Source organism: Leptodactylus fuscus, chromosome 5 (genome assembly GCF_031893055.1).
Source record: "Leptodactylus fuscus isolate aLepFus1 chromosome 5, aLepFus1.hap2, whole genome shotgun sequence".
NCBI lineage: Eukaryota > Metazoa > Chordata > Amphibia > Anura > Leptodactylidae > Leptodactylus > Leptodactylus fuscus.
This window is the reverse complement of record NC_134269.1, coordinates 51,290,349-51,755,797: the sequence shown is the minus strand read 5'-3', so window position 1 is coordinate 51,755,797 and position 465,449 is coordinate 51,290,349. Positions and strand designations below refer to the sequence as shown.

The window sequence follows — 465,449 nt, the reverse complement described above, 5'->3', positions numbered from 1 at the left end:
ATTTATTAAGACGTAAGCAAAGGCTCTTCTTTCTTTTTTTTTCTAAAAGTAGAATATACAGACTTCTCAAATTCACTCAGCTTTCCCAAATGGTGTATATGGAATAACACACCTGCCATATATCTACATATGTATAACTAAGGAGTTTAGTTGGGGGTCTATTACTGTGAGAGCCGCGGTGGCAGCCAGGTTGTTATTATTATTATTATTATGGTAATTTTTTTGCAGTTTTCCAGAAAGCAAATAAGGAAATGATAACTAGGACATGTTTAACGGAAGAATCTATTTCTAGACTTTTTCTTTGGTTTTGTATTTTAGGGGAAATTTTCTTTAAAGAGGACCTGACAGCTTTTATGATATTACTTTTATTCCCAAAGAAATAAAATTGCTCTGTTAGGGGGCGTTCACACTACCATCGGTGTCCGACATGTAGTGTCCGCTCCTAGTGTCCGCTCAAAATCTGGCACGGATATTAGGAGCGGACACTAGCTGTGTCCATGACACCTGTCATTTATTTAAATGGGCATCGGGTGCGTTCTTTTGCACTCCGTGCCTGTCCTTCCCTGTCCGCAAGTGAAGATGTCCGACTTCTCAAGCAGACAGAAGAACCCAGCATGTAGGGTTTTTCTGTCCGCTTGAGAAGTCGGACATCTTCACTTGCGGACAGGGAAGGACAGGCACAGAGTGCAAAAGAACGCACCCGATGCCCATTTAAATAAATGACAGGTGTCACGGACACAGCTAGTGTCCGCTCCTAATATCCGTGCCAGATTTTGAGCGGACAGTAGGAGCGGACACTACCTGTCGGACACCGACGGTAGTGTGAACGCTCCCTTACTCCTCCAGGCAATGTATAAATAAACTAGACAACAGCACTCCTTGCATACTTACGCTACGGTATGTTCGCATCTGCATCTGTGTGCCCGTTGTTCTGGACCATCCTGAGGACAAGAACAATGGACACAAGGACCACTAAAATAGAGGACACTAACAGTGCCCAACAGACCTCATTGATTATAATGGGATCTATCAGGTGTTCATTCTTCTAAACTGAAAATTGATGAATGACAAAGTTAGGGTGCATGCACACTACGTAACGCCGGGCGTGTATGAGAGCCGTACACGCCGGCATTACGGCAGACTGCCGAACACTTCCCATTCACTTCAATGGGAGCGCTCGTAAACGCCGCTGTTACGAGCGCTCCCATTGAAGTGAATGGGAAGTGTTCGGCAGTCTGCCGTAATGCCGGCGTGTACGGCTCTCATACACGCCCGGCGTTACGTAGTCTGAATGCACCCTAAGACTTACAGGACTTTTTTGTTCAGTGATTTTCGACGCACACTGCGACCGCGGCTCCAAATAGAGATTTTGACGCAGAAGTGAACTCATCCATACCGCACTCATTGGACACTGTCAGATGGTATATTTATACACCCCATTTGAGTAACATCCAGCTTATTAATGCAGATACAGGATTAGAAGAGCAGAAAGGTCCTCTTTAGTATTGTTTGCCATTTTTTTATAAGGTGTATATGACTGTATTTGTTTCGTTCCTCCATGTCATATTTGACAGATAATTATGAGACATTTTTTCTCACTGTCCTGGTGTGAAGTGTTTGGATCATTTGTTTAGGTACATTCCAATTTTTATGTAAATAGTATTCAGATATTGAAGGCAAAGCATGGTAGACATTGAGATGATAGGTAGGGCATATTCCATATACACTGTCTACCAATAATTATTTGGACACCCATGCAAATGAAGTTATTTGCGGTCGCGATGTACATCACGCCTTCCTCAATTAAATAGGAAACAGCATTGGCATTAGTGCATTGGCAAGAAAGGGGTAATTGTGGGGTACCACAGAAATGGTCGTTCCTTAAGGGATATAGCAAGCGAACTGAATTACCCAAAATCGACAGTGGCCTATGTGATTACAAAGTGGAAGGTGAACGATCATTGTCGGAATGTGCCCCCGAAACTGGGAGACAGACCGACGAGTGCTGGTCATAGAAACTGCACCAAACCGAAGGCTCACATACACCAGGAGTTTCACCAGGCATCCGGCAGTATTGTGCCGCTCAATACCATCCGTAAGGAAGCATCTGCTGGGTCTACCAACTATTGGATATGAATAAATGATGTTTTTCTATTCTACCACAGGTGTCCAAATACTTATTGGTAGACAGTGTAGTATGGTATCATATTGAGCCTTATATAAACAATACTACCAAACATCACTGGATCATATTGGGTACACCACAATACATCTGTTGTGATAGCGATAAGGTGGAGACACAGAAAGGCGCAGTGCAATGCCACTTGTCTTCAATCGGATGTAAGTCACTTCCTGCCCACTTCCTAAAACGTCACAAATGTAACTCTCAACATTACCATAGCTACAAAGAACAAGTGTTGCAACAAAATAAGCTAAACGCGGTAGTTACCAGTTACACTTTTGCTGGTGTCACCACAACGTAGCAACAAACTATTTTGTATGTCCCTCAATAAACCTTGATGTGACATATTCTATAGTGCAGAAGTATAATATTGTATTTGTTAATCACATGAATTATTTTATTACATTTTATGTCACAATTAAAGGAAATTTCAGAATCTATGATAGCAAGAAGTTGTCAAAATGGAAGGGGTTGCAAAGTCATTTCTAAAATTCTTGAAGAGTTCTATAGTGCTCTGTATTGGTTCAGTATAAGCACATAGCTCCTGGTTTTGCAGCTGTATTACAAATGTTAACATATGGCCATGTACAGTGTGGGACTGTGGTTTCTTGGACCCATTGCTTAAAGAGGACCTTTCACCAATTTGGGCACAGGCTGTTCTATATACTGCAGGAAAGCCGACAGTGCACTTAATTCAGCGCACTATCGGCTTTCCTGATCTGTGCCCCGAGTAATGTGCTATCGATCCCGGTACTGTAGCTCTTTACAGTCAGAAGGGCATTCCTGACAGTCAGTCAGGAACATCCTTCTCCACAGCAGCGCCTATCGCGCTGTACAGTGTGAGCGGGGAGGAATGCCTCCCTCCCCTCCTGATAATACTCGTCTATGGACGAGCACTGTGAGCAGGGGGAGGGGGCAGGGCCGGCGTCAGCGCACGGCATAGTCAGGCAAGTGCCGGGGCCCTCAGAGCCTCTGGGGGCCCCCCGGCACTTGCCCGTCCCAGCAATTGCCTGTCCCGATTTCTGCTCATTGGTGTCATCACATCGCGCCTACACACGCAAGCCGGGCCGCGGCTTTAAAGCAGGAGCTGCGCTCACAGCTCCTGCTTTAATCGCCTATGTGAATGGAGTGAGAGAGTGGAGAGAGGAGCGTGATGGAAGGTGAGTGTAAGTGTTTGTCTTGTATTATATTAAGGTGGAACATAATGAAGGGGGCCCATGAAACTGGGGGGCAAATGAAGGGGAGGGGGGGAACGGCATGACACTGGGGAAGATGAAGGGGGTGGGGAGAGAACAGCATGAAACTGGGGACAGAGATGGAGGGGGCCCAATGAAACTGGGGGGCAAATGAAGGGGAGGGGGGGAATGGCATGACACTGGGGAAGATGAAGGGGGTGGGGAGAGAACGGCATGAAACTGTTGACAGAGAAGGAGGGGGCCCAATGAAACTGGGGGGGCAAATGAAGGGGGGGGGGAATGGCATGACACTGGGGCAGATGGGGGGGTGGGGAGAGAACGGCATGAAACTGGGGACATAGATGGAGGGGGCCCAATGAAACTGGGGGGGCAAATGAAGGGGAGGGGGGAATGGCATGACACTGGGGACAGAGATGGAGGGGGCCCAATGAAACTGGGGGGGCAAATGAAGGGGAGGGGGGGAATGGCATGACACTGTGGAAGATGAAGGGGGTGGGGAGAGAACAGCATGAAACTGGGGACAGAGTTGGAGGGGGCCCAATGAAACTGGGGGGGAAATGAAGGGGAGGGGGGGAACGGTATGACACTGGGGCAGATGGGGGGGTGGAACAGCATGACACTGGGGCAGAGACGGGGGACATGAAACTGTGGGCAGATGAAGGGGGAGAACGTGATGAAACTGGGGACAGGTGGAGGGGGGGACATGAAACTGGGGGCAGAGGAAGGGTGTATATGAAACTGGGGGAGAGATGGAGGGGGGGCATATAATTTACGGGTGACTGTAGGAGGATTATACTGTGTGGGAGCACATGATAAATGAATGAGTGGGCGGAGTCAACATAAAAGTGGGTGGAGCCCAATTTGTCATTTGCACATTTTTCCCCTCTTTCTATTCTTCAAAGTTGGGAGGTATGGTGTTGGTGACGCCACACTCCTGCGTAACGTCACTTGCTTCATCTGCAACGCACAGTGTCTCGACTCCCCCGCCTCCTTTTCAAGGGGGCCCACTGAGGCTCTGTCGCCCAAGGGCCCATAAAAACCTGGAGCCGGCCCTGGGAGGGGGCGTTCCTCCCCGCTCACACTGTACAGCACGATAGGCGCTGCTGTGGAGAAGGACGTACCTGACCGACTGTCAGGAATGTCTTTCTCACTATAAAGAGCTACGGTACCGGGACTGATAGCTCTTTACCTGGGGCACAGATCGAGAAAGTCGACAGTGCGCTGAAAACATCATAGTATCCTTCAATTTTTAGTGTTTTCTGCCGGACCATTATTGTATTAGAGATGGGCCCACTGGAGGATCTTCTGGTACTCTGGAGGGCCAGTACGACATTGGTCGTGTTACTGCTGTCTGGAACACAGAACTAAGCAAAAAAGGTTGAAAAAGCCACTGCACATGTACAAACAAATTTAACATCTGAAGCTAAACATAGAAGTCAAAAGAGAATCCTTGAAACCTGACATTTAAAATCCCTTTACAAAGCAGCAAATCTTGGGATTGGATGTTCCTCAGGACTGTTTGTACCCAATCATTGCTAGAGATGGGTGACCTTCCCAAGATTCATTTAAGATTGGGTTTTGGGTGGCTTGGGTCCCTGATTCTTTTCAGCTAGAAATTAAATTATTATATTCTAGGTCTAGGGTCTCCGCAGACCCCAGAGTATAATATGTGGAGTCCCAGGGAAGGTGTAAAAAATAAAAAACATTTACTACACCTTACTTGTTCTCCTTAGGGCCTCCTCTAGGCATCGAGTATTTTCTCACGGTTTCATCACCCGCTGTCTTGGCGCTCAGTGTGCCCATGTGACAACTGTGGCCCAATCGCAGGCCTCAGCAGTGAGAAGGTCCAAAAGAAGTCAGCCATTTTAGTATGTTCAGTCCCGTGTACAGTACTCCAGCTGTCATATGTAGCTCAGTAGAGAAGACTCGAGCCCGTGTGTCTGTATCTCCCCTGCCATTCTGTATTTCTGTACGCTACATTTAACAGTGGGAGGATTGTCATTTGATGTTACAGTTTACTGTTCTTATAGTAACTGGACCTGAATCCAATACATCCTATCCTACTAATATTATAAATGTGAAAGTTTGGATGTTTGTGTGTTTGGTTGTTTGTTCCTCAATCACGCAAAAACGGCTGAATGGATTTGAATTAAATTCGGCACATAGATAGTTTGTAACCTCGATTAACACATAGGCTTTTTATCCCAATAAATGACATGGCTTCACAAATGTTATGAATTTATGTTCACATACTATATTACACTGCTCTTGCAGCATCTTATCTCAGCCAGATCTGTTATCTCTCTCTGTAAACACACAGCTAACCTCAGTAGATTGTGTACATGCATTTGCATATTATCTGATCTGCTACAGGCAGTGCTGACACACTGGATTGGAAAACACCTTTAATCCAAATTAGCAGTTTGCTACTTTTAAACATCCAACAAGAAATTGATTCCAGCCAGGTTACGTGGAAAGATGCAAAAAATACTTCTTCTTTATTGTTAAAAAGTTTACAAAATCACAGCAGCATGAAAAACAGGAATGTGGGCGTCAGACTGACGCGTTTCGGATATGTAATCCTTTGTCAAAGTCTGACTTTGACAAAGGATTACATATCCGAAACGCGTCAGTCTGACGCCCACATTCCTGTTTTTCATGCTGCTGTGATTTTGTAAACTTTTTAACAATAAAGAAGAAGTATTTTTTGCATCTTTCCACGTAACCTGGCTGGAATCAATTTCTTGTTGGATGTACTATCGTTTGGCTCCGGACCGAGGGAGCATATTTTTTCCGAGCCGGTCTATAGATCCACGGATCTCAGAGTGGGAAGCGATATATGGGAGAGTGATTTTCACTACAAGTTGGCTGAGTATATTTTCCTTTCCCTTCCTTCCCTTTTTCTATATACTTTTAAACATGCCAGGAAAAACAAAAATCTAATTTTTTTGCAAAATTCTAAAACAACGACAGATATGAACGTAGTCAGGAGTCAACAGAGTTCTCTGCAAGTGGAGCTGAGGGGGATCATCGATGTCAACAACATGCTCATTATATGGCATCCCAGCAAGCTGCTGAGATGCCGGAACAATCACAGGCACAGCGCAAGGAACGATTTTAGCAGCAGGCCATATTGACAGCTGCCAAAACACCGGAGCAGGCGGATTATCATGGCCAACAACACGCTCATTATATGGCATCTGAGCGAGCTGCTGAGATACCAGAACAATCAGAGGCATGGCGTGGGGAATAAGTTCAGCAGCAGGACAGCTTAAGAGCTGCCAAAATGCTGGAGCAGGCAAACCATCAACAATAGTAATTTGCTGAATATAGGCCAACAACACGCAGACAAAGTCATGGGCAGAGGCTAGTATACTATAAGGACAGCACTCTTTACACTATATAATGTAATGTATACACTTTGGCTCGGACATGTAGGGCTTTGTGTTTGTCCAAAAAAAATGGTTTCACCACGGAGAGGCTGCATACAGACACCAGCGGTTTGCTTTAAAAACCCATTCAAATGAAAGGGTTTATAAACTGACCGCCGGCAAGCCGTCCCCTATCCAGCTTCTCCAGGGATTAGGATTAGAGATGAGCGAACACCGTTCGATCGAATAGGTATTCGATCGAATATCAGGCCGTTCGAGGTATTTGTTCCCAATCGAATACCACAAGGCATACGCAGTAAAAATTTGTATCCCCTCCCACCTTCCCTGGCGCGTTTGTTGCACCAATAAACTGTGCAGGGGAGGTGGGACAGGAACTACGACAACGGAGGCAGTGAAAAAAATTGAAAAAACACATTGGCTGCCGAAAACGTGACCTCCCATTCATAAGAACGGCCGCCGCCATATTTCGCAGTGAGAGATAGGGAGAGAAACATATCTGCTGAGGGCTAGATAGGCATTAGCTTCAGATAGGCAGGGAAAAACCGAAGAACAACAACAGCTCTTCTCAGAGCTATACACTGCAGGGACAGTATAATAATTGTTCATTGGTGTTCATTATGGGGCATAATACTGTGTGCAGGGGCCACAATAGGGCATAATAGTGTGTGCCGGGGCCACTATGGGGCATAATACTGTGTGCAGGGGCTACTATAGGACATAATACTGTGTGCAGGGGCCACTATGGGGCATAATAGGCATAATAGAGACGTGGGGGGGTCAGTCGTTTAGGAAGGGGGGGCACCCCATGTCAAAAGTTCACCACGGGGCCCTGACATTCCTAGTTACGCCACTGCATTATATAGTACTTATAGGGAAACTGCTGGCGATTCCATAGGTATAATTGATATGGTGTGATTTTGAAAGCCGTGGATTCCGCTTCGGAATCCACGGCAAGAAACAGCTGCTCGCTTCGTTTTTCCGCAAGCGGTTTCTTCCTGCTCAAAGTCAATGGGAGGCGTTTTTTTTGAGGCAGATTCCATGTCAAAATCCGGTCCAAGAAACGCTGTGTGAACCCAGCCTAACACTGCAATACATGATGTTAGTCTATGAAGGAAGTTGAATGACAATATGTATTTTAGTCTCTGGTCTCAAAATGGCAATGCAGATGATTCCAGTAAGAATACGGAGAAACTAGTTTCCTGGGCAACAAGAATAATGTCTCTCCTATTCCTCAAGTATTATACAGTCCTATGAAAAAGTTTGGGCACCCCTATTAATCTTAATCATTTTTAGTTCTAAATATTTTGGTATTTGCAACAGCCATTTCAGTTTGATATATCTAATAACTGATGGACACAGTAATATTTCAGGATTGAAATGAGGTTTATTGTACTAACAGAAAATGTGCAATATGCATTAAACCAAAATTTGACCGGTGCAAAAGTATGGGCACCTCAACAGAAAAGTGACATTAATATTTAGTACATCCTCCTTTTACAAAGATAACAGCCTCTAGTCGCTTCCTGTAGCTTTTAATCAGTTCCTGGATCCTGGATAAAGGTATTTTGGACAAACAATTCAAGTTCAGTTAAGTTAGATGGTCGCCGAGCATGGACAGCCCGCTTCAAATCATCCCACAGATGTTCAATGATATTCAGGTCTGGGGACTGGGATGGCCATTCCAGAACATTGTAATTGTTCCTCTGCATGAATGCCTGAGGATTTGGAGCGGTGTTTTGGATCATTGTCTTGCTGAAATATCCATCCCCGGCGTAACTTCAACTTCGTCACTGATTCTTGAACATTATTCTCAAGAATCTGCTGATACTGAGTGGAATCCATGCGACTCTCAACTTTAACAAGATTCCCGATGCCGGCATTGGCCACACAGCCCCAAAGCATAATGGAACCTCCACCAAATTTTACAGTGGGTAGCATGTGTTTTTCTTGGAATGCTGTTTCTTTTTGGACGCCATGCATAACGCCTTTTTTTATAACCAAACAACTCAATTTTTGTTTCCAAAATGAAGCTGCCTTGTCCAAATGTGCTTTTTCATACCTCAGGCAACTCTATTTGTGGCGTACGTGCAGAAACGGCTTCTTTCTCATCACTCTCCCATACAGCTTCTATTTGTGCAAAGTGCGCTGTATAGTTGACCGATGCACAGTGACACCATCTGCAGCAAGATGATGCTTCAGCTCTTTGGAGGTGGTCTGTGGATTGTCCTTGACTGTTCTCACCATTCTTCTTCTCTGCCTTTCTGATATTTTTCTTGGCCTGCCACTTCTGGGCTTAACAAGAACTGTCCCTGTGGTCTTCCATTTCCTTACTATGTTCCTCACAGTGGAAACTGACAGGTTAAATCTCTGAGACAACGTTTTGTATCCTTCCCCTGAACAACTATGTTGAACAATCTTTGTTTTCAGATCATTTGAGAGCGGGCTGTCCATGTTCGGCGACCATCAAACAACTGAACTTGAATTGTTTTGTAGAAAGAAATGGTCCAAAATACCTTCATCCAGGATCCAGGAACTGATTAAAAGCTACAGGAAGCGACTAGAGGCTGCTATCTTTGCAAAAGGAGGATGTACTAAATATTAATGTCACTTTTCTGTTGAGGTGCCCATATTTTTGCACCGGTCAAATTTTGGTTTAATGCATATTGCGCATTTTCTGTTAGTACAATAAACCTCATTTCAATCCTGAAATATTACTGTGTCCATCAGTTATTAGATATATCAAACTGAAACGGCTGTTGCAAACACCAAAATATTTAGAACTAAAAATGATTAAGATTAATAGGGGTGCCCAAACTTTTTCATAGGACTGTATTCAATAACTATCAGTATAAGACCAGACTCACACATTGGGAAATCCATGTTAAAATGGGGGAGTCAGAAACTGTACCAAACCCCCCAAAACATTACATATTCCAACTGCTTCTATAGGGAGCCACAGTTATAGTGCTCTCTCTATATTTTTTGTATTTATTCAACTGATATGTGCATAAGCTTTCTAAGAACCAAACTTTAGTTATTTCCCTTAGGATTTCAGTATAACCCATATCGCTATTGTGATGGAACAAAGTAAAGTACATCTCAAAGGGACAGGTATGAAATAGATGTTTTCCGTAATAAGCAGTCAGATGCTTAGGTAAAGTGTTACTATAGATAGTGTGGGGAACCGCTCAGGTAGATGCTTGTAGCAGTGCAGGAAACAGGGACACAGACACTGGATTGCACACAGGTTCAGGCTTTATTCACATGTAACGCATACACTGCTTTTGCAAAGCCACAGGATAAACAAAACAAAACCCTTCCCGGCTGAGAAACTAACTTAAACGTAAGGAAACTTTTCCCTGACTATACAGGAGACTGGCTACCAGTCTCCCACTTTGGTAACAACAACGGGTGGCACAGTACCTGCTTTGGAGGTCCGGTCTGGACAGTTCAGCTCTGTCAGTGTGGTGCCACACTGCTAGTCTTCACACACAGGCTGTTATTAGGGCTTGATTAGCCAGCTGACCTCCCTGGTGTGAATCTTTACCAAACACCCTTTAGCTGCCTGGCTGGAATATACTTGTCTTCCCAGACTGCACCCTTCACTCTCTCACAATAGATAATGTCAATTCTCCATTGAATGTCACCTGCTGAACCCAGGAATAAGTGCTCACATCCCTTAAAAACACCCCACGGGATGGAAACGCCGACGGAAAAATCACAGTGTTTTACAGTAAGGGCAAAGTGGATGGGATTCTAGTGAACCGTGGTGCGGACATGCCCTGATTTCCAAAACCGGTGCAGTTTTGAAAGTCGCATCATGTCAATTATACCTACAGAAACGCCGGTGGTTTCCCCCTAGGTCTAATTGTAACCAAAAGTCCAGAAAACTCAGCGAAATTTCTTCCTAAAGCGCTGCAGGAAGAACTGCGATGTGTTGCTGCCTCATGGGGCATTAAAGTAAACAAATCACGGGGTCCTGTACATTTGTATGTAATATTTCAGAACTCTCTAGAAACAGGGTATGCACAAAGAGTAGCAGCCGTTTTAGGTATCACAGTGGTGGCCCAGGTCTTTGGAGCAGCGCTGAAGTACCTAAAGCCGCCGCTACACTTTGCAGAGTGAGTGAGCAGCATGTAAACATCACTAGAAGCCGCAGACCTGCTGGGGGTCCTTGCTGTCTGACCCCCACAGATCTAATATTGAAGGCCTATCCTAAGGATAACCCTTTCACGATAAGATTATCAGAAACTGTCCTCCTGGTGGGACCTTTCTAGTGTTTAGGTGTAATCTCTAGAGAACCCTGGAAGAAAAGATCCTATTAGACCAGGCCAAGTAGGAAGGCTAATAGACATTGACCAGCATTTGTCTGCCTACTACACTGGCTGATGCAAAGTGAATTGGGGAAGAGCGATCAATAATGTAATGTGATCACTAATCTGCCCCTACAGCGGTTTTGTTTATTTGCAGCACGTCCCTGTTTACAGAGTGACATGCTACCGATATTCTGCATCTGTATTGCTGGGCTTATACACCATATTTTGAAGCTAAATAGATTGACTTTAGTTTATCAGCTTTTTAATTCCCTCTCTTAAAGGAGATGGCTGCTTTTGATCATTCCTTTTAGGCTAGATTCCCATAATCGAGTTTTGCCCAGGACACTTGGTCTGTTTTTGTCTTGGTTTTCCCCACCTCCCAGTGACATATTGTCTCATAGTGATTATAATATGGAGCATAAAGTCGATCTGCGGCATGGACTCCTAGCATCATAGGGGGCGTTCACACTACCGTCAGTGTCCGATAGGTAGTGTCCGCTCCTAGTGTCCGTTCAAAATCTCGCACGGACATTAGGAGCGGACACTAGCTGTGTCCGTGACACTTGTCATTCATTTAAATGGCGATCGGGTGTGTTCTTTTGCACTCCGTGCCTGTCCTTCACTGTCCGCTTGTAAAGATGTCCGACTTTTCAAGCAGACAGAAAAAAACCTACATGTATTATAATAAAACCTACATGTAATAATAATATTTTTGTAATAATAATATTTTTATGTTTATATTTATATTATTATGACACTCACCAATCCTGTGACACTGAGATATTCTAGTCTGCAAAATGATAGTTTTATATCCATTAAGTATCATATACAAGGCATACAGGAAAGAAATTTAGAAAGAAGAGAAGAACTTTATTACACATCCCCTTTTGGTTACATTTCAAGTAAGTGCTCGCCTATGAGTGGAGATCATTTCTATGTCCCTGCACACTATGTATGTGTTTACTGTATCTGGAAGGACATCTAGTGGAGGGACGGAAAATAAACTTGAGGCTTAGCCACTACGAGATTAAGAGTTTGTTCACATAAAGCAGATTTGTTGCAGAAAGTTCTGAATTCAGTAAGTGCATGGATTTCTGCAGCCCATTCAGGTCAATGAGGCAGTCGCAGAAATCTTTCCACAAGTCTGCTATGTCTATGGATTCACTTCACTATAAATAGGTTTCTGTTCATTATACTGATGTTAAACATTTACAATTTACAATATATTATTTCAAACTTTTGGCTTAGAATGTGAATTTTACTCATTCTTGTTTTATTTGCTGTTGTACATGACAATAAAAGATTACATAAAAAGACATCATAAAAGGAATATATTATTGATTTTTTTTTTCTACTGCGATATCCTGGTTCCAAGTTTTATATTTTTTTTTTCTTTAAATTTTTTCTCATTTTCTTATGCTAGAATCCCTTCAGCCCTTTTGTTTTTATTAATTTGTTTAATTAATTAAACTTGTTTTTTATTACATGCATATAAAAATTACTTTTCTTTTAATCTTCTGAAAATGCAGAAGATGGGAAAGTGGTGCAAAGTAGTGTCGTATCTTTCCCCATCTTAGGGTGCATTCAGACTACGTAACGCCGGGCGTGTATGAGAGCCGTACACGCCGGCATTACGGCAGACTGCCGAACACTTCCCATTCACTTCAATGGGAGCGCTCGTAACAGCGGCGTTTACGAGCGCTCCCATTGAAGTGAATGGGAAGTGTTCGGCAATCTGCCGTAATGCCGGCGTGTACGGCTCTCATACACGCCCGGCGTTACGTAGTCTGAATGCACCCTAAGGCTAAGGCCCCACATTACAAATTGCAACTGAAAAATGGCGTAGAAAAAACGGTGGGGAAGACAACACAGCAAAAATGCTTGCATTCTTCACTGTTTTTCCACTGCATTTTGCATTTTTGTTTCCCCTCTATTAAAGGGATCCTATCATTCACAAGCAATTTTTTGTCCCTAAGGGAGCCTTCACATGGAGTTTACGATCCTCTCATTTTTTATTTTTTTATTTTTTTATTTCCAAATGATCTTTTTATATCATCCAAAAACAAAAACATTATTTCTATTATACAAATGTTTTAACATCAGGTAACTAAAGTGTAGTAACAGAACAGCTAAAAAACCCCTCTTGTTTTGATTTTTATTAATAATGAATATTCAGTAATAACAGTTACTTATGAAATACAACTACATTCTGCCCAAATATGTAGGCATTTTACTCCACATCATCTTCAGTCAGAGACTGAGCACTTCCAATCCTCTGGCTAATTGTAGGCAATTTGGTCAAAATCATTTGAAAAACTTGTGGTGGGAGAGTCTGCTGCAAAACTTGAAGCAACTGTTGAGGTTGTCCACAAACAGCTATGGCATTTGTTAAGTGATCGAGTCCCTTTTCAAAATCACCTTGTGCAAGTAACTCCTCCCCAAGTTGAATTTCTTCAAGGAAAAACTTCTGAACAGCCTCCGCATCTTTAAGGTCAGGCAGCGTTGACTGACCAGCTCTCTCTTTAGCAATTTTCTGTTTCCTTCTTCTCTCCCGCAGTCGGTTCTTGAAATTGGGATCGCTTCTTCTTTTTCTGTCGAAATAAATGCAGTACCCTAGAAAGAGCGCCCTGCACACCCCTGCCGCTATGGCGCTGGTCTTAGGACCCTCTCATTCTGAACGTAAACTCGTTCAGAGTGAGCGGCGTAAAAAATAGATCCCATTGACTTCAATAGGTGTCGGCATACATGCGCTACCCATTGAAATCAATGGAGGCTTTTTTACCTATTGCTTTTAATGTGATAACACGTCGGAATAGCCTTAAGAAAGGCTATTCGTTTCCTATCTTTAGATGTCTTCCCCGCTGTTTGAGCGCTGGGGTCCACCCCCAGTGCTGTGAGAGAACTCATTTGCATACCGGCGAAAACCGGTAGAAGACATCTAAAGGTAGGACACGAATAGCCTTTCTTAAGGCTATTCCTACATGTTAGGGACAAAAAATTGCTTCTGAATGATAGAATCCCTTTAAGTCTATGGAGAAAACATGGAAATGTCACAGGTAAAATAAACATGCTGTTTTTGAAAACCCATTTTCCACGGCCTTTATCTCCACTGCGTTTCCGCATATGGCAACTCATATGGCAAGGTGAGGCCCAGGGGTGAACCTACCTTATTTGCCTAGTAGAAGTAAACATCCAGCACGCATCTCCTTAGTTTAAATAAAACTTAGCTTTTATTTATCCATATTCAAAAATTGGAAAGCATTCAATTTTAGATATAAAAAACGCTCAGTGTGGCCAGCATGGAGGGAAAGCGGGCAGCGTCCGGCTGACGCGTTTCGGAGCCTCTAGGTCAGCTCCTTACTCATTTTTTTATATCTAAAATTGAATGCTTTCCAATTTTTGAATATGGATAAATAAAAGCTAAGTTTTATTTAAACTAAGGAGATGCGTGCTGGATGTTTACTTCTACTAGTTGAACCACACCCTGGGCTGAAGGGCAACAAAATCTCCGTGCATCCAACTCAAGCTTTCAGGTGAAGTTCTTCAATACATGTAAGAATATATACACCCAGTGTTGGATCTTGGAACAAGAAGGTGAGCTGACTTCAAATTTTCGACAAGGATACCTTATTTGCCACCCGAGGCGGACGACAGCGAAGGGGGGCGTAGCGGAGCGGCGTTAGCAGGCAGAGAGCAGGCAGGGAGAGGACCTGCTCTCTGCCTGAGAATGAGGGGAGGCCGCTGGAGCAGCGCTGCGTCCACAGGGACCCCAATCCACCGCTCGCTTCCCGCGCCGGGCTGCCGAGACGGTGACGCTAAGCCAGTCCAGGACAGCTTGTCCTGGACTGGCTTAGGTAAGCAAAAATGCCGCCCTTAGGCCGGTAAAGGGACTCCTAGCACTCCTATAGGACTCCTATAAATTATTTAGTCCCTGACTCCCAGCCACATACTGTTCTGGAGGGAAACATTAAATTGTGGGGAAAACTGCAACAGGATTTTAAACTGTGGGGGTCGCTGGAAGGGAACATTATGTGGGGGAAGCTGGAGGGGGACATTATGTGGGGGAAGCTGAAGGGGGACATTATGCTGTGGAGGCAGATGGATCCCATCCTCCCATTGCTGAAAAACATCTGCAGTGGAAATAATAATAATAATAATACATTTTATTTATATAGCGCCAACATATTCCGCAGCGCTGTACAATTTGTAGGGTTCAGATACAGACAGATACAAAACAAAGAACGTCATTTCACACAATGGGACTGAGGGCCCTGCTCACAAGAGCTTACAATCTATGAGGTAGAGAGGATAACACAAGAGGTAGGAGGGGCGGAATTGCTTATACAGTGTTCAGACAATTTTGTAATAGAGGTTGCAGCCATTACACAAACAAAGCTTTATGGGCCGTCACTAGTAGTGTCCTTTAACATGTGGATAGAGCATGGACAAATATGTTAGGCTGAAAAGGCATCAAGAAGGGTTTGCATTAGGAATTGTGATAGGCCTGTCTGAAAAAATGCGTCTTTAGTTTGCGTTTGAAACTGTAGAAATTGGGAGTTAATCTGATTGTCCGGGGTAGAGCATTCCAGAGAAGTGGTGCAACTCGGGAGAAGTCTTGTATACGAGCGTGGGAGGTTCTGATAATAGAGGATGTAAGTGTTAGATAATTGAGTGAGCGGAGAACACGGGTTGGGCGGTAGACAGAGATGAGGGAGGAAATGTAGGGAGGTGCGGCATTATGGAGAGCCTTGTGGATGAGGGTGATAACTTTATATTTTATTCTATATTGAATAGGCAGCCAATGTAGCAACTGGCACAGACCGGAGGCATCGCTGTAGCGTCTAGCCTGGTAGATGAGCCTGGCCGCTGCATTCAGAATAGATTGTAGAGGGGAGAGTTTAGTGAGGGGAAGACCAATTAGTAAGGAGTTACAGTAGTCAAGGCGAGAATGAATCAGAGAGACAATAAGTGTCTTTAGTGTATCTCTGGTAAGGAAAGGACGTATTCTGGAGATATTTTTGAGGTGGAGGTGACATGAACGTGCAAGTGATTCAATATGAGGGGTGAAAGAAAGGTCTGCGTCAAACATGACCCCGAGGCAGTGGGCATGCTGCCTAGGAGTTATAGTAAGGCCTGAGACTGCAATGGATATATCAGGGACAGATCTATTAGATGGTGGAAACAGTAGTAGTTCAGTCTTAGAGAGATTTAGTTTCAGATAGAGCGAGGACATGATATTAGAGACAGCAGAAAGACAGTCACTGGTGTTCTGTATGAGTACAGGGGTGATGTCACAGGAAGATGTATATAATTGGGTGTCGTCAGCATAAAGATGGTACCTGAAGCCAAATCTGGTGATGGTTTGTCCAATGGGGGCTGTGTAGAGAGAAAAGAGCAGGGGGCCTAGGACCGAGCCCTGAGGAACCCCAACAGCAAGGGAAAGAGGGGAGGAAACAGAGCCCGCAAATGATACGCTGAAAGTGCGGTCTGAGAGATAAGAGGAGAACCAGGAGAGTGCAGTGTCATTGAGGCCGACTGAGCGGAGCATAGTGAGGAGGAGATGATGGTCAACAGTGTCAAAAGCTGCAGAGAGGTCCAGAAGAATAAGAAGAGAGAAATCGCCATTGGATTTAGCCGTCAGGAGATCATTGGAGACTTTTGTGAGAGCCGTTTCAGTAGAGTGCAGAGCGCGGAAACCAGATTGTAAGGGGTCAAGAAGAGAGTTAGCAGAGAGATAGCGGATTAAACGAGAATAGACCAGGCGTTCCAAGAGTTTAGAGATGAAGGGGAGGTTAGAGACGGGTCGATAGTTAGCAGCACAGGACGGGTCCAAGGAGGGTTTTTTCAATAGCAGAGTTATAACAGCATGCTTGAAGGAGGATGGGAAGATTCCAGAAGAGAGAGAGAGGTTAAATATTTTAGTAAGGTGAGTGGTGACAGCAGGCGACAGAGATTGGAGAAGATGTGAGGGGAAGGGGTCACTACTGCAGGTTGTAGGGCGAGATGAAGAAAGTAGCTGGGAGACTTCCTCTTTTGTAACAGGTTCAAAAGATGAGAATAGACAGTCTGAGGTGCAATTGGTGAGGGGATCATTGCTATGGTAGGTGGTGGGATCAATGCCACCTGGGGCTTGGGCAGTAATTTCCTGACCGATCTTATCAATTTTATCATGGAAATACGTGGCCAGGTCATCAGCACTGAGGTCTGTGAATGGCGTCTGTACCTTGGGTGTGAGTAAGGAGTGAAAGGTTTCAAAAAGCCTTTTAGGGTTGCTGGAGAGAGAAGAGATGAGGGCGGTGAAATAGTCTTGTTTGGCTAGGTGAAGGGCAGAACTATATGTTTTAAGCATGAACTTGAAGTGGAGGAAATCTGCAGGTGAGCGTGATTTTCTCCAGAGACGTTCGGCACACCTAGAGCAGCGCTGAAGAAATCGTGTCTGTGGCGTGTGCCAGGGCTGCTGCCTCCTACGTGGGACTTTACGAGTGGAGGGGGGAGCAACCTCATCCAATGCATTTTTAAGGGTTTCATTATAGTGACTGGTGGCCAGATTTGGACAGGAGATTGAGGAGATGGGGGACAGAGAGGACTGTAGAGTATCTGAGAGGTGCTTGGTGTCAATAGCACGCAAATTCCTATATGTGTGATGGGTAGGGGTATCTTGTGAAGGGGAGAGGGCACTGATGGTGAGAGACAGAAGGTTATGATCAGAGAGCGGCAGAGAAGAGTTAGAAAATGTAGAAACTGTGAGGAGTCGATGGAAGACAAGATCAATTGTGTTTCCATCTACATGTGTAGCAGAAGAAGAACATTGTGAGAGACCAAGAGAAGTGGTTAATGAGAGAAACTGTGAGGCAGCCGGGGAGTGAGGGGTGTCAATAGGGATGTTAAAGTCACCCATGATGAGGGTAGGAATGTCACTGGATAAGAAGTGGGGAAGCCAAGAGGCAAAGTGGTCCAAAAATTGGTAGGGTGAGCCAGGTGGACGGTAGATCACGGCTACATGTAAGGAGAGTGGGCGGAAAAGTCTGATAGCATGGACTTCAAATGAGGAGAATGTGAGTGAGGGTACCGGTGGAATGGACTGAAAAATGCACTGTGGTGACAGGAGTAAGCCTACCCCACCACCCTGCCTGTTGTCAGGCCTAGAGGTATGTGAGAATTGTAGGCCACCATGAGACAGAGCAGCAGGGGAGGCCGTATCTGACTGCTGGATCCAAGTCTCAGTAAGGGCGAGCAGGCCAAGGGATTTGCTAAGGAATAAGTCATTAATGTATTCTAGTTTGTTACACACTGAGTGGGCGTTCCAGAGAGAGCAGCTAAAAGAGACAGGGGAGGGGTGAGGGGAAGGAACATGGTAAATATTGAGGAGGTTTGTAGGCCTTCTATGTGTGCAGGAAGAAGAGTTAGTGAAGGAAGGAGGGCTGGGGTTAGGAGAGATGTCCCCAGCAGCAAGGAGGAGTAACATGGACAGAGACAGAAGGTGGTTCAGGGATTTATGGGGGCGCTTATGTTTGGTGTCACTGCTAAAAGAAATAAAGGGATGATTACAGAGTGTGAAAAGTGTGTGAAAGCTGTACATGGGAGAAGGAAGAAAAGAGGGACTGATATGGATGGAGTGTACTGGTGGTAGAGATGGAAGAGAGGTCTGCAGGAAGACAATGGCTAAGATAGTAAGAGACAGTGCAGCTATAGCATACCATGTGGTAAAACTTGTTGTTTTAGGTTGAAATTTACCTGGTGGTCTGCCATGGTTAGCCTGTTTCGTGCCCTGTTTAAGTGCCATGTATAAGTGCACTTTGGTTAATCTGCACTTCGGTTAAGATGCAATTTGGTTAAGATGCATGCTGCAGATGAAATGAGAAATACTGTAATTTCAAATACCTTTGTGTTTTTGTAAATCGCAGCAGTCATTTATACCTTCAGCAACTATATTTCAGTATAGGTATAATAGTTACAGAAGGAAACTTGTGGATTCTGTGAAAAGCACTGCGGAAAAATATGTGATGCGTTTCTGTTGCATTCTTTTCCGCAGCACTTTTTGGCTGCAACTTGCTACATGGGGTTAACCTTAAGGCTAAAGCCCCACGTTACAGGCCACATCAAAAAAGCGCTGTGGGAAAAACTGCGGTTTTTGCCATACCGCTTTTCACAGAAAGTCCGTAGAGTTGTCCTCTGTGGACTTTTTGTTTCTATTATATATATAGGGAAACTGCTGGTGCTCCTGTAGGTATACTTGTCTTACTGTGATTTTCAAAACTGATCTGGTTTTGGAAATCGCAGCATGTCTACTGTGTATATTTTTCTGCAAGGTGTGGATCGGATTTGCGAGATCCCATCCATCTTGCAGTGACTGTAAAATGCTGTAAAACGCCACATGGATTTCCAGCCTAAGGCTAAGGTCCCTACGGGGCATCCCGCAGCAAAAAGAGCTGCAGAAAAAACGCAGCAGCGACATATTGCAATTCTTCCCGCAGTGCTTTAAACAGAAAGTTCATGGAGTTTTCCTTTGAGGACTTTGGAGAAACATGAACTACACTTATGGGGTGCGGGCTCTCACTGTGCAGCATAAGCCTGGGGATAGCAGGGACTACCCCCAACGGTAAGTGTACTGCACTGTACTGTTTAGACCCGCTGTTTAAGCTGTTTACAAATGATGCAAAACCTGTCTATCTTAAAGGATATCACTGTTTCTTTTATGACTAAGTCCCAGATCACATCTGCGTTCAGGCCATTCTTTTACCTTTTTGTATGAAAAATGCGGAAAGAAAAGTCGTAAAGCAGCATTTTTCATGTGGAAACCACACAGACCCCATTATATGGCAGGGGTGGGCAATTAATTTTCCCATGGGGCCAGATAAGAAATTGAAACTATTCTAGAGGGCCATGCGCGCTGTGGCAAATTTAGCTCCACCCACTTCTATGTTGACTCCGCCCATTCTCAATCATCTTTTCATGTGCCCCCACAAAGTATAATCCTCCTACAGTTACTCGTACATTATATGCCCCCACATTATAATGTTCCCTTCCAACTGCCCCACAGTATTAAGTCCCTCTCCTAGTGCCCCAGTTTAAACTGGTGGAAACTAGAGGGGGACATTAAACTCGAGCAGCTGGAAGCAACAATTAAACCATAGGGGTAGCTGGAGGGTGACATTAAACTGGGGGCAAGTAGAGGCAGACAGGTCCCCCTCCAGCTACCTGCACGGTTTAATGCACCCTCCAGTTGTCCCCAGTTTAAGTGCCCCCTTCATCTACCCCCAGTTTCATGTCCCCCCTCCATTTCTCTACCAGTTTCATATCCCCCTTCATCTTCCCCATTTCATGTCCCCCCTCCATCTCTCCTCCAGTTTCATGTCCCCTGCCACTCTATCTCTGCCCCCAGTATAACATTCCCCCTCCATATCTGCCCCCAGTATAACATCCCCCCTCCATCTCTGCCCCAGTATAACATTCCCCCTCCATCTCTGCCCCAGTATAACATTCCCCATCCATCTCTGCCCCCAGTATAACATTCCCCCTCCATATCTGCCCCAGTATAACATCCCCCCTCCATCTCTGCCCCAGGATAACATTCCCCCTCCATATCTGCCCCAGTATAACATTCCCCCTTCATCTCTGCCCCAGTATAACATTCCCCATCCATCTCTGCCCCCAGTATAACATTCCCCCTCCATATCTGCCCCCAGTATAACATTCCCCCTCCATATGTGCCCCCAGTATAACATTCCCCATCCATATCTGCCCCTAGTATAACATTCCCCCTCCATATGTGCCCCCAGTATAACATCCCCCCTCCATATCTTCCCCCAGTATAACATTCCCCCTCCATATCTGCCCCAAGTATCACATTCCACCTCCATATCTGCCCCCAGTATAACATTCCCCGTCCATATCTGCTCCCGGTATAACATTCCCCCTCCATATCTGCCCCCGGTGTAACATTCCCCTTCCATCTCTGCCCCAGTATAACATTCCCCTTCCATCTCTGCCCCAGTATAACATTCCCCTTCCATCTCTGCCTCTAGGTTACTGAGACACAGACACACACAGACAGACACACACACACTCTCCACCCTGCATCTCACATCCTCCCCCTCCCTCCCCTCTCAGTACCTTAGGACACACACCAAACGTCTCTATCTTCTTGCACTGTCCTGCCGGCACTAAGACACGCCTCCCTAGTCAAGCTATGCGGGCCTGACTGAATCAGCCAGGGGGCCGGATATGGTCCGCGGGTCGTACATTGCCCAGGTCTGGTCTATGGGGTCTGCGGGTTTCCTTAGGTAAGCACTTTTTATGCGGATGAGGTTTTTGTTTGGGGGTTCCCTAGTGGACCCATGTGCAGATGTGAACTGGGCCTAACAGAGCCTCACTAGAAAGATGTCAATAGACCTATACATTTGAACACCAGGGTGTGTGATCATGATCAGATATTTATGATATTTCGTCAAGGAAGAGTTCTTTAGCAGGGCGTTACAAAGTTACAGTTTACTTACTGCATTTGTATTGATGGCACAACCATTGTAAGATCATTGGACTTCTGAAGCGTTATTCTTTAGTGCCCTGGACTATTACCAGGTCAGTTTTTGAAAACAGCAAAAATTTCCATGTACTTAGCCAACACAGGAAAAAAACGATCAACCTGTAAATGTTGTCTATAGTGAAAAGGATGAAAGACATAACAAATGTCTCTTCAGATGGAACAACAGATATTTCCTTCCTGATTCCATGATGAGAATAGTCTCTGAATTGTATGGCAGTATAGTGTCTACAGATCGTACAGTCAGTCTTGTTCTCACCACTTACTACATAAAAGTCACTATTGTTAGTATTATTTACAGTGGTTCATATAAAGGGAATCTGTCATATAAAAATACAGTCCAGTCTGCAGGCAGCATGTTATAGAGCAGGAGGAGCCGAGCAGATTGATATACAGTATAGCATCGGTAGAAAATCCACAGTATAGAGTGTCATTTATTATGTTAAGTCATACCTTGGATTAAGGTGAGAAGGCGAAAACCAATGTTAAGGCTGGTCTTACACGGCCGTAATGTAAGTCCGCAAATGGTCTCCAATTGAGGGTTTTCAATTGCGGACCATTTGTGGACACATTATATTCAGTGCGGCCTCTTACACCACCAGATATTTTATCCGTGGTGTGCCGGGCCGTGACCGAGGTCTGCACTGAATAGAGCAGGAACGCAAAGGCTGTGAATTCACGGCACTGCATGGACTCGCCCATAGAACTCTATGAACTCTATGGGCGAGTGCGCAGTTCACGGGCGTCTGCAGTGTCTATGTTGCTGATCAGCAACTTGCGGACCGTAAAATCATAACGGTTGTGTAAGACCAGCCTAAGGCAATAGGGTCATTTTATGTAAATTCTGTTAGTATAATACATTTTTTTTAAGCACCTGATAGCCGTATTTCACTCGGTGTTTGTAGTTTTAACCCCTTCGACTTTTGTTTTTTACTCCAAAATTTACTTTACCATTCAAAGAACCACGTTTGCAGGCTCTGATTTGTAATGGTACTTTTTAATATTCTGTACAGGAAAGCTGCAAAAAAATAAATCAGAATTGGAGAAAACCTGTGTGACTTTCCTACGGGCTTTGTTTTTATGGCATTCACTGTGCAGCTAAAATGACATGTCATGTGTATTCTATGGGTTGGTATGATTTCAGGGATACCAAATTGATATAGTTTTTTTTTTTGTTTTTTTTTTACATTTTAACCCTTTAGAAAAAAACCCTAAACTTTGAAAAATAAAATCTTGGAATTTCCATATTCTGACACCCATAACTTTTTTATATTTCTGTGAATGGGGATGCATAGGGTGTCTTGTTTTGAAGGGCCAGGTGTATTTTTCCGTTGTACTGTTTTGAGGAATGGCTATTGCTCTGATCACTTGATCACTTTTCTACAAAATTTTAAGAGAGGTGAAACAGGGATAAAAATACATTTTCAGAGATACAGGGATACCTAATGTGTATGTGTTTCACTTTACTTTTTAACAGTTCTAAGGATATATGTTTTTACTTCAATTATAAGACCCCCTTAGAGACTTGAACCCCAGGGGGTCTGACCACTAATGGAATGAATTACAATGCTAATGCTTTGGATATTGATGGCCGCATAGAACCTGGTAGCATTCAGTAGGTTCCCTTAAAGCTCGTGATCAGTATGGGCTCTGACTGGGAGAATTAGTACAGGGTCTCCCAAGCAGCCACTATATTTAATACCCGATATCCGCCGAACTATTATGGCGGATGTTGGGAATGGCTTAAAGAAAACCAATTTAGTGAACATGACTATCTGCAGAGCCATCTTGGAATCTGTTTAAAACCATACTGCTTGCAGTACTTTAATTTTAGGGCAAGGCAAAAATCGTAATGCAAGTGGCCAATCGTAATGCAGTGTGCAGGAACAGTATGAGGCTCCGTTCTGACGGAGTAAAGCGCCGCTCATTTAGACACGTATACACGTGTCAGAGCGCGGCGCTTCAAAACAGATCCCATTGATTTCAATGGGTGCCAGCTTACGTGCGCTACACATTGAAATCAATGGGAGGTTTTTTAACATATTGATTTCAATGTGTTATGCGCGTAAGCCGGCACCCATTGAAATCAATGGGATCTGTTTTGAAGCGCCGCGCTCTGACACATGTATGCGTGTCTAAATGAGCGGCGCATTACTCCGTGAGAACGGAGCCTGAAGTATCGGAGACGCCATCAGTCCTCCAGATTTGTTATTTGCATAATTGGAATTTATCTCTGCAACAGAGGCCCGCATTTCAAAAAATGAAAAAAATAAAATAAATAAAAAATCATTGCATTCAGATGACCCTAATTTTCCTAGCAGTGTGTTTACTTGTACTCCTTCCTGCTAACAGACTCCTTTTAGGCTGAGGCTCGACAGCGGAAACAGCTTTTCTTTTGGTTGTTGAAGATTTTGTTGCAGTTTTATGAGCCAAGGCCAGGAGTGGATTGAGGAGTAGGGAGAAGTATAAGAACTTTCTATATATTACCCGTTCCTTTTGTAGCCATTCTTGGCTTTGGCTCAAAAAAATCTAGCAAAACTGCAACAAGCTGTTTTTACATAATGTAGGGCCTCAGACTTAAAGAGGACCTTTCACCACTTTTGGGCACATGCAGTGTTATATACTGCCAGAAAGCCGACAGTGCGCTGAATTCAGCGCACTGTCGGCTTTCCCGATCTGTGCCCGCTGTAAAGAGCTTATGGTGCCGGTACCGTAGTGCTCTATGGTCAGAAGGGCGTTTCTGACAGTTAGCCAGGAACGTCCTTCTGCCCAGCAGCGCCTATCACACTGTACTGTGGAGCGGGGAGGAACGCCCCCTCCCTCTGCTCACACAGCTTGTCCATAGACGAGCATTATCAGGAGAGGGAGGGGGGCGTTCCTCACCGCTCCACTGTACAGCGCGATAGGCGCCGCGAGGCAGAAGGACGTCTCTGGCTAACTGTCAGAAACGCCCTTCTGACCATAGAGCACTACGGTATCGGCACTGTAAGCTCTTTACACCGGGCACAGATCGGGAAAGCCGACAGTGCGCTGAACTCAGCGCACTGTCGGCTTTCTGGCAGTATATAACACTGCATGTGCCCAAAAGTGGTGAAAGGTCCTCTTTAATGATAAATGAATATTTTCACTGTTTGCCTGTATGTTGCAGTATAAGCCTCACTGGGTAAACTTCTAAAAACACTCATAGGGGGTGTTCAGACTACCGTCTGTGTCCGACAGGTAGTGTCTGCTCCTAGTGTCCGCTCAAAATCTGGCACGGACATTAGGAGCGGACACTAGCTGTGTCCGTGACACCTGTCATTTATTTAAATGGTGATCGGGTGAGTTCTTTTGCACTACGTGCCCTTCCTTCACTGTCCGCAAGTAAAGATGTCCGACTTTTCAAGCGGACAGAAAAACCCTACATGTCGGGTTTTTCTGTCCGCTTGAAAAGTCGGACATCTTTACATGCGGACAGTGCAGGAAGGGCACAGAATGCAAAAGAACGCACCTGATCGCCATTTAAATAAATGACAAGTGTCACGGACACAGCTAGTGTCCACTCCTAATGTCCGTATGAGATTTTGAGCGGACACTACCTGTTGGACACAGACGGTAGTGTGAACGCTCCCATATCTATGGCTACAGATTTATAGATCCTTCCATGTCATTCCAGTAGATCACACCTCCATAGTTGACTATCCCAGTTTATAGATTAATTATTATATATTGTTACATTTATTACTTTAGAACAGGGGTACCGGTCGATCACAAAGGAAGTATGAGTCGATTGCGTGACATAAAAAAAATAGATGTCAGCCTATCAGACATCCTCACTATTAGACTGCTCCCCGCCCTCTGTGCCCACCAGGTCCACCCAGGTGACGTTCTGTGGCAGCCAGAAGCGTTCATTCCAGAACCAGGCTGAGAGCGCAGACATCTTCCCTCCGCTCCGCCGCCGAGACACATGGGACAGAAGCAGCAGCAGCAGCTCCGGGGGATGACGCGCTCCCCGCTCTCCAGTGTGTGACGGAAACTAGGTGGGGTTGACAATGCTGCGGCCCAGGCCCCGCCCACACAGCAGTGGGTAGTAGATCATTTTGACTTGGTCATTTTATAAGTAGCTCGCATGCTGAAAAAGTGTGAGCACCCCTGCTTTAGAACAACATGTGACTTTTTAATGTCTTATACACCAGAAAATTTGCATATAAGGCATAATAAATCTGTCACATTGTACATAGTAAGGCTAGGTTTGCATCTGCATTGGAGTGTAGATGACTTTGCCATAGATTCCACCTAAAATCGGCAGAGAGAACAAGACACCGGCTTTATAGTTGTATACTGTGAATGGGGTTCATGGGTAACCACTTTAAGCGGACAGGCTCTCTGTCTTTCGGGTTTGGTCCATGCGGACCCAAAAGACAGAGACTTTAATACTAGTGTGAACCTAGCGTGAGCCACCATTGTCTGTTTGCAGCCACCACTAGGAATTAATTAAAGGGAACCTGTCCGATCATTTCAAGACCCCCAACCAGCACCAGCAGCTTTTGCATCCAGTGTTACACTTTAGAATGGTCCCTGAGTCAGAAATCTAATGCCAAAACCCAAAGTTGAAAGTTTTAAAAAGTCATCACAGCATGTGCAAATGTGAGACAACTAGAGCCACAAGCCATGGTGGGCAGTCCTGAGTGGTTACTTCTGAGCTATATAACACCTACAAGGTTGACAAGGTTTCTCTGGTAGCAGCTGATGGTCAGAATTTTAAGAGGTTGTCTATGGAATTTTATTGTACTTACAATGGTTTTTTTCCATGCTGGACTGGGGGTTTTCAGCTTGTTTTCAGCCCCAAGTCGCTCTGCCTTCTCCCTTCTCTCTCATTTTCACAGGTAGTTACTTATGTAAAGTACAGTTGTTAGGAACCTAGTGCAATAATGGGCAATTAGTCCCAGGCAACCAAAATCCCCCGCACACTGAGGTAAAACAGTACTGAGTGTCCATCGCTCTCCAAACTGGAGTAGAACCAGGCCCCAGAGGTCTTCGCCAGAGCTGGAGAGGTGGAGTTGGACTTGATAAATTCTTGGACCCAGAACTGCAGCTGCTCAGAGAGCGTCACACGCACAGCGCACCCCAAGTTGCAGTGGAACCAGAAAATCTGAAAACCACTCACCTAACTGGGTGAAAAAAAACAGGAGAAGCTGGTCAGCATGGTTGAGAGCAGTACGGATAATCGCCAGGGGATGGCAGAAGCACCGAAGAAAAGTCGTACAGACCGAGTCATTACACAGGAGGACATACAGAGTCCAGGGGTAGTCAGGATGTAGTCAAACAAGCCGGGTCAGTACACAGGAAGTCACAAGGTAACAGAGGGTGCAGCAGAAGAGTAACCAGAAGAGCCAGGTCATACACTGACTTTATTCTGCTTTGCGGCCTCATCTATTTGTTTTATTAGTATATTTTCAGCTTCTTCCGTTATATTTGGAGATTTATAACAAACCCCTATCAGTATTTTATTATTTTTTGTTCCTCCCATAATTTCCACCCATAAGGACGTATAAGCAAACCCCTCCCCCTTTCTTATTTGTACGCTCCTTTCTAAACATACTATACCCTTGTTGTAAAATAGTCTGTATCCTGTTAATGGTCTGCTGGAAATACCCGAACACCAGCCCAGAACTCCTGATCCAACATAAAAAAAAAAAAACCTTGGAGGAAGACAGCAACTGTGGGGAACTTAATTTCACTGGTGGCTGTCCTTCTAAGTGCTTTTTTATTGCTTAGGCATTTGCTAATGTATTCTCACCTTTTGCTGCTCCAGTTATGCTTCTTGTCACCCCTGGTATGTCTGACTATCTGATCGCCTACCTGTTGTCTCTAGGTACACATACAGTGGGGCAAAAAAGTATTTAGTCAGTCACCAATAGTGCAAGTTCCACCACTTAAAAAGATGAGAGGCGTCTGTAATTGACATCATAGGTAGACCTCAACTATGAGAGACAAAATGAGAAAACAAATCCAGAAAATCACATTGTCTGATTTTGTAACAATTTATTTGCAAATTATGGTGGAAAATAAGTATTTGGTCAGTAACAAAATTTCATCTCAATACTTTGTTATATATCCTTTGTTGGCAATGACAGAGGTCAAACGTTTTCTGTAAGTCTTCACAAGGTTGGCACACACTGTTGTTGGTATGTTGGCCCATTCCTCCATGCAGATCTCCTCTCTTTTGGGGCTGTCGCTTGGCAACATGGACTTTCAACTCCCTCCAAAGGTTTTCTATAGGGTTGAGATCTGGAGACTGGCTAGGCCACTCCAGGACCTTCAAATGCTTCTTACAAAGCCACTCCTTCGTTGCCCTGGTGGTGTGCTTTGGATCATTGTCATGTTGAAAGACCCAGCCACGTTTCATCTTCAATGCCCTTGCTGATGGAAGGAGGTTTGCACTCAAAATCTCACGATACATGGCCCCATTCATTCTTTCATGTACCCGGATCAGTCGTCCTGGCCCCTTTGCAGAGAAACAGACCCAAAGCATGATGTTTCCACCCCCATGCTTTACAGTAGGTATGGTGTTTGATGGATGCAACTCAGTATTCTTTTTCCTCCAAACATGAAAAGTTGTGTTTCTACCAAACAGTTCCAGTTTGGTTTCATCAGACCATAGGACATTCTCCCAATACTCTTCTGGATCATCCAAATGCTCTCTAGCAAACCAGACGGGCCCGGACATGTACTGGCTTAAGCAGTGGGACACGTCTGGCACTGCAGGATCTGAGTCCCTGGCGGCGTAGTGTGTTACTGATGGTAGGCTTTGTTACATTGGTCCCAGCTCTCTGCAGTTCATTCACTAGGTCCCCCCGCGTGGTTCTGGGATTTTTGCTCACCGTTCTTGTGATCATTTTGACCCCACGGGGTGAGATTTTGCGTGGGGCCCCAGATCGAGGGAGATTATCAGTGGTCTTGTATGTCTTCCATTTTCTAATTATTGTTCCCACAGTTGATTTCTTCAATCCAAGCTGGTTGCCTATTGCAGATTCAGTCTTCCCAGCCTGGTGCAGGGCTACAATTTTGTTTCTGGTGTCCTTTGACAGCTCTTTGGTCTTCACCATAGTGGAGTTTGGAGTCTGACTGTTTGAGGGTGTGCACAGGTGTCTTTTTTATACTGATAACAAGTTTAAACAGGTGCCATTACTACAGGTAATGAGTGGAGGAAAGAGGAGACTCTTAAAGAAGAAGTTACAGGTCTGTGAGAGCCAGAAATTTTGATTGTTTGTAGGTGACCAAATACTTATTTTCCACCATAATTTGAAAAAAAATTCTTACAAAATCAGACAATGTGATTTTCTGGATTTGTTTTCTCATTTTGTCTCTCATAGTTGAGGTCTACCTATGATGTCAATCACAGACGCCTCTCATCTTTTTAAGTGGTGGAACTTGCACTATTGGTGACTGACTAAATACTTTTTTGCCCCACTGTACATATTAGATTGCATCCTCCACTGCCCCAGAAATAACTTTTAGTTTTATGCAGTCTAGAGAACCAATTGTGATCAGACATCAAGATCAGACATCAAGATCAGTGGTGCACAGTCCATGAGCTGAGCTCCTTACCTTGTAGTGGCCCCTTCTCTGACTGCAGGGGGCAGTATCTTTGCACAGAATTTGCTGATATTTCTACTTACAGCAGGGAAAGCCATAATACTAATTATTTCTTCTAATTACAACTCCGGGGGGAAAGTTAATATTGACGGCATGGCGGAACATTGTGCTACTGCTTTTTGTGACCAGGGGCTGTGATGAATAGGCTAGCCTGCAGTAGGTGATCTATAAATGCAAGCAGCTAGCCAGAGGAAGGGCACAATAGATACATGTGCTCAATTTATTTCTTATGGGCATTGTGGTTAAAGGGGTCCTCCAAGACTTCATGTTAAAGACCTATCTGACACAGATTTGAAGTCGGGAAGGAATTTTTTCCCCTGAAATAGGGCAATTGGCATGAGCCTCATGGTTTTTTTTGCCTTCCCCTGGATCAACACTGTAGGTATTGTAGGGTTATAGGTTGGGCTTGATGGACTAATGTCTTTATCCAACCTCATCTACTATGTAACTATGTAACTTAACACCACCACTGATCAACAACACTATGTACAGAGCTGGAAGCAGACAGTGGCCACGTTATTGCAGCTCAGCTCCCATTCAAGTACATTTACACTTCATTTTGCAGCTTAAAACAAACTTATCACAATGAAAATGCCATCCAATCTGCAGGCATCATGTTATAGAGCAGGATGGGCTGAGCAGATTGATATATTATTTTGAGGCATTCCAATTTTGTAAGCATTCTTAATTTACAGCATTCATTTTACTGCCTCAAATTTTTGCACATTACTGTATATCAAACTGCTCAGTTCCTCCTGTTCTATAATGTGATGTTGTATTAGAATAGACTGTATTTTCAATACAACTGGTTACTTTTAAAGTGGACTTTTCACCATCTCCAGTTATTAGCACCTGTTAATAGGCATCACATATTTTAGCACAGTCTGAATATTTTTCTCTAGCCCCCACCATTCCTGAGCAATCAGTGCTGTTAGTTTTGTGCCTAATGTGCTATTTAGGCTCTCGACTGTCGGGAGTGCTGTGTCAGGCAGGAGCAGACAAGGGGGGTGATTCGGATCTCAAATCGGAGGCAGCCAGTATTAGAGCTGAGAATCACACCCCTTTTATACAGCAAAGACTCGGTGCTAATGTCCACAATCAGTACTCAGCTTTGACCGGGGTGCCATGTTCCCAGCGGCGCCCATATTGAAGAGGATCACCAGCACCTGGAAGGAGATCCGGGCCCAGGAATCTGTTGCCATGATAGCTGGGAGCCCATTGAAGGCTTGTATAGCAGTAATTTGAATGACAGGCTGCTTTATGCAGCCTGTCATACAAACGCCATTATTTTGCAATGTATTACAATGCATTAGCATTTTAATGGATTACATTAGTTATCAGAGTGATCTAACAATTATAGAAAAAAAAGTTTAAAAAAATCTAAAGGTAAGTTCAGACGGGGGTTTTTGGTCAGGCTTATGAGGCCGTATCCGCCTCAAAATCCTGACCAAACAGATGGCTCCAAACGGAACAAACGGCTCCCGGAAAAAGAAGTGACATGCTCATTCTTTCAGGCAGATTCACCTCACGACATCCGCCTAAAGACACTCCCTCCTCCTGACTAGGCCCAGTCATTTGGGCCCAATCCGGAGTGGAATGCGCGACTGTATGCCGGTGAATTGCACTGCACCGGCATCCAGTTGCAGCTACCCGTATTTTGGACTGGAACCTGAGGCAGCCTCCTCAGTGTGAACTTACCCTAAAACTGCCTGGTCTACAAACTTAGAAAAATATTTTTCCTATATGGTGAAACTATATGGTGTAACTGAAAAGTACACCTGGCCCCGTAAATACAGATGTCCTATACATTCTCGTATGCGGAAATATAAAAAAAAGTTACTGGTGTCAGAATATGGCAAGTTTAAGAAAAAAAACATTTTTTTGCAAACTTTGTGGCCTGAACTTGCCTTTGTGACCATACATTTCAGGCCACACAACTCTGGTGAATTTCATACTTACTTTTTCCTGAAAATCACTGATGTTGGGGTTTAGGGACCTGGTCGCAAAGGCAACCACTGTGACTTCTATAGCTGTTTGTTCTGTCTTTGGCTGGAAGGTCCGCATGACTCCCAGCTATAAAGTATAGTAACTTTACGTGATGCTATATTACGTTGCTTTCTAGCCTCCAACACATAAAATAGTCTTATTTTTTGGAACCCACACAGCATATGTTCCATTTTTTTTGGACCTCACAAAGTATATGATCCCCTTTTTGCCCCCACACAGTATATGATCCCTTTTTTTTTTGCCTGCACACAGTAGAGGCAGCAGCAAAGGCTGGCCTGGACAGAAGCGTGGGTCTAAAGAGACACAGAGTACATACCTCCCAACTTTCAAAGGACAGAAAAAGGGACAAAATAATGTCCCCCTCTGGTTATCCCCAGATCAATGTCTTCCTCCAGTTACCCCCATTTTAATGTTCTCCTCTAGCTACCCCCTGGGTTTAATGTCCCCCTCCAGTTGCCGACAGTTTAAGGACCCCTGCAGTCCTTCAAATGCCAGCAGAACCCAAAAGATCCTGTCTCCCTCGATGCCAACGGCAACCCAGGGACTCCTATCCCACCCTAAATATCAATACAATCCCCCAGACACTCCAGGATAAAGTCCCATGTAAACCATCACTCTCTTTTCAGCCCCTCAACAGCAGTCCCATGTAAATACATCACTCCCCCAGCCTCCTCCAATATGAAGTCCAATGTAAATGCATAACCCCCCCTCAGCCTCCTTCAACATGCAGTCCCATGTAAATACATCACTCCTCCTCAGCCTCCTCCAACATGCAGTTCCATGTAAATACATCACTCCCCACCCTCCTCCAACATGCAGTCCCATTTAAATGCACCACTCCCCCCTCTGCCTCCTCCAACATGTAGTCCGATCTTCTGACTCCCCTTTCAACCTGCAGTCCCACAAAATATCTCACTGCTTTCTGTTCTTCCCCATTAGTGAGTGATATAGGCGACTGGCATGTGGGACGGCAGGAGGTATGCAGATGCTTTGGTCAGTGGCCCGATTGGGATGGTAAGGGTACTGGCCCCTGACCAATGCATCTGCCTTTGCAAAATGAGTACTAATAGTCTGGACTCGGGGCCCACCGGGGGAATCACCGGTTCCCTGGTGGTCCAGTCCGACCCTGATGGGCCAGTCTGACCCTGATGGAACGTAATACTGTATGGATGGGCTAATAATGGCCTGTTAGGGTTTACAGAGCAGAGTTTCCATATTTGCAGATGACACTAAGCTGTGTAAAGAGCAAAGTAAAAAGGCGTGCCCACCCTGAATAGACACTAAAAATATCATATTTAATGAATAACATTAAATCCCATTAATAAGCTTGTAAACACCCTGCTCAATTAAAAACTGATATCAAAGCTGTTAAAGCACAGCTAGCCTAGTGTAGGGGAAGGCGCTACCACACTATCTACATGCTGTTTAATAGCTGATACTCTGGGAAAGCTCTAGAATTGGGAGTATATATGTTACTCGCTGGTTTTACATTCAGATAGTGCGGTAGCCCCTTCTATACCTTAGCTGTGCTGTGGACTAGCATCCTGGTCAATTACAATGTACTGAGAATAAAGGGACACAGTTACTACCAATAGCTGATTCTTAGGGAAAGCTTTATAGATCGCCGTATACGTACTGATCACTGCCTTAACATTGTATTTAGATAAGAGTGGCAGCTCTTACCCATTCCCAGGGCTAGCTGTAGTTTAGTGAATTTGGATATCAGTTTTTAATATTATTCAATAAAATACGATGTTTATAGCATATATATAGGGTGAGCACACGTTTTTGTTTGCTCTGACATTTTGCAGAAGCAAATCCTGTTATTTTATTAACAATATATATATATATGTAAACCCTGTAAAGCTATCAAAGCTGAGGAGGATAGTAGAATATTACAGGGGTGTATTGGAAGCTGGAAGAGGGCAGAGACTTGGCAAATGAAGTTTAATGTAAACATATGTAGGTATGGTCAGAAATAAAGACACAAAATGTATGAGTATGTGAATAATAGTGAATTACTGGGTAAGACTGCCAATGAAAAAGACTTGGGGATTTTGGTGGACAGAAAGCTGGCCTTTAGTGACCAGTGCCAGGCAGCTGCTGCCAAGGCATATAAAATTATGGTATACATCAAAATAGGTGTAGAGTTTCATGACAAGAACGTGGTTATGCCTCTATACATATCAATAGTATGGCCACACTTAGATTATTGTGTGCAAATAAGGGTCCCAGTATAGAAGATGGACATAACTGACCTGTAGAGAGCGCAGAGGAGAGTAACCAAGATTATTAGAGGAATGGCTAGATTGGAGTCCAGAGATATCACAATCACAACATACAACTAGGGACAGTACAAAGACCTGTCTTAGATGGGGTTTCTTTAGTGTAAGAGCACCGAGGCTATGGAGTGCTCTGCCCCACAAAGTGATGATGGTGGATTCATTGTGCAAGTTTAAAAAAAGACCTGGATACCTTTCTTTAAAGGCGGAATATTACAGGTTGAAGATTTTAGATTTTTGGTATCGACAAATTGGTCCAGGTATTTATACTGGGATATTTGGAATCAGAAAGGATTGTTTTCCTCTAACACAGGGCAATTGGCATCAACCTCATGGGGTTTTTTGCTTTCCTCTGGACCAACACTTTAGGGCTATAGGTTGGACTTGATGGACCTTTAGCTTCATTCAGTCTCTTCTTCTATGTTACTATGTGACCAGATGTCTACCTTCTCATGCCATACTACCTCAACTACTCCAAGGGTTTCATAAAAAGACTTCCTGATTTTATTCAATCATGTCTGCCTTCTTCCATCTACAACTTTGTTTCTAAGAATTTATCCAACACTTGTCTGACTTTACATCATATTTACCTAAGTCCCTGACTGCTCCTTTAGTCCTCATGCACACAACCATATTCCGTCTCGGAAAAACAGTCCATGTGCAGGACAAATTTCCCAGACTGACTACAGCCCTGTGCGTGGAACTGACTTCAGCATAGTGAGATATGATGCAGTGAGCTGCTACTGGATGGGAGCTCACAGTATCATATCTCGCTATGATGCAGCAGTTTCTATGTACCCGGGAGCGTGGAAAATGTGGTCCACACATGGACTGTGTTTTTGTGGCAGAATACGATCATACTCATGAGGCCTTAATGCTATGCTATTGTTCCTTTGACCAAATTCACTAGTCCCATAGAAGTGGAAAATGTGGACATGTGCATGCCAGATCTAATATTCTCTACATCTTCCATTGATTGGTGGATACTCAGAAATTGAAAAGCCTATCTTAGTACTTACTACCAAGTCTAGTACTGGCTACAGAAGGAATAGGAAATATACAGGAAGCTCTTATACTTCTCCCTTCTGCTCAACCAGATCCTGGCTTTGGCTTAAGAAAACGCAGCAAAATCTGCAACAAAAAAGCAGCATTTCCGCAACCGCAATACTAGCACGGTATTAGTCTTTCGTTACAAGTAAAAGAAGATGACACGTAAGTTCACTTTATGTCTTTGTAGTAGAGTCTGTTTTGGTCTGTCTGCTTATCTCTGATAATGGTCAGAGGAGAGGGGTCTTTCCCTTTTGTGCAAATGGATATCATTGAGGCAAGTTCCTTGCAAAGACCTTTCCTGTTATATCAGCTATGGGGTGTGGGGAGAGTGACTTTCTATCCAAGCATTCCCTATCTGTGATGTTTTTGTAGAATTTCATCTGCAGCAAAGAATATGTAAAACTTTTAGGGTAGGTTCATACTGAAAACCACACAGCAACCACAGAGTGAAATGTTCCTAGAACTTCTTCTATGGAAACCACAATCATAGAATGGCAATATGGAAAAATACACAAGAAAAACAATATTAATGAAGAATGCTCATAAAAATAACTGAATGTAAGCTTCTGAAAATTTCTATTCACACCCTGTAGTTAGTTTCTTTTAATGCTGTTTTTAGTGTGTTGTGTTTTTATATTACAGCATGTCCATTGCCAACCAAATTGTAGTATACTGTATATGGGAAACTTTGGGCTCCAATGTGTTAGGATGGACACATGTATCATATACCTGTCAGATACAATTGTGGATATAAATATACACCCTCAAGATCAGCAGAGAGAAATAAGAGACTGCTAAACACCTCTAGTAATACTTAATCCCAGGGCATGAATGATCCGCCATGATGAAATCCAACATGCCCAATCATTTTTTTCTCTTGATGACACATAAGGAGTCGAGTCAGAAGTGCCCGGTAGCTATGGATTCTTAGATCTACTGGACATTTATCTAATGTCAACTAAAGATAAGACTAGCTTTAGAGTATGATACATAAAGGGTAGAAGCAGAAAACCTCTGGATGGCCAAATCTATAGGTTGTTATGTCTCCAGCCAAGATATGGTAGGTTCACACTACTATTATTAAAGTTTGTTGTTCTCATCTGTCACTGAACGAAAGCAGCGGACATTAAATGACAGATGCAGATGGAGTCTTCTCTGTCTAGTGTCCCTCTGCATTCCCGCTTATGTTAATAAATATGATGGAAACCTTCTTTCATCTTGTTTTGTATTTTTCTAATGCAAGAAAAAAGTCCTTCATATCATTACAAAAGTAAACAAACATAACAGAAGAACGCGTCCATCATGTTGTTTACATTATAGTCAATGGGACGGATGTAAACCATGGGGTGCACCACCTATGCCCATCACTCTATCACTGGTAAGACCAGTAGCATAACTACCACCAGTGGCGTAACCCACAAACACTGCTATCATTATACTCTGGGGTCTTTTCAGATCCCAGAGTATAACGATCACCCAGGGGATGTGAAGGAACATAAAAAAAACACTATTACTTATCCCTCCTGTGCTCTGGCAGGCTTAGGACCTATTAGATGACATCACATGGGCCAGGCCTGCGTCCGAGGTCCTTCCTCCCAACAGTGGTCAGGCTGTACAATCAATATCAGGCTAAGCGGAGATCACAGAGAACTAAATGTTCCTGAGTCTTTCTTTTCTTCTTAGTTGCTATGATGCCTAGTATCATTTTCTATCTGCTATGAGCATTTATGTGTTCTTTCTTGTAATATATTACTGTATTATCCATGATTCTGTAATACAATGAATTTCCCCATGGTGGGACTATTAAAGGATTATCTTATCTTATTATGCGTTGCGACGCAGGCTTAGCTCACGTGACATTTGTACCAACATTGAAGATGGCCAAAATCAGCAGGGAGTGCGCCAGAGCCAGTGAGGGGGTAAGTAACAGTGATTTTTATGTTTGTATCCTCCCCTGGGTCTCTGATCATTATACTCTGGGTTCTGAAAAGACTCTAGAGTATAATAATTTTTCACAGATGGAACACAATGGGGAATAATAGTGTGTGCAGGGGCTACTATGGGGCATAATACTGTTTGCAGGGGCCACTATGGGGCATAATAGTGTGTGCTGGGACCACTATGGGGCATAATAATGTGTGTATGAGCCACTATGGTGCATAATAGTGTGTTTAGGGCCACTATGGAGCATAATAGTGTGAGCAGGAATGTGGTTTGCGCGGGGGATCAGTCGGGGTGGGCAATTCAAATGTTCGCCTTGGGACCAAGCCATTCCTAGTTACAACACTGGTTAAGACTATTTTGCTATGGATGCCTATACATAATACGACATGACCACCTGCAGCATATGCTAAATTGGAAGGTCTGTACCTATATTTGCTGCTTGAAAAACACATAGGTGCAGCACATAGATTACTGCGAATTGTCAGGCTGCATTTGTTCTCTATATGCCATCCATGTAATTACTATTCTCTCAGTCCATGTACTTACTATTCTTTCAAGCATGAAGTAGAGGTGCAACCTGGCTATTAGCGAATGCCACGTGATGCCAGGGTACAGTGCACAGACACCCTTACAGGAAAACATCTCATCTGCCAATCAAAGGCAACCAGGCATGCAGCATGTGTCTTATACATTACTCCACTAACTACAGGAGATAAATATTCCATACCCTGACTTCACTTATCTGCTCTAACACAACTTCCTTTCCAACCCAGGGAATAGGATATACAGTATATTACAGCATGACTCTTTCCTTTCTTTGGTCTAGTGATACAACTAATGCTAGGTTCACATTTGCGTTCGGGTCTCCGTTCTGTGGTTTCCGTCTTCTGCATGCAAGAAGACGGAAACCACAGACCGGGTCCGGCCGTGAGCGGCGGTGAGCGTTTTATGCTCTCCGCCGCGAAACCGTTTGAAAGACTCCTGCAGGTTTCTGTCTCCTGCCTCTGTTTTGTGCAGGAAACGGAAACCTGCAGAACGGAGACTGGGCGCAGATGTGAACGAGCCCTGACTTTTGTACCATATCATAATATCAGCAAAGCAACCCTATACAAAAATATATAATAGTGGCATAAGAGCGTACAGAATCTAGCTACTCACTCGGATAGACTAGTAGTCTTACATATAGGATAATAATTCCTGAAAAGCGTTCAAGTGTACCACAAAGGCAACTGGCATAAAAAAAAAAACATAATAATGCATATCACCCCTTACTGGAGGCTTCTTCAGAGGAAGCCTATTTGCACTGTTTGTACACATGTTGGCGCTGTTTTTGGGAGACAGTCTGTTGGCATTGTGGATAAAATTGTGCATATGGCAGTAGTAAGGTGGTTGGACCAAATTTTAATATTACCCCCTATATGAAAGGATTTAATATGCTGAGTGGTGGGGATCCAATTGCTGGGTTCCCCACTAATCATGAGAATAGGGGTTCCATTCTACAATCCAAATTGGGCATCTGCTCAATGGCACTACTGAGATCCAATCCCATATACAACGTATAGAAAATTGAAAATCAAACAAGTGGACAAGTATGCATTTTATGGGGTTCCATTGAGTTAAAGGTGTTAGAAAATCATGCCATAGCTGCCCACAGGTCGTGTAATATTACAGCTCAGTCTCATAACTGCAGAGTTGAGTTCCAACACTATATAAAATCTCGGTGGTTATATAGAAGATGGGGCCCTATTAATTCCCAGAAAAAAAGGATACCAGCACACACATCAGTTGTGAACGGATCTTAAACCAAGACCACAGGTTGCAGAAACAATACCAGCAAAGAGAATTAGTTTGTGGTTAATCTCATCCATACACTGCAGAAAAAAAAGCTGTATTTTCAAAAATGCATGTTTTTGTTTGTTTATTTTGTTGTTGTTTTTTTTAAATACAGCTTGCCAATTTTATCTGTGTAAATGCAAGCGTTTTACCTATAGATTTAATAAGGGAAGAAAAACTGCTGAGAAATATGCAACAAAAAGGTTACAGAAAAAAACGCACGGGGCAACATGGTAGCTGCAGTGCTAGAGTCCTGGGTTTGAATCCTGCCAGGAACAACATCTGCAAGGCGTTTGTATGTTCTCCCCGTGTTTGTGTGGATTTCCTCCCATTCTACAAAGACATACTGCTAGAAAAAAAAAAAGTGCATTGTGATCCCTACATGGGGCTCTCAATCTATATTTAAAAAAAAACGCAATGTATTTTTGCTGCGTTTTTTTCCGCAACGCCTTAGCCTTATAATCTGCTTGGCCCTTACTCAGATAAGCACAGAAATGTATTTGTTTCTATGGAATAATCTGCTGATGGAGTGAAAGCTGTAATAAATGCTAAACTCACTACCTGACCTGACTTGTAGTGTCCAGAAGGAAACGTACTGAAGATAATCATTATATGAGACAAGAGAAACATTAACAATCCTCTACTAAGAAGAAGCAACCAATGACACAGAATCCCATTAGGTGGAAACGGTTTTGCGAGACTTTTGGCGTGAATGTTTATTATTGATTACATCGCATAGAAGGACCAGAGAGGAAAATTGCTTTTTATTATAGATATCATGCCAAGGTTTAATTCCGAAAAAAGATGACCAACTTCCCATTTGCACTACTTTCGATAACTATACCCAACCGCCCTCCCCCCGCTGCACCCTCATCCTTTCCTACTCAAGACTATGAAAAAGTAACTTTGTCAACCCATCCAAAAAAAAATCAATCTTCAGACCACGTGTCTCCACATTGCTCCTTATCTTGACCAGGCCAAAAAAAATCAGGTGGCCAGACCCGGTTAACATTCTCCTTAAAAGTCAATCAGTTATACTTTCACACCCATAAGGCATTGTTACCACCCCCAAACCTAAACATATGGTGAACCTCTTTCAGTCACATTTACACTCATGATCCTCTTCCATCTTGTCATACCTAAGACTTTTTACAGGACGTGAAGTTATCCATGTTGTCTAGAACCCAAAATATCTAAAAACACCTAAGGACGGGTTCACACCAGCGCCCGATCTCTGTTTTCAGGTTTCCGTCTTCTGCAGACAGAAGACGGAAACTTGACAGACAGTGTCCAGAGCGTTTTGTGCTCTCCGCGGTGAAATCATTTTTTTGTTTTAACCAGACACAAAGTCCTGCATGTCCAGCACAAAACGCTCACTGGCGCTCACGGCCAGACACTTTCCAAACCCATTCATTTGAATGGGTTTGAAAAATGCCTGCCGGTTTCCGTCTCCTACCCAGTTTCGGGCAGGAAACAGAAACCTGCATAATGGAGGCCGGGGCGCAGATGTGAACGAGTCCTAACCCAGATGGTTTTGCTACATTATGAAAAACATCCTGACATTTTAGCTTTCCGTCTTGCTAGTTTTTTTATGTAATTAAACAGGATAAGATAGTCCTTTAATAGCCCTACCATGGGGAAATTCAGTGTGTTACAGCAGCATAGATAATACAATATACAAATACAAACACTCCAAGGTAGAGGTATTACAGTAACAATAGGTACAAATAAAATCGGTACCCAGTTACTTCCGTTTAGGACCTAAACCCAACAGGGACTCCCTAAACTCTGTCCATAGCTGCATTTATTAAACAAACCTCTATACGCACTCATCTCCAGGGCTCCGACAGCTTGCAGTTCTTCTCTGAAGCTGGAAAATTTTATCTCAGGTTTGCTGTGCATATACCCCAGGTCTGGCACATGCACACTAAAGCCAAGGTGTATTAGGGCCATAGATCCAACAGTGCAGCCACACTGGGCCCTATGATTGCGGGGGCCCCCTGATCCACCCCAGATCGAGCAGGACAGTCCTACGTGATGCCTCTTGGACAGTCATGATATAAGATATTGCAATTAGCTGACAATGGTATTATTATCATCATTTTCAAAAAAATTTGACTATTTAACAAAAGAGCATCCTACTATTTTATGAGGAAATATCACAGCCGGTATGACTCCAAAAGAACAACAACCCAAACAAAAACATGTATCTTATTTGGAAATTGATATACCGTATATACTTTAGTATAAGCCAAATTTTTCAGCACAGTTTTTGTGCTGAAAAAGCCCCCCTCGGCTTATACTCAAGTCAAGCAAAAAAAAAATAAAAAAATTTTGGGGTGGGGTCTATGACCAGCCGCAATAGTAATGTATAGAATCTCCCATAAAATAGTGAAAAAAAAGAGGCTTTATAAAAATATAATAAAAAAATAAAGTAAATAAAAGTTGTAAATCCCTCCTTTCCCTAGAATACATATAAAAGTAGAAAATTACTGTTAAACACAAACACATTAGGTATCCCTGTGTCTGACAGTGCCCGGTCTACTGAATATAGAGTATCTGCAGTGCTCCTGTTCTGTCGGGAAGGGGTTAATAGGAGCACTGCAGATACCCTATATTCAGCCAGACTGAATTCCAAGTGGGGGAAAAAAAAAACAGTCCTCAAGCTCAGGGAAGGGGCAGACAGACAACCACAACACCACCTCCCCTTCCCCAGCACCTCTTTCTACTGCACCCAAAAACTCCGACCATTTTAGTTTTAGAAATTTTCCAGTAGCTGCTGCATTCCCCCCCCCCCTCGGCTTACACTCGAGTCAATAAATTTTCCCAGTTTTTTGAGGTAAAATTAGGGGCCTCGGCTTATATTCGGGTCTGCTTATACTCGAGTATATACGGTAATACGTTGTCTATGGCGCTATGCACATGCAGTTCCTTGCATTTACATCAGCAGTTCAGTTGCCAGTACATACTGGACCTCATGTCAGAAAAAAATCTGAGTCATCTCATGATCTATCCTGAGAATAGTAAGTTTAGCCTTGACAAAATGCTGACTTAGCTAGAACATTCCCTCATGTTTTACTCTGTCCTGCTGACTGATATCCTGTTTCCCTTCGTATCTTATCCTTCCAGAACTACTGGCCACCCTCCACATTTTAGCAGAATTAATATTTCATAGTTACGTAGTTGTTTTGGAATTTTTTAATGAACTTATTTTGACAACAGATTAAAAAAAATGACATGAACGGGAAGAAGGTTTTCTCTTTCAACTCTCAAAAAATAATCACACTAACCAGGACCAATATCTAACTGTGGAATTGAAACGCATGGTGCATCCAGTGAAGCGGGGGCCTATTGTAGGTGCTTGCAGTGTTGAGGTCTATCCGGCTTCATGTGTTCTGACAACTGACGCTGCAGTAGCTCTACTGTGGGATTGGACCAAGTGGGTTAGCCTTCACTCCTAACACACACCATTGAGTCTTGGGTTTCCGTGACCATGGTGCTAGCTCACTGCTGTTCTTCTTTGGATCACTTTTACGATATATTAACCACTGCTCATAGATTGTAAGCCCTCGAGGGCAGGGCCCTCTACCCCACTGTGCCAGTCAGTCATTGTTAGTATTATATCTACCTGTATATTCTGTGTACTGTATGTAACCCCTCAAATGTAAAGCACCATGGAATTAATGGTGCTATATAAATAAATAATAATAATAATAATACATATCGGGAACACCTCAAAGTGATATGAAGATGACACGAAGATCTAGCCATCGCAATTTCTCCTCGTCAAAGTTACTTTGATCCTTATGATTGCTAATTTCACATCTGCAATGGAGTCTCTGTTGGAGATTCTGCCACAGAAACCACCAAAAATTGGTGACTTTAGGCACCATTTTGCAGTGAATGTGTTTTTTTTTTCCACCTACCTATGGAGCCTAAACCTGGCATGTCTCTACAAAGTTAAATCCTTTGGGGAGAGGCAAGGGGGAAACAGGATTGGAAAAACAAAAAACAGGAGAAGGGGCGATTTTAGGTTGTACTGAAATCTCGTGTTTTTCCAAAAGTGTAGCATATAGCGAGTGATCTTATTGGCATAGGAGAGTGTGAAAGTAGACAACTGTGGGAACCAAAGTAGAGCCTGGAGCGAGGCCGGCACCACCCACTGTGGACAGTCTGTAGTGTTGTAGATGGAGCAAATTTGAGATAATCGAACTGCGACACAACACAAAGTTTGGGAACGGAAAGACCTCTTATACGTTTATGAAAGTACACAATGGTTCTCTGTATCTGTGATCTCTTATAGGCGCAGACAAATTGAAAGATTTTTCTCTGTAAGATGCCACTAGGATTGGCAAGGTGTGGAGGAAATAAAGGATTTTAGGTAGTATAACCATTTTGACAGTCTTGATTCTACGGACCCATGAAAAAGAAGGATAGTGCCAGGTCATTAGGTCTTTTACTAGCTTAGGAATCAGAGAGGTGCAGGTCCATTTAAAATAGTTGCCAAGGCGGTTACATAGGTTAATCCCTAGATAAGGAATAGTTATACCTTGTCAGAAAGCCAAAGTTCCAGGTGACAAGATCTCTAATTTCATATTTCTTTTTAGGTTGTTTAACCAAAAACATAGATGGGGTCTCAATCTTGTGACCCTCTTTATTAGGGTGGACATCCACTGGCTCCTGCTCTGAAGGACTCAGCACACCTTGATCACACAGATGGAGGATGAAAGTGTAATTCCTTATTTCCTCCATCAATGTCTGTCTACCCACAATTTCCTAGCTGGACCCACAGAATATTGATTGGTTCACTGCAAGCCCTGTACCATTAAGGGTATGTTCACACGGCGGATTTTGCATTTCTCCGTGTGAACATTTCTGCACGACTAGCCATGACGGGATGCAGGTACAGTGCACCAGCAACCAGTCGCGGCATTCCACTACAGATTAGGCCCAAAGAATAGGCCTAATCGGGAGGGAGCCTTGCACCGCAGCTGTCAGCTGCGGAATCTGCAGCAAGATAGGGCAGCTCGCTTCTTTTTTCCACTACTAGCTAGCAGAAAAAAGAAGCGAGCGGCTCCCATTGAAGTCAATGGGAGCTGTTTTTGGAGGCAGATTTTGAGGTGGATTCTGTGCCAAAATCTTCTCCAAAAACTCTGTGTGAACATACTCTAAGTGAGGTAAAGAGCAGTCCATAACCAAGGAGGAGATTAGCGTGTTATATTATCGCGGTTCAGTGAGATATTTACATGTGGCTACTGGCTAGCATATATTTGTATTTTCCTGGCATATCTAAATAGGCAATGAATTAGTTGTAACTATGAAACAGCTGATAAATAAACACATTAGTAATTCTGAGTGACCTACCAGGTCTAAATTGAGGGGGTACAGAGTGTGTGGTCGCACCCAGGCCCAGAAGCCTTAGCGAGTCCACAAGCAGGGTTGGCGTCGCCACCTGACGCATCTGAGAATCTTCAATGAGCACTTCCATCAATATTGATAAAAGCTTTTTGCTGAAACGGCCTTTAGATGCACACACACTACTGTTGCATGAGTTTAGTGGAAAAAGGCCCACTGAAAGGCAACCAAAGGCATGCATAAACCTGAGGTCAGTCTTGCACAGTATAAAAACACCAGTAGTAGAAACAATACATTATAGTTTGGGGTAGCTGCTACAGATTTTACATTGGCGCCTGGGACCTTCTTGTTAAACCAATGGTAGTCTGTATCACAATTTGGCAGCTAAATTTTGCATGCATTATGGCCTTACACTGCTCATAGAAAGTAACCCACAGATTGCAACCTCTTTACAGGGATCTTCTTCTGTACTTTAAAAAAAAAAAAGCAAAAAAAAAACCCAACATGGCTGTATAACTTAAATTTAAAGCATATTTATTTATTTTTTAAATTATTTTATGCTTATTTGTATAGCGCCATCATAATCCGCCGCTCTTCACAGACATTGTCAGTCACTGTACTACTGTATACTTTCTAATTCTTTTGAATTGTCCAAGTGATTTCCATAAAAAGGGAGCTCTCCCAAACTCCTGGAAGACCAGACAAATTTCAGGGGTTTCCATTGTAATCACCTCTCCCAGTTCCTGTGCTTGCTTGAGTATAACTATATATGCAGTGGGGCTGGGGAGCAGAGACAGAGACCACTGTCTATACATCTTGGGCTGGGTTCTCTATTAATTTAGGGGGTCTATGAGAATTTATTATTTTTTATAGCTTTGTATTTAGTTTTGGGGTCTACGTTTAATTTGGGGTGTGCTGAAGGGGGTCTTATATACTTCCTTCAGACACTGGGACCTTGATTTCCAAATGAAATGCAAAATTTACTTTCATCTAAAAACACCTTTGACCACTGAGCAACAGTCCACAACTTTTTGATGATATTCTCATTTATTGAGATGCATTAGTACTTAGCTTAAACCGAAACTATGAGGTTGATTTGGGTCACTAAACCACTCACAGGACATTATGAACCTCATGGGGTTTAGTGTCCCAAATAGCCCTGTGATAACACTATCTGAGCCCACGTTAAAATAAAAAAAACTGAAAAACAATCCTTTATACTTACCAGGAGACTCATTGGTCTCACCCCAGTGCTTGAGCAGCTGGTAAATGAAGCCAGAGACGCACACACCAACTTCATGACACAGGCGTCCAAGGTCTGGCGCATGCGCCCTGAAGCTAACGTGTACTACTCCAACTTCACTGAAGTACTGTGCTGGAGTTGAGAGTACAGGTGAAGGTATCTCTAAAGATTTTTTTTATTTTTTAATGTGGGCACTGATGGTATTATACACTGAGTGGCCAAAAGTCATGGGAAGGCGTGTCTCAGTGCCAGTTGTGTAGGATATGACTTGTGACGCGATGCGGCCGATGGCACTAGTGTCGCCAGGATATCTGAACAGTCTGATGCACACAGGTGTCTTGTGAACATGGCAGCACATCGTGAGTTACATGATTTTGAATGTGGGATGATAATTGGTAATTGCCTGGGAATTTGGTTTTCCGAGGTCAACAGTGTCTCGGGTGGCCCTGCAATATCGCAGAGGTAACGTTGGCAGCCGCGTAAACCGGCGCAGCGGTTGCCCACGAGTGTTCAATGAATGGACGTTTCGACTCCTCTGCAGAGATGTACGGGGCCGTCGACGGTCTACTGTGGGTCAAATCGCCACCGATTTGAATGTAGGGCACCAGGACCCCAGTTCCACCACGACTGTACACCGAGAACTGCACACCGAGAACTGCACTGTATAGGCTTCAACAGTCGATGCCCGACCCATGTCCCTTTGCTGATGCCGCAACACAGAGCTCGAAGACCGGCATAGGCCTGTGATCGTCATTGGACCATGGAACAGTGGCGGCATGTGGCATGGTCTGATGAATCACGGTTCCAGTTGTACAGAGCCGATGAGAGTGTGGCGTATACCCCATGAAGCCATGCATCCTGCATGCCAAAAGGGACATGTCCAGGCAGGAGGTGGCTCCCTCCTGGTCTGAGCCGTGTTCACATGGCCGCAATTGGGCCCCTTTGTCTGGGTGCAGGGATCAATGACTGGTGCTTGATATGTGCAACTTATGGCAGACCATCAGCACCCCTGTCTGGTGTTGGAGTTCCCTGATGGGGATGCTGTGTACCAACAGGACAATGCAACATGTCATCGCTCGTTGGTGGCATGGTACTGGCTTAATGAACACACCAGTAACCTCACAACCCTTGATTGGCCTGCCGCCCGCACGCCCGACCTCAACCCCATAGAGTATTTATAGGATGCTGTGGATACTAGTGTCTGCTCCATGGACCCAGCGCCAACTACACAGGACCAAGTGTGGGCTGCAGTGCAGACTGTGTGGATCAATATCCCTCCAGAACTCTTTCAACACCTCGTGGAGTCCATGCCTCGTTGTCTTGCTGCAGTTATCAGGGCATGCGGAGGGCAACCCGCTATTAATGGCGCATTCGGTACCTTCCCATGACTTTTGGCCACTCAGTGTAACAGGGCCATTCAAAAGGACCTGTGCGTGGTTTAGTGCCCCAAATAACGCTGATAAGTTCCCTTTAAAGAAGTTACATCACGAAAATGATTTATCCGATAGAGGATAAATTGGTGATCGATGGGGATCCTGTGAATGGGTAATGGGGGTTGTTTCACTCAAATTAAGAACATAGCAGCGTACACAGACACCCCCTGTCCTATCGATATGAACTGAACGCTGTATCTTGGCTACTACTGAGGCTCTCATTGAAAGGAATTGGGTGGGATCATAGTCACAGCTGATGATTGATACATAGCAGATAAATTTGTGACTTAACCCCTTTCAGATGCAAACGCTATCATGTATGGCAAAAACCACCTGCTTTCTGCAAACCATTGCTGGTGTAAAGCCTGGACCAAAATGGCTGTTGTGTCTGGTGAATGCAGAGTCTCTGCACCATTGCTCTGCACATACCAATGCTATGATTCTCTATTGTCTCTGACAACATGTACAGAAGTCTGTCATTGCAATGACATATTAGTTTGAGTGTATTGTAGTAGTCACATACAACTCTCATTCTATTCAGAAGTGTAATAAGTAGATTTCCCCTTTAAGTGGAAAGGAGATTGTATCTAGAAAATTCTGTCGTTAGGCAGGAAATTAAAAAAATATTCAAGAAAATTTCAGGTTCCACCGAGATTTGAACTCGGATCGCTGGATTCAGAGTCCAGAGTGCTAACCATTACACCATGGAACCGCTGATAGGTGCCTGGGCTACAGCTCTGCACAAGACTCTGACGTGGCCACTTGTCATTATTCCTCAATATACGCCGTCATTTCCTATCTAATGCATGGATTCTGGTTTTCAGTTCCCTTTGTGAAAGTGTCTGACAGCTCATAGTCCTGTTTTATGCTTTGCCTGCAGTGTCATAACGGACTGCCCACACCCGGCCATACTGCAACACCTCCTGCAGAACAAAGCGCCGCCATTTTGCACCTCTAGCAGCGCTCCCTCGTTTCTCCTTTGCAGCCACACCCGGTGCTTTATTTTACAAACTACACATACTGACAACCTCAATAAGCCATATTAAACCGGCAAAAGAAACGCTGTATTCGAACAAAGTCATAAATGAGTCCGTAACGGGGGTGTACTAAGATGGCGGCGCTTTGCTCCATTGAACCCGGAAGTGCTGCATCCCTGTTTCCGGTTTGGACTGGGCGGAAGCGTTGTTCCTGTTTCAGGGAGGGGTTCGGTCACAGCCGGGCTTCCTGGAGATTTGTCGGTTGTTGCCGATAGCTGCAGATCCGGAGCACTACAAGAAGCGCCAGCATGGGAACCAGGGACGACGAATACGATTATCTGTTCAAAGGTAGAAGCGGGAGGGGCGGCTGACAACGGCGGGGGGAGCCCGGGTGATAATGGCGTCGGTGATGGGGTGCCGATGACGGATTCTTAGCGGCGGGGCGAAGATGGATAAGGGGTTGTGGATGGGGTGTGAAGGAGGGGCACCTGTCACTGTGCAGAATAGGGGGTGATGGGGAGGGGGATTGCGTCAGGGCGAGGTGGGGATGGAGGAGTCGGGGGGTGGATGGATTGGATGCGGGTCACCGGGGACACCTCCTCAGCCTGGGCATACAATATGTCATGTGTAATATATGTCCATCCGTTGTCATACACGCCACAGACGTGATGCAGCAGAGCTGAGATTGTCACCTCATTGTTACACAGCACTGCAGGTAACAAAAGGATCAGGTGAATGACACGGTGAGCTCTGCTACATGTGTATCCGGGAGCCCAGTCCTTGGATGTCCCCAGTAGCGGCACAGGGCTCCGCCAGTGCGTCCAATGCAGCAGTGTCAGTGAGCAGGCCGCAGCTGCAGCCACTACATCACCTCCAGGAAATCCTACATACCTGGAGCGCTGCATTGCTGCTTATTAACCCCGTCATGCCTGGAAGATACTGCACGCTAGGCAAATCATCATCGAGCCCTCACTTCTGACCTAATGTCCTCAGCACACGTTTATTAACCCCTTCTCTCCTACAGCAGTCCACAGCTGTGGTCAGACTGCAATCCACTGCATGACCTCATAGCCACAGGCTGGGAGTTGTAGTGCTGCAGTAGCCGCTTGTGGAGAGTACGACTCCCAGCATGCAGTGATATGGACATGCTGACACTTGTAGTTTCCTGTGCTCATATTCTATTGGGCTGTGTCCTCACTTCCTATGGCAGATAGCTGTTGCCCATTCTGCCTGGTTTCCTCTCTGCCAGCGTCTTAGTGGTGACGTTCGCTCATTCTCTGGCACGGTTTTCTTAAGTAATCTACAATGCCGCTTCCTATCAGCGATTCTTTTTCCTATTTCCGGGAAAACTAATGTGGACTAATGGCTACTAACAGGCCGTGAGGCCGAAACTGGATCGGAAGTGCAGGGCTCTGCCCTAAAATGAATGGATGAGCCGTTTACAGGTGCAGAGTTTATACAAAGGCTCACTCCAGCCCTCAAATTCTTAAAAATTGATAGTGCTCCTCATTTCCGCACCTCTGCGGGTGAATGTGCAATGTCAGCAAATATACTACCAGCACTTGTGTAACGTACAAGGTGACAACCATTAGGGTGAATTCACACTTTCAGGTTTTCAAAGGCAGTTTTTGATGTTAAGATGGATCATAAAAGTACAAAGAACAGCTGATACTACTTTTATTCACCGTGATCTGAAAACCTGAATGTGTGAACCCAACTTGATGTTTCCCAGAGAGAGGCGCCCACATGTGCTCACCTGTGGCTGCTAGGCCTATCACTGGGCAACCACATGGATGATTTTGGGCAGCTCCCGAACAAGCATGACACTTGTAAAGCTTATTCATTAGGGAGTGTAAGTGACTCCTCAGTGAATAAGTATAATGGGATCTGCTGGATATTCAGGTCTCCTTTGTTTAGTAATCTTGATTCATCATCTTCACTTCTCGTTTCTTTCCTTAATGTTAGCCTTTTACTTCAGGGACCCTAACACTATATATTTGTGTAATGCAGCTCATTGTTCCCTGTTATCAGCCAGTTCAGTATTGCAGTAGGACAAACTTGTTCTTCTGTGGGATTATACACAAACACCTGAATCCTAATTCCCTTTATGATCACTGCTGTATCTACCATCTGTCTTCAGTTCTATAAAACGTATTCATCAAGGACGGGTTCAGTCTGTGACATCCAGAAAGATTCCTGGTTATATTTCCCAGTCCAAACACCTAGCTGGGACCAGGACTCCCTCCATCATAGTCCTATATGATGCTAGGAGCCCCTGCCTACCTGTAAGCGCTACTCTCTCTGTTGTAGTCTTGTTTTCAGTACCAGACAGTGGAGTAGCGAGAAGACAGGGACTTTGTTTCCTAGATGGCCATGATACCTGGGGCCTAGCTTAGTGTTTGGTCTGGAAGATATGACTGGTCCATATCTCATGGACTAAACCCAGCCTTTGACACGTGTGGATTGGTTTTAGGATTTTATGGCATGTCTTTAGCATAGGCCATAAATGTCTGATTGGAGGGGGCTGACATGGTTACAGGATAAAGGGAAAAGCTCCAGTCCCTGTATAGTGAGCAGACACCTGTAGGGAAGCTCAGCTCCCATTAATGTTAATGGGACACTATGCAGGGCATGGAGCTAACCGCATCTGGCTCTGTGTATAGTCCGCGTTGCAGAAGTGTCCCATTCAGCTGATCAGTGTAGGGGCTGGCTGTTGGTCCCCATACCAAGCAAATATTTATGGCCTATCCTAAGGATAGGCCATGAAATCCAAAAATCCGGACAACCCCTTCAACGCTTTGACATAATGGATGTCAGGGAGTTTGTCAGTAATTTTTATCACTCAAAACTGCCAACAGTGCTATACTGATGGTGAGAGAGCGGTGTACTATTATTAGTGATGGTCATGCAGGTTGTAATGCGCCAAGATCTTCAGTCTGAGGTATCCTGGTAGTTGCCCCCTTCACCCTCACTCTGCTATTCCTCAGACCCCCTCATCTGCTATAAGCGACGGCTTTTATGCCCATTCAGGAACGTGTTAGCGCCATCACTCCGATCAGAGGGGAGGGATTATGAGGGCGTTCACTGCATAGGTGGGCCCTGTGTGTGAAGGGGTGGCCACCATCTTGGGCTACATCTATAACCATCACCCAAGGTGCGGTAACTTTACACTCGCCATCCTCTGTATGTCAGTGGAGTCTGTAGGCCAACTCTGATTCCTTTGCAGATGGCTGACCGCTCTGATTCATTGAAAAGTAAATTATTGAATACCTATGTAACAAACTATACATCTAGTTATACAATATTGCTAAAGAAATAATCATTTTGTTGTATTCGCTAACTTTTTCCCAAAATTTATCCCAACTTCGACTGCACAGCTCCGTTTAAAGGGATCATAACCTCCAGTAAGAGCTGCCAATATCAGTCACACAGGAATGTGTCTAGAAGTTCTCCAGACTGGACATCTAGGAGATGACTTATTGATCATGGGGACAGACATTGTTCTGGACTTCCTGTTACTAATCCCAGTGAAGAACACCTAGTCAGCCTCCCCCTGTCTGGAATGGGTGATAACAGGGGAAAATGTAAAACATCTGTATATATGGTGAATGCAGAGAGGAGAGCGCAGCCATTAGTCCTAGTGTCCCTTTAACTTCCTGGTTAGTGAGTAAATGTCCTACCGGCCGCCAGCGCTGCGCATTGTGCTGCCGTGTCACCTCCAATGCTGTTTCCTGTAGGAGGACTTTGAGCCTTGTTGTGTTCGGGGTCAGTAGTCCTAGCACAGTTTGACCTCTCAGGAGTCAGGAATGTTGGGTGGGGTGTATGGGGGGGTGAGCACAGACTTGTACAAGACTGATAATATTTCTTAGCGTATAACTGCAATCTTCCAGAGCCCCAGATCTTCTCTTATAGTGGCTGGCAGGTTATGTTACTGTTAATAAGGCAGACAACCAGGCTGGTGAGTGCACGGAAATGGTTAAGTATAAACTATTCATGCAATACAAGTTGGGCCTAGTATCTGGTTATCTAGTCAGCTTTAGTGCTCCTGATAGTGCACGTTGCCCTTGTAATATACTTATATGACTTGTGTACGGTAGTAATACTTTGACTAATATATAGGTAACCTGTTTCCTGCAGACATCACTAGTCGTTCACCTATGCATCCAGGATGAGCTATTGCAGTTTTCCAGTTTCCACATGCAGAATAGCCCAGGTCGCCGGAGCTGATTGGCTTGTGGCTCCCTCCTATGGTTTGTGGAAGAATGGGGGCCCATTGTACTCCTGTATGTGTGACTGCTTCATTCACCTCCATGGGACTGCTGGAGATAGCCGCACTCAACAACCTCCAGCAGTCCATAGAGAATTAATGGAGCTGCACTGCACATAATCAACACTCTGCTCCATTCGGAAAGGCGATGGGACCCCCGTTCTTGTGATCAGCTGGGGGTACAGTGGATAACCTCAAATAATTGGAATGCCATTTTAAAGGGGACTTTTCCAAAAGGCCTTGTAGGTTAGCAGAGGTCTGACAAGAAGGAACCCACACCAATCTTGAGATGATCCTCAGAGCCATCCGAATCAAAGTATATTTGCCATTATGCAAATGAGCTCTTTGGAGCGATGAGGGCGTGGCCACTGCTCCAGAGAGGTAAGAGACCACATCCTCATTGCTCCAAAGAGCTCATTTGCATATCGACGAAAGCCACAATAGGAGTAGTCAGCGAGTCACAAGAGGAAAGCACCATTGGGTTGTGGTTAATCTGAATCAATCTGCAGGGCTGGCTACTTGTGACAGACTCCCTTTATCAAAGAGAGTGGCTGCTTATGGACTCCCGTCCTTGTGGGGACCATGTAGTTTGTAGTTTTGGGGTCCAGCATTAAAGAATGGTCATAACTTTAATGTGTGATCAACGCATATATAATATATATATATACACACACGCACACACACACACACATCTTCACTTGTTTACTATAGCAGATGAAAGTGTAGGCTGTTTCAGACGTTTGTTCCCTTTCTGCTGCAGTTTGCATATCTTGGTTGTGCACTACGCGCTTGAGTAACCATTTGTTTCCATCTATAGGTTTCTCATAAGCTGTTTTTCTGTTCTTACGTTTAACTCATTAGTCCTAAAGTCACCAGAACATTTATGAACTTTCAGTTAAATTACTCAGCAAAAAATTAATGGGTCTGTCCAGGAAATTGGAAATTTCTGGCCTGATGTCTGATTGATGGGCGGCTGGAGGATGGCCCCCTGCACCCATTACTTGTATGGGGCTGCTTCCTACACTTGGCCCAAATTTGTTTGCTCTTGTCTCTGTATAGTGGCCAGGCATCGGTACTGCAGCTTATCTCCCATTGACTTCCCAAGGGGAAAACACCGTCTGATTTAGGTGACCCTAACCTATCTATCTGCAGGGCTGGTTTGATGTGCTGGGTTTTGGTGACAGGCTTCCTGTAAGAAACTCTGGCCTCTTAAGGGTATATTCACACAGAGTTTTTTGCAGGTGGATTTTGATGCGGAATCCACCTCAAAATCTGCCTGCAAAAACGCCTCCCATTTATTTCAATGGGAGTCACTCACTTTTTTTTTTTTTTTTTTTTCACCTAGTGGGAAAAAAAAAAGTGACGTTCTATCTCCACGCGGATTCTGCAGCTGAGTTAGCTGTGGCGTCCGCGCCTTGAGACACCATCCTGCTTAGGCCCATTCATCCGGGCCTAATTAGGAGAGGGATGCCATAACAGGATGCCGATGCGTTGCATCCCGTTCTGGCTAAAGCCACACGGCAGAAAAGGTTTCCACTGTGTGAACATACCCTAATAATTCTGGCATATAGTGGAAAGTCCTGTGTGCCAGAACTGAAATCTACACCAGTCCAGGAATGGCATACATTTAAGGTAGAATTCTTGCCACTTTTTTAGCATGAGGATATAGTACTTTGAGGGGCTTTTTCAACATGTTTCAAAAAAATATCAAGCAGGGCACAGAAAGAGAAAAGTCATATTTTTGGAGCAGAAGAGGGCTCTGTGCTTAATATATGTAAGATCTACACCCACTGACGATGATATGTTAAAGGGATTGTCCAAGAATTGGGCAGACTACAGAGGAGCCCAGGGCAGGTGTAACATTATTAAAATAAATAAACCCTACTCACCTGTCCCAACACTCTGTCCACTATTGCAGTCTGTTGAGTGGCGCCCAGTGTTTGGGTCCCCAAAAGTCCTGTGCCCCTTATGATCAGTGAGACCAGTCAGCGGCCTCAAGCTGTAGAGTAGTTCATCGTACTTGGAGGAAATTGCCATTCAGGAGTCTAATCCCGCATTCATGTGACCATCTTTACCTGTTAAACCCAGTCCGTGTGTTCACCGGATTTACCAGCCTGAACAGTGTGCCAAGAGATGGACTCCTAGCATTATAGTTATCTATGATGCCCAGTGTCCCTGCCCCCCAGTGACATACTGTCCTGTAACAATTACCATATAGGACGTCACTGGGAGGCAAGGACTCCTGGCATCATAGATGACCATACTACTAGGATTCAGTCTCACAGCATAAGGTGCAAGCTGGTAAACGCAGCCAACATGGAAGCCATGTAAATGCATAGTTACACTTGTGAGAACAATATTGATGGATGTCACCCCACTATGCCAAAAATTTAAAAAAATCCTTACCGTATATACTCGAGTATAAGCCGAATTTTTCAGCACAGTTTTTGTGCTGAAAAAGCCTCCCTCGGCTTATACTCGAATCAAGCAAGAATCTCCCATAATATAGTAAAAAAAAAAAAAAAAAAAAAAGGCTTTAAAAAAAATAAAAATAAAGTTAATAAAAGTTGTAAATCCCTCCTTTCCCTAGAATACATATAAAAGTAGAAAATGACTGTGAAACACATACACATTAGGTATCCCTGTGTCTGACAGTGCCCAGTCTACTGAATATAGGGGATCTGCTCCTGTTCCGTTGGGAAGGGGTTAATAGGAGCACTGCAGATACCCTATAGTCAGCCAGGCTGAATTCCAAGTGGGGGAAAAAAAACCCAGTCCTCAAGCTCAGGGAAGGGGCAGACAGACAGACAACCAAAACACCCCCTCCCCTTTCCCAGCACCTACTGCACCCAAAAACTCCGACCATTTTAATTTTTGAAATTTTCCAGTAGCTGCTGCATTTCCCCCCCTCGGCTTACACTCGAGTCAATAAGTTTTACCAGTTTTTTGTGGTAAAATTAGGGGCCTCGGCTTATATTCGGGTCGGCTTATACTCCAGTATATACGGTAAATACAGCTGAAGAGAATTTGTAAAGTAGTCTTAGAAGACCACTCAAGTACTTGGATTTACAGATTTTTTGCGTTTAGGCAATGTGTCCATTAAACCCTGTTCACACAATGTAGCCAAGGGGCACCCAAAAGTCAGGGCTGTGGAGTTGGGGAAAAAATAGACTGAGAATTATTTACTATCTAATTCATTTATTACTATTGTAACTATTAGCTACATAGTGTGTTACATATTTACTTTCATAGGAAGTCCATCACTGGCTTTTTACTGAATTAGGATCTTTGCTGCTCCTGGCAGCCATTTATGGAGGAGTCTGAGTCGGGCTGTAGAGTTGTTGCTTTGGCCTGCAGACTCCACCGCCCTGGCCAGGACTTGTGGTGAGGTTGGCGCGCTGTGAAATGACTGCAGTTGAATACACTTCTATTATTAAGCACTTTCAACTGCAGTCATTTAAAACCATGACCATTCCCATGTGGAGGCGTTTTTTTTTTTTCCGCCACATATCAGGTGCAGCGCAGCCTCAGCGTGTAAACACAGCATCAGTATTGGTTCAGGTGTGTCTCTGTAATGTCCTGCCCCAGTGTATAGAATGTACTGCAGATGGTTCCCTAGTGCTAAGATGTGACTCGAGGCCTAGGCTTCTAGTGGCCGCCCTGCACCTCCTGTGTGGGTGTCATCACACGGTTACCAAAGTGATTCACGCAACACACCCTGTGAAATCACAAGTCTATAGTGCACGGCCTATTGCGTCACACGGCTGAAGGCTTTACTGCAAGCTATACAGGGTGACAGTGCTAAGGACTGTCCATATACAATGGAAGCTCTGGGTGGCGCCACATTTTTCTTTGGGCCGTTTCCCATCGTGTACCTTGCTCTTTTAGGAGCCCTGCGCACACCTCTTGCCTGTTTGTGTACTCGCCTCTCATGACTTCCTCCCATTATTGAGAGGAATGTCTGTCTCTTGGCAGATAACACAGAGGGGCAGCATAAGGAGATACCCTGAGGGGGGTAACAGAAGTCCTCTCCCTCCAGAATGTCTTCCCTTACTTGTCCTGGCTTGCATGCATTTCTATTATGGGTGCTCAACGCCTTAATCTTTTCTTTGTGGCCGCCCTGTGGTGTAACTGTAAATTTGTGTCCTGACCTGGGATCAATCCTTTGTTGGATAGAGGGAATCCTGCAGTACTAAAGTCTGCTCCTACTGCATACCTTTATTCTGAGTAGATCCCACGTCGGGGGAGGGGCAGCGGAATGAAAATTCCTTCCTAAATCTACCCTGATAACCCAAAATATGCAGAGCTGCTTATCTGCTGCATTTCTTCTATTGCTCAGCAGTCTTCTGCACTATTTTAGCACCTGCAAGTCTATTAGAGGTTAATTCCCGACTACTGTGGATGCCTCTGAAGAGGGTACAGACACCTTTGGGTAGATCTATCAATACTGTCAGCCGTGCAGACTTTGGCGCAATGTAAAATCTGTCATTAATTTGATAGATATCTGCAACATATTTATTAAAATGTCTTGCGGATCATGATAAATGTCTCTAATATTAACAACTGTTCTCCTACCGGCAGAGGCGCCGCACCAGGTCTGACTTGTTGTACGTGTTTTCTTATATACAATGGCAAATATGTCTTGTAGCTGCTATTCACAAAACAGGCTAGCACCACACCCCTGAAATGGTTAAAGTGACGTTAGCATCCCTTCTGTTTGATCGGTGTGGTAGATTTGCCTTGCAGCCGGAGCAATAAGCTAGCGGCAGGTGTCCAGTCAGGTAGAGGTTAAATACTGTGTGAGCCGACATGGACCTCTCCCTCTGTGAATGCATGCGCTCAGGCTTACTGAAGGGCAGGTCTCCTTCAGACTTCACCTTGGTAGCTTATTAGGAAGTGTCCCGAGAGCGGGGAGACCTGTCGGACGGGTGCACCTGGGTGGATGTAGTGAATGTATCATCGTGATGACACTAGGGTGAGCAATGCTGATTCACCATGGGGTGATGTTTCTCCCGGCCTTGGCTCTTCAAGGTATCTCTTAGGTAATACTTGGGGCTAGAATTTGAGCAGATGTGACTAGACCTAGCCTGTATCCAGCATTGGGCTTTATAGAGCTACTGAAAATCATATGAAGAACTGAACGTCTCCTTTAAGACTAGACTTACAGTGCTGGAGAGGGACTCCTAGCATTATAGCGGGCTGTGATACTACAGTCCCTGCCTCTGTGACATCTATGATGCTAGATACACGGTCACATAGTGTTTACAGTGTGGGACATTATACTAAGAGACGGACTTCTAGCATTATAGCTATCTGTGATGTCACGTATACTGTCCCATTAGGGTTTACGTATGGGACAGTGTATCTAGTATCATAGATAACTATAATGCTAAGAGTTTGACTTATCACATAGTGTAAAGGCCGGTAAATCTGGTGTATACACGGACCAAGACTCATACTCGTAACTAGTGTGAAACCAGACTTAAGAATTATCTGTCAGGAACAAAATGGAACCCAAACCAATAACGGTGGCTAATAGAGGTCTTTAATAGGGGCAGTAACTGATGACAAAAGACACAGAACCATCTATTTTAGATATGCAAATCTGCCTGCAAGTGCCCTGTAGAAAAATTTGCTGACAGGCCCCGCCCCCAGTGCACTTGTAGGCGGATTTGCACATCTATAAGAAGATAATCTCTGTATTGCTTCATAATTTTCTCACCCAACAGAGCAACATCAACTTTTTTTAAGGGGAGTGGGATCAGTGGCAGATATACTGCGACAGATTTAGGAAATTTTATCCTTTCCGCTGCGGTTATATTTCACTAGAATCCCATCCATTTTGTAGGGACTGTAAAGCTGCGGCGTTTATGCCAAGTGGGGCTTCAGCCTTAAAGTGGTTTCCAAGATATTGATGGCCTGTCCTTTGGACCGTGTATAGGGCTCGGAGCGGGCGGCTCCATACCCTGTGTAGTGGCTGGGCTGCATTATTCCAGTTCCGTTCCCATTGATACGATTGAGCTGAGTGAGTTTATCCATATATGTGAATTGATATTGATGATTGGTAAATATAAAAACCACTCAGAGAACTGCTCAGCTAACCTCCGTGTCCTTTTATTTCTGTATGACCCTTCATTTCAGCAGCATCGTCAGTCGTAGAAAGTCCATTGACTTTGTGCAGCAGATTTGTAATTTTTATTCTCTGCATTCCCCTTCTAAAAGTTATGCTGTAATAAAACTTCCTTTAATTTTACCCATCTAATTGACTTATCCCCTATCCTGTGCATAAATTGCAGAACAGTGGGGGTCTGGCTGCTGGGACCCCCACACATCACAAGAACGGGAATGTCTTCCTCCCAATATGTGCTCCCGTTCCATCCCCTTCTCTTGATCAGAGAGGGGGGGGGGGGGATACCATCAATCTGAAACTAACTTAGGATAGAGATATCCTGTGGATGACATGGTGAAAACTCTATTTTATTAAGGGGTATTCCTATTTAGTGTATATTGCTTGGGTTATGCCAATAGTTTAGGATTTAGCTCAGAGTGGAGATGCTCCATATAAGTTTATAGGGACAGCTGCCGTTCCTTTCACAGTCCAGGAGCACCGACTTCTGGTGAATTTGAGAAGGGGGCTGTAGTGTTGCAGCCATTTTATTCTCTGGTTCACTTGGGTCCTAAAGGACAGACCCTCACCGATCCTAAAGTGGTGGCTAACACTAGGTTCCCACTAGCGTTCGGGTTTCCTTTTTTTTGGTTCACTTGGGTACCCAAAAAACATAAACCCTATCCGCTTAAAGAGGACTTTTCATGTCCTTAGGCACATGCGTTTTTATGTACCGCTAGAAAGCAAACAGTGCGCTGAATACAGCTTTCCTGTTATTTGCCTCGGGGCAAGAGATATTGGTGCCGTTACCGTTCTCTGCCCACTGTCAGAAGGGCGTTCCTGACAGTCTAGCTAGGCTGTGAGGAGTGCCTCCTCTGACAGTACTTGTCCATACAAGTGCATTAGATTGAAGGGCATTTCTCTTCACCTATTTTAAGCAGAATAGGGGACACACAGAATAGGGGAGTGTGAACGCAGTGATATGTTAGCAGTAGGCCATCACTTTATAACATGTGAATATCATCTTAAAGGGGAGTTGTCCTGTTATTGACACTTATCCCCTATCTACAGGACAGGGGATAAGTATCCAATCAGTAGGCCGCCCCATAATCAGAAGGTCCCAGGCGCTTCCATGGGTCTGCGATTGCATTACAGCCCCAGCAGCCCCATAAAAGTGAATTGAGGACACTGGCGCTTCATTCACAAGGAGGCCTTGGGGGGGGGGGGGGACTTTAAGTCCCGTGTCCTCCTGATCACTGAGGGACCTGCTGACCAGGCCCTCAGCGATTGTACACCTATCCCTTGTCATGTCGAGAGCAAGTATCCGGAATGGGACATCCCCTTTAAGTAATGACGTATCTGATTATTCTGTATACAGTGTGATAACTATAGCGACATTGATTTAGATGTGTTTTTCTTCTAGTACACTCATTTAACCCTTTCTTCTCTTTTCCATACAGTGGTGCTGATTGGAGATTCTGGAGTTGGGAAGAGTAACTTATTGTCTCGATTCACTCGCAATGAGTTCAACTTAGAGAGTAAAAGTACCATTGGTGTGGAGTTTGCCACAAGAAGCATCCAGGTGGACGGGAAAACAATCAAAGCTCAGATATGGGACACAGCCGGACAGGAACGATACCGCGCAATCACCTCAGCGTGAGTCTGCCATATCTAATAGGGGTGGAAGTAATGGCATTGCATGAACCTGACTGGTTATAGATCAGATTTCCTAGTGCAGAGGACATCATAGGGAAGGAGAAATTATAGTATGGTCCATGCCCCATATACACTTTAATGAGGACTCCTGTAATACTTTACAGCATTTCATCTTCAGCATCACTGCAGTACTATCTGGCGTGGATCACTACTGAATGATGGGCATTACATGGGCTAATACTCCCTCTAATTTAAAGAGGACCTTTCACCATTTGGGGCACATGCGGTTTAATAAACTGCTAGAAAGCCGACAGTGTGCTGAATTCCCTTTCTGTGCCCCCGGTGAAGAGCTATCGGTGCCGATACCATAGCTCATCATTGTCAGAAGGATACTTCACCTGGGGCACAGAAAGTGAAAGCCAGTAGTGCCCGGAATTCAGCGCACTGTCTGCTTTCTAGAAGTGTATTAAACCGCATGTGCCCCAAATGGTGAAAGGTCCTCCTTAAAGTATGGCAGAAGCCTGCTGTACAGCACAAACTTCCTCCAGACTGAGGTTATACCTTAGAAATGCCCAGCTTACTTCTAATGTACGTGTAGGAATGCTTTCTGATTTTGCATTCTGTGATGTGTGATTCTTCTATAGCCATGTCTAACTTCTTCTCTTCTTCCAACAGATATTATCGAGGAGCTGTGGGTGCTCTGCTGGTGTACGATATTGCCAAGCATCTCACCTATGAGAATGTTGAAAGGTGGTTGAAGGAGTTGAGGGACCATGCAGACAACAACATAGTCATCATGCTTGTGGGCAACAAGAGCGACTTGCGTCACCTGAGAGCTGTGCCCACCGATGAAGCCCGAGCCTTTGCAGGTCATTACCTTTGTAATTTGTCACATCTCTTAGCATGTAGTTATATCATTCTATATCCATGTCACATACAAAGAGATAGGTGTGAGGTGTTGCTTTGAAGGACCTGCATTTCCTATAGCCTATATCTGCAGTATTGTCAGCAGTTCTGCATTTATTCCTGAACAACGCATGCATCTCATGTCTGCACAGCCCATTGGCGGCCTGTAAAATGGCACAACATAACTAGCATTTTACATAAATGTATTTATAGGCTCAGGCTCTGCCCGCCATTGCCTCCATCAGTTCAGTCACACATAACATTGTGTTTCTATTCATGTCATGTGGCTTCACTTGCTTTTGACATATATGTGGTCATATTCCTCAGGCCGTAGCTTTACAACAGAAGATCTTTGTATGACACTAAAGGACACTCGATTCCAAGCCATTTACACACCTCCCTTTACTTATTAATGCTCACATTTTGCAGCGTATGTGTGTAGTTATAGGAAGTCTGCATAAAACCAGAACATTGAATTATTCATATTCTTCTGATCCTCCACTGCATCAGGCATTGGAGTTTAGTGTTGTGCAGGCCTCAGAGCTGAAATCTCTCATTGCTCCCTGCTAGCTCAATGTGTGAGCACAGCCTTGCTGGGTAGTGTAGTCTGTGCTCGTATATAATAAACTGATATCGGAGGAAAAACTATCGCACTCCAGTACAGGAACTCCGCTAGTTAGCGAGACTGAACATTGTTTCTTATGACAGCCTGGAGAATTGTCAGTGCAGCTCAGAATCAGAATTGGGCTCAAGCTCAGGAAAAGCAAATACAGCAAAAAGTCTATGTATAAGGTACACGTGCCCCAATAATAGTGGTATCATGAGTGCAATCTCTCAGTTCACTGTGATGCCTTTGTTTGGTGCAGGTACAATGGGTTCATCTAAGGTCTTATTATTGTAAAAGTTCTAGTAATCTATTCATTGACTGTACTAAGGTAACTCCTTCAGTTCCTTGCTCTCCTTCTTGCAGCAAGTACTCATGGGAAATACAACATTACATTATCATATGCGGAGTAGGTCATGTTTGGCACATATCTTGTCAGACTACATTGCCTCCTGATATAAGCGGGGAATGTCTATGGTATATTCTGCACCCACTACAGGGATCTCTGTAACGACTGCTTACTGCGCGGTGTCTTTTCGTATTTGCTATGGTGTTATCAGACTTGTGAGGTCACACCTATAACCTGATAAGATGACATTGAAAAGTTTCCCAATGCTAACGAATAAAATAACCAGTAAAGTTGAGAAGCCCATTCACACTATAGGATTGTCTTGGCCTGGGTATGGGGACTGTCAACTCTGCTTCATTGCAGCTATTAGGGGAGTAAGAATCACACAGTTGGATTTTAAGGTCACATGACCTTTTAATCCCCTTAGTGTACTGTTGAGGTTTGGGGTTTTTTTTTTACTTTTTTGGGGGGATTTTGCCTATTCTGCTTCATTTTCCACACTCTTCCATTCATATCTGTATCTGACAGCATGTGAATGTGAAACCAGAGAATGTTATCTTATTTTTCACCCCAATCATTAAAATCTGGTCACAAAAAGGCATTAGATATTTTTTCTGTATGCATTCCTGGCATCGACTCACTCCCCTCTCCCATTACACTGAGACTGTAGGTATATAGGGGGAGTAGGTGAGATGGCTGCGAGGCTAATAATCTTAATAAAATGCTATAAAGGAAGAATATACTTTTATTTTCCCACTGTGGATGATGTAACTAGAGGATATAAGGTGACTCCTCCTGTCAGATTGACAGGCAGGATTTAGTGGACAGGTTTTGCAATATTATATGTAGGATTGTAAGGAGAGGGCGGATGTTCTTGAAGAGAATATGTAGTTACATGCCCCACAAATCATATCTGCTCTCCTATAGTTGTCATGGCAGGCAGGCAATAGTAAGAGAAGGTATGCCCATATCTGACCTACCCAATGGAAAGCTGATGGATTATGGCAGAACAGTGGCACAAGTGTGGTTAGTGGGTAGCCCTTGTCCTATATAAAAGAAGCAATATAGTAGGGGTCAACTATATAGAGCCTAGAATAACCTGACCTTAATGGTGTCTAGCTAGACTCCCACATGTAGTGACTGTAACCTAATGCTACCAGCTGTACCTGGCCGGCATGTGCCCTCTTCATGCCATCCTCTTCATAGTACTCTTCCTTGAGCATCCTATTAGTTTTATCATCTAGGTGGAAAGCGTCTGTCACGGTTATTTAGTCACAGTATGGCGGTAGTAGACAATGTAACACTGTTATATGGGCAGTATAATGAATGGCTAGCCGTCAGACTGTAATCCTGTGTGTTCTTGAATAAACCTACATTGTAGCTCGTATAAAAAGGAAGTGCAGGCTTATATAATCTGATAAGAAGGAAGTTCCTCTGCTTTCTGCTATGTGTAGTTGCATAGTGTTAGATACCAGGCCATCCATTTTTGCTATATTTTTTCAGTGTGCAGTCTCTTATGATTTTTATCTGGCAAGTCGCCAGCAGATGCTTGGCAAAGTGTCAGCGGTAAAACCTGTGACCTAGGTAGAAGTATATACTGAGCAGCGGTGTAGCTGGTACTGACTGGATTTAATAGAAGTGCCGATGTTAATATATTTGCTTTGTAGTATGGCTATCTCCAGCCTATTTATTACATATGTTGGGGGGGCTACGTTAGGTTCACACAGTCTGGGGGTTATATCATGGCTTTGTGCTCTGATGGATACATTTCCTATTCCCCCTTCCAAACAATTTCATCAAAAGGCTGGCATCAAACACGTGAATTATGTATGAAAAAGGCCTCTCTTATAACACTTAGCCCCTATCCTCTGGATAGAGAATAAGTGATCATCAGTCAGACCTCTAGTGATTCCAAGAATGGTGGCTTATGTGAACGGTGTGCATGCATGCTCGCCGCTCCATCCACTTCTGTGGGACTACCAGTGTTCGGTGATCTCCATCAGTCCCTTAGAAAAGCATGTGCAATACCGTTATATTCACATAAGACATTCAGGACACCCACTGCCCCCGGTTCATGTGATTGCTGGGGCTCACCCGTGGCCAGGCACTTATCCCTTATCCACAAGAAATTAGAATAAGTGTTAACTTTAAAGGGGATTTCTTACTATGGTCACCTCATAACGGTCAATTGGACTTTTGCCTTGGCAAGTGTAGTTGTAAGGTCTGCTTTAGATAGTGACTGGTTACCTTTAAGCCTTAAGCAAACGTATTAAGAATCTCTGGTTGCAAGGATTTGGTTTACAAAGCCAATAGCCTGCTGGGGATCCACAGGCCCTCAGGTCCATAGCCTGTGTGCTGTCATTTAGGTGCAGCGAAGAGCCACTGTTCTGTGCTGCGAAGAATACCTATTGTAATCCCCATACACCCATTGATTTTACTGACATCGTGTCAGTCATTGTTCATTCCTGCAGGAAAAGCAAACTTTCATGCCGTGGGTTCTGCCAGCATCAGCAGCTGATAGAGGGGGTCACTACCGACACCTTTATCAATGCATGTAATAATTGGGAACTCCCAGCCACAAAAGGGGATTCCATATTCACTACTTCGAAAGCTGAGGACTTTTAGGCTATTGCCCTACACAGCTCCACATTTGGACATCTTTTCAGCACAGTCTGGAGAACTTTATAAAACTGTCTTCAGTAATCCCTCAGTTTACATGAAGGAAACTGGCAGCAAGATGCATTGTGCCCGCAGATGAATCGTATAGATAGAAAGAGCTGATGGCAGAGGAGGAAGGAACACTTACACCTCACTCCCCTATCATTCACTGTGCATGCACCTATAGGTAGGGATTTGGCTATTCACTATAACTCTCTCCATGTTGTATCTGTACAAGTATACATACATCCAGGTAGTTTGCTTATAGAAGTAGAAATGTGACTTAATTCTGCACACTCTTCCCCTTTTATAGATCTGCTTTTCCCTTCCCCAGTTTTGACATGGCGAAGCAGGATTATCTGTAGGTTCAGAGTCATTGACTTCAGCAGTTTCTACATTATCCTGAGCTGTACAATATCCTGAAGGATGTATCAGCAAGCTTTGGCAGTCCAGCTGTTGCGAAACTACACCTCCCAGCATGCCCAAGCTGTTCTCAGAACTCCCACGAGTGCCTAGAGCATGCTGGGACATGTAGTATCACAACAGCTTGCTGACCACTGTATTAAAGTGCAGGTCTCCCAGGGTGGCTGAACACCTGGCTGTCCAACATTTTTACATCAGTTGACTCCCGTCACTGTCACTTGACAATTGTTGTCCTTGTCAGCTGCAGATTTTCAAGGCCCTCCTTGCGCCAGTGTTGATAATGTGCCACATTAGTCAGGGATCCCCAGATCTCTGCTAATGGTTTATTGTGGAAAGTGTGTCATTGCCGTCACTGATTTACCTTGTTTGATGTCTCTTTACAGAAAAGAACGGTTTGTCCTTCATTGAGACTTCCGCCCTGGACTCTACAAACGTGGAGGCAGCCTTCCAGACTATCCTGACAGGTGAGCCACGGCTGCAGTTTACAATGTCTTTATGGTCTCTAATAAAATATCAGCTGTTACCTTCTGTTACATGGTGGCACTAAATCGTACTACTGCTGGCCGAGGGCATTCACTATTCACAATCTGCACTGGCCCAAAGTATTGCAATACACAAACTGCTGTTCAGATAAATGACAATTTGGCCATCTTTCGTGTGGTGTTTGGGCTACGGTGCTGCGGCAGTCATGGACCTCTGATGGTTTGTTGTAGGATATGTGAATTATAAGCTTACTTGTAAGAAGCTGCCTCCTTCAAAAAGGAACCCAGTAATGCCAAGGTCATAAGATAATGAGAACAATGTACACATTGCTAGCGTCTTGCCATGTATGTAGGTTACTGATTCTGCCGTGTGCTTCTTCCATGAATCCTATAATGAATTTGAATGCCAAGTAAAGATACCTAGGTTTTAAAGGGGTTGTCCAGCCCCAGATCAGTTCTTCTTACTGAAGACATAGCCATGGGCTAGGTTATCTGTGTTTGATCTGTGGGGGTCTGACTCCCAGACCCTCCACAGATCAGCTGTTCCAGCAGTAATGACATCGGTGCTGCATTGCCCTGGTAAGGTTAAGGCTAATTTATGGGCTGGATTTTCTGGTCTATGTGTGTAGGAGGCTTTAATGTGACCAGTTTCTATAGGTTTGTGCTGATTAATATGGTCAGCAGACAATAAATCCCTACTTGTAAGTTTGGCCGATGTGTAGGAAGCTTTAGCAGACACGTTGTGCTGCTGTACCACGGATTACTCTTGCAGTTTATATATGTACAGTAGTCCCTAGTTGTCTTCTGCTAGATGTTATGGCTGTACTGAAACTTTGCACCAGGGTCAGACCCACATCACTAGCTGTTGACATCAGGCCAAGAACCATATCACTGGCACTTAGCTTCTGGGACAAGATCACATAACAGGAACTTGGCATTACAGCCTGCTTTGTAGAAAGGGACTTCGTACATTTATGGATAACCCTATTCAGGCTGTAATGCTACTGACCTACTCTCTCAGGACTTGCTTGTTTAGTCTGTGAATAAAGTCATAGATGGCTGATCTGAGCATGCATGGTTATGAAGTAGTCAGACAGGATTGGCAGGTTTGCAACTCCTAGGCAACTCTGGTGCTCTTAAGAGTTTTTTTCAGGACTAGGATTTTGATGTTTTATACTAAGGATAGATAATCAGTGTAAGGGTGGTGGGTTTTTTTTTTTTTTTTTTTTTTTAAACTCGTTTTATTGAAAAAGATGTAACAATGAAACAATACACTCAGGAGTACACATAATCAAAACATACAAAATAAAATACAATGAAAAGGAAAAAAGTCTAAACAAACAAAGATCCACCACACCGCCATCCCGACCCAGGCTAAACCCACCCCGCCTACAAAAGACGGGTGGTGGGGGTTTAACACCCAGCACCCTACTGATCAGCTGTTTCAAGAGACTACTCTTTAGACAAGAGCTTAACGGAAAAGGTGCTGTACATTGCATAGTATTGTAGTTCAGCTCCATTCCTTTGAATGGGACTGAGCGACGAACAGGCCGTGTGACGGAAGAACATTACGTCACTTGTCCTGTGAAGAAGAACTGATCATTGCGGGTCTGACATTTTCTCTGATCTAATATTTGTGTCTTATCCAAAGGATACATCATCAATATTAATATTCTGGAAAACATCCCTAAATCCAGTCTCTTCACTTCTTTCCTAGACCTTTGGACAGGCACCATAGACTTGTCTTAAAGGGATCCTATCATTACAAAGTTGTTGTTTTTTCTAAGATGTAGGCATTGCCTTAAGAAAGGCTATTCTTTTCCTACCTTTAGATGTCTTCTCCGTCCCGCCATTCGGTAGAAATCCTGGTTTTCTTCAGTATGCAAATGAGTTCTCTTGCAGCACTGGGGGCTGTCCCCAGCGCTCAAGCAACACTGGGGATGTCCCCAAAGCTGCGAGAGAAATCTCCAGCTCCGCCTCTATCTTCTTCTGGAACGGCCTCTCCCTGCGTCTTCTTCCAGCGGTGGGGGTCAAACTTCTACGCATGCACAGTCGGCTCTGCCATGGTTTCTTCCTAAAACAGCATCAAATCTGTCCATAAGTGGCTTCTAGTATTACAGCTTGGCTCTGTTGAAGAGAATGAAGTGGAGCTGCAATATAACATATGACCTGTAGACAGGTGTGGCACTGTTTTAGGAAGAAAGTTGCCTTGTTTTTTTAAAATCCCAGACAACCGCTATCTGTGCAGCCATGACTTGTCCTTGGTGCATCAGTAATAAGTGTAAGCCACATGAAAGGATCTGACATTTGTTTACACTGTAACCTTCCCTACACAAAACTTCATCACATGTCCCGTAGGCGGCTGTTCTTTCTCCATTCTTACCTGTCTCCGTTTTGTTTTTCAGAGATTTACCGCATTGTGTCCCAGAAGCAGATGTCTGACAGACGTGAGAATGACATGTCCCCCAGTAACAACGTAGTTCCCATACATGTCCCACCCACCACTGAAAATAAACCAAAGATGCAATGCTGTCAGAACATATAACGGCTGCTGCCTGCGACGTGCCAGGCTCTGAATCCCTGTGTCCAGCTCTGGAGGGGCCAGGCTCTGTACCTGTCCAGTCCTAGAGGTGCCAGGCTCTGTATATTCCCCACGTCCTGCACTGGACTCTTTGGAATTCTTTTTTTTTTTTTTTTTTTTTTTTCTCCCCTTTTTTTTTTTTTTTTTTTTTTGTTAATATATTTTTTTTGAGTGTATGTGTGTAAGAACTTTAATTTTACTATTCCATCTGGATTTTTACATGTCTTAAATTCTTATGATTTTCCAACTTCCTATATTAAAGAAACAATCTAATTCATTCTCTCTTTCTCTCTCCCTTTGCTCTGCCTTCTTCCTCCTTTCTTCTCTAAAGATAAGATGATTCCAGGTCTGCCCTAACCCCCCCGTCCTTCCTCCTCTTCCTCTCCACTCAGAGATGTCTGTATAATATATGAAATAAAAGCATGTTGTCTGCTGGAGGCATATTCTCCTCATACCTTGTGACTCAACAGATCTTTTTTCTGTTTTTGGGTTGTTTTCTCACTCTAATCTAGTAATAGGTAATGTCACTTGTATGTCACTCATTGCTAGAACCGCTGTTTTGATCTATAGAAACTACATGGAAAAAAACAGGTGTGATGTGTAATAAAGTGTTTATACTGTTAAACCTTACGTCACGTTTTTCTCTTCATGCTCTGCCTCCATGCCGCTTTTTATCTGCAGATATTTCAGAACTTTTATACTCTGTCATTTTAGTGGTTTGCTGCTAAACTTCAATAAGAGGGTGCAGGAATTTGGGCAACCATATCTGTACTTAAAGAGGACCTTTCGTGCCCCTGGGCTGGAGATATCAGTGCCGTTAGTTTTGGCACCGATCTCTGCCCACTGTCAGAGGGGCGTTTCTGACAGTCTAGCTGGGCTGTGAGGAAGGCCCCTTCTGACTACTCGTCCATAGCTCTGTGCTGTCAGAGGGGGGCGTTCCTTACCACCTAGAAATGACTAAACTGTGAGGAACCTCCCCCAGTACAAGTCTATGGCAGAGTAGTGTCAGGAGGGGCGTTACTCACACTGCAGCTAGACCAGGGGTAGGGAACCTTTGGCTCTCCAGCTGCTGTGAAACTACAACTCCCAGCATGCTCCATTCACTTCCATGGGAGTTCCCAGAACAGCAGAGCCAGTATGCATGCTGGGAGTTGTAGTTTTGCAACAGCTGGAGAGCTGTACGTTCCCTACCCCTGAGCTAGACTGTCAGGAACGCCATTTTGACAGTGGGCAGAGATTGGTGCCAAAACTAACTGCACCGATATCTCCAGCCCAGGGGCCCATAGAGTGGGGTGACTTTTTGGAGTCCGTAGAAAATTGGATCTAAGTCAGCAACAGCAACTATCACCATGTGCCGACAACCAGTCATTGTGTTTACTGTCAAAATGCATGGAAAAAATTCATTGACCCTTATCTGGACTACTCAAGTGTTTTCCTGATCTGTTCACAATTGTTGGGCTGAATGAGAATAACTTTTTGGTAGAAGGGGGTTTTGTATTTCTTTTCCTGAGCTAGCTATATATTGTATAAATGCGCAGCTCAGACAGGTGCTTTTCTGTTTTGGTGGATCCTTTATTTTCAGGTAGATGTATAAATGCAGTGTTTCTTCACATTGAAAAGGCAGTCAAGCACTTCAAGCATCCTCAGGGCTGTCCTCGAGTGTATAGCTATTAACAGTATAGTCTTAGCTCAATGCCCCTTGCCATGTATCTCCTGGGACTACACCTACAGATAGACTCTAGGATCTAATGTATGTGAATGGGTGTGATGAATATGAGAATTTTTTTTTTTTTTCAACCTGAAACCCTGGATAAGACCGAGGTCACACATTGCAGGAAAAACAATTTTTTTCCGATTTTGCTGTGATTGAGCCAAAGCAAGGAGTGGCTTCAAACTAAATAAGAATATATAAAGGAAGTGCTTAGGGGTGGTTGACACGGAGGAATTTAACACTAAATTTGTCAGGCAGAAAATTTCTGCTTCAGGAAATTGAAGCGGATTTTGATCCTGTATCTGAAAATCTGCTGCCCATTCTTTCCAATGGAAGGTTCAGGCAGAGTCTGCCTGAAGAAGGAGTCGTTTGTTTCGAATAGTACGCACCCATAGGAATGAATGGAAGCGGCCGGCACGCAGACTTTGCCAGCGGCCGGCCGCTTAACCCCCTCAGTGACGGCTACGTCCATTAATTCCTATGGGTGCGTGCTTTTCGAACCTGGAGTTTCGAATAGTACTCGTTCATCTCTAAGCAGGACGCTTCTTTTGGATTGTATGGGAGGCAGATTTCAGGTGGAATTTGGAGCTGATTTTGAGGCATATTCTGTTGTATGAACCACCTTATATTTTCTACAACTTCAGCTCAGCCTTTAGTTGTTTCCAGCAGCCTCTCCTTGTAACTCCTCTATAGTAATACACGTGAATGGCACTGGGCTAGTTTATACAGCACTTACTCCTAAGACGGACTCCTTTCTGTTTATGTTTGGAGCCTACTGACATTCGTGATGTGGGGGGGGGGGTGTATGCGGGAGCCATACAATATGGTGAGCTCTGAACCGGCACATCCTTTGGCTCCTATACTCAGTGGGCTAAATCGGCTGCATTTTGCCTTGTCTACTAGCCATACGTACCTGGCTCCCATTACATAAGACAAACCTGTCCATAGGCCTTCATTCACCCCAATAAGTTATATGCTGCAGAAATCCTCCTGACATATACCTCCAACGGAGGCTGCAAAATACAGTGTGAAAGTACCCAGAATGTTCTGTGATAGCGGGTTGTACATGTATTTGGTTCCGGCTTTTAAGGTAACCCCAATAAACAGCTCACCCAGAGAATACACCTATCTATCATCTGTGTATCAGAATTGCGTGTTCTCAAAAGACGTTATTGATATGATAGAAGTGAAGCAAATTGCTATGTCCTAAGAACAAATGGGAACAAGTTCTGTATGAAAGTCAAATTATTGTGTGCATGGGACGTGTCCTTGATACACGTTCTCCCTTCTGAAAGCCGTTACGTTTTATAGAAGGCTCATACTGACTTGATCTGTTGCAGTGAAGTACACTGCTACTGCGTACACAAGCACTCACAGCCATGTGTTTATATTCCGATTTCTGATTGATCATATCTGTTCCGTATTATACCCCATCATTGGGGAGAGGTAATATACACTCACCGGCCACTTTATTAGGTACACCTGTCCAACTGCTCGTTAACACTTAATTTCTAATCAGCCAATCACATGGCGGCAACTCAGTGCATTTAGGCATGTAGACATGGTCAAGACAATCTCCTGCAGTTCAAACCGAGCATCAGTATGGGGAAGAAAGGTGATTTGAGTGCCTTTGAACGTGGCATGGTTGTTGGTGCCAGAAGGGCTGGTCTGAGTATTTCAGAAACTGCTGATCTACTGGGATTTTCACGCACAACCATCTCTAGGGTTTACAGAGAATGGTCCGAAAAAGAAAAAACATCCAGTGAGCGGCAGTTCTGTGGGCGGAAATGCGTTGTTGATGCCAGAGGTCAGAGGAGAATGGCCAGACTGGTTCGAGCTGATAGAAAGGCAACAGTGACTCAAATAGCCACCCGTTACAACCAAGGTAGCCAGAAGAGCATCTCTGAATGCACAGTACGTCCAACTTTGAGGCAGATGGGCTACAGCAGCAGAAGACCACACCGGGTGCCACTCCTTTCAGCTAAGAACAGGAAACTGAGGCTACAATTTGCACAAGCTCATCGAAATTGGACAATTGAAGATTGGAAAAACGTTGCCTGGTCTGATGAGTCTCGATTTCTGCTGCAACATTCGGATGGTAGGGTCAGAATTTGGCGTCAACAACATGAAAGCATGGATCCATCCTGCCTTGTATCAACGGTTCAGGCTGGTGGTGGTGGTGTCATGGTGTGGGGAATATTTTCTTGGCACTCTTTGGGCCCCTTGGTACCAATTGAGCATCGTTGCAACACCAAAGCCTACCTGAGTATTGTTGCTGACCATGTCCATCCCTTTATGACCACAATGTACCCAACATCTGATGGCTACTTTCAGCAGGATAATGCGCCATGTCATAAAGCTGGAATCATCTCAGACTGGTTTCTTGAACATGACAATGAGTTCACTGTACTCCAATGGCCTCCACAGTCACCAGATCTCAATCCAATAGAGCATCTTTGGGATGTGGTGGAACGGGAGATTCGCATCATGGATGTGCAGCCGACAAATCTGCTGCAACTGTGTGATGCCATCATGTCAATATGGACCAAAATCTCTGAGGAATGCTTCCAGCACCTTGTTGAATCTATGCCACGAAAAATTGAGGCAGTTCTGAAGGCAAAAGGGGGTCCAACCCGTTACTAGCATGGTGTACCTAATAAAGTGGCCGGTGAGTGTAGACATCCTCTATACTTGTATACACAGTAAGTAATAAAATTCAGACTAGATTGTGCCACAACATATACAAAAATATTGAATGATATGCCAGTAAAATGATCTGGTGCAGTATGCTGTTGTGAATTGTCTAGATGTGTAAAACAATGTGATAGTAGATAGGAGCATACTGGGAGTTTTAGATCTATATGTTGAGCTGATAGCCGCAGACTGGCGTCTCCCCATTCCTGTATTCGGGTGATGTCATTTCTTCAATCACCTCTTGTCTTGCTTGTACACAACACTTGAGGTTTGGCCTGTTCTGTATATTGTAATGTCCAGGCTTTATATCTGATAGTTTATGGGATTTCTTCTGCTTAGTGCATAGTACTCTGTCTTGTGAGCTATTACATAGTGCACAGAAATATCCCCGTAACGTTCTTCATGTTCTGGCTTTATTATTTGCGCTCTTGTCTTGCTGCCTAACTGCGCTTTGTACAATGACTGCAGCGGACTCCGAGCTACAGCAGGAAATGTCACAAAGTGCTATGGCGCAGAACTGCAACTTATGGCCTGTGTCTTTACATGGGCAATTTTTTAATACTCTGTGACAATGCATCTTCCATTTATAAGATTTACGTCAAGACTGAAAACTGCTGCAGACCTAGGTGCTATTTAGCTCTGAGGATAGCCGACAGTGAAACAAACCCTCAGATGTGAGAAGTATTACTAAGACATTGTGGGTTTTATGCAGGTGTGCATATTTTTAGCACCCTGGTAGTGAAGCAAGCCCTCTCCCAAGGGTGCGATCACATATACTATGTATGCATGAATAAACCCTTTAACTTGGCTCTAGACGGGTTTTCAGCCTCTGGATATAAATAAGAATGTTCCCATTGACAACTGAAAGCAATTGAACATACAAAGTATATTCTGGACAGTGCAGGTATGTTCATTGTACAGACTTAGGCTTAGACCACACTTTGCAGAAAAGCTGTATTACTTGTGGTTGCAGATTTTGCTGCTGTCAGGAGTGGATTTAGCAGGATGAAACGTATAAGGCCTTCCTTTATTTTTTCCTTTAGTGTCACTTAGTCTTGGCCCAAGGTACGGTTAAGGCCGCTCAATAACTTAGTTATCTGTGGTGTTACATAGGACTGCAGGTAAGGTCAACTACATTATCTATAGTCCGTTGTTATACTGGTATCTGTGGTCTTATGTTGTACAGTTAATGTAGTAAAAGTTACTTGCAGTCCTATGTAAAACCTCCGAAAATACCGTAATCACTCTTTGAGACATGGAGTTACACTAGATTCACACTGGCATTCGGTTTCCATTCAAGTGTCCCCAAAAAACAAAAACCCTATTCACTTAAAAAGCAGTTACCCGCAGACCCCATAGACTATAAAGGGATTAGTTGGGTTTCCATCAGAAATCTGCATATTTTAAGCATAGTGGGGGACAGAGTCCCAAAACCGTCACAGAACGCTAGTGTGACCGTAGCCTTATTGCTGTGTTATCTGAGGTACTACAAAGGACCGTGTGCAGGTGACATTATTTGTGCTAAGGCTATGTTCACACTTGCGCCGGTCTCTTCATTGTTCGAGACTGCTGGGGAACCCATCGACAAGAGTCTGTCTTCTAAAACAGCGGTTTCCTGCATACCTATAGACCAATGATGGTGAACCTATGGCACGGGTGCCCGAGGTGGTACTCAGAGCCCTTTCTGTGGGAACCCATCTGTGGAACTGATTAAACTATGTGGGGGCCACTGTAGAGCAGATTGTACTGTGGGGGGGGGGGACACGGTGGAGCAAATTGTACTGTGTGGGGGCCACTGTGGAGCAGATTATACTGTATGGGGACCACTGTGAAGTAGATTGGACTGTGTGGGCGCCCTTTACTATTTATATCACACAGTATCTGTTTTATAGCAGACGTGATATTAGTACAGGCCATAATAACATTGCACGGTCCTATAAAACAGATCTGTGCAATGTAAATAGTGAACATTAATTGTTCAAAGTTATACCAAATGCAGCACAAAATTATTTATATAATTGAAAGCTTGATAAAAAGCCCCATTTACATGACTGTATTTGTGGGTCTGTTATTGGCTGCAATTGTCAATCTGCACAGTATTAAGGTTAAATTGCTGTGTTGGCACTTTTCGATAAATTAGTGAGTTTTGGGTTGCAATTTTGGCACTCGGTCTCCAAAAGGTTCACCATCACTGCTCTAGATTATAATGGGGTCTGGTGGGTTTCTGATGTTTTTATGCTGAGACCAACGGAGAGAAAAGTCTTCCATGCAGAATTTAATCTTCGCCGATTTTTTTGGCAGATTGTGTGGCGGAGTTTCCTACATAGACTTCTATGCAGATTTGAATGTAGCCTAAGAGAGTTATCACTGTGTTAAATGTGGTGTTACATTGGACTGTAGGATCTCACAAAAAAGGGGTGACCTCATGGCATCCTCAAAAAGGGCGAATCTCCCAGGCCTGGTGGAATAGTTCTGCATGTGCTTGGCTCTGTCATGTTTTATATATGACACAGGCACTATGAACTCGACACGTCACAAAAACCCCCCCAAAAAAACTGACTGGTACACTTCGTGTTCACATCTCAAAAAGGGGGTGTGATCGCACAAATACTTCACAAAAACATCAGAACAAGGCTGTAAGAGATGGAGAGTACTAGACCTGAAGTAGATGTTCACACCACTACAGGAACACAAGCAAACAGAAGCTTTAAGCTGGCCATACACATGAGATATTTATCTGCAGATCATTGGAAGATTCAGGAGCATCTTCTATTAATCTGATTCTTCGCAGATTTCACCCAGTTTATCTGGATATGCCAAAGGTCTGCAGAATAGTATCTCGTGTATGGCCAGTTTTACATCATCAGGATGGTTTCTCTTCACAGCTTGGACTCTGCAGTTGATCTTGGATTCCAATCTTATGGCACACCCTATTACTTGTCCATAGACAGCTCTGACTATTCTATATCATCAGCCTTTTAGAGGGTCCTTAAGAGAATGTCCACCCTTCATCACCATTTTGTCAAATAAGAGTCAACACTATGAGCTGATAGATTCCCAAAGTATTATCTTTCTACAGAGAGCAAATTCCTCTTCATTGCCATGATAAAATTCTGGACTGCCCTGCCACTAGAGGGAGCTGACAGGAACTTACTACATATGCTGAACGCAATAATATAGCATGTGGGGAGATCCTAGTGGTTGTAGGTGTAGAAAAAAATGTGGGACCTAAAGATGACCTACTATTAAAATGGCCACTAACTTACTGGGAATGGGTTTCCCTCTCTGAGTCCGTACAACGGCAGTTCTACAGTAATTCCCTCTAAGCAGCCAACATCTACAAGGAGCTGGCAGGCCAACTACACAAGAAGAAAGGAATGTCTTCCTGTGTTCCCGCAGAAAGCCCCATCCTTTAGTAAACATGGACCACGGAAGGAAACAAGTATCTTTTATTCAAGGATTCCTGGACGGAGTAGGTTTCCATATCTAAGACTGTAACATCAAGCAGACAGGGAAGCCGGAAGAGACTGCCGCCATTAACCATTCATGCACACAGCTATATATGTAGAGACCAGGCTTTTCTGAACCCTCAGGCCCGAATCTGATCCCACCTTTCACAACAGATATTCGATTCCTGTACAATGCATAAAGCTCCATGTGCTCTGTCAATGCGCTGTGTGATTGCGCCACTAAAATGACGATACCTAAATTCTGAGGGTTGGTACGGTAACAGTGATATGATGATTCTTTGAGTTATCTTATTCTGATACCCAGAAATTTATTTTTTTAGATTTATGAGTAGTTTAAGGCAACATTTTTTACAAGCAAATTGTAATTATTATTGATTCAATTCTCTCTGATGTTCTGATCTCTTTTTATTGATTTTTATAAGGCGAAACTGAAAAAATAACCCCAACATTTTGGCCATTTTGACTTTTTTGTCCAACTATAGCATTCACCTTATGGGAAAAATATTTTTATACGTTTATAGCTCAGCCATTTTCAGACATGGCGACATCGAATATGTTTATGAATGGTTTTATTTATTTACAATCTAAGGGTAAAAGAGGGTGATTTGGAATTTTATTTATTTTATTAGGCTTTTTTTTACTTGTATTTTTAGATCACTTAAGGAACTTGAATCCTACTGCATCTGATCGCCGTATAATACTACAATATACTGCAATATAACTGTAATGCCATATAGCATAGAGTCTATTCGGCTACAGAAGCCTATCCAGTTATCCATCAGAACCTGTCGATCACTTGCTTGGTGGTTTCAGCTCAGAGACTGGAGGTCCATGTTCCAGACATCCTGGACCCTGTTGACCATGGATGCCTCCCTCTCAGGATGGGGAGCACACCCGGGGGAGACCCCGGTACGTGGGACCAGGAACCAGCAGGAGAGGTCACATTCATCCAACTGGCGCAAACTCACTGCAGTGCAGCGGGCACTTCTGATGTTTGCACCCACCTGCAGGGAAAAGCTGTGAGAGTGAGAACAGACAACTTAACAGCAATCCGTTAGCTCAACAAACAGGGAGGAACCAGATCCCCCTCACTTCTGCAGGTGGCGAACCTAATTTTCTCCTGGGCTGAACATCCTTGCGGATCAGCTAAGCAGAGGCCTGGTCACGTCAGGCGAATGGTCCCTGTATCCGGACGTCTTTCATCATCTCACCGAGATGTGGGGTCTCCCCGAGGTCGATCTGCTAGCCACCCAGTACTATGCCAAAGTGAAGAAGTTTTGCTCCCTCTACCGGGAAGACAATACTTTGGCAGTAGATGCCCTGTCGATACCTTGGAGGTTCAAACTGGCATACGTTTTTCCTCCAATTCCCATGATCCTGAAGGTATTGGCGAAACTCAGGCAGGACCAGACTTCGGCAATAGTGATCATGCCGTTCTGGCCAAAAAGGGCATGGTTTACCCACCTCATTTTGATGAGTCAAGGGACCTACTGGAGGCTTCCACAATTCCAAAACCTGGTAACTCTAAACAGACAGCTCTGCCAGGACCTGGACAGTTCAACTTCACTGCCTGGAGGTTGACAGCGCCGTATGTGGAGATAGGACGGCCTGGGACAATCCTCTAAGGACAATGGCCCACTCAAGAGCGGATTCCACTAACCGGAGCAACCAGAGGATCTCCCAAATATTCCAGGATTGGTGCCCTGATAGGCAGATTAACAACACTGCTATCGAATCGGTCCTGGGATTTCTGCAAATTGGCCTAGATAAGGGATTGACTCCAGCTACCCTAAAGGTTCTTGTTTCAGCACTTTTTGCTTTTCTGGGAACCCGGTTATCTTAAAACCCACTGATAAAGCAATTCCATAAAGGGGCCTCTAGGCTCCGCCTCCTGTCCCGCAATGGGACTTGGCCTCAATCCTACAGGGGCTATATTTTTCTCCCTTAACGTATGTGGATTGGAGATATCTTTCCTACAAGATGATATTGTTGCTGGCTATTACCTCTGCCAAGAGGATTGGTGAATTACAAGCTTTGGCTGCCTCTGAGCCATACATTACCTTTTTCCCTGACAGAGTTCATCTCAGGTTTGTCCAGGGGTTTTTACCTAAGGTCCCTACCTTTGGTAATATAGATCAAGTTATATCTTTACCAATTTTTTTTCTCTCTCTCCCACTTCTGAGATGGAGGAGAGATTGCACAAGTTAGACTTAGTGAAGAACAGTGCGTATATACTCGGACCATACATCCTCATTTCGGAGATCGGAAAATCTACTTATTAACACTTACGGTCACAACAAAGGTATCAGGTCCTCTAAATCCATATTGTCAAGATGGATTAGGGAGGCCATCGCAGGTTCACTTTGCTCTCAATATCTGCCAGTCCCTGAATTCTTGCGTGCCCACTCAACTAGGGCAGTGTCAACTTCCTGGGCAGAGAGACGATCGCTCTCCTTGGATCAGATCTGTTCTGCCGCGTCTTGTAGTTCTCATCTAACTTTTGCAAGACACTATAGATTGGACTGGCGTCGTTCTGAGGCTATAGCCTTCAGTCATTCAGTCTTGGCATCTGCTGGCCAAGATCTCCCTCCCTAAGGGGATTATACTTGCTAGTTCCCCATTTTGTGCTGCTGTTGGGCATAGGGGGAATGGAAGATTATATGGATAATCTGTTTTCCCTTAGCCCAAACAGCAGCACAAGGCTCCATCCCATTACTATATTATTTGTTGTAATGTTTTTGTGTAATATTTGTATTGCCTTTTTTCATACTTTATGACTAACACGGGGGGGGGGGGGGGGCTCTTATAGGGGAAATTGGTTAGTTTAATTAAAAGTTCCACCTGTCCTAACAGCACACAGGGGCAGGAATACCCCATCTTGTGCTGCTGTTTAGGCTAAGATGAAACAGATTATCCATATAATCTTCCATTGCTTGTCCCTTCTTTATTCCTGGAGATAAAGGCCCAGTTTGTAGGAGAATTGGCCTAGTAATGAAGATCTCAGTCTACTACTGGGGTATGTACATAGGTGTAAAACTGAATGCACATTTGATATATGTGGAAGAAATCTCCTTAGTTGCCTTTTCCACTAAACAGCAGGACGTTACCATTCCAATGCAGTAGTGGGCAGTTGCGTATCCCCCGACCAATATAGGCCCGGGACTACTGACTACTGCAAAATTATCAGTCTGCTGGTGGGGGATGGATAGTCACAGAAATTTTATATTGCTCAGTGCATTGGAATAGTTCCATTTCAGAAACCAAGCATATCCGCTAATGAAAGCATATTAGGAAATTGCTGACTTCAGGGCTCTTGGTGAAATAGTGTGAATGTTTCTAGAAATCCTGTAGAAGTATAGATAAGCCCCCAGTATGGGCTGGCTGCAGTGTGTCTGCATTGACTACATCTACTACTTTCTCCATGATAGTATATAGTCTACAAAATGTCAATGATAAGACTATAGAATGGGGAGGGGGCAGCGTATACTAGATATCTATATAGCAACTATGTTATACGGACATGATGGAACGCAGATCAATATTCTGTCTGTTTGATACAGAACAATGTAGATAAGAATACACATAGCCGCTCTATAGACTTCACGTAGCCCTTAATAGTGCTGTTTGGGCCAAGTGATCGTGGTCTTTCCATGAGCCGGCTATGCCCTTTGTGTCATTTCGCTTGCAGGAAGGTTGCTCCTTTCCTGTTTGTGGGGCCTGTTTTGCAATGTAGTCGTTGAAGCTGAAATCATGAATTACTACATGGCTCCCACAAGACAATTTCATAAGAAAAAACACAAATATACAAGACCTCAGACTGCACGCCAAGAGTAGTAGCTCAGGAGAAACTGGTTAATATTAGGGGGGTCAGTATAGGGAATTGTGTTTATTTACAAAGCCTTTTTACCAATACTTGCAGAGATAAGTTCTTCAATATTTCTAGATCAAATAGAGGATAAAAGCTCAATGCAGGGACAATCATTCCCTTGAGTTTTGCGCTATTCCTCCTTTAGGCTAAAGTCCCACTTTGCGGAAAAGCAGCTTTTTCTGTTGCAGATTTTGTTGCTGTTTATTGAGCCAAAGCCAAGAATGGCTACAAAAGGAATGGGAAATCTATAGAAAGTTCTTATACTTCTACCTACTGCTCAATCCATTTGTGGCTTTGACTCAAAAATACCACAACAAAATCTGCAACAAAAAAAACTTTAGTTTAGCCTTAGGCCGGGGCCCTATGTTGTGGAAGCGTAGTTTGTTTTTGGAGCCAAAACCAAGAGTGACAGTAAAGTAATGGGACATGTATAGGAAGTTCTTATACTACTACATTCTTCTTAATCCATTCCTGGCTTTGGCTCAAAAAAACTGCAGCAAAATCCGCAACAAAAAAAGCTGCGTTTCCGCAACATGAGGCCTCAGCCTTAGAGCTGATCTCCTATGTGTGATGTGAAAGGGGACTACCTGCTATAGTAAAGGTTGCTTACTTTACTGCTTGCTCTGGGGATGCCATGGTGACATCAACATTCAGATGGATTTATCTAATCCTATTTCAGTTCCAGTGATACTGATCCGGAGTATCACCATCCTGATGGTGCTGTTAGTTTAACTCAGCAGAATTATGGGATATCCAATTCTTGCAAGCATAGTTACTTCCTCCAGTTTGTAGATACTATGCCTTGGGGTTCCAGGTTGGTTCCAACCCCGAGCCATGTGATCAGAACCAGCACCTACCGGCTGGGTTGCTCCACCTGCTTTACCATTAGTTACTAGAGATGAGCGAGTACTGTTTGGATCAGTCGATCCGAACAGCACGCTCGCATAGAAAAGAATGGACGTAGCCGGCACGCGGGGGGTTAAGCGGCCGGCCGCCGTCAAAGCGGAAGTACCAGGTGCATCCATTCATTTCTATGGTGCGTGCTGTTCGGATCGGCTGATCCGAACAGTACTCGCTCATCTCTATTAGTTACCTGTGCTTTGGGGGTGGTTGCTTTGGCAGAAAGTACATAGATTTCTACAAGCTTTGTAGATAAATTGGACACTTGCATAAAATTTCTGCCACAAATTTGATGCATTTGAATAGATCCTTTAGATATTTAAGTTAAAAAACAAACAAACAAAACTACTGACCTAAGAGTGAGTTGTGGGCATGCTCTGTAACATGTTGTTAGCTAAGCTTTCTCCTGCACCTGTTCTCAATGGTGTAATCCTGCATTAACCTTTATTGTAATCCAGACTACAGAAAATAATGACTTGGCTTCTCATTCCCTCATTCACTTTCCCAGCATACACATATTTACTGAAAATTGATCCCCACAAAGAGGAAGCATCCCCAAGAGATAGACCACTGGCCAATATTTCCCAAGATTCTTATTTGTAATGTAGTAATGGGAAAATTAAAAATTCTGAAGCTCAATTTCTGATGGAAATCAACATGTAATAAACCAGTTACCCACAACTTTTTAAAAGAAATTTTATTTATGATTTATTGTGTTCCAAAAATAAATACAGTAATATTTCTTGCAGCAGCAGGACCAAGGTTCACATGTTTTTCAGAATATTTCAAGCTTTTCTCATCCAATGAAAATACAAGTAAACAACTTCTGGGGTCACAAATTCCCCTTTTTAACTCTTTAGTCCCCTGAAGAAATTTCTAAAGTCACTCCTGTCTCCAGCAATGACTAGGTTTATAGCTTTGTATTGAAAGGCTCAATGTTCTGGACCTCTTGGTGGATCTAGGCTAGCCCAGGGTTGGGAAACACAGCTTTTTTTTTTATTGCAGATTTTGTTGCGGTTTTTTGAGCCAAAGCCAAGAATGGCTACAAGAGGAATGGGAGATATACTGTATATAAAGTTCTTATACTTCTACCTTCTGCTCAATCCACTGCTGTCTTTGGCTCAAAAAACCGCAACAAAAAAAGCTGCGTTTCAACAACGTGGGGCCTTAGCCTAAGGCTAGTTGTGAGGCATCAGATTTAGATGGCAAATTATAGGAATTTTATTATAATATTTCAGGGTTGTGATGGACACCAAAGTTCTACCTTCAATTACATGGGCTCACTTTATTACTATATATAGAGTAATGGAAGGCAAAGGGAAGGAGCAGGTTGTATACACCACTGCCTGTCTGAAATGAAGACCATGGATTTGACCTAAAGACCCCTGTCCTGTAAATAATAATGGCTTCAGTGTATTTTCATTTCTCCAATGGTGGTTATCAATCCTAGCAATATGGCATGAAACATAACAGCTCCACCAGCCCACGACGGACTTGTTTCAGACATAATCATTGACCATTCAGGACTCTACTATATACAAACTAACCTTTATCCCCTGCAAGAATATCTTGGTAATGTGTACCCAAAGGAGCAAAGCAAGTAACTGTTTTTTTTAACATTCTCTGCAAAGTGGTTGGGATCCCATCTACAGATTGTAGAAAATAATGCTGAAATGCGTTATCACAATCCGCAGTATGTCACTTATACCATGGAAATGCCGCCGGTTTCCCTATGGGTATAATGGAAGCAAAAAATCTGCGGAGGAAAACTCTGCAGAATTTCTGTGAAAATGCTGTGGGAAAAACCGAGATGTGTTGCTGCCATGGTTTTTCCTACAGCGCTTTTTGGCTACCGGGTGCTTAGGCTTAAAAAAGTTTTCTAATAAATATGTCAGGCTGATGGGTCCTTGCCCTGGTCCACCCCACTCTGTGCCCTCATGCAGAATAGGGAATATTATTGGGAGGTGCCACATTATCATCCATCTATGGCAGAAAATTTTAGCGGATAGGTTGAAAAATTCCCGCCATTGGATGAAGATGCTGCAGCGACTTTGCTTACGGCCTTTCCATAGCAATTTGCAGCGAGTTACAGCATTATGGATGGGATTTAAAGAGATTCTACCATTAAAGCAACTTTTTTTTTATAATCACCACGTCGGAATAGCCTTAAGAAAGGCTATTCGTCTCCTACCTTTAGATGTGGTCTCCGTTGCACCGTTCCTTAGAAATACCGGTATGCTAATGAGGTCTCGGCAGCAATGGGAGCGTCCTTCTTCTTCATCTGCCTCCTCCCCTTGTCTGTCATCTTCTTTCTTCGTCATGTCTGACGCCTGCGCAGTCGGCTCTGACAGCGAGACCCTGTTAGAGCCGACTGTACATGCTCAGTAAGGTCCGTACAGCCCTCCGACGCCTGGATGAGGTCACTCGCGCGTCGGAGGGCTGTACAGACCTTACTGAGCATGCGCAGTCGGCTCTAACAGGGTCTCGCTGTCAGAGCCGACTGCGCAGGCGTCAGACATGACGAAGAAAGAAGATGACAGACAAGGGGAGGAGGCAGATGAAGAAGAAGGACGCCCCCATTGCTGCCGAGACCTCATTAGCATACCGGTAAGTACCGGTATTTCTAAGGAACGGCACAACGGAGACCACATCTAAAGGTAGGAGACGAATAGCCTTTCTTAAGGCTATTCCGACGTGGTAATTACAAAAAAAGTAGCTTTAATGGTAGAATCCCTTTAAACCCCAAAGTAAAAAGTGACTTGCACTGGGGCTGTAAACCTGCAGCATGTCAATTCACCCCCATCAGGTAATCTATAAATTTTCCAAGAACCTAAAAATCTGGAGCGTCACCTTAACCCAGCAATACCAGTAAATGTGCTGAGCATTGTTACACTACACCTGCGACTGGGCCTATTATAGAGGGTGGAGAAGCGATGACGGAAAATAAAACAGCATACCAAAATTCTCATGAGACTTCCGCCCTCCAGCAGAATGTGAGCTTTTGTTCTGCACTTCCCCTGTGCTATGCAGAGGTATACAGGCAGCTCACACACAATTCACCTACAGTCACGGTACACCTAGTAATGTACAAAGGGCTGCTTCTAATATTGTAGTGATGTCAGGCTCATTCTCCCTATGATCTGGATGTGTTATATCAGACTGGTAGATCGGCTTCTATCCACCTCCTTATTGCTTCATACTGAAGGTACAATAGATATTATCAGTGCAACCTCTATGGAAATGTCCCATGAGAATACAACTGCTGACTCATAGGAAATGTTCAAGCTAAAGTCAGGGTTATTTTCCATGAGATGAAGCAAACAATTCAGGTACATGTGGCAACTACAACCCTCCGCTACCCCATGTCACACTCTCAGGGGGTGCAAGACACATGTGGGGTCCCCAAATATCTGAAACCAGAGGGATTTTTCAAGAGCACACATGCAAAATCTCCCAGAAACATTCACTTTGGGAACATGTGCACTAGCTGTGAGACTTACATGGGACAATCCTAAAATAACAGGACAGTTATGATGATGTACTTTATTTCTCTGTGTTTATCTGCGGCTTCCTTGCACTATTAATACCTGGTATATAGTTGTGTGCACCTGCTATCGACTTCCATTACTCTTTCTGCACAAAGGACTGCGTGTCCATGGGTAAACACTTTTTTAGCGAACGGGATTTTCATCTTTTGCGTCCCCATACAGACCTGAGCGATGGAGAGATGAATGCGAGTGTGACCTTAGCACTATGTATGTTACTGAATCATACAAGCATGTGCTTGGCAATGCATGTAACCTACCCTATACACACACACACACACACACACACACACACACACGTCATAGATACATATTATATTTTGCCAGGCCAGTCCAACAAAATTATTAGGACACTCCTTTTAAAAGTGATTCACCAGATTTTTTTTAAATTGATCCTTAGGAAAGTGGCAAAGCCAGGTTATTGATTGTATAAAGTCCGACACCGAGCTGTGGAGTCTGCCCTCTTTACAAACATTTGTGACATAATGGCTCCTTCTAAAGAGCTTACTCAATGCCAGTGTGGTACTGAAATAGGTTGGCACCAATCCAACAAGCCACTTCATGACATTTCTTCCCTCCTAGATATTCCATCATCATCTGTGAGTGATATTGGAAAATGGAAGGGCTTAGAAACCACAGATACTTGGCCACAAAGAGACAAACCAGGTAAAGTATCAGATCGGGGTCACCAAATGTTGAGGTGCAAAGTACTTAAAAGTTGGTCTGCTGGCTTAATAACTACAGGACTCCAGACATTCTTCATCCATGGCTGAACACCTGAATGGAAGTCTTACATGACCATGTGCAATGCCAAGCATAAGATGGAGTGGTGTAGAGCACACCAACAATGGACCCTGATGCAGTGGTGGAAACAAGTTCTATGGAGTGAGGAGTCACTCTTCTCTATCTGCTAGTCTGATGGACAACCCTGGGTTTGGTGAATACCAGAAGACATTACCTACCTGACTGCTTTGTGCCAACTGTAGAGTTTCGTAGAGGAGGGATGCTATGGGGCTGCTTTCCGGAGTTGGTCTACTCCCCTTAGTTTTATCGAAGGCAAATCTTAATGCATTACACATACCAAGACATTTTGGACAATTTTCTGCTCCAACAGGACTTGGTCCAGCATACAAAGTAAAGTCCATAAAGCCATAGTTGGGTGAGTTTGGTGTGGAAGAACTACGCTGGTCTGCACAGAGCCCTGACCTCTACCCTGTCAAACAAGTTTGGAATGAACTAGAATGGAGTTTGTGGGCCAGAACTTCTCATCCAACATCAGCATCTGATCTCAATGGTCCTCTCAATGAAATAGGAAAAATTCCCACATCCTTCCCAGAAGAGTGGAAACTAGTGGACCAACTCCATATTATTGCCTATGGGTTTAGAATGGGATGTCGTAAAAGCTCCTGTAAGTGTAATGTTTAGGTGTCCCAATCCTTCTGTCCGTATTGCCTATTTCCTATCCCTGATAATATATTCCTCAGCAGCTGCAGAACCTCTTGTTTTGAAAAGGGAGGGAACTACATGTCTGGCATGACTGACAAGAAGCTTTTTCTACTCTCGGTAGTAGTTAGGGTATGTACAGTATTGGGGACCTTTCACAATAACTACTTTTCCGTCCGTGTGATCCATTACAGTCAATGAGGCCATTCACACGTCTGTTTTCATGGACTCAGAGGAAAAAACATAGTGGCATGCAGTATTTTATTCTTGTTCTCTCCTTGGCTCAACGGATCAGTGAAACCTCCCCCCCTTCCCCCCCAAAAAACGGATAACACAGGGATGTCATCCGCGTGTTGCCCATTGGTCATAGATACATTGCTAGGTGAATATTTAATAATAAAGAAGAAAGCATCCATTTTTTTTTTGACACATAGAAGAACACTAGGATGCTCAACATCTGTGGTTTTGTAGGTACTAGTGTGAAAGCTGCCATATACAGTACAGTGAGAAGGCTCATTTAATCAAACGTGATTGACAGGGCACCCTACCTTCCTCTTCAAAAAGAGGTTCTGCAGCAGTAGTGTGTATTCTATATACATCATGTAAATATTATAACGTTCTATAACATGTCTATATGTACTCGGTTGGAGTCTCATGAATAATGTGGTCTCTTATGTATGTTATGTAAGGGGTTACTCTCTTATATATAGTATATAGAAGACACAGCCTTTGGTCGCACCTGTGTAATACAGAACAGCACTATGACGTGCTCTGTTTACAATGTGAAAGAATAACCAACATTTCAAGGGATGAATTGAGGCGAAGGATAAAAAGTCTCTCTTTATTTCCAGCAAATTAGTGGTTTTGCTCTCTTTGGAACTGTTCAGTTTGGTCTATTTTTTTCTGATGCATTTTATTATAAAAAGCAAATTGTGATTGAATGCATAAAGGTGGCTGAAAGCTTTCGCGGAGCCTTCCTCTCTTGTTGTACAGCCTCCATTTCTTACCTCCCTCCATATATGTATTGTTAACATTTCTCTCTCAAGCAGAGCAGGTTCCCGTGCACTGTACATCTGTAGGAGACACATTTAGGGATTAATAGCCCCTGACCAGAAGATGACTGAAGGCGTAGAGACTAAATGCAATGTTCTTAGGAAAACCTCTGTCGTGTATACCTTCCCCATCATTATTTAAAGTGCATTTTTACTAAACCCCTGAAAATACAAGTCCTCGAGCCGTGTTCTCATGTGGAGTCTTAAATATTTAATTCAGCCATTTTCAGTTATCTTAGTCTAACAGATGCTGCACTTCCAAAAGTGACATCAATTAATGGCGGCCATTACAGTATCCATAGGGATTGTCACCATCCACACGCCCGAATGACATCAAAATCTGCACTGTAATGCAGAACTTCACCCCCTCCTGCCGCCTCTTTCTACGACTCGGTCTCTGTCTTACATTAGCTCAGGCAGTGCTGTCATTTTGGCACTCGATAGAAGAATCAGGAGGATCAGGATGAACAGAATCCAAATAGGAAACAGAACAGATAGGGTATAAGAGAGGGCTTAGAAAATTATATTATTATTAGATGATTTCTTATAATAAAATATGAGATTATCATCAATAAGCAATGGGGTATCTATGGCAGCAATCTACGGGGCCCTTAAGGAATAGCCTTTAACTAACATGTACATGGCCCCTCTCCCATTATGGGACGGCACAGGAAAATGGCTGATGTTGATAAATAAGTAATACCGAGTTGTATTTACCAGCAATCCATTAACGCATTCATTGTTGCCTTCGACGCATCAGCTCTTGTCTTGAGTATGACATATATACAGTTCTTTAGAGAAAGCTGCTCTATATACATGTATTTACATATATTATCTGTCATTGTGTGTAAACTGCAATTTCCAAAGCTGACTCATCGCCTGGACTAGTCCCTGTTCACATGTGTACCTTGTAGGAGGATGAGTGGTATCTGGCCATACACAGTGTATACACACACATATACATATATATATATACACACAGTGACTTGTCCTATAGATACATCCTATTTGTATAAAAAAGTCTCCTAATGACATCATGCATGTGTCCAGTGGTGCCGGCCCCCCACAGAATGGGCATATTGCAGAATGAGCGAGCTGTCATTGTCCTCCTACTTCTATAAAGATTGCTTATCCATCTGCTTATCCCAGAATGTCCCATGCGAGGGGCTGTGCCGGACAGGGAGGAGGTCGTAGTGGCTTGGGATGTGGCTGTTCCTTGGCAAGTCGTAAGGGTTCTGCATATAGTTTGGGATCTGATGTTGGGCATCCTGGAGTAGGCTGAGCGTCGGCTCTGTGAAGAGACAAGGGACACATGAGACATAGTCTTATCATAATAACACACCCTGCCTCTTCTGCTCAGCTTCCATCTACCCCACCCCAACCCAACCATATTCTTCTGCATGTCAACCCAGGGAGATATATAGCAAATTCTTCTGAAGATGACGCAATATATGTGGGAAACAACAATACCCGTGTAGCTACCTGCTAAGCCGTGACCTGACAGATAGTCAGCCAGAGAATAAGATACAATGAAGTCATTCATCATTGTGCGACATTCTAAAAACAGGACTATAAAAATACCATCTCCATTGTCATCTTACGGAGGTAATTCTTTAGGCTCAGCACCGCCTAAATGTGTTCAGACTCTTACTTATCAACAGGCACAGCAGGAGTGGGGGACAATGGCAGCACCTTTAAGTTACAGTTCAACCAGGAACACCAGTTTGGTTTTTTTAATACACGTTCATTATACATAGCATAGAGGCTGCCTGCCACTAGAGGGAGCACTATACACTGGACTCAACTGAGCTCTCATGCTCCCTCTAGTGGCCACTACAAGTAGTCAGCATGTTAAAGGGATTTTCCATCACACAGGAAATGATTGTTCAGCCAATTAATGGCCACAGCAATGACCCACCTCTGCCAATGTGTCAAGACAGACACGGAAGTAGACACTGATGGGGGCCTGGGAAGGGGTGGGGGGTAGGTTTGGGGACCTCAATATTAGCTCTGACTGATTTTTTTTTTTTTTTTTTTAAAAAATCTATCTATCTATCTATCTATCTAATATAAAAACATGCTATTGTTGATACCGTCACCCATGTCTAGTACTTGTACCCATGGCTAGTACCCATACCCATGTCTAGTACCTGTACCCATAACTAGTACCTGTACCCATGTTTAGTACCCGTATCCATGTCTAGTACCTGTACCCCTGACTAGTATGACTAGTACCCGTACCCATGTCTAGTGTCTATACCCAGGTCTATTTCCTGTCCAGAGCTAATACTAATATCAATCTTCCAGGACCTTAGACTGTAAGGATTATGTCACCAAAGGTCCTGGAACGGACACCATTTGCTGCAGATAACACTAGGGAATGTAATGGGAGCATGGTGGCATGGCAGCAATAATATCGTGTGTTGATATCTGATTTCCTAATGATCAACACAGAAAATATTTTGGAAAGGTTGGAAGTGAAGACAAGTTTTTGAAACAGAATCTTTCTACAACCGACCCTGCAAATATTACAGTAGCAGCAGCCGCCATGTCATTGTAGCTTAGCACTTAGATCAATGACCGGCTTTCATAGACTAAGGAACTTCCCGGGACAATGCAGCCTATTGTCTGACCTAATTATAAAGAAAATATTGTGGCTTATTAATTTCCTAGGAATAAATAAGATCAGTAATCCATGAGGTATGATGAACCCCGTGCCTCGGTGATGTCACCTCTGCTGCAGTCTACTCCGATACCGGGTGAAGCTACAGGTTGGCACTGATGTCTCTAATGTAAAACAACATCTATATCCGGCCACAGCGGATATGTAAGAGCTAAGCCTTTCTTGTAGTCAGATTTCGCCTTACCCACATTAATATGAATGCACATTATATATTAGCAGTTTTCCCATTGAAGCTAATTAAAGTGTGATCCTCTTCTCATGCTATGGTAATGGAGCTTTTACTACAGAGGTTCCTCTGTGTTTGGTTTCTTCGTGGCCTCCCATGATTATAGCAGCAATTGATGTTGTTACAGACAATTTTCCTGTGTATTCAACCAAATCCTGTTTGTGCTGATCTACTGAAGGACAGGAAAATCACGGCAGGAAAGAGAGGTAGCAATCATTGCTGGTCTTGGGTGGAGGTTCACCTGCGGGCTGCTTAATATTAAAGGGGTTGTATGATATTAGGTAAAACAATGTTTATTTTTTCAGAAATAGCGTCACTCTCATCTCTGGGTTATATCTGGTATTGCAATTTATCTCCGCAGAGGTGCAGTACCAGAAGCAACCTGTGGACAACGGTGGTGCTGTTTCTGGTTGAAATAAAGACTGAGAAATCATACAAGCTCCTATTAACCATATTCTCAAAGAAGGATTTGCTGTACTAGTCTAGCTTAGGAGTCCAGTGGGCGGCCTTACTCCAAGTGACAGCTATCAATATATGTTCATAGAGGGAAGACTGTCAATCATTGAATAGGACTGGACTCCAAAACACAGAATAAGAGATTTAAAGGGGTGTCCTGACGTTAGAGGGCTGCTGAAGAGGTCTACAAAATAACAAAACTTTATTCATGTCTCCTTGGTCCTCCATTTCCAGCAGCAGTAGGTACAATATGCCCGTATAAGCAATTCCCTAATCTAAAGCTTGACTAATATAGAAACCTTTGTATCTGCGGTTTCATGAACACCAGTATTATATTATATTATATTATATTATATTATATTATATTATATTATATGTGCTGCCCCCTTCAGGTACATATTTAGAAAGTAAGTTTTTGGCCTTTTTATGGTGATGATCTTTCTGAGTCTATGTTCTTATTCTTCATTTGTATTACACATAGTGTAATGTAAGCCATTCTATATTCACACTACCACTGGGTGTCCGTTCTTCTGATCCATCAGGGAACCAAAAAAATAGACACCAACGGAGCTATAATGGGGTCTGTCAGAAGTCCTGATTTGTATTCCTTTTAACTTATAATCACCAAAGTTAGGCTTATAGGACTTTTTTGTTTGCCAATTTTGGAAGATGCTAATGCAGATGTGAACCTAGCCCTAAGACTTGCTACACAACAAGGATGGTAGGGACATGAAACGTATAAAGTGACTTGTACAGATGGAAGCGAGAACATTTTATTTCACAATACACAGAATAGAGGAGCCTGCACTCAGGGAGGTGATAGACACAGAAGAAGAAGAAGAAGAATGGAGAGACACCTAATAGGACTTTTTTCTAGAAGAAAATATTGATCAGGGCCCTGATGTATAGAAAGAAATAGCAGCTTGCATCTACAGATAAGGCCCCTTCTACATAATGGTTTTCTCTCTATATTTTTTTTTTTAAAGGGAACATGTCAGGAGGTTTTCCCACAATAAACTGACCCCAGCCTATGTAGCATAATGTAATGACCTTCCTATGGTGCCCTCACTAAGGTTTCTCTTGCTGAATCCTTGGATTGACATATATAAATTTACTTTAACTAGTCACGGAGGGCGAGGAGCAGCTTCATCTAGTCATGCAGTCATTGCACTAGATGACACCCTGTACATCCAGCAGTCAGGTAGGATATCAAGCTGATGTCTGATAATGAAGAGTATGGAAATAACACTGCACAGGGTGTGATTTAATGTGATGACTATGTGACTAGATGAAGCCGCTCCTCGCACCCCTAGTGACTAGTTAAGGTAATTTTATTACAAACAGAAATCTATAGGAAAGGTCATTACTTGCTTTAGGGTGGAAAAACCACCTGACAGGTTCCCTTACATGATTTTATGTTCGTGTAAGCTCTTTCTTGCGCTTGTCTGTAATAGAATATGATGAAAGGGAAATACATTCCTTCTGGATCTTCTTTACATACAAAAAATTCCAAAAAGCATAGAGAAAAATTACAACGTAAAAGTGGCTTTACTTACAAGCTTCTGAACACGAGGAGCATGACCACACCATTGCATTTTTATAGTCTGGCCACCAAACTGACCAACTCTGGCCAAAGTTGATGGACAATCGCAGATATAGTACAGCAAAGGTTCCAAGAGGAACAGTGATGGTGACTAGCTCAACTGGAGATCCAATTTCTACTGGTTTCACTGGTTCTGCCTCTATGGTATGTACATTATGCGCCATGATGAGCAAACTCAAGAATACTTTAAGCAACCTGACAATGAGAATGAACGCACTTGGTCTCTAGATGAATGAAACAAGCAATGTCTGTCATGGGGTCATGCAGACAGGTCTGTGCTGGCATCAAGCAGTGCTACAGTGTCATGCATGTGTGCAGTTGGCATGGAATCTGACACTTACCCACGTCATATACATTTTTGTTAGCTTTTGATGAGGGTGGTATATCTGAGTATGGGGCATCTGTATGGACAGGTGAGGTCATTTCCACGTAGCTGTTCTCTGAGTGTTTGGAGTGCTGCGCGGGGGGGTCTGTAATGGTGGCATATGGGTTCTCACTGCTGCTCAGAGAGCAGGTGCTGGAGCTGCACCCTGACTCTTTCATACAATCTGCAAAAAGCAACAAACACAAGTCAAAAAATCTGGGTGGGGGAGACCGGAGGTCAGAAGGCAGCAGGAAAATTGGCAGGAAGGGGAAGCCCTGGAAGTGAAAAAACAATATATATGTATGTTCTGAGAGCTGGTAAGTCAGGGGCAACAATGTGAAGGATGTTAGGGGCAGCTGGAGTCTGTTACAGAGCTTCAAGGACAGAGGTAAATGGAGCATGACCTTGTGTGGCCATAATGTCCCATGCAAAAACTTGGGACAAAAATGCAGAGTTAATTCATCTCATTATACTCTATATTACCCAAACAGTTGAATAGCTATGGCAGCAGTGTAGTTATAGGGGAAGGGGACAGAGGTAGCAGTTGTACCTGAGTCCTGGTGCCCCAGGGAGCCCAAAAACTTCCCTACTGAGATGCAGTAACATTGCCCGGCCACTATACACGCTACGGAGAGACCTGCTTCCATCTCTGTATACTGTATAGAGCAGGAATCGGATGCAGCCCCAAACTGAGGCCGCCTGTCATATATTAATGGCTTATCCTAATGATAAGCAATGATCCTTTAAGTGATCCTAGTAATATCCCATTATAAATTTTTTACTATTAAGTTGTTCTAAAATCTTTTTGTTTTCCTGGAGTCAGCCATATTGGAGATATATGTTTCTTGACTTATTTTATTAGGGTTTGTGGTTTATGGCCGCGGAAGTCAATAAGACAAAGATGATGGTCACCAGGAAGTGATGGCGTACAGTCCCATCAACAGAAACTAGGGATTGAGACGGGATCTTTGTCTGTGTATGTACAGAATCACTCTCCCGCCATACATAGGCCTCCAACAACGCAATAAAGCAGTCATTAATTCCCTCACCCTCTAATGAGATGACTATTCATTCTGTCCCAGTCTACACAGCAAAGCTAACAAGCAAGCTGCAGAAAAACAGGAATATCTGCCTATTGAGATCGTTCTAGTGACCAATGTGGAAACTTCATAGTCACAAAAATTTATAAAAATGTAATAAAAAAAAATATACAAACTCTACTACTAATATATGTTTTATGATGATACATTCCCTTTAAGGTTTTTTTTTTAATGTTTTATAGTGTTGTTTGCATTTTCTAAGTATTTATACTGCTATATAATTGTAGAAAACACAATCAATGCAAATAACTAACTGCAAATCATGGTTTTAACCAAAAATACGTGGTTAGAAGAAGAATTCTGTATTATTCTGGTTGGATCGCTTCGGTATTTACACTTGGATGAGCCAGAAAAATGGAAAGCAAAAAAGAAATGCAGTCTGTGATATTGGGGGGAAAGGGAAAGAGAACGACTTTGGGCCAGCAGAAATTCTATATTTGTAAAATATGTAAATTGAGCAATTAGAGTAAACCCAAGGCCTGACGTTTCAATGCCCTGTATAGACAGTCCAGAGATGACTTGGTGTTAATGAGGATCTTAAAGCAGATACAATGGAAAGCAGTGAATGGCGCATAAAGTCGCATGCATAGGATGAGGGATGAGCAGGATAGCTTTGTTTACAGGCAAGGATGTGAGCAAGCAAAGAGTGGCACACACAGGCAGAAGGAAACAGAGGCTTTCTGTGTCTTTCCCTTCCCAATACAACAGCATGACTGTCCAGTTGTCTCTGGGCCAAACCACTGGCAAGCATCCATATACAACATCATTAACATCGACAATGTCTATCGCTTCCAAACACACATGAACAGAATACTCAATTCCAAAAATACCAAAAGTAATGTATCAGTAATAGCACGATATAAACACGACCCAAAATAAATGTACAATTAAACATAAGGCCATCTATGAAGACTATTTCTAGAAATTGTGCCCCATAATGTGTTTAGTATTGACCAGGAATATATAGCCGTTATTCTAAGTAAGAGTCTTGTGCTGGAGAGAATGAGGATATTTGGAGCCAGATTTCAGTTTGTGCCTATTCAATGACATTTAATATTCCTATAATAAACATTAGAGGAGTCTTGGTCAGTAATAACATGAACTGTCCTATATTATGCACGATACACATCTACTTGTATTGTACTAATATAACAATGCATCTTATCTATTCATTTACATACCATATGTAGCTGAACTCTAGATTGGCTACAATTGTTTCAGCTTGGGAAAATTAGATATAAATCAAATTCAAATTATATACATTAATTGTATAGTTTAGAAATATGAACGGGGGCTGAGCTGCAGTAACCTGGTTTGACCACTACACGGAGAACAGAGCTGTCTGCTTCCTGCTCAAAACTCTGTGTATCAGCTACTGAGAACAGATGAACTCAGTGGGGGTGTTGAGTGTCAGAACCCCACCAATCTGATCATGATGACCTACCTTTAGGAAAAGTCATCAATATTTTTATCCCAAAAAAGTCTTTAATGTTACCATATCCAAAATGCTGAAAACACTGGAAACAGATAAGAACATACCAAACCTTAGACAAGTGTGGGGACCATGAAGAGTCATTATACTGTGTGTGTTAGAATTACACTGAGTGTTGAGGCACTAAGGTGGGCAGTGTTAGGGGGCCACCAGACATAACGTTGCTTGAAGCCCCAAAAATGGCAAATTCAACTCTAAATTTAGACACACAAATGCCCTCATAATACACTAATGTGAAACTGGTCTTAAGGTGAATACCCACACTTCAACTTTTTTTTTTGAATTTAAGTATGTTGAAAATGTTGTGCTAATCCATTTTTATTATATAGCAGTCATATTTATTCTGATACAGAACTGCAAAGTCCCTGCACACAGTTAAAGGCTAATACTGTGAGCGCTGGTGAAGCCATGGTGTAAGAGAACTGGGGTAGGAGTAGTCTAAGGCCCGGCTCACATCTGCGTTTGGGTCATCTTGTTCCCCTCTAATGCATGAAAAATGTATAGAGAAAAGTCCTGCAAGTATTACTTTTCTATCTGCATTTTTCTGGTAGAAACCACACAGACCCCATTCTAGTCTATGGGGGTTTGCATGTTTCCTTTAGCAACTGTTTTTTTATTTGGATTAGGTTTCCATTCGGGGGGTCCCAAAGCGGACTCCTCGAACGGAAACCCAAATGCAGATGTGAACCGGGCCTTAGACATAGGAATGATGTGGCAAATGTGGGGTGGAGTAGTCTCCATTCAGTTCAATTATAATCTTTACAACAATAAGAGCTTACTTTGGACTTTCAGAAGAACTAACTAAACCATTACATGAGCATCCTAGAATATGGAGGAAAATATGCCGTCTAGCCCACCTAATTCTCACATGGCTTCAGGTGACCTCTCAGTATACCACAGTTCTTAAACCCGTGGCTCCAGTGACCATTGCCATAGTGAATGCACCAATAGTTCAAGGGATCTCAAATTCTTAGCCTCAAGGTGAGAATATATTGCTAGCAGCTGCAATCTATCTAAGAACCATAGCACTAAGTCAAGAACATAGTCCCAGAATGATAACCCCCCCTCCCCCAAATCAAAGCAAAGGTTGCATCCCAGACCATACATCTGTTTGGGGGCACATTGTGTTCTGGGTAGGATCCAAATGTCAAGCAGACTGAAGACCTTCTCATCAAAGGAAAATCTGAAGAAATTGGGAATTCTATAGTGATAACATAATCTGTTCCTTTAGCTGGTGCAAGCTGGTAAAAAGTATATTGATTAAAATACATAAATTGTGAAATTTCTGTAGTTCTGTCTTTCTAACCTAACTCTTCCACTGGTCTGCTAAGAATCCCTTAGTGTTTGCAGCAATTTCCTAACATGCTAAGGGACTACATACCATTACCCAGCTTTGCAAGTAGAGTTACAAAACTAGACTACTAACATTGCTTGGAGTCCCGAATAATCTGCCAGTAGCGCCCTCTTCAGACCTGGCACACACATTCTAATGCAGAAGACATAGGTTTCATTACAATATATTCAGGTACTATAAATCCCACTACACAACATAATACCATCCCATGAAAACAGTCATGCAGCACAATCACATCCCCGCACACTTGTTCCTACCTTTGAAGCCATTTTCCATTATGTATGTATTCTGCCTTCTTTCCATGCTACAAGTACCTAGAACAAAAAACGTGACACAATGGTGACTAAAGACATACTACATGGCCTGCATCAGTTTACTGTATATGGATATGCATGGATAGTTTCCTTAGATCCCAACACCAAATGTATATACACCCCACAGAGTTGATCACACAGATGGTTGCATATTCTATTTTATCACTTTGATAGTCATATTAACATAGTAGATAAGGTTGGATGAAGACACAGGTCCATCAAGTCCAATTTATAACCCTATAGTGTACAGATCCAGAGGAAGGAGTCATCTGAGTGCATTCTATTATGCATTCATGTCTATGAGGGGCTCCGTTCTGATTCACGTCTATGGATCCAAAGCCCCCATAGATGTGAATGCGTAACCCTAATGTACTTGGATGTCACTCCAACACTCATCCAAGTGCATTTCACTGCAAACCTGGCCCCACATTCAAAACTAATCACTTTTGTGGTCATTTTTGTATAACTTTAGTATAAATACTGTAAATCCTCATTTATAGGTTGTTCTTTGCGAGTTCACTTCATGTGAACAGAATGATACAAATTTCGTTATTTTTGCATTGAAAATATATACAGTATATGTTCAGATATCACTGTCCTGGTTACAAAAGAAAAGCTTATGGGGATTAACTGCAATTTTCAGTACTTTTAAGGCATAGAAATGAGTAAATACCTCTTACAAGTTACACAACGTTCTCAATGAGAATGGTGGCCAGGGCAAATTCCATGTTATTGCAGCAGTAAAACATGACATAATCTAGTAATGCGTCCTCAGGTGGATGCAGAACATTGGTTGGAGGTGACATCACCTTCACAACTCTGGACTTTGTCCTTAGTTACATTTCCTAGTCATTAATGCATAGTCACCTTGAGATAACGGAAGTGCTAGACTCGAGCTGAGTCTTTGCGCGCACACACAGCATTATAATATCAGATTTCACGGTCACAAAATTTCTTTTTATTTTAAGCTTGTGTAAGATTTTTTTCCTACTAAGCCTAACCTTATCTATTGCAAGCTTTAGACAGGTCCCTTACAGCTTAAAGTGAAGTTCTACTCCGTAAACGTCTTGAAACCACTTCAAATAACCTACGGTATTAGGCTAAAGCTCAACATTGCAGAAACGCAGCGTTTTTTTGTTGCAGAATTTGTTGCAGTTTTTGAGCGAAAATCAGGAGCGGCTTGAAAAGGAATAGAAAATATAAAGGGAGCTCTTAGACATTCCCCTTCTGTTGTATATACTCCTGACTTTGGCTCAAAAAATGCAGCAAAATCTACAACAAAAATATTTCCCGGACACAAAGTCAGACATGCAGGAGTTTGTATCTGGCCAAAAAAAACGGTTTCCCAGCGGAGAGGCAGAAGACGCTCTCGGGCGGTCACTTTGCAAACTCAGGGCTCGTTCACATCTGCGCCCGGTCTCCGTTATGCAGGTTTCCGTTTCCTGCATAAAACAGAGCAGGAGACGGAAACCTGCAGGAGTCTTTCTCACCTATTCATTTGAATGCGTGAATAAGCTGTCCGGCCGTGAGCGGCGGTGAGCGTTTTATACTCTCCGCCATGAAACCGGGTTTTTAATCCGGACACAGAGTCAGACATGCAGTATTCTGTGTCCAGATTAAAAAAAAACGGTTTTGCGGCAAAGAGCATAAAACGCTCACCGCCACTCACGGCCGGACCCGGTCTGTGGTTTCCGTCTTCTTGCATGCAGAAGACGGAAACCACAGAACAGAGTGCTGAACGCAGGTGTGAACCTAGCGTCATTCAAGTGAATGGGCTTGAAAACTGACTGCCTGGTTTCCGTCTCCTGTCCAGTTTCTCGGACAGAAGATGGAAATCTACAAAGCGGAGACCAGGCGCAGGTGTGAACCGGCCCTGACACAGTTTTAAACTGGACCATTTGAAATCAGTTTTTGAAAATGTCAAACAAATTTGCTGAACGCAATTGTGAATCAGGCCTAAGCTAAGAGATATGCCGCTGGGACCCGCAGATATCTTCAGGATACCAGGCAGGACAGCGGAGTAAAGGACACCTGTCATGGGGATAGGTGTGGGTCTCTGAAGATTACAATACCCCTTTATGAGAAAAAGGGAAAATTGTATGCAAGTTGAGGGCACTTAATTTTAGTAATTAGTAGAGTTTTTTCTTACAGATCCCTATTGCTGAAATGTCATTAGGACAAGAGAGAAATTTTGTAAAAATGGAGGTACACTTTGGATTATTATAAATTAATTCCACAATAAAAATGCCAACCAGCCAGCGTAAAGGGGACAAGACACCATATGCAATGATTCCCAAAAGCCCTTCAATGACCTTGAAATTCAATCCAATGATGTAAAAGATGGCAACACCATGAAGGTAGTCATACTGGCCACTTCTGCTCTTGATGCAGCCATGTCCAAACTGAGGCCTGGAGTTTTCACAGCGCTTTGTTTATAGGGCTGGTGACTCCACATTTCTACCTGTGGTATCAATGGGCAATTTCAATGATGTTGTCACCTATATTGTTCCCCGCGGTGTAAACTAATCTTGGGACATCACTACTCTACAGGGGAACGTACCAGCTCATGTACCTGACAATACCTTTAGTGAAGTTGGTCCCATTGACATGACGTCCCTGACATTATCATCATCATCTATTATGGGGCCTTAAAATAAGATGCACCTCTTCTTTACTTTTTAGACAAACTTGTGGATATTACTAAATTCCTCAGCATTCTTTGCTGCCTTAGTCATATTGTCTACATAATCTAGTGTTACCAACATAAACAGGCATTGGTACTTAGAACAGGAGCCATATTATTATAAAAGTACATTTGGTTATTAGGCTTTTTGCAACATCAATTTTATTAGCTTATTTTTATTGCTTTCCATTGCTGGGTGTTCAGATGTGTAGTAATAAAGTGAACGGCGCTTGCAGGAACTACCATGAAAAGTAAGTACAATGGAATACGTTGTAATAAAAGGAAGGATAAAAATACGAGGATGCCGGAGTGGAGCAGAATAGCCGCAGGATTACACGAGCACACAAGGCAGAGTGGGCTTTAGAGAGGAGTCTTGTTCATAGCTATTAAGATGATGAGAAGATGATTAAGCTTTTATAGATGGCTGTAATTAATTGAGGTTACATCCGAGGGAGACCCTAGTAATGGGAGAAGTAGAATCGTATAAAAAGCTTCAATACAAATACTAACAAGAATATTTCCTATTTATTTTAAGCAACAACCCAAAAACTCCCAATTCCAGCGACACACTATGTATGAGCTACTAGAACCCAGAGCCTAAAGTGGGCGCTCAGATGCTGGTACACCATATTACAGGCACCACAACTAACTGCGCTTGTTGCTTGGGAATGGTGAAGGCTAGAGAAAAAATTCTGTGCTGAAATCAGTGAAGTGGCTACTATTAACATGCTAAGAACTAGGATTTGTGGAGGTGGTGAAAGGTCCTCTTTAAGGACTTGTATAAATCAGATATTAACTACCTATAGTAGGCACTTAAGAAAGAGAGATAAAGTTATGGGATTGCTGCTTAAGCAACTTCTAAAATGAACCCAAGGCAGAGTCAAATCCAGAGGGTCAAAGATAAAGCCAGAGAGGGATAACCAGGAGAGGAAGCCAAAATCAGTAAATCAGGGACACAGCAGGAAGCTGGGAATATACAAGGAGTAAGTTCTGAGAACACAGAGCCTAGAAAACATCTGCAGTCATAGGCAGAGGATAAGTGTCAGGACCAGAATTATATACCCAATCTCAGCCTTTGATCTGATTCTGACATACAGCCCAGACTAGATCTGCATCTCAAACCACTGACTGAATGGAACAAGCCAAAGTTTGGCTAGTAGGCATAGCAACCTTGAAGCAGCCACGTGGCAAACGCAGATGCCATGCATTACTGCAAAGAAGGGAATCGTGACTGCTGGTAAGCAGCGAATATTTAGATTCCTGACAGATTTTCTTTTGTCTGGAGGCAAGCTAAGATGCAATAGGATCTGTTGTCCATACACTTCAACCCATGAATATATAATGTTATGTTGCTGTTTGCGTTATTGCAGGTTAGTTTACTGTCAATAAAGTGATGGTGGGGCATTCAACACATTGCTATATGGTCCTCTGAATTCTAGTTATACCTCTTTTCTTGTCAATTAGTCACCAGATATAAGTCATAAAAAATTATACTTTAATATCATATACATTTGGCTCTGCGAATGCTGGATAACAAGCAATATGGTTGTCATAATAGTTTCCATATTGATTGTCATCTCTTTTCTAGACACTTAAAAGTCCACCTAATAATGCTGCAATGAATCCCCCTCCTCATAGGTGCTCTAGAAGCTGAATCTATCATCGACACTATGTAACAGGTGAAGTACACGGATAGTGCATGACAAGGGTTCCTTGTCAAAACTTTAGGTATAGCTTGCTGCAATTCCAATAATAAAAGAATATTTAAGCATTCCACTGTTTCGAGTGTTCGAGGCTCTTGCATAAAAATGTTATCATGCTTATTTCCGATGCATTGTTATCCCTTGTTGCTATACAGTCTGTGGAGGATTAATACATAGGAAAAAATAATGGAAAAAAAGGAAAAATAATAGGACAGAAGTGCAGCACAGTATTGATGGGAGCTCTGGCTCCCCCTACTGTCAGCTTTAATTATGAACATATATTTATGGCTGTATTTTGTTAATCGCACATTCACTTGAATGTTAACAAAAGAAGCATTAGGGCTCATACAGAGTCCTGCTCACACAGCCTACCAAGATGAATTATGTGTTTTTTTTTCTCGCTCATTTTTTTTATGTAATTAGACAAAAAAATAAGTCTCTATAAGAAATTGGAGGTGCACATATAGTAGGGACAGTACAGGGCTCAGGCACCTCCTGGGAAGTCTTATTACCTCTGAACAAAGTGGAGCCATTACAGCAGGGGTAGGAAACCTAATGCACTCCAGCTGTTGTAAAACTACAAATCCCAGCATGCGTTCTTGTTCTTGGAACTACCATAGAAGTAAATGGAGCATGTTGGGAGTTGTGGTTTCACAGCAGCTGGAGTGCCGAAAGGTTGCTGAGCTCTGCTTTACAGCCATGGGTAATAGCCCTAATGTTTAACACAGAAATTTCTTATTATATATTCTCTACTCAACAGCTGAAAAAACTCTCACGTTAGTAAGTCAATGGTCCATTCACACGGAGTAACGCGAGGCGTTTTTTGTGCTTATTTTGTGCTTATTTTTACGGCCGTAAAAAGACGTTTCCATTGAGTTCTATAGTAAAATACGCCTGTATTTTTATGTACGTAAAATAACGGACGTAAAGTTACGGACGTAAAAATACAGGCGTATTTTACTATAGAACTCAATGGAAACGTTTTTTTACGGCCGTAAAAATAAGCACAAAAAACGCCTCGCGTTACTCCGAGTGAATGGACCCTAAAAGACTGCAGTGTAAATTTGATGTTTGCACCAGGAAAGCTCTGGCGTATACGTAAAACATATCTTAGGCCCCCATTTTCCTGACTGAGGCAGAAAGTGTGGTCTCCGTTAGGCCAATATATGTCAGTATATGTTTTCTGACAATATACTGTATTACAGCATATTCTATACAAGGGCACCTAATAAGACACGTAGGTTACGCACTGTACTTCTTTAAACCTATGGGTTTAGTATGTCTATAAGAATTATACATCAGGGAATCCTTCCATTTGACAAATACTACTAACACAGTGTGAATGGACCCCTACTTCAATATATGCTTTTAGGGATCTACTATGGTTTCCCTCCAAGTTCAGAGTGTTGTGTCTCATAGATGATGCCATTTAAAGGGAAATGTCCTGCAGAAGGATTTGTCTTAAAGAAACAGTATAGCTTGTGTGTCTTAGGAATACTCCATAAATATCTTGTAGCAGTGAATGTATTGAGAAGGACACAGGAACCAATAATAAATGTTAGATAATGTATAGGGGGAGGCATGTCCAATATATAGTCAGATACAACAATTATGATGACAAAAAAATAAATAAATAAATAACGAGTTTCCGTAACTTTGTATTGAATTGTAGATTCCGGCATCAAGATCTCGAGTCTGCTATGACTTTTCTTGGGCATTAATATGTCGGCATTTTCTAATAGTATAGTAACCAACAAAGGCAAGGCGGTCATAGTATAGAGACCTGCAATCCTCACCTGAGAGAGAGTAATCTGTGCTGGTCATACGCATTGCTGGGGTGTAAGACACATTCGGCATGTCATGGTCTTTGTCCTTTTGCCTCTGTCGGTACCATAAGAAGAGCCCCAATAAGGTCATGATGATCAGCAGGAGGATTATTACACCAATAATGGCACCTGCAGAGTGTCTTTCAGATCCATGTGCCGGGCTGATTTTCGTGTAAGGGTTTAGTTCCTCCATCATAAGAGCAGCTGTAGTGATAGATAGAAATAATACATTACATTTTGGGATCATACAACCCGCAGTACTTGTGTAGTGATGGAGCAGAGAGCACTCGCTAACCTTGGTCACAGCGGATGCCCTTAAAACCAGGGTTGCAGTAGCAGGTTCCGGTAACATGGTCACAGGTCGCGTTGTTTAGACACTCGCACATCTGTCGGCAGCCATATCCAAAAGTCCCTGGTGGGCATTCTAGAAAGAAACAGAGATGCAACTGAATGACAGTAATTTTCCTGGAAAGCTTTCAATATAAAGGGCATTTCCCTCTAAAATCAAAAATTTTATGATTTTTTTTTTTTTTATAGGATATGTAAAGACAAATCTCCATCTCCTGAATTTTTACATAACAGAGTTGCCATTCAGGAGTCTCAGAAAGCCATGTGGTGACATCTGGTGGCCATATTGCTTGTAGATCACAAGAATAATAAGTTACAGCTACAAATTTGGGTTCAGTGTTTTTGATTTTAGGGGTCCATGCCTTTTTAAAGGTATACTGTATAAGCAGACACTATATGTAAAGCATTGCATCATCATCGTATATGTGACATCACTACATAGTTTAATCTGTAGTGGAGCAGGTGGGAGGATCATACCGCTTTTGTAATGGATTGGGGTGGGGCAGACAGACACAGAACAGGACACTGTTCAATGCAACGGGGAAAAAAGTTCCTGGAGAGCAAGACACTGGGTGACAGGTCACTTACTCTGCTCGCAGTGTTTGCCTGTGAATCCTGTTCTACATGTGCACTGCCCAGTGATGTGGTCACAGTCGGCTCCATTATGGCACTGACAGACATTGGCACAGTCCTTTCCATAAAATGCTGATGGGCACCCTGCAGAATCAGAATAGCATCACAAACATCTAGCGGCAGACAGGGGGCGACCTCACATCTCCATCAACACTAGTGGCTCACATTGACAGTATTATTCTTGCATCCATGGTAAGAATACACAGCACTACCGCCTTGGACATGCACTGGCATTATAGAAACATATATGTGGGATAGTCGTTGCATACAAGTGCATCATATCAGACAAGCCATAGAGTTCAATTTTATCTTTTTTATATATTCAAAATGAAACAAAAGTTAATGTAAAGTCAGAAGTAATAAACCAGAAAAATTACTATAGTGATTTGTCCATCTCTTTATTAGGTACAATATATCCTCTTAGGGTGACAATCAATGTGGCCGCCTACATGAGCTGTCACCCAGCATTCCTAAAGTCTTGAATGGCAATTCTCTTTAGGCAAGTATGGATCAGTGCAGGGTAACACAATATGCTGCCAAATAAGGCTAGGGTCATCTATGTCAATTTTTTTTTAAATGTAGGTTGTGAGCCCCATATAAGGATCACAATGTACTTTTTTTTATTCCTATCAGTATGTCTTTGTAGAATGGGAGGAAATACACACAAACACAGGGAGAACATAAAAACTCCTTGCAGATGTTGTTCCTGGTGGGATTTGAACCCAGGACTCCAGCGCTGCACGGGTGCAGTGCTAACCACTGAGCCACCGTGTTACTCCCTTATCAGTTTATGTCTGATCCAGAAACATGTGAGGCAGTGGCGTAACTAGGAGTGGCTGGGCCCCTCGGTGAACATTTGACATGCGGCTTCCCTCTGATCCTACCGACTTCCCCCTTCGCTGCACAACCCGCATTCCTGCACACACTATCATGTCTCATAGTTGCCCCTACACACACTATTATGCCCCATAGTGGCCCCTGCACACACTATTATGCCCCATGGTGGCCCCTTCACACACTATTATGCCCTATTGTGGACCATCCATGAACAATTATTATACTGTGGGGTATTTTCAGACCCCAAAGTATAATGATCGGAGACCCAAGGGAGGATACAAATGTAAAAAACAATGTTACTTACCTCTCCTGGGCTCTGGTGTACTCCTTGCTGATTTCAACGTTGGTACAGATGTCACGTGAACCAGGTCTATGTCATGACACATAATGATGCAGGCCCGGCCCATGAGACGTCACCAAACAGGCTGGAAGCCTGCAGGGAGCGCAGGAGAGGGAAGTAACAGTGTTTTTTTAATGTACCCTCACCTCCCCTGGGTTTCAGATCATTATTTTCCAAGTTTTGTAAAAACCCCAGAGTATAATGATAGCAGTGTATGTGGTGTTCTCACTTACTGATCCCCACTTCTGCTCATTGCCGCATCTGCAAAAGGGGAAGCGCAGGCCGTCGTGAGCAGGAGTGGGGATCGGTAAGTAAATAGGGCCCTGTACCTGCTGGAGTTACTCCAGCAGGTAACGGCCTATTTAAAAAAAACCCATAAAAAACAAAACATATGGGAGCACCATATATATATATATATATATATATATATATATATATATATATATATATATATATATATATTACATATATGCAGCTCAGGATTGTAGGAATGGAGGGTGACAAAGTCCATAGGAACTCAACAGAAGGTGACTGCTGCCATCAGGGTAGAAGCCATATATGAGCCCCACTGCTCCTTCCACATGGAGTATTCAGGGGTGGGAATTCCAGTGACCGGACACCCTACAATCAAACAATGTCATTAGTGGAACAAACCTTGTAAGTTGTGCAACACATGTGGCACAAAATGTTGGCACAAAATAAATGAAAAAATAGGTGGTGTAATGTTAGACAAGAGTGTCTAGATCTTCATCTAGTTCATCAACTTAAGCCATTGGGATGAATTTGGCGTATATATATATATATATATATATATATATATATATATATATATATATATATATTAAGGCCACACATAGCGAATTTAAAAAAATCCTGCACAAAAGAAATTAAACACAGCGGACCCCCCCCCCCCCCCCCAGCTTCACTGCTTTTCCACTATGCTTTCTCATTTTTGACACCCCTATAAATGTCTATGGGGAAATTACAGCTTTTACCACAGCGTTTAGATGAAATAAAACCACTTATTTTGCTTTAAGTGTAAAATTCAGCATTTCCATTCACCGTGTTTCTGCAACAGTCAAAAACGCTGCATTTATGAAACGTAGCCTTAACCATAGAACAACTGGTGTAAGTTTGCACTATCCGTATATATTCGACATGACCAATAAATCTGCCTCACTGTATACATAACTGGTCATTCCTTCCCCAGGCCAGAGGGATCACCTGAAATACTCATTTTTCAAGAAAGATGCTCTTGGGGCAGGTCTGATGATTCCTTTTAAGTACTCTGCTATGTGGAACATGATAAATATCATCTACATGGTAACGGGAAGACTGGTAAAATATAACTGCAGTGCGAGAGAATATTTATATACAGTATTTTATATGAAATGTGAGAGAATATTTATATATTTTATATGCAATGTGAGATGAGAATATATTTTATATGCAATGTAAGATAATACTAATATGCAGAATTTTGTATGCAATGTGAGATAATATATTCTATCTGTAATGTGAGAATATTAATATATTTTATATGTATGTGAGCTAATATACTATATTATATATACAATGTGAGATAATACATTCTACATGCATTGTGAGATAATATTAATATAGTCTTATATGCAATATGAGATAATATACTATATTTTATATGCAATGTGAAATAACATGAATATATGCAATGTGAGGTAATATTAATACAATCTATATGATAAGCCACTTTACGTTTTTCTAGTATATTTTAGGGGTCTGCCTTGATTAAGTAAGATCCAGAATATCAGTCTCCTATTAGAAGCGGGGTGCTCATTATCTAACATTATGATTTTCATCTGAATAAAGCACTTCAAGTATTTCCTATTTCCACTCCTTCATGTAAGGATCCGTCTGTGTCAGATCCTAGAGATTGCTTCAGACTGTTATTCCTTGGACATTGAGCACTACCGGGAGCAGATTCCTCATTATTATTTTGTATGGCGCATACTTATTGCTTTTCATTATGGTAATCATGTCATGTCCCTTACTATACCGCACAGCTGGGATGTTGTGCCATTATAATAACCGCATTACAGAGCACGTGTTGCATTAGAGGCTTTTACATAACAAGAATGTCATATAACTGCCTGCATAAAGCCTGATAGCAGCGGAGAGAATGTACATATATTGAGTCAGCTGCTGCTAGGTGGCGGAGGGCAAGGGCATGTACTATTTATATCTAGAAGACTCTATGCTTAAAGGGAGTCTGTCAGCATGCACACTTACATGATTACAATGGTCCCTGTTTAATGGAATTCGATGATCCAACGAGGACAAATTTTTATGAGGATGCAAAAGAGTCCCCAAGTGCTACTAAGTGTAATCCCCAGGGAATCTGATGGCACACTACTCGTACCACTTGGGGACCATTTGCATATCTATAAAAACATGAATTTTAAAGCATTGGAGCAGCAAATCACAATAAACAGGGACCACTGGAATCTGTGTCAACTGCCATGCAATACTGTGTGTTTAGTTTGTAACTTATGAGCGTTCTGACAGACTCCCTTTAAGAGAGCCCTAGGTAGAACCACTGGAGAGCATCAATGTGGATGACTATAGTGTTAGCATTACTTTTAAAGATCTGTTTTAATCCAGAGTCTGACACCTCACAAGTACCCTCAGACGGCTCCCTAAAACTGAAATGCCACTGTCTCTATGTATTGGACCACTCCACAACCCCTCTCCCCTGTTCTGAGTGACAGTCGTAGATATCTCCTGGTTGTGTGCTACAGCCGTCACTCACAGTAAAGGGTCCACAAAATGTCGATAATACAACCATCCACATACGCAAGTTCTCTAGGGCTTGCACGTAGCACTGTATGCAGTTCTGCAAAGTCAGATCTGCTGATAGACTCCCTTTAAACCTCTTAAGAATGCAACCTAGGGTTAACCTTCAATATAAAGGTGCATTCACACGGAGTATCGTGCCACGTGATGTGGCACGTATACGGCGTGTGAGACTTTGCGCGCTGTAAAAGCTCCCATCAAGCAAAATCACGGCCGCAAAGTAACGTGGTGTATACGATCCTGGCTCCCACTGAAATCAATGGGAGCTTTTACGGCGCGCAAAGTCTCACATGCCGTATACGTGCCACATGACGCTTCACGTTACTCCGTGTGAATGCACCCTAAGTGCTCATTCACACAAAGATTTTGGGCGAGGATTTTGGCGCTGAATCCGTGTCAGAATCCACGTGGAAAAAACGCCTCCCCATAGAGTTCTATGGGTTCCACTACCTTTTTTTTTCCCTAGGGAAAAAAAAAAGCTTCTTTCAGGCAGATTCCGCCTGCAAAAACCAACGTAGTCAATGGGAGGTGGAAAATCCACATGGAATTGGCAAAAACCGTGTGGAAAAACCGCTAGCGTTTTTTTCAAGCTCCATACACTTTGCTGGAGGAAAAAAACATTTCCTAACTCCTGAAGCTGATTTTTTTCCTCGCCAAAAAACTCTGTGTGAATGGACCCTAGCTGTGTGACAGGAGTATGTATAATCATAATCTGCGATAGAAGTTTCTGCCCCCTGTGGACAGCCTGTGTGGTTCATGCAGTTCATTACACAGGAAGTTGTTATGGCTAAGGTCCTACAGGCCGTAATCGCAGTGCTAAAGCTGCGTGATCGCATTGCAGTTCTTTCCGCAGTGCTTTGAAGAGAAAGTTCACAGAGTTTTCCTCTGTGGACTTTCTCTTCCCATTATATCTACGGGAAAGCCGCCGGTGTTTCCGTAGATATAATTGACATGCTGTGATTTGCAAAGCCGCAACGGCTTTGCAAATCGCAGCATGTCCACACTGCGTTTTTTTCCGCAAAAAGGTCATAGGATTCGCATGAATCCCCTTTGCTTGCACTGTAAAACGTCGCGATTTTTCCCGCAGCGTCTCCACTGCGGGCAAATCGCGGCATTTACGTCTCGTGGGGCCCTGGCCTATGAGACATTTGGAAAGCCCGAAATATATGATATTCCTATCACATCAAAGACAATGAGATCACCTCACCAAATAAAATTTCTTATAGAAAAGAATGAAATAAAATAATTCTCACTGAATTATATATATATTGTGGGAATAGGTACAAAATAAAAATAAAAAACTAAAGAGAGTCTACCACCTCCCCAAACATATTAAACTTCTATCACGGTGTTACAGAGAACATTACAGTGATAACTAATATCTTTTTTTAAGGTATATTACTTTTGTAGATTTGGAGGAAAAACATTTTTGAAATACTATGTAAATGAAGCAGTTAGTGCACTGGGGGCGGGCCTTAACCCTGGGAGTAAGTAGGATGGGTGATGTCATAGTAGTGGGAGGATCAATGCTTGCTGAATTCGTTGGCGCAGGTAGGAAATGTAGGAATCTGAGTGGCAAGAGTAGTGTTCCAGGCTCACCCCCAGTGCACCAACTGCCGCATCTGTATATGAGTTTAAAGTTGTTTTTTTCCCCAAATCTACAAAAGCAACATATATAACAAAGCTCTGCTGTTTATCGTTGTGATGTGCTCTGTGACACAATGGTGACAGATACGATTGGGGAAGGTAATAGACTCCCTTTAAGAGAAGATGGTTGATTCTGGATTTTTATGAACTGGCAGTTGATGAATTACCGTATTTTAAAATTAACGGCAAAATTAAAGGGTGTTTGCAGCCCCAAGTTGATGGACAATATACATCATCAGTATGTGATCCGTGGGGTCCCTATACAATGGAGAGGGCTGTACTACTACTAGAATAGGAGCCTGCACATGCTCCTGGTCCACTGCTCCAGCTTCTGGTGCCTGGAGGCTGATCTGTGTATAAGTTCTGTGAATAAGTCGCCATTATTAAAAATCCATTTGAAGCTGGAAAACCCCTTTAAGTGACAGCTTGTAACAAGTCACATTGCTAAAACTAGTTTAGGTAAATCCCCCACTGTTCTGATTTGTGAATGTAGCTCTGTGTAATGAGAGTTAGAAGTGTCATGTTTAGCATATAGTAAATATTATATATTATTACCTAATAATAATTCCTTCCAAATACATAGCAGGTACCACTGGGTGCAGGTTCTTACCATGTAGCGGTAACTTTACACCTTCAGAATATAAATGTCACCTACAAACAAAAACCAATAGAACTACTCTTCAGCTATTTTAGTTGCTGTTTCAGCCCCCTTTTCTGGATGTTACGTACCTCTGGTATAACTCCCGGAGATTTGCATTTTGTTCTTTGACTACTTTAGTTATTAAATTATGCAATAATTTACAAGAAATAGAGGTGGAGGAGGGGACTCTTTATGATAAACCACACTGCAGACTAAAAGCTGAATCAGCACATTTTTGCTATCACCTAGTCTACGCCTGAATGCATGCATCTGGTAGTATATAGTATATTACTATCCTTCATATAAGAAGGCTCAGAAATATATACATACATATTATATGTATGTATATATTTCCAGTGGCGTAACTACCACCATAGCAGCGGTAGCAGCTGCCACAGGGCCCGGGACATTAGGGGCCCGGTGACAGCTGCTACTGCTGCTATCATTATGCTCGGAGGTCTTTTCGGACCCCCGAGTATAATGATCGGGGCCCCCTGTTGGTGGAATACTTTCCACCAACAGGGGGCCCCGAAGCTGCAGCAACGGCTGAGACACAGGAGCTGCAGCTCTGGCTCCTGTCAGCGCTGCAGGACGCTCCCCCTCTCTCCCCCCTCCCTTTCTCTGCTGTCCTCTGCCCACCAATGAGAGGAGGAGGCGGGGCTTATCCCTGCCGTCCAGCACAGAAGAGAAGAGGAAGAAGCTGCTCCAGGAAAATGAAACTGAAGCTACACAGGTACGTACTGGAGTTACTTATTACTATCAGGCATTTGGGGGGATTACTTGTGTTTTAGTAACTCCATGTGCCTCATAGTAATAGCAGTTAACCCCATCATCTCCCTCACATTAACCCCTGTTTGCCTCACCATAAGAGTTACTGATATGTGAGACATATGGGGGTAATAATAATGAAGATACTTTATTATTACCTCCATGTCTCTCACATATCAGTAACTCTTATGGTGAGGCAGACAGGGGTTAATGTGAGGGAGATGATGGGGTTAACTGTTATTAATATGAGGCACATGGAGTTACTAAATTGTAATGCACATGACCAGATTTTTTTTTATCCACAATTTGTCCTGGTATAGCGGTCAGCGGTGACAGTATTTAGTCCTGTAGGGGCCACTAAGGGACATAATACTGTGTGCAGGGGGCCACTATTGGGTATAATACTGTGTGCAGGGGCCACTAAGGGACATAATACTGTGTGCAGGGGCCACTAAGGGACATAATACTGTGTGCAGGGGCCACTAAGGGACATAATACTGTGTGCAGGGGCCACTAAGGGACATAATACTGTGTGCAGGGGGCCACTATTGGGTATAATACTGTGTGCAGGGGCCACTAAGGGACATAATACTGTGTGCAGGGGCCACTAAGGGACATAATACTGTGTGCAGGGGCCACTATGGGACATAATAGAGCGCGCAGGAATGCGTAGGAGGGACTCAGTCGAGATCTTCGGTGTCGGGGGGCCCCATGTCAAAAGTTCGCCACGGGGCCCCGCCATTCCTAGTTACGCCACTGTATATTTCCATAATATACACTGCATTCATTCACCCTGAAATACAGCACTAGTTATGGGCCAGTACTCCCTGCTGCCTGATAATTCTCTACACACTGGATTATTACCGGACATAATGGAAAATGCATCTTAAGATGAAGACTGACAGCATTTATGGGCTGCCATGTTCTGCTGCAATCTTTTTGAAAGGACAGGATGAAAAAAAACCCCAGCAATTCTGGGCTCTTTTTTTTTTGCTTTTTTTTGTGGGACTAACTATAATTGGTCCTTGCGGGGGGGTGTATAAGGCAAGTGAACAAAAACCAGAAACTTCCCATAGTTTTATGGATTTTATGTTTCTAATTTTCACCATGCAAGTAATATATGTATATGATTTTCCATTCTTGGTTCTTTTTTATTATTCAAAACACTTTTTTTTTTAAATTCTTTTTTATTTATTTCTTATTCCTAACTTCTAATTTACATCAATTTAAAAAAAAATCAATAATTACCCATATCCCTGGAGCGGTCACACTTTCTGATAATCTGGTGACGTTCTGTTTCACCACTTCCAAAACAGAACGGCATATTACTCTTCCCCCTTCCCTATCCCTATCAATACTTACCAAGCCTTCCTTTGTCTGGGGAAGACTCCTCCCCCTCTTCCTTTCTTCTACCCTGTTTCCCCGAAAATAAGACAGTTTCTTATAATTAATTATCTAACGAAATATATGACCTTTCTTATTTTCAGGAGATGTCTTATGCAGCGGCTGGAGCGAGGAACAATCGGCAGTCATGCTGATGCTTCCTTAGCGGAGCGCCGGCATGACTGCCGGTTGTATGTGATCCAGAAGGTGAAGGGGGGGGGGGGTGTCTTATTTTCGGGGAAACAGGGTAGCAGTGGGAGGAATAGTGTTAGCTAGGGAGAGGGAAGGGGGCGCAAGTAATGGGCAGGATCGTTAGGCTAAAAAGAGACAGAAGAGGGTGGGAGGGGCTAGGCTTAGTGAGTTAAGGAGGGTGGGAGGGGCTAGGCTTAGTGAGACAGGGAGGGTTTTGTAACAGTGAGGGGGGGATGAGTGAGAGGGAGTTAGTGTAGCAGCTACACAGTAAGCTGTACAGAAGGAAGCTACACCAGGTAAACAAAGGCAGATGATGCCAGCAGCAACCAGAGACACCCAGAAATCACTCCAAACACTGCTAAAGGTATATGTGCACTTATTAACCCATTACTAGAACGAACAGACCTTTCTAAAAAACACTTTTTTGCCTGGAAAACCCCTTTAATGCTTTAAACCTGATTGGTTGCCTTATAGGTATCCATACATGGCAAGGCCATAGTACCCAGACTGAAGCCATGTCCATATGAGTCACTGCATCGCTGTAGGTTATAACGCAGACAGCTACTGAGTACAGTCTGGGAAATACAGCCTACACCCAGACCGTTTTCCACAAACGAATGAGTGCCCTTGAATTCACAAGTCTGAATTTCACCCATGAAACTCAGTCTGTGTGTTTGCCAGATTTACCGACTAATCAGTATGCCGGGAGAGGGAGACCTAGCAGTATAGTCATCTATGATGATATGAGTGACATACTGTACCATATTGCCCATCATAGCATCATAGATAACTATATTTCTAGGAGTCCCTCTCCTGGTATAAAGTGCAGGCCGACAATTCCAGCCAACACACAGACTGAAACTCAGTCGTGTGAGTCTAGCCTAAAGCTTGGCCTAAGCACAGGCTGCTGATACATAGAATCCTGATATCACGTGGCGGAGTATTACATGTCATTCCAGTTTTGTGACTTTTTTCCTGACCTATCTAAAGGAAAGTAAATTCCATTATCTTTCAGGTTTCAGTTGTTGCTGTGATGGCCAAGGGTCATAAAAAAACAAATTCCTCACAATTCTTGCTTTGTACTTGGATTAAATAAAATAAAATAAATGTGTTTCATATGATGAAAAACCTCTCACTGGGATGTCAATGTAAAGCGACATGTTTACCTGGAGAAAGATAAAGGCATAAAGCTTCTTCTTGCATAAATTCTACTAAATCTGTATGTACAAAGCCTTAGGAAATGTAAAGATAAGGAGAAAATTGCTGTAGACATTGCCCATTTCCTTGCAAGGGGTGAGATCTGCAGCAGAAATCAGTGGTAATGCTGTACGATAAAGCATGTTTGATTAGGAAAATTCCTTTTATTCCCTGCAATTTATTTTTCCTGCCACATATAATTGGGGGGGTTGAAAATGGAAATAAGTTGTACATTAAAGTAGTTAACCAGTTTAAGATTGATGAGCCATTGAAGTCTATGTGGCTGTACCTACACTCACCACTAGAGTTTGTACAGTGAGTGGACAGCACGGCTCTTACACGCTACCTCGGTACCAGTAATCTGCAATGGGCCGGGTGTCAGACAATAGCAGACCTAATATTGATGGCCTATCCTATCATACGTACATAAATGCAGCACTTTTCTCTCTGCATGTTTCATGCGGAATCCGAGCGGGATCCACACATACCTCATTATAGTCCATGGGGTCCGTGTGGATTCCTTAGGTAACTGCTTTTTAATGCATACAGGTTATTGTTCGGGGGGAGGGTCTCCAAGCAGACTCCTCAAACGGAAACCTGAACGCAGACATGAATGGGGCCTAAGAATCTTGAAAGAGCAGACCCAGCTATTAAGTCAGGATTCCTTGATAGAAACCCCTTCAAATCCCTTGCTATAGAGCTGTAAAATCTTCACTACAATGTCAAAAAACTGAATCAGAAGACAATTTCACATGGTATCATTGATTTCTACTTGGGCACACATTGCAGGCTATATACTATCACATGTCCAAAGTAAATGGGCTTAAAGGATCGATCGGAGAGTAACTTGAAGCTCCTAGTGGTATATGTTATGTGGCACAGGGACCTTTTGGGCCCCACAGGGTCCATGGGTTTGTAGAAATGATTACAACTGCACCCATTATAGCTACAGCCTGGGACTAGTCTATTACCATTCAGCTTACAATAGTACGAGGGTAATGTCCGCCATGTGCAGGTACCCCTGATAATCAGATTCTTTTACAAGATTCCCCATTTTACATACACTTGTACTGTAGACTCACTAACATTAATGTATAACAGGGAATAACCCCATTACTAATGGGAGAGGCAGGGGAATTGTTGGTGGGCTGTTCTGCAGTACTCTGTGCTCCATTTGCTGCTTTGCCCAACCACTAAATATTAAGGGACAGAATATTAGAACTATACTATGTTATATACATACTGTACCATACATACCATCATGTTATTTTTACACACGTAATTTCATATACATATCACACATAGACGTATAATAAAACTGATCGTAGACCCTAAAATGTTTATATTGTCAGAGAAAATCTTATCCCCACACTGTTATACCATGTCTATAACATACACATTTCCTAGGTCTGCATGTTTCTATGTTTAATAACCTGCAGGCAGGCACTATATACCAGGAGGGGGCAGTATGTCACTCTGAGGATGATAATACGCAGCATACCCTCCGCTATCTTGCTCAGCCTATGCAGCTAAAGTTCAGAGGGCGGCAATTAGGATCAATGTAGGATAACCGTCAGCTAGCAGTCATCAGTATGGGAACCTTGGTAAGCGAGACCTTGGGAACAGATTTTTGGCACAATTGGCTGAAAAATATCTATTATAAATGGCCATCTTTACTGTGTGTATAAGCAATGCAGCTCGTGTCCAGTTTCTCAGATTTGCTGCTTGCTTCTATTGTACATCACATCGGGTATTTCATTGTATATGTGCTGTATGGATGTCTATTAAACAGACAATGCCACATAACACTTAGGTTACACACACTTTGTGCATTACATAGACAATATAGGACTTACTTTGGGTACAGAACAACCCCGTCCAGCCGGGTGTACATTTACATTCACCATCATATGCGCTGCACTCGGCATCATTGTGGCAGTTACAGGTGTGGATACAGTCCGGACCCCAGAGTCCAGGGGGGCATTCTGTCAAAAAAGTTACAACATGAGACTGGTCGGCAAATATGTCCTTTTCTATTTCTAGAATGCTTCTAAGGCCAAGGCCCTACGGGTCGGAAACGTGACGGAAATGCTGCTGTGAAAATCACAGCGTTTTACAGTAATGGAAAAGTGGACGGGATTCTAGCGAATTCCATGCCCACTTTGCCTTAAAAATCGTGGTGTGGGCACGTTGCGATTTCCATCAACGGTGCGGTTTTGGAAATTGCAGCATGTCAATTATAGCTATGGAAACTCCGGTGGTTTCCCCATAGGTATAATTGTAACAGAAAGTCCGCAGGAGAAAACTCTGCAAACTTTCTGTCGCTGTGGGAAGAACCGTGATGTGTTGCTGCTGCAGTTTTTTCCACAGCGCTTTGTTGCTGCGGGATGTCCCATGGGGCCTTAGCCTAGAGCAGTGCAAAGTTTTCCTGATTAATTCCAGAATGTCACAAAAATCACAAGTTTAATTGCACTAGAAACTAAAATTTTCCGTGATAGGTTTTCTTTAACAGATCTTATTTCCAGCTCTGCCACTAACAAAAAGATGACTACTTAAGTCAATTTGAGCAGACTCAGGAGCAGGTCAGCATCTGCCGCAACTTCTGGATTTTATATAACATGTAATTGAATTGTATCGCTATGCGGGATATGCTGGCTCCACAGCAATAAATTACATTACCATATAGTATCTCTTCTCACGGAATAGAATTCAATATAAGGAGAGCGGAGTCTCTGGATTGTGCTACTTCACACAGTCTTATGCTCCAATTACATTACATGATATTTCACAGGAGTACACGGTGCAGACTGCAGCTTACCATCAGAGCAGTCGCTGCCGATCCAGCCAGGGTAACACTGGCACGTGCCATCAATGGGGTTGCAGGTTGCATTATTGCTGCATATACAGAATTCCGCACAGCTCCGACCAAATCTTCCACTAGGGCAAACTTTAATAAAAGAGGAACACGATTAAAATACACATTCACATTGAATCTCACTGGTACATAATGGGCAAGTCACATACCAGCACACTGGGTTTACTATACCAGCAGTGCTAGTGATGGTACAGCAAGCACAGACATGGTCACATCCTTTTTGGTGCAGCCCAAAATGTTAGAGGGTAAGCTAAGACTTTATACTAATGATGTACAGTATGGTTAGTTAAGATCAATGGGGTTCCAATATCTAGTCCCCATATATTGTACAGAGCTGGACACAGATGGCTCTATACACTGCAGTAACCGGGGTGCGATATTCCACGACCAGCCATGGCACAGTGTACAGAGCCTTCTGCTTCCAGCTCTGTATACTGTGCTCAGAATAGCGTTATCTTGAGCCAGGTGTCGGACCCTACCACTCTTTTATTAATGACCTAAACTAAGGATAAGGATAGGCCATTAATTGTAGGTCTTTGACAACCTGCCGTGCTTACTGCGCCATCGAATTTAGCGACGGCACAGACATTTGTTACTATTCACAGACAGGCTTTTAACTTATTCCACATTGATACTGCGGTCTTAGTCCGTTTTAGTATCTGTATAATGTCTTGCATTATTGGTAGAATTTTTTTTAATCAAAACAAAAAGTGCAATGAGTACTTACTGGAAACCCATACAAGGATTTCAAGGTCTCAAATATTGACCCCGCAGCATTATCAGATAATCTAGGTAACACCAGCAGATCCTCTCTCCCTCCATGTCTACATTTATCGTGATTGTTATCGTTCACACTTGTCATATGATCAATAAGGATTCATGGGTTATTAATGAAAGTGAGGACTAACTATAGTATCTGCTGGTGGGTCATCTATAACAACCAGGACTGCCAGGATGTCTCCATACCCAGGACGGTAACAAGGGGGAATCCTCTATGTTCAGAGGAGAGAAAGTTTCTACATGACCGTAGAAGGGGATTCTTTAGGGTAAGTTCACACTGGGTTCTTTGGACAGGATTTTGAAACGGAAGCCGGCTCAGAATCCGGTCCAAAAAAACGGCCTAGTCGGGAGAGAATGTCACGGCCGCTGCAGTGGATTTCGCCACGGAATCCACGGCAAGATAGGGCAGCTCACTTCTTTTTTCTGCGAGCGACAAAAAAAACAATAGCGAAAATCAGAAGTGAACGGCTCCCATTGAAGTCAATGGGAGACATTTTTTGGAGCCGGATTCTGAGGTGGATTCCATGTCAATATTCGGTCCAAAAAAAACCGTGTGAACTTACCCTTACTGTTAGAGTATTGAGACAGTGATCATAGAGAATTCTATGAAAGTGTTCAAGAAAGTTCTGGATGCCCTGCTTGAAAGAAGCAATATTACAGGTTTTATTAATATTAGATTTTGGTGCTCGTACTTTGATCTGGAGCATCGAGAAGAATTTTTTCCCATAAAATTAAGAATATTGGTTTCTACTTCATGGGGTTTTTGTCTTCTTCTAGTCCAACACTGCAGCATAATAGGTTAAACTAGATGGACATACAGTATATCATTTTCTTGCCATATAAACTATAGTACCATGTTGTTGTCCATATTAACCAAGCAGAATGTGTTGATTTTCGTCTGCCCTAGTTTTCACGATAACGTCACTGGAGAGCCCAAGACTCTTAAGAAATAAATTCCTGTTTTATACGATAAGAAAAAACTATCCAATGGTCTATTGTTTCAAGTATAGAAATAGTACTTGACAATACAGCTTGCATGTTGTCGGAGAGGCGCAGCTCTAGAGTCTACCTTTTATGTGTAAGATTGACAGCTCTTGGGTTCAGGGCTTTCTCACCTTCTGTTTCACTGAACTCCTTGTTTAATCTTATGCTGAAATCATTGACTGAGAGATCTGCTGCCTGACATAGAAATCCTGTGATCTGCCATTCACGTATGAAGCTTTCTGCACTTACGGTTCTGTTTTTCGCATTAGCGCAAAATGAAAACATGTATATAAAACTCGCCGTCCTGCTTTTAAGGAAAAATGCCACAAAATGTCTGCGATGTCTTGTAGGAGACACAATAGAATATAGTGGGAATGTGGATAAATACAATGAAATATTTTGCCAGTTAAATAATCATTGTTATTTTTACACAATGACAAGGTACGGGTGGGGGGGGATGGCGGTAAAATGAAGTGTGCTGCTTGAGGGGTGGTGCGCCCCCTGATTATCTCGCTCTCTGCAGCATTTCAGTGACAGAGAATACAGCTTGTTGATGTTTTGGGGTGGGGGTGTCCTGATACAGCTCCGGAATTATGTTTTTCTGCATTATTTCACACAGTGAGGGAGGTTGTCACAGGTTTATTATCAGAAAACTGAATCCTACGAGAAAACATCAGAAAAATGCCATTGTGATAAAACCTTATCTTTGCACAGACCGTCCAATGACACAGACAGCGTAATCCGCAAGCTGTGTGACAGGGACATTAGCAACGTACCCCTCCCCCGGCGCAGTTCCCGCAATCCTAGTCACCTGGCCCCTTCCTGCTTGAACAATCTGATAAGAATCCCGCCACCCCCATGAAGGATTTTTTTTTTCTAGTTTGATTTTGTCTTCCAAGGAAAGAGATCTTGGTAATGAGGCAGCGCCTGGTAGCAGTGATAAAGCTCCATTTCTGTATCGTCTGCATCGCTCCGAGTGTCCTATCTGAATTCCGATATGATTGGAATAGACAGAACCACACAGGACAAACTCGGAGGCCGGATGCTAATACTATACATAATGTTACTCATTTCCAGCCTGTGTTACAAAGTCATTTCTTCTGCTCTGGGGAATGATGGAGATCAATTCTGACTCATTTAGTAATGTTGGATAGAGACATATGACCCTATCAGTAATTCATTTCTATTTGCCTAGGGCAAACGCTGGCCATAGACATAAAATAAGAAGCGTCCGCCAATTAAAATGGCAAATATACCGATTTGCATGCACGTTCGGATCGACCAGGAATGCATGTAAACTCTATGAAGCGGAATATGAGTGATGGTTAAATATCCCTACTTTGTAGCAGCGCTTATTCCAAGGTAAACAATAGGATTGTACAGTAAACCTGTTATCAGTACAAGTCGTTGAAATCTGATGATCATCATTATCCAATTTGGATGGCTATATTTAGTATTGGATTGGTCTGCTGTTCATTTTCCCTACAAACGTATTAAATGCCATAGGACCCAACAGTTTTTACACTTTCCAGCATGTGACTGCCAGGTTGGAGGGGAAGCCACATTATGGTACCTCTCATACCTATATACACAGCGCTCATTGAGGGTTGTGTACACAGCAATCGAGAAGACAGGGACGGTAAAAAAAAAAAAAACACCCCTGCCTTCTCTGCAAAAGTTCCGGCTATAGTAAAATATGTGCAGTGGACACACTGCGATTTCCAAAATCGTCACATTCTTTTGAAATCGCAGTATGTCAAAGATACCTACGGAATGGCAGCGGTTTCCCTATAAGTATAACTGAAGCAGGAAGTCTGCAGAGGAAACCTCTGTGAACTTTATGTGTAAAGTGATGCGGGAAGAACTCAGATGCGTTTTTTCCCACAGCGCTTTTTTTTCTGCAGAACACTACATGGGACCTTATTCTTAGGGTGCGTTCACACGATGTAACGTGGAGCGCAATCTGGCACGTATACACATGCCGGCAGATGACGCGCTCAAAATTCTCCCATTCATTTCAATGGGAGTTAGAAGCGTATACGCCGCGTTATTTTGCGCCTGCCAAGAATGGCTACAAAAGTAATGGGAAATATATAGGAAGTCCTTATACGTCTCCCTTCTGCTCAATCCACTCCTGGATTTGACTCAAGAAAACGCTGCAAAATTTGCAACAAAAAAAACCCTGCTCTGTCATGCTCGTTCATGTCATCGGTATAGAACGGATTAGAAGCGCACAGTAACATGAATGCATCATGGAATGCACTCATGTCCAATGTTAATATTTCTGTCACCTATGGAAGGATATCCATTTGCACCCATTTAATATAAAAACACCTATCCCCTGTTGCTGTTTTTGACAGACACAAAATGACTGTAGACTATGCTAGTTTTTAACAAAAATCAAATAAAGAATGGACAGCGATAGTTTTTTCCTTTAAAACTGAAGTAAAAATGTTGCAAACAAATGGCCCATGTTGGCATCCATTTGTACATATATGATAGAAACGTGATGTGAACACAGCCTAAGTTCTATAACAATGCTTGTTATTACCTTGGTTACAAAGCGGCCCAAAAAATCCAGGTAAGCAGTCGCAGTGGCCTGTGATGTGATGACAGGGTCCATTGGCGTGAACACATTGGGGACATGTTTGGCTGCAGCGATGTCCATAAGATCCAGGAGAGCAGACTGCAAAGATTCAGAATGATATATGAGAGGACATAGAGCGGTAGGTGGTATACATACAGTAAAGGCACCGGAAATACTGCATGTAAGGCTGAGGCCCCACCTTGTGGAAACGCAGCTTTTTTTGTTGCAGATTTTTCAGCAGTATTCTGAGCCAAAGCCAAGAATGGTTACAAAATTAATGGGAAATATATAAGAAGTTCTTATACTTCTACCTTCTGCTCAATCCACTCCTGGCTTTGGATCAAAAACCGCAACAAAAAAAGCTGCGTTTCCGCAACGAGGGGCCTCAGTCTAAGATGCTATTTGTCCCATATGGTTTTACATCAGGGTCAAGAATGAATGCAATTCACTAGAAGTAAAAATAATAAAAACGTAGCATGCTCAATAGAAACAAGCAGTAAATCTTATTTTCTGTACTAGTAATGGTTATGAGTGATCCCGACCAGGAAGAAATGTCATTGGTGATTTGTTGTTGTCTGTGTGACAGATGCCAATATTGTGATTTTTATTGGTTTTGCATAATATGACAGTGATGGAGCACTAATAATATATGTACAAAGGATGTATTAGAGTGAATGCAAATGAGAGAGATAGTAGATGCGTTATTATATAAGTGGGCATGATGATAGAGCAAAGAAATAGTTACCAAAAAAATAAAAAGTATGGATAAAGCCAACGTGCAGCATGACAAGTATAACAGGGATCTGAGGGTTACAATGCAGCAAATACATTGTAATACGGTAGAACAGTGATCTAGAGAAACAAAGAACACTATAATGACACTGTACAAACTGCTGACCAACAGTAACATCTATTGGGATATATGGGATTATGTCCTCACTCCACACGTCATAATGTAAGGACTTGTGCACACAGCCATTTTTTGTCCATGCTTTCGAAACCCCCCCACAGATGATAAAAAATAAGGCTCAGCTCTATATGTTGGCATTAGGACACTGGTCACTAACTACAGGGGTCAGTGTTCAGACCAAGTGTAAGGGAGCCTCCACACAGTTTACGCTCCGCTCATTCTGACCGTAAACTCGTTCAGAGTGAGCGGCGTAAAAAACAGATCCCATTGACTTCAGTGGGTGCTGGCATACGCACGCTACCCATTGAAATCAATCTATTGCTTTCAATGTGATCCTGTTTTTTACATTGCTCACTCTGAACGCATTTACGTTCAGAATGAGCGGAGTGTAAACTCCGTGTGAAGGTAGCCTAAAAAGGATTGTGCTATTAAGGACACTTATTCCCTACCGACAGAGTCTGACAACCGGGTCCCCCAGTGATCAGGATCTAAAGTCCCCTGGGTAAGTTCACACAGGGTTTTTTTGGTCAGGATTTTGAGGCCGTATCCACCTCAAAATCCTGATCAAAAAATGACAGCTCCCATTGAAATCAATGGGAGCCGGTCAGTTCATTCTCATTCTTTCAGGTGGATTCGCCTCACGACATCCACCTGAAGACACTCCCTCCCAACTAGGCCCATTCATTTGGGCCTAATCCGGAGCAGAGTGCACCAGCATCCAGACACAGCTACCTGTATTTTGGCCCGGAACCTGGGGCGGCCTCCGCCTCAGGTTCCGGACCAAAAAACCCTGTGTGAACTTACCCTTAAAGGTTTCTTGAGAATGGAGAAGCAGTGTTCTTGTGGGATCGGTGCTCCATTTACTGTTATGGGGCTGCCAGGGCGGTAATCTCTGGCAGTTGACAAAAGAAGTGAATGGAGCCATTGCACTGGTGCTCCATTTACAAGGAGGCTTTAGGCAGACTTTCAGTCCTCCATTTGGGACCCGGCGGTAAGACTCCAGCAATTGGACACTAAGGCTGCATTCACACAGAGTAACGTTGGCGTTTTTTGTGCTTATTTTGGCACATAGCGCCGCGTAAACGCCGCGCTTGCGCCGCACTATTTTGTGGTCGCGTTGAACGGTGCAAACGCGGCGTTACGCGGCGCTATGTGCCAAAATAAGCACAAAAAACGCCAACGTTACTCTGTGTGAATGCAGCCTTGCCCCTATCTGATGGATAGGGGGATAAATGTACTTTGAGGTATAATCCCTATAAAGTGTTATTCCCATCTGAGCACATTACTGCTTACACAGGAATAACTGACTGCAAGTCACCACCATCTACAAAAATAGGCACTGCTTTTTACTGTTTACCACAACTCCCATAGAGATGAATAACAGCTCCGAAAATACTGCAGCACATTTTGCTACACTTTTTTCCTGTGGAATTACAGAAAAGTGTAAGTCTGCCTTGCAACGCTGTTTCCATAGCTCCCATTCACCTCTATGAAACAATGTACAGCGGTGCCGGCCACCTGTTGGATGACACTTGCAGACAGTTATTCCTTTTACCCGGCAGTGATTTGCCAAGATGGAAATAAATGTTTAAGCCCATGGGCCAATGTTGTGGAAAAGCAGGGGGTTTTTGTTGCAGATTTTGCTGAATTTTTTTGAGCAATAGCCAGGAATAGATTGTGCAGAACAGAAAAATATAGGAGCGTCCTAGATATTTCTACTACTAGGTTTGCCCCCCCCCCCCCCAATAAAATCAATCTTTTCAAGATATATTTATTACCTAGAATAACCAATAAAGCATGGACTTTGATTGATAAATTATATATGCAATTTTCTTATGGGCCATATTATCTGTAGACAAAGTTTATATGATGCATAGTGATTTAAAAAATTGATAACGTGATTTTTCCTTACTTCTTTGGCACAAGGTTCCTCGAAATCCTGGAGCGCACTCACAGCTGCCATCCTCAGGTGAGCAGGACCCTCCGTTCTCGCAGTGACATGACATGGAGCAGTTGGGCCCCCAGCGTCCTTGAGCACACACATTGTCACAGTGAATACCTAAAAACAGAGGGAGGTCATAAAATCACGTTGTCTATAGTAGGCGTCTTAGACAGGAAAGATTCCATAGCATAAGATTAAGATTTATAGTCAGAAATATTATAAATCATAATTGTAATTAAGAATATAAATGTTAAGGAGCACAAAAACCCAAGGGGGGGGGGCAAAGAGGCAATGCATTAGTGGGTGCTGGTCCTACCATCATGGCTAGTCTGCTATGCAAGGGAATCTGATGGAGGCAAAGTATCAGGAGATTGAAGACCTGGGTTTGATGGTTGCACCAGTTCAGGGAAGTGGACCAAGAAGGAACCAAGCACCAGAACCCAGAAGAGACTGGTTTAGTACAAGATAGCATCTCAATTCTCCGCATATGGTCAAGAATGTCCATAGTGTGGAAGTGGACTCATCATCTTGGCAGATCACGTACAACGGAGACTTATTGTATGTTTGCACTTGTCAGGAGGAAGAAGACTACCGATGATGACGAATTGCCCTAGTTTGAGTAAAGATGTGTGAAACTCCAACACAGTTGTCATTTCTGTGTCTTTTACATGCATGTTGCTGCGGCGTATCCATTTCTGCTGGTTGGAGGGTAGTGGGGTCGGTGTAATGCAGCCCCATATACTCTTTCTAGTTCATGCTTGATGCCCATTAAAAGATTCTCTGCAAGTAACCCATCTGCAATATTTGCCATATATTACTAGCAATTGCAGGTGGCTACTGTATACTGCAAATCCATATACACAGGTGGAAAGGCTGAAAGATGGATTGAAGAGTCATTTGAAGGATCTAGTTAAGATTCAGCCACAATGAGACCAATTAAGACAAACCAATCTGAACATGGCTTTATAGTTTTTACTTATGATGTGGGCAGTGTTTATGATGCTGACATTCTGTATAGTTGTATGGTTGAACTAATGACAGGCCTAAGACCCTCCGGTCTGACACGGTACATATGCAGATTTTTCCTTTATCATCAGCTACATAGATTTCGCTCTAACCATACGGCTTTTAGAATTGGCCCTAATAACAGGAAGTGAAGCCTGAAATGAACAGGTTGTTAACAGGACAGAATGGTAAGACATTCCCCTTCAGTTTACCTGCTTCCTCCCCTCCTCTCCACTTCGCTCCCCCTCCCCACAATGTGTTGCAGCATTTGCTAGCTTTATCTCACAGGCCCACGCTCCTCTGCATAATGGGATAAACACAGGGGGAGAGACCTCAGGCAGAGAGTGGATTAACGTGTTACTCAGGAGATGCGCCCCCTCCCCATCAGAGCAGAACAGGTACCGCATTGTAATTACTGAGGCTTCAATCTGCTCGGCAGCTGAAAGTTTAAGGATTACTGCGAGTGAGTGAAAATCATTACACAGGCTCGGAGTCCTTCTCCTCACTTGTGCTACTTGCTGATTTTGTTCAAACCGTCCTGAGTTAATGCAAAAATATTGCAGACCCAGGGAATTTACTGTGAGCTCACAAAGTCCTCCACCCTTCACATGCTGAATGTTGCAAGCAAGACTGAAATATCACTTTAGCTTATGGAAACTTAGCTAAGCAATTACTAACAACTTGCACCACTAAACTACCACCATTGTATTCATACACGGATCAATTTCTCAAGAAATATTGCATGTAAGACGCTATTTGCCCCACATAGTTTTACATCAGGGTCAAGAATTAATGCAATTCGCTAGAAGTAAAAAATACAAAAAAATAGACCTAGGGGTCTCTGCCATCGAGCGGGAGTCAAAATAGATAATCTCAGCTGGTAATACTCCGGACAGCCAGAAGCATCTGATCTGTGATCCAAGAGCCACAGTTATCTCTTGCACTTGGAAAAAGGTATATTTCCCGAAACGCGTAGTGCCTGATACCAGAATAAAGAATGTATTTGTTTCCCATTATACGGAGTCTATATTATTATACATTGTCCGATCCTTCCTGTTGGTTTTTAACCCTGATGTACCTGTAACATATTTCAGCTTGTAACAGTAGCCTAGTATTACATAGGCAAGTGTTATACATGTATATCCATCATTTCCTATTGGCTGGGCATATCTAGATATGTATGTCATGAGGTAGTCAGCTTCATAACAACATAATTTAGCCCGTACTCCTTCATGAGATGTCTGTCCTATATGTGTCTATGTGTGGCAAAAACTGCAGCCTAACAAGGATGAGGGCTCACAAGATCTTATTGAAATTGGAGTTTTTAAGCAAATTTGGGCTAACTTAAAAGTGAACACATCTGTATAACCCAAAGATAGGTCGGCACCAACTTCAACTAGTTGAATTTTCTCATCCCTTTGGTGGTTTGCTATTTTCATGGAGGGTCTGTTACACGCAAGACTGTGGAGTTGGTAGGTCAAAACACTGACTCTGACCCCTCTGTTTTGTTACTGCCTGGCCACTACTCTTAAATGGCTGACAGCCATCGTCAGTCAGAAGCTGAAAACTCCCCTAATTCATGAAAGCCAGTGATTAAATTCCTATCAAAGTAAATATGTAATTAATAATTTTATTCTGAAGCTGAAGTCAGTAACATTTTCTGACTCCGACTCCACAGCCTTGTTTATACAATCAGGCATTATTCACACAGCAGCGATAAATGGCCATGTGGTGTCAGTTATTTGTATGGCCATCACACGGCTGTTTTAAAACCTATAATAGTCTATGGGTGTATTCACATGTCCATTTTTTAATGGTCCATCAAAAAAACTGACATGCGAATACACCTATAGACTTTTATGGGATTTAAAGCGACTCTATGATAGCCATTCAAATAACAGGCATTACATGTGAAAAAGGACAAACCTGGGATAACAAATCTGTTCTTCATGGATGTTTGGTATGTGAAAAACTGACCGGTGGTGTGAATAAGGCCTAAGAAACGTCATGTCTTCATTCTTTAGTACAAGAGATGACTGAGGCTCTCCTAGATCTTGGGTAAGGAGCTCTTGTGAACATTTTTTTCGCTAGCGGGCTCCCACTCCTCTGTGTATGTTTGTTGCCAGGAGCAGTCATAGTGCTAAGACCAAAGAGCTCTTATAGCTAAAACTTTTCCTTCTGCCTGCAGGTTGGAGATTTCAAAGTTCTTTCACCCCTGTGAGGATTTTTGAGCACAGGCGGAAGTACAATTCCTTATCAGCTTTGTACAAATTAAGTCTTGTGAAAAAATGAAAGCGAACATTCTGGAGACTTATCTCTAGTCCCAGAGAGTGGCAACCAAAACTAGCGCCCAATCATGAAGCGGGATAATCCGGGGGTAGCCGTAATCCTGCAGTGCCTTGCCGCCTTATCTAGCCCTCGACAATTTTGCATATTCTTAAATTGCTGTCTCCGGATGACCTTACTTGAACTATATTATCTCAGTTTCCTCAGGCAGCCAAATATTATATTATATGTTCATATTATGATTTTATTATATACAGTGCAAAGTGCATTGTGTGCATTCCAAGAGAAAGTGCAATGCTGTTCCCTAGTAACCTTGGAGTGGTCTCTCATTGCTTCCCAGCATAGGCACCACTGTCTTACCCACATTACAGTACACAAGAAATAATCATTGGCATATTGGCGTTATTTCCTTAAAAATATTCAGCTTGGTGAACTTGAGTCTCGGAAAGGCAGCAGTGATGGAAATGAAGATTATGAAGACATTTAGAAGAAGAAAAGAGTCAGACAGGTCTATCGCAAGATGCACAGACACATCCATCTAGTATAATTAGCTGCTATCTCCGGTCCCCAGAGGCGCCCACTGACAGCTCCATTGTAGAAAAGGTGTAGAAACTTTGCACCGAGGCAGTACTAGTTCATCAGCACAGTAAAGGAAGCCGCTGTATCTTTAAGCCCATGGACCAAGTCTTGTGGGAGTAGAGATTATCTATGGTGCTGCATTAATGGAGCTGAAGGGCAGGCGAGGGACAGCTGTGCGAGTGACTGACAGGTCTGATGTGACCAAACTCTTACATCTACTTGGCTTGGAGGAACCTTATCGACACTTGGAGCCACGTCACCTCTCCTCATGCCTAGGAAGACCAGGAGACTGACAAAGTCTTCATGTACAAGTGCCTAACCTGCCTCATTCTCTGTCTGAACAATAGTGCGGCAGTGTCTATTCTATGCAAACAATTAATCTATATACAGACAGAATGCACCGACCGGCAGATAGAAAAGCAAAATCAGATGCCAGGCAAGAAGCCATGCTAAGAATAGCAATGTCTAATGGCTTCTACAGTAGGTAGATCAGCATTGAGAGCTGAGGAAGAGGATTAGAGTAAGGAAGGTATGGAGAATTCATGATAGACAAACTGACATTTATTAAAAGGGAAAGTGAGTAGGAAGACCATTATTAAAGGGGTTGCTATACCAGTCTTGTGAAAAAAACATTTTTCTTCCAAGAGGGGATTTATCAGGCTCCGCACTTTAGAATTCTGGTGTAAAATGTTACAGAATAGGTATTTGGGACTTTATACATTTTACAAATATTAAATATGAGCGTAAAACTTAGCCTGTCTTGCCACCTGTTCACCTAACTTTTTATAAAGTTGCAAAAGTTGTCACAATCTCATTACAGTAAAGTGGTGGCTGAGATGGAGTAAGATCTTAAGACAGAAGAGGAAGACTTGTAGATGCACCAAATTTATCAAACCTTCTGTGACATTTTATAAATTGGGCACAAAACTCCTACAAAATTAACTTTAAAATTTCCCCTTTATATCTGACACTTCTAGTGTACATTTCAGGGGATTATCCTATCCTTAGGATAGATCATCAATATCAGATCTGAAGGGTCCAAGAGCTGAGACCCCCATAGATCTATTGGCCAGGACAGATAGCTACACGTAATGCTGATAAGAGCTGATCTGTGGAGGTCCTGGGTGTAAGACCGCCCCACTGATCTTAAATTGATAACCTTTTCTAAGGAATATTTTTCCTTATTTTAAAATTCTGATTGAAACTTTAAGTAACGCTGTATAAAATGGCGGGCAGGGGCTGTACTTTGCTATCATTTTCTCTAATACCAGTTTTAGACTAATATTTGAAGTACACATGTAGCTGCAGGCCAATTCTATTTAATATGGCTGCTTATATAAATGTAGTATTTACAACAATTAATATTACAATAATGTTAGAAATGATATACGTAGATAATATGTATTTATTTTCTCAGTACTGAATACACTGCATAGAATCTATCTTTTTATACTGTGCTCCTTATTACGCACAGTAACTATTATATATCTCATATATACGGGAATAATATTCAGGTTTTACAATCAAAAACCTGACACACCAAAAGGCTCCAATTCTCCATCTCCAAACACGGACTGAAAGTAATAGCCCCTTCTCTCTGAATACAGGAGACTTGAGCAGTTCAGGTGCCAGCTCCTCAAACCTCCACACCTCCTGTCTTCATCATGCCGGCGGTCAGTAATCTCCCTGCACACATGCCTTCTTGCCTCTGGCTTCCACACCAATCTGTGCCAAGCAGACGGAGAGCTGAGTGTTTGTTAGGGTGATAATATCTATTTAATTTACTGCACAACGCCGCTTAGCCCTTAGCTCTGCTTCTTTGCTCTGATTGTATATAAGGCAAGTACATGGCCACGTGCAGGCAAGCAGAGTCATAGAAGAATACTGCAGTGCTCACTCCACGTCAGCAGCCAGACCGGCCAAAAACTCTCTTAAAGGAACATAAAACCTGATAAGAATGAAGCAGACAATCTTGCCTTCACTCTATGAGAGGCTGCAGGATATTCTGCATGTTTCTGAGTTCTGCAGAACTCCTACAGAGATTTCAGAAGTTAATCTCAGCTATTCTGTTCCATTATTGGTTCATCTGTAGGCATAGCCATAACGTGGAAGTTAATGAGAATGTGTCGCTAAAAAATTACCTATGTCAGAGAATTTTTGGTGAGGTTTTTATATATATATATATATATATATATATATATATATATATATATATATATAAATTTGCTATTTTATTATATTTAAATCCTGAATCTGGCCACTATGGGGTCATTCACACTACCACTGGTGATAATAAGTAGTGGGTGTAATGATCATGGCCGCAGGGGATGATGAGACCCCAAGGACTACTACAACTCAAACCACCTACCCATTCACCCACCCGCTCCCACCATATGTCTACTGTCCACCTGTCACCAAACGAGGAGAATGACGAGACCCCAATGGACTACTGTACCCCAAACCCACCCATCCGCTCTTCCCATTTTCTGTAAGAGATTTCTTTGCAGCAACCACCTCACTTACAACACGCCATGATAGCGATCACAGCTATCATATACATGTAGCTAAGACCCGTCACAATAGATAGTTTTGCAGTTTGTCTACTCCCCTCTCTGTGTAATGCTGAGAAAATTCTCCCATAAAGAGCCTATAGGGTCTGCTGCAGATCAAAGTGTCTATGGGCCGTGGTCCATCTCCAGGAAACAAAAAGTCACAAACTATTTAAGGCTTTGTGGAAAGAGTTTAAATGGCAAGATATTGGGAATTTTCCCAGTTGTCCGCCACTGTAATCCATTCGGTTGTGCACCATGCCTCTGTCCATGGAAGCCCTGTGCCCCAAATGACTACTAAGAATAGTCAAAGGTTGCTGGAGAGGGTTCGGGGACATATATATGAGTGACAACACTCCAATGACTTTTGAGCTTGCTTATATTTAATAGGTAGATAAATACATATATGGGTGCCGCCATAAACCTACCCCTTAGCCATTATACCTGATGAAGGGCATATTGTGACAGAAACATTGCCAGCTGTACTGTAAAATGAAATATATGCTTTGGATTTAGCATCTTTATGTAATATCTACAACCTTCTACTGTCTTTTGAAGCTAGCTCATGAGGAACAGTCAGTAGTAGAAACTACAGCTTTACAGCTTCACATCAAGTAGAACTTTGACTTGACTGGTATTATGGAAAAAGAGAGAAATACTGAAAAAACTATAATAAAGCTTTCCAGGGTTGTGATCAGCTTATACGCCACCTGTTTGACAACATGCCCATGCACACTATATATACAAGTTATTCCATGGATATATTAATACAGTATATAATACTTATTAGAAGTAGGCTCTGGGCTATAGACACAATAGTCTTGTACATCTTTTTGTACATACCTGTCCACCCTGCCAGACAATGACAGTGCCCGGTGACAGGGTCACAGCCCTCGGCATGACTGCAGTCACAATGCTCCATACAATCCAGACCATACATTCCTTCCTATTCAAAAGAAAAGTCAGACAGAGTAAAAGCTGCAAAAATGATGGGAGATTCAGCATGGGAGTGCATAAACATATTAAAAAGGTATCAATCTTCTTCCCATACCGGACATGGCTGGTCGCAGATTTCTCCCATCCAGCCTGCAGCACACATGCAGGTGCCATCCACTGGGCTGCAGGAAGCATCATTAAGACAATGACAGGTCTGATTGCAGTTTAGACCCCAAGTACCACTTGAACAGGGAATAGAACAGTCTGTCCCTTGCCAACCTGCATAAAGATATACAAAAAGGTGGTTTCTATACTGCCTACTAATATAGACCATGAAACATAAAGATAGTACAAACATAGTAAATACCCTCTAACTATACATTGTGTTTTAAACAAGATCTTCCATATTAATATTTAACACAGAGAGAGAAGCTGAGCTCTGTGATATATAGGATTATATAATAGAGGGGAGAAACTAAGCTCTGTGATATATAGGGTTATATGATAGAGGAGAGAAGCTGAGCTCTGTGATATATAGGGTTATATGATAGAGGGAGAGAATCTGAGCTCTGTGATATATAGGGTTATATAATAGAGGGAAAGAAGCTGAGCTCTGTGATATATAGTGTTATATGATAGAGGAGAGAAGCTGAGCTCTGTGATATATAGGGTTATATGATAGAGGGAGAAGCTGAGCTCTGTGATATATAGGGTTATATGATAGAGGAGAGAAGCTGAGCTCTGTGATATATAGGGTTATATGATAGAGGGAGAGAAGCTGAGCTCTGTGATATATAGGGTTATATAGAAGAGAAGCTGAGCTCTGTGATATATAGGATTATATAATAGAGGGGAGAAACTGAGCTCTGTGATATATAGGGTTATATGATAGAGGAGAGAAGCTGAGCTCTGTGATATATAGGGTTATATGATACAGGAAGAGAAGCTGAGCTCTGTGATATATAGGATTTTATGATAAAGGAGAGAAGCTGAGCTCTGTGATATATAGGGTTATATGATAGAGGGAGAGAAGCTGAGCTCTGTGATATATCAAATCAAATCAAATCAAAAAATGCTTTATTGGCACGTCCGAATAGGTATTTGGCATTGCCAAAGCTAGTAAAGTGTGTGGGGGGGGGGAGTTGGGTTGGGTGGGTGGTGGGTATGGGGGGGGGGTTTGGGTTATAACAGTCCATGGAGTCTCATCTTCCTCTTCGTTGGTGACTGCTATATGGGGGGGGGTTGGAGGTGGGGTGGGGCAGGGCGGTTGGTTTGGGGTATAACAGTCCGTGGAGTCTCGTCTTCCTCTTCGTTGGTGACTGCTATATGGGGAGGTGGGGGTGGGGCGGGTGTTTTGGGATAAATATAACAGTCCATGGAGTCTCATCTTCCTCTGGTTTGGTGACAGCTGGACACGTATTGGGCGGCGATCTCCACAGTGGCTTCTTCTTCTCCCAGTAGGATGTAGAGTTTCCTCTTCTCGTCTGCAGATCTGAAGTCTGGGATGTGGGCAGAGAGTCTTTGGTAGTAGACGGCCCTCACAGCTGAGTATTTGGTGCAGTGTAGCAGGAAGTGGGTCTCGTCTTCTAGGACCCCCTGGTCACAGTGCTGGCACAGTCTCTTCTCCCGTGGCTTGTACGTCTGCCTGTATCGCCCCGTCTCTATCTCTAGGTTGTGGGCGCTCAGTCTGTACCGGCTCAGGGTCTGTCATATATATATATGATTATATACATGATCATATATATATATATATATATATATATATATATATATGATTTTATGATAAAGGAGAAAAGCTGAGCTCTGTGATATATAGGATTATATGATAGAGGAGAGAAGCTGAGCTCTGTGATATATAGGGTTATATGATAGAGGGAGAGAAGCTGAGCTCTGTGATATATAGGGTTATATGATAGAGGAGAGAAGCTGAGCTCTGTGATATATAGGGTTATATGATACAGGAAGAGAAGCTGAGCTCTGTGATATATAGGATTTTATGATAAAGGAGAGAAGCTGAGCTCTGTGATATATAGGGTTATATGATAGAGGAGAGAAGCTGAGCTCTGTGATATATAGGGTTATATGATACAGGAAGAGAAGCTGAGCTCTGTGATATATAGGATTTTATAATAAAGGAGAGAAGCTGAGCTCTGTGATATATAGGGTTATATGATAGAGGGAGAGAAGCTGAGCTCTGTGATATATAGGGTTATATGATAGAGGAGAGAAGCTGAGCTCTGTGATATATAGGGTTATATGATACAGGAAGAGAAGCTGAGCTCTGTGATATATAGGATTTTATGATAAAGGAGAGAAGCTGAGCTCTGTGATATATAGGGTTATATGATAGAGGGAGAGAAGCTGAGCTCTGTGATATATATGATTTTATGATAAAGGAGAAAAGCTGAGCTGTGTGATATATAGGATTATATGATAGAGGGAGAGAAGCTGAGCTCTGTTATATATAGGGTTATATGATAGAGGAGGGAAGCTGAGCTCTGTGATATATAGGGTTATATGATAGAGGAGGGAAGCTGAGCTCTGTGATATATAGGATTATATGATAGAGGGAGAGAAGCTGAGCTCTGTGATATATAGGATTATATGATAGAGGGAAAGAAGCTGAGCTCTGTGATATATAGGGTTATATGATAGAGGAGAGAAGCTGAGCTCTGTGATATATAGGGTTATATGATAGAGGAGAGAAGCTGAACTCTGTGATATATAAGTTTATATGATAGAGGAGAGAAGCTGAACTCTATGATATATAGATTTAGCAGCTCATTTTGAGCCCACAACTCTGGTACTTTTTTTTTCATTTATTTTTTTTAATAGGTTATCTGCTGAATTACTCAGGTTCAGCTTCTCTCCCTCTGTTATATAAATCTATATATCACAGAGCTCAGCTTTTCGCACTCTATCATATAATCAGTGGCATAACTAGGAATGGCAGGACCCCAAGGCAGACATTTGACATGGGCCCCCAGACCCTTGACCTCCCCCCGACCACCCCCTCCCGCACAAACCACATTCCTGCACACACCATTATGCCCCATAGTGGGCCCTACACACACTATTATGCCCCACAGTAGCCCCTGCAGACACTATTATTATTACTTACTGATCCTGGCTACTGATCACAGCCGCATCCGCAGAAGGGGAAGTGCATGCGGCTGTGAGCAGGAGCGAAGACCAGTAAGTAAATAGGGCCTGTTACCTGATGGGGTTACTCCTGCAGGTAACGGCCTATTTATAAAAAAAAAACCCAAAAAAACACATAAGGGCCCCCTAATGTCCCGGGCCCCGTGGCAGTGGCTACCGCTGCTACCCCGGTAGTTACACCCCTGCATATAATCCTATATATCACAGAGCTCAGCTTCTCTCCTTCTCTCAGATAAGAGATGATAAATTACCTGACAGGTTCACTTTACTGTAAATTTTCTCTATTACTTTCAAATGCCATAAGTAGTTTCTTTATGCATGACAGCTTTAACTATACACAATACTCCATTACCATAGGTTTAGAATATTGTCACTTTTCTGTAGACAGTATGTGGAGAAATTGCATTGCAGAATTTTATACACTTGGAAGATGTAGCCTTTACTATAAAGCAAAAAGCAATCCAGTTCCTTTTAAAGCCATTGCTCAAGCTGTGTACAAAACGCCCATAGACATTTCCTTTTTGTTGGCATACATACTGTAGTTATAAGATCTGTAGACAATCTATTTTCTCACGTAAGGGCAAAATGGGATAAGCTATTGTATATTAGATATTTTGGGCTAAACCTCTACAGTTTTCTCAAGAGATCAGCAGGAACAGAGATTTCCGGCAGCTGCTGATCCTTCTTCTGTAATTGAATTAAAATATCTTACAAAGTCAAATATCTAGAATACTGTTGGGCATGATGGCAAAACAGCATACAGTCAGCATTATCCAAGTGTACAGCTAATGTAATCGGTAATCCTATGTCTTATGTTGGTACAGAATGGACACATGCTATTTTTTTGATGATTTTGGGAGGTTTGTTGCAGTATCGGGGAATGATAAGATACCTTTAGACCTTTGGCATCTGCTTTTGACACAATATATGTTTATTATATTCAGAAAGTCACTTTACATAGTGTAGGATGCTCAGCAATGTCTTTTAAGTGTTCCACCAAATATATAATAACTTATCATAAATGAATCATGCACGTGAATATAAGAAACTTTGTAATATACCTTAGTTAAGAAATAGGTTTCCTTTTCCAATTGTCAAGCTAAGTTAATCTTTACATATTCGTCTATGGAGAGGGGAGAGATATTAGGGGCTACACTGTTACTCTGTGAGTGAGGGAACCCTTCTGACATTGGTGAAATTACAAGATAGGAGTCTATCAACGCATAGAACGAGGCAAGAAAATCAGTTAACGGCCTCCTCCCCCTTTCCCTCACCATAGAGGGCTGTAGAGACAAACTATGTAAACAAACAGAATGAATGAAGATAAAAAGGACTAATAAGTGGAGAAATAAATAGATTTCTTTAATAAGATATATTACAAAGTTTCTTATATTCACCTGCACTATCCATTTATTAAAAAGTGGTTTTATAATTGGAAGTATACTTTAACGCCATTGTAATAAATGTGCATAAAACCGGAGGACTGCATTACCTTCTCTGCATATACAAGAGCCATCCATTGGGGAACAGGCAGCACCATTCTTGCAGTTACATATTGACAAGCAGTCAGTTCCAAACGTTCCAGGGGAACACGGCATGGAGCAGTCCTGTCCCTGAAATGACAGCACAATACTTGTAATTGGGGTGAGTGGACAGGAATCTACATCATAGAGCCGTTGCATTGCAATCCCTAGGGAATGATTGAAAGGAGCCTTAAGTAGTGGCAGTGATTTGTCATGTAATGTATGGTAGGTCCATGCTCTTCCCTGTAAAATAATACATTTTAGCTAAAATGCCACAAACACTTGTCTGCTGGAGATCATTAAATGTGAGTGGAATAAAAGGAGCTACGTTTCAGGCCTTGGTGTAAAGTTCAAGGCCATTAATCACACAATGTAGTCATCAGTAATGGAGAAGGAATCTGGATGGCATTAGGCATCTGACTGAATTAACTTCCTTTCTTAAGTATTGTAATACCCTTGTATTTACAGCAAATCCTTCTTCCTTCTCTAACTGGCATGTTGCCAATTTTCTCAAGAGCATTGGATAAAAGTATCGCGGTCTGGTTAACGCTTTAGATTCCAAAGAGTAAAGTAGTAAAACAGTGAATCTTTTTCTCAATGCACTATGGGTTAACGCGTCTTCTAATTGATGAACCGTCTCCAGATATGGAGAGCCTTGGTGGCTCCTACTAGATGACAATCAAGAGCGGAGATCTTCTCACCAATTATTCCGCCAGACGCAGTCATTAACATTTTGAACCTGATTAGGAGAATGACCTGACGGAGGAAGCTGCTGAGGAGACACAAATACCCTCCTGTCAGCGAAAACACAAAGACCCAAAGAACGCACCGGATCAGAGCTGATAGCCTTAAAGGCAGATGTCCCCTCTGCTGCAGCTCCATCTCCACCTTAGGTGACCTTCTACTTATCTCAAATACCTACTCAGAAATTCCAATGACAAATTCTACCGCTACTCAGTTTCGTAGCCTCTTGTTATGTGAACTGGTAAATCTAGGCTCCAGGGATTTCACAATGTCTTAAGCAGGGTTCACACTAGTCCGACAGCTAGTGTCCGAAGCTAATGTCCGCAGAAGATTTTGCATCGGACACTAGCTGTGTCCATTCACAATTTGCATTGTTTTAAATGGGACACCATGTAGTGTCTTTCAGTGTCCGTGGGTGCCCTTGAGTGTCCATTTGCAAAGATGTCCGACTTTTCAATCAGACAGCAAAATCCTACATGTAGGATTTGTACTATTCGTAGGGTCGTACTCTATCCTCAGCACCCCAAATTACACCCCTGAATCCACATATGTGCATTGTTGTTATAGCACTGAGCAGCGGTATCATCAACATAACAGCAACATGTTCCACAAGTCATATATTGTATTAAAATCGGTTAATGAATAAAACCTTATGTTCATTGCACTGCTGAGGGTCATGGCCTACTGTACGTTCCTTGTTAGCACTGATCCGGTAACAGTGGATTTATTAGTATAAGGGAGAAGGCAAAGGTTAAATACATTAATATATTTTATTTAAAGTATGTTTTCCATGGCTCTTTGGCAATGCTGTAGCATTCAGCAACTAGGTTACAATACTCTCTGTAAATAGTCATTTTTCAGTGACTGCCAGGAACGATCCCAATACCAATGAGGTCCTACCAACATAAAGGGAGTCTATCAGCAGAACCCAGCCTATCAAGCACCAGCTCCATAGATAGATAGGTTAGGGTCACATGAATTAAATAGTGCTTGCAATGGTTTGAATGATCACATTTACATGGCAAAAAATAAAAAATCATGGTTTGTTCCAACACATTACCCCAGGTAAACAGGGATGTGCTGGCGATTACAGACGAAAATGTATCAGAGACAAATAATTGCTTTAGTAATTGTTCATTCTCTGTGCAAAGGTTAATGCAAACAGTCACCATTCAACATGTTATATCATTGATCAACGCTCATCCTCTCCTGCACCCGCCTATGTAATAGTAAATGGGATGTTACATATCACAAGTCACTTTCTTGTCGTCTATCTGCACTCATTCGGGCTTCTCACCTCTCCCTTTCTGCAGGGGCTCTGTTAACCAGAACTTCTATAATGGGTTAAACTTATGCGGTATGATATCTTATCATACTAGACAACAAAAACCAATGAAACGGCATTGGAAAACCATTACTTTTCATTGGTCTCTGTTGTCCTCTGTGACAAGACTTCCCGCTGCAGCAGTGTAACCTATTGTAGACGTTTGGGTTAACTCTGCTGTACCCTGTTTATAGTGAGTTCTGCCCTAGACCAATAAGTGAACGTAAATTTTGGAACTAACTTTTCGTGCAAGGAGAACTTAGAATTTTAGGTTGATTATCAATAAGTTAAGATAATCTTTTAATAGTCCCACCATGGGAAATTCAGTGTGTTACAGCAGCATGGATAATACAGTAATATGTTACAAGAAATACGATTGATTGATTGATACAGATACATCGGATCTAGATCCTACCACACCTGCAAGATGGAGTCTCCAGGATCCATGATCTCCTAACATCTACTTCTATTTTAGTGTGGCTCAGAAGTTATATGCCTGCTGTTCAGCATCACAGCCCGTATAGAAATTCTCTACATACATGCTTATATATGTATTATTAATATGTATCTCTTTATTAATCTATTATATTAATCATATGGGAAAGCTATTGCGCCTTTCATCTGGAGCTGTGAGGATAGTATCCCTCCAGTGTAATGCAGCCTTGTGATCGTCTCCTTACACCCCTCTAATCCCCTCTCTAATGAGGTGTGTGAGCTCTCAGGATTGCAGCTAATTACTCCCAAGGAGATCATTATCCAACCAAGGAACAGGGCAGTGTAGTAGCCATAACCATTCTGCGCCGGCTGTTCCATGCCCTCTTTACGTCAGTGCGAGAAGTGTAACAAGTTCCAGGACATGAACATTTGGGGAAAGTCACAGTGCAAGGACAAAGCACAGACAATCCGAAGTTTCCAATACTTTCTAGTTACATCAATAGACTATCCTTCTGGAAAAGCAGCATCTTTTTGTAATCCAAGGAACCACCCTTGTATCTGTAAAGTCCTTTGTACATTACATGCAGGAGATCCGCTCCCCATACTTAATTTTTGATCATAAAGAAGATCAGATCTCAGCATTAGGAAAAGGGGAAAAATTCTCTAACATTTCTATGGGGAATCTTTCCCTTGTGCAGAGTTCTGATCTTCTTTTTGATAAAGAAAGCCTGGTATTGGTCCTACGATGAATAATTTGTACTGGCTCACTTTATATTCAATATGGTGGATTTCATCCTACAAGCTACATGTAGCTCAAACTGCATACGTGGCTTCCTTGTTTTTCATGCTAGCACTACTACTATTACATGACAAGCATCTAATAACGTTGAAAGAGTTCAATACATTTGGAATTATACATGTCATACTCAAGTCTAATCCATATTGGTAACACCATCACCATCTTCTGTTACTTATACATTTCAAATAAAACAGTGGTCAATGACTAAAAAGGGATTTGCATCCTATGAGTTAAATATGGTATGGAGGTCATTTCAATGGAACCTGAGTGGCAGTGCCGTGCATGGTCACTATATAGTGTATAGAGCTGTCTGTATATAACAGATCGAGCAGAAGGCAGTGGACTGGTGGGGGTGACTGGTGTCGGACTACCACCGATCTGATATTGATAACCTATACAAAGGCTAGGACAACCCCTTTAAAAATGCTCATTCTCTCCTGCACCTTCCTATGTAATAGGACCTTCAATGTTACATATCACAAGTCACTTATTTTTCTGCCATCTGCATTCATTCTCACGTCTCCTTTTCTGGAGGGGCTCTTAACAAAGCTCCTGCAGTGTTAGTGAGCACCAGAGGTGTGTTATCTGATAACCCAAGGACCAATTACAGTATCCATTTCTAGTAGAAGGACTGTAGTTCTAAATATTGGTAATTCAACCTACCGAAAGCCTTGGCAGAATAAAATCAACTGTGTTGCACAGTGCTGAACAATATAAGACAAACAAAAATACTTTTGAGATATGGTGCATCACCTGGTAAAAATAAATAGTACATACTCTTTCTGTAATGAATGAAATTGTGTCAGCTCACTCACGTGTCCTTCGATATATGTGTCCGATGATGTTAAAGGTATATAGCCTTAATAGGATGCCTTGGGTAGAAGTTAGGAAGATGCACGGAAATTCAGCCTCTCAGCCCGAGGTACAAATATAGCCGTCCAAAATAGAATGATCCAGCATCAAATTCCTTCAAGAAAACTTAACTTTTATTGTGAGAGAACATTACATGTTCCATAAAAGTTCAATGAGACTTATCGATGGCAGAGTTGAAATACAAAAAACGTCTGGCTGACGCGTTTCGGGGCGTTAGCGCTGCCCCTTCCTCATAGCCTGAGGCTTGGCTATGAGGAAGGGGCAGCGCTAACGCCCCGAAACAGTGGACGCCATAGCAACCGGCATCGCCGCAATAGCAATGTATAGAATCTCCCGTAGATGGCAATACACTTGTATTGCCATCTATGGGACTTGTAATCAAATGATTGTTGATTCAAGTCCCCTGGGGGTGGGGCTAATAAAATAGTGAACAAAAAAAAGTTTTTAAAAAAATAAAATAAAATAAAAGTTCTAAATCACTCCTTTTCCTAGAATACATATAAGGTCGGGTTCACAGCACCCAATCTCCATTATGCAGGTTTCTGGATTCTGTCGGCATAAGGCGGTGAGCGCCTGTGAGCGTCTTCTGCTCTCCGCAGTGAAACCGTTTTTTTTTTAGCGGACACAAAGTTCTGCATGTCCGACTTTCTTTCCGGTTAAAAAAAAAACCAAAAACGTTTCACTGCGGGGAGCAGAAGACGCTCACCAGAGGACACTTTTCAAACCCACCTATTGAAAACTGCCTGACAGTTTCTGTCTCCTGCCCAGTTTCTCGGGCAGGAAACGGAAACCTGCATAATGGAGATCGGGCGCTGGTGTGAACCCGCCCTCAAAGTAGAAAATGACTGTGAAACACATACACATTAGGTATCCCTGTGTCTGAAAGTGCCCGGTCTACTGAATATAGGGGATCTGCAGTGCCGTCACCATCAGTATTTGCCTACATTAGAAAAAAGTAGCACCACTGGCTGGACTCCGTATTTTGCTTGGATTCTTGTGCCAACTCTCACCACTTAGAGAACAGATGATACACAGATGTAGCAGAGTTAACCAGTACATCTGCAGTTGGTTAAATTTATGCACCAAGATATCACACAAGACAACAATAACCAATAAGAAGTAATTGGAAAACCATTTTTTCAATAACTTTTCATTGATTTTGGTTACAGCTGCAGCAGTTTAACCAATTGTAGACATTTGGGTTAACTCTGCTACATCTGTAGATTTACCCTGTGTATACTAAGTGAATTTTCCTCTACACAGTAAGTAAATGTGAATTATGGAGCCTACTTTTTGTGCCAGGAGAACTTAGAACTTTTATGGATGAGTGCTTTGTCTAGACCAGTGATGGCGAACCTATGGCACAGGTGCCAGAGGTGGCACTTAGAGCCCCCTCTGTGGGCATCCATCTATGGCACAGATCATACTGTGTGGGAGCCACTGTGGAGCAAAATGTACTTTGTGGGGCCACTGTGGAGCGGATTGTACATTGTGGGGGCCACTGTAGAGCAGATTGTACTGAGTGGGGGTCTTTGTGGGGCAGATTGTACTAAGTGGAGGCCCTTCACTATTTATATCACACAGTATCGGTTTTATAGCAGACGTGATATTATTATAGATCATAATAACATTGCATGATCACTATAAAACAGATCTGTGTGATGTAAATAGTGAACATTAATTGTTCAAAATTATACCAAATGCAGTACAAAATTGTTTCTAGAATTGAAAGCTCTGTAAAGTCCCATTCACACGACCGTATTTTGCGGGTCCGTAATTGTCTGCACTTGTGGATCTGCACAGTATTGAGGTTAAATTGATGTGTTTGCACTTTGCAATAATTTAGTAAGTTTTGGGTTGCAGTTCGGGTTCGGTCTCTAAAGGGTTCACCATCACTGGTCTACACCCTTACATATACACTCACCGGCCACTTTATTAGGTACACCATGCTAGTAACGGGTTGGACCCCCTTTTGCCTTCAGAACTGCCTCAATTCTTCGTGGCATAGATTCAACAAGGTGCTGGAAGCATTCCTCAGAGATTTTGGTCCATATTGACATGATGGCATCACACAGTTGCCGCAGATTTGTCGGCTGCACATCCATGATGCGAATCTCCCGTTCCACCACATCCCAAAGATGCTCCTCTATTGGATTGAGATCTGGTGACTGTGGAGGCCATTGGAGTACAGTGAACTCATTGTCATGTTCAAGAAACCAGTCTGAGATGATTCCAGCTTTATGACATGGCGCATTATCCTGCTGAAAGTAGCCATCAGATGTTGGGTACATTGTGGTCATAAAGGGATGGACATGGTCAGCAACCATACTCAGGTAGGCTTTGGCGTTGCAACGATGCTCAATTGGTACCAAGGGGCCCAAAGAGTGCCAAGAAAATATTCCCCACACCATGACACCACCACCACCAGCCTGAACCGTTGATACAAGGCAGGATGGATCCATGCTTTCATGTTGTTGACGGCAAATTCTGACCCTACCATCCGAATGTCGCAGCAGAAATCGAGACTCATCAGACCAGGCAACGTTTTTCCAATCTTCAATTGTCCAATTTCGATGAGCTTGTGCAAATTGTAGCCTCAGTTTCATGTTCTTAGCTGAAAGGAGTGGCACCCGGTGTGGTCTTCTGCTGCTGTAGCCCATCTGCCTCAAAGTACGACGTACTGTGCGTTCAGAGATGCTCTTCTGGCTACCTTGGTTGTAACGGGTGGCTATTTGAGTCACTGTTGCCTTTCTATCAGCTCGAACCAGTCTGGCCATTCTCCTCTGACCTCTGGCATCAACAACGCATTTCCGCCCACAGAACTGCCGCTCACTGGATGTTTTTTCTTTTTCGGACCATTCTCTGTAAACCCTAGAGATGGTTGTGCGTGAAAATCCCAGTAGATCAGCAGTTTCTGAAATACTCAGACCAGCCCTTCTGGCACCAACAACCATGCCACGTTCAAAGGCACTCAAATCACCTTTCTTCCACATACTGATGCTCGGTTTGAACTGCAGGAGATTGTCTTGACCATGTCTACATGCCTAAATGCACTAAGTTGCCGCCATGTGATTGGCTGATTAGAAATTAAGTGTTTAACGAGCAGTTGGACAGGTGTACCTAATAAAGTGGCCGGTGAGTGTACATTTAAAAAAAAAACAAAAAAAAAACAGAGGTAAGTGACTAAAAAAGATTTGCATACAAAAGTTAAAGCTGTTGTCTAAGAGTTAGGCCTGGTTCACATCTGCATTTGGTATTTCGTTTGGGGAGTCCGCTTGGGAACCCCCCGAATGGAATACCGAACACATTAAAAAGCGGTGAGCAATGAAAGCACACAGACCCTATAGACTATAATGGGATCCATGTGTTTCCACATGGATCATGCGGAGAGAAAAGTGCTGCTTGAAGTACTGTTCTTTCCACATGATTTGTGCGGGCTCTGCATGGAAAACACATGGATCCAATTATAGTTTATGGGGTCTGTGTGCTTTCATTGCTCACCGCTTTTTAATGCGTTCGTTATTCCATTCGTGGGGGTCCCCAAGAAGACTCCCTGAACGGAATACTGAACATAGATGTGAACCAGACCTTAGGCTAGTTGCGGATGACCGTGTGCATTTTCCAATCACCAAACTAATAATTAGTCTTCTGGTTTTGGGAACGGTGTCTTTGGTGTGTCTTCAGGGTGCGTTCAGTATTTCTTTAGCATCAGTATAGTATGTCAGTGTGTCATTAGTGTGTGATCCTAGGTTGCGGATCCACCATAAACCCCCCCCCACAGGTGACATCTAATGATATTCCTAGCTTGTCAATGGAAACAGACAGCACACTGATGATGCACTGAGTACATACATGTGCCGTCCTATGTTTTTAGTCTCTCATAGGCTTCTATGGGCAAGTCCGTTCTGCAAAAACTGATGCGGTGCAGAATCACGGCTCACAGACTTATCGTGTGCATGTATCTATAGAAATGAATAGGTCAGTGTTCTATCTGTGAAAAACAAAGATAGCACACAGTTCTCGCCCATGGTCGTCAGCAAGGGGCCTTAGATAATGGTGGCATCATTTCAATGGAACCTGAATAGTAGTACTGCACATGACCATTACATAGTGTACAGAGCTGTCTGAAGTTAGAGCAAATACCAAATTCATTATCTATGTTTCTCTCATCTACAGATATTGACGTATTTCTATTCTGTTGTGATGTCCGGTTTTGTAAGAAACGCAGCCTTGGTTGCTATTGTTGAATTTGCTACTTTTATAAATTTTTCTGTTAACTTATTCATTAAAGGGATTATCCAGCTTTTCTAAACTGACGTCCTATCCATATGTTACCCAATGAAAAAACTAAATAAAAGCAGCTGTAATTTTTAACCATTAAGAGTAGAGGATCATAAGTTTTTTATTTCTATCCCTGCGCTGATGCTTCCTGCCATGGGATAAAAGTATAACTTGTACAAGCAAAATGGCAACCATAAGTCGGGCTGCTACCTTCAAATAAACAGGTTCAGTTCTGCCTTGGGAACAAAAATAAGATTGCAATAAGTTTAATACCAGAGCATAGAAGCTCATTGTGCCGCATAAGTTATCCTTAAAACTCTAAAGCAATCTGAATTTCACAGCACAAATCTGAAAACTCATTCCAATAATAGTAGTGGCTTCATGTGTCAGAGCACCAGGTATGGCAATAAAGCTATCTAAGACACTATGAGATCCCGGATATCATGTAATGACTGCAGAACTCCAATACGTTTCCTTGGCTGTAGAAGGATTAATAATCTTTCCAGTATTTCTTGCTTTTTGGTGTTTCAGCACAAGCCAAACCCCTGGAGGACGTATCAGAAACTCACGTTATAAATGATTCAGCTCAGATCAGAGAGTGTTTCAGAAACGCACTATTCTGTTCTAATACTAAATCTACAACGTATTGATTTTTTTCCCCTGTAAAAACAGATTGCTGACCCTATGGAGACATGCAGATGAGAGTGTTGACTTCTTCTAAGTCTTGGGTCATTTTCATTATTTGACAAGGTTGTAGCTTGTACGATAGTGAGCCGGCTGCATTGTTTAAAGTTTGGTTTCTATCTTTGTCTTTTGAGTTTGACTTTGTCAGAAGATGAATAAAAAAGATCCAAAGGATTATAATGATTGCAACAATTAGACAGCATCCGAACTAATGCAACAAGGTACAAGTCAATAAAAAAGACAACACAAAGTACAGAAACGGCAAGGTTCACATCCGCTCTGTAGTAAATTCTATCAAACATCATGTACATGCTATTTTGTCTGGGAGAATTACATAGATACGAGCTTTAGGCTGCTGCAGAAAAATACAGCATCACAGTTTCCTTATAGACTTATAAAATGGGGAGGCGAAAAATTAAAAATGTCTTCGTAAAGTAGTGTAAAAAACTTGTGAAAAATGCTTGTTTTGCTCCATTTCCACTATGCCGCTTTTCGTTACGTGTGGCCTTAGCCTTAACCCCTCTTTCACATCTGCATTTGGTAATCCATCCGGTGAGCCAAGCTTAGGCAAGCGGTGTGCAGTGAAAGCACATGGACCCCATAGACTATAATGGGGTACATGTGCTTTCCATACACTGCTCACATGAGTGATGTGGACATGAAAGTAGATCACAAAGTACTTTTCTGTCTGCAAGTTCCATGCAGACACCACGCGGACCCCATTATAGTCTATGGGGTCCATGTGATTTCACTGCACACCATTTGGCAATGCGTTTGGTATACCATTTGGGGGGGGTCCCCATGCAGTCTCCCCGGACGGATTACCAAACGCACATGTGAATGAGGGGTAAGAGAGATTTTCAGCCATTTGTCGCAGTTATTGGTTGGTTTCCTAGGTTTGTTTTAGTTTATAGATTTATTGCTTCCTTGCACACATGCAATAAAGCTATGAATCAGGTCTGTATATATATCTGTATATGGGGCAGAGTTAAACAGGAGGAGCCAGACATTGTGAAAGCTGAAGAAAATTTAGTCTCATAGAAGATCAGGAGACTACAGAACATACAGGCTGTGTGGCTGTAGAGTTTGAGTGAGCACAACGGGGGAATATGTTGTTCTGCCTCGGATGGGGGAGGGGGGGAGAACGGTTATACATTTCAGCAACATCCATTCAGCCATGTCTAACACACAAGCTGCTCAGACACTCTCACAAAACACAAGCCCTGTATTCAAAATTAGCAGATGTAGCAGAGCTGAGGCAGCGCGCTAGCAGTTTCTGTGCGTAACACAGGGGCAAGTAGTCTTCGGACTGTGCTGGGGGGGAAGGGTGAACTGCATCACATTTCACCAGCAGCCATTCAGCTGTGTCTAACACAGACGTTGATAGGACACTCAGACAACAGAACCCCTGTGATCCAAATTGATGTAGCCAAGCTCAGGCAGCGCGGTACCACAGCTTGCTCTGCTCCCCATACGGATGTGCATACAGCTGGGGCTGCTGCGCATATGCACAGATGTAGCAGAGCTGACACGTGAACACAGGCGGATCACTGCCAACCACATTTGGCTAATTATAAGCGGCTCATCGCCAACAACAACCCACAGACGAAGTCGTGGGCAGAAGCTAGTATTATATATACTGTGGTGGAGCCACTGAGGAAAGCATTGTACTGTGTGTGGGGGCCACTCGGCAGACCATTATACAATTTAGAAACTAAAAATTTTTGGGGATCCTAAATTGTTCAGGTTTTTTTTTACTCCCTGACTGGCACAGGATTTCACTTCCCCCTGCCATTCCCCCCTCCCCCAGATGACACCAGTCTTAATAAATTCCTCCCACTGTTATCACAGTCCCCAGTGGGGTTCCCAAACTAAACTCCCTATTGGTATATCATTGGAGTATAGGAATAAACCAGATTACACAGAGGAAGCCCACACAAAATATTTCATCAGATTGATACCCAGGCCGATGTGCCTATAATAGAAGAGTCACAAAATATATAAGATAAAACAGAAATTATTTATTTTTTTAAAATAAATAATATAAACGTTATCAGATATCGTCATCCTGGCAGACTTTACATCAGGATGCCGGTAAAGTATCAGATGACACAACCAGGGTGAAGACTGAATAGTTGGTGGTATTCATTCTAAGGTTTTCACATTGCAGCAAACCAGAATTGCCTTCCAGAATCCCGATGGCTGGGGGTCTTCTGCGGGGCTATTGGTGTTCCTCCTGGAACGTTTTGGGAACCTTCTGTTTGATGCCGAATCCATGGTTGGCCATGCCTCCTTTACTTGCCGTGTTGGTGTTGAATTTTCAGAAATATTTTCACTGCTGATCTTTTGCAGTTCTGTGGTTGATGATCTGAAACATTTGGGAAGCCACCATCTTCTTTGTGGCAAAACAGGATCTTGACATGGCCAGGCTTCCTTCACTTGACACTGTAGAGAAGTAGTCATTGTCTCAGAGATATTTTTGGTTATATTCTCTGACTGTATCACCTCCAAGTCATTTTCTTCCTCAGAGATTTTATCGACATCCAAGCCATTTTTGGGTGTTATTACACGGATGCTCTCTTTGTCTCTCATCTCCTTTCCTTCATCATCCACCTCTTCATCCTCCTCCTCCTCCTCCTCTGGTATTGTCTCCAAGGTGGGCCAGAATAAGACCTCACCATACTGATCAGGCCAGAAGGCTGGCTCTGCCTCCTCTACCATTTCTCTCCATAATTCGTCTGGAAACTCGTCAATGTCTTCCATACTGACTGCGCATAAAGTGCTCAGAAACACAAGCAACTCGCTACCATCAACTGTAACCCTCAAAGGAATATCAGTGCAGCAACTCCTTATATATCCTGCGTGATGTCATAAGGTTCTACCATAGCTAACACTAGGGAACATTCCGTGGTAGCTGCAGTGTTTGTTTTTTTTTAAAATACTCTATATCTTTATTAAATCAATAACGTAACACGACAATACGTCAGTTACATAATATGGAGTAAACATAATGAGGATGTAGCAGGGGTCCAGATGGCAACTATGTCACACACGGCCATGTGGAGGTTGCTGCATGTGTAGACCTGTGGCCTAAAGCTGGAGATACATTGAAAACAATGGTGAAGGTGGAAGATTTCAGATTCTTCCTCCATCATTCGGGCTACTGTTAGTTTCCTATAAACCTTAGAACTGCTCATGGCCTTGCTGCATATTGGAAATTTCCACTGGTCAGACACACAGTTTGTAGCTAGTTATATTGGACATATCAATTACCTGTCTGTTGCCAAATTTAGAAGTGATCAATGGGCATGTGTAGTCGTCTCCTTATTTAGCAGATAAGTAGTAGATAAAAGGATATTATTCTATGGAAATAACATTTAGTGTAACTTATATTTAAAGGAAAGCCTACCTGTATATCACTGAAATCAATGTAAAGTGGCCTATGTGTGTAGTATACCGCTGATGTTCCTGCTAGCAGGTTTCTTGTACTCTCCATAAAATAACCATACAAACTTTGACCCTCTCCAAATAGTTTACAGACACAGAGAATGGTACAGCTAGTTGTCAATTTATTCATAAATAGATAACATATACATACGTAACACATAATGTAGGACCCGCACAGATCAGCATTTCCAGTAGCATTTGGGCACAAAAAGCTATAGCAGTGGATGGGGAGCACGTGCAGGCTGCTCCTATTCCAGTACTAGGAGAAGCATACCGTAGTAGTCCCTACCACTGTATAGCGGTGATTCTGGGCATGTTCAACGTCACCTCTATTACTTGAAAAGAGGCAAGCTGCAAACGATCCCTGTCCACTACTATGGCTTCCAGCGCCTGGAGGCTATGTTGGAAAAGCTGATCTGTGTGGGGGCCATGTGTGGGATCTCCATAGATCTCCAATGACCTTTCATCAGAATTTAAAATAATTTAAAATCAAATTGGAGCCAGACAACCCTTTCAAGCTAGGGCTACACAGAGATTTTGGCCACAATTACCATTACTTGGCCAAAAATCCCTGTGTTGACCAGCATTTCCTAATGTTAGTGAATGGAGTTGTACTGTGATCCCGAGGGAGACGCTATTTCTAGTTGCACCTTTGGGGTCACAATGCAATTCCATTCCATTCAATAACATTACTGAAGGAGTTACATTGATCTTTAGTTGCAGCCAAAATCGCGACATAGCCTTAGCTGTAAGGGACTGTCCACACCACAATTTGTATCTTTACTAAGTTTTCCATAGAAGCAATAATATCTGAATATCTAAAAAAAGGTATTTAGATGTATCCCACAGAGAATACATTTACTGAAAATACATTTACTTTAATAAAGCAAATGGAAACCAAAAGGTTAGAAAGCTTCACTGAGATTACAATATGGATGACTTATAGGATAGGTCAACAATATCAGATTGATAGTGGTCTGACACATGGCACCCCTGACAATTACCTCGTGCCTGGCTCTTCGTCTCAGACATCACAGTTACTGGTCACATGACCATGTTGTAGCTTATTCCCATACAAACAAATGCAACTGTGCTACAATACCAAGCACAGCGAATATACATTATATGGTAAGGGGCTTGGTATACAGAGAAGAGGGCTCAGCACTTATTCATACACTGCAGCCTCTTCAAACAGCTGGTCAATGGGGTACTGGGTGGTGGTAACCCATCTGTTCTGATATTGATGACAGATCCTAAAGATCATCAACTCTGTTTTTCTGCGACTGTGTAACATTTTTTGGCGCACACAAAAGCAAGGTATAAACAACATATCCTTTTCTTGGAAGGCCATGATGGCGAACCTATGGCACAGGGGCCAGAAGTGGCACTCAGAACCCTCTCTGTGAGCACCCATCTATGGAACAGATTGTACTGTGTGGTGGCCACTGTGGAGCAGATTATACTGTGTGGGAGCCACTGTGAAGCAGATTGTACTGTGTGGGGGTCACTGTGGAGCAGATTGTACTGTGTGGGGGCCACTGTGGAGCAGATTGTACTGTGTGGGGGCCACTGTGGAGCAGATTGTACTGTGTGGGGGCCACTGTGGAGCTGATTGTACTGTGTGGGGGCCACTGTGAAGCAGATTGCACTGTTTGGGGGCCACTGTGGAGCAGATTGTACTGTGTGGGGGTCACTGTGGAGCAGATTGTACTGTGTGGGGGTCACTGTGGAGCAGATTGTACTGTGTGGGGGCCACTGTGGAGCAGATTGCACTGTGTGGGGGCCATTGTGAAGCAGATTGTACTGTGTGGGGGTCACTGTGGAGCAGATTGTACTGTGTGGGGGTCACTGTGGAGCACATTGTACTGTGTGGGGGCCACTGTGAAGCAGATTATACTGTGTGGTGGCCACTGTGGAGCAGATTGCACTGTGCGGGGGCCACTGTGGAGAAGATTAGACTGTGTGGGGGTCAAAGCGGAACAGATTGTACTGTATGGGGGTCACTGCGGAACAGATTGGACTGAGTGGGGACCCTTTACTATTTAAATCGCACAGTATCTGTTTTATAGCAGACATGTGATATTATTACAAGTCATAACATTGCACGGTCCTATAAAACAAATCTGTACAATGTAAATAGTGAACATTAATTGTTCAAAATTATACGAAATGCAGCACAAAGTTGTTTGTATATTCGAAAGCTCTGTCATGCCCCATTCACACGACCATATTTTACAGGTCCATAATTGCCTGAAGTTGTGGATCCGCACAGTATTAAGGTTAAATTGCCGTGTTGACACTTTGTGACAATTTAGTGGGTTTTGGTTGTAGTTTGGGTACTCAGTCTCTAAATGGTTCGCCATCACTGGCCTAGGGGATAGACAATTCATGATGTGAACAACTCCTAATAGGTGATCCTACAAACTGGCATCACTACAAAAATGTAACTGCAATACGTTATTGTGTGTAGATGGAATTATGGAAGACTGATCTGACACTTCAGATCTCACCTAAAAATTTGGTGGCATTCACCCAAGGCAAAGGTTGTCATCTCAACTGCTTCATGTAAATCATACATATTGTGACAGACTATAATACTAATGGATCTTACTATCAAAGATCTCAAATATTGAAATAAGACATTAAATATATACATTATACATAAAGCTAATGATGTGCAAAGTGAGCAGGGGTCTGACCTTGTACCCCCGAGGCCTTACTCTTCCTATATATTCAGGCCTGCCGCCAGAAACAGAGGACATCTTTGAAGGCAACATGAGGACATTACATGGCTGGCTAGACTTTCATTCTTAGGACGCTAAGGTTTATTTCTTCCCTGCATTTCAAGTGAGATGTAGATCTTATTTCCTGCCTTGTATTATTGTTTGTAAGATAATACAATTTTATAATGTACATTGAAAATTAGATTGTAAAATGATGCGGTCAGCAGAACTAAACTTTCCACATTTAAAGAGCTATTTCAGTAGACTATAAAACTTGCATATATATGCACAATATAGGACTCTAGCTGTATTACAAAATGATAACATTTTCAGATTCCTTTGGTTATTTTGCCCTGCCTTTACACCCAAAGAGAAGAAAGAAGATCGGTTACTGTAAGCAGAAGCAACGTTCATCATCTCCTACCTCTCCATGACCGGAGAGTACCCTGCATTCATAGGGATACATGGAGCCCAATACTAGTGGTTGTATTTGCATTAGGATTATATCTGAATTATAACAGATCATGTGTTCCATTACAAGTATGCTTATTCTGTGCTTAGGAGTCCAGTGGGTGGTTCTGTTTAGTGAATAACTCCGCCCACTTGGACAATTTTATTTTTTAAATATTGGTAATGATTATATTAATGGTTACAGGTGTAATATTTATCTAAATGCATATATATATATATATATATATATATATATATATATATATATATATATAGGAAAGTACATCAGAAATGAATATTGTGTATTCTTGGATTTAAGACTCTGCGTTTCCTTCAAGGCACATCCATAGGGGCGTTTTCCATACTACCAATTTGTAATACTTTCACCAGCAAGAATTCGCTTTCCAGCAAACAGTAATAATAAAACTCTCATAAATAATATGATAGATGTTTTGTTTCCAGTGCACAAGATCTATGGCAGTGTCTTTGCTCTTGCTTTAGTAGGAGTAGTTTAGAAGGAGTCTCAGGAGTCTGATTTCTCTAAAAGCCATATTTCTGTATCTGTAACACTGCTGGGGCTTTAATAGGCGCAGAAACCTATATCTGTGGCCATAAAACAATGAAGCAATGCAGAGATAAAAATATTTTCATGGATATGCAGATCAGCCTGCCAGGGTATCGGGGCGGAGTGGATTAGCCAGATTTGCCAAAAGACAGCCATGATATGCAAAGGCCAACATGTCAGTAATGGCAGGAGTTGGGTGGTGATTCAAGAAGAGAACCAGAACACTTGCAGGTGTCTGTATGCAAAACTGGTAAATCAGGTCCGCCCCTGATGCACTTGCAGGCTCATTTGCATTTCCATTTAAAGAGAAGTATCTCTGGATTCTTTCATCAGATTGTAGCCACAAAGGAATGTTTCTGCTCCTTTTAAAGGTCCCTACATAGCACTATGGTGTCAGAGAAAATTTGAGTTTGACAGGCTCCCTTTAAGAGTTTGGTACACCTACGACCAGGGGGCCCCATGTGGCATGAAAAAAAGGCAAAGTTTTACAGTCACAGCAAAGTGGATGGGATTCTAGTGAATCCCATCCACACCTTGTGAAAAAATATGCACTGTGGACACGCGGCGCTTTCCAAAATCGTTGCGGTTTTGGAAATCGCAGCATGTCAATTAAAAAACGCCGACGGTTTCCCTATAGGAATAATTGGAGCAGAAAGTCCACAGATGAGAAAATCCCTGTATGGAGTATTCTGAAGCCTTTATTATAAAGAATGTCCTGGAAGAAGTATGCTAAGTCAGTGTCATAGAAAATGAATGGCTTCTTCTAGATACTGGCTCGGATAATCACATGACTTTGGCATTACATAAACTCTTGCCAACATCAGCAGCTAATATAAAAGACGCCGAGGTTTTATGACATAGAACAGAAGGGCACAGTTTTATACATCATTTCCTTAACCATAGGTGATGTATAATAATGTATGCGCCGCAATTAGGCTTTTATTCAGACAGTACTATTAATACCTCGCTGCTACTGAAGAGCCTACATGAAGGTTAAACTAAGAAAGATCATATATTCCCTCCTCTCCAGTAAAAACACAAGCATTAAACAAGCCTTAAATTGTTAAAGTAACTGCACTGCTCAATAACCAGCGCCATAAGTCTCTATTGGCCCTCGGACCAGTGACCCAGCCGGCTGCAGCACGGTAGTCTAATGAAGATATACACATACACATTCTCAGAGCCGGCTGTTGTATGAGTGATCAGGCACAATGTAACGGAACAGTGCCCACGGTATATTCAACCCTGCGGCCTCTCCACTGGGGCCAAACCTGGAGTAAGAGGGTCATACACATGACAGGAGCCATTTATCACACAAAGTACTGGCCAATATTATTCCGCCCACTACTTAGAGGTGGGTTGGCAGTTTCTTCCCATATATAAGACTACCAGATGTTCACTAGTTTATAGGATATATGGTACATCTTGTCTACCATTTTGCTTGGGTGGCACTGAAGCCTAAATCATTGTGGTGCAGTGTTCACTATGTAATATGTATTGCCAATACTGCTGATGTGACAGCCCACGCGTTTCTTGTGCTGTTCTCCTCATATTTATTAGTTAAATGTCCTGTATTACTAATTCCTTCTCATGTTATTTCAATGCATTGTTGTTGCTGCTGTCTGCTGGCCAGAATTTGCATGCTGCACGCCCTTGTTCTTGTTAATAAAGTTTTTTCTCTCTGGGCGTGGTTTTTGGCAAAGCCCTGGTCCATGTCACTCCCTGCAGCCATTTTAGTTTTTCATAGCTGTGTGACAGGACTTGCTTATACTTGGGCTTGTGAAGGCATCAGTTTTTGACCAGCAGTTAGCCTCAGGAAAGACACCAACAGGACTGCATTTAATACCACTACTATCAAGGCTATTACAGTATCGTGTTATCGTTTGTCGCTGTTCTTGGGTCAAATAAACCCACGTTGGTTCATCATATCATCGTGTCTACGCTTGAATCCATCTATCCTGAGCTCCTGCCGGTCCGGTCTGCTCCAGTGCTTGGATACGAAGGTAGGAGAGTCACACGGCCACTATAAGTTACACCTTCAATCGCCTTCATGTGGGGACAGAACATTTCTTACTACTGGCCATTGGACTTAAAGGTCTTTTAATACCACCTAACTCCTGAGTCAGTTACCTGTGTCTGAAGAGATGGGCAACCTGCGAGACGTAATATACCTGTACCATTTTTCTACACTTGCCTAAAACTTCTGCACACTACCATATGTGTTCTGTGTGATAAATTTATCATATCCTCCATCACTGCTATTAACTCTTACACTGCCGAAGAAAGAGGTACTTTGTTTTTTTGTGCTCCTTTGCAGAGTAGAAATGCAACGTTCTCATTCATATTTCAGCTTAAAGCTCATTCACACAACAGGATTCAATAGCCATGAGCTAGCCATTATATTAACAGCCAGTGCACAGTCCCATAGATAGTAATGGATAATTTCACACGACCATTGCTTTACAGGCCCATGTGACCAATCCAGTAGAAAATAGAACACGCCATTTCTCAGGGCGATTTCATGGATCCTTTAATAGACTCCAGTTTATGAAGGATCCGTGAAAATGCGTTACCCTCGGGTGTACACTTGGCAGTGGAAAAAGTACTTTTCCACGGCTGAGTACACGGCACATTTGTCCGAATATGTACTTAATCCTAGATGAGGCAGTGACAGTGGCTTTCCATATGTTCATGGCATCATTACTTGCTGCAGAGTCTTAAAGGGGATGCACCAGGCCTTTCACATACGTCACACCTGCTTGTAACCACTATGGCTATTCGAGAGCTACATAGGGTTGCCACAAATCATACTTATATCTCTAACATTGTCACCTATTCTGGGTCTGGAGCAATGATGGTAGTATTGCCACCTTTCCTATGACACCATTTCATATCATTACATGTATGTGACCCTCACAACCTCTCAGATGACATCATCAACAGTGATGTCATCACCTCCGTGACCTTATCACATCAATTAAACCACTAACCCTAACCGATATAACATCTACAGAACCTGTAGACCTTGGAAGTGGTTTGTGCACAGTAGACCTAGTAGTTTATTTTCAACAAGGCAATAACCCAAAATGCACTTCAATGCTATGTACATAATGGAAGTGATGGCTGCCCCATTACATGACACGGTCACTGCAGTCACCCCACTTACATCCAATAGAGTTGGCTTTGCATAATTTGCACCAGAGCGTAGCCATAAAACAGCTTATATATAATATATCATTACCTCTGCCTGGTTTAGCATGATCTACGAACAAGAGTAATGCAATGATAATGTGATGGAGCAGAAAAAGCGATTCTGCAAAATTCAGTAGAGATATGATAGCAGAGGTATTATATATCAGTATACCATAAAGATATAGCAGGAGATAGTATAGCAGAATATAATGATCGTCTGTGAGCTACACCTCTGCTTACTGGCAGAACTTTTAAGATCTCACAGGTCTGTATTGGCTTCTTGTTCAGCCTTCGCATGGAAGGTGTCTGACAGTACTCGCAGATCCCAGGAGTTCATGTTCAACATCATGTCTGCTCAGGCAGTCTGGTATCTGTACACGGACTGAGAGCTGTCACACATCAATGCACTGCAATGTGTGCAATGTGCACAGATGCGTTTTATATATTTAATCCATATTTATATAAAATACTGATGAAACAGAATACTAAATAGCCAATGAAACATGGGTAGTATGCCGCCATGTATTGTACAGCAGGGCACAGGAGACAGCTGTTCCCTCTGCACCAGCCAGTGTCCTGCATAGGATAAAGCAATACAAAATTCATATAGACTTTCAAATGTGGAAATGGCTGATATTTACTGTATGCATAGAACAGAAATATGGGTACTGTACATGAGACTGTGCAAATATCCATACTGTACACAACTCTGTACAAATATGCATACTATACACGAGACTGTAAACATATGCATACTATACACGAGACTGTAAACATATGCATACTATACACGACACTGTACAAATATGCATACTGTACACAACACTGTACAAATATGCATACAATACACGAGACTGTAAACATATGCATACTATACACGACACTGTACAAATATGCATACTGTACACAACACTGTACAAATATGCATACAATACACGAGACTGTAAACATATGCATACTATACACGACACTGTACAAATATGCATACTGTACACAACACTGTACAAATATGCATACAATACACGAGACTGTAAACATATGCATACTATACACGACACTGTACAAATATGCATACTGTACACAACACTGTACAAATATGCATACAATACACGAGACTGTAAACATATGCATACTATACACGAGACTGTAAACATATGTATACTGTACACAAGACTGTAAACATGCATACTGTACACGAGACTGTAAACATATGCATACTATACACGAGACTACAAATATGCATACTATACACAAGACTATAAACATATGTATACTGTACACGAGACTGTAAACTTATGCATACTATACACAAGACTGTACAATACGAGACTGTACAAATATGCGTATGGTACATGTGACTGTACAAATATACATACTATACATGAGACTACAAATATGCGTACTGTACATGAGACTGTACAAATATATTTATTGTACATAAGACTGTACAAATATACATACTGTATATGAGAGTGTAATATGTTGTATTTGTGATCTCTTATGTCATCTGCCTGCAGATGTAAATTTCAGGAACATTTATGAGCTTCAGTTTGTAAAGTGCTGCAGAATATGTTGGCGTTCTATAAATAAAATGTATTATTATTATGAGTATGAAAACTTTGCTTTTGTGCTTGCAGGACTTCTCTCCGCATGTTTCTTGTGAAAACCGAGCGGAAACCACACGGACCCCACTATAGTCATGGGTTTCCCAGGTAATCGCTTTTTTATGCTAATAGGATTCCATTCGGAGGTCCCTAAGAGGAGTCCTCAAATGGAAACCTGAAAGCAGATGTGAACCGGGCCTAAGTCCTTTTTGATCTTGTCATCGGTTACTGTTTCAGGGTAGGCTATTCCTCAGATTCAAGCGATAGGCAAGGGAGACAGTAAAATTGCATTTTCTGAAAGATATACAAATCTAACTGAGCACCATGTATTGTTTGAAGGAGCGAGAGTGAACAGAGTATTTCAATTCCCTTTCTCTTCTCTATAATATGAAGAAGTTATTGACAGGTATCAGAATGTAACACGACAGACTATAAAAATATCTCAAGTGATTCTAAGTTTCTCATCATCCCTGTAATGCCTGCAGCTTTTGTTGGAAATTTTCAATGCAGTATTGCTGATCCCATTTCCTCATATTGTGTACAGCATTGGCTGAGGGTCAATGTGTATTTAGTAGCTTCGAGGATAGACTCACATCTATGAATCATTAACTAGAAAACACTGACCCCTATAATGTCCCCATATTCTGGATATACGGTAATTATTACATAGTTACATAAGTCCCCTTCCCCGGTATAATGTACATTATAGACAATGCTATCTCACCAAGGACTTGGCCTGTACAATATGATATTTCATCCTTCAACTAGATTGCATCTTACAATGTGTGTATATATTGTGAGGAGGTGACAGGCAGAGTACTGGAGTCACGGTATATCTCCCCCTGATTCCTGACATATGTGAGGTTCAGGGCGGATCTTGAATAAGATTAAGTCCCAGATGTGGGTCTCAGGCTAGTTACTGGGCCATAAAAGGCTGCAGAGTCTGCACTTCAGGGCAGATCCTGGGAGTGAGAGGAGGCGCCTGGGTCTGTCCTGACACTGTGAGTCTGCTGAGATGTTATTGTACTCTCTTTGTTGAGTTGCTTGGCTGGTAGTAAGCCACCCTTACAGTTAGTACTTATTGTTTTGTTAATACTCAGATGAGCAGGGTTTTGTTGCTCATTTTTTGCCTGAACTTAAGACTGTATTTTATTTTGCTGATCTTTGTGCCTGAAGTGAAGGCTTATTTATTTTGCTGTTTTTTTTCTGAATAAATCCGTTTGCACCAGATTTTGTGTCCCTGTCTCTGACTGGTTTGGTCTGCACCATTGCTGCTACTAAGCCTCCTTCCCCATAATATATACAACAAAACATTTCACATCATGATTCCTCAAGTTCAAAATTTTCTGTACAGGTAGAAAAAAAAATGAGGTGAAAAGTGATATTCGGCCATACCGCTAAAGTGATTCTTCTATTGTTCAATGTGGACACAGTGAACGTATAGATTAGATCTGAAAAATCTCTGCTTGGAAAACCAAGTGACAATCAGCCAAGTGGAATGAAAAGATTGCTGTATCTATGTGTGAATCTGCCATCATATAGAAAATTGGCAAATATCTGAAGATAGTGTTTCGTATTCAGAGCCTAACAGGGCGCGATGGGGAAAGGAAATAAGCAATACAGTACTGCTGGCCACTGTTCACACTTATAACTGCCCCAGGCATGTTTGGATTGCCATAGGCAAACAATGAATCTCAGCATTGATGATTCCAGGATGTCAAACATTGGATTTCCACAAGTTAAAAATTCCATCTTTTAGCTGCTCATACACATTAGAGGATTGCCATCAGATTTCATTATTGTAGGCAATCACATTAGTTATGGCGTCCTGCATCTATTCTCAAGACAAAAGATGGGCCATGTTAGATTTTTATTCTCGGTTCGTGTTTACAGGTGATTTTTCTTCTGTCTCTTCGTCCAGCCATATTACTTTTTTCAGGGAAGCAAAAGATGGAGCAAAATCAAAAAGCAAAAGATCCTATGGAGACTCCAACGCAGGTGTGAACCTAGCCTTAAAGCTTTATCTAACGGGATATTTTTCTGTATACGGCCAACATATTCTAATGCAATGTTTCACCTGTATAAGGTATGAAATACAGAAAAATTACACTACAATATGAGTTTGCATGAGTCCTGCCAATTGTCATGCACATTTCATTACGTTGTATAATAATACAGTTCAGATTGATGGTCTACAGGTATCGCCATCAAGTGGTAAGATTGTGTACTGCAGCTTTTATCTTTTTGCTTATGGTTAATATTTTTGAAAATTTCTTCTTTTTTTTTTTACTGAAAAAAATCAAAATGCTAAATATTCCTACTCTCTTACAACCCATTTGAAATACTTAAGGGGTAAAGATGGTGAAAGAAAACAGCATAAACTTCTTACAATTCCATTTAGCAGCACTTTGGTTTACTATATATGTTTTTGATAGCTGGAAGGATGATATTACAATTCTCAGTGCTTCTGATTATTCTTGTGCACCCTCACGATGCTATACATAGAGGTTAGTGCCATACAAATGTAAAGGACTCTAAAACCACAAGATGTGCACGTAAGCTGCTCACTGGGAATGGCCGGACAGCTGGAACTGGGACATCTCATGGCCTTTGCCCAATTCTAATTAGGAAGAGTTTCAGTTGCAATGAGGATGTGAAGTAGCTGCCAAGCTCCTGCTGGTCAGGAGGGACAGTGAATGACAGGTCACTGGGATTAGTGGGCAGCTGTACACGCGACCTATTGGAAATAAATCAAGGAGATAAAAGCCTCATTAACGAGGTGAAGGGACATTGATTAGGGCCGGGTAAAGGCCACAGACACTGACGGGAATCAGATGAAGCAGTTCATTTAATAGGAGGTGAAAGTGGTGAGCGCACAGAATTAGAGATTGGCATGGAGGGAAAGTAAAGGTAAGCCAAGGAGCAGTGCAGTACGGAGTAACCAGTCAATGCTACCTAGGGATAGAGGAACAAGAGAGACAAGGAGGCAGTACAAGCAACAGGCAATCCTGTGCCAGAGAACATGTCATAAACCTGCACAGACGAGGAAGAAAGTGTCGGGCAGAGGAGGAACTGAGCAGAGAATTCAATAGTCAATGAAATACACTAGGCAGTAAGGTTAAGAAATTCAATGAAGACCCATTAGGCACCGGAGTTAAGACCTATCCAAAGTATGTTGATATTTTGATGTAATGAAATAATTGTCCTAAGCATATAAAACTTCTCTCATGCCTCCCCTCTCTTCTAGAATTCGCTTCCTTCTTCTAGCTGCTTCCTCCTTCCCATGACCTCTTGGTCACTGTTCTTATTTGTCTTATTTGTACTAAGACGTCTAAGACCTTAGAGAGGTCTTATTTGTACCACACGTTAAAAATTAATCATTTTATTTAAACATGTTTTACAATGTGTCTTCTCAATATTTAGCGGTATAAAGCGCTATAGTACTAGGCGGTGCTATATAAACCAATCACCATAACATAATAATAATGATGATGATGACTATGAATGTTCCTCCATTATTGCAAAAATTACAATGTATTACTTAACAAGGACCATTCTCAGGTAATTTAAAGCAAACATGTCATATTGAAAATGGAGTATAATCTGCAGGCAGCATGTTATAGAGCAGGAAGAGCTGAGCAGAATAATATATAGTTGTGCCAGAAAAGTTCTAGCAACTTGTCATTTATTCATGTAAATCCCTACATATTCTAGGCATAGGAGTCCAGTGGGCGGTTCTACTGCATGACTGACAGCATTCCTCCTTGAATTTACGTATAGAGATAGCTGTCAATAGGTAGGTCCACCTACTGTATTAACGGTATCTGATGGAACATTAATACCGATGACCTATCCTTAGAAGAGGCCATTAGTATCAGTCCACCTCCTGGCACCCCACTGATCAGCTGTTTAAACAGGCAACTGCTTAAGGAGAGTCCTGAAGATAGATAGGTTATGGAATAACAACAATGCCCTCTTTTCTCCAAAAGGGTAATTTCTATATATTGACAAAAACAGTGATAGCTCACCAACAGAGGCAGTGAATCACGATAGGAAAGTAGCTTTTATTTCAGGTGACTCTAACCTATCTATCTGCAGGGCTGGGTTGATACGGCGGGTTCTGGTGACAGACTCAAGACATGGGAACAGAGCTGCAGTCCCATTTATGATCTGGTGCCAGGGCTCAGCTGAATGGAGGGGATGCTGGGAGCTGACCATCCACCGATCTGATCCTGACAAGTTATACTAGAGAAAACCCCTTCAATGTAAGACAGACATCACTATACGAAGCTCCCAACATGGTGTCTGTTGTGTCTAATTCAGTGGAAGTTAATCAGATTACATGTAGACATGGCCAAAAACTCCAGTCACCAGACTGCCTTGTGGATGCACCATCTGTTGACCACACTGATGGCTTTGCTTAGCCAGTCATGAAAATGATTCAGTCATTCAAGCCAGACTAATCTGTGTGTGAACAGCATGACAGAAAAAAAATTATTACTGGACTTCAGCAGATCGAAACACCCAATTTGCTTTTGGGTGATTTGCGGATGATTTTGCGATCCGCTGGCTGTTAGGATACATCGGGACAATCGATTGGACGTCTTAGTGATTTCCTTTCAAGGAATCTAAACAAATTATCTGCCAATCGATTGCCCCATTGTATTCTATGGGCTAACAAACTGGTGTCTCCGGCAGGATGACTCTTTAGTGTACAACTCTAGCCATAGAGAAAATAAGATGGTGTTCTTGTCATTGCAAGGTCCCTGCCACAGCCCGGGAGCAAATTACGCCAGTATCAATTATGTGAATCCCGGCTATAATTGTACAATTTGTTCTATGCAGAACACCTGAGGATCAGCCCTGCATTTCAATAGATGGAGGAGTGACAGTAGATGTGAATCACCTCTAAATAGAGATGGATCTTGCCTTACAAAGTGATTGCATGTTACAGTCATATTATCACGCCAGTATGCTACAGTGGCACCATAGAGAATGACAATTAAGTAACATGGCTACTAGAGTAGCACCCTGGTGACAACCGTGACACAACGCAGATGTGCAACAATCAGACCAGGATGACAATGACATCTCGCAAATAATAACAATGTGTGGCAGAAGATTAGCCCACTGCATCCATGTGTTTGTGAATCGCTATTCTGGCAGATGGTATGGGCAGCAAATGTTTGCGAAGACCGAGGCCAGTACAGCCAGTCCCTGCTCCTGAGACTCTCGCAGCACGGTGGCATTTGAACTCCGTGGGCCGATCTGGATATTTTTCTGCAATCGCAGCATTTTCTGAGCCAGCAGCTGAGCTTAGCAAATAAACATGAGTGTCCTGCACTTCGGACTTGTTAAGATTTAAGAGGAGGGGGGCAGACTCTTTACAAGAACTAATGAGGCCGCAGTCATGGGGGGAACATAAGACTCTGAAGGCTCATTTATTTTTTAGTGCAGGAGGAAAACAAATACCAGAGCTTGCAATCTAAAAATGCAATTAACCAGTGCCATACCCGAGATGGCAACCAACGCCATGACCTATTCTTCTATCCCTTTGCTTTTATCATCCATGCACACAACTGGATTCAACTGATCTGCTTACAATATACATCACAGTAGTTCAGCTTCCTGAATAGGGCCCTGTTGGGGGTAAATTTGTCAAAGTTTACCATCAGGGGTGTATAATTAGAGATTTCAAGCCCCAATCTCACCAATTTAAACCCTCCCCGGGAGAGCCATGGATTACAAAGTTACAAAGCCGGCATAGGTTAATTATCAAACCTCTTATCTCCTGAAAGAAACCTGCAGGAATAAGATGTAAGAAAATAAGCTAGCTATATAAATACGGAAAATCGGCTCAAAGGCAAATAAATCCGTAGAATATTGTCTGTCTTATGATAAACATACAAGGGAAAATACCATAGGCATAAACAATAGGAAAGAGAAATTTTGTAATAGATAAAAATCGTAGGGAGGAAGATTTTGTCTGAGCAAGTTAAAGAATACCGCTCCTATAGTTATGATAAGCTGCAATATATAGAATACAATGAAAACACAATGTACCATTCTCTATGCTAAAAAAAACCCCAACCTGTCATTATATGTGAAGGTTATAGTATAGGCAGATAATAGATGGTGAGATAAAGAGGCAGAAAACTGTGCAAGTGCTTAAATGATCCAGTATGGAAGGAACAAACAAACAAAAAGTGACCCTGGAATTTGTCTTACTGTGTATCCTGGAGCACATAGGCATCTTCCTGTCATCCCATCACAGTCCGCGCCATTGTAGCAGGCACACAGCTGTTGGCAGCCTTCCCCATAAAATCCAGGCCGGCAGGGTTCTTCACAGTACAGGCCGCTCCAACCTGCCCTGCAGGTGCACTCCCCAGACAGTGGGTGGCAGCTGAGAGAGAAGAGAGAGAGACTTGTCAGCATGGAGCTGTGGGGCGTGCGGGAGAACTAATTAAAACAATACATCGTGGTGTCAGCGGCCGGCAAGGCTGGGACCCTACTCCCTGCAATTCATTCACCCGCAGTAACCCTGCAATTCATTCATCTGCTGTAACCCAGCTCCTTGGGGGAAAAAATCTATTATTTAAATGTACAGAGAAAGTGAGGAATTATTTTGCAAACAGGAGCTGAGCCGCAGAAGGAACGCACCACGAAAATTAAGGAAAACTGGAGCCTCCTAACTTGTCCTGCTCACAGGGAAGAAACAAATGTTACTAAATGAGAAAAATAATCATAAAAAAAATCCACAGGAACAAAAACATGCAAACAAGTGACTGTAGAGGGTCCGTTCCTGCTGGCAGAAACCTGATAATAAATGGACACTTTCACCGGTGAATTCAATTTACCGATAAGCGTAAAAAACGGCGTTTGCCATTATAGTTATTCATTAGAGAGTCTTTTAGAGTCCTTAATGAATTATTTCTTAGCCGCACTGTGACAATGCCAGATCTGGGGGAGATTGGTTTGTTTTCACATTGAAAAGGGCTTGTAACAGAATTCACTGGGCTTAAGGGGGAAAAACTGAAACCTAACTTTTAATGTGACATATAAAATCTAAATAGTCTGAGGAATAAAATTACATTGGGCCGGCAGTGACCACATCCCCTTCTAATGTCTTACGATATGGGAATGCCTACCTAACAACAATGATGATAAGGGAGCTGCGCTCAAAATAACCAGATAAGTCCATGTGGGTTCGAAAAACAGTGAGGCATGAACACTAAGGGAGGGTTCACACGATGTCTTTTGGCTCGTTATCTGGCACGTCTACGCCACGGGAGCTTTTGCGGGCCGTATACGCTCCCATTGATTTCAATGGGAGCCGGGATCGTATACGCGGCGCTATTTTGCGGCCGCAAAATAGCGCCGCGTATAACAATCCACGCTCCCATTGAAATCAATGGGAACGTATACGGACCGCAAAAGCTCCCGTGGCGTACACGTGCCAGATTACGAGCCAAAAGACATTGTGTGAACCCTCCCTAAGACTACAGGCCTAATGCCATGCCAAGGGATTGAGCCCCAGACCTACAACAAGGAGTACGCTGACAGTAAATCTATGTCCCTTCCTAAGGAAATCCTACGAAATATTGGTCAAAAATATATAAAATGCATAAATATAGTGATAAGGGCCTGAAGTATGCATTCTTGAAATAATATAATAGTTACTATAACTCCAACCAGTAACTCAGTGAATCCCATCAGCGCAACATTGGAGGTCTTCACCACTACGTTCAGAAGATAAGGTGGCCATAAGAAAAGCAGGCAAAAAATTGGACTTTGGCAAAATTGGGAAACTACCTAATATGTTCAGGGGTGTGCTGACTCTCCTGAGGGCAGATGTCAGGGAATGAGAGGGATCAGGCATATTGGATTTCAGTATGTCCAATCCTTCATTCACACAGGAGATATATTGCTGCCAGAGATGTCCGGCATCAACTTATTTCTGTATTCCCATTGTGACAGTCTGAAGTAATAGCTGACAATGTTCTTCAGACAGCTATTGAACATCTATGGGCACCTTAAAGGGTTTGGCAACCAAAATTTATTTAAATTGATAGGTGTATTTGAGCAGAACCCACCACATACTATGTGTTGCTCTTGACCCCTCTGTGTCATTTTCCCCAAGGGGCCTCAATTCCAAAGCCCCATGGGTTGTGTGGACAATGCTCCTGTTCATAACATGGCGCTGGAGGACCAGGTGACCATATAAGTCACTCAGCCTCCTCCAGTGCACCTACACTCCTTTCCAGAGTGCAGTGGATTACTATAAAGGCGTCTGTGGTGTAATGGCCACATGGTCCTCTAGCTGTTGCTATGTAATGGATGGAAGCGCCTTCCAAACAGACCATGGGGTTGGCAGAACAGGGGCAGGCAACAGCATATCTAAGGGAAATGGTCCAGATGAGTCAAGAAGACGACAGTAAGGGTCAGGTTCCATCTAAATACATCCATTAATTTAACCCTTAAGTCCTATCATGGTGTCTATCATACACCACTACCATTGACATATCAATATGATAACCATGATAGTACTTAAGGGTTAAAGTTAATTTCAAATTGTGACCCCTTTATGAGTTCAATACCAAAGAGGTCACCAGTGAATCCACTGGTCATTTGTCCTTTCAATACAGAAAATTCATGCAGACTTGGTCACTCGGGTTTGATATTTTCAATATATTATCCAGTGTTTCTATCGACAATGTTCTTCATAATGGTTTCATGGTATAAAGTGATGGGTAAAGTGGACTATACATTGCTGTACATGCACCAGAGATAACCCTTTATACAATGTGAATGTGATGGCAAACAACAGCTTCATGTAAGACCCGTTCCGAAATTGGCCCTGCTCCAATCACGATAGGGAACATGTAGTCCTACACATGGACTATTTAGATCTAGTCTGCCAGGATGGGAGCTGCTCTCATAGGTTGATAGACTCATAAGGTTAGGCGTTGTCTTTATTAAGCAACCCTTGTAGGCTTAGAGTATAACTAACTTTGAATAACTTCTGATTTTCTGGCAGTATTTGTAACATTAATACATTTTGCACTATACTGTATTAACAGATATCGGCTCATTTCTCCTGCACTGAAATAGACTGCTGTCCCTTCTGTGTTCTTGCCTTGTTTCTCATTGGAATATGGATGTACAATCTCTAATAAAGCAGGGAAGCAGGGACGGGTCACTTTAAACAGTTACAGTATGTCTTGTCCATTATACAACATAGAACAATGCTTCTGGTGTCATATGAGAAAGTTCAGTTCTTTCGATATTATTTCTAGGGATATCATAAGGTAAATTACCGTACACATTGGGAGCTGCTGCACGTGCAAATAAATTTGGTAATCCGACATGTATGCCAGTAAGAAGAAGAAGAGAGAAACAAGGCCCAGAATACAAACGGGACACAAGTGGATATTAGTATAGGACTTTACAGAAATCTGTTAACAATATATATTATCATATTTATTAATGTCACAAAGACTAACATAAAATCTAAAGTTGTTTGAAGGATTAGTTATGCCTCAACTTGTATGTCTTATATAAAATGACTTCACCCCGAAGTCAATTCAGTCTCTGAATTGTCCAATTTTGGCATCTTCCTGATATCCAGCCATTATATCTCTTGAGTAATATCAATCATATTCTAACAGTATATTGAGCAGTAGTAATCTTCGTACAAGAATTTCTTATAGACCACTGTTATAGTATAAGGATAAAGATATTTCAATGAATAGGAGCAGCCTATCCCCTGCCTATTACCGCATACATACCCACGGGTGTTGGTCAAGTTACACGGGCAGTTCTTGTTACACTTGAGTCCATACAGTCCCTCGGCGCATACACGCTCCTCACAGAGGATGCCTTTAAAGCCTGGTTCACACAAACAGGCACCATTGATGTGATAACACTTGGCTCCATTCTGGCAGTCACATCTTTCAGCACACTGGTAACCATAGGTCCCCACGGGGCATTCCTCTTGACACCTATGGATCATGAAAGGTATAATAAAGACATCAAGCCCTATAGTTCCATTATTATTAAATAATGCACAAGGTGATCCTACATCGTATGGGGTTAAAGATTCCGGTTTATAAAACACACCCATCATCCTTATGAAAGATGACCTGTGACCTTGTCTGAAAATCCCAATGGCATACATCATCTGATAGATGCTGTCACCCTGAGCATTTGGGGGTTTGTATATATCCAAATCTGTACAGCCATTCCAAAGATATAAGCCCTTTAAGTGTTGATGTAAATTGTTAGAAATATACAAGTTGAACGGCTATGTAGCTGCAAAAAAATTTCTGGGGGCAAACTTTTTCAGGACCTACAAAACGGCACATACAAAAATGGAAATACATTATTTAATGCAAGTAATATACAGGTGAATCAAAAAGTAGTAAAAAATGTTCTTCTGCGTGGGCGGAATTCTGTAAGAAGCAGTCTGAGAATAATATATCTACTCTAGGGAAAGCTCTTAGCACATATGGTAACCCCTATACAGCACACAATGGCACAATGCTTGCTCTTTTGGCCTCTAGCTGGTATGTATAGGGGAAAGCAGCAGATTGTGCTTATACAGAGGGCCACTACAAAAAATGTATGGCAGGGGATTAACATTCATCTTTATAATGGAACCATGGGTAAAAGGTACCATTCCATATCTATCAGACATACATACCCTGAACCTCATATGCCTGACAGTAGGCTTCAACATACTGTATACAGAGTCTTATATACACATAGATGATCCCTGTGAAGAATGGTCTTCTTACAGAAGTAGTCTTTGCATAGATTTCAAACTAAAGCAAGCATGTGCAAAAAATTATGATGGCTAAAGAAATATCTGGGACCCTGCTAGTTCACACGTAAAAACCTCCTGGCTTATTTTGGTCCTGAAAAAAAAAGAAAAAGCTTTCTAATTAGGAAGCGGTTTTTTGACCTTGAGGCGTTTTTTTGGAGCTTTTTCTGGAGCAGTTTTTGGTAAAAAAAAAAAAACTGTGTGAGAAAATGCCAGGCGGTTTTCCCCTCCCTTAAAGTGAATGGACTGTAAAAAAAAAAAAAAAGCTAGCCGTTTTTCGCCTTCCATTCACTTCTATTGCTTTCCTCAGGCGGAATACGCCTGAAGAAAGGTCATGTCACTTCTTTTTTCTGCTAGCAGAAAAAAAACCTAGCAGTCTCCATAGACCACCATTGTACGGAGGCATATTTTGAGGCAATATCTGCTGTCAAAATCTGCCTCATTGCCCCCCGGGCGAACTAGCGATTTCACCAGCTGTTAGGCTATGGCGCCACGTAGTGTCCCACAGCAAAGAAGAGCTGTGGGAAAAACCACTGTGGCAACACATTGCTTTTCACAAGTCTGGACTTTCTGCTTCCATTATACCGATAGGGAAACCGTCAGTGCTTCTGTAGGTATAAGTGACATAAAGTGATTTTCAAAACCGCAACCGCGTCTATTTTACTGCACTGTGGGGATGAAATTTGTTAGAATCCCATCCACTACACAGTGACTGCAAAAGGACGCGTTTTATTCCGTAGCGGTTCCACCATGGGAAAACTGCAGCTGAAACCCCAGCCTTAGATACACTTTAGAATTTCAGGTTTTATGGAGATAATCTCAATCAATCATCATTGTGTTTTCATCTATAGTATACAGCTTTTCTGTTGTAATATCCTTTCTAATGGGATTATGGATATACAATAAAATGGTAAGAATATTGTCTATATATGTGCAGACAGTCTTCCTTCCACTATACATGGCTGGTCTGATAATTCTGTCAGGCTACAGCAATGAGTTGTGCACGGACAGCTTAATTTTATGCCTGGCTTGGCTATGCTCTCTCCATCTGATGTAATCCCATCACTACAACGATTCCATCACAAATGAGAACAAGTATCATTAAAATACACACAACTTAACATCAATTAATGACCATGTGCCAAGATAAAAAAGGTGATGATGATGATGATGATGATGATAAAACATGTGTGCATGCGCCTCCATACATAACGTCAATTACTTATAAGACAGTGTGAACATCTGAATCAATATGTAAACCAAGTGGAAGGAGTGTAAGTAATTTATGTATCCACATGAGTTCCTTCCTATCAAGGAGAAAAGCAATCACCAGTCCTCTTGGTACAAATAACCCTGTTTATTCCCACAAAGGGAAATAAACCTTTTAAAGCCTCACCATGTTCCACCATAAAATTTAAAACAAACTATTAAAACTAACTTTTTTTTGTTTCAATGGCATTTAAGTGCTTGCAAATTCTTAATTTAACTTGCCTTGATGTATGGCTGATATATGAAAGAGTTGTAAGAGGTTTTGGAGTGGTTTTGTTATGTGGATTCATAGTTACATAGTTGATGAGGTTGGATAAAGACATTAGTCCATCAAGTCCAACCTATAACTTAGCTTAGATGTTGAAGATAAGGCTATGTTCACACATGGCAGATCGGTTGCAGAGATATCTGCAACTGTCTCATTCATCTGAATGTAGTCTGCAGATATTCATATACAACCCCATTCAGATGTATGAAACGCATTTTCATATAAGGCACATATGAATATATACTAAAGTTGTACATAATCCTTCAATTCCTCCTGACTTCCCAAACATATTGGCTGGACTGATCATCTCTATGTTCTCAGGAGCACATAGGAGTTGCAATTCAATATACCTTATCCTTCTTTCCACCAAAATCCTCAGTCAAAGAAAGTGGGGAGGCCCCATAAATAAGACAGTCGGCGGATTCGCCCTATATTCATATTACCGTATATACTTGAGTATAAACTGAATTCTTCAGCCCAGTTTTTGTGCTGAAAAAGCCCACCTCGGCTTATACTCCAGTCAGCAAAAAAAAAAAAAAAAAAATTTTTTTTTTTTTTAGGGGGGGAGGGGGGGTCTATGACCAGCCACAAAATTAATGTATAGAGTCTCCCATAAAATAGTGCAAAAAAAAAAAAAATTTAATAAAAAAAAAAAAAAAAAGTTCTAAATCACTCCTTTCCCTAGAATACATACAAAAGTAGAAAATTACTGTGAAACACAAACACATTAGATATCCCTGTGTCTGAAAGTGACCAGTCTACTGAATATAGGGGATCTGCAGTGCTCCTGTTCTGTCGGGAGGGGTTAATAGGACAACTGCAGATACCCTATACTCAGCCAGGCTGAATTCCAAGTGGGGGAAGAAAAAACAGTCCTCAAGCTCAGGGAAGGGGCAGACAGACAACCAAAACACCCCCTCCCCTTTCTCAGCACCCAGCAACTACTGCACCCAATAACTCCGACCATTTTTAATTTTTGAAATTTTCCAGTAGCTGCTGCATTTCCCCACCTAGGCTTATACTCGAGTCAATAAGTTTTCCCAGTTTTTGTGGTAAAATTAGGGGCCTCGGCTTATACTCGAGTATATATGGTATGTTTATGGGCACCTTTAAGAGCTAGAAAGATAAGATAATCCTTTATTAGTCCCACAGTGGGGAAATTTCAGAAGGTCATGTATTATGAGGCCATATCTTTTGGTAAAGGGGCAGATGCCCACTGCTTCCCATAGACGGTATTCAATTATACATCACTGGCAAGATGAAAAGTCAAATTTGTGATTCATCGATGGAAGTTGATATCCTCAGCAACAGTGTTGGGTTTAACTTACCTAGGCCCACCAGATAAAACAATTATAGGGATCCAACAACCCCTAAGAAACTGACCATAGTATACTTCACATTTGAGAGTCTTCTGTAGGACCATTATTGTATAAGAGCCTGGGCCCACCAAACTTTAGTGGGGCAGTACAACACTTCCCAGTAATAACACATACAAGGTGCTCCATATAATAAATCAGGATTGTATATTTGCAGATATTGGGAGAGATTTATCAAAACTGATAAAATGGAAAAGTAAAAAGTCTGCCTATAACAACCAGCCAGGTCACCACTTTCACCCTCCAAAGGATTAAAAATAAAAGCTGATATCTGATAGGTTGCCATTTGCAAATGTTCTGATCTTTCTATGGGATAGTTTGTATGAATACCTCTCTATGACAATGATTAAGATATTGGCCATAAGGGGAAACTCTGAAATAAAGTAAAATCTGAATTATGCAAAATATGAACTTTTAAATCAAGGTCATTTTGTATGATGAGCCAATATTTCAAGGGAACTAGTTCGAGTTCTTCTTACACTGTGACATCTCTAAGATGCCCTCTAAATGGTAAAAAACTAGATCATATGGCCTACAGAAGTGTCAAAAGTGCCCACGTCTCTGACATGAATAAGTTGATAGAAAGCCTAAAAATCAGAAGATTATTTTTAAATTTATGAGCAATTTTCAATTTTAATCTCGAATTTCTTGGGTTTTTTTTGTGTTTTTTTTTTAAATCAATCAATAAATAAAATCGATTTCTTGAAGAATTTTAATTTTTTTTCAAGTTATACCCACCTAACCCCATTTAGCCTGTAGAGATGTCCCTGGCTCCCTGCCACAGACATCATCAGTCAAAGCCTGAATAATCGAGCAAAGAGCTGATAACTCCATCATTATACAGTATTTAACTTTATCTGGAACCTAAGGACACAGATAGAATTGAAATCACTACTTGCTGTCCAGAACAGTGGGACAGCATCCAAAATGTGGGACTATCTTATTCAATATGGGTTGGCCGAGTGGCCCCATTACCGTAGGGCCCAATGTAGAGGCATTATTTGCCCTATTGTTAAAGGGGCTCTATCACTAGATTTTCGTGTTTTTAGCTAAAGATATGCCTGAATAGCCTTTAAAAAAGCAAGACCCCCCATTTTTGTTAATTAACGTGGAAATCGATGTAAATCAGCTCCAGGGTGCACGGTGGGCATGCGCAGTAGCGCGCCCGAGGGAGCACTACTGCGCATGTGCTGGATTTCAATAGAAACTGGTACTGTGCACGCTCCAGTGCCATTTTCCCATAGAGAACATTGCAAGCTGGCGCTGGATCATGCGCAGTATCTCACTGGAGGGAGCGCGTGACTTCAATAGAAAACGCCGACAATGGAGGTGGTGAATAAGCAGGAGGAGGAGGAGTTGGAGACAGTGGTCCAGAAGGTATGACGCAAGGGGGTGCATGGAACGCCCACCGGGCACCCTGGAGCTGATTTGCATATCAATTTCCACGTTCTTTAACTACAAATGATTAGCAGCACCTGAATAGCCTTTTTAAAGGTTATTCAGGCATATCTTTAGCTAAAAACATGAAAATCTAGTGATAGACTCCTTTAAAGTGGCCTTGCTGTTCGGTTACTATAAAGTAGGGGCTACACACATACAGTATGAGGCAAGCTACTTACTAGGCCCATGACTGGCAGGATGCTATTGATATGTGGCTGTCCCTATAGGTCACGGCCATCAGGACATTGGTAATGTACCATAATGTAACGGGCCTGTACCGGTGACAGGTTTTCTTTAGTTATAATGAACTTGTGCTGCCAATATCTTGACTGACAGGAAGTTCATTCTCTTGCAACCTGAAAAATAAATGAGTCAGGTGCAGCCCCTCCCTGTACTCTTTTTAATTATTGAACACTATTTTCAAAATGGCTGCCTCCATGTAGTCATCAGGTAATGGATTCTTCATTTATAGCTCCTGGAGATTACTGAATATTAGTCAATGACTAAATTCTTTCCATACGCTGTGCCTAAATTCTTTCCACTGCTAACAACAGGAAAAATATCTCCCGAGTATAAAACGCTACATGAACACAAGTATTTTTTATTATTTAAAAGAGCATTTCTATAAACTCATGTACACCTAGCTCCGGGGTCCTGTGCTGTTCTCTATAAACAGAACTTTCTGTGAATTTCTGCTATTGATGAGGTCTTTGTGTGCATGGGATCAGATGCTGAGCCTGTTCGCCTCCTGTGTGCACCGTGCCTAGCACGCCAGCCTGGCTCATTCTGTCTGTACAGGGAGTGTGACCGGCAAAGCCCACACCTGCTGAGATCTGGCACAGATACACAGAAATGGCTGCATCTGACACCGCTGGGGAAAATAAGCTTGCTTTACAGAAACAAGCTATATATATTATAGAATTAACTCTTTGCGAGAAAGCCTCCTCCTACGCGTAGAGTCGGCCAAAAGCTAAATGTCACTTTTCGGGTCATGTTGTTAATGGTAATTTATAGCACATCTTATTTGTCTCTCCAGGTGTATTATTAACAAAGTGAACTGCTCTAGCTAGTCAGCCTTCCATGCAGAGTACATACTGGGAAGGGGACCTCTCTAGAGGCCAGGGGAGCAGATCCCTGCATGGGCTGGGGTCCAGGAAATGCAAGCTGAATACTAATCACTTGATATCCAGAGCAAGGACAAGTCTCGCTTAACACTTTCTGCTCTGCTGCCTGCTCCGTCAGTGACATTAATAAAGGATTAGTACACCCTAGGGGGAAACAGAAGATCAATATCTTGTGAAATATACTATAAAATATCCAGAATTACACTATTTGCAAGATTTAATGGAGAGAAAAACTGATGCAAATCTATTACGGGCTACCAAGGATTACATGCATTCAATTCCAATATATGCCACGGATAGATAGTTGTGCGTACAGCATATTTGTAACCCAAAAAATGTGATTTATTTTGTTATGGTTGGATTACACTATGATGCTGGATTCTGTATAACAAAGCCATAATGGATAATTTAGTCTATGAAGTTTCCCAGAAAAGCAGGTGGCCATAGAAAAGGTCAGTGTCTGGCCAACATTTGGACAGCTTTGGTAAACCAATGTAAAAATGTAAAGTGCTTGTAAAAACTACCGCCCTAGAGCCAGCTGGGCAGTCAGTGCCTTGTTCCAATGGTTCAGTCTCGATTTACGTATCTCGTCGTCTACAGACGTATGGTTGTCAGGATGCAAATGGTTAAGGCTTTATCAGCCACAAGGATACAGCAACTGGAAATTAAATATTGACGACTCATGTCCTTTACATAATTAGCTCCCCCCCTCGCCCCCTCGCAAACAAGCAATTCTGCTAACTTGTTTAGTTAGAGATCAAACAGCTCAGGCTGCTAATGAATTTTATACAAACACCCTATTAATGAACACAACGGATAATCACAGGAGGTTGGAGATGTGTTCTCAGTACTTGGCGCACGCATGAGCAACTGGCTCTGCCTCACATCTCTCTCAACCATCAGATCCAGAGCTGCCATGTCTAAAGAGAAATCTGGTGAAGGAGACTCAGGCCCTGAGACACCACTGGTCGCTCTTCTGCATGACCAAGCCAGCGCAACAAACCAGAATAATTGTCTTCAAATGGTTTATCTGGAAAGCATGTTAAACAGAAAATTAGGATTGCAGAATTTCAGAAATAATGTCATGTGGGACTATACCTTATTATCCAGTCTGAATGCCGTCTATGATCTTTCTGTAGTGATATGGATTACAAATATAGGATTATAGTGGGGGGCCATATACAATACGAATACAAGTCGGAGAACGTGGTCCAGTACTAGCATGAACAATAAAACCATTCACATTTCATTAAATGTGTTTAAAGACTGTAGAAAATCCAGCTACAGAGCAAAAAAGAGCCTACGCATTTCTGACACAGTTGGCATCCATATTCAGTGTGCTGGACCAACAGACATATCACATCCCCTGGGAGTCACCCACGTTTCAGGACTCCTCACTCGCTCATCAGGTCAATGTGCACTTTCACCAGATTCATTCATTAGAATTTACTACATCGTGACATCACCTTAGTGCAGTAAATACTAATGGGGTGTTTGCCTATCTAGTCAATACACTTTTTCATTAGGTGTGATCCAGGTTTAGCCACTTTATTAGTTAAAACCACTGCCAAACTTACCAAACTTCCACAGTACACATACAATGTTGAAGATTGTTAAGAGAAAAAACTTCCATTAAGCATAATGGAGCTTGTGGCTCAAGCAGTAAATTAAAAATCAAATGAAAAAATACAAAGAACAAAACTTGAAATAGATGGAGGATCTCCTTTATAATACTTTACGGAAGGAAAGTACTATTAACTCATTCTAATAATACACTTTATTAACATAACCATTATGTACTACACAATAGAATGAACACGATATTTAACATGATCACTAAAGGGCGTGAATAAAAATGGTGAAATTGTTTACATTATTTAACCAGTCACCAGTTACGCACCACTGTAAACAATACCACACGGTGGGGGATTAGATATGCACTACTGCACACAATACAACACGGGGAGGGTTAGATACACGTGTCTGCACACAGTACCACATGCCAAATGATTAGATCCGCATGTCAGCACACAGCACCACATGCCGCAGGATTAGATACGCACGCCTGTTCACACTTCCACACGCCGGAGGATTAGATACGTACATCTTTACACAATACCACACGATGGAAGATTAGATACGCGCCACTGCACACAATACCACACACCAAAGGATTAGATACACGCTATTGCGCACAATACCACACAGGGAAGGTTAGATACACGCGTCTGCAAACAGTACACAGTACCACACACCAAAGGATTAGATACACCTGTATGCACACAGTACTACTCACTGGAGAATTAGATACGCGCATCTGCACACAATAACACATGCTGGAGGATTAGATACACAAGTCAGCACACAGTATCACATGCCAGAGGATTAGATACGCGTGTATACACTCAATACCTCACACTGGAGGATTAGATACACAAGTCAGCACACAGTACCGCACGCCGGAGGATTAAATACGCATGTCTGCACACAGTACCACAAGCCTGAGGATTAGATACATGCATCTTCACACAATTCCACACGCCAGAGGATTAGATACGCACCACTGCACACAATACCACACACTGGAAGATTAGATACACAGCTCTGCACAGAGTACCACATATTAGAGTTTTACTCCAGGTTTTCATAGCAACCCAGCCATTTTTCTTCACTGCTTTATGTCAGCATTAAAGGGGCAGGGCGCTGTGGATGACACTGTTACTCAAGGTCACATACACACAGGTTTACTCCAGGTCTCAACAACCGATCGCAGGTTTTTCACTGATATCCGAAATGAGATGCTTATGGACACACAAACAAACGATATGCAAAATACACCAGTGCAAAACTGGACAATTTTTATGGGGCCACTACACAAACAAAAAATGAAATCCGTGCGAACCCGGGTCCTCCTGCTAATATTATATATATATATATATATATATATATATATATATATATATATATATATAATACACTGATATGTATATGTGATCCAATTAAAAATTAATGAACTGCATAAAAAAAAAAAAAACATATGGCAAGCGCAAATAAGGTACAGTCCTGCCAGGCTAGCTATAGCTGCTCAATTATATCTACTGTCCAACAGCTTGTGACATAGTGGAATCTCCAATAGCGAGACATCAACAATAAATTAACTCTCAGCTAAGGGGGCATTCACACTACTGTTGAAGACCATCAGCAGTGACCGTAGCTATTGTCCATTACAAGATTTTAACAAATGATAGCAGATAGCAGATTTTAGCAGATAATAGACGAACTGTCAGAAATCAGTTAAAATTTCCATTCATTTCAATGGGATTTTATCTTGAGTCCGTTTGTATCTGTGTACACCCAATCTGTCACAAGTCCATTTTTTTCCAGCGGATAAAAAAAATCCTACATGCAGGACTTTTGTGTCCTTTAGAAAAAACGGATTATTGATGGACGGAAAGCGTCTGTTATTTTTTTAACATTGAAGTCTATGGGTAACGGACTTATAACGGACAGTAACTAATAGCCATCAGTTACTGTCCTTTATTTTGTGTACGTTTTTCTGTGCATGCTCAGAGAGAGGAAAAAAAAACAAAACCTCGGACATTAAAAAATAAAAAGGGACGTTAATTGACGCTGTGTCCCTTTTTTTTAATGGATCAGTTAAAAAAATGAACACAATAACATCAGTTTGTGTCAATTAATGTCTGTCTGTTATGATAGATGTCAGTTTATTTTGTTTTTTTTTTAACGGACACCTTTATAACGGAATTCAAAGGTAGTGTGAGCCCTGCCTAAGCTAGTGAGACTTAAAGAGAACCTGTCACGTTCAGCATGCAGTCTAATCTACAGACAGTATGTTGTGCAGCAAGAGAAACTGAACAAATTGATATTTAGTTTTGTGGGAGAAGATTCATTAGCACATATAAATTGCCTATTGAATTCCTCCACTTTATCTATGCTTAGGAGTCCAGTGGGCGGTCCTAATCAGAAAAGCTATCCACAGCTATCTCTGTATGCATGCTCGTACAGGAAAGATTGCCAAACCGCAAGTGTGACAGCCCACTGGACTTCTAAGCATAGGAAAAGCAGGGATTAAAATCAATAAGTAACATGAATCCCACAAATATGTATATCAATTTGATCAGATCCTTCTACTCTATAACATGATGATGGTAGATTGGACTGTATTTCCGTGATGAAAGCTTTCCTTAAAAAAAATAAATTGTACAGTAAGTAAATATCTTTTACAACAGGCTCAAAATGGGTTAAAAAAAAAATTAAAATCTTATACTCACCTCGCCATCATCCCCTGCAGCTTCTGTTAATACACTTTTCAGGTTCACCACCAATCTCTATTCTTCTCACCCAATCACTAGTTGAAGGTTGAGTAGAGAGACCAATGAGGAACCCAAGAAGTAATATAATGAGAGCAGTGTCGGGGGATGAGGCGAGTATAGCTTCTTCTGGATAATCCTATGCACACATTAAACATACAGAAAATAATCCGCAGCGAAAATGCCGCAATTTGAAAAACGCTTGAGATTTTGCAAGTCGCAGCATGTAAATTATACCGAAGGAAACGCTGGCGGTTTTTGTATAGGTATAATGGAAGCAGAAAGTCCACAGACTTGCTGTTGCGATCAGGCCATGTAACTGATGATACAAAGTCATAGATTTAGTTTAAATAAAATGTAATTTTGCAAATGCAAATATCATAAAATACCACTCGTGCTGCCCAATATGACCATACGTGTTTTCTATATGAAAATCCTCACCATTAGATCCTGATGAATATTTCATATAGGAAACATTGTAGGGTCAGTATTCCATTCTGGGTTACTTTCTGCCATTCTAATACACTTTCATGTTTACGCACTTGGAGAGCACACGAGCGGGATTTTATGATTTTCTTATAGTGATTTTTGATGCAGTGAATCTAAGAAATATAAAGTAACCTAAGCACAGCTGAATGATAAATTTATATAGGCAGCAGAAAAAAAAATGGCAAATCTAGCATCTTTGTAAGATGTAATGGTGCAGAAACACCATTTTGTTATATACTGTGGTGTGAAAATAACCTGCTTCTGCTCGAAACCAACACCAAATTGGTTTAGATCGATGTGTTATTCCTAGTATACAGATGTAACAGAGTTAACCCCGAACTTCTGCAATTGGTTAAACTGCTGCAGTGTGATGTTTTATCAATGAAAAGTAATTGATTAATATTTTATAAATGACTTTTCATTGTTTATTGGTGTCAGCTATGATAAGATATCCCGCTGCAGCAGGATAACCAATTGCAGAAGTTCTGGATAACTCTGCTGCATCTGCACATCTCCATTGAGATTATTGAGGGCATAATGGTACATACTGCTGTGTATGTGAAGTGTGTGTATGTATATGAAGATGTTAACATATGTTTCATTATGAGGTTTTTTTGTTGCTTTTTTTCTGCGTCTTTGAGGCAAGAATGGATTTAAAAGAGGGAAAACTATAGGGCTACATTCACACGAATAATGGTGTGTGATAACCATTTGTTTTAATGGACATCACATGGCAGCATTAGGATATGTTCACACGGCAGAATTTGCATTTCGTGTGTGAACACTTCCGCGTGGCTAGCCGTGACGGGATGCCGGTGCACTGCAACAACATCCCGTCGCGGCATTCCGCGGCAAGATAGGGCAGCACGCTTCTTTTTTCCATTACTAGGTAGTAGTGAAGTCAATGGGAGCCGTTTTTGGAGGCGGATTCCGCGTCAAAATCCGCTCCACAAGACTCAGTGTGAACGTATCCTAAAAGGGGTTGTCCAGGCAAAACTTTTAAAGTTTAAATAAACTGGGGGCAGTGACAACATTTTAAAAAATGAATACATTCAGGCCCTTGGCTGATTGGCCTCAGGGGTCATGTGACCTCTGAGGCCAATCAGCAGCTTCAGAACAATGCCAGAAGACGCCACTGGCGCAGGTGAACCGGGAGGCGCAGGAGGACACCAGAGCCATGAGAACAGGCGAGTATGTATTTTTTTTTCACTGCCCTCCAGCTTATTTAAACTTTAAAAGGGTTTTCCATATTTGCCTAACCCCTTTAATTTAAATATAGGTTGTGTCCTACTTTTGGCTGTTTTCACAGAACCCTCATACACTAAATTGTATGGGGAATCTTAGGTACAAGAAGGCTGTAAATATATTTCATTTTGCACCTCTTTCGTGTGAATCTAGCCTAAGTACTTCCTTTATATTTCCCATTCTGCTTTAGGCAACTCTTGACTTTGGCGCAAAAACACGCAGTAAAATCTTCAACAACAAAAAAAAACCAACATCTTTTCTGCATCATGTGACAAAAACCTAAAGGAGCAAAAGTATGAAGATAGAGTTAACAAACAAAAAATAATCTATTGCTATAACTATACTATTGAATGGGACAGTAAACAGCATGGACAGCTAGGAAACGCTCTGAAAATGACATTTGTGCGGTCACGTGACCTATTTCAGCAAGGTAGATCTCCATCTAGATGAGAAACGCAAGCGGTTGGCATATCACTGACACAAGGACAGAAAAGTGACAAAATCCAGGCACAGTCATGGATGACGAATGGAAACGTACATGTGAATAAGGCCTTTTTCTGAATATTTTCCAGCACTTCCCGCTCTATAACATGCCGCCTGCTGATCAGACACCAATGGGACAGATTCCCTTTAAAGAACAAATCTGAGCTGAATCTCCAGGCAGTGTTGTGGTCAATGCTCCCATTGTCTCTAATGAATTTTCCCATTTAGAGACAATACTCACCTTTCTCCTGATATAAAAACATATAAACAATGCAGTACATCGGAGCATTGTGGAGTGTCAAATAACCATTGTTCAGACTTTCCCAGATTAACAATACAATACTAGACCGTATTCAGCATCCACTGAACAAATTACCTCCGCTACGTTCTCTATAGTGCTATTTTGTGACTCGGTTGGTATACTTTTTAACTGTTATTATAAGAGCGTGAAAAGCAGCTACTTTGTAGTTAATATTTATGTAGCTGAAGCATTGCATTAATGAACTGGATAACAGTAAAACATAATAATATACAACTGGCATGTTTATGCTTAAAGGGGTTGCCTAAATTTCTAAAATTGATGGGCTGTCTTTAAGATAGGCCATCAATTTTAGATCACTGGCTATCTGACTTTTGGCATTCCTCTCTGATAAGCTGTTTTGGATATTGCAACAGTATCCCATTAACCTGAATGAAACAACGCTGTAATATCCGGAACGTCTGCTATGTGAAATGTAGTGTCCTGAGCACCCACTGTAAACCATGAAGGGTCACAGCGCATCATGTTTAGTTCAATTTAGAGATTGGCAGGTGTGTTGACACGTGATCTAATATCGGTGGCCTATCTAAAAGCGGGTCTGTCATGAGAGCCCAACAAAAGCTTAGGGTCACCTGAATTACAGTGTTGGCCAAAAGTATTGTCACCCCTGCAATTCTGTCAGATAATACTCATGTTGTTCCAGAAAATGATTGCAAGCACAAACTCTTTGGTATTAATATCTTCATTTATTTTGCTTGCAGTGAAAAAACATAAAAGAGAATAAAAAAAAAGTCAAATCATTGATCATTTTACACAAAACTCCAAAAATGGGCTGGACAAAAGTATTGGCACCCTCAGCCTAATACTTGGTAGCACAATCTTTAGAGAAAATAACTGCGCACAACCGCTTCCGGTAACCATCAATGAGTTTCTTACAAGGCTCTGCTGGAATTTTAGACCATTCTTCTTTGGCAAACTGCTCCAGGTCCCTGAGATGTGAAGGGGGCCTTCTCCAAACTGCCATCAAGAGATCTCTCCACAGGTGTTCTATGGGATTCAGGGCTGGACTCATTGCTGCCACTTTACAAGTCTCCAGTGCTTTCTCTCAAACCATTTTCTAGTGCTTTTTGAAATGTGTTTTGGGTCATTGTCCTGCTGGAAGGCCCATGACCTCTGAGGGAGACCCAGCTTTCTCACACTGGGCCCTACATTATGCTGCAATATTTGTTGGTAGTCTTCAGACTTCATAATGCCATGCACACGGTCAAGCAGTCCAGTGCCAGAGGCAGCAAAGCAACCCCAAAACATCAGGGAACCTACGCCATGTTTGACTGTAGGGACCGTGTTCTTTTCTTTGAAGGCCTCTTTTTTTTTCCTGTAAACTCTATGTTGATGCCTTTTCCTACTTTTGTCTCATCTGACCAGAGAACATTCTTCCAAAACGTTTTTGGCTTTCTCAGGTAAGTTTTGGCAAACTCCAGCCTGGCTTTTTATGTCTCTGGGTAAGAAGTGGGGTCTTCCTGGGTATCCTACCATACAGTCCCTTTTCATTCAGATGCCGACGGATAGTACAGGGTGACACTGTTGTACCCTCGGACTGCAGGGCAGCTTGAACTTGTTTGGATGTTAGTTGAGGTTCTTTATCCACCATCCGCACAATCTTGCGTTGAAATTTCTCGTTAATTTTTCTTTTCAGTCCACATTTAGGGAGGTTAGCCACAGTGCCATGGGCTTTACACTTCTTGATGACACTGCGCACGGTAGACACAGGAACATTCAGGTCTTTGGAGATGGACTTGTAGCCTTGAGATTGCTCATGCTTACTCACAATTCTCAGACAGTTCTTTGGTCTTCTTTCTTTTCTCCATGCTCAATGTGGTACACACAAGGACACAGGACAGAGGTTGAATCAACTTTAATCCATTTCAATTGTCTGCAAGTGTGATTTAGTTATTGCCACCACCTGTTCGGTGCCTCAGGTAAGTATGTTTGGTGTGGAATTATACCAATTTGGCTTTTTGACAATTATTTTTGCGGTTTTTCATTCAAGACAAATTAAATGAAGATAATAATACCAAAGAATTTGTGATTGCAATCATTTTCTGGAAGAAAATGAGTATTATCTGACAGAATTGCAGGGGTGCCAAAACTTTTGACCAACACTGTAAGTGGCATTCTCTCCTTGAGAATCGACGCTGTTGCCACAATATAATATTTTTGTTCATATGCAAATGAATATATTTCTGCAACAAAAACTACAATGTTTACATTAGACTACGGACTGACCCTAGTTTTTACACTAGACTTGGTAGTATCTGCAGTGTGGATAGATCACAGTGTTGACACTATAGTATCTGCAGTGTTTATACTAGACTGTGGACTATCTGCATTGTTTAAATTAGACTGTGGACTATGTGCAGTGTTTACAGTAGAGTATATGTAATGTCTACACTAGACTGTGGACTATCTGCAGTGTTTACACTAGACTATGGACTAGAAAAAAACAGACCACAGTGTTTACAATAGAGTATATGTAATGTCTACAGTAGACTGTGGACTGACTGCAGGGTTTCTACTAGACTGTGGATAGACCATAGAGTTTACATTAGACTGTAGAGTATCTGCATTGTTTACATTAGACTGTGGACTATCTTCAGTATTTACACTAGACTGTGAACTAACTGCAATGATTACACTAGATCACTAGACTGTGGATTACCTGCATAGTTTACACTAGATTATGGACAGACCACGGTGTTTACAGTAGACTGTGGAGTATCTTCAGTGTTTGCACTACGTCATAGACAGACCATAGTGTTTACAATAGAGTATTTGCAATGTTTACACTTGATTGTAGACTATCTTCAGTGTTTACACAGGACTGTGGACTAGTTGAAGCTGCAGTATTTACACTAGACAGTGAACTAACTGCAACGATTACACCAGATCACTTGATTGTGGATTACCGGCAGAGTTGACATTAGATTATGGACAGACCACAGTGCTTACACTAGACTGGACTGACTGCAGTGAGTCCACTAGCACCTTCAGTAGGGCCAATTATTGGGACTGATTGTTCCCAGGAATCATAGTTCCTGATAATTGGCGTGATAAACAGTCTGTGTGAATTAGCCGTTATCAAGATTGCTTAGGTAACTTTTGCCAAAATACAGTTTCAATTGCATTTGCAACCATGCGGGTCACCATCTGCAGCCCCAAGTTATTTGACCCATATCTTAAAAGTTCCTTAAAAGACACCACCATAACCAGATGCTGGTCCACCTGTTCTTTATCACATGTAGTCAGAATATTTTTGCTAGGAATGACAAGTAGACATGGATGGGGAAATGTATTTTAATGGCATGGTTTCTATTTTACCTTCGCATCTGTATGATTTCATCTCCTCAGCTCTGCTGTCTAAACAGAATACAAATTCACAGAATCTTAGACTATTATTCATAATCTAAAAATTTACATTCGTAACCCCAAAAGTTTCTGTTACTCCCATGAACTCTAACATATTGCATACCTAAACTGAGCAGGTAACCCAATCCTCTACAAGCTGCTTCTTACTCTACTTCACAATGTATATAGCAATCTCAGGCTTTGCTGTTTAAGCACAGGGGAAAGTTGTGCTGGTACAAGGAATAATTCAGAAATAAATCAGTATGCTGCACAGTTGAAACTTGCATAACGTCACATTCTTAGCAATATTGCTGGAATTTTTGATCATTATAGTCATTATATCTAAGTGAAGCATGCAAGAGTTATAGCAGCACTTGCATGTGTTATTATTGAACAAAGATGTGCAATACAGATGGACGCTGAAATGACTGCCACATTAAGGCTAAGGCCTCACGTAGTGTGCTACAGCCAAAAAGCGCCGTGCAAAAGATCACGGTGGAAAAACATCACGGTTTTGTTCCACAGCACTCTTCACAGAAAGTCCGCTCAGTTTTCCTCTGCAAACTTTCTATTTCAATTATAACTATATGGAAAATGCCAGCGTCTCCGCAGGTAATTGACATGCTGCGATTTACTAAAATGTGACGGTTGCAGGATGTCTGCTGTGGATTTTTTTCTGAAATGTGTGGATGGGATTAGCCAGAATCCCATCCACTTTGAAGGGACTGTAAAACGTCACATTTTTTGCCGTGGTGTTTCTGCCACAGCCAAATAGAGGCATTTATGCGATGTTGGGCCCCGGCCTTAAAGGGGTTCTCCCATCTCAGTCTTTTAGCTAGGTTGCATGCAGTGTCTGTTTCTCACTTCCTGTATTTCACTTCTGAATGGGACAAACAACACTTAAAGAGGACCTTTCATCAGATCGGGCACATGCAGTTTTATATACTGCTGGAAAGCTGACAGTGCGCTGAATTCAGCACACTATCGGCTTTCCCGATCTGTGCCTGGTGTAAAGAGCTATCGGTCCCGGTACCATAGCGCTTTACAGTCAGAAGGGCGTTTCTGACACTTAGCCAGGGACGCCCTTCTGCCCAGCAGCGCCTATCGCGCTGTACTGTGTGAGCGGGTAGGAACGCTCCACAGTACAGCGCAATAGGCGCTGCTGGGCAGAAGGGCGTTGAATTCAGCGCACTGTGAGCTTTCCAGCAGTATATAGAACTGCATGTGCCCGATCTGATGAAAGGTCCTCTTTAAGCAGAGGAGATAATATGCAGATGTCTGTACAGAATGGACTCCGTGTTATCTGTGTGTTTGCTTTATCAGCAAACTGCAATTATCTGAACAAATTGCCCTGCTGGCACTGAATAAGTGACATCACTTGTCCTATCTCCCAGGTCCGTGGTTATAGCAATGCAGTGTAAACAATGGGAGGAATAAGTTCACATAGCAGGCAAACAAAGCAGAATTTCTAAAGCAATATATTTAGGAAAAGTCTTCAATTCACATAAGCAACCAGTGTAGATAATTCCCTTGAGATGGGAATACCCCTTTAAGGAGGACTTTCAGGATTAGAACTTTAATTTGTAAGACGCCCAGCTGTGGAGTGGCTAGGCCAAACCACCGACTCTGTCTCCTTTATTTTTCCACAGTCCAACTCCAACACTAAGGGTGCATTCAGACTACGTAACGCCGGGCGTGTATGAGAGCCGTACACGCCGGCATTACGGCAGACTGCCGAACACTTCCCATTCACTTCAATGGGAGCGCTCGTAACAGCGGCGTTTACGAGCGCTCCCATTGAAGTGAATGGGAAGTGTTCGGCAGTCTGCCGTAATGCCGGCGTGTACGGCTCTCATACACGCCCGGCGTTACGTAGTCTGAATGCACCCTAACTCTGACTACTCCATTAATAGCTGACAGCCATGGACAGAAGCAGTAGAGCTCTTCTAATTCAACATAAAACCAGCAATTGGATTCCTAGGAAAGTAAATATGTACCAAACTATGTATCTAATGCGAATTATACAATTTCAAAAATTGTATAATATTATTAAGACTAATTCATCATTTTATTTTGAAGCCAAGTCGGAATCGGTAACTTTTTTCCAGCTCCCACTCCACCAAAAACTGTCCCTGTCCCTACTCCACAACTCTGACTCCTACTCCACAGCCCGGGTCAGAAAAATATAAACAAGTAAAGCCTGGCATAATGTTCACGATTTTCAGATTGCAAGCCAAGACCTGACGATCTAATTCAGGGGGTGGAGGGACCTTGTTTCCCCCCCTAAGATCTGAACCTGCGTTAAAATAATCTTATATCAAACGGCGACAAGTATTTCCCCTCATAGGATCTCATTCTATCTATAGTTACAGAAGTGGAGGAGAAGCTGGGCCGGCGTACTTGCATGGCGTGTGGCCAATACGCTATAAATAAATAGTGGTAATAATGCTAATGCTCTGAGCGCAGCTGACACAGGCGCGGTGTAAACCTGAAAAACATGGCCTCTGCTTCTTTAATAAAACACAATATTGAGTTTCTTTATTGAACTCGGTGTCACTTCAAGTGTCCGCTGATGACTTCAGCAGTTCTTAAACCCATCAGCCATTATTGTTTACAGCAGCAGGAAGCAAAAGGCTTCACGTCCTTAATGAAAAAGGACAAAAACCATCCACATCATGGAAAACATTACACAGGTTAAATGGCCTGACAGGACGGAGGCCTTGACGTTGTGCCACTCACCTTGGTCATTTGGAATATCACTAAATTTACTACAGAATACAGAGGTACTCGGGCTGAGGGTGTCAATTGTCACAACGTCCTTGTTAGCGCTTATAATACCTAGAGCTCCAAAAAGATAGTGACAGTATATTTTATATACTCTACTGAGAACATATAGTCAACCTTAGCTTTCTGCCCCAAGATCCATTGCCACAGTAGAAATCATATTTATATGGATGTATATTACTGCCACATAGGCTTAGAGCAGGGGTGCCCAATACGTCGATCGCAAAGGACGTATGGGTCGATCGCGGGATGCAGGGATCCCCGGTGTCTGCTTGCTCACAGTGCAGGCTGAGAGTCATCTCCGGACACTGGCAGGCGGGGCTGCTGCAGCCTCAGCCTGCCAGTGTCCAGAGATAACTCTCAGCCTGCGCTGTGAACAGACACCGGGGATCCCTGGGTGGCCACAGAACACTGTCTCCTGCTCTCACGATCTGTTCGGCCCCGCCCACATGCCCGCCCTGCCCACAGAAACGCCCCATCCCACCCATAAGCCCGCCTGGTCCCGCCCATAGGCCCGCCCCACCCCCGCCCTAGTAGATCTTTTGCTTTGGTCAGCTAACAAAGTAGCTCATACACTGAAAAAGTGTGAGCACCCCTGGCTTAGAGTATATACCAGACCTGGGCAATGTGTGGCCCGGCCCTCTGACTACTTCTGTCCGGCCCGCATCGCTAGTGGAAGGTTTTTCAAGGACCTGTGATGATGTCATCACAGCCTATCACCAGGATAGGCTATGACTCGTTAGTGGGTGGAGCCACACGGGACGACATTAAACTAGGGGGCAGATGGAGGAGCATATTAAACCATAGAGGAAGCTAGATGGGGACATGTCTGCCTATAGTTGCCCCCAGTTTAATGTCCCCCTCTAGCTGCCCCAGGTTAATGTCCCCTCTAGTTTATACTGGGGTACCAGGAGAGGGACTTAATACTGTGGGACATTTGGAGGAAAACGTTATAATGTGGGGGTGTATAATGTTAGGGTGACTGTAGGAGGATTTTACTTTGTGGGGAACATGGAAAAACGATTGAGAATGGGCAGAGTCAGCAGAGAAGTGGGTGGAGCAAATTTTGCCGCGACGCGCATGGCCCTCTAGAACCGTTACAATTTCTCATGTGGCCCCATGGGAAAATTAATTGCCAATCCCTGGTATATACACACAGAGACATTTCACCAAGGATGTTGTTATGCATCAGTGTACAAAACCATAGGTCCACCACTATTATTTTTCACTTACATAGACCGCTCATTATATACCTATCATAATTATGGCATTATTTACTCATTATTACTATAACTCAATACCAGGGCTATGGAGCTGGTAGGCCAAAGCAATGACTCTGCCATGGTCAGTATGAAGCTGTAAATTTCCTTTAAGGCTGGGTTAACATTTGCACTGTGTGACCATTCAGGAATACCGTCCCCCATTCCGCTAAAAAAATGCGGAAAGAAAAGTCCTGCAATCCCATTATGGAAAGCCAGTGAATGATTTCCTATGAAAGCGAATATATAAGCAACAATGTAATTATTTATGTAATATTAATAAGCTTATAATAGAATTAAAATAATTATTAATTTTATTTTGAAGCCAGTCAGTAACATTTTTGCAACTCCGGCTCCACTCCACGACTCTGACTCCACAGCCCTGTTTACTATAACCCTATAGTACTGCTGGGTATACTGTCCATGGTGAGCTCCATGCTGGAGAATAACTCCCATCCCATGTATGAAATCATGACAGAACTTGGTAATATTGTCAGTGACTGACTGTTTCACCCCAAGTGTGAGAAGATGCGCTATCGGAGATCCTTCCTCCCTACCACGGTCAGGCTACATAATCCACATCAGGCTAAGTGAAGATCACTCCGCACAGAGAACTAAACGATCCTCAAGTCTTTCTTTTCCTCTTAGTTGCTATGAGTCCTTATATCTTTTCTATCTGCTATTCTGAGCTGTATGTGTTCTTTCTTGTAATATATTACTGTATTTTATCCATGCCCCTGTAAGAGACTGAATTTCCCCAAGGTGGGACTATTAAAGGATTATCTTATCGTATCTGTTTTCTTTGTCATTTTGTTAGACATAAAGTCATCCTTGCAGAAATTTTTCATACGTAATTTTAGACAGACTCCAAACAGTTCCTCTGACACAGATGTCAATGTAACCTTAGATATTACTGCTAGAGATGAGCGAACAGTGTTCTATCGAACACATGTTCGATCGGATATCAGGGTGTTCGCCATGTTCGAATCGAATCGAACACCGCGTGGTAAAGTGCGCCAAAATTCGATTCCCCTCCCACCTTCCCTGGCGCCTTTTTTGCACCAATAACAGCGCAGGGGAGGTGGGACAGGAACTACGACACCGGGGGCATTGAAAAAAATTGGAAAAAGTCATTGGCTGCCGAAATCAGGTGACCTCCATTTTAGACGAATAGTGGATTTCAAATCCGGGTCATATGAGAATGTGAACTTTCTAACTATGAGACAGGGATAGCTGTACAGGCAGGGATAGCTAGGGATAACCTTTATTTAGGGGGGAATGTTATTAAAAATAACTTTTTGGGGCTCTATTGGGTGTGTAATTGTGATTTTTGTGAGATAAACTTTTTCCCATAGGGATGCATTGGCCAGCGCTGATTGGCCGAATTCCGTACTCTGGCCAATCAGTGCTGGCCAATGCATTCTATTAGCTTGATGAAGCAGAGTGTGCACAAGGGTTCAAGCGCACCCTCGGCTCTGATGTAGCAGAGCCGAGGCTGCACAAGGGTTCAAGCGCACCCTCGGCTCTGATGTAGGAGAGCCGAGGGTGCACTTGAACCCTTGTGCACCCTCGGCTCTGCTACATCAGAGCCGAGGGTGCGCTTGAACCCTTGTGCACACTCTGCTTCATCAAGCTAATAGAATGCATTGGCCAGCGCTGATTGGCCAATGCATTCTATTAGCCCGATGAAGTAGAGCTGAATGTGTGTGCTAAGCACACACATTCAGCTCTACTTCATCGGGCTAATAGAATGCATTGGCCAGCGCTGATTGGCCAGAGTACGGAATTCGGCCAATCAGCGCTGGCTCTGCTGGAGGAGGCGGAGTCTAAGATCGCTCCACACCAGTCTCCATTCAGGTCCGACCTTAGACTCCGCCTCCTCCAGCAGAGCCAGCGCTGATTGGCCGAATTCCGTACTCTGGCCAATCAGCACTGGCTAATGCATTGTATTGGCGTGATGAAGCAGTGCTGAATGTGTGTGCTTAGCACACACATTCAGCTCTACTTCATCGGGCTAATAGAATGCATTGGCCAGCGCTGATTGGCCAGAGTACGGAATTCGGCCAATCAGCGCTGGCTCTGCTGGAGGAGGCGGAGTCTAAGATCGCTCCACACCAGTCTCCATTCAGGTCCGACCTTAGACTCCGCCTCCTCCAGCAGAGCCAGCGCTGATTGGCCGAATTCCGTACTCTGGCCAATCAGCACTGGCTAATGCATTGTATTGGCGTGATGAAGCAGTGCTGAATGTGTGTGCTTAGCACACACATTCAGCTCTACTTCATCGGGCTAATAGAATGCATTGGCCAGCGCTGATTGGCCAGAGTACGGAATTCGGCCAATCAGCGCTGGCTCTGCTGGAGGAGGCGGAGTCTAAGATCGCTTCACACCAGTCTCCATTCAGGTCCGACCTTAGACTCCGCCTCCTCCAGCAGAGCCAGCGCTGATTGGCCGAATTCCGTACTCTGGCCAATCAGCACTGGCTAATGCATTGTATTGGCGTGATGAAGCAGTGCTGAATGTGTGTGCTTAGCACACACATTCAGCTCTACTTCATCGGGCTAATAGAATGCATTGGCCAATCAGCGCTGGCCAATGCATTCTATTAGCGTGAACTGAGTTTGCACAGGGGTTCTAGTGCACCCTCGGCTCTGCTACATCAGATTGCTACATCTGATGTAGCAGTGCCGAGTGTGCATCAGATGTGTAGTTGAGCAAAACTGACTCAGCACTGCTAAGTCTCTGCATTCGCATAGGAATGCATTGGCCAGCCTTCGGCCAATCAGCGCTGGCTCTTCCGGAGGAGGCGGAGTCTAAGGTCGGACCTGAATGGAGACTGGTGTGGAGCGATCTTAGACTCCGCCTCCTCCAGCAGAGCCAGCGCTGATTGGTCGAGTTCCGTACTCTGGCCAATCAGCACTGGCCAATGCATTTCTATGGGGAAAAGTTAGCTTGCGAAAATCGCAAACTGACAGGGATTTCCATGAAATAAAGTGACTTTTATGCCCCCAGACATGCTTCCCCTGCTGTCCCAGTGTCATTCCAGGGTGTTGGTATCATTTCCTGGGGTGTCATAGTGGACTTGGTGACCCTCCAGACACGAATTTGGGTTTCCCCCTTAACGAGTTTATGTTCCCCATAGACTATAATGGGGTTCGAAACCCATTCGAACACTCGAACAGTGAGCAGCTGTTCGAATCGAATTTCGAACCTCGAACATTTTAGTGTTCGCTCATCTCTAATTACTGCGACAGTTCATTGCATATTTCCTGTTCTGGAGATTATGGCTTGTAGATTAGGGTATGGTATGACATGGTACATGAGTCAGGTGATGGCCATGTAGCCAAAGCTTTCATAGATGCGCACTGGGTAGCTTTGGCTGCTGCAGTGACTTTGCAGATGCATGCTACCGAGGTCACTTTGTAGTATGGGTCACAAACCAGGTTTATGGTGTAATGATTCTCATAAAGTAAGAGTCATTCATACCTAATGTCAATCAGGTATATACAATTCCTATTTTAGTTGTGAAAAACGGGAGCATTTTAGCCTGCTTTAGAAATCAAAAGCCCAATGGCATACACCATCTGATAGTTGCTGTCACCCTGAGCATTTATGTGCTTTGTTTATCCAGATCTGTTTAGCCATTCCAAAGATATAAACCCTTTTAGTGTTGTTGCAAGTTAGGGTATGATAGCCAAGTGGGTGGTAACACTATGATTACTTTAGAGATGGGGTTCTCTTTGTGTTTTATGTCATACAGTGTTACCACCCACTTGGTTAATATACTCTAATTTGCATCAACACTAAAAGGGCTTATATCTTTGGAATGGCTGATCAGTTTTGGATAAACAAAGCACATAAATGCTCAGGGTGACAGCACCTATCAGATGGTGTATGTCATTGGGCTTTTCAGACCTGGTCACAGGTTTTCTTTAACATATTAATCCTAGACCCCTTGAAACAGCACATAACTAAGCAGATTTTTGGGACACCTAGATGGCAGTCCATTTGGGAAATGTGAGTATATTGTTGTCAAAACTCGACAAAAAAAGTCAAAGTGGGAAATGTATCGTGAACATGTCTTATGCCACTTCCATTACACCAGAGTGGCATATCTACTGGTGATTCTTTTCATACTTTAGTGTCTATTCACATGGTGCTGAGGATCTGCAGCAACAATTGGTTTTGCATCTTTCAATACAATTTATGATAAAAACCTAGTTTTTGTTCTGCAGTTCTTGACCAATCGCACTGTCTGAAAACACCCTTTAGGCTTTGCCAGTACAAAACAATAGACCATTTTAGCTGATGAAGTCAGAAATATGACCACTAGGTGGCTGCAGTGAGTTGCTGACTGTACCTCTCTCCTGTGTATCCTGCTGCACACTGACACCTTCCTGTCACAGGGTCACACTGCCCCCCATTGTGACATTGGCATTCATTGCTGCAGTTCACTCCATATCTTCCTGAAGGACATGGCTGAGCACAGACAGAACCCTACAAGAAAACACAAGAGGATTGTCTCAGACCGGTCCTGCATATGCTATGCAATGCTTTGAGGCTGAGAGTCAGACTTCCTACCGTCCACCCTGCTGGGCATGAACACTCCCCAGTCACATGGTGACATACACCCCCATTCTGGCAAGGGCAGCGTAGTTCACATAACGCACCGTGACTTCCAGGTGGGCACAGCTCTTCACAACTAGTATGGAGATAGATAAAAATAAATATCTATGACACAAACTGGACATATCCTTTAAATGTGTAGTCTGCTATAGTCCTGTACACTAATAAAAGAGAATAATAGGAAAGCAGGAGGTACATGTACTCACAAAGCTCCAGTGTATCCGGGAGCACAGTGGCACTCGCCAGTTCTGTGGTCGCATGTTGCTCCATTTTGGCACTGGCACCTCAGCTGGCAGGCCTTGCCGTAAGTCCCAGGGTCACACCAGTCTTCACACCGCCATCCTCTATACCCTTCAGAGCACACACAGGCTCCAGTTATAGGATTACAGAGCGCCTCATTCTGACACTGGCAGCGGTTACTGCAGTGTGGCCCCCAATGTTCACTGTCACAACCTGTGGGAGAGGAATATAGCAAAACTACAATGGATTAATACCACCGAAGTGATAAGATGTATATATTATATCAGCATGTAAATTACAATGGATTGGACAATACTCAGAATTTAAATAATTATAAATAATTATATATGTGTTCCATATAGTTATATTTAAGAAAATTTTATATATATATATATATATATATATATATATATATATATATATATATAAAATATATGTCTTCTATTGATGTATTCCACTATATATGCTACACAATGGAGGTATACAGTAAAGCCTCTCCTAAAGACCACCTCTTTAAGAAGACCAACACCTTATCCAAAAAATACGGCTGGTGACAGATTTTCAGGTTCACCATATATTATATATAGGGGTTATCTTCCATTTGAAAAGACCACCCCCAGAAGACAACATTTCACTGCAAAAAGGTTTCACTGCATGATGGGGATTACAATATTGCCACAAAGACAACAAAATAAATATACATATTTAATAACAATGTTTCATATTGTAATCTTCCCTTTCCCCTGAAATCAATAGAATATATAAAGTATACAAAACACTTCAATAAACAGAGATTATCTCCTATGTATCACAGCATCATAAGATTGCAAAAAAAATGCAGAGCAGTCTGAATACAGCATGTGATAGAGCAGAATTATATATAGTATTGTGAGCAAAGATTCTGTATAAGCTGCCACTTCTAGTCTATCTATCTAGTCAGCCATGGGAGTTATCCAGCAGCTGGCTCTCTATGCACAGTCATACATGGAGGGCTCTCAGTCACTATATAGGGACACTCGCTGGACTAGATGACTAGTTCTAAGCATAGAATGAGCAGAAAATTCAATGGAGAAATGACACTGAATTCCACTATATATCAATCTGCTCAGGTCTTCCTGCTCTAGAACCTCGTGTCTACAGATTGCATTGCATTTTTCCTCTAACAGGTACCCTTTAAATCAGGGTCTCAAACTCAATTTACCCAGGGGGCCGCTGGAAGTAGAGTCTGGGTGAGCCTGGGCTGCACCAGGTTTTCTACAAGTTATGTGCGCAGCAAATTTAGCTCCGCCCACTTTTATGTTGACTCCACCCATTCTCATTCATTTTTCATGTGTCCCCACACAGTACAATCCTCCTACAGTCACCCGTACATTATATGTCCCCACATTATAATGTTCCCTTCCAACTGCCCCACAGTATTAAGTCCCTCTCCTGGTGCCCCAGTTTAAACTGGGGGAAACTACAGGGGACACGAAACTGGGGCAGCTGGAGGGGGACATTAAACAGTGGGGGTAGTTGGAGGGGGACAATAAATTAATGGCAGCTGAAGTGGGACATTAAACTGGTGGCAACTAGAGGGGAACATTAAACTCGGGCATCTAGTAGCAGACATTAAACCGTAGGGGTAGCTGGATGTTGACATTCAACTGGGGGCAACTAGAGGTAGACAGGTCCCCCTACAGCTACTCCCACAGTTTACTGCCCCCTCCAGTTGTCCCCAGTTTCATATCCCCCTTCATCTGCCTCATTTTATGTCCCACCTCCATCTGCCCCCATTTTCATGCCCCCCTCATCTCCGCCCCCAGTTTCATGTTCCCCTTCCATCTGTGGCCCTAGTTTCAAGTACCCCCCTCCATCTCTGCCCCCAGTAAAACGTTCCTCTTCCATCTCTGCCCTTAAGTTACTGAGAGACACACACACACACACACACACACACTCTCCACCCTGCATCTCACATCCCCTCTCCCCTCTCAGTAACTTTAGATGGCACATCCCTTCATCTTCTGGCCGGAGCTGCGACACTAAGACACACCTCCCTTGTCCCGGGATGTCTGATGTCGCACACAGGTCCTTCAGTTTACAGTAGTACAAGATTTCCATCGATCACCCATCGCTTTTATCGCTGTTATAAGAGCGGGGGGTGATCGGAGGAAAGTTTGTTAAGTACAATACTAAAGGGACATGCAGGGAGCTGCGCGGGACAGGAGTATCAAAGCGGGACTTTCCTGCTAAATGCGGAACAGTTGGGAGCTATGTATTGAGGTGGGGGCTGCAAACTATTGTCCCGAGGGCCGCAAGTTAGAGATCCCTGCTTTAAATAGTAACCCATAGGACACCTCATCTGATGCTCTGTTTTAGTAACTACTTGGATTCCCTCACCCTTTGTTAGGTCTAGGCTGTGGTACATTTTGATGGAAAACATTACTGTTGCCAGATACTTAATCTTGAGTAAATTTTACTCTGCTCTGTTGACATAATGAATATTGCTCATTTTCATGGGATCTGCCCGTCCCAACGTCTGTACAGATTGTACGATGGGCCTCTGACCTCTCCCTTATCCCTTGCCAGAAATACTGTACCATATGATCTAGTCCTGACTGATCAGAATGCATAGAACCTTCTGAACAAGCTAATGGGCAGATGTAAGGCCCCAAGAGATTATTTGCACACAAGGTTTTTCTTTTAGGTTTTTGAAGCAGATTTTGACTCATTTTTAGGCTAAGGCCCCACGTTGCGGAAACGCAGCTTTTTTGTTTTAGATTTTGTTTTTGTTTTTTTTTTAGCCAAAATCAAGAATGGCTGCAAAAGAAATGGGGAATATATAGGAAGTTCTTACACTTCTCCCTTTTGCTCAATCCACTCTTGGTTTTGGCTCAAAAAAAATGCAGCAAAATCTGCAGCACAAAAAGCTGCATTTCCGCAACGTGGGGCTTTAGCCTCAGGCCCATGCACAATGTGATAGAAACGCAGCATTTTTTTTTTTTTGCAGATTTTGCTGCAGCTTTTTTGAGCCAAAGTCAGAAGTGGACTCCTGACTTTGGTTAAAAAACTGCAGCAAAATCTGCGACAAAAAAACGCTATTTCCATAGGGCCTTAGCTGTAAGCAGTTTTTGAACAAATTTTCTGAATCAGTTTTTTCAGAGTTTTTTTTCTAGCACACAAGGATCTGTTTCCTAAAACCTCTATTCATTTATTTTTTCCCAAAAAACTCAACAGAAACCTCTGCAAACGTTTTTGAAAATACAGCTTTTAGCCAAAATCCCAATCACTTTGTAGGTAATGTCAAACCTAGCGCTTTCGCAGCGTGAGGCCCCGGCCTCAGAGTTCTTTTTTTTCTGTGTTTCTCTGGAAGTTTCAGGTGGAATCCACCTGAAGACAGGGCAGGACGCTTCTTTTTTTTCTGCTAGCAGATAAAATCTACCACTTTCTCCCATTAAAATGAATGGGAAGCAGATTTTTTTTTTTAAAAGCAGAAGTAGATTCATCTGGAGAGGAATTTTAGGCGGTCTTTCCAAATTCCAGAATGTGGTGCTTGCAGTGTAAACCCAAAGCAGAGCTTTCAGATTGGCCTCAAATACAACCTCACGTTCTTTGGCTGAATGAACCAAGGAATCAATGGCAAAATCGAACAGGACATTTCTTGCTGCCTTCTACTGAAAAATTCAGAGGCAGATTTCGGATGGAATTTGGAGTTGATCGGTAGGCCAAATCCACTTCAAAATCTGCCCCCCAAATCCTCCATGTGAATGGCCCCTTATTGTGACTGGTTGACTAGCACTACACCGTACGCCTTGATATACAGTCAGATTCTGCCTCCAAGGTGATTTCAAATACACAATTGACAGGGAGTATATTATAATCTTCCATAAAACATGAGACTACATAATGGGTAGCTGAGCTATTACATGAATAAGTGATTGACTCATTAGGAGCTTTATATTAGGATATAATCTAGATATATAACATAACTAATGGCCTGAATATTTATAGGTTATAGCAAATAAACAAAGTCCAGTGATAAAATATCCATTCTATATCATCACTGTCTCCAATAGAAGTTGAGTGGGAGGAATATGGGAGATTGTGTAGACAGCGGGAGACGTCCCGGAGACCCATAATTAATCATGTTATTCTATGTTTTGCACTGTCCATTCATTATTCATTGTATTTTTAAGAATATTTTACTTATTTATGGACAATAGTGGTTTCAAGAAACTCATTTATTAAAATGTGCTTCTAACTTTAACCTTCGTATATGAAATCTTGTAACATTTTACAAGAAACAATCTGCAGCAGGGTTGGGGATTTACCCCCATATTCCATTTCAGCTACAGCCATGCCATCTTCATAGACAAACATGGCAGTATAATGGGGTATAGGGATAACCTCAAATACTTTCTCAGTATCTTATGCCAGCTTACAAAGTTTCTTTCCATCTAGGACCCCCTTCCACCTTTATTAGAGCAAGCATCAAATCCCATCACAATGGGATTCATTCTGGAGGACACAGCATGTCTGTACGCCATTGAAAATTACATTGTACATGTGGTTCATTTATCTAAAACAGCTCATCATGGGGGATCTCAATGCCAAGGACCTTCCTTACTTTTGCAGTCCACTGAAAGACCCTCTTAACAAAGTTGCTCATTTTTGACCAAAATTAACAAGTTTTCCTCCTACCAATACTATTGTTCATTGTTATTGCAGAAGGTAGAAGTGCTTGTGTAGAGCAGAGGACCATCCACATGGAAATACCAAGGAAGTATGATGCTATCAAAAAATTGCTAAATCCAAAAGTAGTAGGACAACCAAAAAGAATTTGTTTCTCTTAGAAAAGTAAGGACAAATTGCAAGGAAGAATATAGCCTACTAGCCTCTGCCCACGACTCCAGCTGTGTTGTTGGCGTCGATGATCTGCCTATATTCAGCAAATCTTTGCCATCGCCTGCTCCAGCAGTTCTCAAGCTGTATTGCTGCTAAATTTGTTCCTCGTGCCATACCTGTGATTGTTCCGGCATCTCAGCAGCTGGCTGGGACGCTGTATAATGAGCGTTTTGTTGGTGTCGATTATCCGCCTAGTCTGGCATTTCAGCAGCTGTCAAGCTGTCCTGCTGCTGAACGCGTTCCTCACGTCGTGCCTGTGATTGTTCCAGCAGCTCACTAGGACGCCATATAATGAGTGTGTTGTTGGTATCGATGATCCACCTACTCCAGTGTTTCAGCAGCTCTCAAGCTGGCCTGCCGCTGAACTTGTTCCTCACACCGTGCCTGTGATTGTTCCGGCATCTCAGCAGCTTGCTGGGGCACCATATAACGAGTGTGTTGTTGGCGTTGAGGATCTGACTGCTCCGACGTTTCGGCTGCTCTAAAAGCTGCTTGACGCCTTGCTTGCTCAATCCTCCTGAGCTCCACTTGAGGAGAACTCTGTGACTTCTGGCTACCTTCATAGCCCTCGTTGTTTTAGAATTTTGCCACAAATTAGATTTTCTTTTTCCCAGCATGTTTAAAATTGGCAAACTACCAATTTGGATTAAAGGGGTTTTCCTATGTCAGTGTCTCAGCACTGGAGCAGATCAGATAATATACAAATGCTTGTACACAATGGACTCAGTGCTATGTGTGTGTTTATATAGAGAGATAATAGACTTGGCTTTGTCAGCAAAGTGCAATTAGCTGATTGTCCTGGTAGCAAGAGCAGTATAATATAGTATATGAACATAATTTCATAACAGTTGTGAAGCCATGTCATTTACCGGGATAAAAAGTAGCCTATGTGTTAATCCAGTTTTCAAACTATCTACGTGACAATTTTCATCCAAATCCGTTCTGCTGTTTCTGCGTGAAAGAGTAGCAAACACACAAACGTTCACATTTATAATATTAGTAGGACAAGTGGCACACAGATTATAAAGAGCCTACAAATGGCACACAGACTACAGAGTGCAGGCTGCTCGCAGGGGCAATGCAGGGAGATTAACTACTTAATGGCTGCCTTCATGTACGGTCAGCCCAGTCCTAGTGCTAGTCCACGCACTACATTGGAGAGTTGTTTAGTGCAGGAGCAGACTGACTATTTGGGCATGTCAAGGGGGACCTTAACTCAGAAACATATAACTTTATACGATACGCCTTAAACAGGGAGATAGACCGTCATTATTTTAGGCCGAGCTGTAGATTTCTGTCTGCCACCACTACGGTGTATGACACTCGCTTATCACCCAAATAGATTAGGGTCCCGGGTGATTCTCAGTCCACTCCTGATTTACAGGAGCACTGGCTATACCGTGGTGCTATACCCCATGGTGTCTAGCGCAGAGATTTTCAGCCTGTTGATGGATTTTCCATTTGAAGTGAATGGGACTGTAATGTGCATGAGCAATACAGTACTGCCCAGAGAAATGGAAAGCCTAAAGAACTATTCATTTTAATGGAAAATCTATCTAAAAGCCATAAGGAGTCATTTGAGAAATCAGTGGGGGCTCCAGCTCATAAACCCCCACCAATGACATCTTATGACGTATATAGCCATCACACATCTGAAGACATATTAGTAATAAACCTTCACTCTAAGGATAGGACAAAAAGTAGCTGCCGAATAAGGGTCAGTTTTACAATTTATAGGACACAATAGTCCTTTTTTATTCATTTCTTTTTCATTAACAAATGACTGATAGTACATTTACACTCAGCACTGGATCTTGACAAAAGCCCCGTCAGGTCATTTTCGTGACACAATGGGGTAAATGAGGCAGAAATAGTCACAGGATAATTATATTGAACACGGTCACCTAAAAGCGCAGAATCATTTCACATGTGTATCTGTGCCTATACAATGTCCAGCCTCATATCGCCTAACCATACTGGTACGAAGCAATGCCGAGGAAATACAACAATCGACATTGTAGGAAACACAATGTGTATTATGTGGATTTAAAGAACTTTCAGTATAATGTATGACGTCGTAACAGAAAGGAGAAAGAGGGGCTCATTTAGTAAATGACTGACAGCAAAGGATGGCAGACACACAATGCCTTGTACAGTGCCATAATATGTCCCACATGTCAACTCCCGTCACCTGGTTCTATGACTCTTATGTAGGCGCATATCTGATTGTGACCATATATATATCTGTGTATACTGTATACTGCATTGCGCTATTATTTAGGGCTATGAATAATACTATATTATTGATAGGGCTGCATTAATACATCAAAGAATAGTGAAAAGAGGTCATTGGTGTCTCCCGTTTTTACTCCCTTCAGGATTTTAAAAAATAGGTAAAAGTCCCTTTTATTTAAGTCTCTTAAATATTATAGGCAGTCTTTTCTCTAAGTCAGTCATACAGAACTGAATATGTATTAACAATACAGTACATTACAGCACAGTGTACAGAACGCCTGCTTTCAGCTCAGTAGACTGTGTAGTTCTAGTGCTCAGAGGCTCCCTGGAACATGTGATTTGTTGTTAAGTGTCGGGCCCCCATTGACCTGATACTCACGAACTACCCTTAGAAACAGAAAACCCCTTTAATGTCTGGATGTCAGATGATAGTAAAGGTGTTAGTGCCAGCAGGCTTGGAGATTTGGGGTGGTGAAAGGATTTATGTCAATGTGGTGGTGGAGAGCAGTGAAGAGATTGGTGTCAGATTTCCTGGTGGTCTATGGCAGTGAGGCAATAACACTCATGGTCTTGGTTAGTGAAGAGGTCATTGTCAAGATCCATAGTGGTCCATGGCAGTAAAAGGGTTCAGGTCAATGTAAGAGTGATGCTGAATATCTGGAATCCAGTGATTATTAATTTCTTCAGGCTTCAGTATAGTCCTGACTGTAACAGGAGGATGAAGGCCAATAGTTAATCTACCTTTTTCCATCCTGCACTGAAGCTATCTAGAGATGAGTGCAGAGAGGGTAAAGAGAGTACTGTGCAGCTGTAACTACACAGCTGCACAGTTCCCTCTATAACTAGGAAGAGCAATGGAGGAAAACTGTGTGATTATTAAGGAGGAAGCTCAGGGAGTCTGTATGAAGCAGTCTTCCCTTAAGAAGGGGTAGCTCCTAAGCTATGTTAGGTATTGTGAACGCACACCGTAAACAGCCTGTTGCAGAGGGAAGAGTTAAACCCCTTTCCTGAGTGCATCTGTAAACAGAGTGAGGGTACACTGTTAAATTAGTGAGCCACAACTTGGTGATGTCTGGCGTTACCCTGACTACCCAAAGTGGGAAATGGTTCTACGTAAGGGTCATTTCTGTGGTTTTTAAGGGACAAGTCAAAGAAATGGTTTTTAGTAGCAGGAGGTCTGCTCGCTGGAGGGCTGCTTGGAGGAGGCAAGGTCGATTGAAATAAAGGAGCCATACAAACACTTTGCAGAAAAGAAAGGGACACGTGTGGCTAGACAGTGAACAACCACACCTCAGCCCAGTGCACACGTGGTAAGCAGGAATCTGATCCTGTGGTGATGGGCTGTGCATCCCCCACAAGAGGAAGCACGTTGTTTTTCACCACAGTCCTGGATGCCTACACAAGTATCACTAATGTGCATGTTGATGAAGAGCCTTTGTATCCCAACATCTATAATGAAGAGGAGACCTGCAAGGTGTCATGTGTATCCTTTTTGCACTGGTGGAATACCAGATGAACTGCAGGGGGCAGTGTCTGGAGGGCAGCTCTGTGAACAGAGAGAAGGCATATAAGCCATGGTAAGAAGAGCAGCGCCGGCCTCATTGAGCGCCATATTGCCATCTCCCCAATGCCGATGGTTGCTTGCTGGTGTCTATTGCATCTTCACCACAATTATTTACTTCAGCCATAATCCAACATGTTCATAAATATGTTCCATAAACACCTACTATACGATGCTCCACCTATAGTCCGGCCGATACATAATCAATGAATGGCCTAGTCTTACCTATTTTGGCTACTGACATCTACAGAGAATTCGTTGGCAAGCAGAATACGGCAAGTGGAGCTGTTTTTGCATTTGACGTTAGAACCATTGTCAATAAGACGAATGCATTCTTGGATAAATTGTGAAAAAATTGCACTCTCTTGAAATTAAGAACAGGTTATAGATTTGGGGAGACGTGATGGCCATTTACTACACAAAACAAGCAAAACGTAATGGCTGTGTTCATCTGGCACATCCATACGCTGACATTCCCTTTCCGTAATAGAGCAGTCACACAAGTAAGACAAAAAGCTTTGTATTCCCCTCTTGCTGCTCTGGTGAAATGAGAATAAATAGCAGGCAGGCGACACAATACTCAGGGAACTGTCTTACGTGCTTTCTTAAAGAGAAAAAAAAAATGCTCATTTGTAACAGAAAAAAAACCCAGTAAAAAATGGAAATGTGTATGTATTGTGTTCAATTACTCAGAACACGGAAGATGCGCGCGTATCTTATTAAAAAATGATAAATCAATGGTCTTCTAAGAATTACATATGTAACTGTGCACACTGCGCGGCCCATATATAACATCATTCTGACCATTTATTCTTCATTTAATTAATGTATTATCATATACAGATACTATGTAAAAAATAGGGACATTGCAAAATAGTAAGGGGTCAATGATCATAAAGTTCCTGTTTTGTGTCCCAGATCCTAGACTTTATGTAACAAACAGTTATTGTTGTCTGGGAGAACAAACTCATTTACATCTTCTCTATAAATATCACTTACCCTATTAGAGGGTCCTGAGTTGAAACAGGGGGTCCCTGTTCAAGGATTATATAACACTCCTTATATATATATATAAGGAGGGCTTGGTTTGCTCAGTCATCACATGGACAGTTCATTGATTTCAATGGCAACTGTGTAATGCTTAATTTCTCCTGCAGAGGCACTGCAGGAAAACTGAGCACTGGGCTCTGCCTAAGATCACAGCGGATTCCTGTAGGATAGGGAAAGCTTCTAACATAAAGGGACGGTTCAAAGTGGACGTCCCTTTCAAGGGAGTCCGTCAGCTGGAAAATCGGTACCAAACTATTAACAGTACCTTCTAGGGCTTATTCTACACTTTCCAAAAATTGGAAAATGTTGCTATTGCTGCTCAGTTTCATTTAAATTAGGATTTTATTAATATGCAAATTAGCTGAAAAGGTTTTATGGGCATTTGTTTTCTGCTTTGTACTGTGCTCTAGACCAGTGGTTCTCAAGGTGCAGTATGCATTCTCCCAGGGGAACATCCAGCTATCCCCAGGGATACACACCAACTCTACCTAATGGTAGTTTGTGGGGTTCACCACCTACAAACTACTATTATACTGCATGGAGGGGTCAATCACTATGGGACATTATACTGTATGGAGGAGCTACTATGGGACAGTATACTGTATGGAGGAACCACTAAGGGACATTATACTGTATGGAGGGCCATTATGGTATGTTATACTGTGTGGAGGTCTACTATGAAAAATGATACTGTATGGAGTCCAATATGGAATATTATACTGTGTGGAGGGGCCACTATGGGACATTATATTGTTTAGGGGCAACTATGGAATATTATACAGAGTATGACAACACTGATGTGGACATTCTACTGAGTGTTAAGGGACTGAACTGAGGAGGCCATTATACTGAGGTGACCATTAAATAATTGGTAATGAATAGAGATGATTTGAATACTAGATTCGAATACCTCCACTCCCATAGGAATGCATTGTAGCGGCCGCACACCAAGGGGTTAAGCACCGGCCGCTAACATGCATTCCTATGGAGCGAGGTATTCTAATCTAGCATTCAAATAATCTCTAGTAATGAAGGCTCCAAACTAAGTCTTATTTTATAACCTTTATTATTAAGTGATCGCTACTTTGTGAGTACCCCATTGGAAGGTTTTCTCACTAGAGGGATGCTTTGCTTGAAAAAGTTGAGAACCACTAATATAGATAATCACCCCCCTAACTGCCGCTCACCCACAACAGCTGGAGTTACTTTGTCACACATTGTCTGCAGTTACTTATGATCATGTAGAACAGAACATGAAGCCCTGGCAAGAGAACACACGGCCTTAAAGCCCCTTTCAGTTAATTTACATAAGAATAAAACCCAGATTTTCATGAAAATGGAGCTGCAATGCAAAACAAGAAAGGCATCTTTGGAAAGTGTAGAAACTGCTCTACAAGGTCCTCTCATTAGTCTGATACGGATTTCCTGCTGACAGTCTCCCTTTAAGGTAGAGTGAGAATGGTGTTTGAGGCAATCACTCCCAATAAAATCTAACATGGTGGATCAATAGTATATTTGTTCTGCAGATCTAGGGACAGTGCCGAATACAGAAAAAAGAGTAGCTGATACTGATAAGAATTTGATGACGAACAAATTTTGTACTTTGAGTATCATGCATCCAAACTTCACCATCACCAATAGCAGCCATTAGGAGCCCAAGATTAAAGGGGTTGTCCAATTCTTTTTTTTATTGATGTCCTACCCTGTGGGTAGGAGATTCGTGGGGTCCTTAGTGTTGGACCCCCACTGATCAGCCATTTGAAGGGGTGACTTCCTTGTTTCCTTGCATTTATAGCATAGCCACAGGCCTTGCACTAGGCACAACAGAATGTATATGCTTTATACAGTGTGTTCACATTACACTGGGGCCGGGGAGATGTGCTGCCAACAACTGATGATTTTTTTTATGCCTGCAGAAAAGATACGTTCAGCTGATAAATGAGCGTTGGCTCTTTTGTTGGCTGATTGTGAGCATATTTATTATACTTGACAATTGTCCCAGAATGTCCGAGAGGCTTGTGAAGTAAGGAAGGGGAGACCTCCCAGACTCCTAAAAGAGCCATGTTCTCTATGTGAAGTGGATATGGTATGTACCAGTCATAGCACAAAAAGGGGCATAGCTGGGGCAACACGGTGGCTCAGTAGTTAGCATTGCAGCCTTGCAGCGCTGGAGTCCTGGGTTCAAATCCTGCCAGGAGTAACATCTGCAAGGAGTTTGTATGTTCTCCCTGTGACTGCATGGATTTCCTCCCATACTAATACAAAGACATACTGATAGGAAAAACGTACATTGTGAGCCCTATATGGGCTCCAAATCTACATTAAAAAAGAAAAAAACGGGGCATAGCCAGCAAATTGTTGTGCTTGTGTCATGGACAACAACCAGCAGAAGTATGATACTTATACAGGACAATCATTTGTACATTTTTTTACACCAGGACATGTCAATGGGCCTCTACATTAGAAGACAACGTTCCCACCATCCCATATTTTCGATTATAATTTTGATATTTGGTCTGTGGGATTGAGACACCTTACACATTGAGCAGTGTTGGTTTATAACAAACGGTGAGAATACCATTAGCTTAATTTCAGGATGGCTTGTCAGCCGAAAGGGATCACAGGCTCTTTGACACAGCCCCATATGGATGAGTCCATGTATTTATGAAGGTTGGTCCGGATGATCAAGCTGAAAGTGGGCAGCCAGGTAGTCAGGCTCAGCTGCGAAGTAGCAGTGAATCCAGGCGTAAGCATGACCCCACTTGGTAGCGAGGTGCCAAGTTCACCACCTGTATAAGCGTATAATGTTTCTGATAAATAAAGATTGCCAATTTGGGCTTATCAGTATCTTGGAAGGTTTAGCATGTGCCTACTTTAATAGTAAACCCGAAGCACCTAACACACTGAATACACAATATATAGTCTTCTGCATGGGGCTCATTTAAATGCAATAGTAGTCACCGGTTCCTTGTCGCGACAGAGTCACGTCTATTATGGTGACAGCTGCCGAGGTCACCAACGCTCAATGTCAGGACAATAAAGCTTAAGACATCACTGTCCCTCTGTCTGTGATGACTTGTTTTTGGCACACATGTGGCAATCGATTTCCTATTTCTAATTAATAATTCTAATTATGATGCGCTAAATATACCCGACAGCTGGGAGAGGATTAATCAGAGGATATTGATCAGCTGCAGACTTTGTGATGTTATTGATTTGCTGTTTGGTGCTGGGAGACAGGAGAGGAGAGCGGCAGCCACTGAACCCAAGCGGATCACTTTGTGCCAGCCCTGGCAGTCACAGGGCATTTTCCATGCCACGTTCCTGACTGCCAAGTTCTATTCTCTGTATCGTTGGGAAAACCCGCAGAGTATCACACTCTCAGGACTGCTTGCGATGCAATAAAACAACCTGGCCAGCGACGTGATGCATTAACTGCTGGCAAGAAAGCAGTTAACACAATACGATGAAGAGACCTACAGCATTGTGGGTATATTTCCCATTCCCAGAAATTACCATGAATGTCCAATTATCAAGAAACAAAGTGACTGCTTTATCACGGCAAATGGCAAGCGGTTGTTTAGCAGCCCAAAGAAGGATATAGATAAATCACTAAAGTACGTCAAATGTACGTCCATAAACTGTGTTATTAAATCCACCATTTTTTTTTAAGCTGCACGAATGAGAGACAATGTATTGCCAAAGTGGAAATGAAACCTTTAAACGGGATTGAGAGTATGGCATAGACATTGATTTACCCTAATTAAATATCCACTCGTCCCAGGGGAAAGTTATGGACATTTTATTCCTAGAACTTAATTTACTAGAAGCATTGTTTCAGGTCGCTGAGTGCCGCAAGTGCCTAGTCCTAAGATTACACCTAATAAAATAGAGGTTTTTCATAGAGAGTACATATAAGTACACTTACTTGGAAAAGTCTATGCTGTAGTTTAGATTTCAATTAATTCTTGCAAGTCTAGATAGTGTTCACACTGGCCTGTATTTATACAGATTAGTAGCAGGGCTGAGGTTGCAAGGAAATAAAATGATGTGGTATGAGTGATTTTATATGTAGAAAAGGAGACAAAGCTACTATATTAAATACCCAAGGTGGTTATGTAGGGAAAAATAAAGCTTACCAATGGACTCTCTGCAATGGATATGCTTTATTATTAATATTGAATACAGGTTCCCTTGAGCCCCAGTGATTATATTTACAGACCGTGCATATCGGAGGGCCTGAATTTTCTGTGATCTGCTTTTCCAGCTGTAAGCCATGTCGCTGACTCCACTCTACTCCTGCTGCAGGTCCATAGAGTAGAGCAGGGTCATTGCTATGACAGGGGGGCAGAGGAACAAAACTTCCGGTCTACTCTGCAAAGCCAGTCATTGGGCTCTGGGTGGGCCTAGACATATAGTAGTAATAAAGCTTATATAATATAAGTATATACCATTTTTCCCCACGTAACCCCTTTAACTCACAAAATGAAATACTAAGGTAAAATGCATAACGGCTATGAGGATAGAGGCTCCCATACACATAGGGAAAAAGTCGGCCAAAACTGACTACAGATAACGTTGGGCAGAAAAAAGAATTGGGCATTCTGAATGTCAGCACTCAATTCTTTTGTTCCCAGGAGAGATTGCTTTCGGCGCAGGTTTCTGGCCATGGCTTACTCTTCTCACCACTAAGCACATGTACACCCTTAGCCAAAATGAGGGAGCATGTTGGGAGTTGGGAGAAATTGCTATCCATCAAAAGAGTGTTTTGGTGATTGAAGGAGCATGGTTCCCCTCTTCAGTTTCTGAGAGGACCCAATGAGGAGCAACGAACTGTTGATGGAAGATAAAAGGATTCTTGATTTGGAAGGGCAAGAGTGAATAGGAGTAGAGCTACCTCATTCCCCAACAAAAACTGACCAATTCCCCTGTCAGCCATGTCGCTGACTCCACTCTACTCCTGCTGCAGGTCCATAGAGTAGAGCAGGGTCATTGCTATGACCAGGGCCATGACCATGGCTATGATCTTGGCCAGCTAATATGTTATGTGTATGGTATGTCAGCTTTAGGTAATGTCCCAATACAACAGAGATGGTCCAGCCACCAAATTATGGGGGCCTTAAGTTTGACTCCATTGTCACAATTACAGCTGATGTTCTGGTGGTAGGGATACGAATTTGCGGTTCCATTATAATGTCTACTACAAACAATACACAGATAATACAATGTAAGAAGTGAAAAGTTCATCTGCATACTTCTAGATGTATGTATAAGAGATATAAATAACACATGATGCAAATAATAATAACCTTCCGCTATTAATGTAAGTCTATTATTGGGTAATGCCCAGCGTGATTCCCCTTTACCCCCTCCTCGTTGTAGCCCCTTAGGCACTTTGGCCTGGCAGAGGAAGGGTTAAATTCCTGCAGAGTTTTGCCTGGCGATGTTCTTGGCTCGCAATCCTCTTGTTTCTGCAGCTTCTGGTTCCAAGGTTTGTGCCCAGAGATTCTGCTAATTAATTATGTATAACTCGTTGGCCAGATCTAATGAGTAAGCAGCGAGAAGGCAGTGTCCGTGTATCGGTGGAAATGAGAGAGGGACGCTGTGCGTTGTGAGTGAGCCTCTCATGGGATGTCTCTGTGCATTGCCGTACCCCCACTCTTCACCGCAAGTCATTGCAAAGCAATATTATAACATGCAAATCAATGTGCTACACAATAGCATTTAACCATTTGCATTCTTGTGTCTATTAAGCTTAGGTGTAAATCTTCTGATTGAGTACAATCACTAGCATCTTTCCTAAACACCAGTTTAAGGAATTCTGAATTGATATATGGGGGTCATCATTTTAGGAACCTCATCTACCTCAATGTGGAGAGTAGCTACAAAGAACATATCTAGCTCTGGAGGGCACTGTATGTCCCTGCACTAAACAGGCAGCCCATTAAAATCATTGCAATACTCAATTTTTCCTGCAGAGGCACTATAGGAATAATAAGAATTTACTATCCGATTACCTTTTAGGCCAGAGATCAGCAACCTCCAGACTTCCAAGAATGCTTAAGTCACTTCTGTGGGAGTTTCGAGAACACCTGAGCATGTATGCATGCTGGGACACGGAACTTCACAATAGCTAGAAGCCTGGAGGTTTAGGTCCTAGGGCTACTGGTATAAAAGATTGCTGAGCATTAATGGAGTGATGGTTTGGTATTTTGAGGTCTGATGGACATTTTAAAGGGGTGTCCCAGGCAAACTGGAAATCTCAGGTGAGGGAGGGGGGCAAGAATTGGCTAAAATAAAAATAAATATCCAATGAATGCCACTGTATAGGTATAAAACGGCATTTGGCGTACATAGATTCCAATGTAAAAAACATATATATTATATATGCTATGTATGGAATAACACGATATTCCATACATAGCAAATAAGATATTTTGAAGTACTGTATCCTGGCCTGATGGAGGTCATAAGCACACCAATCTGTCCTCCTTTGTAGCACTCACTGGGAACTTTCTTGGTAAATACAGCTTTCATGGGTTAGTCTGTGCTGCAAACACTGACCAGAATAGGACGTGCTATGAGTTTTGTGGCAGAGACTCGCAGTCCACACTTGGAACTGTGGGAAACATGGTAGTGTACATGGGCCTGTTGAAATGAATGGGTCATAGTGCTATCTGTCATGTACATGAGGCCTCCCTCTGCCGCTCAGTCTGACTTGATGGGAAGAACATCACAGCATACAGCACTATTATTCTCAGAACAATAGACACCACAGAGTCCCCGCAGACCATTCAATAAGTCAATCAGACACCATTGGTGTGTGTGTGATTTATAACTGTAACCATGACAGATGTGTGAACACGGCTTAACATGACAGTTCCAAGAAACCCAAATTGAGTTCCAAACATCCCTTGTTGGGAATTGAATTGTTCATCAAAATGCAGCAACATATAAGTAAACATGGCTGAAGAGCTGGTACCCAACATTAAAGGGAACCTGTCATTTGTTTTTTTCCACCATAAAAAATCATGTGCTGGAGAAAGTAATTCCCTTTCCATTGGTGTCCTCTGTATTATAGTGAGTAATAATTGTTAGAAAGCATATGTGTGAATTACCCGACGTAGTCACGGTGGGAAGGAGCAGCCTGAGCCTAGTTATCCTGTCTCCTTGCTAGTCACAGCTCTTGGGCATGACTGACATCTCCTTCATAGTCCCCTCACTCCATGATGTCACAGGACTGGTGTCAAGAAGGTGTGTCTAGCTAGCAGACAGCGTGACTAAGCTGAACCTGCTCCCCGCCCACGTGACTATTCACATTCATTAGCATATGACTTTTTAGAGTTTCCAACATTTACAACTTTCCTTTGCTACAATAGAAAGACAACAGAGAGCACCAATGGAACGAGAATGACTTCACCCTGGACACCATGGGGCCTGGTTATGGTGGAAAAACCACCTGACAAGTTCCCTTTAAGTAAAATATCTTCCCTAAATAAGAGTAAGACTGTACTAGAGCAAGGCCACCATGTTACTCGTCTATCAAGATTATGTTCATATGGCCAGTAACAGTCACTTAGTGCTTGGAAGTATAGGAGACATGTCTCCGAATTATAAGGTCTTTCTACAGCAATGATAGTGCCCATGGCAACTAGACATTTCCTATCATTTGACAAAACACTACGTGCAAGGTTGCTGCCTTAGGCTGTTTTCACTATCCATCCATCCATTTTGCAAATATCATTGTTGATCCTAGTGTATCCTAATGTATCTGTGAGAAATGGACAATACGCACAAATGGCGTCCATGTGCTGTCATTTTTTCATGGACCCATAGACTCAAACAGCTGAAACAAACAGGAGCAGATCATAAAGGGTGAGACCCTCTAAAGGACAGATTGCAGCAGTCATTTCTTCAATCTACTACAGTGAGGAGCGTAACAGGTAACAATGAGATCCCTAGCACAGCTTATAATGGGGACCCACTCTGCCATCTTAGGCTAAGGTTTCACATAGCAAGCCGCAGCCAAAAAGCGCTACGCAAAAAAACTCAGTGGAAACGCATTGTGGTCTTCCCCACAGAGCTTTTCACAGAAAGTCTTCTGAGTTTCCCTTCGTGGATTTTCAATTATATCCATGCAAAAAACGTCAGCATTTCCGCAGGTATAATTTACATGCTGCGATTTACAAAAACACAACAGTTTTTGAAATCACATTATGTCCACTGCAGATATTTTTCTACAATGTATGGACGAGAATAGCCAGCAAAATCGCTATGCAGGTCCCCAGCCTTAAAGGGGTCTTCCCCTTTAAGGCTGAGAACTCACATTGCAGAAACACAGCTTTTTTTGTTGAAGATTTTGCTACGTTTAGCTAATAATGGCTACAAAAGGAATGGGAAATACAGGGCAGGTCATAAGTATGGTTACACCCAGATAAAATGGAAGTGGTTGCTGATATCACCTTACTGTTTGTGGCGTATTAGTACATGGGAGGGAGGAAACATTTGAGGCAGGGTGACATCCATGGTGGCCATCTGCAAAGCTGCCATTTTGGATTCAACTTTACTTTTTTCAATGGGAAGTGGGTCACACATCAAACACATGGTGAATTGCACAAGAAAAACAATGGTGTATTCATTATCGAGTTATTGACATGTTTGTGACATGGAGCAACAAAAGTAACCCACTAAAGGACTTGCTCAAGGTGCCCCACATCCTTCACGGAGTACACCATAGCCTTCATAGCCCCAGAGATAGAAGTCCAAGGGAGTGAGATCTGGAGACCTTGGGTGTATCGATATCTGGGTGTATCCATACGTATGGCCCACCTGGGTGTATCCATACTTATGGCCCACCCTATACATAGGAAACTCTTATACTTCTCCCTTCTGCTCAATCCACTCCTGGCTTTGGCTCAAAAAACTCTGCAACAATAAAAACTGGGATTCCACAATGTGGGGCCTCAAACTAAGGGTTTCAAATGAAATGCTCAGGTTTCAGTCACAAGTTAGTGGATGGGATTAGCCACAAAGGACAGATCATGCCTGCAGCATATTCCAAGACTGTTTTAGTTCTACACAGCCCACTTTTATCTGGACTTACAAGATATAACAGGGGCACTGATCAATCCTGCATTCATGGTCATATTCTTTGGCAACTCTAATTTTCTGTAAATTACTTATATTTCCAAACATCTTTAACTTTTAATTGTCTACAAATTTGGATATGGTTACGCACATGAGGAAATCCCTTTACACTCCTAGAGTAATGGACTCCATAATCTGTATAATGAGAACGTAGTTTTAGTGAACAAATATTCTTTAAAAGGACAATTCCTTTAAGGCCAATAATACAATGTTCAAGTGCTCCCTCCCTGGGTGGTAGATTTCCAAAGAATGATATTCCTCTTAAAAACACAATATAATGCATCAGGCGATACAACTGGTTAAGAATTAGTAATACAGTTCTAGGTACGGAGTGACATGACCTTCAGCGGCACTCTCTATGAAAGTGTCTGCCTGGTAATATGATGAATTACTGTTGCAAGAATGATAATGTTTCTTTGGGAAACGCTGAGTCTATGCTGGTCAGAAATGGTACTTTTTCAGAAACGTCTTTATGGGAAAAGTCAGCATTCTTCTGCCAATCTAGGGGACATCTCTTGACCCACACCATTATAAAGACACAAGGGAGCAAGAGCTATGCACACATCTGAATAATGACAGATTAGAATCTTCTACATCTGATAGGAAGCGTTATTTATACCTCCTGCCTCTTGAATAAATTCTACAAGTTCTGTGGGAGCCACCAGAGAGATCGTTAGCCTAAAAAGGAAGATGAAACGCGGCGTCTGCGTTCTGAAGACCAAGCTTTTAACATTTGAAAGGCTCCTCGGCAAAGAGATGGAAAGGAATTCAAATCCGTGTCACAGAGGCTCAGCCATTTTTAGAACTCAAAAGACACGTTAGTCAGGGGATGGCAGGTGACAGTCAATGTGATGGTGACAGAATGTCCAGTCCATGCTCAGAACCGCTAATAAGGCAGCAATTATCAAGGAGGGCTTCTGACATGAAGACCCACTGTGCGCCAATTGGTAGAATGTATATGGGAACATTGCTGACTGCAATGAAAAGATGAATGAAAATGCAAACTTAGAAGAATTAGCGCCTTTGAGTGGACTGATCTATCAGGCTTGAGAAAATGCTTAATCTCAAATAGCCAAGTAAAGTAGTATTAATAAAACATCATAATGATATATATGAAAGGAAACTAGTCACCAAATTGGTGGGTGTTAATGCACTCACAAATCGGCCATCCAACAGGGTTGACTTGGCTCCATAAGATCATCTGGTGGAAAACGATTTTAACACAATAATGGTCTCAAAGGTCTAGAAGAACCACCCCATTTGGCAGTGACCATGGAGGCTTCTTGGGTTTAAAACCACATGGACCCCATAGACTATAATGGAGTCCGTGTGGTTTCCGCTCGGTTTCTCAATGAAATATGTGGAGAGAAAACTTCTGTAAGCAGCACTTTTCTCTCTGCATGTTTCGTGTGGAAACCAAGTTGAAACCACATGAGCCCCATTATAGTTTATGTGGTCCACGGTTTTCCATTGGTAACCACTATTTTATGCATTTCGGTTTCTGTTCGAGGGAGTCCTCAAGTGGACTCTCTGAACGGAAACCCGAGTGCAGATTGGAACTGGGCCAAAGAGTTGATTCAAAAAATACCCTATTAATTCTTACTGATAATTTGTCCTGTGATAAAAAAAATTGTTACAAGGTCTATGCAGATGACGAGTGGTCCTTATAATCATTTACTCTGGTGGGCCCAAGAAACACAAGTCTAAAATTGCCCCCTATAGAAAAATTAGAGCCTGAAAAGAAGTGTTCTGTGTACGCTACGGACACTTTGCTTGACTACTAAATGGAGTAGAATGCCGCCTAAACCAATAAGAGTGGGCCTTTAGTAGGAGCAGAACCATACCTTACCTAGCCATAATCTGATAAAGATAACCATCATTTTAATGATATGTATCTGCCTGCAAGTGCATTGGGGGTGGGACTTGATATGTCAGATTTACTAAAAAACAGAGGGGAGGGGCTAGGAAACAATTCCATTGGAGAGTGGGAGGACTTGTGTCTGTATCTAGGAAAATCTGGCAAACTGGGCCTACCCTAAATGCACTTCGGGCTGTTTTGCATATACCAGTGGCGTAACTACCGCCATAGCAGCAGAGGCAACTGCCACAGGGCCCGGGACATTAGGGGCCCGGTGACACTCGCTACCGCTGCTACCATTATACTCGAGGGTCTTTTCGGACCCCCGAGTATAATGATCAGCAGCCCGGGAGAGGTAAGAAACATAAAAAACACTGTTACTTACCTCTGCACGATTAGGGCAGGCTTCGGCCTAGTCATCCGACGTCATTGAAGATGGACTACTTCGGAGGCCGACATCATAGGAGCCGGGAGATAGGTGAGTAACAGAGGTTTTTTATGTTTTTCTCCCCCTGGGTCTCTGATTATTATACTCTGGAGTCTGAAAAGACCCCAGAGTATAATAATTGTTTATGGGTGTCCACAGTGGAACATAATACTGTGTGCAGGGGCCACTATGGGGTACAATACTGTGTTCAGGGGCCACTATGGGGCATAATACTGTGTGCAGGGGCCACTATGGGGCATAATAGAGCGCACAGGAATGCGTAGGAGGGGGTCCGTCGAGGTCTTCGGGGTCGGGGTCGGTCGGGTGGGGGCCCATGTCAAAAGTTTGAAACGGGGCCCCGCCATTCCTAGTTACGCCACTGGCATATACATAAAGAGAAGACTATTGCATTGCTTCATTTTTTTGTGACCACAAAGGCATGTGTCTGCACTCCTATCAAAGCCCCCTACACAGCACTACTATTGGTTTGGGAGGAATTTTGGACTTGACTCTCTTTAACCCCCTCCTGGCCACTGACTGGCGCCAAAAGGGATATCATGGATTTATTAGAAATATGTCACCAAGTGTATCATGATCCCTCTCACATTGCTGATAGGATATTTCAGGACTTTAGTGGGCTGCTAGCTACAGCCATTAATCTAAAGGGATGTGGCCTGGTGACAGACTCCCTCTACTGACCTTGAATTCATCATTTTATTGCATTCATCAATTATACAAATCAGCATCATATTATTTATGGCATGAGATTCAATAAAACAATAAGACGTCTCTGCAAGCAAGACTATGCTGTCACATAGCAGCACTTATGCAGGATAAAGAAATGGATAAAACTAAAGGGCACCTGACTCGATGAGGATATTACTTTCACAATGCAGAATATAGGTAATGATAGGCGATTACACCGTTCCACATAAGCAGCATTTATCGTGGTAAACAGCAGAAATGAGCTCTAAGCGTTGACGTTTATGTAGACTGAAAAATGTTCCAGATGAGGCTGAACCAAGGAAAGCTTCTTAGTCAAAAAGAAATTCACCGCTCCTTAGAGGCCATGTAGAGACACAGCCAATTTTATACTATTTCTTTAGCCTTGAAATGTTATTTCTGCAGGGCAGTGAGGGTCAATTCCACCTACAGAAAAAAAGCCAGATGAAAAGGGTCTGGATTCTGGTCCCCAGCTCTCGGAAACTACCAAATGTGTCACTAAGGTATAGTTAGGTGGACCCTATACTCATTACATTGACATTGGGTCAGTGGGTCCTACCAACATGCACTGGAACTGTGCACTGGAAGCTTAAAGGGGTTTTCAGGGGCTTATGTACGGTATTAACATCAATGACAGTGCTGATGACATCAGGTTCATTGGTCACATGGTACATCAGCAGTTCAGTCCCATTTAAGTGAATCGGGCTAAGTTGCAATGCCAAGCACAGCCACTACAATATGTATGGCCGTGCGCTTGGTATTCAGTGAATGGAGCAGGAAGCAGACAGTTCTATTCTCTTTGTAGTGTCTATTGCCAATACTGCAGATCATCTCCCATTCATTTGAATGGGCGTTAAGCTGCAGTGACTCAGTTCAGCCGTTACACAGAGAACAAAGCTGTCTGCTTCCTGCTCTATTCTCTGTGTATCAGCTGCTAAGAATGGCGTGGAGTTGTATTAGTGACTTATCTTTAGGTAATCAATAGTTTTAGGCCATAAAACCCCTTTAACCACAGAATGTGTCTTCACTCACTGTGCCAAGTAGGGCTCACAAACTAAATTTCTTAGTATGTGTTTTGGAAACCCACACAACTATAGGGAGGTCAAACAAACTGAATGTGGATTGTATCCTTAGTTGGATTAAAGTCACAGAGCTGCATGGTAAGAAAGATAACCACTGAGCCACCATGCTGCAGAGATGTCAACTCTCCTGGGTTTCAGGCCCCCTCCCCTGGCTACCGTCTCATTAATATAATCTGCATAGTGATGTCATCAGTAAATACTAATGAGGAGATTGCCCAGAGATCCCTCTATGAACTTAAAGTTTAGATGTGAATACAAAGCTGGTTGAGCCACAGACTCCATTAGCTTCAACAGGAAGTTTTCTCTATATGTCGTACATTTTATGCTGAAATATATATTTATATAGAGATATTTTTCTGCATACCAATACATTATGAAGGGAAAGCAATACACTATAGAGAGAGAAAAATGAAAGAGGTAGAGTGACAGATTTATGTTCATCATGTCCTGGGTTCAAGCCCTGATTCACACCTAATGTATTTTTTAAATATAATATATACTGTGCATATAGATATATCTTAGAAATTACTAATGCCTTAACAGTAAATTACAATAATGTCATTTAAATAGTATAATTTATGAAATGGCCATCAGAAAACATAGTAACAGACATATTTGGTATCTCCGTAACCATTATGACTCACATAATTAAATTAAGGCAATATTTAACATGATCACTAAATGGCGTAAATAAAAATAGCGTAATTGCTTATTTTATTTAATCAGTAGCAATCTGGGGTCCACTATTACGAATCACGCGTTGGACGGCCCCCATACACAATATATCAACCAGTTCCATTAAAATCGTCAGCTTTGGATGACTAATATTTTTAGGGGACCTTTAGAAGAGGTGGGATGCATATATGTGAGGGGTAGAGATGAGCGAACAGTAAAATGTTTCGAGTAGCCCCTCAATATTCGACTACTCGAATCGAATATCGAACCCTATTATAATCTATGGGGGGAAAATGCTCGTTTCAGGGGTAGGCAGCATTCGATCAAATTACACTTACTAAGTCCACGAGTTAGGGTCAGGCTGGATCCTCTGAGAAGTCTTCTCCTTGCAGCGTCCCCGCGGCATCTTCCGGCTCTGAATTCATTCTGCCAGGCATCGGGCCTGGGCAGAGCCGACTGCGCATGCCCGCACTACAAGCGGACATGCGCAGTCAGCTCTGCCCAGGCCCGATGCCTGACAGAGTGAATTCAGAGCCAGAAGACGCCACGGGGAAGTTGCACGGAGAAGACTTCTAAAGGTAGGAGGAGAACCAGCGTTGATTGGCTGACTGTATAGCATTCGGCCAATCAATGCTGGTTCTGCATCGAACTTTTACATTCGAATAGCGAGTGGTACTCGATCGAGTACGAGTATTTCGAATACCGTAGTATTTGATCGAATACCTACTCGATCGAATACTACTCGCTCATCTCTAGTGAGGGGTCCATACTAGATACTGAAGCGAACTCTTCCCTATAGTGTTGGGTTTGGACTTCCAAGACAAAAGAGCTTGGTGTGGATTCCCCTTCCCGTTGTAGTTTCCAACTATTCTAATGAGTAGAATAGTTGCAGGTTCCTTTGTTTCTGGTTTGGACATTTACCATATCCAATAATTCAGGAAGTAAGGGAGAAATTTCTATCATTTCAAGCTTTTTGGTAATGTCATTTAAAATGCTAATTCCAGATGGCGTCTGATATATTATTGTCAGATTTCTATTAAAGCCATAAAAGACAAATGTTAGGAAGAAAGCTCTCTTTTGGGACAGGAACATCAGCTTTTTATGAGCCGTTTGATGACAGCACTTAGTAGAGCTATTTATATATATATATAATGGGAAATCAGAATCAGAGAGGATAGTGGGGTAGATTGAGAGGCTCAGAATGAATATAAAAACTCACAATGGCCAGGAAATGGAAATTTGGGAGAAAAAATATGAACAATATGAGAACAAGGGAGGGGTCTTTAAAAAAGAAGCATCTTAAGGAGTTCATTAAATTTGAGACACGTACACCATCTGCTGCCTCGTCGCATGTGGACAGGTGCAATGGTAAAAAATATAATGCAGCCTGTTCAGTACAAGAATGGTAGGCACCGTTCACATTGGAGTTTTCCCATTTTCATCAGATCTGTCATAATTCATAACTTAGACATGGAAGCCACAAAGCGTCTTTGAACAAAATTTCTTTTCTTGATCAAAAAAATCTGATGCAAAAATTTTGTACAAGGTATAAGTACAAGATCTGATATCAAAAGCCTACAAAAAGTATTCACCCATCCTGGGGCTTTTTATGTTTTGTTCCTATATCATAGTTATCTAGATTTGTTGGAGACAGATGAACTGCAGAAATAAACTCTTAAAGGGGTTGTCTAAATTAAAGACAATGATCAATTTTAAAGGGGTAGTTTAATTAAAGGCAATGATGGCATATCACTAGGATATACATTTAATTTTCAATCAGAACGCACCACACCAATTCCTCCCCTGTAGGACCTGCACAGCTTGCAGAATGAACAGCAGTCCAAAAAAAACCAAACAAAGCCATCAAAAGAGACGGCATGGTGCTTTCCTGATCTATCAGCAGCAGTCACAGCGGTTGGACTCCTGCTGATCAGACACTAGGGACATATACTAGTGAACCCTAATGAAAAAGTATGGAGTGGGGGGGACTTTTTATACTTTGTACTTATACTTTTGTATTGTATGATACGGACGAACAAATGGATGACACAAAGCCTTTAATATGGCAACCTACCATTTCTACTATCCTTTCATATTACAGGGGCAGATCAGTCAAAGCATGTTCAGATCTTTGGTCACCAGTGATGTCAAACAGTGAAAACGATGAGATAAATTTCAGAAACTTTCCTAAAAAAGGCAGCGACACCTCAGCCCAACAGATTTACTATAACTGGCATTAGAAAACGCCGTGACTTATAGCTGAGATCTACACTAGAGATGAGCGAACAGTGTTCTATCGAACACATGTTCGATCGGATATCAGGGTGTTCGCCATGTTCGAATCGAACACCGCGTGGTAAAGTGCGCCAAAATTCGATTCCCCTCCCACCTTCCCTGGCGCCTTTTTTGCACCAATAACAGCGCAGGGGAGGTGGGACAGGAACTACGACACCGGGGGCATTGAAAAAAATTGGAAAAAGTCATTGGCTGCCGAAATCAGGTGACCTCCATTTTAGACGAATAGTGGATTTCAAATCCGGGTCATATGAGAATGTGAACTTTGTGACTATGAGACAGGGATAGCTGTACAGCCAGGGATAGCTAGGGATAACCTTTATTTAGGGGGGAATGTTATTAAAAATAACTTTTTGGGGCTCTATCGGGTGTGTAATTGTGATTTTTGTGAGATAAACTTTTTCCCATAGGGATGCATTGGCCAGCGCTGATTGGCCGAATTCCGTACTCTGGCCAATCAGCGCTGGCCAATGCATTCTATTAGCTTGATGAAGCAGAGTGTGCACAAGGGTTCAAGCGCACCCTCGGCTCTGATGTAGCAGAGCCGAGGCTGCACAAGGGTTCAAGCGCACCCTCGGCTCTGATGTAGGAGAGCCGAGGGTGCACTTGAACCCTTGTGCACCCTCAGCTCTGCTACATCAGAGCTGAGGGTGCGCTTGAACCCTTGTGCACACTCTGCTTCATCAAGCTAATAGAATGCATTGGCCAGCGCTGATTGGCCAATGTATTCTATTAGCCTGATGAAGTAGAGCTGAATGTGTGTGCTAAGCACACACATTCAGCTCTACTTCATCGGGCTAATAGAATGCATTGGCCAGCGCTGATTGGCCAGAGTACGGAACTCGACCAATCAGCGCTGGCTCTGCTGGAGGAGGCGGAGTCTAAGATCGCTCCACACCAGTCTCCATTCAGGTCCGACCTTAGACTCCGCCTCCTCCGGCAGAGCCAGCGCTGATTGGCCGAAGGCTGGCCAATGCATTCCTATGCGAATGCAGAGACTTAGCAGTGCTGAGTCAGTTTTGCTCAACTACACATCTGATGCACACTCGGCACTGCTACATCAGATGTAGCAATCTGATGTAGCAGAGCCGAGGGTGCACTAGAACCCCTGTGCAAACTCAGTTCATGCTAATAGAATGCATTGGCCAGCGCTGAGTGGCCAATGCATTCTATTAGCCCGATGAAGTAGAGCTGAATGTGTGTGCTAAGCACACACATTCAGCACTGCTTCATCACGCCAATACAATGCATTAGCCAGTGCTGATTGGCCAGAGTACGGAATTCGGCCAATCAGCGCTGGCTCTGCTGGAGGAGGCGGAGTCTAAGGTCGGACCTGAATGGAGACTGGTGTGGAGCGATCTTAGACTCCGCCTCCTCCAGCAGAGCCAGCGCTGATTGGCCGAATTCCGTACTCTGGCCAATCAGCGCTGGCCAATGCATTCTATTAGCCCGATGAAGTAGAGCTGAATGTGTGTGCTAAGCACACACATTCAGCACTGCTTCATCACGCCAATACAATGCATTAGCCAGTGCTGATTGGCCAGAGTACGGAATTCGGCCAATCAGCGCTGGCTCTGCTGGAGGAGGTGGAGTCTAAGGTCGGACCTGAATGGAGACTGGTGTGGAGCGATCTTAGACTCCGCCTCCTCCAGCAGAGCCAGCGCTGATTGGCCGAATTCCGTACTCTGGCCAATCAGCACTGGCTAATGCATTGTATTGGCGTGATGAAGCAGTGCTGAATGTGTGTGCTTAGCACACACATTCAGCTCTACTTCATCGGGCTAATAGAATGCATTGGCCAGCGCTGATTGGCCGAATTCCGTACTCTGGCCAATCAGCACTGGCTAATGCATTGTATTGGCGTGATGAAGCAGTGCTGAATGTGTGTGCTTAGCACACACATTCAGCTCTACTTCATCGGGCTAATAGAATGCATTGGCCAGCGCTGATTGGCCGAATTCCGTACTCTGGCCAATCAGCACTGGCTAATGCATTGTATTGGCGTGATGAAGCAGTGCTGAATGTGTGTGCGTAGCACACACATTCAGCTCTACTTCATCGGGCTAATAGAATGCATTGGCCAATCAGCGCTGGCCAATGCATTCTATTAGCGTGAACTGAGTTTGCACAGGGGTTCTAGTGCACCCTCGGCTCTGCTACATCAGATTGCTACATCTGATGTAGCAGTGCCGAGTGTGCATCAGATGTGTAGTTGAGCAAAACTGACTCAGCACTGCTAAGTCTCTGCATTCGCATAGGAATGCATTGGCCAGCCTTCGGCCAATCAGCGCTGGCTCTGCCGGAGGAGGCGGAGTCTAAGGTCGGACCTGAATGGAGACTGGTGTGGAGCGATCTTAGACTCCGCCTCCTCCAGCAGAGCCAGCGCTGATTGGTCGAGTTCCGTACTCTGGCCAATCAGCACTGGCCAATGCATTTCTATGGGGAAAAGTTAGCTTGCGAAAATCGCAAACTGACAGGGATTTCCATAAAATAAAGTGACTTTTATGCCCCCAGACATGCTTCCCCTGCTGTCCCAGTGTCATTCCAGGGTGTTGGTATAATTTCCTGGGGTGTCATAGTGGACTTGGTGACCCTCCAGACACAAATTTGGGTTTCCCCCTTAACGAGTTTATGTTCCCCATAGACTATAATGGGGTTCGAAACCCATTCGAACACTCGAACAGTGAGCGGCTGTTCGAATCGAATTTCGAACCTCGAACATTTTAGTGTTCGCTCATCTCTAATAATTAATATTATTTTGCAGAGTTTTACAGATTTTCTCCAATCATCTTAGTGGTGACAGTCTGTAGTCTTGATCGATTGCCAATGGATAAGACCATGAATGGAACTTTCTATACTTTGAAACCCAGCCATGATTTACTTGTGATCAGATGCAGGAATTTTCCCTGCCTGATAACCCGGCCACAATATGGAAATCATGGCTGAGTTCTGACAAGGCCCAGACCATAAAAAGTTCCTGTATTTATGGTCATATCCATTGGAAACCAATCAAGACAAAAGAGACTGTCACCACTAAGATGGTTAAAGAAAATCTATAAAACTCAACATTTTAAATCATTTAAACGAGCAAAAATGTCAATAAACTGTTAATTGTCTACAAATATATACAGTATATGCTATGTTCATGGGAATAGGCCTTTAAGACCATGGTTACTCAATAGTGATGTCACATGATGGTAACACTTTGTAAAAGGTTGATAGATGAAAATGATATTTCAGATGATGGTGTTACTGTAGAGTACCTTCAGTTGGATGAAGATTAAAACTCTGCCCCTCCCATATCTATGAAAATTGTCAAAGGGCCTGGGTTTCAAGATCACTCTGTCCACTATTGGTCAGGCTTATGACATGCCAAACCAAAGAGGGAACTGCGAAACTCTAGACCACTGGTGGTGCAAATATTAACCTGTACATCTCAGAACACAAATCTACCCCTTTTCTATTCTAAACCACCAAGGTAGATGGCACTAACTCTCCTCAGTGTGCCAGCCCAACCTCTTCTTTATGCCCTTCCCCTCTTAGAATACAGACAAGCTGGTATTAACCCTTCACCACTCTAGAACATCAGTGATGCTAGCCATAATTCTTTCACCAGAGTTACCAGGATATGAGCAATGGACATTACAACAAAGATGAAGATTCTGTTGAATGTCCTTCTGCCTCCACCCCATTTAAAAAAAAACATGACGGGAGAAAGCTCCTGTCATATTTTTTTATTTTTCTGAATTTTTCTTACACACATATGATCAAAGACCTCATCCGTCATGTTGTTTATATTAATCAATGGGGACGTACAAGGTGGAGAGGGGGCTCTATCTTTTTACATTACTCCACTACTGTTAATGGCCGTTACTGTCATCCCTTATAAGACTGTCAACACATTAGTATTATTCTTTGGAGAGGCATTACAGTAGTTTAATATTGATGGCCTTAGATCAATATCAGATTGTCAGGGGTCCAACTCCCAGTACCACTGCTGATCAGCAATTTGAGGAAGCCTCAATGCACTGAACTAGCACAGCTCTGTGTACTGTGTAGTATCTAGGACAGGTACCCTTCCAAGCCACTACACAGTGTACAAAGCTATGCCAGTTTTTTCCACTGTGGCTCCTGGGGTTGCTGGGAGTTGGAACCCTATCGATCAGATATTGATAACCTGTCCTGGAATAGACCTTTAAACCATACTCATGTGAAAGGAACCAGCAGGTATTAATCCATAAACCATGTTTCCCTTGCAGCAGTGAGCTCCCGGGAACCTATTATGATGTTGATAAAAGAGAGCAACAGTAAGAACTTAGATTTTTTTTTCAATAAGGTTGAGGCAGCTCCATAGCCTCCCCTTGGGTATTAAAGGGGCATTGCAGGAATTGTACATTGATTGCCTATCCGTAAGATAGGTCATCATTAGAGATGAGCGAACAGTGTTCTATCGAACACATGTTCGATCGGATATCAGGCTGTTCGATGTGTTCGATTCGAATCGAACATCACGTGGCAAACTCCCAAAAAATTTGATTCCCCTCCCACCTTCCCTGGCGCTTTTTTTGCACCAATAACAGCGCAGGGGAGGTGGGATTGGAACTACGACAACGGGGGCATTGAAAAAAATCGGAAAAAGTCATTGGCTGCCCAAATCAGGTGACCTCCATTTTAGATGAATAGTGGATTTCAAATCCGGGTCATATGAGAATGTGAACTTTGTGACTATGAGACAGGGATAGCTGTACAGCCAGGGATAGCTAGGGATAACCTTTATTTAGGGGGGAATGTTATTAAAAATAACTTTTTGGGGCTCTATCGGGTGTGTAATTGTGTTTTTTGTGAGATAAACTTTTTCCCATAGGAATGCATTGAGCAGCGTTGATTGGCCGAATGAGATACAGAAGACGTGCAGAGACTCAGCAGTGTTGAGCCAGTTCTGCTCAACTACACCGTGTGCCGGTCAGCACTGCTGTGCGAGCTCAGCACACACTCAGCTCTGCATCACCGCTGGCATTGGCCAGTATACAGAATCAGTATACAGAATCAGCAGAGCTGAGTGTGTGCTGAGCTCGCACAGCAGAGCCGACCGGCACATGGTGTAGTTGAGCAGAACTGGCTCAACACAGCAGAGGTGAGTGTGTGCACTCGCTCAGCTCGGCTGCATCACCGCATACCCATAGGAATGCATTGGCCAGTCTCCAGCCAATCAGCGCTGGCTCTGCCGGAGGAGGCGGAGTCTAAGGTCAGACCTGAATGGAGACTGGTGTGGAGCGATCTTAGACTCCGCCTCCTCCGGCAGAGCCAGCGCTGATTGGCCGAAGGCTGGCCAATCAACGCTGGCCAATGCATTCCTATGGGTATGCGGTGATGCAGCAGTGCTGAGAGAGTGCACACACTCCCCTCTGCTGTGCAGAGACTCAGCAGTGTTGAGCCAGTTCTGCTCAACTACACCGTGTGCCGGTCAGCACTGCTGTGTGAGCTCAGCACACACTCAGCTCTGCATCACCGCTGGAATGGGCCAGTATACAGAATCAGTATACAGAATCAGCAGAGCTGAGTGTTTGCCGAGCTCGCACAGCAGAGCCGACCGGCACACGGTGTAGTTGAGCAGAACTGGCTCAACACAGCAGAGGTGAGTATGTGCACTCGCTTAGCTCGGCTGCATCACCGCATACCCATAGGAATGCATTGGCCAGTCTCCAGCCAATCAGCGCTGGCTCTGCCAGAGGAGACGGAGTCTAAGGTCGGACCTGAATGGAGACTGGTGTGGAGCGATCTTAGACTCCGCCTCCTCCGGCAGAGCCAGCGCTGATTGGCCGAATTCTGAAGACTGGCCAATCAACGCTGGCCAATGCATTCCTATGGGAAAAAGTTAGCTTGCGAAAATCGCAAGCTGACAGGGATTTCCATGTAATAAAGTGACTTTTATGCCCCCAGACATGCTTCCCCTGCTGTCCCAGTGTCATTCCAGGGTGTTGGTATCATTTCCTGGGGTGTCATAGTGGACTTGGTGACCCTCCTGAGACGGATTTGGGTTTCCCCCTTAACGAGTATATGTTCCCCATAGACTATAATGGGGTTCGAAACCCGTTCGAACAGTCGAACAGTGAGCAGCTGTTCGAATCGGATTTCGAACTTCGAACATCTGGGTGTTCGCTCATCTCTAGTCATCATATCAAAACGTTGGGGGGTTAAAAAAAAGGTTTCCCATAGACTATAATGGGGTCCTCCAGGTTTCCGAAAAAGGCAAGAAAACGTGGAAAGAAAAGTCCTGCTTGCAGGATTTCTTTCTCTGCATTTTTAAAGCTTAATGGAGAATGTAATTCCCGAACAGAGATCAGACACAGGTGTGACCCTCGCCTGAGACCAAACCCAAGCCAGCCGAGCCATACACTCAAAGCACTTTTTCTTTACTTACATATGAATAAGATGTTGATTTACATGAAAATGGAGTCCAAAGCTGAATAAAAGAGGAATCTTTAGAAACTATACAATCACCAAGGTATACAAAGAATTATGATTGGGTTTATAACCAATTTCCTGCAGATAGACTCATTTAAAGTTAGTTTTAGGATAAGGCATCGTTCACATCTGCGTCAGTAGTCCGTTTAGGGAAGTCCGCATGGGGACTCCTCTTCGAACGCATTAGCAAGCAGTTTACAGTGAAAGTACATGGATCCCATAGACTATAATGGGGGTCTGTGTGCTTTCCGCGCAGTGTTTGCACGGAACATGCGGACAGAAAAGTAGTTCACAATCTACTTTCCTGTCCGCATGACTTGTGCGGAAAGCACACGGACCCCATAATAGTCTATGGGGTCCGTGTGCTTTCACTGCACACCGCTCCCAATGCATTCAGTAGTCCATTCGGGGGGGGGGGGGTGAACGAGGGATCAAGATAACATAATAAAGTGGAATAGTGTGAATAAATTGAATAGCCTGCATCCTTAGGTTAAAAGATTATGCACATCCCTAACTGAAGAGGCCCTAACTATTTAACTTGTTGAGGACCAAGTCATTCTTTTAGCAGCCCTGGGCAAAAATCTGACACTAGCGGGCCCTTTTGGTATACATTGGAAAGTTAATTTGCTTAAAAACAATCCTGAAAGATGTACAAAGCAAAATTCATAAAGTAATAGGCATGGACCACGAGAACAAGCAGCAAGACGAAATCAATAGTACATTTTATTTTTAATTGAATACACGAAGTGTTCAATTACATACAATTCATATACCCATATCAGAACATGATTGTTTTATGTTTTTACCTTTTGATACATACCCGTCCTTCACAACGCGCCACAAAGATTGATATTTGTGATTAAATTTACACCTTCCCATTGATTATGAGATAATGTATAAACATCGGAATGATTTTCCAGCTCTTTCATATCTAATAAAAAAAATTGTCATCTTCTTGGCCGCAATAAAGCCGGTCTTAGGGTGCATTCAGACTACGTAACGCCGGGCGTGTATGAGAGCCGTACACGCCGGCATTACGGCAGACTGCCGAACACTTCCCATTCACTTCAATGGGAGCGCTCGTAAACGCCGCTGTTACGAGCGCTCCCATTGAAGTGAATGGGAAGTGTTCGGCAGTCTGCCGTAATGCCGGCGTGTACGGCTCTCATACACGCCCGGCGTTACGTAGTCTGAATGCACCCTTAGACAAGGGTATTTTGCAATACATAGGTATTTCTTTATGTATTTTTGTGCCAATTCAGACAAAAATTAGGGATGCTGCCGATTGCATAAAATCAGATTGCACCAATCTTGCTTCAATCGCAAAAATTACAATATGTGATATGATTGGATACTATGGGGAACGCCTTGCCTTTTCTTGCCGCAATAGTTTTTAGGCAAAGGGCCTAGAGCTGTTGCAACTGAGTCCCCGTGTCAGAAGTAATAGTAGTCCGAGCTGTCTGACAAATTCTATTACCTTGAAACGGGAAGAGCGGGGAAGTAATTGCTCCAAACTGATGTAAGCAGAACACAATTCTAACGCGGATGTGGATTTTGCCTTTCAACTGATGATATTAGGAAAAAGTGAAAAGACTGAAAAACTGGAAGCGGATCTCTAAAAAAAATCAAGAAAAAGGGGAAAATGTAGATAAAAATACATTTTATGTGCAGATCTCATTTACTGTCCTTGGAGAGTGGCATCCCATTCTTAGTTTTTCTATGGGATCCCATAGTTACTTGCTGCAGTGCCTCCGATCTATACAACCTGACAGTGTCATAGAGCTCTTATTTGGGACTTTACACTATCCGGACAGGGCCACAATGTGCCCTATTAGATTTGTAAAATACCTGGTTATCATCCTTGTGCTACAGATAGCGGTGAAACTGCAGGCACGATTACATTGTATCTGCATGCAAGAGTCAAAGATACCGTGCCAACAATAAGACAAACAGCACTCGCATTGTGTCATATAATGTCCACAGTGTAAAAGTCTCAGCAGGTAGATAAAGTAACTGGAAACCTGGGACAAGCCTGAAATCTGGAGATGTGCTGCAGATATACATGATATATATGGACACTGTATAGTCATACACACCACACACTTCATGTCTACACCTTGCCTGGCACATTAAGGGTGCATTCACACTGAGTAAACGCTAGCTTATTCTGAACGTAAAACACGTTCAGAATAAGCGGCGTCTAAAGCAGCTCCATTCATTTCTATGGGAGCGGGGATACGAGCGCTCCCCATAGAAATGAATGGGCTGCTTCTTTCACTCCGTGCAGTCCCATTGAAGTGAATGGGGAGTGCCGGCGTATACGGCAAGCTCTGCTCATGCCGGAGCGTACACGCCGGCACTCCCCATTCACTTCAATGGGACTGCACGGAGTGAAAGAAGCAGCCCATTCATTTCTATGGGGAGCGCTCGTATCCCCGCTCCCATAGAAATGAATGGAGCTGCTTTAGACGCCGCTTATTCTGAACGTGTTTTACGTTCAGAATAAGCTAGCGTTTACTCAGTGTGAATTCACCCTTAGACTAGATTTACGGCCGCCGGCCCGTCAGTAGTACACTGTATAGGTATATGAGATGTATGCATTTCTATATACTGTATGGCAGCATCAGTTAGTCAGACACGTCTCTTTACAGTCATAGGGATGAGAAAGTAAGTAGCGTTAGGTCAGGATGAAGACTGACGAAGTCAGGAGGCCCATCAACTGAGCTTACAAGAGCTTGCAGAAAGCTTGATCTCACATTACAGGATTTGATCCTGTCCTTCACTCTACGTATATGGCTCCTACAGGGCGCTGTGATATGGCCATGTGCATGAGTTCAAAGACTGCATACAGTTATTGTACAAAAGTATTTAAGAGCACAATCCAGTTTTCATTTTTGGCCGCAGGCACACATCCATTTCATTGATCTAGAGAATAAACACATAAATGGCGGCTCAAAGGGCCTTTAGAGGTGTAATCCAGTGTGTGCATGTATATATATATATATATATATATATATATACACACACACACACACACACACACACACACACACACACACACACTGTCTGTGTAATGTTCAATGGACATTGATACATTGCACACAGAGGCTTTACTTGCTGCAGCCGTGTCACATATGTCACATATTACAGGGTGCCTATATATTGCACCATCTGTGAAACAAAATGTCGGGAGTAAAAGTGTGTAACCTACGGGGCAACACGATGGCTTAGTGCTGGAGTCCTGGGTTCGAATCTCGCCAGGAACAACATCTGCAAGGAGTTTGTATGTTCTTCCCGTGTTTGTGTGGATTTCCTCCCATTCTACAAAGACATACTGATAGGGAAAAAAAGTGCATTGTGATCCCTATTAGAGAATGAAAGAGTACTATTCGAAACTCCCGTTTCAAATAGCACGCACCCATAGGAATGAATGGACGCAGCCAGCATGCAGGGGGTTAAGCAGCCGGCCGCCGGCAAAGTCGGCGTGCCGGCTGCTTCCATTCATTCCTATGAGTGCGTGCTATTCGAAATGGCCGTCGCTCATCTCTAATCCCTATATGGGGCTCACAATCTACATAAAAAATAAAAACAAAGTGTGTAGCATACTGGCAGTATTGACCACCGGTCATTCAGTAATATACAAGATGGCCACAACAACTGTAGGATGGCTGCCCAGTCTCAAAATATATTTGTTGCAAAAGGAGAAAAAGAATGGCTTGTGTTAAATGACTTTTTTGTGTAATGAAAAAACCTCTATCACATAAATGTCTCGACCATTGTATAAGCAATGCTACCTCCAATGCCGCCCCTGCTACTTCTTGTGTCACCCCCTCTACCTCACAGATTGTAAGCTCTTGTGAGCAGGGCCCTCAGTCCCATTGTGTGAAATGACTTCCTTTGTAATGTATCTTTTTGTCTGTACTTGAACCCTACAAATTGTACAGCGCTGCGGAATATGTTGGCGCTATATAAATAAGATTTATTATTATTATTACTATTAATGAGCAAATGCCCAAAAGGAATCATAAAGAAGTAACAGTGAGGAAACAGGGATACTTAGTAGGCCAAACCACTGACGCAGACTCTGACACCTGTATTTTTTCACAGTCCGACTACAAGTCTGACTATAATGGCTGCCAACCATGGTAAGACAGAAGAAGTAAAGATCCTCAAAGTCATTAAAAAACCTTTCCTATTTTCCTATAGAAATAAATCTACAGCAAACAAATTCATTATAAATCACAAATAAAACCAAGAATAATATCAGTAAAAATAATGAATCATTTTATTTTGAACCTAGAGTCAGTAACTCTAACAATTTTCTCTATCCAATATTGTCCACGACTCCAACTCAAGAGCCCAGATAGCTAGGCTGGGGTATCTGAGAAAGGGTATCCCTTTTTACAAAATAAGGCTGGCAGTTATCATTACATGGTACAGAATAACCAGCTCTTATTATATCTTTTAGTGTGATGTTCTGTGGCCCCCTGTGAGATAATTATGAGCTAGCTGGTGGATTTCCATCTGGGGGAGGGTATGTGGGTTGAATGGATGGACCCAGATTCCAATGGACTTAGGTAATCAGAAAGGTTAGTCACAGTAAACCAGCGGTTATTCTTGCTCGTAGCCAGGGGTGAGGTCAGGGGTCAACATTTCCAGTCCATTGTGTGGCATAATTACTAGTGTTAGGTGCATCTACTGCTTATATAGAAGATGGTCACAGAAACTGTTGGGTGGCTGCCCAGTGTCTATACACAGGGGTGTAACTAGAGGGGGCAGTTGCACCAGGACCCAAGAGCCTTAGGGACCCATAAGCACTGGCATCCGTATTGAGATTGCAGCTTCCATCTGGCCCATAAACCAAGGAGACCCACAGATTACCCTAACCACACTAAGGTGGATTAAACTCCTTAGCACCCATATCCATTGCTATCGGGATGAGGTAGGGGGCCCTGGACAAAAGATTGCACCGGGGCCCACAAGACTTTAGTTACGTCACTGTCTATACATATTCAGGTTGTACATGTGCAACAGCAAATACTGAGTGTTGTGTACTACATATAATGACAGTTTTACCCAGACTTCAGTATTCAATGGCATGATCTGGAGACCTAGGAAAAATTGGTTTGTATAGGGGGGCATAATAACAACTTTCTATGATACCACGGCGTACTGTTGTACCTAGAGACTTTCCAACAGTTTGTGCCAGTAATAAGATTGTGTTCACAGTCATGCTCCACTGGCTTGATTCATACAATTTAGTTGATGTTGCATATGTCCAAGCACTGACACTTGAGATTAAATAATGACAGATAAAGAGTAAGCTAGAGAAACCACACATCTGGACAAATACAAGCATAAAACTCATCCATGCAGCCCGAAAAAATACAGTACGCAACCTGTGAATGACTTCCATAACTTGACCTCTACGGAGAAGGCCTCACAGTGTCAGGGGCAGCAGATTGCCCAGCAATACTCAAGCTTTGTCTTCATTACACTGCAGATAGAAAGTTATCTGAATATTGCTTGTAATAAAGAGTCTCACTACATTATTCTCTGATAGAAAAGATCTCACATGGGGCAATTCATCACTTACCCAATGTCCTATCATAGGTCCTGCGTCATTCATACGGACAAAACAAGGTTAGGGACTTTCTAAAAATACCTAGGGCTCTGCTACTTGTGTATGCACAAAGTGTGCGGCCCCAACCAGGGTCTGCCCCCCCCCTCTCTCAGACCCACTGGCAGAAGATGGATTAACTGTCGCTACAAATTGACTTGCTGCAGCCTCTTGACTCCTTCTGAGTCCTGTCACTGTCACTGGGAGTTGGGAGAAGAATAGGAAGGTGTGCTGGGACGTAGACAGGGGACATATCTACTAGAAGTAGGAGTGGAATTGAGAATGAGGAAAGGGCAAAAATATCGTAAAAGACAGACCATAAGAACAAAAAGAGTGGAAGAATAAGTACAAGGGTTGGCAGAGTACAGTATCTCGGACGATAGTAGATGAGAGATTTCTAGTAAAATAATCAGTCATGAGAGGCCTAAGCAAATAAAGCGCATCCTTGATTCTGGAAAGGACGAAGATCAATTTTCCTATAAATAGTAAACGCTTGATATGATCCCCAAATCCCCCTATTGACTTCTTCATTGTATTTTTGCAGCGGGTTCACATTATGGTCCAACGTTTGCTCTTTTCACCGTTATTCACATTTGGAGATGACTTTTACAACTTCTATTTACAGAACTACATAGTAGTTTGGCTTTTTGTGAGGTCCAGACCTGTAACACTATAGATGTTATACCAGGACTGTGAAGTCAGAATCAGCGTCATTGAGTCAGTCAGTTTTGGGTGAAGTGTGAATAAGGTTGACAACTCTGAGTCGAGGTTGAAAATAAATTATTATTATTTTTAATTATATTATACAATTATTAATATTGTATCTTTTATTATAGTTTGTTACATACCTACGTCCAGGCGCGTAGCTACCGGGGTAGCAGAGGTAGCAGTTGCCACAGGGCCCGGGACACTAAGGGGGCCCGGTGACAGCTGCTACCGCTGCAGATTTTTAATTTTTTTTTAAATAGGCCATTACCAGCTGGTGTAACTCCAGCACGTAACGGGCCCTATTTACTGCAGCACTGGGGGCTGCCTGAAGATGGAGAGGAGCTGCCGCCTCGACCAGTCCATCTTTTAACAGTAGTAAAGCTAGCAATTGCTGCCTTTACTACTGTACCAAAGCAGCAGCTGCCGCCTGCTGTCCGGGCCCCCACCTCCCGGCACTTGCATAGTGACAGCGGGCAGGAGAAACTTCTATCTCCTGCCCGCTGTCCCCAGGCCCTGTGCCGGCATCCATACTAGTAGATTGAAGGACCTGAGACATGACGTCATCAAAGGTCCTTTAATCTACTAACATAGACTCAGTGTCTTTTGTGAGCGGAGCTACCCGGATTGTACAGGTCAGTGTACAATGGGGGGAATGGGTTATAGGCTATGAGGAAGAGAGGTACATGGGTGTGCAGACTGTGTGTGAGAAAGTCTCCACCCCCCATTCCTTCCTTTCTCACACACAGCCTGCACACCCATGTACTTCTCTTAATCACAGTCTGCACCCCCCGTTCTGCCCTATGCGAGCAAGAGGAGGGAATGGGTGGTGTAGGCAATGTGTGAGCAATAGGGTTATATGGGCGTACAGGCTGTGTGTGAGCAAGAGGGTGACCTGGGAGCGCAGGCTGTGTGTGAGAAAGAAGGGGGAATGGGGTGAAGGCTGTGGGTGAGCAAGAGTGTGGTGGAATGGGGGGTTCCCCCTCCAGATCACAGTCTTGCTCGCACACAGCTTGCACCTTCATTTCCCCTCTTGCTTATACAGACCCTGCACCCCATGTCACCCTCTTATTCACATACAGCCTGCACGCCCATGTAGCCCTCTTGGAGGGGGCCGCATGTCAAAAGTTCGCCACGGGCAAAAGTTCGCCACGTAGCCCCGCCATTCCTAGTTACGCCACTTCCTATGTCTATAAAAATTCAAACATAATTTATGGGAGCTTTATTGCTATTGCCTGGCCAAGGCTGCCAGACATTTATGAAGGAAAAGAAGAAGGAGTTAGGCTACAGAAAAATGGAGAAGTTAGAGTTGGTGCTTTTGCCAATCGACTACACAGCTATTGTACTATACACAATATAACCACAAAAAACATCTAGTATGTGAAAGAAGCAGTCAGTAGCATATTGCTTGGATTTATACTTCCCCATTATGTAAGCTAACTTTTCTGTATATTTTTCTCTTTTGTAGACACTTGTTCAGATAGCTACAGACATGACTTGCTGCTTGTTATCACTCCTTATGTTATTGTTCTGACACATATTACATACAGAAATATCAGAACACATTAAACCAATCTCTAGGATAACGGACTAGAAGATCAATCCAGAGTATAAAACTACAAAGGGCATACTTGGCCGACACCACAACATTTCTATCTTCATTGCCACCTACGTGATAAGAGGGCACTGGACGGATTATCGGGTACTATTTTATAAAATACAGTCCTATGAAAAAGTTTGGACACCCCTATTAATCTTAATCATTTTTAGTTCTAAATATTTTGGTGTTTGCAGCAGCCATTTCAGTTTGATATATCTAATAACTGATAGACACAGTAATATTTCAGGATTGAAATGAGGTTTATTGTACTAACAGAAAATGTGCAATATGCAATAAACCAAAATTTGACCAGTGCAAAAGTATGGGCACCTCAACAGAAAAGTGACATTAATATTTAGTAGATCCTCCTTTTGCAAAGATAACAGCCTCTAGTCGCTTCCTGTAGCTTTTAATCAGTTCCTGGATCCTGGATGAAGGTATTTTGGACCATTCCTCTTTACAAAACAATTCAGGTTCAGTTAAGTTTGATGGTCGTCGAGCATGGACAGCCCGCTCTCAAATCATCCCACAGATGTTCAATGATATTCAGGTCTGGGGACTGGGATGGCCATTCCAGAACATTGTACTTGTTCCTCTGCATGAATACCTGAGTCGATTTGGAGCAGTGTTTTGGATTATTGTCTTGATGAAATATCTATCCCCGGCGTAACTTCAACTTCGTCACTGATTCTTGAACATTATTATACATGAATCTGCTGATACTGAGTGGAATCCATGCGACCCTCAACTTTATCAAGATTCCTGGTGCCTGCATTGGCCACACAGCCCCAAAGCATGATGGAACCTCCACCAAATTTTACAGTGGGTAGCAAGTGTTTTTCTTGGAATGCTGTTTTTTTTGGACGCCATGCATAATGCCTTTTTGTATGACCAAACAACTCAATCTTTGTTTCATCAGTCCACAGGACCTTCTTCCAAAATGAAGCTGGCTTGTCCAAATGTGCTTTTGCATACCTCAGGCGACTCTGTTTGTGGTGTTCTTGCAGAAACGGCTTCTTTCTCATCACTCTCCCATACAGCTTCTCCTTGTGCAAAGTGCGCTGTATTGTTGACCGATGCACAGTGACACCATCTGCAGCAAGATGATGCTGCAGCTCTTTGGAGGTGGTCTGTGGATTGTCCTTGACTGTTCTCACCATTCTTCTTCTCTGCCTTTCTGATATTTTTCTTGGCCTTCCACTTCTGGGCTTAACAAGAACTGTCCCTGTGGTCTTCCATTTCCTTACTATGTTCCTCACAGTGGAAACTGACAGGTTAAATCTCTGAGACAACTTTTTGTATCCTTCCCCTGAACAACTATGTTGAACAATCTTTGTTTTCAGATCACTTGAGAGCGGTCTGTCCATGCTCGGCGACCATCAAACTTAACTGAACTTGAATTGTTTTGTAAAGAGGAATGGTCCAAAATACCTTCATCCAGGATCCAGGAACTGATTAAAAGCTACAGGAAGCGACTAGAGGCTGTTATCTGTGCAAAAGGAGGATCTACTAAATATTAATGTCACTTTTCTGTTGAGGTGCCCATACTTTTGCACTGGTCAAATTTTGGATTAATGCATATTGCACATTGTCTGTTAGTACAATAAACCTCATTTCAATCCTGAAATATTACTGTGTCTATCAGTTATTAGATATATCAAACTGAAATGGCTGCTGCAAACACCAAAATATTTAGAACTAAAAATGATTAAGATTAATAGGGGTGCCCAAACTTTTTCATAGGACTGTATTTCTTGGCATATTGGATAACGTCTAAGAAAAGACCAGTTATAGACGTCATACATATAGAAGAACCTGCGTATTACAAAGCGGTATGAATTGTGTAACACATCATATGTGATAGAACAGAACAGTGCAAGTCTCCATATAAATCTAAGATAAGTACATGATCCCAAATATTTCTATGGGTGCCACCCTTGAGCTTGTACACAGTATGCACCAAGACAGAGAACTGTAGCATGACTCTATAATGTGATCTTCATTTTCTAAAACCTTATTGCTTTCTTTGTTCCATTTTTCTAAATTCTCGGTAAAAACAGTTCAGAATACAAATGTCACAATAAATGCATAATGCATGGTAAAATACCTGGTGTCGTTGTTTTGAATCCTTTTGGTGCGGTTCCTCCAGTTCCCAGCCCTTCTTCATTTCTGTCAAATAACCACCCACCAGCACTTCAGATAACCATTTTTTTTTTTTTTTTTTTTTGGCGCCGCCCCCTGAGAGGCTGGCTGCCTTTGATGCAGTGCTCCAAGCTGGGAGCAAACTTTTTCTTTCCTTTTTCACTCTTTTTCTCTATATCTTCAAGAATCCGGTAACCAAGCAATCTAGCACTATGAATTTAGCAACTATAAATCGAATGGAAGACCCTGTGGAGTTTTTTGTTCCTTTTGTTTCCATTGTAAAGCATGGACTCAAGACCTGGTTCAGCTGGTTTCCACATGTGCCTGTTACCATCCCCCCAGCTAGGACAGCATGGCTCAACATGCGGCATGGAAGAGAAACCTACATGGAAATGCGGACTTCTTCGTTCAAGGAGATGATTTCTGGCGTCAATTGCTGATGTGTGAAGATTAGAGATGAGCGAACACTAAAATGTTCGAGGTTCGAAATTCGATTCGAACAGCCGCTCACTGTTCGAGTGTTCGAATGGGTTTCGAACCCCATTATAGTCTATGGGGAACATAAACTCGTTAAGGGGGAAACCCAAATTCGTGTCTGGAGGGTCACCAAGTCCACTATGACACCCCAGGAAATGATACCAACACCCTGGAATGACACTGGGACAGCAGGGGAAGCATGTCTGGGGGCATAAAAGTCACTTTATTTCATGGAAATCCCTGTCAGTTTGCGATTTTCGCAAGCTAACTTTTCCCCATAGAAATGCATTGGCCAGTGCTGATTGGCCAGAGTACGGAACTCGACCAATCAGCGCTGGCTCTGCTGGAGGAGGCGGAGTCTAAGATCGCTCCACACCAGTCTCCATTCAGGTCCGACCTTAGACTCCGCCTCCTCCAGCAGAGCCAGCGCTGATTGGCCGAATTCCGTACTCTGGCCAATCAGCGCTGGCCAATGCATTCTATTAGCCCGATGAAGTAGAGCTGAATGTGTGTGCTAAGCACACACATTCAGCACTGCTTCATCACGCCAATACAATGCATTAGCCAGTGCTGATTGGCCAGAGTACGGAATTCGGCCAATCAGCGCTGGCCAATGCATTCTATTAGCCCGATGAAGTAGAGCTGAATGTGTGTGCTAAGCACACACATTCAGCACTGCTTCATCGGGCTAATAGAATGCATTGGCCAGCGCTGATTGGCCGAATTCCGTACTCTGGCCAATCAGCACTGGCCAATGCATTCTATTAGCCCGATGAAGTAGAGCTGAATGTGTGTGCTAAGCACACACATTCAGCACTGCTTCATCACGCCAATACAATGCATTAGCCAGTGCTGATTGGCCAGAGTACGGAATTCGGCCAATCAGCGCTGGCTCTGCTGGAGGAGGCGGAGTCTAAGATCGCTCCACACCAGTCTCCATTCAGGTCCGACCTTAGACTCCGCCTCCTCCAGCAGAGCCAGCGCTGATTGGCCAAATTCCGTACTCTGGCCAATCAGCACTGGCTAATGCATTGTATTGGCGTGATGAAGCAGTGCTGAATGTGTGTGCTTAGCACACACATTCAGCTCTACTTCATCGGGCTAATAGAATGCATTGGCCAGCGCTGATTGGCCGAATTCCGTACTCTGGCCAATCAGCACTGGCTAATGCATTGTATTGGCGTGATGAAGCAGTGCTGAATGTGTGTGCTTAGCACACACATTCAGCTCTACTTCATCGGGCTAATAGAATGCATTGGCCAATCAGCGCTGGCCAATGCATTCTATTAGCGTGAACTGAGTTTGCACAGGGGTTCTAGTGCACCCTCGGCTCTGCTACATCAGATTGCTACATCTGATGTAGCAGTGCCGAGTGTGCATCAGATGTGTAGTTGAGCAAAACTGACTCAGCACTGCTAAGTCTCTGCATTCGCATAGGAATGCATTGGCCAGCCTTCGGCCAATCAGCGCTGGCTCTGCCGGAGGAGGCGGAGTCTAAGGTCGGACCTGAATGGAGACTGGTGTGGAGCGATCTTAGACTCCGCCTCCTCCAGCAGAGCCAGCGCTGATTGGTCGAGTTCCGTACTCTGGCCAATCAGCACTGGCTAATGCATTGTATTGGCGTGATGAAGCAGTGCTGAATGTGTGTGCTTAGCACACACATTCAGCTCTACTTCATCGGGCTAATAGAATGCATTGGCCAGCGCTGATTGGCCGAATTCCGTACTCTGGCCAATCAGCACTGGCTAATGCATTGTATTGGCGTGATTTAGCAGTGCTGAATGAGTGTGCTTAGCACACACATTCAGCTCTACTTCATCAGGCTAATAGAATACATTGGCCAATCAGCGCTGGCCAATGCATTCTATTAGCTTGATGAAGCAGAGTGTGCACAAGGGTTCAAGCGCACCCTCGGCTCTGATGTAGCAGAGCTGAGGGTGCACAAGGGTTCAAGTGCACCCTCGGCTCTCCTACATCAGAGCCGAGGGTGCGCTTGAACCCTTGTGCACACTCTGCTTCATCAAGCTAATAGAATGCATTGGCCAGCGCTGATTGGCCAGAGTACGGAATTCGGCCAATCAGCGCTGGCCAATGCATCCCTATGGGAAAAAGTTTATCTCACAAAAATCACAATTACACACCCGATAGAGCCCCAAAAAGTTATTTTTAATAACATTCCCCCCTAAATAAAGGTTATCCCTAGCTATCCCTGCCTGTACAGCTATCCCTGTCTCTTAGTCACAAAGTTCACATTCTCATATGACCCGGATTTGAAATCCACTATTCGTCTAAAATGGAGGTCACCTGATTTCGGCAGCCAATGACTTTTTCCAATTTTTTTCAATGCCCCCGGTGTCGTAGTTCCTGTCCCACCTCCCCTGCGCTGTTATTGGTGCAAAAAAGGCGCCAGGGAAGGTGGGAGGGGAATCGAATTTTGGCGCACTTTACCACGCGGTGTTCGATTCGATTCGAACATGGCGAACACCCTGATATCCGATCGAACATGTGTTCGATAGAACACTGTTCGCTCATCTCTAGTGAAGATGCTACAGCTGACTGGTATTTCTTTCTATTACTGTGGACACGTGGGACACTGTTGCAAACTGGGAACCTACCATCACCCACCTACCCCAGGAGTTATGGAAGCTTGGCAAGAGAGCAGCACCCTGTATACCTGGATGGTCTCTGACTTCCTTGGGGCAGTAGAACACTGTGGTAAGGAGGAGGAGGAGAGCTTGTGATGAAGGACATTTGGGGCATTTTTTGTGGTTAAAAGGACAATAGTGCTGATGCAAGATACCGAACTATCAGCTGTGAGCAGGAGATCTCACCACCTACCAAAGGAACTGCCACATGTTATCATGATAGCTGCTTATGTCCCCCACCTCTGCAAAAAATTTCTGCTTGTTATATCCACATGCTGTGACCCCCCTCCTCGTGTCCTACAACCAAGTCGGCTGTATTATTATTATTATAATTATTATTATTAACATCAATCTGCACAGAGAACTAAATGATCCTGCAGTATGTCTGTGTTTCTTTCTTTTTTAGTTGCTATGATTCCTAGGATTTCTCTATCTGCCATGTGCTTCTATGTGTTTCTCTCTTGTTATATACTACTGTACCATCTATGAAACTGTATCACTGAAATTTCCCCATTGTGGGACTATTAAAGGAATATCTTATCTTATCTCTTATCTCTTCATATGCACCCTGGGTGAGATTCTTAAAGACTGACGTTTTCAATGCCAGTCTTCAGATCCCCTGAGCTGGCGAAGGGTATGTCTGAGTCATGAGGAGGCACATTGCTTTACAGGCATACCCTCAGTTGGGACATGCACCTGCCCTGAAATGTAAGCTAGTCCTTAGCTGCTGTAGATTTCAGGCATCATTTCCACCAGGTTTCTGGAGTAAATGATAAGAAATCTACTGGTGATCATGGCCCCCAACCCCAGCACACCCTTTCCAAGTCCCCTTTTTTCAGAAAGTTGCATGGCCAGAGTAAAAACACCAGTTGTGACAATTTTTGGCGCAACTGACAATTAAAAAGTCATGCGTTCATCCATCCCTCCCTCCACCGCTGCTAAGACATGTACACTACCTGGCCCTATCAATCATAGCACAGAGGTACCTCTTTGGTGTGATGAGAGCAATGGTGACACTCTAGGAACCTTTCACATGGTGGAAAATAAAGGAAAATTGAGTTGGACTTTTGAGTTGGACCCTTCCAACCACTACGTGCGTTGTCCCTGTGTTGGCCATCTCGTGTCATGGCGGAGCACAGCGCAACTTCAAGTTTTCCCGTGGAGTTTTAAGGTTACTTGTACACCTTTGGTAACAAACCCTTTGACTTTGGAATTGGGAGAAAAGACAGAGTTGCATAACCCATTGTCTTGTCTACGTGAATGATGAGGACAAAGGACAGATTTCTAGAAGTTGGTGTTGTCACATTCACTTTTCATAGGTCTTATTTTCTTCCCAATTGGCTACATAAATAATTTTATACAATATTTCATTGAGGGCGACTGAAGAGCATAGATAAGAAACCGAGAGGACTGAGATCATACGGCCTCATTTCATTGATGGACTGAGCACCGTTCACCTAATCATGGCTATTAAGTTACACATTTCTCATAGCCCTCAAACACTCTATCAGTCCTCAGAAACAATATGATTGCCACATTGCGTCCTTACTGAGCTGTCACCTCACCCAGCGACAGATACAGATCTCAGTAACACGTCAAAACGCTGGAAGACAAGAAAACAGCCTCACCATGTGACTGATAGTGCAGATAATAATAATAATTACCACTCATTAGTCCTTGATGTCTGGATGACAGTGACGAGACAAGACTCTGACAAGGAGTCACAGAGCTGATTATATCTTGATTGTGAGGATGCAACAATTGAAAGCCTCCCCGAGCACAGACACAGCTTGGGTACCATCCAACCGCAATTATCTAACAATCATCTGAAATGAATGGGATTCTCATTAATTATAGGAGTCATCTCCCGCAGAGAAACAGCCAGGATCTGTAACCCACCTGGGATCTGTTGTTCCAGGGACAATGGCTGAGTTCCTTTGCATGCGTCCTGACCTAATGACTCTATGGTGCTCTCTGACCATGAATTAGGATACTATAGGTAACCTCATCTGTCTTGTGTGCAATGCTGGGCACACAAATATGGTAGCTGGCAAATGTTGAGTTGACGCCCATGTCCACGTACTCCTGTATAGGTTAACGTGAATGCTTAGCTCGGTGGTCCACTCATCAAGATCAGTTAAAGACCCAAACCTTTAGCTTTGACCTAGAAGTTAACATCAGGGAACAGTTTGCATGTTCCCATAGTCATCAGATTGTTGGTGGATGCTATCAAAGCCATCAAATATTATTCTAATATATATCAAGGAAGATTTAATAACTTTAAATTACTGAGCAGACCGAACGTGAAGAAATTATAATAACCGGTTTAATTAGAATGATTTATTCTTAGATCCTTACAGGTGTTTTCCAAGATGTTGATGTTGATGGTATATTCTTAGGATAGGCCATCAATATCAGATTGATAAACGCCCCGGCATCTCCACTTATTAGCTGACTGAAGGGGATCCGTATCCAGCGAGTGCCGCATCGCTTTCATTGCTTACCAAGCATAGCTGTGTATACTCTAGTGACCATATCTCATATTCCACTACAAAATGTAATGTGTCGGGTAAACTAAGCAGGGAATGCATCAAACCCCCATCAATATGGAATTGATGACCTTTTTCTAACAGATAGGCCATCATTAACAAAGTACCAGAAAACCTGTTAAAAGGCAACTCTAAAAACTTCTAATCTCTATGAAAGCCCTTGAAGATCTCTATAACTTTCAGCAGATACAATATTATGGCTTATTTTTTGAAGTGCAACAATTTATACAGGATTTGAAGGTCACAGATCTGTGTTCTGTATACGTTGCCTCCATATTCTCTACTGGAAGCAATGGAAGGAATTTATTAACCCTTCTACACCAGTGTTCAATGGCACATCTTTGACGCATAGACCTTTCTTGCACCAAAGAAACACCACATCATTTGTTCTGTGTCTTATGCGACACTTTTTGAAAAAGTGGGCATAGTAGAGTTGAAAGCAAGGCGGGCCAAGGAAGGGACATCTCAACCCATCAAGTCTTCTGGGTACTGGTTTCCTGCCATACTCCATACTGTTAGGAGATTGTGAGCCCTACTTGGGACAGAGAGTGATGACATATCTGTTAAGCACTGCGGAATATGTTGGTGCTATATACGGTAAGTAAAATAAATACACTGCAGAAAATTCATATGGCCCTTGGATGAGCAACTGGGCCCTTAGTTTCAGCAACCAATATGCTAATTTGGCAGGTGGGGGGTTCCTGTCCATCTGCTCCAGCCCAGAACTGCCCACCAGACAGTAGAGAACCCAATTAGTAAATTGGCTGTTGAATCTAACAGCACCAATTCCTCAGGAATGGTGGGGGCTAAAGGAAAACATCCAACTGCACCAGAATCAGTGGTGTGGCAACTATGGGTAAGTTCACACAGGGTTTTTTGGTCAGGATTTAGAGGCCATATCCACATCAATAACCTGACCAAAAAGACGGCTCCCATTGAAATCAATGGGAGCCAGTCTGTTCTTTTTTCCAGGAGCCAGAACAAACGGAAGTGACATGCTCATTCTTTCAGGTGGAGTCGCCTCGCGACATCCGCCTGAAGACACTACCTCCTCCCGATTAGGCCCATTCATTTGGGCCTAATCCGGAGCGGAACGCACGACTGGATGCCGGTGCACTGCATCGGCATCCAGTCGCAGCTACCTGTATTTTGTACTGGAATCTGAGGTGGCCTCCGCCTTAGGTTCCAGTCCAAGTAACCCCGTGTGAACTTACCCTTAGGATACAAGGAGTTGATGGTGACGGAGGTGGATAAAAGTCATTTTCTGATACACTGTATCCGTAAGAGTCACCATTAGATACAGCCAGTCTTATTTTACTGGTGTGTATGGCAAACTACAGTACTGAATTAGTACACCATTGTCCAGATGGAATCCTAAAGTTTATGCCCAATACACCCATTATAAGCCTAGATCTCAAGCTCAATAAACAATAACTCTGTTTGCTAATAGACTAATATGCAGCTGTGGGTGAGGATATTGTTATTAAATGCAACTCTTGAAGGCCTTCCTTGGTGTCTCGTACCAGAACCGTAACAGGATGGAATTAGAGCAGCGGGAAGACTGCAAATAGCTTTCTGAATTGGTGCCAAAGATGCACATAATGGCACACACATCGTGCAGGTGTGAAGTTGATAACTCAATCAGCCGCTGGAAGCTGTAACTCAGAGCTGCTGACACAGGTCACTCTTCATTGAGATGACAGCTCAGTTACTCCGGCAGGATGACTTATACAGCAGCCACCTGACACCCTTTCCAAACCATGAGAGGCGTCCATAGAAAGCAAATACAATGATGGGCCTAGGTCATCACACGGTTAACAATTTAAGTCCATTTGTCAAATCCCTTGTCCACTTAAGGTAAATTGGAAATTGTTACAGAAAGCCACCGGATAAGATCATTACAGTATATCACTGAGGATATAACCATATGATTGAGGAGATCTGACATCTCTGCCATGTCACTACTGTTACAAACTTAATGGCTTCTAATTACGGGCTTAACACCCACTCAGCCCTCATCTTCCTCCAGGAAGGGTAAAGGTTGGAAACCCCAAGGGTCAGACGATTTCCTGAATATGGTTTTGTCTTGGTTTGACAATGACAGCATTCAGCTGAACACAGAATACAAGATGTTCTTCCTTATAATAACCGCAGGGGATTAACTCCTTAACTGCCTCTCACCCCTCTCAGCTCCTGGAAATTATATGCGCTGAGGCAGGAGATACAGTCTCTCACCTTTAAATAAAATGTAAAGTATACCTCTATCAGACCGCATGGTGGATAAATAAAACATTACATCGAGATCCACTTCAAAGACCAGAGGAGGTCACTCATTAAAGTGGGGATATCATGCTGAGCGTGCTTCTTACAGACGGTGGAGGAGGAGGAAGAGAACACCAAACAAGTTACCTAAACTTTTGACATTAATCCTGAATTTACTGATAGTAATTCTACAACATTTTTAGCCATATTAGGAAATCAGCAGGGGCCTGCCATCTGAACAGCATACTAAGCAGAAAGCTCCGTGCATGGGTAAGATACAATGCTCATTAATCCCTATAAAGATAACATGGCCCATAAACAGTACGTGGAAATTTACGTCAAAATTATTGCCAATTTTAAGAAAATGCAGACTTGAGTGTATCTAGAGTACACATCGCATGGTCAATGCATTAAAACCACTAACTGATGAAGGGTACGGGAACATGTTGAATAGAGATGAGCGAACAGTAAAATGTTCGAGGTTCGATATTCGTTTCGAGTAGCCCCTCAATATTTGACTACTCGAATCGAATATCGAACCCTATTATAGTCTATGGGGGAAAAATGCTCGTTTCAGGGGTAGGCAACGTTCGATCAAATTATACTTACCAAGTCCACGAGTGAGGGTCGGGCTGGATCCTCGAGAAGTCTTCTCCTTGCAGCGTCCCTGCGGCATCTTCCAGCTCTTCATTCACTCTGCCAGGCATCGGGCCTGGGCAGAGCTGACTGCGCATGCCCGCACTACAAGCGGACATGCGCAGTCGGCTCTGCCCAGGCCCGATGCCTGGCAGAGTGAATGAAGAGCCGGAAGACGCCGCGGGGAAGCTGCACGGAGAAGACTTCTAAAGGTAGGAGAATTACCAGCGTTGATTGGCCGACTGTATAGCATTCGGCCACTCAATGCTGGTTCTGCATAAAACTTTTACATTCGAACAGCGAGTGATACTCGATCAAGTACGAGTATTTCGAATACCGTAGTAGTCGATCGAATACCTACTCGATCGAGTACTACTCGCTCATCTCTAATGTTGAAACAACCACTACTACCAAATCGAAAAGCTACACACCCAGAGCGACCAATGGTCTGACTTGACTCTGTACAACTTATATTGAGCAAACATTACCCACAGGGGTAGACAGGGCTTTGAATGTGATGGCAATAGTAGTTTCATTGCTTGCCCTTAACTAAAAGTAAATAGCATTGATTTTCTTGTGACAATGGAAGGTGGCAAGGGGCTGGACACATTAAACAGCTAGTGAAAAGTCAGCTTTGATGGATGCAAGAAAAAAATGGGCACGTGTAATAATCTGGGTGACACTGACAAGGGCCAAATTGTGATCAGAGCATCTCCACAATGGCAGGTTGTGTATGGTGTTCCCAGTATGCAGTGTTATTATCTTTCACAGAGGTACAACCAGTGAACCAAAGATAGGGTAATTAACGTTTGTGAGGAACAAAGGTTAGTCTATCTGGTCTGATCCCAGAGCATAGCTACTGTAAAACAAGTGGCTGAAAAAGGCCTTTCCAGGATTTAAAGCAACCTCTGGGGCAATAGGGTGGGTGCACAAGAAAAAAAAAAGACACATCCACTTGTTCCTGGTGCTCTGTTGTCCCTTTTCATTCCAGTACCCAGCAATAAGTAGATGAGTATGCCTTTTATACCCACCTGGTAGTCCCAGAGGTGACTCCAAATCTCTTTAAGGCCAGGACTCCATGTTGAATAAATGCCACAATTTTACAGTACCGGCAAAATGGATGAGAACCTGGATAATCCCATCCACACATTGCAGAAAAAGTTAAAGCCTGTTAATTATACCTACAGAAATATTGACGCTTTCTGTATAATAGAGACTGCAGAGGAAAACTATTTGTGAAAAGCGCTGCCAAAAAACCCCCAATATAATTCTGCATATTACATTACACAAGGTTGGAGAACACCCACATCTTACAAGGACAGGCAACATTGTCGCAGTCAATGTTATCTATATGTTTAAATTGAGAGATATAGACACTGTCCGAACCTTTGTCAGCAAACTACAATTAGCTGACCAAATTGCCTGTATGGAAGAGCAGGAGATAGCAGTCCTGAAAGTAATACAGAGAACTCAGCCCTCCTCTCCCCTAGAGAGCACTGAGTCACATCATCCAACCCGATACCACATAACAGGCTGAATGTCTTAACAATGATGTGTAAACAATGGGAGGAATAATTTCACATAGCAGGCAAACAAAACAACATTGCTGATACAATGTGTTTAGGAAAACTCTTGAATTCACGTAAGCTAGCAGTATAGACAGGATCAAGGAGATGGGAATACTTTAAGGCTAACTACAATAAACAGGTGTCAGAACACACAATGCTTGCAGGTTGGTCAGAGTGCCCATGCAGCAAAATTGTTCAACAATGGATTCAAAACATGATAAAGAGTTGAAGGTTGACTTAGCCTCCAATTCCCCAGATCTCAATTTGATCGAGCACCTGCAGCAAACATTTTGGTGCAAAATACCTCAGGACACCTTCAGAGGTTTTGAGAATTTTATGCCTAGATGGGCAAGAGTTGTTTTTGAAGCGCAATATTTAGCTACATGCTTTAATGGCTGTGTATTCCGTATGGGATCTCATAGAAAAAATATCTTCATGACTTCTTATAGTGCAAAAGAAGGGCCCATGCTGGTTTGTTTCCTCACCTTATACCTTGAAGGACAGATGGGTAGCATAAGCTTTATTCCAATTCTTGGCATACGAAGAGTACAACTATGTCTACATTCCATTCTGGATTCCGCACTTTTGCTCTTGACATCAGGTCTTTGTAATGTTCATAAGAATCAATGAGCCATCTTTCAAGTCCCATCTGAGATACATTTAACTCCGTAGATTGGAACATATCTCAGCCAAAGGAGCAACAAAGTGCAACCACCCATGTGTACTCAAGGATGTTAAAGGTTATTTACAAGCATGCAGTCTATGAATGTATTTGATTCTGCCCAGGGTGCATTGAATGTCGACAGTATGAGGAGAGCCGGTATTTACCAATCTACACTGCTGTCCTGGATTGCTCATTTCACACCTACATGAAGATTTTTCTGAGGACATAATATCTGAATATGATTCATGGACAGCTGAACTGTTTTCTCCCTGCGTAAAATTAATTCTATTTTTAAATGACCTTGGAGATGCAAGTAATAGTCTGATTGCAATACCGCTCTATCACCGGCTCGGTGTCGGATATTCCTAATGACAGACGTCTCTGTGCAGAGCTGCAAAGGTTTAACTGAGCTCTGCAGCCGCTTCATTGTCGCGACCGGGGGCTCAACATCATAAACCCACATAGATGTTATTTTCTATGTTATGACCATTTCACACCATATATATTGGCTATGGTTGAAATAGCAAACACAATATATATTATAAGGTACCCAGAGATTTCTTACATGATTTTGCCAGATGTTTATCAGGTTAACACATCAATGCCTTTCTTTCACAGAATAATGTCGGCTGCTACAGGTTTTAATATCTTTAAAAAAAAGTCATATATGGCAATGCATTTTTTTTTTTTTTTGCAAGGAAAGTCAGTGCTTGACATATGGATGGAACTGAAAACTTGCAAATCAAGAACATTTATGCTGAGTTATTCCTAATCTGACCATATACTGACAGTATTAGACATAAATTACAGTCTATATGGGCAGCTGGATTTCATTTCTCAGGAGGTGAAATAGCAAAGTGATAACCCCTGGAGTGCCAGCTAAAGATACCCTTGTAATACTGGTTGAACATTTCTCCTAACACTGCCTGCTACAAATGTCCCATATTGTGCTTGCCGCAGGAGCTCCAATACTGTGCTTGCCATAGGGGCTCCAATACTATACCTGCTACAGAGGCTCAAATACAGGGTGTCCCATTTGGGAGTACAACTTTAAAAATGCGAATTACTCTGCAAGGCGTGCATGTATCATCATGCAATAAGGTTCAAAATATAAAGAGGTGGGCGCTATGGCGGCCTGGAGTGGTGAAAGCAAGCATGCAGTAAACCGTACCACAAAGAGTGTTCATTGTGAAGACCTACTAGGTCACCGGGTCAGCAAAACAGTGTCAGAGGGAATAACTTTGGAGTTAGAAACCTGCCTATCTTCAAAACCATCACAAAACTGGGCAAAAAGTTGGAGGCGACAGGAAAGCAAACATTGAGCGTGAAATTGCTGCCATCGACAGTGACATGTTGCAGAGGACATTTTCAAATATGGAGCGTCGCATTTCCTTGTACACGAACGTTGGGGCAGGACATTTTCAGCACCTTTTGTAATGTGGACTTGTTTTCCACTAAATACAGGTATGTTCAGTTCTTACAACTTGCCTTTACGTTCACGCATTCACGAGTAATTTGCATTTTTAAAGTTAGCAAACCCCGACATGTAGATTTTTGCTGTCCGCTTGAAAAGTCGGACATCTTTGGGAACGGACACTTAAGGACAGACACTGTAAAAGAACGCACCCGATGTCCATTTAAATCAATGCAAAATGTCATGGACACAGATTTTGAACGGACATGAGCAGTGGACACTAGCTGTCGGACACCACGGTAGTGTGAACTCTCCCTTATTTATCTATTTAGGAATTTTCTTCTAGCTTGATCCTCTGTGGAACGGTTTGTGTTAATTCTATATTAACTGTGTACTTTACTTCTAATTTTTCAATTCATAGCTCAGGCTATAGACAGGGAACTAAGTCCCAGGTATTAATTCACAAGCTTAGAGAAGGGCTTCCAGGCCTGAAGGTCTTCAAAAAGTCAGTGTCAGATATTTGGAGACGCAGTCCAGACTGTAGATCTGTCCAATTCCAGGAGAACTCTGAGCCAGGCTTCAAAAAGGTTTGTTTATTTTATATTGTTTGCTTGTATATGTCATTTTTATTACATATTTTTCTATAAACACTGTAACGTCTTTGTAATTATTAAATCTGAAACATAATAAAGTTGTCCTTGGCTCTAAACATCCTCACAATTCCAAAGAAATATTGCTTAGGCTCGTTACCTTTTTCTATTTGTTATTGTGTACCAGAGGGCACGGTTGTAAGTGGTTTGGGGTATATCAGTGTCATGCCTACCATAAGTGGCTATTTGTGCGGCTGTATGGTTGTAGGGATCGTCTCCATCCTTTGTAGCCCATGTAACAGGACAGTATGGAGGCAGAGTCCCCTTTATGGTTCCATCCAGGGTGTGTGCAATGCAGACATACATACTGTATATTTAGTACAGGAATAGCACTTGTGTAGCTGTCCTATGGTTCAATTCACACAGAAGTGTCTGGGCAGGGGAAAACGATCCATGTGACAGCCATCGTAACCGTACTGACAGCATTATAGAGATTTATGATTTTGGGCGTTCCATAGTGATCACGGTTTTACTGTCCTGCAGTCGCACAATGCTGTGATTCTGGGACTGAACATAGTGAACTCTCAGAATCATAAATCACTATGCTCTATGAATTCGGCCATGATATGGCCAGGTAACGGGGCTGTAACATAGACAGTAGACCTAGCCCTAGCCACAAGGTCATGGACATTGGTCCTGAGAGCTCAGTTTGATGTAATACACTTTAAGGAGTTTTCCTAGAGTTAAATATTGATGATCATCCTTAGGACAAGTCTTCAAGAACGCTGAGGTCACTTCACATAGCTGACCTGGGGGGTCCTGCGTGCTAGACCTACACTATCAGCTATTGATGCCCTATCCTTATCCTTATCCTTGGAAAACCCCTTTAACATTTCTGCTCTTTTCAGCTAGTTCTCAGAAATTCTCTGCCACGATAAGGAAACAAGTTGCTGTTGACAGATCTCCTGTGGTTTTGTGTCTCAATTTAGTAGTGTGTGTACGCCTAATGGCCTCCTGCTGTGAATGGCTGCTGGGGCTGATTTATTGGCCATATAATAATTCTTGATTTCATGTCTCTGACGCATGACTATCCAAAGCAAGTATTAACGATTCAATTGGAAATAAGACTTTGTGGATGCTTATGTGTTAACAAGAATCGCATACTCATACTTTAAAAGGAGCCTGTCACCAGAATATCACCCCAGCATATCACTGGTTAAATGGCCAGGATCTGAGTTTTTTGGCTAGGTGCTTTAGTCACAGACACACTTCCATAGTGATTGTGTAGGAACTATTGTTGTGCATTTGTGGTCAGTATAGTGGTCAGTGTTAGGTTCTAGTTGTCAGTGACGTACACTTACACCACGGGGTGAGAAGGGGATAGAGAATAATTCCATGTAAAATCTTATATTTTTCTAGTATATCTTTATTAACAACACGGATGTTTACATTTGTGTATCTATTCTTCTTTACTCAGTTTAGCATACGCAATCAGCCTCCTGTTACCTGCTGTTGATGGATCTCATTATAGCTATATTTCTGTTTTATATTCTAGTCCTGACTAGTTTGTCCACCCAAACAATTCAGCTTCACTTAAAGGGATTCTATCATTAGAATCCCGTATTTAAGTAAGACCACATCACAATAGCCTTAAGAAAGAATATTCTTCCTCTCCAATTCGGCCATAGGAAAATGGCCGACGGACAGGCGCAGTTGGCGCTTTTGGATGAAGATGTACGTTGGCGAGGCAGAAGAGGAGAAGAAGAAGATGGAGGTGGCACTGGAGAGTCTTCAGACAGCACAGGGGACGCCCCCTGTGCTGTCTGGAGACTCATCAGCATAACGACCAAAACCAGGATATCTACTGAACGGCGGCGCGGAGAAGAATTCTAAAGGTACGGGAAGAATAGCCTTTCTTAAGGCTATTCCAACGTGCACTTAGTTAAAAACAGGCTTCTAATGATAAAATCCCTTTAAAGGGAGTCTGTCACCAGAATGTAGCTTATCAAACCAGCACAAAGATAGACAGAATAGGGTGACCTGAATTAAACTGTGTTTTTGGCTTGTGAATTGCTGCCTCCATTGCCAATACATCTCTATTTTTTTGTCAATATGCAAATGAGTTGTTAAGAGCAATGAGGGTGTAAAAATGTAAGATTTTACATGGAATTAAATCTATACCCATTTCACCCCATGATGTAAATGTATGTCACTGACAACTGGGACCTGACACTCAACACAACTGCACTTGCCAGAGTCAACAATTTTACGGTATATTCACACGCAGCACAAATCTCTCACATGTGAATATATCCTTCATCATCTTGGGGTCTTAAAAAGGCTCCTGGGATAATGTTATTTTATGGAGAGACTGCAATGCATTTTAACTAGTGATGAGCGAGTAGTATTCGATCGAATACCTCGCCAGCATAGGAATGTGTGTAATCAGCTGAACACCAAGAGGATAAACGCATCGAATATTCGAAGCATTTAACCCCTTGGTGTTTGGCCGATTACACGCATTCCTATCCTTCATAATCTTGGGGTCTAAAAAAGACTCCTGGGATAATGTTATTTTATGGAGAGGCTGCAATGCATTTTAACTAGTGATGAGCGTGTAGTATTCGATTGAATACCTCACCAGCATAGGAATGCGTGTAATCGGCTGAACACCAAGGGGTTAAACGCATCGAATATTTGAAGGGTTTAACCCCCTGGTGTTTGGCCGATTACACGCATTCCTATGCCGGCGAGGTATTCGATCAAATACTACTCGCTCATCACTAATTTTAACAAAAGAATAAAATAAAGTTATATGTTACCTTGTGGGACAAAAGTATAATAAAAGGAAAATAAAAATATAGCTTACTGAAAAAATAAACTAAAAAGTAAAGAATAAATATACTATTTAAATCAAGCTATGGATCTAATGCAACATAATTTTTTTATTTTAGGTTATGGAATCTATAGGTAATGTTACTTTGAGAAAAAAAGAATAAATAAGAAGTCTTAGATTGTCGGACATTTCCTCCGCGCTGTTCTGTATTGGCCTTCTGTGCTATTAAAAATGTATTCTGCAATACAGCGTCTCCAATGTGGAGGGAAGCAGAATAAAGCTCCTCAGTTTATTCCCCAAGGATCTTGGCCTGCATATCAATGCAACATTCAGTAGAATTAAAACTTGGTATAAATACTCAGATTATCTCTGGCAGCCCCACTCCTCTCTGACCAACAGATTTATATCTCCAGTGAAGACATGTTTGTCTTCCTTTTTTTATCCTACCATAAGTGATGCCGTTCTGCCGCTATAATTCTTATTTACTGGACTGGTCGGCCGCTGGCCATCACAGGGAAATAGATTTTGAGAATTTATTTCACCCCAAGCTTCAGGGAGAGAGTACAGGAGCAGACGACAATTTATTACAGCTTTGTTCACATTCCTCATCTCGGTACCCTGTGCCACTGTGTCATGTAGCTGTCACCAGCACGAGGAAACAAGCAACACGGCACAGAGGGTTATATGGGGCAATGGAAGCAATCGTACCAAAGTATTAAAAAGCAATAGAACAAGTTATAAGTTAAAAGAGGAATTATACGAAGTGTTTTATATTGCCAGGCAATGGGAAAAAGTTATAAGGAATTGTTAAGTGGGAAACAGTGAGGCCACTGAGTAAAAGGCTTCGGCAGGGTTTATAAACTAAGAAGCAAAATGGATCTGAAGATGGAGATGGAGTAGCTAATGGTAGATGGAGCAGACGGGCAGAGATTCCCCAATCGGTCTAGAAACACTGGGGCGGATTTATCAATACTGCCCATCTAATACTATGACTCCTAATAATAATTTTAGATACATTTAGGACTCTGTCGTACGCACATTCATAAAATTGGTGCACTTTCCGATGGGCTAAAAATCTGTCACTTTCTGAATTGGCACAAACCTAGTACTACCAGGAGAAGAGAACACTTCAGAAATAGAGGATTGTGGCGAGGGTACATCATTTTATTGCATGTGCAAATTGCAAAGAACTACAATAATAAAATAAGAAATATGTTGCATTGGGCCAAATTTATTAAATGCAAGTCTGACTTCTTCATGTAGTGGTGTCGCCTGACAAATCCCATTATAGTCAATGGGGTTCATCAGGCACAGTTAGTGTCCACAATTTAGAGGTCCATTTGTCAAATTTCTGGTCTTCCACCAGACGAGAACATGGACCCATTGTTAGAGATTTGAACAAAGCCTAGTACTGTCTAAATGTAAGCTAGACAGTCTTAAACTGAGCCAGATTTATCAAAGTGTTGAGCTCGAGTGCAACTTGAAAAACATGCCAGAAGCAAGTGAATTATTTGGCACCTAGTGTTGTCAGTTCAGTCCCATCCAGTTAGGTCACACCTCCTTTTTGTGAAGCCACACCCCTTTTCTATACAAGCCATAAAAGTGTCTAAAACACAATAACTGGCACAAGGCAGTTTGCACCGTTTTCTGGTGGAAATAATACTGCTCAATGAACAAATGTTTGGCTGACCATTATTGAAGGTGTATGGGTGTATGTTATTGAAGGAGTTAACATATAGCAATAACCATGAAAATTACTATTAATACAATCGCAATTATTTTAGTCTAATGAAATGCATGAAAGATTACCAATAAGACTATGTTCATCCTAGATTAGAATTGATCATGTTCACATAAAAAATTAACATTACTGTTAGTCATATTGACAAATGTCACTCATCTGACAATTACATGATATATGCTTATACAAAGAATCCCCGTTCATCAGAAACTTGTGACAATTTCATGCCGCCATATACTTATTTTTAGAGCACCATTGTTTCCATGGCGCTTTACATTGGAAGAGAGTTTACATGCAAAATACACAAAAGCGAGTACAATACTAACATAGTGACCAATTAGTACAAGGGGATAGATGGCCATGTCCTGCAAGGGCTTGCAATGTACGAGGGAAGGAGGATAGACACAGTAGCTAACAAGTAACCAAACTAACCAAATTGTGCCAAAACCAAAGAAACTTTGCAAAATATCTTATTAAAGAAATCTGTTTCCTTCTCTGCTTATTAGGCTGCTCTCCTCTTCCTTATCATCACTGTTTATTTATATAGAGTCTGTTTATGTCCTCATCTCAGCCATAGAAGTCTATGGAGAGGGAGGAGGCAGCTGCTGCAGCTAGTAATTTGATTTATTGTCTCATTCTGGTCAGTGGTAGGTTCAGACTCACAGAATACCAGAGTTTAGCAGCTGCAGTTATTTGTATGTCTTTTCCAACAGCCTCCTCCTCCCCTCTCTATAGATTTCTATGTAAAAAGCTCAGTCTGATAAGTGGAGAAGGGAGTAAATTACTTTAATAAGATATATTACAAAGCCATTTTTGATATTCATATGGACTATTCACTTCTGAAAATTTGTTTTTATAATTGGAGGTTCACTTTAAAGTGGCTTTGACATTGTGTCCTGCCTCCCATTCACCTCCACCGGGGTAAATGGCGTGGCTTTCCTTTAGCAGTCATCTTAATAAGTCTTAAAAGGGTTATCTCATGTTCAACTTACATCACCTATGAACAGATAAATTCCTGGGGCACCACTGCTGAAACCCCCTCCGATCACAAAAAAGGGATCTGGAGCAGAGAGTTGCATGTGTACCTAACTGTGAGAGGTGGGAAAGGCACCATCTTATCTCCGCAAGAAGAAAAGGACTGGGCAGTTAAAATAAAGATAGCCAAAAATCCATCAGGAAAAAGTCGGAGGCCTCACACACATCGGTTTATTGTCTGGGAACACTTAAAGGGGTTGTCCCATCACAAGGATCCAATCTATACTGCTTGTTAATGTGGATGTAAGACTTTTCCTAAATACACTGCTTCAGTAAAACTGCTTTGTTTGTCCACTATCTTACTTTATTCAATTCATTGTTGACACAGCCCTTGACTTATCTGCTCAAAAGTCAAGTGATGTATCTGCTGCTCTCAGGGGGAGGGAGGAGGGGCTAAGTGCAGGGAGCGAGCCTGTGTTTCTAGCTATTCCTGTGTCTACACCACGTGACCTAGCTTCCTGCTCTCAGATAGGGGAGAGGAGCTGCATTTCTGAACGTCTTCTGTTCTCCCAGGTATCAGGCTAGCTAATTCAATTGTGTTCATTACGGCAGAGACGGGCAGTCTCTGTATGTAACACAGAATGGAGTTGCTCCTGCCTGTACTTCATAGTCCAATATTGTGCATATAGTGTTGTTGCCTCCCCATAGGATCACGCTATGCGGTGGGCAGAGCTACATGCTAATTTTGGGGCGGAGCTAAACGGCAGGTTGCATGAAACCCCGCCCGCCAAATGATGCAAGAAACCAGGAAGAAAGAAGATTTTACAGCAGTGAAGACTGGTGAATATACGAAGTGGGAATACCCCTTTAAATTGGTGGGTTCAGCAGATATACATCTAATATGGACAATTTTACTTATGGAGTCATTAACTTATCTCCCCCTTATGAATAGTAGCCAGTGTCCCTATTTGGCCTTAGTCACATAACATACCTTTTGCACAGTCTAGTTTGCAGCTGAGGGTAATTCATTTTCACTTATCGCTCATAGACTTCAGTCGATTGAGTAAATCCATGAAAATGGTGTGAGAAATGTCATATTATACTATTTAATGGAATCAGCACTTATTGACACTTCGGTGACTGCGAGTCAAAACCAGGAGTGGGTTGAAAACATATGACAGGTGCAAATTTTTCCATTATACCTTACATCTGCGTAGTCTCCACTCCTGGTTCTGGATCACAATCACTGACCACAACATGGATGTGTGAATAAGGCCTTAATGAGTAACATAATAACACAGCATTTGCACCCCTGGCATGCCATCTAGAGCTTTACTAAGGTCAGCTGCGTGGGAGACAATATTACTGCACCAAGTGTTATGTCTGCACTACCTCTGTTGTACTTCTCAATGTAAACCATTGTGAGCTATCCATGTCTTTGTATACCACTGTATACCATGCCACTGGCTCTTATTCAGGTTTGCTTTTCTTCATGAATTTTGTATATTTATTGCATTGTATTATATTAATAAAGGAGCTGGATACCTTGGCAGAATCTCACAGACTGTCTTCAACTGTGCTATTTTACTGTCTTGTTGTTTGGATTGTGTTCTTTTGTTGCATGAAAATGGAAAATGGGATTTGGTGTTAAATAAAAATGATTTGATTAAAAAAATAAATAAAATAACACAGCAGAGAAGCAACTGAAAAATGAAATTCGCATCAGTGTCCCCGAGAATCAGTCAGCAGGATACAAGGCATGGTTTACAGCAGCCTGTACTCTGCTCCTATAGGTGTCAGCATAGACTGTATTTACATAGGCTTCAGTAGAGGGTGATCTACTATCAGACTGAGTTTAGGGAATGGGTAAGGCCTCGTTCTCATCTGCGTTGGTATTCCGTCAGGAGGAGTCCACATGAGGACCCCCCAAACAGAATACTGAACACAACTGCAAGCAGTGTGCCAGTGAAAGCACACGGACCCCATGGACTATAATGGGGTCCGTGTGCATGCCGCCAGATCTCCGCAGGAATCATGTGGACAGGAAAGTAGTTCACAATCTAATTTCCTGTCTGCATGATTCGTGTGGGCAGTGCGCAGCAAGCACACGGACCCCTTTACAATCTATGGGGTCCGTCTGCTTTTACTGCACAGCACTTGCAATTGTGTTCGGTATTCCATTCGGGGCGTCTCCATGCGGACTCCCTCAGACGGAATACCAACGCAGATGTGAACCAAGTATAAGATTCTCTTATATAGATTCTACTGGCCGAGTGCCTGGTTAGGTATTCAGGAACAGAGCATTAAAACTAAGGCCCGGTTCACATCTGCGTTCGGTATTCCATTCGGGGAGTCCGCATTGGGACCACCTGAACAGAATACCAAATGCATTGACAAGTGGTGAGCACTGAAAGCACACAGACACCATAGATTATAATGGGGTCCGTGTGTTTTCCATGTGGGGTCTGTGTGTTTTCCATGTGGTGTCCACACGAGTCATGCGGAGAGGAAAGTAGTTCATGAAGTACTTTTCTCTCTGCATGACTTGTGCGGAAAACACACAGACCCCATTATAGTCTATGGGGTGCGTGTGCTTTCAGTGCTCACCGCTTGTCAATGTGTTTGGTATTCCATTCCATGCAGACTCCATGAACGGAATACCAAATACAGATGTGAACCAGCCCTGAGCCCAAAGTTCTCTTCACTTTCTAATAAAAAGTATCTGTAGAGGGATTTCCTAGTATATTATCAAACGTTATACTAGAAGAACTTCACAAAGAAAGTGTAAGCTACTGTATACGTGGGCTAGTGTATGAGTTCAGGTACTCAGACTCTGAACGGCTAATACCTGTTATTGGATGAGATACTTCACATCATGTATTCAAGGTCCCAGTTTTATTGTGAAGGAACTTGACATTCGCAGATAAACCAAGTATTATTATGTAGTGCAAAAGTAATTATGAAGAGGACAGATTACAGATTACAGTCATTATCATCTACAAGAAAAGGCAAGGAACTTCAGCATCTTTCTTATGTGCATATAGACATTAGGGTAATACAGCTGTATTCAGCTCTATATGAAAGACACACAGCTCGTAACATCTATTATGTTCCATGTTTTATGTGTTTTACATTGGAATAACAACAGTTACTGCTTAGAAAAAAAACATTATAGATCTTTATTGGTAAAAGCCAAAAGAAGAGATTCAAGACTATCCATTCTTAAAGGGGTTGGCCACTTTCTAACTAACAGTGTGTAATGTGTAGCCCAAAGATAAATAATAAACTTTCTCATAGACATTCATTTTTAATTCTGCACCTGTCCCTTTATTTTTGAGGCCACGCCCCCTGCTTCCCTGGCTCTGCCGGCTCTCTGACACTCCTCCTCTGACCACTGAGCTGGTGACATGGAGGGGCATGTGACCCAGCTTGACCATGTCACGTGTCTGTGCCTGCCCTGCTCTTCTGCCTGGTCTTTCACTACTCAGCAAGGACCTTATGACGTCACAGTCACATGACTCTCTATTCTTGTTACTGGGTAGGCGTGTCTGTGATTGCAGGAAGGTCCTTGCACATGTAATAAAGTTGTATGCCATTGCAGTGGAGGAACATGCAGAGATGTGAGGTGCCTGGTGTATTGTGGGGATGTGAAAGATGTGGGCTGCACTGTGTAGTGTGGGTGAGATGTAGGGTGCATGGTGTGGAGGGGAGGACAAATCTGGGGGAGAGATCTGGGCTGTATTGTGTAGTGGAGCTGAGAGATGTAGGTGCATGGTGTACTATGGGGTAAGAGTTGTAGGATGCATGTTGTAGTGTGGAGGTGGAGAGATGTGGGGTGCATTGTCTAATGTGGGGTGCATTGTCTAATGGGGGAGATATGGGGTGCACAGTGTACTGTGGGGGGCAGATTTGGGGTGCATTGTGTAGTGGGGGTGAGAGATGTAGGGTGCATGGAGTACTGTGGGGGGGGGGATATCTTGGGTGCATGGTGTACTATGGGAGTTGTCAGGTGCGTGTTGTAGTGTGGAGGTGGAGAGATGTGGGGTGCATTGTATAATGTGGAGTGTAGTGTGTACTGTGGGGGGAGAGATGTGGGGTGCATAGTAGAGAGGCACGTGGAGAGCTGGGGGGTGGTTGTGTGTGTGCTCCTTGCACTGAAGTTACATTCAGGAAGGGGGGGGGTTTGGTGATGCACAAGAGGCTCATGAAGAATGGAGGAATCTTTCATATCTGTGTTAGGGCTAGTTCACACGGGAACATGGAGGCGGATTTTGACTGCAGAATCCACGTTATAATCCGCCTCCATACAATGATAGTCTATGTAGAGGGCTTGGTTTTGTGTTTTTTTTACGCTAGATGAAAAAAAAAGCGACATGACCTTTCTTCAGGCGTTTTCCGCCTGAAGAAAGCAATAGAAGTGAATGGGAAGCACAAAACGCGTGTTTTTTTACAAAAGAAAAGTGCGGTAAAAACGCGATGCATTTCTTGCAGCCCGTTCTTTTTTAAGGGATGGGAAAACCGCCTGGCCTTGTTGGAAGCGGTTTTTACAAAAAAAGAAAAAACTCCACAAAAAGTGGGCCAAGGTCCCAAAAAACACTTCCTAATTAGGAAGTGTTTTTTCCGGTGCCAGAATAAGCCGCACGTTATTTACGTTTGAACTAAGCCTTAGGTTTGCATGAGAGGCACAAAGAAACTCTGGAATATGCTGCAGTTTTTGCCGCCATTTTACCACCACATTGGGCTTTGGCCATAAAAGACACATGGGGAGCTGTGTGAAACTTGTTTGGAGTGTTCTGAGCTGTGGAGTGCTTATTAACACTATGGGGGTGCACTAGAAAGATATAGAATGCTTGTCTAGGGGTGCACAGGAAATATATGGCTATTGGTGAAATAACTGCTAGTAGTGCGGGGGTAGACTTACAGGGGTTATCCCCTCCCCTGTGGGTATCTTGCAAGGGGGCGTATATCTTATGAATAATGAACCGTCACTCGGTGATTAGGCTGGTGCTCGTAAATGGCGTCTCACGGCCATCATGATATAGTAAATGAAATTCCCGGCACTCTAAGTATGCTTCCAAAGCGAAATTTTATTCCGGAAAATAAACGTTTTGGTCTACAAGACCTTCCTCAGTGTGTCGGTAGGAAGATGGAGGTATAGGAAGCCAAACAAAATGGATAGGGAGTCCTGGGCACTCATCCACCAGGACTCCCTATCCATTTTGTTTGGCTTCCTATACCTCCTTCTTCCTACCGACACACTGAGGAAGGTCTTGTAGACCGAAACGTTTATTTGTCGGAATAAAATTTCACTTTGGAAGCATACTTAGAGTGCCGGGAATTTCATTTACTATATCTTGCAAGGGGGGGTCATAAAAATTTGGACTCTTCTCTGGAATTTGGACGGGTGAGGACCTGGCTGTGTACATATATATATATATATATATATATATATATATATATATATATATATATATATATGTACATGTATGAGTCACTGGTGAGGACTTGGTCCTTCTGGAGTAGGGGATTTGGCCATTTTACTGTGAGCTGGCTAAATACTACTTCAGTTCAGATCCTGACCACTAGAGGGGAAAAAGGTCCTGACCAGTAATGGGAAATAGATCATACTGAGGCGGCTAATACTATAAGTGATAAGGACCAGGTCCTTACTGAGAATAGTATTTAGTCACAACCCTATTGTAATCGATGGTGTTCGGTGGCATTTTATTGAATTTAGCACTAAAGAAGGTGTTTTGGGGCTCCATTCAAATTGGATGAATCATAGCGGCCCTCAGAAGCTATTAGTTGTGCAGGACCCCTAGGATACAGCCCAGTGTTGTGACAGTGACAGCTATTGTGAGCGCACTCTGCTAGCCAGAGGTGCTGAGGTGAATGAAGCTGTGTGATCACATCCTATGTGTGGGCATCGCTGTGATGCGCCTCAGCCTGGAATGTAGGCCAGGTGTTTTACTTTCAGTTTATTGATGTCCCGCCCACACAGGCCGGCTGAGCTCACACTGCAATATCTCATTTTAATGGGGAACAGGTAAAATAAATTTAATTTTTACAGCACATTTGTCCTATAACCATCTTTCTGAGTTGCCTGGGGCACTTTGGTTTTTTCAGCTTAAGGGTGGCCAACCCCTTTAACCATATCCTTCATCTATGACCCGATCTGTCACATTAAAAATGCAATCTGCCAGCAGCGGGTGTAAGTTAGCAGGTTAGTAGTTTGTCGGAAACACAGTACATTTAGAAAGTATTCCTCCAATTATAAAACAAATTTTCATAAGTGAATAGAACTGGTGAATATAAGAAACTTTGTAATATATCTTATAAAAAATTGCATCCTTTTCCATTTATTAGGCTGTTATTTTTTACATAGAAGTCTATGGAGAGGGGAGAGGGAGAAGGAGGCTGCTGAAAAAGACACAGTGAACGAGAGAGCTCTTTGGATATTGCTGCCTTTCAAGATATGACTATCACTGCACAAAATGAGACAATATATCAATTATAGCTCATCGCCGACTCTCTCCATAGACTGTGTACAGAAGTAATGGTAAACAAATAAACAGTGGGGGAAGATAAGTGAGAATGAAACATATTGAATAGGAGATATTACAAAGTTTTTTACATTCATATGTACAGTTCATTTACAAAAAGTAGTTTTAGAATTGGAGATATGCTGTTAAGCTTTGCTTATTCTGGGCTTAGGACTCCAGTGTGTACTCTTACTCAATGAGTGTTAGTCTTCCCTATAGCAGTGTGCATACAGAGATAGCTGTCAATCATTAGGTTTTATTTTTCACATTTGTATTTGGAAGGCTAGGTTTACATCTGTTAGATACTCTGCCACAGAAAATCGGCGGAGAGAAGAGTTCTGCATGGAGGACTTTTCTTCCTGCCAGTTTCGTTATAAAACATTGGATACCCAATGGACACCCGGTGGACCCCAATATAGTCTACACAGTCTGTGGGTGTTCGCAGGTAACTGCTGTTTTAACAATCCAGTCTCTCTGTTGTTCAGGTCCCCGGCGGAACAGAATCACAGAGATTGTACACAAATGTGAACCTAGCCTATAAATGTATTATTTTTATTCTAATACATTTTTTCCTTTGGTAATCCAATTCATGCTATTACAATATGACTTTTATTTTGCTTTGATGTCACTGTCATTTTCTTGTGCGTATGCTGTATTATACAGTAGTATAGTAGTCCCCTGATGAAGGGTGCGAAACGTATGTCGGGGCTCTGAGTGGGAGTCACAGTGGTGAGCACAATACTCTATATACTTGTATCTGGGGAGTTTGAGTATACCTTTATGCATGCAGGCACATATAATTGTGGCTAGTGTTTCATTTGCTATTTGCACATGTTAGTCTTGCACTAGATCTATTCATTCATTCATGAGGCTAGATACATCTTAATGCTCCACTTTGTGGATAATGTATTCTGACCTATGTATTTATATTTTTTTGCACTTTCATTATTGCTGCTTACATTTTGGATCCACAATCTTTATATTATTATAATATATAAGTATATATATATTTGGTGAATTATAACCGCACACACTTCAGCTCCTCTGACCCCTCTATGGTATATGTGTGAATCAGGATTACTCTTTGTACTTTTTGTGCTCTTCTCACTGTGGCTCCCACTTATGTATTGATTTCTATGTTTTAATAGATTTTAAACAAATTCTTTTTCTGCTCAAGTAGCTAATAAAGTATATTTTTGTACGGTTTATATTTTGTGGGTATTATTCATTATTTTACTAACCTTGACACTAGATAGGTATATCAATATGTTTTGAAGTATCTGTTGGCCATTAGCTCTAGTGTTGAGTATTTGTAGGTTTATACGTGTGCTGTGTTATGTCTTTATGTGTTTGCCAGCCGGTTGTCTCTGTATAATGTTGCAGTACAATTGCCACCTTGCTGAAGTCTTTGTATTGCTGAGGCTGGTGCTCTGGTGCACATTAGCACAATAATCTTTTTCAGCTGGGTCTGTCCTAAAACGGATGTCGTGCCATTTCCACCACTCAGCCCCCAGAGGAAGCCATCAGGTGAAACATGCATTTGTACTGAGGGTTGGAGATCATGGTCACTGTTCCTAAAACCTCTATCTCTGTGCATTGTAAGTTTGAATGGTATTGTTGTTATGAAGCTTCTAGTTTGGACACATGTATTGGATTTAATATAGTTTTTTTTTTTGTTTTTTTTTTTTTGTAGATTGTGAGCCCCGCATAGAGCTCACAATGTACATTTTCCCTATCAGTATGTCTTTGGAATATGGGATGGAAATCCATGCAAACACGGGGAGAACATACAAACTCCTTGCAGATGGTTTTTTGCCCTTGGTGGGATTTGAACACCAGGACTCCAGTGCTGCAAGGCTGCAGTGCTAACCACTGAGCCACCGTGTGGCCCCCGGATTTAATATAGTTTCGGTGCTGCAATTTGCAGTAACTAGATTCTATAACCATGATTGATTTTTATTCATTACAGATTTGTTTATTCATGATTGCTATTACATTTCGGCCATTCTTGTATTATATATTTAAATTCAATGCAACGATCATATTTTTTTTATTGCTATGAAATAGTTTGATATTTATTTACTCTATCAATTTGGAGGCACAAGGGTGTTCAACAAACTCCATCCCATTTATTTCGTAATTTGTTCTAGGTATACATACAATCGCCCTCTGGACTCCTGAGGATAGAACAAGACGATTAAATGAATAAGTGACATGAAATGAAATCTCATTCCACAAATAAGTATATCAATATGCTCGGCTCATCCTGCCCTATTACATACTGCCTGCAGAATGGATATTATGTTTAACAAGACAAGTTCCCTTTAGGCTAAGACCCCATGTAGAGAAACGCAGTAAAAAAAAAAAGTGTTAGAAAACCCATCACATTTTCTTCCGTTTTTCATAGCATTTCGCTGAGTTTTCCTCCATTATACGATACAGAAAACGCCAGCCTTTCCGCAAATATACCCTAATTGACATGCTGCAATTTTCCGCCGCAGATTTTTTGCATTGTGTGGATGAGATTAGCCTGAATTGCATCCACTTTGCAGGTACTGTAAAACACAGCGTTTTCGCAACGTGGGGCTTCAGCCTTAAGGCTCCTTACACATTCATGAAAGCACAGTAGGTGCCCTGGGATCGTCACCTTTTGTCTGCTCTGTGTGACTGTTTTTCCCATGAAACTCAGTGGCGTAAAGGCCGCGCAAGGGATTTATGGGATTTTTGCAATGAGACAAACAAGCAGTTTTTATTACAGCTCTCAAAGACTTCAAAGGACAGGGAAATATGGAAACATAGTCATCTCTTTATGGACATTAATGTGATAATGTGGCAATAAACTGCATAAAACTGTCATAAGCAGTTAGGAGACCACTGATCTTCTGATTCACAGTCCTTAAGTTCCTAGATATGGTGCACAGAGTCATCACACAGAGTGCATAGATATCCTATAAATGTGTCTGCCTTAGACAATCTATGTTCACATGTCCTGTTAGGGTCCACTACTAGTCAGAAAGGAGAGTGGTTACATTTCCACTGGACGACCCATTTCATCCTCCATCACACATACTGCCCATGATTTCACAAGGTACTGTAATGGAATTGTGGTTTAAGGAGTTTCCAAATTCACAGCAGGGACTGTCAGAAAAGGTAGAAAGTAGAGATGAGCGAGTACTGTTCGGATCAGCCGATCCGAACAGCATGCTCCATAGAAATGAATGGATGCACCTGGTACTTCCGCTTTGACGGCAGTCGGCCGCTTGACCCCCCGCGTGCCGGCTACGTCCATTCATTTCTATGCGAGCGTACTGTTCGGATCGGCTGATCCGAACAGTACTTGCTCATCTCTAGTAGAAAGTAAATCTAGCTACCTAAAATCCTATATTGCTTTGGCTGATAGAGTCTAAGGCACCCCTGACGTTTTCACCAGACCTGCAGCAAGGTTGGTTGGACTTTAGCAGAATCAGGACCCAGGCTACCACACTGAAGCTAGTGTATGAAAATAGGGGCCCTTGCAGACAAAGACCAGACCAGCAAACTGACAGCAGTAAGTAAACCTACAAACTGGATGAAAACCAGGGGAGAACAGGAGCATCCAAATCAGTAACAAAAGAATAAACGTGTCCAAGCCAGGAATCAGCCAGTGTCAGCTCTGACAGTACAGAGCCTAAATAGCACATCAAGTACCAAAACTTACAGGCTTGAGTGCTTGGGATCAGTGGGGTAAAGAGAAAATTCTAGCTGTCTCAGAATCAGTGGAGCAGCGCCTATTAAATGATGTAAAGAAACTGTAAGAGAACATATCTCTCATTGACCAGTGTTGTTTGGAGAGTTGATACTATACAGATTCACAAAAAAATAATGTTACTATCTCGGACACTTGGCCACTCTTTGATAGCGTTTGAATATCCTGGATTAAGACCATTATCCCGGGACGGTCAAATTGCCTTTAATATGTACTGTATAATTAGGCAACATGATTGAGTGTGGTGCTCCTACCCCTTCCCCTAGGCAGGATCTCCCTACCACCCCACCCCATGATCTATGTACTGTTACACTACTCATCAACATCGCCCTCTTGTATTAGTTATTAGTTTTTTTACTCTCTTTTCTTGCTTTATAAGCATGCTAACTTTGGATGTGTAATGGGTTCCTTGCATTATGCTTGATTTACTCTGCATTTTTGATCCAATCTTAGACTGTTCTGATGTTTGCTTTCTGTTTCTGATATATTTCTGAAACTAAATGATGTAAAGAGCTGCACTTGTTGGAGGTGGTGAAAGATCCTCTTTAAGTACTACCTCTGAAGTTCATTGAATGAGGAAACACTCTGGTGGGCTCAGCATTTCTCAGCAGACCCAGCCAAAGCTTAACTTGCAGGCACAGCAACCTTAAAGAGGACCTTTCATCAGATCGGGCACATGCTGTTCTATATACTGCTGGAAAGCTGACAGTGCGCTGAATTCAGCGCACTGTCGGCTTTCCCGATCCGTGCCCGGTGTAAAGTGCTATCGGTCCCGGTAAAGTAGCGCTTTAGTGTCAGAAGGGCGTTTCTGACTGTTAGCCAGGAACGTCCTTCTGCCTCGCGGCGCCTATCGCGCTGTGTAAGACTGTGGAGGAACGCCCCCTCCCTCTCCTTATAATACTCGTCTATGGACGAGCTGTGTGAGCAGAGGGAGGGGGCGTTCCTCCCCGCTCCACAGTACAGCGCGATAGGCGCCGCGAGGCAGAAGGACGTTCCTGGCTAACAGTCAGAAACGTCCTTCTGACACTAAAGCGCTACGGTCTCGGGACCGATAGCGCTTTACACCGGGCACGGATCGGGAAAGCTGACAGTGCGCTGAATTCAGCGCACTGTCAGCTTTCCAGCAGTATATAAAACTGCATGTGCCCGATTTGATGAAAGGTCCTCTTTAAAGCAACAGCTGTGAGCAGCGCTGCACTGAAAAGTATGATGGCTGTATGCAAAGTAACATATGAGATTTCTATCCGGTACTGTGTAATAGTTATTAATGCCACTTTTCCTGTCAGTAATAATTGACTACTGGTATAGTGGTGTACAGCAAACCAGAAAGCTACATTTTAAAGATAATTTGCAAAAAATTACAGATGTAGCAAAAAGCTAGAGGTTTCCTGATGGATTTAAAAATTTGGCCGGTGTTATTAAATGTAATAAAATAACAAAGGAAGTACTCCCTTTCTGCTTCCAGTACTGATCTCCAGTTCTCCCTGCTGGTGTTTGTCATTGTGTGTCCAAGCAAGTGCCCATGGTACACAGTTATTGCTGCGGCCAAGAACATAATGCTGAAGGACCTGTGCCTCGACAATAGGAATGGCAAGGGAAACAATAGGGAAGAATGGCAAGGGGTATTTGTCCTGTGGATATGCCATAACTGTCCACTAGTTTTGCTTCCAACCTCTGGGACCTTCACCGTCTACAGAATATGGGTTCCCCAATACCACTCTTGCAGTTACAGTGAGAGAAGCGGTGACGGCATGCATGGTTCACTCCATTCACTGCTAAGGGACTTTGCAAGTTATATCTGCCACTGCGGGGGTTGCCCAGATTACGCAAAGTAGCTAGTGCTATATAAATAACACAATGTAACGTGAAGTGATACAGTATACAGCTGCATGCTGCAGAGTGATCATTACGAGAAAGCAGGAATGATCCATTTTCTGGCGGTTAGATGCTTTAGTATTATTATTAGATGCGACGAGTTGATTATAAGTACTCTCAGCATATGGAGGCACTCAGCAGTATTACATCCATTCATTTCGCAAGCGCTGGCCTCACGCATCATTTGTGTAAGTAGATTGGAGCAGAGCAGACAGACAGCGCAGCTCCTCCCTCCACGTGCTGGGGAAATCTATTCTGATTAATGTTACTAATTAGAGGGAAACAAACAAGGCCGGATCCTGGGCAGCGGCTTCATACTCACTGGATGAGACATGAAATTATTCAGAAATATATAGGGACAGATAATGACACAGAGGAAGGGTGGCTGGCGTCGGGGAGACATGTGGCTCTGTCTGCCCAAATATCCCCTCTCATATACGCTCATTAACTATTTCTTTTGGACAAATGTTATTAGGACTGATATGTAGAAGGGATTGTTGGGAAATGTATTTTTTGAAGTTACATCGGTGTTGTAGATGATACTAACACTAGTTTTCTTGAAGGAATTTTCCAGGTCTACCACCTCCTCAAGCATAATAAACTGTCCCCACCATATTACAGAGCATATTACAGTGTTATATATCATACCTTTGTTACGTATGGCATGTTTGGAGAAAACAACTTTGACATCTTGTGCAGATGGGGCAGTTGGTGCACGGGGGGCAGCCATAAGCTCCCTGTAACACTGATTTTTGCCGCTCAGACCCCTACCATCAACTGCCTGCACAACTCCATGAAGTCCCTTCCCCCCCAATCACCAATCCTACTCCACTAAATGACTATATAAAGTAATATGGCGGTGGTGACAATTGAATATGTTTGGGGGCGGTGATAGACCCCTTTTAATAGTGATGAATATCCTTAGGATAGGTCATCATTATCAGATTGGTAAGGGTCTAAATTCCAGAGGAGTGGAAAAATATTACCGACTCCAGCTTCACAATAAAATTAATATTATAAATTAAATTATGTAATTATTGGTATTTTATAACAGTGCATAGTTTGTTAATTAGCAGTTCGTCGTCTGGCTACTGACTCCACAGCTCTGCTTCCGGCATCCCCAAAAGCTGCAGACTGAAGAGGCCACAGTACTTCAGACACAATCATAGCTCTTTACATTGTGTGGTGGCCATGAATGGTGCTCCAGCTCTGTCCCATTTACTTGGATGAGACTGAGGAGCAGTGACTAGGTACAAGCACTATACAATGTAAGGATCTGTGCTTGCTTCTGAATTGCTAGGAGTTTGATCATCATTATACGGAAGAAGCCACAGCTTATTCAACCACTTGATTGGTAGTAATCCCAGGGATCGGATCCACCTCTTAACACATATTGATGACCTATTCTAAGGATGCAGCCACAGGAAAACTGGCTATACCCTTAATGGACACCAATGCCACTCCACTCCAATTCACTTCAAAGGGAGCACCGGAGAAAGCTTAGGCCTGTACTTCACTTATCTCTATTGTTTCCAGTGAAATTAATAGGAGACCCCATCTTCATTCACCAGGGGGTTTGGGTGGTTTCCTCCAGCTGCATTGAGCTTTTCCACTGGGTTAAGGATAAATATGTTTTGTGACTTAACACCTTTAATGTTTTATTCCATTATAATACTCTGCATGGCTCATCACCATCTGTTATATTTTATAGTTATACGAGTTTTACAAACAGTTAAAATTTAGTTCCTATTGCCAATCTTCAGACAAGGGGTATCAGGGGGTGGGGTAGCATTATGAAGGTTATAATTATGTAATGTATGAAAAACATTGCTATTCTTAAAAGCTGAATGCTAGATATAGGTGCTTATGTTTGAAACTGGTATAATGTTATATAATAAGATGGCACCTGCATCCAGGATGGGTGCCAGAAAAACAAATGCTTGGCTTGCTGCCAGAAGACAGCTCCCCAAGGTTACCACACAGAACCGGGAGTAGCTGGCTATATATGGAACTGCTTAAATTTTTTCTGTTTGATTGAGATGTATCATACCAATCAGGAATGAATATGAAAATGTACATTGTTATCGCTCTTCCTTTCTCTGCTACTATTTAACCCCACATTGTTTTAATAAAAGTGCATCACCTTGGTTGAGAGAAAAACTAATACCAACATTGTGTGTCTGGTGCCATTTCCTTACTGCTGGCACTCAGCCTAATTAATTAGGACGACGACAGTTACCCAGGATTATTGGTCTATTAGTCATAAACACAGCTTTGACCTTATCAGCATATTGAACATCCAGGTATCTATGTACATACCCCAAATTAAATCCAATCAATCTTCACCTTTATCTAGGAGCAAATCTAATATGGTGGCTGCATGGGTGTATATATATCCTGGGGAAACTACATAAAACGGATTTGCATCTTGTCTACTTTCTCCTTATTATCTGAGCTCTAAATGAGACCATAGGTATGGGGGAGTCAGGAGGAATAGCTATCACTTGTAAAAGCATTTGACAGCTATTGAAGGTATATTAGCACCTTAAGAGTCTATGTGAGGAAGTGGAATACTTAGCTAGTCTATTTGCATTGGCAGAGTTCATCATAATCCTGGATGCTAACTACTACACAGGTCTCTGCATTCATTACTCTGCTATTTTCATTTGGCATAACTTTATGTTTTTATGTGCTCCAATGTGTTTGAGGTGATCCTATATCCTTTGTAGTTAGTAATCTTATGCATTCTTTGGAAAAAGCTGGATATTACATTGCTTCATCATGCAGTTGTAAAGGGCAGAAAGTATATACGATTTCTACAATTGCTGAGAAAATTGCAAAAGCTGAATACTGCAATATTAAAGAAAGTATTTCTTCTTAACGTTAGAAATGACAAGAGGGAAGATCAAAGCTGTTGTGCGTCTCTTTATAGAATTATTGATGGGGAGATTAAGGCACTAAATAAACATAAACTCAGATATATTTTAGAGACTGGTCAACTAAATAACCTCAATTTCTACAGTATCACCATGATTCATCTCAGGTCTGTGACCCAAATAGAAAATAAATAGTTTACAGGAACAAATAACAGATTTCATTCCAATCCCTTAGAACAACTCATAAAGAGCATCAGAGCATCTCTCCCAGGATTCCCAGTGTTTGAACAGGTTCCCTGCTTGTAATGCTAATTATTTTTCACAGGGTGCTAGCTTCAGAGGTTGGGGGACCTGATGTGTGCCAGTATCGCCCCCTGGGACCCGAGGCCCTCTGTGCACACAGCTATTACCGTCTCTGATCCCCTCGCTTCTATTATACATTACTGGGGTTCTCTGGGAATATAGAACTGCTGCTTCAATAACAGATGTGCTCACATTAATAATATGCTCTCACAATGTAAAGTTTCAGCGCTGCCCTGAATGCTGCTCGCAGGATCGCTGGTTATATGGAGGAATGTTTGCATAGGCTTGTACATAGAATAGATGTCCATGGGGATCTGTGTGCTCAGCCCATCTGCATTTATGAGAACAATCCTCAGAGGGTAAATTATGACGTATAAGAACATCTGATGCCCTGATATCCTTGGTACGTCTACATATTCCCAAAGAGGCTCTTTAATCTATGTATAAAGGTAAAGACACATGGCAGAACCCAGTTTAATAACGCAGCCTTGCAGGAATTGGTGTGAATTGGTGCTTTTGTACTGCTATGTTTGCCAAAATGAAAAGGAGATCTTTGGAGCAACAAGAGTGTTACCATTGCTCCAAAGAGGTTACCGGCAACACTTTCTTGCTCCCAAGAGATAATTTGCATATTGACAAAAAAGGTGATAGGGTGACAATGGAGGCACCAATTTACAAGGGAAAAATGCCATTCGATTCAGGCAACCCTAACCTATAGATCTGCATGGCTGGGTTTATATGCTGGGTTCTGGTGACAGACATCCTTTCATGGGTCAAAAAGTTGTTTTAATGTATATGGAGATCTCCCAACTTTCCAACAACAAGAGATGTTGGGAAAAGAAGAATTTAACATTCGCGATCTTTTTTCCTCTTGAGACACATATTGCTAGATGGGTCTGCCATAGGCTTATTCCTCTGAGCAGTGGCGTAACTAAAGTCTTGTGGGCCCCGATGCAATCTTTTGTCCGGGGCCCCTACCTCATCCCGACAGCGAATTCTTGATAGTGATGGTTACGAGTTCTAAGGAGTTTAATCCACCTTAGTGTGGTTAGGGGAATCTGTGGGTCTCCTTGGTTTATGGACCAGATGGAAGCTGCAATCACAATACTGATGCCAGTACTTATGGACCACCTAAGGCTCCTGGGCCCTGATGCGACTGCAACCTTCTACTTCCCCCCCGCACCCTGATTATACAGTCTTCTCTAGGTTAATTTATCCAAACTTGTACTCTATTTGATAATTTAATGTCAAAAAGATAATTATTGGCTAACCAGAAAAATTATATTTGTGTGCTTGCACTGCATCCTGCAACAAGTGTCATTGGCATCAGTATACAGTATCTATTTCTCAGAGAAATAGCCAACAGACATACTGTATGACCTTCTTATTATACGGTTATTACGATTTTTAATATGACAATTTCATGCTTTTCTTTAAACACTGAACACACCAGAAACCCACTTGCAGGAGAAAAAAGGAATAGTGGGCACCTTCAATTAAAGTGAACTGGTGCTTAAAGGGGTTTTGCAATACGTGGCTTTATGACAGGTCTGATCATCGGTAGTCCACGTGCTGGGACCCTCTTCAATCTCATGTGAAGTAGATGTAATGACTTGGAGAGATATAAAAACAGTCGATGGTGCTTCATAGACTTTTAATGTAATTGATCACATATGTGTAATTACTTCTCCAAGGAGATAATGAATATAATCAAAACTGTACAAAAAAAATTGCTATTTTGTTAATTTATTCCCTCTTTCAATTAAGGATGTTAGGATAGATACGCAGGGCAGTGTCCATTTCTTGACCATGAAAAATGGATGAATCAATTCGTTTTTAGCGGCTCTTGTACATTCGTTCTGATTTCCTTCCATAAATATAGAACATGTCAATTTTTTTAAAGAACATTTTCCTTGGTCCATCAAAAAACAGTCACTAGTTCATCTTTTCAACCATCTGTCCATGGTACATTATCACATTATCTTAAATGACTCCAGATTTATCCCCATTTTTTATCTTTTTTTTTTTAAATTGGGGGTAAGATTTGACATTGGACAGCAGTAAATTTCTCCTTCATGTGACTGATAAATCTCATTGGGCCCAGTCTTTTTTCATAGAATGGAGTCGTGAAAGGATTCATGTGAGGCTCGAGGAAATGTCTACACGGGATCAATACATTGCCAATGGTAATCTGAACTGTGGGCAGAAAATCAGCAGTGTCTCAGTATGGACAAAGCCTAAAGATACAATTCTTTGCTTGTTATTCTGAGGTGCGCTGTAGATCCGTAGTCTCTGGGTGCTCAGAGTCATTTTGCCAGGCTGGCCACTCCTTGGAAGATTCACTTCTGTTCTAACAGATCTCCATTTCTTTAGAATGGACTTTCTTTATAAATATTTGACATCCCAGAGCCTTAGAAATGACTTTGTGGGACTTTTCAAATCGATAAATTTCAACCAAATTTCCTTATTTTTTTTTATTTTCTTTCTTTGTAACAAATTATAATGAGGTTTAGATAACAGGGGGTTAATGATATTACTTTATTAGAAAATTCTGGTTGCAATTATTGCTACTACAAGCCGTGTAATAGGTATTAAATGGACTGTGTAACTTAGAAAACCTCTGCTACCTTATCAGGTAATTCTGAGTTATGGGGAGGGGGTCCCATGTTAAGGACCCTCATTTACTGACCAGAACATATATTATCAGCTACAAAAATGACAAGAAAAGTCCATTGATTCCATTGGGTACCATGTACAGTATCATGCTGAGTTACTTCTAACAATGAATTCTATGGAGAGGGGTGGGGGTGGCTGCTGACAAGGACACACATACTACAACTGCTAAGCTCTGCTACACTGTGAATGAGACAGCTCTTCTAACTCTCATATCTAGTGAGATAATGCTCTACCACTGTAAAGAATAGGGCAATAAATCAATTACTTGCTGGCTGTAGCCTTCTTCATCCCCTCTCCATAGACTTTTATGTGTGAGGTTCAGTACAGAGAGGGTGCAATTAGAGATAAGAGTGTAGGAGGAAAGTAGCCCAATACATGGAGAATGAATCATTACTCTTAGTCTAAGGGTGTAGGCCATACTGGGATTCTGATTCAAATCCAAATAAGGCCTCATTCACATCTGTGTTGGTAATCCTTTCGGGGGAGTCCGCATGGGGACTCCCCGAACAGAATACCAAATGCACTGGCAAGCGGTGTGCCAGTGAAAGCACACAGACCTCATAGACTATAATGGGGTCTGTGTGCTTGCCGCGAGATCTCCGCAGGGAACATGCGGACAGGAAAGTACTTCACAATCTAATTTCCTGTTCACATGACTCATGTGGAAATCTCGCAGCAAACACATGAACCCCATTACAGTCTATAGGGTCCATGTGTTTTCACTGCACACCGCTTGCAAATGCACTCAGTAGTCCGTTCGGAGGTCTGAACGGATTACCGAACGCAGATGTGAACCAGGGGTCAGGACAAAGAGTATGGGTTTCCTTCTAGTTCTCTGACATTTCCAAAAGCTATTCTTTCTGACTCCGCCATATACATCCATTTCAGCCAAGCATGTGTTTTTAATGGGGAAGAGCAGAGTAAATCACTGCCAGACATCTCTGGCTGTGGCTTACCATCTGATGAAACAAAGTGGGGCATGATAAAATTCAACATGCTGACCTGTTTTCTACCATACATAGTTGGAAGGTTTAATAAACTTTTCTTTTATGTGTTAAGAGACCTTAAGGGTATGTTCACACGGAGGAAAAGGTGGCGGAAACCTTTTCTGCTGTGTAAACTTTTGGCGCGACGGGATGCTGATGCAGCATCGGCTTTCTGTCACCGCATCCCGCTCCTGTTTAGGCCCGAATGAATGGACCTAAACAGGAGCGTGTCTCAAGTCGCGGACGCTGCAGCAAAATAGGTCATGTCGCTTCTTTTTCTGATACTAGCTAGCAGAAAATAAAAAGCGAGTGGCTCCCATTGAAGTCAATGGGAGCCATTTTTGCAGGTGGATTTTGAGGCAAATTCCGCGCCAAAATCCGCCTGCAAAAAAACTCAGTGTGAACATACCCTAACTGTGTTGTGTGAGAGACAGGGAAATTCCATTGTGATCCCAAATGTTAATGATGAGATCTGAGAACAGCACTGCAGAATATGTTGGCGCTATAAAGGCAACCGGAAATAAATTTCCATCCATCCATAGGGCATTGATGGGTATACAGGTGGGCACCAAGTGTAGCACTGATTAGATTAGAAAACAGCTTGAACTTCAGCATATGTGATGGATTATGGAAGGCAATAATTTACCGTAGACAAATCGCTTTCCTCCAAGATAAAGAATTAAGACGCACACCAAGAGATATTACATTCCCATCTATCTATATTCACCAACTACACGATCTCTCCTTAATGAATTGTATATTCCCATCCCTAATATTGCTTTTTTTCTTCTTCATCCATCCAGGATGTCACCTGTAATTCACTTGGAAATATAATAAATATCACTATACAAAGTCCTGGCTAGACGAGTCTTTTCATAAATCCACCATGCCAACCTGTCCGACCGACTCATAAGAGGAAACTACTTCACAGACAGTGAAAGAATGCTAAAAAAAAAAGTCTACTGGCAAACGTGGCAAGAGAAGAAATGTAAAATGTCTGCTATAAGCAAAATGCTAAAGCCGAATGAGGATGAATACCGTCTGAATTCCTGTAAAACAGGTGCCAAAATGGCAGGCGGATGAGGGGGCAGCGCTAAATTGCAAGTGTGTTATGGGTTCTTAAGCTAATATCTGTCTCGGTTACAGTGGGGTTAATTCCAAATAAGCGAAATGAGCTGTCACTCTGGGGGCACTCCAAAACGAGAACAGTTAGAGTGTCATTTATTAGAGTTAAACAGGAACGTATTTCATTTAGTAATTGGCTCCTCGCCCTCCGCTATCCTTCCTTTCTTTCTCTCTTTCTTTTTTTTTCTTTGCAGATGAAAACTCATAAATGAAATATGTTGGCCGCCTGCCCAGCGAGGAAATATAAAGGAATGAATAATGTTTCTATCTCAATCACAGTCATTGCTTTTAATATTCCTAATTACTTGAAAAAGCTGCATATTCAGTACAGGAGAAAAAGTCTTTTCTTCTACGATCCTTTTTTCACTTTGTACTCACGAGATCAGGAGAATTAAGACAGCGGTGTTCCCGTCCGCCCTATCCTTACGGGGAGGTTATTGGAAAACACAGGCTATGCAGGAGCTATATACTTTCTGTTAATTTGGCAGCATCGGACTATAATAAAAACCTGAAGGTTGCGGGCAGGATCAGGATGTACCGCTTTGTGCCTGGTTTTTATGATCATATACAATTTATATAAAGTCTATAACAAATATACTGACTGGCCATTCCTCACTGTCAGCATGCTTTATATAGTGTTTCTGGGGTCATTTACTGGGTGAGCATTTACCAAGAATCTCCTTTGGCAAGTGCCATGCCAGGTCAAGCAGGCGTGCAGATTCAGGAACAGGTTACAGTCTCAATAAAAACGGACCTTGAAAATTGGACTTACCGCTAAGGAGCAGAGAGACTCCAGGGAGATGTTGAGGAATACGCTCAGATTGTCATTTCAACATTGTGTGCTACGATTTAGAAAACCACTCTGATGATATTATATAGGCAGTCCGATGTGTTATGATACCACACATACACCTTGTAGTGGCGTAGTAAGACATAAGGAATCCTATTCTGGAGTCCTCAATGGCAGAATAGGTGTAAGAAATGTGCTGTCACAATAAATGTTATAGTATAAGAAGCCTATAATGGAACAGTGACAATGGATCAAGGTCACTGACTCGTCATGATCTTGTGATTGCTGTCTCAGACCTGGCTTCCCTGTGTTAAAAGCTTTTATATGCAGCCTCTACTGTCGCAATATCTGTGGATCATTGACTCCTAAGCCATCTCAAGGCTAGAAATTAAAAAATATAAAGATTAGAGATGAGCGAACACTAAAATGTTCGAGGTTCGAAATTCGATTCGAACAGCCGCTCAATGTTCGTGTGTTCGAACGGGTTTCGAACCCCATTATAGTCTATGGGGAACAGATACTCGTTAAGGGGGAAACCCAAATCCGTGTCTGGAGGGTCACCAAGTCCACTATGACACCCCAGGAAATGATGCCAACACCTCTGGAATGACACTGGGACAGCAGGGGAAGCATGTCTGGGGGCATCTAACACACCAAAGACCCTCTATTACCCCAACATCACAGCCTAACAACTACACACTTTACACACTCAATACCACCTCTCTGACAGTAGGAAAACACCTTGAAACATGTGTATTTGGCACTTGCAGTGAGGAGAGCTTGTCACCAGCAGTGAATTTGGCCCTTGTAGTAAGTTGAGGTTGGCACCAACATTTGTTTTGAAAATCAGGGTGGATTGAGCCTCTAACCAGCAGAGTTTGGGCAAATTCATGGTGGAGGGAGCCTCTAAACACCCCAGTTTGGGCAAATTCATGGTGGAGGGAGCCTCTAAAAACCCCAGTTTGGACCAATTCATGGTGGAGGGAGCCTCTAACCAGCCCAGTTTGGGCAAATTCATGGTGGAGGGAGCCTCTAAAAAACCCAGTTTGGACCAATTCATGGTGGAGGGAGCCTCTAACCAGCCCAGTTTGGGCAAATTCATGGTGGAGGGAGCCTCTAACCAGCCCAGTTTGGACCAATTAATGGTGGAGGGAGCCTCTAACCAGCCCAGTTTGGACCAATTAATGGTGGAGGGAGCCTCTAACCACCCCAGTTTGGACCAATTCATGGTGGAGGGAGCCTCTAAACAGCCAAGTTTGGACCAATTCATGGTGGAGGGAGCCTCTAAAAACCCCAGTTTGGACCAATTCATGGTGGAGGGAGCCTCTAACCAGCCCAGTTTGGGCAAATTCATGGTGGAGGGAGCCTCTAAACAGCCCAGTTTGGACCAATTCATGGTGGAGGGAGCCTCTAACCAGCCCAGTTTGGACCAATTAATGGTGGAGGGAGCCTCTAACCAGCCCAGTTTGGACCAATTAATGGTGGAGGGAGCCTCTAACCACCCCAGTTTGGACCAATTAATGGTGGAGGGAGCCTCTAACCAGCCCAGTTTGGACCAATTAATGGTGGAGGGAGCCTCTAACCACCCCAGTTTGGACCAATTCATGGTGGAGGGAGCCTCTAAACAGCCAAGTTTGGACCAATTCATGGTGGAGGGAGCCTCTAACCAGCCCAGTTTGGGCAAATTCATGGTGGAGGGAGCCTCTAAACAGCCCAGTTTGGACCAATTCATGGTGGAGGGAGCCTCTAACCAGCCCAGTTTGGACCAATTAATGGTGGAGGGAGCCTCTAACCAGCCCAGTTTGGACCAATTAATGGTGGAGGGAGCCTCTAACCACCCCAGTTTGGACCAATTAATGGTGGAGGGAGCCTCTAACCAGCCCAGTTTGGACCAATTAATGGTGGAGGGAGCCTCTAACCACCCCAGTTTGGACCAATTCATGGTGGAGGGAGCCTCTAAACAGCCAAGTTTGGACCAATTCATGGTGGAGGGAGCCTCTAAAAACCCCAGTTTGGACCAATTCATGGTGGAGGGAGCCTCTAACCAGCCCAGTTTGGGCAAATTCATGGTGGAGGGAGCCTTTAACCAGCCCAGTTTGGACCAATTAATGGTGGAGGGAGCCGCTAAACAGCCCAGTTTGGGCAAATTCATGGTGGAGGGAGCCTCTAAACAGCCCAGTTTGGACCAATTCATGGTGGAGGGAGCCTCTAAAAAACCCAGTTTGGACCAATTCATGGTGGAGGGAGCCTCTAAACAGCCCAGTTTGGGCAAATTCATGGTGGAGGGAGCCTCTAACCAGCCCAGTTTGGGCAAATTCATGGTGGAGGGAGCCTCTAACCAGCCCAGTTTGGACCAATTAATGGTGGAGGGAGCCTCTAAACAGCCAAGTTTTGGGAAATTCATGGTGGAGGGAGCCTCTAACCAGCCCAGTTTGGACCAATTCATGGTGGAGGGAGCCTCTAAACAGCCCAGTTTGGGCAAATTCATGGTGGAGGGAGCCTCTAAAAAACCCAGTTTGGACCAATTCATGGTGGAGGGAGCCTCTAACCAGCCCAGTTTGGACCAATTAATGGTGGAGGGAGCCTCTAAACAGCCAAGTTTGGACCAATTCATGGTGGAGGGAGCCTCTAAAAACCCCAGTTTGGACCAATTCATGGTGGAGGGAGCCTCTAACCAGCCCAGTTTGGGCAAATTCATGGTGGAGGGAGCCTCTAACCAGCCCAGTTTGGACCAATTAATGGTGGAGGGAGCCTCTAACCAGCCCAGTTTGGACCAATTAATGGTGGAGGGAGCCTCTAACCACCCCAGTTTGGACCAATTCATGGTGGAGGGAGCCTCTAAACAGCCAAGTTTGGACCAATTCATGGTGGAGGGAGCCTCTAAAAACCCCAGTTTGGACCAATTCATGGTGGAGGGAGCCTCTAACCAGCCCAGTTTGGGCAAATTCATGGTGGAGGGAGCCTCTAAACAGCCCAGTTTGGGCAAATTCATGGTGGAGGGAGCCTCTAACCAGCCCAGTTTGGACCAATTAATGGTGGAGGGAGCCTCTAACCAGCCCAGTTTGGACCAATTAATGGTGGAGGGAGCCTCTAACCAGCCCAGTTTGGACCAATTAATGGTGGAGGGAGCCTCTAACCAGCCCAGTTTGGACCAATTAATGGTGGAGGGAGCCTCTAACCAGCCCAGTTTGGACCAATTAATGGTGGAGGGAGCCTCTAACCAGCCCAGTTTGGACCAATTAATGGTGGAGGGAGCCTCTAACCACCCCAGTTTGGACCAATTCATGGTGGAGGGAGCCTCTAAACAGCCAAGTTTGGACCAATTCATGGTGGAGGGAGCCTCTAAAAACCCCAGTTTGGACCAATTCATGGTGGAGGGAGCCTCTAACCAGCCCAGTTTGGGCAAATTCATGGTGGAGGGAGCCTCTAACCAGCCCAGTTTGGACCAATTAATGGTGGAGGGAGCCGCTAAACAGCCCAGTTTGGGCAAATTCATGGTGGAGGGAGCCTCTAAACAGCCCAGTTTGGACCAATTCATGGTGGAGGGAGCCTCTAACCAGCCCAGTTTGGGCAAATTCATGGTGGAGGGAGCCTCTAAACAGCCCAGTTTGGACCAATTCATGGTGGAGGGAGCCTCTAACCAGCCCAGTTTGGACCAATTAATGGTGGAGGGAGCCTCTAACCAGCCCAGTTTGGACCAATTAATGGTGGAGGGAGCCTCTAACCAGCCCAGTTTGGACCAATTCATGGTGGAGGGAGCCTCTAAACAGCCAAGTTTGGACCAATTCATGGTGGAGGGAGCCTCTAAAAACCCCAGTTTGGACCAATTCATGGTGGAGGGAGCCTCTAACCAGCCCAGTTTGGGCAAATTCATGGTGGAGGGAGCCTCTAACCAGCCCAGTTTGGACCAATTAATGGTGGAGGGAGCCGCTAAACAGCCCAGTTTGGGCAAATTCATGGTGGAGGGAGCCTCTAAACAGCCCAGTTTGGACCAATTCATGGTGGAGGGAGCCTCTAAAAAACCCAGTTTGGACCAATTAATGGTGGAGGGAGCCTCTAACCAGCCCAGTTTGGGCAAATTCATGGTGGAGGGAGCCTCTAAACAGCCCAGTTTGGGCAAATTCATGGTGGAGGGAGCCTCTAACCAGCCCAGTTTGGACCAATTAATGGTGGAGGGAGCCTCTAAACAGCCAAGTTTTGGGAAATTCATGGTGGAGGGAGCCTCTAACCAGCCCAGTTTGGACCAATTAATGGTGGAGGGAGCCTCTAAACAGCCAAGTTTGGACCAATTCATGGTGGAGGGAGCCTCTAAAAACCCCAGTTTGGACCAATTCATGGTGGAGGGAGCCTCTAACCAGCCCAGTTTGGACCAATTAATGGTGGAGGGAGCCTCTAACCAGCCCAGTTTGGACCAATTAATGGTGGAGGGAGCCTCTAACCACCCCAGTTTGGACCAATTCATGGTGGAGGGAGCCTCTAAACAGCCAAGTTTGGACCAATTCATGGTGGAGGGAGCCTCTAAAAACCCCAGTTTGGACCAATTCATGGTGGAGGGAGCCTCTAAACAGCCCAGTTTGGGCAAATTCATGGTGGAGGGAGCCTCTAACCAGCAGAGTTGTGGGAAAGCAGGGTGGAGGGAGCCTCTAACCAGCAGAGTTGGTGGAAATCAGGGTGGAGGGAGCCTCTAACCAGCAGAGTTGGGGGAAATCATGTTGGAGGGAGCCTAGTATTAGCAGAATTGTGCAACGCTTATGGTGGATGAGTATGAGGATGCGGAGGAATTGGAGAGGTTGAGTACAGACATGGAGTTTCATGTTGGGGTGCTTTACACAGGTGGGCACAAAAATGAAGGCTCTATCCAGTGGTGGTTCATTTTTATCAAAGTGAGCCGGTCGGCACTCTCAGCTGACAGACGGGTGCGCTTGTCAGTGATGATGCCACCGGCTGCACTGAACACCCTCTCAGATAGGACGCTGGCGGCAGGACAGGACAGCACCTCCAAGGCATATAGGGCAAGTTCAAGCCACAGGTCCAACTTCGACACCCAATACGTGTAGGGCGCAGAGGGGTCGGAGAGGACAGGGCTGTGGTCGGAAAGGTATTCCCGCAACATGCGCCTATACTTCTCACGCCTGGTGACACTAGGACCCTCCGTGGCGGCACTTTGGCGAGGGGGTGCCATCAAGGTGTCCCAGACCTTAGACAGTGTGCCCCTCGTTTGTGTGGACCGGTGAGAACTTGGTTGCCTACTGGAGGAACTGCCCTCCCTGCCGCCAACGTCACATGCTGGAAACATCTCCATCATATTCTGCACCAATTGCCTGTGGCAAGCATTGATGCGATTGGCCCTCCCCTCTACCGGAATAAAAGACGAGATGTTGTTTTTATACCGGGGGTCAAGGATAGCAAAGATCCAGTACTGGTTGTCCTCCATGATTTTGACAATACGCTTGTCGGTTGTAAAGCACCCCAACATGAACTCAGCCATGTCTGCCACAGTGTTAGTTGGCATGACTCCTCTGGCCCCACCGGAAAGTTCAATCTCCATTTCCTCCTCATCCTCCATGTCTACCCATCCGCGCTGCAACAATGGGACGATTCGAAGTTGCCCGGAAGCCTCCTGTATCACCATCACATCATCGGACAACTCTTCTTCCTCCTCCTCCTCCTCCATTAAACGCAGTGAAGCGGACAGATGTGTGGACCTACTCTCCAGCTGTGACGGATCGGATGCTATCCCTAACTCCTCTGTGTGATCTGAGTTATCCCTGATGTCAATCAGGGATTCTCTCAGAACACACAAGAGCGGGATTGTAAGGCTCACCATCGCATCCTCAGAGCTCACCCTCCTTGTGGACTCCTCAAAGACCCGTAGGATGTCACAAAGGTCTCTCATCCATGGCCACTCATGGATGTGAAACTGAGGCAGCTGACTTTGTGGCACCCTAGGGTTTTGTAGCTGGTATTCCATCAAAGGTCTCTGCTGCTCAACCACTCTATTCAACATCTGAAACGTTGAGTTCCAGCGTGTGGGGACGTCGCACAAAAGCCGGTGTTGTGGCACATGCAGGCGTTGCTGGAGAGATTTTAAGCTAGCAGCGGCTACTGTCGACTTGCGAAAGTGGGCGCACATGCGCCGCACTTTCACCAGTAGCTCTGGAACATTGGGGTAGCTCTTTAGGAAACGTTGCACCACTAGGTTGAAGACGTGGGCCAGGCATGGAACATGTTGGAGTCCGGCAAGCTCCAGAGCTGCTACCAGGTTCCGGCCGTTATCACAAACGACCATGCCTGGGCCCAGGTGCAGCGGCTCAAACCATATTGCCGTCTCATCGAGGAGGGCATCCCTCACCTCGGAGGCAGTGTGCTGTCTGTCCCCCAAGCTGATCAGCTTCAGCACAGCCTGCTGACGTCTACCAACGCCAGTGCTGCAACGTTTCCAACTCGTAGCTGGGGTCAATCTAACAGCGGAGGAGGAGGCGGTGGCGGAGGAGGAGGCGGTGGCGGAGGAGGAGGCGGTAGAGGAGGAGGAGGAGGGGGGTGTTCTTCTCGTGTCCCTGCCAGGAATGTTAGGCGGGGAGACGACGTACACCGGGCCAGTTTGGGAAGCAGTCCCAGCCTCAACTACATTCACCCAGTGTGCCGTCAGTGAAATGTAGCGTCCCTGTCCGCATGCACTTGTCCACGCGTCGGTGGTCAAGTGGACCTTTGTGCAAAGCGCGGAACTAAGGGCCCGCCTGATGTTGAGTGACACGTGCTGGTGCAAGGCGGGGACGGCACACCGGGAGAAGTAGTGACGGCTAGGGACGGCATAGCGAGGTGCCGCAGTTGCCATCAGGTCCAGGAAGGCGGGAGTTTCAACAAGCCGGAACGCCAACATCTCCTGGGCCAGCAGTTTAGCGATGTTGGCGTTCAAGGCTTGCGCGTGTGGGTGGTTAGCAGTGTATTTCTGCCGCCGCTCCAATGTCTGAGAGATGGTGGGTTGTTGTAAAGAAACGCCTGATGGTGCCTTTGATGGTGCAGGAGAAGGAGATAAGACAGGACCAGGGGAGGATGAGGTAGAAGTCAACAAAGTGGCGGAGGCAGATGAAGTGGTGTCCTGGCTCGTCCTCTGGAGTGCATCGCCAGCACAGTCAGCAGTGGCAGTGGCAGAGGCAGTGGCAGAGGCAGTGGCAGTGGCGTGAACGGCAGGCGGCCTTTGTCCTGCCGTTGCTGCCTGCCACTGATTCCAGTGCTTGGATTCCAAATGACGGCGCATTGAAGTGGTGGACAGGTTGCTCTTCTCAGAGCCCCTAATCAATTTCGAGAGGCAAATTGTGCAGACAACACTATATCTGTCCTCGGCGCATTCCTTGAAAAAACTCCACACCTTCGAGAAACGTGCCCTCGAGGTGGGAGTTTTTCGGGGCTGGGTACGAACTGGAACATCTTGGGAGATTCCGGGTGTGGCCTGGCTTCGCCTAAGCTGCTGACCTCTGCCTCTGCCTCTAGCTACCCTTTTTGGTGCTGCACCTGCCTCAACATCCACACTACTTTCCCCGCTTGACATCCCCCCTGTCCAGGTCGGGTCAGTGTCCTCATCATCCACCACTTCCTCTTCCAACTCCTGTCTCATTTCCTCCTCCCGCACAATGCGCCGGTCAACTGGATGCCCTGACGGCAACTGCGTCACATCATCGTCGATGAGGGTGGGTTGCTGGTCATCCACCACCAAATCGAACGGAGATGGAGGAGACTCTAGTGTTTGAGCATCTGGACACAGATGCTCCTCTGTTAGGTTCGTGGAATCGTGACGTGGAGAGGCAGGTTGAGGGACAATGAAAGGAGCGGAGAACAGCTCTGGGGAGCAGGGACAGTTTGGGTTATTGTTCTGTAAAGCTTCGGAATTTTGGGAGGAAGGAAGACAAGACTGTTGGGTAATAGGAGGAGAGGAGGCAGAGTCTGACTGGCTGCTGGACAATGTGCTGTAAGCGTTCTCTGACAGCCATTGCAAGACCTGTTCCTGGTTCTCGGGCCTACTAAGGTTTGTACCCTGCAGTTTAGTTAATGTGGCAAGCAACCCTGGCACTGTGGAGTGGCGCAATGCTTGCTGCCCCACAGGAGTAGGCACGGGACGCCCTGTGGCTTCACTGCTACCTTGCTCCCCAGAACCATTCCCCCGACCTCGCCCACGGCCTCGTCCACGTCCCTTTCCGGGAGCCTTGCGCATTTTGAATTCCTAGTTAGAAATTGGCACTGTATACCAGTAGTAAAAATTGTGGGTGCACGTAACCCCAATATATTCTTTGAATTCCCAGTCAGACACTGGCACTATATGGCAGTAGCAAGAAATGAGGGTATTTGTATTCCCAATATATTCTTTGAATTCCCAGTCAGACAATGGCACTGTATACCAGTAGTAAAAATTGTGGGTGCACGTAACCCCAATATATTCTTTGAATTCCCAGTCAGACACTGGCACTATATGGCAGTAGCAAGAAATGAGGGTATTTGTATTCCCAATATATTCTTTGAATTCCCAGTCAGACAATGGCACTGTATACCAGTAGTAAAAATTGTGGGTGCACGTAACCCCAATATATTCTTTGAATTCCCAGTCAGACACTGGCACTATATGGCAGTAGCAAGAAATGAGGGTATTTGTATTCCCAATATATTCTTTGAATTCCCAGTCAGACAATGGCACTGTATACCAGTAGTAAAAATTGTGGGTGCACGTAACCCCAATATATTCTTTGAATTCCCAGTCAGACACTGGCACTATATGGCAGTAGCAAGAAATGAGGGTATTTGTATTCCCAATATATTCTTTGAATTCCCAGTCAGACAATGGCACTGTATACCAGTAGTAAAAATTGTGGGTGCACGTAACCCCAATATATTCTTTGAATTCCCAGTCAGACACTGGCACTATATGGCAGTAGCAAGAAATGAGGGTATTTGTATTCCCAATATATTCTTTGAATTCCCAGTCAGACAATGGCACTGTATACCAGTAGTAAAAATTGTGGGTGCACGTAGCCACAATATATTCTTTGAATTACCAGTCAGAAACTGGCACTATATGGCAGTAGCAAGAAATGAGGGTATTTATAACCCCAATATATTCTTTGAATTCCCAGTCAGACAATGGCACTGTATACCAGTAGTAAAAATTGTGGGTGCACGTAACCCCAATATATTCTTTGAATTCCCAGTCAGACACTGGCACTATATGGCAGTAGCAAGAAATGAGGGTATTTGTATTCCCAATATATTCTTTGAATTCCCAGTCAGACAATGGCACTGTATACCAGTAGTAAAAATTGTGGGTGCACGTAACCACAATATATTCTTTGAATTACCAGTCAGAAACTGGCACTATATGGCAGTAGCAAGAAATGAGGGTATTTATAACCCCAATATATTCTTTGAATTCCCAGTCAGACAATGGCACTGTATACCAGTAGTAAAAATTGTGGGTGCACGTAACCCCAATATATTCTTTGAATTACCAGTCAGAAACTGGCACTATATGGCAGTAGCAAGAAATGAGGGTATTTGTATTCCCAATATATTCTTTGAATTCCCAGTCAGACACTGGCACTATATGGCAGTAGCAAGAAATGAGGGTATTTGTATTCCCAATATATTCTTTGAATTCCCAGTCAGACAATGGCACTGTATACCAGTAGTAAAAATTGTGGGTGCACGTAACCCCAATATATTCTTTGAATTCCCAGTCAGACACTGGCACTATATGGCAGTAGCAAGAAATGAGGGTATTTGTATTCCCAATATATTCTTTGAATTCCCAGTCAGACAATGGCACTGTATACCAGTAGTAAAAATTGTGGGTGCACGTAACCCCAATATATTCTTTGAATTCCCAGTCAGACACTGGCACTATATGGCAGTAGCAAGAAATGAGGGTATTTGTATTCCCAATATATTCTTTGAATTCCCAGTCAGACAATGGCACTGTATACCAGTAGTAAAAATTGTGGGTGCACGTAACCCCAATATATTCTTTGAATTCCCAGTCAGACACTGGCACTATATGGCAGTAGCAAGAAATGAGGGTATTTGTATTCCCAATATATTCTTTGAATTCCCAGTCAGACAATGGCACTGTATACCAGTAGTAAAAATTGTGGGTGCACGTAACCCCAATATATTCTTTGAATTCCCAGTCAGACACTGGCACTATATGGCAGTAGCAAGAAATGAGGGTATTTGTATTCCCAATATATTCTTTGAATTCCCAGTCAGACAATGGCACTGTATACCAGTAGTAAAAATTGTGGGTGCACGTAACCCCAATATATTCTTTGAATTCCCAGTCAGACACTGGCACTATATGGCAGTAGCAAGAAATGAGGGTATTTATAACCCCAATATATTCTTTGAATTCCCAGTCAGACAATGGCACTGTATACCAGTAGTAAAAATTGTGGGTGCACGTAACCCCAATATATTCTTTGAATTACCAGTCAGAAACTGGCACTATATGGCAGTAGCAAGAAATGAGGGTATTTGTATTCCCAATATATTCTTTGAATTCCCAGTCAGACAATGGCACTGTATACCAGTAGTAAAAATTGTGGGTGCACGTAACCCCAATATATTCTTTGAATTCCCAGTCAGACACTGGCACTATATGGCAGTAGCAAGAAATGAGGGTATTTGTATTCCCAATATATTCTTTGAATTCCCAGTCAGACAATGGCACTGTATACCAGTAGTAAAAATTGTGGGTGCACGTAACCCCAATATATTCTTTGAATTCCCAGTCAGACACTGGCACTATATGGCAGTAGCAAGAAATGAGGGTATTTGTATTCCCAATATATTCTTTGAATTCCCAGTCAGACAATGGCACTGTATACCAGTAGTAAAAATTGTGGGTGCACGTAACCCCAATATATTCTTTGAATTCCCAGTCAGACACTGGCACTATATGGCAGTAGCAAGAAATGAGGGTATTTGTATTCCCAATATATTCTTTGAATTCCCAGTCAGACAATGGCACTGTATACCAGTAGTAAAAATTGTGGGTGCACGTAGCCACAATATATTCTTTGAATTACCAGTCAGAAACTGGCACTATATGGCAGTAGCAAGAAATGAGGGTATTTATAACCCCAATATATTCTTTGAATTCCCAGTCAGACAATGGCACTGTATACCAGTAGTAAAAATTGTGGGTGCACGTAACCCCAATATATTCTTTGAATTACCAGTCAGAAACTGGCACTATATGGCAGTAGCAAGAAATGAGGGTATTTATAACCCCAATATATTCTTTGAATTCCCAGTCAGACAATGGCACTGTATACCAGTAGTAAAAATTGTGGGTGCACGTAACCCCAATATATTCTTTGAATTCCCAGTCAGACACTGGCACTATATGGCAGTAGCAAGAAATGAGGGTATTTGTATTCCCAATATATTCTTTGAATTCCCAGTCAGACAATGGCACTGTATACCAGTAGTAAAAATTGTGGGTGCACGTAACCCCAATATATTCTTTGAATTCCCAGTCAGACACTGGCACTATATGGCAGTAGCAAGAAATGAGGGTATTTGTATTCCCAATATATTCTTTGAATTCCCAGTCAGACAATGGCACTGTATACCAGTAGTAAAAATTGTGGGTGCACGTAACCCCAATATATTCTTTGAATTCCCAGTCAGACACTGGCACTATATGGCAGTAGCAAGAAATGAGGGTATTTGTATTCCCAATATATTCTTTGAATTCCCAGTCAGACAATGGCACTGTATACCAGTAGTAAAAATTGTGGGTGCACGTAACCCCAATATATTCTTTGAATTCCCAGTCAGACACTGGCACTATATGGCAGTAGCAAGAAATGAGGGTATTTGTATTCCCAATATATTCTTTGAATTCCCAGTCAGACAATGGCACTGTATACCAGTAGTAAAAATTGTGGGTGCACGTAACCCCAATATATTCTTTGAATTCCCAGTCAGACACTGGCACTATATGGCAGTAGCAAGAAATGAGGGTATTTGTATTCCCAATATATTCTTTGAATTCCCAGTCAGACAATGGCACTGTATACCAGTAGTAAAAATTGTGGGTGCACGTAACCCCAATATATTCTTTGAATTCCCAGTCAGACACTGGCACTATATGGCAGTAGCAAGAAATGAGGGTATTTGTATTCCCAATATATTCTTTGAATTCCCAGTCAGACAATGGCACTGTATACCAGTAGTAAAAATTGTGGGTGCACGTAGCCACAATATATTCTTTGAATTACCAGTCAGAAACTGGCACTATATGGCAGTAGCAAGAAATGAGGGTATTTATAACCCCAATATATTCTTTGAATTCCCAGTCAGACAATGGCACTGTATACCAGTAGTAAAAATTGTGGGTGCACGTAACCCCAATATATTCTTTGAATTACCAGTCAGAAACTGGCACTATATGGCAGTAGCAAGAAATGAGGGTATTTATAACCCCAATATATTCTTTGAATTCCCAGTCAGACAATGGCACTGTATACCAGTAGTAAAAATTGTGGGTGCACGTAACCCCAATATATTCTTTGAATTCCCAGTCAGACACTGGCACTATATGGCAGTAGCAAGAAATGAGGGTATTTGTATTCCCAATATATTCTTTGAATTCCCAGTCAGACAATGGCACTGTATACCAGTAGTAAAAATTGTGGGTGCACGTAACCCCAATATATTCTTTGAATTCCCAGTCAGACACTGGCACTATATGGCAGTAGCAAGAAATGAGGGTATTTGTATTCCCAATATATTCTTTGAATTCCCAGTCAGACAATGGCACTGTATACCAGTAGTAAAAATTGTGGGTGCACGTAACCCCAATATATTCTTTGAATTACCAGTCAGACACTGGCACTATATGGCAGTAGCAAGAAATGAGGGTATTTGTATTCCCAATATATTCTTTGAATTCCCAGTCAGACAATGGCACTGTATACCAGTAGTAAAAATTGTGGGTGTATATAGCCCCAATTCTATTGCTAGGGGACTTGCAGGGTATTTCTGGGGTGAAGGTGGGGGGGCACACTGTTGGAACGGGTATCGGGGTATATATCGGGTATACGGGAATACACTGACAGTGTATTCCATTCAGGATCCTGGGAAAGCTGGGTTGCGGCGATTGAGCCCGTCAGTGCCACTTTACACTGACAAGCTTCTCCCTGGAATTTAGCTCTTATAAGAGCTGTTGGTTGTCTTCTCCTTCCTATCCTAGCCTGTCCCTGCCTACCCAGAATCTAAGCCCTAGCTAGCTGGACGGAAACCTCCGTCCTCGGTGAATTGCAAGCTCAGAATGACGCGAACCTGGGCGGCGCTGTTCTTTTAAATTAGAGGTCACATGTTTTCGGCAGCCAATGGGTTTTGCCTACTTTTCTCAACGTCACCGGTGTCGTAGTTCCTGTCCCACCTACCCTGCGCTGTTATTGGAGCAAAAAAGGCGCCAGGGAAGGTGGGAGGGGAATCGAGTAATGGCGCACTTTACCACGCGGTGTTCGATTCGATTCGAACATGCCGAACAGCCTAATATCCGATCGAACATGAGTTCGATAGAACACTGTTCGCTCATCTCTAATAAAGATTACACGGGCACAAAAATATGGTCAAATATAGCAATGAATCTCAAAGTATGGTTATGGTATCCCTGGGGGTACGTCCAACTATCCTCAGGGGTATGCCATGGTAGGGGCCTGACGCCCCTAATGGTAGTTTGTGGGGTTCATCACTCACACACTGTAATTATATTCTGGGGTTTCTTCAGACTCCAGAATATAATAAGGGTAGGTGATCAATCACAACAAAAAGTGTTACTTACCTCTCCTAGGCTCTTCTGCCCTCCAGAGTTGACGTCAGTGACCACTGAGGCCCAATCACAGGCCTTAGCAGTTGTGGAGGTCACATGGCGTAATGACACTATGATGTTATGCATCTTTACGATATGTGACCCTTGTTCATTTTAATTACTCTTGCAAGAAGTTAATTACCACTGATTTTACAAAAATATCAGGGATCTAAACAGTTAGTTGTATGGTACTCAAATGGACTGTACTACCTGTCAGCAGCATTAAAATCAGTGGGCTGTACTGCCTGTGAGTGGAATTAAAATCAGTGGGCTGTACTGCCTGTCAGCAGCATTAAAATCAGTGGGCTGTACTGTCTGTCAGAATTACATACTGTACCAATTGGCCCATGGGGACTAAGACTTTGTATGTTCTCCCTCTCCTATGATTCTAGCCATGTTTAATGCTCACCTTTACAACCAGACAGTGTTACCTCTCATTCAGCAAAAACTGATAAATGCGCCCACCTGCCCTTGGTGCATGAAATGGGCATAGTCACAACTAGTGATGGGTGAAACTTGCAAGATTTTTTTCGAAAATAATTGTGAAGTGTATGTGACATTAAAGAAGAGGCTGAAAGAGCCTACGGTGAAGACTAGACACCATGAAGAAAGGTGTTTTTTTTTTTTTTAGTTTGTCCGCACCTCCCATGGGCTTCCACGTATTATACACTAGGGACGGAAGAGACCCCAGCGCTATTGCAGAACTTTGTTCTGAAAGCGAAGATAATGCTTTCTGGTATTTTAGCAGCAATTGACAGGAAGATTTAACGGAGGTGTGTATTGTGAGCAGTCATATATCCTCTACTGCAATTTACTATATACACAGTCCAGTAACATTAATGTGACCACTAGGGTTGAGCCGATCTTGAGATTTCAAGATCGATTTTAAAATCCGATTTCCGATCATTTTCCAGCCAATCTCAATCCTGATCGCGATCGTGAAATTTGCTCGATCGCCGATCGGAATCCGATCCTTTCCGAACCCGATCTTCAACCCTAGTCAATGCTTCTCTATGGGAAAAGTCACTTTTAGGGTTGAGCCGATCTTGAGATAACCTCCAATCTCGATCCCGCTGGAAATTTACTCGATCGCCGATCGAAATCCGATCTTTTCCAATCCCGATCGCTCAACCCTAGTGACCACCTGTCAAAATCCAGAATAGCCACCTTTCATAGAGCGGACCACTGCGAGATGTGCAGGAAGAGAGGGGATGTTGTGATGATGTTCACTGGGATGTTGAGCCATGCTGACTCAAGTGCCGCGGCCAGCTGCGCTAGGTTACGCGGTTGAGCATCCATGGCGCGAATAACCCAATTGAGGTGGTCCCACAGATTCTCGATTGGGTTCAAATCCGGGGAAATTGCTGGCCAAGGGAGTACGGTAAACTCATCCTGGTGCTCCTCGAACTATGCACGTACACTGCGAGCTTTATGACACGTCGCATTGTCCTGCTGGTAGATGCCATCATCCTGAGGAAAAACAAGTCACATGTAGGTGTGAACATGGTCCGCAAGGATAGATGCATACTTGTGTTGATCCATCATGCCTTCCACAATCATGAGTGCACCCAGATGGCTGATGACACGTGCCTTCTGCAATTGGTTATTTAACGTTGACGTCAAAAGTAGGCGGTGGTCACATTAATAGGACTGGACTGTGTATAACGTATTATATGTCACCTTGCACACCTGTAACCTGTATAAAAGTCATCACAGGCCCTCTTGCTATTCTCCAATCACAGGGCTCCACACTGATATCTCATGTTATATCTTACAGAAAATTCTTTATGTATCAGACTTGTTCTGTATTTCTTGTTGTCGTGATGTTTTGTCTTTTTCACTTTTTGTTTTTCTTTTGTTTCCCTTTGATATTTTGTTGTTGTATAGATTGTGGAACTTGTAGGGTTAAATTGAGTGGTGTGGTTATTCTTTCTACTCAGGTGTTTGTGTAATTCATTATCTTTATATGCAAACTGGTAATTTTCAGTGTCAGACTATGACCAAGGAGACCAGTTTCTCCGAAACGCGTTGGCAGACGCCGTGTACTCACATGGGGATCTCCCTTGCTTTTAAACCTTTTTTGTAAGATGTTTCCATAATTAAAAGTTACAATTTATATTGGATTGGATGGACTTCTGGACACCATTTTGGCTTCAGTATACCCTGCCTCAAGCCGATGAGACTTCCAAGTCCGTGCATCTCCCTTCCTGGAAGAACGGTGTGATTTTGGACATTTGCTACCATTGGAATTGCTGTGAGTGGGCTGTGTTTCTCCATTTTCCCTTTCTCCTTGTTTTCTGATTAAACTTTTGGGGTTTCCTACCCACAAAACACTATTATATTATATATGGGGACACTGTAGGATCCATTATATTACATGTCGGCACTGAAGAGGACACTGAGGGGCATTACAATATATGTGGGAGCACTGATCGGGCCCATTGTAGAATTGTTAACAAAGACTCAAAATACTCACTACTTTGGAGGTACTTTAGCAATTTCATAAATCTTATTTACCTCTATGGGAGATGGGGAAACAATGTAGTATAGTCATGTTCAACAGTCTCCATATCTTCTGACCTTATCATAAGAAGAAAGCGCTTATTTCCATCACAGTCATGGCTAAGATGTGAATACTCCTTTAGGCTAAGACTTGATGCTTTGAGTCTTTGCCTCCACTCAAACTTCTTTTCAGTCACTTGTTGGGAAAACTGTATAATTTTTTTTGCAGATTTTGCTGTGATTTATTCATCCAAATTCAAGAGCGGATTTAGCAGATACCACTACTGGCTTTTGCTTAAAAAAACAAACAAAAAAAAACACAGAAAAATCTGCAACAAAAAATGCAGCTTCTTCATAACATTTGTTCTTAGCCTAAAGGGGTATACCTATCTTAGCCATGACTGTGATGAGTCTTTGCGATGTTCTTGCAGCTTGTGATTGTGGGGCACCATTGTGTGTCATGGTAGCAAGTTCCAGAGCATGGGGGATGCACGAGATAAGTCTTGCAGGTGGTTGTGTGAAGAAAAGATAAGAGCAGAGTAAAGTAAGAGGTCTTGAGAGGTTCGGGGGTCATGTGTATGAAGGGACAGGTTATGGATGGCTTTGTGTGTCAGTGTTAGCATTCTTAACTCAACCCTGGATGAGGTGCAGCCAGTGAAGAGACTGGCTGAAGGAAGAGGCTGATGAAAAATGGGGGAAGATCTAGATTAAGTGAGCAGCAAAGTTTAGGATGGTACGGAGGAGGGCAAGGAGGCCATGGAGAAGGGTACTACAGTATTCTATTTACATCTTGGAAAACAGATTTGCATATTTTTCCCAGTCTTCTAAGAGGCAGACTATAGGTATGTGGACTAGCATTATTATAGTTTCAGGGTTGAGGAAGGAGCGGATTTGAAGAATGTTCTTGAGCTGGAGGCCTCAGGAGGTGTTGAGGACTTGCTTGTAAGGCTTGATGGATAGTGTAGAATCAAAGGTTACCACCAGGCAATGGACACATGGCCCCATTAACGTTTTTCAATGGATCAAGGGGATATGCCAGGTGAGAGGAAGATGATAAAAGTAATTTCTTCCATGTTGAGTTTGGGAACACAGGAAGGAGGTTATAGCTACTGGACACTCTGGAACTCTGAACAGCAAATCGGTAATGTCTGAGCCAGAGAGATATATTTGGGTGTCATCGTCATAACAGTGGTATTGAAAACAATGGGATACTACGAGCGGCCCAAGACTGAGGGTGTAGATAGAGAACAGGAGGGGTCCCAGGATAGAGCATTGAGGCACACAGACACTGGGTGCATTGAGGAGGTGGTGTGTGAGTGTGAGAAGCTGAATGTGAATTTGTTGAGGTATGAAGAAATCTAGAAAAGGGCCAAAATTGTAATGTGAAGAGAGATGAGAGAGTTTGTAGCAAAAGGGAGTGATCAACAGTGTTGAAAGAAGTTGGATGAGAGGTAGGAGGATAGTTCAAAACGGGCAAGTTTCTGAAGGAGTTTTACAAACACTGGTACTGATAAGGCGAAACAGGAGTAACGCGCCCGTGCATTCAGACACGTATACACGTGTCCTCAATGGGAGGCTTTTTAACCCATTGATTTCAATGTGTAGTGCCCGTAACCCGGCACACATTGAAGTGAATGGGATCTGTTTTGAGCGCTTACACTCTGACACGTCTATACTTGTCTGAATGCGCGGCACGTTACTCTGTGGGAACAGAGCCTAAGTCCTCACAAACTTTTTGAAAAAAATCTATAACAATCGTGGATTTGCTCTGGATTAGACAAAGTTTGAAATTTGCAGAAAGAAATAATAAACATGACTTTTAGGGCAAAATTTTGATGCTACATGTGGTTTTTAAAAACCCTTCTCTATGGGGTTGGCGGATTGGTCTCATGGTGTGGCCACCACTTTTCAGTGTACGGAGAGGCACGTAGGAATAAATGTAAAAAAGGCCTGCCACTGCCACAGAATCCTTTTAATGGCAAACCTTCAGTGATTTTCAATAGCACATTCTCAATGTTTATATGTGCACTGCCAGTCAATAACTATATCCAACACTTCAATTTATCTTCATACTGAGAAAGAAATATCATTGAAAAGGATTATAATGTTCGGCGGAAAAATTAGGACAGACAATATAAAGCAGTAGGAGGATCTATATAGAGCACAGCACACAAGGCAGCACTACAAAGACAAAAAAGAATACAGTAATTTGTGCTTTCAACCAAAGCTATCACTCAATGGGTAACAAAAATACTGGAAAGACAGCTTCCATTGAAAAACTGGCAGAGAGAAAAACAGAATTTTACTGGAGGTGAAATCACATGGGGACAGATCAATATTTTATCAGACGTCAAACGCTTCATATAACATAGCCGCACAATGCACTCACAATATTGTAACAAGCAAATATTCAGACCCACTGATGATGCAAAGTGTAAAACAGCAAAAAATAAAAATAAAAAAATAAATTTAAAAAATAATATATATATATATATATATATATATATATATATATATATATATTATATACAGTAAACATATATACTGTTGAAAAAAGCATCTTCATTCGGTCGGATAGTCATCTTTGATTTTAGAAGTTCCATGACTCTATTGTCCATATACAGAAGATATGATTACAGAGGGTACAGCAGAGCTGCAGGAAAGCAAGGACTCCTAGCAGCATAGATAACTACCATGCTGGGGGTCCTGACCCTGGCTCAAGGCTCAGTCTTGGAAATATGCCGTACATTAAAAAAAAAAAAAAAAATGCAATTGAAAATATTAATAATATGCAATTTTTGCACCATTGGCTGAAATCTATGAGATATAAAGAAACACATGTAATTATTTATCTTCTAGCCATAGGATAGAGCTCCGTGGAGATCCTAAGAACGGGATGGGTCAGGGAATTCTAACTCATTGACAATGCAATGGTGGACTCAGACGTCTCTATTCATTTCAATGGGAGACCCAAAGCTGTATTTCAGCTATTTCTGGAATACCTAATATAATGAATGAAGCGGATAGGGGGATAAATGATTTTATTGGCATGACCCCTTTAAAATAAAAACTTGTTCATTTGTTAGCAATGTGGAGTTATATGTCTCATGACCTACAACTGAACTGTAAAACTGACAATTCACGGCACATGCAATGCAAAGTTTGAAAGCCAAGCCATGTACACCAAAATTGCAGCAAAAACCACTGACTTTGGCTATTTTTTTTTTTGGCAAGTTGATCTGCTGCCGAACAGAAGACCTATCCTACAGGTCCTCAAACTTAAGGTCTGCCGATGGAATGGATTTTTTACAAAAATGGCAGAATTCTTCATGATTGTGCAGATTCTATTCTGAAAATACATAATGTACAGTGAAATTCAAGTCCACACACATTTTAGACTTGATTCAGATCTGTGTAAAGGTCTCTGTACGCGGCCCCTGAACAGAAACCTAATCCGCATAAAAAAAGTGGTTATCATAGGAAACCTGCAGACTCCATAGACTATAATGGGATCCGTGTGGTTTCCCCACTAAAAATGCGGAGAGAAAGCTGCTGCTTACAGGACTTTCCTCTCTGCATTTTTCATGCAGAAAGGGGAATGGGATCCCCGAAAGCAGATGTGAACCGAGCCTTAGGGCGTGCTACAGATTTTCAATGGAGTTCACTCCATGTGTTGTTAATTCTCTCTAGATTTTACATCAAATTTTACCTATTTCTATACAGAGGGTGAAATCTGCAATGAGATGTGTCACATGCAGAAGTTATAGGGAACTTGCACTAATTTTGAAGTTTTCTGCTATGTGTGAACATGGATTTACATTGCATTGATCGGGAAGGAAACCACTTTGCTGTCATCTGACTTGGCCATTGGTAAAGTATAATCTAAAATACACAATTCTAGAAGGAGTCCAGGACGACAACACGACATTATGTATAATTGAGACTCACCACTGGAGCAGTCTGCACCCCCCCATCCTGGCTCACAGTGACAGGTATCCGGTGACACGCACCTTCCATGTACACATTCCTCCGTGCAAAGGGCTGTAAAGAAAGATAGAAATGAGGACATTAAAATGAAAAGAATATACTAACTAAATATAATACATTTTATGTAGAGAGCCATAGCACCTTTTATAGTGTGGAAGAAATCAATTACATTAAATAAAGTGGTTAGCGCTATTCAGCATTACTGACAAAGCCGCTACCATTTTTGCCAAAGCTTTACTACATTTGAAAATTTTTTTACCAACTTACAAAAATCCACAAAGGTAAAATCTTACTAATATTATAAAATTATGTTTGGATGTTCGTTACTCAATCACGCAAAAACGGCTGAACAGATTTGGCTGAAATTTGGAAAACACATAGATAGGAACCCCGATTAAAATATAGGCTACTTTTTATCCCAATAAATGATGTCACTACATGACCGTTAAGCACGAATTTAGACACACACTATGTTTGAGGACCTTTGAGGACGTCATCACAGGCCCTTCAGCCATCCCATAGGATCACGCCATGTGGTAGGAGGAGCTACATGATAATTTGGGGGCGAAGTTAAACAGGAGGAGCCAGACAGTATGAAAGCTGAAGATCAGGAGACTACAGAACATACAGGCTGTGTGTGGACAAGAGGAGTATATCGGCTGTAGAGTTTCAGTGAGTACAACCGGGGAATGTGTTGTTCTGCCTCGGATGGGGGAGGGGGAGAACGGTTATACATTTCAGCAACATCCATTCAGCCATGTCTAACACAAAAGCTGCTCAGACACTCTCACACAACACAAGCCCTGTATTCAAAATTAGCAGATGTAGCAGAGCTGAGGCAGCACGCTAGCAGTTTCTGTGCGTAACACAGGGGCATGTAGTCTTCAGACTGTGCTGGGGGGAAGGGGAAGGGAGAACTGTGTCACATTTCACCGGCAGCCATTCAGCAGTGTCTAACACAGACAACACAACCCCTGTGATCCAAATTGCCCGATGTAGCCAAGCTGAGGCAGCGCGGTACCACAGCTTGCTCTGCTCCCCATACGGATGTGCATACAGCTGGGGCTGCTGCGCATATGCACAGATGTAGCAGAGCCGACACGCGGACACAGGCGGATCACTGCCAATTTGGCTAATTATAAGCGGCTCATCGCCAACAACAACCCACAGACGAAGTCGAGGGCAGAAGCTAGTATTATATATACGGTGGTGGAGCCACTGAGGACAGCATTGTACTGTGTGTGGTGGCCACTCGGCAGACCATTATACAATTTAGAAACAAAATTTTTTTTTGGATCCTAAATTTTTCAGGTTTTTTTTTTTTTTTTTTTGTCTCTGACTGGCATAAGATTTCACTTCCCCCTGCCAATCCCCCCTCCCCCAGATGACACCAGTCTTAATAAATTCCTCCCACTGTTATCACAGTCCCCAGTGGGCTTCCCAAACTAAACTCCCTATTGGTATGTCATTGGCGTATAGGAATAAACCAGATTACACAGAGGAAACCCACACAAAATATTTCATCAGATTGATACCCAGGCCGATGTGCCTATAATAGAAGAATCACAAAATATATAAGATAAAACAGAAATTATTTATTTTGTAAAACAAATAATATAAACTTTACAAGATATCTGCATCCTGGCAGACTTTACATCAGGATGCCAGTAAAGTATCAGATGACACAACCAGGGTGAAGACTGACTGAAGTGTTGGCGTATTCATTCTGAAGTCTTCACATTACAGCAACACAGAATTGCCTTCCAGAATCCCGATGGCTGGGGGTCTTCTGCGGGGCTATTGGTGTTCCTCCTGGAACGGTTTGGGAACCACCTTCTTCTGTGTGATGCCGAATCCGTGGTTGGCCATGCCTCCTTTACTTGATGTGTTGGTGTTGAATTCTCAGAAATATTTTCACTGCTGATCTTTTGCAGTTCTGTGGTTGATGATCTGAAACATTTGGGAAGCCACCATCTTCTTTGTGGCAAAATAGTATCTTGACTCAGCCAGGCTTTCTTTACTTGACACTGTAGAGAAGTAGTCATTGTCTCAGAGATATTTTCGGTTACAATCTCTGACTTTATTACCTCCAAGTCTTTTTCTTCCTCAGAGATTTTATCAACATCCAAGTCATTTTTGGGTGTTATTACACGGATGCTCTCTTTGTCTCTCATCTCCTTTCCTTCCTCATCCACCTCTTCATCTTCCTCCTCCTCCTCTGGTATTGTCTCCAAGGTGGGCCAGAATAAGACCTCACCATACTGATCAGGCCAGAAGGCTGGCTCTGCCTCCTCTACCATTTCTCTCCATAATTCATCTGGAAACTCTTCAATGTCTTCCATACTGACTGCGCATACACTGCTCACAAATACAAGCAACTCTCCACCATCAACTGTAACCCTCAAAGGAATATCATTGCAGCACCTTGTTATATATCCTGCGTGATGTCATAAGGTTCTACCATAGCTAATACTAGGGAACATTCCGTGGTATCTGCAGGTTTTTTTTTTTTAAAATACCCTATATCTTTATTAAATCAATAACATAAAGCCACAATACGTCAGCTACATAATATGGAACAAACACAATGAGGATGTAGCAGGGGTCCAGATGGCAACTATGTGATTTCCTTGGTGCCAGTTGCTATGAGACCCACCACCTTGCTGCCTCTTTATAAAAAAAAAAAAAAAAAAAAGGCAGATAGACCCGTCACACACGGCCATGTGGAGGTTGCTGTATGTGTAGACCTGTGGCCTAAAGCTGATGATACATTGAAAACAATGGTGAAGGTGCTACTGCTAGTATTAAGTAACTTTGTAAATACTTTGCTTATATAAATCCAATTTTAAGATGCACAAGCTTTCTTCTCCACTTATGTCTAAAGACAAATTCACATTTCGCAGGCATCCTGATACTATAGAGTGATGCATTGTGGGAGTTCAGATTACAATAACACAATTAGATCTCAGCTGTTAGGTTACATGTCTGATAATGGAGTAGAGATACACCACTGTCTATCTCCAAGCGTAACCAGAAGAATTTTAAAAGCAGTTCTTTTTAGAAAATAAGACAGAATACAAGACAAGCGGCATAAAAAAGAAAGTATTTGAAAATAACCTCTTTTTGCTATAATGTTAAAGAGAAATTACACTTTAAAGAGTTGCAAAAATATTCCTTAAACAGAACATGTAACCAGGTCTGATAAGGTCCCTGAGAATTGGTGGTTTTAATCTATCCAAATCCGTTCAGCTATTCCAAAGATATAAGCCCTCTTAGTGGCGATGGAAATGTAATAATAATAATAGCCAAGTGGGCAGGAACACTGTGATTTCTCTGTGTGCTGAATGTCATGCAGTGTTACCACCCACTTGCCTAGTATACCCTAATATGCATCAATACTAACTAAAAGGGCTTATATCGTTGGAATGGCTGAACAGATTTGGATATACAACACGCCAAGATGGTTAGGATGGCAGATGATGTTTGTCATTGGGTTTTTCAGATCTAATGACAGGTCCTCTCCTCTGTAAATAAGGCCAGTTCTCTAATTTCCTGATCATGTCCAACTAAAGGTTTGTTTAAACTTCATTCACACTGGCATATTCATGATCCCCATTTCTTTTATTTCTTCTATATAAAATATCTCCTTAATGTAGAGCCAATGTTATATCCATCGTGTTGTATACTATATGCATCTGCATTCCTGACAAGGCACCATGCTCAATGCCCTATGATGACTTGAAAAAGAATAGATTGTAATACCAATAGAATAAAAATAATAAATACTTTTATGGATGATGGATCCACACTTTTGTATAATATGGGGAAAATATAAGAAAGAACTTTTCATTATGTAAGAATATACTTTTATTTTTATTTTATTATGCTTACTTATATAGCGCCATCATATTCCGCAGCGCTTTACAGATATTGTCAGTCACTGTCCCACATAGGGCTCACAATCTACATTCCCTATCAGTATGTCTTTGGTATGTGGGAGGAAACCGCAGTACCCAGAGGAAACCCACGCAAACACTGGGAGAACATACAAACTCCTTGCAGATGTCATCCTTGGCAGGATTTGAACCTAGGACTCAGCGCTGCAAGGCTGCAGTGCTAACCACTGAGCCACCGTGCTGCCCTTTATTTCCATAGAACTAGAAATCACCTTTAAATGTACTATGTTAATATGTAGTCCACCTAGTAGTCTAAGTGATAAAAGTGCCTAAAAATATCTCATCCATACTTTCGGAATGGACTTAGGACATGTTCACACTACTGTAATTACAATACATTTTTGCCAACCACCAATGGTTGACTGTAATGTAAAAAAAAAAAAGATGGATACTTTCTTCCATCATGTTTATTTACTTTTCTAGCAGAAAAAAAAGTCTCGCAGAAAAGTAAAAAACATTAAAGAATAAAGCATCCGTTGTAGTTTTTACATGGGGGTGAACGCAAATGGACGGGATTCTGTGATGGATGAGAGCAACGGACATTAAACAATTGAAATGTGAACCTTTACAGACCAATGCCATGTAAAGTACAGTGGGGCAAAAAAGTATTTAGTCAGTCACCAATAGTGCAAGTTCCACCACTTAAAAAGATGAGAGGCGTCTGTAATTTACATCATAGGTAGACCTCAACTATGAGAGACAAAATGAGAAAACAAATCCAGAAAATCACATTGTCTGATTTTGTAAGAATTTATTTGCAAATTATGGTGGAAAATAAGTATTTGGTCACCTACAAACAATCAAAATTTCTGACTCTCACAGACCTGTAACTTCTTCTTTAAGAGTCTCCTCTTTCCTCCACTCATTACCTGTAGTAATGGCACCTGTTTAAACTTGTTATCAGTATAAAAAGACACCTGTGCACACCCTCAAACAGTCAGACTCCAAACTCCACTATGGTGAAGACCAAAGAGCTGTCAAAGGACACCAGAAACAAAATTGTAGCCCTGCACCAGGCTGGGAAGACTGAATCTGCAATAGGCAACCAGCTTGGATTGAAGAAATCAACTGTGGGAGCAATAATTAGAAAATGGAAGACATACAAGACCACTGATAATCTCCCTCGATCTGGGGCTCCACGCAAAATCTCACCCCGTGGGGTCAAAATGATCACAAGAACGGTGAGCAAAAATCCCAGAACCATGCGGGGGGACCTAGTGAATGAACTGCAGAGAGCTGGGACCAATGTAACAAAGCCTACCATCAGTAACACACTACGCCGCCAGGGACTCAGATCCTGCAGTGCCAGACGTGTCCCACTGCTTAAGCCAGTACATGTCCGGGCCCCTCTGAAGTTTGCTAGAGAGCATTTTGATGATCCAGAAGAGTATTGGGAGAATGTCCTATGGTCTGATGAAACCAAACTGGAACTGTTTGGTAGAAACACAACTTTTCATGTTTGGAGGAAAAAGAATACTGAGTTGCATCCATCAAACACCATACCTACTGTAAAGCATGGGGGTGGAAACATCATGCTTTGGGGCTGTTTCTCTGCAAAGGGGCCAGGACGACTGATCCGGGTACATGAAAGAATGAATGGGGCCATGTATCGTGAGATTTTGAGTGCAAACCTCCTTCCATCAGCAAGGGCATTGAAGATGAAATGTGGCTGGGTCTTTCAACATGACAATGATCCAAAGCACACCGCCAGGGCAACGAAGGAGTGGCTTTGTAAGAAGCATTTGAAGGTCCTGGAGTGGCCTAGCCAGTCTCCAGATCTCAACCCTATAGAAAACCTTTGGAGGGAGTTGAAAGTCCATGTTGCCAAGCGACAGCCCCAAAAGAGAGGAGATCTGCATGGAGGAATGGGCCAACATACCAACAACAGTGTGTGCCAACCTTGTGAAGACTTACAGAAAACGTTTGACCTCTGTCATTGCCAACAAAGGATATATAACAAAGTATTGAGATGAAATTTTGTTACTGACCAAATACTTATTTTCCACCATAATTTGCAAATAAATTCTTACAAAATCAGACAATGTGATTTTCTGGATTTGTTTTCTTATTTTGTCTCTCATAGTTGAGGTCTACCTATGATGTAAATTACAGACGCCTCATCTTTTTAAGTGGTGGAACTTGCACTATTGGTGACTGACTAAATACTTTTTTGCCCCACTGTATATACCTATGGATGAGATATATTTACACAACCCTTCTACAGCTTTGGCCAAAAATTTCTTTACCCAATGCACTAAAGAAACTGTTCCATCTAGTATTCCAATATGCTTTCTGGTCATTATTATATTTGCTACAGTAGATGAGTACCAAAAGAGCTAAGAACAGCATATCATTGTGTGTAGATTATAATATGAATGTAATGGAGATGTTTTATTTGTTGTAAAGTAAAAATTCATGTCTGGTGAGAAGTGAGTAGGAAGTTCAGAAGAGAGGAAAGACGCTGGATAGAAGCTTTCCATCACAATCAAAGAACTTCACTGACATCAGTGAGAAAGACACTTATAGAGCAGATTCTTCCCCAGTTACTGTGAGCAGTATATGTGATCTATCCACCACCAACCAGTTCAGAGAGGACTGCAATCTCCAGATATACCATGCGGAAGGGGAAACTGATGCACTTTTACAGAAGGGATTCAATTCCGGCTTCTGAGATCAGAGAACGTTTGCCCAAAGTCTTACCTTAATATATTCAGCTCTTAAAGGGGTTGTCCATGATAAACTGATACTTAACCCCTAAGCTAAACTCCTTCCCCATCTAACTTCTAATTTACACCCATTTTTTTATTTTTTTTAAAATGATAATTACCCATATCCCAGATAGCTCCGTACACTGTATCATGGGCAGGCACATTACTGTATCTCAGGGCCCACTGATATATTTACACAAAAAAAAAATCCTGGACAAACCCTTTAACTTTACAACAGATTTGCAATAGATGCATTTTGGAGAGTATTAAAATTTGCACATTCACACTATTTAACCAGTTATTCTTGGTGTAAAAAGTCACTTTGTGGTCATCATACAAACTGGCCACATAGTAAAGTTTATTTGTATTTTATATTCACTTATATTTCACATTTCACAGATGCCGAAACCACAAAGATCCATTAATGTTAATCCATTATCTTTCCCGACCTCTCAAAATCCAACCACAATAAGTACACTTTAAGATTTAAGGGTCTTCAGTGCTCAGTAATGCATGTGCTCATGTGCTTTCTCTAAGGCTATGTTTACATGAGTGCCATGGTTTCCTTTTATAATGGAGTCAGGACAGCTATGACTAATCAATTTGGTAGTAGATCTGAATGAATCTTGATGGATCCCACTGAATTGTAATGGGGTCCGTCATGCTCATAGTATTGTTGAAGTGCACTTAACCTGTAACAGACAAAGTGCTTCTGAAACATAAGAAGAACATCTAGATTCCTATTTCATTCACCGTCCCCTGTGCTGAGCCATCACCATATATACATGATGTTATATCATCATATATACAGCGTAAACCGACATTTGTAAAAGGAAGATGCCTAGTAATACACACAAGAACATGTACGTGCCGCAGTATATAAATACATAAGGATCACTTATGAGCAGCGAACGTTATGTGTTCAAGCCATTAGAAGGGTTATGCCGCACGGAGGGATTTCTGTAAAAACCGGCAAAGTGAACACTTAAGCAATTTCCACTATACAACCAACATTTACTGTGCATGAGGGTTTGAGGTTTACATTGAAATGCATTGATGGGAGGACTGTTCATATTGTGCTGTATGATTTATGGTGTATTTTTTTTACCACTGGATAATTTTTTAAACTATCTTTTACTATATTTTGCAAGTGCAATGAACATTTCAAAAAAATAAAATAAAACAAAGAATTGGGCACAAGGTGCAGTAAGATACAAATGACATTGTCACATTAGCAAACGGAACCGCAACAAAACAATTAGACAAAAACAAAACAAAAAAACAAGGTCAGGTTAGAAAAAGAAAGACAGCAATGGAACAAAGCAGGAGGGTAAAAATTGGAGGGACAAGGTTGAGGGTCAAAGGACTACTGGATAATTTTAATGGCAGTAGTGTCACTATAGAACTCTCTACTACTATAAAAGGCATGTAATAGCCAGGGAGCTGGTACTGATCTTAGGGTGTAAGATCTTCAATTGATGCTTTACTTTAAGGACCCCTGTTGTTGTGGGCTATTTTTGCATCCAGTCATACGTCTGTCCTTGTGTGTCCTGTATTTGTAGTTAATGTTATTTACTTGAATAAAATTGTATTTATTACTTTATATTTATGGTTGTTCTTTGTTCATTTTGAGTGTCATGCTTACCTTGTTTTTTCTGTCTTGCATATTTCTAATGGATCATGGCCTAGTTGACAGGTCTACCCCTTGTGCCCTGAATTGTTGCTTCTATACCACCTCAATGACATTGGATAAATGTAGCCCAACCCCACATCACCTTGCCAAGGAGATACCAGGAACCTAAATCACTAGATCTCAGGTTTTCCAGGGTCAATGAAATCATGATAACAGAAGATCTGATCTCCACTAGGCATATACCTAACTCTTACTCCTTCCTAGGCATGGTGTCACTTGTTAGCTATCGTTGAATACCACATCAAATATGTGTCCTTAGCTGTTACTTTTCCTTCTTCACATTCTGTTTCCCGCTCTTCCCCTTCTCTTTTCCCACTTCTATAGTGTACTCCATTCCCCTCCCATCTCTTTATGACTTAGTGCTTCTGTTCTTCTGCCTCACAGCCAACAAATATCCAATAAAGTTCACTGTTTGGAGTCCATAGAGCTTTTGCCCGACTGTCCACATTCCCTTCACTTCTTCCTTTAACCTTTGCGATGCAGGTATTAAGGAGTATCAAAGGCTCTTTATTTCTTACATTGTCCCGGGGACAATGGATCTTTGTTTTATTAAAGTATTTACAAAAAAGTATAGCCTGTAATAATGGATTTCCATAGAGATCACATCAGCACACGCAGGTGGCTATCCGTCTGTTGTAGGTCCATCTCCCAGCATGGCCTGACAGTAAGAGGCTCCAAGAAAAGCCCTTTTTTAAATGTCCTTCAGGCAAAATTCCAAAATGAAAGAGCCGAGCGTTCAGATACAACATTCTTAAAAATGATCAATAAATCTGTCAACCTAAAATGCTTTTTCTCTTATATCTCACTCCAGCCCAGTCTGCTGCTATTTTAGTGCTCTTAATAAAAACCATTGTGTGACTTCACCCAGACATCTGTATATTATCTAATGTGTATCACCAACGTCTAAGACTGGAATCTAGAACCAATGATTCCCATTCCAATAATAATAGATGCTACCTGTGATGGAAATCTGCTTTAGGCTTTCTATTTCTCTGTTCCATCATAGGAATAAAAGAACCAAATACAAGCTGGGGGACACACATGTTACATGGCGGATACCAATGCTATTGGATGGAGCGCCCTGACTTATAAAAGGACCTGGTGGGTTTCAGTGATGGTGTCGGTCATTCTACCAAACAAAAACAGCTATTTTTAGAGTGGGGAACTCCAATGCAGTTTCTTGTGCACAGTCTGTAAGCGCACAACATCTGCAGCCATAGAGTCTTCCCATTAAATAAGCCACATCTTCATCCATGGATAAAATTGACAAATGAATGCCATCAATTGGGAAGGGGAGGGGGGTCAAAGGACTACTAAATAATTTCAATGATAGTCTCACACTGTCCAATGAGTGCTGACAGTGCCAGATTGTGTAGGGATACACCCCTTTGACAAAGGACAATGATCAAGTCTATGTCTAAGAAGACTAAGAGAGGAACAGTACAATGAAACTTTAAAAGAATAGAATTGTTGCTGCAGAATTGTTATTCCATGGGAATACATGTATTTACGAACATAGACATGTCAAGAGAGGTGAGAGGTTATCTTTTATGCTAGGTTTGCACTAGTGGTCCGATCTCCATCGTTTGGATCCACATGGGGACCTGAAGACGGAGACCCTGTCTTCATAAAAAAGTGTTTGCTCGTAGACCCTACAGACTATTATGGGGTCTCCCAGGTTTCTGATGTTTTTATACTCAGCAGAGAGAAAAGTCCTCCTCTCTGTCAATCAAAAACAGAGTCTGCGATGGAGTCTCCAATGCAGATGTCAATTCCGTCTTAGTCTGCTATATACAGTCACTGAGATTTCTTATTATACAATATTCCTAAAATATCATCCTCTGTTTCTCCATAGAACAAGTGCAGGTCCTCAGGTTCTAACTTTTGGCGGTTTGCTATTCCCTGCATTGCTTACACTCTCCATTATAGTCTCCATATGCATTGTTAAATACATCTATTCGGAGACTACATTCACGATTATTGGAGCTATGATGGATAATAAACCAGGATGTAGTTACAGTGTAGCACTGAACACAAAATTCCCGGTCCATGTATTACAGGTCTATTAAGCTATATGGCGCAGTGTCTGAGCTACACCAGGTCCATATTTCCTTTTTGTGTATGAGTGTATGAAAGATATTGAGCTCATCTCTTCATTTCAATGGAGAAATATCATCTCACGCCATCTAGAGCCTTCTCTCCTTGTCCCACCTGGTCGTCTTCCTTTTACGCCTGCTGTGTGCCTATAGGTAAATCGAGTCCTGCTGGGGATTATTGTACTGCACTGAATTACTACATAAGCACATCATATGCACAGATGGAGAGGCTCTATTTAGTATGTTCCACTTTGCTTTCTTCCAAAATAACACTCAACCACCCAGTAAACAAAGACGTACTTTTAGCTGCCGCTATAGAGTCATAGAAAGTGTGGCTATTGATTTCTTTATGACTTTTTGTATCTGAATGACAAGAAGGAAAAAGAGATATTATTAGTTTTTTCCTGCTTTCAATGTAAGTGAAAAGAAACTTGCCTTAAAAGAACAGGTTGAAGCATCTTTCACATAGCGTCCCAATGTGAAAGGAACAAGACTCCAGAAATCAATAAGAGCTTTAAATACGTACACATAGAGAGCACATAGAGCGATATAAGGAGAGACTTTGCTGCTGGTATTCAGGGTCTTCTCCTTACAGGTGGGTTACACTAAATCATGCAGATATATATTAAATGTGAACAACTACCTGCCACCAGCCCTGTACACAATACTCACAGGTTATAGGCTGACAAAACTACCAAAGATCTCCAAGTGTTTTCAAGGTACAGATCCTAGTAACCCTTCTGAACCGGAAATATATATATATATATATATATATATATATATATATATTTTTTTTTTTTTTTTTATGTAGATTGTGAGCCCCACATAGAGCTCACAATGTACATTTTTTCCCTATCAGTATGTCCTTGGAATATGGGATGGAATTCCATGCAAACTCGGGGAGAACATACAAACTCCTTGCAGATGGTTTTTCGCCCTTGGCGGGATTTGAACACCAGGACTCCAGCGCTGCAAGGCTGCAGTGCTAACCACTGAGCCACCGTGTGGCCCCCTGAACCGGAAATATGTATGGCACATTAGGATTAAAAGACCAAGATACTTTATGTCGAGGCACATTCATAGACAGACTGACCATGCATAGGTGGACTGACCATTCAGAGACAGACTGAACACTCAGAGACGGACTGAACACTCAGAGATGGACTGAACATTCAGGCAATGATACAAAGCATAAGAGGAGCCAACAGTCCTCCACCTAGAAACTGCATCACCTATCTTTATACACCAGAGCTACTTTATCTAATCTATTCATGAGGTCCAAGCTTAATGTTTCCTGTTACAAGTTGAAGTGATACATTTCTGTCTGTTTGCAGTCACCACAAGGAGGAGAATGCCGAACACAAAATTTTACAATTCCCTAAAAGCAACCCTCCAATTCACCAAAATAATTAATACATGTGGTATAGGTAAAATACCCGATGCCCTGATTGTTAATCTTTGAGGTCCAGTACCTCTGACTCCTAGTTCCTCTTTATTTCTGTAAAATGAACACCAACTTCCTAAACTTCTCTATACGCACTATGCTTTGATATACAGAGATACTTCCCCTGCTATAGGGTGGATCAGCTGAGAGCAGGGGGGAGTGTAATAGGCTACCAAAATACAGTAGTCTAAGAAGCTGTGATAAGTTTAGAAAATACACATATTCCTTTTATTTGCTGTCATATTGCAAAAACATTATAATTTTTGAGAAGTTGTATATATGCTGCTTAAGAAAATTGCTGTGAGGCTATATGATAAGATGGCGCCTGCATCCAGGATGGGTGCAAGAAAAACAAATGCTTGGCTTGCTGCCAGAAGACAGATCCTGAAGGTTACCACGCAGGACCAGGAGTAGCTGGTTATATATGGAACTGCTTAAACTGTTTTTGTTTGATTGAGATGTTTCATACCAACAAGGAATGAATATGAAAACTTATGTTGTTGTTATCATTCTTCCTTTCTCTGCTACTCTTTAACCCCACGTTGTTTTAATAAAGTGCATCAGCACACATTCCTTAGCTGAGAGAGGAACTAATACCAACGTATAGAGTGGTATGACTTCTTTAACGCCTGGCACTCAGCCTAATTAATTAGGACAACAACAGTTACCCAAGATTATTGGTCAATTAGTCATAAACACGGCTTTGTCCTTATCAGCTGGTGGCCATTGTACAGAAATGAGGAGGGGACTAGGATATATATAGATCGTATCAGGAAGATTGAGGAGGACATCAGGAATTTTACCCATGCATTACGCATTTAAAAAGACATTTTTATTGTATTCCGAGAGGGTCCCTTTAATGGGAGCTATGTGAATCCATATATATAGTAAATGTCCCAGCTGCAGGCGCACAGAATTTTATCATTACATTCTATAACTGTGTGAAGAGAACCAGGGGTATAAAAATGGAGATCTGGCCCCCTATGAAGATACAATCATTCATAGAAAAGAACTTTGAATGAAAACTGAGTATCGAAAAGTAATACATATGAACTTTTAAATAAAAGGAAAAACAGGTCTGTATTATGGGTGGTAAATACGCCATGACCCTTATCACCTTGGGGATTAGACAAATTTCAGTCTACTGCTATACTGTATTACATCATTAATCAATCATTTTTTGAAATGTTGACTATAAACACATTGCTCAGGCCCAGTTCACATCAGCGTTCAGGTTTCCTCACGAAACATGCGTAGAGAAAATTACGGCAAGCAGCACTTTTCTCTCCGCATACTTCCAGCGTACACCGCGTGGAAACCACAAAGACCTCATTATAGTCTATGGGGTCAGTGTGGTTTCTTAGGTAACCGCCTTTTAATGCGTGTAGATTTCCTTTTGGGAGTCCCCGAGCGGACTTCCCGAACGGAAACCCAAACGCTGACGTGAAGCGGGCCTTAGAGACGTTTTAGACCCCCTTTCAGGTGCATATAGGTGTAAAACAGTATCTCTGTGTACAGATCAGGAGAAAAGTATCTTTATTATAGAAAAGGGCAAACGCAGGGATAAGAAAATGAGGTACTATTCTGACTTAAAGTTGTTTTCTGGGTTACAAATATTGATAACTTAGTCTAATAATAGTTCATCAATATAGGATCGGCAAGGGTCCCTGGCGACCCCACTGATCAGATATTCTCATTCTCAGTAGACAGAGAATGGAGAAGAAAGCAGACAGCTCTGTTCTCGGAGTAGTGGCCAAACCATGTTACTGTAGATCAGCTCCCATTCCTTTGAATTGGACCTAAGCTACAGTGACTCAGTTCTGCCACTACACCAAGTACAGAACTGTCTTCTTCCTGCTCCATTCTCTCTCAGATGTTGAGTACAATTAACTGATGGGTATGTCGAGTGTCAGATCCCCACCTATTTTAGTGACCTATCTTTATGAAAGGACTTCAATTTTCAGCCTGAAAACCCCCCTCTAAAAGGGTTTTACAGGAAAAAAAAATGGTGGCAGTAGGCTCAGAGTGGGTTAAGAAAGAAAAATAACCACTAGTCTCTGATGACACACAATACATGCTCTGCCAATCATTGATCATAAGAAGTAGAGACCAGCAGGGACAGCAAAGGCATAGGAGCAGTGGGGAACTGTTGATGTGAGCACAGGGTCTTTCATTTTTTTAAGCCTACCCTTAATCTGCTGCCACCAATTTTTCTCCTTTTAAAGGGATCCTATCATTGGAGACCCTTTTTTTCTGACTAACATGTAGGAATAGCCTTAGGAAAGCCTTCTGGAACGGCCTCTCCCTGTGTCTTCTTCCATCCTGGGTTTCAATCTTCTAGGCATGCGCAGTCGGCTCTGCCTGAGACATGCCGGCAGTCACAAGAAAATGGCCAGTTACACAGTAAGCTGTTCTAAGTGGCCATTTTCTTGTGGCCGCCAGCACGCGCAATCGGATCTGCTTGAGGCCTGATGGCAGAGCTGACTGTGCATGCCTAGAAGATTGAAACCCAGGACAAAAGACGACACAGGGAGAGGTCGTTCCTGGAGAAGATAGAGGTGTCGCTGGAGAGTTCTCTTGCAGCATTGGGGACGCCCCCAGTGCTGTTTGAGCTCTGTGGACGAGCCCCCAGTGCTGCTCATTTGCATACCCAAAAAAACCTGGATTTCTACCGAACGGCGGCGCGGAGAAGACATCTAAAGGTAGGAGAAGAATAGCCTTTCTTAAGGCTATTCCTATGTGTTAGTCAGAAAAAAGGGTATCCAATGATAGGATCCCTTTAAAGAACTAATTACAATAATGTTAATACAGGATCTATGATGCTGTACAATGGATCTTATAACAAATCCTGGAAGATCCAATTTATTAAATTAGGGCTGGTCAGGGTTGCATTATATTTGGCAGCCTGCACTATTCTTGCCATTAAAAATACTAGCGCCTCTGACACAGCCTAACCCTAACAGATCTTTCTAAGTATCTAATGGCTAGTGTGATGCGTTTCCTCCTGTATGCACTATAACCCCTGCAAAGTCTGCATAAGTTGTCAGAAACAGGACAACGGATGCGACAAATACTTTGAGTCCAGAAAAGTAGCCCAATAAGCTCTTGATGTGAACAGGTAAGGGACAGAGAGGGAGATCTGATAGAAAATGCTCATTATAGATGTGCACAAATGCTAAGCACCCAGCTAACGTAATTGACATGGAACGCTATACAGGAAGCATAGAATAGTTCGACACACTGATATAGACTTCCTTAGATCACATTATGGAGGGAATGATCATAATGTTCTTTGTTGTTGGACATGGTTAAGTGTAATGGAATTTGCTCAGAATACATTACCGGCGCATACAATTACAATAACAATAAACATATAAAGACAGACCGTCACTGCAGAGACAGTCAACCTCGGCCGACCCTGCAAATATTTCACAGCTTCAATACAGCATAGACCAATTTAAAGAGCTGGTGATAATTCAGAGCAGGTATATCTGATTGGAATGAAAGTAAATGATTTTCTCCCTTCCCTGGATTGTACAATACATCGAGACTCTCCAGGCATATTTCAATGGAGATTTATGTACCAAACTCATCAAACAATGGCACAACTCCAAAGAGTACAAACGTGTCAAGGTGCTCATATGTATAGCATTCCAATATAACGTGGGGGCACCGACAGTCAGTTTTCTTCATTGTACTGACTAGGAATGAAAATGAATTTCATTAACATTGGCGTTATAGTTAGCAAATGTAGAATCGAGGATCTTTTGCAATGTATTTTCAAGCTATTATTTTGCTTCTGTTTTTAGTACAGTGCAGGAAAAAATATGGAAACCATCAACAAGCAGCTTGACTCCTGATAGAAATTGGCTCAGTTTTCAGAATGTCTCCCCATACATTTCACATGCTACAGTCAGAATGATGTTTTACACAACAGTCAATCAAATGTATTAACAACCATGTAGTGTCTGGGTGGTCCAGCTCTGCCACAGTGAGAGATACTCTCTGTTAGGCCCGGTTCACATCTGTGTTTGGGTTTCCGTTAGGGGAGTCCACTTGGGGATCCCACGAACGGAAACCTATATGAATAGAAAAGTGGTTACCTAAGGAAACCCGCAGACCCCATCAACGATAATGGGGTCCGTGTGGTTTCCGCATGAAAAATGTGGAGAGAAAAGTGCTGCTTGCATACCTCTCTCTCTAATTTTGATTTTATATTGTGATTATTGGGAAGATGGGAATTTTTTTAATTTTAGTACAATGTCTCGACATGAAATGGGGAAAAAGTGAAAGGGTATAAAAACTTTCCAAATGCTTTATAAGAATGAGAATGACTGGGAACCTCCATCTATACTAGCGAGTCCTCCTCCGTGGACTTTCTGTTACCATAATATTTATAGGAAAGCCGCCGGCGTTTCCGTAGATATAATTGACATTCTGTGATTTCCAAAACCGTGCCAGTTTTGGAAATCGCAGAGTGTCCGCGCTGTGGTTTGAAATGCAAAGTGGGCATGGGATTGCTGATACTGCTCCACGAGCCGGAAATCGCTGTGTTTCTGGCCCGTGGGACCCCAGCCTTACAGTGTTGCACATTTTGATGCATTTTAGAGCCAAAGTCAGGAATGGATTGAATGGAATGAAAAATAAGGAAGCTCTTAGACATGTCCCGTCTGTTAAATCCAATCCTGACTTTGGCTTAAAAAACCCCCCAAAAAAACAAAAACACAGCAATATCTGCAACAGAAAACAATGTGTTTCCACCAAGTGGGGCCTCAAGCCTATGGCAAAAACCATGGATTTTACAGTCCCTGCAAAGTGGATGGGATTTTAGCGAATCCCATCCACACACTGTGGAAAAATAGGAGCAGAGGACACGTTGCAATTTCCAAAACTGTTGTAGTTTTAGAAATTGCAGTATGTCAATTATACCTATGGAAATGCTGGCAGTTTCCCTATAGATAGAATTGAAGCAGAAAGTCGGCAGAGGAAACTTCTGTGGATCTTCTGTGAAAAACGCTATGGGTATTGAGGCTAAGGCTCCATGTAGTGGTCGCAGCAAAAATGCACTACAGGAAAAACATCAGCGGGGAGTGCTTTTTTGCTGCGGCACACTACGTGGTACTCAAGCTTTAATATTTACATGAGTTATCTAAACAGAACTAAACAAGGAAATTGCACAAAATTTAACAAAAATCTTCAATATTCCAAAACCTTCTTCCATAAATTAGACTTTAGGGCCAGCTTTAGACCCTTTTCAACTTCTTGTAAGAAGATAGCAGCTGACATTTATCTGATGTATATAGACTTAGGGTAAGTTCACACAAGGTTTTTTGGACCGGAACCTGAGGGGCAGGCCGCCTTAGGTTCCAGTCAAAAATACGGGTAGCTGTGACTGCACTGCACCGGCATCCAGTCATGCACTCCACTCCAGAATAGGCCCAAATGAATGGGCCTAGTCGAGAGGGAGAGTCTTCAGGCGGATGTCGCAAGGCGAATCCGCCTGAAGAATGAGCATGTCGCTTCTTTTTCCAGGAGCCGGAACAAATGACTCCCGGAAAAAAGAACTGACCGGCTCCCATTGATTTCAGTGGGAGCCATCTTTTTGATCAGGATTTTGAGGCGGATCCTGACCAAAAAAACCCGTGTTAACTTACCCTCAGATATCCACATATAATGAATATTAGGTGTTGAGGTGTTCATTGGCTTTTCCCCTCTTAGCAGGGTAGTCATCCTGTTTCGATGTACCCTTAGTTTCCATCATGAAAATTCAAAAGCCAGTATCTGTTCTTGTATTTTTTATCCCAATATGAGGCCACTGCCACCATTTTTTTCCTGCAGGAATCATTGCAGTTCTTGCAGTGGCATAATCCCACGTCATAAACTGAAATGCTGCAGGTTTAAAATCCTCAGCACAGGTTAGTTTGTGCAGTAGGTTTTAGTCACAGCGTGCGGATAATATTTGGTTGGTAGCTAACCCACTGTGCATATGCCCTGTGTGAACATAGCCTTATACCCCTCCTCGATACAGTATGTTTTCACTCCAAGTGCATACCTTCTCTTTAGAAGATTTTTACTTTGAAGGATTCTTGCTTTCTATAAAGAATTCATCATATACAATGAGCCATTTATGATGGAGTCATAAAACCACAGTTGCAGTTTTGAAGCGGTCAGTCTCTCTGTGCAGGACAGATAAACGCTATATGCAATGTATTTCTGTCTGGTTATGGGTGCGAGGCGTATGTACAAAGTGCACACAAATGTTTAAGGGAATTTATCTACAAATAAATATTACTCTTTGTATGAAGAAGGATATGGGTGCAAATTATACTACATTATGTAATGCCAGTCTGCTGCATCCAAAGCCAACGAGATATTGTCCTGTATTAGAAAAAGAATGATTTCTAATAAGTATATTCCGTTCCCCCTACTCTTCTTAGATATGCAGGGCACTTCACACTGATGGCCATACACAGTGGGTAGACTTATTATTATTGGTATATTATATGCCGGTCTTTATAAAGGGAATGAGAGGTTTATAAATAGGAAAATCAATGTTTTAAAATAACCATATTTATTTAGCTCTATTATAAAAAAAACCAAAAAAAACCTAAAATGAACATGTCCAACAATTACGTTATATCTTACAACTAGATTCTGCCTGCGACTTCGTTGGCATCGATGATCCGTCTGCTCCGGCAGCTCTCAAGCTGGCCTGCCACTAAACTTGTTCCTCATGCCATGCCTATGATTGTTCCGGCATCTCAGCAGCTCGCTGGTCCACCATATAATGAGCGTGTTGTTAGGGTTGATGATCCACCTGCTCCAGCGTTTCAGGTGCTCTAAGAACCGCTTGACTCCTAGTTTGCTCAATCCTCCTCAGCTCCGCTTTAGGAGAAGTCTATTGACTTCTAGCTACCTTCATAGCTCTCATTTTTTGAGAATTATGAAACAAATTAGATTTTTGTTTCCCCACCATGTTTAAAATTGTGAAACTGCCAATTTGGATTAAAGGGGTTTTCCCATTTCAGTGTCTCAACACTCTGCCTGCAGTATCTGCTTCTCACTTGCTGTATTTCTCTCCTCCCTATGGTTGAACGGGACACAGAACACTTATGCAGATCAGATAATATGCAGATGCTTGTACAGAATAGACTCTGTGTTATCTGTGTATTTACATAGAGAGATAACAGACCAGGCTTTATCAGTAAACTGCAGTTAATATAGTATATTAGTAGGATAGTATAGTATACTAACATAAATTCGTAACAAACATCCAAACTTTCACTTTTATAATATTAGCAGGATACATCTCTTATCCTCTTTGAACTCCAAAGTAAGAACTCAGCTGTAAGAACTTGGTTCTTAGTTATAGAGTAACTAGTCCTAGAGCCCCGTCATGGTTCAGTTATTCTATGGCTAAGAAGAATTTCAGACATTTGATTCTGAAACACGTAAGAGATGTATTTCTTGGACATGTTCACTTTATTTTTTTAATAGATACATTCTAAACAAACACTGATGTTTTTATATGATGATGACATGCTCAACGACAATATTATTTTACTATTGGTTTCTAAAGAAGAAAGCTATTTTACCCCTCTATAAAGCACTCCAATATGCCATCCAATTCTGGGCACCATTTCGTAAAAAGACATCAGAGTGTTGGAATGAGTTCAGAAAACGCAAATCAAATTTATACATGGCATATAAGATGTCAAGTATGAAGACTGACTATCAAAACTTAACGTTTTTAAAGGGAGTGAGGTTTACATCCCAAAGCATTTCTTTACTGTTTCTATTGTGAATTTATGGAAAATGCTCCCACAAGATTTGGTACAGGCAAAAAGTGTGGCTTTAACAAATAGGGTTAGATCAATATCCTACTTGTAAACCACTATATACACGGCTGCTGGTATTAAAGGGGTTTTCCAGGCTAAAAATATTGATGACAACAATAGGTCCTTAATATCTGGAGTCTAACACCCAGGACACCCAACGATCAGCGTCTTCTCAGCAGCCGATACACAGAGAATGGAACAGGAAGCAGACAGCTCTCTTGGGCTAGAACTATAAAGTGGATGAAGGTCTATTAACAACCCACCTACTATGTGAGACATACAAAGATAATAGAAAACACAATTTTTCAATATAATTTCAGTATCATGGTTTATCCTTCTCCTTGCCATCATTTAATAGGAACCTTCATTACTTTCAGAGGGTAAAAAGAAAACAATTTCAGTCTTGTGATGATCACACAGGTGCACGGCTCCTTGCAATACAGAGATCTGATACTCTTACTGGAAAAAGCCAAGCACCTGTGTGTCCAGGACAAAAAAAAAAAAATACACAGCGCTTGCTTTTTATTTCGGCCAGCCAGCCTTTTTATTTACAACCAGCGTGTTATCGCTGCAGCCAACTTACAAGGTCCCATTGCTGGACTGGCTGGCAGTACGACATGTGACTGTTACTGATCTCCTGCACCAGTCATGTGTTAGCAGTCCATGTAGAAAAACCTGGAGGACAGCACTTCAATGCAGGGGAAGTAAAAGGTGAAGAACTGTGTATAATTATTATTTTTTTTGTTTTACATGATTAACTATTTTTTAATTTTTAAACCTGCATAACCCTTTTAAAATGCATTTATTGGGTATATTTTCTGCGCGATCTGAGAACAGTGCATGATAGAAGTAAGGAGGGGAGGTAAGAAGAGCTCTGTGATCTATAGGTTGATAGGATTTGGTGCAGGATTTTTTTTTAAAAAAAGTAAATCCTTACAGGACTCCTAGAAGAGACAATGAAAGTCCTGATGACCCTGCCCATACATTTATCAACAATTCCCTATATCAGTGTTGTACACAAAAACGTGTCAATCATTCCAAATAGGAACGGGGTCATCAGGACTCTCTAAGTCTCTCCGAAGAGCCCTATCAGGATTTATTTAAAAACAGTGCTTGAAAGTAAGTGAACCTCTATATCACAAAGCCCAGTCTCAGATGGGTCAGCAGAAATCACCCAGCAGGTTCACTTCAAAACCCATAATTCATACAGAATACATATTGTATAACTATTCATTGTACATTAAGTAACATTTATTTGCGGAAACTGGAATGACCCTTTTACGTCAGTCAAGGTGCCCATTATACAAATGAATTAGCAAGAACTATTCCGTACGTGCATCTGTAACCAAATAAGTGCAATTCCTCCAGTAACTACATTTAGATAAAAATGCCATGTATTTATACCAAATTGTTCTTTTAAATGAATGCAATGAAAACTGAAAGTCACAGGAATTAGCCTGAATTAAACATAGGCAACGTCTTGAACCGGCCAAGGGACATGCTGTACTTCCAGCAACAGATTGTAAAAGGTTACTCTGATCCCTGACCGCTTGGTCTTTCAGACTATTTCTTACGGTTAAGCGACAGTAATTTCCTTAAAAGTCCTTCAGCAAGAGATAGTCTGACTGAATTTCCGATCTGAAAATAAAAAAAATCAGGCTTACAACATTGAAATGTCCCTCGAAGAGCTTACCATCTAAGTCAATTGATCCCAACTGCTAGAAGCTATACTGTTCTGGTTATCTGCCAACTGTTTTAAGCTCCCAAGGACCCGAGAAGTGGCCCCAATGGCTCTACCACAGGTTATGGTGAACCCTATCTCTGTGTTGCAGACCCCTTGGTAGTTAAAGGATTAACACGCGGCAGAATGAACTAGTTTTAACCACTTCAAAAAGCAGTATGTTTACCATTAGCCCCCAACCCTTCCTATTTTTATCGGTGTTGCAGTGTTTGGCTCAGTGAGCGGCGGTGAGAATAGTGCAGGTGTGTGGGAGCTGTGAGCGTTCCCTTCCCCACATGAACGAGCGAGCTGAAAGGAGGGAATGAGCTGCACTTTATCCCCCCCCTCCCAATGCTGGATGTCTGCCACTTCAGAGACTGCAGGGAGACTCTGCCTGTGGATGCATTATGTGGGTCTATTGTGGAGAAACAAGATTTAGAGGCAGGCACTGCACAAAAGCGCACACTCCCCTCCAACAAAACAGCCTTACATTTAGTAAATGAGCCACTTTCTCCCTCTGACACGCGTTTACAGGGAATTCTTCACTTAATGGAGCTCAAGGGGGAGACTAACAAAGAACCCGCTGAGCATCTTGATTGTGTTTTCAGAGCATTGAGTGAATCTAGCGAGCTGATTCATACAAGACAAGCACAAAGCAAGGTCTCTAATGTAGGCCTCGGAGCACGGCCTGTTTGTTGGAGAGGAGGGAGGGAGGGAGGGAGACAGGTAGTGCTTGCTGCATTGGGAAAGAGACTGTACGCTATGTCAAACTTTACCCCACTCCCAATGAGCGATAACCAAGGCTTATATAGTGTGTGCATTCATGCCAATCCAAGCACTGCCGTAACGGTCAAACTTAACCATCAAAATCGAGATGTAAGAGATAGTTACTTTATATAATTTCTTCTTTACTGGGTAAATGTGCACTACATCATATATAAAGCTGGACAGAGACCTTAGAGGAAATTCTACTGGATCATGAACAACCAGTTACTGAGACATTCAGCAAGATAATTAGTTTTATTAGTCACCCAAAAAACCTCCTAAGGCTGAAGTCCCACATTGCGGATATGCAGCTTTTTTTTGTTGCAGATTTTGTTGCAGTTTCTTTCAGCCAAAGCCAAGAATGGTTACAAAAAGAATGGGAACTCTATAAAAAGTTCTTATACTTCTAGCTTTTGTTCAATCCACTCCTGACTTTGGCTCAAAAAAAAAAAAAAAAAAAAAAAAAACGCAACAAAATCTGCAACAAAAAAAGCTGCGTTTCTGCAATGTGAGGCCTCAGCCTAGGGCTGAGGTCCCATGATGCGGAGACGCAGCTTTTTTTTGTTTTTGCTGATTTTGATGCATTTTTTTTTTTAGCCAAAACCAAGAGTGGCTGCAAAAGGAATAGAGAATATATAGGAAGTTCTTATACTTCTACCTTCTGCTCAATCCACCCCTGGCTTTTGGCTTAAAAAAAAAAAAAACAAACAAACAAAAAACTAACAAAATTTGAAACAAAAAAATGCTGCATTTACAGAATGTGGTGCCTTAGCCTAAAGGTGAGACCTCATGTAGCAAGCCACAGCCAAAAAGCACTGCAAAAAAAGTTCACTGTGGAAACGCAATAGTTTTCTTCTGCGGACTTTCTATCCCTGTTACACCTATAACAAAAATTCCAGCGTTTTCCGTAGGTATACTTGATATATTGCAATTTATTAAAAAAAAAAAAGTGACAATTTTTGAAATCGCGGCATTTAGGCTGCGTATATATTTCTGCAATGTGTGGATGGGATTAGCCAAAATCCCATCCACTTTGCAGGTTATGTAAATGTAAAGAGCACAAGGGCTCCAGATTGTACCTCCCAAGTGTCATTGTTTTGGAGGGACAGTCACCAATTTTGATCCAAATCCCAGTTTCTCTTTGTGCTCTTTACATATCCCTTTTTTAAACCCATTTACCCAGGGGGTACCAAATAGAAATAAGGCCCCATAGCTAAACTTGTAATGGACATTCAATTATCTATTCATATAGATAACCACTGCTACAGTACATGGAGCCAAGGAAAGTCCAAACTTGTTGCCTTTGGTTAGTGCATAAACTATTATTCTTGTAAAAGAGAATCCAACGACAGGGTTTTACTCTGATCTCTGCAAATCCTCTGCACAGATATTGCTTCCATGAAAAAGGAAAAAAGATACCGCTACAGGATACTGTTGCCACTTTTCGGGAATCAACAGGGATCTTTTTGTAGACTCCCAATACATGGCAATTGACCAGTTAAACATTTCTAAGGTAAAAGAAGCGAGTCGCTGTTGAGGCTATGGGTCTACACTTCACTGTCCTCAATTGCAGGAAGAAGCATGACAAGTGTTCCAACCATTCTCACTAATTCAGAGATTTTGCATTATTCTTCGTAGAAAAACATCCCGAGGCAAAGGTAAGAGTGTAGCAGCTTGTCAGGTGAACAGTGAGCCTGTCTACAAGCCATATTGTATCTCATCTATCTCACATCAAGTGAAACAGGGGGTCCTCACCCTGCAGAAAACATGTACCTTCAAAGACGTTCTCCAGTTTCTCAATGACAAGTGTGATACAAATAGATCTGGACTTAAGGAAAGATTAGATGCAAATCAGAGCGATGATAATAAGGGAAAGGAGCAGGTAGTTCAGCCATGTTGTGAATGCATGCAAATCTCTAACAATGTGACACACAGTATAAGAAGAAGGGACGTGATCGGGAGAAGTGTGAGGAAAAGCTGGGGTGCTAATAGGAGCTTAACGTTACTTTATGAGGCAGATGAGTTACCCTAAAAGTAGTCAGCAAACCGCTGGCTACCTGTTTTTGTCAGGATAAGGGCTCGTTCACATCTGCGCCCGGTCTCCGTTCATACAGGTTTCCGTTTCCTGCACAAAACATGATTAATCTTGGCCAAACTAAAATGGCCGCCACATTATACTCTGGGGTGTCTTCACCAGAGCATGTTAGGTAGAGGCCCAGGAAAGGTGAAAAAAACAGAAAAAAAATTAAACTCACTTTCAGCTGTTCCAGGCAGCTTTTAGGAGACAGCCGAAGGCTCCTTTCACTGTACAGAGGTGGAGCAGGAGGACTGCAGCCCTGCTACCTTTCAGTGGCTTGAACCCTTGCACACATTCCTTTGCCAGAGGATGCCTGGAACAGCTGATCAGGGCAGGATCTGCAAGTCAGACCCCCACCAATCTTACATCCTAACCAGGTTAGTTTATCAGTATGAATAATGCTCCCTGGCCCACAAAGCCCCTTTGAACCTGGAGCCCCATGTGGTGTAAAATGCTGTGGTTTGGATGCGGCAGAAAACACAGCGTTTTACAACCCCTGCAAAGTGGATGGCATTCTAGCGAATCCCATTCACACATTGCAGAATAATACGCACAGCGAACACGCTGCAATTTCCAAAACCATTATGGTTTTGGAACTCATAGCATGTCATTTATACCTATAGAAACGCGTGGTTTCCCTATAGGTATAATTGAAGCTACGGGTCATGCCATAGCGCTTTTTTTGCTGTGGTTCACTACATTGGGCCTTAGTCTTAGACCCACACCAGAGATCAGATTTTTTTTCACAGGTGAAAGAGATTTTATAACATCTCATCCACTTTGCTGGAACAATAAAGATTTTCTGCACATAGATCAACAAAAGGAAAAGCCCAAAGAATCCCCTAAGAGTCTTTATAATGTGCCACTCTCTACATATATTTTATGTTATCTGTAAAATTACCACATTGTAATATCTCTGAATATACCAGTACAGCTCTGTTCACATTAACATAGAGCCATGACAGATGCTGGATCGCTTATTTAAGTGACTATTGGCACATCCTTAGAGACCGCTATGACTATAGTGAGGTTCATCAAGGTTCAGTTATTTTCCAGGGTAAGGGTGCATTCACACTGAGTAAACGCTAGCTTATTCTGAACGTAAAACACGTTCAGAATAAGCGGCGTCTAAAGCAGCTCCATTCATTTCTATGGGAGCGGGGATACGAGCGCTCCCCATAGAAATGAATGGGCTGCTTCTTTCACTCCGTGCAGTCCCATTGAAGTGAATGGGGAGTGCCGGCGTGTACGCTCCGGCATGAGCAGAGCTTGCCGTATACGCCGGCACTCCCCATTCACTTCAATGGGACTGCACGGAGTGAAAGAAGCAGCCCATTCATTTCTATGGGGAGCGCTAGTATCCCCGCTCCCATAGAAATGAATGGAGCTGCTTTAGACGCCGCTTATTCTGAACGTGTTTTACGTTCAGAATAAGCTAGCGTTTACTCAGTGTGAATGCACCCTAAGGATAACACTATAGACTGCACCATTGTTAACACCAAAAATGCCAGAAAGCTGAACTATGGATGAAGCCCTACGTAGTGCAAATGAAGCACTTTACAGTCCCTGCAAAGAGAATCCCATTCACACATTGCAGAAAAAAACCTGTTATGTTTGGGTACATATTGCGTTTTTGGAAATCACAGCATTCCCATTAAACCTACGGAAACGCTAGCGTTTTTTCCCACAGTGCTTTTTTGCTGCGGCCTGCTATGTAGGGCCTTAGCATAACACTAATGAGAACAGAGCCTAAGCATAACAGAATTTATACTGACTGTATATCTGGCTTTATGAGAGATTTTTTTTGTAGCAATAAGCACTTTTTTGGCACCTAACCCTACTGAACCATTGCCAAAACAATATTAAAGTCAAGCACTATTTTTATGGGCTTCCATAAAACAAAGGTATTAATATATATTAGAAAAATGTAATTATTAATTATTTATTTTATCCTTTTTTTTTCCCTGCCTATTCTATTGGTCCTCCTGGACTCTGGTAAGGAAGATATTGGATATCTTTTTTTATACATCCTGATTATATCCATTTATCTAATGTTCTATCTATCTATCTTTAGCGCAAAGGTTATGTAAGAAGACACCAATATTGTAAGTGGCATATGGTATGCGGGAGCCTTGTTAAATCTCATTAGATTTAGAGTTTTTAAATAAGGGCTCATTCACATCTGCGCCCGGTCTCTGTTCTGCAGGTTTCCGTTTCCTGCACAAAACAGAGGCAGGAGACGGAAACCTGCAGGACTCTTTCATACCCTTTCATTTGAATGGGTTTGAAAGATGTCCAGCCGTAAGCGGCAGTGAGCGTTTTATGCTGTCTGCCGCGAAACCGTTTTTTTAAAATCGGACACAGAGTCAGACATGCAGTACTCTCTGTCCGGTTTTAAAAAAAACGGTTTCGCGGTGGAGAGCATAAAACGCTCACCGCCACTCACGGCCGGACCCGGTCTGACAGCTTTCCGTCTTCTGCCAGCAGAAGACGGAAAGCTGAGAACAGAGACCCGAACGCTAGTGTGAACCTAGCGTAAGCAGTAAGTTGCATTTTAGGTCTACAGAGATTTTTCAGGACTTACTAACTTGATGATCTTTCCTTAGGATAGGTCATGAATTGAAAACCAAGGGAGCCGACATTCTGGACATCCGGGGACCGGCACAGAAATGCCATGATTTGCCCACGGCGGAAACACCGCAGGAAAAATCGCGGCGTTTTACAGTAACTGCAAAGTGGATGGGATTCTTACAAATACCATGCCCATTTTGCGGTAAAAAGCATGGTGCAGAAACGCCACGATTTCCAAAACTGGTGTGGTTTTGGAAATCACAGCATGTCAATTATATCTACAGAAATGCCGGTGGTTTCCCCATAGATATAACTACTGTAACAAAAAGTTTGCGGAGGAAAACTCTGCAAACTTTCTGTTTAAATTGCTGTGGGAAGAACCGTGATGAGTTGCCGCTGTGGTTTTTCCTGCAGCACTTTATAGCTTTGGGTCGTCCTGTGGGGCCTTAGGCTTAGGCTGAGGCCCCACGCTGCAGAAATGCAATTTTGTCTAATCGCAAATTTTGCTGTGGTTTTTTTCCTTTTACAAGGTAAAAGTCTAAGTACTTACTATATATTCCCCATTACTTTTATAGCTATTCTTGGCTTTGGCTGAAAACGCTGAAAAATCCGCAACAAAAAAAGCTGATTTTGTACCTCAGCCTAAAATGGCAATGGTGATTTCTGAACCACAATATCACATTCATCAATCCCACTTCCTGTTTGCAGCCCATTCCCATTTAAGTGCATGGGCTAAGCTGCTATATATATATATATATATATATATATATATATATATATATATATATATATAGATATAGATATAGATATAGATATACACATACACACACCAAGCCAGCTGCAATGCATATGTATATGTACTTAGTAACTAGTGAAGAGGACGTAGCAATCACCCAGCTGCAGTCTCTTCAAGCAGCTGCTTATTACGAGACCTGGGTGTAGGGGTCCTAAGCATAGGTCATCAATTATTAAGCCTGAAAAAGCCCTTTAATTACACCTGGCAAATCCTGACAGACCCCAGAACGTTCTTGCTCCGCAGTAAAAACCAGCATAAATGTGACACCCACATGAGAACGTAACCTGATGTAAACACTGAAATCACGGACATCAGAAAGCCTGTAATTGGATACACTGACCTTAGCTATTTGCTTATAGAAAGGAAAATTCAATGGCATCAATTACTGTAAAGACTACGGATCAAGACTAATTAAACTTCTTAGCAATGCTCAATCCTATATGTGGCTGTAGGAAAAGATTCCATTAATACAGTGAAATGAGAAATGTGTCTGTGAAAGTAGTACATTAATAATAATAACGTATAATAATAAGTAGTAATAATACATTGATAGCATGGAAATACCAATTCTCCATTCCAAACGACACATTTCCAAAACTTTAAATATGGACCGCAAAAGATCTGTAATATGGCAAACATATAAATCTATGGCTTCTTTCGGAGTCTGACTTCACACCTATTTCGAAAAAATTATTGGAAAATGATTTACAGAGGCATGCTACCCTAAAGGCATTGTCATGCTGAGGCACCAAAATTACACACCTTGATATATCTTCTGCACTTTAAAGAGGTTGTCCAGGATAAATAATATGTTCTAATTAGGCCATGAAAGGTGAAAAAAAAAACCAAACCATACATGTCCCCGATGCTCTCCCAAGACGGTTTGATCCAGTCTGCTGCCTTCTTGTTCGTGAATTTGTCATCGGCTGTGACATTCCGGATCCCTTCCGGCAAGGCGGTGATTGGCCTTAGTGGTCACGTGACAGCTGAGTCCAATCAGCAGCTTCAGGAAAGGAAATGGGGACATCACAGGTAGGGACAGGTGAGTATGGTTTTATTTTTATTTTTTTTTCACCTCCTACATAATTAATAAATAAAATTTTAGGCTGGACAACCCCTCTAAGGAGCTCATACACACGGGGCAAGAGGGGACGGATTTTGGTGCTAAATCCATGTCATAATCTGCCCCCTCACAATGGAGGTCTATGTAGACATCTAGCTTATTTTTTCCGTAAGCGGCATGTTCCCGCTCACAGAAAAAAGAAGCGAGCTGCCCTTTCTTCATGCGGACTCCGCGGCTGATTCAGCACTGGCGTCCGCCTCGCGGCAGCACCCTCCGGGCTAGGCCCATTTATTTGAGCTACGTTACAATCAGGACCAAAATGCGCCATACCGCCCCCTGTGTGCACTAGCCCTATTAAGGCTGAGGTCCCACATTGCAGAACCGCAGCTTTTTTTGTTGTAGATTTTGCTACGGTTTTTTGGGCCAAAGTCAGGAGTGGATTGAGCAGAAGGGAGAAGTATAAGAGCTTCCTATATATTTCCCATTCCTTTTGTATCCATACTTGGCTTTGGCTCAACGCAACAAAATGTGTAACAAAAAAAGCTGCGTTACCGCAATTTGGGGCCTTAGCCTAAGACTGTTTACTCTAACTCTGCACTAATTTTTAAACACTATTAGTAAATCTGCCCCATTGTGTACACAATATTACCCCCTAACAAACTAAACACAGCTTACACAAAGCTGAATTAACAGTCCAGTATAGAGCCTTCCTATAATGGCTGGATATGTTAAATTTTTATATGTTTTATGTTTTTCTGCATGTACTTTAGATATATTGATAAGCCGAATACTGGACTAATAGAGCCATTTTCCATCTAGCAATCACAGTATACACAGACAGTAGTGGTGCGTCTAATACACGACTGCAACCAAGGATTTTGTGTACATGCTGTTTTTTTAAATAAAAAGTCTAAAATGTTCAGTATTAAATATTGATATCTAAATGCAGCGACTATAAAATGTACCGTGCGCTTTATTCAAATATTATTTCAAAGTATCAAACTGTCTAACAATAAATAACATCTTATGAGATTTTCATCTTCCTCATACATACTAAAATTACACCCACAGAATATTCAATACATTCTACAATGTTTCAATTTTACGTTTTATTTAATCAAAATGAATAAACTTATGGGTAACTCGGAGTTGCTTTCTTCCCAAAACAGCACCACATCTGTCCATGGATAAAGCAGCTCAGCTCTATTGAAACGTATAGACAACCTAAAGACTACCACATAGTGTCCTGCAGCAAAATCACGCTGTGGGAAAAATGCTCTGCGGGAAAAACTTGCAGCGGCAACACATTGCGGTTCTTCCCGCAGCGCTTTGCGCAGAAATTTCGTAGAAGTTTCCTCTGCGGACTTTCTGCTTCAGTTGCATCTGTAGGGAAATTATCAGCGGTTTCGTATAATTGACATGCTGCGATTTACAAAACTGCAACAGTTTTGGAAATTGTGGCATGTCTGCTTCGTGTATTTTACTGCAAAGTGGGGATGAGATTCGCTTTGCTGTGACTGTAAAACGCCACATTTTTTTCCACGTAGGGTCCCACCTTAAAGAGGTGCGGTCATGTCTTATGACTTTTTGAGTTTTATACACGAGTAGACTATCGCTACTGCCATTTCCAGATATTTGGGGCTGTCACTTTCAGCTACAGATAGAAGTGTAGGGTCAAGTGGGCCTTCATTGATACAGAGTGGTAGAGACAGCCATTTGTCAATACCACAAAGTACAAGAGTACTTTCAAGTGGGTATCACTGGGCAGTGGAGGACAACACACCCGACAGTACACTTCTATAGGTAGTTGAAAGTAACAGCAGAAATATCTTTGGAACCAGGCAAGGTTCCTTTGCATCAACTTCTTGAGACGTTGCCAAAGGCTATTTATAAAGCTGATTCATCACTTTTTACATAAGAAAAATAGAAAAATTGCATAAGTGTACATACTCACTGAGCAGCAATCTTAGATTAAAACAAAGTTAAATGGTGACAGCAATGCTACTTCTCCTATTCAAGTGAATGGGAGTGGGGCTACAGTTTCAGGCATCAACCCTACACTGTGCAGACTCAAAGCTGTATACAGTGTATGAATCGCCATACTCTGTAGCCATGGTGTCTGTAACTGCAGCCCTCTCCCATTCACTTGAATAGGAGCTTTTAGCCGAATACATAATCTATGGCTTTCGGCAGCGGAAACTGATAACTGGGATGGGGTTTTGGTGTCGGACTGTGACCGATCTGATACTGATGACCTATCCAGTGCATAGGTCATCAGTATCAATTACATTCAGGTCTTGGACAGCCCCTGTCATTGGATGCAAGCTGTTGAATCACTTTAAGTCACAGTAATGGGCATGGGTCACCTGTTCACACACAACTTGTTCCTACACAAGTCTCAGGCAATCTCTGACAAGTCATAGTAGTCATGTTGTCGGATATGGTATCGGCCAGTCTCTGCACTTGGGGAGTATTGTGTACCCCCTACCACGTTTTAGTAGTCTCGGAGTCCGTGAGTTGCCTTTGGTCATACAGTACCACTGCATTTTTTTTTTTTTTTTTTTAAACTGTAATGTTATTGAAAGGATTTTTGTAAAATACAATACAACACAAGAGTTGAAAACCTAGAAAACATGAAGCAATGCATATAATGTCAAATAGACTGGAAATGTATAAACATCACAAAAACCTGAGAGTAGAAATGAGGGGATGGGGGAGGAAGGGAAGGGGAAGGAGTCAGAGACCATTCAAAATACAGTATGTGTCCCAAGATGACCATATAGCCTGGAACGCCTCAACAGTATGATTAAGTGTGGCTGTCAAGTTCTCCATGCTACGGACATCCTTAAACCACTGCATTTTTTAAGTATTCCCAAGCAAAGTAAAAATAATAGTTATAATTCAAAGTTTTAAGTCAGAGATATCACAAAGTGTTGTGCCAGATGACAAACTCAGCACTCCTGCTTTGATACACTCAGTTCTGCTACGTCGGTAACAGCTTTAATATAGAGCCTGTCTAAAAATACATTAATGCAGCCATGAATATGTATTAGGCTATTTAAACATTCATGCTTATTAGTTTGCACAATGAGAGAATCTTAGCACGTCCAATAATGCCAGCAGAATTATAACCCCAGGCTTTAGTATTGTACCCTATGATAAGCATGGTAGTGATATAAGGCTCTCCCTAGATTAGACCTTAGGTGTAGGAGGATCTCTCCAGCAAAGTCACAACATAGACATGGGACTGCCTATTGATACATCTTTTGGGGACAGCAGTGCTGGTACTCTCTATGGAAGGACTTTAGAGATTGATCATTTTAACCTTAGAAATATTATATTGTGACTTCTGTCTCTTCTAAGACCCACTTAAAGAGGAATGTCAACCATAAATACATATGACATAGTCACAGGATACAGCAAATATGTCATTTGGCAATTCAAAGCTCTGTATTTGAGGATACAAAGTTAAAGGTAATTGGAATATTCCCTTAAAGGCGTTTCCCCATGAACAAAACTTACTCCCTATCCAAATGATAGAGGATAACAGTATGTCAACAGGGTCCCAATTTTTTGTGTGCATGGAACAGCAGTCTGCATACTAAGTCTCTTGGTCCTGTGAATAGGAAGTGTGTGTCTGGTAGCTAGGGGTCTGTCTACTGGGACACCCGAGCAATCACAAAAATGGTGGTCCCCAAGTTCTCTGTGAATGGGACAACAGTGTACACTCTCGTTCTCATAGTCTTATGGAGAGAGCATAAGTGTCTGTTAGGGTCCATTCACAAAGTTTTTTGGCGGTGATGTTGAATCTGCCTCGAAATCAGCTTCCAAAATAAGCCTTCCCCATAGAACTATGGGGAGGCTATTTTTCCACGCTGATTCCGCGCCAGACTCAGCACCAAATTCCTCCGTGTGAATGGACCTTTAGATACGTATCTGTCTACTGGGATCCCCAGTGATCTCTATGTTGTCTGTGTGAATGGGGCAGCCTTATGCATACTCATTCTCCTGGCCCTATGGATTGGGGATAAGTTTCTGTTAGCTACAGGTCTGTCTACTGGATCCCCAAGAAATCACAAGAATGGGGGTCCCAGATTTCTCCATGTGAATAGTGCATTAGTACTAGTACTAGTATGCAGTCTCATTGTTGCAGTCTTGTGGATAGGTGATAAGTATCTGTTAGCTACAGGTCTGCCTACTGGATCCCACCCACAATGACCAAACAGAGTTCTCCGTTTAAGTGGAGCAATAGTGCTAGTATACACTTGTTGTTGCGGTCTTGTGTATAGGGAATAGTATCAGTTACATATAGTTCTGTCTACTGAGACTCAAAGCGATCAAAAGAATGGCGATCCCTGGGATCTCTGTGTAAGCAAGCGCTAGTACGCACTCATAAGTGTTGCTACTTATAAATCCCCGTTATCTATAGCACGGTATATTCTAGAGCCTGTAACTACAATCTGTTCCAAGCTATTATAACCTTTATCATAATGTGCAGCTAATGTGTTGTTATCCCTGAATATGGACATAATAAAAAAAATTTCTTAACCACAAGCTCATCATTGCACAATATCTAATATAGATTTCAATCAATAAAAATTCTATTAGGCAAAAGGCAATTGGCGCTGATATCTCTGCCAGTCAGAAACATAAAATAATCTTCCTCTTTCAGCCAACAATTAAAATGGCCAATGCCTCCATCAACATGTACACGTTAACCCTGTGGTGACTGGATGAGACAAGTGGCTAGGAGAAATCTCTGGCCTCTGACATAGCTGATCCCATGGGGGAAAAAATTGGATCGGTTAGGAAAATACAACGAACCCTGTCTATGTTTCCAAATGTAACAGACCTTGGCACGACGTTGCCAGCCCTCATGGATATGGACATCAGTTATCAAAGCTGTCTAAAAGAAAAATTCTCTGAGGAACGTATCCTATGCCAGTCTAGATCTCTTCTGTGCCAGGGTGAGATGTGCCTGGTTTAATAAGAGGTACAAGCTTCTAAATAAATAGTGTGCAAGAAACCTAAATGTAGGAGTTGATATAGAGATCAGCTTTAATATACACCAGTTTCTGACATGAATTCGGTAAAGCTTATTGGGCTAAGGAAGGCCAAAGTACAAAAGTGGGCAAGGCAAATGGCAAAAGTTGTAAATCTTTCCACAAAAATTGATTTGCACCAAAATGTTTGACTTTTTGCTCCAGTTTTCTGTGGGGGGAGTTAAATTAAACCTTTTTTCTGCCTTTTTGCCCTGTTGTTGTTGCCCATAACAAATACACAGAGCTCAGCTTTCATGTTATGAAAAAGGTTTTCCCACTAAAACCACTTATTCCTTATTCGCGAGATTAAATACAAGTGTCTGATCGCTGGAGATCCCACCACTGGAACCCCTTATGATCATGAGAATGGAGATGTTACCTATTAATGAAGCAGTAGGGTCATGCGTGAGTTCTATTCACTGACTGGAACCGTGGTCACATATGCACACTACTGCTTCATTCACACGGAATTCGTGGATCCCCATTTCTTGTGATCAACGCAGTCTGACCCAGTGATCGGACACCTATTACCTATCCTGGGAATGGTAGATAAGTACTGCTGTGGTAACATGAAAGGTGCGCTGTGACAATGGCAACAAAGACTTATCTTCAAAGATTTATTCAATTGTCTAAGGCTAAGGTCCCACAAGACGTCCCACAACAACAAAAAAAAAGCGTTGCGGGAAAAATTGTGGCGGCAACGCATCACTTTAGACAGAAAGTTCACAGAAGTTTCCTCTGTGGACTTTGTTTCAATTATACCTATGGTGGAACCGCTGGCGTTTACGCAGGTATAATTGACATGCTGCGATTTCCAAAACCGCGCCAGTTTTGGAAATCACGGCGTGTCCACAGAGCAGTTTTTACCGCAAAGTGAGCATGAGATTCGCTACAATCCCATCCACTTTGCCCTGACTGTAAAACACTGTGATTTTACCCGCAGCATTTCTGCCGCAGGTTTATCATGGCGTTTACGCCTCATTGGGCCCTGGCCTTATTTGTCTATAGCAAACAATCACAATGTAGTTTACCACGTGTGGCCTTACCCTTAGAAAATTTGGATGCATATGCCCCAGTAAATTTAGTGTTTGAGAGTTGCTGAATCAGCATATCATCTTAATAAGTCCTATTCATATTGTATTACTTAATAAGTCGTTCTTAGGCTAAGGACCCATGTTGTGGAAGTGTAGTGTTTTTTGCTGCTGCAGAAAAAAAAAGACTGCATTTTACATCACAGGTGAAGTGAAGATTTCATTACCGTATTTTACGGACTATAAGGCGCACTGGACTATAAGCCGCATTGCCCATGAGCGCCTTATAGTCCGTCTCGGTTCATATATAAGGCGCACCGGACTATAAGCCGCAGTCCGGTGCGCATTATATGTTATTGAAAGCGGCGGCAGGCAGACTTTGCCAGCGGCCGCTTAACCCCCCGCGTGCCAGCCGCTTCTATTGGAAGCGCTCGGCAGGCGAGGAGGGGCTCTATCAGCAAAATCATGCTGATAGAGCCCAACCGTAATGTTGTGAAACTTACCGAGCGGTGCAGGGTGGGCGGGCATTCAGGCCTCCTCTTCCTCCGATGTTCCGTCCTCCTCCTCCGCCGCTCGCTGATAATGGCCTGGGCGCATGCGCAGTAGTAGAAGCATTATGATATTGCGCATGCGCCCCGGCCATTATTAGCGAGCGCCGGAGGAGAAGGACGGAACATCGGAGGAAGAGGAGGCCTGAATGCCCGCCCACCCTGCACCGCTCGGTAAGTTTCACATTCTGTTTCAGCGTGACAGCAGGGCTGCCGGACACTTCCCATTCATTTCTATGGGAGCCGGCATGCGAGCGCTCCCCATAGAAATGAATGGACTGCTTTTTTCCATTCATTTCTATGGGGAGCGCTCACATGCCGGCTCCCATAGAAATGAATGGGAAGTGTCTGTCCATTCATTTCTATGGGGAGCGCTCGCATGCCGGCTCCCATAGACATGAATAGGAAGTGTCCGGCAGCCCTGCTGTAACGCCGGCGTGTACTGCTGTGATACACGCCGGCGTTCCGTAGTGTGAATGCACCCTTACGGTGCCTTTTATGTATGTATGGAAGCGGCACGCAGACTTTGCCGCCGCTTCCATCCATATATAAGCCGCACCGGACTATAAGCCGCACTTACGATTTCTGATGAAATCGTAGGTTTTTATGTGCGCCTTATAGTCCGGAAAATACGGTAATATCATTCACACATTGCAGAAAAACACAGCATATAAAGTTTATCTTCAAAATCTTACACATTTTTCCTATACTTGTAATAAGAGAAGAAAAATGCCAAGAAAAGAAAACAGCAAAGACTCAATGAAAAGCGTTGTGGGAAAAAAATGCAATATGTTTTTGCTGCGTTCTTCACTATGTGGGGCCTTGGCCTTAAGGGAAGTAAAGTTCATTCATTAAAGAGCCAGTGCATGAGGTTCTTGTTTCAGCTCTTCTGTTTCATTGGCCAAGTTCTCTTTTCCCAGTTGTTGGGATCAGGTCAATAGCACATGACCGCCGCAGCCAATCGCCATCTCAGCAGTCATGTTTTATTGACAGCACATTGATAGATCCAGAATGCTGAAGGCAATGACATGACTTCCGAGGCTCATGATAAGCTGTAGACCTGACATCACTGTTGCAGCCACGTGAACAAAACCTAGCTAGCGGAACAGACTTCTATTGGTCAACAAGTAAAGGCCAATCTCTCTTCAATCATTTAAGAACCCATTTGTGAGGAGTACTAGGGAAGTAATAAAATCCATGTGCCATAGCACGTATGTTATTTAATAAGCCGTTACTTTTATAAGTGAGTCTGGAACCCTGGAAATTACTATTAACACGTAGTCTGTGCCCTGCGGTACACTGCCGACAGCGCTCTATCTGCAATGTGTCATTTTTCTAATTCGCTCCGCAGGAAAACTGCTTGAAGTGCAATGAGGACAAGACAAGAAGTAGCCGTAGCCAACCTAACCATACATTTAAAGGGTGGCACACTGCCACAAGCTTATATATCCTCTATATATATGTAGTAATACAGATAACCTCCATACATACGTAGTAATACAGATAACAGCTCTAAAGCTAAGTCATCACTACAGAACTGAACAGCCTGTATACTTTGGGGATCCATTATACAATTCATGGTCGTCATTATAAGGTATGATTGAACTAAACCGCACATTGTGACAAAAGTACCAGTGGCCTGATATAATTGGTTTTATATACAGCATTCAGAGACTAGAGCCTCAATATATTATACAAAATTAAAAAGAAATAAAAAAAAAACAACTTTATTGCTACACAATTTCTACGCAGAATTGTAATGGCAAAAGCAGAGCAGATTGTGATGCCGATACACAGATGCAAGGCAGCAATATTCTCATCTTGCTGCGTTATATATGGGAGTACAAACTACTGGAGGTTGGCAGAGCAGAAATGCTACAGAGAACCATTATATGAATAATATAGTAGAAAACCAGTGATTTCTGTATTAAAATTCATAGAAAAGTATGGACACATGTAGAGCGATACGTACGGACACAGAAATCTCCACTTTCATAGTATCCTGGGCAACACTGTGACCTCCTTCTGTACATGGTTCTTAGGCCACGTCGGTAGGCTGTCTTGTAACTTATCCTGTGCAAAAAATGGGATAAATCAGGACTATACGAGGCAGCTTAACAAGCACAGAAGAATGTACAAAAGTAATGGCAGGCTTCTATATATACACATCTTAAAGGGAGAATATTAACCCAAAACTGCATATGGTTGGGTAGAAGCACATAAACCAGTGTATTCCCCTTGTGCATCAATGCCTCCATTGCTGAGAAGTTGTCATTTTTGTCAATATGCAAATGAGTTTATAGAAACAACAAGGGTGTTGACATTGCTCCAGAGAATTGTCCATGAACGCCCTCATTGCACCAAATAACTCATTTGCAAATTAAGCAAAACATCAATAACTTGGCAATAAAGGTATCGATCCACAGGGGGAAAACAGTATTTGATTCAGGAGCCCCTAACCCATATATCTTCAAGGCTGGGTTAATATTCTAGTTTCTGGTGACAGACTCCCATTGACTATAACAATATACAGTTTGTATACTTTCTGCTTATCCTTGCCCTTATATGTGCTTCAATTAAAGGGGTTTTTACAGGACTATGATGTTGATGACTTATCTTTAAGATTGCTGTAAGTCTGACATGTGACACCCATGTATATCACCTGTTTCGGATAAACGCTGTGCCCTCTTCACTGCATACCGAGCAATAAAGATAGGTCATCAATATCATATTCCTGTAAAAGCTCTTTAATCCAGACAGTAGGGTATCTACCATAGGCCAAAGAGAAAATGTGGTCTGTAAATTTGACAGCAAATTTGACAGAGGAATAATTGGTGGTGCCAGACAGGATGGTTGCAATATCTCAGAAATGGCTGATCTGACATTTTCTTGTATATTGCAAATAAGCATTTGTAAATTCACAGCATGGCAAGACTTTAAGCACATGGACTAAATCGTAAGGACTCATCATAGCCCCATAGAACAAGGTATTGTGGGCACAGGTTCATCAAAGCTGGACAACTATTACCTGGATAGAGAAATCTTATTCTTAGCTGTACCATGCAGATTTATTATGCATGGTGAGGGGCGCCAGATTTATCTTCATTTAGGCCAGTTTACTGGGGTAAATGATGCCTGAAATCTGCCAATGAGTTGGCATAGATTTCAGTCGAGAAGCACAGCCCTGCCGGAGTATGTACCTTATATAAGAAGACGTGCACCTTTTTATAAATAAGGCACATTTTTTCCCTGTCCCGATGTTCAATACTTTGGTCTTCGTAAATCACTCCCAATGGATCATTCAGCCTTTTGTCAATGTTTTCATGCTGGTATTGCAAAGGTGTGGGTGATTTTTTTTTATTTTTTTTATTATTGGTACATATCAGCTCTCCTTTATGCCTGATTTATAGAACTGTGCATTGAGATGATCTTATGTTATTCCTCTGAGAAGGATATGAATAAACTAGGTGTTACCAGTTGGTTGGAAATAAATCTCCAGAATTGTCATAGAGCTGGAGGCACAGGAAGGGAGATACCCAGTATAACCTTGCCATCGCCCCCATGCACTGTACAATGTAATCTGAAGGGTGCTGCTGGCGACAACCTACCTGTGTCTTGTGCATTTGAACCAGTTGAGGATGTCTGTGCAGCGAGTGTAATAAATCTGATCAAATGGGTGAGCGTAAGATTCCTGCACCGTAACAGCATAGCTGGAAGAGAGAAGAAGAGGAAAGGTTAATGGCTTCTTGAAACTTGGAAAGATTTTCGTGTAGATCAGCAATAGAGAATGCTGTAATCTCATCAAAAGGGAAATGCTCACAAAAATAAGATGGTCTTAATTACACTTAAAATATGTGCCGCTTCGCCTGCCACCACAATCTCAAGTGAATGTCACTGTAATCTTCCAATAACTATTAGCAGAGTGACTGAAGAAGGGGCATACGGAGCAACTATTTCTGGCACTTCCACTCAAGTGTTGTTCAGACCTATCGCAGATAATATTAACTCATATCTATTTTTAACTTTATGTTTTACCAGCCATTGACTTCTTCTTCTTACTGCTGCTCTTCTCTGTTGGTCATTATGTACCCTCGCAGGAACCTAAGGCCCGGTTCACGTGTGTTAGGGCCATTTTGTTCCGCTATTCGCATGAAATATGCCGAGAAAAAAGTCCAGCAAGCAGTACTTTCCTCTCCACATTTTTTGTGCGGAAACCAAGTGGAAACACATTATAGTCTTTGGGGTCCGTGGGTTTCCTTAGGTAACTGCTTTTTTTATGCGGATTAGGTTTCCGTTCGGGGGTCCCCAAGCTGACTCCCTAAATGGAAACCCAAATGCAGATGTGAATATAACCACAGAGATGACACAATATGTCATAAACCTATGGTGCTTGATAGACCCAACAAACATTGCCTGGATTGATGACTGGTGGGCCTAAATGTAACATTTCAATTGAGTTAAACAGTATAATAGTAACTGTATAATAGCAATATAAAATCCATAAACGTGGATATTGGTCCAGCCAGATAGCCACTCTAGAGATAGTGATCCTGAGATCCAGTTGATAATGTTATGTGGTAAATCACTGTCCTAATTGTTTTGACCTGCACCAGGCTGCATCCTTTCTTGGTAAAGTCTTGTCCATGAAACCCATAACTGGTGGTATCCCTGGATTACTAGGAGCAGCTCTGGACAGCTTCCTGAACAGTGTCTGTACTGTGGGCCAAGCTATGCCCTGGTATATACTGCAGTTTGTGATCAGACACTGGGGGTGTCCCATTCCAATTTGTCCCAACATGTTCAGTTGTTGTATGTTACACTTTGAGCCTGTTCAGACTGTAAGCAATAGACCATGAGAATTACCCAAGATGCCATATTCCCTTTATACAAGACTGTAACCAATGCTGTGTGAGAACATCCAAGCAATGTGCCTCTACTGCAATAAAGTTAAGATCAACGTTATTACTGTGTCTGCCTCTTTGCTGCTCCATATTTGAATGGGGCCCGTTGTATGGTCACGGGCCATAAACAGAGTTGACCTTCTTACAACCTAATGTACCTTTCCAATGGGTAAACTTCACAAACATGTCAAGGCTGTCTAAGACTGCAAAACATGTCCAGGATGGAAAGGACAAATATTCCTTCTGTTATCTATTGTCCTTGTTGCTTATGCAAAAAGTAACTTTTGCAGTCACACCTGTTTCTACCTTTGTCAGATAAGATTTAGATTATTTAGAATAGGTAAAATAATCCGCTACCATATAACGGTATGTCACATCAGCATGAAATGCATAAGCAGATGAACTTGAGGGCGCGCACATAAAACACCACATCTCTGTACACAAACCAAGTTCTTGATAGCGTCGCAGAATTCTGATATCCAAACCCTCCATCGATAAACAACCCCCACCTAAGCAGCTAACGCTCCCTGCGCACTGCGTCTACTCCGCACAGACCGCTTTGATGCTGCCCCACTCAAGGATTAGCTTTCACCTCCCCACATCTTAGTTCTTGAAAGTCTTTTCCTGGATTTTATAGCATTTTGTTCTCTGTGTAGTACAATATTTGACATTCTTTCAGCATCAAGGAGAGACTGATGACATTCAGAAATGTGAGTTATTTTATATTTTATGATAGCAGAGAAAGGCCCTCCCTATTCACTGCCTAATCTTTGACCCTTCTCCGTGTGAGATATTACCAGCTAAGTAAGAAAGTCGTCCTGGTCAGTGGAACCAATCAATTCTGGTATTTCATTTTTGTTTCTCCTCGATTGGGTGCCTGCCACTCTGCCTCTGCTTTCCCAAAATCAATACCTTCCATTTGTGATTGGAATAAAAGTTACAAAACATCACCCTTGCATTGCACCAGCTCAGCACGCTCTGCTCCCAATTCAAAGTGGAACCTGAAGTATAGACTAACATGGAGATGTGAAGGTCAACTGGCTATTCAAGAAAAGAAACATTCAATTTCTAGAGCACAGGCATTCCCCACTTACACTGTAAGATTTCCTTTATACTGAAATACCCTGCATTCAACACCTTCTATAGTTAACCTCTAAACAAGCCAGCATTATTGACAGAGAGGTTTAACTGGGTCTACAGAGTCACGCGACACGCTTCTTTCAGTCTCGCTATTATATGGCAGTATGTCCTATACATTCCATGAACAATACAGAATGTAGTCTACAATCATATACACAGTATCCCATTGATAAGAAGAATAAATAGTTAATGGTAAAGTTATTACATTATATCATACATGTATTACCAAAGTAATAGTCACCTGAATACACTAAATAACTGCAAGATGGAAAATGGGCATAATAAAGAGTACCAGTCTATAAAACTCATAACACTGGAGCACCATTGAGTTATTTGGGAATACACAGAGCACCATTGGGTGACCAAGAATTTGGCACTGTGTCAGCCAAAAAATCTCTGATGCTAGGTTCACACCTGAGTTCAGCTTTCCGTTCTTCAGGTTCACTTGTAGAGCCAAAGAATGGAAACATAATCTGATTAACAAGCGGTTACCCGTAGATTCCCATAGACTATAATGGGGTCCACGTCTGAAAAATGTTGAAAAAGTCGGAGAGAAAAGTTTTTCAAGTGGATCCAGGAATGGAAACCTTGAACAGTTTTTAAACTCTGGTGTGAAACCAGTCTGCAATATGGGACCTCATATTGCGCATATAATGCGCGCAATTCTGCGCGCGTAAAATTACGCGCGTTATATGCCCGTAACGACCCATTGAAATGAATGTGATCTGTTTTGAGCGCTCACATTCTGACACGTGTATACGTGCCAGAATGCGAGTGCGTTAACTCTGTGTGAACTGGCCCTTAGGCTGGGTTCACAAGGGTTTTTTTGGACTGGATTTTGACGTGGAATCCGCCTCAAAAACCGCCTCCCATTGCCACGACTCCTTCCCGACTAGGCCTATTCATTTCGGCCTAATCCGGAGCAGAGTGCTGGACTCTGAGCCAGATTCCCCATGTGAACCCAGCCTAAAAGTGTCTTCAGCTCATCCAATTAGTGGGTGGAGCTTGTTGAAAAGGAGATGGTGCCTAATTTGCAAATATTAAACCAGCAAAAGCGTTTAAATTATGCAGAACACACCAAGATTTTAGAAATTACACCAGAACTTTGGGCCAAAATTGTGTTGGAAACTAAGGTGACTCAGTGGAGTAAAGTTAGGCTACATTCACACAGCTGAGGCGCAAAACGGGCATGAAAAACAGCCATTTTTCATGGCTATATTGATCCTAAGTGTACATTTTAGTATATGGAGGGGTTCCATGAAAACGGACAAAATAGGACATGGTCTATATTTTGACTGTCCTTTAAAATGGACTGTTTAAATAATGGTCATGTGAATAATACACTTTTATTGAATTTAATGCTGTCATGTGAATATAGCTTTAAAACAGATGCACACAAACAGGGTGCTAATTGGCCACTGTTAATGAACAGCACGGGTGGCGCCAGTGCAGCGGCCGTGCTTCCGTGGCCCCTTTCATTTAATGAATAGGAGCCACGGTGGTAGAGCCATAAATTCAGACAGGAACAGGAGCTGTTCCATATTTTTTAGCCCGGACTGTCGGCCCTCACACGTGACCATGTCATTCACAGTTGTGTGTAGGGGCCCATAGAAAAGAACAGTGTGCTATCTGGGAAAAACCTGGAAAGCACACTGACCTTAGACACGGGCGTCTGCAAGGGTATTTAGACTGCACAGTCTAAAAGTATGGCAAACAGCATTAGACACTTTGTAAAATCTGGTGCAGCGTAAGACTGTCTGGTCTAACATTACACTGTCTGAAAGTAAGACAGTTTTAGTTTATCTACCCAATTATATCAATGAAGCAATGCACAGATACAGCTAAATTAACCTTGATTTTCTGCAGTGTGAGATTTTAGCAAAGTCATTGAAGAGTCAATACGGCACATTTATAATGCCTTGTATGCCAGTTTTCCAAGGTACGAGGCATTACAACATCATTTAGTGAAAGTCGGATTTTTGCAACATAAAAAATTTACTGTTTTCTCTTTACACTGCCTTTGACAATTTCCTGAATGGGTGTGTGGTGGGTTGGCATGGGTAGACCATCAACCTCATCACATTTATTATCACATAGTGCAAATTGGCATAGATTTCAGTGCAGACGCTAGGGTGCTAGTGGTGTAAATGCTGGTCTTTATAACCCCTCCCCCAATGTGTTAACACGTTAAGTTAAACTCTGCTACATCTTTACTACTAAATCACCAGAACCAGCGTCAGCGGTGGGCGACCTCTGCAGATGCCTTGGGCATGTGGGCTAGGGGAAACCATAGCAAGCTAGGAAAACATAATTCTACTACTTGTCAGGATTAGGAATAGACAGGAGGCCATTGTGACTGTCATGTATGCTTTCTACCGGCTACTCGAAGTATAATGGTCTGAATTGCCCATAGCAACTAATCACAGTGAACGTTTCATTTTCTATTCTGCTCCAGAAATATTAAAGTTGCGTTGTGATTGGTTATGGGCAACTAAGACATATTTGCTTTTCGACCATTTTTATAGCTCTGCCCCAATGACTGAGTGCTTTGGTATTATTTTATTATTATTATTATTATTATTGTTTATTTATATAGCACCATTAATCCCATGGTGCTTTACACTTGGTATATCGCATAAAGGCCATTTAGAGATGGCAGACAATAAACCAGGATGTGGAGGAAGGAAATAAAATGAAAGCTGCACTGTGATTGGTTGCTATGGACAACATAGACCATTTCTAAAAATCTGTCCCATTATACTTAGAGTGGCCGGCTGACAGCGTACGCGAACACTTGTCTGACAGAGTCACAATGGCCTCCAATCCTAATCTATGTGCTTGTGATAGAATATAGCATCAGTATAATATGAGGTGATAGATTGTGGTTATTAGCCTGATCTTCACTGACATTTATATTCTATGGTAGTAGAATTGTGCGCATTCACAAGATATAAATTACCCAGAAAAAACGGTATGAAACGGTTTGGCATCCATTTTCAAATATCCTTCACAGGCCAGAGTTTATTCAGGGATTCGCGAAAACAAGAACGTCCTATTTTTTTGAAGGACTGTTCACATGGTTAAAAATATTACAGACATATGAATGGTCCCATTGACTCTTCTTTGGAAAATTGACATCACACGTCTGGATTTCATGTTCATCTGAATAAGGCCTAAAGCACTGATTCATTAATGGGAGCGATAAGTTTGTTGATAATATGGAGACCCCAGGCTCCAGATTTTAGGGCCACTGTTTAAATACTGGAGCAACTGAACATTAGTCTATCAGAATTGGGAATCCATCTATTACATGAATGGTTCTTCATTTGTATGGTTGTCACATACTGTAGGAAAATGTCTGGCTTGGCTATGGCTTCCCCCGTCAAAGTCCGCTGCTTGCAAGGAATCAATGACGCAGTGACTATATTATAAAAGGGGTTGTTTGGGATGATACAAAAGGAGTATAAAATAAAAAGTATAATTAGAATAGCATTGCTGGTGTTCCCCTTTAAACCACCATAGCTATTGGATACACAAATCCCCTGACACTTGCAGCCTGACAAGTGTATAGTATATGTTTGTAAACTTGTACTAACTTAGTTCTGCGCTTTTAATTATGTTACAAGTAGACTTTTGCAAACATTGTAGGAATAGGTTTTTGCACTTTTGCACCGAGTGCCTGGGGATCTATCTTTTCATGAAATCATTTTCCTTTGCTGGGAAATTGTTGCTGCCAAACAATCCAGCCATTATTTTATGAATACATTTATACTTCGAAAAAGAGAATAGCGATGACAGAGGAAGACCAAGAGGTCTGTCTAGTCTGCCTCTTCTTTTTATTAATCACTTATAGCGGATTTTTTTCGGTACGTCAGCTGTCTGCTCCTAGCATCCGCTTCTCTTAATAAAATAATACCACTAATAATAATTTCTATGTATTACAGTGCACTTCTTAGTTCTGGGGTTCACTTTCTGTTAGAATATGCATAGAAATTAAATTAAAATGGCTATGAGGATTACTCACGGTATAAAGTGATTCTATCTTTAATACAATGAAATTCTGCTTGACACAATCTCAATAAGTGGAGATGTAGTGTAAAGCACGGGGAATCAGATCAGATTTCAGACTAACTGTAGAGACAATAGAACAAAGATGCAACTAGGGGATCGTAACAGAGCTGAAGAGCCATCAGGGACAATACTAAAAGTAATTTAAAAATGGCTGATGCTAAACGCCACCAACTCCAAGTCTTTGTATGCTTCAATAGGTGCTGCCCCTCTAATATTGGTGCAGTTGGTATTTCTTCTCTAGCCCCCACCATTCCTGAGCAATCAGTGCTGTTGGTTTTCGAACCCAATAAGCTAATCATCATCTACTATTAGGTGGGAAGTCCTTCGTTGGACAAGACAGAAAGGGACCGCCCACCTGACAGTAGAAAGCCGAAACTAACAGAAATGATTGTTTAGGAACGGTATTTCAACTAACCCGGAATCAGTGGAACAATATTCATTGCCCATTAAATTCCAAAAGATTTTCCTTATTTTATTTCCTGGAGCTCATACCATTTTTGTCATCCATTTTTGAAACCTGTTTTGGAAGTCTGAGGGTGAGTTCACACAGAGTAAAGTGCCGCAAAATCACCGCCGCAAAATAGCGCTGCGTATACGATCCCGGCTCCCATTGAAATCAATGGGAGCGTATACGGCCCGCAAAATCTCACGCGGCGTATACATGCCACATCACACGGCACATTACTCAGTGTGAACTCACCCGGAGAATCCTACTTGCACAGTGCCTAAAAAAGGATATTGCCCTTTTCTGTATTTTTGTTTAAAAGCCTCTTTTCAGTAAGGCCTCGTTCACATCTGAGTCGGTAATCCATTCGGGGGAGTCCACATGGGGAACCCCCCCCCCCTGAACGGACTACCGAACACATTGGCAAGTGGTGTGCAGTGAAAGCACATGGGCCCCATAGACTAGGCATTATAGTCTATGGGGTCCATGTGCTTTCACTGCAAACCACTTGCCAATGCATTCGATAGGTTGTTCGAACGGATTACCAACACAAATGTGAATGAGGCCTAAATTACAATGGAAAGTATGCAGATTTTTTTGGCTATATCAGCGTATTTTACATTCTTTCATGTATTTTGTTGTAGATTCACCCTATGAATGAGAGTTACATTTGCAATGAACATAAATTGGGTGAGATTTTGTAAAAGCTATCCTCTGTGCTACTATCCTTGACAGTAACATTTTCCACCTGAAATTCTATAACACAAAACAAGAAAACACACAGAATGTCAGCCCGTTTAGATGTAACCTAATGTCAAAGTAAAAATATATTTATACAAAATAACATTTATCACAGTTTACATGCTACTTATTTTCTCAAACACTACTGTCATACTCATCGCCCACCAAGTCTATGGGGGGGACGACTCATGAATACCCCACTTACAGGATGTTATTTGTTTCAAGTCTTTACTACAAATACTGTTCAACTATTCTGTTTGCTATTCAAGTATAATCTGGCATATATACAGAACTTGTCAGTCAATGTCTATTACTTGACCAACTGCTGTTCAAGCCATGGTTTACCATTTCTGTTCTGTAGCTCCGCAACACTAAGCTACTTTCACAGGATTAGGTCATCTATATCAAATTGGTAGGAATCTGACAACCAGCAACCCCACTAATAAGCTAATTGACATGGCTGTGGCCTCCCTATGCTCTACATGGCTTATGATGTGCCTAGTATCACAGCTCAATCCCATTCACACAAATGGGATCAAGGTACAGAAGGATCGCATGACTGACACAGCATCAGTCACGAAGAAGTGGCCACTGCTCTTTCCCTTATATGAACTGAATGGTGGAGGGGGGAGGTGAACTTTAGACTCTTACTGATCTGATATTAACTACTTATGCCAACAACTATGGAATGCCCCTTTAAGGCTTCCTTCCCCTGAACTTCTGTGCCTGAGCAATAGGTTCCCTAAGATTCCAATAGAGTTCTTAGTCATTTTTTCCAGCCAAGTTTCCTGGTATTGACTTTCTTTTGTTGCTTGTTTCCATGTACCTCCTTCTTCACTGCAGGGGTTAAGGGTGAAGAACGTATGATTCCTTAGGCTTGCTACATAGCAAATCAGAGGGTAAACAACTCAGAAATGCCTCATGTCGACTACTTATCAAAGCCCATCCAAAAAACAGCTTAGCTATTCCCATTATACCAGGGCACGTGACAATGCCATATAATGTAAGCTGTTATTACCAGCCATGAATTCTCATTTCTAGCATTTAATAAGCATATTAAAGACCAATATCTCTCCTTTAAGGGGAGCAGATGGGCTATTTCAATGGCACGGTAGGTACGATACTCAACAGCATAAAAGCATGGGCATAATACAAGGAGGGAGATTTCCAGAACATAAGAAACCAGCTTAGCTTTTGTATGAGAAATCTGTTTTAATTAATGAAGGGGAGAGATTAATGAAAAGTGGAACACCTGCCAACAAAACAATCTATTCTGTGAGATGGATATGGCACATGTTACCGCCAGCACAGGCTCTGGCTATTGGGTAGCAGGAAGGTGCTCTGTCTACACTGGTTATTTAAGGAGGACAGGCCTGACACCTGTGAGGCAATTATAGGAATTCCAAATTACTAACCTTTTCAATCCGTTACATCTTTAGCCAGACTGCTGAGCGCCTTAAGTAACAATCTGGAATATATTATGAGCAGAATAGGAATGGCAGGTCATAACAACAGCCTAATAGAATCTATTCAGTGCACCCTCTAATTTGGGCTACATTTATATACCGTATTTTTCGGACTATAACACGCACCGGACCATAAGACGCACTAAGGTTTTAGAGGAGGAAAATAGGGAAAAAAAAATTTTAAGGAAAAAAAAATTGGTGAAATATTTAATAACCTAATAATATAATATTTCACCAATGTAAATAGAACCGGGGGCTTTCGGACACAGGGAAACCAAATGTGTATGTGTTTCACAGTAATGTTTTTGTTTTATATGTATTCTAGGGATATGAGGGTGATTTGAACATATCTAATCTATCTATCTATCTATCTATCTATCTATCTATCTATCTATCTATCTTCTATCTCCTATCTATCTATCTATCTATCTAATCTCATCCATGGATGGAAAGAGACACCCTGCAGTGAAGCTATGCAAGAAGAGAAAAAGGGGCGGGCCAGATGGGTGAAGGAGGTGTGGTTTTCTAAGCAAACTTGAAAACACGCCTCTTTCACCCGTCTGGCTCGTCCCTCCTTCACTGCCTCTCAGATCTTGCTCTTGCAATGAAGCCACACAGTCAGGGGAGTAGGGGCAGGCCAGACGGGTGAAGGAGGCGTGGTTTCAAGCTTGCTGAGAAAACCACGCCTCCTCCTCCCGTTTGGCCCGCCCCTCCTTCCCTGTCTGTGTGGCATCATTGCAGAAGCGACATTAGAGAGGCAGTGAAGGAGGGGCGGGCCAGACGGGAGAAGGAGGCGTGGTTTTCTCTGCAAGCTTGAAACCACGCTTCCTTCACCTGTCTGGCCCGCCCCTACTTCCCTGCCTCTCATATCTCGCTCCTGCAAACATGCGACACAGACAGGGAAGGAGGGGCAGAGCAGGCAGGCACCGTGCTGCTCTTCTTTTGATTCTCACAGACGGGACACAGACGCTGCATTCGGACTATAAGACGCACACACATTTTCCTCCCATATTGGGAGGAAAAAAAGTGCGTCTTATAGTCCGAAAAATACGGTAACTACCCTAAGCCTATAGATCTGTCTATCATGTAGTAGTCTATACTTTGCATATTTTACTATTTCACACCAGAACTGCACATGCAATTAAATAAAATCTAAATAATAGAAAGATGGAGTGCCGCCGAATAACCTTCCAGTCTAGTAATAAAACATTGTATCATGCTGGTAATACGGGATCATCCCGCAGCTCAGCAGAATAGATGCCATGCCTAATGTGACAATGCAATGCGCTTAATGTTAAATTTCAACTCTCCCTCAAAAAAAATTAAATAAATAAAATATTCTCTGGCCTGTTAGAGAGGTACATGATATAAAGCGAAGTAAAACCAATGTTATTGCCAGTGGCAATAATTGTAAATTATCTTCTGGTCCTTAGCTGTGTCATGTGACCAACACTCTGACTCTCCAACTAATATAGTGTCTTATGTGTGGAGAGGAAGCCAGTTTCTCCATTCATTCCTATGAGCATCACATTGAGGCAGGAATCAGTAGAGAAATTGACTTCTTTTCTACATACAAGATACTGTGTTAGTTGGAGACTCAGGGTGTCAGTCACATGACTGCGGACCAGAAGAGAACAGAAAACTCACAAATACAGGCAGTAATAAGAACATTACCTTCACTATACTTTATATCGTGTAAAGGCCAGATAATTTATTCTTCTTTTTGAGGAATGCTACTTTAACATTTATTTGAGCTGCAGGATTACCCTGTATTACTAGGGTTCGGGGGATATTGTCACTCCTTAGGGAGAGACCACCATATAGGTGTGTGGAGACTTGTTAAGCCTTTAGCACTCCACTTTGCAAGGAACTATGGGAAGAATATGCAAATCTGCCTTCCATGATGTAATTAGGAAGACAGTTGCTGCCTCAGTATTGCAAACCAATAGAGGGCGCTCACTGGAATGTGCAAGCCTGTCTTAAGACAGGATTCCAGTGAAATAACCCAATAATGGCTGCTCCCTTTAGCCTCATGCCCGACCTTCCTCTATTGGTTTGCAATACTGAGGCAGCAACTGTCTTCCTAATTACATCATGGAAGGCAGATTTGCATATTCTTCCCATAGTTCCTTGCAAAGTGGAGTGCTAAAGGCTTAACAAGTCTCCACACACCTATATGGTGGGCTCTCCCTAAGGAATGACAATATCCCCCGAACCCTGTCTAAGCCTCTCACCTCTACCAGGTTATAGTCCTCTCTACATCGGGCTGAAGAGATCCAACCAGATCGAAACAGCTGTCTTTGATTGAGAGACTATACCTGGTAATAATCCCAGTGTCATTGCAAAACAAAGGCCTCTTGGAAGGTCGGGCATGAGGCTAAAGGGAGCAGCCATTATTGGGTTATTTCACTGGAATCCTGTCTTAAGACAGGCTTGCACATTCCAGTGAGCGCCCTCTATTGGTTTGCAATACTGAGGCAGCAACTGTCTTCCTAATTACATCATGGAAGGCAGATTTGCATATTCTTCCCATAGTTCCTGTATTACTAGTAAGAAACAACACTTTATTTGCAAAACTGGAAGGTTATTCAGGAACTCTCTCGTCTGGTACGCCAGTCTTGATAATCCCTGAATCATCAAAGATCTAAGTCAATTTGGACAAAGTGCCTGCCTCATCATAAATCAGGTGAATTGTAACATCTTTGCCTGTTCAGGTGTATGCACCACCCTCTGCTTGCACGTTGCGGCGCAGGAGGCATATTCAGTTATGATTTCTTGCTTTTGGTTCCTGTTGCTCTGTCTGAACTCTGCTCTATTTCCTCATCTCTGTATTGATTTTTCCACTACACCCATCTCTTATACTTTTATTTCCCTCTGGTCCTCAAATATTTAATCCTGGCCTTTGTGATTGATAGCCTATCTGCCAATCAAGTCTGGGGCAGGTTCTGGACTTCCTATAAACAGGTCATCTGCCCACACAGGTTTGCTGGCTATTGTGACTCTGCCCTGTGACTTTATCCTTTATTCTCTTGCTATTGAATCGCATTACTGACGTCAGACCTATGGCTATTTTTGTTACTACTTTTTTGGATTATGATTTGGCACTGCTTTGTCCCTTGACTTGCTGACTCCTCTTCTGTGTTGTATTGTCTTGTTCATGTTCTGTGTTTACATTTATATAGAAATGGGACTGTCGCCCAGTTGTCCCTGCCATTAGGACAGTTGGGTCAAGTTTAGGACTCACTGTCTCACTCTTTCCCTTCCTCCCAGGTTTCAGCAGTGGCACTGGGGAATTGCTCAACTGGCAATTCCCTTACACAAATCCCCAGCAGTGGTGTCTGTCTGTACTGAAATTAGACTGGCATAATAAATGATCTCATTATATGATGGGATCATATAATGATATCATGTACTTAAGTTAGAGAAATAAGGATTATGTTAAGGGTTCTACTTTAACATTATCCATAGTTTGTGAATGTATGTGGTGATACTAATCATACTTACACCGCATACAATTACTGCAACATGTAGTAGCTGTGTTAGACTGTATTCACACACTGTGATTTTACCTTGTTTTTTGTGGTTTTCTGTGAATTTTGAATCTTACATGCATTTTACTGTGGTTTTTCAATTCACTTTTTTTTCTTTTTTTACATGTGAAACGGAAACTGTAAAATCAACTTGTGACCAAAAACTGCAGTAAACGCGATAGGTTTTTCAACTGTGTTTTACTCTGCATTTTCAAAGCACAAAAGAACTATGCAAAAACTTGAAAAATGCATGAAAAGCTCACAGGAAAACCTATGTGAACACAGTCTGACTAACAGAAATCACCTACATTTTGTCAACCATGGCTAGCAGCTGCTTGGACAGAACAAAGCTGTGAGCGCGTATGCCTTTAGGGTGAATTGGAGACATGTTGTATCTCTCCCTCCAGTAATATAATTCACCACATGGATACTGCATTGGAATTTTGCAAAATAATCTACCTTAAAGGGGTTGCGCATTTTGGATATTTTTTTCGTTAAAAGGGTCTGCTGACGATTAACTGCATAGAGTCTGCTGTTGGAATCCCAGCTAACATCTGTAGGGCAACCTGGCAGCAAGCATTCAATTAGCCTGCAGCACCACCACAGGAAACATGAAACATTACACAGCTGTCAATGAAACATTAGGATGTCTATGTGATGCAGTGACGTGCCAAGTCCTAAAGGGAGAAGGGGGCGTGCTTTTGGCTTCTGCAATAAGTACAGGTACAGGCTGGAAAACTGTTGTAGTAATGGCATCACTTAGGTTATGCAAAGATCACCGTGTTACTTGAGACATCACAACCAAATGTGAGGGAACGGGGTCACATTCTTCCCCTGACATTGCCAAAACTGCAACTCTCAGGCGATGAAAAAAATCATCTGTCCAATTTCTCTTTGTGCCGGAGTGTCCCAGTTGCAATAACCTCAGGTAAATTCTATTCACTGACATTACTTACAATGCTGTAGGGCACCTTAGTCTTTGATTGTATGGCATGACGTGCCCATATTCACTGCATTACCCCAGCCTTAGTGTTTATATAGCATGAAACATAAGAACTCATGCCAAGAAGAGGATATGCACAATTAGGCTTACATCTCTCTATATTATAAAAATGAATTTGTCTGTCTGTTCTCTATTGCAAACCAAACGACTGTACCGATCTTCACCAAATTTGGTACAGAGATACTTCAGGTATCCGGGAAGGTTTAAGACAAGACTCCAACTTGCTCGGACGTACCGTTGCTGAGATACAGCATTCCAAACACAATACCCCCCCCCCCCAGCCAATACAAACCTGCAAGTCTTTCACTCATATTCCAACTGAAATACACACGGTCACTCCACATACACAACCCAACACTGATATCCAAACTGAGATACACGCATCAGAGGATTAGATACACAGATCAGCACACAGTATTACACGCCAGAGGATTAGATACACACATCTGCACACAGTCCCACACACCAGAGGATTAAATACGTGTTTCTGCACACAGTTCCAGACACTGAAGGATTAGATACCTGCTTCTGCACACGGTTCCACATGCCAAAGGATTAGATACACGCGTCTGCACACAGTCCCACACACCAGAGGATTAAATACGTGCTTCTGCACACAATTCCACACACTGAAGGATTAGATACGTGCGTCTGCACACGGTTCCCCATGCCGAAGGATTAGATACATGCGTCTGCACACAGTACCACATGCCAAAGGATTGGATACGCGCATCTGCACACAGTTCCACACACCAGAGCATAAGATAAGCACGTCTGCACACAGTACCACATGCCGTAGGATTATATACGTGCGTCTACACACAGTTCCACACTCCAGAGGATTAAATACTTGCGTCTGCACACAGTACCACACGCCAGAGAATTAGATACGCATCTCAGCACACAGTAACCACATGCCAGAGGATTAGATACGTGCATCTGCACACAGTTCTACACGCCAGAGGATTAGATACATGCGTCTTCACACAATACCACACAGCGGAGGATTAGATACACGCCACTGCACACAATACCACATGGGGAGGATTAGATATGTGCCTCTGCACACAGTACCACATGCCAGAGGATTAGATATGCGCCTCTCCACACAATACCACATGCCAGAGGATTAGATACGTGGCACTGCACACAATACCACATAGGTGAGGATTAGATACCTGCGTCTGTACACAGTACCACATGGGACAGGATTAGATACATGCCTCTGCACACAATACCACATGCCAGAGAATTACATACGCATCTCAGCACACAGTACCACACGCCAGAGGATTAGATATGCGCGTCTGCACACAGTACGACATGCCGTAAAATTAGATACGCAAGTCTCCACACAGTTTCACTTGCCGGAGGATTAGATACGCACCTCTTCACACAATACCACACGGGGAGGATTAGATACACGCATCTACACACAGTACCACACGCTGGAGGATTATATATGTGCATCTCCACACAGTACCACACCAACAAGGATTAGATACTTGCGTCTAAACACAGTACTACACGGGGAAGGATTAGATACAGCTTTACTCCAGGTATCCATAACAACTGATCACAGATTTTTCACTGACATCCAAAATGAGATACACATAATCACATGACCCTTATGGACATACACACAAACAACATACAAAATACACCAGTGCAAAATTGGACATTTCTTATGGGGCCACTACACAAACATAAAATGTAATATACCCGTGCGAAGCCGGGTCCTCCTGCTAGTGGTGTATAAAGCAGAACTATATTGTTATAAGGCAGAAAATATGGCCGGTTAAAAAAATGCTTGGTGACCCTTTTCTGGATGAGGTGATAGGGAATTAATGTTACCTGCTGAGGTATAACTCTAGGGAGTGAAGGTAGCAGTCACCACGTACCCTGAATCCCTCTGTCCCATACAAAGTGACAATTCTATAAAGTGCAAGTGACAGATAAGGGGTGCAGCAAGTACTGTATGTGTGTTTGGGGAGTTGCATATTTTATACTGGTCCTTTTGGAGCATTAATAAGCATTGCAGCCTATGTGCTCCAGTCCTCAGTGGGGCTTCGGGTTCACAGACGTTCACAGGTTTTACCTTCTGACACGTCTCAATGACATGTCACAACACTTCTGTAAGTCGACCTTACATTGAATACTGATAGCTGAGCTGTTGCTTTTACAATGTGTTGGCAAATTAAATCTCCTTGTAAACAATTCCCACTTTCTTTACGGGTTAGCTTTCTTCTTAAGCAGTAGCACATGACATTTATATACAGCAAAGCCATGCATCAGTCTGGAAGGTGATCAGGGTATAACAAGTGTCTCTACATGTTATCGTATTTTACCCTCTCTTGTATCTTTAGATTAGCTTGTATCGCTGACTGGGATTTACCTGCAGGATAAATGAATGTAAATGTGCAGCCATTCATAGCCACAATAGCAATTAGCTTTGCTTCACCTCGTCCAGGTTACACATAGCAGTTTTATGATTTTAGATATGCATTTACTGCACGCTTGCATTGACATAACCTATTGTGTATTTCAGTCAATACAGGATATCACAATCAAGATAGCTTAGCTGCAGACATTGGAATAAATTTATCACCCCTCCAGTTTTCTGGCTTAGAGGGATGATATTGTGCCACACATTTAACACAACTCCTTTTCTTGCACCAAACTTGCACCACAACCCCACTCTGCACCTCACTCGCCACACATGTGAATGTGGTTGAGGGGGCAGGACTGGGGAAGGGGCGCCTTGGCTTGACATATTTATTATGTCCCCCCCCCCCCCCCCTCATAGTCCTGGTGTTGTCTCATGTGGCAGAGGAACATTTAGGCCCCACAGTTACCATGGCCTGAGTGTGACTGCACACCCTATAGCCATATCCCTGGTAAAATGAATGTCAGTAAAAGACCATTTTAGGGTTCATGAATACGCCATTGCTATATTTTGACAATTGAGAGGTCATGCCATGACAACTTTTTGGTAGACTGCTACACAATGGTGCATGAAAGAAATCTCTGCGTCTGTTCATTCAGTGTTTAATTCCAAAGGATAAAAATCCGTCCATGGTCATGTGATATACAGTCCATGGTCATGTGATATACAGTCCATGGTCACACAGGTACACAGCTTGTTACAGTCACAGCACAGTAATCAGACATCTGCCTGGTAAAGAGCTGTGCACCTGTGTGTACATCACATGATCATGGACTGTATATCACTTGATTATAGACTGTACATCGCATGATTATGGACTGTACATTATGTGACCATGGACTGATTTTTATTAGAGATGAGCGAACACTATTCGAAATAGCCGTTTCGAATAGCACGCTCCCATAAAAATGAATGGAAGCAGCCAGCACGTGGGGGGTTAAGCAGCCGCTCGCCGGCAAAGTCCATTCTATGGGAGCGTGCTATTCGAAACGGCTGTTTCGAATAGGGTTCGCTCATCTCTAATTTTTATCCATTGGAAATAAACACTGAATAAACAACAAGCAGAAATCTAGAGAACCATGACTAATTGATCCAGAAAGTTTATTGGAAAATTGTATATCTTTTCATTAAGCAAATAATAACATTTTGTTTCTCAATATTGGTTTGAAACTGGACAATCCCTTTAAGTTGCTGGTATGTTTTTTGAGGCAGTGTAGGCTGAAAAAGGTTTGCCCCAAAGATCTACCTGTCTATTTCCTTAAGTATTTCTCTGTTCAGTATGTACATAGTAGATGGTTTAGTTGACATTGAAAATCTAAGAAGCCTACCATTTCCCTGTGATTTAGACACCAGAGACATCAGCATATACCATCAATTTATGATATTTTTCAAGACAATGTTAGAATTTCAATGTCTAGACTCTAGAAGGAGTGGTATGGGTGTAAAGAACTGCAAAAGAGAACTTTGAGAAAACTGAAGGGGATGTGAGTTTTATCACACGCTGTCACCTCATTCTAGGAAGAAGCAGCATCAATGTCAGTGCTAAAAGTCTCTATTAAAGAGGAGGTGTCACCACTTCTGACATGTCTGTTTCTGTAAATATTATAAAATTCAGTTTAATACTGTTTAAAGGGATCCTATCATTCAATCACAATTTTTTCTCATTAACACGTCGGAATAGCCTTAAGAAAAGCTATTCTTCTCCACGCCGCCATTCACTTGAAAATCCGGTTTATGTCTGTATGTAATTGAGTTCTTTCGCAGCACTGGGGGTGGGTCCCAGAGCTCAAACAGCGCTGGAGGCATCCCCAATATTACCAGAGAACTCTCCAGCGCCGTCTCCATCTTCTTCTGGAACAAGGTCTTCACCGCGTCTTCTTCCGGCGGTGGCTTGTAACTTCTAGGCCTCGGGCCTAGGGCAAAGCCAACTGTGCATGCCCGCAGCCACAAGAAAAATGGCCGCTTACACAGTCTTGTAAGCGGCTATTTTCTCGTGGCCGGCGCGCATGTGCAGTCGGCTTGCCCTAGGCCCGAGGCCTAGAAGTTACAAGCCACCGCCGGAAGAAGACGCGGTGAAGACCTTGTTCCAGAAGAAGATGGAGGCAGCGCTGGAGAGTTTTCTGGCAATATTGAGGATGCCCCCAGTGCTGTTTGAGTGCTGGGGCCTGCCCCCAGCACGGAGCAAGAACCGATTTACATACTGACAAAAAACGGATTTTCAAGCGAACGGCGGCGTGGAGAAGACAACGAAAGGTAGGAGAAGAATAGCCTTTCTTAAGGCTATTCCGACATGTTATTGAGAAAAAAAATGAGATTGAATGATAGGATCAAGTAGGGAGCATCTTATCCTAGAATTGCAATGCGATGTTCCTCTTTTACACCTCCTGGAAATGTATCGATACATTAACAATTGGGCATTACCATTCCAATTGACAATGGGGTCTGTACCTACATAGTCTGACTCGACGAGCCCTGTTTGGACAGTGTCAGAATGTGTATGGATACCGATTGAATAGCACATTTGGATTTGGATCAAGTAAATTTCAGACCTACTGTAGACTCCAAATCAGATTTTCCAGATCGTCGAGATGACAATAAAATTATATATCAGAATAAAGACTTTGAATTTACACTATGGGAACTGTGCAACGGTACACTCATTTAGTAAAGACTGAGTATGAGCTCTCCATGGTCCTGAATCAGCCAGTTACACTGTAACCAGGAAAAGAGAGAATAAAGAGGCTTAGACGCTTAATGTTATAGTCATTCTATCCTTTATCTGTTACCGCCCAGTGTCTTCTACATCATGGAAATACAGTAATTCACTTAATAAACCATGAAAGACCTCTTAACACAAAATAAGGTAAGCTTGTCATTAGAATATAACCCTACTAATCCTGATCCACAATCCTCTATATCTGTACGGTGTAAGGTTTTATTTTATGCATAAAATTACACAAATATAAAAGTAAAGGTACAATCAGCCTACGGTTCTGTATTCGGAGTAGGGAAATGAGTGGCTAAGAGGTCAGTACACATGTAGAAATGCAGAGTTTATCATATAATGCTATAGGGCTGATTTTTGAGAAATATCAGGATTCCAGCCAAAGGGATTTTTACATCTTATCTATGCTGTAAATGTTACTAGATACCATCCTTACAGCCCATTTCTCCATTCCTTAGCCTGAATGTGGTGGCTGCTTTACTATTTGGTGATGGGAATGGCATGTATGTCCTAGAGGCAGAACTTGTACATATCAGACATTTATGGAATACCCCTTTAAGCAAGGAATGCAAGTTCTCTATAGCTTCTCTGCCTTCTGTACTGATCACTCAATTCAGTAATGTACAAGGTTGTAGGCAGGTATGGAAAAATCACATGAAATACTTGCACTATAATATATATTGTAATGTTTGTATTATATGTATATACAGATTTTACCATTCGTATATTCAAGCAGGAGATCTATTAAAATCAGAGATGTTACCCTTGACTAGATTTCATTACTGACCCTCAATAAGGATAGAGTATAGACTGTTGTGCCCAGTGTTTACAATGCCTGCTTGGTACGGGTACACACAACATTTCATTGCCAGATGTCTATGGATAAATATATGCTGGTTGCTTTCTGCCCACATCATAGAAGAAGAACACACACACACATATTCATATAAGAAAGCACTGGAGATTTATAAATGACCGTATAAACCGTCTAAAAAAATGAAATCTGCACTGTGATGGGTGACTATAGGCCACAAGGACAACTTTTCTTCCAGACAATTTCCTAAATCTGCCCCGTTATTATTTGTGACTATTCACACTATTCAGCTAGTGTACCTTACCGGGTCGACTGGCATGTGCGCCGTGTATTTAATCAGACAGAATGTGAGGCATCTGCTCGTGTTTTGTCCTTATTTCTATGGGAGATGAAGTTATACTTGGTGAATGAGACTATCTATTAAAAGCAATGGAAATACAGCCACCTACAGCATATAAGGAGAGGGATTTGCAGGGGATATTATGTATACCAATTATTTACATAGCCCATTTGTGCTCATTTGTACATTCTAACTATTGCAACCAGCATATTGATCTGGGTGTATATGGATTTATATGTAAAAATACAGAAAAGAATAAAATAGAATGGAACAGAACAGAATAAAATAGAAAAGAATAGACCTTTAAATTTAAAGGCACGCTCTCATATTACAGAAAGTAGTAGCAGACTCTGGGCTAAGGATCCCCTTTATTAGCTATATACACTTATAGAGCAGACAGGCTGCTTGTTCATCTTTATAACTACAGTTATGGCACTTCTGCCTTCCCGTTGTCCTGCCATCTACCTGTAAGAGATACACCAATATCAAAAAGATTTCATGAGTTTTTACCTTTCCCAGTGGCTGCAGACATTAGGATCCTCAGGATTTAGCAAGACAGCAGTTCCCAGCACTAGACACAAGATGAATACCTTGACAGTCCATCTTACGGCAGCAAAAAGCTTCATTCTGACACCTGGAAGGAAAAGAAGTCATCAAAAATGTGGCCACCAATGACAACACTAGATTTTATAGAAGCTTCCCACTTTCATTACATATAAACTAGACACTTTAAATTGAGAACAAAGGGGGTCCGACTGCCATCAATTTCTGATCAGTGCGGATCTTCCAGTCCCTCCACTGGCTACCTATAGCCCAGCGAATTGAGTTCAAGCTACTAATGTTAACATACAAAGCCATCCACAACCTGTCCCCTCCATATATCTCTGAACTAATCTCCCGCTACCTGCCCACACATAACCTCAGATCCTCCAATGACCTCCTACTCCGCTCTGCTCTCATCCGCTCCTCACACAACTGTCTCCAAGATTTCTCCCGTGCATCCCCCATACTCTGGAACTCCTTACCAAGACACATAAGACTGACCCCCACAATCACAGGCTTCAAGAAGGCCCTGAAGACTCACCTATTCAGGAAGGCCTACAACCCCCAATAACACTATCACCGCACCCCCATCTGTACAGTCTCCCCCTCTCCTTCTGTCTCTACCCCCTTCCCTCATAGATTGTAAGCCCTCGCGGGCAGGGCCCTCTACCCCACTGTGCCAGTCGGTCACTGTTAGTATTATATCTACCTGTATATTCTGTGTATTGTATGTAACCCCCAAATGTAAAGCACCATGGAATTAATGGTGCTATATAAATAAACAACAACAATAATAACAATAATAATCCAACGGCCAAGATCCTTCCTGATCCAGAGAATGAATGTGCTACAGTGCTGGTTAAGTGATCCAGCCTCTTCAAGTTCTTCTCTGCATAGCAGGTGGCCTTAAGCACTATTGTGTAAGAAAACGTGAAAGAGGAGCAGTACTAGACAACCTATTTCCCAAGATTGACTACTAATCTGTCTTTTGTGGCATATCTGGTATCTCCAATAAGAAAACCCCTTTAAACAGAATAGGTCAGGTGATTTGGCGCCACTAGTCAGCTGTGGTTTAGGGTCCCAAATCTGTGTAAATTACAACCGTCCATAAAAACAAGGAAATCTAAGGCCTAATGCAAACAATTACAACCGTCCAAAAAAGCAGAGAAGTCTAAGGCCTAATGCAAACAACTGTAGGCCAAGCCGAAGCTCTCCCAAGGGGGGTGTCCAATGCTCCACTCCATTCCGATGATTATTGAGAAGGTCCTATCCTGCTCTGTCATCAAAACAGAATGGATTGGAAGCCCCCATAGGGGTGAGTGCATCACGGAAGGCACTTGGATGACACTCTGCCCCCCTTACTCGCTCAGTACACTCGGACATGTGCATGGGGCCTAACGGTCCACTTCAAGGCACTGGCACATGACCCAATGTACATAGCATGCACAGTGAAATGAGATGTACTGAACTGAACTTTGCAAGGCACAATGTCTATATGCCAATATGGTCTCCCAGGACTCACCTGTACATCAGTAACACCTTATTTCAGTACACGTTGCAAAGATGAGTGACATTAATTTCCACAAGTTAGGGTCCCAAACCCCCCAGGTGCATAATGGCATACTAGTGGTTTACTGGTAACAAACCATCTGACAGATTCCCTTTAAGCTGGATTTAGAAATACATTTACCCCCACTCCATCTGATGTTCCAGGATTTCTTCGCTAAATATTTTTAATGCAGAACAGAGACATCTCCCCTCATATAATATCACGGCTACAACTAGAGTTTTAAGCTTTGGGTTAGATCATAGAAGAATGATGAACTACTATAAACTCAAAGGTAACATAAAGCTCTCGGCCACAATGTAAAATTTATGATATGTGTCATTTATAGTCCAAGTTTCCGTATACAGGACAATGGGTATTTGTGTCTCCTAAGGCTCCAGGAGCTTAATCTCTTCACCTAGTTACACTCCCACAGAGATATTACACAAAAGAAGGCAGATTTATTAAAAATCATATAATTTTGCAGGAATTGTATTTATATTGTAATGAATCTAGAGGTTTGGAGTTAAAGTGTTATCTTTATATGGTATATGGTAGACCCACAGTGATCGCCGAAACAAAGGAGCAGAAGCTAGGAGTTATGACTTTTCGGCTGCGTTCTGCTTGCGTCTCCTATCAAAGTCAAAAAGCTGAGCACTATGACATGTCACTATGACATGTCAAGAGGTTTCTGAAAGTACAGGCATACTTTCAGACAGGTTCATATTAAAGAGAGTCTGTCAGCAGAAACCAGGATATCAACCCAACTCAGAGTATAGATAGGTTAGGGTCACCTGAATCTGACAGCGTCTTCCCCTTGTAAATCGCTGCCTCCATTGCCGCTGTTATTTATCAGTATGCAAATAAGCTCTTTGGAGAAACAAGGGTGTTGCCACTGCTCCAAAGGGTTAGGTGGAAATGCTGTCATTCCTCCGATGACTCCATTAGCATATTGAGAAAAACAATGATATATCCACAACTGAGACTCAGATCTACAAGGGGAAAACACTGACCGTAATTCATATATCTGCATGGCTGGGCTGAAGGGAAAGTCTCTCTTTAAAGGTGGCATGTCACCCTAAACATGGCGGCAGATTCAATGATTTGGGACATCTATAGGGGTTAACACCAGAGAGTAGTGTGGTCTACATTGATTGTAGTAGTAGTATGGGAGGTCCTGATACTACAGCTGTCATACAAAAACTAACATGCCATCATATTAAAGCCATATAAATAATGGATTTGTAGTGATGGTCATAGGTTTTTGGGTCGTCAGTGTTATTGATAGGTTATCTTCTAGGAAGGAAATTGAATTACATAAAAATGGTAAAATAGATGCAATATTGTTGACTTCTAGATAATGGATAAGAATATTTTAAAAACTCAATGTATGTTTTCCACGTGGCAAAGGGATGAAAGTAGCACACACTGAGTTTTTAAAAACTATGGGGCAGATTTAAAGAGGACCTTTCACCTCCTAGGGCACATGCGGTCTAATACACTTCTAGAAAGCCGACAGTGCTCTGAATTCGGCGCACTATTGGCTTTAATGTTCTGGGCCCTTGGTGAAGAGCTATTGGTGCCGGTACTGTAGCTCTTCACGGTTAGACGGGCGTTTCTGACAGTCTGTCAGGAATGCCCCTCCTCACAGCTGCGTCTATAGCGCTGTACTGTGAGAGGGGGCGTCCATTACCGCCCAGCCATGACGCTGAGCAACTCGTCTATGGACGAGTACTATCAGGAGGGGAGGGAGGCGTTCCTCACTGATCTCACAGTACAGCACAATAGACGATGAAGAGCTACAGTACTGGCACCGATAGCTCTTCACCGGGGGCACAAAACGGGAACGTCGATAGTGCACTGAATTCAGCGCACTGTCAGCTTTCTAGCGGTATATAAAATCGCATGTACCCCAGGAGATGAAAGGTCCTCTTTAATAAGACTGGCATTTTGTATGTCAGTCTTTACAAGGGTCTAACAAGCACAAGGCACTAAGTTCCAGCCTCTTAATAGGTGTGTAGATTTCCTGAAGAACTTATACTTTCTTGATATGTGGCAATAAGACAGAATAGGAATTGTATCATTGGTGCAACAAAGGACCTTAGGCTAAATGTGTGCCACATCAATACACATCTATGCCATACAATTGACGTCATTGATGTGTTGATAAATTCCTCCTTATATACTGTATATGTACTTTATATGCCCATGTGACTAGCCTCATACTCTAAGATTAGCTCCATATTATGAACCTAAAACCTGGATGTAATACTGATAACAAATATGCTTGTAGGGATTATGAATCCCTGGGAAAACAACCATTCGTAGTAAATAGACAATCGCGGTACTGAAATCATACAAGAAGGGCAAATGTAGACAATGCAGTCAGTATGCAAGGCATCTTTCTATAATAAATTGCTGTGACACAAATCATTTCTGACCACAAGCAGAATATGAGCATTAGCCATATAACAAGAGTAATCCATTTAGAGGTTGAAATAGACAATTATAGAAGTTATCACCTAGAAATAATAATCGTGTAATTCTAAATTACCCAGCGAGGACCAACCTTACAGATAACTGGAGAAACTGACTTAATGAAGCCAATTCTCGGAGTTATTTAGTGGAATTGCCGCATTGTGTTTAGGTTCAGCCGGAAGAGCAGGAATTACGTCGCCCTGTACGCTAAAAAGGAGGTACCAATACGCCGGCAGAAACAGTCACATATACATGAATTTACAATAACGCTAAAATCAATGGTTGTTACTCTGAAAGGCTCTGCTTATTGGCAAATGCTAACAACTTATTTTTTTCAGAGGCTGAGTGGGCTTCTCCTTACATTTCCATATACGCCATCTTCCGAAATTGCTATGTGAGGAGGCTTAACCCCCAATCGACCAGGTGTATATGCAAAGACCTGGTCCCCGCCATTACTATTCTTGATCCTCTATTGCCACCCTGGCTATTATTGGAAATCAAATAGCAGGTCACTTCAACTGTGAAGGTCCTCCGATCTAAGATCTGGTATTATGGGGTCACTTATACAGCTGACCTTCTTCTACAAATAAGATGTAGAACACAAAAAAATGTAACTATTACTCCATCACAGCCCAGGGCCTACTAAGTGACTACATCTTAAGTGCTCTTTCCAAGGAGAAGACAAAAGACAAGCTCTTCCCTTCATTAGCTGCTCCATGGTCCCATTCACCTGCCCCTAAAACTTTTTTCTTAGCGTTCTAGTATTGTCTTCTGGGAACACTTCAGCAGGCGTACAATGCTCTGTGGGATATTAAACATGGTCGGCTTGCTGTGAATATCTTCTCTGTGTGTAATAGGGGCAGCGGGTACATCAGACATGGCTCCATTGTCATGTAGTATCTTACAAGTTTAATGGATTATGTTCCCTTTGGGCTCCAGGGAGCTCTGTTTACCACTGAGAATTCCCACGCAAATGGATTATTAACTAGAGGCGCATTAACCCTTTGTTTCTCCACGTTCTAAGCACAGAATGTCATCCTATACATTTCGGAGGGCTCCCCAGGCAGGCACTTACAAAGAATTTCACCTCAAGATATAAAAAGGCAGCTACAAAGAAAATAACATTTTCTCACTTCAAAGAAAATCTCTCCCTTTCCCCTTCTGAATCACGTAAGTAGAAAAATAAAGACACGCAGGATATATCTTTGTAATGGGTTGGGAAGCTACAGCAATGGACTGAAAATTGGAGGACACGGATAATAGATATCGCCAGCCTTTGCAGTTAGTTCGGGTGACACATGTAGGTCATTTGGGGATGATGTGGTGAAAGTGGTGACCATTGCTCTGATCTCTCTATGATCCCTATATCACAGGGGTGAGCTTCTTAGCTTTAATAAAGGGGTTTCCTAACATCATATACGTCAGGCAATGTTACCTTTGCCATAAAGATAACACTATTTCCCTGGATCGGTGTGGGTCGGGGAGAAAACTACTATCCCATTCAAGATGGTGATCTACAAGAACAGAGGTTGTCTCCAAAAATTTCAGCAGTCTGGGGTGCATGGTAAAAATCACCACTAACTCTCTCTTGTCCTGAACCTTGGCAAGCAGCTTTTCTTCTAGGTTAATGGAGAGAGATACGGAGTATGTGCTTAGACTGGTCCCTTCATTCGTGAACCATACATACATCTGTGAAGATGTTCCCGTAATGATCTGCTGTCTGTTTTATGCGCTATATGACCATGTGCAACATCTGATATGTGTGTAGTGTTTATTACTGTATAAACTAGCTCACTCTGACAGCTCAATAAAACAAAGTATAGAAAAATACCATTGAGATCCACATATTAGAGGGCTACATTGCTATACCTTGGCTCACGCATATTTGTCCCATTGCTTAGCAGGTAGCAGGGCCAAATGTAATCTCATTAGGAAGTCACAAAGACACAACTATACCATGCGGAGGACTAAGGTGGCCATATACCTTTAGTTATTTATCCCAACCCTCCATACACATGCAGGATCATCTCCAACAGATGGAGAGAGAGGAGTAAGATGCTCTCAGACACCTCTGATGGCACCTTATTTCCTCTAAAAAGAAAGGAACAAAACTTGTAAAATTCAATATATCCAATCCTTTTTCCCTCCGACAACATGTGCGCGGAAAGAGTAAGGTAAACCTATACACATCAGATAGTCAGCAAACCTGAAATCACCAGGATGCGTTAACATACATATTCATGTAATGTGTATGGGGCACCCTTACTTTTACAGACTTATTCTATTATTGGGGGTCATGTACAAAATATGCAATGGAAATCAGACAACTGTCTTTGAACACACTATTGTAACACAACATTTTTGTGTTGTTTGGATTGAAGTCACACTTATATCATGGCTTCCAAATCATGATAGCCATTAGGGATCAGTGAGAATACATTTGCAGATCACATCAGATCCTGATAGAGCTTACTAAATTTTAATAGATTAGGCCATCCTAACCTGACGGTAAAGAACTAATGCAAGTGCGCACAGAGTCTTAGTATGCATTTACTTATATCAGTTACATCCTGTCCACTTATTTTCCCTTATGACTAGAGATGAGCGAACAGTGTTCTATCGAACACATGTTCGATCGGATATCAGGGTGTTCGCCATGTTCGAATCGAATCGAACACCACGTGGTAAAGTGCGCCAAAATTCGATTCCCCTCCCACCTTCCCTGGCGCCTTTTTTGCACCAATAACAGCGCAGGGGAGGTGGGACAGGAACTACGACACTGGGGGCATTGAAAAAAATTGGAAAAAGTCATTGGCTGCCGAAATCAGGTGACCTCCATTTTAGACGAATAGTGGATTTCAAATCCGGGTCATATGAGAATGTGAACTTTGTGACTATGAGACAGGGATAGCTGTACAGGCAGGGATAGCTAGGGATAACCTTTATTTAGGGGGGAATGTTATTAAAAATAACTTTTTGGGGCTCTATCGGGTGTGTAATTGTGATTTTTGTGAGATAAACTTTTTCCCATAGGGATGCATTGGCCAGCGCTGATTGGCCGAATTCCGTACTCTGGCCAATCAGTGCTGGCCAATGCATTCTATTAGCTTGATGAAGCAGAGTGTGCACAAGGGTTCAAGCGCACCCTCGGCTCTGATGTAGCAGAGCCGAGGCTGCACAAGGGTTCAAGCGCACCCTCGGCTCTGATGTAGGAGAGCCGAGGGTGCACTTGAACCCTTGTGCACCCTCAGCTCTGCTACATCAGAGCCGAGGGTGCGCTTGAACCCTTGTGCACACTCTGCTTCATCAAGCTAATAGAATGCATTGGCCAGCGCTGATTGGCCAATGTATTCTATTAGCCTGATGAAGTAGAGCTGAATGTGTGTGCTAAGCACACACATTCAGCTCTACTTCATCGGGCTAATAGAATGCATTGGCCAGCGCTGATTGGCCAGAGTACGGAACTCGACCAATCAGCGCTGGCTCTGCTGGAGGAGGCGGAGTCTAAGATCGCTCCACACCAGTCTCCATTCAGGTCCGACCTTAGACTCCGCCTCCTCCGGCAGAGCCAGCGCTGATTGGCCGAAGGCTGGCCAATGCATTCCTATGCGAATGCAGAGACTTAGCAGTGCTGAGTCAGTTTTGCTCAACTACACATCTGATGCACACTCGGCACTGCTACATCAGATGTAGCAATCTGATGTAGCAGAGCCGAGGGTGCACTAGAACCCCTGTGCAAACTCAGTTCACGCTAATAGAATGCATTGGCCAGCGCTGATTGGCCAATGCATTCTATTAGCCCGATGAAGTAGAGCTGAATGTGTGTGCTAAGCACACACATTCAGCACTGCTTCATCAAGCCAATACAATGCATTAGCCAGTGCTGATTGGCCAGAGTACGGAATTCGGCCAATCAGCGCTGGCTCTGCTGGAGGAGGCGGAGTCTAAGATCGCTCCACACCAGTCTCCATTCAGGTCCGACCTTAGACTCCGCCTCCTCCGGCAGAGCCAGCGCTGATTGGCCGAATTCCGTACTCTGGCCAATCAGCACTGGCTAATGCATTGTATTGGCTTGATGAAGCAGTGCTGAATGTGTGTGCTTAGCACACACATTCAGCTCTACTTCATCGGGCTAATAGAATGCATTGGCCAGCGCTGATTGGCCGAATTCCGTACTCTAGCCAATCAGCACTGGCTAATGCATTGTATTGGCTTGATGAAGCAGTGCTGAATGTGTGTGCTTAGCACACACATTCAGCTCTACTTCATCGGGCTAATAGAATGCATTGGCCAGCGCTGATTGGCCGAATTCCGTACTCTGGCCAATCAGCACTGGCTAATGCATTGTATTGGCTTGATGAAGCAGTGCTGAATGTGTGTGCTTAGCACACACATTCAGCTCTACTTCATCGGGCTAATAGAATGCATTGGCCAATCAGCGCTGGCCAATGCATTCTATTAGCGTGAACTGAGTTTGCACAGGGGTTCTAGTGCACCCTCGGCTCTGCTACATCAGATTGCTACATCTGATGTAGCAGTGCCGAGTGTGCATCAGATGTGTAGTTGAGCAAAACTGACTCAGCACTGCTAAGTCTGCATTCGCATAGGAATGCATTGGCCAGCCTTCGGCCAATCAGCGCTGGCTCTGCTGGAGGAGGCGGAGTCTAAGGTCGGACCTGAATGGAGACTGGTGTGGAGCGATCTTAGACTCCGCCTCCTCCAGCAGAGCCAGCGCTGATTGGCCGAATTCCGTACTCTGGCCAATCAGCACTGGCTAATGCATTGTATTGGCTTGATGAAGCAGTGCTGAATGTGTGTGCTTAGCACACACATTCAGCTCTACTTCATCGGGCTAATAGAATGCATTGGCCAATCAGCGCTGGCCAATGCATTCTATTAGCGTGAACTGAGTTTGCACAGGGGTTCTAGTGCACCCTCGGCTCTGCTACATCAGATTGCTACATCTGATGTAGCAGTGCCGAGTGTGCATCAGATGTGTAGTTGAGCAAAACTGACTCAGCACTGCTAAGTCTGCATTCGCATAGGAATGCATTGGCCAGCCTTCGGCCAATCAGCGCTGGCTCTGCCGGAGGAGGCGGAGTCTAAGGTCGGACCTGAATGGAGACTGGTGTGGAGCTATCTTAGACTCCGCCTCCTCCAGCAGAGCCAGCGCTGATTGGTCGAGTTCCGTACTCTGGCCAATCAGCACTGGCCAATGCATTTCTATGGGGAAAAGTTAGCTTGCGAAAATCGCAAACTGACAGGGATTTCCATGAAATAAAGTGACTTTTATGCCCCCAGACATGCTTCCGCTGCTGTCCCAGTGTCATTCCAGGGTGTTGGTATCATTTCCTGGGGTGTCATAGTGGACTTGGTGACCCTCCAGACACGAATTTGGGTTTCCCCCTTAACGAGTTTATGTTCCCCATAGACTATAATGGGGTTCGAAACCCATTCGAACACTCGAACAGTGAGCGGCTGTTCGAATCGAATTTCGAACCTCGAACATTTTAGTGTTCGCTCATCTCTACTTATGACGCTTACACATCTGCATCTTTCTGTCTGTTCTTCTGATCTGTTACAGGACAACAAATCCAGAGGGACCCCATTAACTATAATAGCGTCTACTGAATGTCTTTTATTTTTGACCTGACGTAGTCGGACGAAAAAGTTTAGCTTGCAGGACTTTTTCTACTGGGATTTCAGACGGACATTGCGAGCGTAACCTTGCACGAACAACAATTGATGTAAAAACAATAGAGCTCTGCACATACAGTACATCCATAATTGTCACATAAAATATATAGTTTTTACTTCGTCTTTTGATTTGCTCGTGAAAAAGTTGGGTACCAGCTTTTGGGTTTAGCACTGTACCTGTAGTGCTGTAACTATTTTTAGTCCCCATGTATGTGAGGATCCATATTATAATGCTTCTTGGTCCAATAGGCGACATCCAAAAATCATATGTTATTGTACATAAAAAATAATCTGTATATGGCCATATTTTTATGCGTTCAGATGTAATATGAATCTCATATACTGTAGTATAGTGGTATGGATATAGGGAACTAGGGGCAGAGGGGATCGCAAACAGGCTGCTCAACTTGACAAAGATACAGAAATAGGGCGGAAAATGGAATCTTTGGTCATTGACATTATGGTCATTACCCAGCTTTCCTAAGAATACAAACAGGTTGACTATGGATTATATATGATTTTTTTTATGTAAGAAGGAAAGCTCATAAATCTAATGAAACCCCAAATATCTGTTTTTTTTTCACATTATTTTATAGTTCTAGTCTGATGCACCAGAGGTCATATAATGGAAGTACATTTTGTACATGTTTTTTTAGTAAGTCTGGTCTTTTTTTCACCTTCAGTTAATAGGATTATAGCAAAAGATATGGAGCGCTCAGAAATACTGGGTTAACATAAGGAAATGACAGTTTTGCATCTCACCGTAATCCTGCGAATTGTTCGCCAGCACCGGTAAGGGGAAGAATAGTCTGATGTCTATCAGGTACACATGCAACTCCATGATCTGACATTCATTTAATTCCAGACCCCTGAAGCGTGCAGCCGCAGGTAATCTCCATTAAAAACTGCTGTCATTTTCAGATTGATCCATGTGTCATCTGTGGATTCTGTACTTAATGGCGCCATTATTGTGGGGATTTTGTGATAGTTGCCTTATTTTCATACTAATGGGATAAATGAATGATAATTGCATTAATTACTCTCCGATTGCCACTTTTTTGGAGCTCTTACTACTTCCACTTACCCATTAAACCAGTATTAACCTTAGTCAGCATGGGAGCAATTATTCCGATGCAGGAGAACACAGAAAGATCTCGATAATTTATTATGGATGCTACTTATCAAATCCAGATGTGGCAACAGAATATATATTCAGCATGCTTTCTCAGGTTGTGGAAGTCATACCTCATATTGTGAAGCGACTTATTGGTTATAATATTCAATAGAGAGTCTTCATCAGTCCAGTAGTCAGCTAGGGGTACACTGAATATCCCAATCCATAGGTAACCCTTTCATACATGGATCACCCAATGACATATTCCAACATATTCATATTCCAAACAGACTAAACCTCCCTACAGAGGCTGTCAACTATTTAATGTGTATGTTGCTCTTACTCAGAATCAGATGTCCCCAGAGGTATCTTACCACAACTTACTGCTCTCTTCTTACTAACATTCCAAGCAAGGTCTAGTCCACTGAAACCAAACCAAAAATGGCAGCTTGTAAGAAACGTGGCCCCAAACAAAGACCTATATTGAGCCATAAGTATTCACTATATTCTATGGATGCTACTTTTACAGTCTTGGTACTATATTGGTCACTGGAGTTTAGTATGTGCTGGCTGTCCAGAAGTCAATTCTCCGTAAAATAGAAACCGGACACGAGAACATTTTAGGAACTGGTAGTAATGCAAGGTGTAGTTAACTTTCTCGCAGGGTTAAACTGTATAAAAACAGTCACAACCAAAATGCAGTCCAGGAGGGCCACACACAAATAAGTAGGTGTTAAAGGAAGTCTACCTCCTCCCCCAGGCATATTCAACAGCCACCACATTACAGACAACAGCAGAGCGGTAAACAATATATCTTTGCTATGTATGTCACGTTTGCAGATTTGGAGTAAAACAACTTTGCAGCCCTATGCAAATGAGTTAGTTGGTGCACTGGAGGCGGGTCTTCACCCCTGGCAGCGTTGCTCTTGGATGGGTGATTTCACAGCACTGGGATATTCAACTCCCACTGCACAAGGTGGCACAGGCAGGAGATGGTTAGGTTCTGAACAGCAAGACCAGTGCTCCAAAGAGCTGAAGGCCCGCCCCCAGTGCACTAACTCCTCATATTCAAAGACTTCAAAGTTGTTTTTCTCAAAATCTACTAAAGTGACTTACATAACAAAGGTATATTATTTAGAATTGTAATGTGCTGTATAATACGGTGTTGTCAGTGAGCATGCTTGGGGGAGGTGATAGATTCCCTTTACATAGGATGGGAGAGATGTACTAAGATAACTTATGCAAGAATTTATCACCAAATTTATCATATAGCTGCTGTGATCTTTAGACTGCCTGGTCTAAATCTGTGCGGTCTAATATTACACAAGATTAGTAAATCTGCCCCAATGAGATTTATACTTGACCAAGTGTATATCATCTACTGTATAGTACACCCAAAGTATATAGAAGTGCACATGTAGTCTTCCATATACTGCATGTAGAGACAAAATCAAGTGTTTAGACATACCCTTTCATTTGGTATATATGATGGTCAAAAACAAAGAGATGGACAGGGAGTAACTAGGAGAAATTAATGGACTGTAAAAGCGCCAGCTTCAGCACAGAATGATACAGATGCAGACTGCTACAATATTCAAGTATTATGTATCTCTTTCCTGTAACTACTACAATCTTCTCAAAAACAGCAATAAATCTTTTTTCTTAAAAAAAGGTAGTAATCCGGTGGGGTTTGAAGAGCACTATCCATTTGCATGCAGATTTTAAAGTGGAATTGTCAGAATTCAGACGTAGACAACATCCTATTCATGACAAAGCTTGAAATCCACAATGAAATCTTATGAAATACTCGACTAGCTGTGTATTTCAGAATCCACAAGTCACAGGTCATTTTCCACACCGAATATTCTGCGATTTGTAAACAAAATTTTTACAACGTCTGGAAGGGTGCGAAACATGTGAATTTACTCTTAACTTCTTATGTAACAAAGCAAGAAGTTGGGGGGGGCAAGTACGAAAAGCGAACTCAAGTGCTTATATCAATAGTAGTGACAAGTACTTAGAAATATTTGGTTTAGGGTCAACACCCCAGTAATAGAGATACAGCTTGTCTCTGTAGAAGGTTTCCACTGACTATAGAAAAATACATACACACTATACAAGCACGCATATAAGGTGAGGCAACACGGTGGCTCAGTGGTTAGCACTGCACCCTTGCAGTGCTGGAGTCCTGAATTCAAATCCTACCAGGAACAACATCTGCAGGAAGTTTGTATGTTCTCCCCGTATTTGCGTGGATTTCCTCCTATTCTACAAAGACATACTGACAGGGGAAAGAAATAGTACATTGGGAGCCCTATTTGAGGCTCACAATCTACATTAAAGAAAAAAAAAAAAAGATACATATAAGGTTAACTAATTTGATGCTGTTCATCTCCTGCCACGCTGCATACAGCTTTACCGAATAAAAATAAGCCTCAGTGCACACTGTCTTCTTATGTCACGCCCCCCTATAAGTGCCAGCAGGTGAGAGTCTTGAAGACATTTTCCAAACCATCAAATCGATAACGCAATTAACATATTATATGTTCAGCCTTCCCATCTCTCAAGACTTTGCTATGCCCTTGATTAGATTAAGCTGGCTGCTTGCTAATGACATGTAATGTTAATTAAGAGAATTACATGATAGGTTTCCCCACGGATGGTAATGTAATGAGGTTGGTGTAGAGCCGAGACGTGGGAAGACAGATACGCAGCATTAGAAACAGACTAACAGACACATGGCTTGTGTGTTACAAACAGGGGTTCTGTGTTCCCGTAATTAGGGCTGGATGGCAATGTCGGTAATAAGCGTCCAATTAGGAAACGGATGAAAAACAAGGGGTTATTAGCGGCAGGAATACGGGATGCTACACCAAATGTGCCGGGGATAGCATGCCTAATTTTGGGGGTGACAATTCACTCAGAACTGCTACAGATTGTAATTAATTAGGGTTGTAGCTGGAAATCTGGAATTTTGCAGCTTAGGATATAATGTTATTGCATTTGGGGATTGGCAAGCTGTGTGATGACATGAAATGGACAAAATATCAATATATTCATTTCTGAAATGTCTCTTGGGAAGATGACTTGTCAGATACTGTTTTACCTCCTATAAAGTCATTATCAGGAAGGTTGCTGCGAACAATTTACGGTAAATGTACATACAGCACGCCAAAGTGGCTTTAGCACCCAAGGAAAGGATGGCGAACTGCGGTCAACCATCAAAGCCTGAATGATTGCAGTCTATACTATAGAGGTGACTTGTAATATGTTATATACATGCTGCAGTGTGTACATTCACTGGTGCTAAGTCTCAAGGCTATAGAAATATATCTATGGGTATAATGCATGCATTGATCCCTATGGCGGTATGTTAAGGCTATGCCCTTGGTTTCACAAGTACTGATGTGTACTATTAACTCTATTTACTTCAATATATAGATGTGTATTTCCTGCTTTCATAGAAAGCCATTATCTGAATATTACATAAATGAACAGTATCACTTGAAAAGGATGACGGACAAGCATTACTTTACATTACATTTACAGGCTTATGTTCATTTTCCGACTCAAGCTTTTCCTACTTATATACATTACAATAGAAAATATTTATAAGTCACAGTTCACACAATGTTGGCATATACTATACACAGAGTATCTTCCAGCATATATGTGGATGTGCCCATAGACTATAACATGTTTGCCAAAACTGTATCCTTCTGGCATATGCTGGGCTATCGTATGCCAAGATTTTATGGCCGCAGCTTTATTGAATAGTGTAGTCTACTGTGATCTTTATTACTAATATGTACAAAAAAATGTTTACTATGTGATGTACATTTTGTAATGGCAGATATATACAACTGCATAGACATATAAGTGGAGATGTTAAGTCATGCCCTTAATGAGACAGTCTGAACCAGTCCCAACAGAGCCAATGTGAACCAAGCCTAAGACAAATATGGCTGTTTTCTTCTAGTAACCGTGCCATGCCTGTCCAATGGTTGTGTGTGGTATTGCAGCTCAACTCCATTCATTTTCAGCGTTTTCTTACCATGACCAAAATGCTGCGTTTTTGCAACGTAGGGCCCCGGCATAAATAACAAATAAGAGGCCTTCTTCAGAATAGTCATGCAACTATAAATGTCCATGAAAAAAGAACAGTAATGAAAGCATATAAGCAATACCGGAGGTGTATGGGAATGGGCTATCAGACTGAAAACACATGCATGCTCAGCTGAACCCAGTATTCTTGGGTATGGAGGAGAGGTAGGGAGCTATTGAGAAATAAATTAGCATGACATTTCATCTATTCATGCTCCAAAAATATACTTGCATTTTAATGTATATGATGACAAGGCAAAGTCAACACACACAGTTTCTGTAGACTGTCAGCTCATGTAACGTTTCATATAATTTTATACACATTAGAGCCAATTTGTTAAGTCTGTCATCTGCTATGCCATAATCGACTGCACCAAGATGAGATGGAACAGAATTGCTAAGATTATCTTAGTGATTCTGATGCTACTTTGGAGGTCTCAAGTACCAGAGCTAAAATCTGCACCAGTCAGGGACTAGTGAAAATTTCAGCTAAAACTTGTGCCAGTTTCCTGCTACAGTTCTCCCTGCTCTGCCCACATTTTGGAAAAGTGACAAAAAGCTGCAATATTGGTGCAAAAATGTTAGGTGCCAAATTTGTGACTTGTCATGGCTTGAATGCAACAAAAGTGGTGCACAAGGCCTTGTAAATGGGCCCCATTATACCGATTGGTCAAGCTACATTGGCTTTTTTAGTAGTGTGCACTACAAGTATTCTTCGGCCAGTGCTACGGAATGGATTGTAGCCCATAACAAATAAATCTAGCTAAAAAGTGAGACAAAAATAATACAGGAGTGAGCATTTGACATCATCTAAATAAACCATAAACCTAAAAATGGCTCTGGATGCCTTATAGCGATCTCTGCACATATTTAGTCCACTTCGAGCCTCATAAAATACATAATGTGTGAAGATGAGACTTGGGTCATGTTAGTTTCTGTCGTATTATGTAAGAACTTATTTTCTGCCACTTGGTAAGTCACCGCTCATATGACAAAGTGCAAGTGTTGCGATAAATATAATCTACCATATTCTTTCGTTTTATAGGCCTGCTGGCTGTGCGCTATTATATCACTCCGGAGACTTCCCTGACCCCTCCGGGCTTCAGTCAGAGAATTACAGCCCAGACGTGGGATGCAGCCGGCGGAGGTTTATGGGGCTGTTAGTGACTGTTAATCTTGGGCTGATCATCTCCTTCTGTTTCGAAGATCCTGGGGGAGCCGCTCATTACCCTCTAATCAGCGCCAACCTGGTAAATGCATAAAAACCCACATGACCATCCATATCACTCCGATCATAGCATGGCACAGTGTGGTTGCGTTCATTAGTACCTTACACCGTACAGCATGATGCCCAGGCTTCTTCTCACGGCTGCAGCACCCCAAAGCAGGAGGGGGTTAACTCTGTCAGTAGAGCGCGTGACATTGCAGCACCAGAAGACACTTTGTCCTTTGCACGCTTGTCCTGTCACTAACACAAGGGAATCAATAGATTTATAACCAGCAGTGCAGTGAGTAACAGGAATCAGCGGGAGACACATACTGGGGGAAATGGTCTGGTTTCTTAGGTCCCTGAGACTATCATTCCCATATTTGGACAAACGGCAATAAATAAAAGTTCCTCTTGAGCACTGACGTCAATGGTTTCTATGGGAAGATAACTTATGGACACCCCTAAAAAGCTCCCTTCAAGACTTCCTTTCTATCTTCATAGAGAGAAGAAACCTATAGAATTGATGTAAAAAGAATACTGCATGTAAACACGTAGACAGACATCTAAGAATGGTGCTCAACATCCAAACTGGATATAGAAAATAAGATGGTTCTTGTAAAGTTGTGTCCAATTTAGACAACCAACCAATCCTAATATGCCCTACTAGGCCATACTAAGCTACTGCCCTCAAGACCTCCTCTGGTACATAAACCTGCCTCCAGAATGGCTCTTCCTTCCTAAGCACTGCATATCTCACATCTAGATACATATAAAGATACACAGATTTCAGTAAAGGTTGGTATCTTCTTTGCTACTCAATGTTGTTGAATGCAGGGGATACCATAAAAAAGACACCATGGGATCAATTGCTTCCAGGGATACATAGGTGGAGACTGATCATGAGTATGAGGTCTGCATTGCTTGTTCCACATGTATTAAACATTGTATAATGACAAATATACAGTATTTGGCACATCTTTAATTCCAATGGCCTATTTTAGCGATGATCATCTATGTTATTACTGCAAACAGTTGGATATTTGCAGACAACTGTCGCCTGAAAATATCAGTGTTTGACATGATCGGACCCTTTTGGCCAGTCATCATCCAACTCACGCAGACTCATTCTGCTTTTGTCTATCAAACCTCTTCCTGATCGGGCTGTTTGGCTATTAATGTTTATGGTTGGAAGATTCGTATAAACAATCCCATCATTGATACGGCAGCTACATGGCGATCATCCAAAATCTACTCAGTATAACCTGTCTTGTACTTGGTTCACACTAGTGCCGGGTGTCTATTCTTTTGGTCCATCAAAGGCCCAGAAGAACAGACAAATGGGCCACTTAAATAGCGGACAGCAACGGAGCCCGTGGGACCCCACTTACACTAAAGGAGTCCATTGGGTGTCTGTAAAATGTTTGGTTTTTTTACTTGAAATTAGGAGATGAAAAAGTTGGGCCTACAGGACTTTTTTCTCCGCCAATTTTAGATTGACACTACAATGGAGTCTGCTAACAGAGACCCCAATAAAACTGTGAACCCAGCCTAACTCAGGACACCTTGGAGTTTAGGGCTGAATTTGAGGGTCTCCTGTTAATACTCTATTTAGATACTGTGAGAAGGCGGCAGGTAAAGTTCTAGAAGGTCGCTATATCTCCCCCAGATACCTCATTTATGTATGGCGAGTGATCTTTAACAAAACCTCAGCTGTGAGAAGGCCTTTCTTGTTAACCGTTTCTTGTCCTACAGCAGGAGGGAGCCTTCATGCACAGGTGGCAGCTGGGCCTCATTAAAAGGCCCATAAAAGATTGTCAAGACCTCATTCCTGGGCAGTTCCTGGGGGAGTGAGGAGGAGACGGGTTCTGTCTCAACGCTCTGAAAACTGGTGAGAGTCCAGTGTGTACAGCAGACATTATTTTTGTCCTGTGTGTTGATCGTTTGGCTGAAGCAAGTTACATGTACAGTTAGGGTATTCTCTGTATAGTTAGTAGCTCAGACAAGCAGGATTTGTTATTTTTTGTCTGAAGTTAAAGGGGTATTCCCAAATACATAATCATATCTATATTTGTAGATAATTAAAAGTTAAACATTTTTGCAAAAATAAGTAATTAAAAATTCTGCAGAGTTTTAAAGATTTTCTGTAACTTTCTTAGTGGTGACAGTCTGTTATCTTGATCGGTTGCGATGGATACGACCACTAATGCAGAAACTTTCTCTGGTCTGGGACTTGTCAGGAACCAGCTATGATGTCCTTATTGTAGCCGGGTTATCAGGCAGGGACACTACATGTATGAGAAGATAGCCCGGCCACAATAAGGAAATCATGGCTGATTCTCTGACCTTAGAAAGTTTCTGCACTCATGGTCATATCCATGGCAACCGATCAAGATAACAGACTGTCACCACTAAGAAAGTTACAGAAAATCTTTAAAACTCTGCAGAATTTTTAATTACTTATATTTGCAAAAATGTTTAACTTTTAATTATCTACTTTAAGCCTTTAAGGCTTATTTTGTTTTGCCGTTTTTGCTAAACCTGTTTGTACCTAACTTTTTGTGTCAGGGTCCGCTGCTGCTTCCACTGAGCCTATCCCCCCGCAATATCAAATTGTGTTACCAAATATGTTTTTTGTTGGATCCTAGTGGGTAATATAGACATATAAGACTCCCAAACTGTGAATAATTTCTCAACTCTATCCTCTTTGATTAGGACTGCCTCAACCCAATCCATTTCTAGCCAGTATGTCAACTTTTGTAAAAAATAGTTGCCTCAAGGGTGGATGTGAGGCGATCCTTTACGGAACTTTTTACGTTATCCCTTTACTGGAATGAGGCTGCAACAATTCTTGCAACTTTATAAACGGTTATGTTGGATAAATCTGGAGTATATCTGTGACAGATCTACTTGCCCATTCCACTTTTTAAAAGTGGAAAGAGCATAAAAATGACATTTTTGACACAAGAATTCTGTTGTGCGGGACTTGGCCAATTTACCATTGTCTATACACTGTTTTATATACTTCTGAAGAATCCCTTTAAAGAGTCCTGTCACCAAGTACAAATATAGATATAAGTAGATAGATAGATAGATAGATAGATAGATAGATAGATAGATTTAGCTTCTCTTTAAGGAGCAGCTGTAGCCTCCCATGTCATGTCGAGTTTAGTAAATACTTGTATTCCCCTTGAAATAATCTTGGATTGTCTTTTCTTAAAACTCTGCGTTTTGTCTTTCTTCTACCTTTGACAGGACAAATGGTAACCATTTAGTTGTCAAATTGTTCATAAGAACATCACAGAGTTTCATAAAAAGATGTATGGGGAATACTGCTATTTACTAAAACAGACATGTCAGGAGAGGTGACAAGTCCTCTGTAAGCGAGTTACCCAGTAGGTATTGCAAACAGTAATGAGGCACAAATAGGGGAGACACGTATATTTTATCAATACTTGCTTGCAGCCATGTCTGGATCCTCATTCGTACTAATAAATGCACTCACTTATGGGATGCAATGGTATCATTATTCCCATGCACACAACAGTGAAAAATGGATGTGCAACAATGGGAGTCAGTGAGGACAGTGAATAACATTAGTTGATGTTATATCAGGTTTTCTGACTCAATACAAGTCTATGTTCATTTTTGGGTGATATATTAGTTTCATTGGCATTACAAACAGGTGGGTTGCGTAAAAAAACAAAAGCAATGAAGTTCATCCGTTCTTGATGCACTTACACTAGGTTCACACTAGCATGAGCTGTCACAGCACTAGAATAACGGACAGTCGGACCACTAAAACAGCAGTTACATAAGGAGCTCCACTGACCCAATTGACTAATAATGAAGTCTGTCGGCTTGCCGTAGTTTTTAAACTGAAAATGGTGGACACATTTTTGCATACAGGGCTTTATCGTCTGCTGGTTTCAGGCGGACACTGCGATGGATTTTCCAAGGGAGACGTCGACACAAGTGTGAATGTTACATTACAGTTAAAAGCGAATGCACAATGGACGCTGTAACTGGCAACAGCCAAAAAACTGATGAGAAATACGTCAGACACTGATAGAAAACAGATATTTCTTCCGTTTTTTAATGTCCTTTTTATCAATGGCTTATATATGTCATAAACTGGGGATTTTAGCTATGGAGCTGGTTATTTAATAAGACAACCCTTATCACCCACTATCATCATGAACGTCCATCATAGGGTGAGAGCAACAGACTTTTACAGCAATAGAATGACAGACAGACAGAACCCCCTCCCACGGTGTCCGTTCCCATTGACTCTAAAGTAAACAAACTTTCTTCCATCAAGGTTGGTTAGTTTTGTAATGCAGGATATTTTCTTCCATAAGAACAGTAAAAACAAAACAAAAACATGACAGACGGTGGCTCCGTCTGCATTCAATTAGTAATGTCCGTTGCTCTCATCCTATGACGGATGCTCTTCCAAGCAGACAACAGAGAACAATCCACTAACATCCCAGAGGATTCAGGCTGTTCATCTAAACCTCATTCTGCTATAGAATGGATTTAAGACCTATTGACATCTGATAGTATTGAATGTCATGGCAGTAACAAAGACATGAAGGTCACAAGGCAATATTAATTAACACTTTAAAACGTTACTAAACTGACACGTAAGAAACCAGATAAGGGCGGGTTCACACCTGCGCCCTGTCTCAGTTTTGCAGGTTTCCGTTTCATGCCCGAGAAAGTGGACAGGAGACGGAAACTGGCAGGCAGTTTCCAAACCCATTCATTTAAATGGATTTGTAAAGTGCCCACCCGTGAGCGTCTTCTGCTCTCCACGGTGAAACAGTTTTTTTTGTTTTTTTACCGGACACAAAGTCAGACATGCAGGACTTTGTGTCTGGTTAAAAAAAAAACGTTACGTTTTCACCATGGAGAGCAGAAGATGCTCATGGGCGCTCACCGGCAAATACTGAATGCCCGGTTTCCACCTTCTGCCGACAGAAAATGGAAACCTGCAAAACGGAGATTGGGCACTGGTGTGAACCCGCTCTTACCATAAACCCCAATACAAGATAGAGTTATCCTTATAAGCAGAAGCAGGGAACAATACTTCAACCTTGATCCAAAAAAATGTATTACGATGGAAACATCCAATTTAATAAAAAAAAAAAAATATATATATATATATATATATATATATATATATATATATAATGACAGAAACACTCCAAATATATATGTTATATCAAGGTATTTAATGCCACATTTCAGGTGTTACTCCTTCATCAGGCGTATAAGCATAAGAGGGCGGCCAAGGGCAGTAGTGGAAGGAATGGTCCACCGAATAAAAGAGGCCGGTGAATGGTTGGTTTCGGGTAGGGATAGGCAACCTTTGGTACTCCATCTGTGCTCTGCTGTTCTTGGAACTCTCATGGAAGTGATTGGAGCATGTTGGGAGTTGTAGTTTCACAGCTGCCAAAGGTTGCTAACCCCTGGTTTAGGGTACGGAATGGTGCAAGATATCCTTATAACAGGTTTTTTTTGTTACCATATAATATGTATCATTTCCTTTTTTATAGATATACAATCAGTTTGCACAGATAAAACTTTTAGCTGACATCTTTGATCACTTTAGTAATTGACACAGCTCAATCCTTTTATGTTAAATGGAGCCGAACCCAATGCACTCTTATGGCTTCTGCAGAACCCACACCTCGCATTTCTCCTACTTTCAAGACGTCGTTTGCTTTCTATCATGTTCCATAGTTGAGTTTACTGTAGCAGACATACAAGGGTCAGTTACGGAGGCAATAAACCCTGAGTTTAACAAACTCTAATGCCACATCTAGCTCATTTAACAGCACAATAAAATACCGCACCGTCATATGGAACATCTGCTTGACAATGACATCCATAACTCTGAAGATCTTTGGCTCTTTACAAAAACAGGATTTCTTTTTTATTGCCGTTGTTATTGCTGCTCATCACCGTAACTGCAAAACGGCTTTAGGGTATGTATGCATGAAGTAGATGGTGCAGCTGCTTCTCTTGTAGCGAAAGGGTTAAACGCACTGTTACGAAATGATTGAGATGGAAGTAAACCAAGTAAACATCATTAGCAAGAATCAATTAACCACCAGAACACAGGCCCAGGGGCTCTAAGGTTCCTCTGTTGGATCAGTTGCTTCAGAATGAAACCCCAGCACATTTACAAGGATAATCTTGTTTGAGATTCCGGAAGATGTAATTAGGGTCTAGGACAAGTCTACAACATTCACATGTAAGAAGTCACTGCCACATATAGCAATAGCAAAGTCTGTTAGCTGTAATTACTAAGATAGATAAGTACAGCATAGATGGCTGCTGCAAGGTTCATTAAAGCAAAATTCCAACTGATTTTCCAATTCAAGTCATAAACTCAACTTTTTGCCCTAAGGGTAAATATACACTATGTACTAAGATATAGTTATAACTGCACTCAGTGCTGGGGCCACAGGAGCGATCACTAATAGGCTAAGCGTTGGAGAAACCCAACGTTTGTTGTTGCAGATTTTGCTTTGTTTTTTTGAACCAAAATCAAGAATAGATTTAGATTAGTCCGGCTTGACGTCGGACGCCTGCGCAGTACACTTTGTTTGGCAAAGTTTGCCGAACGTACTGCGGCCATAGTGCCGACACCGCAATTTCGCGCATGCGCAGTATGTTCGGCGAACTTCGCCGAACAAAGCGTACTGCGCAGGCGCCCGACGTCAAGCCGAAGAAGGAAGGGGCGGATGCAGAAGAAGACAGAGGCGGCGCTGGAGTCGGTTTTCAAACAGCAATGGGGACGCCCCCATTGCATCTCCTGTGCTGGGGCCCGCCCCCATCGCTGCAAGAGAACTAATTAGCATACCGGTACAAAACGGTATTTCGAACGAACGGCGCGGCGGAGATCACTTCCAAAGGTAGGAGACTAATAGCCTTTCTAAAGGCTATTCCGACGTGTTACCTAGAAAAAAAAGTTTTTTAATGGTAGAATCCCTTTAAGGGTTAACTGGTCATATATATTAGATTTTTGACCTATTTGGCCAAACATTAAGCCATGAAAATACCCTCAAAGGCCGACCTCAGTCTATCGACAGTGGTAAAATATTTCCAACCAGAGGTCTGCCAAAAATATCCTTGTTTGCCATGACTGGCAATCTGTGACCTTTCGTCATCCAACTTGCAAAGACTCAGTGCATTTAGCTTTTTATTAATAACCACATCGCCTTCCTCATGATACAGTTTAGTTGGTAATGTTGATGAGTGAGAAGGACCGCATGAACCACCAAATGCAACTTGACAACGTCTGGGAATGAATGTATGGAGCAAACAACATTGCAGCGTATTTGGGGTTGAGTTATCAAAATTTTGGTAGCGTGAATGGAAAATTGCAAACCAAAAAGGCTCAATATAAGGGTCAAATTCTATGGTGGTGGTCTTATTTGGGGGAAGTTAAATTGCTTAAAAAATATGCGTAATAGTCTATGCATGTTGGCTGATCATAGACTAAAAGTAGCGGATCATGCCAAACACAGGTATTGTCAGCCAACAGTTGATCGATCTATATTCAGGACACTAAACTCATCCATTCATGGCATGTACATGTCAGATAGCCTGTCATTTGTCAGCCCACGAACATCCAACGTGTGGCCAATTTTAGTGGTCAGAACAATATTCTGTTCATTGCTGTGGTTTGAACCAATGGAAATCTGACATACCCAAGAAGGATTCTCATAATAAGATGATCACAGGCCATACCGATGCTGGGACCTCAGGCAGAAATCAATTTCCCTGCAGCACCCCTGTAGGATAAATTAGCATTACATATTTCCTATTGAATTCAATGTGCTGTCTATGCAATGCACAGGAACATATTCTCCAGAGTGACAGATACTAGTTATTTCACTCTTCCATCCATTTTCTTAGACCTCCGATCATTCTATTATCCAAGAATTATGCTAAATCCTATCATATAAAGTGACACAATAATGTAATCTTAATGGTGTTTGCTATAATTGGAATAATTTCCTAAAAGATCTTTCTGATATGTATAAAAAATATTTTAATTCTTTCGATCAGTCATAGGAAGATCATGATATTTATGGTGTATGCGCAGCGGTGCGGTTGGTCTGTACTTTCTGAAGGACACCACATGGACATGGACTCTGTGAGCAACAGGATTTCTATAAAAAAAAATTCCCTACAGCTTTTTTTATGGAACCCAATGAATATAAATCACATTATAGTGGTATCATAAAGATCGATCGTTGTATCTATTTTTACTTCCTGTAAAAGAAAGTCAGAAACACCAAACCACAGAGGAATGACCAGAATCTCTTGGGCCCCATACTAAATTTGCAACTAGACTTCCAGCTTGTATACCACTTCTGGGGTCTCCTTATACAGCAGAGGAATGGTTGATCCCCTTCTGGGTGTGACAGCTTCCTCTGCACCCCCTAAAATTACACATCTTCTAACCTGTAGCATAAAGGACATTATCAATGGCACAGAATACAGCTTTAAGTGTCTGTTGTGCCCCTACTCAAGGCATTGCCTGAATACCTTAAGACTTCCTACATTCGTCTCAAGGCCTAACCAATTCGGTCGATTTGGTCCCATGTCTGCTTTGGGGGGGTGTTCTTTCTTGTGTACTAGGTTTATTTGATTCATCTTGCTCTTCTAGCCTTATTCTCTGATTTGTTGCCTGCCCTGAACTCAGACAACCTCAATCCCTGATTTTTTAAACCATGATTCCTGCCTACTGTTTCTGCACCATGATCTGGGAACTCCAAGGGAAGTGCCCAAGGAATTCTCTATGGTGAAAAGTACATACCTTCTTGTAGGGGTTAAAGGAGTCTTCCAGGCTAAATAACTGATGACCTATCCTTAGCACAGTGCGATACATTTATACAGCAACTCTGCTTGGCATAGTAACTCATTCGCTTGGATAGAATTGAGCTGCGGTTTGGACGTGTGACTGGTAAACATGACATCACATGGCCTGAGAAGTGTAAGTAGAGCTCAGGGAGAACCGCTACTTCAAACAGCAGATCTGCAAGAGTCCTGGGTGTCAGACCGCAATGGATCCTCAATTGATGACCTATCCAAAGAATAGGTCTTTAGTTAAAAAGTCCTGGGATATCCCTTAAAGAGGACCTTTCATATCCTCGGGCACATGCAGTTTTATATACCACTAGAAAGCCAACTGTGCGCTGAATTCACCGCACTATCGGCTTTCCCGTTATGTGCCCCGGGGAAGAGCTATCGGCTGCATTACCAATAGCTCTTCACTGTCAGAAGGGCATTCCTGACAGTTTAGCTGGGAGCGCCCCTCCTAACAGTACTGTCCATGGCCCAGTAGTGTCAGAGGGGGCATTCCTTACCGCCCAGCCATGACACTGAGCGGTGAGGAACGTCCCCCCAGTACTAGTGTATGGACAGTACTGTCAGGAGGAGGGGGGGCGTTCCACACCACTTAGCGTCATGGCTGGGCGGTAAGGAATGCCCCCTCTGACACTACTGGGCTATGGACTGTACTGTTAGGAGGGGCGTTCCCAGCTAGACTGTCAGGAATGTCCTTCTGACAGTGAAGAGCTATTGGTAATGGAGCCGTGGACTGTAATGTGTGGTTGAGGACATGAAAGGTCTTCTTTAAAGAGTGCTGAGAAATATATATATATGTAAGTAGTTAAGGTAAATAGAAGAAACTCTAATATATCTTATCAGAAGAACAAGGTTCTGTCTCCTGTTATTACCCCTCTCTTGCCTGCTAAACTGCTCAATTTACTGACAGATTTATCTTCAGTGTGAAGTCCGTTAGAGTTCAGGTTACACAGAAATCTATGGAGATGGGAAGAGGAGGAGGCGAAGCCCACTATGAGAGAAACAAGCACAGGCAGAAGCGTCTACACCAAGAAACAATACAATTTCTAGCACTTTTATAGCGTTTTATCAACAGCTCTTAACAGGATTGAGCAGTACAGCTGTGAGTACAACTCTGGTGAGAATACATCTCCTCCACCTTCCTCTGCTTAGACTTCTATGTAATGAGACTGTTTTCCATGAAGATAGATCTGAGTAGTGCATTTAGCAGTTTACACTCCTCAGAGACATTCTTATAAGTTTACGATATAAATTTCTAGTTTTCTCCAAAACTAGTATTTGCTGCATAATGCCTAAAAAAAATAGTGGCAGAGGCAAGAGAATAAGACAAAAAACTAAAAGTTGAGTAGTTTCCAGAGCACCAATAAATGTTCCATAAAGATTTTACAATCCATATATAGAAATGGATTAGAGACAATGACACAATGAAAGCACTTTTTTGGTTAAATCCATTTTCTTGTCATATTTTTCATCACCACACAGGCTTCAGCAATCTCAGACTCCAAATGATAATAAAAATGGTAAAATAATGTCTTCACCTAACAATTACATTATCAGTGAAATATATTATAAGCCTGGTCTTCCTTCACAGGAAATCTATCAATCATAAATCCCAAGAGGATACATGACAAGAGTATTGCAGCTTGAAAGTGGAAAAGTAGTACAGACCTGGCTACCTGGGAGCGCATTATCTACTTACTCCAGACTAAAAAGACACTCGACCTGATGTAAGTACAGATAAAGGAAAAGAAAGGGAACTTCAGAGGTAATAGGAAGCATATACTCGCTAAGCACTAACTGCAAGGTAAAAATACACAGTTCTCTAGTGTAAGGCTAGGTTCACATGTCAAGGGTTTGCTTATATAAAGTGCAAAGTGGATTTTAACTAGAAGATCTGCTGTAGAAATGCAAGGTTGGCAATAGGATTTCTGCTATGAATGTGTTGTCGATTCCATTGTCATCCTCATTCTTGGACATAGCAATATTTCCCATTGCAAGTGAACGGTGTTGCAGAATCCATATGCACTTGCAATGCAGGTGAAATTAGCTCAAATCTTAAGCAGATGTCTGGTACACAGTATGTACGGAGTAGCAGGTTGAACAGGCCACGGGTATTTGATTAATCCCTATTTACACCGCTAAAGACTGTAAGACCTGTTGCTCCATTTATATCGGAAAATGCAAGCCCCAATTCTTGTGAAAGTATTGGACCACCATGATCAGCAAGTTGTCACTTGTCCAACCCCATTAAAGATATGTTCCGATAGATTTTTGATATTTTATACTGCTGCAAGCGGGCCAATAAACAAGTACTAAATTGTGCCTCTCCTGGCAGCGGGGGCTCAATTCTTCTGTATACAGATCCCCTGGCTGATGTCACCAGCCACAGTAAACTACTGCAGTAACATGCAGTGAAGCGGTCACCCCTAATGCTAGGTTCACACCTGCTACGGGTTTCTGTTTTTTGGGTCCACTTGGGGACTCGAAGAACGGAAATCTAATCCGTTTGAAAAGCAGTTACCTATGGACCCCATAGACTATAATAAGGTCCGCTGGGTTTCCGCCCGAAAAACACAGACAAAAAAAGTCCTGCATGCAGGACTTTTCTCTCTGCATTTTTCAAGCGGATTCGGGGATGTAAACCCTGGAATGGAATGAAGGCGAAGGTGTGAACCTAGCCTTAGTGCTGTCATTGACTGCAGCAGTCACCAGCCACAAACAACCAGGGGACGTGTGTACAAACCAAAGTAGCTACTGCCACTGGAGACAGAAGCTCAACACGCATAAAAAGGGTATACCACTTAATACTAATAGAATTATTTTTAAACTTTGGCTTTTTTTAAGTTTCTGATAAAAATATCTCCTTTTTGAGGCCTCAAATTAAGTAAAACCTATTTTATCATTAAAATCTCATTAAGGTTTTTCTAAATCTTCAGTTTATCTGCATATAGTTATTTCTACTACCGCAGTCAGATTTCACGTAAACCCATAAACCATCTGCCTAACATAGAACCTGCATAATGTATATATACAAATAATATGCAAACACTGAATTGTTTGTATACTATACTGTAGGTATACAATTGGGATAAAAACAAAATATACCCTCTTTAAATTCTATGGTTTTATGTATCTGACTATAGTTTTAAAAAAAATCTGCTCATTATGTCTTAAAATTAGGTAAATACAGATCCCTCAGATGAACATCAGCAGATCCTACCGTGTCATTATTTAACAAACACTAGACCAAAATGCACAAGCAGTGCGTGAAAAATTAAGTTTAGCCTTAGGGTTTGTTCACACAGTGAAATTGATAAAAGCCTTAACAATTCTGTTTTAGAAATTGTGAAGCAGAATTTTTCAGGTTTCTTGGCCTGATGGAGCAGCAGGCTGAGCATGAGCAGTGACCTTCCTTCCATTCATTCATCATAGGAGCGCCATAGATATCGATCAGCTACCTTCAGTGCCGACATAAAAAATGAATGGAGAGGCGGCACACATGATCAACCTTCTGCTCCATCAAAATGGGAGAATCAGAGCCCCATTCTCAAGATTGGTGGGGACACCACTGATTATGAAGTAATCCCCTATCCCATCTAAAAGGGATAACTTCCTAACTTGGTACAAACCCTCTAAGTTTGCAGAGTTGCATCTGAACAAACCACAAGACGTCTGCAACAAAGTTTTTTAGACAAGACCAAAGTGGAGATGTTTGGAAATAATGAAGAGCAACACATTTGGTGGAAACCAAGCACAGACCATAATTTAGCCTTGTTTAGGAGCCATGAGACCTTGGTAGGTTGTAGTCGACCAAAGTTTTCTGCAGTGTAATACAAGGCCATCTATCCAACAGCTAAAGCTTGGCTAAAAGAAGATCATATAAAAGACCAAACACGCTAGCAAAACTACAAGAGAATGGCTGAACAAGGAAAAAAAATCAAGGTGATGCAATGGCCCAGTCAAAGTACAAACCTCAAACCAAATGAAATCCTGAGGGAAGATCTTTAACTATGTGTATACAAATGTCCACAAACTTCTGAAGCTGAATCAATGATGCAAAGCAAGGTTGACCAAATGTCCTCCAGAAAGATGTGAGAGACGGAAACATTCATAGAGAGAGATGGGCAACATGGTAGCGAAGTGGTTAGCCTTGCAGCCCTGGAGACTCAAGCTGGATTCCGATCACGAACAACATTTGTAAGATGCTCCAGTTTCTTCTCACACTCCAAAGACATACTGATAGGGAATTTAGATTGTAAGCCCTATACGGGACAGCAACAGACTAAGTGCTGTCCTCAGCCATTTTTCTGTGGCCGCTACATGAGTGTACTGCACAGTATGCTTGTGTAGTGCTACGGAGTACAGAGTATACTGAGTATGCTGTTAAATATTATAAAATTACAATATTCTCTAGCACACAAAGAGTTAATACTCTACTGACATCACACTTCTATATTCTGGGTACATGGGTGCGGTTAGAGTACACCATTTTAGAAATCTCCTTACACAGCAACAAGATGGAAGGTAACACCCCCTCTCATGAATATAAATGAGTAAGAAATACACATGTCTGGGTCTTTGGGAGGATCGGGGTGGATGGTCCTGGCAGGTGGTCATTAACGGAGGATGTCGTGACCAGCCCAAGTCCATCAACCAGATGACAAGCATGAACCAAGCTGTAACTACAAGATATCCAGATGAAGAAATCTAATTTCTCTGAAGATGTAAGCTATTGAGACTTTGACTGAGATTTCTGTTGTTTTGGACATTTTCCTGTTCCTGTGTTTTCCCTCACGATTTTAATAAACCTGACTGATTTATAAACCTCACTGATTTATAACAAGCTGACTCCTCCTATCATGATAAGGCCTCACAACACGTGGTCACAAGTTTCACCGTAATACAGAATATTTTACACATGCTCAGTAGCTCTGTACTTTGCATCACTTATGCGTTGGATGCCAGTACAGAGCTACTTATGCTCAGTATGCTCTGTACTCTATAGAACTACATGAGCATACTACTGCGCATGCGCAGTATGCTCATATAGTGACCACAAAAAAATGGCCTGATGGCAGAGCCGACTGCGCATGTATTGTCAGCCATTTTTATGTGGCTGCTACACGAGCGAACACAGTCTCGCCGGAAGAAGACGACAAAAAGACGTGGCTGTAGAAGAGGAAGGGCGTCTCTGGAGAGTCTTCAGGCAGCACTGGGACGCCCTCTGTGCTGTCTGGAGACTCATTTGCATACAGAGAAAAACGGGAATATCAGGGGAATGGCGGTGCGGAGAAGAATACTAAAGGTAGGAGAAGAATAGCCTTTCTTAAGGCTATTCTGACGTGGTAGTACTGAAAAAAGGGATTCTAATGATAGAATCCCTTTAATAGATTCAGGTATAATGGCCACCAGCATATTTGCTTATGTTATAAGTACAAAAAAATTAGATGGTGAGCTTTATATTATACAAAAACCTCTTAAGGTTGCCATAGTACGCCCTACCCATGAAATTTCTCCCTACTGTCTATTAAAATGAGAGGCATAGCAAAAAATGTAAAAACTACAGCGAAGTTCCCTGTGATAGTTATACCAATATGTACCAATATGTAATCAAAATACATACATTACATTGCCTAAAGTAAGTTCTAGTTTGTTAGGCCGAAATCACCAAATCTTTAGACAAAACAGAGTTTCTAACTTTTTGGAAGATTAACAAGAATAGATTGTTGAGCCGTATTCCACATAGTAATTGACACTAAAAGTTCATGGCTGTATGAGTTATTACCCTTTATTACTGATTACTTTTTTACGGTTTTTTAGGGTTCTGTGATAGTTAATTTGTAAGTACAAGGTGTTATACACAATTTTCATTATGAGTAACGACTTTTAATATGGAGATGCCAGATACTGTCTACCAGGGTTTATATGATGGGCTAAATAAGAATCATATGCACAAAGACATTCTAATGGCATCTGCACATTCAATAAATTCTGCAGAGGAGAAAGTAATACGCTGTGACGCTATTCACCAATCTTCAACAACTGCAATCGCCCACGTGTGAGCGCAACATAGGCGGCATTGATCCTTATGCAAAAGCAGCCAGCATACACGGGTTTTACACATAAAGGATGACAGATCAATAAAGTCAAATATACTATTTACTGTCTGCCTGTTTCTATAAAAGAATCAATTGTTCCTATGTCTGGTTATTCCATGTTCAGACATGTTTACAATGAGTGGTTGTAGCGGACCGTCTTTTATAGTTCCATATATCAGTCAAGTCAATCATATGGGTCTCTGGCTTTAAAGCGCATAACACTAATACCTAGTTGTAACTTTTTTACTAAATTTGGAAAATTGTAAGTAAATTATTATGGCACTAGAGTGTAGACATTGTCATGCAATATTATGCATTTCCAGCTTTCTGCGTGGCTCAGGAGGATGCAGATGAAGCACAGTAGGGTTTGTCAATGAGGCTGGAGATAAAATGTATTAATTGGCACGATGCATTGCAAAATCACTATTAGCTGTCTCTGGGTTGACTGCAATTAAATCTATCGAATTATCCCGAAAGGAAAGTGGTTGTCCCATCAGGACATTCCCTTATTGAAATTCAATCCCCCAAACCCCGAGTAAACACTGGGGGGAAATTATTAAGACTGGCACATAGTATGCCGATCCTAAAATTGAGCGTGATGGCGGCAGATGCGCCAGAATAATTAGACTTTGGCCACCGCAGGAGGTCCCATGTCCCAGAATTGAAATGTATGCCAGTCAGAGACTGGCGGAGATCTCAGATATAATTCATGCCACTTTTCTGCAATAAGTTACAGTAAATCTGTCGAGCTGAGACACCTCCACCCTCACCTTGAAGCCCGCCCAGCTCTGTCCATTTTTCTTAAAAGTGGCAAGCAGTTTGGAAAATGGACATGGCTGTTTGTGCCAAAAAATTGGCCAAAAATGCACCAAGTACTATTAATGCACCAATTTTGAGCCATAAAGCAAGCATGATCAAATTAGGAAATCCCCCCCCCCCACACACTGCATTTTCAAGTCATATAACCCTTATAATACAAGTTGTGCCAAGTATCCACAACTGGATATTTTCAGTGGTTTGCCATTCTGGATAATGAAAAGGATTATGAAAACCCTCTCTATGATGTCTGCCTGACCTACTAAGACATATGGACAACATGACCAGGACTGCTGAATTCATCTACCTCTTTATACCTGTATCTCGGACTTCTCTTGTGCTGCGCCTCTTCTTTTGAATGGTCTCTACACAAGACTATCCACCAGTGTACAAAGTTTAAAACTCATTAAAGGAACACTGCCACAATATCTAGTGTGAGAAGGTGACAGGTAGAGTGCTGGAGTCCAGATATATTAGCCCCAGGTTTCTGGCATATGTGTGGTCCAGGGTGGATCTGGAGTAGACTTCAGCACAGGTGTAGATCCTTGGCTCATTCTGGGTCAGAAAAGGCTGCAGATCCTGCATTGTAGTGCAGTTCCACAATATTACGCTTTGTTTTATTCGTGTGGCTGGAAGAAAGCCACATGCATAGTTAGGTTATCAGATCTGTTTAGTTAGTTGCTCAGACGAGCAGGGTTTTTTTTATTTTGTTTTTGCCTGAAGTTAAGGCTTTATTTTGTTTTACTCATGTTGTGCCTGTATTTTTCTAAATAAACCAGTTTGCTGCATATTTTGTTCCCGTCTTGACTGTTTGGGTCCGCACCACTGCTTTTACCGAGCTAACTTCCCCTCACTAGCTAACAAACTACACTGTTAGTTCGTCTCTATCTGTTCTATAACCATCTTCACTTACACCCTGCATTACAATATATGCACCCAGAGCATTTTTGATCACAGCAGCAGTGCACATGTGTGAACAATGCTCCAACCAAACTCCTCCTCACTGCTGTAGAACTCCGGTTGGTTGGGATCTTATTTTAGTGGTTTCCGGGTTTCCCCGCGGTTGTTAACCCAGTGATCAGATCAGAAATTACTTATTAATCGTTAAAAATTTCCTTTCCTTTAAATGTGATTATTATAAATGGAGCATTAAAGCTATCCTGACAAAACATATGCCTGAATATATGTATATCGTGTGAATATTGCAGCCAGACAGGTCAGGAAGGAGAGTCACTACAATCAGCCAATAAACAGTGTCATGATGAACAATACTGCTTTTCATGTCCCTCTTATGCAAATGTAGCCCTACAGAAATGTCACTTCTATGACGGCTCTGAATGTCCACGTCTCACAAAAGACTTTAATTATACAAGTCAAGTACAGAAGTTCCCCTTTCCTTTGGTGAAGGGCTAATTGCATACATTCCCATGGAGCATTGCCTACAGTCTGCCTACCTGAAAGCGGAATATAGGCCTTTTAAATGAGACACCATTAGCTTCTGTCTGCAGAGAACCTCAAAGCTTCACATCATATCTGTCCTGATCAATGTGATGAAATCAAGAGTCAAGAGCAATACATCCTTCAATCATAAAAAAAAACCTCCAACCAGTTTGTGAACATGAGTACATGAACGCTGTGCAGCGTGACAATAGATTAGAGAAGAATGGAATGGATATAAGCAGCAGGCATGGCAAGGGGTCATCTGCTTTGCACCATCCCAATTAGAATGGTCCCGATGACAAGCCAATCCCTTTTCAGGTCCCCTGTACTTAGTTGTAATCTAGCCAGATGCTAGAGGAAGGTTTCCCTACACCTGGAGGTGAAATTAGGTATTACACTGTGACCAATGCAGGCCATGTAATGCACAGACATGTTAGGTTCTCCACTGTGAAAAATATTCTTTGTTGCGGCTCCACTAATAATTTCCTGCAGTTCTGAAATGTAACAACTCCCCCGTTACCCTCTCGATTTATACCAGTTTAGAAAATTGTACCATATTCTTGAGTTATGTATTGTGCTATGAATGAATTACTATAGTCCTATTTAGTAGTGGTCTTTTGTCCGACCACTTCAATCAGACACGTTTGTCAAGCAAATGATCTCACAGTCATCAAAGCTTCACTCATGAATTCTACAACGTAGCCAACAAAACATATTCTAAAAACCACATAAATGACGGAATTCTATAATTACAATGTAAGGATAATATATGCTAAAGCAAGCGAAGAAAAGGGTAAGCACAAGCGAGTCAAAATGTGGACTTTGCAAGAAACAAAGACAACTCAGATAGTGTGTGCTTTCTTCGGACTGTGTCTATTTGTGGATGTATCTGTGGATCACACCTCTGGGATCACGAGCACCTCTGTATGCTGTAATCTCTATAATAACAGCAGGTACTTTAGAAACATGACAAAGGGCTACAGGACCTCTTAAACTAGAAACCCCCTAGTTCATTTCAGTCTTTTATTTTTTTACTTTTTTGATGTATTTTTTGTTTTACTAAGAATGTAACCTTTACATTCTACATATTAATACATAATTACAAATCATCTACCAAATTTTTAATCAGCATATTGTAAATGTGATGACAAGTAGGACAACATGTGCGGACTGATTTACTTTTCATCACAATTGTATGGGAAGCTGAGGGAAAAGCTGGATTGGTCAAATTAAACCTTAGGCCTGGCTCATACGGGTTTTTTGGGCTGGATTTTAACACCGAATCCGCGCTCCAAAAAACGCCTCCCATTAACTTCAATGGGAGACGTTCACTTCCTTTTTCCGCGAGCGGTTTTGTGCCGCTCGAAGAAAAAAGAAGCAACCTTTCCTTTCTTGTTGCGGATTCCACGAGAGAATCCGCCGCAGCGTCCACAGTGTGACACTTCCTCCCGACTAGGACCATTCATTTGGGACTAATCTAGAGCGGAATGCCGCAACTGGATGAGAGTGTACTAAACCGGCATCCAGTCGTGGCTAGCTGTTTTTTGGACCAGATTCTAAGGCGGCCTCCGCGTCAAAACCCAGTCCAAAAAAGCCCGTGTGAACTTACCTTTATAGGTAGAATGATATACAGACTCTCAGGGCTCGTTCACATCTGCGCCCGGTCTCCATACTTCAGGTTTCCGTTTCCTGCATAAAACAGAGCAGGAGACGGAAACCTGCAGGAGTCTCTCTCACCCATTCATTTGAATGGGTGAGAAAGCTGTCCGGCCGTGAGTGGCGGTGAGCGTTTCATGCTCTCCGCCGCGAAACCGGGTTTTATAATCCAGACACAGAGTCGGACATGCAGTACTCTGTGTCCGGATAAAAAAAATGGTTTCGCGGCGGAGAGCATACAATGCTTACCGCCGCTCACGGACGGACCCGGTCTGTGGTTTCCGTCTTCTGGCATGCAGAAGACGGAAACCACAGAACGGAGTCCCTGAACGCAGGTGTGAACCTAGCGTCAGACGTTCTAGGAATCCACAGCTCTCTTATTCAAGATTCCTATACTCATATATGTCCATAATCCCTGTTGTACCATATAGCATAGAGGTACAACAGCAGTGGACTTCCTCTATGCTATATGGTACAACAGGGATTATGGACATATATGAGTATAGGAAGCTTGAATAAGAGAGCTATGGATTCCTAGAACGTCTGAGAGTCTGTATATACATTCCTATGAGCCAAAACGGAGACTCTGTCTTCTGCTTTGGTGAACTTGGTTCAGCCATGCCTTACATGCACTGAGCAATGGAAATCAATTCCATTAAACACCTTTAACCTTACATGATGTGTTTATCATAAGATTAGGTCAGTAAGTGTTCTCTGACAGATATATGCGTCATAGAGATCACCTGGCCAGTGCCACTGTACATATAGCCCAGTTTATGTCACGACTGCCATGGACAGATAATTCCAATCCACAACAGTTTAACACCTTAGATACCAGCAGACAATAATGACAGCGCCATCTAAGTGGTTACATAGATGGAAGGGGTTCTCTATGACAGTCCTTGGTCCCGCTAAATACAATTGTTGAGCTTTTGAAGGAACCCGGCAGAGAGATTGTGCCAAAATTTGGTAGAACTAAGCATAGATCTTCTGTGGATATACAGTACAGTCTCTTTATGTAATCCCAGACAGACTGGATGATGCGGAGATCAGGGCTCTGTGGGGGCCAAATCATCACTTCCACCAATCCTCACATAAAATATTGATGGGATTTAGATTTCTCTTTTGTTCATTTACTTCATTTTGTTAATTGACAAGCTTAAACTATTAACTCTTTGATTTCTGAAAGCTTTCTTAATTTGTAGTATATACATTTGAACAAGATAGATAGATAGATAGATAGATAGATAGATAGATAGATAGATAGAGGGGGTAAATAAAACCAGCCATAGGTTAGAATGGGAATACAGGCAGCAGTGAAACTGATAACCAAGGTCAGGTATAAAGATAGGCAAAAGAGACACAGCCAGATCAATACTTAGGAATCAGATAAAACCAGTGATAATCACATTCACCAAGTTGCAAAATCAGATCACTGACAGCGTAGACTAACCACATAGGAGATGTGATAGCCTAGATACACATTCACATGTGTTAGTTTGAGGTTTGTGACAAATGTGACACTTTTTTCTGGATCAGCACAACTAAGCATGTAATACAACCTCTATAATACACAACAATGACATGTTAGCAAATAGTCTTAAATGTTCGCCCATAATCATAAATAATTCATGACACAGACACATTTATGCTAATGCTGTACAGTGACTGCAACTCTTTTACTAATGTAAGTGATGCTGCGACTGCTGCTGCTAGATACAAAAAGACTGAGCACTGCTGGATTTTTTGTGACTAGACATTGCAGCACCCTCAGGGCTGCAATGTGACTCCATTCACTTACATTAGTAAAGAAGTCACAGAGCCACATGGCGACCTTTGTTCGGACGGCGGCAGTGGCGGTCAAAGCCACTGTGCAGACCGAGCCATACATTTAGGGCAAGAAAAGTATAGGGGAATCAGTTTGACAAAGTGAAGACAGGTCGAAATAACATTAATACACTTCACATGTCTCCTGCTAAACTGTAATCCTAAAGTGAAAAACAGGGATTACAGGGAAATGAATTCTATTGGGATAAAGTAAAGACTAAACAGGTCCATGAGACAGCGAGACTGTGGTATACGGAGAAAACTTCCTGTGTATATATCATTTCTAAATTCAACCTCAAATTGTGCGTGGAATTCCAATGATTTGACATTATAGAGTTATATTGTTAGTCTGGTGGAAACAAAAACATGTCCATCAAGTCCAACCAGATGTAAAAAGACACGGAATCGTAGTTAACCTTTGTTTAAAAACAATGGACACCCAATAGATCCTATTATAGTCAATGGGGTTCATTGGGATACGTATAAGTTTGCTATTTTAGTGGTCCACCTGTCTGTTGTAGTCTTCTGATACACCAGAACAGCCTGACACAAGTCTGAACATAGCATAAGAGGTAAACTGTTCAATAGGATCACTTGACAACAGTTGTACAAGGCAGCGGCAATAACCTGTAACAGTTCCAGTTCTTGTACAACACACTGCTATTCAACTTCACACCAATGCACAATGCAAAGTATTTCAATAACTTTGTATTAGGCAAAATCCAACTTCTTTAATTTTAGTCTAATACAAGTTCAATTTAGCAGTAAGATCCTTTTTTTCTATTTTGGTAAAAGCATGGTAGACCTTATTTTCTTACAGAAACAGGCCACATATCTGCTGCTGCAGATAATAGTAAGTTTTCTATTATACCCCAAAAGCTTTATTCTTATGAATACAGTTCAGTCCTGCTATGTAATATAAGTCAAACTGCTTCTGAGTGACTAAGAGAGAGTTTGGAAGCAGAATCTTCTGTTTTCTTATGTTCAGTGTATGAGAGACATCATAGAAGCTAGTCTCCACCAACTAGCTGATGAAGAAACGGAGGAATAGAAAAATAGAGACAAAGCCTGCCAAGAAAATGCAGGAAACAAGTCATACTGTGGCAAGAGAGATATTCCACATCTGCACACACACTGGGGCATAGTTATCATCAATAGGATTCTGACACTTTTCTGTCTATATTTGCACCAAAATTTACGATAAAATACAACAGGCTCGATACGACAGGGCCTTCAAGGGGTTGTTTGATTAAGAAAATGAATTTGGAGTTAACAGATCAGGGTCCTCCTCTCAAGATCCTTAACTTTTAATCAGAAAGAAGAATGAAGACAAACAGTGGTTTACACTTAGGAGGAACATTCGTACAATAAATGGACAGCCTACTGATTTTAATGGAGTTGTTTAATGCTTTATTTCCCCTTTAATGGCACTGTAGGGAACCTGAAGAATACAATTGACTGCTAAGGGTCTCAGCAGCAGGACAACCTGAAGCTTATCATCAGAGGACTCTTGCCAAAAATTGTTTTTGCAAAGTTACATCCTCATTAAAGGTGTTGTTATTTGAAGAAGAATTATCAGATATCCACAGGACAGGTGATAAATGTCTGATGCTGGGGGCCCCTTTCTAGGACTCCCACTGATCACTAGAAACAGACAAGTACAGTGTTAAGCTGTTTCTATCGGCCCCATAGATAGTGAATGGAGTGGAAGTGAGTATGTGTCAGAGGTTCCATATTCAGCTTAATAGAACTGACAGACAAAGGCAAGTATAGCGCTCCATCAGTCCCTATATGGAGCAACAGGTGTACGATCGGACATTTACATTGATAGGGTATATGTGTTGCTCTTGGGAAAGTGAAAAACCCGTACACACTCCGTTTCAAGGCCTAGGAGGTTTGGAATCCCCTTTCTAGGAACTGTGGCAGATCCGATAGTTGGGTGTGTAATGATTAGGATTTATCATCTATCCTGTAGATAAGTACTATATTCCTTTATTGGGTAAGCAATTTAATAAAGGGTGAACAATTTTCAGAATCTTTGGAAGCAGGTAATGGATAAAAGTTGCAAGGTGGTGGGTGATCTAAAAAGGACATAAAATTCCATTTTAAATGAAAATAAGAGACCGGTATCCAACAACCGGGACCCCTGCTGTTCAGCTGTTTGAAGGAATCACGGCACTCATTCGTGTGCCATGACCCTTTCACTGTTTACATTGCACACTGCTTGATTCATAGAGATCATGCAATTACAGCCTAGTCCAACTCACTTCTTTGGGAAGAGACTGTCATTACATTGCAAGACCACCATGTAAGAAATAAATAGCGTGCCACATAAACAGTGAAGAGGTCACAGCGTTTTTACAAGTGTTTTGCCCCCTTCAAACAGCTGATCACCTTGAGTCCTAGGTGTTAGGGCCCCACTGACCTCTTATTGATTACCTATCCTGAGGAAAGGCCATCAATAACAATGAATTAACCAACCTCTTTAAAGGGGTTGTCCCATCTCAAGGATCCTTTCTATACTGGTAGCTTATATAAATTAAAACTTTTCCTAAATATATTGCTTTAGAAAATCTGCTTTTTTCTCGTGCTATGTGACCTTAATTCTTCCGTTTTTTACACAGCATTGCCATAACCATAGACCTATAGGACAAGTGACATCACTTGTGCCAGCAGGACAATTGTTCAGTTAATTGCAGTTTGTTGATAAAGCTGAGTCTCTCTATGTAAATACACAGATAACATGGAGTCCATTCTGTACAAGTATCCATATATTATCTGATCTGCATAAGTGTTCTGTAAACTGATCACCACCCTCCCGTTAGAAAAACCTACATAAACCTACTAGGGTGTTACAAAGGCTATATCTAGAATAGTGTAGCACTGAGCTAACCTAGAAGTGACACAAGGATTTCCTTGTCTAGATGCACTTCCTCTCTCCCATTCAGAATGAAAGGCGACAGGCAGCTTCTATATATTAATCTTCGTACTGCCAGACTCCTGTGTGTCTGCGATGAGTTGAAGGGTTTTCAGAGCCAATGCCAGGAGCTGCAGAAAGTAACAAGTTCATATTTGTGCGCTAGGAACTCGGCGGCTTGTAATGCTTCTCTTGATGAAACATCTTTCACGGTGTGTAAGCACCATTTGGCCCCCCTAAAAGCCGAGATATGTTTTCCTTTATTTGCTTATTCAGATAGAAATATGCAACAGTCTGAGGTCTATCCAGATCATTTCATGATGTGCTCTATCTCATCCATGTAACAGCTAGTCTCACTGGGAATATGCAAAAATACACATATGGGTAGTAGTCAAATCTGTTTAAGGCTAGTCGAACATATTAGATTGCTCTCGGATAATCAGCTATCGCCCAAATACACCCAATACACATGCACACATGACTTGTTCGAGTGTGTAGGTATTCTCAGTAGGTAGAAAGGAATAAATTGCTGTCAGACACCTCTGGTGGTAGATAATCTCTCCAAGAACAAAGGGATTACATTGAACTCCAACTACCTGATCTTTCTCTCTCCTGACATCCCCTATACACATTAGAGGGTCAGATGGTCTCACCAAAATTACTGCATGTGACAGACATTAATTTAGTCTAATATACCAATGAATAGAGATGAGCGAACAGTAAAATGTTCGAGGTTCAATATTCGTTTCGAGTAGCCGCTTAATATTCGACTACTTGAATCGAATATTGAACCCTATTATAATCTATGGGGGGGAAAATGCTCGTTTCAGGGGTAGGCAACGTTCGATCAAATTACACTTACCATGTCCACGAGTGAGGGTCGGGCTGGATCCTCCGAGCAGTCTTCTCCTTGCAGCGCCCCCGCGGCATCTTCCGGCTCTTCATTCACTCTGCCAGGCATCGGGCCTGGGCAGAGCCGACTGCGCATGCCCGCACTACAAGCGGGCATGCGCAGTCGGCTGTGCCCAGGCCCGATACCTGGCAGAGTGAATGAAGAGCCGGAAGACGCCGCGGGGAAGCTGCACGGATAAGACTTCTAAAGGTAGGAGAAGAACCAGCGTTGATTGGCCGACTGTATAGCATTTGGCCAATCAATGCTGGTTCTGCATCGAACTTTTACATTCGAATAGCAAGTGGTACGAGTATTTTGAATACTGTAATATTCGATCGAATACCTACTCGATCGAATACGACTCGCTCATCTCTACCAATGAATATAGCATAACTATAATGTGATCATTTATGGTGGCCACAGAAACAAAGAATTGGCCACAATCGGATATACGCTTTGATATAATTTTGTCCATAAACCTCAGATTCACAGATATTTCGAGCTGATAATTCACTAACGCAAAAATTTGTCTATTGTAGTAAAACATCTCACTTTAACATAAAATCTAATTGAGAAATACATTATTTCCAGGTTTTGGTAACTGATTTGCCATTCTTAGAATAAGTCATCAATTGAAGATCAGCCAAGATTTCACATGGGCTTGTAGCAGCATCCAAGCACCCAATGTGATGGAACATCACATTTATCAGTTAGGGGGCATTCACACTTGCACCCATGTCTGCCCATGTGGTTTCTGTCCCAAGCCCTGTAAAAACTGCTTGGGGGAGGTTAAAACATATTTCCTTGAGAAACAGCCATTCTTCTCCATAGGTTGTGTTCTGTATCATATCTACCTGAACATGGCTGATCTGCAACACCAAAGTGGTACCGTTTCTGTCAGAAAGCAGCCAAGTTTAACATCCTTTGTAACTTGTGGCTTTGTGGCCTTGTTTATAATTCTGTTGTTTTCGGACAAGTGTTCATTGACCTTTGATGGTCAGAATGATGTGGCATGCTAAGCTATACCTCCCAGTTCGGACACATCAGAACCAATATTCTTGTAATCATATAAAGGATGCTTCCAGCAAATAAAAAGTATATTTAAGTTGGCTCAGAATGGAGACCCTTACCTAAAAATAGTGATACTCATTCTTATGGCTCTCCAGGGTCTCTGGTTCCATAACTGCCTGTGTCATCATTGATCTCTGCTTCACGATGTGTCTTAAATACAGGAAATGCCTGGAGACAGAGGTGAACCTGTCCCTTTCGCTGCCCAAAGCAAACGATAGAAAGCCGCCCCCCCCGTGAGGAGGGGGCGTGGCGGAGTGGATGGGGTGGGGCTTAGTGAAGGGGGTGGGGCTTGGCGCAGTTCACAGGCAGAGAGCAGGCACGGAGAAGACCTGCTCTCTGCCTGAGCGTAAGGGGAGGCTGCTGGAGCACCGCTGCTCCAGTGGGCTCCCCAATCCACTGCTTGGTGCTAAGCCAGTCCAGGGCAGCTTGTCCTGGACTGGCTTAGGTAAGAAAAAATGCCTCCCTCCCTGGGGCCCTGGCATAGCGCCGCCTGAAGCGGTCGCTTCAGGTCGCCTCATGGGAGGTGCAGCACTGCCTGGAGATACTAAGGGTCCATTCATACTGAGTTTTTTGACGAGTATTTTGGCGAGGAAAAAATCCGCTTCAGGAATTAGGAAATGGTTTTTGAAGCGGTTTTTGGAGTGTTTTTGTTTTTTTCCTCCAGCACAGTGTATGGAGCTTGAAAAAACTGCTAACGTTTTTTTCCGCGTGCTTTTTGCCAATTCTGCGCAGTGGATTTTCCGCCTCCCATCGACTACGTTGGTTTTTGCAGATGGAATCCACCTGAAGGAAGCTTTTTTTCCGCTGGCAGAAATATTCCGCGAATGGAAAAATAAAGCGAGTGGAACCCATAGAACTGTATGGGGAGGCGTTTTATCCATGTGGATTCTGAGGCGGATTCAGCGTCAAAATCAGCGCCAAAAAACTCTGTGTGAATGGACCCTTTCACGGCCTAATGGCGTAAAATCAGATTCCTCTTCATTATGCTAATGGTCCATCAGCACGTATCTTATGTGATGTGCTTGTGCCGTTGATTCTGAGGCAGAATCCACCACAAATCAACACCAGATTCTGCAGTGTGAACATACGCAAAAAGTTTCAGAATTCATCTGTCAATACTAAGCATACAGCATTATTCATCTGTTAATACGAAGCATTCAGCAGTACTCTTTAGTATTCAGGTGCTACACGATCAACACGTCTGAGAAGACGGAAACAACTTTCAGCCTTAAAAATCACCCCGAATCAGCCACTTTGTGCCTCGTGCCTCACAATGTTTTCAATGCTTCAAATATTGCCATTTTCCAAATGAAAGGCAAAGCTTCTCTCTCATTGTGGAGCCTATAAATGGTTTCTCCACTACAGGCGAGCGCTGTTAGAACTTCATTTACAAAGTAGTATTTGCATCTCATCAGTTCTGGATTTAACAACGTATTTGCAAAAAGAAATAGTTTCTGAAACATTGCCATTCTTATTCTTTCCACAAAACAACATACTCCCTCTTCTTTAGTACATTAAAAGCTAAGAGGCACAATTACTGCTCTTTGATCGATCACGAAACAGAGAAACAGAAAATCAGCCAATAGCAGCAAGAAAAAAAATGTATTCTCAAAATTTGTTCCCTGTTGTAGAAATCTAGAGCAGCGAAAAAGTTTAGTCTTAATTCATACTGTATGTCCCATAATTTTAGATGGTCAAAAAAGACACTTAAAGGCTTTGGGCAATTATTTTATTGAATTTGCAGTATTACGGGATGAAAAAGATATCTGCAATTGGCTTTTATTAGAATTTTTGCTCCGTTTGTCCTCTACAGCCTGAATGTATTCTCATACATTGCAGGCTGCTTGGTCGCCTTCTGTGTGAAATCTGCCAATTGAGTTCTCTGATGCCTTGGTCTATCTCAGCTCTCCAAAACACTCATCTAAGCTAGGTAAAATAAATGTTAATTTTATCAGCTTTATAAGCATTTAGGACAGCAGAGACAGAGCGACAGACCACACCCTCAGATGAGCTTGTATGGTGGATATCATGCTGAACAGGACTGAGTTGCCTGCAATGTATGAGAATATGGCATATGCAGGATGCACAAGACAAACCTTTGCCAATTTTTAATAAAAATTATTGCAAATATTTGGAAATATGTTTGGAAAAAGAAATTGCCAAAGGTATCCATAATCTCAAATTATAAAAAAAAAAAAAAAAAAAATCAGAAATGAATAGTACAGGTGAATATAATGAATGTTGTAACATATATTCTAAAAGAAAAAAAAAAAAAAAAGATTTTAGCTCTAGTCATCAGGGTGTAAAAAAGGTCCGTTTTGCACCCTAGGGGTGCCTGTTTTTACACATCCCTCATTCATTGCACTGTATGGAGGGATCTGTGAAAACGGACAAAAATAGAGCAAAATCTAAATATCAGTCATGTCAAAAGCATCCATTTACATACAGTGCAATTAATGCTGCCGTGTAACAAGGCCAATATTCATGTTGTATGAATTTACTCTTACTTCTAACACAGAACCCTATGGAGAGGGCAGAGGGAGGAGGAGGTTACTGAAAAAGCTACAAACACTGCAGCTGTTAATCTCTGCTACACATACAGTACAAAGATATTGGACTCTACTACATCTACTAAGCCATTTTGACTCTACTACATGTAGGAAGATAATGCTGTATCACTCTACAAATTGAAGCAATAAACCAATTACTAGCCCTCAGAAGCTCCTACTCCCACCCCCCTCTCCATAGACTTCTGTTTGTGAGGCTGGATTTGGATGCTGGTACTTTTAGAGATAACATTTAGGCTGGTCTTACACAACCGTAGTGGTTTTTGCAGTCTGCAATTTGCTGATCAGCAACTCTAAATTACATTTCAAAAAGTCATTCTGCAGACGTCTGTGTCCATCGGCATGCGCCCATAGAGTTCTATGGGACAGTCTGTGCCGTGCCATGATGTCCGTGACTTTGCAGACCTGCGGTATTCAGTGCGGACCCCGGTCACGGCACAACACACCACAGATAAAATATCCGGTGGTGTAAGAGGCCGCACTGAATACAATGTGTCCGCAAATGGTCCGCAATTGAGAACCCACAATTACGGACCATTTGCGGACTAAACATAATGTCGTGTAAGACCAGCCTTAGAGCGAAGGGAGGGAAGAAAAAAAATTACCCCAATAAGTGGAGCAGGAAACTTTATTGTGTAATAAGATATATTACAAAGTTTCTTATTTGTACCTGTACTTTTCCTTTGTAATTGGAGATACAATTTCATTTATTTTACGGTACATTACATTTCTCTGTAGTTTTCATTTTCAACTTACAACAAAAATTCAAATGTATATACAATTCTATATATACCAGATAGAAATGGATGTATGATACATGGTAACCCAATACAAATTATTGAGTCTATTGTTAGGATGACTGGCAAACTGAGCCGTCAGAACTGATCGCCTTCGGACTGGGCATATACTCTGCCACAGTATACTATGTGTATGATCACCTACTATGTGAAGTCAGACTGCACCACTGACCATTATTACCTATATACAGACTGCACTTACAACCACCTGCTAAGCAGATCCTAACTAGAGACCATAGACAGCATGGACACATACTTTACTACTGACTTGCTTCTTTCTGGGAACAACTTTTTAACTTAAGACAAACACTTGGAGAATTATTTTACAGCATTGAAGATAAAGTATGGCTGCGAATATGTTGCAGAACTTTCTTGCTGCACCTGTGTTGCATAGACGTATTGCAGCAATGTGTTACTATGAAGGTTAAACTTTTTATGTGGCAGTAAACTATATAGAAATATCACCATTATACTGTATACAATTCCCTGAGTCATCTGTTTCTTCTGTTAAATTGCTAACAATTCTATTAAGATGTTTATTAGTGTAATCTATTCTATTCTAATCTATATCTCCGAACGCTGCTTGACAATCAATATGGCCTCCACTACCACTCATTCAGGGGTTGTCACTTAGCTTTCCTAGTCTCCTGATTTGCAACCCCCATGACAGCTAAAGTACAAGTTATATTGTTCATTCCAGCTTTTTGAGATGCAGGTATAACTAAGATACAGTACATCTGATATGTCAGACCAAAATGACTGGGCTCAAGAAGAAAATTTGAAGACACAATGTGGCCATACACCTTCAATAACAGCTATTGCTCCTGACTCTTTCCATACACCCGCACACTCGGTCTTGTCAACTGTGAGCTCTGAATGGGGAGAATGGAGAAAGTTGCTGCCAGTGATCTCTAGTAGTGGCTTATCTCCTCCAAGAACAGAAGCTATGGTGTAAAAATTCAACATGCCTTCTTACCCCCAACAGGATCTGACAGGGAGAGTAGGTAGAATCCTTTACACATAAGTTGACCGACTGGTATCACAAAAATTGGCAATTTGCATGTATAAGAGCCTTTAGGGTTAGTTCACATGGGCGAAACCTCTTCCGCCATGACTGGATGCAGATCCCGTTGCGGCATCCTGTTCGTGATTAGGCCCGGATGAATGAGCCTAATCAGGAGGGAATCTCAAGCCACGGACGCAGTGGCTGATTCAGCCGAGGAATCCGCGTGAAGACAGGGCAGGTCACTTTTTTTTCCGTGAGCTGATAAAAACTGCGAGTGACTCCCATTGAAATGAATGGGAGAAATTTTTGAGGCGGAATCCACATCAAAATTCACCTACAAAAAACACTCTGTGTGAACATACCTTTAGATTTCTTTGGGATTTTTTAGGAAAGGGTAATTTACCCTAAAGGGAGCCTGTCAGGTCTATTTAGGGCAATAAAGCACCCACAGGTCCTTATGGACTGGTTTAGTGCACCAAATAGCCCTATCTTAAAGGGGTTATGTAGCCTCAAAAGATGTTTTATACTAATGAGCTACCCACTGGGCATCCGGACCCCACACAGATCAGCTATACTAGCAGACTCCAGGCACCAGAAACAGCCGTGGCTGGGGAATGAGTGCACACTCTCCTATCCAAGTAACAGGAGCAATGCTGCAATTCCCCAGAATTACAACTATCCTGTGGACAGGGCAGCAGTGTGAAACATCCTTTTGAGGCTGGTTAATCCCTTTAACTCTTTCTGTAGTCGCAAGGAAAAAAAAAAATCTTTATAATTTCTTAGAGTTGAGTCTGATGTGTCTCATTGGACTCACCTCTGGCGCTCGCGGACCCTGCACATCTCATATCTCATCTCACTCCGCAAACAAGGTATACTACTCAACTTCAGCGAAGAACTGTGCCAGGAATACCGTATAAAGATTTTTTTTTTTTTCATTATGGCCAAGACCAACATCAGCCTAGGTCTATTTGGGACACTACACCACAGGTCCATAAAGACTCGTATGTGGTTTAGTGATCCAGACTGATGTCACAGGTTCTCTTTAAACATATAAGATTACTAAGTATCTGGCTAACTTTCCTAGTCGCCACCATTAAAAAGTTTTCTGCTTTAGCCTATGACATTGCTCTATATGTATTAAATCAATATTACATGAGTCCAGAGGCCTAGCTAAAGGTAGTGCAGAGGTAACAGTCCTGGCTTGGGCCGGATGCCTGAGGGGCCCTTAAGGCCACACAACCACTTAACAAGACTCACACATGGTAAGTCAGGGGCCCTGGTATATATTTTGCATTTTGCTTTATATGCATCATTTTTCTAACCCCATGGTTTCCTACCGAAGTCTCACTGTATTAATTTTAGCTTTACTATATAATGGTCCACAAATAACCGTGCGGTGTGAGCGCTATCAATACAGGCGGTACAATTTATGCTTAAAAGGCTAATTACCTAGCCCCGCATTCTCCAGAGCAGACAGATTACTTAATACACAGACTCCGACATCTGGACTTGTGCAAAGCCGGCATGTGTATCCCAACCCATTGTGCAAATGACCAGTGACTGGTCTCATCGCCTGCTCTCGGACAGAGTCCTTGGCTGAGTTGTGAAGCTGTTCTTCGTTTGGAACAGAACCCATTATTACCAATTAACCTCCCGTGAACTGCACGTCACCAGCTGAATCGAGAAAATAATTATTCATTCCCGCTAATGGGGAGGGTAAATTCAGCCGCTCTGTGAAGAACTGACAAGATGGGGAGGGGAGGGGAGAGTTCGCCTTTTCAAAGGTGACCTCTCCTTAAAGTTAAAGCCTCACACTGTTTAAGAGAGACACAGACCAAAAAAAGACATAATTACTTGTTATTTCTCAGGGCCGCAGGTCCCCAGCTCTCTCTCTGCTCAGTAAACTGAGACGATTACATGAGGCAGGTTCCTTGTCTGCAATAGTGCGCAGCAATAGATAGGCAGACACAAAGAACTGGAGAAGGGCGACTTCTTTATTTCACACAACTTTATTTCCATTATAGCAAAAAAATATCTGCTTTTTAGGACATGATATAATTAAGGAAATTACACAAGTCTGGCAGGGCTTAAAGTATCCATACTTTGGCCAAAAGCTAATTGTTCTGGCTCATCCATATACAGCCGATGGGCAGAAGGGAGTTATTCACTGTCAAATACCTCTGGAGGCAACTTATATACCCCAAAAAAACAAAAGGATTTGGTGTTGAAAGTCAACATGGCCATTCTTTCTTTCCCTGACAGAACAGAGGATTGGGTGCTGTAATTCAACATGGCCGAGCCTTCTTTCCTTGACATCTCCTGTCATAAGAGAACAAAAGATTGGGTGCTAAAATTCAACATGGCTGATCCTTCTTTCCTTGACATCTCCTGTCAGGGGAAAAGAAAGGCCTGGGTCCCAAAATTCAACATGTCTGGTCCTTTTTTCCTTGGCATTACCTGCCAAGGGAGAACAGAGGATTGGGTGTTGAAATTCAACATGGCCGATCCTTCTATCCCTGATATCAATTGTAAGAGGAAAACAAAGGACTGGGTGCTGAAATCCAACATGGCCAATCCTTCTTTCCTTGATATCACATGTCAAGGGAGAGTTGGGTGACACAAATACCATGGATTAGGGGTCCTTTAGTTATCTATTACATCACATCCAGAAGGGTTACATGAAGTTACCAACACAAATATGCCACATAAGTTAACCCATGAACCTTGCCAAGTGAGGTTATCCTGGAGGTGTTCCACTAATATTTTAGAAAAGAAAACATGGACTTCACACCCCCGTATTATTATCTCAGATCTTGGGGATGGGAATAAATTTGCAGCCAACAGGAAAACCGGATGCACAAATACACTCCACAATCCAAGTATAATAGTGAATAGAAATGAATTGGACATATATAATAACTGTATATTGTATCCATATCACACTGTCATGTCAGAACCTGCTGCTTATACAATTAATACTGTATAGGAGGTATATATTGTATATAGGTGCTGTCCATCAATCCCGCAGAAGCAGTTTGTCTTCAATCACTTGTATGGGAAGCAGGAATACGTCGTGCTCCTTATTTCGTTTTTAGAAAGAGGTTCTACAGCAGCTACAGCTTGTGCCGCAGAAGGTGTAAATATACACCTTAGCTGCTGCAGAACTTCTTAATATAAGGAACCAGGATTTTAAAAACAATTGATTTGTTCACTGTGATCAGGAGGAGATTCCGCAGCAGCTGAGGTGTGTATTACAAGAAAGAACATTACCCCCTACTATTAAACCATTAAGAACATTAAAAGACACTTGTCATGTATAAATGTATTCAGTCTGCAGCTTTGTGCTGTTAAATGGTCACGGACCCCCACCATAAGTAATATTCTTATAATTCACAGTAGGGGGTATATTATACATATATACTTCTCCTGGATATGTCTTTCATACATGACACAGGTATGATTGAATGTACTGTGTAGTACTAAAGCACTGGCATAGGCTAAATGCACAGATTGAAAGAGATCCATTAATGTTGCCACCTACAGATGTATCTGAGCTAAAATTGTGACCTTTGAAGCGATACTGTTTGCAGACTGTAATAACTCTGTTACTATACACAGGAGGTTTATTGTGGGACTTACATACAGAAAAATGTACAGAGTGAAGGGTCCAATAGAAAATTGTGAGAAGTCATGAACTATATTCTTAAAGGGAAAGGCTCCATCGTAAGCAACCATTGCTAGAAAGAAATGTGCCTAAGGCTCTATTCACACAACCAAGTTTCTCGGCCATGTGATCTCTCGTGATCCATGAAAAACCAGTGCATGCATTACTTTTCATGGATCAGACTCCTGGGTCCGATTCACCGACCTGATTTGTCCTTTGAAGGCAATGGGACCATGAAAAAGACAAATGGGCACTCAAGAATCAACTCAGGTCATATGAATAGAGCCCTAAGGTTTCTTATCATAAAATATTTATAAAAGGGGCAAGTCACTTTTTGATTTATGAAAATCACATTTTTTTCAGCAAAAAACACCGCTAGCTATAAGGCAATAGACTATTATCGTACACATTAAAAATTGAAGGTTTTTTGTATGTCTTCACTTTTGGCATTTCAAAATGAAGCGTGCTCCAGGTATGGCGTTCTTTTCATATGTTTTCAGATAAGAAAAACACGTCAAACATGAACAAAAATAGTTGCAAAATATTGTTAACTTCGTGACTTTTATACAAGCCCAAAAAAGTGTGTATGAACAAAGTCTAAAGACACGTAGATACGTATACCGTATATACTCGAGTATAAGCCAAAATTTTCAGCACAGTTTTTGTGCTGAAAAAGCCCCCCTCGGCTTATACTCGAGTCAGCAAAAAAATTATTATTATTTTTTTTTATTATTTTTTTTTTCAGGGGGGGGGGGGTCTATGACCAGCCACAATATTAATGTATAGAATCTCCCATAAAATAATGCAAAAAAAAAAAAAAAAATTTAAAAAAAAAAGAAAGAAAAGTTCTAATTCACTGAATATAGGGTATCTGCAGATACCCTATATTCAGCCAGACTGAATTTCAAGTGGGGGAAAAAAACCTCAGTCCACAAGCTCAGGGAAGGGGCAGACAGACAACCAAAACACCCCCTCCCCTTCCCCAGCAACTACTACACCCAAAAACTCCGACCATTTTAATTTTTGAAATTTTCCAGTAGCTGCTGCATTTCCCCCCCTCGGCTTATACTCGAGTCAATAAGTTTTCCCAGTTTTTTGTGGTAAAATTAGGGACCTCAGCTTATATTCGGGTCGGCTTATACTCGAGTATATACAGGTAGTTGTCATATAGGGTCTCATCTATGACATTGCTACATTTTTGTAAATACGTCTCAAGGCGGACACATCTCTATGACAGATTTATATACTTATATGTATATACAGTATATAAGTATATACGAAATGTTTCATAAGTGACCCCATGATTCTAATTTTTAACCTATTTTACAAATATGAGTTACATGCCCTTAAAACGTAGCTTGGTCAAAGACTCAATAGAGTGTCAGCAGACCCCAAGACCCCTATCTGGTAGCGATTAATTCTCCTATTCTACAACCTCTCATGATACAAGGCTTGGATGTATCTGCTGCTAAGAGATAGAGATACAGGCTGGGGAGTTATGGTAAGACAAGCCATAGACAGCAAGGCTTCATCTAGAGGAGACCTTGTGGCGAGAGAACCAGGTCAGATGGCTCCATTCCAGAACGCAGCCACAATATAAAGTGTTGGATGACATCAATAACTGTCCCAGTTTAAGGTGACATCATTGCACCTCTAGTGTTGAACATGGACTGGAATAAAAGCAAACCTTATTTTGCATTTCCTGGCTGACAGTCACAGTGTTTGGCCTCAGTCACATTGGAATATCTAATGAGATCACGTTCCTCTGCACTCCACACCTGGCACTCACTCTCCAGTAGCCAGCAGACAGTGCACTAGCCCATGCCAGGCTGCTTTACACTGTGGAACAGTAAAATATCAGGGATAGGACAAGATCAAGTCGACTCCTCAGCACCGGCAAGGTGATCACTTACTGTCTGCACACACCATAACACACACAAAGCCTGCTTCCCTTCTAACGTTTGACACCCTGTCCTTCCTATGGAGTAAACTGCTCCAGGATTTCAGCGTGCTCAGTTTATCAATGAATGAGTTTTAAATAGTCGGAAAAAAAGCTACGCAACTCCCCCCTCTCCTGCCTTATCGCACTCTGAGGCCAAAGGGAAGAGCTGCATGTGACAGGACATTCTTCTTAGTGCAGAACAAATGGGATCAGCAATGCTAAGTGACACCACTTTGCCTCGCTCTATAACTACCGACCCAGCTAGGAGAGGTTGTCCCCCTGGGAAAAGAGGAACCATGGTGATGGATGGGTACCCCAGTCACTGCCACCGGGAAATGGAACACCTTGCACTGAAATGCATTATGGGTCACCACAAGACTAGACGCAATCTCAGAAATTAGAATTTGCTTGGTGTATTTGTGAAGCACAAAAGGTTAATTGTTTTCTGTGCAAACTGGATTCAGATGTCTTCTCGGATGCACAACTCACACTGGCAACAGGTACTGGGGTCATAGGCAGTGAGCGGACAGGGGAACACATGCCGTAGGGTTAAGAAAATAACGAATTACAATATCCAAATATACAAACAGTACTAAGAAATCCCTAGTGCTTAAGATTCATCGCATGTAGTAATTTCCTTACCCTGCATCTATATCCAAACAGTTCAGACTGATACAGATGGGGCTGCAGAAGAAGAACCCCTGGAAGATGGAGCAGAGCCGCAGGACACGACACTGGATGTACTATACAATTCCTATCAAATGTCACATTACAGATGATTCGCAAAGCTTTCCCAGATTATTTTCAGAAAATCAGATTAAACAGATTCGTTGATGGATCCCATTGACTTCCCATTAAAGGAATATGCATCAGTTTACCACAGCATCACGACAATAGGAAGCTTTCTTGTGATTGATATACTAGAAAAATCCAAAAAGTTAACAGAACAGTGTTCAGAACATTATTACTCTGAAGGAAGCCAGGTTTCCTGTATATGGTGTATATAGGAACATGTCTAAGTACTCACTAATTAATCTATCTGTATACACACACATAGACAAACACATATGTAGATGTAGCAGAGTTAATGCAAACTTGGCAAGTGGTTAAATTGATGCAGCAAGACGTCTTAGCACACAAAACAGCAAAACCCAAAAAAAACACGTAACATTTTTTAATGACTTTTCATTGTTTTTGGTTATCTAGTGTTTAGGATATCAGGCTGCAGTAGTTTAACCAAATGCAGATATATAAAGGTATATCAGATATGTACACACACACACACACACACACACACACACATACCACCGAAAACTATTCTCTGATTGGAAAAGACCCAGTTCAGCATGAACTAGAAGAAAATCCTTCCTGACCCCGGCAGCAACCAGACAGACTCGTATTAATAGCAGTGGTTTATAATGAAGAGATTTAACCTTTCTTATATCTCTCTAGACTTTCTTACATCTCTCCACACTTTCAGCTCACCATATTCCTGTGGGAAAATATTCTAGAACTTTATAAAATAATGCTTTGCTACTCTGCGATGAGATGGCACTTTCCTTAACCATAAACCAAGTCCCAAGTTCTCTGTGAGGTCTGCGGAATAAATCATTTATTGACTATTGGTCATAGTTTGACTACTGGTTATTATAGGAACCCTTACATAGTAATATAACAGTGTTGTATCCTCTCTCAGTCTTATCCACCCAGCTTTGATAACTTATCTTTATAAGTGGGATTTTCTATATGTATGTTGGCCCTCTGTGTGCTCAGTCCAGTTCTTTGGTGACTATTTTATTGGCTGGTCCATGAAAATGGACACCATGCTTAGGCTAGGGCTACATGGGGACATGTGTTGCATGGCCAAAGTGTTTGAGCAACTTTTCTGCCACTTGCTACAGTTATAATACTACAATTTCAAAGTCAAGTGTGACTTGCGACCTGTTTTTAAAGTCCAGCAATTGAGGATTTTTGCGACTGTAAGGGTACGGTCACACAGTGGAAAATGAAGAGGGCATAGTCATTTTGTTGTGGCTTTCCACTACTGAGTAGGCCTAGGTGAATGGGCCCAATTGGCAGGGAGTCTTGAGCCAAGGAATCTGCAGTAAGATCAAGCAGGACACTTATTTTTGTGATCTCTGCCTCCCATTGAAAACAACAGGCGGCAGATTCTGGGCGGAATCCACCCCAAAATCCATGGTCACTTCCACCGTGTGAATGTAACTTTATGTTGTAGTCACACAAGGTTGTAGACAGGATTGTGGAGTCGGTAGGCCAAACCACTTTCTCAGACTCCTCTATTGTTTCCCATAGACTGAGCCCAACTTCTCAAGAGAGAAAAGAAGAAACGCTCCTCTAATTTAGTAAAAATCTAGAGACTGAATTCCTATGAAAGTAAATAGGTAAGAAACTTTACATCTAATTAGTTATACAATAATAATAACTATATAATCTAATTAAAAACAAATAATCTTATCATGAAGACACAGTCAGAGTCGGTTACATTTAACGCGACTTCTACTCTGCCAACTATTGATCCCATTTAAGGGCAAAACAGCAATATGTGGTCACATCACATATATGTCGTGGCCAAAATAGTAGAGAAGTCCAACTAACAATATATACGTCCTAGTACCTTAAAATGGGGTAAGATAAGTTAAGATAATCCTTTAATAGTCCCAACATGGGGATATTCAGTGTGTTACAGCAGCATAATAATACAGTAATAGAAGATAAAATCTTGTTGGCTTTCGGTGCAGCAGACTGGCATTACATGCTACCATTTTTATTTCTAAACAATTACCCCCATATCCTTCTCCATTACAGACTCACCTAACATTAATGAGGAGATTTACCAGTCTGGAACGGTGTATTGTGCGCCATTCTTGACGTTCCTTGTGCTGGCAGAGAATGCCCTTAACTCAAGGCTACCAGTTTTCACCAAAAAAGTGGAGTCAATTCTTAATAAATCTGCCCCAGTAAGTTTATTCTATGCCAAGAAAATCTATAACCTTACACTTATCAACATTAAACCTTGCTGAGCGTTTGATCCTGGGCTGCTTGTGCATGCGACACATTCGTTGCAAAAACCTCTGCTACTGAAAATCAGTTTCATGCATCCAAATCGTGTTGTTTCAGGGGCAAGCACGTGGGATTCTGCAAGCCCCATTCAGATGAATGGAGCAGTCACAGAAATTTCTGCAACAAATTTGCCACGTGTGAATACAAAGAATCCTGCTGCCTCTTCCTGCAATGACTGGCTCCTAAATTCTAGACAATTTTTGTCATTTATAATAAAGGCACCACATTCAATATTCTCTGTTTTTTGTCTAAAGTAGAAATATTATTGAAATAACTTCAATCCTTTCCATGACATATTTTGGATTACATCACCTCTGTATATAAACAATGTAAAGTATCATTGCACATGGACACGTCTGATGCCAAAATACAGAATATAAGCAGAAATAATGCAGAAATCACCATTTATCTCCTTCTTAATACCTTAATACCCAGATTAGCTCCCATCTTCTTAATAGAACATAACGGCTGATTAGAGAAACAATGGCACTACATATAGAACGTGACTCATTGAAATCAAACATGCGGGGAGCAGCTACACCTGGTACTTGCAGAATGGGTTAAAAATAGAACAACTCATGAACAATTTCTTACAGCAAGTCTGGCGGCTATATAATTAAAAGCTTTCTGCTCCTTACTGTAGATTTCAAGAAAACTTTTGCAAAAAGTAAAAGAAAAGACATCCATGTTACAGTAGCCGCCCAAAAAATCCTTATTAAAAGAACCCCTTTAATTATGACAACTTTACATCAGACACGCAGCGAGAACACAAGCAGACGAATGTTTATCGGATCATTCCAGTGCGGAGAAGCAGCCAGACAGTGCCCTGAGCCAGGCTCGCCACTGCCTCCATCACCCCCCAAAATCACTTTATTTCTTGAGGACATGAAAGCGGGGCAGACAAGGCAAACATCACACATCGCAAGTTCAATCAGATCCTTGTGCTAGGACATACAGCCAAGTGATTATTAAAGGGATTGGTCACAAATGCCATCATTATACTAAAATGACTGTCATAAGAAGAGCCGGGCATAAGGAGAAGCATGCAGAGAACATACAGGCATACAGTACCTACTGGAGTGAATGCAGAGACTTGGAGCACTGGGTACAGACACTTCATGGGATCCCTGCACTAGTATTTAACAGGCTTATTATACAGCATCCCTATAATACACACCCAGGTTACAATTAGCATTGTAAATTCTAGTGCCAGGCTAAATATAACCAACCACTCTTCATCCCTACACTATCTCTAGTCATAAATAATCCCTAAACATCCAACTATAGCAAAGGATACTGACAACAGCAGTATGCAAACAAGGAGGAAAAAAAAGTCTATGGACCTTGCAGGCTGTTACATCTGGTCCCTAAATGCTGCATTAAACACCTGCTGTCCACTCCAGATCTGCACTGCTATTTACTATCATGCCATGCTGGTGGAGGTGCGACAAGGGGGTGCCAGGGGTGAGTAGCCATGTGAGTTGGGGTAACAGTACTGGTCCTAAATCTGCATAATCTGATGCAGCAGATGATCAGCATTTGTCTGCAATGCCCAACATGCATATTGTGTAATAGCCACAACTTTGCCCTATTGTGCCACCTTCTGTATACACAGCCTGCGATGTATACAGGCTCTCACAATGACTTTGATAATAGCCCCAGCATCAATGAAAAGCTTTCCAGGCCCATAGGGCTGATAGCATTAATCCCACACATTACACCTAATAGGGGATATAAAATCACTTGACAACTCCTATGGTTTCCAAATATAGTCACTCCCCTAGATTTAAGGAGAACACCTCTTCAGCAGGGGGACCTCACCTGGCACTTTAACCCTGCCAGCTCCCAAGCTCTGCATTGCAGGCTGCTCCAGCACTAAGAGGGTTACTGAACTCCTGAAGTGGCTCCTGTACTCACCTCTGCTGTGGAGGGCAATGCTTGGAGTGGTGCTCAGTAGCAGAGTCCAAAACAAGTGCTAGACCCAATGAGATCCTACAGATGTAGCTGCATGGAGAGTTAACCCCCTGGGTGCCAGCGGGAAAGTAGCAGGAAAGTATCACAGGACCATTGTCATCTGTGGCTCCAGGTGCGGAGTCTCCAGTGCTGTGTGAACATGTGCCGATCCCCTGCTCACATACAGGTGGTACCCTGGCAGTGTCCTGCCCATGCACAGCGCCCCCCGGTCCTCGCCTTACCTCCTGTCCCGCCAGCAGCAGCAGTAGTAATAGGAATAGGTGCTGATCACTGAGGTCTCCTGTCAGTCATTGTGCAGAGTATCAGACACCCCACTCCCCCCTCCCCTCCCCTCCCCAGCCCCGGGCTGCTCCCCACGTGTCCCCGGCTCTGCCGCTGCCTCTCCAGGCGGGATCGGGTCCCCTCCCCTCGGTGATGAGTCAGTGCTGCTGCCCGGACTGTGCTCGGTGCTCGGCTGCCTCTGCTGCCACTGCGCAGCCCGGATCATTGATCACAGGTCAGGCTGCTGAATAAGCGATAACTGCTCCGGCCGCTGTGCACCCTGGCCAACGCCGCCCGGTGCAGGCTAGACTGAGGCAGGGACTGATGGAGCATCAGGGTGGTGCACAAGTCACGGCGCTGATAGACAGCCATTACTGGGGATCATTCAGAGAACTCAGCCTTGTACACATCAAGCAGAGCTGAGTTTGTTATCTGCCACTACTGTATTACTGCTGGAGTGACTCAGACCATAGAGTTGTATAACAAGTTCAGCTCTGCTTCATCTGTGTACACTTGTCATAGGGAACAAGTATCACTATTGTATTAAACACATGATGTGAATCGAAGTTTAGTTTACATAGGACTGGAAAAAGGTAACTTGGTCCTACACAAAGTGACTGCATGTAGAGAGAGAACATATCATATTAGGCTCTGTTCACATTTATGTTCTGTCAGAGGAGAGGAAAAGGAAAAATCAAGCCCCACATCTGTCAGATGACATTCACCAGATGGACCCACTGACTTATAATGGGTCTGTCTGGTGAATGTCCTGATGTCCCTCATTTCAGTAAGAATAGAGCACTGCACTCTAGCCCGCCAAATATGACTGATCTTCTTACAGTCCGCACTAGGCAAGAAAGCGCTGCGGGAAAAACCACGGCGGCAACGCAGTTCTTCCCGCAGCGCTTTAGACAGAAAGTTTGCAGAGATTTCCTCTGTGTACTTTCTGTTTCAATTATACCTAAAGGGAAACCGCCGGCGTTTCCGTAGGTATAATTGACATTGTGCGATTTCCAAAACCGTGCTAGTTTTAGAGATCACAGCATTTTGTTTGCTAGAATCCCATCCACTTTGCCCTGACTGTAAAATGCAGCAATTCTCCCACCAGCATTTCCACCATGGTCAAATTATGGAGTTTGCGACACGTGGAGCCCCGGCCTCAGGCTGAAGCCCCACATTGTGGAAACTCAGCGTTATTATGTTGCAGATTTTGCTGCATTTTTTTGAGCCAAAGTCAGGAGTGGCCTGAAAACAAATGCAAAATATAAAGGAAGCTCTTAGGTTAGGTTCACACCTTCATTTTCTAAATGCAGCAAAAACTCAATGAAAATCACTGCAGAAAAATACACAATGTGTTTTTTACCTGTTTTCAGCAGCGAGAGGAGCCTTACCTCTCGTTCACATCTGCATTTGGTAATCTGTTCGGGGAGTCCGCATGGGGACCCCCCAAACGCACTACCGAACGCATTTGCAAGCGGTGTGCAGTAAAAGCACACGGATCCCCATAGACTATAATGGGGTCCGTGTGCTTGCCATGAGATCTCCACACGAATCATGTTCCCTGCGGAGATCTCACAGTAAGTACACAGACCCCATTATAGTCTATGGGGATCCGTGTGCTTTTACTGCACCTCGCTTGCCAGTGCATTTGGTATTCCATTTGGGGGGGTCAGCCTTAGGGTCCATTCACACAGAGTAATCGTGCGCTAATTTTGCCAAAATACACGTGTAAAAATAAGACTCCAATTGACTTCAATCACATTTTTTACGCGTTTACTCCGTGTGAATGGACCCTTAAAAATAGTCATAGGTTTTTTTACTGAACATCTAATCACAGCAGTTCTGAGGCCACATTATATATAAATGCAGATACAGTCCTAGCAAAGTGAGGCTGAAGCCCCACGTGGCAACCCATAGCTAAAAAGTGCAGCAATGCATCGCGGTTCTTCCCGCAACGCTTTGCACAGAAAGTTCATAGAGGTTTACTCTGCAGATTTTCTACTTCAATTATATCTATAGGTAAACCATCGGTGTTTCCATAGATATAATTGACATGCTGTGATTTCCAAAACCGCAACGGTGTCTGCACTGCTTACTATCCTGCAAAGTGAATATGGAATTTGGTACAGTCCCATCCACTTTGCTGTGACTATAAACGCCACGTTTTTTTCCGCGGGATTTACGCCACATGGGGCCCCGCCTCAATAAGTTTTTACGTGATCCCATCCACACATTATGGAAAAAACATTGTATACAATCTGCCATTTCAAAGACGCATGGTTTTTTAGCTGCATTTGGCTGCGTGTGGCCTTTATAGCCGGGGCCTCACGCGGCATAAATAGCGCGTTTCGTCCATGGCATTTCCTGCAGAGTGGATGGGATTCGGAAATTGCAGAAAAATACATGAACTGGACATGCTGTGATTTCCAAAACTTTTGCAGTTTTGGAAATCGCAGCATGTCAATTATACCTATAGAAACGGCGTATAATGGAAGCAGAAAGTCCGCAGAGGAAACCTCTTTCTATGATAAGACCTGCTGGAAAACCCGCAATGCCCTCCTGCCGTGGTTTTTTCCACAGCACTTTATTACTGAAGCCCGCTATGTGGGGCTTTAGCCTAACAGAGATTTTTTTGCAGCTAAAAAAACTGCTAAAAATGTTGCAGAAACATAATAAAAAAAAGGTGTCATCACACCCCCCAGGCTAAAGGTGCAGATAGTGAATTGCACCTTAAAAAGCACAGTGAAAAAAACTGCAGCAAAAACACTTGTATTTTTCACATAGACTATAACGGGGGCACGGTCTCCGCACTGAACATGTGGGCAGAAAAGTAGTTCACAATCTACTTTCCTGTCCGCATGACTTGGGTGGATACTGCATGGAAAGCACTCGGACCCCATTATAGTCTATGCGGTCCGTGTGCTTTCACTGCACACCGCTTGCCAATGCGTTTAGTAGTCCGTTCAGGGGGTTTCTATGCAGACTCCCCTGAATGGATTACCAAGGCAAATGTGAACCAGGCCTAAGAGTGAGCCAAATGTATCACAGTGGCGCACACTGAAAATTTGGTGCAGCTAGCTGTATTGGACACTTTTCCTTTTGCCACCTCGTACTGGATTTCTTTACACCAATATTTGGCACCAAAATATTGTCACATGCCTTTGGGTCTTTCATGTAACACAAGGCCAGGCCACCACAAAGCTGTTTGTGGCTGAATTCAGTGCACTTTCAGTTTTTTTGGTTACAATTTCGGATACTAAAATCAGTAATGTCAGTGGGGCCGGTTTTACAGCATCGCTGGACAGTGTAGCATGCCACCATCATAGTACAAGATTAGGGAAGTGTTCAGTCCCCACTGCCCAGCAAGGACACTAAGCTGCAAGGCCAGGCCCAAAACTAACGGGACCAATATCTCTGCAACAGGAGAAAAAAACTGATGGCGGATCGGCGCATGGACAGCTTTATGGTGTATGGCATGCCCTCGAATAGAGGACATGAATGGTTCACTTTAATAAATCCGGTGCAGGATAGGTTATAAGTATCTGATCGCTGGGGGTCCAACACCTTAATGCTGCACCATTTCTATAGTTTCTGGCTCCCGGGATACGTGGATCAGCTGATCAGTGAAGGACCCCCAACACATCACATACTGATGATCTATCCTATGGGTAGGAAAAACCCCTTTAAAAAGTTTCTATAACACATAATAAATTTGGTTCCCAACATGCCAGGTTTTTTGGCAGTGTGAGACAGAATTCTGGATTATTTTGCCGCTAAATCTTCCTCATTGTGACTCTTACCAGTTCACTGATTTGCAAAATTACTTATTTACCTTAATCTGCCTGTTTCAACACTGGAGACCCGTGTTAAAACTTCTGTAAAATACATGGGATAGAAGTACATAATACACAGTACCAGCGTGAAGCACTCAGCATGGTTATCTCGCCAGATAGTGGCACATACTCATTCTAGTGCCCTCTGACTAGCTTGGCACTGTCATAGGGTCAGGAGCATAACGTGCAGGGTTGCACAGGGTGCAGTCATAACAGGGCCCAGGAGCCTTAGAGGGCCCATAAGTACTGTCATCGGTATTGAGATTGCAGCTTCCATCTGTCCCATAAACCAAGGAGACCCACAGATTTCCCTAACCACACTAAGGTGGATTAAACTCCTTAGCACCAATAACCATCACTATGAAGAATTTGCTGTAGGGAAGAGGTAGGGGACAAAAGATTGCATCGGGGCCCACAAGACTGTAGTTATGCCACTGCATAGGGTGTTCATTACAGAGTCTGGTCACCCATCTGGTTAGTCCTGGTGGTCAGTGTCATCGGCCTGCTAAACTCTAGTGTCAGGGGATTGTATAGTGAGATTAAATGCTTTACATTAGTTCAGGTCTTAAAGGGTTGTGTCAAGTTATGAAGCTAACCCATATTGATGTTGTAAATAATAACTTCATGATCAGTGAGAGTCTGACCAACTGGGGCCCCACCAATCGCAAGAATATGGCTCAACTTCTGCTGTTTTGATGGGGCAAGAGGCTGAACATGAGCACTGCCGCTCCATTCATTCTCGGAGATGGCCAAGTGCTTTATTGAGCTATCAATAGCGCTCCCAATTAAAGTTGTAAGGGCTCATTCTGGGCCTGTAGCCCCATCAGCATAGGAGAACTGGAGCCCCATTCTTGGGATTGGTAAAGTTGTGGTGCCAACCTGGTGTCAGACCGAGAGACAGGTTCATTTTAGTAAGTTAGTTTTGCAAAATTTCATCATGATGGAGCTGAACGGGCAGGGTTCTTTCATATTGTCACGGTCACTTTATTTCGGTGACCAGTGGGAGTTGTATCTGTTGGGCTCCTCCCAGATAGACATTGAGGATCTAACAAAGGATACCATTTTTTTTTTTCCATTTGGTCATGTCGAATCAGAAGTAAGTGGGTAACTTGAAAGACCGTCCAATGACAGCCTTGGTACCCTGCCTGTCAAAGTAATGGAGACCCGGCTATCATCCGGAGAGCCAGAATTGTCAAGACTCCCATCACTGTAATATTCTTCATCTAAATGCCGAATACTCCTTAAATTGGGAAACCTATCCTTTTATATGCACAGTGGTGCAGCTGGAGACTTCAGTGCTAAATGTAAGTGGAGGAAAGCGGACATGCCAGAGTTACAGGGTGCCCTTTATAACAGATAATTGAGACTTCTTAGTTGTGAATTCTCCAGGATGGCTGTGCATTGATGTCAGTGCTTAGTGTTTCTCAATTAGAAATTCTTCTGTGACTGCACAGACTGTGCTGATGCTTTGTGGCCGCAGAGAGAGAGAGCGGAAAAAAGCATCACTGAATCCAAGCCGCACATTGGGAGCACAGCAGCCACCTTCATGCTCCCCAAGCCTATTGTAGATGCCGCCGACTGCCGCTATGTTATTTTATTTGTATAGTTAAGAAAAAATCATTGCTAGCATTGAAAGAAATTAAGATTCACCGTTGGACTTTGTTGTTTTGAAAGGCAACCCATGGACTGTGAAGGGGGAAAACAGACTGCCCAATTTAGGGTAGCTGTAATATGATAATAGTGAGCAAAGCATGACATATTATTACCAGTATGGGTCCCATATATGCTTTGTCTATTTACTTTCTATGACTTATAATGATGGTTAAGAATTCATTAGGGGGAGATAATATAAGTATACCAATGCATACGTCATTCCACCCAACAGTCCGTTCCACCCGTCACGTGCACCCTCAATATGCCAGCTTCTATTACCTCTCCTAACATTGCTACAGTTACAAATCACATGTCCCATCAAAAGTGTAGGCCACGTGTCTTCAACAAGCCTCTTACACAACAATGGCAAATATATGTAATGGACTGTTCTCCCACAAAGTGTATAGAGAGTATTGTGGAGTAGGGAAGTTAGTGGCTGCCATACAGGCGCTCATCCCCAGCACCTACAAGGGTCAGTTGTTTTTACTGGATGCCAATTTACCTATCAGTACTTTGGGAGAAAACCAACTTGAACATTGGTAGAAACCAAGAAGCCATTCTACAAACCAATTGTAGCACTGTGGTCATGGCTCGCTGGGGTCGGATTAATAATGGATTTGGTGCTGATAGACTCCCTGTAAAAGGTTCTAGCAACATAACTCATCTTGAGAATACCAAGAAGACACCCTTTAAAAAATTGAAGCCATATACTGTCTCAAAATTGCCAGCCACAACCCAAAAGTGTCAGGTTTTATGTCTGACACACTTGTAAAAGGGAGTCTTAACAGTGAAGAGACAGCCAGGTGCCCCATGATAAGTGACAGGCACATGTCTCTTTTCAGTATGGACACCTTCTTCTTCTGAATCATATCTGTGTCATAACCTTTTTATGCTATTCACAAGCAAATAAAAGTTAAATAAAAAAATGTCAGCTTAGAAGATTGTTTAGAAGAGCAGACATAAGATCTAGTGAGGAGCCATCAGACTGCTGCTGGTGGATATCACACAGTGGGGCAAAGCAGGCTGCAATGTAGGAGAACACAGAAGACAGATGGAACGTCTTTGCCTGTTTGGGCCTCTACAACCTCCGGTCGCACGCTTCGATGCAGGAGGTGTATTCAGTTGTGACCCTTTTTATTTCTTGCAGCACAGCTGAGGATTCGTTGCTGTGTGTGAGTCCAGCCAGTACATCACTTTCTTTGGTTACTATGGAGTTAACTTAGCAGCTTTTGGTTGACAAACATCCTCGCCAATCAAGTCTAGGGCGGATTCCTTTATATACTTTTCCAGCCCGCTCCCTGATGCTTGTAAATGCCTTGTGCATGCTGGCTGTATACTCTTTGCTATCTATACTCATAGTTATGACCTTGGCTTTTTCCTCTGACTACTCTTTTTGGAGTCTGACTCTGTACTTCACTGCTTGACTGGTTCCGACCACTTGGCTAGCTGACTCCCCCTTTTGTTGTTGTTTGTCTTGTCTGCGTTGTGAGTTGTCACTTGCATTTTAGAAAGGGACTGTCACCTAGTTGTCCTCTATTTCTTAGGATAGTTGAGGCAAGTAGGCAGGGACACACTATCTTGTTGTTCTTGTTCTCCCAGGTTTCACCAACAGCTACTGGGGAATTGCTTATCTAGCAATTCCCTAACATCAGATTATTGAATTTTTACTTTTATCACATAATAGATATAATTCAGTTTAAAAAAATATAATGTGAAAGTGTCCATAGTCTTTAAGTTTGATAGTACGTATTCTTCTTTAAAGTTGCATTAACCCATTCAACCATAGTTCCAACAGTGCATCTGCACTGTGTCCTATGGTAGCAGGGGTCCACTCAGCCACCCCAGGATCGGGCAGGGCAGTCCTGCATTTTGGGTGTTCTTTCGCTGTTCATGGTGGCAGCAATGATTGTTGAATACAATAGTGGAGCACAGACCTATCAGCACTCTGCTCAATTATTCAACCTTGGGCTTATGTTATTTGCAACAGAGAGGTGCAAAGAACGCCGAGCTGCAGACATTACAGCCAGGGCCTGTGCATGTGAGTGTGACTGGTGCTCTATTCACCACTATGGAACTTCTGATACTGCAATCTCCGGCAGCCCAATAGAAGCTAGTGGAGCACTAGTCATGCAAAGTCATGCACATTCATAGGTAGGATACGGAGGACTTTCATATTACAGTGTCTGTAATGGTACAACCCCTTTAAAGGGAGTCTGCCAGCATGAACAACAGTAGTACCATAGGGAAATTCATGGCAGAGGAGGAACAGGAACGGTTGATACTAGATATTATGCGTTGATGTTTGGTATTCTGATACATATTGTGTTTTTACATATACTACAAAGTAGCTGAGCATGCAAAAAAAGGGACAACTGCAACTTCTATTTGTATTCTTGGTACCGATTCTCATCTCCCAAGTGTCTTCCAGTAAAATCATGAAAAATCATTTTGTAAGTGACCATTCTGGCATGTCTTAGATGTCCCAGTTAATAGCTGGTTATTAGGGTTTGATTCATTGCACAGCAGTGATTTTGCATGGTGCTACTGAGTCAGTAAATTTTTACTTGCCAGTTCATGTGCTGCCCAAGTGCGAATCCTGTATTTTGTTGAAAGGGGGATTACCCATATTCATTTTAAGATGTTGAAGAGTGGGCTATAATAGAAGCTAGTGAAGGAAGAGGTTAGCGCATATTCTTGACCAGCCAAGCAGTAAACACATAAGCACCTGCTTTGATTCCAAAAGGCTTGAATATTTGAGCAGTTACTGTAGAGAGAGCTTTGGCTTGGGCTCTGCCAAACAAGGATGTAATTTCTGTACAGTTCAGGAGATTACTGACTGCCAGCCACCTTGTACTGCACTTATATTCATGTCAAATGGTAGGACCAGACTGCCAATAGCCTACTGGCCTGTGCTGCCCAACAGTAGCACTCATCTATGGATCTAAAGGGCCTCTTACTGTTAGGAGAAACGATATCTGAATCAGCCAATGTTGGTGGGAGCAGCCAATTATCTTATGTGCATGGGGTCTCCCAATGCTTCCCCACATATTTTTTAGGGGGATGTTAAATATTGAATTGGGCATGTCGAATTGCTAGATGACAATTCCCCAGTAGCTGCTGGAGAACCCTGGAGAAAGGGGCACAAGAGACAGTGAGCCCTAAGCTGAAGCCCCCCACTGTCCCTTCCTCTTGCCAGGCTCTATCCTAGGTAATAGGCAACAACTTGGAGACGATCCCTTCCTATATATGTGACACACAAAACGCAGAAAAGACAAACAACAACAAAGGGAGGTCAGCTAGCCAGGGTTCGGTAACAGTCGAGCAATGTAGTGCCAAGTCCAAAAGAATAGTCAATAGGAAAAGCCAAGGTCAGGATTAAGAATACAAGTAACTAAACAGCAAGAAAAACCGCCAGCAAGCACAAGGCAATAGCAGGCACCAGTGTGAATGCAAACCTAGACTAAATAGGGGCAGGCTGTCAATCACAGGGCAAGACCAAATTTAACTACTTCATGGACTGAGGCAGACAAGGGCAGAAGACGAGTGTGGTGCAAATTCAATTACAGAACTAGAGCCGTGTTCACACAGTGCAACCAAAAACTCTAAGCAAGGAACTAAACTGCACACGCCTCCTGCACCGCAGCATGCAAGCAGAAGGTGGCGCAGTGACCTGAACAGGCAGAGATGTTACACCAATCTTTTTGTTCTCTGGGAAAATATGACAGCATCTGGCAGCAGTTTACTCTTCTCTTTCCATTGATAACACATGTACAGCCTCATGGAGTATGGGACCATTGAGAAAAATAGTTATTGGCCAAAATAGCATTTATCCAAAAACTATTGGAGGGGTATGGGCACCTTAACAGTCCACATATACTGTTTGATTATCCACTATTAAAGCAATTTCTCAGTCTAAAAGTAGTGATGACCTCAGGGCCACACCTCTAATGAGGCAAGGTGAGGTGGTCACCTCAGGCGGCACTTCCGGGGGGGGGGGGGGGGATAATAGAGGCTGCAGGGGCCGCTGTGGAGTATAATAGAGGTTGCAGGGGCCGCTGTGGAGTATAATAGAGGTTGCAGGGGCCGCTGTGTGGCATAATAGAGTGCAAACTTTACAGAGTTAAGTCACAGCTGGAAGAAGTGGTCATGGCGGTCCAAAGAGAAGAGACGGGAAATGTGGGAGAACACAGTAAAATATTACTGTGCTGTATTCACTGCAATGTTACAACTAGCAGCCCTTCCCCTCTGCTGCCTGAGGCGCACGATCAAAAGACAAACACCCCTTTCCCCCCAAGTATTCAGCACGGGGGAGGGGGATCTTTTGATCGTCTCCCTCAGGCAGCAGAGAGGCTAAGTTCACCGCTGGATGACCTATCCTAATGGTAGGTAATTGATATCATATTGGTATATTGGTGGTTGTCCGACACCCGGCACCCCCATGATTACTGATACATATGATATACTGATATAGCTGATACACAGAGAATAGAATGGGAAACAGACAGCTCTGTTCTCTGTGTAGTGGCAGAACTGAGACACTGCAGCATAGGCCCCATTTAAGTTATTAGTTGATCGGCAGTACCCGGTCTAGCCACTACAGAGAGAACAGAGCTGTCTGCTTCTTGCTCCATTCTCTGTATGTTTTTTTTTTTAAAGGGGTTGTCCCATCACAAGGATCCTATCTATACTGCTTGTTAATGTGGATGTAAGACGTTTCCTAAATACATTGCTTCAACAAAACTGCTTTGTTTGTCCACTATCTTACTTTATTCAATTCTTTGTGGCCACAGCCCTGACTTAGCTGCTCATGAGTCAAGTGATGTATCTGCTGCTCTCAGGGGGGAGGGAGGAGGGGCTAAGTGCAGGGGAGTGAGCCTGTGTATCTAGCTATTCCTGTGTCTACACCACATGACCTTCCTGCTATCAGATAGGGGAGAGGAGTTGCTTTCATTTCTTCTGTTCTCCCAGTTATCAGGCTAATTCAGTTGTGTTCATTATGGCAGAGACAGGCAGTCTCTGTATGTAACACAGAATGGAGTTGCTGCTGCCTGTACTTCATAGTCCAATATGGGTGGGCGGAGCTACACACAAATTTTGGGCGGAGCTAAACGGCAGGTTGCATGTGAAACCCCGGCCACCAAATGATGCAAGAAACCAGGAAGAAAGAAGATTTTACAGCAGTAAAGACTGATGAGTATGTGAGGTGGGAATACCCTTTAACTTGTGTTTTTTGATATTTTCCAACATTATACAAACATAACAAAAAGTAGATGTAATATATATTCTGTAAAGATCAAGGCATAAAGAAAATCAGGACGGTCTTTCAGTTTTCTAGGTATTGAACCAGAAATAAACAATAAACTATACTGAAGTTAGTAATAAAAGGATGTTAAACAAGACAAGTCTGATCCGATGGTCCCCAGACTCTCCATAAGGACTTTTCTTAGGTTAGGACTGTATTGGCAATTCTGCTGTTAATACTATATTCGGATATCAAGTCTCTGAGATGTCTCTGAATTTTTGTCATAACCTAATGCCGTGATGGTGAACCTATGCCACGCGTGCCAGAGAAGGTACACAGAGCCCTCTCTGCTGGCAAGCGTGTGGTCGCCCGGATCGCTCACTATTGGGGATTCTGGTACAGGATTCCCCGTTAGTGAGCGATTGCTGCTTTCAGCTGCATGTGCATTTGCAAATCCAGCTGAAAGCTGTCAGTGTAGGCAGTGTGACCTCTGCCCCGACACAGGCGCGATGACGTAAGTGATCAGTGCCCGCAGTCAACAAGAGAAGGACACCCGGCAGCTCTTCAGGTAAGTATATTTTGTGTACTGTGTGGGGCGGGGGACTACTGTGGAACATTTACTACTATGTGGGGTGGGGGGCTACTGCGGAGCATTTAATACTGTGTGGGGAGAGGGGCTACTGTGGAGCATTTACTACTGTGGGGAGGGGACTACTGTGGAACATTTACTACTGTGTGGGGAGGGGGACTATTGTGGAGCATTTCATACTGTGTGGTGGAAGAGGACTACTGTGAAACATTTAATACTGTGTGGGGAGGGGGAACTGCTGTGCAGCATTTAATACTGTGTGGGGGAGGGAGACTACTGTGGAACACATAATACTGTATGGGGGAGGGGGACTACTGTGCAGCATTTAATACTGTGTGGGGAGGGGACTACCATGGCACATTTCATACTGTGTGGGGAGGGGGAACTACTGTGGAGCATTTAATCATGTGTGGGGAGGGGGCTACTGTGGAGTATATAATCCTATGTGGGGGCCACTGCAGGAAAGATTGTACTGCATGTTGGCCACTGTGTGGCAGATTATATTGTGTGGGGGCCACTGTGGGGTAGATTGTACTTTGTGGGGTCCCTTCACTATTTATATCACACAGTATCTGTTTTATAGTAGACATAATATTAGTACAGGCCGTAATAAGATTTCACAGTCAAATGTACCAAATTTCAGTACAAGCTCTGTAAAGTCCCATTCACACGACTGTAATTTGTAGGTCTGCAATGGTGGAGTTTTAAGGTTAAATTGCTGTGTTTGCACTCCTCGATAACTTATTGGGTTTTGGTTTGCAGTTTGGGCACTCAGTCTCAAAAAGGTTTGACATCACTGACCTAGTGGATATTATAGACGTATATGACTCCCAAAGAAAACAAGTGATTAATACGGTTGTCAGATGTCAGACCCCACTATCCTGATACTGATGACCTTACATTAGGATAGATCTTCAGTATGTTTTAACCAGAAAACCCCTTATATGAGCATTATGGTAATACATGTATAATATTGATTAATGAATATAGCCCATTGAAATACTGTAATTTGATAGAATATGAACCCTATCATGTAGTTCACTGTATGATCACACCATTACTATCTGGAGGCCAAGTAGAATAAGGAATGAAACGTAAGCTCAGCACTTGAAATAAAGGGGATAACATTAAGGCTACGTTGGCATATGTCCCATTTCACACACTAAGATTGTCCAGAGAAAATGTGACATTCTTATAAAATATTCACCATTCAGTCTCCTTGCCTCAGCTTTTCTAAGACGAATTCTCCAACATAATTGATCATCAATTCCCAGGAAATACCCCACAGATATTGGATTGGAGGGGATGGGGTGCACCAGGAAATCTGCACAGCTCATGTCTAATATAATTGCCTGCAATTGGCACTTAAAAAAAACTGAGCAAACAGGAAAGCAGATTTAAGCACAAATCACAAAGGTTTTTAAGCATCTTATTATTAGTCTGTCAGCTTCTTCAAGTGGCTGATTAGGAAAACATTGTCTGACGTACTGCGTACTTTCAAGTCATTTTTACATTTCCTTAACTGATCACAGCTACTTTACTAAAACTTAAGTAGTCATTCATCTGCCAGGAATATTGCATCGTTGTGTAATTAGAATATACCAGTTGACCCGTATTTTCTAGGATGGTGATGTTTTAAGCTACCAGTGGGAAAAACAGATACATAAATACGCTTCGCAATATTCTAGTGATATGTGTTTGTAGTACCCTCAGCTTCGGTAGCACTTCACTTAGAAAAATGTTGGAGAACACAATGGAAGGCACAGACAAATGGAACAACTTGCATTAGGTAAGAGCTTTATGTATTCCAGAATATAATTGATAAAGAATAGATACAAGAGGTCAAGGAAAAGAGTAAGTAACTCTAGACACGTTATTGGGAGATATTGAATTACCAGTTGGAAGGGGTTATCTGGTTTCTTAGACCTATTCTTATATCTGCGGGCATTCAGCAACTAGCATCCTCGCAGATCACGGGTACCAAGGCACGTGGGAAAGCCACTCTGTTCACGAACTGTAGTGGTGAGTGTAGGTACTGCATTGCTGCCCCATAGACTTAGAGTCCAACTGACAGAACCACTGCAGACCAGCTGCAGTGATGGTCCATGCATGCTTCTTCAGAGGCCATGGGATAGTATAGTAGAGAGCAGGGAGGCTGATGATGATGATGATGATGACTCATCAGCCTTCCTTGCTCTCACCTCCCCCTGTTCACACACAGCAGACAGTGCTCAGTAACTCTTGGTGCTCTGTCCTGGATAATTAGCATATCAATAAAAGGGGGCTAATTCAATAACGGCTAAGAGGATTACTAAACAAAAGGCTTATCGTTGCACATTTTAGGCTAGATTATAGACTTACAAAAAGGAGGGTGTTGCAGTAGTTTCGCTGGGATATCATAGGCTCATGTGTTTGATAGTCTCCCGTTAAAGAGGACCTTTCATCAGTTGCGGCACAGGCGGTTTTATATACCGCTAGAAAGCCGACAGTGCACTGAATTCAGCGCACTGTCGGCTTTCACGATCTGTGCTCCGGGTGAAGAGCTATCGGTGCCGGTACCGTAGCTTTTCACTGTCAGAAGGGCGTTGCTGACAGTCAGAAATGCCCTTCTTCACAACAGCCCCACTGTCGACTTTCTAGCGGTATATAAAACCTCCTGTGCCCCAGCTGTTGAAAGATCCTTTTTTTAACCCCTTACCGCCGATGGCATTTTTTGATTTTCGTTTTTCGTTTTTGACTCCCCTCCTTCTAAACCCCATAACTTTTTTATTTCTCTGCTCCCAGAGCCATATGAGGTCTTAATTTTTGCGGGACAAATTTTTCTTCATGATGCCACCATTAATTATTCTATATAATGTACTGAGAAGCAGGAAAAAAATTCAGAATGGGGTGGATTTGAAGAAAAAATGCATTTCTGCGACTTTCTTACGGGCTTTGGTTTTACGGCGTTCACTGTGCAGCCAAAATAACATGTCCCCTATATTCTGTGTTTCGGTACGGTTCCAGGGATACCAAATTTATATGGTTTTATTTACATTTTGACCCCTTAAAAAAAATCCAAAACTGTGTTAAAAAAATTTTTTTCTAAAAGTCGCCATATTCCGACGGCCGTAACTTTTTTATACGTAAGTGTACGGGGATGCATAGGGCGTCTATTTTTGCAGGGCCGGGTGTACTTTTTAGTTCTACCATTTTCGGGAAATGCTATTGCTTTGATCACTTTTTATTCAAATTTATATCAGAATCAAAACAGTGAAAAAACGGCGGTTTGGCACTTTTGACTATTTTTCCCGCTACGGTGTTTACCGAACAGGAAAAATATTTTTATATATTTGTAGAGCGGGCTTCATTCTTCGTTGGTTTTCGTTGTTACCAACCAGGATTATTGGCTCAGTGTAGGAGGAGTGGTTTGTGGAAACTGTATGGTCTCAGGAGCTTGATTGGAAGTGATGTGAGTTTGTTCTGTGTGAGAGTCTGTTTTTCCCTCAGCATTTCTTCTCAACCCCTGTCCTGAATTTCTTGCTGCCTGTCACTGTTTTGATATTAGTGAGTTTTTGTTTACGGGTTTCAGGTTTATTTTGCCCCTGTCTTGTGATACCCTTTCCTCACTACTCCACTTGTCCTCTCCTCAAATCCCGTTGTGTTTATGGTTGTGCTGCGTTTGTTTGTTCACCAGCACATCCCTTCCTTGTTGTTACTGTTTGCAGCTGCACCTGCTCTTTCATTAGGGGTGACTACCTCTAGTATCCCAGTCCCTACCCTCTTTCAGCTCTTTCCCCACCTGTCTGTCAGGTCTTCGTGTTCAGAGAGCTAGTAGTTGTCGGGGCCAAGCTTAGCTTGGGTACAGCTGACCAACACCTGCAGGCAGGGTCTAGTTAGCCGTCGTAGCACTAGGGACAGCTTTCCTACCCCTTTCCATAGAGGTGTAAGCAGCATTCAGTGCAAAAGTTGCTCTGGCATTGGCGCAACCGTGACAGTTTCTGAGTTAGTGACTGCAGATGGTGAGAACCTTAAATAGCACTTTTGGCCAGCATCTATTCCTCCTGACCCCCTCCATCATACAAATGCACTCGTGCCTTAGCTAAGCATGCATGTGTTCTTAATAGGGATAGGGAGTTAATCTGCTGCCATACACCTCTGGCAGGGACCTATCTTCCATGAGAACAAAGGATTTGTCATGTTTCAAACCAATGCACCCAGTCCTTATTTCCCTTTTATCCGCTGTCAGGGTAAAATTGAGGCACCCTTGTACACGTTAGATGATCAGCTGGTCCTACTGAAATTGTCAAGCTTGGAGACATTCCTCTATCAGATCATCTGTGTGTTCACATTTCATAATATTTAACAGACTCCGACAGATCTTCAATTGATGACCTATCCTAAGGGGTCCTGAAAAACCCAGGAAAGTTTGGAAGCAGATAATGATGGGGAAAGATTACAACCTTAAGTATTATTCATGTTTAGTTTCAGGTAGAGGGAAAACGTAATGGAAGAGATGGCTGGTAAACAGTCCATATGTTTGCAGTTTGCATATAGATGGTATAGAAAGCCATTAACTACAGCTATAAGTGTAGATGAGACAGAGAAGGGAACAAGGACTGAGCCTTCTAGAATGACAGAAATATATCATGGGTGACAAACAGAACATAGTACATATGAGACATTAAACATACTGTCAAATACCTGCTGCAGCATAAAATCCACCTCCACCATTAAGATAGCTAGTTCCTTAAACATGTTGCTTTGATACTGGTCAAGGCTAAGTGGGTTCCTATATCAAGGTTGATCTTACACAGTATGTGTCATAAGGTTGCTGAAAGCTGGTCATTCATAGTCATATCCTGTCCTTTTAGGATATATGGGCTTTCCTAATGCATAAAAGTTTATTTAATTTGACCTTTAAGACCTGCCATATGTGTGTACAAGGTGAATAACACTATTTTTGGCCCTTATATGACTTAGATTTAGCAGTTTTTCCCTCTGCAGACTTTGTGTGTAGTTTGCAGTTCTCCCTGAACTCTTAGTTCTATCCTAGCTTTCATATACTGCACACAGTAAGTATAGGAGAATCTGCTTCATAATAGTCTCTCTCTCACATTCAAAAATAGCCTCATGATCACACCGGACATATATAGAGAATTACTGACATGTACTGTTGTGAATAAAGTACTTGGACTGAGATAGAAAGCTCCTAATTATCTCCAGCATCAGACTAAGCCTCTGTTGTGCTTCTCTCTCTCTCACTGCTTGTGCTCGCTCCTCCTCTTCTCCGCTCCATAGACTTCTATGTGTAATCTCAGACATTCATCAGTATTCTCAAGACTGATATAGCACAAGGAGTTTAGCAGAAGTAGGAGAGCAAGAACACAGTTTGGTGTTGGAAGAAAGAAGCATCTTACTCTAAGATATATTACAATGTTTCTTATAATCGCCTATACTATTGTTATATGTAATGTGTGACCATTTTCATCCTCTTATGTGTTATTTTATTACATTAAGTCAGGCAACACAGATTTTTCCAAAATGTTCCTTGTTTTATTCACGCCCTGCTTTGTATAGCTCAGCCCCCTTACCCTACTCCTCTCAATCTCTGTAGTATAGGTATTATACCTGTTGTAATTACACTTCTTTTACCAGTTTGAGCACTGCTTTCCCTTCTATATGGGTTTTAGGTACATTTAGCGAAAACTATTGTATTTTAAATTTGCGTGACTTTAATATTTTACCCATCATCTATAATTATTGTATTCATATGCCGTTATGAATAATCCCTTTCTTCAGCCTAAATCTCTCTATTGTTCCCTTTACAAAATGTCAGTTTTGAAATTGATTTTAAACATTTGATGGTTTCATTTATGCCAAATTTTTTCTTAACATTCAACCAGTCTATAATTGTCGTTACTATCATAATTTGCAGGTTAATACCACCACGCTGAAAATTGACTTTGGAAAGAAAAGGTGCATTCAATTCCTTCAGCCCTGCCAAGTTTTATTTCCTAATATTTTCCTGTTAACAAACAATACATCAGCTGGACATTCCTTCCTTGAGATTGTGCCAGTGTCACATGGGCGGCCGCCTAAAAAGTAAATTGTCTCCTGGCAGTGTCTCTACCCAACATTGAGTTTCTATTTTCAGGTAGGACATCAAATGTGTTAAGGAAAAATATAGATAACATGTTGGGTTTACAGACGTGAATTTTGGGTACAATCCTGCCAAAAATTTCAGTTTGTATCCATTTTTTCTAAGCCATATATAAAATAGTCACTTTCTTGACATCAAATAACCTAAATATATGGCTGCAATGTCATGTGATAACACCATGGTAGGAATAGCATACATTTATTCACATATTAGCACAATATCCATGAATAGAGATGGCCTGCACCAATAGTCGTCCCAATAATTCTAACCCGAAATCTGAATGATTGTTATGGGGTTAAATACAAGTGTATCAACACAACCCTAGAAATTAAGATTGCAGTTCCGCTACTGCTTCCCATATCTGGCTTTGCAAAATACAAAATCATGGCTTGGTTTCTGGCAAGTGTCAGATTATAGAAACTTGCTGCAGTCATGGTCACATTCATTGACATCCGATCAAGACAAAAGACTGGCACCACTAAGATAGTTAGATTTTTAATTAGTTTACATTTTAAGTGTATACAATTTTAGATATGGTTATGTTCATGGAAAAATCCCTTTAATGACAGCTCTATTGTACCAATGGAGGTCTATGTGCAGCAACCTATTGGAGGGACCTGGTGGATAGGAATAGTGGCCAGTAAACTCAACAGACTCTTCCAGTTCAACTCCAGAGCTGGTGCAGAGTTGAGGGGGCCTGCAGGGTACCAGATGGTGGTCTTAGTTTAACCCTGTGTTCTTCTGCTGGTCTTTAGCTCACTGAGCCAAGTGGTGGTGAATGCAAGAATGGACTCAGGAGACACAGGAATTTATTGAAATCAATAGAACTCTATTAGGAGGCTTTTTTAGAGGCTGATTTTTAGGCGGATTCAGCGTCAAAATCAGCGCCAAAAAACTCAGTGTGCACTAATTCTTAGGGGGTATTCACACGGAGTAATGTGGCACTGATTCTGCCACGATAACTTGAGGCAGAATCAGCGCTGATAAAAAGACTCCTATTGACTTCAATGGTTCCGTTTAACGCGGGTAACACATTGAAATCAATGGGAGGCTTTGTAACCCATTGATTTGAATTTGTTACGCGCATTAAATGGAACCCATTGAAGTCAATAGGAGTCTTTTTATCAGCGCTGATTCTGCCTAGAGTTATCTCGCCAGAATCAGCGCCAACTTCCTCCGTGTGAATGCCCCCTTAGGGTCAGTTCACACGTGAACTGCCCGCGCGGGTTTTGACACCGAGAGAGCCGCAGTGAGCCGCGTCTCTCTCTTGTCAAAACCCGCCTGCTGCGACCATCGCGGTCGCGGCTTTCCCCTCCGCTGTCGGCTCAAATGAATGAGCCGACATAGGAGGGAACTGCCAGGGAGCATGTCCTTTCTTTTCTCTGCTAGCGGCATCCCGCCGCTAGCGGAAAAAAAAAGCCCGGTGGTCTATATAGACCGCCATTGTAAAGGGGCGGATTTTGAAGCGAAATCCGCTGTCAAAATCCGCCCCTTTGTTCACGTGTGAACTAGCCCTTAGACTCTCTGTGAGATGGAACTATGTCTAACCTCCTCAGAAGCTGGATGAAGACTCCCTGAAGACTGTGTAATCTTCGGCTCTCTCAAAATTGAGTGCTCCTCCAAACCTAGTGGAACAGACCAAATACAAGGGATAATAACAAACAATAGGAACTATGTACTGTACGTGTGGCATATAACATGATGATGCAATTGACATAGCAAAGCATGTGCATAAACATTGTCCACTGCCTGTACTGGTATATTAGTCGTGTTGTTTTCCTTTATTGTTAAAACGTCTTAAATAAACAATTTTAAAAAAAACATTGTAAACTGCAATGCTGGATACATAATATGGGATAGTTGTGCTATATACTATAACTATGGCACTGTAGCTCCCCTATTAAAAATTAAATTTTTTCGCTACATACCATTGGTCAGATTTATTGGCATAAATAAATTGCAAATCTTGTTACCTTCGCCACTTTCCTTACATATGACATCATAAGTCAGAATAATCCTCCAGAGGTGTAGGGATCATTGAGACCAGCAAACAATACACCCCAAAACCTCTTAGAAACTGGTATTATTTATTACAATTCCCTGTTTAATAACTCCATTCAATTCAGCTGCCATAATGCACACAAAGGCCTGTTTACAGAGGACCTTTCATGACTTGGAGCACATGTGGTTTTATATACTGCTGGAAAGGAACGTCCTTCTTCACAGCAGCGCCTATAGTGCTGTACTGTGAGACTGATGGAGGAAAGCCTGCCTCCCCTCCTGATAGTACTTGTCCATAGATGAGTACTATAGGCGCTGCTGTGAAGAGGGACGTTTCTGACAGACTGTCAGAAACACCCTTCTGACTGTAAAGAACTATGGTACCGGCACCGATAGCTCTTCACCCAGGGCACAGATTGTGAAAGCCGACAGTGTGCTGAATTCAGCGTACTGTCAGCTTTCCAGCAGTGTATAAAACCGTCTGTGCCCCAAGACATGAAAGGTCCTCTTTAAAACCGGGGCCCCCACATAGCATAAACACCACGATTTTGCCTCAGTGGAAACCCCACAGCAAAAATCAATGCGTTTCACAGTACCTGCCAAGTGGATGGGATTAGCCATCCCATCCATACATTGCAGAAAAATATCCATAGTGGACATGCTGTGATTTCAAAAACTGACATATTAGCCTTAACATTCAGTCCCTGAACTGCTGGTGCTTTCACGTCTGTGCAAGGCTGAGTTTACACAGTGCTGTTTTGCTGAAGAAATGTATATGTTTTTCTAATAGCAGTAATTACTAGCACATCTTACTGTGCATTTCACCTTCATGTTAATGAACAGTAAACCAAAGGTTTTCAATGTAATGACCATTACCACTGACTTGGATAGTAACATGCTAGTCATTACTGCTATTAATAAGGGCATGCAGCAAAAAAGAGCCGTATACTGTAAGCCCAGCCTCAGCAAAATTGCAATTAAAGAGAACCTTTCATGGTTTGGGGCACAGGCAGTTCTATATACTGCTGGAAAGGCGACAGTGCACTGAATGTTGGCTTTCCCGATCTGTGCCCCGGGTAAAGAGCTTTCTTCACAATCAGAAGGGCGTTCCTGACAATCTCACCTATCGCGCTGTACAGTGTGAGCAGGGAGGAACGCCTCCTCCCCTCCTGATAATACTCGTCTATGGACGAGCACTGTGAACAGAGGGAGGGGGCGTTCCTTCCCGCTCACACTGTACAGCGCGATAGGCACTGCTGGGCAGAAGGACGTTCCTGACAGACTGTCAGGAACGCCCTTCTGACTATAAAGCGCTACGGTACCGGCACCGCTAGCTCTTCACCTGGGGCACAGATCGGGAAAGCCGACAGTGCGCTGAATTCAGTGCACTGTTGGCTTTCCAGCAGTATATAGAACTGCCTGTGCCCAAATCAATGAAAGGTCTTCTGCACAGCACTGCACTGCACACAGCCTTTGATGATATACAGCTGACACTAGGTTCACACTTGTGTTGGGGTTTCCATTCTTCTGGTCTGCTTGGGGACCTGAAAAACAGAACCCCAATCCACCTAAAAAGCAGTTACTCAGTACTCCCAGTTTCCACCCAAAAGATGCGGTAAGATAAGTCCTGCCTGCAGGACTTTTCTCTCCACATATTTCAAGCAAAATGAGGGAGGAGTTCCCAAACAGGAATCGATTGCAGACCCAATATTCACATGACTGAGTTTCACCCCTGAAACTCAGTCCATGTGGTTGCTGAACGGTATGCCGAGAGAGGGATCCTAGCAATCCTATTATCCCTGATGTTGGGAGCAGGTCATAGCCGGAATCTACACCAGTCCCCGACTGGCATAGATATAGATTCTGGTGCAGGGATCTACTGAGATCCACCAAAATTATTGTGAAGCCAAAGGGTTTTAATTCTGGTGCATCTTTGTAACGTCTCTGCCTATTTGGGTCTCTGCGCCACCCTCTGCACGTGGTGGGCTCTTTTTGATTCTTTGCTTAGAGTTTTTCATTGCACTGTGTGAATATTGCTCTATTACCTCTTCTCTGTAATTGAATTTCCACCACACCCATCTTCTGCACCTTGTTTCTCTCTGATCATCAAATTGTTAATTCTAGTCTGGCCTGTGTGATTGACAGCATGTCTACCATTCAAACCTAGGGCAGGTCTTTGGCTACTAGCCATTAGCTCACACAGCCATGCTGGCTATTGACACTGTCCTTAGACATTGTCCCTGATAAGCTCTTCTTCTGCTTTTATTATTGCTCACCCTTATCCTTGTGACTATTCTTTTGGATTCTGATTCTGTACTGTGTTGCTCAATTGTTCCCTGACCCTAGGCTAGCTGACCTCCCTTTGTTGTTGTTTGTCTTGTCTGCGTCCTGTGTTGTCACTTATATTGAAGGTCCCGTCGACCAGTTGTCACCTATTGCTTATGATAGGTCCGGCAAGCAAGAAGGGGCAGCAGAGGGTTTTAGCTTAGGGCTCACTGTCTCTTGTACCCTCCTCCCAGGGCTCATCAGCAGCTACTGGGGAATTGCTGCTCTAGCAATTCCTTTAAAATCTCACTCCAGTGCAGCCGAATATTCTTACTCCTGTAGTATACAGCAGGCTATAAATCTTATTAAATTGGATTCATGGTGTGCAGTGATGAACAAGTAGGCAATGCACAAGGCAAACAGCAGCACTTACTGGCAATTTTAGATATGAGGCACCTGACTTCGCTTTGTGTCATTGTTCCAACCAGTTTTTGATCAGGCACATGTCAGTAGCTGCTTAGTTTTATTTGCTTTACTACTGTGAATAATATAGAAAACTGTGCTCATTGTTCAGCATGGTATTGTGAGTACTACGCCACACATAATGCATTGTATAAAATACACTGAAAGGCGGTTATTTGTTTTATTTATTTCATCTTCTTTTTTTGCCATATTTTACACAGGTGCGTATTTCATAAATAAAGCGTGAAAATGATCTCCATTTAGGCCATGCCCTCTTTTCCCTACAAAATGTAAAAGTGTTGAGGGCAGAATAACATGTGGAATAAAAAGCACAAATGCTTCATAAGTGAATTACAGGCCAGAAAGAGTTCACAAAAGGGCATAATTTGTGCCAAAAAAAAGAGCAAGTAGCCCCGTAGACTCCACATCATGGCTAAACGCATTGCTCGAATCCCTTCCACTTTGCAGTAACTGTAAAGTACCAAGGTTTTTGCCACATGGGGCATTTATGTCTTGTGGGGCCCTGGAATAAAGGGGTTTTCCCATCCTCCTCTCTCGCCAGCTTGCCTGCTCTCACTTCCTGTATTCTTCCACAAACTGGTGGGGGATTTATTTATTATGATTACAAGAACTCTATAATAATGCAGATCATATATGCACAGTAAATGCATATTATATTACACAGGTTTGTAGAGAACACTTACATATTACAAGGACTGACAATGGACTTGTAGTAAACTCAATGTTATGTGTGTGTGTTTATATAGAGAGATGTAGACACTACCAGAGCCATATCAGCAAACTGCAATTAGCTGACTGGATTCTGAGCAGTGGATAAGCAGCTCTGAAAGTAATCCAGAGAACTCAGCCGCCCCCTTCAGAAAGCAGTCGAGTCAAGTCAAGCAACAAAAAAACCTATTTAAGTATCAGTCATTGAAGATGTCTCCAAAATTTATATCTGTACACACTTTATGCTGTACAGTTTATATGAACAATAGATTGCAAGAGTATGTCTCCAACATGGCCAACCTCAAGGAAATGATAAAAAGTAAAAACAACCATGATATCTCTCTACAGACTGACCAATAGAACTAATATTGAATACTTTAGACATTTCATTTAAATACTCCCATTAATAAAAATTTGCAACTTATTTATTGCATTGTATTATATGAAGATGGCGGAACGGGCTCCTTGCCAACTGAGATACTGTGTACTAAGTCATTGGCACTAGTCTGTCTAGACTATATCTACCTTCACAGGCTAATTGTTGGTTGGTTCATTTGGGTCAGCGCTGAGTTCCATACAACCTATAGACAAACTTGTCTTTGCTTCTCGTGCCACTCATTTACACAGTGATAACTGTAGATTTCCATGCACAGGTAACAGCTCACAGCAGGTTCACGACTAAATTAAGAGAAAATACATATGACTCACACAGTACAATGCTTTAATAAAACATGTTGGTTAGTGTTATGTTGAGTAGGATCCAGACAAGCAGAATCTGGGGTCAACGCAGAGCTGTCATCACATTTCTATATCAGGAAAAAAGGGACATTGAAGAGAACATGGGTACAACAAAGTGACAATGCCTTCCCATGAAGCACAGCTGGAAGTCCTCCGGAGATATTCTGCAAAACGTATTCAGACCCTGACAAGGTTATTCACTAAGGAACAGCCTTTTTATAATAACTTGGAAACCACAAAGTCATTTACTGGAAGAAAAAAAGCTACGACGGCGATCATTCCAGAGGATATCCCATGGGAAGGCAGGACGATATACTGTATTATTGCCAATAAAAATGATCTCCTAAGTCAATAGGATTTTCTCTTTCATGCCAGGCTGGACAGTATCGCCCCATAGTCTCTGTGAACTGTTACTCCTTCCTAATTAGCTTCACAGCCTCATCAGAAATCATCTGTGAGCTCTTTTTTGGCTAAGGAACAGAGCATGCTGTGTAGGAAACCAGGCCAGAGCCTGGAACCCCCGGAAGGGAAGGAGATAAAGAAAAACACGAAGAGACTTTCAGAAATTCATATAGAAAAAGGGACTTGGTGTGATGAAAGCCGTGTATGGGCCGGGATATTAAGAAATCAGGGTCAATTCAAAAGTTTATGGCATGAGACCCATCAAAGTGCTCCTCACATAAAAACCAAAATTCAATGAGGGTATTGTCAGCCCCGTATTGAGGGTGCATTTATTTATTCTGCATGGCTATCATGGATTTACAGGAAGAATATTTGTAATAAGGTGAACAATACTATGCAAAAACTGCAGAGTTTAGGAATCCTTGAAAAGAATACAAAGCAGCTCACGGACCAAACAGCCATCTGTGACTCTCAGTCTGTCTTCATTCTTGGAATTAGCAAATGCCACAGCAAGAAAACATCGACTACCAAGCCTTGTACATTAGTTATGACTTGTGGTAATGTAACTGCAGCCATTACAGTCTATATATGATGTGGGATACTTCCAGGTAATCAATGTATATGTAATATAATAATACATTTTATGTGTGTGTATATATATATATATATATATATATATATGTCATTTGGGACTCAGGTCCACAGCCTTCATTTTGTATAAAGCCATAATGGCCTTCTCATAGTGGTGCACAAGTGCAGACAATAGATATTTTGGACTAGGGACTCATACAACTTACATTTCCTATCATACATGCTCCATGCACACTTTGCAGAAAAATACGTGCAGTGGAAATGCTATGATTTCCATAACCGTCACAGCATGTCAGCTATACATAGGGAAACACAGGTGATTTCCCCATAGATGTAGCGAAGCGCTGCAGGGATTTTCTGGGGATTCAAAATGAAATAAGAGTACTAATACCCCTATTTCGGTCAGGTAGCGCTCAGGTATGACCACCAGTCCATTCAAACAGGGGACACAGGACCAGGGGTTGTGTTTACAGTAATAATACATTTATCGCTCATCCTATGGATCAAACTTACCTATTACTTATACTTCTTTTTTTGTTTAATTTGGGTGCACAATGGGCGAGCATTATTGTAATTTAGGGAGAACATTATTACTACTGGGGTGCCTTAGCTGTCACGGTAAGAAGTTGCCTAGGGTTTAGAGTGTCTAACCACTGTCTATGATCTTGGCTACCATAGAACTACTTGTGTTAAGTGCTTTTTGACTGGACATCTACAACCTCAGAAAAATGAGCCTGTCAAGTAAGGCTCCATTCCCACGAAATAACGCGCCGCTCATTTAGACCCTGTGGGGAATCGCTCAGGTAGATGCTTGTAGCAGTGCAGGAAACAGGGACACAGACCCTGGATTGCACACAAGTTCAGGCTTTATTCACATGTAACACATACACTGCTTTTGCAAAGCCACAGGATAAACAAAACAAAACCCTTCTCGGCTGAGAGACCAACTTAAACGTAAGGAAACTTTCCCCTGACTATACAGGAGACTGGCTACCAGTCTCCCACCTTGGCAATAACAACGGTGGCACAGTACCTGCTTTGGAGGTCCGGTCTGGACAGTTCAACTCTGTCAGTGTGGTGCCACCCTGCTAGTCTTCACACTCAGACTGTTATTAGGGCCTGATTAGTCAGCTGACCTCCCTGGTGTGAATCTTTACCAAACACCCTTTAGCTGCCTGGCTGGGACATACCTGTCTTCCCAGACCACACCCTTCACTCTCTCACAACACATAAACACGTGTCAGAGCGAGGCGCTTCAAAACAGATCCCATTGACTTCAATGGGTGCCGGTTTACACACACTACACATTGAAATCAATGGGTTATAAAGCCTCCCTTTGATTTCAATGTGTATCGCGCGTAAGCTGGCACCCATTGAAGTCAATGGGCTCTGTTTTGAAGCACCTCGCTCTGACATGTGTTTACGTGTCTAAATAAGAGGCACGTTACTCCATGGGAACAAGGCCTAAGTGAGTTTTTTTGGCCATGACATACAGACGCCCAGTTAGCAGGGACCCAGCTGCCCTGTTTTTGGGATGGTGGGGGCAACTGACCTGTTCTACATCAATGGCAGTTACTGTGCCCATTACATATGTAAGAAAAGAGAGCGGCATCTGTCCTTTATTCATTCGCTCCCTTTCTTCTCCACACCTGGTTTTGGCTTCAAAAACTGCATCCAGAAACCAGAATGTGGAAACCCTGCCATAACGGACAGATGGCACTTCTCTATTTTTCAATCCATTCTTGGATAGTTTATTTTACTCAAATGCTGACACATTATGACTACACATTTAGTACCTACAATGAGTGCAAATTCAGTTTTCTTTTCTTTAGGTCATGGTGATCTTTCCATCCAGTGTCCAAGACTTCTGTCTCCTATATTCCCTATGCTACAAATGTTTCTGCATACAAGGACTTAAAGGTGTTGTCCAGGAATTTAAGGCTGAGGAAGGGTTTAAGGGGTTGTCCAGCATTGTTTCCCACCAATGGCAATGCCACCAATACCACTGTCTGGTCCAGCTGCTCAAGCTTGTTCTGTCGAAAGTCCTCATCGCATGTGATGGGCAGTTGGACCAGACAGGGGTAGGTGACACCTGAACACCGGGGACAGGTGAGTAAGGATTTTTTTTTTTTTACCTTCCTCAGCTTCTTTGCAGAAATCTGAAATTCCTGGATAACCCTTTAAGGCGGAGGCCCCATGTTGCAGAAATGCAGCTTTTTTTGTTGCAGATTTTGCTATAGATTTTTTTAGCCAAATCCAGAAGTAGATTGATCCTTTTGTAGCCATTCTTGACTTAAATCTGCAACAAAAAAAGTTGCATTTCCGCAACGTGGGGCCTCAGCCTTAGGGTCCATTCACACAGAGGAAAATGGTGAGGAATTTGGTGTGGAAAATTCTATTAGTGGAAAAAAAGCTAGCAGAACCCACTGAAATCAATGGGAGGCTTTTTATTCAGTGTGGAAAATTCCACACAAAATTCCTCACCATTTTCCTCCGTGTGAACGGACCCTTAGGGTAAGTTCACACAGAGTTTTTTGGTCAGGATTTTGAGGCCGTATTCCCCTCAAAATCCTGACCAAAGAGACGGCTCCCATTGAAATCAATGGGAGCCGCTCAGGAGCGAGATGCTCATTCTTCAGGCCGTTTCGCCTCGCAATTCGGCCTGAAGACACACCCTCCTCTGGACTAGGCCCATTCATTGGGCCTAATCTGAAGCGGAGTTCGCGGCTGGATGCCAATGCAGTGCATCGGCTTTCAGTTGCAGCAACCTGACTTTTGGATCGGAACCTGAGGCGGAGGCTGCCTTAGGTTCAGATCCAAAAAACCCTGTGAGAACTTACCCTAACATTCCTTATTTACTCATCTGTGGCCCATTCTTTTCATGGATAGCACCCCACCCTGCTCATTTGCGGATGCTGAGCTGTCTGTGGTTGATCAGCAAACTTTTTGCAGTGCTGTCCCTTTCTTCTAGTAAGTATTCACATATCTGGGGAGCGCAGCAAGTCCAAAGAAAATCCAATAGTAATCCAGCAACCAGTTTTGCATTAGATTAAAACATTATGTTTTGTTAGTCCATTTAAAAAAGGTAATTCCTTTTCTTTAACAGAAAACCAGTGACAATATATGTAAAAAAGACACAGCACTTACATGAAAAAACGTTTTCGGATTACATAGGACAATAGACACACGATGCTTAACCGCCTACGCGTTTCAGGGTCCAAGCCCCTTCCTCTTCGCCATGAGGAAGGGGCTTGGACCCTGAAACGCGTAGGCGGTTAAGCATCGTGTGTCTATTGTCCTATGTAATCCGAAAACGTTTTTTCATGTAAGTGCTGTGTCTTTTTTACATATATTGTCACTGGTTTTCTGTTAAAGAAAAGGAATTACCTTTTTTAAATGGACTAATAAAACATAATGTTTTAATCTAATGCAAAACTGGTTGCTGGATTACTATTGGATTTTCTTTGGACTTTGTATTGGTACCTGCACCGGCAGGATTCCATGGTTTTCCGTGCACCAGTAGTAGCACAAGGAAAAAATTCTTTCGCACTAAGACCACGAGAAAACCACAGGGCTGTGAAAGTTTTTTTCTATATAGCGCAGCAAGTCTCCCAGGAAAGTTGCATCTATCATTTGCAGATTATAGTGCTGCCTGTCCTTCATTAAATGTAAATTGTCATGACACAGCACAGGCCCACCCGATAAGAGACACAGGGGTTGTCTGCTGTCTGCATTAGAAAGCAGGTGGCTAATTCACTGGGTGATGTCTGGCTCCACTTCTCTGCATGGGTCATTGCTGGGATCTGACCATTTGATGACCTGAATACTGCCAGCTTATTATATTATGTGCCCGATTACTTTGAATTTATCCATTTTGGTGAATTAAAGGGGGGGTAAAAGTGCAAAATTTGCTCTAGAGGTCATGGACACTCGCTAGCCCCTGTATACAGTGTGTGATAAAGAAGTATAAGGTTCTCGCTACGAATAAAAAGTTGCAAGAAAGACATAACTGCTTCATAAGTGATCTCTATACATAAGTCAGGTCATGGAAACATGAGAAAAATCAGTTTGTGTGTGGTGAGCGCTTGCACAAACATTGCTCACATAACCATTTACATGATAAACAGATTCATTTACATAATGATCACATCGGAGAGAGAGAGAGTCCATTTCATTCCTTTGTCAGATGTTTGGGCTTGCAGTACACACAGTTGCGAGCATTTATAGAAGTATAATGTGGCAGAATAGGTCCTGTTGATAAGCTGGCTTTATTTCTGTCTAAGCAGTGCTGCATTCGCTGTCCAGGGCGGCTGTATTAGCGAAGTCGCTCTTCTATGAAGCTGCTGCTACCAGCTGTGAGAGCATTAATATCCCCTGCTTTATGATACTTTCCCTCCTGCGTTCCTCCTTGAATTGCAGAAGAGTAAATACAGCATAGATGTGAAACACTTGCATCTCTCTTGAGTGCAGAGTAATATAAGGGGAGAGGGACCGTTCATGAAAAGTGTCCGCGTCTATAACCAGGATGGAGGACCTTATTGTCTGCAGGCATCTGACAAGCATCAGAGCTATGTAAACAATGCACTATAGGAGAAGCAGATCATCACGACTAAATGGTTCGCTGCTGCTTTGGCCTCTTCTCGGTTAATATTCTTTTACTAACTACTGTGCTTATCCTCTATTATATAGCTACATCCTCATTCTGCAGAGACCAGCACATAAAAAACTGATGTTTGTGAGCATAAAAAGGTCACCATTATGTACTCCAAGAACTTGCTGTACTCTTGCAGTAAATATGTAGGCTCTTCCTCTTTATTTCAGTAATATATTTCACTTACTGGCCTGTAGACTTCTTTCTAGGGGTGTTCTGTACAGTACGGAGCAGTCCAGGCGTACTATAATAAAAGCATAAGTGGATTGGAACAGGGAGATCAACCTACAAATACCTTGGTGCATTGTGATTTCTCAGTTTGTCCCCATCGGTCCATTACGGACACATTCACGGTGTAATGGGATTGGGAGAAGTCTGTCTTCCAAATACTTTTAATGATAGTGATACAGTTTTTTTTTTTTGCTGGATTATATGATGCACATTGGCCATTTTAGGTACAAAATACACAACATTGCTCAAGATGGACATGGATAGATGTCATTGGAAAATGACTAATTATTATTATTTATTTATTTTTATGTAGATTGTGAGCCCCACATAGAGCTCACAATGTACATTTTTCCCTATCAGTATGTCTTTTTTTTTGGAATATGGGATGGAAATCCATGCAAACACGGGGAGAACATACAAACTCCTTGCAGATGGTTTTTTTGCCCATGGCGGGATTTGAACACCAGGACTCCAGCGCTGCAAGGCTGCAGTGCTAACCACTGAGTCACCGTGTGGCCCCCAGGAAAATGACTAATTATTATTAGCCTGCCATCAGGTCTGAAAAGCAGTGGCATAACTAGGAATGGCGGGGCCCCAAGGTGAACATTTGACATGGTGCCCTCCTCCAAACAACCATTCCCCTTCCCCCCCCTCCATCCCAGAGTATAATAATGAAAGACCCAGGGGAGGATACAAACATAAAAAAAAAACAAAAAACACTGTTACTTACCTCTCGTGGGCTCTGGCGCACTCCCTGCTGATGTCGGCCATCTTCAATGATGGAAAAGACGTCACTTGAGCTGGGCGTGCGTTGCAACGCATAAGGATGCAAGCCTGACCCACATGACGAATGGGACATTACCAAGCAGTCCTGAAACCTGCTGGAGCCCAGGAGAGGTAAGTAACAGTGTTTTTTATGTTCCCTCACCTCTCCTAGCTCTCCAATCATTATGCTCAAAGGCCTGAAAAGACCCCAGAGTATAATGATAGAGGTGTTTGTGGAGTTCGCAGACCCCTGGCCTTACTTACCAATCCCGGCTCCTGCTGACAGCTACCTCCGCAGAAGGGGAAGCATCGGTGGCCATGAGCAGGAGTCAGGATCGGTAAGTAAATAAGGCCCGTTACCTGTTGGAGTTACTCCAGCAGGTATTGGCCTATTAAAAATAAATAAAAATCTGCAGCGGTAGCGGCTGCCACCAAGCCCTCTAATGTCCCAGGCCCTGTGGCAGCCGCTACCACTGCTATCTAGGTAGTTACGCCCCCAGCTGAAAAGCCCAAAGACGTTGAACTACTCCGAAGATGTAAGCTATTCTAGTGTTACAGCTAAGTAGGGTATACTAGCCAAGTGAGCGGTGACACTGCATGACATACAACACAGAGATCTCACCCTCATGGAAACATTACTGCCCACTTGGCTAGTATAATCTGCATCAACACTAAAAGAGCTTATATCTTTGGAATGGCCAGCATACAAAAATGCAATTGTTTTCGAAATCGCACAATGTCCACTGCGGATATTTCTCTGCAATGTGTGAGAGGGATTAGCCACATTCCCATCCACTTTGCAGGTACTGTAAACCTCCATGGTTTTTGCTGTGGTATATTGATGATGGTATTGATATGTCTGTCCATGACCAGGACCTGCTTCTTCTCAAGAACAGTGGCCAAATCTGACATATCATATGTAGTCAACATGTCACAAGTACTTTCAGGGTAAACTTTCTAAAGACATTTTAGCCTGTTTGAGATCAAACAATGTTTCTTACATCAAAATTGGCCATAGACGTGGGATAATGCTGCCAGCCACGGATGAGCCTGACTAGTTAATTTGACCACCAGCCATTAGTTTCATATTCTTCCTTCCAAGAGACAAGTTACCGACCAACAATCTGTTAAAAATGTTTGACCAATAATGTGACATTTATCACACGATCACACATTATGATAGAACATCTGTTTGACATTTGGAGCCAATAGACATAAAGCAATCCAATAGCCGGTCATGAAATTGGCATGTACTGAATAATATCTACAAGATGGCAATACTTTCTACACGGAAGATCATTTCCCTATTGCAAATATAGTTCACATGCATTACTGCATACGTTATGCTCTTATTGAACAGATGATTAAGAGTTAATAGATTGTAGCACTTGTAATGGCGAAGAAAAGTGATAATGAAGTTGTAAAATAATGAATGAAATCCCATCAGCTGGAATTGGCCATTTTACTACCATAGACATAATGATGATAGTTAACATTGATTGTTTATTGTCAGATCTGTACTGACTATCATTATGTCCACAGCCACGCAGCAGATTTGTTGCAGATATTTCTGCGCCGGTCCATTTATGTGAATCGAAGCTGCAGAAATCTTTGTGCTTGCCGCCAAAACAACTTCAGAATAATGGAACTGATTCTCAGGCATAGAAATTTCAGTTCCTATTGTTGGGTTGTATATCTTATGATTATGGATGTACAGCGGATCTTAAAGGGGTTGTCCTATCTCAAGGATTCTATCTATACTGCTAGTTTATGTGGATTTAAGACTTTTCCTAAATACATTACTTTATCAAAACTGCTTTGTTTAGCCATTATCTTAATTTATTCACTTCATTGTTTACACTGTGTTTCCATAACCATGGGCCTGGGGATGAGTTTATCTCCTTGGTCTACAAATGAGGAGCTCCCTGCTCTCAGGGAGGGGGAGTAGCTGAGTTCATGGGAGAAGCTTGTATTTCTGAGCTGTTTATCTCTCTGCACCACACAAGTGACATAGCTCCCTGCTCTCAGATAGGGGAGGGGGAGGTGAGTGCTCCGTGCTTGTATTTCTGAGCCATTTATCTCCTGGTCTTCCAGTTATCAGTCGGTTAATTGAATTTGGCTGATAAGGGCTGAGATAGGGAGTCCATTACCTTTGTATGTAAACACAGACCTAAAACGGAGTTTATTGAACACTGACAAATCCAGCCCTCCATCAGCTTCATATTGTGCATCTTCCAGTGATACTGTGCTAATTTATTTACAACCAATCCCTCATTACTGACTGCAAACATGAACTGCTATGAAGAGAGATAGCAGAACTTTGCCTGGGAGACAGCAAGGTAAACGCCGCCCACCAATGTACCGAGAAAACCAGGAAGTGAACAGAGCATACAGTTTGACTAAGAAGGGAATCTCCTAAAAACTGCAAAATTTTATATAATGACCAGAAATAGTGCTGATCCTCATGTACATGCGCAAAACAGTTTATCCTGAAAAGTCAAATGAAACAACAGGTCCATTTTAAGTCACATAGCCATTTTACGCATACAGCTATCCTGAATGAATGTACTCTATTGTAACTGAACTGCTAGTGGCATGGGCCACCAACTTCCAACAGGTTAGATATCAGGGTTGGTCATACATTATGGATGAATGATGGTTTTTGCCACCATATGCCCTAAATGAAAATCTTAGATCTGTTCAGCAAGCTATAAGTAAGACCAACATCATTCCATGCAGAAGACGGAAACCTGTCATGCCAAGTCTGGCCGTGAGCGCCGGTGTGCGTTTTATGCTCTCCGTGGCTAAACCGTTTTTTTTAAACCGGACACAGAGTACTGCATGTCCGACTCTGTGTCTGGTTTTAAAAAAAAACGGTTTCGCCGCGGAGAGCACAAAACGCTCACCGGCGCACACGGCCGAACACTTTTCAAACCCATTCAAAAGAATGGGTTTGAAAAGATGCTGGCAGGTTTCCGTCTCCTGCCCTGTTTTGTGCTGGAAACGGAAACCTGCAGAACGGACTCCCTGGCGCAGATGTGAACGAGCCCTTACTTGCACTGCAGTATTATTAACATTAATTTGTTGTCAGATTAAATGATGTCGGTTTCATTATTCACTGCATGTGTTAGGTAAAGACTAATGGGATTATAATTTTCACCTCTATTTTGCTCAGATTTCGAACTACAGAGGATTTTCTAACTAGGTCTTAACCCAAGTGTCCACAGGGTCTTGTTTATCAGCAATTATTGTTCTGCAGAGCATGTCAATTTCTCCTGACATTACAGAGATTAGGGTTACAGCTGCTGAGGCCACAGAATCCGGCCGTCACCGGTGCCAGGGGTCAGCACTAGCTGGACTGTCTGATTCAGCATCTTCTCGGGATGATGGGAATTTACTCTCCCCTCACACACACATCGAAAAGAACAGAAAATCCATCAGTGTGGCGGGGAAATTAAGTCATCATTAAGATGTCATTTTGCATGTATTTACTTCATGTGCTTAAAATGAAGGGGGGTACAAATGTGAAAGCGTTAGGACTCCAAAGATCACGTGGATCGCCAGGTTTTTTTCCTTGCTGAAAGGCAGAATCTAAAAATTTAACTGGCATTGAATACACAAATTTAATAGAGACAAACACATAAGACAGAAATGAGTCATGCTGTGAGATATAGCACACAGAAAGAAGAAAGCAAAGGAAATATAACTTGTAATAAGAAATATTTACATAAAGTTATGTAAAAATCCATCTATGCAATATGTCAAGTACATTATTGTTGGCTTATATTTCAAACAGTCTAAATTTAAAGGGATAGCTGCACATATACTGTAGACCAGTGATTCTCAGGGCTTGTTCACATCTGCGCCCGGTCTCCGTTCATACAGGTTTCCTGCACAAAACAGAGCAGGAGACGGAAACCTGCAGGACTCTTTCATACCCATTCATTTGAATTGGTTTGAATGGTGTCCAGCCATGAGCGCCGGTGAGCGTTTTATGCTCTCCGTGGCGAAACCGTTTTTTTTTTAAACGGACACAAAGTCAGACATGCAGTACTCTGTGTCCGGTTTAAAAAAAACGGTTTCGCGGCGGAGACCATAAAACGCTCACCAGCGCTCACAGCCGGACCTGGTCTGACAGCTTTCCGTCTTCTGCATGCAGAAGATGGAAAGCTCAGAACGGAGTCCGGACGCTAGTGTGAACCTAGCGTCAGACTGTAAGGGGCAGTGGCGTAACTAGAAAAGGCGGGGCCCCGTGCAAACTTTTGACATGCCACCCCCCCAAGAGGAGTACATAGGCTGTTTGTGAACAAGAGGGTGATGTGGGGTGCAGGGGGTGTATAAGAAGGAGGGAATGGGGGTGCAAGCTGTGTGCAACTAAGAGGGTGATGTGGAAGGGGGAACACCCATTCCACCTCACTCTTGCTCACCCACAGCCTGCACCCCCATTCGCCCTTCTTTCTCACCTACAGCCTGTGCCTCTACGTCACCCTCTTTGCTCACACACAGCCTGCATGCCTATATACCCTTTTTGCTCAGACACAGCCTGCACCACCCATTCCCTTGGGCTTGAGACAGTGGGCAGGAGATAGAAGTTTCTCCTGCCCACTGTCACCATGCAAGTGCCAGGAGGCAGGGGCCCGGACAGCAGTTGGCCCCTGCTTGGATACACTAGTGCAGCCAGCATTTGCTGGCTTTACTACTGTTAAAAGATGGACTGTGGTGGAGGAGGCAGCTGCTCTCCACTCCGCATCCATCTTCAGGTAGCCCCCAGTGCTGCAGTATATAGGGCCGTTAACTGCTGGAGTTACTCCAACAGGTAACGGCCTATTTAAAAAAAAACTGCAGGGGTAGTTACGCCCCTGGTAAGGGGGTATCAATGGTGAGTTGCAGGTCCCTGCCAGTGTCAGGTTCAGCATAAAGAAGAATAATACCAGCCTTGTATTACTAATGCAATCTCTGTTGCTAGAAAGCCTGAAGGACCTGATGTGACAGGTCCTTTACTCAGGAGCAGTTCAGCCTCAGTCTGCAGGATGTAATCTGGAGGATTCATAGACTGGTAATGGAGGCAGGAGGCTCTGTAGTGAGGGTGCTCCTGAGTATGGAAGGTATGGACTTGGGGAAGGATTTGCTGCAAGTTTAGAAGGTTTTATTTGGGCGGAGGTTGCTAGAGGTTGAAATGGGGAGACTGTACCTGCCATGATAAGAGGGGAGGGTTGGGACACAATGCAGCTACCAGTTAGGCATTTTATATAATACATATATAATACAATAATAATCTGCACTGTGGCGTTTGGCTCTTCTTGGAGTTATTTTGTGTTAGATGCTGGGATTTGGTACTGCTATGGGGGTATTTGGGGCTGCAGTGTGATATTTGGTGTTGCTGTGGGTATTATGTCTGCTGTACTATTGTATTTGGTTGGTTTGGAAATCTCAGCATGTCTGCTCTGCATATTTTTCCACAACGTGTGGATGAGGTTCGCTAGTTAGTGTTTAACTACACTCACCGGCCACTTTATTAGGTACACCATGCTAGTAACGGGTTGGACCCCCTTTTGCCTTCAGAACTGCCTCAATTCTTCGTGGCATAGATTCAACAAGGTGCTGGAAGCATTCCCCAGAGATTTTGGTCCATATTGACATGATGGCATCACACAGTTGCCGCAGATTTGTCGGCTGCACATCCATGATACGAATCTCCCGTTCCACCACATCCCAAAGATGCTCTATTGGATTGAGATCTGGTGACTGTGGAGGCCATTGGAGTACAGTGAACTCATTGTCATGTTCAAGAAACCAGTCTGAGATGATTCCAGCTTTATGACATGGCGCATTATCCTGCTGAAAGTAGCCATCAGATGTTGGGTACATTGTGGTCATAAAGGGATGGACATGGTCAGCAACAATACTCAGGTAGGCTTTGGCGTTGCAACGATGCTCAATTGGTACCAAGGGGCCCAAAGAGTGCCAAGAAAATATTCCCCACACCATGACACCACCAGCACCAGCCTGAACCGTTGATACAAGGCAGGATGGATCCATGCTTTCATGTTGTTGACGCCAAATTCTGACCCTACCATCCGAATGTCGCAGCAGAAATCGAGACTCATCAGACCAGGCAACGTTTTTCCAATCTTCAATTGTCCAATTTCGATGAGCTTGTGCAAATTGTAGCCTCAGTTTCCTGTTCTTAGCTGAAAGGAGTGGCACCCGGTGTGGTCTTCTGCTGCTGTAGCCCATCTGCCTCAAAGTTGGACGTACTGTGCATTCAGAGATGCTCTTCTGGCTACCTTGGTTGTAACGGGTGGCTATTTGAGTCACTGTTGCCTTTCTATCAGCTCGAACCAGTCTGGCCATTCTCCTCTGACCTCTGGCATCAACAACGCATTTCCGCCCACAGAACTGCCGCTCACTGGATGTTTTTTCTTTTTCGGACCATTCTCTGTAAACCCTAGAGATGGTTGTGCGTGAAAATCCCAGTAGATCAGCAGTTTCTGAAATACTCAGACCAGCCCTTCTGGCACCAACAACCATGCCACGTTCAAAGGCACTCAAATCACCTTTCTTCCCCATACTGATGCTCGGTTTGAACTGCAGGAGATTGTCTTGACCATGTCTACATGCCTAAATGCACTGAGTTGCCGCCATGTGATTGGCTGATTAGAAATTAAGTGTTAACGAGCAGTTAGACAGGTGTACCTAATAAAGTGGCCGGTGAGTGTATATGGTATATTGCAATAGACTAAGTTATTCCACAGGTATCCAATTAAAAAACTGCTAACATGCATGCTTTTCTTTAACATGAATCTCTATGGGCAGTGGATGACACTTTTAGGCATCTGTCACAGTCAGGCATACATCTACCATATGCTTTGCCAAAGCGTACAATAAACGTGCAGGGATGTTACAGGAAAGTAATTCTGTCCCAAATATACTAATAATTTCTTGGACGCAAATTTCTCGCAAAACATCCTGTTATACTCCATTATCCCTGTAATATTGGCATGTAGCTTAAACTCTGAACAGATTGGTGGATGGGTGCTGTATCAAGGGTGCTAATAAAAATTTGGCGCTAGGACAAAGACAGACACCAGACGGAATAGTCTAATGTTCAGGCAAGGTATACATGTATGGTTCAGAGTAGATTGCCTGCAAAATAGGGTTACAGTGTGTGGATTTTGATACAGATTTGGAATTGCTTCCGCTTTTGCCCTTTGTATTGCAAAGAATGAAGACTGACTGTTTCCAATACCTGGCGCTGCATTGGTGAGAACAAGCTGAATATAATATAATGTTAATATTTTTTGAAATGGGTAATCTCAAATCTTTCATTTGGCATTAGACTACTGGGGACGAGTTGGTGGGAAGCCTAAATATGCTGATAGTCGTTCAGTAGCTGTAGGTCAAAGGCTCTCCTGACACCGTGCAGATATTTTCATAAGCCTTTACCAGACAACCTTATTGGCTTACCGCCATGAGAGCTAAAAGATCGGGTGTTACATTTAAACATGTCTGGTTCTTTTCTTGCCATTACATCATTTGTTAGTAGAGAGGCCCCCATACCCATAACATAGCTGGTACATACAAAACTGTCGGGTTCAGCTGACTTTTCTATAATATGTGATCAGTTGATATTTCCAGGGGTGCCAACACATTTACACAATAGGAAAATTCTACTGAATTACAATCAGAATTTCCAACTGTTCCGAGACGTCTGGGAGACTCCTGAAAAAAGGGGAGACCAACCAGACTTCAGAAAGAAATGGTAAATCTCCCAGCCCAGCCTTTGATGTGTGACTTCAGTATTTTATGTGACAAGCTCATCTGAAAAGGTAAATGGCCCAGCACATTTTATGCCCAGATCACAAGAAAAAGCTGTGGCCATAGTTGACATGTCAATTGAAAATTGCTGCAGCACGCTGCGCATGTTGTGCATCTGGGTCAAAGAATAAAATGTTGCCAAGCATGAATACAATGGATTGCCAATCAATACATGGTTGTGTCAAGTAATCCAGAGTAAGAAGCATGTGATTATTCAATTACATGGGGAACCCTTCTATGTTGTCCTATGGCCTTGTTATTATGCCAAACCTTTACCCACATGTCCTTTGCCTTTTCTCTGAATGAACACATCATGCAGTCTTCATATTACTGCAGGCAATAGGTTGGTTTAATATAAACCTGTACCTACAAATACGACATGCTGATATCTGTAGTCCCACTGCAGCTGGGCACCCACCCAGGTACCAATGTCTGTTGACATAGATAAGAGCCCTGCGGGCAGATGAACAGTTAAGTAATCCACCTATCTTGCCTCAACAAATGAAATCATCAGCAGTTTAAGGTTTAACTCTTCTCCGAATGTTCATCCTCTTTTGTAATTCCAGGAGTCAACAATTAATGCTGCTCCATTAATCACTACTAATTAACTTTATTGATTGTCTGTGCTCGGGGAAACGCACCATGGGGTCTCCATGCAGCAGGGACGGATTACATGTTGATGGGAAAATACTAGAGTTTGCATCAGCTCTAAAAACAACCTCTAGGGTTATTTGTCTGAGGGGCAGAGAAGGGCAAAAGCAAAATTATCAGGATCTATGTATCAGTGAGATTAGATAATCTTCATAGCTAGTTCTGTATGTATCACCACCAGGGAGGTAAACGCGCCGAGATGTAGTACTTGTCAGTCATACTTAAAGGGGATATCTCAACACTGAAACATATCATCCATCCACAGGGTTATTGATAATTGTATAAGCTGTAGGCTTTTTAAAATTGGATAGGACATAAATTTTAGATTGGTGAAGGTCCAACTGCCAGGGCCTCTGCAGATCAGCCATTTGTCTGTGTTGGCAGGAGCTGCAGTGCTTACTTGGTCTACGTAACTTCCCTAGTGAGTACTGCGGCCAGTGAGTGTTGTTCCATTCAAGTCTATTCTCAATGCATGCTATTTAAAGGGCTCCAAGTGAACACTGTAGTTTGTGCCAACAAAGGGAAACAGCTGATCTGCAGGGGTACTAACATTTAACATCAGTTTTAAACAGTTGGATAACCCATTTAACCACTGCTGCCAATCGCAAGAATGGGGATCCCTGAGTCCTGTGTGTTAATGCAGCAGTGGTTCTTATTAAAGGAACTGTCTGGCCGTCACTGCTACCCTGCAGGACAAAAGGAGTATTACATGTCAGTCATTTAAATGAATAGACTACCATATAATACATGAAGGGGTTGGGTCTACCAGAGCAAAAGCTGCACTCTTTTGGGGTTTTACATTTTATGTGTGTTATTTCCTTGCTGTATCCATTTTATGTAGTTATTCATTGTCAAATTATTATGATGATGATGATTATTATTACTATTAATAATTATATATTGATTGACCAACTTGTATATTCATATTCAAGTATGATACAGTTAGGGCCAGAAATATTTGGACAGTGACACAATTTTCGCGAGTTGGGCTCTGCATGCCACCACATTGGTTTTGAAATGAAACCTCTACAACAGAATTCAAGTGCAGATTGTAACGTTTAATATGAAGGGTTGAACAAAAATATCTGATAGAAAATGTAGGAATTGTACACATTTCTTTACAAACACTCCACATTTTAGGAGCTCAAAAGTAATTGGACAAATAAACATAACCCAGACAAAATATTTTTTTTTCAATATTTTGTTGCGAATCCTTTGGAGGCAATCACTGCCGTAAGTCTGGAACCCATGGACATCACCAAACGCTGGGTTTCCTCCTTCTTTAATGCTTTGCCAGGCCTTTACAGCCGCAGCCTTCAGGTCTTGCTTGTTTGTGGGTCTTTCCGCCTTAAGTCTGGATTTGAGCAAGTGAAATGCATGCTCAATTGGGTTAAGATCTGGTGATTGACTTGGCCATTGCAGAATGTTCCACTTTTTTGCACTCATGAACTCCTGGGTAGCTTTGGCTATATGCTTGGGGTCATTGTCCATCTGTACTATGAAGCGCCGTCCGATCAACTTGGCAGCATTTGGCTGAATCTGGGCTGAAAGTATACCCCGGTACACTTCAGAATTCATCCGGCTACTCTTGTCTGCTGTTATGTCATCAATAAACACAAGTGACCCAGTGCCATTGAAAGCCATGCATGCCCATGCCATCACGTTGCCTCCACCATGTTTTACAGAGGATGTGGTGTGCCTTGGATCATGTGCCGTTCCCTTTCTTCTCCAAACTTTTTTCTTCCCATCATTCTGGTACAGGTTGATCTTTGTGTCATCTGTCCATAGAATACTTTTCCAGAACTGAGCTGGCTTCTTGAGGTGTTTTTCAGCAAATTTAACTCTGGCCTGTCTATTTTTGGAATTGATGAATGGTTTGCATCTAGATGTGAACCCTTTGTATATACTTTCATGGAGTCTTCTCTTTTCTGTTGACTTAGAGACAGATACATCTACTTCACTGAGAGTGTTCTGGACTTCAGTTGATGTTATGAACGGGTTCTTCTTGACCAAAGAAAGTATGCGGCGATCATCCACCACTGTTGTCATCCGTGGACGCCCAGGCCTTTTTGAGTTCCCAAGCTCACCAGTCAATTCCTTTTTTCTTAGAATGTACCCGACAGTTAATTTTGATACTCCAAGCATGTCTGCTATCTCTCTGATGGATTTTTTCTTTTTTTTCAGCCTCAGGATGTTCTGCTTCACCTCAATTGAGAGTTCCTTTGACCGCATGTTGTCTGGTCACAGCAACAGCTTCCAAATGCAAAACCACACACCTGGAATCAACCCCAGACCTTTTAACTACTTCATTGATTACAGGTTTACGAGGGAGACACCTTCAGAGTTCATTGCAGCCCTTAGAGTCCATTGTCCAATTACTTTTGGTCCCTTGAAAAAGAGGAGGCTATGCATTACAGAGCTATTATTCCTAAACCCTTTCTCCGATTTGGATGTGGAAACTCTCATATTGCAGCTGGGAGTGTGCACTTTCAGCCCATATTATAGATATAATTGTATTTCTGAACATGTTTTAGTAAACAGTTAAAATAACAAAACTTGTGTCACTGTCCAAATATTTCTGGCCCTAACTGTATATATACAATTTCCTACAAAGCAAGTTATATCATCATTTTCTCCATACATGTAAATGTGCCATGAAAGCGCTCATTCTTCTTTTCTGATTTTCCAATACAACACTGTGCTATCGATATCTAGATATATACATGCTGGGTTATTTGTATGCACTTATGGCAATGAGTTTGCCTTGACATCATGTGAACGAAGTCACATTTATCACAACCCGCTGTTTGTTGTCAGAGATCTGTAGCATTTTGTAAGCTTGGTAAAATTGGTGGGACAAAGCAAAACTGTCAAAATGTTCATCCCGTCATCAGTTGCTTATTTGGCTCTGATATCTTTGGTTCGGCAATCCCTGTCTTACAGTATATATATATATATATATATATATATATATATATATATATATATATACAGTATATAGTGTATATCCAGAGACAGATTGGCTCAGTAAGGAAAGGCTGTCAGATGACAGCTGCTCACTTAAAATAATCATTGGCTGTCACTTGGCTATCATGTTAACCCTATTGCATGAAGCCCTGCATAGCCCTTTTTACCATTAAACATATCAGACCATCCACGACAAAGATCTTCAATTCAAGATTTATTCAGACTTTAGAAAAAAAATGATCTATATTCTTTCATCACTATGTACAATTAAGTTAATGTTCCGATACAGTAGAAGGTTTATTGAAAATTAGAAAAATTAAGTAGCTAATGTAATAGTGGCTCGCACAGCCAGTAACTCCTCATACAGGGTATTGACCTTTATAATTCACCAGAAAATGTGTTGGTCCAGAGAGTTTTCCACCTTCCCCTCACTGGCTCCGTTTTTTTTTTCCTATAAACCCGTCAACTTTTCCAAATTTAATTGAGAGACAGAATGAACCTGCTGAAAAGTGCAACATTCGAGCCAGGATCAGTGGGAAAGCGCTAAGAATTGCTCAGGGCCAGAAAAGCATGGGCTGGAAATTCAGAAAATGTAAAATACAGAGTCATTTTCTTATTGGAGTTACAGTATAAGCATGTATAGTAATATGGAATACAGAACTAGCAGTACTCTGTGTTTGACTGCGTGGGGGTTCGTAACTACTGGGGTAGCAGGGGTAGCGGCTGCCACAGAGCCCGGGACATTAGGGGCCCAGCGATAGCCATTACCACTGCGTTTTTTTCTTTTCTGAATAGGCCGTTACCGGCTGGAGTTACTCCAGCTGGTAACGGGCCCTATTTTCTTACCAATCCTGGCAGTGATGCCAGGGGCCCTGGTAAGTGATGCCGTGGGCCCCACAAACATCATTATTATATTCGGGGGTCTTTTCAGACCCCCGAGTATAATGATCGGAGGTCCAGGGGAAGTAAGGGAACATAAAAAAATCATGTTACTTACCTTTCCGCGCTCCAGGCAGGTTCGGGCCTACTTTTGGACGCTCCCTGACGTCACATGACCCAGGACGCAGGTCCCGGTCATGTGATGTCCCAGGTCATGTGACGTCCCTCACGTCATTAAAGATGGCCAACACTACCGAGGACTGCAGCGGAGCCGGGGATAGGTGAGTAACAGTGTTTTTTATGTTTATATCTCGGTCTCTGACTATTATACTCTGGGGTCTGAAAAGACCCTAGAGTATAATAATTGTTCATGGGTGTCCACAGTGGGGCATAATACTGTGTGCAGGGGCCACTATGGGGCATAATACTGTGTACAGGGGCCACTATGAGGAATAATAGAGAGTGCAGGAATGTGTGTGTGTGTGTGGGGGCAGTCGGCGTCTTCGGCGGGCATCGGTCAGGAGGGGCCTTATGTCAAAAGTTTGCCACATGGCCCCGCCGTTCCTAGTTACGCCACTGGTTCTAGGTGAGAAGACCTGCATAAATCCACATGAATTAGAGCATGATATCATTTTTTTTTTTGCACAGATTCCATTAAAATTTGCTAAATAAATCCATGTGCCAATATATAAAGGCAGCCACATTGCCATTGACCCATAACTAGGCCTATCCACAGATTTGCAAGTTGCCCCCTATCCTGTTGATGGGGGTAACTTGTTGTGCCCAGAAATCCACATTAATATACAATATAGCCCTACATTAATACATCCATTATGATATAGTCCTACATTTGAAGTTCCTAAACCGGCTACTTTATGAAGCACTATAGGATTAAGCCAATTTGCAAAATCCATAGTTCACTTTACCATAATTTATAGCCTACACAGGCCGCAGACAGCACACTATATATAATTCACTAACCCGCACAATATACAATACATTTCTACTCCACTCCTTTTTTTTTTTTTTAAAGAAATAATTCCCTTTTTTGTCTGGGTATCCCTTAGTAAATGTTCTTTTGTATCCATTTTTTATGTATTTCTGTATTATTTACAGCTCTGTATTCTAATAAACGTCAATGGAGTTTCGAGGATTTTGAATAATTAACATATTTTGTATGTCAGAATGTGTCAGTAACATTGCCCCTTCTGAGGTAACCTCCGGAGAGGTCAAGAAGAGCTTCTTATATCTGAGGAAGATCGAGGCAAAGAAATGCAGAGGAGGTAAACAGTATTACTATATTTTGGAGGGGGCGCCGTGCTTGGCATTGTATAAGCAAAGTGGGAGTGTGTGCTGGTGGAATCTAAATCTATAATGTATCCTGTACTATGAATTATTAGTCACCTCGGAGTTCTGTCCTTGTGACCTTGTCCATTTATATGGTTCTTCTTGTTGACCTCACATTGACATTTCATGTAACAGGGGTGCATTGCATATTCCAACAAAATTTAAATCATAATAGTAAAGTTTACTGTTTTACATATTTTATGATCTGACATTGCTCTGCTAGGTTAGTCAGCTGTTTATGTGGATACTGAATTATTGGTGGAATTAAATGGTGCTATATAAATAAATAATAATAATAAATAATAATAATAATTGGTGTCTTAAGGTATCTTATCTTCTTAAAGGGAGTCTATCATTGGGATAAGTGCTTTTGAGCCAAACACATGACTGAATAGCCTTTAAAAAGTATATTCTACTACTACCTTTAGTCTTTCAGTTGTCCCTCACGTTTCTTTATAAACCTCTTTATTTCTCTGTGCACCCCCCACGTCATACCTTTAATCCGGCCCCTCCACTGCTTATGCTTCGTCTGCCCTCCTCCTCCTCCCCCTGGATATTGTGCCACACTTTTGCCTGAGATCGCGCTGTTCGAGTTCAAAACTTGGGCATGCACAGTTATGCTCCAGTCAGAGTGGTACTGCACATGTCCAAGCGGCCATTTTGGTGTAGTCAAATACACGACAGTATTCTCAGTATGTCCGAGCGTCATGTAGTTGATTACAACAAAATGGCCGCTTGAACATGCACGGCACAATAGGAGGAGGAGGAGAGGCGAAGCACAAGCAGTGGAGGGTCGGTATTAGGGTAAGTTCACACGTAGTTTTTTGGTCAGGATTTTGAGGCCGTACCCGCCTCAAAATCCTGACCAAAGAGACGGCTCCCATTGAAATCAAGCCGCTCAGGAGTTTTTTCTGGGAGCCGTTTCTTCCGGCTCCTGGAAAAAAGAAGTGAAGTGGTCATTCTTCAGGCCAAGTCACCTCGCGATTCGACCTGAAGACATTCTTTCCTCCGGACTAGGCCCATTCATTGCGCCTAATCCGGAGAGGAGTGCGCGGCTGGATGCCTGTGCAGTGCACTGGCTTTCAGTCGCGGCTACCCAGTTTTCGGTCCGGAACCTGAGACAGCTTCCGCCTCAGGTTCCGGACCAAAAATCTCCGTGTGAACTTACTCTTAAAGGTATGATGTGGGGTTGCTCAGAGGCCCTGGGATACGCCCAGGGTGCTTTGTGGGGTTAATTTGCATAAAGAAATAAAGCGGTTTATAAAGAAACAGCGGCAACAACTGAAAAAGTAAAGGTAGTAGTAGAATGTCCTTTTTATAGGCTATTCAGACATGTGTGACATAGAATGCCTTTAAATGCTACAGAGTATTGTGGACATATTCTATTTATATGTTAATATAATAATGTTAACATACCTAAAATAGAGACTAATTGGGTGAGATTGCACCGACTCAAGTACCACCTACTCATCTACACATGCTGATTGGCCTTGGTACTTGGGTAAGGGTGATTTCAGGATTGCCCACCTCCTCCTCGAGACGTGCAGGCAGGTGAAATGCAGGTCAGGTAGCTCTGCACCACAGCTTCATTTCAATTCTCCCACTTCTTCGACCATATATATCTACCTGTATTTGACAACTGTATTTTTAGCATTGACTGGAAGCCAGGAAACGTTACCAAAAATAACAAAATCATTGGCAGCGATGGCAAACCATGTCTTGGCACCTCATGTCCCCTTCCAAGGGTCTCTCAATAAAATGACTTTCTGCTCATCTCATCCACCCCTTGCTTCAGTTCTTATTGGGTTTAGGGAAGGGGGGAGGATACAATTAACCCAGACTGAAGGAAAGCCAGTGAAAGTTGACAAATGAGATGCCGTTTTCAATTCTTGCAGTTCAATTAAGCTAAAAGCCTTTCCCTCTCGAATGCTCTGCAGTCCTTGCAAAGTCTGTTTGCAGAGGAACTAATGCAGAATTCCTCCGATGTTAAGAAGCATCTTCATAATGGCCATGATTTAGCAGGTCTCCCTGGCAGTGGTGCTGGGCTTTAATTAGAAGAGATAATGTCAGGACCTGCTCCCCATTCAGACCCATCTCATAGACTCCAACACATTTTAAGAATGTTCTTTGTACATCCTGCTTGTTTCACAACATCTGCCAAAAAGCCGATCTGGCAGGCGAGACGGATTAATATACAAGTGTTTATTTCTAAGTGCATTGGGAGCAACCTCCAGGGGGGCAATTACATGGCAATCATTGCTCATACACAGGATGTACACCTACTGCTGATCCACAGACACATACTGCAGCTGACACTGCTAATACAATCAATATAATATAATATACAGCCCGCCTACATCATCTATACCTTCTAGCTGTACAAATGTTATCCTTAGAAAAAGGGATAGGGGAATAGAAACATAACCTAAGAGCCGTACACATCATATATATTGACAAGGCAGGGATTATTATGGTAAATACTACTGTGCAAGGGGGACTCCGTGTTATCTTGTGGCAGAACTGTCATTAGATTTAATGTGTTTAGCTAATGAAGTAATACTGTATAAATAGCTTTATGGGTATAATTCTAGAACTTGGTTTGCAAAGTCTAATTCCCTCCATTACTCCATTGTAGTGCGGATGAAACCAGAGGGGGCCTACACGACACTAGTATTATATATGGTATATATTACATGGAGGGCCTTGTATTGTACACAATTCTGCAAGGTGACCTACAAGGTATAACTCTGGTAATGTTTACAATGACACAATGATAAAAGAATCTACTGTCAGTAATACAAATGCTTCCTTATGGGAAATCACTGTGTATATGGCGTTGTAGAAATCTCTTAGATTAACATAGATTCTTATAGGCTGTGGACACAGATATTATAATATTTCACCAAATACTGTGTTAAAGTCAGAATTATATGAAAAGCATATTTTGAATTCACTAAAACAACTGCACAATATTATTATTATGATTATCATCATCATTATTATTAATAATAATAATATATTATTATTATATATAATATATTTATATATATTATTTATATATTATTATTAATTAATTATTATTATTAATAACTAGAGATGAGCGAACAGTGTTCTATCGAACTCATGTTCGATCGGATATTAGGCTGTTCGGCATGTTCGAATCGAATCGAACACCGCGTGGTAAAGTGCGCCATTACTCGATTCCCCTCCCACCTTCCCTGGCGCCTTTTTTGCTCCAATAACAGCGCAGGGTAGGTGGGACAGGAACTACGACACCGGTGACGTTGAAAAAAGTAGGCAAAACCCATTGGCTGCCGAAAACATGTGACCTCTAATTTAAAAGAACAGCGACGCCCAGCTTCGCGTCATTCTGAGCTTGCAATTCACCGAGGACGGAGGTTTCCGTCCAGCTAGCTAGGGCTTAGATTCTGGGTAGGCAGGGACAGGCTAGGATAGGAAGGAGAAGACAACCAACAGCTCTTGTAAGAGCTAAATTCCAGGGAGAAGCTTGTCAGTGTAACGTGGCACTGACGGGCTCAATCGCCGCAACCCAGCTTTCCCAGGATCCTGAATGGAATACACTGTCAGTGTATTCCCGTATACCCGATATATACCCCGATACCCGTTCCAACGGTGTGCCCCCCCACCTTCACCCCAGAAATACCCTGCAAGTCCCCTAGCAATAGAATTGGGGCTATATACACCCACAATTTTTACTACTGGTATACAGTGCCATTGTCTGACTGGGAATTCAAAGAATATATTGGGAATACAAATACCCTCATTTCTTGCTACTGCCATATAGTGCCAGTTTCTGACTGGTAATTCAAAGAATATATTGGGGTTACGTGCACCCACAATTTTTACTACTGGTATACAGTGCCATTGTCTGACTGGGAATTCAAAGAGTATATTGGGAATACAAATACCCTCATTTCTTGCTACTGCCATATAGTGCCAGTTTCTGACTGGTAATTCAAAGAATATATTGGGGTTACGTGCACCCACAATTTTTACTACTGGTATACAGTGCCATTGTCTGACTGGGAATTCAAAGAATATATTGGGAATACAAATACCCTCATTTCTTGCTACTGCCATATAGTGCCAGTGTCTGACTGGGAATTCAAAGAATATATTGGGGTTACGTGCACCCACAATTTTTACTACTGGTATACAGTGCCATTGTCTGACTGGGAATTCAAAGAATATATTGGGAATACAAATACCCTCATTTCTTGCTACTGCCATATAGTGCCAGTGTCTGACTGGGAATTCAAAGAATATATTGGGGTTACGTGCACCCACAATTTTTACTACTGGTATACAGTGCCATTGTCTGACTGGGAATTCAAAGAATATATTGAGAATACAAATACCCTCATTTCTTGCTACTGCCATATAGTGCCAGTGTCTGACTGGGAATTCAAAGAATATATTGGGAATACAAATACCCTCATTTCTTGCTACTGCCATATAGTGCCAGTGTCTGACTGGGAATTCAAAGAATATATTGGGGTTACGTGCACCCACAATTTTTACTACTGGTATACAGTGCCATTGTCTGACTGGGAATTCAAAGAATATATTGGGGTTATAAATACCCTCATTTCTTGCTACTGCCATATAGTGCCAGTTTCTGACTGGTAATTCAAAGAATATATTGGGGTTACGTGCACCCACAATTTTTACTACTGGTATACAGTGCCATTGTCTGACTGGGAATTCAAAGAGTATATTGGGAATACAAATACCCTCATTTCTTGCTACTGCCATATAGTGCCAGTTTCTGACTGGTAATTCAAAGAATATATTGGGGTTACGTGCACCCACAATTTTTACTACTGGTATACAGTGCCATTGTCTGACTGGGAATTCAAAGAGTATATTGGGAATACAAATACCCTCATTTCTTGCTACTGCCATATAGTGCCAGTTTCTGACTGGTAATTCAAAGAATATATTGGGGTTACGTGCACCCACAATTTTTACTACTGGTATACAGTGCCATTGTCTGACTGGGAATTCAAAGAATATATTGGGAATACAAATACCCTCATTTCTTGCTACTGCCATATAGTGCCAGTGTCTGACTGGGAATTCAAAGAATATATTGGGGTTACGTGCACCCACAATTTTTACTACTGGTATACAGTGCCATTGTCTGACTGGGAATTCAAAGAATATATTGGGGTTATAAATACCCTCATTTCTTGCTACTGCCATATAGTGCCAGTTTCTGACTGGTAATTCAAAGAATATATTGGGGTTACGTGCACCCACAATTTTTACTACTGGTATACAGTGCCATTGTCTGACTGGGAATTCAAAGAGTATATTGGGAATACAAATACCCTCATTTCTTGCTACTGCCATATAGTGCCAGTTTCTGACTGGTAATTCAAAGAATATATTGGGGTTACGTGCACCCACAATTTTTACTACTGGTATACAGTGCCATTGTCTGACTGGGAATTCAAAGAGTATATTGGGAATACAAATACCCTCATTTCTTGCTACTGCCATATAGTGCCAGTTTCTGACTGGTAATTCAAAGAATATATTGGGGTTACGTGCACCCACAATTTTTACTACTGGTATACAGTGCCATTGTCTGACTGGGAATTCAAAGAATATATTGGGAATACAAATACCCTCATTTCTTGCTACTGCCATATAGTGCCAGTTTCTGACTGGGAATTCAAAGAATATATTGGGGTTACGTGCACCCACAATTTTTACTACTGGTATACAGTGCCATTGTCTGACTGGGAATTCAAAGAATATATTGGGAATACAAATACCCTCATTTCTTGCTACTGCCATATAGTGCCAGTGTCTGACTGGGAATTCAAAGAATATATTGGGGTTACGTGCACCCACAATTTTTACTACTGGTATACAGTGCCATTGTCTGACTGGGAATTCAAAGAATATATTGGGGTTATAAATACCCTCATTTCTTGCTACTGCCATATAGTGCCAGTTTCTGACTGGTAATTCAAAGAATATATTGGGGTTACGTGCACCCACAATTTTTACTACTGGTATACAGTGCCATTGTCTGACTGGGAATTCAAAGAATATATTGGGAATACAAATACCCTCATTTCTTGCTACTGCCATATAGTGCCAGTGTCTGACTGGGAATTCAAAGAATATATTGGGGTTACGTGCACCCACAATTTTTACTACTGGTATACAGTGCCAATTTCTAACTAGGAATTCAAAATGCGCAAGGCTCCCGGAAAGGGACGTGGACGAGGCCGTGGGCGAGGTCGGGGGAATGGTTCTGGGGAGCAAGGTAGCAGTGAAGCCACAGGGCGTCCCGTGCCTACTCCTGTGGGGCAGCAAGCATTGCGCCACTCCACAGTGCCAGGGTTGCTTGCCACATTAACTAAACTGCAGGGTACAAACCTTAGTAGGCCCGAGAACCAGGAACAGGTCTTGCAATGGCTGTCAGAGAACGCTTACAGCACATTGTCCAGCAGCCAGTCAGACTCTGCCTCCTCTCCTCCTATTACCCAACAGTCTTGTCTTCCTTCCTCCCAAAATTCCGAAGCTTTACAGAACAATAACCCAAACTGTCCCTGCTCCCCAGAGCTGTTCTCCGCTCCTTTCATTGTCCCTCAACCTGCCTCTCCACGTCACGATTCCACGAACCTAACAGAGGAGCATCTGTGTCCAGATGCTCAAACACTAGAGTCTCCTCCATCTCCGTTCGATTTGGTGGTGGATGACCAGCAACCCACCCTCATCGACGATGATGTGACGCAGTTGCCGTCAGGGCATCCAGTTGACTGGCGCATTGTGCGGGAGGAGGAGATGAGACAGGAGTTGGAAGAGGAAGTGGTGGATGATGAGGACACTGACCCGACCTGGACAGGGGGGATGTCAAGCGGGGAAAGTAGTGTGGATGTTGAGGCAGGTGCAGCACCAAAAAGGGTAGCTAGAGGCAGAGGCAGAGGTCAGCAGCTTAGGCGAAGCCAGGCCACACCCGGAATCTCCCAAGATGTTCCAGTTCGTACCCAGCCCCGAAAAACTCCCACCTCGAGGGCACGTTTCTCGAAGGTGTGGAGTTTTTTCAAGGAATGCGCCGAGGACAGATATAGTGTTGTCTGCACAATTTGCCTCTCGAAATTGATTAGGGGCTCTGAGAAGAGCAACCTGTCCACCACTTCAATGCGCCGTCATTTGGAATCCAAGCACTGGAATCAGTGGCAGGCAGCAACGGCAGGACAAAGGCCGCCTGCCGTTCACGCCACTGCCACTGCCTCTGCCTCTGCCTCTGCCACTGCCACTGCTGACTGTGCTGGCGATGCACTCCAGAGGACGAGCCAGGACACCACTTCATCTGCCTCCGCCACTTTGTTGACTTCTACCTCATCCTCCCCTGGTCCTGTCTTATCTCCTTCTCCTGCACCATCAAAGGCACCATCAGGCGTTTCTTTACAACAACCCACCATCTCTCAGACATTGGAGCGGCGGCAGAAATACACTGCTAACCACCCACACGCGCAAGCCTTGAACGCCAACATCGCTAAACTGCTGGCCCAGGAGATGTTGGCGTTCCGGCTTGTTGAAACTCCCGCCTTCCTGGACCTGATGGCAACTGCGGCACCTCGCTATGCCGTCCCTAGCCGTCACTACTTCTCCCGGTGTGCCGTCCCCGCCTTGCACCAGCACGTGTCACTCAACATCAGGCGGGCCCTTAGTTCCGCGCTTTGCACAAAGGTCCACTTGACCACCGACGCGTGGACAAGTGCATGCGGACAGGGACGCTACATTTCACTGACGGCACACTGGGTGAATGTAGTTGAGGCTGGGACTGCTTCCCAAACTGGCCCGGTGTACCTCGTCTCCCCGCCTAACATTCCTGGCAGGGACACGAGAAGAACACCCCCCTCCTCCTCCTCCTCTACCGCCTCCTCCTCCGCCACCGCCTCCTCCTCCGCCACCGCCTCCTCCTCCGCTGTTAGATTGACCCCAGCTACGAGTTGGAAACGTTGCAGCACTGGCGTTGGTAGACGTCAGCAGGCTGTGCTGAAGCTGATCAGCTTGGGGGACAGACAGCACACTGCCTCCGAGGTGAGGGATGCCCTCCTCGATGAGACGGCAATATGGTTTGAGCCGCTGCACCTGGGCCCAGGCATGGTCGTTTGTGATAACGGCCGGAACCTGGTAGCAGCTCTGGAGCTTGCCGGACTCCAACATGTTCCATGCCTGGCCCACGTCTTCAACCTAGTGGTGCAACGTTTCCTAAAGAGCTACCCCAATGTTCCAGAGCTACTGGTGAAAGTGCGGCGCATGTGCGCCCACTTTCGCAAGTCGACAGTAGCCGCTGCTAGCTTAAAATCTCTCCAGCAACGCCTGCATGTGCCACAACACCGGCTTTTGTGCGACGTCCCCACACGCTGGAACTCAACGTTTCAGATGTTGAATAGAGTGGTTGAGCAGCAGAGACCTTTGATGGAATACCAGCTACAAAACCCTAGGGTGCCACAAAGTCAGCTGCCTCAGTTTCACATCCATGAGTGGCCATGGATGAGAGACCTTTGTGACATCCTACGGGTCTTTGAGGAGTCCACAAGGAGGGTGAGCTCTGAGGATGCGATGGTGAGCCTTACAATCCCGCTCTTGTGTGTTCTGAGAGAATCCCTGATTGACATCAGGGATAACTCAGATCACACAGAGGAGTTAGGGATAGCATCCGATCCGTCACAGCTGGAGAGTAGGTCCACACATCTGTCCGCTTCACTGCGTTTAATGGAGGAGGAGGAGGAGGAGGAGGAGGAGGAAGAAGAGTTGTCCGATGATGTGATGGTGATACAGGAGGCTTCCGGGCAACTTCGAATCGTCCCATTGTTGCAGCGCGGATGGGTAGACATGGAGGATGAGGAGGAAATGGAGATTGAACTTTCCGGTGGGGCCAGAGGAGTCATGCCAACTAACACTGTGGCAGACATGGCTGAGTTCATGTTGGGGTGCTTTACAACCGACAAGCGTATTGTCAAAATCATGGAGGACAACCAGTACTGGATCTTTGCTATCCTTGACCCCCGGTATAAAAACAACATCTCGTCTTTTATTCCGGTAGAGGGGAGGGCCAATCGCATCAATGCTTGCCACAGGCAATTGGTGCAGAATATGATGGAGATGTTTCCAGCATGTGACAGTGGCGGCAGGGAGGGCAGTTCCTCCAGTAGGCAACCAAGTTCTCACCGGTCCACACAAACGAGGGGCACACTGTCTAAGGTCTGGGACACCTTGATGGCACCCCCTCGCCAAAGTGCCGCCACGGAGGGTCCTAGTGTCACCAGGCGTGAGAAGTATAGGCGCATGTTGCGGGAATACCTTTCCGACCACAGCCCTGTCCTCTCCGACCCCTCTGCGCCCTACACGTATTGGGTGTCGAAGCTGGACCTGTGGCTTGAACTTGCCCTATATGCCTTGGAGGTGCTGTCCTGTCCTGCCGCCAGCGTCCTATCTGAGAGGGTGTTCAGTGCAGCCGGTGGCATCATCACTGACAAGCGCACCCGTCTGTCAGCTGAGAGTGCCGACCGGCTCACTTTGATAAAAATGAACCACCACTGGGTAGAGCCGTCATTTTTGTGCCCACCTGTGTAAAGCACCCCAACATGAAACTCCATGTCTGTACTCAACCTCTCCAATTCCTCCGCATCCTCATACTCATCCACCATAAGCGTTGCACAATTCTGCTAATACTAGGCTCCCTCCAACATGATTTCCCCCAACTCTGCTGGTTAGAGGCTCCCTCCACCCTGATTTCCACCAACTCTGCTGGTTAGAGGCTCCCTCCACCCTGCTTTCCCACAACTCTGCTGGTTAGAGGCTCCTTCCACCATGAATTTGCCCAAACTGGGCTGTTTAGAGGCTCCCTCCACCATGAATTGGTCCAAACTGGGCTGGTTAGAGGCTCCCTCCACCATTAATTGGTCCAAACTGGGCTGGTTAGAGGCTCCCTCCACAATTAATTGGTCCAAACTGGGCTAATTAGAGGCTCCCTCCACCATGAATTGGTCCAAACTGGGTTTTTTAGAGGCTCCCTCCACCATGAATTGGTCCAAACTGGGCTGGTTAGAGGCTCCCTCCACCATGAATTTCCCAAAACTTGGCTGTTTAGAGGCTCCCTCCACCATTAATTGGTCCAAACTGGGCTGGTTAGAGGCTCCCTCCACCATGAATTGGTCCAAACTGGGCTGGTTAGAGGCTCCCTCCACCATTAATTGGTCCAAACTGGGCTGGTTAGAGGCTCCCTCCACCATGAATTTGCCCAAACTGGGCTGGTTAGAGGCTCCCTCCACCATGAATTGGTCCAAACTGGGCTGGTTAGAGGCTCCCTCCACCATGAATTTGCCCAAACTGGGCTGTTTAGAGGCTCCCTCCACCATGAATTGGTCCAAACTGGGCTGGTTAGAGGCTCCCTCCACCATGAATTTGCCCAAACTGGGCTGTTTAGAGGCTCCCTCCACCATGAATTGGTCCAAACTGGGTTTTTTAGAGGCTCCCTCCACCATGAATTGGTCCAAACTGGGCTGGTTAGAGGCTCCCTCCACCATGAATTTCCCAAAACTTGGCTGTTTAGAGGCTCCCTCCACCATGAATTGGTCCAAACTGGGCTGGTTAGAGGCTCCCTCCACCATTAATTGGTCCAAACTGGGCTGGTTAGAGGCTCCCTCCACCATGAATTTGCCCAAACTGGGCTGGTTAGAGGCTCCCTCCACCATGAATTTGCCCAAACTGGGCTGTTTAGAGGCTCCCTCCACCATTAATTGGTCCAAACTGGGCTGGTTAGAGGCTCCCTCCACCATGAATTTGCCCAAACTGGGCTGTTTAGAGGCTCCCTCCACCATGAATTTGCCCAAACTGGGCTGTTTAGAGGCTCCCTCCACCATTAATTGGTCCAAACTGGGCTGGTTAGAGGCTCCCTCCACCATGAATTTGCCCAAACTGGGCTGTTTAGAGGCTCCCTCCACCATGAATTGGTCCAAACTGGGTTTTTTAGAGGCTCCCTCCACCATGAATTGGTCCAAACTGGGCTGGTTAGAGGCTCCCTCCACCATGAATTTCCCAAAACTTGGCTGTTTAGAGGCTCCCTCCACCATGAATTGGTCCAAACTGGGCTGGTTAGAGGCTCCCTCCACCATTAATTGGTCCAAACTGGGCTGGTTAGAGGCTCCCTCCACCATGAATTTGCCCAAACTGGGCTGTTTAGAGGCTCCCTCCACCATGAATTTGCCCAAACTGGGCTGTTTAGAGGCTCCCTCCACCATGAATTGGTCCAAACTGGGTTTTTTAGAGGCTCCCTCCACCATGAATTGGTCCAAACTGGGCTGGTTAGAGGCTCCCTCCACCATGAATTTCCCAAAACTTGGCTGTTTAGAGGCTCCCTCCACCATGAATTGGTCCAAACTGGGCTGGTTAGAGGCTCCCTC

At 42.6% G+C, this 465,449-nt stretch overlaps 3 protein-coding genes and 1 non-coding gene across 5 annotated transcripts; 1 reads left to right on the top strand and 3 right to left on the bottom strand.

Moving 5' to 3' along the window:
• Positions 1–13,178: 13,178 nt before the first annotated feature.
• LOC142202847 (mitochondrial import receptor subunit TOM20 homolog) lies at positions 13,179–344,445 on the bottom strand. The gene is made up of 2 exons (XM_075273190.1): positions 344,437–344,445; positions 13,179–13,751 (listed from the first exon to the last, which is right to left on the bottom strand). The coding sequence occupies exons 1-2, from the start codon at positions 344,443–344,445 to the stop codon at positions 13,317–13,319; spliced, it is 444 nt and encodes a 147-aa protein (XP_075129291.1). The 3' UTR covers positions 13,179–13,316.
• On the bottom strand, positions 47,052–47,123 carry TRNAQ-CUG (transfer RNA glutamine (anticodon CUG)). The gene has a single exon. It is a non-coding gene; the product is annotated as a tRNA-Gln (tRNA).
• On the top strand, positions 47,580–68,050 carry RAB11A (RAB11A, member RAS oncogene family). The gene is made up of 5 exons (XM_075273107.1): positions 47,580–47,736; positions 59,222–59,417; positions 60,093–60,286; positions 64,741–64,821; positions 67,245–68,050. Exons 1-5 carry the CDS (start codon positions 47,697–47,699, stop codon positions 67,382–67,384), a joined length of 651 nt encoding a protein of 216 aa, XP_075129208.1. The 5' UTR covers positions 47,580–47,696; the 3' UTR covers positions 67,385–68,050.
• On the bottom strand, positions 85,873–410,020 carry MEGF11 (multiple EGF like domains 11). 2 transcript variants are annotated; one of them, XM_075273141.1, is made up of 23 exons: positions 409,720–410,020; positions 352,961–353,084; positions 332,437–332,538; positions 330,801–330,901; positions 293,442–293,534; positions 191,347–191,617; positions 191,096–191,216; positions 190,875–191,011; positions 165,752–165,964; positions 162,192–162,366; positions 134,812–134,932; positions 130,273–130,436; positions 130,065–130,167; positions 122,773–122,919; positions 119,915–120,049; positions 115,543–115,671; positions 114,581–114,709; positions 102,844–102,972; positions 102,203–102,331; positions 101,878–102,111; positions 95,639–95,695; positions 91,413–91,619; positions 85,873–87,394 (listed from the first exon to the last, which is right to left on the bottom strand). In XM_075273141.1, the coding sequence occupies exons 2-23, from the start codon at positions 353,074–353,076 to the stop codon at positions 87,219–87,221; spliced, it is 3,189 nt and encodes a 1,062-aa protein (XP_075129242.1). In that variant the 5' UTR covers positions 353,077–353,084; positions 409,720–410,020; the 3' UTR covers positions 85,873–87,218. The 2 variants fall into 2 exon arrangements, with proteins under 2 accessions (XP_075129242.1, XP_075129243.1); XM_075273142.1 differs by having other exon boundaries at positions 191,347–191,593.
• Positions 410,021–465,449: the final 55,429 nt, after the last annotated feature.

Bases quoted from the DNA above. Each gene is read 5' to 3' on its own strand.
- RAB11A (XM_075273107.1), top strand. From the start codon at position 47,697: ATGGGAACCAGGGACGACGAATACGATTATCTGTTCAAAG. The intron at 60,287-64,740 runs GTCATTACCTTT...GTCTCTTTACAG, and splicing joins TGAAGCCCGAGCCTTTGCAG to AAAAGAACGGTTTGTCCTTC. The intron at 64,822-67,244 runs GTGAGCCACGGC...TTTGTTTTTCAG, and splicing joins CTTCCAGACTATCCTGACAG to AGATTTACCGCATTGTGTCC.
- MEGF11 (XM_075273141.1), bottom strand. From the start codon at position 353,076: ATGAAGCTTTTTGCTGCCGTAAGATGGACTGTCAAGGTATTCATCTTG. The intron at 293,535-330,800 runs GTACGTATCGCT...CTTTCTTTACAG, and splicing joins AAGTGGAGATTTCTGTGTCC to CCCTTTGCACGGAGGAATGT. The intron at 102,973-114,580 runs GTAAGTCCTATA...CTGATTCTGCAG, and splicing joins GGGGTTGTTCTGTACCCAAA to GGTGCCCATCAGCATTTTAT.